The sequence below is a fragment of the Mesoplodon bidens genome (genome assembly GCF_964165515.1).
Source record: "Mesoplodon bidens genome assembly, chromosome: 11".
Classification (NCBI taxonomy): Eukaryota; Metazoa; Chordata; class Mammalia; order Artiodactyla; family Ziphiidae; genus Mesoplodon; species Mesoplodon bidens.
Window position 1 is genome coordinate 75,614,168 of NC_138167.1, and position 576,716 is coordinate 76,190,883.

Sequence of the window (576,716 nt, forward strand, 5' to 3'; positions counted from 1 at the left end):
GCAACGTACCAGGGGAAACACTGTAGTGCATGCTGGGAATCGTAGTCTTTGATCAGCTGCGTAGTTTGGCTCTTTCTTCTGCCTTTTTCTCAGCGCGTCTTTGCGGGAACTCTGCTCTGCGTGTTTTAGAATTTACATCTCGTTCCCACTGCCGTAGAAATTTGTACGTATTCCAGACTCTCTAGTGTACACAGCCTTCAGAACCTAGAAAGCCGCCAGGCCTTGGCCGAGGCCTCCCAGCGCTCTGGGGGTCGGCCTGAGTCCGGCCCAGCCTCCGGTTCGTGGACGCGCCTTTCCGAATCTGGCTTCTCGTGCGTCATGTGGGCAACCGGAGCCTCTGGTACCTCTGCACCATTCACAGCCGGAAACCTAGGCCTTCTGATTCGATTTACAGAAGAGGGTAGCGGGGCTATTTTTTTTTCCCCTTCCCTTGCTGGAAGTCGCGAGCAACTTTGGTGCCCTGACGCCCTCAGGAGAGTTTAAAGGCAGTGAACCGGTGGTCCCAGAGTCCCTGCTCTTAAGTCAGGTGAAGAGCATGGTATTAAAGTGCAGTCTAGCACAAAAAAGAAAAAAAACAACAACAAAAAAACCCCACTCTCAGTTTGACGGGTGTAAGAGGATACACCTGCAGATCTTTGAAAGCAAAACCTGTGGGACTGCAAATGAGAGAGAGTACAGCTTTGTAACTTCATAGAAATACAGAAAGACATAAAACACCAGGTGTCTTTCGTGTGAGGGAAGTCCCGCACCCAAAGCTTGGGCCTTTGGAAATATTTTCTGTGGCTCTTTAGCCTTTACAGACCCCCCCACCCGACCCGCACCCCGTTTCCACAAAAACACTGCCTTCCTTATTGCTTCCTACAGGTTAATTGAACTTAGAATCTGTTTTCAGATAATCATCCGAATTCCTGAAGACAAGCTTTTCAGTGACAGGCTATCGTATATATTTATAACTTCCCCTCTTGAGGTTTGCCAGTCTTAATCCTGTGGTCAGCACTTACACGTTGTGGTGGTGCCTTATTTACATCTGCCCAGATTACCTGAATTTGTTATTAGTAAGAAAAGGGCAGCTTACAAAGCTTTTGTTATGCTTCTGTGCTTACTTTTTCTTCTTTAAAGAGTTACTAGGGTGTGAATTACATTCAGAAATCTCAATTTCATTTTTGTGTGTTTTAACTCTTGTTTATTTTTTCTTTTTAGAAAAAGATGATTCCTTTACTATTCTGCATTTCACAACACTTCTTCCCCTTTTTCTCTAGCTCTGAACAAGTAAGCAACCAGTTCTGAAACTGCAAATTCCATCTTAACTGGTCAGTGGTGGGTAATTTGTGCTGCACCTGAAGGGAACTGAGAATGAGGCAGGCGCTCCAGAATAGATGCATTGCTTGTGGGTAGATGTTACTGCAGATAACGGTGGGAATGTATGAGGCAGGCAGAACACAGGACAATAGAGTGGCAGAAGAATATGGCTGGTTGTTGTCAGGCTCAGCTCTGCCCCTTTAAGACATGATCCCTGGCTATGCACCCTGTGGAGGTAATGGGCAGCTTACCCCATTCCCAGCCTTGCTGTTTCTCCCCTGTAGTCTCCACCTCTTCTGCCTTTTGACCTATGATTGATCCTCATGTCGCATCTTGGCTAGCTCCTCCAGAACTTACACTCCAGATGGTTTTAGACTGCTGACCTGTGGATCTGATTCCCTCGCTTCCTAATTTTAGTTTTTTCCTTTTGACATTATATATCCATGACTACTACGGGGAATAGCTACCTTTGTTGTTTTTGTTATTGTGTTGTTGTTAAGCTTTTTCTTGACCACAGCTAACCCCACTAGACAGCACCCTCCTTTGCAGTTGAACTTGGGAGAAAACACCAGAGAGGCAAAGGGGTGCCGTTAGGAACAATGGATAGCTCAACTGGTAGACAGGTGTAGTCCAGCAGCGAGGAGTCAGGGAGGATGCAGACTGGGAGATCGAGGCAGGAAAGCAGTTGGCATCGGAGAGCATTGAGGAATGAGGCTGAGCACCAAGGTCAATGTTTTGTTTGGTCAGTTGGTTGATTCATTCTTTCATTTATTAATTCAAGTGTTGAGGACCTGGTATGTGCCAGGTATTATGCAAGGTGCTGGCAATAGAGGGGTGAGCAGTATTGATATGGTGTCTGTGCAGAGCTTAAACAAATATTAACAGTGGAGTTGCAGCGTAAGTGCATGTATCTTATTTAAACCAAAGCAAAGATATAAAAGAATGACTGCAAAAGAGTGTGAGGGAGCTTTTTGGGTTGATGGAAATGCTCTTGATCTTGATTTTGGTGGTGGTTAAAACTCATCAAACTGTATCCTTCGAAAAGAGTGAATTTTGTCATGTAAATTATACCTCAATCCAAGAAACCCTAATAGCAGCCATTGATTTAAACAACAAGACACTGAAACCATTTCAGTGGGAAGCAGGAAACAGGCAGAGATGCCCACTATTGTCCCACACTGTTTAGGAGGGTCTAAGAAAATTAACTGAAATTAATTTTAAAAAGTTGAGATTTTTTTATTTTGAAATCCCTTCTCACTGGTGAAATGATTGCCTATCCAGAAACTCAAGAGACTCTAGCTAGGGGAAAAAATTACTGACTATAAGAAATATGTAAACATCAATAGAATTGCTGTAATCTTGTTAAAAAAACACAGAAATGGAAATTTTAAAAATTTCATTCATATTAGAGACCCAAACCGTAAAATACTTAGGAATAAACTTGACAAGAAAGACATAGCTCCAACATGAAGAAAACCATAAAATCTTATTGAAGAATATAAAACAAATGGAGAAGTTGGGTCTGGTGCCATACCCTATAGGGTATTATTTACTGCTATGTAACAAATTACCCCAAAACTGTGTCGTTCAGAACAATAAACATGTATTATCTCACAAAGTATCTGTAGCGGGGAATCGAGGAGTGCTTCGCTGGGGGGTCCTGGTTCAGGGTCTCTCACGAAGCTGTAGTCAGGATGTCAGCGTGGGCTACTGCCATCTAAGGCTTGGCTGGGTCTAGAGGGTCTGCTCCCAGGATGACTCACTCATAGGTAATGGCAGGAGGTCTCAGTTCCTCACCACACAGACTTCTCCATTGGGCTACTTGGGTGTGCTCACAGTATGGTGGCTGGCTTTCCCCAGAGTGAGGGATCCAAGTCAGAAAACAAGGCAGGAGCCATGAGAACTCATGACCAACGTCGGAAATCACATACTATCATTTCTGCAATAACCCTACTCAGTGAGAAGAGGGGATTACACAAGGGGGTTAATACCAGGAGTTAGAGATCACTGGGACCATTTTAGAAGCTGCTGCTACCATACCCTAGCTGCAAGGGAAGCTGAGCAAGGTTCTAGCTGGCACTTTCAGCTTCATTTGTGAGGAGTGGGCTCATGAAATGGGGGATAAGAACCAGAAGTGGGGATTTCCTCCAAAATAGGAAGGGGATTCAGATGTTGCACAGTCAAAAAGAATGATAAATGTTCACTACGTGTTTGAATAGACAGAACAGTGCAGCAAAAGAGAGAATCCAGACATAGATTGTTTCAATTTAATACATGATAAAAGTGATATTTCAATTTAGAGGAGAAAGGATAGTTTGTTTCACAGATGATGCTGGCCTTGACTGGTTATCCATCTAAAGAAAAATATAGTTGACACCTATCTTATATCATATAAAAAAAGAAATCCAGTTTAGGAGAAAATAAGAAAGCCTGTGAGTGCACACTAAGAATGGGGGAGACCTACTTAATCAAGATCGAGCATCCAGAAAATACAACAGAAAGCCTACAGTGTTTACCAGGCTCCTCTCTGGTGGGCCCGGAACTCCAATTTTTGTCCTACTAGCACTGTCACCATGAGGCCACTGAGTGTTGCGTAGCGTATCAGCCTTGTGCTGCTTTCTAAGAATATTAGCTCTGCGTGGTGTAAGAATCAGCAAGCATTTTAAGGGGAAAAGCAACAGAGAATGTAGGGTTCACTTCTTAACCCTTACTTTCTGGAATCTTGTCTTCTCAAATCCTGGTTGCCTGAGTAGCTGTCTGATGCCTTTAAATAAATCCTCAAGTATCTTATCCAACTTTTCTGTTCTGGCAGGAAGGTTGCTCTGCTTTGAATTGTCCTTCATGGTAGAATGTGGAAGTAGATATAGGTCTATATAGGAGATGTAGATGTTCTTGGTCCTATTTTATATTGGGGTTCAAATATTGGGTTTCAAAAATCCCAATATTTCAGCTAAGACATTAAACAGCCGTAATTATTTCCTCATGTTAACCTTTCGGTAGTTTTTCATCAAGTAATTAATATGGTGTTTAATGTTTCTGAAATGTGGAACTTGTATTATTTTTGACTAGAGAACAGTAAATGTGTTTCTAAATATTTAATGTAATTGTAACTACAGTTTACATTAGTTTACATTATGTCTTCTTTTTGACTAGTTTTAACCACAAATGTGGATTATTTGTGATCTCCCTAGGCCCTGCCCCAATTCACATCACGTTACCCTGCCTGAGCATTGACTATGGGTTTATAAAATGGTTACCTGCACTTGCTAATAAAATCTGTGGGTGCTGTGACTCTTAACATTGCAATCAGAGTTTAAATTAAATTCACCTGTGGTCTTGTAGTTTACATTTTATTTTCTATTACTTAAAAATGAACATCTCCCTAGTCTTTGCCTTAGAAAAACAGATCAATTAAAAAATATATGTCCGGGGGCTTCCCTGGTGGCGCAGAAGTTGAGAGTCCGCCTGCCAATGCAGGGGACACTGGTTCATGCCCCGGGCCGGGAGGATCCCACATGCCGCTGAGCGGCTGGGCCTGTGAGCCATGGCCGCTGACCCTGCACATCCGGAGCCTGTGCTCCGCAACGTGGGGGGGCCACAACAGTGAGAGGCCCGTGTACCGCAAAAAAAAAAAAAAAAAAAAAAAAAATATATATATATATATATATATATATGTCTGGGACTTCCCTGGTGGTGCAGTGGTGAAGACTCTGTGCTCCCAATGCAGGGGGCCTGGGTTCGATCCCTGCTCAGGGAACTAGATCCCACATGCATGCCACAGCTCAGAGTTCGAATGCCTCAACTAAGGAGCCCATGAACCACGACTAAGCAGCCCGCCTACTGCAGCTAAGAGTCGGTGCAACCAAATAAATAAATATTAAAAAAATATATATATATATGACCAATTGTCCTCTGTCAACTTTGGACACCAGCAGAGCACAAGAGGAATTGAATTTCAAATAAGAGATATGTTAAATTTTAAATTGTGGTAATAAATTTGATATTTTACATGATCCAGTTAGCCATGTTGATGATAAGTTACATTAGGAACTTAATAGGAGTTTCAGAGCTGAACGAAGTCTTAGAAATCATGTAGTTCCACAACTCACCCTCTTGGTTTTGAATTATAAAACTAAGATATTTTCATGGTTTAAAAAAACTCCAATTGGTACAGAAAAGTGTAAGATCAAAGGTAGAAGTTCCAGGTTCTCCCCACCCCATTGTTCCCATTCTCTAGAGGTCACTACTGATAGAAGTTCCTTATGCATCCTTCCAGAAATTGTGTGTGTGTGTGTGTGGGTGTGTATGTGTGCACGCATGTGTGTTTGTGAATGTACATATGTGTGTAATAAAAATGAAATTCTTAATTTTTAAAAATAAATGGAACAATACACATTAGCTTATTCCATTTAATAGACCTTGGATGTCTCATTTTTTAAAATCTACTTCCCGATTTGATAGGCACTTGTTTTGTTTCCACTTTGTTGCTATTACAGTCAGTGCTGCAGAGAATGCTTTAATCTGCACAGGATTTTTATTTGTGAAAGTTTATCTGGAGGATAAACTTTTAGTTTTGGAATAGTTAGGTCAAAGAGTATGTGCCTTCAAATTCTATGGATATTTACCAATTCCTCTGAGGGGGTGGAAAAAAGCTGTACCAATTTATGTTCCCATCTCAAGGCTCCTCCCTCTATTTTTAAAAAAAGCTAAGGAAATTTGAGGTCCAGAGAAAAGAAATGAGGTCTCAGAGTTAACTATTGGTAGAACAAAGTGGAACTCCTATTTTAAAAATTTCTTACATTGCTCTAGCTACTACGTACCTCTTGGCTACTTGAAAAAGTTTGAAAGGCTTTTTAAAGAAATTTTATTTTTTTATGTGTATTATGAAAAAATTTGGACATTAAATTTTTTTTTTTTTTATGTATTTATTTTTTTGCAGTATGCAAGCCTCTCACTGCTGGGGCCTCTCACTGCTCTGGCCTCTCCCGTTGCGGAGCACAGGCTCTGGATGCACAGGCTAAGCGGCCATGGCTCACAGGCCCAGCCACTCCGTGGCATGTGGGATCTTCCCGGACCGGGGCACGAACCCGTGTCCCCTGCATCGGCAGGCAGACTCTCAACCACTGCGCCACCAGGGAAGCCCTGGACATTAAATTTTAAAAAAAGATTGAGGAAGAAAATTAAAATAACCCATATGTCTTAACCAGATACATCACTACTAGCATCTTGGTGTCTTCATTAATGTTTAATATATACATTTTTAAATTAAAATTGGAATCACACAATAATAGTTTTGTAACTGTCTTTAACTTGCCAATATATGGTAAACATTTTTCCATGTAAATATTTTTACAAGATATCTTTTAATGGGTGTACACTATTTCATGTCATGACTGTGCCATAATTATCGATTTATTATTGTTAGCCCTTTAGTTTACCAATCTTTAAACCATTATAAATATTGCTGCACTGAAAATTCTTAGATGTAAATCCTTATAGACAAATAGAATAAATTCTTAAAATTGAAGTGCTTGGTAAAGGTATGTGACTTGTGTTTCAAAGGGTTGTGGTATTGACAAATTACACTCTAGGAGAGTTGTACCAATTTACATTCCCACTGATTTACATTTTTTTTTTTTTTTTTTGCATTACGCGGGCCTCTCACTGTTGTGGCCTCTCCCGTTGCGGAGCACAGGCTCGGGACGCCCAGGCTCAGCGGCCATGGCTCACGGGCCTAGCCGCTCCGCGGCATGTGGGATCTTCCCAAACTGGGGCACGAACCCGTGTACCCTGCACTTTAAAAAAAAAAAGAAAAAAAAAGAAAAGAGAGGAAAAGCAAAGTAAAAGTACAGCCTGGTATTGTCAGAGTAAAATTACTAAAATTAGATGCTGTGGTCATTGGAGGCGGGCTTGGGGGTGGGGTATTTGAATATAGAAATCCCGAAGCCTTAAAATATTGAGAGAAATCTCTGAAAAAAAGCCAGAGGAACTTTTGACCAGTTAGTAGGTATTCTTATAACTTCTAGTTCTAAAGTGCAGTGATAAATAGAGTGATACGATTGAGGCTACTTTATGGCAAAATTTGAAGTCAAACATTTGCAATAGAGGTAATGTTAACACTTAAAACAGCAGTAGGAATAGCAAACACTGACTGAGGACTTCGTATGTACCTTGCAGATTCTAAAATGTAAACCAAGCCGTGATAACTTGCTTAAGAAATCTGTTGAGAAGTCTCTTTCCCCTCCCTCCCTCCTTCCCTCCCTCCCTCTTCCTCCCTCCCTCCCTCCCTCCCTCCCTTCCTTCCTTCCTTCCTCTTTCAAGAGCAGGGGACTTCGTGAAGAGACAATGAAGCGGGTCCCAGAATGGAAGGAAAAGCTAGACACCAGGCCTCAGGATCGACAGGACCCAGGGTAGCAATGGGCGTCCAAGTGGCATGGACACTCTCTCTAGGGCACTGCAACAGGATGCCTCAGCCCTTACTAGGGAATGTTCTTTCTTAAAGTGTCCACCTTAGCAGTGTTAAAAGAAAACAAAGTTTTATTTAAAAAAATGTTTATTAGGTGCTTATTATGCAAAGTCTCATTTAATCCTGCCACATGGGTGTGGTCATTGTTTCCAGATTTACAGCTGCAGGAACTAGTGTCAGAGTGAGATCTTGGGGCAGGTTTTATATGACTCCAAAGCCCATGCTAAACCTCTGTATCCCCAACAATGTGGGAGATGCCACTTTGATACCACTTGCTGCTATCAGGTGGGCCAGGGACAAATATTAAGTAACTTTGATTCTCTGGCACAGATGTTGGACCCTTTCAGTTCTTTTTCGGTGTTTCTGATTATACCAAGAGAAAGTCAGTTTGGTCCAAGTTTGTCTTAAATGCCTCTCTAATAAGTACATGTTAATCTACTTTCTCCATAAAAAGAGAAGTGTATCTAAATAGAATTTATTCAACACTTTGCTTTTTAATGCATTTATTTTTATGGATACTATCTATTTGTGACATGTGATAAGGGTTTTTCACTTACAGTAATAACGAAAAGTTTCTAGTTAAATTTTTTGACTTACATTGTTTTAAAGAAAAATAAAAAGTCATGTCCTACTTTTCTTTATCTTCTTTCCGCTCCAAAATAACTCCTTTTTCTATTTAGGTCTCCTGTGTTCCTCTCCCCTCTCCCCCACCATTAATCCCCTATTTCTGCAAAAACTGGGAGGGTTCTTTATCAGCAGTTGTGGAATTATTGTTTTTTCATTTTAAATTTTAGTTATAAAGTAATATAGCTATAGTTATTATGATTAGAGAAATGGATTTGCCTTAATCTTATCATTCTAACACAGCTACTATATCATTTTTCTTTCCTGTTTTTACCTCATGTGCATTTGTCTAATAATGATACTTAACATTCATTGACTATTCGTTATAGGCACTGTTGTTAGCATTTTGCAATCCAATAACTTGTTTAATCTTCTTAAGAATTTTATGATATAGATTCTGTAATCCCTGTTCTGCAGATGAGGAAACTGAAGCATGGTGAATTTACGACACTTACTGTAAGAACTTGAATCCTGGGAATTGGTCTTCTGAACTTGAACCTTTCACTTCTGCACTGTGCTGTTTCCCAAATTTAGCTGTGTTTTATTAGCACTGTTATTATTATGGCCTATACTTATTTTTTCTCCTTTTCACCTAACCCTTACTTATAAACCTTTTTCTCTTGATATATAGTCCTCAGATTTTTAAAGAATCAGCTATATTTTGGTCTAATTTATATAAAATAAATTGCACCCATTTTAAGTGATCAGTTGGTAAGTTCTGATGAATGCCTGCACCTAACTACCATTATAATTATGATAGAAAACATTCCTGTTGCCCTAAAGAGTTCCCTTGTGACCCTTCCCAGTTATTTCCTCCCCATGCTCCGCAAGGCAACTAATGATCTGCGCTCTGTCACCATTTCTTTTTGCCTTCCTCTTCAACCCATGAGTTATTCAGAAATAATATTTAATTTCCAAAATTTGTGAATTTTTCAGGTATCTTTCTGTTATCAGTTTCAAGTTTAATTCCATTGGGGTTAGAGAACATATTTTATATAAATTTCAGTTCTTTCAGATGTGTTGAGTTTTGGTTTATGGCCTAGAATTCAGGTTGGCAAACTTGTTGTTTAAAGGGCCAGATAGAAAATATTTTAGTTTTTGTGGGCCCTTTGACATCTGTCATAACTACTCAACTCTGCTGTTGTAATATGAAATACTTAATATGAATGGACATGGCTGTGTTCTGATAAAATGTTCTTTATAAAAACAAGCAACAGGTGGGCCTTAGCCTTTAGGCTATAGTTTGCTGACCTTTGGCCTAGAACCTTGTCTATTTTGGTGCTTGTTCTATGTGCATGTGAGAAGAATCTGTATTCTCCTGTTGTTGGGTGGAATGTTCAAAAAAATCAAGTTGCGTGAAAGTGTTTTTCAGATCTTCTATATCCTTGCTGATATCTGTCTACTTAAACTACCGATTACTTGAGAGGAGTGTTGAAGTCTCTAACTGTATTAAGGGTGTATCTATTTCTCCTTTCATTTTACCAGTTTTGCTTTGTGTATTTTTTTTTAATAAGTGATTGTTAAGTTTTTTTTTAAAAATATCCATTTATTTATTTGGTTGCACCAGGTCTTAGTTACAGCAGGCGGGCTCCTTAGTTGCGGCTCGTGGGTTCGTTAGTTGCAGCTCACCGGCTCTTTAGTTGTGGCATGCAGCCTCTTAGCTGTGGCATGTGAACACTTAGTTGCGGTATGCATGTGGGATCTAGCTCCCCCTGACCAGGGATCGAACCTGGGTCCCTTGCATTGGGAGCATGGAGTCTTAACCACTGTGCCACCAGGGAAGTCCCTGCTTTGTGTATTTTGAAGCTCTGTTGTTTGGTGCCTACACACTTAGGATTATTATGTCTTCTTGGTAGACTGACTACTTTATCATTATGTAATGTCACTTTCTATTCCTAGTAACACTTGTTCTGAAGTCTACTTTTTCTGATAATAATATAGCTCCTCTAGTTTACTTCTCTCTGGGATCACACACTTCTGTACTGCCTGATGTATAATGTCTGAAAACAGCTAATTCATATATTTTGTCCAGTTTTCTAATTTTTTGAAGAGGATAGGTAAGTCTAGTCCTTGTTATTTTATCATGGCTGGAAGCAGAAGTCTGTAACTGTCTTTTTAATATATGTACCACTTGCCATCAGTGGCTATACTTTTATCCTCTTAGTTATGTCCTTTGCGGAGACCATTTAGTTTTCTTTCTTTTACTATTTTTTCTATCATAAACAATGAACATCTAATGACTATAGTTTCTCACTATTTTGATTATTTCCTTGGAGTGATTCCCAGAAAGTAGAATCATTGAGTCAAAAATTAAAAACACTTTAATATATTTTGAAGTATATTGCCATTTACTTTCCAAATATACCTTCTAATGGCTTTCCAGAATTACCAGTTTACAATTCCATAGATATATGTGAGGTATAAATTTCACCAATATTTAGATAACTGTGTACTTAAAAAAATCTGTATCATTGCTTACTTTTAAATTTCTTTGAATTCTGGAAAGGTTAAGTATGCTTTAGGTATTCTTGTATTATTTTTCTTTTGATCTGTTTGTATCTTTTGCTTATATGTCAACTAGAATATCAGTATTTTTCTTAGAATAAAGATAAATTTATTTGTGGCAAATATTTTTAAAGTCAGTTGTTTGCCTTTAAGTATTTTTATTTTTTTATTTTAATGAATGTATTTATTTATTTATTTTTGGCGGTGTTGGGTCTTCATTGCTGCACACGTGGGCTTTCTCTAGTTGCGGCGAGTGGGAGGTACTCTCCATTGCGGTGTGAGGGCTTCTCATTGCTGTGGCTTCTCTTGTTGCTGAGCACGGGCTCTAGGCATGCGGGCTTCAGTAGTTGTGGCCCACAGGTTCAGTAGTTGCAGCTCGCAGGCTCTAGAGCATGGGCTCAGTAGTTGTGGCATATGGGCTTAGTTGCTCCGTGGCATGTGGGATCTTCCTGGACTAGGAATCAAACCTGTGTCCCCTGCATTGGCAGGTGGATTCTTAACCACTGCGCCAAGCAAGTCCCTAAGTATTTTTAAAATGTAGTTATTATCTATTCTTTTGTGATTTCTTCTACAGCTTATAAGTTTTGGAAGTCCTTTCCAGGTTTGATAAATATTTAATTATGTTTTCTTTTCATTTAAAACTTACATTAAATTCTTTCATTCAACAATTATTTACCTGTCACCTACTCTGAGCCAGTCCTTATACTAGGTGTTGGGGACCTGGTAGAGACCAAGATAGAAATTACTACCTCTTATCATTTGGGAATAGGAAAACATGAATGTTTTCAAGGTCTGATAATCTAATTCTAGCCTCCTACATGGCAGGTGAAAAGTCTATTAATAAGGTGTCCATGATGCCTATTCTGTCATCTTTTAGATTTTGTTTGTGTGAGATTAAATTAAATTAATTTTTTCAAATTGTCGCCTATTTATTACAGTATCATTATTGCATAGGTGTTTTGTACCCAATGATTTGTGGTATCTTCAAGACCTAGAGTCTTATCTCTATTATATGGAGGCAGTATAATGTATGTGTCCTGGAGTCAGGCTGACCTGCTTTTAGATCCTAGCTCTTTACTTACTAGCCAGGTACCTTTAGACACGTTGCTTATCCTGTCTGAACTTTTGTTTCTTCATCAGTAAAGTAGGGTGGTAATATTATCTATCGTAGGATTATTGTGACAATTAAATGCAAAAGGGTTAACACTTTTTTTTTTTTTTTTTTTTTTTTTGCATTACGTGGGCCTCTCACTGTTGTGGCCTCTCCCGTTGCGGAGCACAGGCTCCGGACGCGCAGGCTCAGCGGCCATGGCATGTGGGATCCTCCCGGACCGGGGCACGAACCCGTGTCCCCCGCATCGGTAGGCGGACTCGCAACCACTGCGCCACCAGGGAAGCCCAACACTTTTTTTTTAAAAGGTAATGTATTACTATATTCTTGTCAGGTGGTCTTGATGGAAAATTGCCCTATACGTGATAACACGGTATGTTTCTCTATAGGTGAAAGCAACAAACATAACCAATAAAGCAACATTTGGTATGGAAATAAGGTGCATCAAGAAAAAGCTCTTGGGCTTCCCTGGTGGCGCAGTGGTGGAGAGTCCGCCTGCCGATGCAGGGGACAGGGGTTCGTGCCCCGGTCCGGGAAGATCCCACATGTCGCGGAGCAGCTGGGCCCGTGAGCCATGGCCGCTGAGCCTGCGCATCCAGAGCCTGTGCTCTGCAACGGGAGAGGCCACAACAGTGAGAGGCCTGCGTACAGCAAAAAAAAAAAAAAGAAAAGAAAAAGCAAAAGCTCATAAAGCTAAGTAGTTTTCATTGAATATTTTGCTTCTGAGCAAGGTGCAAGCATATCTACATCATTGCTGGAGGGCGTGTGTTTTTCCATTAGGTCAGTGGAATTGAATTTCCAGTGCATATAGGTGAATGGAGTGTCGTATGAGCCCGCACAACTTAAGATAAAAATGATCACAGTACTCCATCAGATTCTTAGATCCAGACTTCTTTGCCTCTCAGGTGCCAGGTACATTACTGGTCTTGGCCCTTATTATATTTTGATTTGTTCCTCTTGTCCTGACCTCAACTTCATACCTATTTTCATTCTTGCTTCTGGTCACAGTCACGGGTCTTGGCTTATTCTGTTGCTGGATACACTAGGCTCCTTTTCTGCATTTGCCTTCCTTTTCACACTCTTAGCAAGTCCCCTTGTGTAGTTTTTAAATTCACAGGGTGGCAGAAGGAGCAGGTGGCCAACGGAACACTGGGAAGGTGGAATGGGGGGCTGAGGAAAAGAGGGAGAGCCTTGTAACCAGTGCCCACTCATCACCTGTGGTTCTCAGCTCTTCAGCAAAAGCTTTGGGGAAACAGAGGAACCGTGGACTTCCTGTAATCCTAAAAGAGAATGTGTTCTTTTCTTTTTCACTCCTAACTTAAACTAGATTGTGTCTCAACTCTGATCTGTTCATTGGTTGGCATCACTCACCTTCAAATATCTATAAGAAAGAAGGCATTCTGGGGAAAGATTTCAGTCTGTTTATAGTGAACATAATTAAGGGGAAGTCCTAGAAGCAGTGGAGGTCAGTGGCTGCACCAGGATGAAAATTGTTTTGTTTTAAGGGTGATGTCATCTCTGAGCAAAGTGAAATGAGCCAGGAGGCAAATGAGAATGTAGACAGGTCTGCCCAATTCCTTTTAAAGCCCCAGAAACCCATTCAGCCTTACATCTGCTCGACTCTGGATGATTTTCAGGAAGAGAGAGACTATTTGGCAACCTACATCTTCCCTCAGCTGAGCGAATTCTGCAATTCCCGGGGTGCGGCTTTCAAAGCTGTGGACCTGAGGTAGTCAGCGTTGAAGGCCCAGGTGCCCTTACCCTTCAATCTATTTAGACAACATTTTTGTTTCCACTAGCAACATCTGAAGCTCTGTCTGGACTGCGTGAACAGCTGCTTTCCCTTTTTTATCTGCTTGCTGGGTCAGGCATACGGGGACTTTCTCCCTGACTACTCACCTGTCATGTTCTCCAAGGCAACTGACTTGTCAGGTTTATCCATAATGGAACAGAATCTCTATGATGCTGCAAAAAACTGTTATCCTTGGGTCCTGGAGAATCCCAACCGCAGTCTGATTGAGTTAGAGATCATCCAAGCAGCATTTCTGAATGAGTCTCAATTTCAGTATTTTTACTTTAGGACGGGAACCATGCTGCTGAAGCCTATGGATGAGGAAAAGGAGGAGATGCTGTCCGCAGGTTTTCTGATCAACGATGAGGAAAAATTAAAGATTGGAAAGCTTAAGGCCAAGATTATTAGCAGAGGGCTACCTGTCAGGTTGTACAGAGATCTCCATGAGTTGGGTGAGCCTGGTTCTCAAGGACTGGTTGGTGGTGATAGAAAAACTTTACCCAGCCACTTTAATGATGGAAAATATAGGTTAGTAAATATGGAGATAGCTAAGTCTATTGTCATAGGTCCATGTGTTTTGTATGTCTTCCTTGTGAAGGGAATTTTTAAATGGTTGAAAATATTCCTTAAGCATTTAAAGTTATTACCATATTCCTGTAACATGCATTCTTCATTTGAAGATTTTTGAAACTGAGAGCAAATAATGGGTCATGGAAGAGGATTTAGTAAGTCAAGGAGCTCAGAGAAGACCTAAAATATCTGGCAGTTAACATGTAGATATAGAGCAGAGGTTCTCAACCAGGGCTGATTTTGCCCCCAAGGGACTTTTGGCTACATCTTTGGTGTCACATTTTTGGTGTCACAGTTGGGGGTGTACTACTGGCATCTAACAGGTGGAGGTCAGGGTCACTGCTAAACATCCTACAGTGCACAGGACTGCCCCTCATAATAAAGAATTTTCCAACCCAAAATGTCAATAATCCCAAGGTTGAGAAATCCTCATCTAAAGAGGAGAGAACTTTTATTAATTGTCATGTGCTTTTTGCATGTTATCGCATTTAATCTTCAAGGTTTAGCCCTGCAAGGTAGGTGCTATAATTCCTGTTTTACAGATGAACAAATGAAAGCTGCTGTGTAGCAGTTAAGTGACTTACCTAATGTCACTTCACCAGTGAGGGATCATTCTAGGATTTGAACCCAAGTCCTTTTGACTCCAAAATCCATGCTCGTTTGCCTTCATACTTACTACTCAGAGAGTAAGTGATCCATGCACCAGTAGCCTCGGCATCACCTTGGAACTTGCTAGAAATGCATTCTGGGTCTATTGAATTAGAATTTGCATTTTAATAAAGATGACCAGGTGAGTTGCAGGCCCATTAAAGTTTTAGAAGCACTGCCTGACATCCTGTTGCCTCTGAATGAAATGATTACATTTATTCTGAAAATAGTGTCTCATGGACATGTACAGATTAAAAAGGGAGGAACAACATCAGAGCAGGGCAGAGATTTTTCACCTAGACAGGCTTTGGGAGGGATCTGTGATGCCCTAAATTTATATGAAAAAGAATGTTTATATGCAGATGTGTGTTTTGGGCGGTAGGAAGTTGCCCTGTGTCTTTGATCAGATTCTCAAAAGGTTTAATGACCCAAAAAAGATTGTGAGTTACTGTTGTAAGGGCCCAATTAATGTGGGAGTGCAAAATGCAGGTGGTGCATTCTCAAATGCTTTCAGGGACCAGGTAGGCATAGTCCTTCTAATATGATAGGGGGCAGATGGATCTGTAGTCAACTGAATGGGAGGGCGTTGACCCACCTAAAGTCATTCACATCCATTGTTGGGGGTGGGGCATGAAATCCCACCGGTGCTGGTCAAACAAAACTCTGCCTACAAGCCAAATTATTTTGGAGTCCTAGAAAAGAATATTGTATCAATTGTTACTCTTTGGGTTGAAAGGGACTCGGACTGGCTCCAACAGACAGGGAATTTTAGTTTATATAACTTTAAAGCCCAGGATTAGGTCTGTGTTCAGCTCAGGCTTCATCCACTGGCTCAAATGAGGTTACCAGGCCCTGGTTTCTCACTATTTCTCTGCACGGCTCTGCTGTCCTGATGTTGCCTCAACTCCTTGGCGCCTCCATAATGGAGGGAAGATGGCTCTAGAAGCTCCAGGTTCACGTCCAGCAGGAATGGCTCAAAGTGCTAGGATTAAGTCTTTCTGTCTCTGATTAGCCGGACTTGGACTATATGTTTGTATCTGACTCAGTCACTGGTGCCAAGAGAATGTGATGCTCTGATTGGCTAAACTTGGGTCCTATGCCCCGCATGGGGCTGGAGGGAGTCAGACCCACTACAATAACATGAAGTGAGAGTTGAGACAAGGTGGGGCCCCAAATGATAATCTGGGGCTGTTACAGGAATTGGGGTAGGGTGAATAGAAGTTGGGCAGCCCCAAAATATCCTGAATATTTTCTATGAGCTCGGAGTTTTAGAGTGTCCAACAACAGAAATGCTCTCAGGTCCAAGATTTTTTAGGTCCTAGTTCTGTGATTTTGAGAAAATGATGTAATGTTGGTAAGCCTTGGTTTCTTCTATTTACTGAGTTAGCATTAACGACCTTGAACTCAAGGTAATGTGTATAATAATGTGTGTAAAGCACCTAAAAACAGTGCCTGTCACATATTAGGCTAATGAGAATGAATCATAAAAAATGAGTCCTGGAAGAATATAGTATATATTTGGCTAAGACCTGAACTATGGTTAATAGTGATATTCTTTGACTAGTCTCAATCTGAACTGCATTCATTAATATTTACTAACATGTTCAAGAATCAAGCCTTTCTGTGTATTTGGGTTAGAGACAGATTATTTCTCCATAGTATTCTCCTTAGTCTTTGTTTTTGGTTATTATTGAAATATGAGCTTGTTTTAGACTTTAGTTTTGAATGTGTAATATATGGACTACATGTCTGCAGTAGAAGGTACAGAATGGATGGATTATTACAAAATCTTCAGAAAAAAGGCTAAATTAGTTTTCTTTTGGATCTTCAATACCCTTTAATCACCCAGATAGTTCCAGAATCTCACAGCTTGTGGAGCACAGGCTCCGGACGCGCAGGCTCAGCGGCCAGGGCTCACGGGCCCAGCCGCTCTGCGGCATGTGGGATCCTCCTGGACCGGGGCATGAACCTGTGTCCCCTGCATCGGCAGGTGGACTTTCAACCACTGCGCCACTAGGGAAACCCTCAGTTCATACTCTTGACCTTCAGAAGCACTCTGAGGTCCTTGGAGATGCCTGAGACTTGTGGGTGAGGTTCAAGGTGAGCTAAAGAGATCCATTAGACTGTGGGATCATTTCCAATTCTGTCTAAGATATTGAAATTTGAAGCTGACCTTGGCCAAACTGTTGGTCCTCTAGGTTATTCTGGCCCTAACCTGAACCACAAGGCAGCCCAGTTAACTATGGGGGTATAAGATAGCTTGAGACCTTACCAGGTTAAACTACCTGATGTTCATTTTTCTGCCTCACCACATGTAAAAAAAAAAAACCCCACCCAAACTCTGGGAGATGTACGTGTCTCCAGAGACAGGAGGACATTTTGGCAGTCCAGAACACCTTGACTTTAATTAGGCAATGAGTTTAGAAACACAGTGCCTTGAAACTAGAAGGAGTCTCAGAGATCCAGTTGTCTGGCCCTGCCGCTTATTTTACCTGGGAATTTAAGGGACTTGCCCAGTGGCAGAGTTGCAGCTGTACCCATGGTTGTCATTGGGCATCTTATCTTAAAAATACACCCCACTCCCTCAACCATTGCCATGGATAGAAACATACACATATGCCGCGAGATTGAATTAGGTAACTTCATATTTAGCTAACAATCTAAAAATACAAGAGGATATATGTAGATATATGTAGCAAATCTAATTTTTTTTTGCCTTGGTCATTCTGAGGTCATGAAATAACTTGGAATCCTACGTAGGATTTCATGTACAAATAGCATTAAGATTAAATTGCTTGCCTATAGCTTCCTTTCATTAGAATGTAGAATGGGCTGTGTAATTTGGTGCTAACTTAGAAAGAAGGTGGTATAGACACAGAAGGGGAGATACTTTCCTGGGTATTCATAATAACCATGTGTAATGGAAAATATAAAACTATAAATCTAAGGTATTAAAACATATCTTTTTGTGTCTAAAGACTTCAAGTACAACTTTGAACGTTTCTATCATGAAGAGTTCACTGAGAAGTGCAAGGAAGTGTTTGTTGTTTCCAAGGAGTCAAACAGAACCTTTGAAATCTTGGAAAGATTTGCCTTAAAGGATGTGGAATTTGATTTTAATAATGCCGCAGCAGGCCCCAGCTTATCAGTTCTCAGGTAAGATGTCAGGAAATCCCAAGCAAAGCAGCCTGACTTTAGTGCATATGATCCCCCAAATTTGGAATTTCTTCCCTCACTTCCCCCTTTCTATGTCCATCCATGCCTGCAAGAGAGGCTCCCTAAAAGTCACCCCCAGGTTAGAATCTCCTGATCACATATCACTCGGCAACTGCCAAGTTACTTCCCTTCAGTCTCCTTAAGAAGATTATAAATGCTGGAGGGCAGAGAGCTGGCCTTTTTTAATCCCATAGATCAAAGTTGGTCTAAGTCATTCCTGTCAGTGATGGAATGATTTTAAGGAGAAGAAACTGGATTAGGAAATACGAATAATGCATCTGTACAGTACTGTATAATTTACAAAGAGCTTCCACATACATCATCAGCTCATTATTAATTACATTAAGATATTCAGCCAATACTTGTTAATTGCCAACTATGGGCCATCGCATTATTTGCGTTTGTGAGAATCGAGTTATCTTACCCAAAGTTTGCACTCCTTCACTGTTTTATCCAGTGTCGTCTGGATTAAGACCCCCATATCTTTTCCCACTCTGGGTGCTGACATGCTCTGTTCGCCACCCACAGGCATGAAGAGACTGGGGCGTGAGGAAAGAATTGGGTTTGTCTGTGGTGTCCTTTCCAGTCTCAACCCTAGAAATAGGGAGGTTCTTGGGATCATTTTATTTTCTTCCATCCTCATCCTCCAGTTCTTATTACAGATCTCATTTATTCTGTGAGAGTTTGGGGATTTGAAATAAACCCACAGTGGCTAGGGTGGCTCAGGGTTGTGCTCCACCATGTCTGCCCCGGTCTCAGCACCCACTATGATGGGCAGAGCTACCAACATTCTTACGGTTCTGGGAACCCATGACAAGAGGAAGACAATTTAATTGGTTAAAACAACATGGTGCTCAGTCAAGGTTTTTGAAACTATAAGAGTATGAAATATATGTCATCTGTTAAAAATCTTAGGTTTGAATAGGCAAGTCCATAGAGACAGAGAGTAGGTTAGTGGCTGTCAGGGGATGAGAGTAGAGGGAAACCGGGACATGACCCTTAATGGGTCTGGAGTTTCTTTCTGGGGTCCTGAAAATGGTCTGGACTTAGATAGTGGTGATATTTACTATATACTAAGTATACTAAAACCGACTGTATACTTTAAAATGGTGGATTTTTTTGGTATGTGAATTATATCTCACTTAGGTTATAATTTTAAGTATTTCAGAGTGGATGAGACATTCAATAAATTTTATTGCAATTACACAACTCCAGTTGTGCCCAATTAAAACACAACAATTAAATAAGTCCTTTGAGATTAGCTGTGTGGAAGCAGGGCTTTGCCATTTGGAAACAACACTTTGTATTGTAAGTTCCTGAATAGTGTGTGCAGCTGACAGAAAAGGGTGTTCTTTTGGAGTTTCAAAGCATTTTCTTAATAACCAACCATCTAGAGCAATAGCGTTCTCTTTTTTTTCTCTTTTGAAGGGAGCCACAGTTTGCTTTGCAATGTTTTCATTTTCTATTTGTTCTTGAGAAGAAATCATTAAGACCCTAGCTTATTTATGGGGGTATATTATATTTGTATTTTTCCTTCATTGGTTTTTACCTGCTAAGTGCCCAAACATGTTCTAGACACAGGGGATACAGCAGTGAACAAAAGACAAACATCCTTGCCTCCATGGAGCTTATATTATGGAGACATGCAACAGACATGATACATATGGAAAATATGTAGTAGGCTAGATGTCTGTAAGTGCTATGGAGCAAAATGAAACCCTGAAAGGGAATAGGCCATCTGGCAGGAGAGAAGGTGGCATTTGGGTAACTGCTAGAAGCAGGTGAGGGAGCAGGCTTTGCCAATATGAGTTGGAAGAGTATTCCAGACAGAGGCAACAGCAAACACAGGGGTCCTGAGGCTGGAGGAACGGCAGGGAGGCCAGACAGCTGGAAGGAAGTCAGAGCTGTAGGGAGGGTGATGGGGTGAGGTTGGAGATGTAAGGGATGAGAGGAGGGTCTTGTCTGTTCTCATGCGTCATTGTAAAGACTTAGACTTTTACTTCTTTTGAGCAGGGCAGTGACCTATATGACATTTGATAAGTTCACTCTGGTGGCTTGGCTGAGGAGAGACTGAAAGAAGGCAAAGGTGAAAGTGGGGCATCAAATCCAATCCAATCCTGCCATTCAAATTTGATGGTGAAATGACTAAAGCAATAAGGCATTGATTCCTAACTCATAGTCTGGAGATGGAATCCTTATGGAGTAACTCCTATGTAATGATCCTGCTATAGGTTTTCTGTTCCAATAGGTTTTCAGACTGATCCTCTTGCTTTGCTGAACCTGAGTGTCAGGTTTGTTTATTTTATTTCATTCACTCAATCAACAATTTATGATCAGGTACTGTGCCAGTCACTAACTATCCAGTAGTGAGTTAGGTAAGCCTGGTAAGTGCCCACTTGGAACTTACATCAATGAAAAAAATCACTAGACACATATTTATTAAATTACGTGAGGAACAGGGCTGGAGTCTTTATGCAGTGATACTCATGGACCTGGGACTCCTCTGCATTTCCAGAAGCTTTTCACTGAAAAAATTTAAGCAACAGGACAAGTTGTGCTCACGCCAGTTCAGAGAAATCATATTTATTCATTACGACAAGCCAAAACACCCCCATAGAGCAGTGGGCTACTTCTCAGTGAGTAACTAACAATTATGTTCATTTTGTTGAATTCCTAATGTCATGGTCATCAGGATTATGGGAATTCTTGGCATGTGAGTGTTTCAATTTTTTATTCTCTCCTGCTTGGGTAGTCTCCTGCCCTGGGCCTTTGGGCAGGTTGGGCCCTTGATGTAACCCCAGGTTCATATTGGACAACCCTAGAGTCTGTGGTAGGTGGAAGAGCCTTCTGAGGTTACCATCTTTCCACCCTCCTAATTTTACATAGGACAGAGCTGAAGCCCAGAGGATGAATGGCTTATTTGGAGCCCACTGAGGTCACAGTTGAGAGACTAGAATGTCCTATCTCTTAGAGACAAACGTATGCAGGAATATTTCCCCTTCCTCCCTCCCTCCCTCCCTCCTTCTCTCCCTCCCTCTCTCTCTTTTTTTGTAATTATTCTTGACTACACTTTCTGTCTTTATTTTTCAGAATAAATCCTCTTCCAACTTACAGGTCTATTGTGCTCTTGTCTGGAGAATATGGCTGTGGGAAGTCCAGTCTGATTGCCAACTGGGTGAACTATTTCAGAAAGAAACATCCAGATGTGTTGCTGCTCCCTCATTTTGTGGGCAGCGCCTGTGAAAGCAGTGACATCACGTTGGTGATACATTACTTCATCACAGAATTACAGTACAAAAGCTATGGTAATGGAATCAAACTTTGAAATTCATTCAGAAAAATTTTAAATTATTCTGTCTTCTGCCCATGTGGCTGTTTTTCTCTTGTTCCAATGTAAATCCTGTATGGTCTTGCCTATGTATCTACCCACCTCTTCCACTCACAGAATTAAATTTTTCTTCCCTCCCTCCCTCCCTTCCTTCCTTCCCCAGATATTAACTGAGTACCTTATGTGCCAGTGGGGATACAACAGTGAACAAAATGGACAGAAGTCCTTACCCTCATGGAGTTTTCCTGTTATTGGAGAGGGGAGGAAGACAAAGAGTTAACTAAATAAAAAATACAGAATGTTTGATGATGGTACGTTCTACGAAGAAAAATCAGAGAAAGAAAGCAGGCAATGTGTATGTATAAGAACTGTTAGGATTTTGAAAGTGTCGTCTGGGAAAGCCTCACTGAGAAAAGGACATTTGAATAAGTACCTGAAGGAGGACTTAAATAAACTAGATGGACAGTGAGGGCTGTTCACTGAAGTGGGACAACGTTGAGGAGGCAGCGGGTTTCGAGGGGAATCGAGAGTTCTGCTTCGGACGTGAGATATTGAAGGTACAAGGTACACACGGGGAGAGAGAACAATCATGTGGGATCTACCTCTGTTCTAGGAGCAGCTGGGGAGCCTGACCACTTCTGTTAGCTGTGTGATCTTGGGCAAGTGATTTTAACTCTCTCTGGCTCAATTTTCCCATTTGTAAAATGTGGATAATAAGAAAAAACCGTGTCGTATAGGTAGCCGAGAGGATGAACTGTGATACGGTATGAGAAACAAAGACTTAGCACAGCACTTAGCATATAGAAAGCACCAATAAGTATTACATATTATTATTAGGTGACTGCTGTGTATTTACATGTGTATTTGTATGTGTCTGACTCTGCCTGCTTTGGAGAATTCATCCCTTCTCACCTGGGGCTTGTACCCACGTGCACCTCTGGGTGCTGAGTGAGCGTGTGAGGCCCCTGGGGAGTGTTGATGGACGTATATCATTTCTGTAGGAAGGGACAGATATTTGAGCTTCCTTCTGTGTGTGTGTGGAGGGGCGTTGTCTGTGAGTAAAGTGAACACGTAGGCGTGAGTTCTCAGTGGTTGCGTTTCTCAGGGTGTGTCAAGTGGGTAAAATCAAAATCAGTAGCAGCAGGTGTGCCTCGTTCTAAAAGGAAGCTACTAATCCCACTCAGGCACATCCCAAAGGCGTTCAGTCTGGCCAAGCTGATGATATCAGCTCAACTGCACATGCCAAATTATGATTTTATTTCCGAAGTGAATTGTTATTTTAATGAGTGTCTTTTTTTTTTTTTTTTTTTTTGTGGTACGCGGGCCTCTCACTGTTGTGGCCTCTCCCGTTGCGGAGCACAGGCTCCGGACGCGCAGGCCCAGCGGCCATGGCTCACAGGCCCAGCTGCTCCGCGGCATGTGGGATCTTCCCGGACCGGGGCACGAACCCGTGTCCCCTGCATCAGCAGGCGGACTCTCAACCACTGTGCCACCAGGGAAGCCCAATGAGTGTCTTTTTAGGCACAAAAGCTCCTAATAAAAACAGTTGCTATCTTCCAAACAAACAGATCTTTAAGCTGATAAAGCTAAATAAAATCAGGAACAGCCTGTGAGAACTTGACAGCCAGGCAGAACCCTCCCTTGTTAACTGGAAAGGCTGTAGTTCTGAACTTCAGTTCTGGCTCCGCTACTTACTAGCTGTGCGATCTTGGGCAGTTTACTTCAGCAATCTGTGCCTCAATTTCTCATCTCTAAAATGGGGATGGGATTAATAGTAGCTACATAAAGCTGTGTGAGGATTAACAGATAATACATGTAAAGAACTTAGGCGGGGGCTTCCCTGGTGGCGCAGTGGTTGAGAGTCCGCCTGCCGATGCAGGGGACACGGGTTCGTGCCCCGGTCCGGGAAGATCCCACATGCCGCGGAGCGGCTGGGCCCGTGAGCCATGGCTGCTGAGCCTGTGCGTCCGGAGCCTGTGCTCCGCAAGGGGAGGGGCCACAACAGTGAGAGGCCCACGTAACAAAAAAAAAAAAAAAAAAAAAAAAAGAACTTAGGCGGGTCCCTGGCACATAGTTGCCATGATTATTGTTGTTATTATTATTATTCCTCAGTGAGCTGGGGGAAGAGCCAGGGAGTGGGGGACTGCTGAGAGAACAAGAAGCTCCTTTCCATTATCTAGACTAAGGAGAGCAAGGATGGAAAGCAAGAGAGTTTGCAGCTCTTGCTACACGGCAGCCCAGGAGGAAGCCCGGGCAAGCAGGGCCGGCTGGCTCCAGCATCATTTAGCATCACTGCCTTGGCTACGAAGCTGGCTTTTCCCCCCACCGGGGAGGTAGACGCGGGCAGGGGAGGAGGAGCCGCTGCTGAGAGCACAGCTGGGCCTGGGCGGTCACGAGCAGATTCAGCTTCTTTGCAGAGAGCATTTTCCCGTGCCTGCCTCAGCTGTCCACAGCTGCAGCTCCTGCGTGGGCCGTGAGCCTGGGCGCCTCCCTAGTGGGGATGCTAAAACGCCCCTGGGTGAAGCTGACATTTCTGCTCCCCGTCCACACCCTCGCTGGCCAGGATAAAGGGATCTAGCAGAGGAGAACTGCCCGCCCACCCGTATCCAGCTCTCCCAAACCAAGTGCCCTTGCCTGCCCTGCAGCTGACATCCCCGCTGTGACAGGCTTCACAGGTCAAAGTAGAGCCACCGCTTTTCCTACTTACAGGTTTCCTCGCCCTGTTACTCCGGACTCTGGTAGCAGCCCTGACCAACAAGGAGTTCCATTTATGTATGTGTATGTATGTATGTATGTATGTATGTATGTATGGCTGTGTTGGGTCTTCGTTGCTGCGCACGGGCTTTCTCTGGTTGCAGCGAGTGGGGGCTACTCTTTGTTGTGGTGTGCGGGCTTCTCATTGCGGTGGCTTCTCTCGTTGCAGAGCACGGGCTCTAGGCACGTGGGCTTCAGTAGTTGTGGCACGTGGGCTTCAGTAGTTGCAGCACGTGGGCTCTAGAGTGCAGGCTCAGTAGCTGTGGCACATGGACTTAGTTGCTCCGCGGCATGTGGGATCCTCCCAAACTGGGGCACGAACCCGTGTCCCCTGCATCGGCAGGCGGACTCTCAACCACTGCGCCACCAGGGAAGCCCTATTTTTAGTTTTTAAAGGAACCTCCATACTGTTCTCCATAGTGGCTGTGCTAATTTACATTCCCACCAACAGCGTAGGAGGGTTCCTTTTTCTCCACCACCTACTCTTAAGTTTAAAAACCATCAGCAAAGTAGTTTTAAAGTCGTGACATTTTCAACTGTCTTTGACTGTTTCCATCAGGCAAAAGACCTTTCCTGGCTGCCAGGCTTGCTGTCTCCTCATTGCAAGTGTATCATAAGCACTGTCTCCTCCAGCCTGTCCTACAAGTTGCTGTGTGCCCGCCCAGACGTGAGGACGGTGGAGCTCATCAGCACAGAAGATGAAGAAGCGAAACTACATATCTTTAGACAGTATCTCCCCCTTCCCAGCAAAGACCCCTTCCGACAGAACAGACACAGCTTGAGGAAGAAACCAAACCTGAGTCCTTTAAAACTCACAGTCCTGGCAAATGAACTGAAAGGATGCAGAATCTACTGAAATGAGTTTCAGTGTCTGAAGGAGTACTTGGGGGTGGCCCCCATTCAGGAGCTCTGGGAATTGATTCTGAAACGCAGGACTGAAGACTATACTTGGACTTTGAAACAAAAAAAGGCAAATTCAGAGACTGTGGCTTCAGGAGAAGGTAGGCGTTAGCCAGTATTAACAACCTGGTACGATTCCACAGGGAGAAAGACTCCACCCGGGGAGGAGGGTCTAGGGAGAGGATTGTCAGAGAAAGTACAGGATGCCCAGTTAAATTTGAATTTCAGACAAACAATAACCTTTTAGTATAAGTGAATCCCAGATAATGCATGGGAAATACTTATACTAAAAATTGTTTGAATTACAGATAAGTAACAAATAATCTTGAGTATAAGTATATGCCCAATATTCCATGGGATATATTTATGCCAAAAATTGATTTATTGTTTACCTGAAATTTGGATTTAGCTGGAGGCTCTATATTTTTATTTGCTAAACCTGGCAGCCCTATCTAGGGAGGTGTGTGTATTGATTGTAAGGAGAGATGTATTAAGTACAAATTTCAGTGACATTTCTCAGGGGTCTAAGGAATGAGCCTTTATTATTTCTGTACTTCAATTTAATCTCTCTTTTGAGCCTACAGCCCCACTGATGGCAGAAACTAGGTTAATTCAGGTTAATCTCATCAGTTTAGTTTGTTTTCAGCCAATTCAGGATTTTTTTCAGTCAAGTGAGGCTTTGTGACCTTGCTGTGTCCCTGTTGGGTTGTGCTTAGATCTGAGGGCCTTGGTGCTGGGTGTCCTTGGTTGTCATCTGTTCCTGCCATCTTCCACCAAGGTGGTTGTGGCTCCACATGGTCTACAGACACCGAAGTGCCCCCATTTTTGGCATCCTCGGGGATTCCTGTGGTTGCGTCTGTTCTTGGGTTGTTCCATCTGTGCTGCCATCTGCTGCCATGTTCCCTCATCCTCGCGCACACCCCTCAGCTCCCTTCTGCACTCTTCTTGAGCCTACAGTCTTGTACGTACTCGACATTCCCAACAGAGAATGTCACCACTCACTGCACCCCTTGGAGACCCAGGCCCTATAGTCTCCCCCATTGTCCCCACAGCCACTTCTCCTCTCTGGTTCTTCCTGGTGGCATTGGGAAATCTGCAAAGCTGCTGCCTTCCAGGCTTCCGATGGGAAGCAGAGCTCAGGTCCTCCCTACTCTCGGGTCTCAGAAGCATCCAGAGGCCAATCTCTCCCTGCTGCAAGCTACCTTGGGTTCAGGGGAGGGCACAGGCCCCTTCTCAGAAAACCACTTATGCAACTTCATTGCTTTCTCTCTCTCTCTCTGTGTGTCTCTGTCTCTTTTTTAACACCTTTCTGAGTTCAGCAAAATCTCTTTTCTTCCTGTGTGGGAAAAAAAAAATCTTTAGATCTTCCTGTAATTGTCTGAGTCTGTTGTTTGTGGTTAAAAAATATGTATATATTCCAGGAGTTGGCCAGGAATCTGTCTTTTGATATTCAGTAATCAGGCTTTCGAGAGCCCAAGCTTGTTCTCGTGAGCCATTGACTCTACCATGAGCTTCAGAAGTCTCTTGGAACCTGAGTTTTTCTGTCTTCATTTCTGCTGTAACAACCTTCTTCTAAGTGAATTAGAATGCAGCAGTGATGGGGAGGTAGGGCTGCGGAGAGAGAAGCAGAAGATGCTGGGAATGAAAGACACGTGGTTTGGTGCTGCAGCATATCGTCCTGTCCCATTGTTTTGCTCTAGAGTTTGCATTTCTGCAAAGAAAGTTAACTTCAAGTTTACTGTGCCCTCCCCCACCTGCAAGGAGGTGGAAACAAGGTCTCTGTGCCCAGGGAAGAATCATTCAGGTGGAACCACCCACGGCTGTGCCCTTGGCTTTCCCAACGTCTCCAGGATTGTGCAGGAAAGCCCGGTCCTCCTCTCCAGGGACTGCTCCTTTTCCAGGTGACTTTCTTCCTCCCATTGCTGCCCACTGACACACCCACTCAGGCCCAGGGAGCTCAGCCACAGGTACGGGAAGAGCTTGGTTAAACTGGGGTAAACCTCGCAGGAAGCTTGTGCAGTTGGGTCTGAACAGCTGCCTCTGCTGAAAGATCGCAGATATTTGGGGCTCATTCCCCAATCCTAGCATAGGAAATCAATTTTGAATGGTAGACCTTGCTGTCATTTCTCTCTATGGTCTTAAGGATCTCTTTAGAGTTGGTTGATCCAGTGGGAAATCCAGCTACAGTGGAAAAAATCTGAGAGTCAGGTGAGTAATGAGTGGCTGGCTCATGCGTGTGTGACTGTGTGGCAGGACAGCAACCATACAGAAAACCCTCTCACACCCATACGTGCAAATCTGATGTTGGAAATCTTAATAAATACTGCTCAGCAAAAATGCCAAGTGTCATAACTGGCAAGCTTGCCAGTTTGTAACCGTAGCTGACACAGATGGAGCTGTGACAATGTAGGTGGTAACTGTCGACTTAAAAAAACTGCACAACATGAGAGTTGCGAGTTAAGTTTTATTTGGGGCAAAATGAGGACTATAGCCCAGGAGACAGCATTTCAGATAGCTCTGAGAAACTGCTCTGAAGAGGTAGGGGGGAAGGTCAGTATATATGTGATTTTGGTGAAGGGGGAGTACATGCAATCAAGCACATATATATATATATATATATATATATATATATATATATATATATATATTTTAAACATCTTTATTGGAGTATAATTGCTTTACAATGGTGTGTTAGTTTCTGCTTTATAACAAAGTGAATCAGTTATACATATACATATGTTCCCATATCTCTTCCCTCTTGCGTCTCCCTCCCATCCTCCCTATCCCACCCCTCTAGGTGGTCACAAAGCACCAAGCTGATCTCCCTGTGCTATGCGGCTGCTTCCCACTAGCTATCTACCTTATGTTTGGTACTGTATATATGTCCATGCCTCTCTCTCGCTGTGTCACAGCTTACCCTTCCCCCTCCCTATATCCTCAAGTCCATTCTCTAGTAGGTCTGTGTCTTTATTCCCGCCTTACCCCTAGGTTCTTCATGACATTTTTTTTCCCCTTAGATTCCATATATATGTGTTAGCATACGGTATTTGTTTTTCTCTTTCTGACTTACTTCACTCTGTGTGACAGACTCTAGGTCCATCCACCTCACTTACAAATAGCTCAATTTCGTTTCTTTTTATGGCTGAGTAACATTCCATTGTATATATGTGCCACATCTTCTTTATCCATTCATCTGTCGATGGACACTTAGGTTGCTTCCAAGTCCTGGCTATTGTAAATAGTGCTGCAGTAAACCTTGTGGTACATGACACTTTTTGAATTATGGTTTTCTCAGGGTACATGCCCAGTAGTTGGATTGCTGGGTCATATGGTAGTTCTATTTTTAGTTCTTTAAGGAACCTCCGTACTGTTCTCCATTGTGGCTGTATCAATTTACATTCTCACCAACAGTGCAAGAGGGTTCCCTTTTCTCCACACCCTTTCCAGCATTTATCGTTCGTAGATTTTTTGTTTGTTTGTTTTGTTTTTGTTTTGTGGTACGCGGGCCTCTCACTGCTGTGGCCTCTCCCCTTGCGGAGCACAGGCTCTGAACGCGCAGGCTCAGCGGCCATGGCTCTCGGGCCCAGCCACTCAGCGGCATGTGGGATCTTCCTGGACCGGGGCACGAACCCGCGTCCCCTGCATCGGCAGGCGGACTCTCAACCACTGCGCCACCTGGGAAGCCCTCCTTCGTAGATTTTTTGATGATGGTCTGAATGGCCAATTCTTATCCTGCAACACCCCCACCAGCAAGTGTTTTAATTAATGAGTGGCCTTCCCTATGGTACCACTGCACGGTATGAGGACTCTGTGTCCACCACTCCCGTAAATTTCTCAGTCGCCTGAGAAAGCAGTAACCGGCCAGGAGGAAACTTGTCCCTTTTCTTCAGAGCAAAGCTCTCATGTAATATCTTCACATTTTTTTTTTTTAAGATGTTGGGGGTAGGAGTTTATTAATTTATTTATTTTTGCTGTGTTGGGTCTTCGTTTCTGTGTGAGGGCTTCCCCTAGTTGTGGCAAGCGGGGACCACTCTTCATCGCGGTGCGCGGGCCTCTCACTATCGTGGCCTCTCTTGTTGTGGAGCACAAGCTCCAGATGCACAGGCTCAGTAGTTGTGGCTCACGGGCCTAGTTGCTCCGTGGCATGTGGGATCTTCCGAGACCAGGGCTCAAACCCGTGTCCCTGGCATTGGCAGGCAGATTCTCAACCACTGCGCCACCAGGGAAGCCCATATCTTCACTTTTATCCTGACAAATTCTATTAAGACAGCCGATTTGAGGAAAAGCATCAGATCAGCCTCTTACCTAACCACTCAGCACAGACTACTCAGTCTCCTACAACTGGCAAACCCTGGTATCTTTCAACCAGTGCCCTCCCCCCCAGTATCTTTCACCTGGGTGGGTATTCCCTGGAATCTTTCAACTAGCCCCCCGCCCTCCCTGCCAGTATCTTTCAACTGGGAGAGGCAGGTACCTGCTATATACCGCCAACTACAACTCCGGATCATCAACCAATATGGGAGATCCGAGAACCAGGAGAGACTCACCCGAATTCGTCTGGACTCTCTGAGGAGGCGGATGGGTGCAAGGGGACTCTGCTGGTACCAAGGCTCTGGTCCCTTGCAGAGTTCAGGCAAAGGAGAGAAGTCCACTCTGGGTCCTTTCGTGGTCGCCATAAAACTGTCGACTTAAAAAAACTGCACAACATGAGAGGTGCAAGTTAGGTTTTATTTGGGGCAAAATGAGGACTATAGCCCAGGAGACAGCATTTCAGATAGCTCTGAGAAACTGCTCCAAAGAGGTGGGGGTCAGGTCAGTATATATGTGATTTTGGTGAAGGTCACTGCTAGTCACGAGGCGCAGCGTCACCATGAAGGATTTTAGTGCTTTTCTAGGTACAAGGAGATGCAAAGATTGGGCTCATAAAATCTTCTGAAAATATCTATGTGATGACCTGTTTTGCCAGTTTTTCCCAGAGCACAGAGGGCCGCATTCCTGATCTGCACCCTGAGCTCCTTTCAGGGGGTGTTGAAAGTCAGCAGCTGCAGCGGCTCATGATTTAATCCTTGTAGAGGTAGATGGCAAGTGCTAATGGCAAGTGCCAGTTTGTTGTTAACAATATACAGATACACAGATTTATAGAAAGAGATTTATTATGAGGGTTTGGCTCATGCAGTTATGGAGACTGAGGAGTCCTATGATCTGCTGTCCGCAAGCTGGAGGCCCAGGAAAGCCCACGGTGTATACAGCTGTAGTCCAAGTCCAAAGGCCTGAGAACCAGGGGAGCCAGTGGTATAAGTCCCAGTCCGAGAATGAAGGTCCGAGAACCAGGAGTGCTGATGTCTGAATGCAGAAGAAAATAAATGTTCCAGCTCAAGCAGAGAGTAAATTCGCCTGTCCTTTTTTTTTCTATTCAGGCCCTCATCCCACTTGCATTGGTGAGGGCTGGCAATCTTTTTTATTCAGTCTACCAATTTAAATGCTTATCTCTTCCAGAAACACCGTCACAGACACACCCAGAGGTAAAGTTTTGCCAGCTATCTGGGCCCCCCTTAGCCTAGTTAGTGAATATGTAAAATTAACCAGCAGAGGGGTTTCCATATCCTCCTCAAGAGGTTATGTTGTAAAAAGATAACATTAAATGCAGTGTTTGGTACGAAAATGTTCTTGTATACTTTAAGCATTGTGTTTAACACTCCAAATCTTGGAGTCAGGGTCATATTTGTCCCAGTTCTCTTTTTCTCTCATTCCCCACCCACTTTACCAATTTACTACCCACAAAATGCGCTTGCCCCACCCATTGGGGGAGGGGAGTTGTCTTTTAAGCACCACACATGCCATCTGGGCAAATCTGCACATTTTAGACCAGCTAGCACGGTGCCTCTCCAAGTGGGTAGATGACCTAAAATTCATTTCAGTGGAAATGCAGAATGGTAATTTGAACAATGGGCTCCCTTTTTGTTATATTTCTTCTGAAGAGCTGGGCTTAGCGTGTCATCCAGCTGTGCATCCCATTTGTCTTGCAAGAAAAAGTGTCAAGCAGGAAATTAAAAATACTTCTATTTCAGTTTTCAAGAATATTTGTCACCAAGACTGAATTAAGCAAAACCCTTTTGTTTTAGAGAAGGTTGTTTCTGGGTATTATGATCTACTGGAACCATTTCTCTTTGGAAACACAGTACAGTAATCTTGGCTCCAAAATCCAGTTTGCTTTCAATTTGCTCAGCTACCCCTTGCCCTATATGAGATGCAGGCAGCAGATTAACTTCTCCAAAATGCATGCCCTCAGATATTTCAAAGTGCTTATTTAAGCAGTAACCATGGTGTATATTTAAAACTGAAAGGCAGGTTACAAATATTTCCTTGGGGGAGGGGGCAGACAACATGAAAAGTCAACATGCTCACAAAGTTTCTCAGAGTCTAGGTCAGCGATCATAGCTGTAACTGATTCTTTGATGAATTCTGACTGCCTTATAAGAGGATACATTTTTAACATTTCAGTTTTTTTTCCAGCTACCTTGACTTTTGTCGTCTCTAATTATGGCCGCTGAGCTGTTATCTGTTTGCTATAGTGTCTTCATAGGCTAAAAAGTCAGATGTGTTCTACTGTAACTGATTTTTATTTTATTAAAAAATTTTTTTTAATTAAAAATAATTTTAGTGGAGTGTAGTTGATTTACAATGTTGCATTAATTTCTGCTGTATAGCAAAGTAACTGTAACTGATTTTTAAATAGGTGTAACCACTCCCGCCAGAGAGAACGGTCCATATGCCTTTCAGAACCCAACGAATCACAAGAGAGCACATTTCCACCAAATCTTGGTCAAATACTTCCAAAGGCAAACGGCTTTCTGGAGAGTGTATCAAGAGCTGCCTTGGCACATGAAGATGAGCGGCTGCTGGGAGGATTTGTGCAGCTTCCTCTCAAGTCCTAGGTAAGTCTCCTTTTTATATCGTGTTTGGCAGATTTCGCTTTTCCTTTTGCTGAGTGCTGCACTGAGGTATCCATGGTTCCCTTGAGCAAGACGTGTCCATTCATATATTCATTCGACACCGGTTCATTCATTCGGACTGGACCATCACTTGACATCAACTGCTATGGCCGATGGATCCCTGGGCTTACTCCATCTGATCATCTGGCTCTGCAGAGCGTTCTTTTCCTTTCCTGACCCCCACTGGATTCCTCTCAAAGATAAGACGCATTCTGGGCAGAGGAGGACTAGCAGTCGAGCGAGGATAAAGGAGTGGCCATGTTCTCCGCTACACCCTCCTAGCTCCTTCCCTTCCTTCTTTCCTTTTCTTCCCCTGCACCCCTCTCCCTTGCCTTCCTTCGCCTTCTTTCTTGTCCTCCTGTGCCTTCATTCAGCAAACATCTCTCACTGACCCTCTCTGTCTCCCACGCTGTTCCAGGCCCTGGCGATGCAGGAGTGAATGAGCTATGGCCCCAGGCCTCAGGTGCTTTCCATCTAGTAGGGAAGGTGTGGAGACAGAGAACTGCTGTCCATGGTGGTAAATGCTTCCCTAGAGCAACGGCACAGACCTGGGTAAGCTCGGAAGAGGGAGGGGCTGGCTCGGCCTGGCAGGTTCAGGGACCCTGACCCGAGGAGGGGCCTCCTGGCCAGAGGAGGGGCATTGGCCACGACCGCTGAAGAGTGACAGGCTCGTATTTATCTGGTGACCTACTAACGTCATAATAGTGCAGAAGTTTATGAAGAGGCTAATGGGATGTGGTAAATAGAATAGCTGCCTTCAAGGCATGAAATACTACAACGACTTCCATTAATCCATTGTGTTACAAGTATCACAGACTTTATGTCAAAGACCCAAAGCCCGAGCTTCTGGACAAGGCTGCACCTCATCCACTACTGGAGTGTATTGTCAGAAGTTGGATATGATGCTACCGAGGCCTATTTGCTCACAGTGGGCAAGATCAAAGCAGATCAGTACCAGAAATTGAGGAAGAGATGTGCACTCTCAGGTACAGTGAGTGGCGATGTCTCAGTAGTCCTTTCTGCTGGGATATAGAGTGGCCCAGGGTTACTGTTCTGTTTCCACACATCATTCTGATCAATCCACCATACCTTGGAGTCCTCCTTCCCACCACTTAAACCAACAATTTCTGAAGATAGGCAGTGTTAGTATTAAATTTGAAACGGCTCCTCTTTGCCCTCTTGCGGTGGCTGCTTCTCAAGCGTCAGTAGTGTTCTTTCTCTCTCCTTTCTCATGGCTTCAGCCACACTCCGACATCTTCCTTCTTGATCTGTGTTTGCAGCCTTGACCTCCTTTCAGAGTATCAGGGTCCATGCCCCACTTCTCAAGAGCTACTAACAGTATTATTGCTTGATCAGCGTCTTTCCTGAGTAACCACTTCAAATTAAATAGATGCAAAACCTAAATTATTTCAGATCCACCAGTCCCAAGCTTGTCCTTCATTCTATCTTCCCTCTACTGAGGGTACCCCTAACTCCCTCTATCACTCAGTGCTGGAAAAGTGCAATTACTGTCAAGGATGGCCTCAATCCACATTGGGACAGTTCTGCTTTGACCTTCTGCCTGTTGGCTTGGGTTTAGACAACACTTTGGTTAACTTTCTGCTCTTTGCTCTCCATAGTAGGCCCCCTTCCCCCGCCCCCGCCCTTCATCCTTTGTTTCTTTGCTTATTAAACAGTAGTAACCTTCATTCATTCTTTCAACAAATAGTAACTGTGCACCTTCCCCGGGACATGGACTCACTGGGCAGTGTTGACATAGCAACGAACTAGGTAAACTAGTTCAAAACTAGTTTTGTTCAAAAACTAATTAGTTCAAAAACTAATCCCTGCTCTAAAAAAACCCCATATGGGGTTTATCATTTAGTGATCATAAACAGATGTTGAGCATTTGTCATATGCCAGGCTCTAAGTTAAGTACTTCATATGTATTATTTTAATTCTCATAAGACCTCTCTAATACTATTAATATTTTTATTGAAATTAAGGGAACTGAGTCTTAGAGAAGTGAGGTAAGTTGCCCAGGGTGTCTCAGATAGTTGAGAATGGATTTGGGTGATACCATACCTCCATCCCTTTTTGTCCTGAGACATCTAGGCTTTACCTTTATTCTTAGGACCATGTACAATTTATGTAATTTTGGAATTTGTCTGATCTACTCATCCTCCATGTAGAAGGACCCACGTGATACTCACAGGGATACCAGCGTGTTGAATAAAGCCAGGTCCATAAGGAAATGTGTCAGTGCTTAGGGATGCAGGGTGGGGGAGGGAGATAGGAGGTGAGAGACAAGGTGGGGAAGTTCTGTGTGTCATAGGAAGCTGGACGCTAGCCAGGGGAAGATCGGATCTCCAAGGTGGGATAGAAGTCCTTCCTGATACTGCTTCTAATTGATGATGCTACACGTTGATCAAGCAATAATACTATTAGCAGCTTGTCATTACGTGGGTGTCATGGTGATGGAAGGGGCCAGGCTCTGGGTTGAAAGTGGGAGGGAATTGCCTAACATTTCAATGTGTGAGGATTTTCAAGATGTAAATGGACCTAGTTCAGAATGTGTCCCTTTGAACTAGGCTGGAGCCATCCACAGGGCCCTTCTGGTGATTCTGCAAGCATGTTGTTGTCTGTGCAATCAACTAAGATGCCACTGGTTAGTCTCTCGTGTTACCCCGGCCCCCAGGGCCTGCTCAGCAGGGAGTCCTGGCCTCCATCACTGCCTTTGACACCTTCCGTCTTCCTCACCCTTCATGTTCAATCAAGGCCAAGTCCGTAGACTTTACTCCCACAGAGCCTCTCATGTCCATTCGGTCTTCTCTACCTGGCCCTCATTTCCCCTCTCTGGTCAATCTTCATGAAGCGAAGCTGTCATTACGTCACTGCGTGTGGTAGTTGTGTCCACCTTTGGGTCTTACCTCCCACCGGGTTGGCAGAGTCAGCCCATGGCTGTGTGTGTGCGGGGCTTAGGGGTGCGGGGGATCCTTGAAGTCCCTCCAGGACTGTGTAGGTTCCTTTTTTTCCTTTTGGGGTTGCTAAAAGTACAAATCACAAGGCCAAGTATCATCGCCTAAGCAATAGAAGATGCATTAGATTCATCAGAACAAGGTTTAATTATAGCAGGAATCCCATATAATAACCATCGGAGGTCTAGTTGGCTGCCTGGGCCTCCTCAAACATTTGTTTTTCTGCCATGGTTACGCAGCTGCACACAACCTGGAGTCAATCTGCCCTCCTGGGTGCAGCTGGAATATTCTTCCAATGAGGTTTTCGAGAAATCCTGTATTATAGTCTGCGATTTCAGGAGAGCTGCCCTCTTTATTGAAAGGTCTGGGCAAATGCTGCCACTCCTCCAACTTAATTCAACAGTATTTTCTGAGTGCCTAGGTTATGCCAAGCATGATGCTAGATGCCAGGGATACAGCGATGGATATGATAGACGTGGTTCCTGCCTTAATGGAGCTTTTGCTGGCGTGTAAAAGATAGACACTGTGGAGCAATTCGGCCTGAGGGGAGTGCTACACAGTGGTGGCACAGAGCCTAGAGCGGGGAGGTGTGACCTGGCCTCAGGGACAGTGGACGTCACCCCGAAGCAGTGACATTTCATCTGAGACTTGGAGGATGAGTGAGAGCTAGTTGGACAAAGGGCAGAGGGAACAGCCACCCAGAGTCGGGAGGAAGAGTGGTGAGCAAAGGGCTGAACGAGTCCAGTATGGGCACGTGAGAGGTGGGCATGGAGGGAGTCCCGGGGCTGCAGAGGCAGGCAGGCACCCAAGTATGGAGGGTCAAGCTAAGGATCTGGCTCTGATCTGAAGAGCAGTGGGAAGCCATCGGGGATTTAAGCAAGATGGTGCCAGGTTTGGTTTTGAAAGTTCGCTCTGGGTGCGGTGTGAAGATTGAAATAAAAAAGGGACAAGCTTGGCTTGCCAGACATCTGACAGTGGTAATGACCCAGGTGAGAGGCGATGTTGGCTCCGACAAGGGGGAGGCAATGGGGACGCAGGGGAAGGTTGGGAGGTAGAATCCACAGGACTTGATCATGAAGTGGGTACAGGAGATGGGGGAGTCAGAGGTGCCTCCCATGGTTCTGACTTGAATGACTGGCCATCAGCCAAAACAGGAAACACTCCCAAAGGAGCAGCTTTAGGGGACAGAAGCTGTGCTGAGTTTGGAGTGATGGTAGAATGTTGGGAAAGAGATATTCTCTGGGCTCAGGGAAAGACAGCCAGGCCAGGGATACATGCATACTGTGGGCATTGAAGCCAGGGGAGGGGATGAGGGCATCCAGGGGCAGGACGAAGGGAGGTGGGCCTAGGACAAAACTCCGAGGGGTGAGCAGAGGAGGACGCAGTGAGGAGGAGAGAAAGAGGGGTTACAGAGATAGGAGGAGAACCAGGGGACTAGGGAGCTAGAAATTCCCAAAGTGAGGATGGATATCAATTAAATGCATTCAATTGAGTGCCTAATACTCCATTTTAAATGATTTTCTTCTCTGTGCCATGTTGAAACTCTGCTCTGATGCCCCTACATTTTTAGCAAGTCTGTCACAAACTATTTGGGGGCAGGAGGGAGAACCCATCGTGTTGCACGTTTAGGGCAGTGTGGGTCAGAGAGGGGACAGCAAGCAGCCTCGGGAAACCACTGCCTTCTGGAAGCACAAGCCCAGGTGGGACGAGGCGCCCTGATGGGAGCAGGAGTTTAGGACCAAGAGCACAGGCAGAGCCAGCCATGACTGCGAAGCAGGACTGGCCCACCTGGGGAGTGGGTGCAGGACAGAGATTCCTTTCCCCAAATCCACCAGCGGGGAGAAGTGACCTGAGGAAGGAAGAGCCAGATCCTGCTGCTGGGTGGAGAGGAGCTTTCCAGGTAGGCACACTTCCAAGTAGCAAGAAAGCCCCGATTCATGGGGACCTCAGAGCATCCTTGCAACCACAGTGCCTAGCCTCCCTCCCCGTGCGGGAGATGATTAAGAATTCTCTTTTTGAGGCTCCTTCTTCCTTATCTGCATTCTGTTCTGAAAGGTAAATAAGCTACTGATACTTTTGACCCCTACCTGCTTCTGGTAGGTTCCTTAAAGTGAGAGTCTTCTAGGGCTTCCCTGGTGGCGTAGTGGTTGAGAGTCTGCCTGCCGATGCGGGGGACGCGGGAACGTGACCCGGTCCGAGAAGCTCCCACATGCCGCGGAGCGGCTGGGCCCGTGAGCCGTGGCCGCTGAGCCTGCGCGTCCGGAGCCTGTGCTCCGCAACGGGAGAGGCCACAACAGTGAGAGGCCCAAGTAAAAGTGAGAGTTTTCTAAGAGTGCCCAGTGGCATTAGTTTGACTGCGGGTGGAAGACAGTCTGACATCTCTCCTGGTCCCCCAGGCTGTTGCTCTGTATGCCCTGTTCTCAGTTCTCCCTCCCGAGTGTGTGGTTTGGCTCCCTCTGGTGGCTGCAGCAAGAACAAGAAGCCTAATTTCTTGGCTTCATGGAACGATGCGCAGTTCTGAAGTTTGGGACTCGCTTCTCCCTTGATGCTTCCTGACCCACCCCTACCCTACCCAGCAGCGCTGGCTGGGGAAGCTGCACCTCTGAGTGATAGGCCAGTAGAGAGGTCTTTGAGTCAAGAAGACAACTTTTATGGTCAGGTCAGTTTTTATAGGTTCTCTTCGACATGATGCTTTTGATTTTGGCTGGAGCCCTGGGTCACATCAAACTGAAGAAAACCCATTTCTGGCTGCAGTTGCATTTTTGAACAGTGTCAAAGGTGAGAAGAAGATGTGGTCGAAGGATGAGTCCCAGCCTGGCTCCATCTTGACAGATGGCTGGCTGGCTGCCCTCCAGGTGGTGGATGGGGTGGGGTGAGGAGAATCATCGTGTTTTTAAGGGGCAGGCTTTCCTATTAGGGCCAAGGATAAATGCATTACATTCCAGGATCTTGTCAGAAGATTGTAGTACATGGCAAAACACCAGCTTTTCATGATTAATGTATGGATCTTTGCCCTTGATACCTTCAGAATCTCTAAATATTTTGGGTAAATGGGACAAAATCGCTCTACAGAAAAATTAAAAGAATAAAAGGCACAATTTGCTATGGCCACAGAAAATATGAAATATCTAAGAATAAATTTAATAAGAAATGTGCACAATCTTTATTCTTATAAAAAAGCTTCAGGGCCTCCCTGGTGGCGCAGTGGTTGAGAGTCCGCCTGCCGATGCAGGGGATACGGGTTCGTGCCCCGGTCTGGGAGGATCCCATATGCCGCGGAGCGGCTGGGCCCGTGAGCCATGGCCGCTGAGCCTGCGCATCCGGAGCCTGTGCTCCGCAACGGGAGAGGCCACAACAGTGAGAGGCCCGCATACCGCAAAAAAAAAAAAAAAAAGCTTCAGAATTACAGAAAATAAGATTTCAGGGCTTCCCTGGTGGCGCAGTGGTTGGGAGTCCGCCTGCCGATGCAGGGGACACGGGTTCGTGCCCCGGTCCGGGAAGATCCCACATGCCGTGGAGCGGCTGGGCCCGTGAGCTATGGTCGCCGAGCCTGTGCGTCCGGAGCCTGTGCTCCGCAACGGGAGAGGCCACAACAGTGAGAGGCCCGCGTACCGCAAAAAAAAAAAAAAAAAAAAGATTTCAGTACGTAGGGAGACGTACCATATTCTAGGATGGGGCAACTCAATGCTATAAAGCTGTCAATTCTTCCCCAACTGGTTTATAGGCGTAGGACAATTCTAACTGAAACCCCAATGGGCTGAAAACATTTCTAAATTTTCAAAATGATTCCAAAATTCTTGGAGAAAAAGTATACGAGAGTAAGAGTTTAAAATGATGAGGGCAATTTGAATTTCAAGTTATTTAAACATATTATGAAGCAATAATAATAATTTTTAAAATGCTACTGGCAGCAAAAATAGCTCAGTTGAACAAAATAGAACGCTCAGACAGACTCAGGTGCAGATATAAGAAATTAGTAAATGATAGAAGCTTTTCAAATTAGATGGATTATGGAATAAATAGTGCTGTGATAATGATACACTATTTGGTAAAAATAGTTAAGTTACCTGAAACATTGCACCAAAATAAATTCAAGGAGGATTAGAGTTAAATATAAGAAAGTGAACTTCTATATAAAGAAAACTATAAGAAAATATGGATGAGTCTAAGCAAGAAAGCAAAAGCGTAAATCATGAAAGAGAAGATAATTGATAAATCTGTCTAAATAAACACATGAAGTTCCCATATGTAAAACAAAACAACACAAATCAACTCTGAGAAAATCAGAAACACAACTACAAGGCAAGTGATAACGGGGAAAAATATTTGTAACACACACAACAGGCAAAGGATTAATAGCAATATTTCTAATATGTAAAAATGCTCTTAAAATCAATAAGAAGATGATGAACACTTCAATAAAAATAGGCAAGATCACGAACAGGTCATCCAAAGAACATTTTCAGTCCTTGTCTGACTTGACTTCTTAGCGTCAATGGATTTTTTGACCTGGCTCTCCTCTTGTAAACATTCTGGTCTCCGTTTTACTGGTATATACTCCCGTGGTTCATCTTCCATCTCTCTGGCTGTAGCTTTTCTGTCTCTTTTCTAGTTCCTCCTCTTCTACCTGGCTTCTAAGTGTTAGAATTCCTTAAGGCTCTTCTCTCATTCATTAATTCCACTGTAAGAATATTACCTGTGTCTGTGGCTTTAGTGATTGTTCATGTGTCTGTGACTCACACATTTACTTCCCCAGCCATGCTTATCATCGGAGCCCCAGATTCACATACCCAATGACCTACTTTCCACTTGAGTGACGTCTTCAAAGCTCCTCAAACCCAACACATCTAAAACTGAACTCATGAACATCCCTCCAAAACAGGGTCTGTTCCAGGGACTGTCTCTCAATTTACCACCTTGGAGTAATCCTTGACACTTTTCTCTCATTTATCCCCTCCCCAAATATGTTTCATCACTGAGTCCTGGCATTTTTTACTTCCTAAATGTTTTTCAAACGTGTCCACCTCCACCATCACTGCCCTTCTCTAAGCTGTCAGGGATGTTATACACAGTTGTGATTAGAATATGCATTTAAGGTTCCTCCATGTCTTTTCATGGCTTGACACCTCATTTCCTTCTTTCTTTCTTTTATTTTTTTTAGTAGTAGAAATATATTTATTTATTTATTTACTTATGGCTGTGTTGGGTCTTTGTTGCTGCATGCGAGCTTTCTCTAGTTGCGGCAAGCGGGGACTACTCTTCATTGCGGTGCGCAGGCGTCTCATTGGGGTGGCTTTGCTTGTTGCGGAGCACAGGCTCGAGGCATGCGGGCTTCAGTAGTTGTGGCACGCAGTCTCAGTAGCTGTGGTTCACGGGCTGTAGAACACAGGCTCAGCAGTTGTGGCACATGGGCTCAGTAGTTGTGGCTTGCGGGCTCTAGAGCGCAGGCTCAGTAGTTGTGGAGCACGGGCTTAGTGGCTCTGCGGCATGTGGATCTTTCCGGACCAGGGATCAAACCCGTGTCCCCTGCATTGGCAGGCGGATTCTCAACTACTGTGCCACCAGGGAAATCCCAACACCTCATTTCTTTTTAATGCTGAATAATATTCCAGGGTACGAATGTACCACAGTTTACCTATTCACCTATTGAAGGACAAACGTTTGCTATAAACATTTGCATGCCAAGTTTATTAATCAGTTGAGTAAATACCTAGGAACATGATTGCTGGATTATATGGTAAGACTATGTTTAGCTTTATAAGAAACTGCCAAATCGTCTTCTGAAGGGACTGTACCATTTTGCATTACCATGAGCGATGAATGAGAGTTTCTGTTGTTCTATATCCTCGTTAGCATTTGGTATTGTCAACTTTTTTGATTTTAGCCATTCTAATAGGTGTGTGGTGATATCTTATTGTTTTAATTTGCAATTCCCTAATGGCAAATAATGTTGAGCATCTTTACATATCTTATTATTGAGTTTTAAGAGTTCTTTGTGTATTTTGGATAGAAATCCTTTATCAGATATATATTTTACAAATATTTTCTCCCAATCTGTGGCTTGTCTTTTCATTCTCTTAATAGTGACTTTCACAGAGCAGAAGTTTTAAATTTTAATGAAGTCTAACAATATTTTTTCATGAATTGTGCTTTTGGTATTGGTTTTTTTTTTTTTTTTTTTTTTTGCGGTACGCGGGCCTCTCACTGTTGTGGCCTCTCCCGTTGCGGAGCACAGGCTCCGGACGCGCAGGCTCAGCGGCCATGGCTCACGGGCCTAGCCGCTCCACGGCATGCGGGATCTTCCCGGACCGGGGCACGAACCCGTGTCCCCTGCATCGACAGGTGGACTCTCAACCACTGCGCCATCAGGGAAGCCCTGGTATTGCATTTAATAACTCATCACCAAATCCAAGGTCACATAGCTTTTCTTCTGCATTTCCTTCTAAAAGTTTTATAGTAGTTCATTTTATACTTAGGTCTATTATCAATTTTGAGTAATTTTTTGGTGAAAGTGCAATGTCTGTGTCTAGATTAATTTTTTTTTACACATGGATGTCCAGTTATTCCAGCACCATTTGTTAATTAGACGATCTCCATTGAATTGTCTTTGCTGCTTTGTCGAAGGTTGGTTGGACATTGATTTTGGTTGGACAGAAGATTTTTACTGGGATTGCATTGAATCTATAGGTCAAGCATCTTAACAGTGCTGAGCATTCCAATCCGCCAACATGGTATATCTGTTTATTTAGATCTTCTTTGATATCTTTCATCAGACTTTGGTAGTGTTATGCATATAGATCATATACATATTTGGTTAGATTTATACCTAAGTACTTCATTTTTGGTGTTCTATTATAAATAGTAATATGTTTTAAATCTCTAATTCCAATTGTTCACTGCTGGTACATAGGAGAGCAACTGGCCTTTTTTTTTTTTTTTTGGCTGTGTTGGGTCTTAGTTGCAGCATGTGGGATCTTTCTTTGCAGTGCATGGGTTCTCTCTAGTTGTGGCACACAGGCTTCTCTCTAGTTGCGACGCCCAGGCTCCAGAGCATGTGGGCTCTGTAGCTGTGGCATGCGGGCTCTCTAGTTGAGGCATGTGGGCTCAGTAGTTGTGGTGCACTGGCTTAGTTGCCCCACGGCATGTGGGATCTTAGTTCCCCGACCAGGGATTGAACCCACGTCCCCTGCATTGGAAGGTGGATTCTTTACCACTGGACCACCAGGGAAGTCCCACAATTGGCTTTTGAATATTAATCTTGTATCCTGTAACCTTGCTATAAATGCTTATTATTTCCAGGAGGTTTTTTGTTTTTTGTTTTTTGGATATTCTACATAGACTATCATGTCATTTGTGAAGAAAGACCGTTTTATTTCTTCCTTCCATATATATATATATATATCTTTTATTTCCTTTTCCTGTCTTATTGCACTAGCTAGGACTCCCAGGATGATGTTGAAGAGGAGAGGTTAGAGGTGTCATACTAACCTCGGCTTTTCACTAGCATCGCTCTAGTGAGCCCTAGCCACCATCCCCTCTCCCTTGGCCTGTTGTAACAGCTTCTGAACTGGTCTTCCTACTTTCATTGTTGTTCCTACAAAGTCCATTGTCTTCATAGTAGCCAAGATGAGTTTTTAAGAATGTAAACCAGATCATGTCACTTTGCACATTAAGACAACTCCACTGGTCTGCTGTTGCACTTATACTAAAATCTAAACTCCTCAGTTTAGCCTGCAATGCCTTATACAATCTGGCCCCTCCGTGGCTGGGTAGCATCATTTTGTAAGACCCTGGCCTTCTTTCTGTCCTTCAAGTACATTCTGCCTTTGGGCCTTGACACCAACTGTTCCCTCTGCCAGGAATGTTCTTCCCACTCATTGTAGTACTGGTTCTTTCTGGTTATTTAGATCTCGCTGCAGTGTCACCCTCTCAGGGTGACCTCCCAATCTAACGTTGTACTTAGTCATTCTCTGTTATGTTAACGTGTTTTAATTCTTTGCATAGCTTTTACTGCTACCAGACTTTGTCTTGTTTCTTTTTTAAATTTTCTATCTCTGCTCCCCTCTCCCCTGCCTCCGACCCTCCCAGCTGCTGGAGTATAAGCTTCTTGAGAGCAGGGCTCTACCTCCGTGTTCACTACTGTATCCCCAGCGCCTGGAGCAACAGCAGGAGTGGTGTGGGTGCTGAATGGCACCTTAGTGATGAACACCATCCATCCCAACCTGAGCTCTTGACAGGAGTCTGGACTTAGTAACCCTCTTGGAATGTGTGAAAGTCCCACTTCTAGACAGGATCCTGTCCCTTAGCTTTGTGTCCACACTGCCCTTTTCTGCCTGTTCTGAGCAGCCACTTCTGGTTCTTAGGGTCCCACATCACTTAGCTCCACCCCTCAGTTCTTTTACCCACCTCAGGCCCCTTTGCTCAGACAGCCACTGCAGACGAATGTCTTGGACTCTGGCCCTCAGCGCTCTCTCTCCCCTGGCTCTGTTTAGTTTTTGCTCCCCAACCCAAGGCACTGTAGCTATGGTTCAGAGGCTCCTGGCGGCCTCCCTGATGCTAAGGGCTGCACCCTTGTCTTCTGTGCTTGGTGTTCAGAGCCTGGAATGCTGCCTGACACATTGGTGGTCACTGAACATTTATTCCGTGCATGAATGGGGATCCACAGAAAAGTTGGCAGAAAGAAAACAAGAGGGTAGCCAAGGTCTGGGTTAGTTGGCAGAAAGAAAGCAAGAGGGTAGCCAGGGTCTGGGTTGCCTACAGTTTGTCCAAAAGAACAGATGAGGAATAAGAATATATTTGTGTCAGACACATTAGGCACAACAGTTTGAAATGTAACAAATGGACAAATGTAGAAGTTTAGATACTGGAATGTTTGGAAAGAGAAATTCTGAAAATGATGACTTTGTGATACCATGTATTTAATTGAGTCTTCAAGTTCAAAAATTCTGTATATTTTCATTTGTATATGATAAGGTATAACTGCACAACACACACACACACACACACACAGAGGTATGCTCCCTATTTTGTTCTTTTAACATTTTGTTCTTTCTGCTAAAGCTAGTAATTCAAGACAGTTGCAACAGAGGGCAGAATTGTATAAGAAATTTAAACGCCTTTTATTTCTTGCCTGAAAATCACTCCCAAATACAAATGACAACAATATATGGATTGAGCTAGAGAAATACTCTTTTTTGACTCTCTGGTTTTCAAAATTTACATATGAGGATTAGTTAAAGGCCTTGACTTATTTTTCATGTGGTAGTTTACGATACTTGGTAATATATGTAAACCTTAATAAAAGCAAAGTGCTGATCCTTTGAGAGAGAAACAGTGAAATATAGAAAATGTATTTAATATTTAACTTGTATCAAGATTAAGTGGTAAGGGGCTTCCCTGGTGGCGCAGTGGTTGAGAGTCTGCCTGCTAATGCTGGGGACACAGGTTCGAGCCCTGGTCTGGGAGGATCCCACATGCCACGGAGCAACTAGGCCCGTGAGCCACAACTACTGAGCCTGCGCGTCTGGAGCCTGTGCTCCGCAACAAGAGAGGCCGCGATAGTGAGAGGCCCGCGCACCACGATGAAGAGTGGTCCCCGCTTGCCACAACTAGAGAAAGCCCTCGCACAGAAACTAAGACCCAACACAGCAAAAATAAATAAATAAATTAATTAAAAAAAAAAAAGATTAAGTGGTAAGCACTCTTCGTTCCTTTCCAAATATGCTTTAGGATTATTTACTCTTCTTTCCATTCTAGTGCTGGAATGCGGACTTTTTGAGGTTACTGCCACTGACAAATGCCGATTAATGTCCTTTATTGCGAGATTTCTGAAGCTTCTGGGCAAGACCAATGAAGCAGAAGAGTTATTCTTGAGTGTTGAGCACAGGTTAGTGCAGGTAAATTGGGAAATAATTTTTTAAATCCTTCAAACGTTATTCAATTTGTGTTAGGTATTTTCAGATATCATTTACCTTTGTTTGTTTATAATTTAGTCCACAAATAGAGGAACTAATGAATAGTGAATATAAATAATTATTACTTATGTTCATCAGTGAGGAAGCTTTGATTTTAATCTGTGTCCCAAACTGTATATTAGTGATGACAACCAGTAAATAGATGGGAGTCACGATTGAATGAATGAATACCAATAGGTGTCATTTTGGAGGGAAAAAAGGAATGTTCATAAAACAAAATGGGAACGAGAGTAGTGGGTTGAAATAAACTAATAAAATACTGGTTAAAGAGTTGGTTATAATTTTCTTTTTTTCTACATCTTTATTAGAGTATAATTGCTTTACAATGGTGTGTTAGTTTCTGCTGTATAACAAAGTGAATCAGCTCTACATATACATATATCCCCATATCTCCTCCCTCTTGAGCCTCCCTCCCACCCTCCCTATCCCACCCCTCTAGGTGGTTGTAATTTTCATAAAGATGCTGGGGAAGGTTGATTGATTATCTTGTCCCTCTATTGATTTACTTTTCCTGAAATAGAAACTTTTGGGCTTGTTGAATGCAATGAAACTTTCACTCATGACATATAACTGTAACTATTCTTAGGATGACATTTAACTGTCCTTTAAAAAATTATAAATGTTTACCTATTGTAGTATTTTATGGGCCAAGGGTAGTGTAACCCAAGACAAAGCTATTATTGTTTTAAAACAAAGGCCTTCAAATGTTCATAAAGCTCTGTCTCTGTTCCATCAACATACATCTTTCTACAAGGAATTCTATCTAAAGAGATTTATAAGACTCAAGATCTGCAATCCCTTTAGTGCAGAGGCCACGCTTGTTTACCAATTTTTGTATGTACCATGGTGTCTTACAACCTCTGGTGCTTAGTAAATGTGACAAATGAATCAATGAATCAATTTGAATTTGCCAGTACTTTGTGTCCTTAGAAGGTAGTGTGGAGTGGTGCATCAGCCTGGGCTATTTACAGACTGACCCAGATTTAAAGTGCTTTGGTACTTCCTGCTGTGCGACTTTGGCAAAAATTTGAACCTCTGACTCAGAGTTCTCATTGTTGAGGGTCCTAATATCTGCCTCATGGGGCTGTTAACAGGGTGAAGTGAGCGGGAGCACAAAGCACTTCAAACAATGCATGGCACATAGTGAGATCTTAAGCTGTTTTGTTATTACCATCCATGGGTTAAAAAGTAACTGAGGCCTAGGTTAGAGATAATAAGAGTTTGATTTAAGCTATTTTGACCACTCTTGCATTTTCAGAGAGTAGAGTCCAGTGATTCTCTGATATCTTATTTTGATTATAGAATTTCCCCCTGCACCAAATACTTTTTTCCCCATGAGGTCCAGATTTTCAACACTGACATGTGTCTTTCTGGAAAGCACCAATTATTTTATTAGGTCATCACTGAGTGCCTGATTTCAGCCATTCGCTCAGTCGACCAGTCATTCATTCATCCATGCATTCATTTATTCATCCATTCCCTCATTCACTTAGTCATTCCCTCATCCACTTAGTCACTCCCTCATCCATTCACTCATTCACTGACTCATTCACTCATTCATTCATTAACTCACTCATTCATTCATTAACTCACTCATTCGGTCATCTATTCACTCAGGCATTCACTCAACCGTTCACTCGTTCACTCACTGAGTCACTCACTCATTCATTCACTCAGTCCTCCACTCGGTTAACATTCCCTGAAGGCCTTGCCCAGCCTGAGCTCTGTGCTGGGAGTTGGGATGATAGCAGAGGCAAGGCGGGCACAGTTTCTGCCCTCATGGAGCTCCCAGTCACTGCCAGCATCTCCAACTGTGATGAAGCGTAACCTGTAGAGTAGGTGGGGTGAAGGGAGAAGGTGGCTGCACAGGAAGCATGACAAAGCTGAGAAGTTCAGAGAGGATTTCCCACTTCAAACACTCCTTCCAGAGGCATCAATCTTATGATCTTATTCTCAAAATATTTTTGCAACAGTTCTTTGGGATTAGCCATCATGGAGACTATCAGAATAATTTTTTTAGGCTCTGAAAGCCCTTCCCAAAGAGAAGTTCTAAAACGATTTTGGGCAATAACCACTTCTTTGAAATATGTACTGAACATTCTTGAGGGGAAAGAGCTTATTATTTGTGCTATATACATTCTTTGCCAAACCACTTTTGTAATTTCTTCAGATTAGGTTATTTTAAAGTTTTGGTGCAGAGGTTTTCAACTGGGAGGCAATTTTGTTTGTCAAGGACCATCTGGCGATGTTGGAGACCTTTTGGTTGTCACAGCTTGGCGGGGGGCTTGCTAACGGCGTCTAGTGGGTAGAGGCCAGGGATGCTCTAAACATCCTACACTACACAGGCCAGCCCTGCCGCCCCGCATGTCACAGTATTAGATGGCACAGAAGTCAATAGTGCTGAGACTGGGAAACCCTGATTTATAGCAGCAAGTATGCTTGCTAAAAAAGTAAGTCTCATGACTCTCCCCCTAGTATTTCACAGTAGGTGCATCAGGCTGCAGGAAAACCAAAGGATACTTTTGTGAAGGGGCCTCTGTTTATGCATCAGAGGCTCACTTGTTAAGAAAATGTGCAGAGCAGAGCTTTGGAGATAGGCCAGTCTGGGTTGGACACCCTTGTTCTCCTACTGGCTAGCCACGTGAGCTTGGGGGATTGATTTAACCTCACTGAGCCTCAGTTTCCCTGCTTGTAATAGAGGAATAATAATCCCTATTTCCTAGGGTTTCTGCAAATATCCACTGAGGTTATGCAGTTTAAGAGCTTTGCTCGGTCAAGCCTCCATAGGTATGGCCAGTACAGACCATGACCTAAGAATGCTTCACAGTCACTGGGCATATCAACAAATGTTTACTGAATACCCATGAAGCACAGAACTCAATTCTTGGATTGTGGGGTCTCTGCCCTCAAGAAGCAGATGGCCTGGAGTGAGAGGGGAATAAAAGACATGTCTTCATAAAGAGGATACTGACACTATATGGCTGCATTTGACACGCCGATTAGTATTCCTGGCAATGTGGGCAGTGAGACTCAAGGGTCAAAGGACCACTGTGGGCTGATGGTAGATTGGGAGCTGTCATCCTCCTTGTGACAGGGGATTCTGCCTGACTCAGACTGATTGGAAATGTGGCCATGACATGGGGAGAAATCAAGGAAACCCTGAGGATTTGAATCTGATGATGGACGTGGGGAAATTGAAAGAGGAACATGGATTTGGAGAGAGGATGATGAATTTTTAACATTTAAACTGCTGAATTTGCAGTTCAGAAAAAATACCCAAGGGGAGCATCCAGCCAGCTGGGGAAACATAGGATTAGAAGTCTGGAAAGAGCCTGGAGAGACATCTACGTACATGTGAATGCTAAAACCATGAGGAAACAAGATCTCTGAATGACAGTAGGAATTGGTCATTGGAAAATTACTTATCCTTAAAAGGAGGAAAGGGAAAAAACCTGTACAGGAGTGAGAGATTGGAAGAGAATAAGGATATCCTAGTTTCCCCAAATCAAAGAGGGAGTGGCTAACAGCATCACCTGCTCCTTAGAGGCCTGGGCAAATGAGGACTGAAAGAAGGCCCCTGGGTCTGGTGAGCAAAGGTCAGTGGTAAGCCCTGAGATGGAAGGGGGTATATGTGGCAGGAGCCAACCTGCAGGGCTTTAAGAGATGAGTGTGTGATAATGAAATGGGGAAGCACATGTGCTAATACCTGTTTGAGAAGTGTGTCAGTAAAAGGAGAAAGATGAAAAGTCAAGATGGTACCAGGTTCAAGTTAGGTTTCTTCCAGGATTTATGTGTTTGTGTGGAGCAGGAAACAAGCCAGGGAGAGAGGTGGATTGGAGATGCTGGTGGGGACTCTGTGAGGAACACAGGACTTTGAGAGCTTGCAAAGGGGCAGGTCCTTGGTAAGGAGGTTGGGCATCCCTTCCTCTGGCATAGGCAGGAGGGAAGAAGATAGGTGAAAACACTGCTAATTTGAAATTTAAAAGGAAAGGGTAAGTGAGGTATACCAGAGACTATCATTTCCCAATATCTAGTCCCCCTTTTGTAGTAAGTAATGTCCCCACACCTCTCCTGGACTGTTTGGAAAGAAGATTACATTTCCCAGCTTCCCTTGAAGCTAGATAGGAGCACATGCCTAAGTTTTGGCTGATGGGATGTAAATGGAGGTGCTATGGATAACTTCTGAGAAGTTTCCATGAAGTGAAGGGTGTGCCCTCCCTCTCCTCTTTCCTCCTTCCTGCTGTTTGGATTGTGGCTGTGATGGCTGGTGATGCAACAGCCATTTTAGACCAAGAGGTGTCCTTGGGAATGGAGGTCAGGCAAGGTCAAACAGTGAGATAAGAGGAACCGAGTCTCTGACATTGTGGTGTGTCTATAGCCCTGGGTCATCCACTTTCTGACTTTTGCATGAGAGAGAAATCAAGCCACTGTTAGTTTGGGTTTTCTGTTAATTGCAGCCAGTCGTGATCCTAACCAATATCCGAGGGCAATCTTTCAGAGTAGGTTTGATCTCAGTAAAGTCAGCATGCAGGCCATCTTGAAGTGGAGGATGGGAAGTGTGAGCACTAGGGCTGAGACCTAGGATAGCTGCCGAGAAGGGGGCACTTTGAAAGATACCTGTGAGGGCGTGTAAAAGACTATGTATGGGTCCAGGGATTCCACACCACAACCATCTGCCTCCAGGGCTGAGATCAGTATCTCAGAGTAGGTGTAACCTGTTTGCAAGACACTTATTGGAAAGCTCTGGGTCAAGCCATAGACGGTCACTTTCAGTAGGTGCAGGAGAGCAGAAAGAATTCCCTCCAGGGAGCCAGGCTCAGCCAGTCCTGTCCCAGGCTAATATTTCGGTACAGCATAAAGTATTCCATAACCAGTGATGGTGGTAATACTGACCATTTGAATAGGGCTTTATTAGTTACCAAACATATTCACATATAGTCTTGTTAATATTAAGTTTTCTGAAATGTCAATAACTCATTATTATTTAAATAACTAACTCTCATTTAAAAGATTATAACCAACTAGTGTATTCTTATGCATTGATAAGGTTTTGATAGAGGAGTGATTGAAGGTAATGAAGTTTAAGTACCCCTGAAATAAACATGCTAAACCAGGAAAGGGAATTGAAATTCTAAGCAAAAGTGTATCGAACGTAAAGTTAGCAGATCTCTGGTCACACTTGAATTCAAGGTCCACATAGACCACGTTTTTAGGTGTTCGTTAGGATTTTAAATAATACCTCCGCTGGGAGCTTTAACAGCTGCAAGACATCATCATGTTATTCTTAACTTCAAAATTTTTCATTACCATTAACTAACAACCTGTGAAAACATTTTCCAAAATTTATTTTTGGCTTGCAGTGTCTCCCCATAAATGTTTCGCTATAACTCTCATAAGTATTTAGAATTCCCCAAGAAATGCTGTAAAGCATGCAATCTTTTGCAAGTTCATTATGAAATGAGCCTTTCTTGGGCGGGTGTCTGGCGGCTGTGCCTAGTCTAACGCTGTGTCTCCTCAGGAGTGTGTTCTCTTTCATTTTGTGTAGAGTTGGTCCATGACAGGAATGCTTCCCAAAGTACGGAATGCTTCCCAAAGTACAGTATGCTGTCGGGGAACTCTATCTGGAAATAGAGATGACTCAGGAAGGAAGGCTTCTGGTATTTCCAGGCAGCATGGTCCAACCTGATGGAATTTTCATCCAGCAACTTAAAAGACAACCAGGACTTAGTGAAGCGAAAAGGTAGGGTGGGCACGTGCAGAGGGCATAAACTCTTGTGGTTCAGAGTCAGACTCCTGGGCTTTTCCCACCTGTGAAGAAAGGGAAATGGGTGTGTGTGCTTTGCTTGCTTGATTTTTTGTTGGGCTGCTGGGCGTGTGAGGGTCGACCATGAGCACTCCTCCTTTGACAGACCACCCTTTTAGAATGTTGAAGGCTGTTGTGATGTACCTCACACTGCTTTGAGTAGTAAGAGGGCCACTCAGAGCTCGACTGTGAAGCCAGCCTTTCTGTGTTCAAATCCCACCTCTCCACTTACTGGTTCTTTGCTTTTTATTTATTTAAAAATTTTATTTACTTATGTATTAATTATTTTAATTTTAATTTAATTTTAATTTTTTTGGCTCTTTGCTTTTAGACACAAGACTTAGCCTTTCTGGGTCACAGTTGTCATATTTGTAAAAATATAGGAATAAAAATAGCACCAGGCTTCCCTGGTGGCGCAGTGGTTGAGAGTCCGCCTGCCAATGCAGGAGACACGGGTTCATGCCCCGGTCCGGGAAGATCCCACATGCCGTGGAGCGGCTGGGCCCGTGAGTCATGGCCGCTGAGCCTGCGCGCCCAGAGCCTGTGCTCCACAGCGGGAGAGGCCACAGCAGTGAGAGGCCCGCGTACCAAAAAAAAAAAAAAAATAGCACCTACATTGCGTGGTCATTGTGAGACTAAAAGCGTTCAAGGGAGACCGTAAAGCACACAGAATGGTGCCTGACACATAGTTAAGTACTCATTCATGGTAGCTCGTTTTCTTATTCTCCAGTATTTGATGCCCAACGCTGCTACGGCACCACTAATAGAACAAAGAACGTTCGGTGAATGCAGATACTAAGCATTTTTACCCACTGATTTACAGTCAGACTAAACATAATGTCTAGAATTATGTCATGTTTAAATGGCTGTGTCAATTATCTTACGTTGTATAAGAAAGCACCCCAAAACTCAACAGATTAAAACCAACAGCCAACAAAGAATCATACTCTTTCTGAGCTACAATCCTACTCTTTTTGAACTATAAGCAAAAGATCATCTAGTCCAACGGCTGCATTATACAGATGAATATGAATATGAAGGAACTTTTCTATGACAGGTTAACTCATGGGTGTGTAGAGCTCAGTCTTTAGGACAGAGAGACCTGAGTCTCTACCACTTACTAGCTGCATGGTCATGACCCATGGCAACATAATGACACTCTCTGTACTTCGGTTTGTTTCCTTAACTCTAAAATGCTAATGGTTTTCACCTCATATTATTGTTGCAAGGAACAAAAAAAAATGGATGTAGAATACCTAGTTTAGAATAAATACTCATCACGTGCAAAAAAAGAAATAATAAAATAAAATAAAACCAACAGCCACTTACTACTGCCCATGTCTATGGGCCACCAAGGGGATCCCCCTGGTCCAGGGTAGGCTCAGCAGATCTGGGCTGGGCTCATGCAAACATCTGTGATCAGCTGGCAGGGCCAGTGGGGCTGGCTGGTCTCAGAGGACTTCACTCAGATGTCTGGTGGTTGTCTGGCTGGGTGACAGGGTTCGGGTCACGTGCTCCTCATCCTTCGGGAAGACAGCCCAGGCCTGCTCACCTAGTGGCTTGCACAGTTCCGAGAGGGAGAGCACAAGTTTATGCCTAGGCTCAGAACTGGCATGACATCCCCTCTGCTGCATTTGATTGGTCACAGCAAGTCATCGGGCTTTATTCCATGGCAGAGAAAGAGACTGGTGCAGAGTGGCATTGCAAAGGGGAGTTGGGTACAGGTTGGCATGGAGAACCACAGCTGTTTTTACAGGCTACTGTAAGATCAAAGGTCACCTTGGGCAAGCTACTTACCCTCTCTGCATTTCACCTGTAAATCCACTTTTATAGTAACAGTTATCATTCATTTCATGCTTACAATGTACAAGGCACTCTATGCTCACAAGCTTTTTTACCTTCAAATATACCTCACGTGGCATGTATTGTTACCCCACTTTACAGATGAAGAAACTGAAGGTCAGAGAGATGAAATCAACTACGTCAGCTCCCACAGCTAGCACCTCTGGAGCTGGGGGTCCAGGCTAGGCCTATCTGACCCTAAAGCCTGTCTGCATTACTCCTTGTTATGTGGCATCTCTTCTAGCATTGGCATTTATAAAGCTCTAATCCTCCATACATACAGGCTAGCTTCTAAGTCATCCTAATGTAGGCAGGGCTGGTCATGGACATGCTGGGACCTTGGTGAGCAGAGGAAACCAGTGTGGGAACCAGGGACACTGTGGGTTCTGGGACTGGCCTTCTAGAGCCAGCCGGGCCGTCCAAAGCACAGAGTTCCAAGGATTTCGGCAGACCTTGGCCTGGTATAGACAAGTGTGGTTATCCAGGGGGGCGAAAACAGCAGGTGGGGTGGGCTTCTGGTGAACAGGGATGCTCAGAGGTAGATCAGTGTCATTAGCAGCAGCTTTTTGTTGTTGTTGCGTTACGCGGGCCTCTCACTGCCGTGGCCTCTCCCTTTGCGGAGCACAGGCTCCGGACGCGCAGGCTCAGCGGCCATGGCTCACGGGCCCAGCCGCTCCGCGGCATGTGGGATCTTCCCGGCCCGGGGCACGAACCCGTGTCCCCTGCATCGGCAGGCGGACTCCCAACCACTGCGCCACCAGGGAAGCCCTAGCAGCAGCTTTGATGGGAGGGCACTGTACTTCCGGTCTCTTGACGAGGGTCTAGGCAAGCAGATAAAGGGGGAGGGGAGAGGATTCCAGCCTGACCAGGGCTCACACCTTCAAAAACTCTTTACTGAGCACCTGTCGTGCACCAGACACTGTGTTGAGTCCAGCAGCTTGAACAGGACAGAGTCACCAATGCTGCCTCCTAAAGGAGGTGACACATGACACACAAGGGAGCGGACACATGCAGTAATTACAGGCTGTGCTAAATGCAGCGAGAGAGACACAAACAAGAGATGGAGGTAGAGCGTAAGCAGGGGGAGGGACCACCTGTGAAAGGGTGGTCAAGGGGCATCTCCAGGAGGGGACATTGAAGCTGAGATGTGACAGACTGCAGGAGCCACATGTGGTGGGGGTGGGGGCACTCGTGGCAGAGGGCACATCATGTGCAGAGCCCTGAGGTGGGAGAGGGCTCGGCTTGTCCTAGCGATGAAAAGAGGCCTTCGTGACCTGCTGTGTGTGTGGCGCCAGGAACTATATTCACTGTCTTGTAACAACATATAATGGAAAGGAATCTGAAAAAGTACACACGTGTGTATATATTATATATATATATACGTATATATGTATATACGTGTATAACTGAATCACTTTGCTGTACACCAGAAACTAACACAACGTTGTAAATCAGCTACACTTAAATAAGAAAATTTAAAAGAAAAGAAGCCTTTGTGAACAAAGGACAGGAGGCAGCTGCGCTCACATCCTTCGGGGCCTCGGGCCCCAGGAAACATTTGGGTTTTATTATCCGTGCGAGGGAAAGCCTTGCAGGAGTTAGGCTGGGGATGACATCGCCTGATTTCTGTTTTGAGGTCACGTTTGCTGCTGCATGGAGAATGGACATAGGGAGACCAGGCACATGGCTGTCCCTCCCTGGTGTACACATGCAAGGCCCGAGGCCCTGGAGCGGGCACTGGGCAATGGATGGGGTGCTACTGATGATGGGAAAGATGCCTTTTGATAATTTAATGGTAATCCTTTATAATTAATACTAAATTCCTTAGCACAGGGAGTTAAATGTGCTTTGTGTACTGCTAGCAATGCTCTAGTAACACCTTCTTGAAATATAATTATGGTTTTTTCTCTTTCCATAACAAAGTATGGCTTAGAAAACCATAAAACTGTCTACTTTTTAGAAATCTATTATTGTTAGAATATCTAACTTTCAATAACTAGCAAAATTTAGGCCTTTGCAAAGGGTACATTCCCAAGGCAGTGTGTATCTAGGTACAGCCCATTACTTATTAATTAGGTTTATGGGGCTTCTTCACGTGTTTCTTGTTGTAAGGCTGTACCATTTCATTGTTTCTTATTGCAAGGCTGTACCGGCTTGCCTTCTCTAGGACTTGGTTACCATGGTGATGGCTGGTTTCACTACGTCCCTACTCTCACGCTGTTTCTGACCTGTTCATTTGCAAAACAGACTTGAATTTGGTTTCAATCTTTTGCCTCAGCTCCTCAGCCCTATAACTTCTGCACACACACAAATTCATTATACAAAAACCAACTCCTTGCAATGTAGGTCAGTAATTGATTTATTAAGAAAAAACGCACCTGTTGGCAGCAAGGAAGAAATGATATTAAATGCCCTGCCTAGTGACATCCTAACTCTTCTGTGGAAAAAAAGCCTCGAGCATCATCTTCTTTGCCAAAATTTATTCCCTGCAGGCAGAGTGCTGAACAACCTGGCAAAGTCAGCATCTAAGGAGTACTTAAAAGAAAATCATGTTCTGCAATGTGCTGCTGAAATGTCCAGCTTACTGGACAACAACACCTGTGACCAGGCTACCATGAAATACACTGAAGGTGTTCTGATGTAAATGTGTGTTTCTGCTTGAAAATGTTTTATTTTCTGTACTAGCTGTTACGGTTATGATGAATATACTTAACCCGTACTCGCTAATCCATTTCCCAACTCACTGATTGGGTTAAGAAAGGCTGAATTGTAACATTTCCATCCTCTGATTCAGTGGTTCTCAACCGGGGGACAGGCTTGCGCCCTATGGGGCCTTTGGCAATGTCTGGAGACGCGTTAGCTTGTCATGACTGGGGGTGTCGTTATTGGCAACTAGTGGGTACAGGCCAGGGCAGATGGCAAACATTATACAGGACCCTTCTCAACAAACTATCTGGCCCCAAATGTCCATAGTGCTGTGGTTGAGAGTAGTGCCCTAGCTTCTTATAAAGATGTACACACAGGGCTTCCCTGGTGGCGCAGCGGCTGAGAGTCTGCCTGCCGATGCAGGGGACACGGGTTCGTGCCCCGGTCCGGGAAGATCCCACATGCCGCGGAGCATCTGGGCCCATGAGCCATGGCCGCTGAGCCTGCGCGCCCGGAGCCTGTGCTCCGCAACGGGAGAGGCCACAGCAGTGGGAGGCCTGTGTACTGCAGGAAAAAAAAAAAAAAGATGTACACACATCTTATCAATCACTTTGAAAGTCTCAAGTCTCTGCTAATATAAACTGCTCTGCTGTTTTGTATCATCCTGTATAGAATAAAGGATGTTTATGAGCATTATTTTTGGTGGCACAATGAGGTAGCCAACGTGTATCGTGCCCAGGAAGTCACACACATGCATTTTATTTTCAGATCTGCTGCCGGAAACGCTTCTCTTGCAAAAATGAAATTTCAAGAATGCTTAAATATCAGGAGAAGTTTGGTGAGAAAAACATCCTAGTTGGAGAAATTATGGAATTTTTTAGCGGATTTACTGTTTTTCCCACTGAGACATAGTGAAAGGTAAGTTTTTATGAAATGTTTCAAGTAGTGTGTCTCCTTTCCCCACCCCCAGTCCCCCCAAAAAACCACACTAGTGACAGGGAGGCCAGGGGTCACTCATCGGGGCATCTCACTTCTTTGGTTCCAGCCTTGTGTAGAGAAACTCACCGTGCCTGAGAGTTCTGCCCTGATCTATTTGTCAGGACACTGACCATGATATATTTGAAAGGAGCTCCTAGCCCATAAACCGTGTAGAGGTTTTGGCCGGAGGAAAAGTAAAAAGGAGGACAGTGCCATCGTGAGTGTCTCCCAGCATCACCCCGGGCCTTGTGAGGAAGATGTATGTATTGTACTTCAGGCCTCTGTGCACTGTGTCTCCGGTACCACATCCCACTGGTCTGTCTTCTGCAAGACCTAGGCCAGAGCCTGCAGTGCCTCAGACCCCACTTTCCTGCCACCCCTCCTCTCCGGGGAAGACCTCTCTCTCTCTTGCCATGTGTGGGGCTTTCCTTGGCTCTCCATACAAGGCATTGCTAAAGCTGTTAAAGAGAAAAGTATTTGTGACACTTGTTAAAGAAAGACTTGTTAAGACAGACTTTATTCAGGCCCTTCGTGATAGGTGTAGGGACCCCTGTGGTGGGGTTCTGCAGTGGCAGAGACAGATCGGACTCACCTCCAAATACACAGAAAAGCAGTGGGGTATGCGGGGTCAGTAGACGGAAAGTTACTAAGAGGAAACATCAGGGGTACGGATGGGGGTGGATTCTGGCTAAACAGGCGTAACAGGATTCTTGCTGAAGGCAGGCCAGGGTGATCAGACCTCACCTGGGGGATGGTGCCGGTGAGGAATCTGAGTAGATACGGACGGTGGTCAGATATCAAGGATGGCTAAACTGACTGAGCAGGATTCTCGCTGGTTGGACAATGCAGAGATGAACACCGAAGTCCAGAAGTTGGGGCCTAGTTGAAAATTGCTCGGAAGAGCCTGAGGAGAGTTTGGTCAGGAGAGACTGTCAGCGCCTGTGTTTAAAAGAAGGGTTGTAGCTATTACAGTCTGGATCTAATCTGTGTTAGGGTTTGCCAAGCTCGACCACTTCTTCCTTTGACAGGTTGGTATGAGAGAAAGTTCTTTGTGAGTCCACAGAGAGCCCACCACACCCGTCCTTTGACCCAGCTACACCCTTGCACAGCCAGTTCAGCTGGCTGAGGGGCCAGGGACGCTCTAGGTGAAACTGTGAAGTTGTGAGGTTTTGTTTTTGTAGCCCCTCCCTCTCCCCTCCCTGTTCACTGTCCTGCCTTTGACTTTTCCCTTTCCACCATCCTTGAGAGAATTTTCCTCTCACCAGGGAGGTGACCCCTTCTGGCTTCTGCTCCCAAGAAGAATGTGATGTGAGTCATCTCTAACGCAGAACTACAGATCAGTGTTAACCCTTCGAAGAATATTTACCCTGAAAAGAGTAGCCCCAATAGAGGAGTTTCTAAGGGTAAAGTTACTAGTGCTCTATAGTAGTGCTGAGATGTTGGGCTCTGGGGTCCGATTGCCTGGATTCAAATTTTGTTTCTGCCACTTGGTAACAGTGAGAACCTGGGCGCATACTTAACATGTTGGTGTCTCATTTGTTTCCTCGTTGGTAAAATGAGAGTGGTGACAGTGTTTTCCTTGCAGGATGACGGTGAGAACTGAGAGATCTATGTAAAGTGCTTGGAAGAATGCCTGGCGCACTGAATTGATAAATTGAGTTCTTAGTATTATTATTTTGCTCCCCAGCAGGGAATTTTTGAGGCACTTGACACTACGTAAGCCTACTTTTGTTCCTCTTAAGGTCAGCACTGTGAGCAGAGAACAGGACTTTCTTTAGAGAAGCAAAAAGCTTGACAGTAGAACCATTGCCTCTTAAAAGAGAAATCTAAACACGTAGCTTACTGACTGAGTCATCTCTGCAGCCTGGGCTGCCCCACCATAAGTGCAGGGCTGGCAGCGTGTGACTCATCGGACGCTTAACACTGCTGTCGTTCAACGTGCATGGCCTCTGTGTCAGAGGAGCTGACCGTATTTGGCAGTCTCCTTCCCAGACCTCATTGTCAACGGTCAGCCTTCCAAAACGACCAAGAAGCCTTTATCCTTACTGAAGGTTGTCCTTAGGTGACCCCACGTTGGTTAAGACTGGGAGATTTTTGCTGTGCCACTCAACTCACCTCTCAAACATGTGGAGATCCTTTGTCTTGGTGGCCAGGGGCCCTTAAGACAGCTCTCATGCACTAGGGAAATGATCAGAGGGTCCTAAGGGGCCTTGGAGAGTGGGGATAGGTAGGGATGGATTCTTGAGGTCAAATTACAAAATTAAAAGTAACCCTCCCCCAACTCCCCCCTCCCCCCCGCGCCCCCTCCCCCCAGGACAGAGAAGAATGAGCAAACTGGCTTCAGAGGAACGGGGATATGTTCTCAGTGAAATAAGTGAATGTCAGCGCTCTCTCTCTCAACTTTGTATCCATTCATCAGCAGCTGTCCTTTCATCAGTGTCCCCTCCACAGACAAGTGTCTCAACTGCTTCGCTTCCCACTGACGTCATTCGCCTCTCCCTCCACCCAACTCCATTTCGCCTCCTCCCACGAAGATCATCGGGAACATCCTCGTTGTGTCTCTTTGCACTTTGATCTTGTTGGTCGTCTGCTGCTGGAATTTTTGACAGCATCCATGGCTCCCCTCCTGAGATATGCTCTCCTGGTTTCTGAGCTACCCACCCTCATGGCCATCTTCTCTGATGATGCCTTCTCGGTTTCTTTCGTGGGTTTCCTCTTTCTCTTCCCGACTCTCGTCCAGACAGTGGTGCTCTCTTGGGTTCAGTTCTTGGACTCTACATGTATCAGCCGCAACCTCGCCCATGCCCAGGGCTTCAGCCAGCGTTCCCTAAGGTGATGGCTTCTCGTCTCCATCTCCTTCTCAGACCTCCATCATCAGCTGCACATGTGTGCATTCATCTGCCTATTGGGCGTCTCTGTTTGGGTATCCAAAGTCTTCGGGCAGTTCAGAGTCAACATTCTCAAGCCTGAAAACATCCACCCCCCTCCCTGACAAAATGCGTCTTCTCCCGTCTCACCCAGTACGGACACCATCTTAATGACCCATTTTCGTGGTATTTATTATCAGTCACCATGCTAAACCCACTCCATACATTTTCTCATTTAATCCTCACAACAGCTCTGTTATCCTCATTTTGAACACGAGAAAACTGAGGTTTAGGAGATTAGGATGCTTGACCAGCCTTCAAATGGTAAGGCCAGGATTAGCACCAGGGGAGTCTGATTGCAGAGCCATGGTGCCTAACCACCACGTCACCACCAGGCACGCTTGACCTCAGAACTCAAGCTCCTAACCTCATTACCCTACTGCACGTGCAGATGCCAGCGCTCCCAGCACCAGGACCACCACATTCCATGTGACACCAAGACTGAGCAGGTCTTCGGTCACATCTGTGGCCACTGCATTAGCTCAGACCCTTATCATTCTTCCTCTGGACCAACTGGTCTCCCCTCCCATAGCCTCACCTGCTTCAGTTTATCCTCCGCACTGGCACCCAGGTGAATTTTCTAAAACACAAGTTGGATCACATCACTGTCTTAATGAAAACTCTTCAATATTAAAGTCCAAAACCCCTAGGTTTGCACTCAGTGTCCTTCACAGGTGGTTGGTCCTCCGTTTCACCCTCCAATCTCTCCTCCTACCCCGGGAAATTCTCTGAGGGCAAGGATTAGTTTTCCTCTTTTCTGAACCCCAGCCCCAGTGCCAGCATTCCGTGAATGTTTGTTGGATTAATGGATGAATGCCATGCTTCTTGGATGCAAAGCCTTAACTAAATTTCTCTTTTCTAGATTCAAAGGAAGCAAGCAATTGAACATTATAAACAAGTGATAAAAATAAACGAAATGCAGGCACTCTGGGCATCTCCTCACTCATCAGGAAGCAGCTGAGCATTAGCCGAAGTGATACCTTGTGTAAATGAGGTAATTGCTTTGACGTATTTCTGTTAGAAGCAGATGACTTTTCCCTCCGTCTCACCTGCATACTTTGCTTTTTTTTTTTTTTTTTTTTTTTTGCGGTACGCGGGCCTCTCACTGCTGTGGCCTCTCCCGTTGCGGAGCACAGACTCCAGACGCGCAGGCTCAGCGGCCATGGCTCACGGGCCTAGCCGCTCCACGGCATGCGGGATCTTCCCGGACCGGGGCACGAACCCGTGTCCCCTGCATCGGCAGGCGGACTCTCAACCACTGCGCCACCAGGGAAGCCCCCTTTGCTTATTTTTTAAAAAGCCTTCATTTTTGAAGCAAGCAATTCCTATTCCACATACTTTCAACTTTTTTTTTTTTTTTTGCAGCTTATTTACCTTCACTCATTAGGTAAGTGTCTTAGTCTGTTGCTATAAGTAAACTGGGTGGGTTAAACAACAGAATTTTATTTCTCACAGTTCTGGAGCCTGGGAAGTCTGAGATCAAGGTGCTCGCAGATTTGGTGAGGGCCCATCTCCTGGTTCAAAGACAGCTGTTTTCTCACCGTGTCCTCACATAGTGGAAGAAAGGGGCTGACAGCTCTCTGGGGTCTCTCTTATAAGGGGCACTAATCCCATTCATAAGGGCTCTATCTTCATGGCCTTATCACCTCTCAAAGGCCCCACCTCCTAATACCATCATCTCAGGGGTTAGGATTTCAACATAAGAATTTTAAGGGGGACATAAACATTCATACCACAACAGAAAGATATCTTTTTTTTTTTTTTTTTTTTTTTTGGCGGTACGTGGGCCTCTCACTGTTGTGGCCTCTCCCGTTGTGGAGCACAGGCTCCGGACGCGCAGGCTCAGCGGCCATGGCTCACAGGCCCAGCCGCTCCGCGGCATGTGGGATCCTCCCGGACCAGGGCACGAACCCCTGTCCCCTGCATCGGTAGGCGGACTCTCAACCACTGCGCCACCAGGGAAGGCCGAAAGATATCTTTTAAAAGTCCTTTCCATCCCATTTTTCATTCTTTTGTAGGCAAAGCACCATGCCCAACCACACCCCTCTCCTGTCGAGTAGTTTCCCTTCTTCCTTCCAGTTCTGTTTTAAGATGCTGTTTCTATAGCAGTAGCCTTTTCATACTTATTCCTGTGTTGCTAAAGTAACACGTGACCAGAAATAACACGATGGGCCCACTTTTGATTTTACTCATGGGACTCAGTGCCTCAGATCTGGTGCAGAGATTTTCTGATTAAAGATAAACATTTAAAACTTAAAACGGAAGTTAAAAAATTGAAATGAAAAATTTTGGCCTTAAATCTTATCAGGAGGATCGGGGTTGGGTCTTTTGCCTCCTCTTGGTCTCTGTTGCTTCTGTTATACTGTTCTGTTTCCCTTCATGGGAGGAGTCCTGATTCTGTCTCTGAGTTTGTTCCACCAGAATGTCGATGTTATTACCCGTGGTTTATAGTGACTGTTGAGTCTCTTCATCCCTGGTACTAGATTGGCTAGGTGGAATTTACTGACATTTTAAGGGTGGTCCTCCAGGGTCACTGTTGAAGAACTCAGGGGCCTCTGAGAGGAAGGTCCTGCTTTCCAGGCTCTGCTATTGCCAGGGACCAGGGTAGCAGGACCTCACATTTTACTGCCTGAGTACTTATTTGACTCAGTAGCCCATTAGCTTGTTCTGCAAATAGTTGCCACACATGAATTCTGTCATTTGCCTGGAGCATCACTGCCAGACTTGGGAACTGAGGAGAGTGAGAGTTGAATTGGAGGCTGCACATAATGCTTGGATAGGAGGCTGGGGACAGGCCACAGCTGGAGGGTGGGGTAGGCGTAGTCAGGGATGTGATTCCCACAGACAGCACTTCCCAACTTTTGTGCCTCCAGTGAGTGGGTTCAAATAGAGTGAGGGTTCAATGAGGGTCAAACAGAGACCTCTCAGCCCTTGGGCAGCTTTGTTTCTTTCTTGCAGTAGGCTACACTAGAAATCTCAGTTTCTATAAATGCTACAACTAGAAAAATTTTGAAACACTGTCAGGGCTCCTGAAATCTCATTGCCACAGGGCACAATCTACTTCAGCCTCAAAGAGTTTTTTTTTGTTTGTTTTTGTTTTGTTTTTTTGCGGTACGCGGGCCTCTCACTGCTGGGGCCTCTCCCGTTGTGGAGCACAGCCTCCGGACGTGCAGGCTCAGCGGCCATGGCTCACGGGCCCAACCGCTCTGCAGCATGTGGGATCTTCCCGGACCGGGGCACGAACCCGTGTCCCCTGCATCGGCAGGCGGACTCTCAACCACTGAGCCACCAGGGAAGCCCAAAGAGTGGTTTTGAACCCCAGGCTGATTTTGACCCTCAGGACAAAAAGTCTGGAGAAACTGGATTGTCATGGCTGGGGGTGGGGAGTGCACATTTAGTGGGTGGAGGCCTGGGAGGCTGCTAAACATCTTACAGTGCCCAGGACAGCCCCCGACAATAAAACATTACCCAGCCCAAGATGTCAACAGTGCCAGGACTAGGAAACCCTGACCTAAATCAACCACTTCCCCCAGCATGTATGCTTGGCATCCATATTACAATAAAACAGGATTGCTCTCAGCCTAGTCATTTGCTGACAAAAAAGGCTTAAGATACTTGATATCTGCAGGGAAAGAATATTTTCTATTTTCACTCTACAGATTTAGGAGTATGTGTGTGTGTGTGCGTGCATGTGTGTACTTTTTTTTTTCCAGTAAGGGTGTCCAGGCTGAGTAAAGATTTTGTTTATAAACAGAAATTGCAGATGCAAATCTAGAGAACATTTATGGGAAAGGAACTAGTTTACCCGATCTGGTTGCTTTGCCTAATTTTTTGTTACTAGTTTTGGTGGCTTGTCTGTCATGAAAGTATAATATATTCATTTACTTTCCGATAAGAGGGTCTCTGGCAATCACAGTGTTTTGGTGACTTCTTAAATAATTCTTTATGATAGGTTTCCATTCTGCAGTCAGTTTTCAACGTGGTTACGATCAAGTATTTTTCTGTAAGGAGCACTTTCTTGCCATTATTTTATAGGTTTTCCCACCTGCTGGTGATTGAAGTTGATTCATTTCACATAAGGCCCGCTCCAGGCTCACAGGAACATCGTGCGTGGTTAAGTCAGCTGTCAGGGCAGAATTCTTGTGCTTTTGTTTCAGTCCCTGCTGGTGAGAGCTGGTGGGTGTCTTCAGTATGGGAGGATGAGAGCCTTGGGAGGGAAAGGTAGACTAAGTTTATGGAGACCTCGGAATCAGCTGTTCTTTGACATATTTTTAGTTTTCCTATGTAGGGGTGGAAAAACATTTCTTCCATCTTCTTAGGGTCCCTGGCTGAGCCTGAAAATTAAATTGAAAAGGCAGACTTTCACCACCCTCGTTCCGCCTGACCCTGCAGGCAGAAATTGGAGAGGCTGACTTTGGTAAGAAATTTCATCTCCTGCGGCTTTTGTTAAGAAGCCCAGGATCTCTTAACAGCAGCTTCTGGACCAGGCAAGGACTACTACATGATAGAATCCCACCTTTGTCACCAAAACTGTAGGGGAGAAAACAAATTTTTTATCCTCTACCCTCCTAGGTTCTTCTACTGGGGCCGTGTAAAATTAGCCTGAGAAAAGATTGATTAACAAGAGAAAAATCAAACAGAAGTTTACTCACGTGTGCATCCCACTTAACACACCTACTCAGGGATGAGCGACTCCAAGGGGTGGCTTGAACTTGGGGTCTATATACTAACTTAGCAGGGGAGAGGGAGGGGGGAGAAAAAGCCCTCATGGAAAAGCAGATAACTCTTTGGAAGGATAAATCAGCCCTTAGGAGAATAGATGATACCGTAGTTTGTGGCAGTGTCTGTCTGGGTGTGGTGCTGGCTTCCTGTCCCCCGCCCCCTCTCCCGGGGAGGGGACTTAGAACACTTGAGTCCTTTTGGGAGGCTCTGCTTTTAGGCACCTAAGGGATCTCAGGAATCAAATGCCTCAGCTCGTAATAATTCTGATGTCAGTGTGGCCTACTTTGGGGTGGCATATCGTGATCCCCTTTATCTACCTTTAATGGAAAATGTCTACATGGAGCATGCCTGAGGAACTCATAAAATAAGAAGGAAGCCAGAACCACATGTAGCTGGGACTCATCCTTAGTCTTTTTTTTTTTTTTTTTTTTTTGCGGTACGCAGGCCTCTCACTGTTGTGGCCTCTCCCGTTGCGGAGCACAGGCTCCGGACGCGCAGGCTCAGCGGCCATGGCTCACGGGCCCAGCCGCTCCGCGGCATGTGGGATCTTCCTGGACTGGGGCATGAACCTGTTTCCCCTGCATCGGCAGGCGGACTCCCAACCACTGCGCCACCAGGGAAGCCCCATTAGTCATTTTTAAGGAAGTCTTGGGGCCTCTGTAGTAGAAGTGTTACCGAACGTTAGTCATCAAAGCGATCCTCTTTAAGGACTTTTGCACTGAGGGAAGAAAAGAACTGTGGTGTGTGACGCTTATACTGTATCTATTCAGTGAGGATTTAGTGCTTTATACATTGTAATGCATGACAGAATTATAAGGATGTGTTATCTTAACCTAACCAGTTTGTAGGTCTGGGGAGGTTTGGGAGATTCATTCACCCGGTTAAGATAAACAAGCCTCCTACTGCGCACCCTACCCGCCCCCCCCCCCCCACCACTCAGCCTGAAGCTGCCCATGTGAGTGGCAGCCCAATCACCCAATCACAAGTCACTGCTTGCATCTGCCTTTGTGACTCTGGATTGGAGGCTCTTGTAAGAAACTTTCCTTTGTCTTTCTCCTTGTGGGGGCAGTTCCTCAGGTGGTCTGCAGGGGCTGCTTACTACTGTGAAATGGTCTCCTAGGTCCTCCAACATGAATTTTATGAATGCCGTATGGCCTGTATTTCAATCCAAATGACAATTTGTCTTGGTCTTTTCTAGATGCGGTAATAGACAAATGGGATGAGGCAGATGGGAACTTGGTCCCCTGTGCTCAAAGAACCATCCTACGTTTTGTATCTGGGGGATCCGAAAACAAACGAAGTTAATTTCTCCCTTCAAGCAAATGCTTGTTTTGTTAGGAGGCAAAACAAACCTATTATAAAATATATAACACATGAAAGATTTACAGCACAGCCTGGCTGGAGGAGGCTGAACTGGGTTTTAGTTTTTGCCTGGCCATAGCCAGTTATGTGACCTTTACCAAGTCACAAGTGTGATGGCCCAGGTCTATCTCTGGGCTCCATCTGTAACTAAGAATATAGGGTTCTTTGAAGTTCTCTGCAGAGTTACTCTTCCATGTTTACATTTAAGGGAGACAGTGGTCAGTAGCAGGAGGTTTTCCAGGGAGAGCCTCTCGGGAGGAACGCTGAAGGGAGATGGAGGGTGTGAGTTGGCCGAGGACGAGGCACTGCTAGGCAGGGGATCTGCATGATCGAAGGCAGGAAGGTAGGAATAAACAAAGACGTGGAGAAGACCAACTGGAAGCCGGCAGGGGGGCTATGAGAAAGGGTGGGATGGGAGGTGAAGACGTAAGAAAACAGGCAGTGGTGGGAGAATCGAGGCAGTGCACTGATTGGAAGGCAGTTCTGTCCATGGGCAAGTGGAGATTTAAGACTGAAGAAGGCTTGGGGGCCAGTTACCCTTTCATGGTCTTATTCTGTTTAGGAGATTGTTTTGGAAACTCTTTAGAATTATTGAGGACTCAGCAAGGCTGTCTGAAGCCTGTCTACAATTTCAGAGTGAAGTGAATTGCCTGTGCATCCTGTAAATGAACGCCCACCCTCATTACTTCTTCACTCAGCTCTATTTTCCTTCATAGCACGTAGCACACTACCTAAAATTATGTATTTGTTTATTAGGTTTTTTTGCCATTTAAAAAAATTGAAGTATAGTTGATTTATAATGTCTCAGGTATACAGCAAAGTGATTCAGTTATATAAATATATATAATTTTCCATTATGGTTTATTACAAGATATTGAATATAGTTCCCTATGCTATACAGTAGGTCCTTGTCGTTTATCTACTTTATTAGTAGTTTGTATCCCAAACTCCTAATTTATCCCTCCCTCACCTTTCCCCTTTGGTAACCATAAGTTTGTTTTCTATGTCTGTGAGTCTGTTTCTGTAGTAAGTTCATTTGTATCATTTTTTTAGATTGCACATATAAGTGATGTCATGTGATGTTTGTCTTTCTCTGTCCTACTTGCTTCACTTAGCATGATAATCTCTAGGTTCATCCATGTTGCTGCAAATGGCATTATTTCATTCTTTTTTATGGCTGAGTAATATTCCTTTGTATACATGTACCACATCTTCTTTATCCATTTATCTACTGGCAGATATTTAGGTTGCTTCCATGTCTTGGCTATTATAAATAGTGCTGCTATGAACATTGGGGTGCATGTATCTTTTTGAATTAGAGTTTTCATCTTTTCTGGATATATGCCCAGGAGTGGGATTGCCGGATCATATGATAAGTCTATTTTTAGTTCTTTAAGGAACATCCATACTGTCTTCCATAGTGACTGCACCAATTTACATTCCCACCAGCAATGTGAGAGGGTTCCTTTTTCTCTACACTCTCTCCAGCATTTATTATTTGTAGACTTTTGGATGTTGGCCATTCTGACCAGTGTGAGGTGATACCTCATTGTAGTTTTGCATTTCTCTAATACTTAGTGATGTTGAACATCTCTTCATGTGCCTATTGGCCATCTGTATGTCTTCTTTGGAGAAATGTCTATTTAGGTCTTATTAGTTTTTTTAAAAATCTGCCTTTCTTGCTAAAAAGAAGGAACTTGATCTGTCTTTCCACCATTGTATGCCCAGCTTCTGGAACAGTGGCTGGCACAGAGTAGGTTCTCAGTAAAAATTTGCCAAGGGAATGAACATATAATGGAGAAAATGACTTTGTTAATTCAGATTTACCCTTCCACTTTAGAAAAGCAACTATTTATTATTAAGGGTATTTTACTGTTAATTATGTGTTGTATAATTCATTCATTAATTCTTTCAACAAATATTTACTGAACCTTAAAGCAGTAAAAACAGATTTTATTCAAGACTATTGCAATAGGGGGAAAGAGACATTAGTACAGGACTGGGTTCAGTTCCAAATATGGGCATGGGCAAGTGGAAATTTGTAGTCAAGGAGTAGGGTGGGGGTCAGTGGATAGAAAACTACTAAGAGGCAACACCAAGGATAAGGGGAATTCTGGCTAAACGAACCTAGCAGGATTCTTGCTGAAGGCAGGCCAGGGTGATCACACATCACCTGGGGGATGGTGGAGAATGAGAAACTTGACTAGATATCGAGGGTAATCAGGTATTGAGGATGGCTAAACTCAGCAGGATTCTTGTTAAAATTGGACTACATAGAGATGAACATAGAAACCCAAAAATCAAGCCTAGCTGAAGAAGAGTTCAGAGAGCCTGAGTAGAATTTGGTTAATGAGAGAATCTTTGCCAGGTGACAATCTCTGTTTTGGTTCCTGGGGATATAGCAGTGAGCAGGACAGGTAGAGACCCACACTGCCTTCACTGAGCTCCCATTGAGACCAACAGCTGTCAGACAACTAAATACAAGACTGTTCAGCTGCAATTGTGGAAAATGCCACTCTAGAGATCGTGGTTGGACAACTGAACACACAGTGGCTGCGCCACAGTTGTGCAAAGTGCTATCATGGCAAAATACAGGTGCTAACAGGGGACCTTGATCTGTTAGATGGAGGGGGATGGGTCGGGGGTGCTTCTTAGGAAATGATGCTGCAGCTGAATGTGAAGGTGGATTTGCTTGTTAAGTAAAGTGGTGGGGAGGGAAAGGAGTCATCTAGGCAGTGAGGACAGAGTTTGCAAATCTGGAAGGAACAAAAAGGGCCAGTGGGGCTAGTATGCAGAGACCAGTGTGGGGGGAGAGGGTGCATGAGGAGGATGTCAGAGAGGTGTCACAGGCCCCAGGCCTGTTCAGGGATTTGGGATGTTACCTGAAGAGCAACTGACACATACACACTACTGTATCTAAAATAGATAACTACTAAGGACCTACTGTAGAGCACAGGGAACTCTACTCAATACTATGTAATGGCCTATCTGGGAAAAGAATCTAAAAAAGAGTGGATAAATGTATTTGTATGACAGATTCACTTTGCTGTACACCTGAAACTAATACAACATTGTAAGTCAATTCTACCCCAATAAAAATGAAAAAAAAAAAAAAAAAAAAACAATTGCAAGCCAGTGCAAGGTTTTTGCAAAGTGAGGGAGTGTTAGGAACATAGGTCCTTCATTCCTCTAGCATCATCATCACAAGAGATTTCTCACACAGCACGCTAAAATCACCTTGTATATCCAGAGTCATGAAGGAGCTCAAAGAACCCTTTTGTGACTTCCTTTCTATTTCTTTTTACTGTGAGTATTTTGACCTCTCAAACAGACTGTGAACTCCCAGGGGCAGGGGACTTACTTATTCTTTGTATCCTCAAAGCGTCACAAAGAGTGCTAGCTGTGCGTAAGTGCTCTGGCAGTGCAGGAAGGGTGAGGAAAGTGGATAGACGGTTTCTTTCTGGGGGGTTACACAATTTGCCTGGCTTTCCAACAGAAGTGATGGCTCTGATCCAGGCTAACAGCATTAAAAGAAGTGACCTAAATTGTATTTTAGCCTATTGAGAACAGTAATTTTTAGGTCACTTTTATTTATTTATTTATTTATTTATTTATTTATTTATTTATTTATTTATTTATTAATTAATTAGGCTGCATTGGGTCTTCATTGCTGCTCACGGGCTTTCTCTGGTTGTGGTGAGCAGGGGCTACTCTTCGTTTTTGGTGTGCAGGCTTCTCATTGCGGGGACTTCTCTTGTTGCCAAGCACGGGCTCTAGGCGGCGCGAGCTTCAGTAATTGCGACGTGTGGGCTCTAGGGTGCAGGGGCTTCAGTAGTTGTGACGCGTGGGCGCTAGGCTGCAGAGGCTTCAGTAGTTGTGGCGTGTGGGCTCAGTAGTTGTGGCGCACGGGCTTAGTTGCTCCTTGGCATGTGGGATCTTCCCGGACCAGGGATCGAACCCATGTCCCCTGCATTGGCAGGCGGATTCTTAACCACTGCGCCACAAGGGAAGTCCCTAGGTGACTTTTTCGATATCAGTTTGGGTTACAGATTAATGACATTAATTGTTAGCTTGAAAGTTTTGGCACCTGCACCTTCCTGAGTCTTTTATTATTACGTTTAATCAATGTATAGAATACAGTGTAATCTTCAAGGGGTATAAAAATAGTGGGCTTCCAGCAATGATCGTTCAGATTTTAATTATACTCACAACATTTTAATGCATGAGATTATACTAAGCACATATGAAAATGGTGGATTTGTGAGAGGGTGATAATCCTAAAGTTTGTTTCTTCTTCTGCTCACATTTTCATGAGGCATTTATTCAAAAGTGAAATCTCTTTCTGTTCAATATTTCCTTGAAATATTTCCTCATCTCCTTTCAGCTTCTTCGATCCAGTTTCAAGAACAAATCTTAACCTCATGAAACTGCTAATTCTAGAGATTTTAGTACTAATCCTGACATGAAAAGAGGGTTTTTGTGATGTATATTCCCTACTACCTCTGACACAGACCAATCTTTTTTTTTGTTCTCCTTCTCTGATAAGTGCTTAAATCCGCCTATTGAGAAATCATTACTGTGGGAGGAAAAAGCAGAAATGTGGCTTTTCATATTCTATTCTATCAGCTGAGGGTTCTATACAGAATTGTTTATTTTGGACGAAGTATGGTAGATGAACATTATTTTACTTCCCTCTCCCTGGGATTCTTTTATAGAAGACATATCAAGCATTTCAGTCACATGTAGAAGGAAGAAATTAAACAAAGGCTCTACAGGGTGCCTTTCAGTCGGGTGAGTCAGTCCTTTTTTCCTCATTTGATTTTAAAACGCTTGGCTCAGCCAGTGTCCTCTTCTCTATAGCAGGGGGTTCCTTAATCCAAAAAGTCAGGTAAGTGATACAGACAAACTTTACATTTTCATTTTAGCTTAAGCATATCTATGTAATTCTTTACCTAAACTTAAAAATTTGGAGTTAAGGTCTTTGCTTTTAATGGGTCCTCTGATTGGAATTGGATGTCACCTTTCTCAAAATGCATCATACACAATCTCTAGTTTTGGTTTCTGTAAGGTAAGAACTTAGGCAATTGTGATGCTTCTGGGCAGGATACTTTTGATTGCTACCTTTTCCCGCCTTAAATCTTTTACGGTTTCCTTGTTCGCTCACAATTTGAAAGAATTCCAAAGCATTCAGCCTGTTTTTCATAGAAAACCACTCTTTCATTTCACCCTCATATCTTCCTAGTTTGTACCATACTAAATTCAGTTACCAAAATTAGACTAACAAATTCAGTTGACTCTTGGTCATGCTAGAACCAATGCTAGTTAGGAGCAGAAGTATGCGAGCACAGTAGGGATGAACCTGCTGGCTGCAGGCATTTAGTGTGCCCTGGGCATCAGGTAGAAAGTTTTGCAGAGGAAATAGAGCGCCCTATTTAATAAATAGAGGGTTAAATAGAGGGTTAGTCCAGCAGTCTATTTTTTTTTTTTTTTTTTTTTTTTTTTGCGGTACACAGGCCTCTCACTGTTGTGGCCTCTCCCGTTGCGGAGCACAGGCTCCGGACGCGCAGGCTCAGCGGCCATGGCTCACGGGCCCAGCCGCTCCGCGGCATGTGGGATCTTCCCGGACCGGGGCACGAACCCGTGTCTCCTGCATCGGCAGGTAGACTCTCAACCACTGCGCCACCAGGGAAGCCCCACATCTTTTTAAAGTAACATGAAAAGATAAATTCAAGTAAGCTAAAGCCATAAAGTAAGTTTAAAGTACTAGAGTCCATGGATTTGATACCATATCTGTTTTAAACATTGTAATTGCCTCTCTTTTATCAGTGATTTCTAAGATATTACCTATTAACTGTTGAGGATTACTTACTGGCTTCCTTCTCTCTTATCACCCAACTAAATCCTACCTATTACTGTAGGAATCCAAGTGGAAGAATGGGCTCAGCTGTGTGACTTTAAGAATGCTATGTTGGGCTTCCCCGGTGGCACAGTGGTTAAGAATCTGCCTGCCAATGCAGGGGACATGGGTTTAAGCCCTGGTCTGGGAAGATCCCACATGTCATGGAGCAACTAAGCCCGTGAGCCACAACTACTGAGCCCATGTGCCACAACTACTGAAGCCTGCACGCCTGGAGCCCGGGATCTGCAACAAGAGAAGCCACCGCAATAAGAAGCCTGCGCACCACAACGAAGAGTAGCCCCTGCTCGCCGCAACTAGAGAAAGCCCGTGTGCAGCAACGAAGGCCCAATGCGGTCCAAAATAAATAATAAAATAAATAAATAAATAAATAAATAAATATGTATATGTGTATATATATATATATATATATATATATATATATAAGAATGCTATGTTACTTCTCTTAGCTTTAGTTCCATCACTTATAAAATGGGAGAAATTATGGTGCTTACTTTTTAGGAATACTGAGAGGACTACATGAGAAAATGCACATTGCAAGCCTTCAATAAATAGTAGTTACTGTCTGTCATGATTTAACCCAGAGCCCACCTTTTTCCATGAAAACATCTCCTGATCCCTCCAGCCCACAACTTAAGCATACACTAATGCTATGGGTTATTTGTCTTAAATTGTGCCCCACCTATTTCACAGATGGCAGTGTGGTCTCCCAGGCAGACAACCAGCCTTGAGGGTTATTCATTGCACTCCACCAGCGCCCTGCTCCACCGTAACCACGGGGTAGCTCGGCAAGCTCTGGCAGTTCAGTGATTCCCAGACGGGTTCTGGGTGGGTCGCATCAGACTTTCCCGCAGGAGCCACGTCTGACTTAGTCCACACAGAAATGTCCTGTGGTGGGCTTTACTGTTTATTTGGCTTTGGTGGAATCACAACGCACAGAACGGGTGCAGCCTCGTAGGTCTGAGAGAAGACAGGTGCACCGTGCCGGTCAGCGTGGGCATGAGCAGGGGGAGTGGGCTCCCGAGGGCCTCCCTCGCGAGGCAGAAATCTCGGGAGGGGCACTGGCCTTCCAGGCTGTGCAGTCGGGGTGCCCTTCAGGCACATCAGACCACGTGTGGGCCCTGGTCCCAGCTGCTGGCTCATTCGTGGGACTGGAAGGATCCAAGCGAGGGGCCGGGGGACGTCCCAGACCCGCCCCCGCGATCAAGGGGAGGTCCAGACCGCAGAGGCCATTAATGCGGAGAGGTCGCCTCCTGGAGCCGGAGTCACAAACACCATGTCAGTACAGCCAGGGTTGGGGGACTGTCACAGACGGCGGGAGGAAGGTGCTGCGGAGCTCGGCGGGCGGCGCCAGGGTCAAGTCTCGTGGTCCAGGGCCAGCAGAGTCATCCTATTACATGTGACCTCGGCTGACGGGGCGTTCGCGCCACCGCACAGCCACCTTGGCGCGCCGCACCGTCAAGAAGCGGCTGTAGCAGGCTCCGCGCGTGGCCGCGACTGCCCGGGGTGCTCAGGCCCTTGCTGCCCCGCCCACACCGGGCCCGGCCTAGGCCACGCCCTCCCAGGGCCCGCCCCACCAAGACTCCTCCCCGCCAGGACCCCGCCCCGTCAAGGCCCCGCCCCCGCAGCGGCCGAAGGGGGCGGGCCGCGCCCCCACGTGCTCCGACGTAGGGACGTCCCGCCGAGCGGGCAGACTGCTTGCAGAGCACCGGTTTTCAGGCGTCTCTCGCGGCGAGCGGCGGCAGGCATGGCTACGGCGGCGGCGGCGGCGGCGGCTCGTGGGGCCGGTGCAAGGGCGGTGGCGCCCCTGCGGAGTGGCTGCCGGACTGCGGCTCGGGGGCGGTCGCGCGCGGGCCCCGCACGGCCCTTATGCACAGCACCTGGGACCGCCCCGGACATGAAGCGCTACCTTTGGGAGCGCTACCGGGAGGCGAAGAGGAGCACGGCAGGTGAGTGAGGCTGCGCCCTCCCGCACCCTCGGTACGTGGGGAGGCCCCTCCCCGCCGGGCTGGGGCGCCAGGTCACGTCCCATGCGGCCATCGGGGAAGCCGGCACCCTCGGACCCGCGTGGGTCCGCTGCTGACCTCCAGAGCCCCCCTATCGTGAACCGCGGTTGTCCCCAGCCACGGGCGACATCGCCTCTGCAGTGCGATTTCCGGGAAACGCGGAAAAATGCGCCTCCAGAAACTTTACAACTTTTGCCTCTCTCCTGTCGGGAAAGCCGTTTTATAAATTCCTGGGATTTTTTAGCCAGAAATCTGCATCGGAAGCGCTTTGGGCTCTCCTAGGGGTTCCACGGACATCACTTGGGAGACGGTCACCCCCAGGCACCGTTAGGTATTGTTATTAATAAACAATAATAGTAACCGCTGGAGTCCGGCAGGCGGCGGGTTACTCTGGATTCCGCTGCTGGGCAGGTGGCAGTGTTGGGAGGCTGATTTATTTTCCTTCTTTGTTTTAGGGGATGGGGTAGGATTTGCTGCTCTTGAAATTGGAGGGGTTCGGGTTGGAGTGTTCTGAGTTATCTACTAACCTCAGCGAGGAGGTGATTCCAGGGAGTGACCACTTAGTGGTCAGATGAACATAAAATGAGCTTGGTTTGATTGTTGGTTAGGGAAACAGGGAGGGACGCAAAGAGGACCCAGTAAATACTAATGTCAGACACATAAATTGTCTCCCTGAATTCTTCCCCGTACCTAGGAAGGAAGTGCCACACGCCCATTTTAGAGATGAGACAGGCCAGACTCAAGTTTAAGAAGCCTGGCCAAGGTCACACTTTGACCTCGGGTCTGTCTCAGCCCCTAACCCATTGTCCTGTTTCCTGCACTGCCTTGCAGTAGCAGCTGACCGTTTGAGAACTGGTGTAAAGGGCCAGTGATAGTCCATTGGTGCTGCTTTTTTCAGGGAAGATTTAGAATAGAAATTTTTATACTGATTTTTTTTGGGGTGGTGGTGGTGGTAGAGGTGGCGTGGAGAGATAGGGAGAGAATATTTGGTGGAGAGAACGTTTGGTAGAATCACATTTTACAGACAAGGTTTGCTGCTGCAGGTTGTGAGACTGGGAACATCACAGAGCTCCAGTTTCCTCATCTGTAAAATGGGAATGGATGCTGGTGATACCAACATCATAGGGTTGTGGCGAGGAATGAGCGAGTCCATCCATGAAAGGTGTTTAGAACAGTGCCTGGCAAAGGAGACAGCTGAAGGGTTGGGTGATAAAGATCAGCTTCAGGCCAGAGTTGGGCTTTGGTGTGGGATAATCCCAGGGGGATTTTGGAGTAGGACTGCTTGAGGGAGATTTCGAGATTTTTTAGCTCTGTGACTTTGGTGGCAAGTTATTCTTCTCTGACCTGAGTTTTCCAACTGTAATGTGGGGATAAAGTGAGGATTTTTAGTGTGGGCTCAGCACCCAGCAGATGCTCAGGAGATAGTAGCTATTGCGGCTGGTTATTAAATAACTCAGTCTTAGACACGCTTAGTAACGGTGGAGGTGAGTTAGTCAGCACTAGGGTCTAGGTCTCCTTTAGCCTAGGGCAGTGCCACAGGTGGTGTTGGACAAGCCACCTAATCTCTTTAGTCTTCTTTCTATAGAGTGAAGCCACTGGACTAAATAATATGTGAGCCTTTTCGAGTGTTACAGGTCTGAGAATCAGTATTCCGGGGTGCCCCATCCTGTCTCCACGCCCCCAGCACATGCCCACGTAGTCCCTGTTTCACCCCTGAGAACTCAGGGACTTTTTTCCTTCACCCTATCTGGGGCTGCACCACCCCTACCCTCCTTTAGCTGAAGTCTGTACACATGCCCAACTTGCATTCGTTCACCAAGCATTTATTAAGCACGTACCAGTGGGCTTAAAAGCTGTTGATTCACAGATGGACGCAGGTGAGAGGGAGGGGCCCACAGTGGCTGAGCAGCTGCCCGTGCCAAGAGAGAGGGACTGGAGTTGCACGGATGGGGAGGCTGGTAAACAGATAAATGACAGTCCAGCTTGGGGAAGATAAATAACGGCCCCAGGGGATGCAGGAAATGCTTGACACTGTGTTCGTAGGAGTGAGGGCTCAGGAGTACTGATGCTCATACAAAAATATACAGGTTTTTTTTTTTTTTTTCGGTTTACTAGAGGACAAAAGAATTTTGTTTTCTCCCTTCCTGATTATTGCTTTCTGGTGTTCGATCTCTTGCCTTAATTGAAACAATCCCTTCAGGTGTCTTCTCTTTGAAGAGGTTCCCAGAATGAAGCCTGCTCAGGAAAGAGATGATTTTTACTCTTTGTTTTACCCTTTCTCTCCCACCCTCTTTGTTTTATTTTTCAAATTTAAAAAGTTTTTTAAAATAAACTGTATTTTTTAGATCAGTTTTAGATTTACAGGAAAATTGCATGTTTCTCTAAACCCCATATGCAGTTTTTCCTCTCTCATGACTATGGGACTGTGATTTTGAGATTTATAATCAGAAACACTGCAGAGAGCTCCTAAAACCCTTGGAATTTCCTAAGTACAGTACAGAGATGATAAAGGTGTCTTTTGTTATTTTAATTAGGTGACTTTTGGAATACCTCAGGGCAACCACAGGGTGGGGCCTGGATGCCAGGGAACCCAGCCCTGTGATTAGAGTTGGCACTTTGCGTCTTCTGACCTGCACCCCTTGGGGGAGGGGAGAGGGGCTGGAGATTGAATCGATTGCCAATGGCCAGTGATTTAATCTTTGCCTGTGTAATGAAGATTCCGTAAATGCCTCCATAAAAACCCAGAAGGCTGGGGTTCTGAGGGCTTCTGTGTTGGTGAACACGTGGAGATTGATTTGGGGAGAGTGGTACACCCAGAGAGGGCGTGGAAATTCCTTGCCCTGTCCATGTACTTTGCCCTCTGCATCTCTTCCATCTGGCTCGTCCTGAGTTGTATCCTTTTATAGTAAACCAGTGATCTAGACAGTAAAATGTTTCCCCGAGTTCTGTGAGCCCCTCTAGGAAGTTAATTGACCCCGAGGAGGGGGGGTCAGTGGAACCTCCAGTCTATAGTCGGTCTGTCAGAGGCACAGGTGACCACCTGGACTTGGAACTGAAGTTGGGCAGGGGGCAGTCTTGTGGGACTGAGCCCTTAGCCTGTAGGATCTGATGCTCTCCCCAGGAGGTGTCAGAAGTGAGTTGTGTTGTAGGACACCCTGCTGTGTCGAAGAATTGGTGGCCTGGGGAAAAAACTCACATCGGAATTGGGTGCTGAGCCCTTTAGGTACATTTGTCCCAGTTAACCAAATTGATACATTGTCGGTATGTATCAGTACTAACCAAAGTCCATATTTAATTCAGAATTCCTTAGTGGTTAACCTAGTGTCCTTTTCTACTCCAAGGTCCCATCCAGAATAGCACACTGCATTTAGTTATCATGTCTCCTTGGGCTTCTCTTGGCTGTGACAGTGTCTTAGAGTTTCCCTGTTTACCATGACCTTGACAGTTTTTTCTTTTTTTAAAACAATTCTTTTTTTAATTTTTAAAATTTATTTATTTTTGGCTGTGTTGGGTCTTTGTTGCTGCATGTGGGCTTTCTATAGTTGCGGCGAGCGGGGGCTACCCTTCGTTGCGTGGCGCAGGCTTCTCATCACGGTGGCTTCTCGTGGCAGAGCACAGGCTCTAGGTGCTCGGGCTTCAGTAGTTGTGGCATGCAGGCTCAGTAGTTGTGGCTCGAGGGCTCTAGAACGCAGCCTCAGTAGTTGTGGTGCACGGGCTTAGTTGCTCTGCGGCATGTGGTATCTTCCTGGACCAGGGCCCAAACCCATGTCCCCTGCATTGGCAGGCAGATTCTCAACCACTGCGCCACCAGGGAAGCCCACCTTGACAGTTTTGAGGTGTACTGCTCATATACTATGTAGAATGTCCCTCACTTGGCATTTGTTCCTTTTTTTTTTTTTTTTTGCGGTACGCGGGCCTCTCACTGTTGTGGCCTCTCCCGTTGTGGAGCACAGGCTCCGCGGCCATGGCTCACGGGCCCAGCCGCTCCGCGGCATGTGGGATCTTCCCGGACCGGGGCACGAACCCGCGTCCCCTGCATCGGCAGGCGGACTCTCAACCACTGCGCCACCAGGAAAGCCCTCCTTTTTTTTTTTTAACTTGAGATTTCATGTAATATTTATGTATCTGGTGATAGCATCCAGGGATTCCTGATAGAAGCAAATGAAGACTCTTCCTGGATGAATAGACCTTCAACCTAGCCCCAAAGGGAGAGCAAAGAAATTGGGAGACCTGTGAGTAAATCTAAACATACATTGACAGTATAGAAATCAGTCCGAAAGAGAGCAGGAGAGGAGGTAAAAGAAACTGAGAAAAAGCAGGAAATATCATGAAGGATGATGGTGGAAATAATTCAGAATATATCAGTGATCATGATAAACTCAGATTAAAAATCGTCAGATCAGATATAAGAAACACAGTCTAGCTAGGTGCAGTTTAAAGAGATACACCCCAAAACAAAGATGTAGAAAAGGTTGAAGTTAACAGAATGGGAGGAGGCATCTCGGGCAAATGCAAACCGAAGAAAACCAGCGAGTATGAGTATCAGACAAGTACCGAAATGGCATTGAAAGGAAGTAATGTTTACTATGGGAAGAGTTGCAAATTACAGTCTACGGACCAAATCTAGCCTCTAGTTAAGTTTTATCAGAACACAGCCACACTCATTCGTTTCCATGTATATATTTTTTGGCTCCTTTTGTGCTATGATGTCGGAGTTGAGCAGGTGCAACAGAGACTGTATGGCTCGCACAGCCCACATTGTTTACTAACTGGGCCTTCATAGAGGATGTATGTTGACTCCTGAACTTAAGCTGTGCTTATATATCAACATGGATGAGTCTCACAAAAGCAAGACTGAATGGAAAAAAGCAAGTTGCAGACATAGACTAATTATAAAAGATTTGAAAACACAAAAAATACTGTAGATCACTTGAAGGGATACACATGCACGTGGTCAAAGTCTAAAGAAATGCAGGAAGAATGTTATACACCCAAATCAGGGTAGTGGTTACCCCCTCCACAGGAGGAGAATGCAGGTGACATCTTAGAGGGTTTAGTTCCTAAGCTGCATGGTGGGGCTGTGGGTGTTGTTTGTATTATTTTTATACCTTTCTGTGTATCTTAGAACAGTAGCATGACACATTCTTTAGAAATCTTTTGTTTAGGTGTGTGATATTGATGATCCATGACTATAGGAAAAAATAGCAAAAGGGCTTAAGGGAGAAACATGCCACATAATAATTTTCACGTAGGAGAGAAGTTCCTAAAATGGAGAACCAGAGGGGCCACTAGAGGTCATGGAGTCTAGTCCTCTGCTTGGAGATGGAATCCCTTTTCCATAGCCCTTGCTAGTGGCCACCTGGCATCTGCTTGAGTTTGCCATGTGATCACAAGGCTGCCAGTTTTTATTTTGGATGGCCTGAGTCAGAGGGAGTAGGTAATTCCAAGAAGATGGTGATGATGTGTCATCCTAGCTCTCCCCTTTAACTTCATTATTTTTGGAAGCTCGCTTTTACATTCACTCGTGTTTGTTGATATCCCTTGTTGGTACTTGGTCCTGACCACAGGAGGCCACATGTGGTTCTACTGGTTCAAAGTGGAGGGAAGCAGTGCATGGCATATGGAAGGCACTGATATTTATTCTTCTCTATTTCCTCTATGCTTTGATGAAAAATTGTGATAGTTTTGCCTAGTATTTGATCTTTTGATATGATTTCTAAGATTTTCCCTTGAAACAAATGTACTTTTCTTTTTTTTTTTTTTTTTGCGGTATGCGGGCCTCTCACTGTTGTGGCCTCTCCCGCTGCGGAGCACAGGCTCCGGATGCGCAGGCTCAGCGGCCATGGCTCACGGGCCCAGCCGCTCCGCGGCATATGGGATCCTCCCGGACCGGGGCACGAACCCGTATCCCCTGCATCGGCAGGCGGACTCTCAACCACTGCGCCACCAGGGAGGCCCTGTACTTTTCTTTTGAACAGTTGTTTGTTTTTTATTAAATGACTTAAGATTAGGGTGTCATTAAACCATTACTGTATATAATTTTATTTCAAGTGCAGTTGCATATAATTTTATGTTTGGAACTTTAGGAAGCCTGATGGATTTCTATGCAGCAGTCAGAATTACAGATATTACAAAGTAATAAGATACAAGTTTAACTTTTGGTGGGAGTAGTATAAATGTCATGTGTATTATTAATTATTTGGATGACTAATTCTATTTGTCATGCATTGCTTTTCCCTGGAGATGGTGCAAAATATCTAAAGTCTTGGAAAAATGAAAGCTTCTTTTGAGATGAATAAACGCAATAGAATGACTTCCGCCCAGCCTGGTGTTAAGTTCCTCTAGTCTCCACTTGTCAGAGTGATATTTCTTGGTCTTCCCCACTGCCTGCCTTTGCTTTATTATTATTATTTTTTTAATAATCCCTGTACAATCCTCTGTACAGTGTCTGGCACATAGTGGGTGCTTATTGAAAAAATTCCTGAGGGTTTAGTAAGCGGGAAAATCAATTTACAAACATATTACACATTGTATGATTCCCATTTATATAAAGTTCTAGAAAATGCAAACGAATCTGACCGAAAGAAGAACAGCGGTTGCCTGGGGATGGGTGGGGATCGAGGGACTGAGGGAGAGGTGGGATTCAAAAAGGTGTGAGGAAATGTTTGGAGATGTTAGATGTACGCTTATTATCTTTATTTTGATGATGGCTTTGTAGGTGTGTATGTATGTCAAACCTCATCAGACTGTATGCTTTGTGGGCAATTTATTATGTATCGTTTGTACCTCAATAAAGCTATATAGTAAAGACAAAGAAATGAGGGAAGGACTCTGGTTTATCTTGGCTTGAGGTAGGTACCCACCCTGGAGGTGGGACCCTGGAAGTGGCCCAGTGCAAGTCAGGTGTTCTAGTCTGAACAGCTGTGGCTGGAGGGGTGGGGCAGTGTCCTGGAAGAGCCCAGAATGTGTGTGTTCAGAGGTGGGGAAGGGCCATTGCTTATCTGAGGGTTGGGGCGTGCTGGGCAGGGAACGCCATAGATGTTCACCTTCCTGGAGAAAAAGATAGGATGCCTTAGATACTTGGTTTCATCTTGGCATCTTTCGTTGGGCTGTTGCAGAAGTAAAAGTGGTTAACAACTGAATGGGTTTTGGAGATACTGGGGAAAACAGTTTCTGGCTAAAAATAGTTGCTTTTATTTTATTAAAATTTTTTTTAAATTGAAGTATAATTGTTTTACAATGTTATGTTAATTTCTGCTGTACAGCAAAGCGATTCAATTATCTATTTATCTGTATATCCGTATCTATATATATATATACACACACACACATTGTGTTTTTCAACATTCTTTTCCATCATGGTTTATTACAGGATATTGAATATGGTTCCCTGTGCCGTACAGTAGGACCTTGTTGCTGATTCGTTCTATGTATAGTAGCTTACATCTGCTTACCCCACCCAGCCTCCCACTCCATCCCTCCCCCACCTCTCTCCCTCCTTGGCAACCAGAGGTCTGTTCTCTATCTGTGTGAGTCTGTTTCTGTTGCATAGATAAGTTCATTTGTGTCATATTTTAGATTCCTCATATAAGTGATATCATATGGTATTTCTCTGACTTAACTTCACTTAGTATGATCATCTCTAGGTCCATCCATGTTGCTGCAAATGGCATTATTTCATTCTTTTTTATGGCTGAGTAGTATTTCCTTGTATATATGTACCACATCTTTATCATTCATCTCTTGATGGACCTTTAGGTTTTTTTTCATGTCTTGGCTATTGTAAATAGTGCTGCAGTGAACATTGGGGTGCATGTATCTGTTTGAATTATGGTTTTCTCCTGATATATGCCCAAGAGTGGGATTGCTGGGTCATATGGTAATTCTATTTTTAGTTTTTTAAGGAACCTCTGTACTGTTCTGCATAGTGGCTGTACCAATTTACATTCCCATCAGCACTGTAGGAGATTCCCTTTTCTCCACACCCTCTCCAGCATGTATTATTTGTAGACTTTTTGATGATGGCCATTCTGACTGATGTAAGGTGGTACCTCATTGTAGTTTTGATTTGCATTTCTCTAATACTTAGCGACGTTGAGCATCTTTTTGTGTGCCTATTGGCCATCTGTATAAAAAGAGCTGTCTTAAAATCTGTAAGGTCTGATAGTCGTATGCTCTTATGAATTGTCTGATCCCAAGTCACACTTGCTCCTCAGTTTTCTTTCCCTGACTGTAACTAATTATCAGCAGAAAGAGTATTACGTGGACATAATCATATCAAATAACATTTGTTGGCACGAAACAGCAGTCTAAATATACATGTGAAACTTGTGTTATGGTCAAATTGTTCCCTAACATATCAGTTGCACCAAAACAAATTCACATTTTTCAGAGAATGTGAAATTGTCAATGGCAGAACTGACTGGCCTTTGTCCAAGTGTTACTTCACAGAAGGAAGTTGTAATGTGGTGAAGTTTGCTAAGAGAGAAATCACCTATAGTGGGGTTTGTCTTTTTCTTGTTTTTTTTTTTTTTTTTTTTGGTGGTACGCGGGCCTCTCACTGTTGTGGCCTCTCCCGTTGCGGAGCACAGGCTCCTGACGCGCAAGCTCAGCGGCCATGGCTCATGGGCCCAGCCACTCTACGGCATGTGAGATCCTCCCGGACCGGGGCACGAACCCACGTCCCCTGCATGGGCAGGTGGGACTCTCAACCACTGCACCACCAGGGAAGCCCCCTCTTGTTATTTTTTAATTGACAGTTACAGATGAGAAATTTAAGGGTTTAAAATTTGGCTGTGGAATCTTGAGTTCATTTGTGGAAACAGTGGGGGGGATGTAAATACTGCTTCACCTTAGATACGAGTCCCTACACTTTTATTTTTCATGTATTTTCAGTCTATATGTATACTTTTAAAAAAATTTTATTTTATTTATTTATTTTTGGCTGCGTTGGGTCTTCGTTGCTGCATGGGCTTTCTCTGGTTGCAGCGAGCTGGGGCTACTCTTTGTTGAGGTGCGTGGGCTTCTCGTTGCGGTGGCTTCTCTTGTTGCAGGGCACGGGCTCTAGGCGCGCAGGCTTCAGTAGTTGTGGCACAAGGGCTCAGTAGTTGTGGCTTGCGGGCTCTAGAGCGCAGGCTCAGTAGTTGTGGCACATGGGCTTAGTTGCTCCATGGCATGTGGGATCTTCCCGTACCAGGGCTTTAACCCATGTCCCGTGCCTTGGCAGGCGGATTCTTAACCACTGCTCCACCAGGGAAGCCCCTATATGTATACTTCTAAAAGAAATTTTGAAACTTTGTTTTCAATCTACATGTGACCTTTAAAAAGAGAATTTGAATCTGTGTTAAGTGAATATGAACTAATTCATAAAATATTTTGAATATTAATATTCATGAAATATAGGAGTATTATGAAATATAAGCAGAAGTTAAGATTTGATCAAATTAGGGAAAATAAATATGTGAAATCTGCTCTAACTTTTGTTGATATAGGAACATAGAAATATGTCACGAGCTAAGAAATGTGACCTCGAGCTGGTAACCTTGTCTCATCTTCATTTTCCTCCTGTAAAGTGGGGATAATAACTAGTGTCTCATGTTAAGTGGGGTCCGTTCACATTGTTTCATATGGTGCCTGGCACATCGCAAATGCACATAATTATTAGCCACTAGAATAACTTGTTGGTCCATTGAGAACTGGGAAGATTCAAAGAAAGCTTTATGGGCTTCCCTGGTGGCGCAGTGGTTGAGAGTCCGCCTGCCGATGCAGGGGACACGGGTTCGTGCCCCGGTCCGGGAAGATCCCACATGCCGCGGAGTGGCTGGGCCTGTGAGCCATGGCCGCTGAGCCTGCGCGTCCAGAGCCTGTGCTCCACAACGGAAGAGGCCGCAGCAGTGAGAGGCCCGTGTACCGCCAAAAAAAAAAAAAAAAAAAGAAAGCTTTGTGGTAGTATAGGCATTCCAAGGTCCCCAGGGGATTTGATCTAGGACCCCCGAGGATACCAAAATCCACGGGTGCTCAAGTCCCTTATATAAAATGGCATAGTATTTGCTTATAACCTAAGCATATCCTCCCATATACATTAAATCATCGCTAGATTACTTATAATACTTAATAAATGTAAATGCTGTGTGAATAGTTGTAAATACAGTGTAAAGGCTATGTAAATAGTTGCTGGCATGTGGGAAAGTTTTACTTTTTGCAACTTTCTGGAAAAAAAATTTTGGGGGGGAATATTTTCATTCTGCAGTTGGTTGAATTTGTGAATGTGGAACCCAAGGATATGGAGGGCTGACTGTAAATGGGGGAAAAAGGAGGCTTTTCTTCTGTTTTTTGAAGCTCTAAAATTCTCTGGGAAAAGGTTTTTTTCCCCCCATTTTTCTCTTCTTCCTTTTTTTCTTCAGGGGCTTCATATCTTTATATTCTTTTTCTAGGAGAGCAGCTTGATGTCTACGGCATATTCCAAAAAGAATAAGTCTAATTAATTAAAGAAAAATGACATCTTAATGTCTCTGGGACTGTGGCTTTTCCATTACCAAAAAATTGAACTTTAAGGATATTCGAGTGCACTTCAGCTTTTCTGTTTGAACATTTTCCTGTTAACATGTTTGGTTCCTGAGTTCAGATATCTGAGATGTGTATGTTTGGGCTTCCAAATGGAGCATGTTTTCCCCCAGGTTTTGCTTTTTAATATAACTGCAGTGAAATCTCTGGGTATAAATCTTTATCTGCATCTCTTGGCACTTATTGCCACCCTGCTTTCCAGGAAGTTCGAACTGATTTATACTCTTATTAAACAGCAAGGAGTGAGGCTGCCCATTCCCAGCACCAGCACCCACTCTATGTTCTATCATTAAAAACAAAAAGGGTAGAAACCCCACCCACCAAAGAAAACCACATACAAATAACAGTAACAACAGCAACGAAGACACCACTGTAGTCTCATTGGAGAAAAATGGTGTCTTACTTTTCTTAGCCAAGTGACACAAGCTTATAATAGAAAAAAGTGTAATTGAAATAAAAACAGTAAAACCATTGATAATCCCACCTTTCAGAGAGAGCTACTCTTAACTGTCTAATTGTCTTATTTTTTTATTTTATTTTTTTTTTTTTTGCGGTACGCGGGCCTCTCACTGTTGTGGCCTCTCCCATTGCGGAGCACAGGCTCCGGACGCGCAGGCCCAGCGGCCATGGCTCACAGACCCAGCCGCTCCACGGCACGTGGGATCCTCCCGGGCCGGGGCACGAACCCCTGTCCCCCGCATCAGCAGGCGGACTCTCAACCACTGCGCCACCAGGGAGGCCCTAATTGTCTTATTTTTAAAAAAATGAATTTATTTATTTATTTGCTTTTGGCTGCATTGGGTCTTTGTTGCTGCGCGCGGGCTTTTCTCTAGTTTTGGCGAGCGGGAGCTACTCTTCGTATGGTGCACAGGCTTCTCATTGCCGTGGCTTCTCTTGTTGCGGAGCGTGGGGTCTAGGCATGCGGGCTGCAGTAGTTTTGGTGCGCGGGCTCAGTAGTTGTGGCTCGCGGGCTCTAAAGCACAGGCTCAGTAATTATGGTGCATGGGCTTAGTTGCTCCATGGCTTGTGGGATCTTCCCGGACCAGGGATAGAACCCATTTTCCCCTGCATTGGCAGGCGGATTCTTAACCACTGTGCAACCAGGGAAGTCCCTGTCTAATTGTTTTAGTTTGCTTTTTTAAAAAAATAATTGGAATGGTTGAACATTTGTTTATTAGCCATTTAATTTCCTTTCTTTTTTTTTTTTTTTTTTCTTTTTGCGGTATGCGGGCCTCTCACTGTCGTGGCCTCTCCTGTTGCGGAGCACAGGCTCCGGACGCGCAGGCCCAGTGGCCATGGCTCACGGGCCCAGCCGCTCCGCGGCATATGGGATCCTCCCAGACCGGGGCACGAACCCGTATCCCCTGCATCCGCAGGCGGACTCTCAACCACTGCGCCACCAGGGAGGCCCTAATTTCCTTTCTTGTGAGATATAGTCTTTATCTTTTTGTTTATTGGATTTGTATGGCTTTTGCTTTTTTTACATTAAGGATATTAGTCTTTGCTGTTTATCTTTTAATTTTGTCTAATATAACCCTTCCCCCCCAAATTTGTGATATTTTTTGATACACAGATGTTTAAAATTTTTATATTGTAAATCTGTTGATATTTTTCTGTTTTGATTTATTCTATTGCTTTTACATTTGGAAAGTTATGTTCTATCCTGAGATGAAGTAAATAGTAGTCTATATATTTTCCCCACCTTTTTAATATTTAGGAAAAAAACTTAACTCTTTGATTCACATGGTATTTGTTTTGCAGCATAGTGTGAAGGAACATCTTACTTGACACCCTTTCCATATAGCTAAGCAGTGTTTATTTAGTTAGAGAGATAGACTATTCCAAGTGAATTTTATTCATCAGTACTCAATTACGGTATATTCTGGAGAACACAGAGTAGTAGATTGCCCACCTTGTTGAAAATAGGGCATATGAAGGAGGATTTAAGATTGGGAAGACAGACTGGAGTCTAAGTGGGGACTGCCTTTGATGCCATGTTAAAAGTTGAAATTTGTAGACAGTGAGAATTTTGAGTGGCTGAATATCCCTGAAATGAACTTTTAGCTAGGAGTCCTTCAGCTGCAAGCAATAAAAATAAAAAAGCCTGAGTCACACTGATTTAATTTAAGCAAAAAATTGAAAAGCTATTTTATGGGCTTGTGCAGTTGAAAAATCCAGAGGTAGTACCAGCTTCAAGCTTGCCTTGATCCAAGTTCAGTTGATGTCGTTGGGTGGATTCTTTCCGTCTCTTGACCTTGCTCTCCTCCCCACTGGCCTCTTTTTTAGGTTGCTAGAGGTGGCCCTTCATATCTCCAGATTTATATACTCTTAGGTCCATGTTTGGAAGAAACGAATGTCTCTTTCTTGAAATTCCCTTATAAATCCAGAAATTTCCTTGATTGGACTCATTGGTTCTCTGTGGCTACAGGGGACATATGAGGATAATTGGCTGGAGGTGCCTGCCCCAAATGAATCCGTGTTGGTGAGGGAATTCAGGGGTTCTCTTTGGCCAGGTTTGGGTCACATGATCTCCTCCCAGAGTCAGGAACAGAACCTCCCCAGGACCACATAGTCTGAATGTTAGGGAGGGGCGGTTTCCCAGAGCAGTTGAGCATAGTGGAGAAACAGAAGGTGTGTCAGTCAGGTTAGGCTAGCTTATGCTGCAGTGACAAGCGACACTAAAAATCTCAGTGGTTTAGGATTGGCAGCTATAACCACAGTTTATTTCTCACTCCTGTAGTCTCCTGGGGCCTCAGGCACTTCTCCAGGGCAGTTGCCCTCAGTGTGGTGGCCTGGCCTTCCAGGCTTCTCCATCTTGTGGTGTCTCCATAGCACATGTGTCCATGATTGATACAGCAGGGGAGGGAGTGTGCTCTGGTCTGGAAGTGACCCATGTCACTTCTGCCCACAATCTGTTGGCCAGAGCTGGCCAGAGTGGGACTGGGGGTGGTTAGGGGTGAAGGGGGGGGTAATCTTCCCCATGTGCCTGGAAGGAGAGAATGTGAGTCAGTACGAGGTGGCCCAGACACACTGGGTAGCACACACGCCCAGGGCTCACAGTCACTGCCTACCACAGGCTCCCTCGAGAACCTCATTTGGTCTGACTCATCCCGAATGCCTCTCCTCCTGACTTTACCTGACCTGTTCCTGGGACGGTGCTGAGAGTAGGGGATGTATCCCTTTAGAGCTTCCCAGTGTGGTGTCCCCAAGGGCCGAGGGACAGTCATGTTGCCTTTCTGAGGACATTAGGAGTATTCCTTGACATGACTCAGGCCATGTATTTCTACTTGGCACTGTCCCCACACACTGCTCCATTAGTCTGGGGGCCTTTATTAAGGGAGAATCATTGTGCATTTCTGAACATTACAGGGAACACAGTACTTATCAAAAATTGTATTTCCCAAACTCAGATCTTTACACGGTTTAAAAATCTTTCCTTGACTAGGTGGAAAAATGTCTGACTTCTATACCTAAGTTCTGATTTCATTCATACTCAGAAGTAAAGGTAAAGTTAAGGCAAGGAAGGAATTCTTCTGTGGTGATCTTACAAAAACAAAAACAAACTCACCAAAAAACCAAAATAACAGAAAATGGTGTAGTGGCTATGGAAAACAGTATGGTGAGTCCTCAAAAAATTAAAAATCAGGTTACTATATGATCTAGCAAGTCCACTTCTGGGTATATACCCTGAAGAAGTGAAAGCAGGGGCTCAAAGAGGTATTTGTCCATCCACGTGCATAGCAGCTTTATTCACAATAGCCAACAGGTGAGAGCAACCCAGGTGTCCATGTGTCATTGCAGCTGAATGGATAAACAAAATGTGGATATACATACAGTGGAATATTCTTTAGCCTTTAGAAGGAGTGAACTTCAACCCAAGTGTCCATGTGTCATCACAGATGAATGGATAAACAAAATGTGGATATACATACAGTGGAATATTCTTTAGCCTTTAGAAGGAGTGAACTTCAACCCAAGTGTCCATGTGTCATCACAGATGAATGGATAAACAAAATGTGGATATACATACAGTGGAATATTCTTTAGCCTTTAGAAGGAGTGAACTTCTGACACGTGCTCCAACATGAATGAATCTTGAAGATGCTATGCTAAATAAAATGAGCTACTCACAAAAGACAAATACTCTATGGTTCTCCTTATGTGAGGTACCGAGGGGAGTCACATTCCTAGAGACAGAACATAGAAGGGTGGTTGCCAGGGCCTGGGGGAGGAGGAATGGGGAGCTGGTGTCTAATGGAATGGGTGTGGAGTTGCACTTTTGCAAGATGGAAGGAGTTCTGAAGCTGGTCGGTGGGGATGGTCGCACAGCAGTGTGAAGTGCCTTAATGCCACTGCACTGTACACTTAAACTGGCTAAGATGGTAAATTTTGTGTCATGCATATTTTACCACAATAAAAATAAGCGCAGAACCCCAGGAAGCTTACAGCTGTTTCCTGTAAGTGGTCCACCGCGTGTCCTAGTGCTCTGTGGGGTGAGCAGGTGAGTAACCGGAAGCTGGTGCGTGTGCAGGGGCCGCGCAGTCTGCCGCCTGATCCCAGGAAAGGCGCTCACCTCCCAGCTCAGGGTGGCTGCCTTGGAACCCAGCCCTGGTCGGAGCTTTGGGCAGAGCAGCAGAGCTGTCTCTCCGTGTCTTTGTCCTCGTTGTATAGTCTTGCTGTCATCATCCGTCAGGAGCAAAAGGAATTCGCTGTCTCAATTTGTACCCACTCTCGTGTCTGCTTTGGGGAAGTACATAACTGACTAGTCAAGGGCCCTTCTGTTTATACTTGGAGTCCTCGGTTTAGACAGACCGTATTTCTCTGAACAGTTGGCATTCTTTTCTTTTGCCCTGTAGTGACTTGCGTTTATTCTTAGCACTTTTTTGAAGTGATTTCATGGGACGTTGAGATCCTTTTAAGCTGCTGATGTTCCTCGTGTTTATTTCGAGTGATGACAAATTAAACATGCACGCTTTCTGGTGATGATGTTCACGTGATTGATACACCTTGAGCTTGCCCTCCAGTGGGGAATACATTCCTGGGCAGCTTCTGGAGATCTGCTGACTGTCAGCACCATGTTCCAGCACAGTTGTGTTCCTTGAGGGCTTTACAACTTCTTCTCAGGTAGCAGAAAGGGATGTAGACTTCATTTTCAGCACCTTTCTAAATAGAAACTTCTAAGGTCAGCAGGCCATGAGAACTTCCTTGGAAAGGTCATTTGTGAAAGAAGAGCTTTTGGTCACTCTGTAAGCGATCCCGCTTCACTTCGTACAGACAATGCCATGTGGTCCCATTCGGAAAATGACATCCTCTGCAGTGGCCCGTTGATGATGTAAGGCCACATGGTCTTCAGTGTTGGATGCTGAAGAGCTTAGGACCACCGGCTTCTCCCTTCCTGAGGACTAGTTCTTGTGAACTGTCTGCCTTCGAGTTTCTTGAAATGTTACTGTCTTTCTTATCCTCAGATGGATCTTAGTTGTAAAAAAAAAAAAAAAAAAAAAAAGGCCAAGGTTACCATCTCATTGATTTTGACAAACTAAGAAGAAATGGAATTGTTGGTGAATCTTGGCTATTTGGATTTTCAGTAGACTTGGTCATATCTAGGTTGTCAGTGGGAGAGGAACTTGGCATCTTACCTGGTGACCATGAATAGGCTTCAGGGGTCAACCTTCCTGAAGTTTTCCACAAAATTTTATTTGTGTTTTTCTGTGGGGAGAGGATTCTATGGCTTCTGTCAGGTTCTCAAAGGGATCCAAGCCCCACAGCTATAGGGAGCCTTCTGAAAGGCTCAGAATACCTCATTGTGGCTGGCACGATGCCCTGATTGGAGTTGTCACCCTGTGAAAGTAGTACTTTTTGGGTATTTCAGGTGGCCTCTGAGAAGTGGATAAGGTGAGAAAGAAGTGAGCAGAAGGGAAGGAGGAAGCATTGTAGACTCTATGGTAAGCACTGAAATGAGGAAAGGTTGACTCCATTTTATTGAGAAAATAAGTGCACCCTTCTCAAATGCTTGTTGATTCCCATAATCCTGGAGAAGAGCATTAAGAGCGCAGATTTTGAAGCCAGACTTACCAGGTTCAAATCCCAGCTCTGCTGTTTAGTGGTTGTGTGTCCTTCAGCAAATTGTATAGTTTCTGTGTGCTTCTAGTGTCCTCATACATCAAGTGGGGATGGTAGAGCCTTCGCCTCATGAGTGTCATAAGGATTAAATGAGGTGATAGAATGTGCTTCTGAGCATATAGTACGTGGTAAGTGCTTAATAAATACTAGCTCTTACGATAGAGCCCGGAGGTGGCCCTTAGTAATGTGAAGAGTAGTAAAATACAGATAGTTCAGTTTTAGCAGTAAGATGTGGACAGTTCACTTTTCGTGTGCATGTGTTGGTTTTGTACCTATCACCAGGAAGTCAACCTGCCTTCAGCATTTGTTTACTGATGAGTTGTTGCAGGTAGATTTTGGTGCACAAACATCATAAAAGGTGGGAGAATGCTGTTACATGTCCTCTTAGCAAAATGGGACGGTCTGTGTTCTTGCTGCAAAATGTTGCGTGATGAGATTCTTTGTGTCAAATGACTACCTGTGAAATGACTGGATGAGAATATTGTACTTCCTTTTTGTCTTTAGAAATATATTGTGCAACCTCTGTCATTACCTGACTCTAGAGACCTGCTTTCTATCTCTGCATTCATCTTCTGACTCATCTAATAATTGTGAAATGTCTTCTTCTGTCAGTTTTATGCTGGAAAATAGAAAATTATGAATTCTCAGCTGTGTTCCATGAAAGCTAAAAAAATGACTGCAGAGATGGTATCTTCAGACTTCTTCTCTGTACCTTCCTGAAAATGATGTGGTACTTCGGGCAGGGCAATGAGGAAGCTGAAGGATGACGTTGTAGCAATGATTTGTTTCACTGTTGCAACATCTTGGGCAATCTCCTGTCATAGCCTGCTTTCTTTATTTAGTCTTTTTTTTTTTTTTTTTTTTTTTTGCGGCACGCGGGCCTCTAACTGTTGTGGCCTCTCCCGTTGCGGAGCACAGGCTGTGGATGCGCAGCCTCAGCGGCCATGTCTCACGGGCCCAGCCGCTCCGCGGCATGTGGGATCTTCCCGGACCGGGGCACGAACCCGCGTCCCCTGCACCGGCAGGCGGACTCTCAACCACTGCACCACCAGGGAAGCCCTATTTAGTCTTTTTTTTAAATCATAGGTGGGAATAATTGCTAGGTAATAATGAAATAATGTCTGCAATGATAAAATAGCAAGATGTTGGAAACTAAGATCACGAATCTCCCATACTGCATCTTAGATTTTTAAAAGGATCCAGTGGGCTCATGGAAGTTGTAAGGTAGGATGAGCTTTTGGAAAACCTCCAAGAAAGAATAAAAGTCATGAAAATAGCAATCCTCACAAACAGAACTGCTCAAAAAAGAAGCTCAAAACTAGCATAGGATCCAAGGGACCCTGATGGTATCCTGGGGATAATCACATTTCTAACAAACCATCTGAAGGAAATCATCTGAAAGGCAAAGATGAACATCTGAAGGTACTTAATGCTGTTGTTTTAAACAGGAAAAAAACCTAAGTGTGTAACATAGAGTAAAAGGTTGATGTGGCACAATATACCAGAATCTTATATAATGGGTTTTAAAAAAATAATAATTAGTTTATTTATTTTTGGCAGTGTCGGATCTTTGTTGCTGCGCGCGGGCTCTCTCCAGTAGTGGCGAGCAGGGGCTACTCTTCGTTGTGGTGCGCGGGCTTCTCATTGCGGTGGCTTCTCTTGTGGAACACGGGCTCTAGGCGCGCGGGCTTCAGTAGTTGTGGCTCGCGGGCTCTAGAGTGCAGGCTCGGTAGTTGTGGCGCACGGGCTTAGTTGCTCCGCGGCATGTGGGATCTTCCCAGACCAGGGCTCAAACCCACGTCCCCTGCATTGGCAGGTGGATTCTTAACCACGGTGCCACGAGGGAAGCCCTATATAATGATTTAAATTTATATTCTTAGAAAGTCTATAATGGTAGAACACATTATGATAGGATATTAAATTTAGAGTGGAACACAAAGCTGTGTATATCATGTGAGGTCAACTATGTAGACTACATACATAGAACAATATGGGCGGCAAATACAGGAAATGTTAATAGTTTTTTTCTGGGTGATGTTACAGTGGGTGATATTTAATTATCTACATGTTTTTCTATCTTCTAAAATCTCTAACTGGCATATATATATATATATATATATATATATATATATATTTTTTTTTTTTTTTTGGCGGTACGCGAGCCTCTCACTGTTGTGGCCTCTCCCGTTGCGGAGCGCAGGCTCAGCAGCCATGGCTCACGGGCCCAGCCGCTCCGTGGCATGTGGGATCTTCCCAGACCGGGGCACGAACCCGTGTCCCCTGCATCGGCAGGGGGACTCTCAACCACTGTGCCACCAGGGAAGCCCGCATATATTCTTTTTTAAACAAAAACAAATCTTTTTGTGATGTCGAAGCAAATATTTTTTTTATAACAGTCTTATTAGGATGTTATGTACATACCATACAATTCACCCACTTAAAGTTTCCCATTCACTGGGTTTTAGTGTAATCAAAACAGCTGTTCAGCCATCACCACAATCAGTTTTAGAACATTTTCATCACCCCCAAAAGAAATTCTATGCCCATTAGCAGTCATTCCATTTCTCTCCATCCACCAGTTCTAGGCAACCACCAGTCTATTGATACTTTCTGACTCTGATACTATTTGCTTAGTCTAGACATGTCATATAAATTGAATCATACAATATGTGGTCCTTTGTGACTGGCTTCTTTCACTTAGCATAATGTTTTCAAGGGAAGGCTAATCACTCTTGCACTTTAATTTACTCATTTTGTTTCGAAATCATACTAACCTTTATTTATCATAGGGTATAATGTATCTTTTCCCTTTACTTCTAGAATTGGTTCCTTCAATTATGAGCAACTTGTTGAATCCAGATGCCATCTTCTCAAACAATGAGATGAGCCTGTCGGACATTGAAATCTATGGCTTTGATTATGATTACACCTTGGTGTTTTATTCCAAGCACCTCCACACACTGATATTTAATGCCGCTCGGGAACTTCTCATCAACGAACACAGGGTAAGAGCATGGGGACATCACAGTCCTCCTCCTCTTCCCCATTGGCGTTTGAAGACTAGCAGCGAGCTGACCTGGCCTCATGCATGGCACGTTAGACATCACTTAGTAAATTGTTGCTGAATGAATGAGTAGATTTGGTTCTGTTCCAAATGACTCCATCTGAAAGATAGTTTTTTAAAAAAACCACTTATTGAGGTATGATTGACATGTGAAAGGCTATATGTATTTAATGTATATAACTCACTGAGGTTCAGGATAAGTGTGTGAAACCATCATCAAGGTCATAAACTATCCATTGCCTCCCAAAGTTTCCTCCTGCCCCCTTTATTATTATTATTGTGATTTGTGTGTGTGTGTGTGTGTGTGTGGTAAGAACGCTTAACATAAGATCTACCCACTTAGCAAATTTTGAGTATACAATACAATATTGTTAGCTATAGGTACTATGCTATATAATAGATCTCCAAAACTCATTTATCTTGCCTAACTGAAACTTTGTACCTGGAAGATAGCTGTTTGTTTAATAAAGAATCTTTAGACGTCTCTGACAAAAAGACTGTCCCAAGTTACTCATTAGTGGAGATTCAGCCGCGGACGCTTGCCCTCTCCTTTCTCATGGAGCAGTGACATAGGTTCTCCCAAAGCCTGATGCAGTGGCAGACTGTTGGGTTCTGGTTGGAAGAAATTCTTGAAATCATGGGCAGTGTTTTACTCTCATCACTGAATGGAATTGCGTTCTTAGATAAAGAATATTTGACTGTCTTTTGATGTGTAGTGTTGTTGAGAGCTTATAATAGGGAAGGAAGAAAAACACTCACAACCAAACGTGGTTTTCTCTAGTCTAGTTTGAGTACATGTTTCAGGAACCAGGATGAGAGGCATCCTCAGAGGTCATCTGGACCAGTCCCCTCTGAGAACCCCTGACAGCATCCCGAGGAGTGTGAGTGGAATGCCTCGCTCCTGGAGATGTTCTGAATTTGGGGAGGTCCTTCCACGGGTTGAACAGTTCTGCCTTCTTGCAGCTTTTACCACTGATCCCTTCTCTTCATTCATCCCTTCACACGTTCATTCTCCCTTTACTCAGTCCTCTTCTGTGCTGAGCTCTGTCATAGAAGCAGGGAGGATGAAGGTGAGTAGAATACAGGTGCTGTCCTTGGAGAACCAACAGTCTAGTGGGGGAGTCCATCCTGCAGGCAGGTAGATTATGAAGCCTCTGCCTGGTGGAGCCCTACAGACATCTGAACAGAGAGCTAGGCATATGCAGAGGATGGTTGGAACAACTTTCTCTGCCCGAGGGAATTGGGGAAACAACGAAGGAGGTGACATTTCAGTGGAATCTGGAAGGACTTTATCCACAGAGGTGGGCTGGGGGTGGGGGAGGTTGGGCGTGAGTAACCTAGAAACCTCAATCATGAAAACTGATGTTTTATACTTGACTATTTGAGTAATGGGCTGGGTGTTATATGGACCATTATGCCCTGTAAGACTTCTTTTACCTGTTGGATCATTCTTAGTTTTTCCAACCATTCTAACTTGGCGTGTTTTCTCATCTTTTCATCGTCTTGGTCACCCTCCTTTGTGTGTGCTCTGGTTTATTCCTCTCAAATGTGAGGCTCTGAACTGAAGATGTTACTACAGGTGGGGTCTGACCAGTGTGGACCAGAGGGAGCCCATCCCCTTCCTGGTTCTGGGTATCGTACCTTTATAAATGCTGGTAAAGTTTTGCATCCTCACCACTTGGTGCAGTGTTATTTCCTGATCCCCTCAGCTTTTGGTTATCAGTGGATTTAATAAGAAACTCATTTGTCCTTATTCAGAATGCAGAAATGGCACTTGCCAAAAATAACATTCCCTTCAGCCACCAAGCTTCTTTAGTTATGGCCACTTGATCAGATGTAAACCCATCTAGCCACTTGCCATCCAGCTGCATTTCTCCATTTGTTCAAGAGACTCTCCTCTTTGGTCTTACCCACGGTCCTTTCCCTTTACTTTGAGGATGGAAGCAGTATAAGAGCAAGGTGGTCGTGCTCTTGCTCTCCTATATGTCGGCTTATCCCATCTCCCCACCACCCCATTGGAGAGCGAGCTGAAGGGGTCTTGCACTGGTGCTGGCATTCTAATCCCAGGTCATCTGCAACGTTTGCTGTGACTGACACCACTTATAAAACAGAGGTTATTATACTAACAGCACCAACTGTTGGTTGTCTGCTCAGTGCCGAAAGCACAGGTTCTGGAGCCTGACTGCTGGAGTTTGAATCCTTTTACCACTTATTTCTTAGGTAATCTTGAGTAACTGACCTAATGTCTCTGAGCCTCAGTTTCCTCTTCTATGAAATGGGCACAGTTAACAGTACTTATCTCAAATGTTATTGTGATAATCAAAGGAGTTAATTTCTGTAAAATGCCTGGCACATAGAATACACTCAGTAAAGGTTAGCTATTACTACTATTATTTCTGATCTGCGTGACAGCCCTGCAAATGGATATTCACTCTGTTTTACAGTTGAGCAGACTGAGGCTTACAGAGTTCAGCTAGTAGTTCAAGGCCACAAGACCAGTAGGAAGCAGAACCAGAATTTGAACTTAGATTTGTGTATTTCCAAGGCAGTGATGCTCTCTTCTTTGTTCACGTTGCCTTTTGTGGGATTAATAACACCTTTTCTTTCTACCCTGTGGGTTTGTTGTTCATATGAAAATAAAATATTCATGAAGATTAAAAATTTATGAACTTTGGAGAGAAAAGAGAGATGAAATAGATGGGTAAAAGGTGCAATCAATATGATTAGAAAAGCTTCTAGATTTAAGATACTTATTTCATTCCCATTATGTCTGTTTGTTGCTTTGATAAAAGAAGTGTGTCCTAACACTAATTATATCAAGCATATTAATAGAGGCAGTTATGCTAATACAGATTTTTCTCTTGTTTTGGATTTGAAAATAATTCTTCCAAGATGCTCTTGGAAGCATTGAGTTTGGTGCCATTTTCTTCCTGCCAAAGGCTAAACGTACTTGTGGAGATGAAAGACATCTGCTTTTGAGATGCATAGTGATAGAGCAGTAAGCTTGCAATTGAGCGTCTTTCCCAAAAGCAAATGTAAATGTTCCAGCCCTTTCGTAATGACCCTTACTCTTTTTTTTCACGAGAATAAGTTTTTACAAAAATTGAAATAAACATTGGGTAATAACTGTATCTGTACTTTCATTCAGTACGTCTGCCCCAAGGGATAGAAAAACAGTGTTAGAAGAGTTCTTAATTTCGCCTCCCAGATCTGCACCCTCATCAGTGTTCCTGATTATTAATGGCTACCGACGTCCGCCCGGTCTTTCAAATCCAAAGCCTAACACCAGCCTCGACGCCTCAGTTCGCCTCTCTTCCACCTCTGATCTCTCAGCACATGCTGTCTCTTTTTTATAATAAACTTTTCCTTTTAGAAGAGTATTAGGGTTACTGAAAAGTTGCAAAGGTAATACAGAGAGTACACCCCATGACTGGTTTCCCTAATGTTAACATTTTACATTACCTTGGTGCATTTATCACAACCGAGGAACTGATATTAATTAATTAATTGTTATTGATGAAAGTCTGTACTTGCTTCAGGTTTCCTTAGTTTTTACCTCATGTCCTTTTCCTGGTCCAGGATCCCATCCAGGACACCACATTGCATTTAGGTGTCACGCCTCCTTAGGTTTCTCTTGGTTCTGACAGTTTCTTACAAGTTCCTTATTTTTGATGACCCGTCGAGGACTTTGATGGTTGTGAAGAGTCCTGGTGAGTACATTTTAGCATGCCCTTCTCTTGGGCGTTGTCCCCTGTTTTCTCATGGTTAGACTGGGCTTGTGGATTTGGGGAGGAAGACCATGGAGGTAGAGTTCCGTTCTCATCACATCCCGTCAACATGACTTACCACCGACGATGCTGGCCTTGACCCTCTGGCTGAGGTAGTGTTTACCAGGTCTCTCCACTACAAAATTACTCTTATCTCCCTTCACATGCTGTACCGTTTGGGAGGAAGTCAGTCTCTGCAGCCATGAGCTCTCTTTTCACTCATTCAGAATATGTCCTGCCTGTCTCTTTCCACTTCTCACCTCCCCCGCTGCCTGCACCCTGGTCCAAGCCACCATCCCCTCCCGCCCGATGGTGCGGTGGCCCCCTGACTGGTCCCCTGGCTTCTATTCTTGCCCCTTAGTCTGTTCTCCGTTCGGCAGCAAGAGTGAACCTTTAAACGTTAGTCATCTCAGTCCTGGACTCAAGACCCCCTCGAGCCTTCCCATCACGCTTGGAGTTACAGCAGAGGCCTCTAGTGCTCCTGGGCCCCAGGCTTCCCCACCAGCCTCCTCTCCTCCCACCTGCCCTCGCTCCGCTCCAGCTGCCTTGCTGCCCCTTGAACCGCCAAACACGCTCCTACCTTCGGGCCTTTGCACCTGCCCGTTCCTCTGGTGGGACCTCCTGCCTGGCTCCAGGCAACCCGAAGCCTTGCTCCTCATTTTTTTTCCCCTAGACTCTGAACCCTTGTACTGCATTCTTTCTGTAGTACTTATCACTGTGAGGCACTGTACCATGTGTTGATATGTTTATAGTTCTCCTGCCCACCGCAGAATGGAAACTTCTTTGGGGCAGAGGCGGTGTCAGTTGTTTTTGTTTTTTTTAGCTGCGCCATGTGGCATGCGGGATCTTAGTTCCCCAACCAGGGATTGAACCCGGGCCCCCTGCAGTGGAAACGTGGAGTCTTAACCACTGGTCTGCCAGGGAAGTCCTGACAATGTCAGTTTTGTTCACTGCCACATTCCTAGGCCCTGGCACAAAGTACGTGCTCAGTAAATACTTGACGTATTCATTGGATTCCACCATTAGGTGAGAGTATAGTGCTTGGTGTAGAATCGCTTGATACAGGTCATTTTGCCTTGGCTTCATGTTTTGTGTGGATTTTGGGGAACTTTGTTTCTCTAACTTTCTGCCCAGGAGGGCAATAGCATTGAGTGATTCCTTGGCACACGTGGCAGGTGTTAGATAAATGAGCCCGAATGTGACATTTGACTCAGCGCTTGGCTGGGAAACTTGCCGCATGCAGGTCAGCCTGGTGGTTCCAGGAGATGTTCTTGCACACGCGTGACCCTGGCCGTGCACTGGGAGGTAGCTGTGCAGCCACGTAGAGGGGTTTCCTGTGCCCGTTGACAGTTGTGTAGGTTTTTTACGTAAGCAGTTCACATAGTGATTGGGAGATCCTGGGGACACAGCCTCCCTAGACTCAGAAGTCGATATTCTGGCCCGCAGGTGCACGCTCTGAGGGCAGGGGTAGTGGGGAGAGCCTGACCCCCCGCCTCACCACGCCCCGTGCTGTGTGGCCCAGGCCAGGTTGTTTCATCTGGAGCCTCTGAGGTCCCATCTGTCAAATGGGCATGGTGGGGCCAGCTGTGCAGAGCAGCAGACAGTGTGCTCGGTACGTCGGTGCTACCAGTGAGGTAACTGGTGTTCCAATTCTGAGATCTCGGGAGAGAGGGAAGGACTTGGATGCTGGGTGCAGTGGATAAGGAGGGGATTGGGATTTTTGTGTAGTAGGAGGGACAGGTTAATGATTAGGAAATAGCAGGGGAGCCAGGCCGTGTGTTCTGAACCAGGGTTGGAGCTGTACCCGGGAGCCGGGCGCTGAGAGAGGGTGTCTCTGGCCCGAGTGGGAGGAAGGCTGTACCGACGGCTGAGGGGTCCCTGCAGCTGACAACAGGGGAGAGTTAAGGCCAGGGAAGCCGGGGGGCTGAAGAAGCTGGGGGGCTGAGGCCTCACCTGTGTGTGGGCAGATAAACACGGACTAGGGCAGAAGGGGTGCTCTGTGGCCTGGAAGTGCGTGGTCTGGGAGCAGAGGGCAAGCTGTGGCCTGTCCCTTCTGACCCCAGCTTCCCACCCAAGTGCACGAGCCGTCTCAGCCTTCGTACAGGGGCCAAGTGTGGGTGCTGTCTTGAACTTAGTACGTCGCTAGCTAAAACCGGTTCCTTTCTTCCTTCTTAGTATCCCGTGGAAATCAGGAAGTATGAGTATGACCCAAACTTTGCAATCCGCGGACTGCATTATGACGTGCAGCGGGTAGGTTGAATTCTCATCCTTTTTTACAGTTAAACATGCTTGGGAGGAAAATGTACTCTTGATGCTTTTCTTTGCTGAACGTGTAAGTTGATTTTAAATCATGTTCTTTGGGGCTGAAGAACTAAATTATCCAAAACGGCTTCGGATGAAGTCTTTTTCAAGAGACTGTATTGGAAAGAGCATGAAAGCATTTAGCCACTGGGAGACACTTGCTTATTTCCAATAGTCAGTCATTTTCAACATTATGAGGACAAGGTGGTTGTCATATCTTTTTTTGCAGACAGGCTGTTTCCTTAATGAGGAACTCAGCAAGCAAATCTTTCAGAAACATACAGGATGCTTCTTTGTTTATGACAACTTGATGTTGATAGGATTTATAATGACTCCTGGCATTTTCATTAAATATACAAATTGTTGTGCATTATTTACCTGTGTGTGTGCTTGTATTTTTGAAGGCAGTCTTGATGAAGATCGATGCTTTTCATTACATCCAGCTGGGAACTGTCTACAGGTAAGAGTGAGAGGAGGTAAATTTAATTTACCCGAAGTAACCAAGTGGCTTTGGGTTTCAAGACCCCCTGAGTGTTTAGTGATGGGAGAGCTGCAGTGTGTGTGTATCTGTGAATCATTCTCTCATTCCCCCACTCCCTCCCTCATTCAGGAACACTGATCAGGCCACTACCATGTTAGATGCTAATGGTTTGGCTTGTGAGGATGTCTTCAAGGAACTCGGGATGTAGGTTGGAAGCCACACAGGTAGACCAATCAGTGCAGTCCACGGTGACCCAGGTGATGATGGACGTGTGCTCAGCCATTAGGGAGCACTTTGGAGGACTCTGGGGAGGACGGGCTCTCCAAAGGTGATGGTGGCCACCTGAGTGAGGGTCCTGCAGAGGAGGTTTGGATGGAGAGGGATGGTGGGGGCAGGTTGTTGTTCCCACCATGGTAGTTGAGTAGTTTGGATATTAAGACTCTTTTCCTCCTGTTTATTATTGATAGAATTAGTAGAAGTACTGAGCTCGGTGAGAAATCTTTGTAACTTTGAAAGGAAGGGTTTTGCCTTGTCTAATTCTTAAATTTGTGGGTGGGATTTAGGAGTGTGGTTTCTATTTACATATATATTTGGTATTTTTCTTTCTGTTTTCAAATAATGTGCTTACACTTCTGTTTCCTAATTTATTCTGGACATTGTCCCTGCTGTGAGGGCTGAGGATTTGGCTCTCCTGCACACGCACCCCCTTTTCCAGCCTCTTCTCCTAACCCTGTTGAGATCTCTCTCTGATTGTTTCACTGTTTGCATTATGACTCTGTAGGTCTTGTCCATTCTTTTTTTTTTTTTTTTTTTTTTTTTGCGGTATGCGGGCCTCTCACTGTTGTGGCCTCTCCTGTTGCGGAGCACAGGCTCCGGACCCGCAGGTCCAGCGGCCATGGCTCACGGGCCCAGCCACTCCGCGGCATGTGGGATCCTCCTGGACCGGGGCACGAACCCCTGTCCCCTGCATCGGCAGGCGGACTCTGAACCACTGCGCCACCAGGGAAGCCCTGTAGGTCTTGTTCATTCTTAAGCCTCAGCCTCGTCCCTCTCTGATCCCCACAGGGTTGCTGCATCGGGCTGGCTTTCCCGCTGTGTGTGGGCTGTGTGCGTGAGCACCGCTGGGCCAAGGGGCGGGCTGGCTCCCCGCCGCAGTCCTGTTTCATACCCATGTTTTCAGATCTGAACTGGGAACCTTGTGAAAAGCTAGGATTGTTTCCATCGTAGTCACAGCAGCAGAACTTGGATAGTACTTACCATATACCGGGTGCCGTTCTGTTTATAGTAACTCATTTAATCTTCTCAGTAGGTACCACCAGGAGGTGGGTACTGCTATTGCCCCCGCCCCCCATTTAAAAAATGACACTGACACCCAAAGAGGTTAAATTACTTGTTCCTAGTCCAGGTAATCCCCCCAGCAGGTGAGGGAGCTGGGATTTGAACCCAGGGCAGACTCTTTCAGATCTGTGCTCCTACCCTTTCTATTTCTCTTATGCATACAGGGCCATGTAAAGTTTTATTCTGATTTCAGTGCTGGTTTAGGCCGCATTCGGGTGAGGCCGACCGTCTGCCTGAGCCTGGCTCCGGCAGGTCTGTGTGCTGCTCTGTCTGCATGTTTTGAGCTGGCATTTGGTTATGTGGGCCTTAAAGATGCAGCTTGTGTGGCCACGGGCCTGTGAACGTGTCTTAGAGGTGGCAGTGGCTTCCGAAGGACCAGGCAGCCCCTAGGGTGGGGACAGAAAAATCACTCCCCCGGCAGAATCCCTTTACTTTGTATATTCCCTTTCTAGGTGTCAGAGCCTTAGGGGTGTTCACTGCTGACTGCTGCTGCGGTAGCCAGAGCTGTCTTCCAAGGTCACTGTCTAGAAAGATCTGGTTTAGTCCCAGTGTCTTATCTGATTTCTGGAGCAAAGATAAAGGGAAGTCCAGTGCTCTTTTGTTTTCGCAGGCCAGTAGTTGTTTCAAGTTAATCAAGATCAGAGGCAAAATATCAGTGAATCCCCTTGGCTATTTTTAAAGGTAAGATAAGCGTAGAGAATGGAGGAAAGAGGCTGAAGTGATATTTTCATTAAAGTTACACGTCACATGTAAATCATGTTTTATACGTAGTTTAATATTGGCCAAGTGTGATAAGCACCCTGTTTGTGTTAGTAACTGAAATTCGAGTTGCATTGTTTACACGCCTGTTGTAGCACAGCGTGGTGTTTCCATCCTTCACTCTGTGGTTTCCTCACCATTGGTGTCTGTTTCTCAGGTGCCTTCTCCTCTAGAGAAGGGGGTGGGGAACAGATATTTCCCTTCACAGTTCTCTGGAGGGGCTATTCCAGGGGAGGAAGTCTGAGACCATTAAATCCCACGTGAAAGCCCCTGCTCACAGCATGGATACCAGAGACAGGGGTGGAATCCTGGCCAGCCAGACTCCACAATCTTTTCTTCCCTCTCTTTGGAGAAGTTGGATTCATGTACAGATTCTCTTGCGGCTCCTGGAAGCAGGCAGATGGGGGACGTTACCTTGACTTTTTACACATGGGGAAACTGGCCTTCAGTGTGATGCAGCATTTGGGATCATTCTTCCCAGAGGTCAGGCATCCTGACGTGGTGTATAGTCCACTGGAGCCTGGTGTGTGACTTTTTCTGCCTCAGTGCTCACCTTCTTAAGGTAGAGTATCAGAGGGCAGGAGGAGGATGGGGACAGACCAGCCTCTCTCTCTCTCTAATGTATTAAAAACATTAAAAAAAAAAAAAACCCAAACTCACCCCAAAGCAGGTCATTAGGAGGCCATGTACCTTGTTGAGGGAAGCCGTGTGATGTGGTGGTTGAAGAGCCTGGGACCCAGTCCTGACCCACCACTTTCTACTTTGGTGACCTTGGGCAAGGTCTGTGACCTTTCTGTGCCTTGGTGGCTTCTGCTGTAAAATGGGGAGAATAATAGTGCCTCCCTCCTAAGATTGCTGAGAATTAAGTGAATGACTACGTGGAATTCGTTTCTGGCATTCAGCAGGGGCCACGTGGTATTAGCTATTATTTGTCCTGCTCTCATTACCAGTAGAATGGTAGGAGTCATAGTAGCAGCACCATGCCTGTTATTGATAGCAGTTACCGGTGGCGCCTCCTGCCTCTGTGTGACGGCAGCGTCTCGCCTCTCAGTTGAAAAATGCCAGCAGTTGCCAGAGGTCTGAAAACTATTGCCGTCTCTAGTTGATGCTAACTGCCTGTGTTACAGGCAGTTAAAGGTGTGCGTAAATGTGTGACTTTTTTTTTTTTTGCGGTACGCGGGCCTCTCACTGCCGTGGCCTCTCCCGTTGCGGAGCACAGGCTCCAGACGCGCAGGCTCAGCGGCCATGGCTCACGGGCCCAGCCGCTCCGCGGCATGTGGGATCCTCCCTGACCGGGACTCGAACCCGTGTCCCCTGCATTGGCAGGCGGACTCTCAACCACTGCGCCACCAGGGAAGCCCTGTGTGACATTTTTTTCTGAACACAGGTTACATAATCTTTTGTGTTAACTCCCTAGTCTTAATACCACAAAGTCATCTGTTTTACCATGGCTGTATTTTTATTATTTAGAGTACGATATGCTTATTGAGCCAGTTACTCTCCAGTAACTTTGTGAATGCAAAAACACTGAGAGAATTAAGAACAAATAATGGAGTCATTATTTCACTGATCAAAATCACTGCCGCCTGTGATTTTCCCAGAGGCCTCAGCGTGGTCCCTGATGAGGAAGTCATTGAAATGTACGAGGGCTCCCACGTGCCTTTGGAACAGATGAGCGACTTTTATGGGAAGGTAATGAGAAAGTCTTTATTTAATTCAAGCAGCCTGTCTTTTTCCTTTTCGAAATGTGGCCTGGTAACTTTAGGATCTTGAACTACTAGACTCTCTGCTCATAGGGAATCAGCAAGGACATTTGGGGTTGTGTTTTGAGAGACCCTCGATTTGAGAGAGATGGGTATGTTAGAGTCTCTCCTGGGTTCTTCCATGCTTCTCCTTTCTCAGCCCTTTCCCCCCTACCTGGTGCAGGCTCTGTATACCTTCCTTGTACCCCCTCGCTTGCCACCATCTCCCCGTGTGTGTCCCCACTTTCTGGATTAAGTCACTGGGAGCTATCGTACAGCAGCTGTTGCCTCCCCTGAGATTAAGGGCAGCATGTCACTTTGTGCCAAAGGGAAACCTCTGCTTTTCTAACTTTTTAAAAAATTTTTATTTATTTATTCATTTATTTAATTTTTGGCTGCACTGGGTCTTCGCTGCTGCACGCGGGCTTTCTCTAGTTGCAGTGAGCGGGGGCTACTCTTTGTTGCAGGGCGCAGGCTTCTCATTGTGGTGGCCTCTCTTGTTGCAGAGCACAGGCTCTAGGCGCGCGGGCTTCAGTAGCTGTGGCACACGGGCTTCAGTAGTTGTGGCTTGTGGGCTCTGGAGCGCAGGCTCAGTAGTTGTGGCACACGGGCCCAGTTGCTCCACGGCATGTGGGATCCTCTCGGACCAGGGCTTGAACCCGTGTTCCCTACATTGGCAGGCGGACTCTCAACCACTGTGCCACCAGGGAAGCCCTGCTTTTCTAACTTTTGTGGACCTCTTTGCTCTCCGCATTTCTGCTTCTTGTACTCTTAGATGCACTCTTATTTGCATTATCAAAATGCAGTGAAGATGCCCAATCAGCTGGTAAACTTATTCTTATAAATCACATGTGTTCAGAGAAAGGCTCTTTTTCAAACTCCCATGTGGGCTGTGGGTGCTCAAATTTAGGAGAGTTAGTGGCTTTTTATGCCATTCCATGGGCAAGAATCAATGTGCTGGCTTTCCTCTGTGTGTGATGAAAGCGTGTGAGCTTTAAGATGGATGGAGCCAAAGGAGAGGAAAGGGAAGGGTGGTTAGACTTTTGGGGGGAAATCAGGGCATTTCCTTGGAAATCCCACTTACACTTAGAGTGAGACGTCAGCTCTGCCGTGAATGACAAGAAACAAGGTGAATGTTTTTACTTTTCCATTATTAGAATTTTCCTTTCCTTGTGGGGAGGGAGCCATATGTTGACGACCAGAATCCCCTGGGTGAATGTAAAGTCTACCGTGGTGTCGGCTCTCTTGCTGAAGCCTTCCTCCCTGCCTGCAGAGTTCCCACGGAAACACCATGAAGCAGTTCATGGACATTTTCTCCCTGCCCGAGATGACCCTGCTGTCCTGTGTGAACGAGTACTTTCTGAAGAACAACATTGACTATGAGCCTGTGCACCTGTACAAAGACGTCAAGGTGGTGTGGACATGGGGTGCCATGACGCTGCACCTCTTCTAGCTGCTCAGCAGAAGTAATAGAATCCCTGGCCTCCCTTGTCGGCTGGGTCTTTGAAATCATCCTTTGCTTGGGATCTCTTTTATTTGTGGTTTAATCCTGAAAAATCCTAAGAAAGATTTTATGTTAGGAGAATTGGAAGTAAGTCAAATTGGTTGTTAAAAGAAGAGGGTACTTGCTATCTGGATTTCCATGTGCGTATATACACACATCATTTACATGACTTTGTGTTTATGTATTTTAATTTACATTCATATTCACATGTGTCTATAGATATATTCTTTAAGCTGTCTGAACTTTTTTCAGGACTTAAAAATATGTTTATATATTGCTTATTTAATATATATTTTTAATACATATTTCTAAGCATCTATTTATATATATATTATTTAAATATCTGTATTTTTAAAAGATCCATATGTACATACTACAGTGTTTTTATTATGTGTTCATGACTAATTTTAAGTATTGACTGCCCTGAATCATGGCTTTTAAGAAGATATAGGATGAATGAACAGTTTCTCAATATCAATCTGGTGTCATTTGAACTAAATTTAAATATTTAGTTTTGGTTCTCTGTTTTGCTCACACAAATACTTCATCTTTAAGAATCTTTAAGAATCACTGGTAGTTATGTAACCCTTAGCATTCATGAGGAAAGATGTTTACTAGAAAGTTCAGTTTTTACTGTGAAGTATTACTACCACTAATAGTGAATGCACATGTAGAGTTTACTGTGTCCCAGACACTATTTTTCTGAATGCTTTATGCATATTAACTAATTAAATCCTCATAAGAATGCCCTGAGCTCTTATCACCTTCCTTTTACAGATAGAGAAATTGAGGCACAGAGAGGTTGAGTAACTTGCCCAAGGACATCCAGCTAGTAAGTAGCAGAGCTGGGATTTTAGGCCAGGAAGTTGGGCTCCGGCTTGCTCTTAACCACTGCCTTCTGCCGATGCGCAGTTGAAACAGGCCTGTGGTGGAAGATAACTGAGGTTGAGTTTACAGTCCAGAGGTGCTCATTCCCGACGATAAGCACCTACCAATTTTCTAAGGCTTATGGCCCAGTTTTTCTGCAGCCCAGTTCCCTGCTACAGACTCCAGGAAGTTTCCATGTGCCTCCAGGAGTGCCCATCTATGTAGTAGACCTGCTTAGAGCTACCTGAGAGCGGGGCTGTGCTCTGAGACCTGCCAGGCATCAGGCTGCCATGCCGCTGGGCTTTTCCTCATGTCCGCCGGCTGGACCACATCTCTGCCCGAGTTCCGAGATCCTTGACATTTCCTTGCCTCTTCGGTAGCACTGAAGAGAGGAGGATCCTATCATTGTTCTCTGCCCAACAGAACCTGCTGCTGGGGTCCAGGGAAGGGTGCAAAGATGAAAAGAGCAGTAATTCCCTTTGTTCAGATGACCTGGAATTATTTGATCATGATACTGCATATAAATGACTGTTTATCCTGTGGGACTTTATTCAGAATTGTTCATACAAATTACCTCCTCCAAGTGGCTTTTTTGAAAATTGCACTGGAAACTGCTGCTATCACCATGGAAACTTAAGTTTCTTCCCAGGGGCCACCTGTGATAAATGGACCAGAATTTAGATTTCATTTAGTGCTTGGGTTGCCAGGCTTCTGCAGGCAGACATTATCCTGAAGGCCATTTCGCTTGTCCTCTTACTTAGACTGTCTCAGTTATACTCTGACTGATTAAAAACGTATCTTTTGACAGGATTCAATTCGGGACGTGCACACCAAAGGGATCATGTACAGAGCAATTGAAACAGATATTGGTAGGTACCTGGATGTTATCGTGAAGATCAGCCTTTCCCTTTGCTATGTAATTACGCAGGCATTTTACTCTCACTCCAGGTGCTGAGCAGGGGCTGTAGCACCTCTTCTGAGTGCAGTGCAGGGACCTTGCATCCTTGCGCCTTAGATGTCTCCCTCCCCTTTGTCTCAGAACTTGACATAATCCTGACTGGAAAGGAGAGGATCTGGCAGCTGCAGCCACTTAGTTTTTTCCACTTAGACTGAAGAGGCAGGGTGTTGGTTACTGATACTGGGTACCAATATACGGCCTCGAACCAGGCTTCCTGAAGGCTTTTCTCCCCTCAAGTGCCCTAGACAGTGCTGGACCCATCTGCCCCATTTAGGAAGTGCTTTGCAGATTGACTGACTTCACCCTGAAACTCTGTGTACATTTTTCTCTTGCTCTTTAGAAAAGTACATCTGCTACCCTGAGCAGACCCGAGCAGTGTTGGCCAAACTGGCTGATCACGGCAAGAAGATGTTTCTCATCACCAACAGCCCCAGTAGCTTTGTGTAAGTTCTTCTGTGATTCCTGGCTACTTTCTGGCTCACTTCCTGCATTCCGTGTATTTTGATAGTTGGAAATTCGAAAGAAAAAGTTGCAAGAATAGTTAATCCCTGCAGTGTTAGACTAACCTGGCTGAAATATTGTTCTAGGGACAAAGGGATGAGGTATATTGTTGGAAAAGACTGGAGGGACCTGTTTGATGTGGTCATTGTTCAGGCGGAGAAGCCAAACTTCTTTAATGATAAGCGGAGGTAAGTTGTCTGTCTTTTTAGGGACTAGATTTTATTCATTTGCTGCTGCGAATACTTACGTAACGTGTCTTGGTGAAATCCAGTTGGAAAATCATGAGCATCTAACATCATAGCTTTTGATTTTTAACGCTTGCAAGTAATTGCAAGGAAGGTGGGATGAGTACATAGCAGACAGCTGACACCTCTTGAAATGGTTCTCAATTCAGTTCAGGCTGCTTCAGTCCTATGAGTCAGGCTTTAAGAGAACAATTGACAACAATGAAAATTCCAAACTTTGCATCACATAGTAAATTAGATCTCTCGATGCAGATGCATTGTGAAGCATAACAAAACAGCAACAGCAAACCACCTGGTGGGTATCTCTTTAAATAGAGCTCTTAATGGTTCACTGACAATTGCACTTAGATTTTGCAAAACTTCTCTGCAATACAGGTTTTGCATCAAGTGGAGTAAATCTAGACCAAAACTTAAAGTCTTTCTGCCGCAGAATCCTTGAGCAATAGAGGAATGGGAAAGTTTGGGTTGTGAAGGTGACTGGGGTGTGCTCTTCGCGTTTTGTGACTGAGGGTCGGGTCCTAAAAGGTGATTTAACGTGCGGGGCAGACCGGTTCACCAAGAGTCATCCCCCACAGATGTCAGTAGTGTTGAGAGTTACTGCACTAGGATTTATAAAAATAATTCGTATTTGTATAACAGTGACCTACTTTTGAAACACTTTTACCCACATTTCTCTGTTCTGCAGTGGGTAACCATGCAGCCTTTCCCTCTCTGCTAGGCGATTTAAAGCATAATAATTTGGTGCCCTGTAGTTAGTATTGAGTGGATTAAATTCCTCTTATGATGCTAAATTCCAGTTTTCCAGGTGTCACAGTGACTCCTGGGAGAAGAGGCACACCCAAGAACCATGTGCAGAGACTGAGAAGTCAAGAGAATGCAGGAAAAACAAGTGTTGATCAAAAACAGCTGTAAACACTGGCTTGCTGTTTGGTCACTGATAAAACGTTCTCCTGCATTTTCTTATTAGATCCCAGCGGGGTGGAGTGGTCAGGGGAAGGGCCCCATCTCTCCTTTCACCTCCCTCCTTTGTCATATTTATAGTCAGTGGCAGGACCCTGTCTTGGATTAGATTTTCCCAGCACAGCGCTCTTCCTTACTCTGGGTGCCTGGATTAAGAATTCTCTACCCCTGTTCATCCCCATGTTATTTATAACGTTGAAGGTTAGACAACCTAAAGGAACGTCCATGTGAGGGGATATTATGCAGCCATTAAAAATGAGGTGTTTTTTTTTTTAATGGCAGTGAACATGTTTTACGACTGAAAAAAATGATGTATGAAGGTTACATAATCACATGGGAAATTGCTCACAGCCTTGGAGAAAAAAGATACATATTAGTATCCGCAAATGATCCTCATTTTATATTCATAAAAAAGAGGAAGATAACAGATACATAAAGGCCGAAAGATATCCACTGAAATGGTGTGTTTCTACCTGGGTACTGGCATTATGATTTTCCTTTTCTTCATTGTATTTTTCTGCATTTTTCCAGATTTTTTTGCAGTGAGTTTGTATTTTTCTAACCAGGAAAGCAGTCCAAATAAGTGTTACCTAAAAAAAAGAAAAAGGACAAACAAACCTTGTGTTTTTTGGACTAGCACCCCCAGGGTGAGGAATGAGGCCTTTATTCTTTTTTTCCTATTTTTCCATCATAAAATAATATGCCCAGTTCTCTGATCTCTGATGTATTTTGTATCTAGAGTGGTTGCATTTCAAGTACAAAGCTGGATAAATATACTAAGCACTACTTCTATAAGCTTTTTTTTGTGTGTGAAAAGTTTTGTACACGGTTGAATACGTTTAGAAAATCTGGGCTAAAGAGAGTTTCTTTATAGGAGGGCTTTTCAGAGCCATCAGTAACTTTTAAGGAGGAACGGAGATAGTGGATAGTGTTTTCCAAATATATTTGGCCCTGGAGTTCTTTTTTTTTCACTAACCTTCTTTGGATACCGGGGTCCGAAGTTTGGGGTGTATTGCACGAGGCCCAGGAACGTGATGGTGGGGTCTCGGTTTCAGTTGGCTCCTTTCTGTTCTCAGGGGCTAACCGTGGAGTTTCTCATATAGCACACAGCCTGCACTGCTACTACACGTCATAATGTTTCCCATTTCTGTTGTTAGACCTTTCCGGAAGGTGAATGAGAAAGGCGTCTTACTCTGGGATAAAATCTACAAGTTGCAGAAAGGCCAGATTTATAAACAGGTATCTCGTGACCCATCTGTCCTTTTTGTTGCTGTGCTTTGTGATCGGTTATGATGATAACAGCTGACATTCGCTGAGGCTTGCCATGTGCCAGGCACAGTCCTGAGGGCTCTGCTTCAATGGACTGTTTATAACTTAGTGGCAGAATTTAATCTTAAGTCCATATATTTTCAATGTGCTGTGTGTAAATTAGTTCAGAATTGAACAGTTTTTGAAAAAAAAATTTTTAAAGCATTTTTCCCATAGGATATAAAATTTAAGATGCCAGTAGTAAACCTTGGAAATTTCTCTTTAGTAAGTGTTTAATCACATGGCATCGTACCCAAACTAGTCATTATTTCCTGATGAACTGTGTTTTATGTACAGTTTTGATGTATTTCAGTATCATATAAAGCTCTCCCGTGTTTGAGTAAATGATTGAATTGCTGTCCAGTTTTGTGTTACTGAAATTAGGCTTTTTTTAATCTTTAAACGTTTTTATATTTGTGTAATATTTATAACATAAAATTACAGAACAGTACTATACAGTACTATACAGGTTTTTTTTTTTTTTTTAAAGTACTGATACATACCTGTTGGATATGTAACAGACTGCTGGATTTGGCACCAAGTCTATTTTTTAGGCCTGAAAGATTAGCTTTGAACAGCCCTCCAAGTCTAGGAAGTGAGCCTAAGAAAATTATTAAGATGTAGCTAAAGCTTTGCTACAAGAATGTTTATCATGAAGTTACTTACAAAATAGATAACAGGGTAAATGTCCAGCCTCAGATAATTGGTAAAATGAATCATGGTAGGTCTCAGCTGCTAAAACTACATGGCAGGCGAATATTTATTGACATGGTCACAGAACGTTAAGCGTGAAAAAAAAAGATCATTACAAAGATATTCAGTATGAAGCCCTTCTGAAAAGTACATTTGACTTAGAAGAAAGGTCTAAAAGATTTCACATAAAAATTTTTTTATCTTTATATTTTGATATTTAAAATAAATTGTAAAAGCAAAAACATTTTTTTAAGTTTTAAAAGGTAGATAACGGGACTTTCCCTAGCAGTCCAGTGGTTAAGACGCTGTGCTCCCAATGCAGAGGGCACGTGTTTGATCCCTGGTTGGGGAACTAAGATCCTGCATGCCGCATGGCGCGGCCTAAAAATAAATAAATAAATACTATAAATAGAAATTTAAAAAGAAAAGTAGATATCTTGGGCCATGGGTTATACAGGTCTCTTATTTGTCATACAATATAACACCTATACTTTTCTGTTATTGCAGGGTAATTTATATGAATTTTTGAAGCTTACTGGATGGAGGGGATCCAAAGTGTTGTATTTTGGTGACCATATATACAGCGACCTGGCGGTGAGGAACCTTTTTTCCTGTTTCTTTGTTGGGGACAGTGTTAAGCCCACTTATTGAGGAATTTATCTTTTGTTTAAGACCATTTTCATACTTTCATAAAAGTGAGGAGAGGGCCACATTTCTTTCTTTTTTTTTGATGTCTCATATTTTATGCAACAGGATAGATCAGAGTCATGAAGTAGATTATTTTTTGGGGGGAAATGATGGAAATTAGCAATTTGCTCAGTTTATCAGAAAAAATCTTTCCACTTAGGTAATGGTAAGAAATAAACGTCCGTGTTCTTTCCTTTCCCTTTTATTATTAAGCATCAGAAACATACAAATGCTTCGTAAAATCTCATAAACATCAGTCAGGGTTTCTTTTGCCAGCCAGTCATTTTGAAAGAGTACAAAACTGGCATTTCCAGGAAGTAGCTGTTATGTGAAAATGAGGCTTTTCATGCCCCTCGGAATGACTAGAGTGTCTCAGGACTTGAATTATGATTTAATCTATAATTGGCGCAGGTTGAGTGAGTCACATCTATTACCAACTTGGTTCCTTGCAGAATGAATTTATGTTTGTTAAGTGATTCCAGGCGAGGTTGCACAGCGCACATTTTGCAAAGTCTGAATGAAGCTCGATGTCCGGGAGGTAACAAGAGTAGGTCGTGGCCGGCTGTCAAACTCCTCCACTGTTGATATTTCTAAGTATTTTGGCCCACACTGGATTGGCCTCACACGTATGCATGTCTGCGTCGCTCTGTACCATCGAAACGGTGACCTTTAATGGCTGAGCAGTAGGACCATCTGGGAAGCATTTCAGAGCATACGTGCCTGAGCCCCACTGAGGTCTATGGAGTCAAACTTCCTAGAGGTGGTGGAGGTAGAGGGTTGACGCCAGTGCCTGTGTGTAGTGACACCCTTCCCACGTGACTCCCGTACACGTGCTGCATAATCATGTCTGTCCAATGGGTTGAGGTCTAGTGGCAGGAATCGTGGGAGAATTGGAAAACTGAGGTTTTTCTCCCATCTCTGCTCTTTATTAGCTGTGTGACCATGGGCACATCCCTCAAGCCTGGATGTCTTCATTTGTAAGAAGAGTGAGATAAGCTAATACATACAAAAGTGCTTAGTAAAGTAGAAACAAAGTGCTCCCTTCAGGATGTTGGCACTCCCAGAATGTCCGGCCAGGTGACGTGGCATCACAGCATGTACCTCTTGCTGTGTGGCCTGTGGGCCTTGAGGATATAACTAACTGTGTGCTACCCCGGAGGCATGTAGGTACATGGCCCCATGAGGTGACACACACACAGACAGGTCTTAGCACTATGAGAAGTAGTTTGTCAAGAATGCAGTAGTTTGTCAAATGTGGTCCCCATGACATCGGCATCACCTGGGAACTTGTTGGAACTGCAGATTCTCAGCTTCACCCCAGACCTCCTGAGTTAAAAACTCTTGGGGTAGGGCCCAGCCATCTGTGTTCTACACAGCTTTCCACACTAAAATTTGATATCAAGATAATGCTGGCCCATAGAATGAGTTAGGAAGTGTTTCCTCTTCTTCAGTTTTTGGAAGAGTTTGAGAAGGATTGGTGTTAATTCTTCTTTACATGTTTGGTAGTGAAGCCATCTGGTCCTGGGCTTTTCACTGTTGGAAGGTTTTTGATTCTCGATTCAATCTCCTTCCTAATTAGAGGTCTATTCAGATTTACTATTTCTTCATAACTCAGTCTTGGTAGGTTGTGTGTTTCTAGGAGTTTGTCCGTTTCATCTAGGTTGTCCAAGTTGTTGGCATACAGTACTCAGTTCACAGTACTCTTTTATAATCCTTCCCCTCCCCCCGCCCCGTAGAATTGCCAGTAATGTCACCACTTACATTTCTGATTTTAGTAATTTGAGTCTTCTTTTTTTCTTATTAAAGGTTTGTCAATTTTGTGTTTTTTTTGCTTTTGTTTTTTGAAGAACCAATTCTTGGTTTTGTTGATTTTTCTCTATTGTTTTTCTATTCTATTTATCTCTGCTCTAATCTTTATTATTTCCTTTGTCCTGCTAGCTTTCAGTTTAGTTTGTTCTTTTTCTAGTTCCTTCAAGGTATATAGTTAAGTTGTTTTGAGACCTTTTTTCTTTTTTTTTTTTTTGAGATCTTTTTTTTTTAATGTAAATGGCTATTGCTATTAATTTTCCTTTTTAGTATTGCATTTGTTGCATCCCATAAATTTGAGTATGTTGTGTTTGCATTTTAATTTGTTTCAAGGTATTTTCTAATTTCCCTTGTGACTTCTTTGCCCCATTGGTTGTTGAAGAGTGTGTTGTTTAATTTCCACATATTTCGGAATTTTTTACTTTTTCCTTTTGCTGTTGATGTCTGGTTTCATTCCTAGGGATCAGAAAAGATACTTTGTATGATTTCAGTCTTTTAAAATTAATTAAGACTTGTTTTGCGGTCTAAAATACAGTTGCTCCTGGAGAATTCTCCATGTACACTTGAGAAAAATGTGTATTCTGCTTTTGTTGGGTGGAGTGTTCTGTATATGTCTATTAGGTCTAATTGATCTATAGTGTTGTTCAGGTCCTCTATTTCCTGTTTGATCTTCTGTCTGCTTATTTTATCCATTGTAGAAAGTGAGCTATTGAGTTCCCTGCTATTATCGTAAAGCTGTCTTTTGTTCCCTTCAGTTCTGTTAATGTTTCCTTCATGTATTTTGGACCTCTGATGTTTGGTTGATATGTGCTTAGAATTGTTATATATTTTTGGTGAATTGACCCTTTTATCATGATATACTGTCATTCTTTGTGTCTTATAACAGTTTTTGACCTAAAGTCTATTTTGCCTGATATGAGGATAGCCACTCCTGTTTCCTTCTGGTTACTGTTTGCTTGGAATATCTTTTTTAATCTTTTCACTTTCAACCTATGTGTGTCCTTAGATCAAAAATAAATGTCGGGCCTCCCTGGTGGCGCAGTGGTTGAGAGTCCGCCTGCCGATGCAGGGGACGCGGGTTCGTGCCCCGGTCTGGGAGGATCCCACATGCCGCGGAGCGGCTGGGCCCGTGAGCCATGGCCGCTGGGCCTGCGCGTCCGGAGCCTGTGCTCCGCAATGGGAGAGGCCACAGCAGTGAGAGGCCCACATACCGCAAAAAGAAAAAAAAAATAAAATAAAATAAAATAAATAAATAAATAAATAAATGTCTTGTAGACAACATATAGTTGGATTCATGCTAAAGTTGGAAAACCACTGTTTTAAAGTGATCAGACCAATTCATTAACATGTCAGAGTTATGTGGGCAATGAACATTACCCTTCAAAGGAATCTCTTGAGAATGTAGATCCTTTAATATTGCTGCCGTTTCTCAAAATACATTTAGATGCCCCTTTTGGATTATATTTGAGAGCCAATTTGAGGCATAGGAGAAAATTAGTTTCATTATTATTAATTTATTATCGTGTACTTTAGTCTTAGGAATGTTCCAAATGATTTTTTTACCTATTTTCAGAAATAAGATCCACCTTCAAAAGTTTGTCACCACTGGGAATATTTAAAAGAATGTGATGTATGTAGGGTCTCATATATTATAGGAGAAAGAGAACTATTGAAAGGTTTAAAGAAATTCAACCATTGAAGAAGGTAGGCATCCTTAGGACATACAGAGCAGAGATTCTAGCTTTAGGTGAATAGCAGAGTGAATTTTCAAAATAGTAAGCCACATATCACTTCTCTCCTTAAAACCCTTAAAAGCTCTCCTTAAAAGCCCCTTTCTTCCTCAGAGTAAAAGCCTGATTTCCTATAATTGCCCTCAAGGCCCCACTTGATCTCTCCTTCCCCAGCCTCCCTCTATGAAGGCACCTCCTGCCTCTGCCCTCTCTCCTACTCTGCTCTAGGCTACCTGCCTTGCTGTTTCTTTTCTTCTTCTTTTTTTTTTTTTTTTGCGGTACGCGGGCCTCTCACTGCTGTGGCCTCTCCCATTGCGGAGCACAGGCTCCGGACGCGCAGGCTCAGCGGCCGTGGCCCACGGGCCCAGCCGCTCCACGGCATGTGGGATCCTCCCGGACCGGGTCACGAACCTGCGTCCCCCACATGGGTAGGTGGACTCCCAACCACTGCGCCACCAGGGAAGCCCTGACCTTGCTGTTTCTTAACACACCTTGCTCCCAGCATGTCCTTGCCCCAGAGCCTTTGCACTTGCTCTTTTTCCAGGCAGGATTTTTCTTCTCCCACATATTTGCATACTTTTACTCTCCTTACCTTCAGATGTATTCGCCTTGTCTTCCTAATCACTCTATATAAAATGGTAACTCCTTTTCCCTCTTATTCTGCTTGATTTTTGTCCATTGTATTTCTCACCACCTGCCATTGTGTTTTTTTTTTTTTTGCGGTACGCGGGCCTCTCACTGTTGTGGCCTCTCCCATTGCGGAGCACAGGCTCCGGACGCGCAGGCTCAGCAGCCATGGCTCACGGGCCCAGCCGCTCCACGGCACGTGGGATCCTCCCGGACCGGGGCACGAACCCGTGTCCCCTGCATCGGCAGGCGGACTCTCAACCACTGCGCCACCAGGGAAGCCCTGCCATTGTGTTTTTACGTGCTTATTTTTTGTCTCTATTTCCTTTGAGAGCAGGGAATTGTTAGTTTTGTTCATTACTTTATTGTCAGTATCTAGAACAGGGCCTGGCAAACTGTAATATTTAATAACTGTCAAATGAGAAAATTAACAGCCATTCATTATGGTGATTGTGTATCTTAGATTTTCCAGGACATACCTTAGATATTCTGGCTTATAATGTCATATCATGGGATTACAATATTTGGAATGAAAACGTGATCATATATGTTGGTATTGTGTGATCATTCCACGTGTGAGATTCCCCATAACCCAGGAGGCTTGGCATGCGGTGGGTGCTCCCCAGCGGTCTGTGGATGAATTGAATGAAGACCTTCAGTAGCATTTCAGTTGACCCTCTTTCTGCCCCTGACCTAAATGTGGTTTTATAGACCATGGTTAATGATTCCAGATCCTGTATTTATGTGGGGTCTGTGATTTGCTGCAATTATTTCCGGAACAGAAACTTTCTTGGGGTGAAATGGTCAAAGCCTGAGGCTAAATTTGTTTTAATTAAGTGTAATTCATTGAATTCGGCTTGGTTAATAACTAACATTACAGAATTTCTCCTGGCGGTAGGGTGACTTCAGGTATGAGGTCCTAGAAATAATGCAAAGCAGAGGGGTTTTCTCAGTACAGCTCGGACAAGGGCAATGAGGCAGAAGTCCATGGCACGCTGCTTTGGCTAGAACTGTGTTCCGGAAGCTGCTGTCGAGCTGCTAACTCCCCCAAATTAAAACGTAATTCAGTGAATGTCTGTTGCGTTGGGGAAAGGTCATGAAATGGTTTCAATTCTGTTGAGATTAATGTTGACTTCTTGTGATCTTTGCATTCAGGACTTGACCCTGAAGCATGGCTGGCGAACGGGTGCAATTATCCCAGAGTTAAGATCTGAGCTCAGAATTATGAACACGGAGCAGTACATTCAAACTATGACCTGGCTACAGACCTTGACTGGGTTATTGGAGCAGATGCAGGTTTGGGATTTTTTTTCCTCTCCTACTTTTTCTTTAAGGCTGAGGTTAGTCCACTGGTCAAAGTTATTTTCAGGTATTTTTAGGTTTAATTGTGGTCCTGAAGTATGAGGCATAAATTATCCTGCAGAATAACCACTGGGGTGATTTTGCCCCTAAAAGAGTCTTACCATTTTCCCTAAAGAGAATTTTAAAAATGGCTCCTAAAGCCATTTGGAGAAAGAGTTTTGTGGGGCCTGTGTGGGAAATCTGGTGTCCTTACTTCCCCACTAAAGCCCCATTGGGAGATCAGTGGGATTCAAGAACCTCTGCCAGTGTTAGGGTCCAGTCCTGCTTCTGCCTTTAGCCTGTGGTGGGACTTCTCCATTCTGGGCCTCCGTTTCCCCATCTGTAAAATGGAATGAACACTTCAGCCTGGGCACCACGGCTTACTGGGAAGAGTCTCAAAGCAAGAGTCAAGATCCCTGTGTGCAGCCTCCATCTGATTTTGAAGATAACACCTACAGTTTGCTGGCTCAGTGGAGTTCAGGGGTGTATTTTTCTTTCTGTAAGTTACATAGCCAGTTTGGGGCAGTTAGTGAGGAAAGTTGTTTCAGCAGTGATTTCCTGGCCCGTGGAGGCTGCCCTGTGTTGCAGCTGCGACCCCTCCCCAGTCTCACGACGCACCTTGCTTTTTCACCTGGTTCAGCTGGCCTGGCCCGCAGCTGTCTCGGGGTGAGTGCCAACTCTTGTAGGTTAAGGGGCATGGATGCTTGCTCTCTTGGCTGCAGCCTCTGGCCATGGCCTGGTGCCCACGGCCTGCCGGCCTGCTTTGGAAATGGGCCAGGAGCCGCCTTGCCTGGCCCAGCTGGCAGCAGACTTGGGCAGGGCTGCGGGGAGTGGCAGGTCCTCACTCCAGGGTGCACCCTTGCAGGGCATGGGGCCTCACACGTCCCCCAGGCCTCGCTTCCAGCGCGCTCTGGCTACATTGCTCCTTGGCTCATCTCTGATGAGGACTGGTTCTGTTTTCCTTCCTGTGCTTGTCTGTGAGGTGACCGTCTAAAAATAAAAGGCATCAGTTCTGGGTTAATGTAACTTTGAGTCTGCGCATAGGTCATACAGTAATAATAGTTACTCTTCAGATGCTAGGCATTGTGCTGAATGCCTGCTCTGCAACGTTATTCATAACTCATCCCAGCTGTCCAGTGTACAATTTTCGACTTTAGAATAAGGAAACTGAGTGTTTGAGAGGTTGGGTAATATGTCCAAGGTCATAAAATGACAGAGCAAGAGCTTGAACCTAGGCTGCATGGTGCCCAAGTCCCTGCTTTCAAGCACTGCACTGAAGTGCTTCTTTGCTGTGCGGTTTAGAGCTCTTGTGTGTAGCCAGACCCCTTGCCTTAGGTGCGGTCTCTCTGTGATGCAGGTAGCTGGTCACCTACACAGATGCAGCCTGCAGGTAGGTGGTGTCGCTGCATTTTAGCTTTGAGGACAAATTTATTTCTTGTTTTCCTGTCTCTGACCTGTATAAAAAGTTTGATGAATAAGGACTGTGTGTTTTAGAGAACAGAAGTGCTGGGAAGATTTCTGTGATTTATGGAGTTAATTGTATAAGGCGTGGGGTTAGGGAAGGAAGAAAAGAGAATTGACATTTATGCTGCCGCCCCATTTTACAGGTGAGGAAACAGGCTGAGAGATAAGTAACTTTTCCAGAATCTCAAAGTTAGTGACAGCAGAATCAAGCGATGTAGAAGCAAGAACTTACTATGCTCCAGACTCCCAGGGCTTGACGGGCATTTCATTCAACAACAGCTTTTGGAAGCGGGCACTGACATCACCCCATTTTACAGATGAAGAACCGGAGGCAGAGATGAGAAACTAACTTGCTGGGCTTAGACCAGGCTGTCTGGCCCCAGAGCCCTCATCTCCGTGCTGTGTCACCTCGGTGTCTAACAATTTTTACAGCATTCCGTCAGGGTGGATTCACTAGGACATAGAGGAGGGTGGCTGATAATTAAAAAAAATATCCAAATGAGCATCACTTCTCCCTGTTCCCTATCTACTCTCTCCTCTGCCTCTGTGTTCACCTGGAAAACTATACATTATTCCAGTGATCCTGTGTCAAATGTTTCTGTAGCTCCCCTTTTTCCGATAGTACACACATAGCATATTATCTGGACTGTTTTCTGAGGAGAGAAATTTGTCCTCTGAGGTTGGGTGTGATTTTTTTTTTTTTTTTTTGGAAGCCAGCAGTGTTGTTTGGAGCCAAGTCTGATGAATTAAATGCCAGTGTTGAAATTTTGGTTTTAAAAAGGTAGCTATGAAGAATAATTTTTGGTCACTAGCCTTGAAGTGCACTCTCAAGTGGTATGGCTCATGGTGGTAGTGTGGTGGATGGTGTGGTGTATAGTGTAGAGCCTTCCCAGGTAACCACGTTGGAGCCACGTTTAACCCAGAGTGGACAGGCTTCTGCAAAGAGCCAGCTAGTCACCGTGTTAGGCTGTGCGGGTCATACGGTCTCTGTCGCAGCTACTCAGCTGTGCTTGTAGCACACAAGCAGCCTCAGGCAGTGTGTAAACAGCTGGTTGTAGCTGTATCCCTATAAACTGTATTGGTGGACACTGAAATTTGAATTTCATATCATTTTCACGCATCATGAAATTATTTTTCTTTTGATTTTTTTTCAACAGTTTCAAGAGGAAAATCCTTTCTTAAGCTCATTAGGCCAATAGAAAAGTGGGTGGTGGGCTGGATTTGGCCTCCCCTGGCACAGGCTGTCAGGCTGCTGGCTAGATTGCGGTATCCTGCTCTCACAGGGCTGGGCCAGCCTGTACAGTACATTTTTTAGACTGTAGTCATGAAGGGCTGAGTATGCTAAGTAGTGAGTGAGGCTAAAGATGGCTGAGGTGACTGTAGGATGAGCCTCTGGTGTGGGCTTCTGGTTAGTCTTTTCCCGTGCTAACTATCCACCCTTGAGTACATGGTATCACTTAAAGGTTAATTATAACTAATTAATACCCAGTCTTTGAAGTATTTTCAAGTAGATTTCAGACACCTGAGATTGCTGTTTTACAGAGTTTGGCCTTGTAGGTGATTCAGAGCTGGAGAAAGGTGTGGCTCAGGAGAAATCGTTTTCTTTTAATGGGAGAGCCTTGGGCGTGTTTAAACGCTGATGGGAAGGATCCAGTGCTGATGGATCAATCCAAGGAGGTTGATCACGTGGGAGAGATGATAAATGAAAGGGCAGGTGGGAGGGGGGTGCACGTAGGCCTTGGATGGGAGGGTGCAGGGGGGCGTTGGGTTGAGGTGCACACCCCCAGAGCTCATATGCCCCCTCCTCTGGGGATGCTCCTGGCTCAGATCTCTGGGGCGTTCCTCCTTAGCATGTCCCTCTGGCAACCTTGGGCTTCGCTGGAGATGATCTGTCATCCTTGGCTGCCCCCCATTCTGGAAAAGCTGTGCTGGAGAAAGTGCCTTGGACTTGGAGACTCTTCCTGTCTGCGGAGGCTGCCCTCAGGTGGGGGGCCCACCTGAGGGGAGATTGGATGGCCTGTGGCACATGGCCTGTGGCAGCTAGTTTCCAAAAGGAGGGAGCAAATAGATTCACTTTGGCAATCTTTCTTCTGGTCACTAGTCAGAGAATTCTCCCCTCCTGCAAGTACGGGAGGAGCTTCTCCTTCATACTGGACACAAGTGCAGTTTGTGGGCCAAGAAGGGTGTATGGGCAGAGGTGGGAGGGAAAATCCCCGCCCACAGACTGATAGCCCGTCCTGTGTACTATCACACTGTTTTGTCCTGCTGACCTGGGTGTACCCCCCGCCAGGGCTCCATCTTTTCCTCTCTTACATCTTCAGTAAATAGCACAGTGCTTGCCACAGAGTAGGTGCTGTATATGTACATGTACATGGGTGTGTACATGTATGCGTGTATATCTGTGTACTAGTGTGTATATGAATGTGTGCATGTGTATGTGTCTATGTGTATATCTGCACGTATCTATCCATATAAATAAATTCCTGGTGGCACCCTACAGAGTTTTGACCTCGTCTCATACTTTGTAGTGCCTAAGTTCTATAGTGAGTAATCTGTTGATCTAAAATGTGAGCGCTAATTGAAACCACACTTATAGGACCTACCTCAACACCTCCAGCTATGCTGGACCAGTCTTCGGTGCTCCAGTACCACACGGCCAGTGGTCATTCAGTGGTGGCTGCTTCCGGCCGGTGTAGGCAGCGGTGCTGGGCCAGAAGTCCAGATTACAAGCTCAGGGTTTTGTCTGAGTGGCAGAGGCCTGTAGCAGGTGACTTAGTCACGCTGTTGACTTGGGCATACGTGATAAACAGAAGGGCCTTGGCTGCCACGTCAGAAGCAGATGGTCTGCCTGTTTGGTGTTTTCCTCCGGGTCCTGAGGCTGCCCCTGTGACCATGGACTCCAGGGAGCCCCATCTGGCCCCTGTGGTCACGTGCACCTCTGGTTGCGCTCGAGGGTTCCCGTTCAGCCTCAGGAGCCTTGGAGAGAGACTTGTGAGAATCCATGTGTTCGGGTGTGCACGGCTGTCCTTTTCTGCTTGCCTTTTGCTCACATCTCAGCCCACCCGGAAACTTCTCTGCTGCTCTGCCTTCTTGCCTTTCATAAAAACAATTTTTTTTTTCTTAAACACTTCGGTACGCGGGCCTCTCACCGCTGTGGCCTCTCCCGTTGCGGAGCACAGGCTCCAGACGCGCAGGCTCAGCAGCCATGGCTCACGGGCCCCGCCGCTCCGCCGCATGCGGGATCCTCCCGGACCGGGGCACGAACCCGTGTCCCCTGCATTGGCAGGCGGACTCCCAACCACTGCGCCACCAGGGAAGCCCCTTAAACACTTTTAAAGATAATATTAAGGAAAAAGATTAAAGCCAATTATAATTCAACTACCCTTGCACAAATTAAAGAAAAATTTCCGTGTTAATTTCCAAATATATGCACTTTTTTTACATGCTTGTAACTTGCGGATGTACTGTTACACCTGCTATTTCCACTTAACTGCCGTTTTTGTGTGTGTGTGTATAATACGTATATTTATGATATATATAAATGTGTATTAGGTAGCCTGTATTAAGTATATGTTCATGTGTGTAATGGATAATCCATGTGTAATGGATACATTACACACGTATTATACACGTATATTTTATGTGGATGCATATGCATTGTGCTTATACAAAGCCTTTAATATCTCTAGTTTAATAGGAGCCTTGCTTCATGGCATCATAATATGCCATCTGCACTTGGTGGAGAAGGGCAGATTGCAGCTGGGAAGTCTGAAAAAGTATTTTTTCCTGCAGGTGCCTGTCTCTTAGACCTGAATAAAATTCCTCCCAGAAGAGCTGCCCATTGGAAAATTCTCATGACCTAATAGGTTTATTCATATCCAGAACCTTCTCAATAATTGGCTTGTGTCCTGCAGGTTCACAGAGATGCGGAGTCACAGCTGGTTTTGCAGGAGTGGAAAAAGGAGAGGAAGGAGATGAGGTAAGAGCGGCCTGTTTTGAATAGAGTAAATCCCCCACCCTGGCCACGCTCGCTCAGCCCACCTGCCTGGCGCAAGGCCTGCCTGAAGCAGGCTTCGAAACAGTCTTTCTCAGCTGCCAGGGGTGACGGTGACCCCCCAGCATCCAGAACGAGCCAGCTGCCCTTAGTGATGAGTGACATTTCCTCGAAGCAGCAGTGACCTCCCTCACACCTGCTGCCTGCCCTCGAGTTTATTGTCTGTCCATCCCTCCTCCCATCCATCCCTCCTTCCAGCCCACTTAACTTCCCCGTTTGGGCAGATATTGGTCCAGTTGTTGGCAATGCCGGTGGCACAGTGTGGCTAGTGGGACAGTAGCCACCGAGCCACAGTTAATTCTTGGGGCTTCTACAACCCTGGTGCTTATTTGTAACACTGCTGTTTTAGGAATGTGCAGTCACTCAGTATGATGATGTTTATTGGTGAAGAAAACCCATCTGCTGTCAGAAAAGTTTGGTGGGTGTGTGTCTTAAGGGAGCAGTTATTCTTGAATTTTTTTTTTTTATTAAACTCTTGTTGGTTTACAATATTGTGTTAGCTTCAGGTGTACACCTTCAGATTCTTTCCATGATAGGTTATTACAAGATAGTGAATATAGTTCCACGTGCTCTACATGTGCTCTCCGTCCTTGTTGTTTATATGTTTTATATATAGTAGTGTGTATCCATTAACCCCACACTCCTAATTTATCCCTTCCCCTCTCCTTTTCACTTTTTATTTTCTCTGTCTGTGAGTCTGTTTCTGTTTTGTATTCATTTGTATTATCTTTTTAGATTCCACATATAAGTGATACCATATAATATTTGTCTTTCTCTGTCTGACCTACTTCACTTAGTAGGATAATCTCTAGTTGCATCCATGTTGCTGCAGATGGCATTATTTCATTCTTTTTTTATGGCTGAGTAATATTCCATTGTATATATGTACCACATCTTCTTCATCCATTCATCTGTCAATGGACATTTAGGTTGATTTTAAGGGAACGATTATTCTTAAGAGGCCCTATGGACAGTTGTGCTTTCCTGTAGAAGAGGATGGATGCTGTGCCTGTAAACACTGTTGATGTGACCATTTCTGCTCTTGTGGTTCCCCCCACACCCCTCTCCCGGGCACAGCTGTCCCTAAGGTTTGGAAGTAGTGCTCACTTCCTGGGTTCTGGCCTCTGAGCAGTGGGCAGCCTGGGGGGGCTGGTGTGCGTGGAGAGGGGCAGAGTCCATCCCTCTGGGCTGCAGAAGCCACGGCTGCATTGAATCAATCCTTCCCCTTCCTTCTCAGCGTGCTGGCTGTTGGGGGCTTATTCCAACGTGATTACTGGTCTAAAATGTTAGGTGAGAGGGTGATGGGCATATAATGTCATTTGACTCTGGGCCCCTTGCCCCTGAAGGCCAGACCTGAGTCCTACACTCCAGGGACCTCAAATTATTAGAGAAAAGAATCGTTTCACCCGGCAGAGATTTTGTTTTGAATTCGAATCTCTAACAACCTCACATCTCAGAGTTTTCAGTAAAATCTTACAAACCCCTTACGTTGCTTCACCTGCAGACCTGAGGTCTGTGAATTTTCTACTTTTTATTGTTGTAGCATCTGCTGTCACCGTATGACAAAAGAAGGCCTCTACCAACTAGTGGCTTTTATCACACAGCTGTGTAAAGGATTATGGTTTTTGCTGTGTTTATAACTGATTTTTTAACAGTCAAATGGTATTTATCCAGTTTGCTGGAACAGTCTGTGGGTAGGGGTCCTGGCCATTGGATTGGATGGTGTGCATATCCCGTGTATGTGTGACGGGGTGTTGTTTTACACACAGACACGTGTCTGCACACCTGCAGGGGCTTTGAGCCTGGGGTAGGGTGAACAGTCTTGCAAGATGCCTGTAATCCAGGCTTTGAGGAGGTGCTTGAAGCTCTGTAATGGATGGTAGAGATGTGTTTACATCACTATAAAATAATCCTTAATCTCTCAGACATAAAGTACTTTTGAGTTTATGATATGCTTTTATTTCTCTTTCCTTACTTAGTTCTCAATATAACCTCATGAAAAGGGGGCCTTTGTCCCATTCTGTAGACAAAGGAAGTTTGGAGACTCTGAGAACATTCTGCATCTCTGTGGACCTTCAGAAGCAGCTCCCGCACCCTCTGTTTTTGTTTGGGAAATGGGGTGTGCAGGTTTAGAGGCTCATGTGTTGCCGCTGGAGCCTTTGGCAGTGTTCTCTCTGGCTGGCCTAAGTGGGGAATGTGATCAGAGCCAGTTGATGGATGAATGGACAGGCTGTTTTCTCGATTAGAAATCGGAGCTGCTCTAGGCTAATTTGAGTCCTATACGTGTGAAAGAGTGATTTAAAAAAAAATCTTTTTATTGACGTATAGTTGATGTACAATATTATATCAGTTTCAGGTATACAACATAGGGATTCACATTTTTTATAGATTGTACTCCATTTATAGTCATTATAAAATATTAGCTATATTTCCCATGCTGTGCAATAGATCCTTGTAGCTTATTTATTTATTTATTTTAAACTTTTTATTTTATATTGGGGTAGAGTTGATTAACAATGCTGTGTTGGTTTCAGGTGTACAGCAGAGTGATTCAGTTATACGTATACATGTGTCTGTTCTTTGGGAAACAGTGATTTTGATGTTATTTGATTTCGGTAGCTAAAAGCAGACCTTTTGGGAATCACTGTCTGTTGCTTCGCTCTTCTCTTGCCTCTTCAGAGAAATGACCAAAGGTTCCTTCAACACCCAGTTCGGAAGCTTGTTCCGCACAGACCAGAACCCCACGTACTTCCTGCGGCGCCTGTCGCGGTTTGCCGACATCTACATGGCGTCCCTGAGCTGCCTCCTGAGCTATGATGTCAGCCACACGTTCTACCCCCGGAGGACCCCGCTGCAGCACGAGCTTCCTGCCTGGTCTGACAGGCCCCCAGCCGCCAGGCTGCCGCTCCTGCAGGAGGCCCAGGCCAAGTAGCCAGCGGCCCAGGCACCCTGGGCGCGAAAAGCCAGGACCGACGGTGACCCCGTACCGGGCAGACTTTGCATCGACGTGACTGTCGCCTACGGACATGCCTTGTGATATCTATTTTGTCCATTACAGAGGATAGATACCCCCCAGCTCGTGAAGACAGGGGCTCGCAGCCCACGGGGACTGCCTTCCTGTACGTGTGGGGACAGCGGCTAGCTTCCCGTCAACACCCTGTGATCGCCCTTCTTGTTTACTAAGGTACCGCGACCGGCGTCAGATTTTCTGGGACGGGGAGGCTTCTTGATACCATCTCTGGATTCCAGCAGGTGACGTTTTGAAACTCTTCTTGACTCTTCCATGCAAAACGCATGGAAAAAGTGAACATTCACAGGCAGTGCAGGGGCCCAGTGGTGTGCACCGGTGAACTGCTCACAGAAAGCGGATGCTTGAGCGAGCGCGGCGATAGCATACCACTGTGTCAGCGGCAGAGATGGTCCCCAGACGGCAGCCGGTTCCCAGATATCTTCTGGTACTAGGGCTTTGGCACTCCGGTGCCTCACTTGAAAGCAGACTCAGCCTCTCTGGAAGTCTTTCGTGAGAAAGAACAAGGGAAGTTGCAAGTCCCTGGCCTTGATTGTCCTCAGTATCCATTTCCTGTGTCCTGCCCCGTGTGGGGGAAGGACCATTGTGCCCCGGGTGATGGGCAGGTTCACTCTTTTCCCCAGAAGAGGAGGGCAAAGAGAGAAGAGCTTCTGGTTAAATTTCCAGCCAGCAGAACAGACTCTGTAGAATGAGGCTGTGAGAAACGAACAGGTCAGAAGACAAATGCCAGTGCATTTGTGGTGGGTCTCCCAGGAATTTATTTTAGCTGAAACTGCTACCTGTATGTTGCTTGAATGTGATCATTGGAGGATGGAAAATGAAACAAAAAGAATGTCCCTGTGATGAAGTGCCACGCCGTGACCCCTGCTGGCTGTGCGGCTGTCTTATTAAAACGTGTATCACCAGAAACCATCTTTGTTGGAGGGAAACGAGCAGACGCCTGTCTCTCCTGACTTGTCAGCCGAGGAGAGGGGCTTGAATCTAGCAGAAGGGGAGGGAGGTGGCCCTCTCCTCTTAACCATCTCCCACCCTCTCCTCCTCTTAGATTGCTTTCCTGCCATGTTTGTATGTCTGTTTTGGGAGTTTGGGTGGTTTTCTTTAGGTGTCTGTGTTAAAGATGGGAGAGGATAAAGGACACCGAAGCTAAGAGAAACAGAGTTGGAAATGACCTGGCTGGCCGAGTGTTCCCATTGCCTTCTGAGGACAAGGCAAGGGACGCGCATCCTTAAACCTAAAGGACGCAGGTACAGGAGGAAGGGGGCTTGTGGAGACAGTGCTCACTTATTCAGCGTTTTTAATGGATTCGTGTATGGAGCCAGTTGTTGATGAAATGCTCGCTTGGCCTTCCACAGGATACCTGCCCCAGTGTGGAAATTAGATGAGTCCCATAGCATGCACTGTAATGCTGCTTGTTATAATGGGAGTGTACGTGTGATATTTTCTTGTATTTAACTAAAATAGTGAAGGTGATTCTCTAGACCTCATAGGCCCCATTAGCCCCCGTTTTTTCCTTCTAAATTTTATTATAAACACAGTAGTCCATTCCTTTTTCAGACAGCAGGAGGCATTTTTGTTTGCTGTTTGTTAGCGCCCAGGGGTTTTAAGCATCCGAGTGCATTGGAAGACGCATTTCGGGGGTGCAGGTGGTGCCCAGAAATGTTCAGTGTTGGGGTCCTCAGAGGATACCCTGGTGCTTTGGGCTGTTAGTTTCTGCTTTGGAGAAGCTGAGTGAGGAAGTAGGTATTATTTTAAAACATTTTCTTAGTTTTTATCTAATCAGGTTTTCATTAGATATCTCCTAGGTGCCAGTGATAGGGTGTTTTGTTTACTCAAGAATGAAGTACAACTATTTTTACAACCTGCTTTCATGTACATCTAGGTTAGGTGACCCAAGCCTGGGTGAAGAAATAGATTTTCTGGGTGTGAATAATGAATTTTACGATTTATTACCAATTAAGGTTTCGGTCTGTGGGCCATGGTGTGTGGCGGTGTTGAGATCTCTCTGCGCAGGGCCCACCGAGCATGCGCCTGGCAGATGCAAACCCGCGCTGGGGCCGGGACATCTTTTTTTTTTTTTTTTGCGGTACGCGGGCCTCTCACTGTTGTGGCCTCTCCTGTTGCGGAGCACAGGCTCCGGACGCGCAGGCTCAGCGGCCATGGCTCACGGGCCCAGCCGCTCCACGGCATGTGGGATCTTCCCAGACCAGGGCACGAACCTGCGTCCCCTGCATCGGCAGGTGGACTCTCAACCACTGCGCCACCAGGGAAGCCCAGGACAGAGGCATTCTTGTCTGTGCTCAGTCAGTCTTAACTTGTCACTGTCGTGACTCAGCTGGTGTTCAGCACGATGCACTGCATTCTGTTCTTCCCGGTTTTGTCCTCTGGTGCGCACACTTACGAAGGCATATGGGTACAAGGGAAGGGAGTCTATTTTCTACCACTCAAAACATCAGTTTGGAAAGTGAACGGAATAAAATTAGTTTGCACATTAAAAAACTATTTTCCGTTTTTAGCATCAGTTAGACTGATTTTCTCTGAATGATGTGAGCAAAAATTCACAGTCCAGGGGCAGTCCTTGCCCGCCAAGGCTCACGTACCTGTAGCTGGTTGTCCTGGAAGGAACCTGCACAACTGGTTTTTCCAGAGTTGTTTTTAATAGATGAAACCTGGCTTTTAATATATTTTAGGAGTTTGTCTTAGAGCTCCCACGTTCCTCCTAACATGGCCTCTTTCTTTTTCCCCCCTTTTAAAAATTCTCTTCAGCTCCGTTAATGCCATCCAACATAAACCACGTGTTACTGATTCAGGCACATCTCAGACTAAATTCCTAGTTGCTTTGAAGGCATTGGTCCTCTTAATTAGTGCAAAGGAGAAATGAAAAGTAATCTTTCCTCCTAGCTAATTTAGCTTTGGGTGACCTAAATAGCTTTCCCTCTCTTTTTGTCCCCAAAGGCCTCTAAAGCGGTAGAGAGTGTGCTAAATACTGCATTTGGATTCCACTCAGCCGAATGTTTATCTGCTGCACCCACTTGGGAGCCCTTGTCTCGAATATGCTCTCAGACTAAATTTGGCCAGAGGCAGGCAGGGTTCCTTGATTGCTCTCTTCAACTGCTAGGGAGCCAACCTATGATTTGCCCTCTTAGCATTGATTTCCTTTTGTACCAGTTTTACGCGTTAGCATATGGGAGCTTGGCTCCAAGTTCAGCTAACCTTTAATACCCTAGTGGATTGAGGAAAAGAAAGGAAGTGAAGTTTCCCTAATGCAAGCAAGGTTCAGCAAACTTTTCCTGTAAAGGGCCGGGCAGTAAATGCTTTCAGCTTTGCGGGCCATTTTCTGCGGCCCCTCTCTAGGACTGGGCCTGCCTGTGGTCCAGTACAGCGTGGCTTATGAGAACAAGCTGCAGGCTGGATTTGGCCTTTGGGCCATGGTCTGCCGAGCCCTGCTCTGATGGATTGTGTTGGTGGCAATGGCGAGATGATCTTGCTGAAAGCATGCAGATGAAGCAGCCCACAGTTGGGTGCAGCCAGCAGAAAGAAGTTCTGTAGGTAAGTGTGCCACGTTCCCCTACGAGCTACTCTCTGGGCATATTTACTTTTATGGCCAGTGGTAAAATACTGTGTTTCCAGCACACGGCATGACTGTCGTTGTGTAACTGAGCTGCCAGACTCGGCATTCATTGAATATACCTTTCATTGCACTCATCTGTGATTGTGCTAGTAGCGTGTGATGGGCTTGGATGCCCAGGAGACCCTTCAGAACCGAAGGACTTAATCCCCGCAACTGCTGGGTGTGCTGATGCCTTACCGTCCGCAGCTGTTAGTCCTCTTTGGGAGCTTCCCCTGCTGAAAAGTCCTGCCTCGGATGAGGATGTGGTCAAGCTCCCTCCCTGGAGCAACTCTGAAGGCCTTTCAGCTCCAGAGCTGGGGGGAGGGCACACAGCTGAGGCCTCTCTGTCTGCACTGCAGCCCAGCTCCCTTCCCATCCCCTCTCCCCTTCCCGGGTGTTGGGCCCAAGGACAGTCCCCAGCTCAGTGTCTGCTCTCCAAGGAACCAACCCACAGCAGTGCTCCGTACTTTTCTATACTGCAGGCTTGAACTCTGACTTAGGAAACTGTTTTTTTAGTAGAATGACAGATTGTGCCTGTTTAATTAATTTCAGGCACAATGAATGCAAATTAGATAGACTTACTATTTATTCTGAATGTGAATTTGCTATTTATTCTAAATGTTGATTTTATGTTACATGACTTTGAACTTGTTGCCAAATAAAAGTTTGAATTGTATTGTCCAGTTTATTCCAAGTCATCTGTTTTGTGTGCTTCAGTGGCAAAGCCATATCACATTCTAATGTACCCAAAACAGAATATCCCTGAGAGCGAGGGTGAAAGATTTATGGCTCATTCCTCACCACCCTTGTTCTCCCACCCCCAGCAAAGCACACTTGCTTGTTTTCAGAGCTTGAGGACCATGTAATTAAGCCACGGAAGGAAAACTGGTATGCGTTTGGCCTTAGGTGGGCAGCAGATAACCCACCTGGAGTTTCTGTCTCTCACAGGCTGCTCCATCCTTGAGAACAAGGAGATGACAGTGAGCCACCTGTTTGTCTGCAGTCAAATTACCAGGAAAGCTGGAAATTGGAAGCAATGTTTTTAAGGGAAGAAAATACTGAATAATACTGAATTAGGAGTGCATGCTGTGAAGTCAATTCACTGCTGGGTTTTGGATAAATTTATATTTTGAAGAGCCTTCTAAAAAACCTGAATTGTGTGTGTTTCAGCTTAACGTCCTTGACCTCTCGTTGTGCCAGGAACTTCATCTCATTCACTCCTCCCACGGATACCTGCTGTTTTTCCTCTTAATCACGTGCCTTTCTGTCCCTCTGATAGTGGAGTTGGTGGACTCACTAGCAAATCGGTCCCACGTTCCTTTGGAGAGCGAGTTTCTGGAGACCTGGCGTTGCCCTCATCACGGCACGTTGTCCAAGAGGAGGTGGTGAGTTGTTCCTGGGCCTGCCGCGGGGGCTTCTTCCCTTTCCTAGAGTTGTGAGAAAGCTTCTGAGACCCTGGGGCTTCTGGACTTTGGACTTGGCTCAGCAAAAACCCTGATGATGTGGAACAAAGCTGTTTGGGTTGCGAGGGCGACGGAGAGGAGAGTCTGAGGTCTGCTCAGCCCAGAGCAGGGCTTCTCCATCCGCAGCAATGGCTCTGGAGCATGGCCAGTGCTACCCCCAGGGACAGCCTGGAAGTGGGTGGTGGGTGGGCTGGAGGGTGCCCAGTTGTCCCAGTAATGGCGAGGCCACTTTGGGCCTTTTGAGGGTGTGGTGGACATCCTGCCTTGCAGAGTCCTGCACGGTGAAGGAGTGGCCTGAGCCTACACATCACTTGTGTAAAATTCCAGAACATTTTCATACCCCCAGAAGAAACCCCATACCTCTTAGCAGTCACCCCAGTCCCTAGCTGGCAACCACTCACTCACCTTTCTGTCTCTATGAATTTGCCGATTCTGGACATTTCCATGTCGATAGAATCATACGGCATGTGGTCTTTTGTGTCTGGTTTCTTTCACTGAGCATCATGTTTTCAGGGTTCATCGTGGTGTTGCGTGTATCAGTACTTAGTTCCCTTTTAGGGTGAAATGCTATTTCATGGTGTGGCTAGACACACTGGTTATCCATTCATAAGTGGGTAGACATTTGGGTTGTTTCCACGTTTTGGCTGTTATGACTAATGCTACTATGTACCTACCTCTGTAATTTGTTGTGTGGACATGTTTTCATTTCTCTTGGGTCTGTACCTAGGAGTGGAATTTCTGGATCACACTTTAATTCTGCGTTTAACTTTTTGAGGAACTGCCAAACTGCCTTCCACAGTGGGGGCACCATTTTACATTCCCACCAGCCAATTAGGACGGATCCAATCTCTCCACATCCTCGCCAGTACTTGTTATTGTCTGTGGTTTTGAGGATGGCCATCCTAGTGGGTGTGAAGTGGTATCTCAATGTGGTTCTCATGTCTTCTTCACACAAGCAAACAAAACAGAATTAAGAAAGAAGCGTTCGTAAGGCAGATGTTGGCTAATTGAAAAGGCCCTAAGAAGCCCAAACAAGTTGGTTTTACCTTCAAAGTTTGACCCCTCCTGTGGCGAACGGTCGTTTTGTTTCCCAAAACACTGGATTTGTTCCACTGACTTTATTTCTATTCCGTAACCAATATGTCAGCACATTTCACGTGCCAGACACTGTTCTGGGTGCTGAGATATAAAGACGAATGAGGGAGGTCCCTGCCTTTGGGAGCTTACAGTCTAATAGGGAAATAAGACAAGGTCACTAGAGTGTTGGCCACTAAAGGTACACGGGAAGGACAGAAGAGAGGGAGGGAGCAGTCTCCGTGGGTTGGTGGGTGGATTTAACATGGTCCCCCACCCACAGAAACAGAATAATCCCCCAGATCAACCAAAGAGATGAGGTACGGCTTGAGTGTTTCATACTTTGAAATGTTAAAGGACCTTACATTTCCCACAGGCAACTGGGGCTAAGGATTCACAGTTGACGGCCTTTCTGAGGCAGTGCCAGGGGCCCAGGTGGCGGCGGGTGATGTCTGGTTGGGGCAGGTCTGGCCCTCACAGTGCCCCCAGGGGGTCAGTGCTGTCCAGCTGCTGGTCTTCAGGGTCCTGGAAATGAGAGGTCTGTGAGCCACGCAGAGGGTGCAGGCCTTCTGCTTGTGAATCCTTCCGGGTCGGGCATTCTTATGGCTACTGGTCTGAGGCCTTGATGGGGTTCAGGACACGCTACCCCCAAACAAAGCACCTTGGCACATTCAATGTCTTAAACTGAAGGAATTTTAAAAAAATGGCAGAAGCAGGAAGGTCATTCCGACGCCCTTGCCCTACCCACTTGCCTTTCTTTCCTGAAACAGGTAACAGAATTCCCATGTGAAAGATGCCCTCCCTGTACCAGGAGGAAAGAAGACACCACCACAGATGGGGAATTGGGGGACTGAAATCTGTACAAACAAACCTTGTTCACTAACCCTTATCTTCCTAGTGACTTCACCATTCACTACCCCTAGCCCCACACCTCTTTCTCTTGTCAATTCCTCACACATCATCTATTGTCTAAAAGGTACAAAAGCTTCCTCTTCTGGTCCCTCCTTTGGGGCTTTGTTTTCTCCTGAAGGCTCCCACGTACAGGTAAACATTCAAAAAAATGTACATGCTTTTGTCCTGTGAGTGTGTCTTTATCAGTTTACTTTTCAGGCCCAGCTAGGGATCTTAGGAGGGTCAAGGAAAACTTCTTCCTCCCCTACAGCCTAAAACATGATTCTTCCCCCAGTGCCCCGTGGACACACGTGTTGGGAGCGAGCGTGGCTTCACACTGCTGTCCCACGGCTCATGGCATGGAGGTTAGGGCCCCGTTCTGGGTGCAGTCTCTGCTGTTTGAAGGTGTGTGGTCCTGGACAAATCATTTGAACTGTGCTGTAGTTTTCTCATCTATAAAGAATCCTAGTAATATTTACCTGACAGGGAGGTGTGAGGATTAAATTAGATCTACATTAAGGAAGATTAAAAAAGCACCCCACAAAAGGTGGCTGTTACTCTGATTACAAAAAAAACTTTGCAGTTGAAAATTCATCCTGAACTAGGGTCTAATCAGAAGCCACAGTCCAGAGGCAGCCACTCTGAACCGTCTGCTGTCTGTGGCCCTGATCAGCACTGAAGTTTTGTTAATTCGCATCATGAATGTTGATGCTGTCTAGATTGACTCCAGATAGTCTATAGGCAATGCCCGCTCCCTCAGTATAAAAGGCATGAGAATCTAGCACACTTGGGGCTGGTATCCTCAGCTTGGGATTCCCATAACTGGAACATTTTTGCCACCTGGTTGAATGAGAAGGGTTGAGCTGAACCCTGCATCTGGGATACTCCCTCACCTGCCTCTGGTGAGTCTTTCATGCAGGGGGCTCATGGAACCCTGAGAAGAGGCCAGACAGCTGAGAAGGCATGGAGAGCATTGAACAGGATGTGTAATTTTCCCCCCTTGCTTTTAAAATGAGGTTGATTTCAATATCACAAGGCTTACAGAAATAGACTATTAGTAGATGCAGTTTAGCTGAACTTGCCCTTGCAATTTGGACTGGAAACTTTTACGTGGGTTTGATTGAAAAAACAATATTTATGATCTGGTTATTTTTCAATATTGCAGACATATTAAATCTGCTACCACAGGCACTAAGAACTATGGGACATTTGCATTTGGTTCACTGCAGAAAAATAGTAACAAATGCTGCACTCTACGTGCTTACAATGGTGCAATAAAGTACTGTAATGTTTCAGTGCCAAGAAATTACAGAAATTCAGTATAGCTCCTGTCCCGTGGAGTTGGGGTGCGTCACCCTCCCAAATGTGGATGTGTTCACCACCGTGTAAGCTCTCTGAATCCCCTCCTATTGGGTCTTTATGGATGATGATGGGAGTAGAAGGATGTGAGCTCACCTCTTCTTATGAAAACACCAAAATCGCAACTAACTGCTGAACAACCATTGACAAAAAAACCACTGGAACCTACCAAAAAAGATATCCTATGTCCAAAGACAAAGAAGAAGCCACAGTGAGATGGTAGGAGGGGCACAATTGTGATAAAATCAAATCCCACACCTGCCGGGTGGGTGAACCACAAACTGGAATATAATTATATAGCAGAGGTTCTCTCACAGGAGTGAAAGTTCTGAGCCCCACATCAGGCTCCCCAGCCTGGGGGTCTGGCAATGGGAGGAGGAGCCCCCAGAGAACCTGGCTTTGAAGCCCCGCAGGGTTTGATCGCAGGAATTCCACAGGACTGGGGGAAACAAACTCCATGCTTGGAGGGTGCACACAGGACCCAGGGGAAAAAGCCGTGACCTCATAGGCGCCTGGGCCAGACCTACCTTCTGGTATTGGAGGGTCTCCTGAGGAGGTGGGAGGCGGCTGTGGCTTACTGTGGGGACAAGATACTGGCGGTGGTAGTTCTAGGGAGTATTCATTGATGGGAGCCCTCTTGGAGGCCGTCATTTTCTCAACCAAGACGCGGCGCCACCCAACAGCCTGTAAGCTCCAGTGCCGGGATGCCTCTGGCCCGACAACCCAGAGGGTGGGAATACAGCCCCACCCATCAGCAGACAGGCTGCTTAAAGCCTTCCAGAGTGCACAGCTGCCTGATAAACACACCCTTTGACATGGCCGCAGCCACCAGTGGGACAAGACCCAGCTCCACCCACCAGTAGGCAGGAACCAGTCCCTCCCACCAGGAAGCCCGCACAGCCTCACCCACCAGGGGGCAGGCAGCAGAAGCAAGAAGAACTACAACCCTGCAGCCTGCGGAATGGAAACAGCAATCACACAAAGTAAGACAAAATGAGAGCAGAGGAATATGTCCCAGATGAAGGAACAAGATAAAACTCCAGAAGAACAATCACGTGAAGTGGAGAGAGGCAATCGACCTGAAAAAGAATTCAGAAGAATGATAGTAGAGATGGTCCACGATCTCAGAAAAAGAATGGAGGCAAAGGTTGAGAAGATACAAGAAATGTTTAACAAGGACCTAGAAGAACTAAAGAACGAACAAACAGAGATGAACAATACAATAACTGCAATGAGATATACATTAGGAGGAATCAATAGCAGAATAACTGAGGTAGAAGAATGAATAAGTGACCTGGAGGAGAGAATGGTGGAAATCACTGCTGCAGAACAAAATTAAGAAAAATGAAAAGAAATGAGGACAGTCTAAGAGACCTCTGGGACAACATTAAATGCACCAACATTTGCATTATGGGGTCCCAGAAGAAGAAGAAGAGAGAGAAAGGCCCTGAGAAAATACTGGAAGAGATAATAGCTGAAAAATTCCCTAACATGGGAAAGGGAACAGTCACCCAAGTCCAGGAAGTGCAGAGAGTCCCATACAGGATAAACCCAAGGAGGAACATGCCAATACACATAGTAATCAAATTGACAAAAATTAAAGACAAAGAAAAAATATTAAAAGCAACAAATAATATACAAAGGAATCCCCATAAGGTTATCAGCTGATTTCTTAGCAGAAACTCTTCAGGCCAGAAGGGAGTGGCATGATACACTTAAAGTGATGAAAGGGAAGAACCTACAACCAAGATTACTCTACCCAGCAAGGAGCTCATTCAGATTTGATGGAGAAATCAAAAGCTTTACAGACAAGCAAAAGCTAAGAGTATTCAGCACCACCAGACCAGCTTTGCAACAAATGCTAAAGGAATATCTCTAAATGGAAAAGAAAAGGCCACAACTAGAAACAAGAAAATTATGAATGGAAAAGCTCACCGGTAAAGGCAAACATACAGTAAAGGTAGGAAATCATCTGCCTACAAATATGATTATCAAAACCAGCAGTTAGGAGAAGAGGAGAGTACAAATGCAGGATACGGGAAATGCATTTAAATTAAAAGACCAGCAACTTAAAACAATCTTGTTTATATATATAGACTGCTATATCAAAACCTCATGGTAACCACAAACCAAAAATCTACAATAGATACACACACACAAAGGGATTTTTTGGAGGCTTCCTCACATGGGTATGATTGGGTATGATTATTAGCTCTGTTTCTAGCCCCTCTCTCCTCTTTTAAGGGTGAAGGGTGGGGCTGAGAATTCCAACCTTCTAATCATGGCTTGGTCTTTCTGGACCAGCCCCCATCCAGGAGCCACCCAGAAGCTCCTCATCAGAACAGAAGATGCCCCTACTGTTCTTATCACTTAGGAAATTACAAGGGTTTATGAGCTCTGGGGCAGAGACCAATATACATTTTCTCTTATCTCCCTCCTAGCTTCTCAGTCTAGACCTGGTAATAAATTACAGGCAGGGCGGTATCTTCCACATTCAGTGTGAATGGGGTGCCCTGCCGTGGGGTTAACGTCAGTGGAGGTTCCGTCTACGCTCAAGCGTCACTAACTCTAGAAACAAGTGGTCCTTTCCTGGAAGACCAGAGCAGAATATGCTCCCCTAGATATAAAAGACCTTATCAAAGAAACGTAGCTCCTAAAGCAAGCAGCAGCTCTGACAACAGGCAGAAGAATCCTGGACAACAGTGTAAACGTGGAAGCAGTTTCATGTCTTAACTTTGCGTCTGCCACCTCATCAATGTTTGTGGCAGAATTTGGCCCAAGGTTTCTTCTCCTTGTGACCTCTCACCTGGTCACGGGGTAGGGGTTGGGCAACCCCTAGTTCTCCCCTGCCTCTAACTGTTGGACGCCTCTGCCGTTCACCCAGGAGAGCTCAGAATGCGGCACAACTACATGGCTTCACCCAGCTCACAACACTCGATTTTAGGCTTGTTGCCGGGAGACACGTTCTAGTAGTGAGATTTCTTGGTGCAGAGCTTTCCACTGAGATTTGCTGAAAGACATCGTTCCCCCGCACCCCAGCTGAACCTGTTCCTAGATGAAAACACACACTCACCATGAAGGGGTCGTAGGAAGGTTCTGGGGTTGCTGAGGCTGTGTTCTCGTACATGGGGTTCGAGATATTCTCGGGCTGCTGCTTGCCAAGAGCTGCCACGTCGATATCCTCTTCTGACTGCTCGGAAAGACAAGCACAGGGCTGAGCACCACCAAGTCCCCGAGGCAGGAGTGTCTCATCAAAACTGGGCGGTAAAGCAAGCAACCCCCGCCCACCTCCAGGAGCTTTTTCCTTTTCCTTTTATTGAGATCTGACGTACATATAATATCATGCACCAATCTTAAATGTTCAGTTCAATGACTTCTTAATACGTTCCCCCAGGTATGACCACCACCCAAGTCAGCATATAGGGCATCTCCATCCCCCCCAGGAGGTGCCCTCATGCCCCTCGCCCGCCAATATCCGGTCCCACCCAGGGTAACTGCTATTCTGACTCCTGTCACCTGGAGTGGTTTTGCCTGTCCTTGAACTTAACATAAAAGGAATCATACAGCACGTGCACTTTTGCTAGATGTGATGTTTTATAAATCATGTATATGGTGCTGATAAATATGCAGGTTATCTGCCAGAAGGAAATGACCTACTGCTTGGGGCTGCTGGTAAACCTGGTCTGCAGTGTCTCCCCAGGGTCACCCCACAATCAGCCAAGACCCGCTCACCTGGATGTGGGCTCGACAGTACAAAGGGGGCCAATGTGTTTCGCTGGCTGTGGCGTGAGGCCTCTGGCTGTGTAGGTCCCTACCCTGTCCCCACCCTCAGAGTCAGCCTTGAAGCTCAGATCCATCCTGGTGGGTGCCTGTCTTGTGAATCCTCCAAGGTGAGTGGCCTCCTGGGCCCCTGGTGAGTTTGCCTCCAAGCCAGACCCCTGGCATGAAAGGCCATTGGCAGCCCATCACCCTCCTCCGTATCCTGTCTCGGCCAGGAAGAGGGCCTTGGAGCTGCCACTGCTGCTCTCTTAGGGGCAGAGGCCCCACCCAGGAGACGGGGAGTGTGTGCCAGGCACCCAGCTGCCGGTGAGCTCTCTGAAGCAGCCCAGAGCCAGGGGCTGGGTTTCAGAGACGACCCCCATGCCCATGTTCCCATTTTTCTCCGTCTTACCTCAAAATGCTGGAAGCCAATTGTTCTCCGGTTTAATCGAAAGTAAGAATATGCAGCCAAAGCGATGGCTCCAATGACCAGGATGATGGCAAAGAACATCCCCGTTCCCAAGCCAGCGTGGCTTGAAGTCTGAACACAGAAAGGGGAGCGGTTGGTACTCAAATCTGGTGACTTCCCCAAAGAGGTGTGCTTTCTGGAGCCTACCCCATTCTGGCTGGCCTGAGGCATCTTGGTACCAGTTGGGATAAAAATAATAAAATTGTTAACGTGTATCTAGCCCTTACTATTTCCAGGGTCTGTTCTAAGCCCCCTTACACAAAATAATCCATTTAAATGTATAATAACACAAAGAGATAAGAACAATTTTTATTGTTTCCACTTTCATATGGGGGAATGGAGACACAGAGCGGGTAAGCACTTGCCCAATATCACACAGCCTGTGAGTGGTAGAGGTGGGCTTTGGAAGCCAGCCTGGCTTTGGAACTTACGTGCTTAACCGCTATGCTGTGGAACTTCCCAGCAGCCAGCTGTGCTCGCCCCTCCCTCATACTTTTAGAACCAAGTTAGAATACTAACATCACCACCACCACCCAGCCACAGCCGACCAACTCTTATATAGCATGTACTATGTGCCAGGGACTGTCTTCATTATTTTATATTAACTCGCCCTCCCAAGAACCCAGGGAGGAAGGCATTATGACCTCGATTTTGCAGATAAGAAAAATGGGGCTCAGTGATGTTCTGGGGCTTGTCTAAGGTCACACGGTTATGAAGTGGAGATGCTCAGGATTTTCACTCCCTTTCCAGTGGTTTCTCCATTGGCCCATCCTGCCCTTTTCATTCAACAGATATTGATGGTGACAGGTGTTATGTTGCTAACGCACTGGAGTGGGGGTGGGATGCAACAGGGCCCGGCATCCCCGAGGCCAGCTGCCGTGGATGGGGGAGGCGCCTCCAGTATCCTGAGGAGGGGTGGACAGGGCTTCCAGGAGTAGTTTGCTTCTTGGGGAGTGGACATTGGGGTTCCCCCTGGACCCTCACCAGGAACCCTGGATACTCACCACTGGGGTGGGAGGTGCTTTCAAAGGCCTGGAAATGACATGAATAATCCCATTGGAGGCAAAGATGTCCCACTGCAGAATGGCTCTTCCATCAACGAACCTGGTCTCCTAGGGGAGATGAGAAGAGGCTGGTGGAGATCTCTGACCACCTGACTCCTACTCTCCATGTGGGCAGCCCTTTCATGGAGGAAAGTTGTCCAGTTTCCCCAAGGTCCTGGCGCCTGGGCTTCAGGCCAGTCCTCACTTGACAGGTAGCATAGGACTTGCGCTCACCCTCTGGACAGCCCAAAACACATTAGTAGCTCTTGTGCCAATAAGCTGACCTAAGAGCTGCAGAGACCCCAGGAGGTCATTCTGTCCAGCCCGCTTGTTTAACAGATGAGAGTTCAGAAGGAAAACGGTATGTCCAAGATCACCCAGGTCGTAGGTGGCAAATCCCACGCCTCTGGATTCCAGATCCACTGCTGTGAACATCACACCACACTGTTGGAAAGGGATTTTAAGTGATCCAATTCCTCGCTAATCTAAGTGTGCTCCACTGGCTTGTGGCGTGGGCAGTCACCTGAGTGCCTTAGAGGTGCAGAACCTGAGGCCGTACAGCCCACCCACTGAATTACAACATGCATTTTAACAAACCCGTAGGTGATTAAAATGCATAGTAAAGTTTGAGAAGCACTGGTCTAAACTACTGATCGTCGGTAATAAAGATCATTTATTAGGTAAAAATTAAAAATAATTCATTTAGCCCTTGCTACATGTCAGACACTATTATCACACGTCAAAAGACTTGAATCACCGAATCTCCATAAAAGCCTATGATTTGACAAAAGTGCGATGAGGTATCACCTCACAACAGTCAGAATGGCCGTCATCAAAAAGTCTACAAGTAATAAATGCTGAAGAGGGTGTGGAGAAAAGGGAGCCCTCCTACAGTGCTGGTGGGAATGTAAATTGGTACAGCCACTATGGAGAACAGTATGGAGGGTCCTTAAAAAAACTAAAAATAGAGTTACCATATGATCCAGCAATCCCACTCCTGGGCATATATCTGGAGAAAACCACAATTCGAAAAGATACACGCACCCCTATTTACAGCACTATTTACAATAGCCAAGACATGGAAGCAACCTAAATTTCCATTGACAGATGAATGGATAAAGAAGATGTGGTACATAGAAACAAGACAGTATTACTCAGCCATAAAAAAATAATGCCATTTGCAGCAACATGGATGGACCTAGAGATTATCACACTAAGGCAGAAAGACAAATTTTATCATATGTATCACTTATATGTGGAATCTAAAAAAATGATACAAATGATTTATTTACAAAACAGAAACAGACTCACAGACATAGAAAACAAACTTATGGTTAACGCAGGGGAAAGGTAGGGAGGAGGGATATATTAGGAGTATAGGATTAACAGACACACTCTATATAAAATAGATAATTGACAAGGACCTACTATATAGCACAGGGAACTCTAGTCAATATTTTGTAATAACCTATATGGGAAAAGAATCTGAAAAAATATATATATAATTGGATATATATATAACTGAATCATTTTGCTGTACTCCTAAAACTAACACAACATTGTAAATCAACTATACTTCGATTAAAAAAATTTTTTTTAAAGCCTATGATTTGAACATCATGGTTGTCATGGTCACATCACCACCACTATCACTACTTCTAATATCACTGCCACCACTATCATCCCCACCATCATCCATCATCATCATCAAAATAATCATCACCACCACCACCATCATCATCAACATCAATACACCACCATCATTAACAACATCACCATTATCAAAATAATATCACTGTTACCACCATCATAATCATCATCACCGCTACCACCACCACCATCATCATCAACATCATTAACACATCACCAACATCCCTATTTTTCAGATGAGGAAATTGGGACCCTGAGAAGTTAGGTAACTTAGTCTAAGTTCCTAGAGCTAGTGAGTGGCAGAACTGGTTTTCATACTACGGTCATTTGACTTGAAGGCTCACATGTTAACACCCAGGATAGGCTGGCAATCTGACAGAAATAAGGGCAGAGAATCAGACTGCTTTAAAATGGTTTCATGTATAGTTCCTCATTACCAGCTTCTGGGGCTGGCGGTCACCAATGGCTTATTTCCCAAAGGGTAGGGGCTGCCTGACAGTGTGGTGTGTTCTGGTGTGCAGCTAGTACCGCTAGCTGCAGCTTTGGAGTTTACTTTCACATTCTAAGAGTTGCCATCTATTAAGCACCTACTCTCTGCTAGGAGCTTGGCCTATATTATCTCCACTTCTCCCTATAAGCCCAGAAGACTTTTCATACCAGTTGGCGCTGGTCCTGGCTGGAAGTGATGAGCAGCTGGCTTCCCAGCCTAGTGTGCAGGATGGTACCGTTGACAAGGTCATTGTAAAAAAAGATGCTGACATTGGCGAGATGGTGCTCGATGTCCCGCCCAGACAGAGTCTGAGAGGAAAGAAGAGACACAAGAATGGTCTTTAAAGGCCAAGCAATATTTTCTCCTTTTAATGACAACGATGACCCAGGGAAAAAAATCACTTCGCAAAGCCTTGGTTTTTCTGCCTCTACTTTGAATGTCATTTTTATGGTCTAAGCAGAGCTTCCCAGTGGTGTCCTGGGAGGAATGGGTCTTGAATGGGTAACAAGCGAGCAGAGGTATTGCTTCTCTCAGCCCTCAGCGGGGTTTGGGCTGTTGGAGCCCGTGGGTGGGCTGAAGAAACACTGCCGGTTCCTCTGTGTGCCGTGACATGAAAAAGGTTGATGCAGTAGATCAGTTGCATCCATGACCCAGGTTCTTCACCCGTCCCTGTATCCTTGCCCTTTACCACATAATCTGAGGGCCTCCCACTCTGACTTTGGGCTCAGCCACGTGACCTGTTGGGCCAGTGGCCTATTAGCAAATGTGACCAGATAGGGGCTTAGAAAGCACTGGCAGGACTGGGCTTGCTCTCACCACATGCCCGGGCTAGCCTGCTGGAGGATGAGAACCCTGCAGAGCAGAACCCCAGACAAGCCAGCCTAGATAACCTGACGGCCAGCCCAGTTGAGACACATGAGCATGCCTGGCCTAGCCCGGAAGAACTGGCAGCTGATCTACAGATGTTGGAGCTAAATAAATGTGTAGCCACTGCATCTGGGGATCGTTTGTAGCATTGCACTATTGTGGTGATAGATAACTGATAACTGTCTAGAAGCACTAGTCTAAAGCACAGACATCAGGAACCCAACTCACCTCATTTTCCCCCAGCCCACTGTCCTGTGGCACAAAGAGGGTGCTTTGGACCGACAGGTCAGTCAGGTGCTTCAGAAATGCCCGGCCTCTGGCTGAGCTGTTGGAATAGGCCAGCACTTCCTGGGGAGAGGAAGGAGGTGGTCAGATGGCTCAGCCTGGTGTGCAGGGACTGGGGCGGCTGGAGAGGATAACATCACCCCTCTGGGAATGTCCCTGATGATCGTCCCAACTGAGGCTGCCACTTGCCTGCTCTTCCTTCTGACTGCCCCTTGAGAAAATTTTAGGAGGATTTTTCCTTTCCTCGATAAATCCTATGGTCCCGAGTCATAGCCAGATCACAGGCCATTCTCAACCCGACAGCCCGTGTAGTCTTTGAAACGTTAAGTGAAATCTTGAGTCTCCTTTTGTCAAAACCCTGCAAGGGCCCCCACTTCACCCAGAGGAAAAGCCGAAGTCCTTACAATGGCTCATGAGGCCCAAACCATCTGGACTCTTGCTCCTCTGACCCCGTGCCCGGCTGTCCTCTAGCTCACTCTGTTCCAGCCACGCTGGCCTCCCTGACGTTCCTCAAGCTTGCCCAGCACTCTCCTGCCTTTCATCCTTTGCCTGGTTGTTCCTTCTGCCTGGAATATTCTTCCTCCAAATCTGCATGGTTAACTTCCTCTCTTGTGTTCACACTTTACTCGCATCTCACCTTCTCACTAAGGTCTTTCCTCCTCACTGTATGCAAAATGGGAAGCCTGTGGTTCCCCTTACCCTCCCCACCCCCCCATAGCCTAGATCATCTTCTAGCTTTCAATACTATTTACTTATTTACTCTGTTTATTGTTTGTCTGTTTTGTTCACTGATATATCTGAAGCACTTTGTAAGTACTCCATAAATACTCACTGAACAAATTTTAAAAAGTCACACTACCCAGTTCAGCTTTGTCATTGTGCAGAGAGCACTACTGACACCCAGAGAAGATAATTTGCTGACGGGCACATAGCCAGTGGGTTTTGTTCTACACCTCTTTTCTCTGAGATACTGTCACAAGCCAAGCTCCCATGCAGCACAAATATTGGTTTGGGTGTTTACCTTTAGAGTATTTACAGTAACCCTGATGTTTTAGACGAGTTAGGTGGATACCTTTGGTCTGTGGAAAAAGGCTCGCCATTGTGGGGTCCTTGGTTTAGCTTCTGCCCTGCTCCTACAAGCCCTATACTTATGCTCAGTCCCCTCTCCTTGGCTGTGTCCTTGACCTTGCTAAGCCTCAGTTTCTTTATCTGCAAAATGGGAATAACAGAAGTGACTTCATAAGGCTGCATAAGGATTTATTCCTTCTAGCAAGTATTTATTGAGCACCTACTATATGCCAGCCACAAGGCAGAGAAAATCCTTTCCCTTATGGAGCTTATGTTCTATGAACCAAGTGAAAAGTGCCCTGAAAGGGCTCAGTACAATGCCCCGTGTGAAGGAAGTGCTCAAGAAATTTTAGCTATTGTTATTAACATTATTAGCTCAGTTCTTTCATCAGTCAACACCAATTCCTTCTCTAACAGGGGCTTTCTCTTCACTGGACGTGACTTGTAGAATATTAAAGTGACTTTAAGTGCAGTGCAGGAATTCCCTGGTGGTCCAGTGGTTAGGACTCTGCGCTTTCACTGCCGAGGGTGTGGGTTCGATCCCTGGTTGGGGAAGTAAGATCCCGCAAGCCGTATGGTGCAGCCGAAAAGAAAGAAAAAAAAAGTGCAGTGCAAAATGCAAGTTGACCCCATGTGGAGAATTTGGCTCACTGGGTGACCACCAGGCAGGCTTAGCTAACTGTGCCCTACCCTGTCCACAAGGATAAAAAAGCATCTTACTCCTCCAGGGCCGACTCTGAAGCTGCTGTAGTTGCAAACAGAGATAAGAATACCAGCTAATACCAGTATAGCATTTTGTATCTGCTGGCCACGGGGCTAAGCACTTTACAAATATTAAGTCACCTATTTATCACAGTGCCCCTATGAGATTGGTGCTATCATCATCTCCAGTTTACAGATGAGCAAACTGAGGCTCAGAAGGGAAAGTAACTCATTTAAGTGGCAAACCTAAGCTTCAAACTCAGGCAGTGAGGCTCAGTGTCCATGCCCTTTCAAGATTTTTTTTTTTTTTTGGCTGCGCCGCACGGCATGTGGGATCTTAGTTCCCTGACTAGGGATTGAACCCGCGGCCCCTGCATTGGAAGCGTGGGGTCTTAACCACTGGACCGCCAGGAAGTCCCTTTTTTTTTTTTTTTGTCAGTGTCCATGCTCTTAACTATGACTGTGAACTTCTGTCTTCTTTGAAGGACTCACCTCTCTAATACCTGCTTTGAGGCAACCCCTCCACCCCGAGGCGGAAGCAAACAGACATGGTACATACCGTCAGGAAGTTTGTGAGCGAGGGGAAGGACATCAGGACCTGCAACAGGTTTCCACTGCATGAGAAGCCATCTCCCACGTAGCCTACCTTGCAGGTGCAGTTCACATCTGGAAGGCAGGAGCACACGGGGTCCCGCCCCAGTGAGGCAGGGGCCTGGGCTGCCCCATCTCACCCTGGGAGGTCGGCTGGCCAGGCTGAGGATTGCTCAGCAGCTGCATGGCCTGGAATCTAAAGTGGGGTGTGGGCCGTTACCTTTCATCCGGTAGCAGAAGACATCCCACATTTCACTCTTGTTGTTTCTTGTTCCGTAGTCCACTATCCCAATGATACCAGAGCCGCAGTTCTGGGAGGAGTAGGATGTGGGGTAGGCTACTCGCCCACTGTCCAGCCAGCCTGCTGAGCAGAGGTGGTACTTGGCCTGTAGGGACACAGATGTGGCCATGGGTCAGCTGTGATTTCATATTTGTTGTGGAGTTCTTTGGGTAATGTCTGACTCCCCCATCAGACTGAAAACTCCATGGAGTTCGGAATTATGGCTCATTTTGCCTGTTGTACCCCTGTGCCTGGAACATAGTAGGTGTTCATTACATGTTTGTTGACTGAGCCATTGGATGGATGAAAGTGGCGCCTTCTCTTTCCTGTAGGTGCCCGGGTCCTTGACACTCATCTTTCTTCCCTCTGCTCTCGAGAAAGGATTTGCAATCAGCTATTTTTCCCTGGTGCAAATTCTTCTGCTTATGGGTTGATAGAACTGTAACTGATCATCAGTCATCATCCTCACCATCCTCACCATCACCATCACCATCACTGTAACACTTATTGAGAGCTTATTCTGGGCCAGGTTCTGCTGCAAGGGCTTTTCATGTGTCAACACCTTTAACACTTGTATCAACCCTTTGAGATAGAAACTTAAAAAAAACCTCTATCATATAATTGAGAAAATACAGGCCAAAAGGGTTAAGTAACTTGCTCAAAGGCATACAGCCAGCAGGTAGCGGAGTTGAGATTCACACCATGCAGCTTACTCCAGAGCTCTTAATCTTAAAAACTGCGTTCCTACTGTGTGCCAGTCACTGTGCCGTATTACCTTTAGTCCTTATACAAACATGCCAGGTGGGACAGAGGTTTCCATGGCCTGATCAAGGCCATACAACCAGCAAGCAGGAGAGACAAGAACTTCTGACCCTCCAACATGCTGGGTCCCGGCATCACAGGCTCTGCTCCCTGGCAAAGAACCGTCAGGTCTGAAGATCTGGTCGTGATGGAGGTGGGAGGGCAGTAACACCGTCCTGATGGACAGTGATCTCCACTCCCAGGGAGCAATCACTAGCAGGTCACTCAGAGTCGCTGACCTTTCCAAATTGGCTTCTGGTTTTAGAGGCCAAGAGAGTAGCCCCGACCAGAGCTCCGTTTCCTCCCTGGCTGTGGCTGAGAGCTGGGGCACTTCCCATGTACTCCCTTCACAGCCCCTCTAGACACAGAGAGCCCTGGTTATTCCAGAAAACTCAGCTGCTTTGTGGGTTCAGGGAGATCCTAGGCTTGTGGTTAACTGATCTCTTTCTCGTTTCCACCTGTGAGGTACACACTCCCAGTCTGTGCCTCTGACTTTTGGAGTCAGGGGTACATGGAGTGCTGGATCTGCCACTTCTTGGCTGGGTGACATTGGGCACATTACCTTTCAGAGCCTCAGTTGCCCTCTCTGTAAAAAGATAGGAATACCTACCTCCAGGGATGTGGTAAGAATGGACAGTAATGTCAGCGAAGCACCCCACACTGTGCCTGACACACGGTAGACTCCCAGTGGACGTGACAAATCGTTATTGCCCCAGGAGCTCCCTGAACTCCCCGCTCCAGGAGGCCAACAGCCTGAGTCTCCCCTGTGTCAAGAGGAAGCTGCATCTCCTCCCCTGAAGACCCTGCCTGCACAGTGCCCGCCAACTGGGCCCCACCTTCTGGGCGTAGGAGAGCTGGTTGTAGGTTGCCATGGTTGCAGCTTCCTTGGTACAGGCCTCTCTGGCTTTGTCAAAGGTCAGCTTGTACTGGCCCAGCGGGGAGCGTAGATGGAACACTCCAACGGTGGTATCTAGAATGGGGAGGAGAGGAATCGTCCAGGCCAGCCCCCCTGGCCGGCAGTGCTTTCATCAGAGATTCTCAAAGTGGAAGGCTGACCCTATCCCAGGGTTTCTTGGGATGCCGCTCCCCTTTGAGATGTCATTTAAAATACTTATTTCTTTTCTAACTCTGAAAGTAGCACGTGTCTGGTAGAAATCTGGGCCGTACAGAAAAGAAAAGAGATGAACAAAAATCACCTATAGTCCTGCTCTCTGGGAAGAATCATTACTCCATGGCTAACATTTTGATGTACTTCCGTACGGAATTTTTATTTTTGTAACTTTTAATTTTGATGTAATTTCACCCTTCCAGTCTTTTTCCCTGTTCGTTTACGTGTCATATATATCACAAGTGTGGCAGTATGCTGCATATATAGTTTGTAGAAATCTTTCTTACAACGCGAAATCACGATTATTTCCCAATATTATCAATTTTCTCTGGCAACATAATTTCCCCTTGAACACTTTTAGTTCAACACTTTTTGTGAACTTCACAGCCATGAAAAAAAATACATTAAAATGAGTTTCTGCCAAGGACCCCATGTGTTTTCTGATTGCCACTATGCCTTTACAAAAGTTTTCTAGCCATTTTCCCCCTAAGATACTAGAAGATTTTAATCCTTTTTAAAGAGTTGGTATCTTTTTTTTTAACCAGTTAATGCAGAGACCAATGCATGTGACTTCAAGAACCAAGTCAAATTTTTATATTGTCAAGTTCTTTATCAAATGCCACTAAAAGGGTACTTTCTACCCCCAAAAGAGCCAAGTTTAAGATTTTTTTCTTTCTTTCTTTCTTCTTTTTTTTTTTTTTGGCTGCCCGGCTTGCGGGATCTTAGTTCCCTGACCAGGGATCGAACCTGCGCCCCAGTGGAAGTGTGGGGTCCTAACCACTGGACCACCAGGGAATTCCCAAGATTTTCTTCTTTGACTGCAGCCAATAGTATATTCATCCACAGGCCATATAATCTTGTCAGCCACACCTGAAATATAAACACTTACCAATATAACAGCTTGGGGAAGGACGGAAAGGTGTTTAGCCTTGTCTCCTTCCCAAGTCAACACGATTCTTTTTAAAAATTAATTAATTAATTAATTTTTGGCTGTGCTGGGTCTTTGTTGCTGTGCACAGGCTTTCTCTAGTTGCAGCGAGCGGGGGCTGCTCTTCGCTGCAGTGCGCAGGCTTCCCTTGTTGCGGAACACGGGATCTAGGCATGTGGGCTTCAGTAGTTGCAGCACGTGGGCTCAGTAGTTGTGGCGTGTGGGCTCAGTAGTTGCGGCACATGGGCTCAGTAGCTGCAGCATGAGGGCTCTAGGGTGCGTGGGCTCAGTAGTTGTGGCTCGCGGGCTCTAGAGCACAGGCTCAGTAGTTGGGGCACATGGGCTTAGTTGCTATGCAGCATGTGGGAGCTTCCCAGACCAGGGCTCGAACCCATGTCCCCTGCACTGGCAGGCAGATTCTTAACCACTGCACCACCAGGGAAGTCCCCACAATTCTTAATAGTGCCCTTGAGTAGATATAACAGTATATTTGATCATCCTTTACTGTTAGATATTTGTTATTTCTAATTTTTTGTGATGTTAGGTAATGCTGGGATGGTATGTTTCCCGTTATTCAATTCTTAGCTAATTTCAATAGGATGTGTCCCTTGAAATGGCACTACCAACTCTCGGCATGATTTATCATGAGGCTCTCTGCACACATCGCTGAATTGGTTGCCACACAGGCTGTGTGAGTTTGCCCTCCTCAGAACTGTGTGAGAGTAGGCACTTCCTCCTGAGTGTGGGATGCCTCTGTAGCCTGCCCACTGGGACAGCTGAGGCATTATCCCAATGCTGTCTCGTCTTCTTAAGGGTAACCACTCAGCTACAACAGAAGGTGGGTCCAATGTGACGCTCAGTCACTTAATATCACTACCATCACTGTCTCAGTATTCATAAAAAAGTAGAAGAGAAAAGCCCCCTGGAGAAGATGGGTGATGTTCCACGAACTGAATAGATTCAGTGAATTGTGGGAACAGGCAGGACTGGCTGAAAGAATCGTGCCCTAAAGAAAAAAGCCAAGCACCTCTTGACTCCACACTCCTGGCAAATGACTCATGAATCAACATCCCTGGTCCCAAGTGCTCATTCTTGACCCCATCCTAAATAACAACCGCCTACAGAATCTCCCTGCTTTGAAGTCCCACCATCACCTTGAGATAGGACTTGGAAGATCCATCATCACCTTGAACATAGAATGTCCCCAGCAAAGCTTTCAAAATTCTTGGGCCCCCTACTCCCAAACTGCTGTAACACGACCACTGGGTTGGTCTCTCGAGATGGAAACCTTACATTATGGCCGACCCTTTCCTTTTCTTCACTCTCCGTGTCCACGGTGTGCCCTTTTCTCCCTCATCTCACTCCTCTTCCCAGCAGAGACCCTGTGACCTTGAGGTCATAGCCTTGATATAATGCTGTCCCTCCCGCCATTGCCTCATCCTTCCCAGCTGACCCCTGGTAACTGTCTGCTGCCCATGAGTCCTCCCAGCAGAAACGTCTTGCCAGCTCTTCTGTGCATAGCTCAACTCCAGCATCTTTCAAGCCTCCACTGTAGCCCCAGGCCTCTATTCAGCTCCCTGGGATTCCCTCTCTCATCCCACCCAGAGATCCTCCCCTTCTCTATTCTTTTTTAAAAAAAAATTTTAGTGCGGTAAAATACACATAACATAAAATTTGCCCTTTGGACCATTTTAAGTGTACAATTCAGTGGCATTAAGTACATTTACAGGTGCAACCATCACCTCTATTCATTTCTAGAATGTTTCCATCATCCCAAACAGAAACTTTGTACCCATTAAAGAGTGACCCCCTCTCCCCACCCTTCAGTAACCTCTATCCTTCCTTCTGTCTCTCTGAATTTGCCTATTACAGGTACCTTCTATCTGTGGAAGAGTACAGTATTTGTCCTTTTGTGTCTGGCTTATTTCATGTAGCATGTTTTCAAGGTTCATTCACGCTGTAGCATGTACAGAATTTCATTCCTTTTATAGGGTAATTTCCCACCGTATACTGCATTTTATCTATCTGTTCATATGTTGAACATGTCAGTTGTTTCTGCCTTTTGGCTGCTGTGAATAATGCTGCTGTGAACATGGATGTACAAATATTTGCTTGAGTCCCTGCTTCCAATTTTTCTCTAACCAGCTTGCTCTCTCCCTTCAGTTGCACCATCAGCATGAGATAAATTGCTATCTTCTGTCTTATTACCTTTCTTCCCCCGGTCTTATTAATTAAAAAATGTCCTTAACTCCATTGGGAATCTCCTTGCAACAAGAGACAGTGTCATACATTTGTCATATCTCCTATGTATTTCTCCTGCTTATATTTCATCCATTTCATCCCCAAAATGCACTTGAGGTGTCTTAGGACTTGACGCGTGATAGGGACTGAATGTCTGTGTCCCCCACAAATTTTTATGTTGAAATCCAAACCCTCAATGTGCTGATGTAAGCCTCCACTGGGTCCTGGGCAATGCATGGGCTGTTTGGTCCCAGTTTTTTGGTTTTTTTCCCTGATGTGGACCATTTTTGACGTCTTTATTGAATTTGTTACAATATTTCTTCTGCTTTATGTTTCGGTTTTTTGGCCTTGTGGCATGTGGCATCCTAGCTCCCCTACCGGGGATCGAACCCGCACCCCCGCACTGGAAGGCAAAGTCCCAACCACTGGACCACTAGGGAAGTCCCTGACCCCAGTTTTTAATACTTTTTCCTTTTGCTCTTGCTGAGGTCCCTTCCCCATGCCTGAAGACCAGGTGCTTTGGGCCACACTGACCTTGGAAATGGAGGTCAGCACAGTCGGCATTGGCATGGCACTGCCCATTGTCCTGCAGGCAGCGGTCGATGGGCAGCTGCTCCAGTTCACAGTCCAGCCCGTCTCCCACGTAATGACGTTTACATTCACACTTGTGCTTGCCCTGGGGGGGAGAGTGGGAAAGATGAAAAAGGCCCTTCTCTGGGCCCCCAGAACCCCATGTGCTCTGCGGGCCACCATCCAGCACAGGAGATGCTCAGAAGGGTAAGAAACATGCCTGTCCTGTCCGGTGGGAACTGAGTTACTGCTCCGTCTTGCTCTTGCCCAGGCTCAGGATGGAATGTCCTCCTTTACATCTCAGCTCAGATGTCGCTTCCCTGACTCCCGGTCCCTTTTTATCACACTGGCCCGATTTTTGTTCCTCCTGACTCTTGGCCCTCTCTGAAGGTATCTTGTACGCTCATTTCTGTACTGAAGATGCCCCCTCCCCCTACTTGTGTATAAGCTTTTGATCGCTACATCCTTGGCAGCTACAACAGCACAAAGTAGGTGCTTGATGACCACTTGTTGAGTCAATGAATGATCTCATTTAATGTCCACAACAATCCTGTGAGGTTCGCAGTATTATGAGGCCCACTTTGTGAATGAGGAAACTGAAGCTCAGAGAGGTTAAGCAGCCACCCCCAGACCACACAGTATGTCAGGCCAGGAACAAAGACTCAAAGGCTGCCTGACTCTGAGTTCACGTTTATAACTATCATATAATCGACATCATCTCCCACCATCTTTCCTTTCCACCAGAGAAATGGGGCAACAGGGCACTGATTCCATTCTAGAAAGACCTGAGTGAGTGCCCAAACTGCACTTTTCCTGCCACGTCTTACCAACGTTTTTGGTTTTAATTTTTATTTTGAATAATTTTAGATTTAGAGAAAAGTTGCAGAGGGAGAGTCTCCTTATATTCTCCACTCAGCTTCTCCTAACGTTAACATCTTACAAAACCATAGTTCATTGTCAAAACTAAAAAATTAGTGTTGGTGTATTATGATTAACTAAACAATAGACTTTATGTGGACTTCACCAGTTTTTCCAGTAAGGTCCTTTTTCTGCATAGGGTACCGCTTCGTATTTAGCCCGCCGACTTAACAAGAAATAGACTCACGTGGGAAGAAGGCTTAGGAAGAGGCCAGTGGTAACCTGAGTGGAGAAGCAAGGCTGAACAAGGCACAAGGGCTCCCCACCCCCAATTTCCCCGGGGAGGCGAGACTCACCGGGCCGGTCATCTGGCACGTGGCATGCTCATGACACCCGCCATTGAGGCCGTCCGCACAGGGGTCTATCTCCGTGCAGCTGTGGCCATCCCCCTGGTAGCCCTTCTGACAGCTGCAGGAGACCTTCGTGCCCTTCTGGGAGCACTTGGCGACCTTTGCACACCCGCCGTTGTTCTGTTTGCAGAAATCCACAACTGCAAGAGCAGAGGACAAGGGCTCAATGAACCACGCTCTGTGTAACACGGGCTTCAGACTGAGGTGTGGGTCACCCCAGGACCAGTGGCGCTGGGTGAGACAATGGGCCCCAACATTTCAGTGCCTTCTCTCCCTGTGCCCGGTGGCCTCTGTGCTGCATTTGCCAACACTAGTGTCCTGTGGCGAACACCCTCATAGACCAGGCCTGGTGACATCTGTCTACCTCTGCCCTTTTTTTTAATCACATACTTTACTTTGGTAGTGGTTTTCTAATGAGTCTGGGTTTTTAGTGTTAGGACATAGTTGCATGTGTGTGTGTGTGTGTGTGTGTATAGAGTTAGTGCACTACTGAGCACCTTGTGACATAGACATTGTTACCCCCATTCTACAGATTAACAAATGGAAACTCAGAGCTTAACTGACCTGACAAAGGCAAACCAGCTACAACGTGGAGGGGCTGGGATTTAAACCCAGGTTGGTTTGACTCCAAAGCCCGCACTTTCCCCACCATTCTGTGTGCCCCTTAACCTTTGTTTTCTTAATCCCCCAAATTTCAACCTAATAGTAGATTAGCTCCAGCCTCAGGAGTAGCTGGAAAGTGCTCTGATTTCTCTTGTCTGACTTTTTGGCTAGAGTGGTGGCAGCCACTTGAGACCCTGAGAGCATGAACATGAGGACCAAAGGCCTCAGCCTAAGGCTGGCAGAACAGAAAGACACAACCTGGGTCTTTGCTGCCACTGCGGATGCTGAGCTACGTCTAGACTGCCTTGTAGCAGATCACAAAACAACAGGTATAGCAAGACCTCAGTTCTGTAAAGAAAGTATATATCTCTATATGAATATCTACTCATGAGAACAGTTAGAAAGTATGCGTGCCCAGGACTAGTAGCTTTCCCCTGGTACCTATTGTTTTCTTTCTCTATAGTAGTAGATTTTCAGCTGGGCTTCATGATTGTCCAACTGAAGACTACATTCCCCAGGCTCCCCTGTCCTAGGTGTGACAGATGATGAGGTTCCAGCCAATGGGATGGAAGCAGACAGGATTTTAGCAGCTTCTAGGTGTGTCCTTAAAGGGAGGAGGTTTGCCTCCTTCCTCTCCCTCTCTATCCTGCTGCCTGGGATGAGCTTTGGTAGTGACCCTCTCGGGCCGGGCAAGTGAAGGATGGCAGAGCAACAAGATGGAAGGAGTCTGGGCCCCCAGATGACCTTTCAGAGTGAAACCCCGTGTTAGCCCTGGACGCCTCCATGCACATTGCTATAAGAGATAAAAATAAACATTTAAACATCCGCCTTGTTTGTGCCACTGTTCATTTGGGTCTCTGTGTGGCTGAACCTATACTGTAACTACTAGAGACAGAGACATCTCCGTGTTCAAAGTGGTTCTCACCGAGTGGTGAGAGCATGTGTAGGTTTCACTGTCGTTTTTTAAATACTGTAGTATAGTTTCTGAATTTTTTGAAGCAAGACTGGAGTATCTGTAAAGTCACAAAAATACCATAAAACAAAGTGCATCACACTTGGCAAAGCAGTTTCAAAGTCATGACCTGGAAAGTGGGCAGGTCAGGCATGAGCAAACCCATTGAGGAAAACCGAGTCGCAGAGAGGGTGGGTGTCGCCGAAGCAGTCCGAGCAGGAAGCAGAGGGGCCGGGACGGAGCCCAGGCACCCTGACCGAGAGCCGCTCCGCTCCTAGCACCTCGCTGCTATTCCACCCGTGCACGGATGGGACCTACCTGTACACGTTACTCCATCCCCTTCGTAGTTCAGGTTACACTCACACGTGTTATTCTCCTTACAGGTGGCATGAGCGGAACAAGGAGGCGTGCACACGAGGGGCAGGACTGCAGAGAAAGAGGTCACCATGCATCCCGCGCCGTGACATGAAGGGCTGGGACCCACCTCAGGCATCTTCCTGGGACCCCATCTGGCCTGCCACTGTGTTTCAGAAGTGGCCCCTTAGGGCGGGCGGATGGGGGGATTTGCTAAGGTCCCTCCCAGCCTGGAGATTCTGAGATCCCGGAATCACTCCTTTGTATTATTAAGACATTACTTCTGAAATGTTATCCAGATTAAAATGCAAATATGTCACCGTTAGGGGCAACCAATGAACACTTTATACCTCAAAGTCCGCTAGCAAGGGTGAATTTAGCAGATTAGCTCTTTGGCCCTGAGGGCATGGGGTTCCAGAGGAGATGGTTAAATTGGAGGAGAAATCCCAAGGCCTTCTGTGGGCACTGCAGAGCCTGGGAGAAGTCTGGGGCTTTGGCGGCTGGAAGGGGCTGCAGTATCAGGAGGCAGCATGAGGCCACGGGATGATTAGGAGGGGAGGAGGGGGGAGAGAAGGGGGGAGGAGCTGAAGTTGAGGGGACTGCGGGGCTGCCGGCGCTTCCGGTTGCTGATGCCCATAGGAAGAGCCTGGTCTTGCCCTTCTGCCCCCAGGAGGATGAAGTGACTAGTGCTTTACACTGGAGAATTCAACCTTTGACCCGAACATGAGGCTCGGGCTTCCAGGGAGGCCTCAGAAAACTGACAGCTCAGGAAGGGTCAAGGTCATGACAAGGATGACCATGACGGATGGGGATCATGGCAGCTACTGTTTCTGAGCGCCCCACACGCACCGGACACTCCAAAACCATGACCCCGACCCTCACAACAATCCTCCCCTGAAAGCCGTGCAACAGGCTCTCTTTATTCGGACGAGCGCGTCAAGCCTCGGAGAGGGTGGCTTAGCTGAGGCCGTTTGTCTAATAAGCAGCTGAATCAGGGGTCAGATCCTGGACTCCAGGGAACAGCACGCTTTCTGTGAAACCCTTCACCTCTGTGTCTGCACACATCTGGGCCTGGACCACAATCCCAAGGGACCCTTCCCGCCCCATCCTGTATACTCTGCCTGAGGTGGGTCCTTCCATGATTGACAGGACTGCATGCTGGTTTCACGGGTTTGAGTTAAATCTTGTCATCTAGTTTCCTTTAAGTCACCAGATCTCCGGACCCTGGGGCCACACAGCCAAGTCATCTATTCCTCGTGGAAAAGGGAACCCCTGCTTTGTCGGTTTTTTCCGATGTCGCTCAGACCCCCAACCCTCAGTCGGCCGCTCTCGGCAGGGTCCGCTGCAGCACTCGGCCGCCGGCAGATGGCCGCCCCCAGGACAGACCTGTTTGAGTGTCACAGAAGCGGCCCGTCCACCCTGTTTCACAGACGCACTGCCCAGAGCCCGTGATCCCATCGTTGCACTGTCCATGGTCCGAGCAGCCACAGGCTGTAGAGCAAGTTGGAGTGTGATCAGTTAGCAGAGATCGGGGATTGAAATCCAATCAACCAAGCCCACTGACCACGTGCTGGCTATGCTGTTGGTTTGGAAGGCACCGTGTTTATCCACATTCATTCACTCATTCATTTATATCATTCATTCAGACTTTCAAAAAATAACCTATTCAGTGGCTATCATGGGGCAGACACTACCAGGCAATGAGGTTACGGCAGAAAACCCAAGACATAAGGTCCCTGTTCTCAGGGCGCTTACAGTCTAGCAGTACCTGGTTATCGAACACATAATTATAAATACAGTGATTGTAGTAAACACAGAAGTAGAGGGTATCGTGGGGTATGTAACTGAACAGTAGGGGGAGGGAACATGACCTGGGCCTCCTAACAGAGAAATGGACTGAATGGTCAAACCTTCAAGAAATACACCAATCCTTCTGCCTCTTACCACCTCCAGCAGCAGCGCTGTAGCCCACGGCACCACCAGCTCTCACCCAGAACACAGCATCAGCCTCCCCAACGCTGGCCCTGCTTCTGCTCGTGCGCTCCCATGGTGCACTCTCCACGGGGCAGCTGGGGTGATCCTTTCCAATCTGCTCAGGACAACCCCCCCACCCCCCATTCACAATCCTTTACTGGCCGCCATCACACTTAGATGCTGAAGATCTGTCTCTGGGCAAGAAGCTCCTATGTTATCTGGCCCCTGGCGACCTTCAGATTCCTTCTTCTCCCTTTCTCCCTCTTCTTTGCCCACTCTGCTCAGCCACCTTGGCCGCTCTGCTGTTCCTTGCATGCCGAGCGCACGCCTGCCTCAGGGCCTTTGCACTTGCTTGTCTCTCTTCCAGGAAAGCCATTCCTCTAGCCTGCACTGTCCATTAGAGCAGCCGCTCATCACACGTGGCTATCTAAAATGTAAACTAATTAAAATAAACAAAAATCAGTTCCTTAGTCACAGGTTTTGAGTGCTCAACGTCCACATGCGGCTAGCGGCTACCATTCCTCGTGGCGGAGTTACAGAGCATTTCCATCATCGCTGAAATTTGACCAGACAGAGCTGTTATTGATATCCCCCCTCCCAGCCCCCTCACCTCTGTTAGGTCTCTACTCAAATATTTCACGAGATGTCTTCTGGACCAGTGCCTCCTTTCTATCTCGATTCCCTTCATCTGCTTCATCTTCTTTATGCCTTTATATCTATTTTTGTTTCTGTCATCTTGGTCTGTTTCCTCCCTTTGAATGTACACTCCTTGAAAGCTGGGATTTTGAAAGCTAAGTTCTACAACTTAGAACCATTCCTGGCTTTTGATCAAGTCACTAAGCCTCTTTGTGCCTCAGCTTCTTCATCTGCTAAGTGGGGATAATAAAGAGTACCCACCTCAAAGGCTTGTTGTGAGGATTAGATGGTACAACATCCCTGCCTGGCACATAGTAGGCACTCCACACACATTAGCTGTCAACATTAGTAAGGACTCGGCATATATGTGATAGTTGAATGACTGATTGAGTGTTGGTCGGCCACAGCTTGCCTTGGTGGCTGCAGGGGATGTGAGCTTCACTTCTAGAGAGGAGGCTCTTTCAGTGGATGGAAACTGGGAATATATCCAAGGAGGAAAAAAGCATGTGAGGGCAGACAGATGGGAGGTGGGTGGCCAGGAAAGAGAGGAAGAAGGATGCTTCCAGCTCAGGTGGATGGTGTGCATCGGGGCAGAGAGCATACAGCCGAACGACAGGGGAGTGGGTGCCACGTACGCTGACAGTCAGGCCCGAATCTCCCTGGCCAGCACAGCTCACATGCTGTCCCGTTGAAGCCAGTGTTGCATTTACACTGTCCCGCAGGTGAGTACTGATCGAGGCAGACACCCCGGTTGTTACATGGGGTATCTGGTCCTCCAGGGCAGGCTGGAAGAGATGAAACAGCAGTGACTCAGCAGCCTCCCCAGACCCAGAGCAGCTCAGCGCCTTTGTGAACATGCAGCTAACCCGTCCTCAGCTGTGGGTTCTGTCCTCTGTGGCCCCAGGGACATATCCACATAGTGTCACTGGATGTTTAGAGCAAGCCACTGGCCTATGGCTTAAATATATCAGATAGGGGGGCTTCCCTGGTGGCGCAGTGGTTGAGAGTCCGCCTGCCGATGCAGGGGACACGGGTTCATGCCCCGGTCTGGGAAGATCCCACATGCCACGGAGCGGCTGGGTCCGTGAGCCGTGGCCACTGAGCCTGCGTGTCCGGAGCCTGTGCTCCGCAACGGGAGAGGCCACAACAGTGAGAGGCCCGTGTACTGCAAAAAAAAACCCCCCAAAACAAAAAAAAACCCCAAAACAAAACAAACAAACAAAAAAACTAGCATGTTTATCAGTATCATAGACTGGTGTCAAAAATGAAATGTGGTGTTTCTAACACCATGGGAAATGTCTTATGCTATAACATCAAGCAGAAAAGCATGACACATGATTTACAGTCTATGCACAGTAGAATCTCAACTCTGTAAAAACCAAATATGACAAGAAAAAAAAAAGGAGAAGGAAAGCTGCACAGCTCTTCAGAATAATTGCTTTTGGATTTTTTCTTAGCAGAATCATTAAGAGTGATATACTCCCCTGCTCCCCGTGCCCCCCACCAGCCCCCCATACAGTACTTTCAAATGCTCCACAGTGACTGCACAATCATTTCAGAATTGCAAGGCAGTAAGAGGCTCCCTTACCCTGACAGTCTGGCCAGAAGTAGCCCCTGCAGCACTTGGGGAGCTGTATCACCAGGGTGCACTGCTGCTTGCAGCCTTCCAGGTTCCTCCTGAACGGCAAGTCGTACAGACACTTCCGCTTCTCACCCTAAAGGAAGAGATTGAACCATCCCTCCACCTTCCATCCCCTTGGGCTCTTGGGCTCTAGTCCGCCCCCAGTGGGGGATCCCAGGTACTGCCCAAGTAGAAAATGGGACTCAGTGGTCATGAGCCCTGTATAGGGAATTCTCTTCTTAGGGGTGTAGGGAGACAAATGAATGGGGGAGGGGGCAGAGGTGGAGTCCACAGGAAGAAGATTTCTCCCCATCTTAACCCTTAGAGCTGTTTGCAAAAGGTGTGGTTGCCTGAGAAGGGAGTGGGAAAGAGGTGGCTTTCTATCAGGAGAGGGGTCTGTGGCCAGGCCCCAGGAACATCAGTAGAGAGAGTATGGGGTTACAGTTCATTTTGTAGGGGTGTTTCTGTTAGAGAGGTTACTGGTATAGTACAAAGAGCTTGGCTTTGGAGTAAGTACTACAACTAATACTTAATGAGCACTTGCTATGTGCCAGGCTCTGTACCCACATTTAAAAACTTACTTTTCCTAATAATCACACACAGAACTGCTATTAGCTCCATTTTGCAGAGGCAAAAACATATAAAATGACTTGCCAAAGATTACCCATGAGAATTTGACCCCATAACTGTGGACCCCAAATTTCATTGGCTTAACCATTACTCTTACATTGCATGCTGGGCTCTAATCCTAGCTTTGCTCCTTACTAGCTGTGTGGCCTCGGGCTGATTGCTTGTCCTCTCTGAGACTCATCTGTTGTAACTGGAGGTAATATATTTTTCTACGAGTATTATAATGGGGAATAGGGATAATATCAAAATAAAGGGGCCAGCACAGAGCCGGGGACATGAACAGCAACCAACAAAATACAACTATTATTTTTATAATTATAATTGTCTTTGCCACCCCTTCTAGGTCTGTCATCCCATGACTCTCCTAGACAGTTCTTAAAAGACGGATAGTGGGTTGACAGGCTGCCTGGGCTAAGAATGTTCATCTCTATTTCCATTGGCCTGATTGTTGAAAGAAAGACATAAACTAATTACACACAGTTATAACACGCTTGCAGATGCACACACATGCATGCACACTCATAGCTACCAGGAGACCGGGGTCTGATAGAGAAACAAACCTATCACTCTCCAAACGTTATCACTGTGTTCATAATTACCTTTGGTTTAGTCCACCTGGGGCAGCTGGGAGTATGAACACAGCTCCCACAATTCCCCTAGTACGCAAGAAAAGAAACACTTAAAAATCCAGAATATTGGGAAACACAAGGAATGCCCCAGATTAATGCCTTGATTATGTGACTAAGAACTTATTAATCTTAAGATTCTGGCTATGATCAAGGATATAAAAGCTAACACTCTGTAACTTTGCCATAGAGAATTCTGAAGGTATGTCATGGACCTCAATTCCTTAGTTTAGTTCTTTGAGGTAAAAATTCCGTTAGATGGAGGTGGACCAGGGCAGGGTCACACAGGCACACGGTATAGCAGCAGCGGGAAATGTGGATGCAAGTGTCAGTTCCATTATAAATCAGCTGTGATTGTTTTAGCTAATCACATTCTTTGATCCTTAGTCTTCTAACCTTTAAAACAGGGATAATAATTCTTGCTGCTATTTGATTTTCAGGGGATTGGTGAGGAAAAATGATTAACTGAAAAAAATGTCTGTATAGATACTTGGAAAGTGAAGAAATTAACAACTGGTTTTTCATCTCCTACTTTGGCTGACTGTTATCCTAGTAATTTGGGATATTTATTGAATGTCTACAAGTTGCCCGGTACAGAAATCAACTGGTGACAGGCTTTGCCATGTAAGTCACTTCACCTCTGAGACTCAATTTACAAGTTTGCATAATAGAGTAGGTGATAACTGCTTCTATTATTGGATAGGGGTAAGATGAGCACTGAGCTAAACAGTAGGCTCAAAGGTCAATAAATGGCACCGGATAGATGAACGTGTGTGAAATGTACACGCGCCTCATAAAGTGCAGGACCTGGCACGGAAGTTCAACCAGTGTTAATGAATGAGCAAATGAATGGAGGTATGGTGGCATGTATTAGATTGAACCATAGGAAACTGCCACTTTTGTAGTCATACCCTGTCAAGTACGGCATTTCTCATGGTTTATTCTGGCAGAGGCTCAAAGAATGCTTGTAGAATGGTTAAGTGAATGACTGCACGGGTGGGTGGGTTTGAAAATGACTGGTAGAACAGTGGCACACAGTTGCTTCCCAACAACTGTTTGCTTAGTGGCAAGGGGATGAGTGACTGGGTGTGTGGGTGGATAAAGGAGAACGGGCAAGGCTTGTACAGGACTAAGTAGACGCTGTTGATTCTGGATCTGAAGAGCGCTGTCAGGTGGCGCTCTGATCCCTTGGGTCCTGCGTTCACTGGGGACCAGCCCTCTGTGGCTTCACAGCAGGGTCCCACAACCCGTGAGGGTTGTTCCTTGGCCCAAGGTTCCCTTACTACAGTAGTGTGTTTAGGACTGACCGAGACATCAAAAGTGGTAAAAGTGTCACAGCGGCCCCCCAGGGTGGGGTCGATCAGTAGACAGTCAATGCCGTAGGCCACGCCCAGGTCAAATAAGAGCTCCCGCTGTACAATTCTGCACATTTGGCCGTTCAGGAAGAGCTCGCCCTGTGACAGAGAGAGAGAGAGCAGGGGAACAGTCAGCAATCCTCAGACTTCTCCTCTTCCCAGGCCGTGGAATGTGGCCAGCACCTGCTAGAGTCAGAAAGAACTGATGTGTATCGACGGCCAACATCTTTATCTCAGACACGCAGTACGTAGTACATCCAAGTACTGTCCTTCATGCTTTACCTGTGCAGATTCTTTCAATCCTCACAATATCCCTAGGATGTGGCTACTCTTGCTGGTATTCCCATTCACAGATGAAGAAACTGAGGCAGTGAGTGGTTAGATAACTCACCAAGGTGACACAGTTGGTAAGTGGTGGTGCAGGCATTCACGCCCAGGCTGGCAGCCTCAGCCCACACTCCTGGCCGCTCGGCAGCACTGCCTCTACCAAAGTAGAAATGCTGGCAGTGGGGGTAACAGGGTGGAGTAGGGACGGCCTGGCCGTGGCTCAGGATAAACCTGGTTGACCTGGCCACTTCGCATGCAGTTACCCAGTTTTCATATTCAGTGCTAGCACCTAGCAAAGCTACCGGTACAACTTCCTTTCCAAAATATACACTGATGGGCTTTACCCTTTTAACAATAATAACTTTCTCACGTATACTAGGCGTTGTCTAAATGGTGCTCTAGATACATGATTTTGTTTAATGCTTGCAACAGTCCTCAGGCTTTCTTTCCTAAGGTCCACCCAGCTAGTAAATTGATGGATATATTTCCCTCCCAGGAAGCAAATGCTTTTAGAAAGTTCCATGAAAAGAAAAAGATAAATCTCTCTCTAGTGTTTGATGGGATGTACACTGTGTAACTCAGTGGAAAGAACACTGGAAAACTGCAGCTGAATCCCCCACTTCTACTTATACATTGTGTGAACAGGTCCCTGAACTTCCCTGAGGTTTCATTGTTTTTACCAGGTAAATAGGATTAATGATTCCACTGCATAGGGTTGTTATAAAGTTCCAACCAAATAGTACTCTGGGGACTTCCCTGGTGGTCCAGTGGTAAAGAATCCGCCTTCCAATGCAGGGGACATGGATTCCATCCCTGGTCAGGGAACTAAGGTTCCACATGCCGTGGAGCAACTAAGCCCGTGTGCCACTACTACTGAGCTTGCTCGCCTCAACTAGAGAGCCTGCGTGCTGCAAACTACAGAGCCCATGTGCTCTGGAACCCACGCACCACAACTAGAGAAGAGAAAACCCACACACCACAACTAGAGAGAAGCCTGCGCACCACAATGAAGAGCCCGCGCACCACAACGAAAGATCCCGTGTGCCACAACGAAAGATCCCGTGTGCGGCAACTAAGACCCGATGCAGCCAAAAAAAAAAAAGTTCCGAGTACAAAGTGCCTGAAAGTTCTATTAGCACTCAGGATGAGCAGTGAACATTTTTCTTCTTCTTCTTTGATAAATATCCAGTTTGGTCTATGCAGACAGTATAGTTGATCTCAAGAGAGTACGTAGATTAGGATAACTTTCCAGAAGTTGGGATGTAAAGATGCTAACACTCTTTATATTTGGTAACAGATTCAATGCAATTCCAATCCAATCACTAAGGGGATTCTGGATTGTCAGAAGATGTAAACAGAATGTTATCTGGGACTTCTCAGAAGGCTCCTTGAAGGTAATCAACTCAGCTTGGAGCTGCATCCCTTTTGCCCTTTCTCCTTTCTACTGCCTGGAAAGTGGACACGATGGCTGGAGCTCCAACAGTTATGTTGGACCTTGAGGTGACTGTGAGGCTGGAAACATGTGCTGCAGAGCAGGAAGACAGAAGGAGCTCCCGCAGTGAGCCATCACACTAGCTCTGGATTGGCTACTTCCAGATTTTTTTTTTTTTATGAGAGAGAGAAACCCTTACCTATTTAAGCCACTGCCATTTTCCATTAAATAAAAGATAGAGGATGTAGCTACTATTATCCCATCAGACCCATTCATCACATGGAATTACAGGAAGGTAATATTGTTAAGGAACTAGCCAAGGAAGGTGAAAATTGCACATTTTCTCTTTGTTGGCCTATCTAGGTAGACGTAGCCCAGAGCTGGCTCTGACATGCTTTGCGAGGGCTGGAGGGGAGACTGCAGTAGGGCTGGGAAGGAAGGAAAAGGAATGACAGTGTATCTTCTTGCTTCAGGGAAGCGTCTCACACTGGAAAATACGTCTTCCCCCAAATCAACCAAAAGCTGCTCTCTGCCAAGTGTAAAGGGAGGCTCCCTGACACCTGGTGAGGGCTTGGGCTGGCCAGGACTTATCAGGTTTTTCATATCCACTTACTCAGGGGAGCTAGCCCTGAAGGCAGTGAGAGAAAAGAGCTTGCTGTCAATGCGGGAAAAAATGAACAACGCCTGGAAGGGGCAGTGGTTGGGGAATGCATTCCCAGCTTCCACTGGGTGACAATACTCACGATGTCACTGCCAGCTCCACACTTCACACTCAGCTCGGAACCTTGCAGGGTCTTCCAGGTAGCAGACCTGGGGAGATCCACTGCCAAAACCTGTGGGAGTGATGGTGCCACATTAACACTCCAAATCTGGGCTGAAGAATGGCCCCAAGGAGCTTTGCCAACAAACCAAATGCAGACACGATTTTTCTAAGAGTTCTAATAATTCCAGCTTTAAAATGACCGTAGATATAATCAAAAGGAAGAATAAGTGTGGGCTCTCTAGGAAGCTGGACATTTTTTCTGTGGGGAAAGTCTCCTCCAGCTGGTTTCCATCAGCCTTCCATCCCCATCTATGCTCGGGAGTCCATGGAAGATGCTGTGTTGGTGTATGAAGCCCGTGGCAGGATCAGAGTTAGGGAGATGGCATAGGGCGCTGTGATGGGCTGAATTGTGTCCCCTCAAAAGTTTTACTGAAGTCTTGGTCCCCATTACCTCAAAATGTGACCTTGCTTGGAAATAAGACCATTGCAGATGTAATTAGGTGAGATGAGGTCATACCAGAGTAGAGTGGACCCTTAATCCAATATGACTGGTGCCTTTTTAAGAAGACAGGAGAGTGCCATGTGAAGACACAGAAACACACAGGGAGAAGATAGACAGCCATGTGATAACAGGGCCAGAGACTGGAGGGATGCACTATAAGCCAGGGTTGCCAAGGATGTCTGGCAACCACCAGAAGCTAAGAGAGGCAGGGAGCAGACCCTCCCCCAGAGCTTTCAGCAGGAACGGCCCTGTCAACACTGTGATTTCAGACCTCTGGCCTCCAGAGCTCTGAGAGAATACATTTCTGTTGTTTCAAGCCACCCAGTTTGTGGTAATTGGTTATGGCAGCCCTAGGAAACTACTACAGGTCCTACGAATTAACCAGAGGGAGGGCATTTGGCCCTCTTGGATTAGATGTCTCATTCCTGGAGGGAAACAGGGTCCTGGTTGAGGACCCAAAGAGACAGGGTTTTAGCAAGAGCTGCCATGTTCCCACAAGATCCTGCTTCCCTGAACACAGAGAACCGGCTCAGGAGCCAACAGCTGGTCACAGCTGGATGAATCAGACCTTTGCCTAGAAACTCTGGAATTGGGATAGATAGAGTCATTCTGGGAGAAACTTGGGGACTGTCGTCAACGGCCACTTTGCCATGTGAACTAGGGAAGGGAGAAAGCTGGTCTGCAGTACAAGAGGGGAAGGATGCTCTTGGGTATTGGTTAAAGTTGGGACAAAAACAGTGGCCAGTGGGAGAAACAGAATGAGAAGTGCTACACGGCAGGGGTCAATTCACCACAGGCAGTCAGAGGAGGACACGGTGGGGCAGGGGATGCTCAGGCCACCTTCGCACCGTTGCGGGGGAGATGCATGGACAATTCCTGGATTTGATCACCCCAGGGGCACCCCTGCAACTCCCATCTGTGTGAAAACAAAATACCTTGGAATCTCGGATCACGTGGAACTTCAAATACTCCTTCAACTTGTCCTTGTTGTCTTGGTTGAACAGGAAATCCTGTTGTTCAGGGGGCAGGGCTTGGAGGGCTTGGTCGCTGGGCCAGAAGAGAGTGACTGGGGTGTGGATAGGGTCAGTGATGACACTCAGCAAGCCCGAGTCCTGAAACGCAGGGAGCTGGTCACATGCGCAGCAAAGCCCAGCCAAGAGGCACAGGCTCTCCTTGAGGACCAGAGCCAGCCAGCCCGGGGTCCCCTCCGTGCCTGCCCTGGGGCTTTTGGGGACTCTGGCTGGGCCCTGAAACTAGAGGCCCATCAGACTCCAGTCATTCTGACCTTCATTTTCTTAGAAAGTAAATCAGAAAGTCAAATTCTGGGCTTTTGTTAATAGGGAAACACTTTAGCAAGTATCTCTCCTCTTTATCTTTTTTTGCTACTACTCTCATCCAAATATTTTAATTTCTGGAAGACCCACTTGGCACTTTTCTCATATTTCATTAAAAAAAAGTGAAACCTATACAACATTGAGATACTCCTGTATATTTAGGAGATTTCTAGATCACACAGAGTCAAAAAAAGAACTTGCCAGATGAATGGGTGAGAATCATTTTGAGAAGCTTCTATAGCAGGGGTGCATCATATATTTTTTTTCTTATAATTTTCCCAACAGCACTATGAAGTAGGCTTTATTATTCCCTTTTTTTGAGCCCCCGAGAAGCTTGCTCCCTTGCAATAAAAGCCTGTGTTCAAGCAGACCTGATGTCCAGGTATGGGGGTAGTATAAGGTTTAGGGGCTGGGTGGGCGGGCAGCGATACTGGTCTGTAACACCCCTGGAGAGTCTCATTAAGAACACCTTCAAATCTCCATTTCTAAAAAGCTCCCCAGAGAACCCGAGCCCCAGGCCATTTTGGAAATCACTGGTCTACACCAGGTTTGTAGACTGCGCTGTGGGAGCCCCAGGGTTCTTAGAGCCCTCCTGGGACTGCTGGGGTTAGGTGGCGGACAGGGGTCTTGGAGAACCCCGCTCCTTCCTGATTCTCCTCCGAAATCTTTGAACAAGGAGTTTGTCTACTCAATTCGTGGGAGTCACCTCTGAAGCCAGAAAAATGTGGTTTGAAATGTAATTTCTGCCCATCTCATCAGCATAGATTTCCCACCTGTGTCTCAGTTTCCCCATCTTGGTAACAGGGGTGATAATTCCAGATGTGGAGCAGCTATTCCAGGAACTGGTACATCCTAATTCCTTTCCCTTGCTCCAGCCTCAAATACCTCAATTTCTCACTCAGCCAGGGAACAAACCCTACAACATTTGGGGAATGGAGTGGCGGAGAATGACTTTGTTCTTCAGAAAAGTAGGACTTTCCCAAAGATCCCACAACAGCTGGCTAGTGCCGCAAACAAAAACCACACAACAAACAAAAAACCCTCCAAACACCAAACCTCTTTAGGTAGGTTATATCCCCTGAGGTAACTTTCCTGCTAGGTTTTTACCTGTATCAAGTTGCTAAATTTGATGTAGCCATGGTTTATTGCCACTGTTGTAAGATTTTGCTGCAAAGACAATAAGAATGGGAATGAAACTTTTCTGCCTACAGTTCACAAAGCACTTTAACAAAAGCTCAACTGAATAAAACGAGGGGAAGATAGCGTGGCAGGTACTGTAGGTTGGCTCGTCAGCACCCACCCCAGCTCCACTGTACCCATGTCTTCCTGCTTTACAGAGGCTGGATGGCCAAACACTGCATTTTCCCAGACTGCCTTGCAGCTAGAGTCCCATATGTGCTATGGGATCCCCCAGGCGGAGGTGCTTGTGCAAGACTTAGAGGTGAAAAGAAACAACATGAGGTGGTGGTGGCTGCTAGCAGGAATATCAGATCTTCTGACGAGCACAGGGTGGAGGCATCTGGTATCCAGACTCTCACGTCCTAGTGATGAGGCTGGAGACAGGTGGCATGGGCGTAGCAGTTACAGGACAGCCCTACGGTGAAGTCAGGTGTCCTCCCTTTGTAGGTGTCCCTGGGCTGCTTTGTTCCCAGCTGTGTAGCATCTGAATTAGGCTCTTTGGCTTTCTAAGAGATTTGGTGATATACTTAATATCTTTAGAAACTCTTTTTTATTTAAGTGAGATATAGTGGATTCTGCTGTCTGCAATGAAGAACCCAATGCTAATAAATAACAAAAAAGTTGAAATTGTCTTTTCTGTCAATTGAGAAGACGTTTTACTCCTGGTTCAGTTTTAGTGGTATCTGTCTGTCTACCTACCTACCTACCTACCTACCTATCATCTGTCTATCTATCTATCTATCATCTATCAATCATCTATCATCTGTCTCTCTCACACATCATCATCATCATCTATCTATGTAATTTCTCCATCTTCCCAATCTATACAAGACCACCTGCCCTTGTGTACACTAAAGAAAAACTTATAAAATCCATTCAATTATTTAAAATAGACTTTTGCCTATTTACTTCTTACTAAGAATGGTATTTATGAGGTTTTTAATAGTAGCTTGAGATTGAAGCAGCAAAATTAAAACGTCTTGAAACAATGCCTCAAAATCAGAATTGAGATAATAAATGATGAGTACTGTGAGTCATTCTACGCTGAGAGCCTGACAATGAGTTCACCCACCAGAATCCTTCCAGAGGCATCTTTAGGGGTGATAAGCAAGTTTTGGGGAGATAGCAATTTGTCTATGATGTGGATGATTCCGTTGGTACTGATGATATCACTGGATATGATCTTAGCTTTATTATTTATCAACACTGTGTCCTGAAATCAACCAAAAAAGAAAAAAAAGGACATGAGCACAAAGAGAAATAGACACAAAATCACTTTTTTCAAAATGTTTCATGAACATGTTAAATCATCGTGAAGGTGAATACTTACGTAGAGCCGTGGGAAAAATCTGATGATACAAATTACTTGAGCACATTTTTTATTATGATTATATAAAAAAAAACTGAGAAAAGAATGTAATTTTCACCTGGAGAAGTTAATAGCAAATAATCAACCAAAACAGTCATTTCACTGTGATTCTCAAATATGAAATAAAAAGCAGATCAAAATTGGCCTCTCTTTCACATGTGTTCTCTACACCACCAGCCCCCCTTCTGACCCCACTACACACTTTTTTCCCTTTGTAATGGATTCCACAGCCACCATTTGTTTCTCTTTGTGGGAGGGAAGGGATCAGCACGGTCAAATGCTTTGAACGAAAGCTTTCATCCCTCTCCAGCTTCTGACCAGTGCTGCCCAAAGCAGTTCTCTTGACCACCTGAAGCTGCCTTGCCTCTGAGTTTCGATTCCAGCTCTAATATTTACTTGCTGTGTGACCTTGGAAAAGTTGCTTAACCTCTCTAAGCTCAGTTTCCTAATTTGTAAATCGGGGAAAATAGTAGTATTTGCATGATGGGAAATCCCCTACATGATGGGATTATTTTGAGGATTAAATCAGTTAGTACACATAAGATACTTCGGAGAGTACCTGGCATACAGCAATCACTCCACATGTGTTAGTTGTTATTGTTATTATTCCTCTTACTACTCTAAGGAAGAGGAAAGAGAGAGGGCCCAAGGAAAATGGGCACCTTCCAGAGGTGGCCTCTCTTACCTGAGAGACGGAGATGACAATTGACTCCCCTTGGAGGGAAGTAGCATTTGGGGTCAATTTCAGGTTTTCCAGAAGCAGCTGGTGGCAGGCGATCACGTGATACCGAAGAACCTGGGGCATCAGGCCCTGTTTGGCCCAGTCCTTAATCTGCCATAGACCAGAGGGTTCCAGCCAGAGTCAGAAGCCTGCTGCTTCAACCTTCCCTTCTGCTGTCCTCTCCTCCACTCTCTCCCCCATACCTCTGTTCCCACCCAGACCCTGGGAAGTCGGCAGTCGGGGTTGGCTTGTGGTCAGGGTTACGGTAGAGATTATTCAGGCAAGAGGGAGAAGGCAGCCTTAGTTCCTTTCCTGATTCCATTGTCGAATCTCAGAGTAAAAGGGAACTTGGAGCTCCTCTGGTCCAGCATTTCACAACACATGTGCCAAGGACCCCAAGTCCCATGAGATGCTACTTGAAAAAAAAGTGCTCTTGTGAAAAAATGCCGGGTAGTACCACATAGTACAGCCTCCTGTTGCAGAGATGCCTAGGCCAGATTTACACCGTTAGTATGGAGAAGCCTACCATGCTTCGTCATTCGTAAATCAAACTACAAACAATATTAACCATAGAGTCAGTGTGATAATAAAGCCCACGAGGTTATCATCATTTCATGATAACTCTTTGGATGCTTAAAAATAATCAAATGTCAAATTGTTTTCAAAAACTATTTCTGTGTCCCTGCTTCACTGGTGTCCAAAATATATGCATAGAGAAGCAGTGTGGGCGGTGGTCGGGAACACAGGTTCTAGAGTCATTACTGAATCCTTGCTCCATATTTTGCTAGTCGTGGGACCTGGGGAAAGTTACTTCTCTCAACATCCTCAACTGTTAAACGGGGATGATAATACCATTTGGCTTACTGTGTTGTCATGAAGACCATCATGAGTTAATCTACGCCAGGTACTAGAAACAGTGTCTGGCACCATCAATAACTGTCTGCTACATTATTATATATTAATAGGTAATCCAGCATGAAGAGTCCAAGTGAATGTTAAACAGTAAAGGCTCTGATAAGTCCTGCAAGAAAAGGACCTATTTATATCCCATTAATATAGCATTTCTTTTCATTCCTTTTTTTTTCCGGGGGGCGGTGGTCTCTGGGAGGTTTGAATTATTTAAGAATTGTTGGTCTTTTCTAACCTCCTACCCTATTCAGGAATGTCCTTTAGAAAGTCTCTGGCCAGTGGTTACCCCAAATCCACTTGAATGCTTCCCCTGAGAGGGGTCCCTACACTGAAAGGCAGCCCCTTCCATTACTGGTCAGCTCCAGCTGATCCTAGATCTACTGTCCAGAAATGTCTTCAGTGGTGTCTCCAGGGTGATGCCCAGAGACTGTGTTCCAATCTCAAACCTCTTTCACCTGTCTCTAGCTTCATGCTTACCTGGGGTTCCTCGTCAAAGGCTGCAGATAAAGGTGCCAGAACAGTGAAGGGGCCAGGACCAACCAGGTCTCGTACAGAGTGCTCCTGTAGGAAGGAAGGTGGGGGCCACGTGCCATGTACTTAACATAAGTACAGGCAGGGGCTCAAACAACTAGCAGAGAGTACATGATGGCAGAGGGGAGAGAAAACTGGAGAGGGAGACCTGTGTTTTATTTAGTCTTAGATTCAGAGTCACTCAGATTCTTAGACGTTGGAATAATGTTTATTTTTATCTGGTATAAAAATAACATATGCTGACTGTATTAAAGATTTGAAAATACTGTATAAAGAAGAAAATAACTACCCATAATCCCACCACCTAGAAGGAGCTCTGTTATTTCCAGATAATTTTTTCCAGTGTCTTTTCCACATACTAAATGTTTTCTGTTTGGGATAACAATACAAATATAAGCAATAAGATGATTTACTGTTCTGATTGTCTTCTTGCCAATGCTAAGATCCTACAGTTACTTATATTTTCTTCTAGGTCTTCTAGACTTTAATCCTTTATTCTTCAATATATCTGGAATGTATTCTGATGTAAGAGTTGCAGAAAGATCTAACTTAAGACTTTCACCGGGAGAATTAGCCAATTGCCCCAGTAATGCTTCTTGTCTCCACAGGTATGATGGCAGTTTTTTTTTTAATAAACTACATTCTCACGTGTGCAGTGGGCTAGTGCAACATTTATTCCACTCTTTTATGCTGCCCACCTGGGGCCTGAGAAGTTCACAAATGACCAGCACAGAGCCTAGTCCAGAAATGCAGTTTCCCGGATTCATTCTACTCTCACCTACTCTGGAGGTTACAGATTTATCCCATATCTGGCTTGAGACCCAGCTCTTCTAGTTAGACAGACACACCCATTCTTACCAGCAACTGGAAGTAATACTGGGATGTTTTGGGGTTCTTGGGAAGCTCCTGGAAACAAAGACAAGGAAGGTTCACTGAACATCTGTGAATTATATACCAGAATGTCATTGGAGGAAGACTTCTCTGAGACTGAGAGTATCTACCATCATTTCAACTGGAAATCTGCCTCATCTACAGGCTCACAGTTGATGTTCAGGATGACTCATTTTTAAAAGTTCAATATTAAAAAACTCCGTTATAGGTTTATGGCAGATTTAGTTTCTTTATCAACAAGAATATTTGATCAGCCAGAATGCTCTAGACCCTCTTTTAACCAAATAACAGGATGATCACATTGTAATAGGTAGAACTTTACAAGTACCACAAGGCTCCACCCTCTCCGCTCGAGGGTGTGCACACACACACACTCCAACAACAATCCACATCACGGCGACGCCTTTGAGGTACTGTGTGCTCTGTGCCCACTACACACATTATCTCATTGAAATCTTATAACAACCTGCTGGGACTGGTACCATTGTTATTTTCTTTTACACATTAGAAAACGGATACACAAAGAGGTGATATAATCTGCCCAAAGCCACATTACTAACTGGCAGAGCTGAATTCAAACCCAGGTGTTTTATTTATTTATTTATTATTATTATTTTTTTGCGGTACGCGGGCCTCTCACTGTTGTGGCCTCTCCCGTTGCGGAGCACAGGCTCTGGACGCGCAGGCTCAGCGGCCATGGCTCACGGGCCCAGCAGCTCTGCGGCATGTGGGATCTTCCCGGACCGGGGCACGAACCCGTGTCCCCTGCTTTGGCAGGCGGACTCCCAACCACTGCGCCACCAGGGAAGCCCAAACCCAGCTGTTTCTGACTCTAGAACTGTTGATCTGAATCACTGAATTCCCACTGGGAGATACAATTTCTTTTCATTGTCCATTTATATGAAAAGTCTTTCGTATTTTATAGTTTTAATATGTAACAAAACTCTTGCACCCTCCTTAGCTCCCTGGATCCTTCGCACAGGGAGGAAGGTGGAGTTTACTTTATGGAAACATGCCTCTCGCGTTACCTGATGGATGTTGCCACGGCAGGTAAACCCATCCCCAATGTAGTTAGGTTTGCAAGTACAAGTCCTTTCGTCTTCTCCGGTGTGATTGCAGACAGCAAATTCACTACAGCCGCCATTTTTCTGGTAGAATTTCCAAGGAGTGGGGGAGGGGAATGAGACCAGTTAGTTTGCCAGCTCTGCCAATGTTCACGCAGTGATTCTGTATTGACATTTACTTTTTGTCTCACTCTCTAACCGACCAGCTTGCGTTATTCGCCCTTTTCCTGAACTTGCCTTCCAACTCTCTACAGTTATAAGGGCCATTCCACTCCCCCAGCCTTACACAGGTACACCTTCTGTTACTGTGCTTCGCAGATAATGTGGCTTTTACAGATTGGAGGTTTGTGGCGATGTCAGATGATGGTTAGCAAGTTTTAGCAATGAAATATTTTTAAATTAAGGTATGTACATTGTTTATTTATTTATTTTAACTCCTAATGTCTTTTTATTTTTTTTTTGCGGTACGCGGGCCTCTCACTGTTGTGGCCTCTCCCGTTGCGCAGCACAGGCTCCGGACGCGCAGGCTCAGCGGCCATGGCTCATGGGCCCAGCCGCTCCGCGGCATGTGGGATCTTCCTGGACTGGGGCACGAACCTGTGTCCCCTGCATCGGCAGGCGGACTCTCAACCACTGTGCCACCAGGGAAGCCCATGTCTTTTGTTTTTAACTGAAGTATAGTTGGTTTACATACCTTGGTCTTTTAGACATAATGTTACTGCACACTTAATAGACTTCAGTATAGTGTAAATATAACTTTTATATGTATTGGGAAGCCAAACATTTTTGTGACTTGCTTTATTGTGATATTCATTTTATTTTGGTGGTCTGGAACCGAACCCGCAATATCTCTGAGGTATGCCCATATCTCAAGATGACAGCCCATCCCAGCAGATCTCCGGCCCTGAATAGATCAGCCCAGAGCTGCCAAATGGGAAAATTCTCAGCACCTGGGGGTTAACTAGAAAGGCATCAAGCATGTTGGATATTTCTCAGCTTTAGGCTGAACTCTAATCCATCATAGCGAAGGGAAAAGTCATCAGCTGGAAGGCAGTCAGTATGAAACAGACCAGCACGGGGGACAGTAGGGACCTCGACTGGAGAGGAAGGGCTTTAATTATGGGCTGTCTGTGCTGTACTCACGCCCACAGCAGGAGGCTCTCAGGTGGGCAGTGACATGAATGAGGAAGGAACTGGGCCCCTGCAGGGGATCAGTGCCTCGCGGGAGGAACAAGCATCACGCACCACGAGAAGTGGTCAAGGGTGTGGCCTCTGAGACAGACAGACGTGGGCTCAAGTTCTGGCTGTGCTGGGTGCTCGCTCTGTGAGCTGGGGCAGAGACCTTCGTTCTTCCTGCTCTGCGGTGGGTTGAATCGTGGCCCCCTGCAAAGCTATGTCCACGTCCTAAGCCCTGGTATCTGTGAATGTGACCTTGTTTAGAAAAGGAGTCTTTGCAGATGCAGTGAAGGATCTTGAGATGAGATCGTCCTAGGTTAACCAGGGGGGTCTTAAGACCACAAGCGTCCTCAGTAGAAGAGGAGACACAGACACAGAGGGGAAGCCACGTGAAGATGGAGGCAGAGACTGGAGCTTCTCCAACACTGCAACTGGGACACGAGGGAGAAATGGCCCAGAAGCAGCTCTGAGGGGGCCCACCTCAATGCCCCGCCCCTAGACGCGGAGAAGGGGGCACCGCAGGCCAGACCTCGGGGGTGGGGTACTCACGGTTAAGCAGACATTGATGAGTGTGCAGACCTTCCCATCTCCAGTGTATTTCGACAAACAGTTACAGGCGGCCTGTCCAGGAGGAAGGGGAAATGGGTCATTTCACAGAGAGGTTCTGCTGGCTGTCAGCTCTGGTCATCATCCAGTTTCTGACGCATGCAATTTCCTGCTCGTTCACAACGTGACATGGATTGAGGGAGGCACAGCCTGGGTCCCCGAGCCTCCAGCTTCCCCGCCTGAGTCTTCTCACCCCTCGACCTCTCCCCTCCTTTGTGCTGGAGCCCTCACATTTCCCCACGTCCCCAAACCTGCCCCCGCGGAAGGCACCGCAAGGGTCACGGGGTTGGGGAATACGTGGCTGACAGAGGCCTTAACACCATTATCTTCTGCTGTGGCACATGCATTTCAGAGCCTCAAGCCAAAGAAAAATGGTAAGATTCTGGGCATCAGAAAGCTGAAAGAAAGGAGAGCATTGCTGGAGACCTTCTAGGTGCTTCTGGAACCATGTGGTGTTTGCACATGCCACTTCTTCCCACTCTAGGGAAGGCCCTTCTCCCTGTGTACCCTTTGTCCCCTGCCCCTCTCCCCTTTTCTCCTGCTTCCCAAAGTATGGCCTCCAGGGGAATTCTTCCAGAATCTCCTCTAATGTATTTATTTCATGCTGCTGCTCCCTAGAGGTCTGTCCTCAGCCCCTCTCCCTCAGGCCTGGGTCTAACTACCCAGGAATTTGCTCCTAGGAAAACGTAGGCCCGCAGAGCTCACCTGGTTGGGTCCTGTTTGCGTGCACTCTGCGTGCTGGTGACAGCCACCATGGTTCTCCAAGCATGGGTTGATCTCTTTAAAACAAAAAGCAACACCTGGCATGAGAGTCAAGCCTCATTTTTTAAGTAAAAAAATGTCTTGAGGGACGGGCCAGGATGGCTAACTGACCGAGGGGAGCAAGTGTCAAGGCGTGATTCGGTTTTCTGACAACTCTGAGGCGGAAGTAACCCAGCAGGGAGGGTACCAGCTGTGGTTTCCCAAAATCAGCTCCGCAGGGATGGGACTGTGCCAGCAGAGGCATGTCTGCGGGCTTGACCCTGTCCCTCTATTGACTGAATATGAGTGTTTGCAGCCAAGGACTCAAAATAATAAAATTTCGGAGTCCCATTTAACGTGCTATGAATGAAGAGATGTAGGAATTAAAAAAACAACAACAAAAACCACTTGTAACCATCACAGTATAATTGGTTCAGAGAAGAATCATCAGTAGGTGCTAAATTCAGGAGGACATTTTGGTAAGGAGCAGGATATTTGCTTGGTGTTAAGCGTTTCCTGGCCGATTGCTTATGAGCAGCAAAGGGAAAATGAGTCAATGTACAGTGAAGAAATCAGACAGCACCTGGGCCGAGTGGTCAAAATTAAAGGCAGCTGGAAATAGCAGGTGAGGGATGGTACCTACCTATGCACACGATGCCATCGCCAGTATAGCCTGCCTTGCACACACACACCCGCCTTCCTGGGGTGGTTCTTTTACAGACAGCCCTGACAGAACAACCTCCATTGCTGATCTCACAGGCGTTGATTGCTATAGAAGAGAAAGATGACACAGAGCAGGGCAGGGGGAGGGGGGAGGGAAATTGATGCGTTTTTACTTGAATCATTGAGAAATGGAAAATACTTCAAAATGGTAGGCACTGGATTAAATCTGGATAGCTCAAAAGAATGCAAAGCACCAGATGTCATTGGTGAATTCTACCAAACATTTAATAAGTGCCAAGATTTCACATACTCTTCTAAAAACTGAAGGAGGAGGGAAGACTTCTCAGTTCATTCTGAGACCAGTATTACTCTGATACCAAAACCGGGCAAAGCCATCACTAGAAAAGAAAACTACAGACTGATATCCTTTATGAATATAGACACAAAAACCTCAAGAAAATACCTGCAAATCAAATTCAGCAATATATAAATAGGATTATACACCATAACCAAGTGGGACTTATGTAGGAATACAAGATGGTTTAACCTCCAAAAATCAATTAATGTAATATAGCACATCAGTAGAATTAAAGACAAAAACATGATCTTCTCAGAATGAGCAAAAGCATTTGTCAAAATTCGATACCATTAATGATAAAAACACTCAGCAGACTAGGAATAGAAGGGACCTTCCTTAACCTGATAAAGGACATTTTTCATTGATGAAAAACCCACCACTAAAATCATGCTTGATGATGAAAGACCAAATGCTTTCTCCCATGATCAGGAACAGGACAAGGTCTGCTTTTGCCACTTCTGTTCAATACTGTACTGAAGATTCTGGCCAGGGCAATTAGGCAAGAAAGAAATAAAAGACATCCAGATTGGAAAAGAAGTAAAACCATTTCTATTTGCAGATGCCATGATCTTGCTATGGAAAATCCTGAGGAATCCAATAAAAACAATAAGAACTAATAAATGATCCTGTGTAGGACACAGGAACAGTAGGCAAAAATCAATTGTATTTCTGTACAGTAGCAATGAGCAAACTGAAAATGAAATGAAGAAAACAATTCCACTTACAATAGCATTAAAAGATGGACTCCATTTAACAAACTATAAAACACTCTGAAAACTAAAAACATTGTTGAAAGAAGTAAAAGATGACCTAAATAATGGAAGGACATTCCATGTTCATTGATGGGAAGAATTAATATTGTTAAGAAGGCACTACTCTTCAAATCTGATCTACAGATTCAATGCAATCTCTGTCAAAATCCTGGCTGACATCTTTGCATAAATTGACAAGATTATCCTAAAACACATTTGTAAATTCAAAGGGCCCAGAATAGTCAAAACAATCTTGAAAAAGAAGGACAAGTTTGGAGGATTCACACTACCTAATTTCAAAATTTACTACAAAGCTTCAGTAATAAAGACAGTGTGGAACTGGCATAAGGATCTATATGGAATTGAATTAAGAGTCTAGAAATAAACCCATACGTCTTTGGTCAATTGATTTTCCACAAAGATGCCAAGATGTTATTTCAACGGGGGAAAGAATAATTTTTTCAACAAATGCTACTGAGACAACTAGATATCCATATGGGAAAGAATGAATTTGGACCTCACAATATATACAAAAATTAATGCAAAGTGGATCAAAGACCTAGATCCATCTGGAGACCCAAGATGTGTGTTTGAGTCTTGGCTTGGCCTTCATTCACCGTGTGACTTTGGACAAATCACTCAATTAATAAGAATTTTGGGATCCACCTATATAGGTTTACTTACAGGTTTGGATAATGTATATTGAAAATGTTATAGAAATGTTGGTTGTTATATTGTGTCCTCTGCTTTTGTTATTTTTCCCCAAAGCAGGGGGCAAGAGAAGCATTACAGTTATTTGCCTTTCCAGCTGTTTTCACTGGCATGCTGTACACATCCTACTGCAGGGAACATCGGGGACAATCCCCAGGGTCAGATGGTCTAGAAAGCAAATTGGTGCGGTCATTGTCCAGCTCCACCACAATCTGCACTGAAGCCTGCCTGGACACAGTGCTAAGTGTTTCCATTTTTCTAGCACCAAATATGTGTTGGGCACCGTGAGAGTATTAGCTCACATTTCTTTTTTTCTTTTTTTTTTTTGCGGTACGCGGGCCTCTCACTGTTGTGGCCTCTCCCGTTGTGGAGCACAGGTTCTGGACACGCAGGCTCAGCGGCCATGGCTCACTGGCCCAGCCGCTCCGCGGCATGTGGGATCCTCCTGGACCAGGGCACGAACCCGTGTCCCCTGCATTGGCAGGCGGACTCTCAACCACTGCGCCACCAGGGAAGCCCTAGCTCACATTTAGTGAGTGCTCTGGGCCAGGGATGTTCTAAGCACTTCACAGGTATTATTTAATTCAGGTTATCATCCAACAATCCAGTGAGGGAGACTCTCTTATGAGCTACAACTTGCAGATGACAAAATGATGCAAAGAGCAGTCAAGCAACTTTCCCAAGGTGGCACGAACTATAAGAACATAGATTCGAACCCAGGGAGTCTAACGCTGGGGCTGTTTTTAACAGCTGCCTCATTCTGTTGTTGTACGTGGAGAGGTCATTTCATCCCCAAACTACTCTGCGAGGGGAGAGAATTTTACGTTTACTTTACAAGTGAGCTAAGGGGGCCCAGGGTAGTTTAGAGACCCACCCAAGGCCATGTGGGGATTGGGGGGAAGAACCAAGGCTCAAGCCTCTTTCTATCCCACTCCGGAGTCCCCCCACACAGGCCACATCCTAGGCCAGCCACATCAGTGGTTTCTAAAGCTCTCCAGATGATTCCAATTGTGGCCAAGCCTTGGAGAAAAGAACAGGGGTGATTGCCCCACACATTCCAAAACCAACACGCCCTATCCGTGAACAGGTGTCCTGCTCCCCGGGCACGATCAGCTGCCCTGTTACGTCCAGTTCACCATCAATGGTTGGCAGCCGCTGCCCATTTAGTCTGCAGGAACACAGATCTCGCAACAGCTCATGCTATTCTCCTCCCAGCAAATTCCTTCTTGACTTGCCTGTGCAGACCGTCCCGTTCCCTTGGAACCCTGCTGCGCATTTGCATGAGGCGGTGCCATCCGGATTGAGAAGGCAGCTGCAACAAGAAAGGGCAAGTGGTGTTTGTAGAAAAACACACAGCACCCCACCCAGGACTCACAATACCCCTTCATCCCTAGCATCCCAGCTCTTACCCCCATGAGGCACCCTGAGGTCCCGCCTAAGGCTTGGGAGGAGAGTCCATCCCTAGCATGGCCCTGCCACAAGCAGCTAAAACTGCAGTCATTTATCAGGCAAACTACAGAGTGTGTATATGTAGGCACTGGCCCAAGGATAAGGAGGGTAGCTGTCCATCTATAGAGAGCATCCTATGTGCTGAGAGCTGTGCTTCACACATTATTTTATGTAACCTACACAGTATCCAATAGCCCTAACAGGTAGGTATTATCATTATTCCCATTTTACAGATGAGAAAACCAAGGCTTAGGGGCATTAAATAAGTGACTCAAGGTCACACAGTCAATGGAAATGATAGATGCTGATTTGAACTCAGGTCTAACTCCAGCTACTGGGCTCTTAATTAATTAACCCATTAAACCCCTCTGGGAGTTAGGAGTATGAAGTTCCATTATAAAGAAGGAAGGATTGGCTGTGAATTGCAAGTAAGGTTTGATGAAATTGAGGTCCACTGGCCTCCCTCTGCTTCTGTGAAAGAGTCCCTGTGGCTTGAATGGGGGTAACAATTGGCACTCTGCCAGCATGTCAGCTAACTCAGGTGGCAGCGTGTTCAAAAGGCTGGATCTGCAAGCTGGTGGTGGCCTCTTTTTTAGTTTCATACTTAAATTAATCATAAATCCTCAGAAATGGTCTCAGGAAACTATTTCCCTAAAGATAGGGCCTGGGTGGACACATGCTACTAGGAAAAAAAACCCTTGCATTTTCTCTTTCTGACTGTTCTGAAGAACCTAGGGGCAGGACAGGAATAAAGACACAGATGTAGAGAATGGACTCGAAGACATGGGGAGGGGGAAGGGTAAGCTGGGACGAAGTGAGAGAGTGGCATGGACGTATATACACTACCAAATGTAAAATGGATAGCTAGTGGGAAGCAGCTGCATAGCACAGGGAGATCAGCTCGGTGCTTTGTGACCACCTAGAGGGGTGGGATAGGGAGGGTGGGAGGGAGATGTAAGAGGGAGGGGATATGGGGATATATGTATGCAAATAGCTGATTCACTTTGTTATACAGCAGAAACTAACACACCATTGTAAAGCAATTATACTCCAATAACGATGTTTAAAAAAAACCGAAAAAAAACCCCTTGCATCGCCTCCAAAGGAGGCTAAAGGGGACATACTTGGCACTGGTGTGGCAGGTCCCATTGCATTCATCTTTTGTGATCTCTGAAAAAGAGAACCAAATGCTGTGTCAGCCCTTCTTTACTAAAACTCACTCAAGAACTTTCTTTTAGTACTTGGTGCTAGGAAAAGATTTACTTCCTCACAAGTAACTGGTATGCATCACGTGAACTATGTAAAACTATGTGACCATGTAAATCTTTTTTTACCTTGGCTTCTAGGAAGCTCAGAGCCAAATCTGAAGGTCAGATACACCAATGGAGTGTCTCCTGTGTGCTGGTTCCCGTGCTAGGTGGTGAGGATGCACATCCCTCCCCAGGGCTTAATTTTCTATTTTATTTATACTTCCTATGTTCCTTATTCTTTCTAATTTTTCATCATCTTGTTACAGAGTGATATAAATAAGCAAATACTAATTATAATTAATATGAAGTTGTTGTTGTTATTGTTTTGCATGTGCAGAAATAGTCCAGAGCCTGGCTTGCAGCAGGTACTCACTACCTATTTGCCAAATTAGTTCCTAAATTTCCTGGAACAGCATTATGTTTTTACCTTGGATGCCCAGCTAACAGATACTTCCTGGCAGGGGAAGATCCAGAAAGAAATTGTTAGAGATGAGAAAAAGGACCCACTGGGTTGGTTGCTCAGGCTAAGAGCTTTTGAGAAAGAAACCTCATTAGGCCTGGCCTGCTTGTATAGAAGGTCCTGAAACAGAGACCTGGCTGTGAAAGTGGTCTGTTTTGTGTCAGAGGGAACATTTACAGGCTCCAGTGGGCTAGAGTAGATGCAATGCAATTCTGTGCCTTTATGTGTGCTTTTCCTTGAGCCTGGAAATCTCTTTCTCTCCATTCTCTATCTCTGAAATCCCAATCACCTTTTAGGTCCTCCTCTCTGAAATCTGCTCTAAACCTTTGAGCCAACTTCAGTTAATTGGTAGTGACTACATGGTGTGCTCTTTTGAAAAGGATATGGTGCCCCTATCTGACCTCAGAGGAAGGAGTGCAATGATCGATGAATGTTGTCTGACATGGCTTGGGAGTGGGGAGTTTGCATGCCCACAAAGAACAGCCTAGTCTGGTCTAGAGGCGCTTTACTCTGCACTCTCATATGCAATTTTCTGAACACGATTGAACATTTATTTCCATTACTAGACTGAAGCCCCTTAAGCAGAGTGTGCAGTGGAGACCAGGCTGGAAAACTGGGTGAGTACCAATTGGTGAACAGCTCTGTACCACACCTTGCTAAGGTGTGTCTCCTATAGGCAATGAAGTTTCTCCTACTGGAGGCTATGGAGAATCAGAGCAGGTTGTCAGGTCCTGGGGAGGGTGGGTAACAGTGCTGCTATAGTCCAAATGTTTATGTCCCCCCTCCCCAACCCATATTTTGAAACCTAATCTGCAATGTGCTGGTACTTGGAGGTTGGGCCTTAGAGAGGTGATTAGGTCATGAGGGTGGAATCCTCACAAACAAAATTAGTGCCCTTATAAAAGAGACCCTGGAGAGCTCCCTTGCCCCTTCTGCCATAACATGAGAAGACGGCCATCTGCAACCCAGAAGAGGGCCATCACTAGAACCCAACCATGCTGGCACCTTGATCCTGAACTTCTAGCCTCCAGAATTATGAGAAATAACTTTCTATTGTTTACAAGCCACCCAACCTATGGTGCTTTGTTATAGTAGCCAGAACAGACTAAGATATCTATGTCTTAGAAAGTTCTGTCTGGTGCAATGTGGAGTATGGAATGGAGGGAAATAGGACAGGAGGCAAAGAGATGAATCACAAGGCTGCTGGTTAGAGGAGCAGCAGGAGGACAGGTGTGAAAACTTGTCACAGCCTCCAGACTCTTCCCTGTCCCTTTAAATGTGGTTGGTCCTCCCATACACCATGCTCCTATAAGCATATAAATGACAGTCAAGGGTAAACCCCCAGATTATCCCTGGCTGTCGCTTATGTCTTGATCTAGGGATTCCCCCAGGCTGTCTTCCTGTTTATGTGACCCTGTTGCTCCCTGCTTCCCTTTCCCAGGCCCTCTGAACCCTGGCTCCACACACCAGCATTTGATATCTGCTCTAGGATGTCTTTTTGGCTCGAGACCACTCACACTTCCGACTTTAGCTTTTCAACAAAATCTGAGTTCTCTTGATTTTAACATCACCTGGAGCTTTGGGCAAAGACACTCCTTCTGACAGCCCCACATCCCTGGGGCCCTCATTGGGCTGATGGGCACCTGTGACTCCTCCCCAGCCCCTGCCCCAGGTGAGGGGGACTCTCTGATACCTGTTTCCAGGGGTATTCTCTCCAACCCAGTGTCAGGATGATCTTTGTGAAATGCAGATCTCATCACATTGCCGCCCTGCTCAAAACCCTTGAATGGCTTCCTGTTGGCTTCGGCAGAAGGTCCGCCGTCCTTAGCTTTTCACGAGCTGACTCCTGCCTACACCTCTAGCCTGTTCACATTCCACTTTCCTCGTTGCCTCTACATCCCTCCCACTCTACAGTCCTTTGGTCCTGTAGATGTGCAGAGCCTTCCCACATCTTTGGGCTGTACCATAAGCTTCTTTCTGCCTGAAATTCTCTCCCCTCTCATCACTCTCATGGGGGCACATTAGGAGCCATCAGTGCAGTGTGGGGGGCTGGGGAAAATGAGCCTGCTCAGACCCTACTGGGGGGAAAATAAATTGATACAGTCTCTGGAGGACAACTTGGCAGTAAGCAGCAAATCTTTCCCCCAAACTGCCAACTTCTAACTCACCGTCTCAAGGAATTTAACCAAATAAATTAATAAGACAAATGCAAATATATATATGAATATATATATGAATACATATATATGAATGAGATACTCATTGCAGCATTGTTTATGATAGCAGAAAATTGATTTTAAGAGGCATGGTACAATCAGATAATGGGATATTGTATGGAAATTAAGAAAAATGATATTTATCTATATTTATTCACATGAAAAGATACTGATTATGTATATTGTGAAGTGAAACAGTAGGTTACAAAACTGTGTGAAGAGTACAGTCCCATACACACATTTATATACCTAGAACAAGGCTGGAAGGCCAATACAAAACACTAATGATAGTTTTGTCCCTGTCTTGGGAGTATGAGTAATTTTTATTTCCTTTTTAATGCTTTTCTTTATTTTACAATCTTTTTGGCTGCAAGTAGGAATTATCTTATCGCCAAAGGAAGAAATAAAGATGCCATTTCTATTTTAGAAGGAGAAAAACATGTAGCTGCTGAGAAGTGAGGCTAAGAACAGATCATAAGTACCGAAAGGCTGGCTCTTACCGTCGTCACATTTCACTCCTCGCCAGCCCACGTCGCAGTCACAGGAGCCATCACCCACGGGTCCTTGACTGCATCTCCCATGGACACAAGTACACACTAAGTGGAAAAACACCCACACATTGTCAGACTTCTGACCCGTGTTCAACAATTCACTTTACATTTAATACTAAGGTTCACTTCGGTGCATGTAATTCTACTGCCTGGTTCTAGATGATCGTGTTGCTCATGGGTTTGGGGGGTGGATTCCCAGGAAGGGCGGGGGCATAGGAGGGGGCTAACAGGTGAATCAGGTCATGCTTCAGCAAAGACCTCCGTCTGGGGACCGTGTAGCACTGTGGGGCAGTGACCCAAGCAATGTGAGAGTGTTTTTGGCTGAGGTTATCTGAGGAATCATGGTTATATGGGACCCATTTAGGACAGAGCCATGTTTGTTTACTTCGAGTAGACTTCAGGGAGAAGCCCACTCGCTTCCTATAAAGCCGGTGTGGCACCACTTTCTTTGACAACATAGAAATGCCGATTCCTTTGTTTCGCAGCAACATTGTGAGTCTCTTTGAGAACTGGATGAAAGTTAAGGATGCCTTCCTCAGAAAAAAGCATTCAGCCTTGGGGGTGTGCTGGACCCCATGAGGGTCATCTATGGATCCTAGGTTAGGAAATCCTGCATAAATGCAAGCAGATAATTCTTCCATATAACACAGAAAAAAATCAGCACTATAATGCCAATTATATATTATACAGCCCAATTATAATGATTCAATTATATATTGATGTGGTTTGGCTTGGGCTAGCTGTTGAGAAAACAGCAATAGCCAGGTCAAATATGTAGGTTTTTTTTTTTTTTTTTTTTTTTGCGGTATGCGGGCCTCTCACTGTTGTGGCCTCTCCCGTTGCGGAGCACAGGCTCCGGACGCGCAGGCTCAGCGGCCATGGCTCACGGGCCCAGCCGCTCCGCGGCATGTGGGATCCTCCCAGACAAGGGCACGAACCCGTGTCCCCCGCATCGGCAGGTGGACTCTCAACCACTGCGCCACCAGGGAAGCCCAAATATGTAGTTTTTAATACAAAGTAGAAAAAATGCTTTGTTTTCCCATCATGGATTAGGAAACCCCTTCTCCATGTCAGCCCTCTCAGAGGTGTGTGTCCCTGGGCACAAGGAAGTCAGGGTGAGAGAATGCAGAGGACCCGGCTAAAACAGATCATGATTTTTTGTGAAAACAACGTAAAGCATGTGGCTGGCAGCGGATGAATCAATAGAGTGACCTTCACGTAAGGGACATGATTCAAGAACAAAGCTTTGGAGGGAAGCAGGGTGTGCATTCAAATCTCATCAGGTGTGACCTTGGGGGAAGTCATTCAACCTCTTTGCCTTAAGTCCTCATCTGTAAAACGGGGATACGAATACTCAACTATACATGGTTCCTGTATGGATTAAATGAGATAATGTGCACAGATCTGCTTTTCAAACTATCAAGCAATGTCCAGAACAGAGCGTACCCACAGAGGACCAGCACACGCAGGCAAATACAGAAACGTGGGTGGGCTGGAGAATGTCAGTGAGCAGATTGGGGAGGGTTGATAAGTCCAGGTTAGTAACTGAAAATGTTTGGAATCACTGCCCATTGCAAATTACACAACACAGAAGTTCTTGTAATTCACATGATAATGGGGTGGATTCCAGTCTGCCCCGGAGACAGGCTGGTGAGGGAGCACGTGCCCAATCACTCTTTTCTCCTGCATTTCCGGCAGGTTTCGGGCAGCCTGCCTGGGTCGGGGAGGGTGCGCACCTTGGTCGCAGTGGATGCCGTACTTGCCCTCCGTGCAGGTCTCACAGGCTGTCCCGCTGAAGCCCTCTCCACACACACACAGGCCCGTGCCGTTGACTCCATCCAAACAGATCCCGTTCCCAAAGCAGACGTTCTCGGCTTTTCCTGGGCAGGGCTGGCACTGGGGGCCAAAGTAGCCCGCACAGCATTCTCTCGTCTGAAAGAGAAGGACCAGGCTGGGCTTGGACAAGGCCACACTTCCATCCTTTGGTTTTGCCCAGCCATGGTGTGGACATCCTGCAGGTGGGACTGGATGTGTGTCCGTAGCTTTGACCCCTCGTGGAGGGGTTGGGAGGGATGGGGGGAGCAGCGCCCGAGAACCAGGTGAGGCTATGCAATCTGCAGGCGTTCCAGGAGCGGCGTGGAGGCTTCTGCCGAGGAGGCAGGAAGGAGGGGAAGGAAAAAGGCAAGCAGGGGTCGAGGCCGAAGAAAAGCGAGAAAGGATGAGCGGCAGCAGGAACAAAGTAAAAATAACGCGACTGATGCCAGAGGGGCCCTCGCCATCCCCACACCTGGCACCTTTGCGCTGTGTGTTATTTCATCTGGTTCTGAAGGTTGGGAGGTGGATGAGACCTCTGACATTCTATAAATGACTCTCTTAGCTCAGGGAAGCCCTGCAGGATATCTGCTTGCTTGCGCCTGCCTTTATTCTTGAGTGCATTAAAACACAAAATCTCCTGCAGCTGCAAGCTCCACAACTAAGGGCCAAATCACCTGCCTCTGCAGGATAGGCAGAGGCTGTGTTTTGTCTTCTGCGAAAGAAGCAGGACAGGACATTATAAAGAATTTTCCTGCAGATTCCAAAGTAACAGATCAGAGGTGCCTAGCTCTGGGGTCCTGCTTTCTAAATGACCAGGTGCACCTGTTCTTTCCCTGGAGAGCGGCCCATTTCCTGTCTCGCTCACGGGGCATTTCCTCTGTTGTTAGAACAGGGAGATCCTCTTAGCCTCTCAGTCCCTCTATTTTTTGTTTGTTTGTTTGTTTTTTGCAGTACGCAGCCCTTTCACTGTTGTGGCCTCTCCCATTGTGGAGCACAGGCTCCGGACGCGCAGGCTCAGAGGCCATAGCTCATGGGCCTAGCCGCTCCACGGCATGTGGGATCTTCCCGGACCGGGGCATGAACCTGCGTCCCCTGCATCGGCAGGCGGACTCTCAACCGCTGCGCCACCAGGGAAGCCCCCCTCCATTTCTTCATCATGCAACAGAATATTGCAGCTTTCACCAATGTGCTGACTTGCAGGGCTGTCCTGAATTTTAGTGCTACCGCTACTACTTTGAATGACAGTGGTAATGAAGATAATAAGGAGGAAGGGGAGGTGGCAGAAAGAATACATGCAAAGGGGGACTTCCCTGGTGGCACAGTGGTTAAGAATCCACCTGCCAATGCAGAGGACATAGGTTTGATCCCTGGTCCGGGAAGATCCCACATGCCACAGAGCAACTAAGCCTGTGCATCACAACTACTGAGCCCGCGTGCCACAACTACTGAAGCCCGCATGCCTAGAGCCCGTGCTCCGCAACAAGAGAAGCCACCGCAATGAGAACCTGCACACTGCAACGAAGAGTAGCCCCCGCTCGCTGCAACTAGAGAAAACATGTGTGCAGCAACGAGCAGCCAAAAAAAAAAAAAAAAAAAGAATACATGGAAAGGCACTTTGAAAAGTATAACACATGATTACATTTCTCAATGCTGCTGCAATAGTTAGAAGGCTTATAAATCATTATACTCACGATGACAGTTTTCACACACTTTGGCTGGCACCCAATGAACAGGGATCGCTTGCCCATGAAATAAATGGTATAGAGACATTTCTTCGTCTCTGCACCCTGTGAAATAATAATGATTATATCAGCTTTTCAGTTAGAACAAAGCTTTCCAATCTCTAAAAGCAAGTAGGTGGGTGATACATTGCTGTCTCTCTAACTGAAATGTTCTGGAAAAGGAGGGGGTTGGCTTCTTGGAGCTGTTTCATAAGAAAGAAAATGCAAAATCACAATGTTGGCTGCCAGAATACCAGGTGGCAAAATTCAGACGATTATCCCTTATGGTAGTACTCTGTAAAAAGAACTTTTCTTTAGAACTAGCTCAAGTTGGGAAGAATCACAGAGTCAGTCAGATAAAAACATCCTTCCAACATTCCACATTGAGATGGGGCTTGGTTTCTGTTTATTTACTGGTTGATATTCTGCCTTGGTCTGAGACAAGATTAAGGCTGCTTTCAAAGACTTATAATATACAAGATTAAATGCAAACTCAAGTGAGAAGAGTCAGCATGGTTAGTTATAAATTACTATCATGCAACGGAAGGTACATGAGAGTTGATTCTTTGTAATGGTTGGAGCATCATCAGAGCTAGCTTTTGCAATAAACAGCTGTAAGAAATATAGATGGGTAGTTAATTCAAAGATATGTCTACCTCCCCCCAGGTCTGTCATGTGTTTCTTAGAGAAAGTTAGTGGTAACTTCAACTGTAAAGGCAATCAGGAAGGTGGGACTCCTCCAGGTTGGATACCAAGTTGGATATGGTGTTTGCCTCCTCTGATAAGCTTTCCTGCTCCTGTCCTTAACCAGCTACTAGAATATGAAAGATGTAGAAAGTGAAAAATCCCTTCCTGCACTGGGGGTTGGTTGAGATGAACCCCTGTTTCTATTTATGTCTTAATTAAATTTTTGCTTTGGTCCAAAAAAAATGGATTTAAGACTTTAGAAAGATGCATATAAGGTAAGAAGGTAAGAATAAATTAAAATCAAGTGAAGGAATGAAGGCAGTGCAATGAGTTGTGCTTGAGACTCATTTTCTAATTTGGACCTCCCTGGGGTCCAGAAACAGTTTTATCAAAGCAGACAAAATACTTACTAGTGGTTCAGTTCCAAACGGGCAGATCGGCTGCTGGGGACACTTCCCACACTTTCCCTTAGTAAAACACAACCAAAGTGAATATCTCATGGTTATTACATTTAGTGCAAAATGAGGCTACAAATATTTTCCAGACATGGAGCTGGAGGTTTTAGGCTATAAAACTGAAAACCAGAAGCTCGTCTGGTCCACCTGTTTAATGTCCTTTGAGACAGACACTTCAACTACTTTGGGTTGTGGACGCTGGAGCATCACTTTCTCTACTATACACTTCAGATGCTCATAATCTTGTAACCTGTGGGGGGGTCTTAACTCACGTAAATCCTAATTCCTTTAACAACAACTCTCATTTATTGAAAACCCACTACTCGGTGAATTGGGCAGGATTCTGAGACTAAAGAATGCATCACACGCAGCGCCCAGCCATGGGGTCCGCGTGGAGATAATATTCACTATCATTAAAAAAAGAGCACAAGTTAAGAATGACAGGCATTTTTAAGTGCAGCCTGTTCCTAAAACAGGAGGAGACCAATGTGACTAGTTCTTAACTTGGCACCTACTGGACGGTATTGTGTGGTCGTTCACAGTTCTGGCTCTGGGGCCAGACTGCCTGGAGTTGAACGCCTTCTCTGCCACTTGCTAGCTCTGTGAACCTGCGGGTGTTACTCAACCTCTCTGGGGCTCATTTTTCCCCATCTGAAAAATGGGCGGAGTAACAGTACCTACGTTGAAGGGTGTTGTGAGAGTTACCTGAGTTAATACATGTAGAATGTTTACAGCAGTGCCTGGCACATAAAAAGTGCCCAGTAAATGTCAGCAGTTATTACTATTATTGAGAGACCCTACACCATCTCATGGACTAAAATGTCTCCATTACTGCATCCCATATTATACTGAAATGACCCATTTCCATACTGTCTCTCCTGCTAGACTAGGCATGGCCAAAACCTGTCATGGGTGCACCATACCCCGCCCCCCACCTCCCGTGCCTATGCTGGCTGTGGCACATTTTCCCTTTGAGGAAGGCCGGTAGCTCCAGAAGCCTCCTCCCTCCTCAACATAACCCTCCAGGCAGCCTTTCAAGGCACTAGACTGTGAGCCCACTGAGGGCAGGGGTCATGTCTTATTTATTTTTGTGGAGCCACAGCCAAGTATGCTCCTTGGCATTTCGAGATGTTCATGCAGTGTTTTTTGAACTGAATTGAGATACTCTGATAGATGAGTCCTATGCTCAAAATTATAAAAAGTAAGCCAACACTCTTTAGCTCATCACTGGCCTCGGATAGAACTTACTCGTAGGATAGAAGTGTCATTAATATCACATCTATTCTTCTGAATTTCCAGAACTTTCCCCAAGCCATGGATCACTCCCTTGTCAGTGGCTACATTGGTGTAGTTTATCGGAGCCTCATTTACGTAGAGCTGTGAACAGAGGGTTAACTGTAAGTTTTTACTACAGTGATTTTAAGGGAAATAAGGATGATGAGGATTGGAGGATATCCATATGACAACGGCCTAGGAGATATTCCAAAATTCACCTGCCAGGTAGCACAGTGTAGTGGAGAGAGCTCTGCCCTAGGAGAGGGGAGTCTGAGTGACAGTCCTGCATCTGGCACCTTCCAGCTGTGTGACCTTGGGCTCGTTGCTTTTCCTCTGTGAATCTCAACTTCTCCTTTTGTAAAAGGAAGAGGTTGCTCTAGATAATCTCTAAGGTTTCTCTCCACCCTTCAAATGATCGGTTTTTATTGTTTAAAAAATTCTGAGTCATGATCGTTATGTTAGTGCCCCTGATAAAATGGTTCCATGGATGATGGATGTGCTTGGCTGTGCTGGTTATTGGTGGCCCAGGAGGTGTGGATGCCTTCCAAGGCCAAGACATGGAGAACGAAACTCAGTGTCCTTTTGGTATATCTCTACTTCCTGGTTAATTTGCAAGCACCCCTAAGTAAGGCTAAGTGGCAGTTATATAAGAATAAAAATAACTAGCATATTAGCATAGTGTTTTAGAGTTTGTAAAAAGTGTTCCACCAGATAGCATCACTTCCCAGTGTGAGGAGACTGCTCAGAGGTCTGCATTACCATACGATGTTTCCCTTGGGGCTTCTTTGGAGTTCATGGTATGTTTGTATTGTCTTTGCCTTGTGTGTCTGTAAGCATCCAAGACATGGGAACTAAATTTTTAAATGTTGCCAAATTAAATTCAACTTTGAGTCGTAACTTGTTTTGTTTTGATTTTTTTAAATGGGAGCATACCTTAATGATTGCTTAGCAAAATAAGTAAAGCCATTAATTCATTCATTAATATAACTAATATAACTGAAAACAAATGGTTGTTTGAAAAATTGGGGGGTGGTGTGTGTGTGGGGGGGTGTGTAGCAGGGCTGAGGTTGGGAGAAGAGGGAATTCTTTATTGTACTAAACAGATGTCAACTTCATATCTCATAAGGGTTTTAAAATGATTAACATCTCCCAAACTCCCCACTGCGTCAAGATTAAAATAACTCTACTAAGTGTTTAAATTTGAACTACCACTGAATATCAAAGTCCCTGATGATTTACTTGGAGTCAAGTGAATTTCCACTGGATGTTGGGATAAATCACGGCTGAGGTCCACAGAAGTGGTCCAGGGTCTGTGTAGACTTGGAAAAGAAGCAGGGGGCCTTACTTGTGGTGTCAAACGGTGATTGCAAAACAAATTTGTAGAATTCCAAGATGTTGAGCTATTTTAAAATATCAAAATGGCAGAACTTCGGATGCTGTAATGCTGTTGATTTGGCATTAGAAAAAGTCTGAATCATTTTTATTGTGAGATGTATTCCAAGAATTACGGGTTGCATTAAAATTTTGATCTGAACACACGTTTACTCATTTAGAGAGCATTTTTCTACATCTTCTTTGTCCTGAGAGTAAATGAGTTATCAATAAAATCAAAACCTCTATTGTAAGATCGAACTATTTGTTTACTGTAAGATAAAGCCTCTATTGTAGAAAGGAAAAAAAAAAGCTCTAGATCAAAGGCTTTCCAAACACATGAAAAATAAACGTGACAGAATCAAAACTGATTCAACTAACTGCATTGGAATATCCATTTCTACATGATGAAATAAAAGATGACATAGATTAAAAACAAAAACAAAAATGTAAGGTCTTTATCAACAAAAATTGCCTTACCTGGAAAAAAAGAAAATGTATTTAAAAGGATCTCCTCAAAATTATTACACAATAGGTAAGATTATTTATAGGAGTCAGAGGGAAATATTTGGAGTTAGATTATTCCCTAAGTAATGAAGAACCACGAAGACTTTTTTTTTTAACCCAAGCATGTTAAAAGAAAAACTGTTATCAATGATGATAACACTGAGAAAATTATTTTCAAAACTGCACTTTTTTACAGGGACCAATTATTATTGCTTAAAAATTTGCAATTAAACTTTAATATAGTGCTTAGTTTATCCTAAATAATCATTTGTTATTATTAATTTTTCTTATGAGAATGTATACTAGAGTTACATAGTGAATTTCTTGTTGAATTTTCAGATTGATTGATGTTTGAAGTAGGTACAAAGAATTTTATATTGAAATACTTAAAATATGTATTTAGTCTCAATTCTTTCTACGAACTCTAAACACTTTAAGTACTTAGGGGCTGTGTGAGATTAATACTGGAATACTGGTATGGGGGTCAGTTGGTCCTAGGTCTGCAGTCTGTATGATCAAGCAATGATAATAATGTTTATTCATTTAGCTGCTGGAGTCATGAGGCTCCTTATACCCTGGGGCCGGTGCCACTTCCTGGGCGTCAGGTTTTGCTGCCGGGTTCCCTTCCCTCTTGGAGGTGGCTTGGGGGCTGTCTGTTTGTTAGGAATCAGAACTGAAGGGCACCTGTGGCTGCTGGGATTCAATCCCATCGTCAGCCAGGCCACACTGATGATTTGGTGACAGGGAGGGGGAGGGGGAGCTTTCCAGTCTGGCTGAGTCATTACTTTACGGTGAAACACAAGACAACTGTCTTCTGTAGAGAAGGCTTAGGAAGTGCTGGGGAGATTACGCAACACACAAGTGATGACGGACACGGAGCTAGGACACCCGCCTATGGGTTTCAAGGGGAAGGATCGCACCTGGTCATTGCGGAGGAAGAAGCCGAGGAGGTAGGAGAAGCCCAGCATGGTCTCCCGGTGCATGCCGTTGTGCAAGCCATTCTTCAGCAGTTTCTCCCCCAAGACCACGTGATACTTGAGTACGTCCTCCTCCTGGACAACACACAGAAGGGAAAGTCAACCCACACATCAGCCAGTCCCCCGGCACTTACTGGGCTGCCCTGATGTCCAGGCACCGTGGGGTTTAAAGAGCGATAGCTTGTTGAACTGGAAGTTTCGCCCGAGGCATCAGGGCACAGTAGATAATAAATACCAAACTTGGGGAACCTGCAGACTTTCCACGTAGATGGTCAAGAACTCACCACGGGACCCTAAAACCCGGAGTGAGGGCAGAAAAGGTTGGGGGGGATTTTAAAGTTGATTTCTTTGGTGAGAACAGCTGTGAAGAGAGTCCTCACACCCCAGCTTGCCTTTCACCTCAGGGGTCATGAGAGGAGGCTCAATGGGTATTTCAAAGGGCTTGATCCGCGTCCTCTGCAGACAGGGTAGCCTGTGGGGTGTCACTCAGGCCTGAGAAATCTCGTGCCAGGGACTGCTGGCAGGTTGAGCCCCAGTGGAGGGGGCAGGCTGTCACTGCACGGAGACAGGCCTGCACTCCCAGCACTGCCATGGGACAAGAGAGTACAGGTGTCCTGTGGACCAGAGGGCTGGCCGTGTCTGAGAGAGCTGGTGCCTTAGGTCCTATCCTAGGTGGCTTTCTGGAAGGGCAGACAGGCCTCCCCAAGGGAAAGGCTGGAGGTGGCCTCTGGATGCTGAGGGTCCACTGAGAAAAGAAGTGGCTGTAGGAAGAGATGCATGCACACAGGTGGGGGCAACTGCAGTCAGAGACCACCAGGGATGGGGGGGGTCTCCAAAGAACCCATCAGACAGCGAGAGAGCCAGAGCGAGAGATCAACGGCATCTCAAGACGGTACCAGTTAGATAAGGACCTCCTACCCTCTTCACATCTCTTCCCGACCATCAACAGGTCCTAACTGCAAACCCCGGTGAGACCAAAACTGAATTCAGTGAGATCAGGAAATAGAAGCGTCATATGGGGAAGGAGAGATGGTGAATCACTGTCTCAACTCCAAACCACCCTCTACACTGTTTCTGCGGTGGGGCTGGGACCACAGCCCACACTTCTCCTCTGCCAGGTCTCCCGTTGGGCGCTCCGCCAGTGGAAAGTGCTCGAGGGAGACTGTGAGCCCTGTTAGAGGGACCCCCTCTTCCTGCCTGCTTCCTGGTCCTGGGGGCATCACCCCAGCTGCACTTCATCGACCTGCCAGCGGCAGCTGGATCCGAGTGGCAGAGGCCTGTCACTCCCAGACTGGCCTTATCACGTCCCCCTCCCACCAAGATGCCAGCAGCCGCTGGGCAATGGCATCTCCGAGACGCCGGGGTCTTGGACCCCCAGGGACCCTCTTCCAATGTCAGAGCCACAAGCAGAAGGGCACCCCGTCCTCAGAGGTCTGCGTTACAGCTCCTCCAGGCTCCTCCAGATTTCTGACTTTTAGTTGTTCTGACCTCTTTCCTCTGTTCTCCCAGCCTTTGGGGTTATAGATACTTCTATGCTATCTCTTTTTTACCTTACAATTATATTTATATAATTTTATACCCAATAAACAATTCATAATATTGCATTCTCTCTGGTACGGTTTCTGTCTCCTGATGGACCTTGATTTTTTCTTTTTTTAGCAATCATTTTTACCTTTCCATACTGATTTTTTTCATGGAAAGGCATTTTATTTTAAATAGAGCAGTGTGTACATATCAATCCCAAACTCCCAGTCTATCCCTCCTGCCACCCTCTGATGGACCTTGATTGATTCAAGGACCAAACCCCCTCCTCTAGTTTCCTTTCTGGACAAAGCCCAGCATGGAGCAGTGAGGAAAGAAGATTTAATTCTAAATCTAATTCAAAATATTGATTTTTACAAGGAGCTGGATTTTTTTTTTTTTTTTTTTTACTTACTTGAGACTGTGTTTGTGACTTAACAGTGATGACAGGACTTTCTGGGGAAGCAGAAAGGCTGTGGGATTGTCTGAGGGTTTATCCCAGGGCAGGAGAAGAATATTCCCCACTGAACAGGTTCAAAGGGCTGGGGGAGGGGTGGGGGTGAGGAGACACAGTAAAGAGGACTTTCCCAGGAGTCCCAGGAGTCCTGCTTGCTCAACACGGCACTTACAAAAGTCTAACACACCGTTCCTCCCTTCACAGACTTTTCATCCAATTGGAGAGCTAAGACACACCCGCCTGAAAAGACAGTTCCTTATACCAGGTGTGTAAGTGCTGAAGGGTGTACTAATGGTCTGAATTCAGAGACAGGAGAGATTTTCTGCAGCTCAGGGGCCAGAGCCAGCTTGTCTGAGGAGGTGAGACTGGACTTGAAGAATGGGTATATGTATAGCTGATTCACTTTGTTATAAAGCAGAAACTAACACACCATTGTCAAGCAATTATACTCCAATAAAGATGTTAAAAAAAAAAAAGGGGTGGGGAGGATTCAGGAGGCATCGAAGGACGAAGGACAGCCTTCCTGATTGAGGGAGGGAGGGAGGGAGGGAGGGAGGGAGGGAGGTGTGTGTGTGTGTGTGTGTGTGTGTGTGTGTGTGTGTGTGTGTGTGTGTGTGTGTGTGTGTGTGTGTGTGTGTGTGTGTGTGTGTGTGTGTGTGTGTGTGTGTGTGTGTGTGTGTGTGTGTGTGTGTAGATAGGAGCAAGGCACTGAACATGCCTTTGCTTTCTTTAGGGTCTGTATGACATCACTCTGGTTAGACCACATGGTATCTGCAGAGAATGGATGGGAGACACCAGTGGGCCCAAGGGTGGCTTAGCAGGACTTCAAGTATCAGCCCCCATCTCCTTAGCATCCTCACCTCAGTCACCCTATATAAAGAGAGAAGTGAAAACAGCTTTAAACTTGTCCTCCCACTATGGGGCTGGGTGCGGGGCACCCCTGGGATCCTTCTAAATGGAAATTCTGGTGCCAGCACTGAATAGAAGGTAATCGTGGCCAGTTTATGGAGACCCTAAGAACCTGGGGAGGTAGCTTGGACTTAGTCATTCAGGAAATGGAGATCCACCCAAGGGTTTTGAGCCAGAGAGTGACAGGACTGGAGCTTTTTATTATTTCACAAAGTCTTTTGACAAGTTCTGACTGTTCAGCCCCAGATGTTAGGAATCAGGGAAGACAGAGATAGGGAGACTAGGAGGAAGACAGAGACAGTGCACTCCCTCGAGGTCCCAGTTGCTGACAGCTCACTGCATGGGACCAGGGAGAAGCCAGGGAGGGGAGGAGGGGTGGCCATGAAGATGTTTCCAGGTTCCTGGGATGCCTTCATCCTTGTGTATGTGAGCCTCAGTGTGTGCTTCCAGGGCTACAAACTAAATATATGAGTAGCTCTGGCTTGGGGGAGGGTCGGGTATGAGAGAGTCTCTGCTCAAGTTTATGTTAAATATCTGGATATCGACAAAGAAGTTTTGATGAGAGAGTGAAATGGTACCTGGTTGATGGACTGAAAAACTTTAAGTGTTTGAATTTCCAGGAAATAATTTCCCAGGTTATTATTGCAGATACTACCAGAGTTGTGACCTTCTTCTCCCGGATGTAACTCTCAATGGCGTCATTGTTTGGAGCAAACACCGTGTAAGTGTTGGCAGCCTCGATCGAACTTGCCAGATTATGTTGCTGTGATGGAAAGAGATAGAAGCGCGTGAGGGACTTCTGTTCCCAGGTAACCCGAGCAGAGGGTCATGCAGAGAACGTGGTACTTGCAATGATGTAGCCCCGGAAGATGGAATAGTCAGGCATTTGGTCCAGCCGGGTGAGTAGGTTTGGTAAGGAGCCAGTTAGACCTCTTTGGGGAACCAGAACCTGGGAAAGGAAGCCCCAAAATTCTGTTAGCCTGCCTTGGTAGGACTTGCTGCCTCTCTAGTACATAGGTTCATGTCACATAACAATATGTGATCATGAGACTCTGCAAATAGAGAACAAGGTACCTTTTCCTTTGATCGTTTGCAAGACCAAACAGGGGTGCATAGTTTGGGAAGTGAAGTGGGTTGGATTTCAGCCCTACTCTACCACCAGACCAGGTACCTCTAGGCAGGGAACAACCTGCACAACTGTTCACGGTGGCCCTAACAAAGGGGACCACAGTGTCCAATGCACAGGTAGAAAAGGAGCGCCTTAACGAGCCACGGCAACCCAGAGGCTAAGCAGTGAACTTGAATCAGTTGATGCGCAGCCATGGATCTTTGTGTCCACGTAAACTTCTTCCTCGATCCAGCTACCTAGCCGTGAGGACCCTCAGCAGTCTCCTTTGAGAAGTGAGGAGAAGGGCACGTACTTTCTTAGGGTTGTTATAAAAATCAAATGAGGGCTTCCCTGGTGGTGCAGTGGTTGAGAGTCCGCCTGCCGATGCAGGGGACATGGGTTCGTGCCCCGGTCCGGGAAGATCCCACAGGCCGTGGAGCGGCTGGGCCCGTGAGCCATGGCCGCTGAGCCTGCGCGTCCAGAGCCTGTGCTCCGCAACGGGAGAGGCCACAACAGTGAGAGGCCCGCGTACCGCAAAAAAAAAAAAAAAAAAAAAAAAAAAAAAATCAAATGAGATAATGCAATACATGACACCTGACACAATGCCTGGCACCTAGAGGGCTGTCAATCATTCCAATATTACTGCACGCAAGGTGAGGTGGTAATGCTGATGAGGGACAGAGAAAAGATGCAGCCCCGCCCCTCCGGGACATGCCATTATATGGGGGCTCATGACCTATTCCATAAAGAACTATCAAAACAAGGGGGCACAGTTATGCCAAATGAGTTCTATACTGAGAAATCCCACGGGATTTCAGAGGAAGCAAAAGGGAATAAAAATGACATGTACTGAGGTCTCCCTAGGCAGCAGACAGTGAGAGAGAAGGTGTTGTTTAACACTCATAGGGAAGAAAAATGGGGCTCAGAGAGGTTATGTAACTTGCCCAAGGTTACACAGTTATTTAAGTGCCTGAACGAGATGCTGTATGATTCTAGAACTTACCCTCTTGACACTATGGCAGCCTTGGTGATATGGGCTGCAGGGATAAGGGATGGCTTCACAGAGGAGGTGGGACTCGACCTGGCCCCTGTGATAATAACGCTCAGTACAGGACATGGGTTGAGGTGCCATTTTACTAATGAGGTTGTGTTCATCAAAAATATAAATGAGGGCCTTCCCTGGTGGTGCAGTGGTTGAGAGTCCGCCTGCCGGTGCAGGGGACACAGGTTCGTGCCCCGGTCCGGCAATATCCCACATGCCGCGGAGCGGCTGGTCCCGTGAGCCATGGCCGCTGAGCCTGTGCGTCCGGAGCCTGTGCTCCACAATGGGAGAGGCCACAACAGTGAGAGGCCCGCGTACCGCAAAAAAAAAAAAAAGTAAATGAGAAGAAGAGGTAATTTTACGCTTTAAAAAAAATTTTTTTTTGGTACTTTGAAAAGCCAGCTTTGGAGAAGAAAAATACTCTCGGTAAGTAATATTGCTTTCTGATAAATGAAGCCATAAGCCCAGTATAGTTCCCTGCAAATGACCTATCACTTGCTCAAAAAATGGTGTATTTTTTAATGCCTCTTGGTAATACAAGAGAATTGCAAGGTCTTTGCAAAGTGTTGCACTCAGAAGTCTTATAAGAAGCCTCTCTTTTCTGAACAGAAATAGTTAACGTGTTCTGTAACTTGAAATAAAAAGTATGTAAGTGCCAAGTGAGAATAATTTTAGTTAAAATGTAATTAGTTAATTGTCTTTTCTAATCTTCCGCTTTTCAAAATTTCCCAATATACCCTAAATTCTAACTTTAATTTTAAATGAAGATATTAATATAGTAACTGAAAATTATAGGATAGTTTAAAAGCTCCTTTCCCATTAAACTTTTTTTTTCTATTTCATACCTTTGAATACTGTTGAATTGCATCTTAGAAGAAAATTAAAATGCTACAATCCCTTCCTACCCTTTTCCTTTTTTTTTTTCTAGGGCACAATAATGCAGAGGGGAGAGGACCAGTGACACATAGCCAGTTGCCTCTCCTCCAGTTCTTGATTATATCCAATCTGGGCCTATGGACTTCCCAATACTAAGGTTCCCGTGTACCTTGTAAGATGTTCTGATAACTAAGAAATATGATATATGTGGCCACACATTATACAGGACCCATTGCAGGATACAGGTTGAGTATAGAGTAACTGAGTCTCACTGAATGAGGAGAGCCTCGAAATGGTTTTAAAATAAAAATAATGAAGCACAATACATGTTATTTTTATATTAAGGCTAAGTGGTTTTTCCCCAAAAAGATACTGCACATGAGGATAAATAACAAAAGGAGAAGAGATTCAACATGTGTGGGAGGAAGCAATTTTGTACCTTGTTGATGACGTGTATCACTCCATTTGTGGCTGCATTGTCACCATCAATGATGCACGCTCCTTCGATTGTGATATTCTGTAAATGCACCACAGTGAGAAGGTGAGTCCCTATAGAGTACACCCAGGGATTGAATTATTTCTGGGTTTCCCACTTTTTGAGTAGTAGTGACCTTCTCACTTTTGGACCATGACACAAATTCAGAAATATTTTTAAATTGTGAGCCTTTTGACATTACACACGCACACACACACACATACACAATTGAAATAATACTTTCCTCTACCATGTGGGAGGCACTTGATCATCGATTCTACTCTATTTCATTCTATTTCACTAAAAAAGTGCTAGGGACTTCCCTGGTGGCACAGTGGTTAAGAACCCTCCTGTCAATGCAGGGGACATGGGTTCAATCCCTGGTCCAGGAAGATCCCACATGCTGCAGAGCAACTAAGCCCATGCGCCACAACTACTGAGCCTGCGCTCTAGAGCCCACGAGCCACAAATACTGAGCCTGCGTGCCACAACTGAAGCCCATGCACCCCAACTACTGAAGCCCGCGCCGCCTACAGCCTGTGCTCCGCAACAAGAGAAGTCCCCACTCGCTGCAACTAGAGAAAGCCCGTGCGCTGCAAAGAAGAACCAATGCTGCCAAAAAAAAAAAAGAAAAAAAAGTGCTGGCTGAGGCTCACTAAAGTGACCCTGCAGTTGGAAAAACACTGCAGATAATGTTGTGGGTTGAACTGTGTCTCCCAAATTTGTATGCTGGAGTCCTAACCACCAGTGCCTCAGAATGTGACCTTATTTGGAGACAGGGTCTTTACAGAGGTAATTAAGTTAAAATGAGGTCATTAGGGTGAGCCCTAATCCAGTATGACCGGTGTCCTTAAAAGAAAAGGATATTTGGGCACAGACAGCTATGTAGGGAGAAGACCATGTGAACATGGGGACGGTCATCTACAAGCCAAGGAGAGAGCCTGATGTCAGTCCTCAGAGAGAACCAACCCTGCCCACACCTTGACCTTGGACTTCGAGCCTCCAGAACTCTGAGACAAAAATTTCTGTTGTTTAAGCCACCCAGTCTGTGGTTCTTTGTTATAGTAGGCCTAGCAAACTAATACAGATAGTTACTGACTTTTCAAGGATATTAATTACACGGGGAAAGGAGCTAAGTAAACCCACATGCCCGCTCACGCAGCCACCGACCAAGCATGACACATCTGGGCTCCGCTCTCTCTGGTTTCCTCTCCTCTTCTCCCACCACTGCCCTTTGTCTGAAATTCCTCCTGGGAATCCTGGGTGCAGAGGGGACTTGCCTCACCCTGAGCACATCAACAGAGGTCCTGAAACAAACATTCCTGGCTACCTTGCACATCTCTTCTGGTTACAGGGAGGCATTTCTATCAGGCATAAGAAAGAACCCATAACAACTGTGTCTTTGATGGTTAGCTGCTCCAGCTCACAGGTCTTGATTGATTTACCTCTGAATCTACAGAACCTGGGATGAACCTTCCCAGGGTGGGTGTTCAATTAATGCTTGCTCAGAGCATCAGTGATTTAAAACACCAATGGAAAACCACCCATTGTCTGATATATGCATGCAACATTCTAGAATTATTGTAATAAAATGTAAAGAGTCCATGGGACCATATGTAACTCTTTTCTGCTTTCTAAAAGGAATGATCTGATGAAGCACATATATTTAGGTAATACTAGGCAGAGAGCCTTTTCACAGCACCATCACTGATGGGTAGGTAGGCAGAAATGCTTTAGAGCTGCAATTCTAGAATATTCTGACTCTGGCCCATGCTCCATTGATGGGGCAGTTCTCATTTCCCAGTAGAGTCTCCATTTTCATCTTGTGCAGTTCATAGAAAGAGCTTTAAAACACTGCCACATTCAGCAGGGCAGCCAGACTTCCTCACAGAAAACTGAATCCAAGTCCTTGAAACACTATAGAAAAAGCCAGAAGGTGAGCTTCTACAGGGCTCTGCTGTCCTGTGAAATGTCCTGTCTCCAACATTCAGATCAGTTCCTGGGGCATAGGAGGTGTTCAGTAAGTATCTGTTTATTTTTTTGGCTGCATCGGGTCTTAGTTGCGGCACACGGGATCTTCGTTGAGGCATGCGAGATATTTTGTTGTGGCGCGTGGGCTTTTCTCTAGTTGTGGTGTGCAGGTTTTCTCTCTCTAGTTGCAGTGCTTGGGTTTTAGGGCACATGGGCTCTGTAGTTGTGGAGTGCGGGTTCCAGAGCTTATGGGCTCTGTAGTTTGAGGCACGCGGGCTCTCTAGTTATGGCGTGCAGGCTTAGTTGCCCCATGGCATGTGGGATCTTAGGTCCCCGACCAGGGATTGAACCCACATCCCCAGCATTGGAAGGCGGATTCTTTACCACTGGATCACCAGGGAAGTCCCAATAAGTATCTGTTGAGTGACCCTAGCTTAATACAAAATTGTAGTAATCTCGAATGACTCAATTAGTAGGTTTCCAATAACCAGCTCTTAACCACACATAAAAATCAAAGTTGTGAAACTGCGCGGCCTTCACCCAGAAGAAATGAAAGGCTTGCCTTTCCGGATCAGTCTGTTGTCTGTGAGGAAGAGTCTGTGGCCAACCAGTGGGCAGAGAGCTTCATTTTATACTATCCCTGCTACAGAGTGAGTGAGTGAGTGAGTGAGTGAGTGAGTGAGTGAGTGTGTGTGTGTGTGTGTGTGTGTGTCAATAAGGTTGTTAATTGTTGAAGCTGGGTGATACCTACATGGAGGTTTTATTCTCCATTTATTTTTGCTCATGTTTGGAAATTTCCCTAACAGAAAAAAACTAAAAGTACACTATGAACATAGGTCACAAGTTTCCAATAAACAGACACAATATGACGCTCTCTTACCCCATCCGCTTTCACCAGGTGGAGGAAGTTGCCCTGCAAAGACGTTGCCAGCATGTCAGAAGGTGACAGGGCCTGCAGATCGGCCACTCCATACGTGCCCAGTAGCGTATGGTACCTACAACAACAGTCCATAAGGGCTGTAATGAGGTATCAATGCTTGAGGCGGTGGCATCGTGAGGAGTTAAGAGAGTAGGTTCTGGAGCCAGACTACCAGGTTCAAAATCTCCCCCTGCAACTTCAGCCATGGTACCTGGGGTTAGTTAATTAACCACCCTGTGCCTCGGTTTCCGCATCTATAAAATGGGAATAATTCTGTCTATTTCACAGGGTCCTTGGGAGGATTAACTAGGTTGTACATAAAGCAGTTAGCACAGAATTGGCTGTCAGTCATGTTGACGACTTCCACCCTGGGGTAAGGAGGTGAGGGGGGTCCTGGGACATGGTCAGTTGCATGGATCTGAAGGACCATGTGGCCTCCCTTCCCTGAACTTCATTCACACTGATGCCAGTAAGATATCATGAAGAATAAAACACACATAATACCTACTTTATGAGGGTGGGAATATTGCTCTTGGTCAACCAAAAGGCTTTCTCATCTTGGTCCATGTCCTCAATGGCTTGTTGGGAAGGCACGAGGATGGTGAGGTTTGAGGCGGCTGACAGCATGGGTTGTAGGGAAGCATTCTGAATCGCAGAAGGAAAAGAAACGGGCCTGACTCATGTCAGAGGTCAAATGCTGACTTAATGCCTGGCAGAGATGACAATTTCCTATGTGATATAATTTCAGAGATACTGGGAAGGTCCTAGGGACCCCTTTCCCAAATCGATCCCAACTACCGGCTGATGCCTCCTCTTCCCTCTGAGACTCATTCCTTTTATTTAAATGTGTGAACCTTGACAATAGGCAAATTTTCCTGATCAGGTCACACCTGAGTCATTATCAGTCATTCACCCTTTAGTCTAAATGAAGAGGCAGAGAAGAGTCTTGACAGTGTCATGCGTGTGTGTGCACATGTGTGTACAGAGGACCTTGAGAATCCTTGGATGCCTTTGGAATAAGGATGGTGGGAAGATTACAGGAACAGTTTCAGCATGAGAGAGAGACTGGAGGCCTGAGATCAAACTTCATCTACTCACCTAGAGCTACTTCTGGGTAGAAGCAGTGGTGGGCTTATGTTTCACAACCGGCTCTCCAGGAAAAACAAACAAACAAAAGCCCCGCTTCGTAGTGTTCACTGATTTCTGTGGTGTAAGTTCTCCCATCATAGCTGATTCCAAGCTACCGCCATAACAGCATAGAAAGTGGAGCTGGGAAAGCTGTGCTCTTGTGAGCTAGGACGAGTGGGTCTAGCACACCACAGGGCAAGCTTATGAGTGTGGAGTGGGTCTGTATGAAAATTAGCACCTGCTATAGGACCCTCAGTCCCTGCTCTCCCATGGGATGGGGGTCAGAGGGACCCCACATGGAAGCAACAGGAAGGTGTCCTGGAGTGGCTGCTGACCTGACACTGCGTATCTTGGCATCTGTCTTCTTAAAAGGGACAAACCACCCTTCACGATGGCTGGCTGAACCTGCCACCTTGGGCCACTCAGGCAAAGATGACAGAGATTCAGACAACTGGGGATGGTAGGGATTAGACTCTTTGTTATAGAACTTTCCAAAGGAGAGGGAAAAGCTCCTCCGGGCATGTTGGGCTGAGGGCTAAACACACATGAAATATGATAGTACTGCAACTATAAATGCCAAATATAATTTGGTGAATTACCGTGATGAATTATGCTGACTTTTCAAAATACCTCTTTTGATGAATGAAGTTATACATATGTATTTGGATTGGTTGAAAAGTCGACCACCCCAGCTTATCTTAGACCAGAAGCTCTTGGTCCTGGTTGCATGTTAGAATCACCTGGGAAAGTGTTAAAATACACTGATGCCCAGGTCAAACCTCTACCTGATCAAATCAGAGAGTCTGGGGGTGGGAGCCTAGGCATGGCTATAGAAAAACATCTGTTCCATGTGGTTCTAAAGTGGAATCAAAGCTGAGAACACCTGTTCTAGACAATTTCCCTCCCTCCCCCTCACCAGCTGCATTTTCAGTTTTCTGTTACATGTAGTCCAAATATCTAAAGTTATTATATATTCCCAATCCTAATTCCAACAAAGGTACTCACATTTATCCACTGGTTAAATATAGCTGCTGCAGAGAGAAAGGACAATTCCTTATTCATTTCGTGCAAGAGAGGGAGGAGAGAGGAGAGAGAACACAGAGGAGGATCAATGAGAGGCATAATCACAGGGCATCTCTGGGCATCGTCCTTGCCAGCCTTGTCGATGCCAACATGAGTGATGCCCAGGCTGGATGAATCCCCATGTTGCCAGAGCCATGCATTTCTTTCATGTTTAATGGCCTGAATTATCTTCTGTATTCGAGGTAAAGGAGTAATTCCAGAAACTTTAAATGAAACAACCACCTCAAATTCGTCCAAATCAGAATTTGTGTTGTAAGAACATGGCCACCCAGCCCTACAGGAGGGTCACAGAACTCAGTAAACTGCCCCCTTTCAGAGCTAGCATTGAGCAGGGGCTTGGGACACAGTGCCAAACCCCTCGGGTTTTCTTTCTGGTTTGGCCATTTCCTAGTTCCTTGGGCAAGTTACTTCATCTCTCTGGGCTTCAATGTTCCCAACTATAAAATAGGGATGATAAAAGCTCCAACTGATAGCGTTGATGTGGAAACTGGAAGAGTTAATGTTTTTAAAGTGCTTAGAATAGAGGATGGCATGCAGGACACAGTCAGTAGGTTTTAGCCACTATTATTTTTAACTTATCCACCATGGGGTTTGTTAATGGACATATACACTGAACCATCACAATTGGCACCAGGTTGGAGTGAGGGAGGATATAAGATATGAAAGAGAAAACATGGCCCCTGATCTTATGCAGCTTACAGTTGTTTGGGGGATGTTAGGGTGTGAAAAAATAACGCAGAGTGCTGGTAGATCAGTGATGTTTGAAGGTGTGATAGATTAAAGAAAGCTCAAGACTTTGAGTTTAAAAAGTCTGGGTTCAGGGCTTCCCTGGTGGCGCAGTGGTTGGGAGTCCGCCTGCCGATGCAGGAGACACGGGTTCGTGCCCCGGTCCGGGAAGATCCCACATGCCGCGGAGCGGCTGGGCCCGTGAGCCACGGCCGCTGAGCCTGCGCGTCCGGGGCCTGTGCTCCGCAGCGGGAGAGGCCACAGCAGTGAGAGGCCCGCGTACCGCAAAAAAAAAAAAAAAAAAAAAAGTCTGGGTTCAATTCCTGGGTCTGCCATTTACCAGCTGTGTGATCTTGGGCAAGTCACTTAACCTCTCTGAGAACTCAAGTGCCTCACCTGAAAAATGAAAATGATGATGCCTTGCTCCTGGGATTATGAACATTACATGCAGTAATGTATGTGAAAACATTTTAAAAATTATTAAACACCACGAAAATGGCAACAACAATTATAATGTGCAAATTTACCAAAAGGCAATACATCTCAGAGTTGTCTTAATTCCCTTTTGAAAGTGGCTGAGGTTATGGAATAAGTTAGTAAATACCGGTTAAAAAGTAAATCAGTAGTAAATAGATAAGTACAAGAGCTGAGATGCTCGGGTAATCCCTTCAAGGAGAGGAGGGCACGAGCTGGACCTGAACTGCTGGCAGAAAGACCTGAGGCTGGGTCCGTGGGGGAAGGGAACGGAGCCAGGAAGGTGACAGCTGGGAAGGCAACAGCTCAGTTAAGCTGGTTGAAGTGAGTTGAGTCCATGGGAAGTCCTCAGAGTATCAGGCTGAGGATTTGGACTTGATCTTGTTTTCCGTGGGAGGTGAGGGGCATTGTGAAAGCAGGGTTTTAGGGTTTTAAGGTTTTAGGAAATGTGGCCCATGGACAGTGCAGAGAAAATGTTGAGTCCACGCTCCATGGTCTGAATGTCAGGAGACAGGCCTGATGGGATGAGCAGGAGAAACAGGTTCAGGAAAGAGCAGGAAGGACCCTGATAGGCAGGGAGGCCAAGGTCAGATGCTGCAGCTGCCAGGGAGCACATTAGGGCAGGTGCAGCCTTGGGCACCGTTACACCAGTGGTTTCCATTGAGAGGAGGGGTAGGAACCAAACTCCAGTGAGTTAAACAAAAAGTGAGTGATGAGAAATTCACCAATTTACTTTCTCGTTTCAGCAAATTTTTTTTTTTTTTTTTTTTTTTTTTTTTGGTACGTGGGCCTCTCACTGTTGTGGCCTCTCCCGTTGCGGAGCACAGGCTCCAGACGCACAGGCCCAGTGGTCATGGCTCACGGGCCCAGCCGCTCCACGGCATGTGGGATCCTCCCGGACCGGGGCACGAACCCGTGTCCCCTGCATTGGCAGGCGAACTCTCAACCACTGCGCCACCAGGGAAGCCCTCAGCAAATCTTTATGAACAGTAGGAGTGAAGTAGGAAACAAGGACAAAGAGCTGCCCTCAAGAGTTGACAGTCCAGTGGGGAGACAGACAGTTAGGTGGGACGTGCCCTACGCTCATAGAACATACTAATGGTTAAGTGCTTGGGCTCTGCACGGAGACAGCTGAGCGACCTTAGGCAAGTTTGCTTAGGCTCTCAGTTTCCTTATCTATAAAATGGGCATAATAATAGCATAAGCCCAAAGGTTGTGGTTTAAAGGGGGTGCTGCAGCATGTTAAGGATTTAGTAAGATGCCTGGTACACAGAAGGTGCGTGTGCATGCGTGCGTGCACACATGCACACACCCCCCCACCCCCAGACAGGGGTATGCACAAGGTGCTCTGGGTGCCTATAGGAGGCACACAACCCGGACAGGAGTGCCCCAGAGCTCAGCAGGGGCCAGTTATTTGCTCATTTGGGAAGTCTGGGACTAGAAAGAGACAGAATGGCAAGAAAGGGAAGCCAAGACTCCTTGGTACACAGAAGGTGCCAAATAAAAGTTACCTCCCTTCAACCTGTAGAAAACTTGTGACCCACAGAGCACATATGCCATTTATGAGACGCAGTTTGCTTCAGATAAAATCTGGAGCAAATCATTGGTAGAACACTTTAAAGCCATCCTAGCCAAGAGCACTTTTTTTTGCTCTTAAATTTGAAGATTTTTGTCTTTATTATTCTGTACTGGAGTTGATCTCAGAGGACTTACCACTGCAGCGTTTCCATAGCAGAGAAGGCCATCTCCTTCATAGCCCTCTTGGCAAACACAACTCCAGACACCAGAAGAAGTAAACTGACAGGTTGCCTGATACAAAGAAAATGAGAGAAATGATTTGCTTTCCCAACTAAAGCATTAGATATGAGGTACACCTGTGAATCCTCAGGCTCCGTCTACAGTGAGAACTGCAAATTCGGGGCTGAAAGATGGTGGAAGTAACCCACAGGCCCTCAGCCCTTTCTGCAGGTTTGGTGCACTTCTTATGGAATCACAATTAGATTCTTTCTTTTCATCCCTGCCAAGATTTAGCAAGCAGAAATCAGGACACACAGTTAATGTGAATTTCAGATAAACAAAGAGGTGTTTGTATAAGTACGTCCCATATAGTATTTGGGGGCACGCTTGTGCCAGAAAAGAATTCGCTGTGTATCTGAAATTCAATTTTAACTGGGTGTTCTGCATTTTATCTGGCAACCCTATGTTGGTTCTTCCACGCTTTGGAACAAAGTGAAAGTTCCAATAACCTCTCACGTGTGGAATGTCAGGGCTTGCTTGAGCTTAAATGAAGCAAGTGTGTTGGAGCTTCTTCAGCTTTATGAAGTGCTTTCATGATTCTTGGGTAACGGATACTTTAGAGGCATCTCCTCCCATTTTTTTTTTGTCTTTGAATATTACCCACCTGCCCACACTACTAGGCGTGGGTCTGGCAGTCCTGTTCATGATATGTCACCCCACTGCCTGGCCATCATTGAGTGTCTCATACGTGGACACCTGGACCCGGCTGGGCTGGTCAGATCCTTTCTCCTATGAGTTAGAATTGGGACACAGAGTGCTGTTAAGTTAGTGGGCATCACTGGTAGTGGGGTAGACGTTCCTCTAAGAACAGGGAGTCACCTACCCCAAGATGCACAGAACTGCACTTAAAGTTGGGAGAGAGAGTGAGAGAAAGAGGGAGACAAAGACAAAGAGAAAGTAAAAGCACAGGGAGTAGCAAAATGAGAAATTGCATGGTCTCAGAGGATCGAGGGAAGAAGCTGCCTTGATCTTGATTCTAAGCCCTTGGGAAGTTTTGGAATTCCTGACTATGGAGCTACCCTGGCGGCATATGTCCAACAAATTCCTTTTTAGCTTAAGCTGATTTGTGTGGATTCTGTTACTTGCAAGCAAAAGCACTGTGACTAAGGTGTCGTCTTCACTGGTTCTGATGCTGGGTGCTTAGTGATGTTCTCTTAAAAACATGAACACGACCAGCTCTAACATCTTTGCCTGCTCTTCCATAATTTAGGAACAAGCCTCAACCTACCCTTGAATGGGCATTTTCACTAATAATTTGGGTAAAACTTTGTTATGACATTCAAAATGGGAGTCTAGTTACCCTTTAAATTATCCTGGTGATTTAGAATTGCCAGATTTAGCAGATAAAAATACCGAGTACGAATTTTAGATAAGTTATGAATAATTTTTTGGTTAAATCTGTCCTATCTAACATTTGGGTCATGTTTGTGCTGGAGGATTATTTGTCATTTATTAGAAATTCAGATTTAACCGGTAATCTTATCTGGCAATTGTATGTTGGTTCTTCCAAGCTTTAGAATGGAGTGAAAGTTGCAATAATTACATTCTGCTTAGGGAACTCCCTTTGGGAGTAAGAGAGATTTTGTTCATTACTGGGCCCAGATAAAAAATAACCCAACCTTCTTCTTTCTCAAGGAATTTTTAAAAGTATTAATGAAAAAAATCAAGTAACTCACCAGTGGATGACATTTCCCAGTTTGTTCCAAGCAGGAAGTTACTGGTTCACAGTCAATCCCATTGCCTCGAAATCCTTTCTTGCACTCACACTCATTCTGTAATTCCAAGAGCAAAGTCAAACGGATTATTGAAAACAATTGCCTTCCATGCCCTGCTCTCACACTGTACCACAAAATGAAGTATGGAAACCATCACTGTTTGGCTCTTTTAGAGAACACCATTAATGTCTTTCGTTTAGTACACTTCAGATTCCGGAGCTATTGGCCTCCACATTCTACATTACATTTCCCAGTCTGATAGTCCTTTGGTGCTTTTTGAATTCATTACCCTAGAGGGGCCATATGGAGATTTGTCTCAGGGAGAACTTAGATCCTAAAGAGCATCACAGTGGAAAAATTGGCCCCTCCATCTAAGAGGGAAAGATTAAGGAAGTCATGGAGCATCCACTTGGTGGAGATCCATGCACATGGCCACTGCTGGTCGGGAAGGCACGTTGTGTAATTTAGAACAGGCATTCCCTCTGAGCAGGCAATTCTGAGTAAAGTACCACCTCTACATGGACAACCCATGGCTAGTGGCTCAGCAGGTAGACAGTTTCATCATGCAACAAAAAAGTCCCCCCTTCCTCTGGGAAGCTTTAGGTCCACACCAGGGTATATACCTTGGTGAGCAGGGTGCAGGCTGGGTTTCAGCCCCTGTTTGCCCCATAGGCTGGGTACTTTGTGTAGTACACAAACTACACCACAGAAGCAATGGTGCTGATCTTGCAGCTATTAAATATGATGATGATGATGATAGTGGTGGGTTGTATGATAAAATGGGGGAATATCTGTGCTAAGTACAGAATAGGAACCAAACAAAACTGCAGTGGATCGCAACAAGGTAGAGAAAAATATAAACCTGTGCATTAAGAAGACCAGAAAGAAAAGATACATCAGCACACAAACGGTGACTGTGGGAGTGCTGTGAATGGTTTTCATTTTTCTCCACTCTTTTACTTTCCCAAATGTATTCCATTATTAAACATTATCTTGAAGTTTAAAACATAATTTAGGGGGCTTCCCTGGTGGCGCAGTGGTTAAGAATCCTCCTGCCAGTGCAGCGGACATGGGTTCGAGCCCTGGTCTGGGAAGATCCCACATGCCGCGGAGCAACTAAGCCCGTGCGCCACAACTACTGAGCCTGCGCTCTAGAGCCCGCGAGCCACAACTACTGAGCCTGCATGCCACAACTACTGAAGCCCACATGTCTAGAGCCTGTGCTCCACAACAAGAGAAGCCACTGCAGTGAGAAGCCTGCGCACCGCAACAAAGAGTAGCCCCCGCCCGCCACAACTAGAGAAAGCCCGCGAGCAGCAACAAAGACCCAACGCAGCCAAAAAGAAATAATAAATAAATAAATAAAATTTAAAAAACCCCTATAATTTAAACAGGAGTAATCTCTTCAACAGATGACGAACACAGGTATTGAGTGACCTTATGGAACCAGCAATGAACCTCAAAGCTGCTTTCACTAAAGAGAGGAAGATAAAGCATACAATGTAAATAAGAATAGTCCAATCTTAACTGGAAAACAAGAGATGCTGTAAGTCTTATGGATGAACTGGCACATGAGATGCTTCTGTGATGAGGACCACTGCTCTTCAGAGGAGAGAGGATGAGCTGGGAAGTCTCTTCTGGGAAGTGGGGCATGGCTGGACCTTGGGAGAGGGTGGGAGGAGTGGGGAGTCCATGAAAGCTGAGGGTACATGTCAGAAAAATAAACAGAGGTGGGAAAGTAGGAACATTTGATTGGTGAAGGGCTATTACTGGTCTAGAGAGTGGATACATCCAGAGGTGATACAAGACAGCCCATTAAGTTGTGGGAAGAAAGGAACAGAACTCCTATTTATGAATTTTTATCTTTAAGGGTATAAGTATTATTTGCTATATATGCTTTATAAGGTAAACTGGGTAGCTTTTTTTTTTTTTTTTTTTTTTTTGCGGTGTACGGGCCTCTCACTGTTGTGGCCTCTCCCGTTGCAGAGTACAGGCTCCGGACGCACAGGCTCAGCAGCCATGGCTCACGGGCCCAGCCGCTCCACGGCATGTGGGATCTTCCCGGACTGGGGCACGAGCCCGCGTCCCCTGCACCGGCAGGCGGACTCTCAACCACGGCGCCACCAGGGAAGCCCAACTGGGTATCTTATATATGCACATGTATACAACTTTACATGAGAGGGCAAGACCTTGTAAGCAAGAGTGTTTAACCTTCTGTACTTGGTATTGGGGTAGCACGTCCCTGCACCCCCAGCCCTGACATATTGACCCAAACATGGTCTGTCTTTTTTTTTTTGCGGTACGCGGGCCTCTCACTGTTGTGGCCTCTCCCGTTGCGGAGCACAGGCTCCGGACACGCAGGCTCAGCGGCCATGGCTCACGGGCCCAGCCGCTCCGCGGCATATGGGATCCTCCCGGACCGGGGCACGAACCCGTATCCCCTGCATCGGCAGGCGGACTCTCAACCACTGCGCCACCAGGGAGGCCCTGGTCTGTCTTTTAAAATAAAAATTCATGGTAGTTAGGATTTGTGCCTATTTGGAACATATCTACAAGTTTTCGAGCCAACTAATAACACTACTGAGGGCAGTCCTAGATATGGCCTATTTTATTTCTTATGTAACACTATAAAAAGTCATTTCTCCTCCTCTATCTCCCCCATCAGAATGCTTTTCAAATTTGTCTGCAGAAAGGATGATAGAGCAGAAGGGAATAGATACTCTTATGGGTTGAACTGTGCTCCCCCCATCCCACCCCCCCACTCATATGTTGAAGTCCTGACCCCCAGTACCTCAGAATGTAACCTTATTTGGAAAAAGGATTGTTAATATGTAATTAGTTAAGATGAGGTCATACTGGAGTAGGGTGGGTCCCTAGTCTAATATGACTGGTGTCCTTATAAAAAGGGGAGATTTGGACATAGACATGCACGTGGGAGAATGCCATGTGAACACGAAGGCAGAGATTAGGGTGATGCATGTATAAGCCAAGGAACACCAAAGCCTGTCAGCGAACCACCCAGAGCTGGGAGAGAGGCATGGAACAGATTTGTCATCATAGCCCTTAGAAGGAACCAAACCTGCTGATACCTTGATCCTGGACCTCTAGCCTCCAATCCTGTGAGGCATATATTTTTGTTGTTCTATGACACCCAGTTAGTGATACTTTGTTACAGCAGCCTTAGCAAACTGATACTGATACCAAGAAATTGTTTTTCTTTCTCAAATGTGATGTGGCAACTCAGGTGAGTGAAAAACTAATTGAATTGTTGGTACTTGCTTGGCAAGACATAAGAATGCAGTGAGTTCTTTCATGATTAGGACTTTTTCATGGCTACAGTCCTAGTACCGTTGTCATTACCTCCCCCGGGACTGATTAATTCCTAAGAAGTAGCTTTCTCTGCCTCTGTCTCCCTTAAATGAGGTTAAGTGAAAGTGACCCACAAACTGTAGAGTATTACACAGTGTTATAGAGAAATAGCGTGGTCAAGGGTGGCGACCGAAAGGGCAATTCTGGAATCAGACTGTCTGGGTGTGGATCTCACACCATAATTTGGTTTCTGTGTGATATGAGCAAAGTATTTAACCTCTCCATGCTTCAGTTTCCTCTTTTATAAGATGGAATGATAATAGTACCTAGGTGGCAACAAAAGTAAAAATAAGCAAATGGGACTACATCAAATTAAAAAGCTTCTATATGGCAAAGGCGACCATCAACAAAATGAAAAGGCAACCTATGGAATGGGAGAAAATATTTACAAGTCATAATCTGATAAGGGGTTAATATGTAAAATATATAAAGAACTCATACAACTCAACAGCAAAAAACCAAACAATCCAATTAAAAAAATGGGCAGAAGATCTGAGTGGACATTTTTCCAAAGAAGACATACAGATAACCAACAGGTACATGAAAAGATGCTCAACATGACTAATCATCAGAGGAATGCAAATCAAAACCACAGTGAGATAAAGACAAGAAATAATAAAGTGTTGGTGAGGAAGTGGAGAAAAGGGAACCCTTGTGCACTGTTGGTGGGAATGTAAATTGGTGCAGTCACTATGGAATATTGTTATGGCGGTTCCTCAAAAAACTAAAAATAGGGCTTCCTTGGTGGCACAGTGGTTGAGAGTCTGCCTGCCGATGCAGGGTACACGGGTTCGTGCCCCAGTCCGGGAAGATCCCACATGCCGTGGAGCGGCTGGGCCCATGAGCCATGGCTGCTGAGCCTGCGTGTCCGGAGCCTGTGCTCCGCAATGGGAGAGGCCACAACAGTGAGAGGCCCGCGTACCGCAAGAAAAAAAATAAAAGATAAAAAAAGAAAAAAATACTAAAAATAGAACTACCATATGTTCTAGCAATTCCACTTCTGGGTATTTACCTGAAAAAAAAAAAAAGGAAACACTAACTCGAAAAGGTATATGCACCCCCATGTTCGTTGCAGCATTATTTACAATAGTCAAGGCATGGAAGCAACCAAACTGCTCATCAACAGATGAATGGATAAAGAATATGTGGTGTATGTATACATTAGAATATTATTTGGCCAAAGAAAGAATGAAATCTTGCCATCTGCAACATAATGGATGGACTTTGAGGGCATTATGCTAAGTGAAATAGGTAAGAAAAAGACAAATGCCATATGATCTCACTTATATGTGGAATCTAAAACAAAACAAAACAAAACAAAACCAAGCTCATAGATATGGAGAACAGACTGGTGGTTGCCAGAGGCTGGGTGGGGTGTGGTGTGGTGAGGGTAAATGGGATCAAAAGGTGAAAAAAAATAGTACCTACATCATAGGTTTGTTGCGACAATTAACCCTTTCCCACTGCTACAAATGATTAAAGAGCTGCAGTAAATTCTAGCCAAAGTAATTCTGTGTCTAGGGGAAAAAACAGTCTACTCCAGGAATCCTGCTTCCTCTTTGCTCTCCACCTCACCACACCTACCTGCCCGGGGCCGATGTACAAACAGGTTGCATTGTGGTGGCAGCTGCCAGCACTGGGCAGCAGGCAGGTGTTGATCTCTGAGCAATCCCTTCCGTCCCCCGTCCATCCCTGATGGCATACACAGATGTGGGTTCCCCTGCCAGTTTTGATGCATTCTGCCTATAGGAGGAAAAGCAGCAGCAAAACCTCTGAAACCCCAGTCCAGCCTCAAGATTCCAAGTGCAAAGCAAGGATTTCCAGAGGTACACTGAAGAAGCTTACATTTACATGGAGTGCAAAGGAAATGATTAAAACACACATTTGCATTAAGATCAATGGAAAAGATAAGATGACTTAAAGAACAAATTTGCTTGTTTTTTGGCCAGCTAATGGCCACCGTCACTAACGTCATTGCCATTTATAGAGCCAGGGATTGTTCTGAATATTTTGTAGGTGTAAGCCATCATCTTGAGGAAGGTACTGTGATTATCTCTATTTTACAGATAAGGAAACTGAGGCTCAGAGGAGGTAAGTGACTTGCCCAAGGTCACACAGCTGTAAAGAGGCATGAACTCAGGCCTGTATGATGCTTTAGCCCAAGCTCCTACCTGCACCAATTCCAGGCCTTTCAGGATGACCACACCAGAAAGCTGAAGGACAGAGTAAGAGGTGCAAGGTAAGTTGTCCGGATGAGGCTGAGTGGGTGGGGCTTGCCCAAGCGCAGTCTGGGGGTTTGGGCAAGGCATTTGCATCTGATTTCATCCTCAGAGCCAGGGGAAGTTCCCGCGGGATTTCAGCAAGCGGGAAACATGATCTGATCCACTCTGGCTGTGGCTATAGCCAAGAGGAGCATCAGGGAGAACAGTTATTAAACTGTGGGTAAGGAAGGAAGGTGACCTTGGCCGGGTGGTGGTGGTGATATTCAGAAGGTATTAATGAAAGCAACAGTCAGTTTCGGCTATACCCCTGACACTAACAGAACTTAAGGCAAGTCACTTAAGGTCTCTGAGCCTCAGTTTCCTGATCAGTAAAATGGGGATAAACAACATCTGCTTCATTGGGTTGGTGGGAAGAGCAAATGAGATCACATACATGAAAGTCACTTGTAAGCTGTAATGTCTGAATCAGAAGTTTATTACTAATGATCAATATCTGACTCTTTGGCTGTGTTTTTAGAAGCCCAATACCCCTGCACATGTGAACCTGGGGCTCCCCCAGCACACGTGGACTTAGGAAGTGGAGGCTCACAGAAGGTACCTGGCACCATCTTTAAAATGCAGGGTTCAAGCAAATGTGCCTCATGCAATGAAGTCATCTGACACTGCCTTTTGGAAGGTCTTCCCTCAGGATTTCCTAAAAAACCTGGCAGCTTGGAAATAAAGACCAACACTCACATTGCGGCTGCAGCCCCCTCGGGTTAATCCCGAACAAGGGTCCATCTCTGAACAGAGGCTTCCGTCCCCTTCATACCCTGCTTTGCAAACACAGCTGCAAAGAAGAGTGAGCGCAAAAGTCAGCCCTAGAAATATAAGCACCAACTATCCCACCCCTCCCCAAGAAGACCAGCCAGCCAGGGGTGAACGTGTTCACGGCCAGGTGGCCTGACCCTTTGCCCTTGTCGGGGGAGCCATGTACCATGGTGGCCACCAGCACTCCTGGGTCTGCAGTCAGATACACCTGGGTGGGTATCCAGGCCCCACCTCTTAGCAGTTGTGTGACCCTGAGCGAGTCCCTTAACCTCTGGAAGACTGTTTCCTCACCTGGAAAATGGGTCTAACATCTCCCTCATAAAGCTGTGGTATAGAGTGAATGCACATGGGGCGTTCAGCAGGGCACTTGCTCACACTTGCACCTTCTCAGGCTCGACACTGGGCGGCTTTTCTGTCCTTATGGGTCTGGAATCTGTCTCTTTATACCTCAAGTCATTACCTCTGGTTCAGCAGAGAACGACGCTGTCTTCTGTGTGACAGTTCAGTGACTTGAACATGACGATCAGGTGAGACCTCCCCTCTCTCCCTTCTCTGATCTCTCAGATGTTCTTTTTTTTAGAGCACAACATTCTCAGGTGTCTGATTCCATGATCCATCATGCCCTCAGATACTCCTCTCAAAATGCTCCACCTTGAAACTTTAGCTATTAAATAGGACCATTCATTCATTCGTTTGGTCAACCAGTATTTATTGAGTGCCCTGTGATAGGTGCTGGGCCACCTATCACATGCCCATGTCACTATTGCAGATTCAGTCATATGTGCTTCACAAAACTCTAAATAAAATTATTTTTCATGCATCAAGAATCCTAGAAGAACTAAATAGTTTAGGTGGTCCCCAAATGAAGAAATAGATTGATCTGTTTCAACACTGATTTACCTAAGTTTATATAGTAAAGACAGACCCATGTTGATGATCCTCTGTGGGTGATTAGAGGTTTTTAAATTTATTTATTGTTTATTTATTTTTTTCTGGCCATGCCTCACAACTTGCAATATCTTAGTTTCTGACCAGGGATTGAACCCAGGCCCCAGCAGTGAGAGCGCCGAGTCCTAGCCACTGGACTGCCAGGGAATTCCCTTAAGAGGTTTTAAGGGCAATTTTGGTGACTTGTGACTTTCGCCTTATGCACTGATGTATATACTAACTCCTTAGGAAGATGCATTTCTATTGTACCACCACGGAAGAGCAAAGTCAGTCTCTGCCCCATGCTTCCTGCAGACTGGTGGGGGAGATAGATCACGAACAGGTAAGCAAATGATTAGGTAATTACAAATTAAGAAAAGTGCTGCAAAAATAAGGCAAAGAATTCTACATGTTGTCTGCATTTCCCGGGATATTTTTTGCATGGTTACTGCCTTTGAACCAGATATTCCCAGAGAGGAAAATTTCCTCTGACATGTTCCCCCAAGCCCACTTCCTATGTTAGATAGCATTAAGAAAACAAATGGTGATCCAGTGACCAACGATCCAATTTCTTGTAAGATGCCTTTAACAGGGGAGTAGTTATTAATGACCTTAGGAAGTAAAGGCATTTTTAAAGGGTTGGAAAGTTTGTGGGCAAATCTTCACTTTCTTCACATGAGTGACGGTAATAATTCCAGTTTCCATGACTGAACACCTATGAGGTACTAGCCCTGGGGCTGGATGATTTGGCATTCAGTTCTTCTAATCTCCACAACTGCCCTGCTAGGTAGGCAACATCACCCTTATTTTACTGATGACAAAAGTGAGGCTCAGATAGGTTAAGTAACTGCCCAAGGTCACACAGCTGGTAAGTTTCAAAGCAGGGAATGCTGCAGACTTTGAACCCAGCTCAGTCTGAGGTTTTCTCCACAAAAGCCATGCTGGCAGCTGAAGAGAACAGGTCTTGGTTTATGAAGAATTTAGATATGGGTTGGGTGTGTCTACAGGTAACACAGTGGCCATGGGCCGTTAAGGATGGCAACGCCCCCCGCCCCGACCGGCCGACCTTGCTGTCCCATTGCTGTATTCGCAGGTGGCATGAATGTGACAGAACTGCACGTAGGGCCCGCAGGCTGAGGCCGGCTTGTGGCAGAATCTCCCGGCGGAGCCGTCCCTGCAGGTGCCGGGGAGACAGGCGCCGTCACTGTCAATTCTGTTGTCACACGTTCCGAAACTGCACAGACACCCTGGAAGGGAAGGAAGAGGGCCATTCAGGGCTTGGGGACAAGGTTAGCAACGGGCACATGGGTCATGGAGGACAGGATCCCCCCCCTCACCCCCCACTCACTCCTGTAGGTGCAGAACCCTGGGCTGAGACGCAGAAGGTTCTAGACGCTATTTCTCAGCGTCTTTCTCGTGTGCCAGGACAGCTCTCGGTGAGAAGAGCTTGGTCTTTGGGATGCTTTGTGTGTCTGTGTGTGGGGTGCAGGGGGAGGGTGGGTTGTGATGGTGTGAAAGAGGCCAAGGAGCTCAATTTTCACCTACTTCATGGTAGGAGAGTTTAGTCTGGAAACTTCTCACCTTTTCCTGAAGACATTCTGGAAGTGATTTCTCCTGCCGGCACAGCCTCTGATGTGTGGCTTACACATTTGCGCTTCACCCTCCATCACAGCAAACCAATGCTAACTCATGTCCAATATTTGCACACTGACCTTGTTCTAGGCATTGGGCCAGCCTTTAACCTGAACCCTCTCATTCATAGTCACCAGCCTCAGGAGATAGGTATCAATAGTTTTACCATGCCCATTTTCCAGATGAGGAAACTGAGGCCCAGAGAGGTAAAACAAATTGCCTGACTTGCTGGCAAGTTCCCAAACAGGGACTTGAACTCAGACCTTCAAATTCCGTTAGTGACTATGAGTAACCAGCAGATCAGTATATCGACTGGCATTTCCACTGTCTGTTATCATCTTAAACTTTAGCTGCTAACTTTGCTTTTGATTACAGGTATTTAAAAGTTGCAACGTGAGCCAGCGTATCAGACTCAGGCTCCTCTGCATGTGGAAGTGAAAAGAACATTCTGGAGACTCTCAAAGGCAGGTGGCAAGGATTTGGGGGCTTGAATGTGATCAGAAATGAAGGAATCTGTGGTTTTGCCCCAGAAGGGACTGATGGGAAAGGGATTTGTGTCGGGGCTTGGAGCCAGCATCCAGGAAAGAGAAACACAGTGAGGGCTGGCAAAGCACAGCTAGGTTTAAAACAAAGAAAACTTTTCATAAACTTTTAAGAACGTCAGGGCTTGGTTAGCAAGGAACAAGACCCCAGAATGAAGAGGAAGCTCCCCTGCATGAGGCGGTGGGCAGCAACAGACCTAGACAAGAGGCTTTGGAGCAGGAAGCCACCACTGCTGCCCCAGCCTCGGCATCGTGACTATTAGCTTCATAAAAATGCCTATGTCAACAGGCTTTGGAATAAACACCTATTTTTTTTCCCCTCAGAAACCTTATTTGGCAAAAAGAGCATTGGACTAGGATCAGTAGCCACAAATCTGCTGGGCTCTGGTGTCCCATCCTTCTTGAGAGGTAGCCGTGAAGATCAGACAAGGTAAGAGAGGAGAGGGGTGGTGTGTTTTGTAACAGATGAGTGGAGTTAGTAATGCTAGTAATAAGAATGTTTTCATTTATTGATTATTTGCTAGGTGCATGCTCTGGGCTGAAGTCCTAAATTATGATCTAACTTAATCAACAACCTATGAAGTGGGTACCAATATTGTCTTCATCTTATAAACGGGGAAGTTAAGCTTCAGTGAGAGATTTTTTCCAAGGTCATAGAGCCAGTAAGTTACAGAGTGAAGATTTTAACTTCAGGTTGGTTTGACTCCACAGCAAGCTCTGATCTATTCATTTTTTTTCTATCAAGTTCTAATCTTAGCTTAGATAGATGTATATTTCTATCTATGTACTTAAATATTCACATGGTGTTATTTTTAAGAACATAATGTGTTTTCTAAGATTATATAACTGCATTTTTTTCAATGCCTAATGTTGTGGAACTTTCTACATGTTCTATGAGCTTCTGGATATTTATATCACTGAACTTAGCATAGCAGCAACAGTACCAACAATAATAGATAATAATATTGGTAGTGCATACTAGGTGCTAGGCATTGTTCTAAGGCAAGTGTTTTCCATTTATAACTTGTACTAACCTTACGAGGTAGTTACTATTATTATCCCCATTTTATAGATGAGGAAATTGAGGCCTAGAGAGGTGTAGTAACTAACCCAAGGTCGCACATTTAGCAAAGGGAGGAGCTGATGGAAGAGGACTGCTTCAAAGATGGGGAGTCTGTTTTCTGATATGGAGCCCACGATCACTTCAGGTGTGTGGGGAAACCCTAAAAGACTGGTTTTCAAAGTGTGGTCTTGGGCCAGCAGTGTTGACATCTCAGGGAACTTGTCAGAGATGCAAATCCTCAGGTACCACCCAAGCCTCCTATCTCAAAGCTCTGTGAGTGGGGCCCAGCAATCTGGCATGTGCACTGTTTGGGACCCAAGTGCTTAAGAAATACCCTGTGATAAGGGCATCCACCAAGCCAAGGGGCACCTGATACCTGTTGCAGGGACCCCGGGTGGGGAGCAGAAGGCAGCTCAGGAAGCGACACTTACTTTTGTCACACCGAGGTCCGTATTTATTGGGGTCCGAGCAGAACTGACACTGGGAGCCCTGGAAGCCATCCTGGCAAACGCATGTCCCATTGCCATCGAGGCCATCGGCGCACTGCAAACAAAGGCAGGGCCCCTGGCTGTCAGGACGACACACCCCAACAAGGAGTCCCAGATGCTTTTGTTTCCTGGCCTGCTTCTTTGACTCAGATTCAATTCTGCTTGAAATGACTCTTTGGGACCCCCTGTGGAAAGTGGAGTTGTGGGTATTGGGTAGGAAGCTAGGACAGTGACATATGGGTGTCCCGAGCCAGGATTCAGAACTTCACAGGAAGTCATTTGGTTGGGGGTGGGGTGGGTGTCACAGTGGTGAAATGGAACCTCTAAGCAATGCTTAAGGGGCAGCCCGATAAACCACTAACCTTCAGAATGAAGGCAGGCCTTTCTCTCCAGATGTTCACATGCTCAGCTATGTGACTCCAAACGGCAGTGTTTTTCCCTTCAGTGAGAGCATTTTACCCCTCATCTCCCCAGCTATTTCAAGGTTAGATTTGTACTGACTGACACGTATCAGAATTGGGCTTCGGTCCGGGACCACCCAGGTACAGTAGTTAATTTGTAGCTGCTTCGCCCTATTCCCCTGGCCTGTGTGGTGTCCCCACTTGGTGGTCATGCAGTTTTTTCTTCCCCTTGAAAGAGGCATATTTTCGATGTGGATTTCTTATATGTGCAGATGCATAATTTCCCCATATGAACCACAGCTACTATTACCTTTGTATGTTTAGCCCTGGCCTCCACGCTAGATGAGTTAAGTTTTGGCTCTTACATTTCATAGGTTTTGCAGGTGGGCTAAACATTCAGGACTTCCTTGGGGGTCCAGTGGTAAAGAATCTGCCTTCCAATGCAGGGGACATGGGTTCAATCCCTGGTCCAGGAACTAAGTTCCCACATGCGGTGGGGCAACTAAGCCTGCGCGCCACAACTACGGAGCTTGCGCACCTCAGCTAGAGAGCCTGTGTGCCACAAACTAGAGCCCACGCACCAGGGAGCCTGAGTGCCACAACTAGAGAGAGAAAACCTGCACGCCACAGCTAGAGAGAAGCCCATGCACTGCAATGAAGATCCCGAGGGTCGCAACTAAGACCCGAGGCAGCCAAAAAAAAAAAGAAAAAAAAAATCTTAAAAAAAGCATTCACTGGGCAGTGCTTTTTTTTTTTCTTAAGAATAGTAAAATCTCGGCCCTAAAAATACTTGGAGATCGGGCTTCCCTGGTTGAGCAGTGGTTGAGAGTCCGCCTGCCGATGCAGGGGACAGGTTCGTGCCCCGGTCCGGGAGGATCCCACATGCCGCGGAGCAGCTGGGCCCATGAGCCATGGCTGCTGAGCCTGCGTGCCCAGAGCCTGTGCTCCGCAACGGGAGAGGCCACAGGAGTGAGAGACCCGCGTACCACACACACACACAAAAACCAAAAAACTTGGAGATCAATGCAGGCCAATCCTGCTATCTCCCACGCTGGGAAACTGGGGTCCAGAGAGCCTTGCTGAGTTGCTCAAAGTCATGCCATCAGCAGTAGGAAAGCAGAAGCGACATCACTGGACACCCTTCCCCCTGCCACTCCCAGGCAAAATTCCTTCTCCTGTAGACACCCTCTCTTTTTTTAGCAACTGATCTGTTTCTTTTACTCCCTGGGAACAGTGACTGGCATAGTATCATTTCTTGGTTTAGTGGTTTTAAAAATTATTTTTCGACTTAACACAGGTCAACCTCAGCACTCGTGAAAAAGTAAGCCTCAGTCTTGATCACCTGCCCATTCCCGGAGCATGGATTCAAGAAGCCTCCTGGACACTGGTTGCAGTTGGGCCCGTAGAAGCCATTGCAGCACTTCGGTATCTGAGAAACAAAATGTGTGTTGCCTTTTGGAATCCCAAGCAGAGTGCCAGTTCCTCAAAGGAAATATCAATACATTTTAATTTCCATTACGATCACAAACAGCATCAGCCCCCCCCCCCCACCCTTAGGAGTGTGACTTTTTCTCTTGCAGATGATGGCGTGGCTTGTGCTCAGCCCCCTGTTCACCACAAATCTCCTGAGGGCCACCCCAGGCTGCTGGCCTGGCTCTGGCACTGTGAGAGCCAGATAAAGGCTTGGGCTCATGGAGCCCGTATTCCATCTAGTCAGGGAAGAGACGATAAATTTAGAAGAAAAAAAAAAAGAGGATTTCAGATAGCAGTAAGTGCCGGGAAATCCAAGTGCTGTTATCAAGTGGTGGCAGGTGGGAGCGGAGGTGTGGGGAGGTTGGCGGGGGCACCGTGGATCGGGCGGTGACAGAGGAGATGAGGGTTGGATGGAGACCTGAGAGATCAGTCAGTCCCAAGAAAACCTGGAAGAACATTCTTCCAGGAGTGAATGGCAAAGTCACACCTGCCGAGGTGGGAATGAGGGTGAGAGACAGGCCAGGGACACTGCAGAGGGTGGGCCATGCAGGGTGGTGTCAAGGGTGTGGTCTCCATATTAAGCATGATAGGAACCATGGGATGAATGGACGCAGGGAGGGGGTGACCTGGCCGCCATGTGGGGACTCTACCCTTCCCTTCCTTTGCAAGAAGACATGGTCAAGGCCCCAAGGGCAACCTGTGACTCACAGACCCTGGGGCCCAAGAGCTGCCCAGCCCTGCGGGCTTCTGTGCAGGCCTTGGTGGCCTCGATAAGGGCCCCGGCCACACACAAGCCTCACCTTCACAGTGGCATTACAGTATCTGGCACAGCCAGTCTTCAGGCTCCTGATTCGGCCAGTGTAGACACATTTGCGTACGAAGAGTGTCTGGAAGAAAGCCAATGAGGAAGAGCATCGCAGTCTGCATTTTGAGGTCCTCTGGGCCTGACTTGGCTTCTACAGACACTAGACAATCTACTTCTGTTTTACTGTCAGCGCTAGGAAAGAGTGCTAGAGCACACAGCACACACACGGCCCAGGCAGAGCTGTCACCCTGTTAAGCCTCTGTTTCCTTGTGGGGAGAATACAGGCCAGGGTTTGCACGACGCAGGGCATAGGTACCTTTCCGTCCCTTCTCATGCCCTGGAAGACATTGTTAATCAATCAGGGAACATGTTCCTGTGTGTCCAGGATGTGGCTTAGCCTCCCCTTCCAATTAATAACCATCCTTAACCACTTCCTATATAGAAACGTTGGAGCAGTTAGAGACTTTTCTCCTAATTTGTACAAAGATCCACCAAAAAAATAGTGAGAGTCTGAGTTTTCCTCTTAGGAATTGTGGGGTATAGGGGCAGATTTCTTTCTATTCTCTAACCTCTGATACCCACTCAGAATTACGGAGAACTGCCATTTATTGAGAACCTACTAGGGTCAGACACATTGCCTGTATGAGGTCATCAATCTTCAACTCCATGTGGATATTTCTCATCCCTTTTTTATAGGTGAGGAAACTGAGGCCCGGACAGGTTAAATCCTTTTTCTTAAGAACACTGATAAGGGGCAGGTCGAGAGAATGGATCTTACCACCTACTAACTTTAGGATCTCAGAGGCAAGTCACGCTGTCTAGTGAGCCTCAGCTGCCTAATCTGTGAAACAGGACAAAAATGCTGATCTCAAGTTTTGTGCTGAGCACTTAGTCCATGGCTCAAATTTTATGTTAGATAAAAATTGACATGGAGGTACTCCTTCATCTTAGGCTCCTACTTAAGAAGAGAGCAGTGAAAACCATGGGCAGTAAAATCCTAAAATCTTAAATGTCTAAAGGAATTCTGAGGTCGATGAGGAAGGACCATTCAACCTCCTTGTTGGCTGTCAGGATAATTAGTCAAGTATAGACCATGGGAGCCTGGGAGGGGCAGTTTAGGGGTTCTCTTGGCTCTGACCCACGTGTCCCATTTTTTCCTTTCCTTTCTCCCTCCTTCCTTGGGCTGAGGCAATGTAGGATTATGGTCTGTGTGTACCAGCTGTGTGACCTTGTGGGAGGGCTTTTATGTTTCCTCGCCTTAGTTCCCAAGTTACACTCTGGTTATAACGTGCCCCGCTCACAGGTTTGCTGCACGATGCACTTAGAACAATGTCTGGCACACGGCACTCACTGGGATGCCAGTCACCACAGTTTCCTCTTCCCTTCTCCCTGTCCACATCCCCTGGTAGACAGCATCCTGCAGGACTCAGGGGTGATGGCTTCACTGAGCAAAATAAATATCTGAACACCTGTGCCTATTTAATTTTCACATTTTTCTTTATGAAATGCTCCACAATAGGATGGTGTTAAAAAAACTCATCACCTTCTTTATAATAGCGATCTATTCTAGTGTGGAATGAACTGGCTGGTTGGGAAGTTCTTTCTAAGCATGAACTTGGAGGCAGGAATTTCTATCACCAATTTTACCTTAGAACACGTTGCTTTTGCTACCAGTAGGGTATTTACTTGGCATGTAAATTATGCCAAGAGAAATTATCTGTTTTCCTTTTTAGATTAGAGCTTCTCAAGACCAAAACAAAACAAAGCAGTATCTTATTCATCTTTATGCTCCCTGAACCAGATCTATAATCCTCAATAGATGTGTGCAGAATTCTATCAAGCTTGACAAGGTTTTGACGGTCCTGGTGTCATTTTTCTTGATATTTCTTGTATTTCTCTCCAGAATGATGCTTGGGAAGAGCAGATACAAATGAAGTGTAACAGAACATGCCACACCCAAATGTGCCACTTTGGCATATGGATTATTTTGTGCTAAAGGCACTTGAAAAATAGCAGATACAAAAACAAAAAACAAAAACACCTGTATAAGTTTAAGATGTACAACATAGTAATAATGATTTGATGTAGGTATAGATTGTGAAATATATTTCACATTTTAGTTACTTTTCCACAGTTACCTGTCTTTGCTCAACATACTATATAAACACTTGGGTTTTGCTGTTTCTCCAGGTCTTCATTCTCCTATGGAAGCTCTTATGTATGTGTAAAAACCTGTGCTTTTCTCCTGTTAATTTGTCTTATGTCAACTTAATTCTCAGGCCCAGCCAGAGACCGCAAGAGGGTGAGGGTAAAGCTTTGCCTCTCTTATGCAAACACTGGATTTTATTTCATAGGGCAAGTAGAGAGGGAACATTTACGGAGTGGCTATTTGATTTAGGCATTTGCACTTGGAGTTTTATCTGTGCTAATCTTGCTGCTGCTAGTGTTGTTGATATTATTATTACCATTTGCAGATAAGAAAATTAGAGTAAATATGTGAAGCAACTTACCTTGGATAAATGAGCAAGGACTCAAACACAGATCTGTGGGCTGTCTTTCTACCATCCCCCCAGATATAGCGGGCTAAGAGCTAACCGTATGTTATCCCAGCTGGAATGAATATCTTTTAAGAGAGGAAGATGGAAAGGATGAGAAGCCACACCCGTGGGGTTGCTTGGGTGATGTGTGCTTCCCTGAAGCTGTCACACTCACTGTGGGCTCAGAGTCGGCGGGGCATTTGCTCCAATACACCAGGGAACAGCTCACACAGGTGCCCTGGAAGGAAAGACTGCAGGTCAGTACGGGCGTCCCCGTAAGAGGGAGGGGCAGGTCACGTGTCTGGCCTCACGCATCCTCCCTGCGAAGGGGTCCCACTGGTGTGCCACTCTCGGCCTCTCTCCCCGCTCCTACTGCCCCCGCACCAGAGAGAAGGAATTTGGGAGAAGGAAGTGGGCCTGCTCAGAGCAGCCCCTTCCTCATCCTCTTTCAGGCTCCGACAGGCCTCAGGCTTCTGGTCGACCCTCGGCCGTGTAGCGTGGCACCTGCCACTGAGGGGACACTGCACTTGCCCACCTGTGCCAGGGATGTAGTACTAGCATTGGCCACACGCTCAAGTCCCTGTTCTCCAATTAGCTTAGCAGTAACGAGGCTGAACACGGAATCTCTGCCTTTCAGTCTCCTGGGCTTCCTCCTCCATTGGTTCTGAATTCGGGAGGAAGAAAAGGGGTGTGCGCCTCCAAATCTCTCCAGATCCATTCTCTGACCTTCTCTACCGTGTTCTGTGCTCCAGCAGGTAAACCTTGAAGGATGGTCTCTTGGGGCCCCTTGCCAGTTTCCAACTGGCCTCGGTGAGGTACCAGCAGTATATTGGTGGGTAGGGGGAGGACAAGGTCTAGGTCTTTCTTTCCGGCTCCCTCTCTGCTCGAGCACCGTTCCTACAGCTCCTCACAGACACCTCTTCTTCCATTCTCCCCAGTCTCACTGGGTTCAGGTAACCCCAACCCCTCCCCACCACTGACTCCCTGGTGGTAATGGTTTCCTGCCAGTGCTTCTCCTCGGATGCCCCAGCATCATGTGCTTGCTTCCTCAGCCCTGCCCACCCCTCTGTAGCAGCTTCTTCATTAAAGTCTCTTAATGTGAACCCTTGGGATAAATTCTGCTTCCTGCAGGGACCCTAACTAGTACAGAGACTTATTAATGAAGCCTCTAAGATTCAAACATAAATGCCCAAAGGCAGCTATGGGTTCAGCCTGCTGAAAACTGAGACTTCTAGAAGAGACCAGCTGCTTCTACTATTTACTAGTTCTCAATACTTTCCAGAGAATACATTTGTACTTTTTTTTCTTCTTTTTTTTCTTTTTTTTGCGGTACACGGGCCTCTCACTGTTGTGGCCTCTCCCGTTGCGGAGCACAGGCTCCGGATGCGCAGGCTCAGCGGCCATGGCTCACGGGCCTAGCCGCTCCGCGGCATGTGGGATCTTCCCAGACCGGGGCACGAACCCGTGATCCCCTGCATCGGCAGGCGGACTCTCAACCACTGCGCCACCAGGGTAGCCCCATTTGTACTTTTAATAGACCTAATGGAAACCAGCCTAAACCACACAGAACAGACTGATTTGACTTTAAACCCAGAGAAAAGAGTAAAAGAAGACCTCAGTCTAAGGCAGCTATTGGGAAGCCCTTCTGATTTAACCAAAATTCTTTTGGTTGTGGCTCAAACCCACATCTTAATTCTTCTCTTTGGGGAGATGGAGAACAAGTTCTTGAACAACCTGCAGAAAAGACTCAATAGGAGTCAATAATTAGACTTGTTCAGAGCTCCCCCTCTGACCCCGTCCCGAGCAGCTGCCATTCAAGTTCAAGGGAGGAAGTCTGGAGGACAAGAGCAGCCCTAACTCTATGCCTTGTTGCAGGGCTGCTCTGTTCCTGGTTGTTCAAAGTCTTGTTGAAATTTAGTTGCTCTGATTAAAACCAGCTGAGCCAAAAAGTTGCAATGGAAACAGGAAACCTTGATTTTGGACTTCTGGCTTCCAGAACTGCGAGAGAATACATTTTTGTTGCTTTAAGCCACTCAGTCTGTGGTAACTTGTTATGGCAGCTCTAGAAAACGAACATAGCAGGGTAGCAACTATCAGTGTGGAAACTCCCCCAGGAACTTTGGTTCACGTTTGATGAGATACGACCTCAGACCCTCCTGCCTCTTCACAAAGACGGACAGGCCTCCCGAACGCGGCTCAGGTGTGAAACTATCCTCGTCAGCCCCCTCAGAACGGTGAGGAGAGAACGGTCTGCTCTGGGGGGCTGTTTAGGGTCCTCCCTGAGCTGCCTAGTTTTCTTACCAGTTTCATCTCTCTCTTTGTTTCATCACATCGGTGGGGCAGGATGGGGACGATGGAGGGAGGAATGAGGACTCCAGTCAGTGTGTAAATCCGGCCGTTTTTGGCAACGACCTCCATTTCTTCCATTGCCACATCATTTGCCAGAATCTGTCCCTGGAAGGAAGCAATGGCATCTTTCATCCTTCTGTACTGAGCAGCGCCAGAGGTCCCCAGGCAGAGCTGAATGGTGGCGACCTCTCGAAAGAGCCTTCAACTTCACTCAGCTTTCCACTGAGTGGAAGACTGTGATCAGAAGAGCTTGGCTGACAGGGAAAAAGATGAGTCTGTTGAATGAATTCCTGACTGACTCCAAGCAAGGATGTCCTTGCAGATATGGTCCCTGCCAGTGCCGGACTGGGGAAGAGGCATAACTATTCCAGCTCTGCAATATGTTTGCTAGGAGACCTTGGGCAAACTGATTTAACCCTGTGGTGAAATGGGGATCCGCTCATTCAGATACATTTAGTGGCCTTGTACTAGACTCTGCTTGAGGGTCCGGGGAGATATCAGGGAACAAACCCAGACAAGTTCCTGCTTATGCTGTAGGCGAGGGAGCAGAAAATGAACACATCAGCAAAGAATTCTGATCTCTACTTTCCTCCCAGATCTGCTCCCCCAGCAATATTAACGGCAGTGCCATCCTTCTGGTGGCTCCAATCAGAAGCTCAGGAGTCATCTGTGGCTTCCTCCTTCCTCATCCCCCATCCAATCCATCAGCACCTTCCGTTGGTCTGCCTTTCAAAATACCTTCAGAATTCAACCACTTCTTACCATGTCTCTGCTACTATCCTGCTCTGAGTCACCATCATTTTTTTTTTTTTAACGTTAAAAAGATTTTTTTATACCATTTCTAAAGGTTACTTTCCATTTACAGTTATTAGAAAATACTGGCTCTATGCCCCGTGTTGTACAATACTTCCCTGAGCCTACCTTACACCTCGGCCTGTCTCCCCACTACTCGCCATCCTTCTTCTCTATTTCATTCACCTCCTAACCGGTCTCCCAAAACGTATGTCTGATCATGTCGTTCCACTGCTCAAATCCTCTAATGGCTTTTTATCTCATTCAAAGTAAGAACCTACATCCTGGCCCCAAGTTCTCAGGCCACGTGTGACCTGACCCCACCTCTCCTTCTCTCTCCTACTGCCTTGCCCTCCTCCTACCTCTCTCCTTTCCTCCCTCTGTTCTGGCCCCGAGGACCTTGCTGTTCCTCAACCCGATCAGCATGATCCTTGCTTCCCACCTTTGCACTTTCTGTTTCCTGTCTCTGGAACGCTCTTTCCCCAGCTATTCACATTGCCTGTTCCTTCATTTCCATCAGGTCTTGGCTCACATATTTTCTTCTCCATGAGGATTTCTTAGACACTTTACCTAAAACATCAGCCCCACTCCCACTTTCTAGTTCCCACCCTTGCTTTGCTGTTTTTTGCCTCAGCACATACTACTGTCTGATATACAATATATTTAACTCACTTATTATCTATTGTCCTATGTACTAGAACGAAAGGTCCACGCAACCAGGGACTTTTATCTGTTTGCTTACTGGTCCAACCTTGAGGGCCTAGAATGGTGTCTGACACATCTGAGTCACTCAAGAGAAACTTGCTGAGAGAATTCCCTGGTAGTCCAGTGGTTAGGACTCAGTGCTTTCATGGCCATGGACCTGGGTCCAATCCCTGGTTGGGGAACTAATATCCCACAAGCTGTGCAGCTTGGCCAAAAAAACCCAAAACAAAACAAACAAATAAAACCAAAACAAACAGGAACTTGCTGAAAGGATGACAGGGCATCATCATCACAATCCAAAGTGAATCAACAGGAGACATAATCTCTATGCTGCCATATTTCTGCTGATATTACAACCCTGAGAAGTTAGCAGAATAATATTTTGAGTTTCTTACATAAATCATGTTCCCTCCCACCTCAGGGCCTTTGCACCTGCTCTCCCTTCTGTCTGAAACTCTCTTCTACTCATCTCTGCCCAAGTTCACATTACTCATCCTTTGAAGCTTGGCCAAAGCATCATCTCCTGACTGAGGACTTCTAGATTCCCAGATCTGTTTGGTCTCCTTCTGCTATGAGCTCCCACAGCCCTCTTAACTTCCTCTTGGGGCCCCTGTTTATAATTGTAATTAAATAATTAACTGGTCACTAATGAGTTGCTTAAAGTTGTTTTCCTTGCTGGGATGTAAGCCTGTTTTTTTCACTGCTTTATTCTTGGCTTCTAGTTCAGACTCACACATGGAGTTGCTCAGCAGGTATTTGCTGAAAGACATAACAAATGAATGAAATAAACATAAAGAGTCGAAGCCTGTGAATCAGTGTCGAGGTAGGATAACCCGATGAACAATCATAAGCAGAGAAAAATGTATTTGAGCAATGACGTCAGCAGTAGAGTTTTCACCTACGTTGTCGGTTGTGTTAAACCGTATGATCTGGTTGGCCATGCTCCTTATGTGAGGGGTCGAAATGAGGGCAGCCACTTCTAGCTGTAAGAACAAGAGAACAAGAGAGACACTGAGAGCGGCACCCAAATCCTCACTGGAAAAAATAGCTTGAAAGCTTATGAAATAAGTGACAGGAGCTTTGAGGTCACGAGTTTTTGTGGCTTGGAAGATTTCTTTGATGACAGGCTCATTATTCACTGCTCAGCGTGTGCTCAGAGCACCAGATAAAGAACAACTATCACACGTTCTCTAGCACTAAAATATTGGAATTTAAGGTCAGATACCTTGAAAGCAAGGAAAAAATACCACAGAAAAGTGGGGCTGACCTGGGTAAAAGGGACAATATGGTATCTGACGAGTTCCAGAAGCTTCCGAGATCCCTGCAATGGAATCAAAATACTTCTTTAGTCACTGAGGAAAACACAGATTTCCCTCTCTTGTTCAAACTTCCTCAAATGACTTTGGACACTTGGTCAAGAAAAACAAATGACCCATAATCTCTCTACCGGGAAGTCCAGGGTGAGAAAAGCCCCATCCCCTGAACAGCTAACATTCACCAAATTTTTACTTTATGGCAGGGGCTATTCTGAAAACATTATATGCACATCTCATTTAAGCCTCCCGACAGCCCTGTGAGGTGGGGATACTACTGACTCATTACATGTGTGATAACACTGAGTTTTAAAGCCATGGCCAAGGTCACAAAGCTAACTTAGGATACAAGCCGAAGAAGTAACTCAAGCTCTCAGTCACCTTGCTCCATCACCTCTCTCCATGTCTAAGGCTACATTCCAGGTTTTCTAAGGCAGCCTCAGTTTATGATCCTGTTTCACTCTCTCTAAATAACCATGTGCTTGTTAGACCATGTGCTGGTTATTTAGGAACAGACAGTCCTTGTTAGGAATATCTGGCCAGGGCTCTTTCTCCTGTGTTCTCATGGTACATGTTCATCTCACCCTCAAGGCCCTTTCCAGGGTTTCTCATGCTTCAGGAAACAGAAGCAGCAGTGGAGAAAAAAAGAGAGTCTTGGGACCCTAAGCAGGATGAGCAGTCCCCATACGGGTGCCCTGGAGACCGTGTTCGGAATTGAGGAACACAGGGCCGCTCTCTCTGGTGGAAGGAGGCGGCAACAGTGGCGGTCAGCTGTGGTATGTCTGTAGGGTTACAAGCTTCGAAGCGCTGAATTCTGCTACTTCAGTGGCACTGCCACGGTTGCTCTATCTTGGAAAGGAGAAGGATTACAAATCAAGATCATCATAACCTCTAAGAGGCTGACCATGCTAGGGACATGTTCCAACAGCATGAGGTCCCAGGTGGAGAGAAAGCCCTGCCGAACCTGAGTTCCATTCACTCAGACCCCTCTCTGCATTCCCCCCTTGGCCCCTATGCCAGGGGAATTACCTGTAAGTAGAGTGACCACACATCCTGGTTTGTCTAGTACAACCCTGGCTTTTATACCTATCCTCCTGGCAGCCCCATTCACTCTCAAAAGGGTCCTGGTGTGGACACTCGTCAGGCCACCCTATCTATACATCAATAGCATTATGTGCAGGGCAGGGTTACCAATAAGAATGTTGAAGTCGACCACCAGTTGGCCAGCCCTGGAAGTGATGGTTTCTGTAGCTCTGGTTCTGTTACTATGAGACTTTGAGTAAATCACTTAGCCTCTGTGTCTTGACTTCCCCTTACAGCTACTTTATGGTACTCGGAAGTGAGGACTTGCAGGCAGAAGCAATGCTATTACACGTTTGGATGCTAAGTGGCAGAAAGGGTGGGAAAAAGTGGGGACCACTGGAAAATATCAGACAAAAGTAGACTGCAAACTCCCAGAAGGCAGGGACTGGGTCTGTTACTGTGTCCCCAGCCAGCATAGTATAGGGCACACGAGAGGACCTACATAAACATTTGTGCCAATAAGTTAAAACGAGGAGGGGAAGAGTCCTGAGAAGGGCACTGAACTGGACCTCAGGAACCTGAGTTTAATTGTGGTACTGCTTCTGTGTGACCTTGAGCAAGCCACTCAGCACCTCTAGTCTGCAAAACAACAGGGTTTGAATGGACCCCTTCCACCCTCTAATTCTATAGAAAGACCTTATCAACTGGATAATCCACTTCTAAAGCCTCAAGAATTAATTGGCGTTGGATCCTTTTTACAAGAAACAGGAGAATGAAAGGGACAAAGGAATTGATCAGCATCACTCTGCCACTGTGTGTGCCTGCCACCTTATCTGGCTGGGGGCCATATCATTCAGATAGAGTTTAGTCCAGTGAGGCTCAGGTCGACAGGTTGTGCTTTCAGGTGCCATTGTTGGAGAGCCTTTTGGTGTAGTGCATTCTTTCCTTTATGAGGACATTCACTTCCTACTTGCTGTTTTAGATGAAAACCACCACCAACAACAAAAACCAAGCCTTTTGGTGCCAGAGACAGAAAGGGAAAGCTTTCCTACCAAATTGTGACTATGACTTTGAACTCTGTAAATTCACCTCTTTTTGTCCCATTTAGCTTGCAAGGTCTTTGCGAATTGGCAAGGGCTGGTCTCTTGCTCCCTTTGCTCTTATTTCTGTCTAGTTTGGCGATGAAGTCATAAGCTGGGGCTTGTGATTGATAGCCATGGTCTCTGCAGGGATGGGATGGTTCAGAACTGAAATTTTGCTTCAGAGAGAAGCAGAAAGATACACTGGAAAGGAAACGATGCATTCCCAAAGCAGAATTAGAAAGTATTCTTCTAATGAAATCATTTTTTTTTCCATTTCATTGGCATAACTGATGGGGATCTTCTTGTCTCCAGCTGAGGTTCCTCCCTGAAGGTAAAGCTAAAGGATGCTCTTAAGATGGGTGGAGAGAGAAGGAGCTTCCCATAGATTGAGGAATTTTAACCCACATTGACTCTGGACCAGAGAAACTGGCAGAAATGATTGTTCTATTCCTCACCTAGAAGTTGAAGTGGAAAAACTGTTTTAGACTCAGGATAAAGAGACTTGAGGTTTTATATGCTTTGCGAGCAGAAAGATACTGCCTTTGAGAGAAATGAGATTGACAGCCAGGGGCAATGGTGTGCTGGTAAATTCCTTCTATGGGGAAGAGAATAAGCCCTGATTTATAGTGTTGGCCAATTGCTATGGTGTCAATATTCCTACCAGAGGCTGATTTCAAGCTACCAATGGGATCTCATTGAACCGGAAGAGACATAATCTACTCTTGAGAGCCTGAGTGAAGCAGCTCCAGTCACCACTGGAAGGAGCTACAAGGAAAAAGACAGGAGCTTCCCGAGCCAAGGTACTTGACAGAAAAGCAGGGTGGCTGATCTTTTCTATCCTAGTCAAAAGGCTTTGTTTTAATTTTAAATGTACCCGATTAGGTGTCTGAGAACTCCTGTATTATTATTAAAAATATCTGTATCAAATTAGAAGCTATGCATTCAGAGAAGCCATATCATCTCAGAATTTTAACACCTTCCCAGGGGAGAAATGATTACTTCTTGGATTTAACATTAAATATGAATGTGAGTTCTAAAGAGAAGAATGTTCGTTTTCCTGTAATAGCTAGGTTTCAGGAGATTTGAGTGTGAATCATATTTTTAAAATAACACCCTAGTTTAAAGGCACCAGGAAATCTGACTTTTAAAATGGAAACCTGTAGCAAATCTTCACATATCAATACATTTAACATCTGTTTGTAATGTAAGAGATTACCTTCTGACTTAGCTCCTTGATACCTATTTTTTTTTTAATCCAAAGTATTCTGAATGCAAGATATCCTTGTAGGTACCTGAAAGTATTCCAGAAAGGGAATGTGAGCCTCTCCATCATTCAGGCGACAAGTTTCTGAGTGCCAAAAAGCAGTGTGACCTGGGATACCTGAGTTAGAAAGTTGGTGCTTATCAAAATGTCGATTTCTGGGTCTCATTCCACTGCCATGGTATCAGAACGCTTGAGGTAAGCTTCTGGAATCAGCTTATTTAACAAGCTCCATGGGTAATTCTTTTTTTTTTTTTTTTTTTGCGGTACGCGGGCCTCTCACTGTTGTGGCCTCTCCCATTGCGGAGCACAGGCTCTGGACGCGCAGGCTCAGCGGCCATGGCTCACGGGCCCAGCCACTCTGCGGCATGTGGGATCTTCCCAGACCGGGGCACGAACCCATGTCCCCTGCATCGGCAGGCAGACTCTCAACCACTGCGCCACCAGGGAAGCCCGCCATGGGTAATTCTTAAGCATACTAAAGTTTGGGGATCACTACTCTAAAAGATTCAGACCCCCTCCTTCTATATAGTCACCACTGATCTACATGAGGCCATAGGGAGTTGTGCCCCATTGCCAAGATGGTAGCAGGGCCTCAGGGTGCTGAAAGAAAGCCTGGGGTCCTTCCTGTAATTTCACTATTTAACATTCGAATGAAAAACATTCCATAATTAGCTAACCTTCCTTTCAGTTTAAGGCTGATATTTCTGGAAGAGGAAACACTTTAAATGGTATCAGTCATTTATACCCTAGAGTGAGAGAGTAAAAAATCTCCTTTCTTGAGGAGGACGTGAGAGAATTGAAGGTTTATGGTGTATAAGGAGAGGGTTATTGTGGAGAGAACGGAAAACAACAGAAAGGAGAGGCGGGAGCCCCTAAAAATCACATTTATTCCTTTTAAGTTTAGCCTAGACCTGGCCCAGAATGCCCTACATTAGGCTTCATTTTCTAGATGATTTTAGAGATATAGGGAAGTTAAAATTATGATCTTGCTATTAAGAAATATTAGAAGAGCCAGGACAAATCAAACCAACCATTCAGAGCTGGGGTTGCAAATAGATTTTACTTCCTGTGCCCAGCCTGATCGACTGGTCTTATAGCTACTTGGAACTCTACTGAGGAGATGGTAGCCACATCTAGGCTTAGCTCCAGAGTACTGTGATTGATTAATGGTGTCTGCCTTTGTTTTGCAGAAGGGTAGATGGTGATACGTGTGCTACTTATTTGTCATCCTTAATTTACAAAAAGCCTGTATGGACAGAGACTGAAGCAGTGATCCTGACATGACACCATTAGAGTCAGTAGGATACAATACCTCCGAAGAAAGGAGATAATCGAGAGCGCCATCCTTCATGTTATTCAATGCTTCATCACTTGGAACGAAAACGGTATATGGTCCACCAATCCCATCCTCATCTAAGACATGTCCCACACTGGTTTCCTGCATTCGAGAAATGAAAATTTATATCTGCAACCTATCTCAGATAAGTATCTGAATTCCCCAGGAAGTATTTACAATTGATACCCCCTGCTAATTTGACAAAGGACTGGACATAAAACACTTTCTAGAAATTCATGAAAAGTACATACCTCTAACAAAGATCTGAACTTGCTGTATCTTGGTTGTAGCATTGTCATTATGGTTTGCTAAAAAAGAGACATTCTGCTTAAAATTCAGTGAAAAAAAAACAAGGTGGTTTAGGAAATATTTAGATGGCTCTAACATGAAAAGACTGATGACAGAGTTTACATGTAAGTGTGGATCTCCTCCATAAAGCACAAGGGGTAAATTTTCACAACAGCTGGTCTGAGTTGTCAGGTGTGACTATGAAAAAGGTCACAAAATCAACATCTTTCCTACACTTACTATATGCCTTTCTTTCTCTCTCAGACGTGCCCAGAATTCTACTAAAAACAGAAATTATCCCGTTTTCCCCATGGTTGGGATCCTAGTACAAGCACATAGTGCTGGCATTCATTTTCTTCTTGGGAGTGACTCTCCAGGGAGCAAAGGGAGATGGATTTGAGGTGACGTCCCCTTTACCTGAAATATCTCACCTCAGTATTGCTCTCAAACGTGGGCGCCACCTTGTCCATGGCTCTGTCGAGGATGTGCAGGAGCCCGTTGGAAGCAATTATGTTCCCTTGTATAATTTTTACCTTCTTTTTGCCTCCATAGAGTTTAAGCTTCAGGTGACTGTCCTAAAACACCAAGGAAAAATAAAAATTAATGTGTGCCCTTGAAAAATCGAGCACTGGATTAGAAGAAGTCTTAAATCCTTGGGTTCTGCTATTTATTGGCTGTGTGATCTTGGATGAGTGACTTATTCCCAAAATGGGAATGATGGTTTCTGCTCAGTTGAGTTCACAGGTCTTTCATTAAGATCAAATGAGATAACATATGAAATCACTTCTGACTACCAGTGATTGCTAAATGAGAATAAGGCATTATAGTCTCCCCGCCATAGATGGCAAGCTACAAAAAGGCCCCAAACTATTCAATTTATCGTAAATTCATTACCTACTTAAGTGTTTTGGACAGACGAGGCACACAATAAAACATATTTGTTGAATGAATAAAGGAATGAATGCATGTCCTTGTGAGAAAGGAAACCACATCTTCCTTTGTCTGTCTGTCCATCCAACCATCCATCCATCCTCTCACACATACAGTACAACCCACTGGTGAAGGATTCAGGCTTTGGGGTCAGGCAGACCTGCTTTTGAATCGTGGCTCTGGCTCTTACTGTGCAACCTCTCAGTTTTCCCATTGGAAAGGCCTTCACAGGGCTGTTGTGAACCTTATGTAACACAAATCCAGATTTACCCCAGTACCTTGCATGTAGTAAGTGCTCATTAATCTATCAACTATTGATATTTGGTGAAATGCAACAGGATAGGTCATAACCCCTTCCCCCATACACACTCTCTCTGTTGACTGACCATGTGCCCTTCAGCTCAGTAAAATCACAAACAGAGTTATTTGCGAAAGAGGGGGGAGACATTTTAAAAACAAAACAGAATTAATGGCATTAGGAGAGATGCAATGTTGAGCTGGAGAGAATGGATAAACCCCGGCAATCTAAAACAAACAATCCATTTCCTTCCGTAAGATGAGTGCTGATCTGGCTTTCTGCTGATGCTTCCAGGAAAAAGGTTTACTGTAAATTTCTCCTTCCTGCTGGCAGTTGAATGATGGTTGCCTTGAAAACTAATTCAGACCAGAGCAAAATCACTTTACAATTCCCTTTCTGTAACAGTCCACCCCTCTCCTACCTACCCCTTTCCGGTGTTGCTGTCCATTTTTTTCCTGTGTAGGGAAGTGCTCTGACAAATAAGGAACAAGGAAAGAAGTTCTTCGGAACCTTTCGTGACCCCCGGACACCAAGAGAGAGCTGGCTATGGCCATCGACTCAGTGAGCAGCTTCATTCTGGGAGTGAAAATCAGAGAGACCCTCACCTTATCACCATTGAAGATTTCCCCTGACTTTCCGGTCAAAGTATAGAATGTGTCTGTATTATTCATTTGCTCGGTGCTCATCTGCCCAGCAATTATGTGGAGTTTCACAAAGTACTGAGCAGCTTCGTTATTCAGCAAAAGCTCTTTTACCTGAGAAAAGAAAGCCAATTCCTTCAGTCTGTACTGTGGTTCGAAGGGAAAAATGAGGTTTGTGATTCAGGTTATGACTTGTTTAGCATCAAAAACATCAAAGTTGGGCTTCCCTGGTGGTGCAGTGGTTGAGAATCTGCATGCTAATGCAGGGGACACGGGTTCGAGCCCTGGTCTGGGAGGATCCCACATGCCGTGGAGCAACTAGGCCCGTGAGCCACAACTACTGAGCCTGCGTGTCTGGAGCCTGTGCTCCACAACAAGAGAGGCCGCGATAGTGAGAGGCCCGCGCACCGCGATGAAGAGTGGACCCCGCTTGCTACAACTAGAGAAAGCCCTCGCACAGAAACAAAGACCCAACACAGCAAAAATAAATAAATAAATTAATAAACTCCTACCCTCAACATCATCTTTAAAAAAAAAAAAAATCAAAGTTAGTTCACCCTGACTTGAGTTTGGGCTCTTTCAGATACAGATGACTTTCCCAGAGATAAGCTGCCCTAAGCCAGGCCTTAAAGGGAACAGACATCTGGAGGTGAGGCACAGTATGCTCTCAAACCACAGGGGGTGCTCTGGGAGGGAACCGGACATCGCGAGGAGAGCATAGTGCTGGGGCTAGGAGGACCAACGTGGTTGGCAGGGGCTGAGGGGTCAGTCATCTTGAGCCCAGGAAGCAGCTGGGAATGAAATGTGAAATTGTGTGAAAAGACCCAGTAGAGTGGACCGATGGAGCTTTTGAAGAGCAAAATTAAGATTTTCGAAATCCTTTGGATCAAACTGACATTTTGTCAACAGTCACTCAGAGACCTTTTCTCAACTCTGTGTAAATTCAATCTGCATATTAAACAAGAGACCACATGCAAAGTGTCTAGCCCAGGTGCCTTCAATATTCACTAGTTTTCCTTCCCTACAGGAGACGTATGAGTGCATCTCTGAAGATTAATGACAGATTCGTCTCGGACGGATGAATGGTGGTGGCATATTAGGAGGAGAGGGTCTGAAACTCGCTGGGTGTTAATTGAATGCAGCACAAATTATGATCACAAAATATCTTGGATATTTTTGTGATCGTATATAAACCAATATAAACCAATTTCACGCAAATCAGTGTGTTCATTACCTACATTAAACCATATCTAACTATTGCACCGATACCATGGGAAACCTCCACTGGGCACTATGGGTTTCATTCCCACTGGTTGACATTATCTGAGAGAGCAGCTGCTCACACTGAAGACTACAATTCTCTTCTAGTTTCCCCTACCACTGTTACCATTTATGATGATTTTAAAGAAACAAATACCTAGCTGGTATGTTAATTTAATTCTTTCTGTGGGAAGTGAGCAGTTTTGCATTATGCAAATCTTATTTATCACATGACTACAGTTGAGAACCCTTAGTGATTACCCTTGAGGGGTAATGACTGCAAGGGGGCATTGGGGGAGTCTTGTAGGGAGCTGGAAATGGTCTTGCTAGATACCTCGACGTGCACTTTGTGACAGTTCATTGAGTTGTGCAGTTACTGTTTGTATACTATCCGTAAGGACGTTTTATTTTGCTAAAAGAATTTTACAAAAAAATTGCCATCTCATCATCAGTAGGTTTAATTTTAATGGGGTTTCCCACTTTAAATAAAGAGGGTACTGTCTACTAAGGTGTTTTTTTTTCACATTAGTCCTTATTTATAAAACAAGGTTATTTAAAGTACTTACATTGAATCCTTTTAATCCCTTGTCTGTCGGCAGCAGCACGGTAAATGGTCCCAGGTTACTCAGTGGCCAAGCATAGGCTTTGTCTTAGGAGTTGAAATACACAAAGAAAGAAAACACCAAATGGGTCAGTAGCTCATGAGGAGTAAAATCAGGCAATGCCCCTTGTGGTCCACTTAGACCTCTGACTCCTGAGCTTCTCCGTTCTAATTGGTATTACGCAGGCCCTAGGTGAACTGGGAAGCTAAGAATGCGAGGCCCCCAAGTGTTCCTCACGACTGTGTGATTTTTCCTGTAGCCACAGTCTTGACTCAAAGATACCCTGGGATGAGAGGTTCCATGAGGCCATGTGACAAAATCCTTGGGCAACCCCTGCCTCTGTGCCCGACTTTCTGAGCTGTTGCCATCTCAGTGAGTGAAGATGCAGCCCTTGCTCCATCAGGGCCAGCTCAGAAGAGCCTCATTCTTGGGACTTCCCTGGTTGCTCAGTGGTTAAGAATCTGCCTGCTAATGCAGGGGACACGGGTTCGAGCCCTGGTCCGGGAGGATCCCACATGCTGTGGAGCAACTAAGCCTGTGCGCCACAACTACTGAGCCTGCGTGCCACAACTACTGAAGCCCGTGTGCCTAGAGCTCGCGCTCCGCAACAAGAGAAGCCACCGCAATGAGAAGCCCACACACCGCAACGAAGAGTAGCCCCGGCTCGCAACTAGAGAAAGCCCGTGTGCAGCAACGAAGACCCAATGCAGCGAAACATAAATAATTAAAAAAAAAAAAGAAGCGCCTCATTCTTGGCTTAATGCTTTGTCGTTGCCATTGTGAAATGCTCAATACTTATTGAACAAAGAACCCCTGGTCTTTTCATTTTCTACTGGGCTCTAGAAATTTTATAGCTGGTCCTGTTCCATGCCCCTGGGGAGGTGGGGACAGCAGGATGGGCTCTGTGCTCTCACCCAGGAGGCATTGTGCCCCGCACCTCATAAACTGGGCAGGTGACAGGGTGACTGGACTTTGTCCAGGGAAATGTCTAAGGGACACTGTCCCCCTTGTCTGCTCTCACTGATATTCTAAGAGTGTGTAGAGGAAGGCGGGAGAGCCCTGAGGTCTGCCAGTAATGCCTGACTCCCTGGGGGGTGTCCTGCAAAGAGCGGGTCGTTTGTGTAGGAGGCACATTATTTGCACTGAGAACACAGCACTGACCAGCGCGGAGCACTTCCTTCTCCGCCCGCGCTCTTTCTGGGAAATCATGCTTGGTGACTGGTCAGTTCTAGATGCTGATAGTTTAAGGATTCTGTTGATTGCTCAAGCCTGTGTTTTATTTCCTGTCGACTGGCAAAATGTGTGTTTTACTGGAAATCTTGTCTAATGCTGTGATCAGCTATATTTCATTCTTATGGGAGTGTGAGGTCATGACCTCTAGAGGGTGTTCGGAAAGGCAGGAGGTTGTTTTAGGCTGTCACCCTGCCTGGGGGTTGGCAGAGAATGTGTCACTATAGACTGTTAGTGGTTGGGGGACCAAGGATGCTAAACACCCAGTGATATGTGAGATGGTCGGTCGCACACCATCAAGACTCTGCCCCACATTCAAATGGCACCTTCACTGAGGAGCATGGATAGTGCCTCCCAGTACTACCTGCCAACACTGTTTCCCATCTGGAGGACCCATAAGGTCAAGGGAAAGAGGATGGTTTCCATCCTCACATCGGTAGCTGCCTGTCTCACTGTTGTTGCAGACCTGTTAATTGACGGTGACCCCAGGACCTTGTCCTTAGCTGCTGCATTGCTGGATCTCTTGGCACTAACTCTCGTCTCCTTGGAACAGCTGCTTGTCCTTTTCCTCCCACTTGCCCTTCCTAGAAAGGGCTGATCCCAAGAGACAAGACTTGCCTATCCTGCACACCCCTTTCTGAGTGATTGTGTGTCTGGCAGATGACCCTGCCCATCAGAGGACTGCGCTTTCTGTGGAAATGTGCACCCATGGCTGTGTACCCAGGAGTGAGATGAAAGAGGTCAGCCTTCCTTGCCATTTTCCTCTGGGTTCAGTGTTTAATTCTCTGAGTCGCTCCATGATGTTTCCATAACACGTCGAGCCATCGCCAATGTAACCTTTGCGGCAAGTGCATCTACAGAGAGGGGGAAAACACACTTTCAGGGTCTCAAAGCCATTGGATGTTGAGGTCATACAGTCCAAACCCCTCCCTGTGCAGATGGGGAAGACTGGGACAGTCAGACTGGATGCTCAGAGCGGGACAGAGATAAGGCCAGAAGAGTGGGACAAATACAAGTGAGCATTCCTAGTGTACTGGCTGACAAAGAGCAGCCCCATAAGAAATGGATATTTAGGGCTTCCCTGGTGGCTCAGTGGTTGAGCGTCTGCCTGCCGACGCAGTGGACGCGAGTTCGTGCCCCGGTCCGGGAGGATCCCACATGCTGCGGAGCGGCTGGGCCCGTGAGCCATGGCCGCTGATCCTGCACGTCCGGAGCCTGTGCTCCGCAACGGGAGAGGCCACAACAGTGAGAGGCCCGCGTACCGCAAAAAACAAAAAAAAAAGAATATACAGAGTTATCTAGTGTTTACATATACACACATAATTTATTAAATATCTATTTCTTTTTATTTTATTTATTTATATTTTTGTGGCACGCGGGCCTCTCACTGTTGTGGCCTCTCCCGTTGCGGAGCACAGGCTCCAGACGCGCAGGCTCAGCGGCCATGGCTCACGGGCCCAGCCGCTCCGCGGCATGTGGGATCTTCCCGGACCGGGGCACGAACCCGCGTCCCCCGCGTCGGCAGGCGGACTCTCAACCACTGCACCACCAGGGAAGTCCTCTGTATATTCTCTGTCTCAGTCTTTTTTCAAAGCATAAGCAAGAGCCCGTGTATATCAGAAGCACTAGGAGTACTTACTATAAATGTAGAGTCTAGGTCCCCACTGCAGAACCACGAAATCAGAATAAGCTGCTGAAGCCAGCCTCAAGTAAAGAGTCAGAGCTGTGGATCTGCTTGGAAGACTCTTCCCCTCCCTTTCCTTCCTGAGGTCTCTGCTCAACTGTGCCTTCCTAGGGAAACCTTCCTTGATTTTCCATCCCCTTCCCCGTCCCTTTGTAGGTTGTGTCACCCTTAGTGTGCCACGTAGCTCCCGGTGCCATGTAGGTCTTTTCTGCAGCACCAGTCCCAGTTGTAATTTCATCCTAACCTGTGTGGTGTTTTGATTAAGATCTGCTTCCCCATCTAATTTGAGAAAAGAGTAAGGACAAGGGCTATGTGTGTAATTATTCACTCTCGTAGCCCCAAGATCTAGTACAGGGCTTGGTCCATAGTAGGTATGTAATTAATAGTTGTAAAATAAGTAGTAATTGAATTAAAAGAAATATGTAAACAATGAAAGTCACAGAATCGTATATGATCATTTAGGTTCACAAAAGAGAAATGGAGTTAACGATGCAGTTAAAAAGGCACTAGCAGTGGTGTGCTGGTAGACGTTAGACATCCAGCTCTCCAGGGGAAAAAAAATAGCCCTGATTTGCAGCATTTGCCCATTTCCCATGGTTCATACTCCCACCTTGGCCAATCTCAAACTACTGTGACACTAACCAGCCAGCACATTCCTGAAAACTTAATCATTGGCTCTTGTGACTCAGTAAGCCCTGGCTCTAGCAAACCACTGCTACTTGGCAAAGATTGGTTGACAGCTGGCTGAAATTGGCAAGTTGCTTAGGAAGGTGACATTCTCCAAAATCTTGGAGATAAGTGAGGAACCAAACAGGAGACAGGGGAAAAACATTTCAGAGAGGAGAGAGGCAGGGATGCTGTGGGCATGCATACCACAGAGGTGGCTCATGTTTAGGACAGGATTCCAAAGAACAATTATACACTCGCTAATCCATCTGTGTTTTTAAATTGGTCCCGTGGCACACAGATAAGTTTCCAACAAGTTTGCTGAACAAACACTTCTGAGTCTTATCACCCCTTGCTTGGATTGCTGCAATGACTCCCTAACTGGTCTTTCTGCCCTTAGTTTTCCTCCCGTCAAATCAGTCTTTCACACAAGCCCTGAGGGGTCTGTGCCAAAGGGAAATCTGGCATCTGTGTGCTTAACACTCAGGGACTCCTTTTGTCTACAGGATACAGTGTAAACGCTTAGCACGCATGCAAGGCTTCAAAGGGTGGGGTGGGGGGATCTTGCTTATGCGTCCTTCCTGCTTTCATGCACATCCCAGCAACACCAAATCACTTTGTTTTCTAGGCTGTTACACCCTTCTCAGGCTGTGTGTCCTGCCTGGAGTGCTCCCACTCCCTCCTCACAGCTCAGGTGAGGCCTAGGCAGCCCTACCCGGCCTCCCCACTCACTCCCCCACCACAGCCCATCGTACGAAAGTGACCTCTTCAGGGGTTCTCCCCTCTGCCAGCTGGCACGCTCTCCTAGGACCTGGATCCCACCTTAGTTCTCTCCCTTGTATTCCAGCACCTGGGACAGTGCCTCATTGTTGAACTGATTTTCTTTCTTTCTTTCTTTCTGTCTGTCTATCTATCTATCTATCTATCTATTTATGGCTGTGTTGGGTCTTCGCTTCTGCACGCAGGCTTCCTCTCTAGTTGCAGTGAGCGGGGGCTACTCTCTTTGTTGTGCTGCGTGGGCTTCTCATTGCAGTGGCTTCTCTTGTTGCAGAGCATGGGCTCTAGACGCACGGGCTTCAGTAGTTGTGGCTCACGGGCTTAGTTGCTCCGCAGCATGTGGGTTCTTCCCAGACCAGGGCTCGAACCCGTGTCTCCTGCATTGGCAGGAGGATTCTTAACCACTGCGCCACCAGGGAAGCCCGAACTGATTATTTTCTAAGTACCTACTTAATTCTAGAAACTGAGCTAGGCAAGAGAGCTATAAAGGTGATAACAACAGATACCTTGCTCTTCTAGCATCTCACATGCTGGAGATGAACCTGAAAACAAATCACTTAGGTCAACGTGATGAGGTTACTTAACATCTTTGAGTCCCAGTTTCCTTATCTGTGAAATGGGTTTACTAACACCTTTAGGGCTATTGATAGAAGAGACAATGCATGAACACAGCTGGCACAGTGATGGACACATAGGAAAAGCTCAGTACTTGGCAGATGATGACAGTGATGGAGATGGTGGTGACAACGACAATGACGAGGAGAGGCTGGGATGCAGCAGGACAAGTCCATGAACAGATGACTTGAGTTCCATAGCAAGCGCTGTGATAGACTGAATAGGATGCGGGGGGCCGGGAGGAGGAAGTGACTAATTCTGCCTGAAGAAATATGGAACAGGTTCTAGGAGGAAGTAATGTTTAAGCTAATTCTAAAAGGATGCATATGTGATTCCCAGCCAGACAAATGACTGGGAGATCATTGACTGATTGAGCCTTAGGGGCTTTTATAGAGCAGTTGCTCCAACCAGGGACAATTTTGCCCACCCCCCACCCCCCTGGGGACATCTGGCAGTGTCTGGAGACATTTTTGGTCATCACAATGGGGGTGAAGGTGCTACTGGCGTCTAGTGGATAGAGGTGACGGATGCTGCTCAACATGCTACAATGCACAGGACAGTACCTACAACAAAGAGTTATCCAGCCCCAAAGGTCAGTAGTGCCGAGGTTGAGGAAACTTGTTATGAAGAATCACTAAGGTAGATATAACCATGAAGCAATAGCTTATTTAAGACAATCAAATGACAGTTTCCTACTTAAACATCAACCTTCTCTGTAAGTACTGAGCTTCAGGATGGTGAATGTAAGGTGACAAAGAGGGAGACTGGCAACTCCTGGAAGTGATACAGTAGTCACTATTGAAAACCAATCCTGGGGGCTTCTGTGGTGGCGCAGTGGTTGAGAGTCCGCCTGCTGATGCAGGGGACGCAGGTTCGTGCCCCTATCCCGGAAGATCCCACATGCCGTGGAGCGGCTGGGCCCGTGAGCCATGGCCGCTGAGCCTGCGTGTCCGGAGCCTGTGCTCTGCAACGGGAGAGGCCACAACAGTGAGAGGCCTGCGTACCACAAAAAAAGAAAAAGAAAAAAGAAAACCAATCCTGCTGTACGTTACGTAAGTTCCACGTGAAGTCAATAGAAAGACAACTTTTATAAGTTACTTTTTATATTTCTCTCTGAAAGTCCCCTAAGTTGTTATGAGGCCAGTGATCCATTTTGTGTAAAGAGACTTGACTTGTCTTTCCTAAGGATGGCAGGAGAATTATATTTTAATGGTCTCTGTACTGAATGGAATGTATGAGACATAAATATTCTTTAAATTTTTATTTAAAATCTCGGTCCACAAGTCTGAGACTTTATGAGACCATTTTCTGACTCAGCTGGGCTACGGCCCATTCATAGCATCACCTCTTTTATAAACTGGTTCTTTAGTAGGTGTGAAGTTCTTCCCTGCTGTCCCAAGGCTTTTAAAACACCCACAAGCCACCTGCATTTTATGTTATGAGATGGAATTATTTATATTCAATGTTGGATAAAATTTAGTTAAATTATAAGGTGCCCCCAAAGTTCAGGGTGATAAATATTATAACAGAAGCATTCCAGGGCTCTCTGGGAGCCCAGAGGGAGGGGCACCTGAGTGGACCAGGAAGACAGGGGAGGCATCAGAGAGGTGAAGATACTCAAGTTGACACTGCAGGATCAGCGTGTTGGTCTGACTCAGAGGAGGTGGGGAGGGAAGGACGGTCTAAGCTGGAGGGATACCAGGGTATGTTTGAAGAACAATAAATAGCTCAATAGCACTAGAGCCAAGGGTGCGTTGATGGCAGTGGTGGAGGTAAAGCTGGCCCATGCACACCCTCTGCAAACAGCCATCTTCAGCCATCGCCTGGGGGGAGTGGTCCTGGGAAGAGCCTGTGCAGGTTCCGGAGGCTGGTTTGGAGCCCTCTGAGCAGAGAATGAGGTCCTGGGTACTTGAGTGGGGTCTCTGACGTGCCTTCTGGCTCTGGGAGATCACAGCCCCTTTGTCCTTCAGACTCCTTGCCCTAATGTAGTCAGTGGAGGGCCAGAATGGGGTCCTCTAAAATGCAGTGCCCAGGGCAGGGGCCCCTGTTGCCCAGGTCTGAGGGTCACACTGCTGGGAACACATCTGGAAGCGGCTGAGCTGGGGTCTGAAGCTGGGTCTGTCTGGGAAAGCCCATGATCCTGCTGCATGGTGCCGAGGCACCGTATTGCTTTGGACAGGATTCTTAGGAAGATGGTTCACACTAAGGAATCCTAACCTGCACACATCACATATAAACACTGTCATTAGTGTCACTAATGTTCCCAGAGTCTCCAGATTTCAGTGCTGTTTCCTGTACATTTGTACAGTTGGAATGGAAACCACATTTTCCAGTATGCCTTCTCTGTCACGTCCAGGCTTTTCAGACTCAGATAAGAGATGAATGCTTTTCTCTTCTGTCATGCCTTAATTCCCACCTCTGCTATGTAAAAATAGAAAGGCACAATTTTAACTGACAGGAAGCTAATGGTTCTTCTTAGTAATAATGAAAGTGTGGAGTGTAGAGTTTAAAGCAGGCTTATATACATTAACTTGTCAGCTCTGCCCAGGGAAATAGCTCCACCTGTCAGGGGAGGGAACTGTGGTTCCAGAAAGTTATGTGACTTGTCCAAGATCACCCCAGTTGTGAGTGGGGGAGCCCACACTAGAACCCATTCTTCTTTACTGGGTGGTCTTCTCTGACTAATGCAGCATGATTTTGAATCCTCTGCATAGACTAACTGCCATTTTGAGGAGGCGTAAACAAAATAAATCCCTCTCCGGGGTGAACTAAATTATTGACAGCCCCATATTTTATCAATGTCACTCAGCCAGCCTTTAACATAGGCCTCTTCCCAGCTGAAGACAGTCAGGTTTTGGGGGGGGGGCAGGTGTCGAGAGGTTTGTGACACACAGACCCCTAAAATTGATGGCTAGTTCCACTGACATTCTAGGCACAAGTTTTTTTTTTTTTTTTTTTTTTTGCGGTACGCGGGCATCTCACTGTTGTGGCCTCTCCTGTTGCGGAGCACAGGCTCCGGACGCGCAGGCTCAGCGGCCATGGCTCATGGGCCCAGCCGTTGCGCGGCATGTGGGATCTTCCCGGACCGGGGCATGAGCCCGTGTCCCCTGCATCGGCAGGCGGACTCTCAACCACTGCGCCACCAGGGGAGCCCTAGGCACAAGTTTTAATGCAACTTCTATTATTCTGATGTTCCAGTTTCATTTTTCTATTTTATCTTCTCAAACACAAAAGAAAGAAAGTGTTTAAAAGTGTTCTACTCAAGCTTTCCCAGAGGATGGTACCAAGTGTGCAAGCTGGCTGGTTCGGTTGTCAGTGTCAGAACCTGGGTTTCAGGAGAGGACGTGCCCATATGCATAGCTGTGTAGGTGTGTACGTGCCTGTACATACGTCTGGGAGGGGTCTGCATGTGCATGGTGTGTATGGAGTGATTTCTGTGTGCCAGGTTCCTCTCAGAGACTGATGAATGTAACCTTATTCAATCCTCATCACAGCCCTGGTTAGAGGCACAATTGTCCCCCTTTTATGACAGAGGAAATAGAAGTCACAGAGTAAGGGAAGCAGCAGAGCTGGGGCTTGAATCCAGGGGTTCTGACACTCAAACTCTTTCTGCTCCACCCACAGTGCATACAGATACACTTATCTGCCCAGAGAGAACACAGTGATCATAAAACCTATCTGGGCGAATCTACACATTCAAGACCCAGCTATAAAAGGAATGACAGAGGGGGGCTCTGGAAGCACAGAAACTGTTCCATGTCTACTGTGGTTTTGAGCTCACTACAGCAGAACAGGTTCTTTGCTGATGCTGGTAACAATGAGACCCGAAAGTGGAACCAAGATGCAAGCCTCTGTCTGGGAGTCAAAAGGCTTGGGTTCCAGGCTTGGTTCACCCACTGATAAAAAACAAAACACAGCTGGAGAGAAGTTTCCAGAACATTCTCTCATGCATCTTCCCAACAACAGTATGAAGTAGACGCCACTGTGCTCATTTTATACATGGAGAAACTGAGGCCAGAGAGACCTTGTCACATTCCCAAGGTCATGAATCTGATAGATACCAGTGTGGAGACTCAAACCCAGGTCTTTAAACTCTGAATAGCATCTTCCCACCAGGCAAGCTGCCTCTGCCTCAGGAATTTTCACACAAATATTTTAACTCACAGTCAACCCCTTCTTTTGAAACCTGGAGTCCGGGAAACACCACTCATGTGTATTCACTTACCCTAGTTTTCACTCTCCCATTGTTTTGCACCACTCACAAGCAATATTTCATAGATTGCGGAAACAGGCATATACATTAGAGGTCAAACCTCTGTCATCACCATAGACATCTGTTTTCCCAGTGACGGTGGATTCTTTCTCCCACGCTCTGATCACTTCATACCATGTTTTCAGGCCAGGTCAATATTTCAGGGTGCTGGCACGGTCATTATCAAGGAAACCATGACTGAACGATTCACTGATTTTACAAAGATATATCGAGTCCCTACTGCGCTCCTTGCATCGTGCTATGTGAGGGTGGTGCGAGGCTGAATAAGACACATTTCCTGTCCTCCCGAGCAGTTTCCCCATTGACTGGCCACCACCTTCACTGCCTGGAAAGATGGTGGTAGAATTGGAAAGCCTTACTTGGTGCGACCTGGTGCGATGGTGGTGCAGTTCGCATCCCGGTGGCAGGGGTTCTCCGACTCACAGACGTCGGTCACGCTGCACCCCACTCCAGGGACCAAGTTGCGGTAGTGTTCGGCACACTCGCAGTGAGCCTTCAGCCGATGGGAAGAGAAGAGCAGAGAGGGTTCTCGTTAGTCACTTAGGCTGGCGTTCTTCTTAAATTCCTATCTTTATTCTGCCATAAAAGCTGACTTGGGGGCTTCCCTGGTGGCACAGTGGTTGAGAGTCTGCCTGCTGATGCAGGGGACATGGGTTCGTGTCCCGGTCCGGGAAGATCCCACGTGCCGTGGAGTGGCTGGGCCCATGAGCCATGGCCGGCTGAGCCTGCGCGTCCGGAGCCTGTGCTCCGCAACGGGAGAGGCCACAATAGTGAGAGGCCCACGTGCCGCAAAAAAAAAAAAAAAAGCTGACTTGGGGTAGGTCTAAAGTGTGGGCTGAAACTAAAATTTGTCAGCAGATCCAGAACTGGAAATCATGTTCACATCTCATCTGTTTGGAAACTCATACACCTTGCTTGTAGTTCACACTTTCAGTTCTTTGGTTTGCTCACCCTGGGCCTCCCTGGCACCATACTTCCCACTTTTAGATTTAGGTGAGTAGAGACTGAGGCTCAGATGGGAGGTATTATTTCTCTAGAATAGTGGTTTTCAACCGGGAGTCTCAACCCAAGGGACACTAGGCTTGTAGACATTTTTGATTGTGACAACAGGGTTGGGGGACAGTGCCACAAGAGGCCAGGGATGCTGTTAAGCATCATACAATGCACAGGATACTTCCTACAACAAAGAATTCTCAGGTCCAAAACGCTAACCATGCCGAGGTTGAGGAACCCTGTTCTGGAATAATGAATGCACTGCTTCTGTGTGAACGATGGAGGGGTTCTAAGACTTGAAAATATGCCTGGGACCCATTTTTAAAGTGACAACGTACATGTTTTAATCTCGCTCCCAAGGTCCTGGGGCTTTGGTTCATGATGTAACATGACTTTTCCCATAAGGGACCTCATTTAGAGGATGAGAATTTAGCCCTTTGAATTTCTTACAAGCCAGCCTCAGAAACTGATAGCAGAAATGTCATGTGATGTATTCTTTTTCTCGGACATGAGATCAGCTGGATTCTCTGCAGGTGACTCCAGAAGCATCCCCATGGAGTGCAGATTAGACTGCTGGGGACCCATGACTGGGTCTGGTCAGACACTGAAGGCTTTCCTTTCACCCAGGCAGCAGTAGTCTCTTGTATGGATGGGTTTCCTCCACTGGACACTTGACATGCAGTTGTGGCTGCAGTAGGCACCCACTAAATATTTGGTGGGTGAATGAGATATTGAGGAAAGGGGCTCTTTGATCTGGACTCTGTAGCAAAGGTCTCCTGACTAGGCTGAATTTTACCAGTCAAGGTCATGACATGATTTAGAGAATCACATATGTCTCACTCCAGAGTATCTTCATTGCTCCCTATAAATCTGTCTGTGCTGCCTGACATTTTATCAGCATTCATCCCTTTGGGAGAGAGTTTTTTGGTCCTAAGAGTCCCCTCTCACTTTGAAAAGACATTAGAGAGACTGGAGGAATGCAGGTGAAAGTCAATGACATATTTTCCCAAGACTTCATTAACAGTTAATTTGTTAATAGAATTCAAGCTATGTGTACATATGTTGTCAATCATCATACAGGACTGGGATGGAGGAGACAGTGACGTTTTGACAGGAGAGCTGGGAAAGGGCGAGTTCAGAGGGTAGATCACGGCTCCCTGAGGTTGACCCCAAGCACACGGAGGTCTGTCTGGACAGGAAGCCCGACCTGAGCATGGAAAGGGAGAACTGAGACGGCACAGTTTTACCTTCAGCGGGTGGTCCTACTTCTATTCTCATCAGTCCCAACATCATTAGCTCACCTGTCCGGGCCCATCATATCTGCACACCGTGGACTCTGTAGGGCAGTTTCCAAAGTTAACTTGGCAGGGGTCCACTGGTAAGCACACCTGGCCGTCCCCGTGGTAGCCTTCTTGGCACGTGCAACTGTGCTGATTTGGTCCTAGGTAGGTGCACCGAGCGTGAGGGTGGCAGATATTTTGTGAACATGGGTTGATGGCTGGAGAAGCAATGACAAAATAAGGTGGTTACCACACTCAGGGAAGGAGGAGAACTGAACTGTGAAGGGATTGCAAATCACAGCTTATCCAAGCTGCAAAGGCAATTCAACAGTTTCAAGAGAGAGTAAAAAACATTTCATCTTACCCTCCTGATCACCCCCATTGACCAAAAAGATTTATATATGGCCATTAGAAATTATAATTACAAGTACTGTGATGATGTATTATTATGCCATGCTATGTGTGGATTTAAGTATAAAATCGCATGAAAGAAAGCACTAATATTAATAGAATTTATAATACGCACTGGGCCCTTTTCTAAGCATTTGCCATATGTGAATTCAGTTAATCCTTACAACCCTCTAGCGTAGTTACTATTATTATCCCCATTTCATAGATAGGAAACTGGAGGCACAGGTAGGTTAAAGAATTTGTCCAAGGTCATACTGTTAGTAACAGGCAGACCTGGGATTTATAGCCAGGCAGTCGGGCTCCAATAGCATGTTCATAACCACACCCAACCACTCATGAAGTGAAAGAGCATGAAAGGAAGTAAGGGGACTTCCCTGGTGGCGCAGTGGTTAAGAATCCGCCTGCCAAGGCAGGGGACACGGGTTCGATCCCTGGTCTGGGAAGATCCCACATGCTGCAGAGCAACTAAGCCCATGCACCACAACTACTGAGCCTGAGCTCTAGAGCCCGCGAGCCACAACTACTGAGCCCACGTGTAACAACTACTGAAGCCCACATGCCTAGAGCCCGTGCTCCGCTACAAGAGAAGCCACAGCAATGAGAAGCCCACGCACTGCGATGAAGAGTAGCCCCCGCTCACCACAACCAGAGAAAAGCCCACGCACAGCAGCAAAGACCCAACGCAGCCCAAAATAAATAAATAAAACAAATTTATTTAAAAAAAAAAGAAAGGAAGGGAGGAAGGGAGGAAGGAAGAAGGAAGTAAGAAACAAACTACATTCTATCTTAAGATTGATTTAGGTGATATAGAAGAAGAAAAATGTACAGTTACCGGGGGGAAAGTGGAGGGGGAAGGGATAAATTGGGAGACTGGGACTGACACATACACACTCCTATATATAAAAGAGATAACTAATAAGAACCTATTGTATAGCACAGGAAATTCTATTCAATACTGTGTAATGACCTATATGGGAATAGAATCTAAAAGAAAGAGTGGATATATGTATAACTGATTCACTTTGCTGTACAGCAGAAACTAACACAACATTGTAAATCAATTATACTCCAATAAAAATTAATTTAAAAAGTGTAAAAATCTATATACGTGCTTTGATAACAAGAGAACTTGCCATTTATTGAAGAGCTACCACATGATGAGCATTTTGCTTAGAATTTTTAATATTATGTCATGCAGCTACACAGAGAGAAATAGAAGTGGTCATTGTGTTAATATTAAGAAGGTTGTGAGGTTTTTTTCTGTTGAGGAATCTAACCATCCCAATGAATAAACCAGCAGGATCGAAGTTCTACTCACGCTCGCAGTGTCTGCCGTCGCCTGTGTAACTGGGGATGCATTTGCATTCTAGTTTTGTTTCATCTTCACTGGAAGGTGAGCATCTGGAATTTTCTGGGCAGACCAAGGCTGCACATGCTGGGATGGCTGGAAAGGAAGGTTGTTGAGGTAATGGCCTTAGTAGAACCACCAGTTCTAAAAAAACTCAACAAATGCAATATCCCCTATTATGACAAAAGTGACACAGATTCACTGTAACAATTCAAAAAATACTGAACGAGTAAAGCAAAAATTAGCTGTCTTCTTATTCTCATTCTCCCATCCCACTCCCACAATAACCAATGTTAACAACCAATATAATACATTTATGTGTAAGATTTTCAAAAGATGAAATGGAATCCTGTTAAAATATTTAGGAACTTGATTTTTAATTTAACAATATATTATGGAGGTAGGTAAGGGTGTACCTTAATGTCTAATGACTGCATAGTATTTTATAAGATAGATGGGGCTTAGATGGCTGTTAAAAACCATAGTCTGGCATAATTAGCCAACTTGAAAAACGAACAAGTTGGGCTGACACAGTCACGTGGTTGCTGCTAGAAGATATGAGATGCCCGGGTCAGAGATAAAGGACCATTTATCACTCACATCAGGAGCAGTAGCCAGAATGTCAGCATTTTTGGACAGCATTTTTGGTTCTTCCAAGCCCCGGTTCCCACAGGGCAATGCAAAGAGGGCCATACTTAGACCTGAACAGGCAGTGGATTTCATTACAGAAGAGGAGCCCTGAGCTTAGGGAACTGAAATGCTTTTTAGTTTGTTTTTAAATAATAGGCAATGTATTACTTAGGGCCCAGGCAAGAGAGAGAAACCATGCAACTATTTGAACAGTGAAAATTTTAGTGTAAAGGTTCATGAACAGAGTGAAATAACAGGGAATTGGCTCCTGACAGCTACAAAGAGCTCAAAAGAATAAAGGAATGGAAGAAAAATAAAGAGCAACCACTCCGCTCGGGTTAAGATAAGAGTAAGTCCTCCCCTTCCAGAGCTGAGACCCGGATGTCACTGGCAAGGACATGGCCTTGGTCACTCTACAGCAGAGAGGTTGCTGAGGTGTCCGCTGGTGACAACTGCTGGAGGCCATCCCTCTGGGGCCCCAGGGAAGGTCATCCACAGGGAGCTGCCAAGCCTGGGAAAGCGGCTTGCCTCTGGATGCTACTGGAAGCAGGAGCTGAGAAGCCCACTTTCTCAGAAGCGCGGTGTACTCCTGTGCGCGACTGGGGCAGGGGTGGTCTCAGGGGCCAGCTGTGTGGCATGGAGGTGGGTGGTCAGCTCTCTGGATGGCTGGTCCTGAGGGGCCCTTGCTGTGCATGGGGCTGAGGGGAGGGTGTGCAGAACAGCTCCTGAACTGGGCCACCAGCCTGCACTGTCTAGGGCTCCTGGCTATGCTCTGCCGCCCGAGTCAAGCACTAGACAAGGTATGCAGTGGTCAAGTACTGGAGGATGCTAAGCCTTGCCAGAACCTAGTGCTGGAGAAACTGTGCAGGGCTGAGCAACGGAGCAAAGCCGTGTTCTTCAGGCGCCTGGTGAGTGAGCTAACCCAGAAACGAGAAGAGAAAACCCTTGCTTCTTCAGTGTCCCTTTAGCACCCTCTATTGGTAAGGCTTCACATCTTACTGGCTGACAAATGAGAACTATTCCAAAGCCCACCTCCATATTCACAGAGCAGGCAAAAAGGGTGAATTTGGAGCTGAGAGGCAATCCACTGATAACTGGCACAGGCAGAAAGCGTGCCCGCACTTGTTCCCGAGGGAGGTCCTATATCTTCCAAGGCTGTTCGCTCTACAAACATCCTTGTAAAGATGTTGGAACAAAGGTCAGTTTGCTGCTCTCAAGATGTGCACAAATGTGATGTATGCGTTTGTCTCCCAACAGTGGCTAGTGGAACAAAAAATTCATAGAGAATATCCCCTCACCTCTTCCATAAAGTAGAACTGTTGCTGAGAAGGGGCTGCCCTTTCAGGATCACGTGTTCCACCCCTCTTTGCATCCAGGTGGGGTTATATGACTAGTCTACGTAGATGGAATACTGGAAGTTCTCTGTATTATTCTGGACTTTACAAGCAGATGCTTCTCTACACTCTCTCCCTCCTCCAATGGCTCAAAGCAGAGCACTTGGAGGTGCTACAGAATGGCAGATGCAGGCAATGGAAGGCTCTGGATCCCTAAACACCACGTGGTGGGGAGCCAGGAACACCCACATTGGACTGTTACATTAGTAAGAAATATACCTCTGTTGTGTTAAGCCAGAGGTCACCCAAATTCCCAGGTCACGGTGCCCTTAGTGTTTCAGTATTTTTTCATGGGACCCCAATACAAAAGAAATATCTACCGGTTCATTTACTAAGTTGTTAGAACCAAAGAATTCAGTAACTATTTATGTCATGATAACGTAGTAGCCATCTGAAAAAGTAATATGGTTAGTAGGAAGATTAAATATTTTATTTCGTTCTTAAACAACCACATTTACTTACTAACGGGACACGTGAGCTTGTTGGAGATGGCACAACTTCTTCAGCCTTGGAATCAGATTGGAAACTACCACCCTCCTTCCAGTTAAAATGATTTTTGCATGGTACTTACTTTTTACCACAGTGACCACTGGAAATGCAGCTTTGTAAAGAAATCATACCATCGGACAAAATGTAGTGCTACCTAATGTTGAAATTGTGCACTAACTCAGGCTAACATTTCATACGATATTCTACAGATGTACCACCATTTCCCTCAGAAATTAAAAATATCCCATAGCAGCCCTGTGAATTTGATGGGGGTACTTTGGGATGCTTTGGTGCGGTTTTGGAACTGTAGTGTTAAGCCACTGGATTTTTGTGTTGATTTCTTTCAGCAGCTAGCATTCTTCTAACTAGAATAGGATGTACCACACTTCACTCAACCACTTCCTACTCATGGACGTTCAAGTTGTTTCCAGCTTGCTTTTTTCTTAAAAACAATACTATCAGGAGTTTCTCTGTACATGTATTCTCACCTACCCACCCCTCCAGTCCTCCAGGTAAATTCCTAGAATTGGGGCTGTAGCCTCAAACTGTAAGCATCCTTTAAAATTTAATTGATATATTTCCCTCATAGATTGTAGCAATTCACATCCCCACTGACAGTACCGTAATTTTTCTCACACCCACAGATAGATATTACCTAGCTTTTCAACCTGTGTAACACAGTGGGCAAAAAAACAGAACCAAACCAAAACAAAACCTCCCAAACTCCAAAGTACTACTTCATTATGGTTTTAATTTGCATTTCTGTGACTCCTAGTGGGGTTATGCATCTCTTCTATGCTTGTTGGCCAGTTTTCATTTCTTCCTGAGAATTAGCTGCTCCTTGGCCGACTTTTTTTTTTTTTTTTTTTTTTGTGGTACGCGGGCCTCTCACTGCTGTGGCCTCTCCCGTCGCGGAGCACAGGCTCCGGACGCCCAGGCTCAGCAGCCATGGCTCACGGGCCCAGCCGCTCCGCGGCATGTGGGATCCTCCCGGACCGGGGCACGAACCCGCGTCCCCTGCATCGGCAGATGGACTCTCAACCACTGCGCCACCAGGGAAGCCCCTCCTTGGCCGATTTTAAAGGTGGGCTCATGGACTTTCTATTATAAAAACGTTTCTGCCATGCAGATTGCAAATATTTTTGTCCCAGTCTATTTATCTTCTGACTCAATAGAATTATTTTGTCATTTGGAAGCAAATCTTTTCATGCTGTCTATTAGGCTGGCTTCTGAGGTGGATCTCAGGTCTTATTAAAAAGGGTTTTTTGTTTGTTTCTGTTTGTGTGTTTTGCTCGTGAGTCCACTGGGCAGTACAGGAGTAGCTGGGGAAGGAGGCTGACTGAGGGCTATGGAAGGGGTACACCCCAACCACCTGAGTTTCATTCTGCCGTTGATTCATATTGGTTGTTTGCATGCCTGTCTCTTCCACAGGAAGAAGGCAGAGGCTGTCTTTTATTCATCTGCCTTTCTACCACTGCTCTTATCTTCTCAATGACTTTCAATAAAGCGAGTTTGAATTTGCTGAATTTGATTCTTGTCTAATCCCTTTATTTTACAGACCAGGAGAATAAAATCCAGAGGATAACTTAGGTGAAGCTACTGTCACAGGCAGCATGTCCAATTTCCTAATGGCTAAGCTCCAAATTCACCCTTCATCACCTGCTCTGTGATAATGGGCTGGACTCTGAACATTTCTCCTTTGCAAGGATATGTTAATCATGGCCAGTAGAGGGCGCCGGAGGGCCACCACAGGAGGGAGGGGCTCCGCTTGCCGGTTCTGCTGTGCAGTGCTGTGCTTCTGCTGTGTTTGCTGCTGTTGCACAGCCTGCCAGTGGTGTGGGTGTGTGAGGACATCCAGTGATGCCCTGTCCCAACTGTGCACTCAGAGTGCACAGTTCATTGGTGACCTTGCATCCCTGGCCTGGACCCAGTGGCCACCTTCCCACAGCCCTCCCCACGCACAGACACTGAAGGTTCCAGGTTTAGCACCCATGGTGCCCCAACTCCCTCTGTCCACTTGCCCCCCAGCCTCGGCTCATCAGTGCCCTGAAGGGTTGTTGCCTGCCTGCTGGGTGACTGTATTCCCAGGCTGGCTTGGGCAAACCAGCAAACTTCTCCCCTACTAAGTGGGCTGCCACCACCCCTTCTCCAGCAAGATTTGAGCCAAGCCTTGGGGATGGCTGTCCCCTTCCAAGTTTGCCCTTCTTTATTATGCCCCATCAGCCCTACAGTTCATTTTGCATTTTTAGAGCCACTCTCCTATCATAGCTTACTAATTCTTTATATTAAACTTCCCTTGCTGCAATCACCCTGTGGTCTCTATCTTTTGATTAAAACCAGTGGGATCGATTGTTTAGAGAATTTCAATGACTTGAGTCCCAGCTCACTTATTTACTATTTTGTGAACTTTGGTGAATCATTTAGCCTTGGTGAGCCTCCATTTCCTGTTGATGTGCTCTGTCTTTGAGACCTATAATGGAGAACATGCCTTATCTCCCTTTTCAGGTACCTAACTCGTTGCAATGGCCCCAATGTCTCCCTCTCCAGTCTATCTCCCCACTGCCACAAGCTTGGCTTTCCTAAAACATAGCTACAGTCATGTCCCTGCATTGTTCCCAAGTCTTCCGTGACTTCCAATATTCTACACGATCTCTTCCCTCTCCTCCCTTCCCCTCCCCTCCCCTTCTCTCCCTTCCTCTCTTTTTGTCCCTTCTTTTTAAATTTTTGCCTATCTTCCAGCAAAACATTTGATGGCACGTCACACATGTAGAGCCCCAGTACACGCATGCAAAACTGAAATGCATATGTCTGTGCCCGTCTGATCTGGTGTGGTATTAAGGGAACTAGCAGTACTTACGCTTGTCACAGTTGGGGCCAGTGTACCCAGAGTAGCACTCACAGGTCCCATCGCCACGTATTCCACTGTTGCATACTCCATGCACACAGCTGCACACTGCAGACAGAAAATGGGAATTTTTCGTTACCTGATGTAGACTTCCTCCAAAGATTCTGGAAGGATACTGTTTCAGATAGTGTTTATTGAGATTCTGCTTGATGAAGTGGGGAAAACCATGGGTTTGAAGCCCTAGAGACCCTAGTTTGAACCTTGGCTTCTTTTTATTAGTTTTAGTTTACAGTAAGTCCACACATACGAACAAGTTCCATTCCGAGAGTGGGTTTGTAAGACCAATTTGTTCATAAGTCCACCAAAGTTAGCCTAGGTACATAACTAACACAATTGGCTATATAGTACTGGACTGTAATAGGTTATAATAATTTTCACACAAATAATACATAAAAACAAACACAAAAAATAAAGAAAATGTTTTTAATCTTATAGTACAGTCCCTCGAAAAGTACAGTAGTACAGTACAATAGCTGGCATACAGGGGCTGGCATCGAGTGAACAGGTGAGAAGAGTGACTGACTGGAGGAGGGAGAGGAGGTGGGAGATGGTAGAACTGAAGGATCGTCAGCAACAGGAGACAGAGGGCAAGCTGCAATTTCACTCACGCCTGACGTTGATGGCACAGCTTCTGGTTCCTTGCTGGCACCAGATGCATGTTCACATCTTTGAAAGTTTGCAGCTTGAAGGTTCGAACTCTAAGGTTGTTACATGTCCCACCTCAATCCCCTGTCCTTCATCTCCACAGGAACTGTCCTCCTTCAGGTCCTCATCTTGTTTTGCCTGGACTATTGCAGTAGCACTTTACCTGGACTCGTTGTTCAATTTCTCACCTCTTCATTTTATCCATTTCATTTGATCAGTAATGGTATCAAGGTGATCTTCCTCCAAATATCTCAGTGACTCCCAATTGCTAACCAAATGAAATCTAAATTCCTCTGTTTGGCAAACAAGGGCCTCTCCACGCTGACTCCAACCTTTAAAAATGTTCATTTTCGTCTTTCGCCACTTCATTTTATGCGTCTTAGGATCAAAGTGCATGGGATGACTCACTAGAGTTCATCTTCCTTCAAAACACGTGTTGAACATCTACTACTTACAGGGCGCTGTGCTTGGGATTCATGACCCAAAGCCCCTGCCCCCAAAGCGCTCACAGTCCGAAGGCAGAAGAAAGCAGCCCATCATAATGAGGTGTGATAGATGCTAAGATGTGACGGGTCAATAGCAACGGGGGCTGGCCAGGAAGAGATGGGGGGAGCTGGTCTGGGAAGGACCACGCCCTGTGGAGGCAGAAGGACACGCGTCCTGTGCCTTCACTCCTCCACGCTCTTGCCCCCACTCTGTTCCCTTCTGCATGCAGCTGAAATCCAGCTGAAATCCTCCTCATCCTTCTAGGCCAGCTAAAGCCCCTCTCCTCGGTGGTGCCGTCTCAGAGGTGCCAAAACAGAACCTGTGCTCCTCTGGGCAGCACTTTCTTTGTACCTCATTCACTATCACCTCCTGCTGCAACGACTACTTTTGTCATGCCAGCCAGCCAAGTACCACGAGGAACACAACAGTGGTCAAAGTCGGCAGCAGGGGCGAGGGGTCATGAAGAAGCCACAGTAGCCACTCGTGTTAACCGGGAGAGATGGCCGTTGGGTTGCCCACTGTCACTGTTTATTTCTCTATTCAGACAGGATAAGGCAGTGGCCTAGTTTTCGTCTTGTTCCAGCGCAGATAGAGTGAGCCATTGATGGTGACATTCTATGAAATTGCAGGCCAGCGACCAGCTGACAGCTGTCAGGGCTGTGTTCTTCTCTCTCAGTCTGGTGAGGTATTACATATGGAAAATGGGAGACAACAAGCTCCAGCGCTCATTCAAATTACTGAAGAATTAAACTGGATTTGCAATTGTCATCCTCCCTTTAAAAACTGATTTGCTGTTGTTTCTATGTTAGCAAAGCACTTTGATGTCCACCCGTGGCTGTAGCTTTTGGAATAGATGAGTTCCAGAAGGAAGTCACACTCATCGTGGAGATAACAGGGGTGAGGAGGGGGTGTACGACGGGCTTGGCAGAGAAGACGCAAATTAACTCAGTTAAAAAGTATCTACCCAGCTCCTACCTAGGGGCGGGCACTGGATTAGGCACTGGGTGTATAAATAAGAGTAACTTACAATATCTAAATTCAAGCGGCTCACAGTATGGTGGGGCAGCTGAACTCTAAGAGATACACTGCTTCTGCACTTCCTAAGTGTCGTCATGCAGCCCATGGAGAGGGTGTGGAGGCGGAAGGGGGAGTCGAATGTGACTCAGCCCCTGCTCCCAACTTAGATGCTGACTACAAGGACTGTCCTTGTCACTGAGCCTCCCTTCCAGGCATGAGCCTCTCCCCAAGTCCTGTCTTTCAGCACAGCCCATGTACTGGATTAACTGATCTGGCACGGGTAGCTTTCGGGAGCCTCTGACATGCACTGCAGGGCCGCCAGCCACTGCCAAGAAAGTGTCCTTGGGAAGGAGACGTGAGAGGCAGAGGGATTCCCAACGGTCATTTAAAGAGCCCTGGGTATTCGTTAAACCGGCTTCAGCAAATCTCTAGAGACATGTGACACTTGGGGTGTATGACTTTAAAGTAGCCAAAGCCACGGCCGTTGGGGTCAGAGCGACAGAGCACAGAGCCCCTGTGCCGTGCCCCTGGCAGAGTGAGCTGCCCTCTCTCACGTTCCCGTAGCATCCCCTGTGTACCGTGCACATAGGCTCATAAGCGTCTCCCACATTTCCAGCTCCTTGGGAGTGGGGACCTAATCTCTCCCCTCTTTGGAGGCCCATCACCTGTCACGGGTCTAATGCATGGTGGGTGCCTGCCGGGGGCCGAATGGTGCAGTGGTTTTGTGCCCAGGTTCTGGAGTCAGACACTTGGGGTCAAACCCTGCCTCTGTCCCTATAATAGCTGCGTGACCTTGAGCAACCTCTCTGCTTCTTCATCCATAAAATGAGGAACCCAGCTTGCAGAGGTTTTCCAAAGAGATTCTGCATGCCAAACCTTGTGCACTGCCTGGTGCCCGGCAGACACTCAGCAAACGCTAGCTACTGCGATTAGCAAGACATGATTGTGGGATCGATTGGGGTCATGTTAGAAAAAGTGGGCTTTGCCTTCTGCTCTCACCTGGAGTGAGGCACTGAGCAGGCGAGGGCCTTGGCAGCTGAGATGAACACCCTTGGCGGATGCAGCTTGAAATCATCTCTAAGCAACTCGAGAGTCAGGTAGGGGAGTGCTCCGGCAGCAGGGTAAAGTCAGCGTTAAAAATAAACTGCAACTCAGCGCTGTCCTACTTACAGGCAGAATTGCCACCGCCAACGACCACTGCCTCATAGGTGAAACAACACTGGCACCCAGTGGATGCCTGGCTGAAAAGGTTTCCAGGTTCCCCTACGGGAACCTGCCAATGGGAAATGACCAGCCATCCCTGAGCCATCATTCATTCGTTCATAGGTGAATGAATGTTCAGCTTACTGCGGGGTTGCTCTTGTCCTAGCTTAATACTTGCTTCTATTGAGTGCTTATGACTTGCCGCTAGGAGCTTGTCTACGAGTCAATCCCACGAGGCAGGTATTATTATTCCTGTTTTGTAGATGAGGAGGGCTTAGAGAGGTTACATAGCTTGCCCCAGGTCCCACAGCAACTGGGCTTGGTTTCAAACTCAGGCAAGCTGACTTGAAGCCTGCTTTCTTAGTCATTATGTTCTAGAGCTGCGCTATCCAATATGGTAGCCACTAGCCACGTGAGGCTATTTAAATTTAAACTGAGTAACACGGGCTAAAATGTAACCTTCGGTTCCTCAGTTGCACTAGCCACATTTCAGGTACTCAATGGCCACACGTGCCTTGCGGCTACCATGTTGGATAGTGCAGGTCAGGACATTTTATCATCTCCCAAAGTTCTGTTGGAACCCAGAACGAAGTCTTAGCTCCCGAGTCTCAGTTTAGGTTTCCAATTTTCTTACTTAAAAACTTGGGTTTCCAAACCCTTTCGCTTGCCCTTTCTCCATGGCACAAACAAGTGTAAAGGGAAGCCACTTTCTAAATTTAGAAATGTTTGGAATCTCCATGTACATCTGTGCTCACTGGCAACCAACACCAGTTTCTTGGAGGCAACATGAGCTCATCTTCTTTCTAAATTTTCATCCACAAACAATTACTTGGCTTTCTTGGTGAGTAAGCAGTGTTGGTTGCTGTCTTTCTTCCTATTTCAATATTTATTCAAAATATGTGATTTAAATTCTATTATGGTAGGGAAGGGCCAATTTGAAAGACATGTTCTTTATAAATGATTGATTATACTTAATAGTTTACTGTCCTTTAATAAAATGTAATGTTAAAAAAACACTCAGAATGCTAACATCTGTTTTAAATTTGCTTTTGCTAACACTCTTATGAAATAATCTTTTATAAAGTGGTGGATGAAGAAAAACCTAAGATTGGGGGACACCAGGGAATAGTAGGTATTAATCATAATAATTGCTATCATTTGTTGTGCAGTGATTATCTCATTAGTTCCTCGTAATAATTCTAAAGGAGGCAGTATTATTTCTATTTTTACAGATGAAGATGCACAGAGTATGCTTAGTAAACTTAAGGTTCCCACAATTTGCAGCAGCCCTGGGGCTGAAACCCAGTCTGAGTCTAAAGCTGGAGCTCTAATCACCTCTACACGACGCCTCCCAATGACATGTTTCTCAGTCAGGACAAGAGGGCTGGAGCAAGTTATATCATTCATTCACTCACTCATCTGTTTATTCATCCAGCCAAGAGTGTAGTGTGTGTCTACCATGCAGGCAGCACTGTGGAAGGTACTGGAGATAAACAGGTATAACAGCACCTGCTTTCAAGGATCCCATGGATTAGAATGAGACCATGTCTTTGCTATTGCAGATGAAACTTATTACAGAGTGAGCAAACTTAGGGGGGCTGGGATGTCTGTGTATTTTTCTTGCCCAAAATATGTGAATCAATGCAGTGTCTACCAAATATGATTTTTCTATAAAAGCCAAACTGAGGTGGTGTTGGACAAAGGCCACTTGACTTATCCTTTTTGGGAGACTATGAATCTGGCAGACACTGTCCCTACTACGCCCACGTTCTCTAGGCCTTCCTTACCAAGTCCATGCATTCAGCTGCCTTCCAGTAGCCTGTGAACACTTCCTAGGAAGCCTGCTCTGCCTGGGTGCTCACTGGGGGTTGGAAGTGCCAGGGAATGAACAACTCCCCTCTAACGACCGCATGTGTTAGTTTCCTATCGCTGCTGTAACAAATTGCCACAAACCTAGCATCTTAAAACAACACACATATATTGTCTTACAGTTCGGGAGGTCAGAAATCCAAAGTAATTGCTCTAAAATCAAGGTGTTGGTGGCTGTGTTCCTTTCTGGAGAGGAGCATCCCTTTCCCTGCCTTTCCCAGCTTCTAGAGGCTGCCCACATTGGCTGGCTCGTGGGCCGCTTCCACCTACAAAGCCAGCAAGGGCTGGTGGAGTCCTTCTCACGTCTTGTCACTCGGACACCGCATCTTCTGCCTCTGCCTTCCTCCTCCACATTTAAGGACCTTTGTGATTACACTGGGTCCACTCAGATTATCCAGGATAGTCTGTTTATGGTAAGGTCAGATGATTAGCAACCATAATTCCATCTGCTACCTTAATTCTTCCTTGCCACGGAAGGCAACATAGTCCCAGGTCCATGGGATTAGAATGTGGACATTTTGGGGAGTGGTCATTAGTCTGCCTACTACACAATGGCTCCCTCTCCCCTCAGGTAAAGTAACTCCAAGGTGAGTGTTCTACACGGACTCCAGAGTTCCCCAGGGGATTAAGCTCTGGTCATCCACACTGGTCTCTGTCTTGACAACACACCCTTTACTTCCTCTGTGTCACTTTCTTAGTGTTTCCCTGGGTCACCTCTCAAATATGCTACCTGTACTAGAATGCTTGCAGAATGCTTCTGGGTCAACTTCTGGGGAGAACCAGAAATAAGAGAGTGGACAAACCCATGTCAGGGACAAAGCCATAATCTGCAAATTGGGACAAACAGCCTCTGATCGCCTCAGGTATTTATCTGTGAACTCCCCAAAGAAGGACAGATTAGATGTGTTGGGACCTGTGGTGGACATAGAGGCCCCTGATGAGAAGGTCAGTGCTGAGACCATGGTCTGGAAAGACCTCATGGAGAAGCTGGGCAGGCAAGGAACTGGTGGATGTTGGATCCTGGAGCCTGGAGAGAGGGAACCTATGCCCCAGAGTTTGCCAGGAAGCATTCCTGGTGAGTAGCTGCCTGCAAGCGTTGAAAACCACAGACACCTTGTCTCTCCTTATCAGATTTGTTGTCAACTCTCTGTTTTGCCTGTGTAGACTTGGTTATAGAGAACTGTTGTGTTTTTCCCCCAGGGAACTTTATGTCTGGGGTCTTGAGCTGTATAAGCCATGTCTGACTTTCAACCTTCACAACTGCATTCGATGACACAAAAGTGAGACATACTTGCCGAACAGCTGGGTCCAAATACGTTGTCATCAGTGCAGGTTTCACAGGCTGTTCCGCTAAATCCTTCCTGCAGGACACCCCAGGGAGAGGATGTTAGACCCAAGCGATCTGCGCTGCCCACAAAGCCCTTGGATTTCTAACTGACTTGTCTGGTCAGCGTTTGTTTCTCAAGTGTTATCTTCCCTCTGTGCCTGTCCTGAAACTCCTTCTTTCTCTGTCTTTCTTCGTTGCTCTTTTTGTGTTATAATTTGTACATTCATCCCTGCATCAGTGATTACTAAGGGTCTGGAGCTCTTCAGAAAAGCTGCTTCGTTAGTCCAAAGATACAGAGAGCAAGTTCTGATGGCTAAATCATAATTCTACCCAAGGGTGAAATGAAAACGCTTTCAGTTTTGCATTTCTGAAGACAATTGAGCTCAGTCCTTTTCAGAAGGATTTCTTTGTATTTCTATTGTCTAAGGCTTGAAGCTTGCAAAAGTCCCTTTCATGGGACAGCAAAGAAATGCCTCAATTGGCAGACCCAGTGCTCAAGTGTGGGTGCTGAGGACAGCTCCGAAGACTAGTCTGTTAATAACGGTGATTTTTAACAGTAACAATGACAAATTTCTGTAGCCCTGTATGGTTTCACAAAGTATCTTCATATACATGATCTCATCTCACTTTTTCAACAAGTATAATCACATAGGTATTATTAGACTCATTTTACAGATGAATACACCTAAGGCTTAAACTCATTTTACAGATGGATACACTCAAAGGTCCCCCAGCCTCTAACATGTCATTTTGTTGCACACTGCATCTTTTTTTTTTTTTTTTTTTTTTACTAATATCTCTACTTCTTAGAGTCTCCACCCAGTGTGTGTTTAAAGAGGGACCCCACAGGTAAGGAGAAAGTAGAGTCAGGGAGGAGGAGAACGAGGTTTTGAACTCACTTGGCAGGAGCAGCTTCCGTTTCCTTCCATGCCGTCGGCACAACTGCCCCGGCCACTGCAGGGCGCCCTTGCTCCTCCCGGGCACTCTGGGGAATCAAAGGGCAGATTCATTTGTTTGTGACTGCACAGAAGCATGCTGCAAGGATGCATCAAGCATCTACTACATGCCGGGTAGTGTGCTAGTTGCCAGGGCTAAGAAATAACTGAAGACCTTGCCTGCTTTATCTAGGGTTACATAGGGGAGGCAAGTGAATCACAGAGTAGTCAGGTGCTGTACTAGGACGCATCAGACTGGCTACCATTTCTTGAGCATTTGCTGTACACTTTACAATCATCTAATTAAATCATCTCCATTACAACCCTCAGGGGTTCCTACTGGTGCTAGTTAGCAGACGAGGAGACTGAAGTTCAGAGAGGTCACATAACTCGCCCAAAGTCTCACACTTCATAAGTCGCAAAGCCGGGGATTTAGCTCCGCCCTTAGCATGACTCTAAAGCCAGGCCAGTTAATCAGTGTGCTAGGCAGGGTATTGAGGGAGCCCAGGGAAGGGAGCTACTGATACTGCCTTGGGGAGTCAAGGAGACATCCCTGAGGAGGAGTCATTTAAGCTGGGGTTTTGAAGGCTCAATAGGAGTTGGCCATGCTTAAAAGGGAAGAGCATTTCAGGAAGAGGGAGCAGCAAGTACAAAGTCTTAGAGTTGTAAGAGGGCAGGACCTGTTCTGGGAATGATAGAAAGTTTGGCAGGGTTGGAACTTGGGAGTTGGGGGGAGGGTATGGGGAAATGGTAGTTGATGAGGAATAATAGATTGGCTGGGGCCAATTAATGAAGTACTTTGTGTGGCAAGCAAAGGAATTTAGTTTTCACTCAGAAGCTAATTCCAAACAAGCATCAGTTTGCACGTTTGGGTTGTGCTAGACCTGAATCAGAATGTTTATAGACATTTATTAGAGGATTTCACAGTCATTCACTAAACATTCAGGGAATACCTACCATGTGCCAAGCTTTATATTACACATTGGGGTGAAGGGACATTTAGCTAGAAAGTCAGACATTAAATGTCCAAAATTAAATACAAGATTTAAAGTAAAGGAAAAGGGTTTAAGGTACTGCTGTGATGAGGATGAAAAAAATGTTGTTTTTTTTTTCTTTCTATATTTGCTGTTGTTCTACACTTTGAGTGCTGAGTTGACATGGATTTAATGCTGGTTTGGTTGAGTTCTGATTGTTAAAGTGAGGGATCTGGACTAGCAGACACCAAGCAGAAATCATGCAATGGTCATGAATTGTGTTTGTGTGAATGAGGCAGGATCAAATGTTATCCCAAATTAAAGTTAGCAAGGCAAATGCTTTCCAAAAAGTAGCTAATGATATGGAGTTCTAGATAATAATAAAGGATTCAAAGCAATACCCTGAAGTTAAGTCCCAGTTTTAGCCCCATTTTCTAGATGAGGCAACTAAGGCACAGAGTAGTAGAGTGACCCGGCCAAAGTCAGCCAGCTGGTGAGGATAATGAGAGACTCACTTACCCCTCCTCTACCAGAAGCATCCAACCTTCCCGCCCTCCCTCCCCTCCTACCACCTTGGACAAAGACCTTTGTCCAAAGTGCCCCTGTGCCATGAACTTAGTGTCATTTATCTCCTGAGAAATGCAGAATCTGAGTCAACCACAGGGCTGGACACACAGTTTGAGCCTTTCCACAGCGGTGGCAGAGCCAGGCTTCCAACCCCGGTAGGTGCTCCAGAGTCGACTACATTGGTCATCGCTGTGCTTTATCCACACCCAGCACCACTCCAGACCAGAATCCCAGCACAGAGGCAGACACGGTTATGAAGTGAGTAAAGGAGAAGACACGCTGACGTGTAGCTACTGTTTATAAATCACTCAGAAAACCAGTACGTTGGTTTGGGCTGTTCTCACCAGCGATAGGGTAGTGGCTACACAAGATGAAATGCTGTCAGGAAAAAAAACCCAGATTTTTCAATCAGAGTGCTCTGGGTTTGAATCCCAGCACAACTCTTTGCTAGCTGTATCTCTTTGGGAAAGTCGATGCCTGGCTCTGAGATTTGGTTCAAGCATCTTCCTGGCAGGTTGTGGTAGGGACTGGAAATATTAGGCGCCCAAGAAATGGTGGTAGTGAGTACTTAGAGTGGATACTCTCCTTCCTCTCCAGTTTCTGTTCTTTCAGGCTGGCCTAGTAACAGGTAACAACACTCAGGAAAGAAATGATCGGGCACCTGTTTGAATCAGGACCATGGAAGGTCCTGGGTGTATAGGGTGAGCACACAGACCTGGTCCCTGTTTCCACGGTCCTGCCAGTCCAGTGCGGAAAGAGTCATGGATTAACAGAGCATCAGATAAATACTGGTTTACACACCAGGAGAGAGGTTGTCCAGGGAAGAGACCTAGAGCTCTGATCACTCTACTGGAGGGCGCCAACACTGACCTCAAACCACTAATCCTGCATGGCCCAGGTCCCTGAGATCTGGGCTCAACAGAAGGCAACAGCTGGATCACTAAGGAAGGGGCTGGTTAAAGAGTGTGGTCTTTAGCTTTAAAAAGGCATCAGTAGGGAGGGTGGGAGGGAGGGAGACGCAAGAGGGAGGAGATATGGGGCTACACGTATGTGTATAACGGATTCACTTTGTTATACAGCAGAAACTAACCCACTATTGTAAAGCAATTATACTTCAATAAAGATGTTTAACAAAAAAGGCATCAGGAGGCGAGGATGAAGAGGGCCTAATCAAGCAGGTGCCAGGTACACCTTTGAAGCTCATCTGAAAACCAGCTGACCCACTTGAATTCATGATACGAAGCAAGGGGTGCTAAGGGGATACTAAGCAATGGGCTGTCAAACAGTTCTTCTCCCATTGCCTGTTGCTATGGGGCCCTTCTTGGGATAAGATGGTATTTTGGGAACCAGGCCCAGCTCTGGGCAGAGCCAGGATAGAGGTGACGGCTCTGCCACTGTCGCTCTCTCTTGACCCCCGTGCCTCTCCCTAGCGCTAGGTGTTCAAGGTGCTCTCTGGATGACCCCCAGCTTGTGTTCAGGGCTGGCTCAGAAGAGAGCACAGGGCCTCCTCCACCCCACGACACAGTCACCAGTGCCACCTTGCAGACACGCTCTCCCAGGCCTTTTCACTTTTGTAGGCAATGACGCCTGAACCCCAGCCTCCTCCCAACACATTCCATCCAATAGTCTCCTCCAGGCCTGGAGCCAACACCCCTCCCTTCCCTTCTGTCCAGCCCAAGCTGAACGCCCCCCAGTGCCCTCCCCTCCACACTCTGCCTGTGCCTCTCCGCCTCAAAGTGGTTCTCCCCGACCCCGTCTCTGAGGCAGATTCAACTTTTCCATCGTCTGGGTGTCCCTTCTCCTTGGCTCATCCCTTGTGACGACATACAGAGCAGAAAATGGGGGCAGAGTCATCCACTGTGGATGTAACTAGATTCTAGGCTACAGGCTGACTGCAGAGGAATTGGGGAGTTTCCCCTCATCCCAGCCCCCAAGAGTGTGACATTGTATCCAGGAAGTCTGGGCCTCCTTTTTTCCTTAGGGGATGGTGAGCAATCCTTTCTTTTTAAACATGTAGGCAAGTGTTCCTCTAAGGGTGACTGTGATGGAGTGGTTACAAAGGCGGATTCCGAAGACCCTCCTCTCCCCAGGAATAGTAGCTGTGAAAGTGCACCTCTCAGGGCATAATTTCCCTGAAATCCACCACCCTCTTCATGAAGCCACACTTTCCCCTTCCAGCCAGTGGCTGAGCACAGCAGGGATACCAGGGCAGGCCCATTCTCACAAGACAGAGGACTCCTTCTGTTGAGTGACTTTGGCTGATGGAGGACTCGCAGCTTTACCAAATTTTCTTAGAACTACATGTAGTCTAAGACTTTTCTATCCAACCTTTCTTGGTTCTCTCTCTCACAAGGGTTAGCGCTCCATCCTTGGCTGATGGCTCTCCCTACTTCTCCTGGCTTCTTTCTCATTTTCCCTTGCAGGTACTTCTTTTAATTAATCTCGCATCTCTAGCCCTACCTTGGCACGTGCTTTTAGAGGACGTAGGCTAATACACCAGGGCATAGAGAGGCTTTGTGCAAATTGGAAAAAGCATGCCCTACCCCAAGTGCCCTTGTAGATATATCCCCATAGACACTAGACTTGGCAAGCAGATGAAACTAAAATCAAGACGTGGCCCTACCTGAGGGTGGACCAGGCCCACACCAGAGTGCATAGCTTGGTGAACCAAGCATGGGCTGGATTTCAGTCCAGACTCACCCTGTTGGCCAATAATAACCTGTTGCAACTTTATGCAAAGTCTGGCACTTCACACCCACTGAATGAGGAACTCTGAGTGTAAGACCCAGGAATATGCATTTTAACAGGCTTGACAGTAATTCTACTGCACAGTGTTGTTTGAGAACTGCTGGGTACGCTGTAGGAATTAACGTGAATGGTCCCCGACAGGGAGGCTGTGAAGGTGCTTCTTAGGCTGCTGGGAGGTGATAAGCTGATGGGCCTTTGCATGGGGATGGTTGTGTGGTGCCTGGGCTGGGCACTAGGCAGGGCCCTTGGTGCTTCAGCAAGGTCCTGCTATGAATGAGCTTAGTGAGGAGGGAGTGCCTGGACACTTAAGTGGACCAAGACTTACTTCAGAGGAAAGTGCAGCACTGGGCAGCTGGTGGAAGGCCAGAGTCCTGCCCTCAAGGAGCTTACATTCTAGATTTCAATGAACACTGGGGACACGAGATCAGAAAGATAGACTCTGTGACTTCAGGAAGCTTACAGTCTAACTCCTTCATTTAGAAATTATTTTTCATCAGGAAATAGCAGGAATGAGGGAGGGGACATCACTACAAATCTTAGAGACATTAAAAGGATAATAAGCGGATATTATGAACAACTTTATGCCAATAAACTTGATGAAGTAGATGAGGTGAATAAATTTATTTTTATTTATTTATTTATTTTTTAGAGGCATCTTGTTATTTTTATTTTTTCAAGAAACTTGTTTTACTATTGAGGTATTACAAGAGAATAAATTTATTGTTCCAAACTACCAAAGATCATTCAAGAGAAAACTGATAACCTGAATATCCTTATATTGATTTAAGAAGTTGAATTTGAAGTTAAAATCCTCCCACAAAGAAAACTTCATGCCAGTGGCTTCACTGGTGAATACTACCTCACACTTAAGGAAGAAATTATATCAATTGTATAAAAACTAGGAAACTGAAGAAGAGAGAACACTTCCCAGCTCCTTCTATATGGAGAGCATTTTTACTCTGACTGTAAAACCTGACAAATACATTACAAGAAAAGAAAACTACAGACCAACATCCCTAAGGAGCATAGATTTAAAATTCTTTAAATATCTAAAACAACAATTAAAAATCAAAAAATTCTTAAACAAAATTTTGCCCACTGAATCCAACGATATACAAAACAGATAATACATCATGGTCAGTGCAATAAGGTAAGAAAAAGACTCAAAATGGATACAGATTGGAAAGAAGAAATAAAAACTGTGGATTCTCAGACAACATGATTTTCGACACAGAAAATTCAAAAGAATCTCCCAAAATTCATTAGAACTAATACATGAATTTATAAGTTCTCAGGATACAGGTCAACATACAAAAATCAATTACATTTCTATAAACTAACAGGGAACAGCTGGTGACTGGAATAAAAATATATAATTAAACGTAATACCAAAGCCATGAAGAGCTTAGGTGGGAATATTACAACAATTGTGCAAAACCTGTAAGCTGAAATCTAGCAAACACTGACAAAAAATAAAAGAAGTCCTAAGTGAATGGGGATATACTGTGGTTATAGATTAAAAGAGTCAATATTTTATGTTGTCCCTAAACTGGTCTATAGATTCACTGTAATTCCAGTTAAAATCCTAGCAGACTTTTGTGGGTAGAAATTGATAAACTGATGCTAAACTTTATATGGAAAAGTAAAAGAACTAGAGTAACCAAGATAATTTTGAAAATGACCAGGTTGGAAGACTTATACTACTTAATTTCAAGACTAACTGTAAAGCTATAGTAATCAAGACAGTGTGGTAAGGTGAAGGGATAGACATATAGATCAATGGAACAGAACAGAGAGTCCAGAAAGAGACCCACGCATTGATGGTCAATTGATTGTCTACAATGGTCCAAAGGCAATTCAATTGAGAGAGCATAGCTTTTTCAAGAAATGATGCTGGAATTACTGGATATCTTATATGTAAAGAAATGAACCTTGATTCAGACCATGAGTCGCATATAAAGTTAACTTAAAATGGATGGTAGACCTACACGTAATGCCTAAAACTGTAAAGCTTCTAGAAGAAAATATAGAAGAAAGGCTTTGTGACATTAGATTAGGCAAAGATTTCTAGATGTGATACAAAAAGCAACATCTAGAGAAGAAACATTGAAATATTTGACCTCACTAAAATTAAGAATGTTTGCTCTTCAAAAGGCACTCTTTAGAGAGTGAAAAGACAAGCCACAGACTTTGAGAAAATATTTACAAATCACATATCAAATAAAGGACTTGGATCTCAAATACTTAAAGAACTCTCAAAACTCAGTTGTAAGAAAACAATCTGAATGATGTATGAATAGCAAATAAGCACATGAACCATGCAAGTTAAAATGAGCTGCAATAAAATGCTACTATACACCTATCAGAATGGCTGAAATTTAAAAAAAAATCTGATTATACCAAGTACTACCAAGGATACTGAACAACTGGAACTTTCATACATTGTTGGTAGGAATGAAAAAATGATGCACACACTTTGGAAAACATCTTGGCAGTTCTTATAAAGTTAAAGTACATTCACTATACAATCCAAGACTCCCACTTCTAAGTATTTACTCAAGTGAAATGAAAACTTATGTTCACATTAAAACCTGTACATGAATGTCCATAGCAGCTTTGTTCTTGCACCAAATTGGAAACCCAAATATCTTTCAGCTGGTGAATAGATAAACTGGGTAGAACCACATAATGGTGGACTGTAAAACATTGTAAAGGAATGAACTGCTGATACATGTAACAACATGGACGAATCTCAGATGCATTATGCCATGGGAGAGAAGCCAGATTCACAAAGGTCCGTACTGTAGGATTCTGATTATAGGACACAAAGGCATAATGATAGGCACAGAAAACAGATCAGTATTTGCCAGGGGTTGGGAGTTGGGGGAGGACTTGACCACAAAGGGAATTTGGGGGGATGACCTAACTGTTCTCTATCTTAATTGTGGTGCTTGTTACACAACTGTTTAGGGTTGTAAAAAGCTCATATAACTGTCCACCAAAAAGGGTGAATTTTACTGTATGTAAATTATGACTTAAGAATAAATGAAAAAAATCCATTAGCAGATTATGTGCTTCAATGATAGATTTGGAAAAGGTGGTCAATGTCCCTATAAATAATTAAACTTACTTCTATGTAGACCTCAGGGGTGTCCATTTCCATAGTTTATACTCACTGGAAAGGAAAACAAACTAGGACACTAGAATCAGAAACGGGTGTTTTTAAACACGTGGTAAGTTATACAAATTCCTACCTTCAATCTCTAAATCTTTTCATTTGAATACTTTAGCATGGTTGTAAGAAAATCAATGTTCTGGAAGTGTTTCTTCAGGTCCAAATAACCATTTAGCAAACCATTGGGCCAGATGTTGGTCTTAGAAAGACCAGTATGACTTGTTTTTCCTTTCTGTGCTGTCCTTGTTTGTTATTATTATTGTTGTTGTTATTGTTAGCAATCTAGACCCTGGGTGGAATGCCAAGAACATTGCACATATTATCTCAGTATATTTAATCTCCACAACTGTGAACTATTAATCTTCACCCTGTGAAGTGGTTATTTTCACCATTTTATGTATGAGGACACTGCGGCATAGATAGGTCACACAGGGCCATTGGGCTCAGAGATGACGATTCCCATTCAGCCCTGTCTGACTTTAAAGGCTTGTAATTGTGCTTCTCTGTATGGATAATTATTTTATATAATTATAAATATATATAATTATATATAAATTATATACTTATATATATAACTATTTAAAATGGCTCAAGTGTTTTATAAGCCATTCATTTAATTAATTAATTCAATATTCATTAAGTGCCTAGAATCATCTTCAAAGCTGGCAACGTTTTCTCTGTTTATTTACAAGAAAGTGAAGGTTTAGATGGGACCGAAAGGGGCCTGCCTGCCTCTCGCTGTGGGCGGGCAGGGGCTGATGAGGCAGCCTCTGGGCTTTGGGCTTATTTCTCAAGAGGTGCCCCAATGCCTCCTTCTCTGAAATGAGCAGCCTGCTCCCTTCAGGGCCCATCGGGTGTCTGCCCATTGTGAATTTGCTGTCTCCTGGGGTTTTCCTCAGCCTTAACATCACATACGCTGCAGGGGATGTGAGGCTTTCTCTGCAGCGTGTTCCTCTTTCTGGCCAGGCCTCTCTACCAGTGGCTTGTGAGTCAGCAGGCTAAAGGGCAAAGTGAATGCTTACTGTTATGGACTGAATACCTATGCCCCCCAAATCCGTATGCTAATGCCCTGACGTCCAGTGTGATGACATTTGGAGGTGAGGCCTTTGGGACGTCATTAAGTTTAAACGCGATCATGAGGGTGGGGACCCCGTGATGGGACTAGAGCTCTTATGAGAGAAAGAGGGACCGGAGCTCTCTCTCTGACACTTGAGGACATAGAGAGAAGGCAACTGTCCACAAGCCAGGAAGAGGGCCCGCAACAGGAAGTGGACCTGCTGGCACCTTGACCTTGGACTTCCCAGTCCTCAGAACTATGAGAAATACATGTCTGTTGTTATGATATTCTGTTATAGCAGCTTTAGTGGACTAAGTCCCTACTGTCCCCACGTTCCTGGAGGGGTAGGCCTTTGCTTTGACCTGAGGCATCAGGGTGACCCATGGGGTCCATGGAAAGGCAGACAGTGGTGCAAAGAAAAATAATAAACCCAAGGGATCATAAGCTACATAAAAAATGAGATGCACAGAAATGTCCTTACCAAACTGGGTAGGGAGAGAGTTATCAGCTCAATAATAGATGGAGAGGATTTGTTGAGCATTTACTATTTCTAAGCAGTTTGCATGCATGGTCTCATTCTGACAACAACCGTATAGAAAGCCACCATTCTCGTCCTCCTCCCTAGGTTATAGATAAGAAAACGGAGGCTCAGAGAGGTGAGGAACTTGCCCAAGATCACAGGGTTGGTAACCGTTGCAACTACCATCGTGATCAGGCCTGACTCAAGATTTTGAGTCCTTAACACTAAGCCAGGCTATACAAGATCAGTCCCTTAGAATATAGAACCAATCCAAGACACACCTCCTGAAGTAAAGAGGCCAGTCAGTGATCTGAGCACCACAAAAGACAGAAATGGTAAGTAGCATATTCTGAATGCCTACCATCTGCCAGGCGCATCCTAGGTTCTTTACAGGTACTAGTTCACTCAATCCTCAGCACCGCCTTTGGAGGTAGTCCTATCAGCATCACCATCTCCATTTTACACATGAGAAAATGGAGACTGAAAGATTGGTTTACCAGATAAAATACAGGATGCCAGTTAAATTTCAATTGCAGATAAACAATGAATAAATGTTTAGAATAAGCATGTCCCAAAGACTGTAAGCATATTTGTTGCTTATCTGCAATTGATTTAACTGGGTATCCTTCATTGTTATTTGCTAAAGCTGGCAACTGGGCAGGGAGGGGAAGTAACTTGCAAGGTCCCAGAAGGAGAATGTGGTAAAGCTGAGAATGGAAGCCAGGCAATCTAATTTCAGGGTCTACAATCTTACTGTAAAACCACACTGCCCCTCAGGGCTAGACTGGAGCTAGGGGGAACTCAGGTGTCACGGAATCAACTCCAGACAGCGACAGGCACCCAGCTAATGGAAGCAAGTTTGCCAGGAGCAGGCTCGTGGGGGGGGGCAGGCTGCCTTCCCAGCAGTTGACTTGGCCACACAACCAGGTATCTGGGTAAGGAGACAGGGACAGGTTGGAGCTGGGGCTCTGCAGTGAGACGGCCCTTGTTTCCTACTCTGCTCTGCACTTATTAGCTGGCTCTCGTTGGCGAGCTGCAAAACCTCTCAAAGCCCCAGAGTCCTCACCTGGACTCTCAGGTGTGACTGTTTCTCCTCATCTGCTTTTGTGTCCCTCTCCCTCATCAGTGTGTGAGCTCCTTGGGGTTACGGACTGGGCTTGTCATATAGCTGATTATGCGCAGCAAGCAGTAGGGGCTCGAGAAATGCTCGATCTTTATGAGTTGGCCAAGCCTGGAAGGAACTTTGGAAAAAAGATAGCAGGAATGTGAGAGTATGGAGAGTCCTTCATTTGTTGTCCTAGATTGAATGCTTTAACAATTTATGAAAACCACTTGTTCGGTTTTAAAGTAAAAATTTTAAAGTCAAAGTGTACATTTCTTTCCTGCTTCTCAAATCATTTTCTATCACCTCAGGTCCCCATCAGGCAAAAAAGATGGTAACAACTGACATTCTCAGCAACCACACTTGAAAGAGCTCTTCCAGAATTTGTTCTAAGGGCACGTTTCTAAGGCCTGGTGGAGGGCTCAAGGGGCTGATAAGGCTGTTTTCAATAATTATCACACTTCCCTTTGGTCACTGCTACTCTGGGGGTCTCTTGCATCGTGACTTTGCTCACGCAGGAGGCTTACCCCTGACCAGCTGTCAGCAAATCATCAGCTGTTCTGTTCCTTTAAAGGCAGATAATGAACTTCCTGGCCAGGAAGGGGCCAGGGACCTCCCTGTAACTTTATCTCCCAGGAACTCCAGAAGTGGCTACTAGTGTCACCACCTTTGTTTCAAAGGCTGGTGCACAGTGCCAGGCAGAAAATATGTCCTGGTTTTTAAAAACGGTAAATATTCCATTGATAGCTCTGGTTGGAATTGTCTGCCTGGGAAGCTGTTGTGAAAATAGGTTCCTCACGTGAACTCAGCACTATTTGTCGCTCAGAGCCAAAAAAGACACGCCTCACAGAGTGGTTTCAAATCCATTTGGTCCATTTTTTTCAACCCAGGCAGTGAACGGCAGGGAACATACAAGAGGAAAGAAATAGAGGTCTGAAAATGCAAATAACATGATGCAAAAAACTAAATGTGCACAATTTGATGACACTGACCTCACAAAGCATCAAGACCATTTCCCTCTGAAATAATCAGATTGCTTTGGCCACAATCAAGTTTCTGTGTAACCCTCCGCCCACATTCTTTTTCCATTACTCTGAGTTTTTGCACAGATCTGTTACTGTTCACCGTGGGATAATAAAGAACTGGGATGTTCAAATTTTAAAAAAGTATTTCTGGGCTTCCCTGGTGGCGCAGTGGTTGAGAGTCCGCCTGCTGATGCATGGGACACAGGTTCATGCCCCGGTCCGGGAAGATCCCACATGCCGTGGAGCGGCTGGGCCCGTGAGCCATGGCCGCTGAGCCTGCGCGTCCGGAGCCTGTGCTCCGCAACGGGAGAGGCCACAACAGGGAGAGGCCCGCGTACAGGAGAGAGAGAGAGAAAAAAAAAAGTATTACCTCTGAAACAGAATATTGGTTGTTCAAATGTGATTTAAGTGTCAAGGTTAAAAATATGTTTCTGTGCTAATAAAACACATATGAGACTCCCATATGCAGATTTGACAAAGCTGTACAAGTTTTAATGAGGGAAAAGCAAGTTAAACCTGAGTAGAAACACCTTCCTTACATCAGGATGACATATTTTTTCCTCAGGTGAGAATTCATGCCTTATTCCTAATTTTAGAAGATAAGTAATGTTTTTCATTGTGCTTTTCTTTGTTTTCTAAGTTTTCAGAATTGATCGTCGAGTTTTCTGGTTTTGAATAAGGTACTGTTAAAATAATTTAAAAAGTAACCCAGAGGTGTTAAGTGTGAATGTCTTTGTCAATGCACCAAAAAGGAAGTGGATTCTGCCCTTGACTTGGAAAGAAGGCTATTCCAGAGCTTGTGCTTCCTCCAAAAGAAAGATGAACATACGTCAGCAGCTCCAAAATGGGCTTATCCTTGCAGAAATGTAAAGCGATAGCCAAGATCTCACTTGTCATCACCACAAAATGGGAGAAGTGAAGTACATGGCAGAGTAGAGTATTTATCTCTTTCCTGAGCCAAAGGAAGGAAGTCTTTTGAGACATTTAGTATGTTTGGGAGATGAAGATAAAGGGACGTGCCCTTTTGCCCCAGTGAGAGGACAGCCTTGGTTTTCACATTTTGCTTCTCTGGCCTCAAGACCTATCACAAGGAAAGGCCTGAACATTCAAGGAATCCTGCAGACTCCTTTGACTGTAGGGGTGAGTAGTGCACAGTTTTTGCATAGCCCAGTGTGATGCATGAAACCCACTGAAGATCCTGAATCCCGTTGGCTGCGCCTATTTTTTCGAGTAATCCACTGTTTAAGAAGGGCTCAGGGAAAGGGAGTCACTTTATTTGCCTTTCATGATCAGAGGTCTGTTTTGATTGTGATTCGCTCATTCATTTATTCATAAAATGTCTACAGAGTGCCTTCTTTATGTTATAGACTCTGCTAAGTACTTTCCTCTATATTGAGGTTTGAAAATCCCTCCTAGAGGGCTTCCCTGGTGGCACAGTGGTTGAGAGTTCGCCTGCCGATGCAGGGAACACGGGTTCGTGCCCCGGTCCGGGAAGATCCCACATGCCGCGGAGCAGCTGGGCCCGTGAGCCATGGCCGCTGAGCCTGTGCGTCCGGAGCCTGTGCTCCGCAACGGGAGAGGCCACAACAGTGAGAGGCCCGCGTACCACAAAAAAAAAAAAAAAAAAAAAAAAAAATTCCTCCTAGAGTTTTGTCGAGTAGGACTTTTTACCCGCATTTGACAGCTAAGGAGACTTGGAGAAGCAGCAAGTCATTCCGTCATTCACTACGCTGGATGTGCTCACTTTCATTACTGCATCTTAGACAATGCCTTTTCTTGTCTACGCTGTGTCTAATTAACTTAGGATCACATTAGTTTCCATGGGTTAGAAAGAGAAAAGCAAATAAAAAATTCAATTTTATCCTGATGACTATATGAACTGGATGTGACCATGACCCTATTTGATGCTAAAAAACTTCGTGAACTCTGGGTTAATCGCTTGATTCTGATGTGACAAATGCTTTGAAACATGAAGTGTCAATGTGCTGGGGTGAAACAGAGCAGAGTGGTTAACACAGAAGGGCCAGGGTATCCTAAACCCCAAAACCTTGACCTTTCCAGGGTAAGGAGCATAATCCAGACATTGACAGGGAAGGCTGAAGGGACCTACCAATCGAAAGAGAAATTGGAATGCTCAACATCGCTAATCATCAGGGAAATGCAAATCAAAACCACAATGAGATGTCACCTCACACCTGCCAGAACGGCTATCACCAAAAAAAACACAGATAACAAATGTTGGCAAGGATGTGGTGAAAAAGAAACCTTCGTACACTGTTGGTGGGAATGTAAATTTGTGTAGCCACTGTGGAAAACTGTATGGAGGTCCCTCAAAAAAAATAAAAACAGAACTACCATATGATCCAGCAATTCCACTCCTGGGTATATGTCTGGGAAAAACAAAAGCACTAATTCGAAAAAGACATGCACCCCAATATTCATAGCAGCATTATTTACAATTACCAAGATATGAAAGCAATCTAAGTATCCATCAACAGATGACTGCATAAAGAAGATGTGGTGTACATATATATATACACAATGGAATGTGACTCAGCCATAAAAAAAGAATGAAATTTTGCCATTTGCAACAACATGGATGAAAACTTGGAGGGTATTATGCTCAGCGAAATAAGTCAGACAGAGAAAAACAAATACTGCAAGATATCACTTATATGTGGAGTCTAAAAAATACAACAAACTAGTGAATATAAGCTAACTCACAGATATAGAGAATAAACTAGTGGTTACCAGTGGGGGAGAAGAAAGGAGGGAGGGGCAATATTGGGGTAGGAGATTAAGAGGTACAAACTATTAGGTATAAAATAAGTTACAATGATATATTGTACAACACCGGGAACATAGCCAGTATTTTATAACTATAAGTGGAGTGTAACCTTTAAAAATTGTGAATCACTATATTGTATACCTGTAACATATAATATTGTACAGCAGCTATACCTCAATTTTAAAAAATGGGGGGCTTCCCGGGTGGCACAGTAGTTAAGAATCTGCCTGCCAGTGCAGGGGACACAGGTTTGAGCCCTGGTCCGGGAAGATCCCACATGCCACGGAGCAACTAAGCCCATGTGCCACAACTACTGAGCCTGTGCTCTAGAGCCCACGAGCCACAACTACTGAGCCCAAGTGCCACATCTACTGAAGCCCACGCACTCTAGAGCCCGTGTTCCGCAACAAGAGAAGCCACCACAATGAGAAGCCTGCGCACCACAACGAAGAGTAGCCCCTGCTCGCAGCAACTAGAGAAAGCCCGCGTGCAGCAACGAAGACCCAACACAGCCAAAAATAATAAATAAATAAAAATAAATTTATATAAAAAATAATAAAAACAATTTAAAAATGGGAAAAAATAAAATACAAAATACAGAAAAAAAGAGAAATTAGAAATACACGGGGGACTCTACCTCTCTCTCTTTTTTTTTTTTTTAAAGACAAGTTCTGCTCCAGGCAGTGGGACAGAGTAGAAAGAGAGCAGGCTTTGGTGCCAGGAAGCCCTGAACTTGAACTTGCTTCACTTACCAGCCCGAAGGAGACAGAGAACATCTTTAAATCAGATTCCTCATAGGAAAAATGGGGATAAAAAAGTCTAACTTAAAGATTTGCTTTAAGAATTAAATCATTATATAGGCCAACTACTTGTCTATTATCTAATGTCAGCAATATGGAGTAAATGATGCTATTATTCATTTAGTCATTAGTTTAAAAAACAGGAGGAAACATTATGCATATAATGTGGGCTCAACTATTTAGAAGCCATATGGAAAACAAAAAGACCAAGGAAATAAGCCAAACTACTTATAGTTTTCTATGTGCGGCAGAATACAGGTCACTATTTTTTCTTTCTTTATACCTTTCTAAACTTTACAAGCTGTGTACAATTTGCTTATGTTGTTTTAACAAGAAAAACAAAGCAAAAGAGAAGTAATCTCTCCCTTTAAGTATTTAGAGCCTTAAGGAGATGTTTTCATTACATCTTAGAAGATGGAAAACAAATGGTAAATTCATGATTAAAACGCCTGATTTTTACTATCACTCCTGCCCCAAAAGGGATCTCACGTAATTTGCATGTCATATCAGGGACTTAGTCACTACTTAAGTGTTAACATCTTTAATCAGGATAGAAGTTCAATTTCAGCTGACAAATGCTATGCTTGACCAGAGGAGTCTAACTATACCATTGACTCAGGTTTGGCTAGTGGTTTTTCTTACAGTGAAACTTAACCATTACAGAGTTCGATATTACATCCTAAGACAAAGTTTTAGAAGAGTTAATGATTACCTTGGTTGCTAAACAATAACTACAGTCTTTGAGGTATTGTAATCAAATATCTTCTTAAAGAAAATTGTATTGAGGTTATAGTAGCCCAGCAGTCTTACTTCCTCTCTATGGTCAATAATCTTTTTTATAGAAATGGATATCCTTTCAATTGTCCCCTTTTCTGACTTGTAAAGGAATTGTCTTAAAGAGAGATCTCTAAATGGAGGAAAGCAGATATCGATATAAAAGCTGACAGGGCTAGAAAGATTTTCTACATATAGACGGAAATGGAAATTTCTAGAAAAAGATGCTAACATTCTCTTTTACCAGGCTTCCTTCCTCTTGATTTTCTGTAAAACGAGACATTGAGAACCAAATACCATCAAAGGAAAGTGTTGTGCCACTTACCCATGCAGTCTGGGCCCCAGTAGCCTGGACAGCACTGAGGCTGGAGATAGTCCTTCCTACAGATATGGCGGCATCCAGGGAGAGACAGCGAGTATGTTCTGACCTCAAAGGTGTACCTTGGAGGGTAAAGAGAGGACATTAACCCATAATTAGGGCAGCGCAGTGAACTCTGGGCAGCAGGATTTCCATAGATTTTTATTTAGGTCTTTATACTTGCCTATATTTTAAAATATGTAGATTGAGCACATTTTGCTTCCTAGATAAAATAAAGCATAATCATGATTCATCCTTAATTGTAAGAAACATGAAAAAATCAGGGAAGGATGAAAATAAGGGTGAAATATCTAAAATGTTAGAAGTGAAGTTAGTAGATGAAAGAAATGATGCTAGGTACTAGGCACATGCTAGAGGTGGGCTTCAGACTTGTCACTGAGTGTCCTAGCAGCCAATGCAGGAAGGGAAAGATCAGGAGTTTTGTGATGCACAGTACCTGGGGGTTTAAAATAAACTGACCATTCAGGATTTGCACATTTTTTGCATATACCTTAGATAGAAAATTTCTGTGAGAGGTGTTGTAATGTAGTGAGCAATATTTGCCACGGTTTTCTTGATATAATCGTGAGTTCCTTAGAACAGTTTTTGTACCAGCTGAGGAATAGTTCTGGAATAGCTAGTCTACAGAAGTTAAATGCTTGTCTATTTACAGGGATCTCTGTATGGATGACTTATTCTAGGACTTGACTTCAGTGTATCTAGAGCCATGAATATCATTTCTTACTACTGGGCTGTTAAGAATAGTGCGACGGTGAGTTCAAGGCTGTACTCCTAAACCAGCCCCTGGAATGTAGCTGATTCACCAAAGATTTACTGGCTTTATGGGCAGTCGAGTTGGAGATAGAGTTGATGATTTCTTTGAAAGGTTGAGCATATTGGCAGGGACATCTCTTCACAAACAAGGGGACAGGGGGAGCCCAAAAGAGAACCAAAATGTCTCCTCAAGAACCAGTCTTGGCATAGAAAACAAACTTATGGTTACCAAAGGGGAAAGTGGGAGGGGGGAGATAAATTAGGAGCTTGGGATTAACAGATACACACTACTATATATAAAATAGATAAATAATAAGGACCTACTGTATAGCACAGGGAACTATATTCAGTATCTTGCAATAAACTATAAGGGAAAAGACTATGAAAAATAATATATATGTATATTTATAATTGAATCACTTTGCTGTACACCTGAAACTAACACAACATTGGAATTCAACTACAATTAAAAAATTTATATAAAAAAGCCAGTCTTGGGTTTGTTTCAGCATAGCTGAAGTACAAAGTTCTCAATTCTAAAACAGACAGCCTGAATGCAATAATCTTATCTGCTGTGTGTTTGGGAAGTGGGGGGAAAGTGGGGTGGGATACATAACCAAGTATGCACTTCGGTCATGAAAAAAAAATCAGTATAAAAAGTTCTCAGTAAAGTCCCCATATAATTTTAACCTTGAACCCCAAAGCTTTCTGATGTACTTTCTCAGGTAATCTGGTCACACATGTGTGCCCACTTTGGTAGCTAAGTGGTTAACTGCTGTATATGCTTGCTAATTCCAGGCCAGGTAATGTTGGGAAACTTCTGTTAAAAATGATGACTTGGGGTTTTAGGATATAGTACAGTTGCATTAAGCAAACGTGAGTTTAAAACAGTGTGATATAACAGTGTTAATGGTTTCATTTTATACAAAATTCTTCTAACTCTTCACCCCTGAATTAAAAACAAACTCATTGAGTACTATCTCATTTTTGAATTAGTAGACTGAGTAAATTAAAATTTGTGTTTGCATTTGAGCTGCTTGGCTGCATCCAGGAGCTGGTGGGCAGAACTGCTTGTCATCCTTTGCAAGGATTAACCTCGATTATGAGAGTTGTGAATCCTAAGAGGGCTTCAAGAATGCTACATTCACATACAATGCAAGAAAGCTGTAACTCCTTTGTCTCCCTTCTTTGGGTTCTAATTAGTATCAGGGTGCATAGCTAGTTTGTAAGATGACTATCAGACCCAAGGCTTTTAACATGTTCTGACTAGAACCTTTTCCAAAGGAAACAAACCCCAGATTTTCAAAATAAAGAAGGGCAAGATGAAGGCAAAATATTTTTATGCAATTTTGTATGAAAACATGAATTGTAATATATTTTTTAGACTCAAGGTCATAGTTGTAAGTTACTGAAGTTTGGGTTCAATGTAACCTTAGAGTAAGAGAAAATCATGGAAATGCTTTGTAGGTTTTGAATTGGGAAGTTTCAATTTGGATTCACAATCCTTTGAGTTCCAAGACTCCAGCACACACATTTTCTCATAATGAGTACCTGCAATCTCGGATCCCTATGGTGCCATTGGTAATTTTGGTGTAACCATCTGGGCATTTCATTCCAAAGTTGAGTGAGCAGGATCGGCACTCAGTCCTAATTGTAAGGAGAGACTTCTTATCACATCTTTTTGCCTGTTAAACATTAAAAAAAAAAATCAAGTCCCATTAGCAGAGCCTGGGTTGGCCAATCTTCTCCATTAGCTTCGTGTAAATGAAACGGCAGGGATGGCAATGAGGTTGATTGGTAATGATTGGTGGGTCTTTCCGTCTTATCTGCAAGGAGTGTTGGAATCAACAAGCAATGTCTTCCTCGGCTGTGGGCAAGGGAAGGTGCTGCTCATACCACCCACTTGCCATAACTGATCTCAAGTCTGGAGTCTAGCAAAGTAGAGCAATGTCACTATTTACACATATCCAAGTGGGAAAACTGAAGGATACTGCAGGGTACACTTTTCAAATGGGAAATTGTAAGCAGATTATTCAAGTTCAATTGATCATAGATCAATAGGTCTCAAGAATATTCTTTCAGCATTGATTCCATAGGAATAGTCTAGTTTGGGTGCTAAACGCTGTGAAGCATACAGTTCCTGCTCTAAAGATGTTTGCAATCTTCTGATGATAATCCAGCTAGAATGTGGGCTCTGTAAGAGCAGAGATTTTTTTCCTATCTTGTTCTCTGCTGTACCTTAAGCACCTGGAGCAGTGTTTAGCACATAGTAGTGCTTAGTAAATATTTGACTTTTTTTAAATAGCTCTTTATTGGAGTTAATTGCTTCACAATACTGTGTTAGTTTCTGTTGTACAACAAAGTGAATCAGCCATATGCATACATATATCCCCATATCCCCTCCCTCTTGCGTCTCCCTCCCTCCCACCCTCCCTATCCCACCCCTCTAGGTGGTCACAAAGCACTGAGCTGATCTCCCGGTGCTATGCTGCTGCTTCCCACTAGCTAACGACTTTACACTCGGTCGTGTATACATGTTGATACTACTCTCACTTTGCCCCAGTTTCCCCCTCCCACCCTGTGTCCACAAGTCCATTCTCTGTCTATATCTTTATTCCTGCCCTGCAGCTAGGTTCATCAGTGCCATTTTTATTTTTAGATTCCATATATATGCATTAGCATGTGGTATTTGTTTTTCTCTTTCTGACTTACTTCACTCTGTATGACAGACTCTAGGTCCACCCACCTCATTACAAATAGCTCAATTTCGTTTCTTTTTATGGCTGAGTAATACTCCATTGTATATATGTGCCACATCTTCTTTGTCCATTCATCTGTCAATGGACATTTGAATGAATGACTTGTGGGAAATCACAGACACACTAGAAATAATCACTTGGCAACATCAGGTGGCAGAGAATTCACTGTTAAAATGAATGACACAGATACACTTTGGCCTTGTCTTCAGGATCCCTCGTCCACGACCCTGGTGCTGATCCCTTCATGGATATAATCCTCTTTCTCAAGTTTCCTTCATCTCCCCATCAAGCTTAAGAAGCAGCAGCTTTGTACGATGAGGAGCCACTGAACTTGAGGCTCAGAAGATCTAAGTTTAGAATCAACCTTTGTATCTTGCTAAGCATACAGTCTTGAATGAATTCCTTATTTTTTTGCCATCATCTGTAAAGGGGGGATATTAATAACCACCCTGCAGGTTATTGAGACTTGAGTGATCTAACACGCACAAACCACCTAGTCCAGTATCTAGACTATCATAGGCCATAAATGCGTGTTCCTGTGACATTTCTGTTCTTACCTGTGTTTGGCTTGTTGCCTCTCCTCATCGGAGTGTTCTTTCCCCTCCCCTTGGCTATCCACACCTCAACACCCTGTGTAACACCACGTCCACAAAACCACACTCATTTCTCTTCCTTTTCTCGACTTCTCCCTATGGCTGGACAGTGGGGCACATTCTGTTGTCTTTCTCTCCACTTAAAAACCCCTTGCTGGACAGGACCACTTCTCCTATTTCTTTGTCATCCCACAGCTTATCCCCTGGGCCCAGCATTAGGTTACGGGTGGTGGGAAAATAACTACTTCTAAGTTCATTGAAATATGTAAAGGCTGCATAAGAAGAAAGCTTACATTTACAGGGCAATATATGGTTATGCACACTTCCAAAGGCATCATCTTATTTGATCTTGACCACCTTAAAGACAAGTAGGGGAGGTATCATCATCCTCATTTTAGTGGGGAGAAAACTGAGGTGGGGGTAGGTCCAGTGACTTGCCCAAGGTCACACTGTCAGTTGGTGGCCTTATGATTCCTTGATCAGTCATTGCTCTTCCCCATACTGTATAGTGGTGTATAGAAAACAAAATCTGTTTTTACGGGCAGCTTTCATTTGGTGATCATTATGAACCAAAATAGCACTAGAAGGTTCTTTGTGAAATAATAAACGCCACTCTTAGATATTGTTTGAATTAATTCCCATTAATGGTTAGGGCATATCTACACTTCTTTTAAGCAGGATTTTCTTTACATTAGGGTTTCCCATTTGGATAAGTTTATGGGGTGACAGTACCTTCTCTTTTCTTAGTAAGCCAGAATACTCTCTCTTCAAGGAACCCCTTGATCTTCAAATTGTCCTTTTCAAATGGAAAGACTCATTCTCTCTCTCAGTACCGTCCCATCTAAAATGTAAACTCAGCTTTAAAGTCAGTCAAGGCCTGACTTGTGTACTAAAGCAAGCACTCAACAATGATGATGATGGTGGTGATGTGGATGACAATTACTGCTGTCTGTGGAGCAATGATGGGGAGAAACTGAAGCTTAGAGGGACAAAGAAACATGCTCAGGGTTCAACAGCTAGTAAGCCATGGGGCAGTGACTGGTCCTCAAATAGTTGATAAACAAAGAAAAGCCCCAGTTCAAACTTGCCCCTATCTAACCTCATAGCTGGAGCACTTAACCCTTATGCCATCTTCCAATGTTTCAGTGAAAAACCTTATCAGAGTATAGCCAACTGCAGTAAAATTGGTGTTGATAAAAATGTGTCTGGCACAAAACAGATTCGCAGACATAGGGAACAGAATTGTGGTTGCCAAGGGGTGGGGGGATAGGGGAGGGATGGATTGGGAGTTTGGGATTGGCAGATGCAAACTATTCTATAGAGAATGGATAAATCACAAGGTCCTATTGAATGGCACAGAGACCTATACCCAGTATCTTGTGATAAACCATAATGGAAAGGAATAGGAAAAAAGAGTGTATACATACGTAAAAATAATTGCCTGGCACAGATGCAGAATCATGTTTATTACTAATAGAGCAGAAATCCTATCTCGTGAAATACATTTTAAATAAATCACTCAGATTGCCTCTCCCATACCTCCCCTTTATTTATTTTTATTTTTGGCTGCACAGCATGCAGGATCTTAGTTCCCCACCCAGGGACTGAACCCATGCCCCCTGCTGTGGAAGCATGGAGCCCTAACCACTGGGCTGCCAGGGAAGTCCCTCACATACCCTCCTTTAGCCTGGACTTGCTGCAGAACTGGTATTGAACCTGCTCTAGGAGGACAACTCACGTGAGCCTGCTGGACAGGCAGGAGTGCTGGTGTCCTTCACAAGGACTATCCATTCGACTGCCCTGGGTACTTCTACTCAACTCATGGTAGGTAGATGGATGGATTCCTGGCACATTTGGTGACACTGTGTTTCGCAGTCAGTTATCACCCAACCTGGAATTCCCCAGAACTCCTCTCTACTCAGCTATCTACAGCCACTGTTATTTTCTACATTCAGAATGATGCAATGGGAGGTATTCATTAAAGCAAACCGGCCAAAAGGATAGCAAAATCCACAGTGGATAGAGGGATGTTAGCACTTAAATCAGAGATCCCAACAATGGCATTTTAACACAGGAATAGAACTGGGTTAGCACCCCTTCAGACGGATCCCCATTAGCACCCTATTCTCCACAAGCTTTCTATTTTGTGAAGTCCAGATAGTACCATTTACCTACGACAACGTAGGAAAGCAAAAAAGTTTATATACACAATCGTGAACGTAAACACCTTTTTTAAAAAACGCAAGTTTCATCTTACCTGCTCTGCAGTTTCAGGCAGGGAACAGAGATTTTGTGCCGCCAATCCAAGAAAAAGAAGTATTAAAATTTGTAGCATGGTGAGGAAATATTTGCTTCTTCTCCACGTCAGGCACCTGTCAGGACTATTTAGCTACATTAACTTAGTCTGATGAACGCCCAGTGAACTCTTTCTCATTTCAGTGTTTGCTTTTAAATCTTTTCCTCTCCTTTTCCTGAATTGAAACAGATGATCTGTGAGAACTGCCTCTAGACAGGAAAAATGGCCAATCTAGGGGTCGTGGTGAAATCGGCCACTCTCAACTGCATACACGTCTGGCTCAATGACAGGATATCCTCAAGGCGCCGAGGCAGAGACATGGTCCGGAATTTTTGTGCCTTATAAACTCCCAAGAAAAAGCTCCTGCGTCCTACTGCCCTGCCCATCCGCCTCTGGTCCTGCCTACTTCTGGCCCCAGGCCCTGCCAACATTTACGCAGCCACACCATGGAAAACTGCAGGCCTCTCCCCCTGAATGCAAAGGTCTGAGCTTGCCATCAGGCAGTTTAAGCAGGGATGCCCATAAATGGGCACAGTTCCAGGCATGGAGGGGATGTTGCAGAAGGCCAGGTCCTTGACTTGGACAAGGATGGTGGCAAACTCTACCACGAAGAAATGTCTCTTTGCAGATGCCATTGGTTGGGTTTTTGACCCATCCTCTCCCCTATTCCAGGTCACTTCAGTAGCAAATAACTGAATCTGTAGGTCTTATCTTACCCTTTGTGGCCCAGATCTAATGGCATCTCTTCCAGGAAGGCTTCCTGTCCCGCTCCTCCAATATCATCTTGGAGACCTTCCCAGCATTTAGCACATCATTCTACGAAAGCCCAGTCATATCCATCATAATTCTCTGGTCTGTATGTCTGTCTCCTGTGCCCAGTTGTGAACTCCTTGCAGAGAGGGACTAGCCTTCATCTTCTGTGTCCCCAGCAGCTTAGAGCAGAGACCTGCATTTGAAAGTAAGAAAAATAACAATAGCCAACATTTGTTGAAAACTTACCATGTGCTTCTCACTATGTTAGACTTCTCCATGGATTAACCTATTTAATCCCCATAATTCTTGGTGAAATAGGATTGTTCTCTCCATTTTATAGATGTGGCAACTGAGGCAGAGAGGTTAGGCAACTTTTCCAAGGTCACACAGCTAGTAGGTAAGGATCCAGTTTTCAAACTGGGTGACTCTAGATCCAGTACTGTTAACCACTACCCTCTACTGCTTAAAACAATAGCTAATGAATAAGTAGCAGGTGGTGCTCCGGTCTCATTGACATGATAGAAAACTGTCAGGCCGAGTAACACAAAGGATAACATCTGTGCTAATCAACAAGACAGGCTTATAAGGGTACATCTCATGACACTGAGTTGATTGGGAGACTGGCAGTTAGAGACTAGTTTTGGTTAAATAATCCTTACTCTGCAAAATCTTTCTCTCTGGAGTTTTGAAATAACATTACATTATATTGATCAATAATCCAAGAAAATTCTGGTACAGATAAGCCCTTCAGAGGCTAACCCAGGGGTCTGAATGAGAAGACGCCAGATGAGGAAGTCCTTACAATCCCTTGGTTCAGTGGATTTCAACCTCATTTAGAATTTTGGAGATGCTTAAATTTTTTTTTTCTCCAATGTCTACCCTACTCCAGAAAAATCAAATCAGTACGTCTGGGGGTGGGGCACAGAAACTGTATTTTTCAAAGCTTCCTAGGTGATTCCACTTGCATGGATGACTGCTGCTTAAGGAAAAATTAAATTTCATTGCATGAAGTCAATGAGATTGAGGTTAATCTGTTATAGCAGCTGTGTTACCTTAACTAATACATGCAGGAAAGAAATTGGAGGCTTTTTTCTGATTGTTTTCTCTCTGAAGAACACAGATAAGTGTCTGGGTCTTGGAATGGGTTAGATTCCTGGAGGGGGGAGAATGAACCATACTTACATTTCCTAAATAATTGTGGAAGATGCTGCAGGGGGTGCTGGGGAAGAATTCTATCAGATAATTTGGAAAACCCTGCCTCTGCCATCCCTTTCTTGGGGATTGACCATGCTCATTAGCTCATTAAAGCTTCTGAGACATCCCTCAGTAAAACATAAGGTAACAAAACCAAACAAAAACAGTTCAACTTTGCTTAAAGCAGTATTTTCCAGAACTTTTAGACCAAGAGATGTTTTCTCTTTGCAAACTAACCTTAGCACCTCCAGATCTATGTTCTATTGCTCTTGCCTAGGGAAATACTATCCTAGGTTTTAGCAGGTTGAATGTTCCATTTTTAAATTACGAGGATGTAGAAGTTAGCTTGCCAGTGGCCATGGGGATTCCGCAGTTCAGGACCTGTTCATACACTTTATCTATTAGTTGTATTAGAAACATTTCTAAATACGTGGATTTGTTTAGAAATTGAATAGTTTTATTTCTGTGAGGCTCATTTGATTGCTATGAACAGAGGTTCTTCAAGTTATTTCAAATCCCTACCACTGGGCTTCCCTGGTGGCGCAGTGGTTGAGAGTCCGCCTGCCGATGCAGGGGACGCGGGTTCGTGCCCCGGTGTGGGAAGATCCCACATGCCGCGGAGCAGCTGGGCCCATGAGCCATGGCCGCTGAGCCTGTGCATACGGAGCCTGTGCTCCGCAACGGGAGAGGCCACAACAGTGAGAGGCCCGCATACCACACACACACAAAAAAATCCCAGCCCGACCTTGTGTCCTCATGCACTGAAGTTCTTTCCATGGATGAGAGCTGACAGGGTCAGTTTCACTCCTGGTCGAAGGGTCTGAGTATAACCCAGTCCAATCAGGCTGGCATTATTTACTTTAGCAGATAGAGAAGTTCTACAATCCAGCTTGTACTTGGCAGCGATGCTGAAACGTGTGCTGTTCCTGCCTGCCGTCCACGCGAAGTTTAATGATGTTTCAATCGTCTTGTTCACCTGCTGGTAGATCCACCCTCCAAATTCAATGCCATCCTTCATGTGAGTATGTAGCGGGTAGTCTGCGGCCTTGTAACCCAGGGTGAAAGTATTCTGTGACAGTGTCGATTTGGCTGTGTCTAAACTCGTCTGATAGCCAGCAAGCCAACCTTCAAAGGCCAACACAGCCCAGCCATAGATGGTTTGTCCAGAAAAATCTACATCAACATTATTGCCAAGACTGAAACAATCCTGTTTATAGGAGGCCTTCAATTTCCCACTCTTCCTTCCTGTGTTCAGGACAAATATGGTATCAAGAATCAGTTTCAACCCTTGAGTTGAACTTATGTGTTGAGTTGAATGAACTTGAGTTGAGTTTCAACTTATTCTCCAAAGAGATTTCTGTCCCAAGAGTATTGTCTGTGTTCTACTTTTGGGTGAAGGTCAGTCCATAGTTACACATCTTGTATTTGGTTTCTAGGTTGCCTGGTGCTTTCCCTGTAACAGTGTAAGCATGACCAGAAGTAGAAAATTCCACTCCACTACATAATTTGGTTCTCAGAGCTATTTTGACCACGCTAAACCCATATCCTTTGCTGAAGACATCCTTGGCAGACTTTCCTAGGTCACAGTAAGTCGGTGTGTTACACATATCTCTGACAGGATGGCCCGTTCGCTCCACCAGGGCCCCGCTGAAGCCAGACAAGGATTTTAAATCAACAATACTACACAGGCAGTTTGTTGTCTCCAATATCCCCTATTAAGCTGCTGGCAGTTACTTAAGACCTGGGAATGGCTTTTCCCCGCCCAGGGCTGCCCTCCTGCTCTCTCATTGCTTCCTCCCTATGTCCCCCTCGACTAGTACTCACCTCCGTTGCCCCCGCGATCTGTCCTCAGTGGTGACAACATGAGAGGTGATAGTTCCCTCTTGGGTGAGAGGATTAATTTCCTGATTGGAATGTGGAAACTTTTCCCATATTGGAAAAGGCAAAAGAGGGGCTGGGACACTTCCTGCGTAATACTGTTGTGCATCCCCTACGGCTATAGCATTCTGAGTTGTTAGTAGTCCTTTCTCTCCATCACGCCAGTTACCGAGACATTAGCCCTTGGTCACTTCGACTTATAAAGCATTTCACGTGTGCCCTGACCAGCATTCTAAGGAGGGAGAATCATCGTCCTCGCCATCACCAACATTACCGTCCTCCTCACCACCATCACAAACACACACATACCTTTCACATATGCCAGACGCTCTAAACTTTTAACTCCGTCTTCACCCCAAGCCTAGGACAGAGGTATTGTCATATACTATCCCCACTTTGCAGATGAGACTGAGGCAGACAGAGGTTTACTCACTTGTCCAAGGTCACAAGGCTAGTAGTGGAGCGGAGACTTGAACCCAGGCAGTGTGAAGCCATTGGTTGATGCTGAAGCATTATCTACAGGACCTGCTTTGGATCTTGAATCTTGAACAAGATATTTCTGGACCTTGTGAGATGGCCAACGGGTCAAAGCTTATGCTTCTGAAGTAGAACAAACCTGTTTACTGGGGAATCAATTGTATCTTTTGCTTTGCAGGGGAATAAAAAAGGCCAGAAATTGATATATAAGGTGAGTTTTCTGGTCAAGATTTATTTTTCATTCTCCCTGCAATTTTTGCTAGACTAAGGAAGAAAAAGAGCTCGGAACAGCAGCTACCTGCTGGTCTCTCTTGAGCAGCTATCTAGAAAATTGAAAAAGTTGCTTCACGTAGGTTCAACAAATCCAAGAACTCCTAGAATTTTTCCAAGTGAAGATGTTGCTTTGGGAAGTAAAAACTTAGAAAAGGGAAAACAATACTACATCCCTGAAAACTTTCAGCATGAGAAATCGTTACCGAACCAGGTTCGTCTTGCTCGCTGCACAGCAAGCCAAAACGCTAACGCTGAGGTCTGCAGCAAAGAGAGGGCTTGATTCGCAAGGCAACCATACGAGGAAACTGGAGAACAAACTTCAAATCCACCTCCACGAAGGCAAGCGGCTCCGGGGTATCACGGGACAGCTAATAAAGAAGCAGGACTGTTTGAGGCGTGGGGAGCATGGGGAAAGTGATTGGAAAAGGGGTGGTAATTGACACTCTGCGCAGGTGCAACTAGGCTACAGGCCTCCGCAGGTTCGAAAGGTCACTGGGCGGACACTCGCGCATGCCCAGTTGGAGGGTCGGTGGTCCTAACAGGTCTTTACCAGCTCGGCTCGAACTAGACGCAGCTGACTTCAAGCTCCTGAACACGACTCAGGTAAACATCTTATCGTTTACGCCATATGCAGCTTGGAGGACATGTGAGTCTTTTGCAGCAACAATTAAAACGACCTTGATTAGTGAAAACGCTGAGGTTTGCAGCAAAGAGAGGGCTTATTCGCAAGGCAACCATACGAGGAAACTGGAGAACAAACTTCAAATCCACCTCCGCGAAGGCAAGCGGCTCCGGGGTATCTACGGGACAACTAATAAAGAAGCAAGACTGTTTGAGGCGTGGGGAGCGTGGGGAAAGTGATTGGAAAAGGGGTGATAATTGACATTCTGCGCAGGTGTAACTAGGCTACAGGCCTCCGCAGGTTCGAAAGGTCACTGGGCGGACACTCGCGCATGCCCAGTTGGAGGGTCGGTGGTCCTAACAGGTCTTTACCAGCTCGGCTCGAACTAGACGCAGCTGACTTCAAGCTCCTGAAGACGACTCAGGTAAACATCTTATCGTTTACGCTATATGCAGCTTGGAGGACATGTGAGTCTTTTGCAGCAGCAATTAAAACGACCTTGATTAGTGAAGGCAGATTACAGGTGAAATGGATTTAACTAATGATTACCCACGGTTTCAAAATCAGAGAGAACTATCTGGAAATGTGGTCCTTGATAAAATTTAAATTCAGGCCAAGGTGGAACAAACAGAACTAACAAAACAGACTTTCAGAATCTCAATTCATAATTTCAGGTAGCATTAAAGGTAGTCTCCCAGGAGAAGAGATGTATTTTTCTGCCCTAGCTTGTGGATTTTATGCTGAGTAGGCATTTTCAGTGGAATCCAGTTTTATTATAGGAATAGCTTGCTGTTGATTCTCCTGGATATTCTTTTTGTGTACTAATTGGGTAGAATTCTTGGCACCTGAAACATCTTGGCCAGAGCACAATATAGGTTCTTCTCTCCTTCATATCTCATGTCAACATTGAAACAATTCGATAGCTGTTTATATTCCAGATATAGAAATTACTAAAAAGAAACCCACATTCTTCTGTTTTTTTTTTTTTTTTAAAGCGCTTTCTTGTACCCATCTGCTGAGCAATGTTGAATTCTTTTTTTCTTTGCCCTTCTCCTTTCTCTGCTTTGGGTAAAAATAGCTTCCACTTTTCTAAATCAAGGGACTTAACAAGCTAAACTGAGAGTAACCTATAGTTTAATATCATGGTTTGAAATAACCTCTTTAAAAAGTCTTCAAGTAAAAGTCTAAGTAATATTTTATTTGGCTTGATTTATATAGGCAATTATCCCCAATACTCCCTAATACCTTTGATTGTACAGACATATGCTGTGTTAACAGGATGATTTTTTTTTTGGTTGCCATCACACTGTAAATTTAACTCATTCTTTCATTCATTCAACAGACATTTATGGAACGCCAAACACTATACTGGGCTCTGAGGACACAGAAGTGGGTAAGTCACATTGCCTCGTGCATTATAACTTCCACCATACTTTTGCACATATCTTAAATATTATTACAACCGTGGGAAATAGAGTGGGTAAAAGGTGATATCTTGATTTGATAGATATGAAAATGGAGGCCTAAAGGAATTGAGTGATTTATTCAGTGTCAGTAAGTTAACATGAGCTAGTAACAGATGCCAGGTAATCTTACTCTAATCGTTTGCTTTGCCTGTTATGATAGACCACCATTCTGATAGCTGATGCCTAAGCTAGTGAATGGATTATCTGTGGTTCATCTAATTCAGTCATTAAAATGCTAAACTGAATTTAGTCCTGTCCACTTGTTGTCACATGAGACAAGGTCATGACCACCAGAAGTCCTGAAGAGCAAATATAAAGGAATACGGTTGTGATTCATACAACTACAGGCACACTTGGGCCAGAACTGAAGTGTCACCGATTCCAGATGGTCCATTGCATGATCTACTGGTCTTGTTGTCCATGGCGTAGCATGACTTGGGCAAATTGGATGGATTGAGGCTTCCTATTCTATGTAAAAGGACTTAGCCATGCTCTAGGACCAGGTACCACACCAGCTCTACAGAGCACGTGGTGGAGCACACACCTGCCAGGCATGCCTCTCCCTTCATGACTTGTATAGTCCGGGAAAAATCTTCCCCTAAAGAGCCACTTGATTAACTCCTTCATTTCCTTCAAGCCTTTGTTCAAATCCACCCTCTCCATGAGACCTATGCAGACTACTGTACCGAAAGCTCCCACCCTGCTACTCCTGCTGCTTCTTTTTTTTTTTTCAGTGCGTGGGCCTCTCACTGTTGTGGCCTCTCCCGTTGCGGAGCACAGGCTCCGGACGCGCAGGCTCAGCGGCCATGGCTCAAGGCCCCAGCCGCTCCGCGGCATGTGGGATCTTCCCAGACCGGGGCACGAACCCGTGTCCCCTGCATCGGCAGGCGGACTCTCAACCACTGCGCCACCAGGAAAGCCCTTATCCTTATCTTTTTCCATCTCCCTGGCATGTATCACTTTCTAAGTCACCATACAGTCCACAAGTTTATTACGTTTATTGTTTGCTGCCTCTCTCCCTAATTAGAATACATGCTCATTTAGGGCGGGGATTTTTGTCTGTTTACTTAACTGACAGATCTCAAAGATCTGGAAGAGTGCTTGATGTACAGCAAGTGCTCAATACAGATGATTGACAGAATAACTCACAGAAGTGAACATTTCTCAGCTATATAGATAAACAGGTTGGAAAATTCAAGTAAAATACCACCATCAGCCCCCAAACATTATTGAAACATACCCTTCTTTTTTCTTTAAATTCCCTGAGCCCAAAATCAGTTCTTTCTGCTCTTGATGCCAGTCGGCTCTGCCGTAGCAATCTCCTCTCAATGACTCATTCTAAAATGTCCTTGTTTCTTGGTGAGTTTTTTTCACATCTTTTTCTTTTGGATTATTATTCTGATACCTGGGAAATCAAATTCTTGTAACTTGTGTTAAATATTTTTCTGTTTCTTACAAAATGGCTTTAATCCACGAGTCCCAGACTCTTTCCATCTGTGAGGAATATTGGTTCAGAAAAGAGAGTTGGTTCAATACATACAAGGGTCTGGCTCCAGCTCTGCCCCGAACCACTGACCCTGACCTCGAGCAAGCCCTTCAACCTCTGTGATAAAATAAGGGGGTTGAGTGACATGATATCCACTCTGCTTCTCCACATTTACAGGGTATTATAAACCATTTCTTTTCACATTTCTCACCCTAAGATTTCTCTCCCTCCAAATTTTGTTAAGCCTTGAACACCTTTGGTGGTTGGCTTGAAATCTGGGTGCATCCTAGAGGACTGTAGGTAAATTATTTTCTCCCCCAAGTAATCTGAATTGGCTTAAATCCCTCAAAATGACTTTCTCAAAGGAAACAAACATTATAAGATTTTGAGGAGAGTGTAGTGGGGCTATACTTAAGCTAGGATTTATTGTCATGGCGGTGTTTTGCCTAAACTATTTCATCAGCCTGCAGAGGTAAATATCAGGCTGAACCATACGGAATATCCCTCTTTTAAGTCAAAAATGGACTAAACTTCATGTGGTGCACCCCACATGTACCTGTGTAGCACAATTCATGATTTGGAAATAGTTTAAACTTTTAATCTTCATGGAGAGGCATCCTCTTAGTCCACTGCCATTTCTCAGGGGCTGAATTTATAGGAAGGTTATTATTGCGAGTATAAGATACCAGGGCTCAAGAGACTATTAGTTTGGGTTGAAGTGCTATGTCTCCAGGTAGCAGTACATTGGGGTCATGGCATCGCTTCTCCTTTATGCTTCCCAACTGACGGAAAGTGCTGAATGCACAGATGGATAAATAAATGTCCATGCCTTCACCTGGCCCTGAACACCCCTCCGGGTTCCTCTGCATCGTGCTTTGAGAGAGTAAATAAATGCGCCCGGTTGTTACTAGGAACTGACAGGGCAAAAGGGTTTCCTGCACACTCATCAGATCCTGGCCCTTTCAGGAGTCAGCTTTCCCAGGCAGGGGATGTGTCCAAACACGTGTCTCCCTGTCCTCTTGGCCCTTTCCTTTTCCTTTGTTAGGGCAAATCTTTCCACGCAGCAAACTTTCTTTTTTTGCGATGTTTGTTTTTCCTTTTTGTGAAGACCAGTCAGCAGGTCCTGCTTTAGGCAAAATTGTGAAGTAGGCAATGTTTCTCTCCGGCTTCCCCCCTCTCCCTCCCTGTCAGCGGTCTCCCTCCCCCCAATTCATTCATTCCATCAACTAACGTTTACTGGGCATTCACCATCCTCAGGGCACCTTTCTAGTTAGGATGTTATTTCAAGATAACATCCTAGGGACTTCCCTGGTGGTCCAGTGGTTAAGACTTTGCCTTCCAATGCAGGGGGTGCGGGTTCGATCCCTGGCTGGGGAGCTAAGATCCCACATGCCTCATGGCCAAAAAGCCAAAACATAAAAAACAGAAGCAATACTGTAACAAATTCAGGGCTTCCCTGGTGGCGCAGTGGTTGAGAGTCCGCCTGCCAATGCAGGGAACACGGGTTCGTGTCCCGGTCCGGGAAGATCCCACATGCCACAGAGCGGCTGGGCCCGTGAGCCATGGCCGCTGAGCCTGCACGTCCGGAGCCTGTGCTCCGCAACGGGAGAGGCCACAACAGTGAGAGGCCCGCATACCGAAAAAAAAAAAATACTGTAACAACTTCAATAAAGACTTAAAAAAAAAAAGATAGCATCATAATTCTTAATTAGGATTCATTAGTAATCAACTATTAGTAGCTGGTATTATTTGGTATTTACATAATAATTTTTGATATTTACTTGATCATTGTGAACATTTATCCTCCCAATTACTCGAGTCATTTTCGTTTCTCTTCCTCTCCACCAAGAGTACCAGCAATTCCTATTGATTTTACCTTCAGTGGTTAGAATCCTAGCATGAATCTGACCGCTTCTCTTCATCCCCACCACTCTCACGCTGGTTCAAGCTGCCATCATCTCTGGCTTACATTATCATAGTAGCATTGTAACATTCTACTTGACCTCCCTCCTTCCACCTTTGCCCCCCCAATCCGTTTTTCAAATAGCAGTCAGAATTACCTTTTAAACATATAAGTAAGACCAAATGTTCCCAGCTTAAAACTCTTGAATGACTTGCCATCACACTTTTTTTTTTTTTTTTTTGCGGTACGCGGGCCTCTCACTGTCGTGGCCTCTCCCGTTGCGGAGCACAGGCTCCAGACACGCAGGCTCAGCGGCCATGGCTTCACGGGCCCAGCTGCTCCGTGGCATGTGGGATCTTCCCAGACCGGGGCATGAACCCGTGTCCCCTGCATCGGCAGGCGGACTCTCAGTGCCACCAGGGAAGCCCCTGCCATCACACTTTTAACCAAGCACCAGCCGGTCGCTGTGGCTTTGGGTCCTACCTGATCTAGGCTCCGGTCTTCTCTCTGGCCTTGTCCTGAAGCCCTCTCTGATGCACTCTGCTGCCCTCATCCTGCCTTTGTTCTGTGTCCCCCACACCTCAAGTTAGTTCCCATCTTTGGCCTTTTCAACTGCTGTTCCCTCTGCCTGGAATGCTCTTCCCTCTGATTTTTGCACAGTTGACTTTTTCTTGTCATCTGTTCTCATTTAAATGTCACTTCACAGAGAAGCTACCCCTGATCACCTAAGCAAGAGTGGTCATCTAACCACTGCATCATACCACTCCACTTTAGTTCTCCGCATAGTACTCACCCCATGTGACAGGATCTTGTTTGTTACTGGCTTTCTTTCCCTCACTGGAATACAAGCTCCATGAAAGCGATTTTCTCTAGACATTTCCCCAGTTCCTAGAACAGTGGCTGATGCACAGTAGACAAATAGTAAATTATTGTTGAATGAATTTATATATATTAATATGTCTGGTTCTTAACATATATTACCTAATTCTCTCAAAATTCCTATGGAAAAGGTACTATTGTTTTCTCTGTTTTAAAAATAAAAAAGACAGAGGCAAGGAGAGATCTTTAAGGAAGGCCGGCTACATAACTTGTAGGATCTGGTGCAAAATGAAAATGCAGGGCCCTTTGCTAAAAAATTATCAAGAATTTTAAGGCAGAGACAGCCGGGCTGGGTAAAGAATTTTTGGAGAGCTAGAAAAGGCATATTGAGTAGGGCAGTCAGGGTACTCCTCACTGAAAAGGTGAAATGTGAGAAAGAACTGAAAGTTGGTGAGGGAATTTGCTGAGTGAATAATCAAGAGAAATATTCCAGATAGCGGGGACAGCAGGAGCAAAGGCCCTTAGGTGGACATGGTGGTGAGAGGTGGAAGGTAAAGAGCCTCTGTGAGGGTTCTGGGAAATATTGGAGGGTTCTGAGTAGAGGAAAGGCATGATCTGGCTTCTGTTAGGAAACCATCATTCCAGCTGCTATACTGAGAATGGACCTTGGAGGAGCAAGTGAGGCTTCTCAACAGGCATTGCAATAAACCAAGCAAGAGATGATGGTGGCTTGAACCATGGTGGAGCATGAAGGTGGGGAGAAGGGGCCGGACTCTTGATATATTTCACAAGGAGAACCAAGAAGATTTGTCAATAGTTTGCATGGGGGGCAAGCAAGAAAGAGAGGAGTCAAAGGTGATTCCAACGCTTTTGGCCTGAGTAATTCAAAGAATAAAGTTGCTATCCACTGGGATAGGAGGGTGTGAGTAAAGCAGGATTTTGTAGGGGATATTGAGGAATTCAGTTTTCTGATACGTTTGAGATGGCTGTTAGATACCCAAATGGAGATGCCAAGCAGTAGTTGAATAAATGAGTCTGGAGTTACATAGACATTTGAGAATCACCAGCACTATAAGTTTTATTTAAGGCCTTGGGACAGGGTACATCACCAAAGGAGTGAGAGTAGGTAGATAGTAGATCACAGCTCCAGGGACACTAATATGAAGAGGTGCAAGAGAACTGGGTCAAGCAGGAGGGAGTGCTCACCTGTGTCCAATAACGATGAGGGGTGGAGAGGACTAATGCTGTGTCTCTGGACTTAGCCATATGGAGGTTTTGAGTGAACTTGTCAAGAGCAATTTCAGTGAAGAGGTAGGGAAGAAGACTTGAATGGAGTAGGTTTAAGAAAAAATGAGAGGAAATGGAGAAATTAGATTTTTGTTTTATTGGGTTCTGCAGCAAATAGGGAGCAAAGGAATAAAGCAGTAACTGGTGAGGGTGGAAATGAATCAAGGAAAGATTTTTGGAAGATGTGAGAAATAACTGCAGTTTTGTATGCTCATGGGAATGTTCCAGCAGGGAAGGAGAATTGGATGATGATCATGATTAAGTTCAATATTGAAAAACCATCCCTATCTGTATCATACTAAATTCACCACCTGGTGTTACTGTGATGCATAGATACTGAACTGGTGGGTACTTCTGGCCTCTAGGCTTCTGATGGAAGCTTTCAAATGTTAACCGACTATTCCTTGTGTTTGTATTCCAGATGAAAGGGAGATAAGTTTTAAAGAGGCTCTGTGAAAAGAGTCTAGTATACACACACACACACACACACACCCCCCACATTGTCTGTCCTAAGTAACAATGTGACACCCATAAACCAGTGGTTTATGCCCTAACTCCACCCATCTCTCACTTTAACGTTCCCCCCCCACCCCGCCCCCATTCCTCACTGGAGCCCCAGCCTAGGGCTGGTCCTGGAGATGTGTAGTCTTCAGTAGCTGGGGTGGCCTATGCAGTTCTCCAGGACATCTTGCCCCATTACACTTTGCTGGAGCGAATACCTTTGTTGGGAATAGGGGGGGATGTGGAGCATCATAGACTCTTAGACAAGACCCCAAAACCATTTGAAATAGATCTTTCCCAACTTCTTAACTCCAAGATGAGAAAATCACCAAACTGTCATACATTCTCCAGGGTTTGGATGTTAGCTCTCCCATTTATGAGCTGTGTAATCTCAGACAAGCCACGTAACCGTTAGGATTCTTGAGCTCCTCAACTTGAGTCCATTCTGGTTTTGACCTATTATTCTAGCTTCTCTGAGTCTTTCTGGAGATCTGCACCAGAAATTTTTTCTTCTTTCATTTTTCTTTTGCCTCTCTCTCCAGTTGAGGACCAGTGACCTAAGAAAAATACAATTCGAGGGTACATAAGTTAAAAGGAAATTCATTTTCTTTTCTTTTTCTTATTGTGGGAAATATACATAACATGTAATTTACCATGTTAGCCATTCTTAAGTGTACAGTTCAGTGGCATTAAGTATGTTTACACTGTTGTGTAGACATAACCATTATTCATCTCCAGAACGTTTTCATCATCCCAAAACAAAACTCCATACCCATTAACTACTAACTCCCCATTTCCCCCCTCCCCTCAGCCCCTGGCAACCACCATTCTACTACCTGTCCCTGTGAATTTGACTACTATTCCAGGTGCCGAATATAAGTGGAATCACAATATTTGTCCTTTCGCATCTGGCTTATTTACTTAGCAGAATGTCTTCAAGGTTCATCCATATTGAATCATGTGTCAGAGTTTCCTTCCTTTTTAAAGCTGACTAGTATTCCAGTGTATATGTATCCACATTTTGTTTACCCATTCATCCTTTGATGGGCACTTGGGTTGATTCCACCTGTTGGCTATTGTGAATAATGCTTCTGTGAAAATGGCTGTACAGATATCTGTTTGAGTTCCTGCTTTCAATTCTTTTGGGTCTATACCTTTCACCCCAAATAAAGAGGTAAACTGGGGCAAGCTCAAATGAGCAGAAATTGAGTTTTTTTCAGGAATAGCAGAGGAATTGCAGTTTGGGAAACACATGCTGTATAAGCCACAGGTGAGTCACTGAGGGTTTGGGGTGGGTTGTATCAATATTTACGGGCAAGTAGTGCAAAGAGTGGGGAGTCCAGCCAGAGTCCAATCAGCAAATTCACTGGCTTGAGGACGGGGAGAGATTCATGGTGGATGTTTATTGATCAGGAGATAAGTCTCCGTCCTCTGTAAATCAGGCGTTTATGGAAAATCAGTCTCAGTTGGTAAGTTCCATTCTTCCCAGGGCGCATGCCTGAGAATCTCCATTTCCTGTCCTCCGGGTCCATTTTAGATTGAAATCCTCTCACGTTCCCGAGAGTGGAGTTGCTGGTGTCAGTTCATAAACTTGGGAGCTTCCCAGGGAAAATCTGAAACTGGCCCCTGTACACTGAAGGCAAGGAGAGACCCAAGAAAGAGGCAGATGGTTCCAGATTGGTAAGTGCAGTTTTAACAAGCAAAGGGACTTACTTATGAGGCTTGTCACGGGGGCTGCAAGACGAGCAGATCTCCGCACCCGCCTGCCAGAATCTTAAAAGTTTATAGAGAGGCCTTAACAGGGTTCAGTCACTTATACTGTCCATATGGTCTCAACAACCCCTTGCTATCTCAAGGCTGTGTCCTTGGGGCAGCTACTAGTTCAGGGAAGGCAAGCGGAATGCACATTCCAAGGACAGGGGAGGGGTGAGGAGCTTCCGATGCCAGGGTCGATGGGTGGTCAACGTCCTCTCCGTGACCTCCTCCAACAGCTGGATCATCTGGTAGTTCTGTTTAATTTTTCGAGGAGCTACTATATGTTTTCCACAGCGCCAGTAGCATTTTATATTCCCAGGAAGAGTGCCCAAGTGTTTCAGTTTCTCCATATCCTTGCCAACACTTGTTATTTTAAATTTTTCCTAGAAAACATCCTAATGGATATGAAGTGATGTCTCACTGTGATTTTGATTTGCATTTCCTTAAAGATTCATGTTGTTGAACATCTCCTTATGTGCTTATGGAACATTTGTGTATCTTCTTTAGAGAAACGTCTGCTTGAGTCCTTTACTTTTAAATTAGGTTGTTTGTCTTTTGTTGTTGAGTTGTAGTTTTTTATATATTCCGGATATTAATCCCTTATCATGTGTATAACTTATAAATATTTTCTCCGAATTCCATGGGTTGTCTTTTCACTCTGTTGGTAGTGTCCCTTAATGTACAAATCGCTTTTCGTTTTGATGAAGTCCGATGTGTCTGTTTTTTTCTTCTGTTGATTCTACTTTTGTGTCATGTCCAACAAATCACTGCCAAATCAATGTCATGAAACTTTTCCCCTGTGATTTTTTTAGAAGCTTTTTATAATTTTAGCCCTTACATTTTCATAATCCGGTGTATGCTTGTGTCTTTGATGTAAAAAAAAGTTTCACTAAAGCTGTTTCTTAAAGAACAGGAATATTATATTTTATTCAATAAATAATTGATTAAAACATTTCAGTTGGATATGGCCAACAATCAAGGGAACAAAAAAATGAAATCTCAAGAGGGTAAAAAGTGTGAGACAGTGAGGGAGGAAGACAGCAGGAGAAGAAGGTGAAGAAGGAAAAACAGGGAGGAGAAACCTCAGGCAGTTGAAAAAGCAAAGATCTGATTTTTTAATCCTATTCTTAAAAAAATACACCTACTGCCAGCATTTGTTATAATACAGTGTATATTTGTATAAGGATTACCTAAATTTTGTATGCTTTGAGGTTATTAAAAAAATTATAATGAAAAAAATCACTTACCACATGCTTTGGGATGCAGATTAGGTAAAAAACAAAAGTTAAAAAAAAATCTCATGTCCTTTAGTCGTGGCTCATTTTGTGGTCCTTTGTGGTCCTGCTCTAAAGGCATATGAGCCACCCCCTGATAGTCCACAGACTATCCGAAACAGTCCAAAAAGGACAGTCAATGGGATTTTAGCAAAAAGAAACACAAAATTTATATTTTCTTCCGTGTCCTGTAGATTTAATAAAAATAATGGAAGGAGTTGTATCAGCAGACGCAGGGCAAGCAATCTCTTGAAGTGAGAGCCCGCAAAAACCTGGACAGGGTGGCAGGCAGAGGTGAACTGCACAGACCTCAAGCTCCTTTCCTTCTCGCTTCCCTTCCCGCACACGAGGAATTAGCAAGAGACCGACTTGGTCCTGTCGCAGGATGGGCTGCCTGATTCTAAATGTGTTGTGTGCCCTTTTCTGTCGAGAGAGAGGTGCCGCCTGGAATCACTGAGGGCAATTTTCCTTCCAAACGCACAACACCTCGGAGCCATGGAGGATGGTCTCCTCAGAAAGGAGGCGTAATGCAACCAATTTGAAAAAATGGTGAAGCCTTGAGGAGGATGCTAGAAGGAATCCTGATTCTGGGAGTCTGGGGTTGGCTGATGTTCTGGAAGGCGGCTCAGCATGTGGACTGAAAGAGCCGATCCCTAAAAGTGGTCGCCCTGGGAGTGCCACAGGCTCGCTTGCTGCGCTTGGCACGGGGATCAGGGTGGACTTCCTTGGGGAGTCAGTTCAGGACAGCCTGCGCAGGTACCAGGACCCTCGCAAGCTATGGCAGCGAGGACCTACAGCATCTGTTTTGAACAGTGACCCCGTGTGGCGAAAAGGGGCAATGACAGGTCCCGAGACTCCAATTTTCCTCCCAGCCTGGGCGTGGGAGCCACGTGAACCCCGCTTTTGGACTGTACAGTTCCTTGGGGTTCGCGGATTATGGGGAGATGGGGTGGGGAGGAATCTTCTAGAAGGAGATGCTAGATTTCATGTCAAATAAGGTTCATGGGGCCTTGACAGGTGACTTGAGAAAATAAAAAGTTGCCTCTGGTTCATGGAGCACCTCATGTCCCTTACATTTTTAAAAAAAATTTTATCATAAAATATAAATTTTCAGACATATGAGATTAAAGAGTATGATGAACCCTCATGTACCCTTAAACCAGTTCCAACAATTATTAACATTTACTAATGTTGTTAATACCTATCTTCCTTATATTTATGTCCCTTACATTTTAATACAGTGAAAGTGGCATTTTGGACTGTGTACTTGGGTCCCCTCCTGCTACCTTCCAAGGGAGGATTTTCAGTCCCAATAGATGGAAAATGCAGCTTTGCGTCTTGGACAGTTTTGGCTTGTGGGTATCACTAGTTGCCAGTATATGACACCTGGAAGGTCCAAAAAGTCCATTTCATGCAGGGTGAGCTAGTGGATCTGTTTCGGGTAGTGAAAGATTTTTTTCCCGACAATCCATGCCAATTAAGATAGTAGGAGAGGCAGGGGTGGAGAAGAGAGGTCTGTGGAGGGAAAGAGGAGAGACTGGGGAAGCATCAGGTAGCTGAAAAGGTGATGGAGTCTTGGAAGTGTCGGCAGTGGGAGCAACAGAGGTCTGGCACAGCACCGCATAATAATGACAAGTATTTCTACAGTCTTACTCAGTGTTATGCTCTATTCTCAGCATTTACATGTTAACTCACGAATCTTCAACAATCCTATGCCACAGGTACTATTATTATTCCTCATTTATCAGTGAGGAAACTGAGGCACAAAGATGTCATGTGCCCAAGAGCAAGCTTGGGGTTCAAATCCAGGCAGTTTAGCTACAGATTCTGAACTCTTAACCTCTTTTTCCTGCCTCTTTGCCATCAATAGAACTGAGAGGAGAGGAGAGTGGAGTTTGATAGCCAACAGTAATGGTATAACTTAGATAATTTTAGTAGCAAGTGAAAGAAAACCCAAGTCAAACTGGCTTAAACCAAAAAGGAATGTATATCTACTGTATAGCACAGGGAACCCTGCTCAGTATTCTGTAATAACCTAAACGGGAAAAGAATTCGAAAAAGAATGGATGCATGGGGACTTCTCTGGCAGTCCAGTGGTTAAGACTCTGCTCTTCCAATGCAGGGGGCACGAGTTTGATCCCTGGTCAGGGAACTAAGATCCTACATGCCTTGTGGTGCGGCCAAAAATTTAAAAAAAGAAAAGAAAAGAAAGGAAAAGAATAGATGCATGTATATGTATAACTGAATCACTTCGCTGTACACCTGAAACTAACATGACATTGTTAATCAACTATGCTCCAATATAAAATTAAAAAAAAAGAATGTATTGGTTCTCAATAGTGAAAACTCCCAAGATAGGCTTGTCTCAGGCATCGCTTGATTCAGGATTCGAATGATGACTTACGATCCTTGTCTCAGCTCTGCTTTTTCCAGGCTAGCCCTATTCCCAGATTGCTTAATAGTCCCAGGATTTCAGGCACCCTCCCCCCACTCCCACCCAATCAATGGGAAAAGAGAATATCTTTTCTCCAGAATTCTCATAAACCTATCTTCGCACATCATTGGCTCTGATTAAGTTAAATGCATCTGTGGCAGAGGCCAACTCAGTGTTTACCAAGTCAAGCATCTCTTTCTTCTGTGTAAACAGCTAGACTACATTTCCCAACCTCCCTTGTAGTTTGATGTGGCCCTGTGACAGAATTCTAGCTGATAAATATGGGTAGAAGTGACATGATCCTGATACTTTCTTTCCTTTCTGGATGACTGGAATGGAGATGACCCCCAGGGCGACCTTGGAGCCATGTGTATAAGGTGGGCAGATCAACCAAACAGAAAGAGCCAGGTCCCTAAATCACTGCATGGAGGAAAGTCACCCATCAGTTATGTGAGCAAGGAATAAACCCTATTATACCAAAACCGTGGAGATTTTAGTGGTTTTCTTATAAAATAGCTTGCCAGCATGGCTAGAGGGATGTGATACATGTAAATCAATTAGGATCCATCCCTGGGACTAGGAAAGGGGTCATCAGCTAAAGCACATGGCTGGGAATAGGGAAAGGGTAGTTTCTTGGAGGAAATTCAGGTTACTGGTACTGAGAGGTGAGGGAGATACCAGACCAAATTCTCAATGCAAACTGTGGATCCAGGAATCCAGCTCCAGATCTCTTCACCAAGGATATCCTCAGGTGTCGATCTTATTATCCAGTAGCTTTCTGGGACAGCTGGTTCACAATTTCTTTGAGACTTGCTTCAGTTCTTTATCTGGTCTTGCTCAGGCCCCATATGTAAGGCCCCTTAGCACAGGGCAATGTGCTAAGCTCTGTGGGTGGAAACAGAGATCAAAGATGAACCTGGGCCTGCGCAGAGCCCACATTCTGAGGAGGGAAGACCTGGCATTCACATTTCAGCTAGGAATTTTTAAAAAAACTTTTAATTGAAATATAGTTGATTTACAATGTTGTGTTAATTTCTGCTGTACAGCAAAGTGATTCAGATATCTATATATATATAGATATATATTCCTTTTTTTTTTTTTTTTTTTTTGGTGGTACGCGGGCCTCTCACTGCCGTGGCCTCTCCCGTTGCAGAGCACAGGCTCCAGACGCGCAGGCTCAGCGGCCATGGCTCACGGGCCCAGCCGCTCCGCGGCATGTGGGATCTTCCTGGACCAGGGCACGAACCCGTGTCCTCTGCATTGGCAGGCGGACTCTCAACCACTGCGCCACCAGGGAAGCCCCCTATTCCTTTTTTATATTCTTTTCCATTATGGTTTATCATAGGATATTGAATATAGTTCCCTGTGCTATACAGTAGGACCTTGTTGTTTATCCATTCTCTATATAATAGTTTGCATCTGCTAACCCCAAATTCCCACTCCATCCCCTCCCCAACCCCGTCCCCCTTGGCAACCACCAGTCTGTTCTCTATGTTAGTGATTCTGTTTCTGTTTCATAGGTAGGTTCATTTGTGTCATATTTTAGATTCCACGTGTAAGTGATATCATATGATATTTGTCTTTCTCTCTCTGACTTACTTCACTTCGTACGATCATCTCTAGGTCCATCCGTGTTGCTGCAAATAGCATTATTTCATTCTTATGGCTGAGTAGTATTCCATTGTGTGTATGTATCGCATCTTCTTTATCCATTCATCTGTCGATGGACATTTCGGTTCTTTCCATGTCTTGGCTATTATGAGTAGTGCTGCTATGAACATAGGAGTGCATGTACCTTTTCGAATTAGAGTTTTGTCTAGATATATGCCCAGGAGTGGGATTGCTGGATCATATGGCAGCTTTATTTTTAATTTTTTGAGGAACCTCCATACTGTTTTCCATAGTGGCTACACCAACTTACATTCCCACCAACAATGTAGGAGATTCCCTTTTCTCCACACCCTCTCTAGCATTTGTTATTTGTAGTCTTTTTAATGATGGCCATTCTGACAAGTGTGAGGTGGTACCTCATGGTAGTTTTGATTTGCATTTCTCTAATAATTAGTGATATTGAGCATCTTTTCATGTGCCTGTTGGCCATCTGTATGTCTTCTCTGGAGAAATGTCTATTTAGTTCTTCTGCCCATTTTTCGATTGGGTTTTTTGGGTTTTTTTTGTTGAATTGCATGTGCTATTTGTATATTTTGGAAATTAAGCCCTTGTCAATCACATCGTTTGCAAATATTTTCTCCCATTCCGTAGGTTGTCTTTATGTTTTGTTTATAGTTTCCTTTGCTGTGCAAAAGCTTGTAAGTTTGATTAGACCCCTCAGCTACGGATTTTTTTTTTTTTTTTTTTTTTTTTTGCGGTACGCGGGCCTCTCACTGTTGTGGCCTCTCCCGTTGAGGAGCACAGGCTCCAGATGCGCAGGCTCAGCGGCCATGGCTCATGGGCCCAGCCGCTCCGCGGCATATGGGATCCTCCCGGACCGGGGCACGAACCCGTATCCCCTGCACCGGCAGGCGGACTCTCAACCACTGCGCCACCAGGGAGGCCCTCAGCTACGGATTTTGATACAAGTTTTAGCAGACAATTGTGTCCAAATAATTTAGTCCAACCCAAGCCTTAGCCAAATCTAAACTGAAGTTTTTATCTTGTTTTTGTTTTCAGAATGCCTGTGTTCACTGATCTCTCTGATGTGGAGGTCTGCTTTTCTTATTGCTCTCTGTAGAGTTTTGCAGGATTAGGAATAGGCCACATCCTTTTCCTTTGCTACAACTAGAGACAAAATGCACATTTTAGAGTCTGCCCCCTTTCCTCTCTCTGTTCTCTATATTATCTCAATGTAAAGTTCAGGGTGTTTTCCGCTATTCCCAGCTTCCTCTCTCCTTCTGCTTGAGTAGAGGATGGGACACTTGGAACCCACTGGCAGGGACCCAGTACTGTTGTGTCTGATTTACAAGTGATATTTATGCCCTATTCATTCCCAACAATGGCTCAAACAATTCCCTGGGACAATAATAGAGCTGACACATCAATAGGAAGTGGTTGTGACTTCATGAAGCCCTTGACAGGTCAGGACCAGCAGTAAATCAGCTGCTTCCTGCCTTTTTGTTTATTCAGTTCATTCATTTTTTTTCAACAAATATTTACTGATGACCTACTATGTACCAAAAGCTGTTCTAGGCCTGTTGCTTTCTTTCTAGCCCAGGGGTCAGCAAATTTTCTCTGTAAAAGGCCAGAGAGTAAATATTTTAGGTTTGTTGGTCGTAAGATCTCTTTTGCAACTACTCATCTCTGCCACTGTACTGCAGCCATAGGCAATGGGTAAATAAGTGGGGTTGTATTTCAATAAAACTTTACTTACCAAAGTAGGCAGTGGCCGAGATTTGCCTTGTGGTCCTAGTTTTTTCACCCCTACGCTAACCAAATTCTAACCATAGTTCATCTCCATCCCTTATAAGATTTCACCTTCCTTTTTCTCCCAAAATTGGAGAGCAGAGAAGCCCATTAGTTAATCAATTGGTCAAGTTAACTAAATTCCAGTTCCAAAGGTTCTATAGTTTGTTTCTTTTTCAATAATGATAACAACAATGTGATCAAAAAGAATAAAGGTAATAGCCGACAATTATATAGCACTTATCATTGCGTGTAATCATTTTGTAATCACTTTCCAAATAGTAACTCATTTTCTCTAATCTGGTAGAGAAGGGATTAAGGCCTGGTAAAGAGGTTTATTTAATAGTGATACACACACACACACACACACACACACACACACTTTATTTTGGCTATTGTTTTCCAGTATCACATATATTTTGGTAAGATAAATTACATATATAATATATATATGTATATATATACACACACATTTATTTTATTTAAATTATATAGATATTTGTTGAGATCTTACAAAATACCAGATGTCAGGCTAAGTGTTGTCCACGCATGACCTCACTCAGTCTCCCAGCAGCCCTTTGAGAAAGGTGGAATTTTTTTTTTTTTGCGGTACGTAGGCCTCTCACTGTTGTGGCCTCTCCCGTTGCGGAGCACAGGCTCCGGACGCGCTGGCTCAGCGGCCATGGCTCACGGGCCCAGCCGCTCCACAGCATGTGGGATCTTCCCGGACCGGGGCACGAACCCATGTGCCCTGCATCGGCAGGTGGACCCTCAACCACTGCGCCACCAGGGAAGCCCAGGAAGGTGGAATTTCGATATCCATTCCTAGCCAAGAAAATTGGAGGTCCAAGTGGTTTAACAACTTGTGCCATTCAGCAAGTGTGGAGTGGGACTTGTTTGTGTCTCCAAAGCTTATGCTTTTCACCACTTTGCTATAATGACTTGTCAGACTAGAGGAGAATTAATAAATTAATAAATTCCAGACAGTCATGTAGATTTTATTACAATCGTATTTTATTTTTAAGTGAAAAACATTTTCCTTTTATGGTGCAAGCTTCTGAGATGGCAGAACACAAGATGGTTTGTGTCTCTGTGGCCTTGGCATTACGATGACTGTCATTTACAAACACAGTGCCCAAGAGGCCTCATTAAACCAACAGGGCAACGGGATGTATGAAAACCTAAGTGCAGCTGCTCTGTGGAGGAATGTCGCCTGTGGGATGGAGCCAGGTCTTTATCAGGCCGAGGGGGTGGCTCTGAGCAGAGGCTCTGGGCTGCTTCACCCTGGAACATGGCCCTGCGTCGACAGCTGGCAGCCACCCCGCTTGCCTGGGGAGGTGTGGTCTTACCCATAGATTAGATCTTGAAAGCTGCCTCTTTTGGTGTCTTTTTGTTGTGTGGTTCAAAAGAGTTGCTCAGCTGGTGCAGTTGCTGTCAGCAAAAGGAAGCTGTATTTGAACAGGAGCTGGGCAGGCCTGCCCTGGGGAGCGTGCTGAACCAAGCAGGCTAGACTTGAATTGTATGCTGAGTGTGAATTTGAGAGCTCACCTTCTCCTGGATTTTGCAACTTAGGATTGCGCTAGGTCATGTGCATGTTTGGAGGAGATCCCTGTACTCTATGGGAGCAAATTGCTTTGGGAATGCATTGCCTCTTTCTGGTAGAGCGCACAGTTAGTGTTTATGTGGGATGAGAAGGATTTCTCTTTTAACTCAATTTAAAGTGCTACAATGTCAGCCCCAAATGACTTTTTTCTGGATGCTATGGCAAAGGTAACTGGAGAAATAGTAGAAATTACAAAGACTAGGTTTTAGAATATCTGAACTTTAGACTCAGTTCTGTTCCAAAGAACTATGTAAACTTCAATTGGTCTTTTCAGCTGTTTGGGTCCCAGTACCTTTATCTGTTAAATGATGGGGTTGACAGGGATGACATCTTATAGGAATAAGAAATCATGAAAAATGCAAGAGGGTCTGCTTTCTTGTCTTGATTTGTTAAGCAAATTATTTGTAAAATTGAAACCCAGGGATTGAACCTCATGGGACGAACTTACTTTTTATGGGGAGCTGTACAGAAGCATGTGTTGTGAGGTAGAGGTTTGGAGGAGAAGCCATCGTCTGGTCCCTGCTCTTTGCCTCTCCTTACATCTGTGCCTTTTGCTGTAGAACTCTGTAGTACCCTCCCTGCTTGACCTGAACTCAGGCTTTGACCAGTGGGATGTTAGCAGATGTGACGTAAGCAGAGGCCTGTAACTGCCTTGAGCAGCGGGACTTGATCTCCTGATCCTCTGGCGTCACCATGAGAACATGCCAAGGATAGCCTGCTAGAGGGTGAGAGACAAGAGGAGCCGAGCTGAGTCACCCCCAGTAGCCTCAGTCGAAGCCAGTCTAGATCAGCTGAGAGTCAGGCAACTCCCAGACATGTGGTTGAGCTGAGCTAAGATAGCAAAACCCCCAGGCCAAACCTCAGCTGAGCTCAAAAGTGTGAAACGTAAATGCCTATTGTTGTATGACAGTGAGGTTTTGTGGTTATTTGTTATGCAGTGGAAGTTTACTGGTATATGGACCCAGGGAATTTCATTTCTGTCCCAGCCCTTAAATGCCAGGTGTATTTTTAGTGCAACTGGCATCTTCAAGGCAATTCTAGGTCTTTTCTTGGATAGACTCTAAGTGGCTGTAGCATACGATGGAAACTGACAAGGGGACCAGAGAAGTCTAGAAGTCTAGGATATATACTCTGGAGGCTGGAGCAGAACCAGATTGACTCTGAGGCAGGGTTCCCATAGATGTACCATTGGTGATTCACTGCTTTGTTGGACAAGGTACCTGTGAAGGTTTACTTGCTCAAGGGACCTGAAGAGAACGTGGATACACATTGGGAATGCACACAAGCTGCCTGAGAAACCAGTGACTGACTGTCGACTCTTATTCTGACTGTCGGTCAAAATAACCCGTTGATCAAGCAAGTCCAAACACATTGCTTATGGCAGTAGGGGGACCACTACATTGCCAGTCTTAGGAACATCACAGAAGGGGAAGTGACGTTTCAAAGGCAGGACATTGATAGTGTTTTAGGGGTCTGGTTAATGTGGGTCTTTCAAAGCAGGGGCCTGACAGTGAGGGGACACACTTTGAGGTACAGTGGTGGGGGACTGCTGCGCGTGGTGAGGTGTGGTTTAGAAGTGAGCCTTGCAGAGTAAGCAGCGGTTTGATGACCTCAGCTGAGAGTTCCGAGAAAGGGCCCATTCACCCCGATGTGGGCTAGCTGAATAGTCTATAGTTTGGATGCGTGGATTTTCAGAAAGTTCCCGGAACAGAGTTATGTGGATCTTCATCTTCCTCGACAAGAACTGTCTGAAACAGCGCAGTCGTGTTGGAGCCCCGTGTGGAGGGGTTGTCACCCTGGCGGAGACCGTCAGCTGTGTGGTGGGGGACGGTGTCTGTTCTCCAGATCAGTGAACCCTGTGTTCTCATTGCGTGAGCTGGGAAGTCACATGGCTTCTCTGAATGTCCCCTTTCACGGGTCCAGCGAGGATAATGACCATTCCTCTGGCAAGGCGCTGTGGTGAAGACTGAAGGGGAGAAAGCACAGGATGAGGTAACAAATGCCAGGTACACAGGAAGCGCTTGACAAATGGGGGCCATTTCCAGATTCCAGATGACGTTAGCGGCAGTTCTGAGATGTACGGTTTTGGTGACTCCAACAGCAGGAGGGAGAAAGGGGAGAAAAGACAGCGGTGCTGCTTGGAACAGGTACTCTGGCATCAGCAGTTGGGTATTAATGGCAAAGGTGAAAACTGAAATTAAGTACTTCTAGCTCCATGGAATGGGGCTTTTAGTATAAGAAATTGTTTTTGCAAAGCCTGACTCAGGGATGTCCTGCATCAGAACGAATCATAATTACTTGCCTTAGAGCCTCTGGAAGGAATGCAGCCCCGCTGGCCCATTATGGACTTCTGACTGCCGGAACTGTACCATAATACATTTGTGTTCTTTTTAAGGCACTGAATTTGTGGTAATTTGTTTCAGTAGTAATAGAAAAAGCAATACGGAGGCTCAATACTTTAAAAAAGTGTAAAGGGATCCTGAGACTAGAAAAATTGAAAAGCACTGTCCTGGATCATCTAGATCAATGATATAGGCAGAGGGGAGTGATGTGGAAATAGAGAAAAAGGCAAAGATGCAGCTGGGGACCATGTTGCAATGGTGTTTAGGACCTTTTACGCCACTTTTCAAAAGAGAGTGGTGGGTGTGATTGCTTGTCTGGTTTTTTTTTTTGGTCTGATTGTTTGTTTTGTTTGTTTGAAGCAGTGCAGCCCTTTCTTCACACTGGGAGGAAGGCCGGTGTACAGAATCCACACGCCTGCCTTGCTTTGGTTCAAGTAAGAATGGCAGGGGCTTCACCTCCCCACAGCCACTCAAGAGGCCCCTTGGAGCGTGGTGTGAAGAGCCCTGTTTAGGCCAAGGTCTTTTTTTTTTTTTTAATTATTAATAATTTTATTAGGTATCATCCAGTATTGTGGTTAAGTAAGAATACATTCTTTATTTTTTAAAATTTATTTATTTTTTTTATTAGTTTCTGCTTTATAACAAAGTGAATCAGTCATACATATACATCTGTTCCCACATCCCTTCCCTCATGCATCTCCCTCCCTCCCACCCTCCCCATCCCACCCCTCCAGGCGGTCACAAAGCACCGAGCTGAACTAGGCCAAGGTCTTAGAGTCTTAAGTCATGTTAGGATTTTAGTGCCTACTGGTCACCCCAGTGGAGGGAGGATTCAAGGGTGGCAAAGCATGGAGGTCTTCTGGAAGACAGGCTAGGACCTTGATTAGAGAAATGAAATTTGGGTGAAAGCGAGGTAAATGAATTGAGGAGTTTCAGGTTGAAAATCAGTCCTAGTTGTTGTTGATTGAACGCTGTGGGTGAGGGAGAGGATGACTCACAATGACGCCACAGATTTCCATGTTGGATGAGTTGGGAGAACAGTGGCAGTGGCTGACATTTATTGAGATGCACCTTATATTGTCCACTTTACAGGCATTATCTTGTTTAGTCCTCACAGTGACTCCATGAGGTCTGTATTCTTTCATCCCCATTTTAAATATGAGAAAACTGAGCCACAGACTTCAGGAAAGAACTAGGAATAGCTGAACTGGATTCCGAACCAGTCACACTTCAGAACCTGAACACAGCCATTTCTTATCCTGTTGGTAACTGACCACGCAAATAGATACTGGCTGTTCTTCACCATTTTGGGGTCACAGATGGCTCTGAGAATCTAATGAAAGCTAGGTATGCATCCTTGCACCAGTAATTATATGCACAGGCTTCAACAGGAATTTTCTTTGGATGTGTCCATGTCACTCAGCTAGTGAGCGTCAGAGCCTGACCTTACCCAAGGCCGCATCTCCCTTCCTCTCCTACGATCTGCTTTTCCCTGAAGGTAATGAGCTCCGTTCCAGGAACATCTGGAAGGTCCAGAAGTACAGTCTTTGCTCTGCCACTAATATGCCTGCGACTTTGGACAAAGCAGTAATTTTGTAGTTTCTTGTCTATAAAATGGGGACAATAATGACCCCATTTAACTTTCCCCTACTTAACTCAGGGGAAAGTTATAAAAGTTGGGAAGTTATAAGGAGCTTTTATTACTGTGCACGTTCAAAGTCTATCCTGCAGGTAAATTCTACATTTTCCATGTGTTACTGCAACACATTCAGGAAATCATCTGCAAACTTCAGATGAAGGTTGAAATCTTTTAAGATAAGTTTTTTTTCTAGTGTTTTGACTGTCTTGCTGCAATTGTATCATCCAGGTAATTACATCTGACTGAGCAAGCTTGAGTTATTGAGAAATGATTATGGGTAACGATGATCAATGATGATTACCTTTGCACGCGAGAAACTAACGCAACATTGTAAATCAGCTATATTAAAAAATAATAATTACTATTAATTGCTATAGGATGTAACATAAAGCCCAGATTCATTCATTCATTCCCTCACTCATTTATTTATTTGTTCCTTTGTTATCCATTTATTTAACAAATATTTTTTGAGCATCTACGATGTGTCAAGCATCGTGGTAGGTGCTAGGGATGCCTTGGTACATAAGCGTGGTCCATGTCCACCCTTATGGGGCTGCCATTCGTGGTGGAGAGAGAATGCAGGGATCTTGTATCGCATTCCCACTTGCCTTCCCCCCCCCCACCTAACTAGCATTGGTCAGGCTTCTCGCATTGCTGTGCTCAGGGCTAACACAGGGCTTGGGGGCCCGCTGTCTCCTCCGCCTTGAATGCTCTCTTTAGCCCTGTGTCTGGGGGCCTCAAGACCAACCATAGGCTGGATGACTGGCTAGAAGAATTCACAGGACTCAGAAAAGCTATTGTATTCATGGTTATGGCTTATTACAGTGAAAAGAAACAGATTAAAATCGGAAAATGGAAAAGGCTCATGGGACAGAGTCCAGGAGGAACCGGGTGCAAGGTTGCAGGTGTCCTCTCCCCAGTGGAGTTGCACAGACCCCCTTCATCCTCCCACCAATGATGACAACACGAGTAAAGTGGTGCCAGCCAGGGAAGTTCGCCCAAGTGGCTGTTCAGGGTTTTTAACTGAAGACTGTACGTAAGCCTGCAGTACCTTGTGACCGACCTCAGCTACTCAGACTCCAACCTCCCAGCACAAAAACTTGGCATTCTCCATAATCATACTGTTAACATAAACTACCTGATCACACTGGTACCACGTGGCCCAGGGCCTCAGGCATACAGAAGCACTCTTGACAGGCAGAGCATTCCAAAGGGCTCAGAGCTCATCTTCCAGGGCCCATCCTAACCTTTCTTGGGAATGTGCAGGGTTTGAACAACCCAGGTCTGCTGAGTTAACCCTTTCCTGCAGAGACCCTCAGATCATTTTTTATTTTCTTGGGGATGCTTTCCCTAACTAGGCCAAATTTTTCTAGTTAGAGGTCTCATGGTACCCTGTACATAACACTTCTCACTTTGCCAGTTTTTAAATTGCATGTGTTATTATTTTTTTAAAAACTATCTCTCTCAGTAGACTCTTTCCCTAGTGATGGTGGGGCTGTGGCTGTTTTTTATCACTGTAAACCTCCCACACCTGGCAGGGGGACCAGATCTGCCACATAATAAGGGCTGAGTATATATTTCTTTGAATGAATGAATAACAAAGAAATGAAACAAATCGCACTTGTTAATGGTTCTGTGAAGGAAATAAACAAGGTAAAATGCTAGAGAATGATATAGTGGGGTTACATGGATGGATGATTTTAGAGAAGGTCATCGGAGAAGACCTTCAGAGAAGGAGAGCTGAAAGATATGGAGGAGTCCTATATACGGAGTCTGGGCAGAGTATCTGAGGAAGAGGGAAGGAGAAGCACAGAGTTCTGGAGGCTGGGAGAGGCTGGCTCCATTCTAGGAACTGCGAGGAAGTTGAGGCTCCTGGAGCATTGAGAGAGGACAGTGGCTTAAGATGGAAGCTGGGGAAATCTTGGAGGCCAAGAGGAGGAGTTGGGATTTTATTCTATGTTCAGTGGGAAGCTGCTGAGGATTTCTCTCAAGGAAGTGACACTAACTGATTTATGTTTTTAGATGATTTCTTTAGCTGCTCTGCAAAGAGTAGATTGCAAGAGTCCAGAGTGGAAGAGGGGATGGTCCAGTCAGGAGGCTGTTGTGACAGCCTAGCAGGTGATGGCCAGTCTATCAGGAGGTGGCGATGGGATGAATCAGGGCAAAGAAGTGGCAGTGGCAAAGGAGAGTAGCGGACTGATGTGAGATATATTTTGGGTTTAGAACTCACCTCTTGATGGAAGGTGGGTTTGAGGCTGAGAAAAAGAGAGGAGTTCTGCAGCTCAGTGTGTATCTCCTTGGAATAAATGTGGCAGATGTTGATGTCAAGCAAGGCCAGTTTAACAGTTAGATCCTTTTCTAATGTTAAAATGAAATCGGCAGGTGGTTCAAAATGAATTCTTAAAGAAGACAGAGGCTTCATGTTATGCTTTTTGGTTCTGAACTGCTTCCAGCTCAGTGCTTTTGCAACCTGTCTTAGTTTGGGCTCCTCAAGAAGCAGACCCGCAGACAAGGATTTAAGGGGAAGTGGTTTATTTGGGAGGTGATCCCAGGAGACATTGGTCGGGGAGTAGGGAGAGGAGATGGGAAGGGAAGCAGCCATCGTGGAGCAGGTCAGTGCTCTAGGCATTTGGGGCTTAGTCCTGCCGGTGACTCAATGGTCAGAGGATCCCAGCCAAGATTTGGGGCCTGGGGGAGTGTATACCTCAACTCCAGTTAAACCCTGCTTGACGGATACTCCTGGGGCCTTATATTTCCCAGCACTCCACCTTGCCATGTGTCCCAGGCAGAGCAGGCTCTGGTGGCCAGAGGAAACCTCAGGTAAAGAGGTGCAGATGTTGGCAGTTGGGCCAAATTGCACTGTAGTGATAAGGCCTTTATGGTGAGGGCTGGACAGCTTTTACCACACAGTGAAAACAACATCAGCAGTTACTGAAATGATCTATAAACAGAATGTACCATGGCTTTCTTTCAAAGGACTGCATAATTGCATGTACGAGCACAGGCACTTCATTTTTGTTTTGAGTTAAAAAAACTTAATTTTTTGGGGTTTAAAATTTTTGACATATTTTTGGTGATTTCTAAATTTTGTATCCTTTACTATGCTCAACGTTTCTTCCTATCATTTTATAGTTTTCCTTATGTGACTCTGTATGAACTCAAATCGTTTGTTGGAATTGAATGTGGTTTCTTTTGCTGTTAGATACTATATTAGATTCCTAGGACTGTCATAACAGATTACCACCAACTGAGTGATGTAAAACCAACAAATTTATCATCTTGTAGTTCTGGAGGCCACGCTCCCTAAGAAGGCTATAGGGGAGAGTCCTGCCTTATTTCTTCTAGGTATTCCTCAGCTTGTGGCTGCATAACTCCAATCTCTGCCCCATCTTCACCTGGTTGTCTCCTCTTACTCCTCTGTCTCCCCTCTGTGTGCCTCTTAGAACAACACTTGTCATTGGATTGAGGGGCCATCTGTTGTATAATCAAGGATAATTTCATCTTGAGACCTTTAATATCTGCCAAGACTCTTTGTCCAAACAAGGTCACATTCACAGGTTCTGGGGGTTAAGACATGGATGCTTCTTTTTGCCATATAACCTACTATAGACCCTATGAGGTTTGTTAGTTTAAACACTCTAATATTCACATGGGCCAAAAGTTCTCATCTAAAAGTAGGTAATGTATGTTTTTGAAGATTTGTTCACATGACCTCTCCATAACCAGGTGAGTTCCATTAGGCTGCTGCTACTTTGCACTTCTTCAGAACTCTTGTTCTAAAATATAGGTGGGCGCTTTCCAAACAGACGAAGCTTCTGATAAAGTAACACTCAACACTAACCTCTTGGAGGATGGTGTGATGGGTAATTTTATGTGTCAACTTGACTGGGCTAAGGGATGTCCAGAAAGCTGATGAAACATTAATTCTGGGTATCTATGTGAGGATGTTTCTGGAAGATATTAGCATTTGCATTGATAGGCTGAGTAAAGATCACCCTCACCAATGTGGGTGGGCATCATCCAATGTGTTAAGGGCCTGAATAGAACAAAAAGGTGGAGGAAGGGCAAATTTGCTTTCTGTTTGAGCTGGGACATCCATCTCCTGCCCTTGGACATCAGTGGTGCTTGTTCTTGGGCCCTTTGAACTCCGGCTGGGACTCACACTGTCAGCTCTCCTGGTTCTTTGGCCTTCAGGTTTGAGCTAGAACTATACCACTGGCTTTCTTGGGACTCCACCTTACAGACTGTGGGACTTCTTAGCCTTCATAATCATATGAACCAATACTTCACTATAAATCTCTTTCTGTATATCTCTCTATTATCTAATTAGTTCTGTTTCTCTGGAGATCCCTGAGTAATACGCATGGTTTTCTGAGTTCTTACCCTGATATTCATTATGACTAAACCCTGATTTTTAGTCCATGTGATTTCAGTGTTGAGTGATACTGAGTGATTTCAGTGTTGAAATATTCATAGCTTGACAGAAATACCAAAACGGTAATAATAGGTATTATTTTTGACTGCTTATAATGTTCATGACAATAAGCAATCAAGGAAAGTTTAAATATCCCCATCCCATTTGCAGATAGAGACTAAAACTTAGAGGGAGGGCAGTTGAATCAAGATGATGGCATAGGAAGGGTCTGAACTTACCTCCTCTGACAGACACAACAAATATACGCTACATGTGGATCAGTTCCCTCTGAAAAGAACCTGAGAACTGGCTGAACACCTGCTCCACAACAGTGGCTAAAAAGGACCACATTGAGAGGGGTAGGAGAGGCAGAGAAACACTCTTGCCAAAACCTCACCTTGGTGTGATGGCACACAGTAGGGAGGGATCTCACCAGATGGCTGCTTCTCCTGGATGACTGAGGGGCTGACACCCCACGTCAGGCACCCTGTCCCCTGGAATATACACCAGAGAGATGAGCCCGCAAACTGTCTGGCTTAGAAAACCAGTGGAGCTGATAACCAAAGATCCCAAAGTGCCCTCTTAAAAAGCTTGCCTGTGGTCTCATTCACCCTGAGACGCAGTAAAATAGCAGCAGTTTGAAAAGTGCAGCAACTATATGTGAAGGGGAGTCATTTACGAAGCTAAAAGCATTGGCTGGATGGGCAGGGGATGGTAGAAATTGTCCCTGGAGATGTAGGCACTGGTGGACACCATTGTTGTGCTTCCCACCTAACAATCCTAGCACAGGTGGGAGAGCTCTGATGTGGGTGAGCAGTCACAGCATTATTCCCACAGCCTTGCTAAAACCAAAAGCCCTGTTGGTTGTAGCACTTCCCCGCTCCCTGGCTGGGGCTGGAGTTAAAACTGATACCTGTACATACAAGGCTCTCTCCTGCTGCATTGCTGAAACCTGTGGGTGCATGCAGTCAAGTCATTTCCTGATGCCTTTCTGAAGCAAGAGAGCAAGTCCTAACCCCTACACTCTTCAGTTGCTGAGTTACATGCAGTCCACACAGGGGACACCCCTTGATTGTCTGCACTTGGTGGTCAAGGAGGCTTATGTTCCTGAGCTCCATAGGACTGTAATAATCAGCAATACAGTTCTTGGCAGGTCACCACCCCCAGGGCACCACACTGACAGCAGACTGAAACACATCTGTCTTTTTATGAAAAAGGCCTGTTTACTTAGCCTGGAGCATCACCCTGAGGGACAGGCTTCATGTTTTCCGCACACCTAGAGGCTAAGGAGGCACTCCCAGGGAATGTAAGCTGGGAAACACCATCATTGTGTACCCCCTCAGCCTTGCTACAACTCAGTGAGACTCCCCAGAAAGGAGCTTATACCCTCATCAGGAGCTTTGATTTTTGCAACTGTCATCCAGGGGACACCTCCAGATCTCCTGTTCCAGAGGACAGCAGAGATTACAATTGTGACCCCACAGGACTGTATATATCTGTGTACTTTAACAGCTGCTACCTGAGGGTCTGGCTTCCAATCAGCTTGAAACTGGGTGCTAAATGAGAGTCTTTGCCATGGAACACAGGCAGGTCTCGGCACACCCTTGACAGGGGCATATCAAGAATAAATCAGGTTGGGGACTTCCCTAGTGGTTCAGTGGTTAAGACTCTGTGCTTCCACTGCAGGGGGCACGGATTCCATCCTGGGTCAGGGAAATTCTGCATGCTGTGGGGTATGGCCGAAAAAAAAAAAATCAGGTTGTATAGAGAGCCACAAAGATTTGAGAGACAGTCAAGAGCTAGGACAGGCTTGAATGAGAAGGATCATCAGCTACACAAGGCCACTCCTTCAAGACTGCCTAATACTTAGAAAAAAAACACAGAGAGCCAAGCAAAATAAGAAAACAGAAACATGTGCCAAACAGAAGAGCAAGACATAACCTCAGAAAAATGCTTCATTGATATGGAAATAAGTGATCTACCAGATGAATAATTCAAAGTAATTGTCATAAAGATGCTCACTAAATCCAGGAGAAGAACTTCAACAAAGAGTTAGAAAATATAAGAAAGAACCAATCAGAGCTAAAGAATACAACAGAAATAAACAAAATACACTAGAGGGAATCAAAAGCAGATTAGATAATAGAGAAGAATGGATCAGTGATCTAGAAGACAGGGTAATGGAAATCACCCAACTGGAATAGCCAAAAGAAAAAATAATTGAAAAAAATGGGGATAATTTAAGGGATTTCTGGTATAATATCAAACATACTAACATTTATATTATAGGGGTCCCAGAAGGAGAAGAAAGAAAGGGGTAGAAAACTTATTTGAAGAAATAATGGCTGAAAACCTCCCTAATCTGGGGAAGGAAGGAGACATCCAGGTCCAGGAAGTACAGAGAATCCCAAACAAAGTGAACTCAAAGAGATCCATACTGAGACACATATAATTAAAATGTCGAAGGTTAAAGATAAAGAGAGAATTTAAAAAACAGGAAAAACTAGTTAAGTATAAGGGAACCCTCATAAGACTATCAGTGGATTTTTCAGCAGAAACTTTCTAGGTCAGAAGGGAGTGGCAGGATATATTTAAGATACTGAAAGGAAAAATACCTTACAACCAAGAATCCTCTATCTGGCAAGCTTATCATTCAGAATTGAAGGAGAGATAAAGTTTCCAAGACAAGCAAAACTAAAAGAGTTCATCACTACTAAAACAACCTTAAAAGAAATGTTAAAGGGACTTCTTTAAGTAGAAAAAAAAAGCCATACCTAGTAATAGGAAAATGTATGAAAGAAAACAATCTTACTGGTAAAGGCAAATATATAGTAAGGGCAGTGGGTCAACTATAAAGTTGGTAGAAAGGTTGAAAGACAAAAGTAGTAAAATCTACTATAACTACAATAAGTAGTTAAGGGATACACAAAATAAAAAGATGTAAAATATGACATTAAAAACAAAATGTGGAAGAGAGAAGTAAAAATATAGTGCTTTTAGAATGTACTCAAACTTAAGAGACTATCAACTTAAAATAGACTGCTTTATATATAGATTGTTATATATGAACCTCATGGTAAATACAAACCAAAAACCTATAATAAGTACACGAAAAATAAAGAGAAAGGAATCCAAACATAATACTAAAAGTGAAAATCACTAAACCACAAGGAAAGAGAACAAGAGAAGAAGAAAAGAACAGAGAAGAACTACAAAAACAACCAAAATATAGTCAACAAAATGGCTATATGTACATACCTATTAATATTCACTTTAACTGTAAGTGGATTAAATTATCCAATTAAAAGACATAGGGTGACTGAACGGATAAAAAAAGAAGACCTATCTATATGTTGCCTATAAGAGACTCACTCAGATCTAAAGACACAGACAAGCTCAAAGTGAAGGAATGGAAGAAGATATTCTAAGCAAATGGACACAAAAAGAAAGCTGGGGGTAGCAATACTTATATCAGATAAAATAGACTTTAAAACAAGGACTGTAACAAAAGACAAGAATATTATATAATAGTAAAGGAGTCAATCCAACAAGAGGATCTAACATTTGTCAGTATTTATGTACCCAACTTAGGATCACCTACATGTGTAAAGCAAATATTAATAGACATTAGGGAGATATTGATAATGATACAATAATAATAGGGGACTTTAATATCTGACTTACATCAATGAATAGATCTGGACAGAAAATCAATAAGGAAACATTTGTCTTAAATGACACATTAGACTAGATAGCCTAAATAGATATATACAGAATGTTCCATCCCAAAACTGCAGCATACACATTCTTTTTACATGTACATAAACAGTCTCCAGTGTAGATCACACATTAGGCCACAAAACAAGTATCAATAAAATTAAGAAGATTTAAATCATATCAAACATCTTTTCCAACACAATGGTATGAAACTAGATATCAATTACAAGGAGAAAACTGGAAAAATCACAAACATGTGGACACTGAACAATATGCTACTAAACAATCAGTCAATGAAGACATCAAAGAGGAAATAAGAAAATATCTTGAGGCAAAAAAAATGGAAACACAGCTTTCCAAAATCTATGGGACACAGCAAAAACAGTTCTAAGAGGGATCTTTATAGCGATACGGGCCTAGCTCAAGAAACAAGAAAAATCTCAAACAATCTAGCTTTATACCTAAAAGAACTAGAAAAAGAAGAACTATCAAAACCCAAAGTTAGTAAAATGAAAGAAATAATAAAAATCAGAGTGGAAATAAATGGAGATTAAAAAAGCAATAGAAAAGATCAATGAAACTAAAGTCTGGTTCTTTGAAAGGATAAACAAAATTGACAAACCTTTAGCCACACTCATCAAGAAAAAAAGAGGCCCCAAATAAATAAAATGAGAAATGAAAGAGAAGTTACAACTCATACCACAGAAATACAAAGGATCATTAGAGACTACTATGAAGAATTATATACCAAGTTGGACAACTTAGAAGAAATGGATAAATGTCTAGTATACAATCTTCCAAGTCTGAATCATGAGGGAATAGAAAATCTGAATAGATTGATTACTAGTAATGAAATTGAATCAATAATTCAAAACTCCCAGTAACAAAAAGTCCAGGACCAGACAGCTTCACAGGTGAATTCTACCGAACATTGAAAGAGGAGTTAATACTTATCCTTCTCAAATTATTCGAAAAATTAAAGAGGAAGGAATGCTTCCAAACTCATTCTACAAAGCCAGCATCACCCTGATACCAAAACCAGACAAAGATAAAAGAAAAAAAGAAAATTATAGGCCAATATCACTGATAATACAGATACAAAAATCCCCAAGAAAATATTAGCAAACCAAATTCAACAATACATTAAAAGGATCATATGCTATAATTAAGTGGGATATTTTCAGTAAAGTTGCAGGATACAAAATTAATATGCAAAAATTGGTTGCATTTTCATACACCAATAATTGAAAAGAATAAAATACCTAGGAATAAATTTAACAAAGGTGTTAAAATGAAAACTATAAGACACTGATAAAAAAATTGAAGGAGACACAAATAAATGGAGTATATCATACTAATGAACTGGAAGAATTAATATTGTTAAAATATTCATCCTACCCATACAATCTTCAGATTCATTGCAAGCCCTATCAAACTACCAATTGCATTTTTCATAGAACTAGAACAAATAATCCTAAAATTTGTAGGGAATCACAAAAGACCCCAAATAGCCAAAACAATCCTGAGAAAGATCAAAGCTGAAGTTATCAAGTTCCCTGATCTCAAACTATACTACAAAGTTATGGTAATCAAAACAGCATGGTACTGGCACAAAAACAGACACATAGATCAATGGAACAGGATAGAGAGCCCAGAAATAAACCCACAAATATAGGGTCAATTAATCTACGACAAAAGAGGCAAGAATGTACAATGGAGAAAGGACAGTCTCTTCAGCAAGTGGTGTTGGGAAAGTTGGACAGCTGCATGTAAATTAATGAAGTTAGAACACTCCCTCACACCATACACAAAAATAAACTCAAAATGGCTTAAAGACTTAAATATTTGACATAACACCATCAAACTCCTACTTTTCTGCTTCCCTACAGGGTTAAGCCCACAGTGGTAGTGAACTTGAAAAGAATCTAGCATTACCTCATTGCCCTTCTCTGTCTCACATCCCTAATTCCCTAAGAGTATTTTTCTTGACTCCTGACTTCAGGGTTGCATTCTGGAGAACTCAAACAAGGACAGCAGTTTATCTAGTTTACTTACTTACTGACGTTTTATCCTGTGGAAGGTCATTTAAGACACACTTTGCTGAGTAGCATAAAATTTTTATTTGCAATTCTTGGACTACTGACCAGACTTCAGCCCTCCTTCTTTACCAGTTGTTCCCCCTCAACCCCTTTCAAGGGGTTGATTTTTTTTTTCTTTTCTTTTGCCAAATGTCATTTATATCAAGGGTGAGAAAACCACAGTATGCTGTTTTTTGTAAACACAGTGTTTTTTGGAACCCAGACATGCCCATTTGTCTAGGCATTGTGTATACTGCTTCGAACCCACATCCACTTAAGACAGATCACAGGGCTTGCAAAGTCGAGGCTCTTTCCTCCCAGGTCCTTTACAGAGAAACTTTGCCGACCCCGACCTATATAAAATCAGGTGATTTGCTTAACCCACTTCTGAACCCTCCTGCCACCCCACCTGAGAGAGCCCCTTTCCATGCCTTCTTCCTGAGGGATTCACTGACCCTGCTGGCCTCAGGTTGGTGAAAGGGAAAGAGCTCTGGGGCCAGAGTCCAGGATCTGTCACTTTTCACCTGGGGGATCCTGGGAAAATCACTTCCTTGGTGCTCAGCTGTCTCCTCTGGGGAAATGAAAGGCCGCCCTAGAACAGTGTTGTTTAAATTTCCCTGATCAGAAGAACCATCTGGGGCCCTTACCAAAAACAGATTCCCAGGCTCTCCTCCTCACTGCAGGGAGCAAGAGGGTAGAGCAGGGCCTGGGAATCTGCACATTTGCCAAGCAGCACTAGAGTTTAGTAACCACTGACCTAAACAATTTCCAATGAACTTGTGGTACTAGAATACCATGGTGCTGTAAATAACTCGATAAAATGGGCTGCTTCTATGGATATATACATTTTGTTCATAAACATTTTTTATTCATGCTGTGCTGCCAGTGAAGGAGCTGATAATATGAGAGTCTCTGAATCTTTCAGAAGGAGTATGGGACAACCTTCTCTTCATGCGATTCTTCCTTGTAGGCTGTGTTGACTAAAGAAGCTTTTTCTTTAAGGACTGCAGGACTATTTACACTGTCTCTGGGGAGGATGGGTAACCAACTGAAGCCTGAGAGTCCTGTGCTCTCTTACATTATCCAGACTTTCATTTTTGCTCTCAGAAAGAGAAGAGACAGAATTAGACCAGTGGTTCTCAACCCGGGTTCTTTGTGGCCCCCTGGGGACATTTGGCAATGTCTGTGACCACCACACTTTTGGTGGTCACAGGTATGTGTGAGAGCAGGTGCTCCTAGCATCTAGTAGGTGGAGGCCAGGGACGCTGCTAAAAATCTTGGAATGCATAGGACAGCACTATCACAGAGAGTCATCCAGTCCCCAGTATCAATAGGGCTCAGGTTGAGAAACCCTGGATTAGACCGGGTGCTCACCAGCAGCATTTTGGAGGGTGTGAGTGGTCCTGGTATTTGTATTGAAGGCCCAGTATTCCTACCTCGAGCATTGTGTCTTCTGTGAAACCTTCCCAGATCTCATTTGATCCCCATAGAGACATCTTCTCAGCCTTCTCTTGTAACAAGTGCTTACCTCTTTTGTGTCACTGATCACACTCTATGGCAGTTATTTATTTGTCCTTCTTCTCTACTGTATTAGTCGGTGTTCTCCAGAGACGCAGAACTAATAGAATCTATATACCTATGTAGAAAGAGATTGATCATGAGGGATTGGCTCATGCAGTTGTGGAAGCTGAGAAGTCCCACGATCTGCTGCCTGCAAGCTGGAGACCCAGGAAAGCCAATGGTGTAGTTGCAGTCTAAATAAGGCAGAAACAAGCAAGAGGTAGATTCCTAAATTCTTGAGAAGAAGAACTAATCAGGAAAAAATGATGCTACAGTAGCTCACCTCATACCATAGTCACTTCTTAGGTATTAAAATTTAAATATAAAAACTGAAATCATAAGTGAAAGGAAAAAAGTACATAAATATTTAAGTGATTCTAGAGAATGGATTTTTGAGAATAACGTGAAAGAGATGTTAAGAAAATTGTAGATAGTTTTCATAAATATTAGGGGCAAAAATTGAACAACAAATATAACAAGGCTTCATATCCATAATATATAAATTAATATGACATTACTAACAAAACACTAACACCCTAATGGAAATAAGGGGCAAAGTACAGAGAATTTGCAAATAAAATACCATGCTGTTTGATAAATATAATATTATTTGATAAGCGCACAGAAGTTTAGCTTTATTAGCTTTTAAATATAAATAAAAACAAGGAGATATAATTTTCTAACTATAAAATTTTAGGCAGCTTTTTTTTTTTTTGCGGTACTTGGGCCTCTCACTGTTGTGGCCTCTCCCGTTGCGGAGCACAGGCTCCAGACGTGCAGGCTCAGCGGCCATGGCTCACAGGCCTAGCCACTCCGCGGCATGTGGGATTTTCCTGGACCGGGGCACGAACCCGTATCCCCTGCATCGGCAGGCAGACTCTCAACCATTGCACCACCAGGGAAGCCCTAGGCAACGTTTTAAAAATAATAATTATTTTGGCAAAGGTGTAATGAAAGTATGCATCTGCACTTAGCAGAAATGTAAGTTGTAACTAGCTTTTTGGAATATTATTCATCAATATAGGCTTGTATCAAGAGTCTTAAAGAAATAAATATGCTTTGACTATACAATCATACAAGCGTGTTCATATCAGGTTTATTCGTCGTAGGAAAAAAAGCGGGGGAGAGTAAATGTCAAACGATATGGAAATGATTAAATATATTAACAATATGTCAGAATTATGGAATAGTCTACAAATACTGGAAGACTTTCATGATCTGAGGCAGTACCCTCGAGATAACTTAAATAGAAAAAGACACACACCTCAAAACTTCTGGGGATCTTAGAGCCCCAAAACTTCAAGTACAGTTTGATTCCCAATTAAATATATTATTCTTCTATAGGTATTTGTATGTGTGTATAGACACACACACATACATAAAGTGAAATGAACAGGTTTAAAAAGAACTGAAATCAGATAACTTGTAAAGACATTAGTACTGCATCATCAGTGTATGAGATGATAGGTGATTTGAATTTACTTTTTCAATAATATTCTTGTTACAAGCACATATTTATACGTTCAGATACGTTCATATTTGATATTTTATTTGTAATAAGAAGAGTAGTTCTAAAAAGGAAGTCTGGTATTATGGAAGCACAGAATTACTAGCATATCATTTCTGAGAGGGACACTTGCCATTTTTCAGGTGGAAAAACTGAGGCTCAGAGAGTAAAGTCACGACCTGCAGTAAAACAAGCCCTCAGCAGCACTTTCAGAAATGGTGTTAAAAAACGAAAAGAACGAGAAAACATGCACATTAGTAGGTCCTCATCAGCCACTGGAATGGCCTCCAGAAACTCCAAGAGTCTATAACTTGCATGGATGTCTTGAAGATTGGATTATAAAAATCTATTGGGTAATATATAAAAGAAATGACTAATTCTAGAAAAGCTGGGTTTTAACGTTGATCTACCATGTTATCTCAGAAAAAATGACTTAAGCATGACTATTACTTTGTGGATTGTTTGATTTACTGTATTCATCAACAGGAGTCCCTTCTGCCCTTCCCTCTCCTCATCCTTCTTTCCTTTCATCCTCTGTCTCCCTTCACCAACATTCGAGGGAAGTTATTTATCTGCCAGGCACTATGCGAGGAGCCGGAGAATCTAAAATAACAGACTGCATAAGAACAAGTTATACACACACGCACACACACACAAACGTAAGTGCATATGAAACTGGTGAAATCTGAATAAACTCTGTGGATTGCACTAAAGTCAGTTTCCTGGTTTTGCTCATGTACCATGGTTGTGTAAGATGTTACCATTGATGGAGGTTGAGAAGGATGCACTGGATCTCCCTGTACATTTCCCCCCTCTTCTTGTGAATCTATAGTTCTATCAAAATAAGAAATAAAATTGAACCAAACTCAACCAACAAGAACACAAACCAAAACACTAACCTAGCAAGCACTCTAAGAGTCAGATGTTTACACAATGTGATAGAAACAGAGAAAGGGGCACTAACTCTGAGATGTTAGAGCTCTTAAGGGAATGAGAAATGAAAGTAAATAAGAGTGTGGAAACTAGTAAAATAAAAAATGACATGATTAATATCATAGCCATTTTAGAACTGGAAGTGTTTTTGCAGTTCATCTAGAGTTAGAAAGTTGTCAACGTTTTACAGGTAAGGAAAAAGGGGTCCAAAGAAGTGAGATTACCTGCTGAGGTCATAAGACTCTGGCCTGAGACTGCTTTGGGTTGTGAAACTTTCCAGGTGTTGTGGCAGTGACACGCTTGATAACTCAGATTCTTTGGGCTCTAGAATCCCCAGAAATTTGGAGTTCACTCATCCAAACCAATCCTCCCCACTGTTCCCCAAAGCATGTTCCCAGTTTGCTTGCCACGAGATGGCAGCAGAGCATAAACCATCCCCATCGGAGTTCCTGCGGAGGCCCTGTGGTTGGCGATCAAGAAGTCATCCACACAGGTTTTGATTGTACAGTCCAATCAGCCCTGTTATACTAACATATTACGTACATTATAAAATAAACCACTAAAGAGAATTAAAAATGATGTAAGGATGAAGCAAATAATCCACTTTGGTATCTTCATTCTGTTGTTAGCTAATATCTTAAGGCAGAGTATATATTTACAGGCAGGTTCATAGTTAAGGTGAGTGGGTATATTGTCCGTATTTCTAATTCTCTTGATGATTTCACCTTCTTCGAACTCACTTTCTGTAAAGTCTCATTAGGTGGTCATTATTTTGCCTGATAATGTGGCTGATTGGCTGGCACCAGGAATAGTGCCATTTCCTTGTTGTTTGCAAGCATTAGTTCGAACCATGTTAAATTACTATTTTTCTTATGTAAAAACTGAGCAAATATTGGCAATTTCATGTGGTTTAACCTGTAGGTGCATTATTTGCGTTATCTTCAGTGTACATTTTTTTGGCAGAATTTTTTAAACCATTTTTCCATCTTAGAAAAACTGATTATCTAATTGGTATAACATATACATCTACTAACTGGGTCCCCAACTGTAATGTGTCACCATAAGGCAAAGAGCTGCAGAGCCTCCACGCTGTGGAGTTCTTGCTCTTCCCTCAGGATTCCTCACAAACCTTATGTGGCCACAGACCCTCTGACACAGCCCCCAGGTGAGGGCCTCGTGTCAATCCAGATGAGTGAAACCCACTTTCTCATATTTTCAGATAAAAATTAATATAAATCATTGGAGCATGATCTTTTTGCAGGTGCAGTGAATTGTCTTGTAGTCCAACTTGCTCATTTTCCAAATGAGGAAATAGGCCAAGACAAGCCGATTTACATTCCCTCTTTGGAGGAACATGAAAATTTAGTATCAGACAACAGCGAACCACGTTGGGCCACATGATGCTGTGTGGCCATGCTCCATTCTACCTTCAAAATGGGCAAGGGAGAAAGCTTTAAAAGAATCCTGGTCTTGGATTCTCTGTTAGAGACCTTTGTTGTCACAGTGTGCAAATCTCATTCCATTGTCCCCAAAGTTTCAGAAACCTTCACTTGAACACTATAATTGGGGTATTTGGAATGTGGTATCTTTGACAGTTTCAGTCTTGGGAGAAATTATGCCTAAGGAAAAGTTTCCTGAGCTCTACCAGCCCGTGAAGCAGGTAGTATATCTTTCTTCCTCTCCAGGTAATGAACTTCTTAAAGGCAGTGGTCATGTCTAATTTTTTTTCTTTTTTAAAATCCCCCCTCAAGTGGCTGGTTCAATGTCTTGCATCTAGAAGGTGGTTAATAAATGTTGACTGAGGTTGATAGAATCTCTACGTAAGACATCAAACTTTAGACAATTACAAGCTGCACTGAAAATTGTAAATGTGTAGTAGGACACTAGAGAGGGCTGTTCCCTTCCGAGCTATTGTTCTCAGTTCAAATAGAACTTTCTACAACAGTGGAAATGTTCTATATCTGAGCTCTCCAGGGCATGAGGTACTAGCCACAAATATCTATTGAGCACTTGAAATATGGCTAGTGAGGCTGAGGAATTTAATCTTTCTTTTTTTTTTAGTTTAAATTTAAATTTAAATAGCTGGATGTGGCTAGCAGCCTCGTATTGGACAACACAGAAAACCTACATGATAAATTATTGTGTAGTAGCTTCAAACTTCAGCATTCATCATTTATCTTATAATGACATCCTTTCAAACACCTCACATTTTGTACCACATCACCATCAGGTTCTACTTTCTCCTATTCTCTCACATCCCTTAAGATCCCCAGGCAATACTCTTTCTTCTAAGTGTTTATTTTGTTTAACCCATCATCTAAACAGCAAAGTCACAAAAAACCTAAAAGCAACCAGGAAAATAGTGATAATTAAAAAGTAGAATTGATCTTATCATTCTGTTAGAGAAGACGTGTCCTGGGTCCTTCCAGAGAGAGCCGTGACAGGACCCTTTGGTCAAAGCCTCAAGCTCATTGGGACTTCAAACACTGGCTCCCCTTTAGGGGCAAAATTGTAATTTGGTCTTAAAAAAATCTATATAGTTTCCTTTGCCAATCAATTAAAATGTTAATATTGAGTCATTATATGCTGAGTTTCCTAGATTCAATTTCTTGGATTGAATCACCAGTTTAACTCCTACCCATTCTTCAGGACTTGGCTTCATCATCCCCTCTTCAGGATGACTTTCTGATCTCCATCACTAATCAGATTTCCCTAGCATGCGTTCTCTCAGCATTTGCACATCTCCTCACAGGGTTGTTGTAAAGACAAATAAAATAATGCAGAACAAGCACCTATTTAGTGCCTGACACATAGTAAGTGCTCAAGAAATACTAGTTGTCCCTATTTTTATAGAGGCACCCTATCCACATGGAGAATCTGAACCATAGTGAAGATCATCAATATTGAGCTTTGGGTTTAAGAATCAAGGAAAAATTGTAAACACACAAAATAATTCTGAGGTCATAAGCAGGCCAAGGTGGGGTACACTGGATGGTCTGTAATGTTAGTATAGATAAGGCAGAGGAAGTGATTCAGAAATGAATCTGGGAAAGAGAAGAGATTGCTGTGGGCCCACTGTGATTCAGGACTACCTAAGTGGCAATTCAAAGGATATGTGCAAGATCATCTGGTTAACCCATTTATAATTGGGGAAGATAACACCTAAACCATTGAGATATTTGTCCATGTTACCTTTCAGTCCTTGTCTGTAGTCTTATTAAACTTTTACATATTTGGAATAATATGTACATTTTAATAACTTGTATATTTTCCCTCTTTTTATAGTATTTTGCCTTTATTGTCTCATACCTTGTCTTAGCCATTCTGAAGTATTCAAAACAGTTTATATGTAGCTCTTTACATCTTTCTCTATGCTCATACACATATATAAACAAATATATATTTAAAGGCTTTTTAATGTTTATTTTTACAAAAATTGTGTTATACTATACATGCTTATTTACAACTTGCTCTTCATACATTACACATATTCAACATCTGTTTGAATTGCTCATAAAAAACCTGGAATGTGTGCTAGATTTGGTGTCTGTTCTTATTCCCAATTGAAAACAAACCAATTTTCTATTTCTGGAAGAATAGTAGATAAGATACTCTGACTTACCCTCCCAGTGAAATCCTCAAATGCAGAATAAAATTTTAAAAAATCCTAAAATGCATTAATGAGCTGTTAGGAAGCAATGAATCCAGAGAGGTAAACAGATTATTAAAGATACTTTCATTCTGAGGACATCTGACGAAACCCCAATGAAGCTGGGTTTTGATTGTAATGGCCTCTTATGGATGGGAGAAAGGAGAAAAAACTAGATTCCACACAATGTAGGAAGCATAAGGGAAACCCCCAATATAGCTGGAAACCCACAAGCCCACACAGGATGAGTATGCAAGGGTAAACTAAAAATAAAGCTACCAGCCCCGCAAGTAGGGAGCAGCAAGGAAAATGGTCTGCCTTGAAACTTGGTACTAGGAAGAAAAATAATCAATGGATGGATTTTAATAGTAGATTAGGGGCTTCCCTGGTGGCGCAGTGGTTGAGCATCTGCCTGCCAATGCAGGGGACACGGGTTCGAGCCCTGGTCTGGGAAGATCCCACATGCTGCGGAGCAACTAGGCCCGTGTGCCACAACTACTGAGCCTGTGCATCTGGAGCCTGTGCTCCACAACAAGAGAGGCCGCGACAGTGAAAGGCCTGCGCACCGCGATGAAGAGTGGCCCCCACTCGCCGCAACTAGAGAAAGCCCTCGCACAGAAACAAAGACCCAACACAGCCAAAAATAAATAAATAAATAAATAAATAAATAAATAAATTTCTTTAAAAAAATAGTAGATTAGACATGGTGAGAAAGAGGATTAATAAATTCAAAGCTAGATCTGAAGAAAGTATCCAGCATCAAGCACCAAGAAACAAAGAGATGAAAAATAGGTAAAAGAGGAGACACAAGGCTAAAGTGAGATGGCCTAATATTTGGGGTCTCAGAAAAAGAGAAGAGATATATGAAGGAGAGAGGATGTTTGAAGAGATAATGGCTAAGTATTTTTCAGAACCAGTGAAAAGCATCAATCTTCATATTTACGAAACCAATCCATCCCAATCGGGACAAATAATAAAAAATACACACCTGGAAACTTCACAGTCGAACTTTAGAATCCCCCCAAAAGGATAATATCTTCAAAGCTATCATCTATGAGAAAACTAGACTATCTACAAAAGAATGGCAATTGAATTGAACTGATTTCTGAACAGCAACAATGAAAGCCAGAAAAAAGTAGAATTTTGTGAATGTACGGAGAAAATAACTGTCAACCTAGTATTGCCCAGCAAAATATCTAATAGTCAAGGTGCAATAAAGACATTTTCAGGAAGAATAGAAACTGGGAAAGATTGATACCAACAGACTCTTACTACGGAGAATTCTAAAAGGATGTACTTAAAGAATAATAAATGTATCTCCAGATGGAAGGTTCTTAGATACAAGAAGGAATGATTAGTGAAAAAGTTGTAAATCTATGTATTTGGGTTGGCCAAAATGTGCCTTTGGTTTTTAAGTAAAAATAAAAGACACATTTTCCATTTTCACCAAGAACTTTATTGAATAACGTATTTGCCCTTTTGTTCCACTACCTTCTGCCATTTCCTCAGGCAACTTCATAATTCCATCTTCACAAAACTTTTTATCTTTTTGAGCAAAGAACAGTTCCAGGTGCCTTTTACAGTCTTCCAGGAAATTGAAATTTCTTCCATTAAGAGAATTTTGTAAAGACTGAAATCAATGGAAATCTGAAGGTGCAATGTCTGGTGAATACAGTGGATGAATCAGAACTCCCCAGCCAAGCTGTAGCAGTTTTTGCCTAGTCATCAAAGAAACAGGTGGTCTTGCGTTATCCTGATGGAAGATTATGCATTTTCTGTTGACTAATTCTGGACGCTTTTCATTGAGAGCTGCTTTCAGTTGGTCTAACTGGGAGCGGTACTTGTTGGAATTAATCATTTGGTTTTCAGGAAGGAGCTCATGATAGCTCAATGTGTAGCAATGTTTGGTTGTGTTTTTACCTTTCTTGAAATAGTAAAGCATAATATACCGAAAATATTGCTTTTTTACTTCCATCTTCAATATTAAAATGGCTACACAAAAATTCACCAATTTTGATAAGTCTTTTTTTAAATGCACGCTGATATGTCAGCTGTCACATACAATCTAACAAATTGTTTCAAATGAAGTTAAAAACAACTAAGTGCTACTAGAGCGATCTTATGGAAAAAGCAAACAAACCTTTTGGCCAACCCAATATAAGCCTAAAACGAAGATCAATTTTATAAAACATTGATGGTGTTAAGCCAAGACAGTGGAATACACAGAACAACGATAGTGTGCAAATTGGAAGTGGCTGATTGGATTAAAGTGTTTTAAGGCTTTGAATTTCATGGGAAGAGCATAAATATATAATTAATTTTAGACTTTAATAACTTAAATATACATGCTGTAATTTATATGGGAACCTAGAACAATAGAAGTAGCAATTATAAATTCTAAATCATCAGAAGAGGCAGTGGAAATAAAAAATCAATCCAAAAGAAGGTAAGAAAGAAAAAAAATTAAACACAAAAGATGAGACAAGTAGAAAGTACAAAATAAATTGGTAGAAGTAAAACCAAATGTACTTGTCATTGCAAAAAATTAAATTGTAAATATTCCAGTTAAAAGACAAAGATTGTCAGACTAGGTTTAAAGAAAATAAGGCCACATGCTGTTTAAAAAGTGAGAAATGTAAAACCTTAGATACAGAAAAATTAAAAGCATAGAAAATGATATAACTGGCAAATGCTAGTCATAAGAAAGCTGGTGTAGCAATGTTAATAACTTTAGACTTTATGACAAAGAACACCATGATAAATAATGAAGGTTACCATGTAATGAGAAGAGGTTCAATTTCTGAGAATATAAAAATTCTAAAGATAATTTGCCTAGCAGCATACCCACAAAATGAATAAAACCGAAACTAACTACAAGGAAAAACTGACAAATCTAACAGCATACTAGGGAGATTTTAATACACCTTTCTCAGTAATTGATAAATCAAGTGGACAAAACTATCAATAATAATATGAAGACTTCCCTGGTGGCACAGTGGTTAGGAATCTGCCTGCCAATGCAGGGGACATGGCTTCGAGCCCTGGTCCGGGAAGATCCCACGTGCTGCGGAGCAACTAAGCCCATGCGCTGCAACTACTGAGCCCTCGTGCTGTAACTACTGAAGCCCGCACACCTAGAGCCTGTGCTCCATAACAAGAGAAGGCACCGCAATGAGAAGCCCACGCACCACAAAGAAGAGCAGCCCCTGCTCACCACAGCTAGAGAGGAAGCCTGTGCACAACAATGAAGACCCAACGCAGCCAAAATAAGTAAATAAAATTTAAAAAATATATAAAAGAGCTGAAAAGTGAAAAGAATATATATGATCTCATGTTCTATAAAATATAAAGTGGGGCTTCCCTGGTGGCGCAGTGGTTGAGAGTCCGCCTGCCAATGCAGGGGACATGGGTTCGTGCCCCGGTCCGGGAGGATCCCACATGCCGCAGAGCGGCTGGGCCCGTGAGCCATGGCCGCTGAGCCTGCGCGTCCGGAACCTGTGCTCCTCAACGGGAGAGGCCACAGCAGTGAGAGGCCCGAGTACCACAAAAAAAAAAAAAAAAAAAAAAAAAAAATATATATATATATATATATATATATATATATATATATATATATATAAGTGAAAAATGATTCCAGATTCTGTTTAGCATGTCAACTTTTTATTAAAGTTAAGAAAAATTAATCATAATTTTTAGGAATACACAGGTATGTCTTTTTTTTTTTACATCTTTATTGGAGTATAATTGCTAACAATGGTGTTAGTTTCTGCTTTATAACAAAGTGAATCAGCTATACATATACATATATCCCGATATCTCCTCCCTCTTGCATCTCCCTCCCACCCTCCTTATCCCACCCCTCTAGGTGGTCACAAAGCATCAAGCTGATCTCCCTGTGCTATGCGGCTGCTTCCCACTAGCTATCTATTTTACATTTGGTAGTGTATATATGTCCATGCTGCTCTCTCACTTCGTCCCAGCTTACCCTTCCCCCTCCCTGTGTCCTCAAGTCCATTCTCTATGTCTGTGTCTTTATTCCTGTACTGCTCCTAGGTTCTTCAGAACCATTTTTTTTTTTTAGATTCCATATATATGTGTTAGCATATGGTATTTGTTTTTGTTTTTTTCTTTCTGACTTCACTCTGTATGACAGTCTCTAGGCCCATCCACCTAACTACAAATAACTCAATTTTGTTTCTTTTTATGGCCGAGTAATACTCCATTGTATATATGTGTCACATCTTTATCTATTCATCTGTCAGTGGACACTTCGGTTGCATCCATGTCCTGGCTATTGTAAATAGAGCTGCAATGAATATTGTGGTCCATGACTCTTTGTGAATTATGGTTTTCTCAGGGTATATGCCCAGTAGTGGGATTGCTGGGTCGTATGGTAGTTCTATTTTTAGTTTTTTAAGGAACCTCCATACTGTTCTCCATAGTGGCTGTATCAATTCACATTCCCACCAACAGTGCCAGAGGGTTCCCTTTTCTCCACACCCTCTCCAACATTTATTGTTTGTAGATTCTTTGATGATGGCCATTCTGACTGGCGTGAGGTGATACCTCATTGTAGTTTTGATTTGCATTTCTCTAATGATTAGTGATGTTGAGTATCCTTTCATGTGTTTGTTAGCAATCTGTATATCTTCTTTGGAGAAACGTCTATTTAGGTCTTCTGCCCAATTTTGGATTAGGTTGTTTGTTTTTTTGATATTGAGCTACATGAGCTGCCTATAAATTTTGGAGATTAATCATTTGTCAGTTGCTTCATTTGCAAATATTTTCTCCCATTATGAGGGTTGTCTTTTTGTCTTGTTTATGGTTTCCTTTGCTGTGCAAAAGCTTTTAAGTTTCATTAGGTTGGTCCCATTTGTTTATTTTTGTTTTTATTTCCATTACTCTAGGAGGTGGATCAAGAAGGATCTTGCTGTGATTTATGTCATAGAGTGTTCTGCCTATGTTTTCCTCAAAGAGTTTGATAGTGTCTGACCTTAAATATAGGTCTTTAATCCATTTTGAGTTTATTTTTGTGTATGGTGTTAGGGAGTGTTCTAATTTCATTCTTTTACATGTAGCTGTCCAGTTTTCCCAGCACCACTTATTGAAGAGGCTGTCTTTTGTCCATTGTATATTATTGTCTCCTTTATCAAAGATAAGGTGACCATATGTGTGTGGGTTTAACTCTGGGCTTTCTGTCCTGTTTCATTGATCTATATTTCTGTTTTTGTGTCAGTACCATACTCTCTTGATTACTGTAGCTTTGTAGTATAGTCTGAAGTCCGGGAGCCTGATTTCACCAGCTCCGTTTTTCTTTCTCAAGATTGCTTTGGCTAATTGGGGTCTTCTGTGTTTCCATACAAATTGTGCAATTTTTTGTTCCAGTTCTGTGAAAAATGCCATTGGGAGTTTGATAGGGATTGCATGGAATCTGTAGATCGCTTTGGGTAGTATAGTCATTTTCACAATGTTGATTCTTCCAATCCAAGAACATGGTATATCTCTCCATCTGTTTGTATCATCTTTAATTTCTTTCATTAGTGTCTTATAGTTTTCTGCATACAGGTCTTTTATCTCCTAGATAGGTTTATTCCTAGGTATTTTATTCTTTTTGCTGCAGTGGTAAATGGGAGTGTTTCCTTAATTTCTCTTGCAGATTTTTCATCATTAGTGTATAGGAATGCAAGAGATTTCTGTGCATTAATTTTTATCCTGCCAGTTTCCCAAATTCATTGATTAGCTCTAGTAGTTTTCTGGTAGCATCTTTCGGATTCTCTGTGTATAGTGTCGTGTCATCTGCAAACAGTGACAGCTTTACTTCTTCTTTTCTGATTTGGATTTCTTTTATTTCTTTTTCTTCTCTGATTTCTGTGGGTAAAACTTCCAAAGCTATGTTGAATAATAGTGGTGAGAGTGGACAAACTTGTCTTGTTCCTGATCTTAGAGGAAATGTTTTCAGTTTTTCACCATTGAGAACGATGTTGCCTGTGGGTTTCTCATATATGGCTTTTATTATGTTGAGGCAAGTTCCTTGTGTGCCTACATTCTGGATGGTTTTTATCATAAATGGGTGTTGAATTTTGTTGAAAGCTTTTTCCTGCATCTATTGAGATGATCATATGGTTTTTCTCCTTTAGTATGTTAATATGGTTTATCACATTGATTGATTTGCATATATTGAAGAATCCTTGCATTTCAGGGATAAACCCCACTTGATCATGGTGTATGATCCTTTTAATGTGCTGTTGGATTCTGTTTGCTAGTATTTTGTTGAGAATTTTTGCATCTATCTTCATCAGTGATACTGACCTGTAGTCTTCTTTCTTTGTGACATCTTTGTCTGATTTTGGTATCAGGGTGATGGTGGCCTCATAGAATGAATTTGGGAGTGTTCCTCCCTCTGGTATATTTTGGAAGAGTCTGAGAGGATAGGTTGTAGCTCTTCTCTAAATGTTTGATAGAATTTGCCTGTGAAGCCATCTGGTCCTGGGCTTTTGTTTGTTGGAAGATTTTTAATCACAGTGTCAATGTCAGTGCTTGTGATTGGCTTGTTTATATTTTCTATTTTTTCCTGGTTCAGGCTCAGAAGGTTATGCTTTCTAAGAATTTGTTCATTTCTTCCAGGTTGTCCATTTTATTGGCATAGAGTTGCTTGTAGTAAACTCTCATGATCCTTTGTATTTCTGCAGTGTCAGTTGTTTTTCATTTCTAATTCTATTGATTTGAGGCTTCTCCCTTTTTTTCTCGATGAGTCTGGCTAATGTTTTGTCAATTTTGTTTATCTTCTCAAAATACGAGCTTTTAGTTTTATTGATGTTTGCTATCATTTCCATCATTTCTTTTTCATTTATTTCTGATCTGATCTTTATGGTTTTTTTCCTTCTGCTAACTTTGGGTTTTTTTTTGTTCTTCTTTCTCTAATTGCTTTATGTGTAAGGTTAGGTTGTTTATTTGAGATGTTTCCTATTTCTTGAGGTAGGATTGTATTGCTATAAATTTCCCACTTAGAACTGCTTTTGCTGCATCTCATAGGTTTTGGGTCATCGTGTTTTCATTTTCCTTTGTTTCTAGGTATTTTTTGATTTCCTCTTTGATTTCTTCAGTGATCTCTTGGTTATTTAGTAGTGTATGGTTTAGCCTCCATGTGTTTGTGTTTTTACAGATTTTTCCCTGTAATTGATATCTAGTCTCATAGCATTGTGGTCAGAAAAGATACTTGATAAGATTTCAATTTTCTTAAATTTACCAAGGCTTGATTTGTGACCCAAGATATGATCTATGCTGGAGAATGTTCCACGAGCACTTGAGAAGAAAGTGTATTCTGTTGTTTTTGGATGAAATGTCCTATAAATATCAATTAAGTCCATCTTGTTTAATGTATCATTTAAAGCTTGTGTTTCCTTATTTATTTTCATTTCGGATGATCTGTCCATTGGTGAAAGTGGGGTGTTAAAGTCCCCTGCTATGATTGTATTACTGTCGATTTCCCCTTTTATGTTAGCATTTGCCTTATGTATTGAGGTGCTTCTATGTTGGGTGCATAAATATTTACAATTGTTATATCTTCTTCTTGGATTGATCCCTTGATCATTATGTAGTATCCTTCTTTGTCTCTTGTAATAGTCTTTATTTTAAAGTCTATTTTGTCTGATATGAGAATTGCTACTCCAGCTTCCTTTTGATTTCCATTTACATGGAATATCTTTTTCCATCCCCTCACTTTCTGTCTGTATGTGTCCCTAGGTCTGAAGTGGGTCTCTTGTAGACAGAATATATATGGGTCTTGTTTTTGTATCCATTCAGCCAGTTTGTGTCTTTTGGTTGGAGCATTCGATTCATTTACATTTCAGGTAGTTATCGATATGTATGTTCCTGTTAGCATTTGTTGTAAAGCTGGTTTGGTGGTGCTGGATTCTTTTAGCTTTTGCTTGTCTGTAAAGGTTTTAATTTCTATGTCGAATCTGAATGAGGTCCTTGCTGGTTAGAGTAATCTTGGTTGTCGATTTTTCCCTTTCATCACTTTAAATATGTCCTGCCACTCCCTACTGGCTTGCAGAGTTTCTGCTGAAAGATCAGCTGTTAACCTTATGGGGATTCCCTTGTATGGTTTTTTTTTTTCCCTTGCTGCTTTTAATACTTTTTTATTGTATTTGATTTTTGATAGTTTGATTAATATGTGTCTTGATGTGTTTCTCCTTGGAATTATCCTGTATGGGACTTTCTGCACTTCCTGGACTTGATTATTTCCTTTCCCATGTTAAACAAGTTTTCAACTATAATCTCTTCACATATTTTCTCAGTCCCTTTCTTTTTCTCTTCTTCTTCTGGGACCCGTATTATTAGAATGTTGGTGCGTTGAGTGTTGTCCCAGAGATCTGTGAGACTGTCCTCAGTTCTTTCCATTCTTTTTTCTTTATTCTGCTCTGTGGTAATTTCCACTATTTTATCTTCCAGGTCACCAGGTATCTTCCAGGTATCTGTTCTTCTGCCTTAGTTATTCTGCTATTGATTCCTTCTAGAGAATTTTTAATTTCATTTATTGTGTTGTTCATCATCGTTTGTTTGCTCTTTAGTTCTTCTAGGTCCTTGTTAAACGTTTCCTGTATTTTCTCCATTCTGTTTCCATGATTTTGGATCATCTTTACTATCATTATTCTGAATTCTTTTTCAGGTAGACTGCCTATTTCCTCTTCATTTGTTTGGTCTGGTGAGCTTTTACCTTGCTCCTTCATCTGCTGTTCATTTCTCTGTCTTCTCATTTTGCTTAACTTACTGTGTTTGGGGTCTCCTTTTCATAGGCTGCAGGTTCGTAGTTCCTGTTGTTTTTGGCGTCTTCCCCCAGTGGCTAAAGTTGGCTTAGTGGGTTGTGTAGGCTTCCTGGTGGAGGGAACTGGTGCCTGTGTTCTGGTGGATGAGGCTGAATCTTGTTTTGTGGTGGGCAGGACCATGTCCGGTGGTGTGTTTTGGAGTGTCTGTGACCTTATTATGATTTTAGGCAGCGTTGCTGCTAATGGGTGGGATTGTGTTCCTGTCTTCCTAGTTGTTTGGCATAGGGTGTCCAGCACTGTAGCTTGCTGGTCGTTGAGTGAAGCTGGGTCTTAGCATTGAGATGGAGATCTCTGGGAGAGCTTTCACCATTTGATATTATGTGGAGCTGGGAGGTCTCTGGTGGACAAATGTCCTGAACTCAGCTCTCCCACCTCAGAGGCACAGGCCTGACACCCGGCCGGAGCACCAAGGCCCTGTCAGCCACATGGCTCAGAAGAAAAGGGAGAAAAAGAAAGAAAGAATGAAAGAACAAAAGAATGAAAGAAAGAAAGGATGGAAGGAAGGAAGGGAGGGAAAGGAAGGAAGTAATGAAGGAAGGGAGGAAAAATACAGTATAATACAGTTATTAAAATAGAAGAAGATTATTAAAAATAAAAAAATAAAAAAAGTAATAATAAAAAAGAGAGAAAGAAAGAAGAGAGGAACCAAACCAAAAAACAAATCCACCAATGATAATAAGCACTAACAACTATCCTCAAACAAACAAACAAACAACCCCCCAAAAAAAACGGACAGACAGAACCCTAGGACAAATGGTAAAAGCTAGGCTATACAGACAAAATCACACAAAGAAGCATACAGATACACACTCACAAAAAGAGAAAAAGGAAAAAAATATCTATATCTATATATATATATAAAAAAGAGAGCAACCAAATCAATAAACAAATCTATCAATTATAATAAATTCTAAATACTAAACTAAGATACACATAAAACCAGAAACAAATTAGATGCAGAAAGCAAACCTGAAGTCTACATTTGTTCCCAAAGTCCGCTGCCTCAATTTTGGGATGATTCGTTGTCTATTCAGGTATTCCACAGATGCAGGGTACATCAAGTTGATTGTGGAGATTTAATCCGCTGCTCCTGAGGCTGCTGGGAGAAATTTCCGTTTCTCTTCTTTGTTTGCACAGCTCCTGGGGTTCAGCTTTGGATTGACCCTGCCTCTGTGTAGGTCACCTGAGGGTGTCTGTTCTTCGCCCAGACAGGATGGGGTTAAAGGAGCAGCTGATTAGGGGGCTCTGGATCACTCAGGCCGGGGGGATGGAGGGGTATGGAATGTGGGGTGAGCCTGCGGCGGCAGAGGCTGGTGTGACGTTGCAATAGCCTGAGGCGTGCCGTGTGTTCTCCCGGGGAAGTTGTCCCTGTAACATGGGACCCTGGCAGTGGCAGGCTGCACAGGCTCCCGTGAGGGGAGGTGTGGACAGTGACCTGTGCTTGCACACAGGCTTCTTGGTGGCCGCAGAAGCAGCATTAGCGTCTCATGCCTGTCTCTGGTGTCCGTGCTGATAGCCGCGGCTTGCATCCATCTCTGGAGCTCATTTAGGCAGTGCTCTGAATCCCCTCTCCTCACACACCCCGGAACAATGGTCTCTTGCCTCTTAGACAGCTCCAGACTTTTTCCCGGACTCCCTCCCAGCTAGCTGTGGCACACTAGCCCTCTTCAGGCTGTGTTTACGCAGCCAACCCCAGTCCTCTCCCTGGGATCTGACCTCCGAAGCCCGAGGCTCAGCTCCCAGCCCCTGCCCGTCCCAGTGGGTGAGCAGGCAAGCCTCTCGGGCTGGTGAGTGCTGGTCGGCACCGATCCTCTGTGCAGGAATCTCTCCGCTTTGCCCTCCTCACCCCTGTGGCTGTGCTCTCCTCCGTGGCTCTGAAGCTTCCCCACCCCGCCATCCCCCTGTCTCCACCAGTGAAGGGGCTTCCTAGTGTGTGGAAACTTTTCCTCCTTCACAGCTCCCTCCCAGAGGTGCAGGTCCAGTCCCTATTCTTTTGTCTCTGTTTTTTCCCAGGTATGTGGGGAGTTTCTTGCCTTTTGGGAAGTCTGAGGTCTTTTGCCAGCGTTCAGTAGGTGTTCTATAGGAGTTGTTACACATGTAGATGGATTTCTGATGTGTTTGTGGGAAGGAAGGTGATCTCCACGTCTTACTCCTCTGCCATCTTCAAGGTCTCCCAGATGTATGTCTTACGACTATATTTAAAAAGTAAAGGTTTGATGAAGACAAGATCCAGTATAACGATCATTTCCAATGGGGAGAGGTATGTGAACAGAACTGGGGAATCACATAAGTAAATATAACTTAGTATTCTAGCTCATGTAGTGGATGGTGGGTAGATAGGTGATTTTTCCTTATTAAAGTAATAAATAAACAAGAACTCAAATTCTGTGCTACTGAGTATACGTCTATCTCTGTCTCTATCTCTATTTCTATCTATATATGTATATCTGGAGATGCACTGCCCAAGTTAAAATTCTGGCTCTGACCTCAATCTCTCTGTATCTTAGTTCCCATCTTTGTAATATGGAGGTATAATAATTATACTTATTACATCTTGGTGAACATTAAATGAGCTAATACATTTAAAGTCCTTAAATCATTGTTTGACATGGATTAGGGGATCAATAAATGTTGGCAATTATGATTATTGTTTCTGAGAGAGAAAAGACTCTTTGGACACCATGCCCTTCTTTTCCCTTGGATTTATTCATACTCATCCTGGTTTCTTTCTCTTCTGAGATAATGAAGGAGGGATTCCTGCACCTCTTTAAGGCCCCTCCTTCACTCAAACTCTGAATCCCATCCTCACCTCCGTTGCCTCCATGCCTCATTCCATAAACGATCCTGTTCTCTCTTGCTTCGCCAGTCTCTTTGTATCAGTAAGTTTTGGGCCAGGAGAACAGAAACCATTTTAGGTATTTCAAGCAGTGAGGGATATATTACAGGGTATGGGGGTGGGTGAAGGTCAGGAAAGCCGTTTCTAGCTTTCAGGAAAACAGTATCCACACCGTTCTTTCCCTCTGAGGCAACTTCCCTTCCCCTTTGATACGTGAACTCCACATAGCCTTCAGGATTTGGCTTCTCAATCCCTACTTCTGGGAAGACTACTTGAAAATGTTCGTCTGGCCCAGTCTCCTAGATTCTGGCAGAGGACACAGACTCCTGGCTCAAAGACAAAGGAAGGCTTATCACTCACAGAAATAGCAGTGGCCAGAGTATCATTTTCTTGTACTTACTGGTTCTCTGAGTTCAGTTTCTACAGGGTGAGGTAATGAGGGTCAGGTGACACTTGCACATGCAGGGCGTTGTGTTACAGGGCAGAACCCTGGACTTAGAGAAGCTGAATCTTTTATAATGGGTTGCAAGTAAACCTGCCCAAAATTTATTCGGGGAGAGCCTTTATATTTATTTTACTGGACAGTAAAAAAACTTGTCCTTTCTCTGGAGGGAAATACTATTTCTGTCTTCCAAGGCTGTTTGCTCTGCAAGCATTCTTGAAAAGATAGTCTGAGCAAAAGGGCAGTTAATGTTTCTGCTCACAAGGCATGCAGAAATTTGAGAGACCCATGGAGAATTTGTCTCATACCACTTATTACAGATTATTTTAACTGATTGCTCATTTGACATATTCTCTAACTGTACTGTAAGTTTCTTGAGGGCAGGGTACAATCTGTTTCCATTGCTTTATCTCTGGGACAGTGACTAGTGCATAGTAAATGTGAAGTAAATGTTTGTGGAATGAATGAATGAATGAATGAATGAATGCCCTCAGTTCTACTTGTGACACAGGGTTGGGATTGATGCTCCATGTCTAGCTCTTCTTATCCAAGGCTAGAACAGTATCTGGGAAGCAGTGCTGGGGTTCTCCTAATGGGTCATAGATCCTCTGGGTCATGCTTGGGCAAGTATTTGGGAGTGTAATTGCAGGAATAGGAGGATGATGTGATTATGAGGTATCCCAATATTCTCCTTCTCCTTTCCCCTCTTCCAGAGCATGTAAGTTGGGTGTACAGAGCCTCGGGGTAATTGCTGTGATATATATTTGAAGTCTAACTCTATCTCTAGGCTGGGGACTGGCAGGTATTTCTGGTACAAGAAGAATCTTTAAATAATCCTCAAAGAATTTTGATAAAACTGTAACATCCATCAGAATGTAAGCCCTACGAGGGTATTTTTGGAGATAATAAGTCCTTAATACATTTTGTTGTTTGAATGAAAGAATTTATTGTGTGCTCACTATATGCCCAGGCACGGGACTAGGTGTGGGGCTAAGCATTTAACATACTTCATTTAATTTGCACAGTAACCCTATGAAGTAGGTATTATATTAGCCCTATTTAGCTGACAAGGAAACTGAGACTTAGAGAAATTGACTCACCATGACAACGCTATTAGCAAGTGCTGGGCTGGTGTTCAGACCTAGGCATGACTCCACACAAAGCATTCCTCTGCCCATAAAGTGCCAGTGTTGGAGGGTTATCAGTTATTGAGAAGAGGGTGGTAGAATGTCAGCCTATACTATGTGTTTTCAGTGAATCATTATCTGATCCTATGATTCGAAAATTTGTAGCTTGACAAGTATTGTGCACTTGAACAAGATCAAGTTGCTGATCTTTGAACCTTTTGGCCCTAAAAACTGTCACTTTCACATATTTCCACCTCAACTGTGTGCTGTAAACATCTCAGAAAATGTGGTTTTCAAAAAAGTAGCTTCAAAAACATCAATATTCTGAGTACAGGATGTGCTTTGGTTCCCCAGACATGCCTGGCACCATAGTTTTACTATTTACCTAGACCCTCAGGTCATCCAGGGGACTTTTTCATAGAAAATGGGGACCAGGGAGAGGATGTTTCTCAACTAAGACCCATGAGGGCCAAAAAGCACAGTGGGAAAGAACAACAGTAAAGACAGCAGCTGCTGAAATCACTGAGCTAGTGAACAGCAGATTAGCCAGGCCATCTTCTGGGCTCTTACAAATACTAAAGTTTATACTGCCAGAGTGAATTCCTGGCTGGAAATCTGAAGGGACAATTTGAGAAAATTCAAGTTCCCCCAAACGAATTTGCCGTTTTTAGCCATGACAAATCACCATAGTATTCAACAAGCGCAGTGATTACTGAGTTAGAGGACATAACCAGCATTGTTGCTCCAAGCGAATATCCGAGGCTCAATATTCATTTACATCATTAGTGTTATGAAATGCAGCAGGGATATATTCAGGAGCTCACTCTGTTTGCAGAGTCGGCCTGAAAGGAATCGCATCCTGTCAAGGACTGAACTGAAGGCCGAGCTTTACTGTGATTGGCATTGGTTCCAGTCCTGTCAGCAGACACACAATTCCCTGTGCCTCACCCCGTTGTTAAGAGAAGGCTGGCAAGCCGGGAGACCCCCGGGACAGGGACAGCGGTCATCCTCATTTTCCTGCATTTGGTCACATAGTAGGTCACAACTACTAATGATAATTTAATAAGCATATCAGTCAAATGGCAGATGACAATGTTTGATTTTGCTGTGGAGGTCATAGATCTGAAAGCCAAGAAATTTCTGGAGTTTGTGGAAAATTAAACAAAATAAAATAGAGCTATTTTCCTTTCTTAGCAAATTTTCTCTCCTTGAGAGCAAATAAATACTTTTTCCCCCTGATAGACAAAATAACTATTTTACAAGTTTATGGTATAAAAAGTTTTAACTTCAAAGTAACTATAGAAAAGAAAGTAAAATTCTAACCATTCAGTGACAACCACAATGAATATTTTGGTACATATTTCTAATCTAGGTATAAATCCATTTATAAAACAAATTGGCATCACACTATACATACTTTTGGTATCAGGCTTTTTTCCATTTTGTATGCTGTAAACATTTTATTGTCTTGATAAATAGTCATCTCTTACCTGTTTGTTTAATTTTTTGTGGCTGTTTGGTATTCTGTGATGCAAATGGGTGTGAAAATTTCTGGGGCTTTTCATACATAGGATGTAGAGGAAAGACACAGGATTAATAATTCAAAAAGAGTCATGTACCACAATGTTCATTGCAGCTCTTTTTACAATAGCCAGGACCTGGAAGCAACCTAAGTGTCCATCAATAGACAAATGGATAAAGAAGATGTGGCACATATATACAATGGAATATTACTCAGCCATAAAAAGAAATGAAATTGAGTTATTTGTAGTGAGGTGGATAGACCTAGAGTCTGTCATACAGAGTGAAGTAAGTCAGAAAGAGAAAAACAAATACCGTATGCTAACACATATATATGGAATCGAAAAAAAAATGGTCATGAAGAACCTAGGGGCAAGACAGGAATAAAGACGCAGACCTACTAGAGAATGGACTTGAGGACATGGGGAGGGGGAAGGGTAAGCTGGGACAAAGTGAGAGAGTGGCATGGACATATATACACAACCAAATGTAAAATAGATAGCTAGTGGGAAGCAGCCGCATAGCACAGGGAGATCAGCTCGGTGGTTTGTGACCACCTAGAGGGGTGGGATAGGGAGGGCGGGAAGGATGGAGACGTAAGAGGGTAGAGATATGGGGTTATATGTATATGTATAACTGATTCACTTTGTTATAAAGCAGAAACTAATACACCATTGTAAAGCAATTATACTCCAATAAAGATGTTAAAAAAAACAAAACACAAGTTTAAACCACAGCTCTTCCAGGGCCTCACTTTTCCTCAACTATATAGGAGTACTAACATTTCACTGGTCTCCTTGGAGTGTTGTCATGACAGTTAAGTGAGTTTCTGTGACGCCTAGAACAGGCTATGCTTGTAAAGGATTCTTGTTCATAGGTGTGTTTATGGGACGTGTGGGTAACACTTCACAGATGGGCCATGACACTGGAGTCTGCATAATCATTTGGTCTTAAAAATAGAAAAACAAGCCCACGAAACATCACAACCCAAGTTATGTCAAAACTTTAATCCCACAATTCCTCCTAATGCAGCTTTTAAAGTTTTGAGTAAAATAAAACTTAAAGAACCAACACATACTTTTACGGATTTGTCTTCTTTTCAACAAAGAACTGGTGTGACTGACTCAAGCTCCTGTTTGCACATATGGGGAGGGCTTTAGTCTTCAAACAAAATCACTGGGGGGCTTTGATGTTGGGTGGGCGTTCAGGGAAGCCTCTCAGGGTCCAGGAATTAATATGTTTTGATGAATGCTAATTTTTAATAGTTCCCAGGTTAATATTCTTTTACCTAAAATATATAGTGAGAAGAACTTGCCACTCAAACCTCTGAAATCATGAGCAGGGGCAAAATCCAGATGCTTCAATATTTCCGGTTCCAAAACCCTACTCTGCTTTCCTTTGACAACGGGAAAGTCTGTTTAGACAAACTACTCCCAAAGTCAGCAGCCCTTGACCATGTCCTGCTGCTACAGATGGGCCTCCTGGGTTATCCTACGTGGGTTATCCTAATGTTCTGACGAGAGGACAGGGCTGGCAAGAGATTGTGCTCTCCTTCCTACAAGGTGCAAAATGTGAGGTCTTGTGTTGATCACAATCCAGGGGGAGACAGGATTTATTAAGTAATAATAATAAAAAAAAAACTAAATGAATTCAACTTCTTTACATTGATTGCTGCCCAGACTAAAAGTTAGTGCACCATTTTTAATGTTAGCAAGAACCTCTCTGATAGGGAATAAACATATGATCAACTTTTGCTGCAGAGAAAGATGATTTTAGGAAGAGGTTACAAATCGTTCCACTTGGAGGAAATGAACTTGACGGCTTCTGCCTCTGTATTGTTACAGTAATTCCCCCCCATCCCCCCCACCCCTTTTCTTTTGGAAATAAGTCCCCTGGAATGGCCGGGCGATGTGGGAAAATATTGTGACACACAGGCCTGTTTACGTTTTTGGGGGCGGCTGTTTTGTTTGCCTTGCCGCCCCCGGGCCCCTCCTTTTCATGGTTGGCGGTCCCCGACAGCTCGGATTCCTCCGCTGACATCTGCTATAATGAGAGCTCTGACGGGAATAGATTTGCAAAATGATGGGCTCACAATAGGACGGAGCTGTTCCCCAAACTTCGCTCGAGATAAGCAGATGGGGTCTGAAAACAGAGCATTTGAACCGATTAGGTCGAGGTGAACGCCTTTATTCAGCGCACACTGAAGAGCTATTCTGCTGCGACACCCACCCCAACTTCTCTGCCGACCCCCTCCACCCCTCACCTCCCCCGGGTTGGAAACGGGAGGGTTGCCGATGGACGGCTTCCTTTCTCTACCTCCTGCACACTCGCCTGGAGCCCGGCCTTTCCCGTCCCTAAAGCAGAAGCCTGCTGGGCACCTACCTCGTGCCAACGGGCTGAACGACAGAGAAAAGCCACCCCTCACGCCGCATAAAGAGAAGCTGGGGCAACACATGGGGCTTTCCCACTCGGCACAAATGATGCCTGTTTGTGCTAGTTAACCTTTTCCAAGCCCGGGTCGCTCCTGCTGGGCGGCAGGGGCAAGCTGCAGGGAGAGCAAGCCTGGCAGAGCCCAGAGTCGCCAGCACGCCCGCCCGGGGGCCCCCAGCGCGCGCCGCCGCCTTCGCAGAATACCAGAGGCCCCCATCCCACTCTTCATAAGTCAGCCGGCTCCATGTGCTGGTGACAGTTTGGATTCCAGAAGAGAAGGGCCTCCAGGACAATTCTGCAGACGCTTCCTGGTAATTCTGATTGCCTGGCACGGTTTACCTTCAGAAGCTCTGAAAAGGATGAAGTGGACACGTTCCCATCCGGGGCTTTATTATTTTCAGCGTCTCCACTGGCTGTGTCAAGAGCAGCCTCCTTTGTACCTTCCAAGCCTAAAGTCAAGTCGGTAATAACACTTTTTAATAACTTGTGCCCCAAGCGTATTGAATGAAGCAAAACCAAGACAGGGTGATTGCTCAAGTACATTTCTAAGACCCATTCCCTGGGCCTCTGGGGAGAATTCTGACAGTGTCAGAGGGGTAATGCTATCCAAGGGAGAATGAGGACAGAAGGTGACCATAAAGGAAATTTTGGGAAATAGCTTTTCAGGGCAGGGGGAGGTGAGGGAAGCAGAAGTTAAAAAGCGATGGGAGTTCAGTGCTCAAGTGGAGGGCTGGTGTTGCCGCATCACTGAAATAGCCAAACGTTGTAAAAGGAATCAGATTTCTGCAAATTGCAGGTTGAAATAATCTGTGGAAATGCATTTATTCCGGCTGCCAGGCTTCTGAAGAGCAGGACTCGTACCCTGCAGTACACTCCAGAGAATAGTCTGTAGAGCTCGCATTCTCAAATCCCGCATCCCTGGCTATCTCCTGCTGCCAGCCCAGACTGGTGGGTTTTTGTGCTCAGTTTAGTTTGTTTATGTGGTGGGATTGTTCAGAATGGGGTGTTTACCTGGCAGTGAATATCCTTAGAACAGAGGGTGTGCTAAGGCACAGTTGAAATAGTTCATTAACCAAGAAAGCCATCACAGCATTTCCATGAATAGATCAACAAAATCTAGCATTACAGGTATCACATTCTGAGGAAATCCCCCTTAGAGTTATATCCTTGTTTATCAAAAGAAATCATAGAGGATTCACTAAAACTTAATATTTGTGGCCATCAATAGTGGTAAAGAGAAGAGTGAAGTAACTGGATGCAAAGGCTGGGATCTTGAGCTACTTTTTATTGGGATTGTCTGAGATGAGATACAGGTAAGGGATGTGAATCATCTCCATTTTTAGGTCATGTCATTCATGGAAGCTCTCAGGTACTTGGATGGTAGGTGTTTATAGGTTTTCGTAAGACCATGGGATTAAATATTAAAGCTCGTTTGCATTGGTGCTTTTTTTTAGGTAAAAACTCTCATGGTCCTTTAGAAACATAAAATGGTAGAAAGAATGTTGAGTTTTGGGTTCACAGCATTTGAACTGTGGCTCTACCACTCACTGGCTGTGTGACTTTGAACACATTTCTTAACTTCTCTGAGTCTTGGTGCTATGGACTGAATGTTGTGTCCCCCTAACATTCATGTAATTGAAGACCTAACCCTCTGTGCGATAGGAATTGGAGGTGGGGCCTTTGGGAGGTAATAAGGTCATGAGGGTGGAGCCCTTAAGAGTGGGATTAGTGCCCTTAGAAGAAGAGACATGACAGAGATGACCTCTCCCTCCACCATGTGAGAATACAGCAGGCTGTTGCAAGCCAGGAAGCCAGAGTAGCTTAAATATACTTCAGAAAAGCAAACTATGTCTTACTCTGGCTGAGGATTATATTATTTCTCCTCAAAGATAGCTTGGTAATTCTGTTTTAGGCATATCATTACTGATTCTCTGTTATTCTTTTTTGAGGACTAAAAGGTGTAAATTGGAAAGTTCTGCATAGTTGAAGAACGAAACACACTAGGATGACCAGCTTCTTGCAAATAGCATAGTTGGTTAAGAGAGCAGTCTCTGAAATCAGACCGCCAGGGCCACATGCCCAGTTCTGCCTCTTACTGGCTGTGTAATAGTGAGAAATTTATTAACTGATGTTTCAGTTTCCTCATTTGTAAAGTGGTAACAATAACAGCATTTATGTGATGGGGTTGTTATGAAGATAAACTGAGTTAATATACATGAAGTGCATCGACCAGTGCCAAGCTTGATCTGCTGTCGTCATCATCACCATCATTGTCACACTGCAATGAACAGCTTTGTAAGTGAAATGTCTGCATGCCTTAAGATATATCCCCAGAAGAGCTGAATTGCTGAGTCAAAGAGCATCTGCCACACAGCTCCTTTAAGACTCAAGAACCCCATCTAATGGAGCCGGTAGTTAACTTAGCAGCTGAGCTAGGTGTGTTTTGTCATTAGCCTTTCTTGGACTCGAGAGGAGGCAATGCTGATCAAAACCAGATTCAGGTGCTGTAATGCTGAGCTTCTCTTGCCACTGTGACAGTGTAGGTGTCCCTGAGAATATTTCCTGGAGAAGTCTTGTAATTCTCTTGGCACTTAGCTCACCCACGTCCTATCTGTTGATGGATCTGGGAACAGTACTTCTGTTCGTTCTGCCCCCGAGCAGCCATTCATCACGAGACACCCTGTCAGGGAATGCCCAGCGCCGTTGTGACAAATAAATGTACTTAGCGAATCAAACAGTTCAAGTAAATCAGAGTTGATTTGGTCCAGCCTTACTGTGTCACTGGGCTGACAGTCATTCTGATGAGTGGCAGGGTTGATGGCTGCCTGGGTTCGCTGGGTTTGTTCACTGGTAGCATATATTTTTTTTTTTTTTGCGGTACGCGGGCCCCTCACTGTTGTGGCCTCTCCTGCTGCGGAGCACAGGCTCCGGACGCGCAGGCTCAATGGCCATGGTCCACGGGCCCAGCTGCTTCGCGGCACGTGGGATCCCCCCGGGCCAAGGCACGAACCTGTGTCCCCTGCATCGGCAAGCGGACTCTCAACCACTGCGCCACCAGGGAAGCCCACTGGTAGCATTTTAAAGGGAGGACTTGCCCAGGGTTAGCTGTCACTTGGTGTGAATGGGGGAGCAGGCATGGGGGAGGGGGCCAGGGAAGCATGTCTCCCTGGTTTTGGAACAAGAAGGGCACACTTGGGAAATGTGACCCTGCATTTCTCTCTTGCTCCCACTCCGTGCCTCAAGGAAGCATGGCTGGGCAGGACAGGGCCCTGTCCTAGCCAACTTTTTGATTCCTCTCTATAGACCCAAGCTCTCCTCCCAGACAAAAGGAGGGGGTTGGGGTGGCTGGAGAGACTCAAATCACTGGGCCTACTTCCTCTTTCATCTTCCTTTGTAGGTGAGATAAAGGCCAGAGAACAAACAGATAATAAAAAACCAAGAAATCCTTGAAAAAGGATAGGCAGAATAGGTCTTAGGGGCTTTGAAAATAAGCCAAAAGAGAAGGTCAGATTCTGTTACCCTTTCAACCTGCTTAAACTGAGTAGAAAGAATAATTGAATTAAATTGGCAGAAGGAAAATTTTTTGAGGAGCAGGGGTTGGGTAATGACTATGTTTACCCAAAGTCTGTAGCACATACCACGTCCCCAAACATGCATGTTCAGTGAGTAGATGAATGAATGAGTGAAAATGACAATAAGGCTTCAGAAGCCTGGAGTTTTGATCTTTCATCACTTACTGTCTCTGTGGCCTTAGGCAAGTCCCTTACACATTCTGAATCTGTTTTCTTACCTCTAAAATGAGACTAATAATACTCTCTTGCAGGGTTGTTGAGAGGTTTAAGATAATATATGTAAGCATTCAATGCACAGAAGATATTTTAGGCAATTATTGTTTTATATTAATATCACTTAAAACAGGAGTTGTCAAGCTTTTGGAATATGGGCATCCCTTTATAATGTTAAAGTAATTTGCAGATACCCCTCATGCTAGGATATGTATTATTGATGGAGGAAATAATACAGTAACATTTTGGAATGAATTTCTATTTGATTAATCACAGCACATCTACATACATAGGCAGTCAGATGAAAATGAGGCGCATTTATTCTCTCTGAAGACAAGGCACAACGCTCATATAAGTTATCATGGGTCCTTGCAAAAGCCCTACAAGCCTCCAGGTGACTGGGAGCCACCATCTGAAAGGACTGAACGATAGGGGGGCCATCTTTAGAAGAGAGGATTAATTTATCTTAGCTATTGATACTAAGCCAAGTTAGATGTAGGAGATGGCCTTGCTATACAAAGATAGCTCTTCAGACTAACATATTTCAAAGTTGGGGTTATTTTCCTCTCTGGGAGCGAGAGGTGTGTGCTTATCCAGCCACAAGAGCCTGCTAGATACCAGCTCCTTCCATAATCCTCATAACAATGGGACTTGTTTCCAAGCTGACCTGCTGAGGAGAGAAGTTGTTGCAGTGGATGGTTTGACTCCCTGTTCACTTTACAATCAAAACCATTGTGAACTTGTATCTTAGCAGAGCCTGAGATGAGGGCTTGTTTGCAGGTAGCTTATTTGGGGAAGTAATTTCAAGGGGTGTGTGTGTGGGGGGTGGTAAGACAGAGGGAAATTGGGAAGATTGGAAAGCTAGTTGGAAGGTGTATTGTTACCTGGTTACTGATGAGGGCAACTGGAATGCAATCCCATTGGGGACCTTTAAGAGCTGTGTGGAAGGCACCTTAAAATCCCCTGAGACATGAAAGGGGGGTGGCATTGTTTTCACTGGCTCCTGTCTTCTGATGGTCAGGGTTTCCCCATGGGGTGTTAATTCCCTTTTCCTTCTAGGTTTGCACCTGTGTCAAGATGGCTGGATGAGGCTGTGATGGAAAACGTGAGAGATGTGGGTGTGGATGAGACACAAGTTTGCCAGATAGTTCCTGGACACGGTTGGTGCCACAGCAAGGGCTGGGTCAAAAAGTGAACTAGGAACACGGGAGGTGGAACACAAGAGGTGCCCGACCAATGTGAAAGAGCGCAACAAAGGGGAAAGTAGAGCTGAGATCAGGGCTGGTCACTATCAACACCTGTTGGGCATCGTCTCTGTACCATGTATTGTGTTTGCTGCTGGAGCTAGAAGGTTTAATGGAGCACGGTGCGTGTCATAGCCTACAGTCCATAGTACACAGAGGAGTATGACATGACAAAATAAAGGAAGAGTTTACTTCCTAGCTGGGGAGACAGGCAAACACTGTAGTGGATGGAAACATGAAAACCTCTTGCAGCTGGGAAGGGAATGACTGACTCCTCCTGTAGTCCTGGAGGAAGGCTTTATACAGAAGGCAGTAAATAATTAAGCTGGGTCTTGACGGATGAGTAGGAGTCTGCTAAGTGGGGACAGGGAGGAAGGGCATTCACACAAGGACAGAGAGAGATGGCAGAGCATGTGTGTTTTGGGCATGCCATGGAGTCTTCACACGGCCATTCTTTCTCTCAAGGGTTCCTGGCTCAGGCCACTATTTTAGTTAGTTTTTTTGTGTTTGTTTTGCTTTTGGTCATAAGAAATAGAGGGTTCCTGTGGAGGGCTGTTTATTGCAAGGTGATACATAGGAGATCAGGGCGTACACGTAGATTGGGTCTTTGATAGGCCTGGAATGATAGACTCAACCCTTTGCCCTGAGGTCCCAATGGAGTGAAATCTCTCCTGCTCCCCGCATCCTCTACCCGGGACTGCCTGTGCCAAGGAGTTGTGGGTGGTTTGTTCCCTTTATAAGGTGAAATAGGCATGTCGGCCATCAGGGTTTTCCAGTCTTCTGTGATTCCTATCCTGGGTCTTGTGGGTCATTTATACTCACCGCTCACTCTTCACGCTGGCCAAGCAGAGCTTGTCGTTTGTCCCTTTGAGGGATGTCTGGGCCACTTCAGTGGCCACCACATCCCTTTTCACTTCTCGATGGCCCTCTGTGTGCCCATCTCCTGCCACCGCCAGCCCGTCCGGCATCCTTTACCTTCTTCCCTCCTCTTCCTGTACCACTGCTCTCAGGACGGGACCTCATAACCCTCACTTCTGTCTCAAAGTGGCTTATTCAAATCCATGATCTTGTCAACCTCATTTCTCATGGCTGGATCCTGGCACCTCCCTGACTTCAGTCATCAGTGAGCTCTGTGTGTGTGTGTGTGTGTGTGTGTGTGTGCGTGTGTAGGGGGACTGGTTGAAGGCTGGAAGGGCTTCCTGGGACCTTGGGAATTGTACAGCTAGGCACCTGCTTACTCCAGTAAGCATAAGGCTCGTTCTCGTCTCCTTGATGTGTGGACCTGATACTCATTGTGTGTCTATTCCAGTCCAAGCTCGCGCCCTGTTTCCAAAAATGTCACCACATCACCTCTGTGAGAAACTCATCATTTCACTTTGTGGCTGAGGAAACAGACTCAGAGGGTTAAGTAATTTGTCCAACATTACGTAATTTCTAGGTGGCTGATCTAAGACTCCATTCCAAGCATTAAAAACATAACAGTTGAAGTGAATTAAATTACTATCTGCTTAGTACCTGGTACTAAGTAGCTAGTATAGACAACTTGGTGCTTGGGGACAGTGTGAAGGGTAGACTTTAAGTTTACTGTCCACACATGACTGAGATGCAAACCCAGGATGTCAGAATAGACTTGGGTTCAAGTGCAGATTTTTTACTTCTTAGTCATTGTGTGATCTTGAGTAAGCTACTTAAATAAGCCTCATATTGTAAAGCCGGGAAGTAGGATGCATGGGGAATAATAAAGAGATGAGGCTGCCTAGAATGGAGGGTTTGGGGAGAAGAAATATGGATGAAAGAGGTAGATTGGGATTCATATTGGACTTTTGTCATTTGTGGCTGCCCGCCACCTTTGAACATTCTCTCTACATTCTGATAGCTTCTCACCTTGTCAGTCCATGTCCCTGGACTCTTGCACCTGGGATGCCCGTGTGTGACAGGTTCTGTCAGTTGGGTCCACCCTTAAGAGACTTGATTCACAAGACAGCAGTGGGAGGAGATGGCTGCACGTGGGGGAGAGTCAGTTTTCTGGGTGTGGTGGGGCAATGATGTCCACTTCATCTGGGGTAACAGTGGAAGCTTCTGGTATTTGGTCCCAAGAGGGGATGCTGAGTAGAGTTAGCAGTGATGTTTCTCTAGAGAATCCCATAGGATGCCTGGGATTCCTGGTCAGATGGCTTCAGGTCTTGCTCCTTGTCCCTTTCGAAGATTCTATGAGCTACTTCATGTAACTTTTAATAAATCTTTCTCTGCTTAAACCAGCCAAAGTAGATTCTGTTATTTGTTACCAGGAACTCTGACAGATACAGCGTCAGACTGTAGCAAGCCTGTGAGCCAGTTTATGGCCTGGAGTTCAAAGAAACATCTGTGCATCTTTCTCAGAAGTCACAATTTCTTTAATCCATATATCCCGACAGAAGTGTTTTAATTTCTGCTGGGCCTTCAAAGGCATTAAAGTATTTCTATTGCCTTTTGAATATTGCTCAAAATTTTTTTATTTTCTGATTTATGATGATAAAAAAGGAAAAAATATGGAGGTATAATCCATAAGCATACTGTTATTTTATATCCTCTTTCAGAAGAAACTATTTAAAATTATTTTCAATGAATTTTCTTTCAAATCTTATAAATGTCCTCCGTGACTCTTTGTTCTTTCCTCTGAGCAGGGCCTTGCTAAAGGCTGTCTTTAAAACTAAATGCTAGGGATAACAGAGATCCAGTTTGAGAGAAAAGACATACCCAATTTTTTGAATTAAAAATTTAATAATTCAAAGCACAGCTCAAGTAATACATTTCCCAGAGACCAGCCTCTCTTCTGACACTGGGCTGTCTTGTGGGTATCTCCTAATCAGAAAATATCAGAAAAGAAGTTTTAGTTCATCTAACTCTCTAACCACTCACCTGAAATGGTCTATTTATTTATTTATTTATTTAACATCTCTATTGGAGTATAATTGCTTTACAATGGTGTGTTAGTTTCTGCTTTATAACAAAGTGAATCAGTTATACATATACATATGTTCCCATATCTCTTTCCCTCTTGCGTCTCCCTCCTGAAATGGTCTATTTAATTTGTGGGTCATCCATCAAGTGGATCACGCTACTCTCAAACTTCAAGCAGGCTGACTCCATTTCATGTTTGGCGTCAGCAAAGGCATCCCAAAGACTTCCTTCACATCCTGCTCTCGGTGCTATGGCTTTGACTACTTCTACGAAAATCTCTTGCTGCAGACTGCAAGCTTCCCAGTCCACAATTTTTTTGGTGAAGGAGTGGTGACTTACAGTAAAGGCGGGGCAATGCAGATATGCAACTCCATGATTAATTAATTATACTGGTTTGACCAGAGCCAGACGAAGCAGCTACTTGCCTGTCTTACCCAGAATGTTCTTAAGCAGACAGGCTTGGATGGATGTGTATTTATAAAAGGGACGTATATATTGGGCCTGTCTTACTGTGTTACCAAACTGGTTTGCCCAAACTTCTTCCTTCCATTATCATGTCACCACTGTGCAGGGAATAGAATGACTGGACAGCCTGGTCTGGACAGCCTTGTCTCACTGCTGTCCTGGTCTTCCCTGGTGGTCCCCTTAGCAGACCTGTGACTGGTTGGTTCTTTTCCCAGGGCTGTTGCACCACGGCATGTGCCTGGGGGTCAAAGCTAGGCAAGAATCTGTGCTCTCTACCAAATCTGGCAGACGCCAGTTGTATTAAATGGATAAGTACTTTCTCACAGCTTCTGTCATTTGTTTACCACCCTTCTATTGTAGAGCCCTGTTTTCCTTCAAATGTTTAACTCTACCTATTTATAGAAATGCTGCTTGAACTTGAACATGTATTAGATGGTCTGTTTTGCTCCCCATCAGGCTTACCTCCTATAAATTCTTTGTACGTGGAATTTTTGTATTAGTCCCTCTTTTAGAAAATACCAATTTGTAGAGAAGCAAAAACAAATTTCCATCTCTTCCAACTTTATTCTTGTTTGTTTTTAAACCTCAAGATAAAAACATCAGATGATAGTGGCTCCTTTGAATGATTGCTTAGCCTCAGGTCAGTATACTATGTCCTTTAATTACGATGAGAAAATATTAAGTAGTCCATCAAGTTACGAATTTATTACGTTTGCAGGTCCTCTGTTAAGGTTAATGTTTCTCCAACTTTTCTTTAAACAAGTTTCCAAGGACTAACTAATTAACTGTACTATGTTGTATTGGGTTGGCCAAAAAGTACCTTTGGTTTTTAAGTAAAAATAAAAGACACATTTTTCATTTTCACCAAGAACTTTATTGAACATTGTATTCGCCCTTTTGTTCCATTACCTTCTGCTATTTTTCAGGCAACTTCATAATTCCATCTTCCCCAAACTTTTTACCTTTTTGAGCAAAGAACAGTCCCAGGTGCCTTTTACAGTCTTCCAGGAAATTGAAATTTTTTCCATTAAGAGAATTTTGTAAAGACTGAAATCAATGGAAATCTGAAGGTGCAATGTCTGGTGAATACAGCAGATGAATCAGAGCTACCCAGCCGAGCTGTAACAGTTGTTGCCTGGTCATCAAAGAAACAGGTGGTCTTGCGTTATCCTGATGGAAGATTTTGCATTTTCTGTTGACTATTTCTGGACACCTTTCGTCGAGTGCTGCTTTCAGTTGGTCTAACTGGGAGTGGTACTTGTTGGAATTAATCGTTTGGTTTTCCAGAAGGAGGTCATGATAGAGGACTCCCTTCCAATCCCACCATATACACAACATCATCTTCTTTGGATGAAGACCGGGCTTTGGCGTGGTTGGTGGTGGTTCATGTAGCTTGCCCCACGATTTCCTCTGTTCCACATTATTGTACAGTATCCACTTTTCATTGCCCATTACAATTGGTTTTAAAGACGGAACGTTTTCATTATGTTTAAGTAGAGAATCGCGTGTGGAAATACGATCAAGAAGGTTTTTTCCACTTAACTTATGTGGAACCCAAACATCAAAGCGATGAACATAACCAAGATGGTGCAAATGATTTTCAGCGCTTGATTTGGGTATTTTGAGTATGCCAGCTATCTCCTGCATGGTATAATGTTGATTGTTCTCAGTTGATGTCTTGATTTGATCGCTATCAACTTCAGCTGGTCTACCAGACCGTGGAGCATCGTCCAGTGAGAAATCTCCAGCACAAAACTTCGCAAAACATTCTGACATGTTCGATCAGTCACAGCACCTTCTCCAAACACTGCATAAATCTTTTTTGGGTTTCAGTTGTGTTTTTACCTTTCTTGAAATAATAAAGCGTAATATGCTGGAAATGTTGCTTTTTTTCTTCCATCTTCAGTATTAAAATGGCTACACAAAAATTCACCAATTTTGGTAAGTCTTTTTTTAAACGCACGCTGATATGTCAGCTGTCACATACAGTCTAATAAAATTGTTTCAAATGAAGTTAAAGACAACTAAGGGCTGCTAGAGCCATCATACGGAAAAAAACCAAACGAACCTTTTGGCCAACCCAATATTTCTGTAACCAAGCAAAAACTCATTCCAACGTGCATTTGTACACATCTTTCTGATACGTGACGTTAGCTAGAGCACAAACATAAACTATTATTTAGCCTTTCTCCAGGTGAAATCATCAGTGAGTTAAAAATCCAGAAAGCATTTCTATTCTCCATATAAAATGGAAATTAAGAGCCTTTCTTTCTTTTATTTTAAGTAGATTATTGCTCCATTGTGCATAAAACATCACATATGATAGTTTGCTTTCTTGTTCCAATGAAACATCTCTTTTTATTACATACAGTTAGCATATCATTAGAAAGCAGGCAGTTTGAAAACATCATATTTGTAGTTCACACTTTTTTTTGGAGTCACCCCTTCTGTAGCAGTTAAAGGCCTCGATTTGCACTTCACTGATGAGGGGCCAGAACACTGAGGGATTTAGCTTTTCAAGCTCAGATTCAACTCCAATGTGCTGGAATGGAATACAAAGTACAGCTCTGCATTCATTATCACTTAATTATACAACTAGTTGGGTTTTCAAAGGCATTTTCCTCCCCAAAGCAAAATCTGTGCCAGGTACTTTTGTTTCCCTGGAATGACATTTTCATATTTAAAAAAATTAAGTTTTCTTCCACTGCAAACTTAAGAATATTCTTATGTTACTTTTTTTCCCTCTAATGGTCTATTTGAGAACATAGGCCACTATTCATTTTTTTTCCAGTAAGTGGTCTAAAATGTAAAACAGCAACTGTAGTCTTTGCCTTTCAGATGATTAGCCAAGGAGGAAAATAGTCAAACTCATTTTGTGCTTCTCTGATTTCATATTTATCGCAAGTTTAAGAGTCACTAACACAAAAACTAAGAACAATGAATCTTTGCATTCTCTAGACTCGGGTTTTTCAGCCTTGGCTCTATTGCTCTGTGGGGCTGGATAGTTCTTTGTTGTGGAGGGCCTGTCTTGTGCGTTATAGCTGTTTAGCACCCTCCCTGGCCTCTATCCGCAAGACGCCAGGAGAGCTCTCTCCCTTCCTTGCCCGCTGCCCGTGTGACAACCCCAAAGGTCACCAGATATTGACAAATGTCCTCTGATTGAGCACCACTGGTCTAGAACTATGAGGGACTAAAATGATAATTATTTATGTACTATGGTTTCGAACTCTCTCTTTGCAGGTGTAATTGAGAATTGTTTTCAGAGGTCCTCAGTTCTTCATTTTAGAGCCTATAGTAGACTTCCGACAGACTACTTGGATTTGGAGGCTTTTATACTGCTTCTGAAAAAAGCTTGAGTGGAATTGCTGAGGGACATCATCTCTCAGACTCTGTCCCTGACCCCCGCTACCTCCTACCCATTTTCTATAGCGAAACTGCTTTTATTTATCAGGACTTTTTCAGTTGCAAGGGACAAAAAAAGACCTAACCCAGATGGGCTTAAGCAAAGAGGGGAAGGTATCTGCTTATGTAATTGATGTTCAGGGTCATAACTGGCCTTAGGCGTGGCTAGATCGGTTATGAATTCGTGTCCTCAGGAATCTTTCTCTTTCTTGGGTCTGTCCTCCCTCCCTGTGGCTTCATTCTCCTTTTCACATGATGGCAGCAAACGGCCAAATGGAGCTACAGGTTTCTCTTCTACTGGCTTACCAAACTCCATGGGAAGAGTTCCCCCTTCCTGAGAGTCCTGCAAGCATCCTGACTCTCCTTGGCCTGATGAGGTCACATGTCCTTCTCTGAATTGGTTACTGTGCCATTTCTGGGACACATGCCCCATTGGACACATGAACTGAGAGTGGAAGGTGAGCATTTCCCCAAAAGACTATTAGCAAACTCTTACCTGAAGAAACAGGAATGGATGCTGGGCAGACAGCAACAGGTGTCTTAGGCGTCTGCTGCACAGTCAAGACAACTGTCCTGAAAGGTTCCCAAAGTTTCACTGGAGGGCAGGCCACCTGGGCTGTTTGCTATAAATTTCATGAAAGGAACCAAAATCTCACTGAAAATGTAATGAGAGGGAGAAAATAAAATATACCAGTACTTCTCAGAAGAGAACCATAGTGATAGGAATAAAAATATGGCTGATTCTCTTGGGAAGGGACCAAGACTCCCAAGGAGCAGGCTCAAATCTGAGCACTCATTTCCCAAACTACCCTCTAAGAAGACTGGTCAGGGTGCTTCCCGGGCTTCTGTTTTGCAGAGTAGATTAAAGCACAGTTGAGGCAAGAGCGTAGCTTTCCAATTCCTATGAGTGAAGCTAGTCCTTTAAACATAAAAAGTTTAAAAAGTATATTTATATGTTTAAAGACTTACTGTAATGTAAAGATGTGTAAAAATTTAAAGAATACCAATTGGAAAGGCATCAAAGCATTACCGACCTCACCAGGGATGTTACATTATTGGCCAACTTGGAGACCATGGAACACGTATCTGTTTGGCCCTGCTTTTAGTTGTACTTTTTGAAGATGCATAAACATGTCAGTGGCTCTTTTGAGTAAGTGAATGTGTTTATATATATCTCTAGAGAGTGTGAGAGTAAAGTCAGGAGAGGGAAGAAAAAGGAGAGTTGAGCAATGGAATGAACCAGCTTGGAATACCTTACACCCCCAAGTGAGGGGCTAAAGGGTGTTTTTATAGTGATAATCTTTGTTACATCCAATGTATATATGAATGTATGTACACGTATACGTTATATACACACACGTATTATATAATTTTATTACATACATTTTATACTATACTTATATAAATGTATATAATTATAAATTATATAAAATATAATTCTACTAAACATATATTAAACATATATAATATTTATTTTGGTTCTCTTTTACTTCATAGACTTTCTAAACATCACTGGGATCCAACTGAAGGTCATAATGAGACTAGCATCCTAAGTGAATGAAATTCTCTTCTCAAAGGTATTTCTATCCTCCTCACCATTTCTTCTCTGGGGGCTTTAAAAATTAGAGCTTCGTCTGGGAGCCTCTTGAGTTAGGATGGAAAATCCTGTCCCCCGGCCTCAAGGAAGGGAACCTTGACAGCTCTCCAAAGTGGTCGGGTAATGTCTTTCCCTTACTAGCTTGGGAACACCCAGCAACGTGTAGTCTCTTGGTGGAAGAGGGGGCTGGACCTGATGTGCATGGACAGGATACAGAAGAGAACTGCAGTGTGCTGAAGTGCAACTGGGATTAAGGATGGGCTGAAAACCAAACTGCAGCCATTAGAGAAGAGGCAAAATATGAGATTATTGATTTCGCTTCAAAGTTTTCTGTTCTCGAATGCTTATGACCCAGCTTCTCTCACGCCTACAGCACAAAGGAAGGGAGCCCAGGGTGGGAGTGTGATACTGTAATTTCATCACAAATGAAAAGATTGCTACAGGGGGATTTAAAGAAAATTATATCTCCATGTTAGGACTCCCTGGGTTCAGAAGTCTAAAGGGCTAAGATGAAACAGGATGTGGAAATTGTTATTATGCGTGTAGGGAAGAAAAGAGAAAGCCTCTCTGTTAGGATTTATTATATACCATATATAGGTGTGACCTCTGAAAGCTAGCTGGGTTGTACTGCTCAAAACAGGAATTCAGAATAAAAATGTGAGTTGATTAGGGTCAGTGTCCCCATGTATAACATCCAGTACCTGCTCTGCTCAGAAGTGAAGCTAAATTGGTTCGGGCTTGGAAATTAACTTTGATTTACCATTTTCTTTTCTTCGGCAGTACCATCTGTATTTTATACAAAGATGCTTTTTCGGTTGTTTTTTAAATTGCACTTTCAAGGCTATCTGTAGGTGTTCAGTCTTGGCTCAGGGCTGAGATTTATTTTCTTTCCCTTTGAAAATGGCAGATTTGGAAACGTTTCAGCAAAATAGTTCTTCCTTGAGCCTCTTAGTTGGGTGGTGATTAACTTCAGAAGGAGTGAGATACTTTACAGACTTACTCTTGTATTTCCACCTCCCACCGCCATTCTTCAGCAACAAACATTGCATGATTGAAGCATAAGGTAGTTTAAGGTTAATACGTACCAAATGGCACAGGTGGCATGAGGAGGCCCTGGTGAGAAAAGATCACCCTAGGCATACAACTGCTGTGCTTCACAAGTTATCTCATTCTGGCATCAGATAGGGTGGATTTAAATAACATCTTAATTACCTGTTGGCTGTGTGACCAACAGCCTTAAGCCTCAGTTGGCCTCATCTATAAAATGGGGAAAATATTGTAGCTACCTCAAAGTGTTCTTGTGAGGATTGACTAAAATATTGCATGTAAAACGTTTAGAACACTTAGTACTTACCTGGCCCATAAGCATTTATTTATTTAGTTATTATTATTATTTCTTAAATGATGACAACCTTTTTATAGATGGAGGAACTGACACTTAGAGAGGTCAAATAATTTGTACAAGGTCATGCAGTTGGCAAGTGGCCAAGCCAGGACTTGATATCAAGTGTCTCTGCCTCCAATGCTTAGGCTTATCGACCTTCTGTATTATGTTGCCTTAAAGGAACTTACAGTGCAGAAGGGAAGATATATATATATAAAATATATATATCTATATAGATATATAGATATAGATATAAAACTGTAATTTCCAGGGAAAAAAGAGAAAGGTCCTAGGAGAGATTCTATCAAATGGGGAGATGAGGAATGTTTCAGAGAAGGGTGATATTTCTTCTTAGCAGGGGTCTGGACAGTTGCAATACTTTCAGTCTTATATTGACTGAATTGCATTTCCATTTTTTGGTGTGGGCTTTCAAATTTGACTTGGGATATTATTTCCTCTTTAAGTGTTAAATTTGGAAGCATGCCATGGAAATGACATCCCAAATGGCTTCAATTTTGCTAAGACAAACTCAAAAGCTTACAAAGCTGCTGGGAAATAATTTCTCTGTGATTCTCATGTTCACCCTGTCAGGAAAACAGTCCCTCCACTTTATTAACCTTTGCTGATCATTTGGGCATTTTCCATTTCTTTTCCTTTAGTCTTTGTATTTTCATAACCATTAAGTAATATTTTAATCTTACAATTCTTCATGACATTAGATACTTTGCCAGTGATTCTTGAGCACCCCCAGGTTCTCCAGCTTTTTTTTTTTTTTAACACATATCTGTGTTTATTTCATCCTATTAGTTTGTCGAGTTCACCTCTAGGTGCCCATCCTTCATTCCATCCTTTCACTAGTATGATCATAACTGTTCTTCATAGGTGTTAGAGGAATTTTGATGATCGAGGCTTTAGAAATCACTAATAAGCAGGCAGGGAACTGATGGTCATAAAATTATGCTGGGTATGTGGTATTATACTATCACTACAATACTGAACTACAAAAACTCAGAAGGAACAAATCACTAACAATGAACTACAGCATTCTTTAACATGCCCACTATTTTCTCTCACCCATTGTTCCATAGCCTGGGCGTCCCAAGTTGGTGCACGTCAGAACCATCAAGGGTAGCTCAAAAGAAGCACAGATTGACAGGCCCACCAGCAGGAACTGTGATTTGGAGGTGTGGGGATGTCTCTGAGATATGTAACAAAGGGTGTGAGAGAGAGTCATTGCAGGGAGGCTGGTAGTGGGGAGGGCTGCTATTCTACGTGGATGGCCCGGATGCTTCTCTGAGCACGTGCAGGTGATTCATGCTGAGACCTGAATGATACGCAGCTGCGGGCTCTATAAAGACCTGGGAAAGAGAATTCCAGGCAGAAGGGGCAGCCAGAGCACAGGCATGGTGTGTTTGTGAAGGAGAAAGGGACACAGCGGGACTGAAGAATGGAGAGAGGGTCCAAATCACGTAGGTCTGTAAAGGTCATTTTAAGGAGTTTGTGTTTCATTATAACTGCACTGCGCTATGATTTACATTGTAAAAATGTCACTCCAAGTGCTCTGTGGCACATGGCATGGGTACCAGCAGGTTGGAGGCTATTAGGGAGTCTTGGTGAGAGCTGATGGTGGAGATTATGTCTAAGTTGGAATGGAAGGAGAAGGACTTGGCCAAGTGAAGGGGGTGGAGAGTGGAGTGTTTCAGGAAGAATGGCAGGTGCAAGGTGCTGACGTGGAAAGACTATTCTGGAAACTGAGAGACGGTAAGAGAGGAGCTGCAGGGGAGATAGAGTCCAGATGATGTTGATTCCATGGATTATGGAGGTAAAAATGGTGAGTATAAAATATCAGGGCTTTCCTGGTGGCGTAGTGGTTGAGAGTCCGCCTGCCGATGCAGGGGACACGGGTTCGTGCCCCGGTCCGGGAAGATCCCACATGCTGCGGAGCAGCTGGGCCCGTGAGCCATGGCTGCTGAGCCTGCACGTCCGGAGTCTGTGCTCCGCAACGGGAGAGGCCACAACAGTGAGAGGCCCACGTACCGCGAGAAAAAAAAAAAAAAGAAAAAGAAAATATCAGCCAGGGTGGGCTGAAGAATATTGACATCTTTTGAATGACGACCTCGTTGTAGGCATCGGCACTTTCCATATATTAATAATACAGCCTGCTCTGATTTTTCCAAGAGAACCTAGAGATTTGAGTTCTTGTTTCCTTATTGACTGATTGATTGATTGATTGATTGTCTATAACTGTCTATAACAGTCTTGGGCTAGTTGCTTATCTTTTGGTTTCAGTTACCTTTTCTGTAGATAGGATGGTTAGACTCAAACTCATCCTTTTTAAAGTGGGAATGATGCCATGATTCTGTCTATCTGGAAGTACCTTTTGAATCAAAGAGCATGCCTTCTAAGAACTCTCACCTTTAATTCTTAAAAGTCACAATTAAAAGCAGTATTGGATGCGTGAAATTTTTTTTTTAATCTTTTGGGCAAGTTTATACATTACACACTTGTTTTTTTTTTTCCTTCCTTTCATGTCAAAGTGCATATATATTTTTATGGTTGACTTTTTTCTCTTGCATTATTAAATGATAGGAACAACAAATAAATGATGGTAACAGTAAATTTTAAAATTTTGATTTTAATCACAAAATTAGTCTAATTCATGGTGTTCATATCTAGAAATCATAAAAGTATGGGAGAAATTTTATTTGATGATTATGAGATTTTAGTTGAAGTTATGTAGGGTCAATATCACAAACTTGATTTGGTGTAACTTGAAATATGGATTTTGTTAAAGAAAAGAAAAATAGTAAAGACTGGAGAAAATTTGAGAAGGTTAATAGACAATTTAATAATTTCTTCAACACAAAGGGTTCATTTGAAAAGAGGCCAATTTCTCTTTCTTCAGAGAGCAGAACTGCAGGAAGTGGGTTTGAGTTCCTAAGTTAGTCAAAGACTCTTGGTTCCTCAAGGGTTGCCAGCTTCTGGAATGAGATCTATTCCCGAAAGATTTCGGGCTTTCTTGACTCGGAAAGCTTTAGAAAAAAGCTAGAATTTTACCCGGCTGGAAGTGTTGTAGATGTGGGTTTGGGAGGAGGTACGGGTGTCGGGCCTGGGACTCAGTGAATCTCTACTTTCTGCAGCTTCTGTTATTCTGCAAAGGAATAAAAGCAGTTGGCCAGCCCATAAAGAAAAAAAAAGATATGAGTTGTGATTAAAGCTGAACTCCTTGGTTCTGTGTAGGCCATGTTAAGTTTACGTCGGGGAGTTAGCTGCTCTTAGTTCAGGGGCATAGAATCCTCTGGCAGATATGATTGACTTATGTTGGTGCAGCTGGCATCCTTGACCAGTTGGGGGGTGGGGTGGAGATGGGCAAGGGCAGAGGATAGATTTTCCTGGAAGATTCTAAACCAGAGAGCGAGGCTTTGGATCCAATATAATCCCAGAGTGGACGTGGTCCCATCCGCAGCCTAGCTCTGCCCCCTGCTGTTGGCTGAAATCACTCACTACATTTCTCCTGTATTCAAAATTATGTCGAGTGCAGGAATAGGAGTGGGTGGAAGGGGGAATTTCAGGATTTCTGGGGGTTTTTATCTCCAGAACTACTCCCTCCGTGGAAAATCAACCCGTTTAGATAAATCTAAAGAGCAGGTGCCCCTCATATTCTGATTTCCAAGGCCTCCCCAGGCTTGGCGATGGGCGGCCGACCAGAATGTCAGAGGAGACGTGTGGAAGTTATCTGTGACTTGGATGGCAGGCTGGAGCCGGGAGGTTCTACCCGCGATGCTGACCCCATTGTGGTGGCTCAGCGACTGCGGGACGCTCAGAACCGCGCTGCACCGCGCCCCCAGGGACCGGCTGAGCGGGCCAGCTCCCCGGATGAGGGAGCAGGCGGCACCGCCGGGACCTGGCCCACGCAGCTCCAGGTAGACGCGAGGGTCGCAGTTCTAGCCCTCCCGGTGAGTTTGAAGGGCGGGGCTGTCGGCTCTCTGCTCCGCCTCGAGACTGCCGCCGCCTCCTCGAGTAGAGGCGTCTCGGGTGCCTTTGCCAAGCCCAAGGGGCAGCAGCGAGCGGCGGCGCCCGCCACGGTGGTCGCCTGGCCCCTCCGCGGGGCGGACCTGTCCCGGGGCTGGGGGCGGCTGAGGAGCGCCCCGCCCTCGCCCCCGCCGCGGCCGGGACCCAGACGCACACGCTCCTTAATCCCCCGCCCCCCGTTGCCCCGGCGACGGCCCAGACGAGCAGGTGATGCATTGACAGCGAGCAGATGGTCCCCCGCGGAGGCGAGCGCGGCCCACAATGAGCCCAGCGCGGCGATCCCACTGCCGCCCTCCCCCGCCCGGCCGGCCCGCTCGCTGCGGCCCGCATGCTAATGCGGGGGTGGGGGTGCCGCGGGGGCGGGGCCCCGGGGGCGGCGGAGGGCACGCCCCGCCTTGCTCTTTGAAGGCCGGCTCACCTCATTTTTCTGAAGGCGCTCCTCAAATCTCCGCACCAGAAGAGACAGCCTCCCCTGCCCAGCCCGCTCCAGCTCTCTTCTGATTCTCCCCGAGTGGTTAATTTCCATTGAGATAAACGCTTAACGCCCTGCTTCCATGCCCCTTACCCCCATTCTGTAGCCCCTACCCGCATCTGCTCCCTGCTGGCATTTAATATTCAATCTTGGAAGACCAGAGGAATGGATTTACCAGCGCACCTCCATTTCCACCACCATTCCTCCCCCGCGCCCCCCGCCCGGTCCATGATTCTAGAGTTGGCTTTGACACTTGCTAAATGTGTACAGACATATCGTATATCTCACATCCTTCACCCTCATGCTTCAGGACTTTTAGGCAGCTTCTCCTGGGCTTTCTTTCTGGAATTTCAAAAATAAATCACACTTCTCCTGTGAGTCCCGTGCTGCTCCCTCCAGGGAAACCTTCCCATTCACAGACCCTCCTCCTCCCATTCATTTGACACCCCCCCCCCCGCCCTTACCCTTTTCACCGCTGTGTGGCAAATTGAGGCGATCTTATAGTAAGTGCATGAAAACTGCTAGGCACTATTCACAATTTTAATACTAACTTCATAGCTGTCACATAAATTCATTCCCGACCAACTCTATAATGGTCAAGAAGGAACTCTGAGGGAAGAAAAACAAAAAAACAAAAAACTGAAGACACTGTTATGGTGTCTTTCTTTGATTTGCAGGTGTTTTTTGAAACCATTACTACAGTAACTGCAGATAGCTTTTTCTAGCTGCAACATAGGGCGCTTAAAAAAAACCCAACAAAACCCATCCTCCTCCTTTTCATTTTACAGTAGATAAAAAAATGCCAATAAAGGCTTAAAAAAAGGAAGGGAGGGAGAAAGAGAAAAGAGACTAGTGAATAAAGTTGGGACAATACAGGGTCACAGAGCTGTCGAACCGATGTCATAGTGTGACTGTTGGGCAGGAGTACAGAAAACTTCTTGTTTCTTGATTTTTATGGAGATTTGGTCTAAGGCATGGAGCACTCTCTGAACAGGTTTAGAACAAGTGGAAAAGAAAGAACTCTTCATAATAAACTCCCTTCTGATGGGCTTTATGCCCACAAACACCTGTGATTTACAAAGAGGCATTGCAGAAGAGAAAAGGAGGCGAGAGAGCCTGGCTATTGTGGGGAAATGATGCCCCATGTACCCGTGGCCCTAAGAGAGAGTCGTTTTTATGTTAAAACTTGTCTTGGATGCTTGCTATGCAAACTTACAATGAGAAAAGAAGCATTAGACTCTTCTAGTGGCTCATAATGACGTTTTCAAATGCTTCTAACTCATTCTGAGCCTTCATTTTGATAAGTTCTCAAACTACAGAATATTGTAGTCACCAGAATTCAAGGAAAATCGATTTACATAAATCTTGAAGGCAGGAAAGTTAGAAATCAGTACATAAGACTTAGAAAAATAATGGTTAGAATGTTTACTAGTGGTTCATACAACCTTTGCATTTATTTAAAAATTTTATAAACTTCTTTTCTCCAGGAAGGTTAATAATTTTATGCTTTTTTCCTTTCAATTTCTTGCCTTTTTCCCCATTTTTCTTACCTTTGGAAGGTTTTTGTTGTTGTTGCTTCTCTTTTTGGTGTTTTCTTTTGCTCTGCTTTTTGTAGTTTCTTTCCCAATAATTTAGGGAGACAGGCAAAAAATATGAAAACATAAGGCAATAAAATAAAGAATTACAAGTTGGGAGAAATTTCCTTTGGATGAGGTGGCCAAGTAAAGACACTTGGAGAAGATCAAATTTCTAAAGCAAGTGAAGAGCAGAAGGACGATCAAGCAAGCAGAGCGATGTGTGCAGAGGCCCTAAGGCAGAAAACAGCTTGAAGGGTCTTGGGTCTCTGAAAGAAGGTGGTGTGGCTGGAACACTGTAAGTAGGGGGAGAACACGTGAGATGAGGTGGAGAGATTAGCCAGGATGAGATCATGGAAAGCTGTGTCAGGCACAGGAAAAGACTATTTTATTCTAAGAAAAGTAGGGAGCTACTGGAGGATTTTAAGTGAGGGAGCTATTTGATTGAACTTATATTTTAAGAAGGTCATTACTGCTGCTGTGTGGAGTATGGAGAGAGTGATGGAAAGAATCAGGAGTGTAGTGACTGGTTAGGGACCTATTAGGAGGCTGTTATAATAACCCAGATAAGAAATACAGGTGTCTGGATTAAGGTGATGTTAAGGAAAATGAAGAGAATGGATGAATCTGGGATCTACTTTAGAGAAAGAACGATGGGACTTGATGCATGGGAGTGTATGAGTGAGGTGATGAGAGAAAGGGAGGAACCAAGGAGAGGATACAGGGCTGAATAACTTGGAGACAGTGGTCACATTATGGAGATGCGGAAGAGAACAAAGATGGGAGACAGGCCTGAAAAAGGATGTGAATCAAGCATTCTGCTTCTATATGTTAATTTTGAGCTGTTATTGAGGAGGCCAAATCAAGATGGTGGGCTTAAGGACAGACACTTGACAGGCGCTAGGCCCTCTACCATTCCCTGTGTTCTTCAGGATCTGTAATGTGGCTGGGCGTGAAGGCATGAGCTGGGCTAGGAAGATTCCCTACCTCCTGAATCTTAACTGGAAATACTGAGCATCAGAGGATGTGAAAAGTCATGAGCTGGAGAAAGAATCATTAAAGATCATAATCAAATGGATGACTTTAAGCGGAAGGAAGTATAGTTGAAGGGGAGGAAATTATTTGTTAGAGAGAAGGAAGGTGGCAAAGAGAAGCAAGTTTATGTAAGGAAACTGTGCCATGTGACTAGAGTGACGTTAGAATGAAGATATATAAAGTCATGCCGTTGAGGTCTTTACAGTCACTTTTGACCCAGACTAAGTCTCTTATTTTAGACTATGAAATAATAATGACATACAAATTGCTGGAAAGTTGATTTAAGAAAAAAGACAAACCACAAACATGTAAAATTGAGAATGACAAGAAGTGTGTCTAAAAAGTTAGGGGTTATGTTTGGGAAGTCAGTAATTCCTTCATCCCCCTCCAGTCCTGCTTCATAGAATAAAGGCCTGTTTTCCATCAACTTATCAGCTGTATTAACGTAGGCCAAATTACTCTCCAAGTAAAGGGCTCCTGATAAAGATGAATTGGTGATTGAGGCTTGAGTTTTAAGCCAGAATGTATTTCCCACTCTCTCCAGTCTGAAATGACTGAGGATAACTCACAGGTCACAGTGGAGAAGCTGTGACATAAAACAGTGATTGGCAGGCCTATTGCCAAGGTCTGTGAGGTCTGCTTGCCATGTAGAAACCAGGCCTGCTATGTCTGGGCACAGGAAGGCAGAAGGGGAAGCACGATAAAAACACAGAATGAGATATATACACTTATTACCTTTTTATTTTATTTTATTTATTTTTTGGCTGCATCGTGTCTTAGTTGCAGCACACGGGATCTTCGTTGAGGCATGAGGGATCTTTCATCGTGGTGCACAGTCTCTTCATTATGGCGCGCAGGCTTCTCTCTAGTTGTGGCATGTGGGTTTTCTCTTTTCTAGTTGTGGCGTGCAGACTCCAGGGTGCGTGGGCTCTGTAGTTGTGGTGAGCAGGTTCCAGAGCACATGGGCTCTGTAGTTTGTGGCATGCAGGCTCTCTAGTTGAGACACGTGAGCTCAGTAGTTGTGATACGTGAGCTTAGTTGCCCCACGGCGTGTGGGATCTTAGTTCCCTGACCAGGGATTGAACCTACATCCCCTGCTTTGGAAGGCAGATTCTTTACCACTGGACCACCAGGGAAGTCCCCCTTATTACCTTTTAAATGGTGTAACTCCTGGTAAATTTAGCCCTGTAGATATAAGCCTTTTTCTAATCTTGCCAATTATCTCTTCAGGGGAGGACTGTTTGTTTCTATATTTTCTCTTGAGGAGTAGAACAGAAACTACTATATCTACAATTCCAAGGAAATAAAATGGGTGAACCAGAGTTTTCCCTTAATTTAGAGATTTAAAATATAAGAACCACTATGTAAAATTTTGTGGTGATACATTTAAAACCCTCAATAAAATTATCATATTAATGTGCAAAAACAATTAAAATTAACTCAAGGAGAGATGGAAGACCTAACTAGAACAGTAGTCATGACAAAGATGAAAAATTCTTTCAAATAATTAACTCTAAAAAAGGCTCTGAGCCTAGACAGTTTTACAAGTGAGTTCTTTCAATGTTTTAAAGAAATAGAAGTTCTACATTATAGAAATTGTTACAGGACATAAAAACTGGTGAAATTTTCTTAATTCATTTGATAGCCAAACTGGACAAAACTAGTATAATAAAAAAAGTCAATAAAATAGTTTACTTGTGAATATAGATGCCCATGTCCTAAAATCCCCATGAACACATTAAATTCATCACTGTACATAAAATATATTATTTTATATAAATATATAAATAATGTCAATGTATTATCTCATATTTTATGTACCCAGTAAATATTATTTCAGGATTGTTTTAATGTTAGGAATTATAGGAACCAAATATATCACAATAGTTGATTGAACAAGAAAAATCCTAGGCGAATATTATTAAATACTAGGCATTTTGATAACATACAACTATTCTTTATAAAATTTTTTATAAATTAGGAACAGGCAGATATTAATTTAATATATAAAGAATCTATCTTAATGTAGGAGTCATTATCATACTTAATGAAAAAAATCCTGGAGGACTTTTAAGTTATAAGTAAGACAAGGATACCTAAATGTCACTATTATTTTAGATTATTCTGAAAATTCTAGGAAATTAAAAAAGACATCAAGCAGAAATAAGTAGGGTAGCCAGTTGAAAAGAAGAAAAAGATTACTAATTGCAGATAACGTATTGCTCACCAGTAAAATCTGAGAAAAATCAGTGGAAAAATGATCATGTTGAATAAACTAATTGATACCAAAGTACAAAATTTAATAATTTAAAAATATTAATAAAGATAAGTTAGAAAATACAGTGGGGTTTTTCTATTTCTAAGGGAATTTCAGACTAATATGACTCTCTCAATTGACAAATCGAAAATGCTGGGTAAAATATTTAGAAAACTGAATATCAATGAGTTGAAAATAGCAGAATAAGCTCCCAAAATGTATAAGAAAGACAATAATTAAAAAAGCACACAGTAAAAACTAATAAATCAGAAAATAAACATATAAAAAGAATTAACAAAGGTAAGAGTTGGTTCTTTGAAAAGACTAATAAAATTGACAAGCCTTTGGCAAGATTTGTCAAGAAAGAAGAGAGAAATGCAATATAAATAACATTAAAAATTAAAACGGGAACATATACTCTTAATGAACAGATTAAAAGCATAAGTGGATAATGTTTATACTTTAATGTCAATTTTGGAAAACTGGAAAATCAAAGAATAATTTCCGAGAAAAACACAATTTAAAAAATGACTCGAAAGAAGTAGAAAACATAAGTAGCCCTACAGCCATTAGATAAATTGAATCAGTTGTTAAAATATTTCCCTAAAGAAAGCATCAGAATAAAATAGTTTTACCAATACAGTCATTTAGATATTTAAGGGATAGGTAATTTCAATCCTATGCAGACTTTATCAGCAATTAGAGAAGGAGACTATTCTCCAAGTCATTTTATGAGGCTTGCATAATTTGATACCAAAGCAAGGTAAGGACATTATAAGGGAGAAAAGGTCAATTTCAATCATGATCATTGAAGCAATAAAACTAAATGAAATATCAACAAATGAAATCCAGCAGTATACTGGAAAGAAAATACATTATGACCAAGTTGTTTTCATCCTATGAATGCTTGATTTGTTTAATATTGGAAATTTGATTAATGTAACAGCACTTTAACAGATTAAAAGGAAAAATATGATCATATTAATAGATACAGAGAAAACATTCAATAGAATTCACCATCTCTTCCTAATTAAAAACAAACAACATCCCCTTACCAAAAACCCCAAATCTTTGCAAACAAGGAAGAGAACTTGTTTAATTTCATAAAGCAATCTACAAAGAACAAATAAGTAAATAAGCAGCAAACTTTGTACTTGATGCTTGCTTCCAAGTTTTGGCAATTCCATTCATATGCAGGGTTTCTTGTATGGACGTAAGTTTTCAAGTCCTTTGGGTAAATACTAAAGAGCATGGTTGCTGGATCATATTGTAAGAGTGTGTTTAGTTTTGTCATTTTGAGACCTTTTAAAGCAGTTTATCAGAAGTGCTTCCCAGTTTCACTAGGCTTCCCCTCTCTACCTAGAATTTCACTAGGCTTCCCCTCTCTACCTAGAATTTCACTAGGCTTCCCCTCTCTACCTAGAATTTCACTAGGCTTCCCCTCTCTACCTCTCTACTGTGCAAATCCTAACAATTTCTAGAACTCACAGGGGCCTGTGCAAGCAAGCTTTATTTGCTTCAGTATATCAACAGTAAATCTGTTTTGGGGAAAAACACGATGCCCACTACCACCAAGCTGTTCAACACTATTTTAGAGATGTAAGCTAGTGCAGTATTAGACAATAAAAAAATTGAAAGGAAGAAACAAAGCTGTCACTATTAGCAGGTGATAATAATTGTTCACATCAAACCCCCAAATAATCTATAGACATATATTTCAGAATTAAAATGAGAGTTTAGCAAACTTGCTGTTTTAAAACAATGTATAAAATTAAATCACATTTAAAAAAAATTAATCGAGTAATTTATTTATGGCTGTCTTGGGTCCCTATTGCTGTGCGCGGGCTCTCTCCAGCTGCGGCGAGCAAGGGCTACTCTTTGATGTGGTGCTCAGGCTTCTCATTGCGGTGGCCTCCCGGCACGGAGCACGGGCTCTAGGCACATGGGCCCCAGCAGCCGTGGCCCGCGGGCTCCAGAGCGCCGGCTCAGTAGTTGTGGCACACAGGCCCAGCCGCTCCGTGGCACGTGGGATTCCCCCGGACCAGGGCTCAAACCCGTGTCCCCCGCACCGGCAGGCGGACTCTCAACCACTGCGCCACCAGGGAAGCCCTAAATCACATTTTTATACCCTGGACATAATTAGAAAAACATGTAATTTAAAGGATACCATCTTTTAAAATATATTTATTTATTTGGCTGCTCTGGGTCTTAGCTGTGGCACTCGGCCTCTCTAGTTGTGGCGCGTGGGCTCTAGAACATGCGGGTTTAGTTGTCCCACAGCATGTGAGATCTTCGTTCCCTGGCCAGGGATCAAACCCACGTCCCCTGCATTGAAAGGCGGATTCTTAACCACTGGACCACTGGGGAAATCCCATAAAGGATACCATCTATAATGCAAAATAACCAAAACTAACCAAACAAAAAATCCCAACAGTACCTAGGATTACATCTTACAAGAGATGGTCAAGAACTTTATGTAGAAAAGTATAAAATTTTATTAACAGTCCCTGGGAAGAAATATGTTCATAGTTAGGATGATTCTGTATCTTAAAAGTGTCATTTTTTTGCCTCATTGTAGCATCATTGTAAACCTGTTCTTTCTCCACCCACTGTTTTTAGGGAGATGAACTCAGCTAATGGGTGTCTAAAGAGATCTAATATAGAGCAATGGGAGAAGAGGCATTTTTGCTGACTACAAATCAGACTCTTTCAAATTAGCATGCAGGTAGTGTATGAGAGATAATGCATCTTCTTACATATTCTTTAGGTCAGTAGGTTTGCTCCATTTCAGCCAATAATTTTTTTTTTTTTTGCGGTACGCGGGCCTCTCACTGTTGTGGCCTCTCCTGTTGTGGAGCACAGGCTCCAGATGTGCAGGCTCAGAGGCCATGGGTCACGGACCCAGCCGCTCAGCGGCATGTGGGATCTTCCCGGACCGGGGCACGAACCCGTGTGCCCTGCATCGGCAGGCGGACTCTCAACCACTGCGCCACCAGGGAAGCCCCTCAGCCAATAATTTTGACTCTTGGTTCAGTGCTGTTGGTCTTATAGTTTGGAACATCCCCTTAGTTTCCATATTTATCCACATCATTGTAAATTACAGCATATTTTTATATCCTTTCATATAAAATTTTACCACCCTAAGGATACATTACATCTCTGCTAGGAAAACCTGGAGACACAGCCCCTGTTTCCTTTGCCATTCTTTCTTTAGTGTATTTATAAGGTGGCTCCAGACTGTTAGGGTGAAGCTTATATCCTCACTTTAAAGCAACTGGTGTTACTTCTGAGAAGTTGCAAAAGTCAAGGCTTTCGAGAGAAGACAGAAAGAGACTTTTCACTGAAAGAGACTTTTCACTGACACGTAATGTCTGGTAATGTTAAGGATGATACTGTATTAGTTTTCTATTGCTGCTGTAACAAATTACCATCCATTTAGCAGCTTAAAACAACACAAATCTATTATTTTGCGGTTCTGCAGGTTGTAAGTCTGACATGGGTCTCACTGGAAAATCAAGGTGTTGGCAAGGTTGCATTCCTTTCTGGAGACTTTAGGGGAGGTTCTATTTCCTTGCCTTTTCCAGCTTCTGGAGGCTGTCTACGCTCCTTGGCTCCTGTCACCTCTACTCTGTCTTCAAAGCCAACAATACCAGGTTGACTCTTTTTCATAGTGCATCCCTCTGACCTCCTCTTCTCCCTCCCTCTTCAGCTTTTAAGGACCCTTGGAATTGCACTGGGCCCACCTGGATAATCTAGGCTAGTACCCTCATCTCAAGGTCCTTAAATTAATCACATCTGCAAAGTCCCTTTTGCCATGTAAGGTAACATATCTAGGCATTAGGACATGGACATCTTAGAGGGTGGCCAAGCTGTCTACCATCACTTCCTGTCCCCGTCACCGTGCTTACTCTTGCTCTGACCACATTGCCCCACTCCAGACTCAGTACTCACCATTCTCTCGATGTGGAATGCTGCCTCCCAGGGACTCTCATAGCTCCTTTACTTTGTTCATATCTCTGTCCACATGCCACCCTTCAGAGGGCCCATCTCTATCTAAAATTCACTCTGTGCTTTTTAACATTTTAGTGTGCTTCATTTTTCCCTGTAGCTCCTCTCATTACTCTCTGGCTCCCCTGAGGGCAGGGATTGGTCAGTTTTGCTCCCCCTGTGTCACCCAGCATCTAGCCCAGTGCCTGGCACATAGGAGCTCAAGTAAATGCATAAGTGAACCAAATTGTTAACTGCATCCTTTAATATAACCTTTTCTTCAGTGAGCCTGGAAAGTGAAATCTCTATAATTGGAATTATGAGCTGAATTTAAATTGAAGTATGAAAAGTATGACCATTGCACTTAGTTATTTCACTGAGGGTGCTATTTGAGTATATAATCTGAGTACCCAAGTTTAAAGCTGACATCAGGAAGTGATGAACTCAATTTGAAACATTAAGTATCCTTCTGTGAATACCCCTCCTACTGATTGTACCTTTTGAAACTAGAGATTGATAGTAATAATTACCATCACCTTTGCTACCATCTATGGAATACTTACTATGTGCCAGTTACTAAGCCCTTTACCTGTATTATTTTATTTACTTTTTTCACTCCATGTGGTTTTAGAGCATGCATTTACTATTTTGTCTGCCCCAGGAAAGTATTCCCTCTACTCAAGACTTCTTTTGGGAAACTGCTCCTACCACTCTGACCAGGTGGTCCTGAGGATAGCCTGAGCACAGGACCTTGGCAGTGGATGGGCATGTGACCCAGTCTGGACCAATCAGAATCCCCATAGTGGGAATCCAGTGAGTGTCGTAACCTCAGTCAAGCCAATCAGAATTTTTTTCTCAATTTTTAAACTCAAGCTGGGAAGAGAGGGCTCCTTTTCCTCTTGGACCAAAAACTACAAGGGTATGAACCCAAAGCTGCCTATGGTCTGTGAAGTAAATAGTTGGAAAAAATGAATCAGGGACAGGAGTTGAAAAGTCCTGACTTATACATTATACAGCCTTGGTTTCTCCATTTGGCAGATGAGCAAACATAGAGCAGACTTCTATACTTGTGAGAGGTTGGGTAGCTAGTAAATAATAAAAGGGGGAATTTGAGCCCTGAGTCAGCCTGACTTCAATAGCCATTTTTTCTTTCACTTTGTTGTACTCTGTCCTGGCCTCTCAGATTCATAAACAACTCTACCTATTCTTCCCATTCTGTGTGATTTCTGAAAACACACAGCAGGGAAATGCATGCCTTGTATTACTAGCAGGGAATGTCTTAAGGCAGTTGTTGATCATCTATTCATCTTATGTTCTGCTGAATTTGTTTACTTGATACTCCAGGGCTGGAATGACTAATAGGCTCCATCTTTTGTGCTAATTCCAGTGGATTAGAAATGACTACCTAGAGCTTTGTGTTGAGAAGGATTCCGAAGCTTACTCTGGGCTAGCAGAAAAGGAGGAAAGTGGAGTGAGGAAATGAGCTGCTAAATTTGCTCGAAGTATTTGATAATTTGAATTACATTTTGGAACTGTGGAGCTATAATGTTTTAGTATTCAGGGAGTGTTGAATCAACAACAATGATTTTTCAGTTCAAAGAATGTTTCAGTTGTTAGCCAGGGCCTTACCTGTGTGCCAAACCAAATCCAATAGTCCCATCATTAACAGGATGATGGCATCTTACATGGAACACCTTCCTCTACAAAATGCCCAGACAGTCCTATCCCACAATGATAGGAACAGCAACATGGGCTGAATTTAGATTCTAGAACGGAATGTCATTAATGGGACCACTCTTTTCTGGTGAGAGGGAAGCTAAATCACAGCCACCCTGCAAAATTGTCATGCGCCAGTATTGTTGAACATTTTCTAACAATCAGATTGGGCCTCACATTTTGTGGGTTGGAAGTTCCATTTCTTCATCTTTGGCCCAAGTTACTTAGCAATGGCCAATCAAACTATGCGCCCACCATATTGTTTTGCATGTTTGACTAGAACATTGACAGATTAATAGGAAGGGTAAATAGCAGAGCACAACTGCAGGGGCCCAGTGTGGGGCGGCAGGATTGACTGCTCCGGACTTTGTTGTGTTTGCTCAGAGGAAGCCGCAGCAAAAGCCTGCTGGGACGAGGTGACCTGGGTCACGGGCATTTGTTTCTTGTCTCTATAGAAAACAATTGTCTTCTCAATGGAAGATGGCTTTTTCTGAATCTACATGGTTCCACGGAAGAGGAAGCCTCTGCCATTCCAGGGTGCTTGCTAAAACACATACATGCAAATAAAAAGGCCACACAAAAGTTCAAACTTACTATATTCCCCAGAGACTCCATTGACTTAGGTTAACCAGGAGAGAAGCCTAACTCTGGAAAATTTATCTTGAGTGTCTCTAAACCTTCATCTCTTCACTGCTAACTCCCAATCTTTGATGTTTATGAAGTTTTTATGAAGTTTCAAAATGATCCAGCCACCTTCCCATACCCCCGGTTCGTGAGGGCTGAATCCATTAACATTTAACTGTTGACTTTGTAAACTCTGGCTTTGGTGGAAAGCCATTTTGATCTCAAAATTGTTCTACTCTGAATTGATAGGAATGAAGTATGTTAATAATGAAGAAAAACCCACTTTGGGCAAGGTTTAATCCACCCAAAGTGGTGGCTTTATTTCATAGTGAGAACTATGTCTTTGGTGGATAGATTTCTTTGAACACCGTGGATTTTACGTTTGCAGTTATTGTAGTTCTTTAGAATAAGGTTTATTTTTAATAAAAGACTTCAAAGGGCTCTACACCAATTTTTCACTAATCTTTCTTGATCTCTCTCTGTTTTTCTCTCTCTCTAATATATATAATAAATAACAATATATTATATTAATAAATCTATACATAAATAATTAAGAAAGGTGTTGAAGTGTCATTGGTTGTTGTGGTGGAAACCATTTTAGGTCCTGGTCTCCTTGAGCCTTATGCACTTCTTAAACTGAAAACCACCATGGGGGGAAAGCCCACAAACAAACACACTTTAGAAAACCCAAGGAATAAAAGCTTCTCAGTGACACTAAAAATTAGGACCAACTGGAGTATTAAGAAAAATGAAGGTATCTGCACTGATATGAGAAGAACCCTTTTATTCAACTAAAGTCAACCAATATTTAGTTAGCACCTACTCTGTGCACTGATATGAGAAGAACCCTTTTATTCAACTAAAGTCAACCAATATTTATTTAGCACCTACTCTGTGCTACTCTGAGGATAGTTCCTGTCCTTAGGGAGCTGATAATCTTGGGTTGAAGGATGGAGACAGAAAATTATGCAAAGAATTACAATACAGTGTGCCCAGTGCCACAGTGCGGTGACCCTAGGAGACTGTGGACAGGCACAGAGGAGACACCAACTCTAATTTCTCAAGACGGCAGAAGATGCACGCCTTTCTGGTCTTGTGGCTTTTTATTAGGGCTTAATTTAATCTTATTTGTAGGGTGTGAAAAAAAAGAACAAGTCTTTAGTTGATGCCTATATTGTAGAAATACGATAAGATTTGGGGAAGGAATATTTTGCTGTAATTTTTGTGGAGACAGGAATTGCATCTGTCTCATTCACTGTGTATGGTGTGAAACTGGCACTGATCCTGGACTCCATAAATATCTATGGAATATTTATGGATGTCACAAAGCCCAAAGACCTTTGTTACCACGTATTAGCTCTGTACCCTTTAGCATGGCCTGGGATTTCGCTGAGTGCCCATGTCTTCACCTATCAGATGTAATACCCACCCATGTCACAGTATTATCATAGGATCAAGTCCTATTTACTGAGCATCTCGTAGTTTAAACATTTTACATGTGTTTACTCATTTCCCCTCCACAACAAAAATATGAAGCAAGTACAATTATTATCCCCACTTTACAGATGATTGTGTGTAATCATTCTTTTGTGTGTGTGTGTGGACTATGAAGTACTGTATTATTCCAATAAAAGGCATTGTAATTAATATTTTTAATATTCCAGGAGGCAGAAGCATGGGAATAGTCCTCTATGAAGTCCTGTCTCTTGTCCGTGACTCTCTGGCTGTCCCACCCTGCCTTTCTCTCGGATTCTTGCTGTGAGGATATTTGGGGAGTCCATTTAATTAAGAAACGTAGGATTTAAAGAAGTGAAAGCTTTTCAAATCTCCAGGAAGAAAGATGTGTCTTTATGTTGAGTGTACCCCCCACTGGAGCGGAACCAGAAAGCCAGTGGGACCCACTGCCAGGAGAGGGACTAGCTTCCCTTTGACCGTCCAGGGGCGCAGGGCCTCTCTGCCCTTCTCTTCACGTGCACTCCGTCCTCCTTTTCCTCCACGTGCCCTCTCTGGTTTCATCATCACTGTGGTATGTCCGTGGTCACTATGGCCTCTCCAGGCCCAATGCTGCCTCATAACCTTTCAGTGTCTACTTTCCTGATTCTTTGGGTTATTCCCCCATCATTCTCACTCTCATTCCTGACATTGGTCCAGCTCCCCTTCTCGTGCCATGACACATCACCGTTCTCTACTCGGCTGATGGTCCAAACAGCTGGAGTGATGGGGGGCAAGCAGTGTCCTGCGCTGTGGTGTCTGGCAGGGGCTGTGGCCGTCAGCTCTCCTGGGGAGGGGTTGGAGCAGAGGCATGCTCGGGGTGAATATCTTTCCTGTATCTTCTGTTCCCGTCCAGCAAGTAGATCTAGTATGTAATGGAGGTTTCAGATTTATTCATTAAATTGATCAAATACAGCTTTTTATTAAACAGTCTCACATTAAAAAGAGAAGATGTTGATAGACATTTTAAAGTTTGTTTCTAATTTTAAAAAAAGGTTGTATTAAAACTTTTTGTTTTTAGCTCTTTGGGGAGTAATCTTTAGTTTAAAAGTAGAAAAGGGTCTTGGAGTAATGATCTCCCAGATTTTAAGTCAAGGTGGAGAAGGTATGCAGTGATTTTTTTAGCCTCCGTGTTATGATAAGTTAGCAACAAGTTATACAATTTGATGAACACTAACTACATTTTAAAAAGGAGAACTAGACCAAAAAAAAAAAAATTAGAGAAGATCAATGTGCTGTGTACCTGGTAAGGTATTTATTGTTTCTTGACACTTAGTTCATGTGTGTGGGTGTTCATCGGCCATGATGTAAGATGCATTTCTTACCATGGGACGTGGCCAAAAGGCTTGAAAGCTACTATTGTAGTGGTTGAGAACTGGGTTTGAGGTCCTATGACCCTGGATTCAAATTCTGGCTGTACCTTTTAGGGGCAGCCAGAAGGAAAGGTAGGAGACCTGGTAGCTCATGGACTATAGAAGGAAAAGGAAAAGAGGGAGAATAATTGTCTTGGTCCGTTTAGGCTGTAAACAAAATACCACACAGTCTGGGTGGCTTATAAACAGCAGAGATTTACTTCTCACAGTTTTAGAGGCTGGAAGTCCGAGATCAGGGTGCCAGCATGGTCAGGTTCTGGTGAAAGCCCTCTTCCAGGTTGTGGACTACGGACTTCTTCCTGTGTCCCCACATGGTGGAAGGGACCTCTCTTGATCTATGAGGCTCCACCCTCATGACCTAATCACCCCAAAGGCCTCACCTCCTAAAACCATCGTAGTGGACATTAGGATTTTAACATGTGAACTGGGGATGGGTGAGTGGGACACAAACGCTTAGGCCATAGCAGTAATGCAATGGGACAGGGTGTGAGGGTGTGGCCTGAGGGGAGGTATTCCAGTACTTACTGCTGCATAACAAATGCCCTGAACACAGTGACTAAAAGAGCAGTCATTTTATTTTATTTTTATTTATTTATTTATTTTTATTATTTTTTTTGTGTGTGTGGTACGCGGGCCTCTCACTGTTGTGGCCTCTCCCGTTGCGGAGCACAGGCTCCGGACGCACAGGCTCAGCGGCCATGGCTCACGGGCCCAGCCGCTCTGCAGTATGTGGGATCTTCCCGGACCGGGGCATGAACCCGTGTCCCCTGCATTGGCAGGCGGACTCTCAACCACTGCGCCACCAGGGAAGCCCCAAGAGCAGTCATTTTATTGTGTTCATTGTGTGAGTCAGGAATTCAGCCAGAGCACAGTGCGGGGATGGCTTGCTTCTGCTCCATGATGCCTGGGGCATTAGTGGGAGGTCATGAAGGCTGTGGTTGACTCGAATGGCTGGGGACTGGAATGGTCTGGAGGTTTCCTCACTCACACGTCTGGAGCCTGGGCTGACTTGAAGGCCAAGTTTATCTGGAACTGTCATTGGTGCGTCTCCCCGGGGCCTCTCAATGTGATGTGGACTTCCTCATTGTATGGTGGGCTCAGCGTACTCAGGGTCCTTACACGATGGCTCCAAGAACAAGAGTTCCCAGCAGACCAGGAGGAAGCTGCATAGCCTTTTATCACTAAGCCTCATGAGTCACCTAGCATCACTTCTCCTGTACTCTGTTGGCCTAAGCAGTCACAAGCCATCCAGATTCAAGAGAAGGGGACATAGATGCCTCCTCTCATCAGGAAGAATTTGTGGCTGTGTTCTAAAGCCACAACAGGGTCAGATGGAGAAGAGACTTGAATGCAAAAATTAAAGGGAGGTTTGAGATGTGAAGGAAAGTCTTTAGTGATGGCCTTCACTTTAATGTTCTCAGTGTAAATGAGCCACAGACAACTTGGGAGTATACAGAGAGGCAGGGAGGACTCATTTGTATTTGATTTTAGGTTGTCACTTGAGAGATCTTCAGGATAGACCGAGCTTCCTAATGACACTGCTCTGGCTCTTTCTGAAACATAGTATTTGCATTCTGTGACTCCTCTCCTACCAAAGGACCCCCTTTGAGAGGTGGAGGTGATAATTGGTGAACTGCTGGGTGGAAGGAGTGCTAGATTGGGGCAGTTCTGTAAAGACGTGAAAAATCATTGGGGAAAAAGTGTATTTGCCAAAAAACAGTCAAACGTCTCTCCTATCTCTCCATTCTCTCCACATTTTAAAATAGCTTTCATTTTTACTGACAGCCTCTACTACTTAGGAACAGGGTTGGGAATTAGAAGAATTCTTGGTTTTTAGTCCCAAATTCATTGTTAAAGGGTCAGGTGACCCCAGGGCAAACCGCTTCAATTTCGGCATATCATGTGCTCTTTGAGGTTACTCTGTTTTCTGTGGTTTTCCAAATGGGCCAAATATGTTAATTTTATAGCAGACCAAGCCTTACATAATTTTTTTTTTTCTTTATTTTGCCGTACGCGGGCCTCTCACCGCTGCGGCCTCTCCCGTTGTGGAGCACAGGCTCCGGACGCGCAGGCTCAGCGGCCATGGCTCACGGGCCCAGCTGCTCCGCAGCATGTGGGATCCTCCTGGACCGGTGCACGAACCCGTGTCCCCTGTATCGGCAGGCGGACTCTCAACCACTGCACCACCAGGGAAGCCCCATAATGTATTTTTTATACATAAACTACAAAAGTGACTTCGATCCGTGATTAGCACTCAATGTTGGTGAAAGTGCATTAATATGAGACTCTCTTATTTTGCTTTTGAGCATAGTGTCTAATTGCTGCAGCTTTTTTGGAAAGCAATTTGGCTCAATTTTTAAGAAAAAGTTTTTTAAAATTTATTTATTTTATCTTTGGCCGTGCCACGAGCCTTATGGAATCTTAGTTCCCTGACCGGGGATTGAACCCACGCCCTCGGCAGTGAAAGCATGGAGTCCTAACCACTGGACCGCCCGGGAATTCCTGGCTCAATTTTATGTATCAAGTATGTTGAAATGTCCATATTCATTGATACCACTCATCCCTTCTGAGAATCTTAAGAAGATAATTAGAGTGTGAGACCAAGATTTCTGTACAAGGATGGTCACAATGATGTTATGTTTAGTTATGCAGTAATTGAAGCCACCTATGTTGTCCAGTAATAGGAACATTCTGTAATTTACAGGTGCATAGAGACAGTGATACTATGTGGCCACAATAACTGTATTTTCAAAAAAAGTGTTCATACACGATAAATTTGCATACAGTAGTTAAAGTCTGCATTGAGAAAAACTGGAAGGAACTGAATCAAGATATCTGGATAAAACTACTGATGATTTTGTCCCTCTTTGGATCTTTCTGGTTTTCAAAAATCTGTAGTGAATGAGTGTTTTCTTTATAATCAGAAAAGGAAATGAATGGTGTTGATAGATGTCTTTTTTACACATTTTTTGTTTGTTTATTTTGATCTTGTTTCTGCTCAGAAAGAAAACTGTCAGGTTAAGACCTCTCAAGAGCTTGACGTTCATTAATACTGTGCCTTCTGCGCTGTTCCTCCCTCAAATCCTTACTCCTTCTCACCCCAGTTGGGCTTCCCGTACTGGGCACTGACTTTGAGATTGTGACCATGGGGAATGCAGGCCTGGAGGTTCCAGGGGTCCAGGCAGAGCAAAGTTTAGCTGGGGATCTTTTTGTTTTGTTTTGTTTTTTGCAGTACGCGGGCCTCTCACCGCTGCGGCCTCTCCTGTTGCGGAGCACAGGCTCCGGACGCGCAGGCTCAGCGGCCATGGCTCACGGGCCCAGCCGCTCCGCGGCATGTGGGGTCCTCCCGGACCGGGGCACGAACCCGCGTCCCCTGCATTGGCAGGCGGACTCTCAACCACTGCGCCACCAGGGAAGCCCTAGCTGGGGATCTTTGCCTGGCTATGGGGACCTGCAGGCACTAGACATGGCGTGCATGTGGCCTTCTGGAAGAAGGCCTCAAATCTACAAGGCTATTAGCTGGATTTTCCTGAAGTAAATTACCATTGCTTTGCAAGAACATTGACAAATTACCATGAAAATGCTGTCATCATCAGCACAAATGTCTCTCAGAGGCTCACTTCGGTGGCTTTTTTTTTTCTCCAGACTCATAAGATTCACTTATTAGTTCTACAGAAAAGGAAAGACTGGATCTTGAGGTCATTTGCACTTGGAGTGAATTCATTGGACTTGTATTTTCCCATAGGGTTTGTTTTGTATCCAGGCTTATGTGCAACTTTTGTAAATGGCAGTAGCAGTTCTGTGGGCACTTGAAACAGGAGAGAATTCCAAAGTCATTGCCTCCTGTTAAACACTGAGGAGATTACCTCTTAGTCAAGAGTAAAAGAGTCTGAATTAGGAACAATGGGGATTTCACCTTTAAAAGTCTGATCCAGGAAGTATCTGCGGGTTACAATTTGTATACACTTTGCATTTTGAAATTTAAGCTTCTGGTTAATAAAATGACATAACCAAACTATGAATATGGCTATCACATGCATTACGTTTGCAGTTTCTTGGATAAGAAGGACCTTTCTTAACCCAGAGAGTCCTGAGAAACTGCGTACAGGCTAAGTTTGGGATTCATAAACACAGGCCCCCTTTATGAGGATGAAAGCTATGCTTTATCCCTCGACTCCTCTTTAAATGCTAGCATTTTATATTTGTCTGAACATTACATCTAATTAAAATTTAAAAGCAGGCTAAATAAAATCAGAAGGGTGGTTAACAAGTTTATTAAATAATAAGAGTATTCAACATAACTATTTATAGGCTGAACTTGTATTACTAATTAGAGTTTTGTTCTCACAATGCAATCACATTCAGAAATAAGTTATTTTTCTAAGGCACACTGTGTGAAACTGTACTCATTTTGTATTTATTAATTAAAGTTTGCTGTAGGTATAGATTGTTTCCATTTTAAAATGGATGCACCTGGCTAGGGCAGTCTGAGAGGCCCAGGTAAAAAAAAAAATCTAGTTTTCCTGGGTTTTTTTCCCTAATCTACTTATAGATAGATTACCTAACACTAGGGTTATTTGGGAACCAGCAAAGTGGACAGAAAAACAATCTCCCCCGTTTCCCTGAAATAAAAAAATAAACAAAAATCCACCAAAATAGAGAGAAGTTTGGCTTTCTGTATTATGTCAGGAAGTTTACAATCAGAATAGCTAGATCCCAGCATACAAGACATTTTGCGTCATTAAAAAGCATATATTATTTTGAATCACATATGGCAGTGGGCACCACGATCTCGTTAATGCTTAGAGTATCGAAATATCTTTGTCCAATCCTGCCCAAGTACAGCAGGTGCGTTTAAGCCCTTTTGACATCTAGACTCTTAAAACAGAAGCCATTTATTGAGGTGCAGTGGCCCAAAGGAAATGCACTAGGTCTCCTACAATTGGAACTCTGCAGGCTCATGGTCCCTTAGTTGCAGAAAAGAGCAGCTGCGATGAAAGATACTTTCTCAATCCAGTCTTTGCTCCCTGATCATGGGGGACCCCACAGTTACTCCTTCTGAGGGAAGCCGGGCAGAGCACATTTACTTCTCAGCCAGGACAAGCCAGTGTCTTTGGAGAGATAGGGAGAAATCCTCCACGTTGATCCCAGCTGCTTGACTTGGGATGAGGTTAGTACCCTCCTCTAATTATATTCAGAGATGAGGAGCAGTCTCAGAATGCCCTGTGCACAGAAATTCATATCCATCCAGTTATTTAGCAGAAATCCCCTTTCAGGGAGTAAATCCCTCCCTATTCACCCCCACCCTCCCCATTAATACAATGATGGCTATTCCAAGTTGTAGAATACAATGGTACATAATGAGTAGGTTTATACGTGCATATTTTATAATCTTAGTAAATACTAAATTCTACCAAATTAAAAAAATAATATTCTAGTAAATATATAGGATCTCATCAGTGATATACATTTAAAAGGAAAATATTTCCTCACATCATTTTATCTAATGCATAACGGACGATTGGCAATCGTAAATAATTATTTTGCTTGGGTGTTTGAGGGGATCAGCTGATGTGGTTTTGTTCTGGATGATCTCAGTGTGGCTCCCTCACATGTCTGTGGTCAGCTGTGAGTCTGGTAGGCAGCCCTGCTGATTTTGGCTGAGGGTTGGCTGTTGGCTGATCTAGAATGGCCTTGACTGGGAAGACAGGGTGACTTGGGTCTGGCCCATGTATCTTTTGACCTCCAGCAGAATAGCCTGAATATATCCTTATGTTAACGACAGAGGGCAAAGGTGGGCAAGTCCAACAGTGCAGCCCCTTAAAGGCTGTGCTTGTGTTTCTAGTTGCTAGCATCCCGTTAGCTAAAGCAAATCACGTGGCTGAGCCCAGATTCAGAGTGGGAAGTGCTACGAAATTACATGGCAAAGGTGAATGAATTTAGGGACAGGTGAATGAATAACTGGGGTCGTTAATGCAATATACCACATACGATAACATTTTGAAATATCATATGATTTATTTTGCATTTTTGAGAATTTTTGCTTTTCTACATATTCTACCCCTTGAGACTGACTTAGAATTTTTTTTTTCTTGGCCGCGCCATGTGACATGTAGGATCTTAGTTCCCTGACCAGGGATCGAACCCGTGCCCCCTGCATTGGAAGCGTGGAGGCTTAACGATGGACCGCCAGGGAAGTCCCCTGAGTTAGAATTTTATTAAGTTAATTTAACTTTAGTTTAGTTTTTATTGAAGTATAATTGACATACAATAATATGTTAGTTTCAGATATACTATATAGTGATCTGACATTTAAAAACATTGCAAATGATTACCACAGTAAGTCTAATAACCATATGTCCCCATCCAAAGTTATTATAATATTATTGATGATATTCCTTATGCTGTATGATACTTCCTCATGACATATATTTCCTTTTTAACTGGAAGTTTGTACCTCTTAATTCCCTTTACCCATTTTTCCCATTGCCCCACCCGTCTCCTGTCTGGCAACCACCTATTTGTTCTCTGTATCTGTGAGTCTGATTTTGTTTTGTTTTATTTTTTAGATTCCACATATAAGTGAGACCATACTGTATTTATCTTTCTTTGACTTATTTCACTTAGCATAATACCCTCTAGGTCCATTCATGTGGCAAATGGCAAGATTTCATTTTTTTTATCACTGAGTAATATTCTATTGTGTGTACCTGTATATATTGCATCGACTTTATCCATTCATCTATCGATGGACACTTAGGCTGCTTCCATATCTTGACTATTGTAAATAATGCAATAAATGTTGTGGTACATATATCTTTCTGAATTAGTGTTTTTATCTTCTTCAGGTAAATACCCAAAAGTAGAATTGCTGGATCATATTGTAGGTCTATTTTTAATTTATTTGAGGAAACTCCGTACTGTTTTCCATAGTGACTGCACCAATTTACAATCTCACCAACAGTGCATTGAGGGTTCCCCTTTCTCTACATCCTCAAAAACACTGGTTATTTGTTATAGCCATTCTGACAGGTGTGAGATGATATCTCACTGTGGTTTTGATTTCATTTCCCTGATGATTAGTGATGTTGAGCACCTTAACATGTGTCTGTTATACATAGATCATCGTAGCATTTTTTTTTTTTTTTTGCCGTACGCAGGCCTCTCACTGTTATGGCCTCTCCCGTTGCGGAGCACAGGCTCCGGACGCACAGGCCCAGTGGCCATGACTCACGGGCCCAGCCGCTCTGCGGCATGTGGGATCTTCCCGGACCAGGGCACGAACTCATATCCCCTGCATCGGCGGGCGGACTCTCAACCACTGCACCACCAGGGAAGCCCCATCATAGCATCTTTATTTTATGTATTTATTTATTTTTAACATCTTTATTGGAGTATAATTGCTTTACAATGGTGTGTTAGTTTCTGCTTTATAACAAAGTGAATCAGTTATACATATACATATGTTCCCATATCTCTTCCCTCTTGCATCTCCCTCCCTCCCACACTCCCTATCCCACCCCTCTAGGTGGTCAGAAAGCACCGAGCTGATCTCCCTGTGCCATGCGGCTGCTTCCCACTAGCTATCTATTTTACATTTGGTAGTGTATATATGTCCATGCCACTCTCTCACTTTGTCACAGCTTACCCTTCCCCCTCCCCATGGATATTAATCCTTTATAGGATATGTTGCTTGCAAATATCTTCTCTCATTCGATAGGCTGCCTTTTTGTTTTGTTGATAGCTTTCTTCACTGTGCAAAAGTTTTTTAGTTTGATGTAGTCCCATTTGTTTACTTCTGCTTTTGTTTCCCTTGCCTAATGAGGCAGATCCAAAAATATATTGCTAAGGCTGATGTCAAAAAGCCTACTGCCTATGTTTTCTTCTATAAGTTTTATGATTTTAAAAATCATAAAAAAGGTCTTCCATTTAAGTCTTTAATCCATTTTGAGTTTGTTTTGTGTACAGTGTGAGACAGTGGTCCAGTTTCTTTCTTTCTTTCTTTCTTTCTTTTTTTTTTTTTTTCACGTAGCTCTACAGTTTTCCCAATACCATTTATTGAAGAGGCTGTCTTTTCCCCACTGTATATTCTTGCCTCCACTGTTGTAACTTAATTGACCATATAAGCATGGGTTTCCTTTTGGGCTTTCCATTCTAATCCATTGATCTCTGTGTCTGTTTTTGTGCTGGTAATATACTTTTTTGATTATTGTAGCTTTGTAGTATAGTTTGAAATCAGAGTATGTTACCTCCAGGTTTGTTCTTTTTTCTTAAGATTATTTTGGATATTTGGGGTCTTTTGTGGTTCCCTACCAACTTTAGGATTCTTTGTTCTAGTTCTGTGAAAAGTACCATTGGTATTTTGATAAGGATTGCATTGAATCTGTAGATTGCCTTGAGTAGTATGGCCATTTTAACAACATCAAGTCTTCCAATTCATGAGCACAGTATATCTTTCCACCTGTTTGTGTCATCTTCAGTTTCTTTCATCAATACCTTATAGTTCTCAGAGTACAAGCCTTTCACCTCCTTGGTTAGGTTTATTCCTAGGTATTTAATTCTTTTTGATGCAATTGTAAATGGGATTATTTCCTTAATTTTTCTTTTTGATAGTTTGTTACTAGTGTATAGAAATGCAACTGATTTCTGTATGTTAATTTTGTATCCTGCAACTTTATTGAATTCATTTACTAGTTCTAATAGTTTTTTGGTGGAGTCTTTAGGGTTTTCTGTGTATAGTGTCATGTCATCTGCAAACAGTGACAGTTTACTTCTTCCTTTCCGATTTGGATTCCTTTTATTCTTTTGCTAGTCTGATTGCTCTGGCTAGGACTTCCAATACTTTGTTGAGTAAAAGTGATGAGAGTGGGCATCCTTGTCTTGTTTCTGATCTTAGAGGAAATGCTTTTACCTTTTCACCATGGAGTATGATGCTAGCTGTGGGTTGTCATATATGGCCTTTATTATGTTGAGGTATGTTCCTTCTGTACCCACTTTGTTGAGAATTTTTATCATAAATAGCTGTTGAATTTTGTCAAAAGTGTTTTCTGCATCTATTGAGATGATTGTATTACTTTTATTCTTCATTTTGTTAAGGTGGTGTATCACATTGACTGATTTGCAGACATTGAACCATCCTTGCATCCCTGGGGTACATCCCTCTTGATCATGACAAATGATCCTTTTAATATATTATTGAATTTGTTTTGTTAATAATTTGTTGAGGATTTTTATGTCTATGTTCATCAGTGATATTGGCCTGTAATTTTCCTTTTTTGTGGTGTCGTTGTCTGGTTTTGGAATCAGAGTGATGCTGGCTTCATAGAATGAGTTTTCAAGTATTCCTTCCTCTTCAGTTTTTTTTGGAATAATTCAAGAAGATAGGTATTAACTCTTCCTTAAATGTTTGATAGAATTAACTTGTGAAGCCTTCTGGTCCTGGACTTTTGTTTGTTGGGAGTTTTTGATTACTTATTCAATTTCATTACAAGTATTTGTTTTTACATATTTTCAGTTTCAATCTTAGAAGATTGTACATTTCTAGGAATTTATCCCTTTCTTCTGCATTGTCCAATTTGTGGCATATACTTGCTTATAATAATCTCTTAGGATCCTTTGTATTTCTGTGGTGTAGGTTGTAACTTCTCCTGTTGCACATCTGATTTTATTTATTTGGGCCCTCTCTCTTTTTTTCTTAATGAGGTCTGGCTAGAGGTTTGTCAGTTTTGTTTGTCATTTCAAAGAATCAGCTTTTAGCTTCATTGATCTTTCATATTTTTTTAGTCTCCAGTTTATTAATTTCTGCTCTGATCTTTATTATTTCCTTTCTTGTACTAACTTTGGGTTTTGTTTGTTTTTCTTCTTCTAGTTTCTTTAGGTGTAAGGTTAGATTATTTAATTAATATTTTTCTTGTTTCCTGAGGTAGGCCTATTTCATTATAAATTTCCCTCTTAGAACTGCTTTTGCTGCATCTCATAGATTTTGGATCAGGGTGTTTTCATTTTAATTTGTCTTAAGGTATTTTTAAATTTCCTCTTTGATTTCTTTGTCTGGACTTCAGGCTATCTTTCACAGCTTGTCAAAAATGGAAATAACTCTCCATTTTCTAAATGATGTTTAGATGGATCAGCATAGCTGAATCTTAAACTCTACTGTATCTACCCCTGGGTCCAGACTAAATAAATATGCAAGAGATTTGGACATTTTGAATGTGATTATTTTCTTTAAATCATCTTACATTTGCCTATCACTTTGCAATTTCCAGAGCTCTTTTCCATATATTTTTTCTTTTATGCTTGAGAGAACCCTAGGATGGAAAAAGGGTAGATAGTTTTATAAACAGTTTTCTATATGTGGAAATGGAGACTCAGAAAGGTTGAAGATATCATATATATAGAATAATGGATGCAGGGGAAGTCATTTAATCAAAATATAAGTTTTACAAAGGAGGGAACCAAAGCCCAGAGAACTTAGGTGACTTATTCAAAGTTACGCAGCTAGTAAATGCAGAGCTGAGTCATGAATTCAAGTGTCTGGACTCCTACATCAGAGCTCTTTCTACCACACTCTGGTAATCACTGATCCAATTTCATGAGAATAAATCCAGACATGGCAAATATGATATCACTTATTCCATGTGTCTATAAGTGTTATGGAAATATTTTGTAAATGCAAAGTGCATCTGAAAAGCAGTCTTTGCATATTTCTCTAATCAGGAATGTATGTTCAACTTCTTAGTAGACATAAAATTTCCTGACTTTAATTTGTAAGCACACGATATTATCTGTCCTCTAAAATGGACAATGCAATGCAGGATTATGTTGTTAGGGGATTAGGAAGAGCTGTTTGTCATCTTCAAAGTAAAAGGGAGCTCTGATGCACCTTTAAAAAAAGATACTTTTCTTTGTTGTCTGTGCTAAGTGGCTAGATTGCCAGCAGTCTTTTGCTTTCTCTCCAAACATATGTTCGAAATGGCATATTTTCATATGTGTAAGAATATAAAATAAAATTTCACCATAATGCCATAAATGGGGTCCCAAACTTTTATTCTCATAAAACAGGTTGCTTCATTGGAGATTAATGGAAGACAGCATTGTTTAGTCAATCTGCTGCCATAAAGACCACAGAGGTGAAGATCAATGTCATGGTGTTTTCAACAGCTTGTATGTTGCATGAGAAAATCGCCAAATGACCATGGATAGTCACTTCCTAAGGTGTCTCTGATCCACTTATCTTATGATAAGAATTTATGCTTGTTAGAGGATGGGAACCAAGTGCCTGACATTCCCATTCCCATTTAATAGATACTTATGCTGACACATATACATTTAGCTCCTAATTTACAGATACACTTTCTTATTGAAGTCAGTTTACAGATAGGTTGTTTATGACCCCAAATCCATCTTCTCATGGGAATTTTCCACCTGAAAACATTTACTAAGTGTTCAAGGCTGAGCCCTCAAGCAGCTTACGGTCTTGTGGTTAGGTTCTGAAATGAACCTCAGAAACCTTTTAAAGCAAAACCTTTCAAAACAGTCCCATTGCACAGATAGATAGTAACTCAGTTGGCTGAGAGCTCAGTTCTCAGGCCCCAGCTCTAGACCTTTCTTAGCAGAGATGGCTAGATGCTAACCAAATCTTGTTATTCTTGCTCTGGAGGGTATAGCTGGACCACAATTCCCAGCCTCCCTTGCAGTTGGATGTGGCCATGGAATTTGTTCTTGTCAACAAGTATTTAAGGAAGTGATAGATTCCGCGTCCAGGCTTTGTCCATGGAAATCTCCCCCAGAGATTCCTACATTCTGTTATTTTCTGTCCACTGGTTGGAAGAGAATATCCCCAATCCCTAGGGGGTGGGCCAAGCAGAGGTCCCTGACTCATTGTGTTGAAGGCTGCCTGCTACATACCTGCATGGACTGTTTGATATACAAAAAATAAATTTCAACTGTGTGAAGCCACTGAGCTTAGGGAATTTATCTGTCGTAGCAGCAAGTATTAATTTATACTCCTTATGAGTCTTGTGTCCTTGGAGTTAAGCCACTTCGGTCTCAACTTTTCAGGAAGATGGGAAGGCAGCCAGGGAGGAGGCTCAGGGTATAGGGAGCTCTCAAGGTAGCTGAGGAGGAAGGCTTCTTACAGCAGAGATATGGAGAAGGTCAGGGAGGTGAGGGGCCTCAGTAGTGGCTGTTGGCTCAGCTATGAAAGAATGTCTTCTGGTTGTCACAAGTGCTCCAGGCAATACAAAGGCAATGTCATCAGCAGCTCTGCTGGGCGTAGCTTGCTGCATGTAAAAACCTTATTAATTGGGAGATTGGCTTTATATATCTAAGTGATCCTTTTTGAAACATCCAAGTTTTAATTTAAGGCTGTGTCTACAGCTGGAGAAAATGTGAAACCTAATTAGGAAGCTGTGGAAGCCATTAGATTTCCCCTCTCAGATATGTCATGAGCCCAAGCATGGTGGGGCTACCGAGGCCCATCCTGGGGGACAACAGACTCCTCTAATGGCGACTTTGGCTTGAGGACTCCCTGAAGTTCTAGATGCACTTTCCTTGATTGCATAGCAGTCTAGGAAGCTTCCACCCAAACTTCCTTCCTTCCTTTCCTCTCACCTTCCCTCAGTGTCAGACTCGTCCCTCCCCATTTTTTCCACAGGTATTTCCTTTGATAAATTTCTTGCATGTTTAATCTGTTGTGGTGTTCACTACTCAGAGGATCTGAGCTTAATCCAGAAATCATTCTCATCTTTCTGTTGGGAGTGGAAACACTGATTCTCTTAAAACGTAAGGGATCTGTGATTACCTCATTTAGTTCCTTGACTAGGTGAGATTCCATTATAGACCATGAGCTTTGCCCTTGAGCTGCACATGGAATCTTGGGTAAGGTATGGTTACAGAGACCCCTGTGGCCCACCCAAGAAATGAGACAATCAAGTTGCAAAAGCCACTAAGAAAGATAATTTCTTGCTTTTAAACTCAGGGATTCCTGATGGAGATGGGAAAATAAGAAAGGATGAACTAAAGGATTCACTAAGACCATGCTAGGCTGAATGTTTTCCATATGGGATCTCATTAGATCATTAAGTACAAATCCACTTCAAATAGATATTTTTATCCCAAAGGTGGGGTGAGGTTCTGGTAAAGAGGCGGAACTGGTATTTGAACCCAGATCTTCTCTGTTCCATAACCCGTCCTATTCCTTCTACTTGGCCGCATGCCTTTTCAGAGAGTGGTTTTGCAGGGGAGTTTTGGAAAAGTACTGCCTGTTTTTTTCTTACAAGCTGATGCTAGAAATCTACCAGTTTCAGAGTCTGTGGAGAAGGAAAGGCCTCCCTCCATGGTTTCTTGGATTCGTCATCTCCACCACATGTCTTCTTTTTGTGAAATGTCTCATAATTAAAAACTACGGATTCTCTGCAGACACAGAGGCTTTTCAGTATGGACCCCATTTCCCAAAGTGGTTATTATGCATGGATATGCTTGGAGAATTAGATTTCTGTGCTCTTGACTTTAATTGCCCTGTCTAGATATGCGATTAACCTTTTGTTCTTTGTTTCAAGATGACCAGTCAATGGAGTTGTGTAGTTTTAATTTTATCTGAAGTGTAGTTGGAGAACCGGCCACGGAGCCTAAGGCTTTTTTTCTCTTTCTCCTTCTCAGTTATTATGACTATTATTTCAATATTTTCAGGTCTTGTTAAACACCAAGAGTGGCATGAGATAGCATTATGTGATAGCCAAATTTATGAGTGCAATTTGGAATATGTTTTTATTAAAAAAATGTACTACAAAGGGGGAACAAAGATTGAATTTTACTTGTGCCTTTACCACCCCATACCACAGCCCCTCCCCAAGACAGAGCATGTAAATGTGAATCTTGTGGCGAGTTGAGGAAAATGTAGTTTAATATAAAATTGTAGGTCCCTGTCTGGAACATCTGTTACCATGGCAACCGATTTAAAAGCCTGAAAGACCAAGCTATTTAGGCAACTTAACTAGATGTTTTGTAAGTATGGGAACTAAAAATATTTTAAAAACAGACACATGTAGATCCCCATTCAGCTGACCTGGCTGACACCGAAGTAAGACATTGCTGTGACAACTGGAGCGATTACACAAAAGAATGTAGTTAAGGAACAACGCGTCAGCCAGGAGAGCAGCCTCGGCACCATGACTGTTGTTTTCTCACCGCCTTCAGGGAGACGGTCAGCTGCATGAGGCTTACAGCCCCCCTGCTAAACAAGTACAATGGTACCGTTAGCTTCATCTTTTCTGCACTTTAAACCACAGATGGAGGAGCAGACTAACCATTTCCAGGGCACAAACACAGAAAAGAGAAAAGTGAATTTCCTCAGAGAAAGACAGGATGCCCCCTGCCAGTGGCTTCTTTTCTTCACTATATTAAAAGTGACTTTTCTGGAGGGAAAATGATCCAGAGATTTGGTCTTCTCCACACAATTCATTTAGAACTGCAAACTCCCGGAATCATCCCCTTCTCATCAGAGGCAGTAGATTCAAAGTAGAAAAGATCCATCAATAAATAACAGTTTCCAGTGACTTAAAGCCACCAGGTTGAAATTCCGTGAGCGTCGTAGTTCCTTCAGTACATATTGGTGACCAAGTTAACTGAGGCAAGATCACCAAAGGGAGAGGAAACATCAGGCTCAGGTGTTCTTTCTCTCTGTGTTATGTGTGGACTATTTAGGCTTCTTAGAAATTGCGTTTTCAGGACAGCACTCGGACCAGATAATCTCTTCCTCTGAGAAGTCTTTTCATCATCCTGACGAACTTTTCGTAGCAGATTAATTACTTTAGAAATGAAAGAAAACATAAATAACAAATGACTGCATAAAGGATTTTCCTAGATTGTTAATTTATTTGATAAAGTAATACATAAGAAACAGCCTTGAATCTGTGAGGAATTGCTAAAAGAAGGAATGCGGGTGGGCTCAGATAGAAGAGGGAGACTGCAACCAAATTTCAAAGGTCTACTGATGAACCTCCACCTTTAAGCAAGAATTGACTTTTATGGAAATGCATGCGGTACCGTGTACCCAAGCGGACATCAGAGGACATATTAGTGTTCAATTTCCAAATGCTTACTTCATGTTTTGCTCTTAGTTCTTTTTTCATGTGTGCTATGTTTCTGTTATTTGCATAACAAGAATGGTGGCTATTGAGTTAAAAGTCTACTTTTCCTGGATCAGTGAACATGACAGTTCTAAAACTGTGGAGTTTTGAGTCCAAACATTAGTGAACTAAGGCAGGGATGAAAGGTCTTTGACTGACCTTTGACAAGGTTTGAAAAACCCCTTTTGTTGCCAGCAAATGTCCTATAAATGTCAAAAGCCTTCATATTCAAAGGGGGTCTGTACTAGAAACATCACTGACACCAACATCAAGTAGACAAAGAAGAATCTGTAGGTCTTGGATTTTTAGTAGGTGAAGTTAGCATGGATAAAATAAAAAGGAATATTGTACAAGCACATGCTTTAAATGTCTCCAGTTTAACTCATAGATACTTATTCTGAGCTTGACAGGATAAAAATTAACGTGTAGGTTCTCATCTTTCTTCTTCTTCTCTCTAAGGAGAGAAAAGGACAAAAAGGACAAAACAGGGTCTATTATTTTTTAAATTTTTTATTTATTTTATTATTTTTTTTTTGCGGTACGCGGGCCTCTCACTGTTGTGGCCTCTCCCATTGCGGAGCACAGGCTCCGGACGTGCAGGCTCAGCAGCCATGGCTCACGGGCTTAGTTGCTCCACGGCATGTGGGATCTTCCCGGACCGGGGCACGAACCTGTGTCCCCTGCCTCGGCAGGCGGACTCCCAACCACTGCGCCACCAGGGAAGCCCAGGGTCTATTATTAAGAGGAAAATCAATGAAAGTAGAAGAGGAATCTCACACCTTAAGGGGATGAGTGGGAGAGAGATGAAACTTCTCAGACAGTGTTGGTAGGAGCAGAGGAAAGGGCAGACCAAGGTGGTGCCGATGAGAAGGAAAAGAACCAAAGACTCCTAGGAGGGCGCGAAAGGTAGGTCTTAAAAAAATTTCTTTTTGTTTGAGGTGTACAGTACAGTGATTCAGTTATACACACACACACACACACACACACACACATATAAAATACATATATATATATATTCTTTTTCAGATTCTTCTCCCTCATAGGTTATTACAAAATATTGAGTGCTAAATTTGTAGGACCTTGTTGGTTATAGATTTTATATATAATAGTGTGTATATGTTCATCCCAAACTCCTAATTTATCCCTCCCCCCTCCCCCACCCCATTTCCCCTTTGGTAACTATAAGTTTGCCTTCTGTGTCTGTGAGTGTATTTCTGTTTTGTAACTAAGTTCATTTGTACCTTTTTTTTAGAAACCACATACAAGCAATGTCATATGATATTTGTCTTTCTCTGTCCTGTTTACTTCACTTAGTATGATAACCTGCAGATCTATCCATATTGCTGCAAATGCCATTATTTCATTCTTTTTTATGGCTGAGTAATATTCCATTATATGTGTGTGTGTGTATATATATATGTGTATATATATACATATATATACACATACATACATACCACATCTTCTTTATCCATTCGTCTGTTGATGGACACTTAGGTTGCTTCCATGTCTTGGCAATTGTGAATAGTGCTGCTATGAATATTGGGGTGCATGTATCTTTTCAAATTAGTGTTTTTGGGGTTTTTTTTGGTTATATACCCAGGAATGGAATTACTGGATCATACGGCAGTTCTATTTTTAGTTTTTTATTTAGTTTTTTGTTTTCCACAGTGGTTGCACCAATTTACATTCCCACCAACAGTTTATGAGGGTTCCCTTTTCTCCACATCCTCACCAACAATTGTATTTGTGTTCTTTTTGTTGATAGCCATTCTGACCGGTGTGTGGTGATATCTCATTGTGCTTTTGATTTGCATTCCCCTGATGATTAGCGATGTTGAGCACCTTTTCATGTGCCTGTTGGCCATCGGCATATCCTCTTTGGAAAAATGTCTATTAAAGTCTTCTGCCCATTTTTTTTTTCCTTGCAGTATGCGGCCTCTCACTGTTGTGGCCTCTCCCGTTGTGGAGCACAGGCTCCGGACCTGCAGGCTCAGTGGCCATGGCTCACGGGCCCAGCTGCTCTGTGGCATGTGGGATCCTCCCGGGCCGGGGCATGAACCCGTGTCCCCTGCGTCGGCAGGCGGACTCTCAACCACTGCGCCACCAGGGAAGCCCCCCTTCTGCCCATTTTTTAATTGGATTGTTTGTTCTTTTTGATGTTGAGTTGTATGAACTGTTTATATATTTTGGATATTAACCCCTTATCAGTCATATCATTTGCAAATATTTTCTCCCATACAGTAGGTTTTCTTTTTATTTTGTTGATGGTTTCCTTTGCTGTGCAAAAACTTTTAAGTTTTTTTAAATTAGGTTCCATTTGTTTATTTTTACTTTTATTTCCTTTGCTTTATGAGACAGCTCCAAAAAAATATTGCTACAATTTATGTCGAAGAGTGTTCTGCCTATGTTTTCCTCTAGGAGTCAACATGACTTCTTATGCTGCCTTAGTAGTCTTTATGGTACCTGTCTCCCTAATTCAGTTGGGTAATTCAGCTGAGCAAAACATTGCAGAGCAGAGGTTTCAAATGGACATCAGAATTTGATTACAGGTGTGTTTTGTTTTACCCGCATAGGGTTTTGAAAGTTTTTGAATTATTGCCAATTAAAAAAAATCAGGAGATTTCACTTAGAAATCCAGATTTCTGGCATGGCTAAGGATTCCGCGGAGCCTGTGCTCTTTCATTTACTGCAGTCCTTACTATTTTAATCCCAACTCTGCACCACCAGCAGTATTGTTTTGGGAAAAATACCTAAACTCCAGAGTTTGTTGGTTTCCCATATCTGCAGAGTGGAGCGAATGTGAGGCTTATAAAGTGATGGTTAAGGTTCGTGGATATTGACTAAGAGTATGAATGTGGAAACATCCAGCAGAGTTGGGGGTCCAGGAAAGTATCAGTTTCCTCTTTCAGGTTTTGTTCTTTTTTTCTATTATATAAAATAGACCCCTGTTATTTAGTCATAGAAACAAGGTGAGCAATACAATTATCTTGACAGAAAATTCAGCGATAACTAACATCCTCTGCTTAGGTGTTTGAAAAATGAACTTTGTGCTGTTTGATGTCAGTACATTCTAAAGTACAGAAGATGCTAGCCAGCACCTCCTCTCTAGCCTGCAAACAAACTCAAAACTTAAGTTTCTTTTTACAGCCTCCCCATCTTCACTTGGCAGCTCTCTCCATTCGACTGTAAACTCCTTTCAGGCAGGTTTAACAGCTGCCCTGATTACTTCTCTATTCTTAGCACTGAGGGCGACACACACACCTAATAGGAGCTAAGTATATATTTGTTGAATGAATGATTATATGAGAGAAGGAGATAATTATATATAGATAGATAATTATAATATATAATTATAATATATAATTAAACATTACCTATAATTATATAAAATAAAATTATACAAAATTAAATATAAAATATAATTAATGTATCTAATAGTTATGTTATATATAATTTAAATATATAATTATATAAATATAAAAAATAGAGAGAAATAGCATACATATAACTTGCAAGGCAACTTCCATTTTGAATGATATGAAAAATTGTTTTTTACTCTTTATTATATCCATGATTCTTTAATTCATTTCTTTTTTCTTTCTCTTTTCAAAATATAATTTGTCACACTTGGAAAGCATATAGGACAGTATCTGACACATAGAAGGTGTTTAATTTATTTGTTTATTCAAGAAACTGATCTGCATTGTTCTAAGCACTGTGATTTGATGATTTGTTAAAAAATGAAAATTCAGTGTATATCAGGACGGGTATAAAAAGTTTGCACCAGGAAATGTGGGTACAGAATGGAGGGCTGATAGATTTCAGCAGAAAGGAGACAGAATGGACCAGTCTAGGGTTCCATTTGCCGGATTGGAATGTCAGTGATAAGGTTTTCCAAGGAGAACCTCCTCGTCTTCAGTCTGCTAAAGGTCTTGGGTGCCCAAACCAGCAATCTGTTGACTTGCCTGTCTGTGCTGTCCAGTGCTTGCAAATGTCATAGCTCACAGAGCTGTCGTCCCCTTGTGATTGTGAGACCTGAAAAGCAGGTATGAGATCATCAGTCGCACCTCTCCTTGCTTTTGTGAAGAAATGGCAGTGTGTGTGCACATTTGTTACAGATAGTGGGTGGCATTATCTTCTTTAAAAATCTAGGGAAAAATATGTACACCAGATTTTATAATATGGAATGGAGGTTAGAGGAGAGTTGTAAAAATGGAGGAAAATGAGCATGTGAAAATTTGAGTGGAAGTTTTAAAGGTTACGAAACAGATTCTTGATTTTTAAGAGAGAAGAATTTGTCTTTAATGATTGGATTTCCTTTGAAGTGGAATGACATTTCTCCCTTTCTCAACAGAAGGTTCTGGTTTTCTTTAGAGAAGACATTTCCTGGTTTCACAATTGCCCATCTAAAAGTTGTACTAGACCTGAAAGATAAAGGATGCTGCTGTGTACATCCTGAAGATGGGGTTTGCTTGACATAGCGCCCAGCTCTCAGCCCACTGCTATTCCTTCTGAAGGCTCTTCCGTGATGAGCTTCAATCATTCATACCCAAATGAAGCTGCTCACATCCTCAGAGGCTGTTGCTCCTGGGTGGCAGGTCCACATAGATGTCTGAGTCCCAAGATGTAAGAAAACTGGGGACGAACGGGCGGAAGAGGAAGAGGTGATAAGTTTTTGGTTATGTGTGGAAAGCATTTCTTAAAGCAGCTCAGTTTGAAATTGTTGCCCGACTTTTTCTTTTCATGATCGAGTTTTAGTTAAAAGTCTTCACATCTGAAGAAAAAAAATTTAACTCATTTCTGTACAATTTAGCCAAAAGCCTTCAGTTTGTATTAGTAGTAACAGTGACATCAAGATGTGAGGACATCTTGAAAAATGGAAATTTCCTCCCCCTTTTCTGTTCACTATTCTAGGAAATAAACTTTCCAATGAGCTTGGGTTGGGGAAGGGATCCTAGACCTCATGGGCTCTTTGGAAAGTATAATACTTAGGAGACTAAATACTTGGGAAGGAAATAATACTGTTCTTGACAGAGTAAAGATAGTTGCTTATCAATGAAAAACGATGCTGGTCACTTATCATCCACTGTTTTCTTGCTAAAGAAATGGATTTATTCCCATTTAATGGTATGCATTCATATTCTCAAATTAAAAAATGATAGCAGTATAGTAAGATTTCACCCATTGATAACATGGAACAATGAAGCATTCCTCAAGGTGTGCTCTGTGGGAATACATGAGGTTAATAGGTGTTTAAAGTAAAAAAAGGTTCTATGTTCAAAGTTTGGGAACTTTGGCTAAGCCAATATACATTGCAACTCACCAAGAAGGAAGCTGCGGCATGTGACGATTGCCACGCTGATTTGGCCCCCTGGCCAAAGACCCGCTGGCCAAATTCCTCCTTTGATATGGAGTCAGACAGATCTGGGTTGGAATCCTGTGCCACTCTGGGCAAAGCACATAACCTCTTTGAGCTCTGGTTCATCTGCAAGATGTGTCCAATAGCACATGTTTAAATGGTTTTGTGGTGAATATCAATGAGATAATGCATATAAAACACCCAACAGGGATATTGCAGAAGAATAAATGTTAATTTAAAATTTATGCCTTTATCCTTAATTTTGTAGTTAGGGGCCTATAGCGAAACACCCACGTGCACCAGAGTAGGACTTGGAAGAAGCAGGTCCTGCTACTTCCTGACTGAGTAACCTTGGCAAACCTCTTAACCAAGAAAATTGTGTTTTCAATGTTTTCATCTTAAACAACAACAACAACTAAATCCACCCTCTTTTGTGGAGCATTTGAGAATCAAGTTAGTTTTAAAACTCTTGCGGAAATTCTCAAACATCATGCTACTGCATCCACAAATTCTTCAGTGTGCATCATTAATTGATAAGGATGTCCACATCTATACCTAAATTTACATCTCTCTACATTTGTACATATAGACCATGCTATGATTATACATAACAAAAATTAACAATAATTCATCAACACAGTGAAATGTTAGTCCACATTTCTTTTTCCCAGATTGTCTCAAAAGATGTCATTTTACATTTGATAGGATTGAATCAAGATTCAAGCAAATTTCACACTCTGAATATGTTGTTATATCTTTTATGTTCACTTTAATTTTGTGACACTCTACCTTTCCTCTTCCCTCCAACCCATGCCATGGTTTTGTTAGAGAAAATAGGTCATTTCTCTGGAAAGTGTCTCACATCCTGGATTTTGCTGAATCCTTCATTGATGTGCCTTTTAACTTGTTTTTCCGACCCCTATATTTTTGTAAACAGCTAGTTAGATCTAGAGGTTCAGTTAGACACTGGAACAATTTCTTAGGGAAGATACTTCAGAGATGGCGCTATGTCCTCCTTGTTGGATCACATCGCGAGGCGTACTATCTAGTCACCCCCTTTTTAGATATCTTAAGATTCATCAGTGAATACAGATGGTGTCAACATGATCCTTTCGTTGTAAATTCCCCATCAATCATTCAATAATAATTCTAACATCCATTTTTAATCATTTTAGTATTAGGTATAAAAGCAATCAGTATAGATCCATTTTTGCTGTAAGTGTAACAAGATGGCAGTTGCCTAATTTTATCATTTCTTTTGCATTTATTAGCTATAATATTCATATAAAGAAGAACTTTCTTACATCAACTATTTGGTTACCCTGGACCACAGGAAAGGAAGGATAAGCATTTCTCATGGTTTTACTTATTTAATGAGTATCTATTGGGTACCAGGAACAGTGTTAGGTGTTGGAGACACAACAGCAAACATATCTGCACCCTACTGTTAGGCAGCTTACAGACCCAGTAATGCAGATGAGTAAATAATTGCCATATTGTGTGAGGTATTATAAAGTACATTGTACTATGGGAGTCCTTCTGGGCTTGGGATTACTGGGTCTTGTATTATTGTTTTTAATCTTTGTTATATAGTGTATTAATTTGTTAGGGCTGCCATAACAAAATCAAGGTGTCAGCAGGGTTTTTTTTTTTTTTTTTCTGAGACCTCTCTTCTTGGCTTGCAAATGGGCACCTTTTTGCTGTGTCCTCACATGGTCTTCCCTCTGTAGCTATCTGCGTCCTAATCTGTTCTTTTTTTAAAAATTTATTTGTTTTATTTATTTATTTTGGCTGCGTTGGGTCTTCGTTGCTGCGTGCAGGCTTGCTAGTCTTCGTTACTGCGCTAGTCGCGGTGAGCGGGGGCTACTCTTCGTTGCGGTGTGTGGGCTTCTCATTGCAGTGGCTTCTCTTGTTGTGGAGCGTGGGCTCTAAGCACGTGGGCTTCAGTAGTTGTGGCTCGCGGGCTCTAGAGCGCAGGCTCAGTAGTTGTGGCACACGGGCTTAGTTGTTCTGCGGCATGTGGGATCTTCCCGGACCAGGGCTCGGACCTGTATCCCCTGCATTGACAGGTGGATTCCCAACCACTGAAACCAGGGGAGCCCTAATCTGTTCTTATGAGGACAATAATAATATTGGATTAGGATCCACCAATATGACCTCATTTAACCTTAAGTATATCTTTAAAGGGGTTATCACCAAGTACAGTCACATTCTGAGATACTGGTAATTCATTCAACATATGAATTTGGGGAGACACAATTCAGCCCATAACATAATGTAAGGCTGAGTATTTAATGCAGTTTCTCTCTCACTAGCTGCGAGCTTCTTTAGGGAGCAGGGACCTTCTATTATACTTCATACATTCCCAACATAGTTCTAGTAAGTTTCTAGTAAGAAGTTTCTAGAAAGTTAAGTCATAATAGAAGACATTCATTGAAAGCTTGTGTGAAAGACAGAATAATACAGCTATTGCTTCTTGAGCACTTACTGTGGATCAGACTAAGTAGCTTATATGTGTTATCTTATTTCATCTTAAAAATGACCTTCAAATTTGGCTGTTGTTACTACTATTATGACGGTTGCCTCCTTTAAGGGAGAGGAACTTGAGAGGTAAGAGAGGTCACCTTGTCTGGGCTGCCATAACAACTAAGTGTAGGATGTAGGATTTGAACCCACAGCTCATGGTTTTACCACAGTATTATGCCACCTGTGATATTGAGGAAAGTGGTTTATAAATGGTAGCTCTCCACAAAAGGTTAGATATTAATGCAGTTTGGTGGAAATGGCATGGACTCTAGGGTCAAAATGGCCTTTATTTAATTTTTAACTCCATCACTCCTCACTGTGTGGTCTTAGATTCCTAGTTCCTCTGAGCCACAGTTTCCCAACCTAGAAGATGGAAATAATGATATGTGACCTGATGGCTTGTTGTGAGCCTTTGAGAGGCTGTATATAAAGACCTCAGCACACTGTCTGAAAGATCAGATTCTAGATAAATAATAACTACTATTCCAGTCTCCTCACCATCCTTCACATGTTTTTATACTCAATGTTCTTTCTTATTTGATGCTAGATAGTTACAGCAAAGGAATGAAGACACAGGGAGCTTAGTAACACATTACATTATTACCGCTGACCTCAGAGAAACAGATCCAGTTTGTGGATTCATTTATAAGCTTGTCCCCACAATATGTATTTTGTGCCCATGGTGTGGGAGAAACTGGAAAAGGCCCTGTTTACAGGGGGCCTGACCTCAGAGGGCTTCACTTCTGCATGGGGATTGGTATAGATGTGTTTCTAGTAAGTTAAGTGCGAATGCTTTCCATTCATGCATTTGCCAGAGTGGCCCAAATGTCATACAATACATAAAATTATCACAAAAACATAAACTGAACAAACCACCAGTGCCTTGCTCTTCCTTTTAAATCCATCTTCAGTTAGCAAAGTTGAGTGGATTTTTATATGAAGAAAATAAAAAATTTCATATATACATATATAAACATATATATGTATACTTTGTAGGATTACCCAGGAATATAATTTTCAACTTGTTATCTTTAGAAGGGCTACTGAGAGCTTTGACTTCATTTGGAATTTTCATTTGCCTTAATTCTTTTTTTGAAACTCATTAAATTTTAACTAGATGCACACTCTTTCTGCTCCACTTGGAGGAAAAGCATAGTTTAAATATCTGTCAAGTCCGTCGTCATTACTCATAGAAATGTGCCTAATTGTGAGCCTCAAAATGCGATCTGCTGGGAGGAATGCCACACATGTCACCCAGTGAGTGTGCAATGGAAGCACATGTACAAATAGTGGAGCCCAAAATCTTCCCAGAAGTTTCCTGGTGCATTAATACTGGAGGGTTTGATTTGGAAATTTCCCATTCAGCCCTACTAAAGAGTCGGGGGCGGGGTGGGGAGAGAAAACCCACTTATCTTAAAGATTCATGATTCAAGCGCTTGATAGAATCTGCAGTTTCCATAGTGCTGGGCCCTAGATTTCCCTTTAATGTAATTAAGCCTCAAGATTTATGAATACAACAGGCCAGAACTTGATCCGTGTTCATTTTCAATTACTGCAGTGAAAGGGCTCTATCCAGATGTCTCTATTTACAGCGTTCAGGCAGGCTGGACTGGGGGCCGAGGGGGGAGGACCCACAAATTGTCACACTTGTTAATTCTTCACAGAGGATACTCAGCCGAGGTCCTGGCTTTGACCCTGTAACAAAAGGCTGGGGGCCCCCGGGGCAAGGGCATCAATGCTTCCAGGGACAACACGGTGACCCACGGGGGTCACTCCCTCTGCTTTGTAGGTATTTGTGTAATAATGGGGTCCATTCCTTATTTTTATTTTTGTTACAGTTCTGGGAGCATCCAAAGGAAAAGCCTGGCTCTGATGTGAAAGACAAACATATATAATGAGAACATCAAGTGTCCCCTGGCAACAGTAACCATGATAAAATGCTACAGGGGAAATACACAGTAGGCAGTGACCCACATAATAGGGCCTATTTTGGGGGCATTGTTTTATTTTTCTTTTGAAGGGTTTTTTTTTTTTTTTTTTTTTTTTTTAATGTTCCCTGGTCTGCAATTTAGTTTTGTCAGGATTATTGGAACACAAGTGTCTTTTCTCTTGCTACAGTTACAGTCCTACTTGTTTTGGAGCCCGTTTCATAACCACCAAATACCCACCTGCTAGCACAGTCTAAAATACTCCATTTTATTCCCTTTATTTTTGCTTGAAAACATTTCTGTGCTTTCCATGACCATTCTACAGGTTTCTTAGGCGTGTGCTAAGTGCTTTCTTACACTAGTGTGGACGTTTGCATTGAGGTATCATTTTAAAAGGAAAATTCCACACAAAAGGCTTAGAAATAAGAGCCCAGCGGGAGACTCTGGACCTCGAATGAAATGTACTGCCTCCAGTAAAAAGCCCCAAATCCTACCCCACATTTTTCCTCTGTGGCGTGTGTCTAGTCCATCATTTTATTTTCTCAACTCACAGACCAGAGTCGTTACCTTATGAACAAGAATGAATTGGGATATGGCTTTTGTTGAACAATAATTGGCTGTTATATTAACATGTGGCTCAGTAAAATGGAATTGTTGGCCAATTCTCTACCATTTTCAGAAGGTTGTTTCTTGAAAGTACTGCAAACCTCCTCCTTGATTAGCCCCTTTAAATCAATTTTGGGTTTTTCTTTTTTGAGTCATGACCTTTACAGGCCTCAAATTCATTTCAGTCAATTTAAAGAGGTTTGAATAGGACAAGGGATTGTTCAAAAATAGAGCTTTCACTCGGACGTATCCCATTCTTGCCCTTCGGAGCAACACCTCTTGTTTTCTTTTTTAATTTAAGAAATGATTTAATAATTCAACACCAAATCTAATCAAGGGCAGTACTTCATTATACATAAATTTCTCCCTCTGGCTCCAACGAATGTATTTCAGATACAAATGGCATCACTTCTGACCATCTTATTTTCTTTTTTGGAAGGCGAATGGACCAGGTGTCTAGGGCCAGAGAATGGGACTGAGGGTTTTGCGATTAGTCACTCCTCTGGAAGGCTCTTATCCTGACAGTTTTAGCAATTAATTTGTACCTTTTGCAGAAACACTGGTGTAGACTTCAGGCGGCCCTGCACCCTTCGGTTACTAGAGGGAATTAGAGCCAGGGGTATGTATTGGAACAGTTGTTTTGCAGCAGTGTTGAGACAGTGCTACTGCACCGGAATATTAGTTCCGTCAAGTTTTAGTTAGTTAGTTTTTCTGCTACTTCTGTCCGATAGATTGTGTTGGTATGAGTACACTTTATTTTCGAAAGTAGTTTTGAGTTTACATTTATTTGGTCTTAATCTTCTCATTGCCTCTTTACTTCCCTCTACATTCTCTTTCTCCCTTCTCTCTTTTTCTCAGTTTTTAGTAGTCTCAGTGGATTTTCCCCCCGTGCTTCTATGTTTATGATGATAACAACCCTGCAAAATGTGTGTGTGTGATATATAATATTTCCTTTAGATTAAGGCAATATTACATAAAATATACATATATCTATATAAAATTTTGTACAATTAATAATAATTATGGGAATTTTTGTTGCAGAAAACTCTGTGTACAAGTTCAGCTTTGTGGTGAGAACCCTCTGTGCAGGGCACGCTGGAGGGAATAGATGGTGGGTTCGGGTTCCAGGAAGCATGGCAAGGTGTCTCCCAAGGGTCCAGGAACGGAAGGAACCGAAGGCTGATTCCCAGCTCAGCTTCTCTGAAAATGTAAAGGCCAAGCTGGAGAAGCCAAGTTCAGTTAAACGAATGGACATAAACAGGCCCAAAGGACTGGCTGGCGTGTATACTAAGCAGAACTGGAGAACTTGGGAGTCCAGCCTGGAGGATTCTTGGCAGGGGCCATTCGGACTCTCCTGGGATCCTACAGTCTTCGATGGCGGGGTCCCCTGTCATCACTCTGCCTCTGGTCTGTTTTAACCCACACAACCTCCAACCTGGGGCCAAGGTGACCCTTCTAAAATGTATCTTTGCTTAAAAAGTCACACCTTGGCTTAAAACATTCTAACGCCTCCCTCTCCATTGCCTCCAGAATAAATTCCAAACGCCTTTACAGATGTGCGAGGTCCTTTTGCCATCTAAACCCAGCTTCCTCTCCAGCTTTTATCTGCCACTGAACTCCTTTCTTCTCTCTGCTGCCATCTCTCTGAACTGCTCGTGGTGCTCTGAAGGTGCTCTCATCTTTCTATCTGTTGTGTGTGCGGCCCTCCTGCTCATCCTCCATTCAGGGCTGAGTTTGGATGGCACTTTCTTGATATCCCAGGACTGGCTTGGACGGCCCTCCTCTAGTGTGGCTGTTTGGGACTCACCTGTTTAATTCTCTGTTTCACTGATGGGCTCAGAGAACCAGAAGCACATGTGCAAAGAATGCCAGAATTTTGTCACCAGTAGAGACAATATAAGGAAGCTGTACAATATGGCTACCAAAAGAAATCCCCCTTCCCCACCCAATGACAGAAGACAACAAAAAACTTAATGGACTGTTGCATATAAAAAATAAGCGTTTAGGGCTTCCCTGGTGGCACAGTGATTGGGGGTCCGCCTGCCGATGCAGGGGACACGGGTTCGTGCCCCGGTCCGGGAAGATCCCACATGCTGCGGAGCGGCTGGGCCCGTGAGCCATGGCCGCTGAGCCTGCGCGTCCAGAGCCTGTGCTCCGCGGCGGGAGAGGCCACAGCAGTGAGAGGCCCGCGTACCGCAAAAAAAAAAAAAAAAAAAAAAAAAGGTTTTAAAAACCGTTTTCGTGCACTCTGCTTAGCAGTTGTCTCCAAATTGTTAGTTTTTACTGCAGTAAATACACTGGTCTATGCCAGACCTTTTTGCTGTATCCAAGTAGCTGCTTGCAATCTGCTGCTTGTTGGAAATCAGGTTATCTTGGTAGCATTGTGTGTTATATAAAAGTCTGTAGGCTTTAAATGAAGACTGCACACTTCTAAGAGAAGCCCATGGCTGCTGGTATCAGGCTTTTCCTGTCCTTGTTTTGATATCTCAGAGGCCTGTGTCTAGATGTTGATGGATCCAGAAACCTGAATTTTTCAGAGGTGAAGCTTATTGTATGGAGAAAACAAAATATTTTCCCAGTCAGTGAAAGGAGGATTTGATTAGGTGGTACTTTAGAAATAGATCTGGGTTGAGATTAATTTAAATACCATTCCTATGCTAGCTATAGAAATAAACAGCTATTCTAAATAGCTCTTGGCTGTAGGGCAGAGTCCCAAAGTTATCTTTAAAAAATGTCTTTGTGAACAGAGTTGGATTAGACTAGAATCGGAGTTCAATTAATGTTCTTTTCCAGAAATTTTTTACTGTCAACTGACTGTATTCTTACTGTTTTTCTACTTGAATCTCATGTAATAAGATACACCGTTAGTTCGTTCATCCAACCGTTGAATCATGCATCCATTTATCCACTTATGTACTCATTCCTCATCTTCCCATCCACCCATCAATCCAACCGTTTCTCCTCCCGCCTATTTCTGCATCCATCCATTTATCTACCCGGTAAAACTTGCGTAAGCATCTACCCAGGATAAGGCATTCTTAATTACTGAGGAGATTCAAAAATAAGCAAGACAGTCTCTCTTCTCAAAGTGCGTCAATGTTAATGCCCTCTTAGAGCATTAAAATTGAGACCCGGATACAGGTAAGGAGGGGAGAGCGCCAAGGAAGAAGACAGAGTGTGGTGCTGCCATGCAGCTGGGAGAGTGTGAAGCATGCTGGGGACCCTGAGGTTTGTGTAAGGGGAGCTGAGTGTGTCCAGGGGCGAGTGGTGGCCGTGGCTGGAAAGGCGGTTTGGATAAAGGAGCAGAAGGTCTTAAATGCCAGACAAAGGAGTGTGGAGAGCCCTGGGTGATTTCTGAGCAGGGAAAATAACATGGAGGTTAACTATTCTTTAGGAAGATCAATCCAGGTCAATTTGGGAGATGGATTGGAGGAGAGGGATAAGAGAGAGATAAGAGACAGAGAGACCGGTTAGTGCTTCAAGATAATTAGGTTTACTCTGATTTGGGTCGCTTGCAGCACATGGACCGTGCCACAGTTAAGTTAGGGGACTTTCCCATTGTAAGTACTCAGGTACTGGTCGTATTTCAGCGATACAAGAGAGAAGTTATGTTTATGTTACTCTTTTTGGCTTATGTTCAATGTTGACTTCCTCCTAAATGTTCAGGAGGGTGATTTGTACGTTGAAAAGAGCTGTTCTTGATCTGGAACATTCAGGTAGCTTTTCTTGTAGTAACATATGAAGGCTTAGGGGAAAGATACAATTATCAAAGTCCAAGTTTGAGAGTGGGGGAAAGAGAGGCCCCTTCTCTAAGTAAAAGAACATCAACATTAGAAACCAACCCTTTGTCCTACACATACTGGTTGTGATATCTTTTGTGTAACTACTGGGAAAACAAATATTTGACTCATTAGTGATGTAGCTTGCTTTGAAACCAATGCTTGGGATATGGAAGGCTAGAACAGAGGTGAAGAATTCTAATTCAGTTCTCAAGGTCACCAATTTCAAAGAAAACAAAGTCAGAATCATGCAAAGTATGGAACAGTAGATTCTTTTCTACAGGGTAGATAGAGTGTTTGTAAAGTTGTTACTTAAGGGCCAAAATATCTTCGCTCTCTCTGAAGCAAATTCTGTTTCAGCTGCCTGCATACAGTAGTAAACAGGGCACAGATATGAATACATGCCCTTCTTTTTTGGGAGTGGGCTGCTGTAATGCTTTCTTCAGTTTCAAGAGAATGTCTTTTCCCTACCAGTTTATCATTCCTGCAGAGCCTTGTTAAAAAGCAAGCAACCAACCTAAAACTTCAATGCAGAAGTATTCTCTGGCTACCCCTGGGTTTCCAGCCTCCCGAGAAAATGTGCCTGTTTCCCCAGGATGTTTAGCTGGGCCCATTGCTGCACGCCGCCAAACCCCCCCCCCCCCCCCCCCCGTCCTCTATAGTGCAGTAAACCTTTTGGTTCAGAGGATGCTGTCAGATTCTGAGGGCTTCAGCTCTTCAGATCAACTGAAAAGCTCCGGGAGTCGAAACTCTTTTTTTCTACCTTTCGTCTATATCAACTTCTGTATTATTTTATATAAATGTGCATACCCCTGTTGAATAACATATACTTTAATTATAATAAAGACAAGCAACCGAAATGACACCCCACCACACATGTACACGCACACTCAGTTGCACAAAGGCCAATAAGAAACACTTTGAGACAAAGGCGAAGGGGCCTCAGTCATCACTGCTAGGTCATGTGGACCCCTCTCAGAAGAAGGCAGAGACTTGCGGAAGAAGGCAGAGGGGTTTTCTCTTCCTGGAAACAGGAAAAAATGAATGAAATTTGGCACTTCCTCAGCATAGCAGCTGCGCCTGTCTCCACAAGAAAACACCATCCAGCAATCCGTGGATTCATGTTAAATAATTGCTCTTCGTGTAAGGTGACTATTGTGTTCTTCCCTCATTATGAATATCTTGCAGTCTGATTTTCAGCACATTTAATTCTGTTCAAAGCCAAATGAACCTCCGAAAGCATATGTTACTGTAAAGCCTGAGTCACAGACTGTCGTGATATTTTGCGGAGTATTCAGCAGCCGTCTGAAAAATGAAAGAGCAAAGAGCTACATGTACTAAATGCTTATCACGTGGCAGAGGCTGTATTAACTGATTTGTGGACCAGCGTTCAAGGAGTGAACACCGTAACGTGTTTGTATTATAATACTGTTTGGTTATTGCTGTTGAGTGGAGGTATAATAATCTTAGTGTTTATTTGAAAGGCTGTTCAGTAAGAAAGGACCCACTGTTCAACGTATTTCTTCTCATTTTGATTCCAAAATCTGACATTTCACTTGTGCTGATTCAAAGGTTAAAACTTTGGACCCGGTGAAAATGTTAGTTAGCAGGATGAGTTCCAGGACATATGCTTAATGCTGGGGTATCAGATGGTGTTGTGTTGCCTTGGTAACCAGTCCAGATGTGGCACCTGTGTGTGTGTGGCGTCTACTTAATTACGCCTACAAACTCAGAGCACTGGAGTTAGTTGCCAGTGCTCCCTGCATCCGTCACTCAGCCTGTTACCAGGGAAACAGTACTGGACTCCTCATGACTTATATTTAGAGTGGTAATGGGGTGTGAAATTCAAGTAATCCGTTTTAAGTCTCTCTCTCTCTAATTGTCCATGTTACAAATTTTCTTTCAGTGGTTTTACTTTTGGATAATGATTATATTTTATAATACCCAATGATACCATATCCAGTGGAAATAGAGAGTTCTGGAAAGTGTAGGTTGTTATAGTTTTGCATAATAAAATTGACAGGAGGTCCTCCTTGATCATTACTTCTTTTTTTTTTTTTTTTGCGGTACGCGGGCCTCTCACTGTTGTGGCTTCTCCCGTTGCGGAGCACAGGCTCTGGATGCGCAGGCTCAGCAGCCATGGCTCACGGGCCCAGCCGCTCCGCGGCATATGGGATCCTCCCGGACCGGGGCACGAACCCGTATCCCTTGCATTGGCAGGCGGACTCTCAACCACTGCGCCACCAGGGAGGCCCGATCATTACTTCTTTTAAAACTTTTGCATATTAAGAAAGGTTAATAGGGTTAAATATATAACCCTATTAGAATGGTGTTATTACAATAAAAGATTAATGGTTTTTTTAGATATATATATATATAGCAAATTAACTAGTTGCCTCTTAGCTTGATACAATGGATAAAGCTGACAAATGAATCTGCAGGTGTGCATTGTGCTAGAAGGGATGGGAGAGGATGGAAACCACTGCAGCAGAGTCTTTTTTTCTTTACTCCTGTTCTGAAGGGAGTAAAAAGTACTGTTTTACTATCACAAGAATAGTGAAAGTTATTGGACCATATTTGGAGGCATTCTGGGGACAGCTCTTAATTCAAATCCCCCTTGTTTAGTAGCTGAGGTCCTTGGGCCTGTCATTTAGTCTTCCGGGCAGTCCTCTAATCTGAATGGAGACCCTACAACCTCTCTCCAGAGCTGTCGTGATGTGCTCAGTAACTGCTGACGCTTCTTCCTCCTGACCCTTGTGCTTGCTTAACTTTCAAGACAGTGAATGGACCTAAACGTATGGAGTCTTCCTCCTTTAACCTGATTTGCTGATCTGAAAGTGCACAGGTCAGGTTTCTTTTTTTTTTTTTGCGGTACGCGGGCCTCTCACTGTTGTGGCCTCTCCCCTTGCGGAGCACAGGCTCCGGACGCGCAGGCTCAGCGGCCATGGCTCACGGGCCTAGCCGCTCTGCGGCATGTGGGATCTTCCCAGACCGGGGCACGAACCCGTGTTCCCTGCATCGGCAGGCGGACTCTCAACCACTGCGCCACCAGGGAAGCCCGGTCAGGTTTCTCTGACCCCCAAGATTGGAATCACTCCAGAAGTAACTCCTGTGTTCTCACCTGCCCCAACCTCCCAGCTGTTTTTGCTGGAACAAAGGTACCATCCCAGGTGTCCTTCTAGCTCTGTCCTAGGCACTACTCAGAGGAACGATGGTCAGTATGGACACACGTTCCCCATCCACCCCGAGACACGTGCTCTTTCCCATGAAAGCTGGAAGGTTTCAGCGTCCTCCTTAATGTCACGTCCAGGTAGCCACTACCAATGGATCTGAGTTGGTGTTCAAGTTGAAGCCAATTCTCTGTCCTGACCCAACAGCCCTACAGGAAGAAAATTTACAGCACACAGATTTGCACACAACGATCCTGACTCAAAGATGATCACACACATATTTTTACCTTCCTTTTTACACTAGCACAGAGAGATTAAACGTTACTCAAGATCTTAAATTGGTTTCAGAACCAGGACTAAAATTTGGGGCTCTTGACCTCAAAATTAAGGCTCCTTTTAGTCTAGGTTTTCGATTTTTGCTTATGAAAGTGTAGTCTCCCTGGAAACGGGAAGCTGCAGGAAACAGTGAGTTTGAAGTCTTCATGGAATTATCCCACTACAGACCGTATGACAGTGGGGTGAGGGTGTTATGAGGACATGCAGACATCAACTGGGATGTTGGATTATATCGTCTTTAAGATGTCTTCTGGGCCCCTGATTCTGAGATTCTCCTTACAATGTCACTCAAGAATGCAATTTCCTAAACATCAAATGTCTCAGGAAGTAAGTTCCATGTCTGGGACTCATTTGTAATTAGACATTCAAGACCCTAAATGACATTTCGGTCAATTAAGTTTCGTCTGGTTTCATAAAACACATTTAGTGCTTCTGACCATGTCAGTACATTTGCTCATTATAAGGTTATTAGTAGACTTGTGGAAATTATGAAATTTGGAAAATAAGGATCACTACATAAATACCTAATATTTTACAAAGTCAAGGCACTCCTAAATGCATGACCAGATATCGTGTCTATTTTTTTTTTCAGTAGGAAAGAAATCTTATTCACCTGAATATCCTTTTTAAAAAGGATCTATAAGAAAGTTGACAATTTAAGATAATTCTACAATACAAAATTTCAACAGTGCACATCTGTCCACTTCTGACAACAATGCATGTTAAGTAGATTTTCAGGTTTTCTTTTTTTTTTATGGGTATCAAAGTGATGTTCTTATTGAACCTTAAAAGCCATAGTAAGCCTCTCTTGTCTCCTACCTTCCCCTTCAGCGCTGTAAATCTAACTTCTGCCTGTCCTATTGTTCAGAAAAAAGCAGACATATTGTGCTGATTGCTATTAAATTAAAGCAGAAAGGGAGAGACACAAATGTGGAAGGCCATCTTACCAGCAGGGATACCACTATCTTTTATTTTGCATTTTGGGAGGGTCAGAAAGTCATGACAGGCATCTGACCTCTGATAACCTCTTTGGTGCTTCTGTGTGCAGTTTTGGGGGGAAGAACTTAATTAAATACAATTGAATTTCCCTGCTAACATTGCCACTGAAAGGACTCCTTTTAGATGGCTTGGTGTTTGCTGGTGAGGAACAAACAAAGATGCTTCTTTTGTTCCTCAAAGAAAAGTTAGCATATGTTAGTTAAGGATTTGTGATTTCTTTTGACTAGACTGGCAGGTTCCTAAAAATTCAATGAGCCTTCTGAAATGGTACCCACAATAAAAGAGGAAACATAGGACTAACTAAAACCCTAACTTTTCTTATTCCTGATAGTTATTGTTAAGGCTAATATTTTAAGAGTCTACTATATTTATTTGTATTCAAATAAAAATTATGATCATAGATTTATAATGAGGCTACTAATATTTGGCCACACAAAATATAAGTTGTCCATCTCCTGGATTCTCCGGTCACCAGAGGAAGAGAACTGGAAGCAGATGAATTTTTAGTGCTATATGTTAGGAAACTGTTACAACAGGTGTTGATGAAGAATACACAATTTTTGGTTATGAACAGTTTATTATTATGCATATTAATTGTTGAATAAGAAGCTTGTCTGTAAGTTATACTTTAATAAAAATCAATAATTACATAAATATGTGGGTTAGAAATCCGTTTTCCCATTGTTATTCTTGGGCTTCTGAACTCAGCAGCTAACCATTAGAAACTGAGGAATCAAGTTGATAATTATGACATATGGAAAGAATAGGTTATTTTATTCAAGTTTGAGTCTTAGTGCTTATTTTAGGAGGAATTAGGTTTACATCTTCTTACATTCAAAGAATCTTTTAATCCTGAGATGATTTTTTTTTCCTTGAAGAGAGGATTAGAATAAGGAATTGATGCTTTTGAATTTAAAGTTGACTATTGTGTGTTAAGCCTGCTTCCTCACCTCCACACCCCTTCCTCTATTTCTAAGCTTTCCCAGGTCTCTCTAATTATTTAGGGGGGAAAGTCAACACTTGACCCTGTTACCCTGTCTGGTTTCTGTCTCATCTCTTGTTTTCTATTCACGGTTAAACTCCTAAGAGGAGTGTGTACTGCACTTAGGGCTCTTGCGCCTGCTTCACTATCTTTCTGGAATCTAGTTTTTACGTTCACCCCTGGGCCATGTACTGTGTATCCCAGCTGAAGTCGCCAACATCAGGGCCACCATATAAGGGCTAGAAGGGTGTACCCTACACAAGGGCTCCAGGCCAAGGGGATAAGTGGAGGCTGAAATTCAGGCCCATTTGCTGGTGAAACCAAGTACGGTCTTGGGGCTGTGTCTGTCCGGAGGGGGGCGGTTTTGTTTTGTTTTGTTTTGTTTTGTACTTTGCCCGAAGGCTCCATAGGGCTAGCTGTGGCTTTGTCAACAATTTCCTTGGTCCAGTCTCAGCCTTTGCTGCCTGATCTTATTCTTCAAAATCTAGACCTTTTAAAAGATAATAAATAAGCATGTGGTCAAGAGGGAAATCATTCATTTTTTAAGAGTCCACAGTTCTTTACCAACCTGTGTCAGCCTAAGGCAGTTAAAATCTTAAATTACCATGCGATTGGGATGAATTATGTTTTCTGTTTATTGAGCAAAATGCTAATTGAGGGAAGGAAAATTCAAGGCTGGAATCCTTATGGAAAATGTAATGTCAGCCTCTCACCAGATCACTGTCTGCCTCATACCCCACAACCCAGTCACACTGAAACACTCACGAGAGACCCCAGAACATAGTGAACTAACACAGGCTTGGCTACTAAGCAGGTTCATGTTGGAATCTCAGCTCCACCACTTCCTTAGTGATTTTGCCTTGAGCTGTCACTAAATTCCCTGGGCTTCAGATTTCTCATCTACAAAATCATGATAAAAATAGTCTCACCTCTCAGTAGTCCTTTGGTGGAGAAATTGTTGTCGAGCCCAAGTTTGTGTGCCTGACACACAGTGAGGCCTAACAAACCCAAAGGTCAAGATTTTGCAGTGGAGAAAGGTTTATTACAAGGCCAAGCAAGGAGAATGGGGTAGCTTGTGCTCAAAAGACCCGAACTCTCTGATGATTTTGGGGGAAGTTTTTATGGGCAAAATCTGTGGGGAGGTCTGCAGGATATATGACCTTCCTCTGATTGGTTGGTGGGGAGGTAACACGGTGGTGTTCCAGGGATCTCAATCATCAGCCTTCTGGTTCCACCCAGTCTGAGTTTCACGTGTTAGTTCCCATCCTCCACCTGGGTGGGGGCCTTAGGTCCTGTAGATGAGCTCAGAGATGTGTATCGGATTGTTATGTAAATCCCTTGAGGAGGAACCGGGACCCTGCACCATGGCTGCACTACTGTTTCTTGATGGCTTTTCTTTGTCTATGCATTCCCTCACTCCTCTAATTAGTAACTATTTGAATCTGCCCTTTGGAACTCAAGGAAGGTCTAGGAAGCTGAAATCTTTTTCTACAGACAAGAAACGGGGGACACAGAAAGGCTTTTGTATCCAGGAGGGCCCCATAAGGTTCTGCTCAGTTTCATATTCAGGGAGTTATTGTAAAGACACACCTGCTATTTTATTTGGGGTCCGAATGCTCTCCCGGTCTAGACATTTTTCCCTGCTGATCCTCTGCTAAGGACGTTCTTACTTCCTCTTCCTCAGGTAGATAATGTTTTGCTCCTGCTTCAGTATTCAGCTCAGCTGACATCTCTTCCAAGAAGTGTTTCCTGATAACTTTTAACTTGTTTAAATGTTCTTCTCTTTAGCTCTGGGTCAGGAGCTCCCCCGGTACCCTGTGCATCCTTTTATCAGAGCTCTTATCCTGCTGTGTGGTAACCCTACTGGGGGAGCACTGTGGAGATAACGACTCATTTATTTTTACATCCTCAGTACCTCACAGAGCGCATGGCATATCAGTAATTATTTGGTAAACTGAATTGTCTGGATGTCAACAACTGGAGAAGTGGACCAACAAGCTATGGCAGCTGGGAGGTGTGTATTAAGGAGGAGTGGTGACTAAACTCCTTAACTTGTGTCTTTCATTTCTAATGGGTATTCATTCTTTTATTGCTTAATTTCTGGCCCATCACACTTTCCAGGTTTCTTCTTGGAGAGGAACTGATCTATTTCCAAGGCTTCAGTTACCTCTAGTCCTGATCTTACAGCCTTTTAAAGCCAGCTACCTACTACAAGGATCAGTACATAACTACCTTGCTGTATGGAAATCAGCATTGCCTGGGAGCTTGTTATATTGATATAAAAGCAGAATCTCAGGCCCACTCTGGATCTTCTGAATCAGGATCTGCATTTTAACTAGTTTCTTAGGTGATTCGAATGCACTATAAAATGTAAGAAGCACTAGATTAGTAGTAGGTGCCTTAAGGATAGTGTATTCCCTGAATTTCCTGATATATTTCTTTATGAAGACTTAGGAAATGGTATTGGGACTGTTGAAAAGAGAATGAAATATTGATGAAGTCTTGGTCAAAATTAGGAAGTAATTTTCTGACCAAGAAAATCTCAAATGAAACACTCCATATTAGGTTAGAACTAGGTAGATGATCTAAATATTTCAAATGGTTGTAAACAAGTGAGAAATGAGTTTTTCGGTTTAATGTCTTGATTCTCTGCCTGGAAATAAAATGTTTATCTTTTTAAAGCGAGACCACATGTCTTGAAAGAAATGCACACACCCCGTCATGGCAAACACTTTTTTTTTTTTTTTAATTTGGTAGCAGTTAAATGACCTATGTAAGGATTTCAGGAGCTATCTCCTGGTTTCCGTTTTCTTTTCCAATCTGGAGGCAAAGCAAGTATTTGTTTTTACCATACTGGATACCCAAGCACTTTGCAAATGTTTCCACAAAGCCATCTGCCCTTTGGATCCCCTTGGGAACCGTTCTTTTGGCTACCAACCGTCAAGCGCCTATAACCCCTATTTGCAAAGTATTTGTCAGATGGGGAGGGCTCATGAATCTTCAGCTCTTTTGTGGAGGATGCTCAAGACCCCTGTTAGGAAAACTTTGTCCCCTGCTCAGACCTCCGGGTTCATCTGAAGACTCCAGTACAACCATCCTATTACAACCTGAGGAAAGCAAAAAAATAAATAAGTACACCCAACCAGCACCTCTGTAATATTTCTTGTATGACTATTGTAGGATCGAACATTCTGAAGATATGCAACTCTTGTTTTGAATTGTGAGTGCATTTTTGGAGCAAAGTTTCTGTTTATGAACGCTGGGACCACATGGAATTTTGTGTCTCCTTCCTGTTCTCTAACCAGTTCCAGGATGGTTTTTCCCTGGGGATCACCTTTATTTTCCCTACCACCACCCTTCTCTCCTTCTTTTTAAAAGTAGCCCCTAAATGCATGTAATGGCTGACCTTTCATGCCACATGCTAACTCGAGTAAAAAAGCTGTAGTCAAGCACTGTTTTGGAAACTCAAGTTACAGAATTGCGAGTGACAGAGACCTGGTAACTACATACTGAGATGCAGGGGCTGGCCAAGGACCTGACTGAGGATTCAGTTTTTATGCTTCACACATCTAACAGGTAGTTCAAGAATGTAGAGTCTGTGTGCCTGTGCATGTGTGTGCATGCCCATGTGCACAAACAGAACAAAAACTTGAACTCTCTGCCACAGACCACCTGTTTTCACACCATTGTGGTTACAGAAGGGTTTTTTTTCATTCTTTCTTTTTTTAATTAGCTAAGCTGTCCTATTTTTTCAGTAACTTGCCTCTTCTCTAACATATGGGCTATAACCGTATTTCTTTTCATTAGACCTGGGCCTTATTTATCATTTACACCATACTTTTGCCTTTCTCTTTCATTTTGAAGAAAGAGAGGTTCTTCTATTATTTTAGAGCAAAGAACCTCTGGTTTATGTGGCGACTCTTGTGGCTTTCTAAATGCACTTGATTTAGCTTTCAATGTGTAATTACTGCCAAACAAGTTAATTGCTTTATAAGTGTCCAAAATTCCCTGGTTTAATTTTGCTTTCATTTACCAACCTTCATTATACATCCACTCTTCAACATAAACACAAATGATTGTTAATGAATGCCTAATGCCATATTCATTAGAAAATCAGGTTAATGACTGGCAATGAATATCCCAGTTACTTTATTCTTTTAAGTCTTTTTTTTTTTGCTTGTTGATTACAATAGCTTTTTTGTTTACCAAAAAATTCTACCTTCATTCTAGGCTTGCTTAAAAGTTTAAGATGGAGCTTTTCTAAGGTATCAGATAACCCCATCCCTGATTCTTCTTTCTCCTTGCAGCTGCCTTTACCCTTTAGAAAGAGTCTACTATTAGAATGAAACAGAATGCACAAGATCTCCTCAGACTGTTGGCTACCATGATGGCTTATTGTTTGGAGAGCAGAAATCTCAGGACTGCTTTGTACATATGTTCAGGTGGTGCACTGAACAACCTCAGGGGGGCATTGTTTGCATTGCACACTCTGTGAACGATAGCAGTCAGTTGTTCCATCTACAACCTGCAGAGCTCTGAGCAGTGGTGCTGAGAAATCTCCATTGATTTAAGAAACATGTCAGAGCAGTGTGGTTTGGGATAGCATTCAGTGCTTGGTGCTGACCACCCTGGGCAAGGGTTACCTACTCAGAACAAAAGCAGATGTGTGAAGCAATATGGTTGGAGTGCATGGCAGGAAGTCCACTGAGGAGGAGGACTGAGATGCATGTTATGGAATTGGGCCTGACTCTCCATCTGATGATTCTTTGTTTGTTTGTTTGTTTGTTTTGTGGTACGCGGACCTCTCACTGCTGCGGCCTCTCCTGTTGCGGAGCACAGGCTCTGGACGCGCAGGCTCAGCGGCCATGGCTCACGGGCCCAGCCGCTCCGCGGCATGTGAGATCTTCCCGGACCAGGGCACGAACCCGTGTCCCCTGTATCAGCAGTCGGATTCTTAACCACTACACCACCAGGGAAGCCCCATCTGATGATTCTTGCTTTGTGAATGAGATTCCTTTTCTTCCCTGAAGACATGGGGTTGCTTTCTCAATCAAACCTGTTAGTTGGACTTTGAAGACTATGTGGGCTCATACCTGAATATAGGATCATGGAGTGGACCTGGGAGTCCAGACTGTGAAATTTGATCGCTGGCTTGTCACTGCATGTTTGTGTGGTCTTGAGCATTTTCCTCATCTATTCAATGAGAATGTTGGTGATTTAGGATCCCTTTCAGTTCTTATACTCTGTGACTCCTTTTAGGATCATGGGAGAATCCACCTGTATTCTTTTTTTTTTTTTGCGGTACGCGGGCCTCTCACTGCTGTGGCCTCCATCTCCATCTGACGGGCCTGACTCTCCATCTGATGATTCTTTTTTTGTTTGTTTGTTTGTTTTGTGGTACGCGGACCTCTCACTGCTGTGGCCTCTCCTGTTGCGGAGCACAGGCTCCGGACGCACAGGCTCAGCGGCCATGGCTCATGGGCCCAGCCGCTCCGCGGCATGTGGGATCTTCCCGGACCGAGGCACGAACCCACGTCCCCTGCATCGGCAGGCGGACTCTCAACCACTGCGCCACCAGGGAAGCCCCACCTGTATTCTTTAAACACACTGATTGGAGGCTTACCTAGTACCCCGGTACAAAGTTGATGTCAGGGGTCAGGTCGCTCCAATCCCTGATTCTTCTTTTACTTTGTAAAATTAGATTCTTCCTTTACTGTGTAAAAGACACATTTCCTGACCTCATGGGAAGACAGATGAGTGTGGCTCACATGTGCACAGCTGTACCTGCCAGTGTGGTGTGTTTACAGTACCACTCAATTTCACTGCTATGAAAGCTTTTTAGGCCCCTCCCCCCAGTGGTTTCCTCCAGTCATTTTACCTTTCTTCTTCCACCTGGAACATCCTTCTGCTTGTCATATTCCTTCATTCTTGGTACTTTGATCTCAGAGATGCCACTGTCTCTTCTTCCAGTTTTGTCCAAGTCTCTGTAATCCATACTCCTTGGCTCCCCAGATGCCTGGATCTCACGTATCTCTCCTTTATAACATTTAGTATCATTGCGAATTTGCCTTTATTTGTGTGATTCTCTGTTTACTATCTCCTGCTTTGGACTCTAATCACCTTGAGGAGAGGAAGTGGTGGACTCACCGTTGGTTTCTTTGGTATGTAGGTATATGCTTATGACCTGGTCATAGCTCTCTTGGGGTCCCTCCTTCTTGACACCAGGCTATCCAGGCCAATAAAAGGCTGAGGCACTATATTAGCAAATGTTGACCAACAAAAAGTCAAGGACCTTGAGGACTGTGACTAACCAAGCAAACAAAAAGCATCAAATTGAGAAGTAGAAATGTGAAAATAAATCCTGATATGGTATTTTTAAGGTTTGGTATTTTAAGTAAAATTACAAGGCCTCCCTACCATTGTCATATCCTCAAGGGTGCCTTTCCCGACCTCCCTGAATGAACCTACTGTATCTATTGTACATTTGTTTCAGTCAGGTTTCTGCAATGATAATTCTGCATAACAATTCCAAAATCAGTAGCTTTTCATCAGCAGCATCCATTTTTTATTCATGTTTGCAGATCTGTGCGTTGGCTAAGGTTCTGCTAGCCTCAGCTGGCATTGGCTTGAGGCTGTGGGTTAGGTTTGAATCTATTACATTTGTCTCCTCCTATCTGGGACCAGTAGCTGCCTGGGGCAATTTTTTTTTTTTTTTTTTTTTTTTTTAAATAGAATAGTGTTTTATTTTTACTTGTTGACAGTTTGCTTTATTTATTTATTTTTTTTTGGCTGTGTTGGGTCTTCGTTTCTGTGCGAGGGCTTTCTCTAGTTGTGGAGAGCGGGGGCCACTCCTCATCGCGGTGCGCGGGCCTCTCACTATCGCGGCCTCTCTTGTTGCGGAGCACAGGCTCCAGACGCGCAGGCTCAGTAATTTTGGCTCACGGGCCCAGTTGCTCCGCGGCATGTGGGATCCTCCCAGACCGGGGCACGAACCCGTGTCCCCTGCATCGGCAGGCAGACTCTCAACCACTGCGCCACCAGGGAAGCCCCTGTTTTTCTTACTAAAACAGAAATGCAAGAGGCCAAGCCAAACCCTGCATGTACACTTAAAACCTCTGCTCATGTCAAGCTTGTGAACATGTCATTGGCCAAAGCAAGTCATGGGAACTGGCTCAGCATCAGTGGGACAAGGAAGCATATTTCATTTACTCAAGTGGGAGGTACTTCAAAGTCACATGGCAAAGGGTGTAAATATTTAATTCCATTTCATCCTAATACATCACAGTGTTCTTAAAATTCTTTATCTCTCTCATTCATAACATTTGTCACAGTTGAAATTTTACATTTATTTGTATAATTCTATAGTTACTACCCAAGTCTTCCTCTGGACTCTTGATGGTAGGAATTGTATCTGTCTGGCCTCACCATTGTTCCCCTAGAACCCTGGACAGCATAATGGACAATATCAGGCACTCAGTGACTGAACAGCCATTGTTTGAATTTGTTTTATTGAAGAATAATTGATTTACACTATTAATTTCAGGTATACAGCATAAGGATTCAATATCTTTACAGATTATACTCCACTGAAAGTTATTACAAGATAATGGCTGTAATTCCCTGTGCTATATCCCTGTTGCTTATCTATTTCATACATAGTAGTTTGTATCCCTTAATCCTATACCCCTAATTTGCCCCCCCATCCCTCTCTCCGTCAGTAACCACTATTTTTCTATATCTATGAGTCTGTTTCTGTTTTACATATACATTCATTTGTATTATTTTTTAGACTCTACATATAAGTAATGTATAGTATTTGTCTTTCTCTGTCTGACTTATTTCACTAAGCATAATATTCTCTAGGTGTATCCACATTGCTGCAGATGGCAGAATTTCATTCTTTTTCATGGCTGAGTAATATTCCATTAAAAATAGCTTCTGATCTGCCCCCAGATCAACTCAGGAATGGAAATATATCTTTGTGAGAATTACTGGAGTGATTCTAAATGCCTTGTTTCAAATCTTTCAGAAATCCTCCTGCTGTATTTCCATTGTGAGAAGTGCAACCCTGTGGGAGAGAAGGATATCTCATGCAAACGTGAGTAAGTGGAGTGCTCTTGTGCAGGGCTGTGTCCATTGTGTCATCATTTGGGGTTCAGTTGCTTGATACATAAGATTTGTTCCTTCATTAAAAAATGTATAACTGGTGAAAGATTAATTTTTTAGATTTCAAAATAAGGAGAATGCTACAAGACATTTCCCATAGAGCTTTGGATCCCTGTTTGAGAAGTATTCTACCCCTTTCTCCTTTACACACAAATATGTACACTGAGAAAAAACTGTATCACTAATCTGATGAGCAAGTATAGAAAGGCAGTGCTTATATGTGGTACAGCATACAGAAAAGAGGACAATGGTTTCATCTTAGTATAACCAATAAGAAGAAACAACTGCGTTCATCAAGCAAAAGGCTGACGTGTTAGTAGTATTCTTCCCCAGCCCACCTTGTACTCACTGGTTGCTAATGATCCCCTCTTGGGGAGAGCAGAAGTGAATGTTTATCCTGCAGTGTGCCTATGCATGTCTGTAATGGCTGTGATGTGCACATGGAGATGGTCGCCATGGCTGGCCTGTCCAGTTGTCATGGAGCTGTGGTAACTTTCCAGGTTTAGTCCCACCAGAGCTTGTTTACAAAAGCAGGATTGGGAAAAAAAAAGAACCTTTCGGCCAACACCGAAATTTACATCCTAAGGGCTCTAATTGCCTTCATTTCCTTCCTATTTACCATGAAGAGAGTGGCAGTGTCCGTTAGAGAGGACCAGAGAGCTCAGTGACACTGATGAAATCAGAAAGTCCCAAGCCCATGGGGAGGGGCGATTCTAGTTTTATCTTCCATAGTCTCTACTTTCCAAAACTTGTGGGCAAAATTGCTCCAAGTTACTGCTTGCTGAAAAGAAGCATATGGTGACTGGAAATAGAATTCAAGAGTAGAAATCAAGAGATATAGAAAATCACACTTTAAGATGAAAGAAGAAGGCCAACTGTGGGAAGATGCAAACCATGACCTGGTTGAAAAATGTGACCTGGTTTTCTAAGCGCTAAAACCCAGAAATATAGCGAAATAAGTCATCTACAAGATGCTATTTCATTAGTTATTTTTCCATTTGGACTTGGAGTAATTGATTTCTTAAGAATCCTTGCAATTAACGGATTCCATGAGTCCCAGCATGGACTGTGTTGTGGAGAAAATGGACTCCAGTGAAGTACCCTTATTGCTACCACTCCACCATTCATACACAGGCCCTGAGAGGCCAAGGCTTCATGAGAGGGGACCACAGGTCCACTCACTTGGCAAAGAGTGAAGCAGGTGACAGTGAGAACTGTATGTTGCTAATTAGCTTATGCCACAACCAAACAGTGCCTCTCAGGCTCACAGACAGATGCCACCTGGGTACCACCTGCCACTCCTTTCCTCAAGGTGAGGACCGGGAAGCAAGTGCAGTCCTCTGTGAACTCAGGGGCTTGGCATCAGCTGGATCCTCTTTCAAATTGTTTTATCCCCTCCCTTTTCTTGTTTCTCCCTTTCTGCTCCTTTTCTTTCTCTTTCTCTGTGTGTTTGTGTGACTTTGGAGGAATTATAGAAGTGGGACTAAAAAATTTTAAGATGTATGTCTTTAGAAGACTTTCCTATTAGTTGTCATCGTTTATAGTAGATTGACTACTGTATACTTTATTACATAGTATATATTATACATTGTATATTATGCATAGAACATTGTATATTATATAGAACGTATTTTATATAACACGTTAGACATCATATATAATATACTACCGTATATAATACCTCAAATAACTATATGGTGTGTGTGTTCCAATATTATACATGATATATTGTATTTGCTGACACCAGTGGTGGTCAGTGGGCTGTTCTAAAAGCAACAGTAAAGAAAAAAATCTTTGCCTTCTAGGAGCCTATCATATAGTGAGGAACATAAATAATGGAAAATGAGCAAAATAAAGAAAGTAATTGCTGGTAGTGAAAGCTGCAGTGCTGTAAAGCAGGTAAATTGGGCTAATAGGTTGAGGGTGAAGTGAAGTGGCAGGGGAGGCACCCAGGTAAAGTTCTGGCTGGCAGGAAGTGCCCCGAGGCAGGCTGCTCCAAGCAGAAAGAGCCTCCTGAGGTGGGCTGCGCTTAGCACATCTAAGAGCCGACAGAATGTCAGTGTAGCTTGAAGCGGTTGGAGCAGTGGGCAGGGGCCAGGTCACACAGGGCATCATGTGATGAATTGTGGCCAGTGAAAGGAGTTTGTCTTCTGTTCGGATTGCAGGGCAGAAGGCACATGAGAGTTTATTTTACGGCAGGGGATGCAACAATCTGATTTACTCTTTAAGAGTTTCACTGGCTGCTTATGCAGGATGAAGTTTTTGGGAAATAAGAGACCTCGAGTCCCAGGAGGAAGTTAATAGAATATTCCAATGAGGGAAGATGGTGGCTAGGACTAGGTTCATAGCAGCTGGAAATAGAGCTGATAAGACACTGTAATGGGTTGGGTGTGGGGTGTGGAGAAAAGTGTAATCAAGAAGGACTTTTGGGTTTTTGGCCCAAAAACCTGGGGTGGAAGATGATGCAGGTGGTGGGGATTTTGGGAATAGATGTTTGGTAGTGATTGATCATCAGTAGTTGTGTTCAGAGAATGTTAAGTATGATATGCTTAGTAGTTAACAGCTCATTGATCAGAACTTAGTCTCATGGTCAGATCTAGCTGCAGGAGAGGCTGGGAAATGTCCATTAACTGAGCATATTGTGACCTCAAGCTCAGGGTTCTGTTACAAAGAATGAAAATAGAATGGATATTGGGATAGTTGACTAACAGTGTCTGCCACAGAAATCAGTAGTAAAAATGTTACCCAAAGTATGGCTGCCAAAAAATTACTTCAACATGACTAATGGATCAAAGAAGAAATAATGATGAAAAGGAAAATGTTTTCAGAATTAAACGATATAATAATAATAAGAATAAATGTGGGATGCACTTAATGTGGTTCCTGGTGGTGGATTTATGCCTAAATCTCATATTAGAGAAAAATAAAAGTTGAACATTAAAGAACTAGGCATTCAAATTAAGGGCATATTATTAAAAAAAAATTCAAAGGAAGCAAAAAGAAGGAATTAAAGTAGGACAAGAAATCACCAAAATAGAAAACAAAAATACAATTAGAGAAAATCACCAAAGCTAAAAGCTTTGTTATTGGAAGGAGTGAATAAAATAGACAAGCCTAGCAAGACTGATAAAGGGGAAAAAAAGGAGAAACAGTATTACGAATGAAAAGGGAAATGTACCTACAAATGCAGTGGAGACTTAGAAGATCAAGAATCAATACTATAAATAACTTATGTGAACAAGTTGCAAACACTATTAAATCGATATTCAGAAGTTTTCATTCCCTCAAAAAAAGCATGCCTAGAGGGTATTGTAACTGAGCTTTATTAAAACTTTAAATGTCAGATAATCCTTATATAGAGAAAGAGGAAAAGTCACCTCAGTCATTTTTTGAAGTTAGTAAAGCTTTGAAAATAAAATGGGACAGACTATGGATCAATGTCATTTATGAAAAATATTAAATTAACTATGAGCAAAATGAAATTCAGCAATGTAGACAATAAAATAAATCATAACCAAGTAGGGTTTATTCTAGAGATGCAGAAAGAGTTTAACATCAAAAAAATCAATTCATGAAATATACATTAACAGATTAAGGGAGTAAAATCATATAGCCATCCCAATGACACTTCAGCATTAATTTATGGGAAAAAAGGAACATTTAGAAAACTGGGAATATTAAGGAACTTCCTTAACCTGAAAAATAATCCATAAAAAGCCTACAGGAAAGATAATCAGACTTAATAGCAGGCCTTTGGATGCATTTCTATTAAAGTAAGGGAAACCAGAATGTCTGCTATTATTGTGTCTATTCAGCAATGTCCTGGGGGGACAAAGCAATGAAATATATATTTTAAAAAGTTACAAGAATTGGGAAAAAAAGGACAATATTGATTATATGCCTTGAAAATTATCTCCAAATTATTAAAACATGAATTATTAAAACCAAGACTAAAGTCAGCTTGGAATAAATCTAACAAAATATTTGTAAAACACATATGGAGAAAAGTACAGAATGTTACTGAATGACATAAAGAAGAACCTGAATAAAGGAAGAGACACTATGCTAAGGAATGAGAGATAATCACAATGTTTTTGGTGAAGTTAAAGAGCAGATCCTACAAGTTGTCTGGAAGATCAAGGACTAAGTATAATAAGAGTTATGAAGAACAAAATATGGGAACTTGTATCAGCTACCAAGACCTTCATAAAGATATAATAATAAGACAATGAGCTATTGGCTCAAGTATAGGCCAATGGAGCAGAATAGAATATATAAATCTTATATATTCTTATATAAATTCTTTTTTTAAACATTTTTATTGGAGTATAATTGCTTTACATTGTTGTGTTAGTTTCTGCTGTATAACAAAGTGAATCAGCTATATGTATACATATATCCCCATATTTCCTCCCTCTTGCGTCTCCCTCCCTCCCACCCTCCTTATCCCACCCCTCTAGGTGGTCACAAAGCACCTGAGCTGATCTCCCTGTGCTATGCGGCTGCTGCCCACTAGCTAACTGTTTTACATTTGGTAGTGTATATATGTCCATGCCACTCTCTCACTTTGTTGCAGCTTACCCTTCCCCCCTCTCCGTGTCCTTAAATCCAACTTCTACATCTGTGTCTTTATTCCTGCCCTGCCCCTAGGTTCTTCAGAACCATTTTTTTTTTTTAGATTCCATATATTTGTGTTAGCGTATGGTATTTGTTTTTCAGTTTCTGACTTACTTCACTCTGTATGACAGAGTCTAGGTCCATCCACCTCACTACAAATAACTCAATTTCGTTTCTTTTTAATGGCTGAGTAACATTCCATTGTATATATGTGCCACATCTTCTTTATCCATTCATCTGTCGATGGACACTTAGGTTGCTTCCATGTGCTGGCTGTTGTAAATAGAGCTGCAGTGAACATTGTGGTACGTGACTCTTTTTGAATTATGGTTTTCTCAGGGTATATGCCCAGTAGTGGGATTGCTGGGTTGTATGGTAGTTCTATTTTTAGTTTCTTAAGGAACCTCCATACTGTTCTCCATAGTGGCTGTATCAATTTACATTCCCACCAACAGTGCAAGAGGGTTCCCTTTTCTCCACACCCTCTCCAGCATTTTTTGTTTGTAGATTTTTTGATGATTGCCATTCTGACTGGTTCTTATATAAATTCTTATATAAATATTATATAAATCTCATTATATACAGAAAGTACATTAGATACTGATGGGGAAAGGAAGAATTCTTTAATGAACGGTGCCTGAGACAACTGGCAATCCCTACAGAAAAAAGGCGAAAATGTATGCCTACTTTATAGCATGCAGAAAAGTAAATTTTGGGTGATTTTAAGCCCTACGTGTAAAAGGAATAACTTTTAGAAAAGAATAAAAAATAATTTTGTGACATTAAATGTCTAGGAAAGTTTTCTTCAGCAAAGAATGTAAATCACAAACTTTAAAAGTATGTTGATAAATTTTACTACATTAAAATTAGAACATTTTGTTGACTGAGGTTTATAACAAAAGTGAAAAGATGAGTTAACAATAAATATCTGGAAAGTAAATATTAACAAGGGGTTGGTATCTTGAATTTACAGAGAATTCATACCAATTGGTAAGAAAAAGATAAGTAACGTGGTAGAAAGAGGAACAAAGGATAGGAATGGACAATTCACAAAGAGCAAAGCTGAATATCTAATAAATGTGCTAATTGATGTTTAGGCTTACTTATATCCATCAGTGGACATAACTTTAAAAAATCTTATGATAACAATTGTTGGCAAATGTGCAGAGAAATGAGAAGTCTTGTACACACTGCTGTAGAATCACTTTGGAGAGCATTTTCACCTTCTAACACAATTATAGAATGCAGACACCTTTGTCCAAACAATTTCCCACCAGGTGTGAATTTAGAGACTATATGTACTCAAGGATACATATAAAAGAATGTTTTTTGTTGCACTAATTTTCGATAATGACAAACTGAAAAGACATACCTGACCATTAACAGGAGAATGGATAAATACATTGTGACATATTTATATAATGGTATAGTATTATACCATTGTGGTTTAAAGGAATTGCAAATAGTTTAAAGGAATGAGTTAAAGCTACACATACCATCAAGGATAAATCTCAATAACTGATGTATGGATAAATCACATCACAGAAATAATTATGTGTTCAATGTGATAGATATTGTCATTTAGGCCAGATAAATCTACATGCCTTTGCTTTCTTTTCCCAGTTTAGAGTCATTTGAGACAGACAAATCAGATAGTTGGTGGTAAAAATATACTCCATATCAAACGTGGATTGAAGGACTTAGTAATGTTTCCAAAAATATGAACATATATCATTCTCCTGCTCACAAACCTACAATGTGCTTTGATTTAACTCCCAATACAATCCAGAGTCTTTATTATGGCTCTAAGATCCTGCACCATCAGAGTCCCACTTCCTTCTTGGCCTCGTCACTCATCCCTTTCTCTCCAGCCTGTCTCTAGTCCAGCTCTCCAAGCCCCCTTTTCACTTACTGTTCTAGTGTTCTAGTGCAAGGTCCTAGAATGCACCTTGCTCCCTCCCTTCTTCCAGATCTCAGCCCCACTTGCCTCAGAACTAGAGAAACCTGGTTGGATGGGACATGCAGGATTGGAGCTCTCCTAAGTAAATTGATTTAGAATTACTCACCAGCTAGTCTGTGCTCAAGGATCTAAAACAATGGTGTCCAAATTTTAACTGCAAACTCCTAACAATGAAAAAAAGATTGAGTGCCTATCTCCAATCTACTTACATTTATTTATGTATATGTACTACTCCATTCGTTAGTGTTATAAACTATGTTCTAATGTATTTATACATTATAAATATATTATAAATACATATCCCATCAAATTTAAAAATAAATGAGACAAGTAAACATTATTTTTTCATGTCTAATCATGATGATTTCATACTATCTTTAAGTAATGTCAAGAAACATTGTGCACAAGGGTTATTGTTAGTAAGAGTGGATATAAAGTCTTTATATACGTGGTCTTCATATATATAAGGTCTTGAGAAGTTTGAGAAGTTTTCTTACTAAATTTCAAATATCTTGACCAACTTCTTGACAGCTTCTTTGAGATCATCATTTTTTTACCTTGTAGTGTGGCACATGAAGATATCATAGTAGAAAAAAGAGAAGTGTTGACTCAGCCATTTTCTCAGTTGATTAATTCATCAAATACTGATTCAGTTACTGCTGTGTGCTAAATGTAAGCTCCCTAAGCGTAGGGGCCAGGCTGTTTGGTTTACTTTGGTTAGATCCTCAGCTCCGGGCAGGATGCGTGGTGCATGGTAGATGCTTGTTATCTGTTGAATATCAGCTTAGTATTTGTTGAATAAATGAGTGAATGAGCCGAGTGCCCTGCAGGTGCTGGGGAGACCCAGGTGAGCCTCTGACCCCACTTCCCTGTTGCTGTGTTTAGCTGTTGCTCCCGGAATGACCTTGCTTTGCTCCTGAAGCTCCCACATCTGTACCACTGCCCCCGCCAGCCTTGTTTCCCTGCACCCAGCCCCACACTGGATGGAATTTTCTCTGCCCCGATTTGGAGTCAGCCTCCATTGCTGGGCTTTCATCTGGACCTCACAATGAGCTGTGTACTCACTCCACCCCTCCAGTGCTTGCTTTCCTTTTGCTCTTCTAGAGCCTTTCCAGGTAGCATTGCTAGGAAACACTTCTTAGTATTTGTGGAAAAAAAATATGTTGCTTTCTGGAAAGTATGCTTTCAATTGGCTGCATTTCAGATCACAGTCAAATCAGCAATTGTGTATTAAACACATATTCTAAAGTTACATGCCATTCGAGGCTCATATACAAGCTGTGGTGGTTTCACATGGAGAAAGATACAGGAGTTGGTCATAAACAGGTCAGTAACCCTTGCACGCATCCGTTCCACACAAGTGTTAAAATGGATATTTGAAAGAATGAACTGGAGGCAGCTGGGTGAGCTGAGGGCTGTAAGAGGTAGGTAAATGTAAGGCAGGTCCTGAAACTTGTGTTCTAGAAAAGAGCATTATTTTCTCAGCAGGTGTAAGTGAGCTAGATTTGGACAGGAGGGCATTTTCAGACCTTTTATGAGTGAATAATTTGGAAAGTGGAGTGTCTTCGTCTCAGCATGCCAGGTAGAGAGCTCATTCTCTATTTCCTGTATGATTTCAGAAGTGGATTAATCCTGCTGTGGCTGAGATGGTCTGGGGACACCTTTTGTATTCAACTAAGTGTTTCTGCAGACATTTAAGTTTGGCTTTTCTAATATCCAATATGAAAGTCTGAAAGAAAAAGAGAGGAATGTCCACTTACTTTGGAAAAGCGAATATTAATTGTCCCAGACGATAGCTGGCAAGTCAGGGTCCTACAGAAATGATAACAAGCACATATCTGCGTCCCTGGAGGAGGGCCCACTGGGGACCCTGCTGATCTCCAGCATGTTGCTCTGCCTAGAAGCATAGAGCACAGAGCTGGAAAGGGTTATGTTTCAGAAGCGGAATCACACATATAGAGCTGTGAATAAACATCACAGGTTTTCGCTTTGAACAGACCTGGGTTGTTGTTAGGGTTAAATGAGTTAACAAGTGTTAGATGTTTCATTCACTCAACAGATTGTATTAAGTGAAATATATACACAGCAGGTATTGTTTTAGTCATAATTAGTGAACAAAATGAAAGACTCTGTCCTCATGGAGTTTCCATTCCAGTGTCAGAACTAGTTAAGGAACAGATGGGTCAGATAGCAGTAAACACTATAGAGAAAATGTTGGATAAGAGAATGGGGGCATGTGCCACTGTGGATAGTACATCAGTAGGATTCTTGTTTGCAAACAACAGAAGCTGACTCTGGTTGATTGATCAGTAAAGGGGTTAAAATTGGGTGGTTCACAGGATCATCGGGAGTGTTAGGGAACCAGATCCAAAGGTAGGCTTCTTAGAACAGTGTCTCAGAGGACCTTGCAGAACTGATCTGATCCCTGCTACTACCTGCCTCCACCTCCACCACTGAGAATGAGATGCTGTAGCTTATGCTGCTGCTACTTCTGTGCCAGGGACTCAGACTTGCAGTTTCTTCTACTGGCAGAAAGAGAAAGAGCTTCCTGCCTTTTTCTCACATGTTACTAGTTCAGGAGTCTGGCTGTGGATGCCAGTGCCTGGGCATTGACAGTATCCACCGATTTGAGTTCAAGGTTAAACGAGTTAGCGCTAATAAACAAATTCGGCAAAGTTGTAGGATACAAAATCAACATGCAAAACTCAGTTGTATTTCTATACACTAGCAATGAACACTCTGGAAGGGAAATTAAGAAAATAATTCTATTTATAATAGCATAAAAAAGAATAAAATACTTACGAATGAATTTAACCAAGGAAGTGAAGGATTTGTATGTTGAAAACTATTAAACAGTGCTGAAGGAAATTAAAGACCTAAATAAATGCAAAGATATCTTGTGTTCACAGATTGAAAGACTTGGCATTAATGATAAGATGATATTACTACCTAAAGTGATCTGCAAATTCAATGCAATCCCTATCAAAATCCCAACTTTTTAAAAATAGAAAAATTCATCCTGGGAGTTCCCTGGCAGTCCCGTGGTTAGGACCCAGCACTTTCACTTCAGGGGCCCAAGTTTGATCTCTGGCCAGGGAACTAAGATCCTACAGGCCATGTGGTGTGGCCAAAAAAAAAAAAAAATTCATCCTAAATTCATATGGAATGTCAAGGGACCCCAAATAGCCAAAACAATCTTGGAAAAGAAGTACAAATTTGGAAGGCTCACACTTCCTGATGACAAAATTTGCTACAAAGCTACAGTAATCTAAACAGTGTGGTACTGTCATGAGGATTAACAAATAGACCAGAGGAATAGAACTGAAAGCCCCAAAATAAACCCTCACACATATGGTCAATTGATTTTGACAAGGATGCTAAGATCATTCAATGGAGAAAGGACAGTCTTTTCAATAAATTCTGTTGAGAGAACTGGATATTCAGATGCAAAAGAATGAAATTGGACCTTACACAATATATAAAATTAACTCAGAGTGGATCAAAGACCTAAATGTAAGAGCTAAAACTATAAAAGTCTTAGCAGAAAAGCAGGGAAGATTCTTCACATGGAAAAATCTTCAGCCATTGCCATAGATTTGGCAGTGATTTCTTAAATTTGACACCGAAACACAGGCAACAAAAGAGAGAATAAATTGGACTTCACCAAAATTAAATACTTTTGTACATCAAAGGACACTATCAAGAGAGTGAAAAGACAACCCACAGAATGGGAGAACATATTTGCCAATCATATCTGATAAGAGGTTAATTATCCAGAATATATGAAGAACTCTTTTTTTAAATTGAAGTATAGTTGATTTACAATGTTGTGTTCATTTCTGCTGCACAGCAAAGTGACTCAGTCATACATATATATACATTGTTTTTTTAATATTCTTTTCCATTATGGTTTATCATAGGATATTGAATATAGTTCTCTGTGCTATACAGTAGGACCTTGTTATTTATCCTTTCTACATATAATAGCTTACATCTGCTAACCCCATCCTCCCACTCCATCCCTTCCCAACCCCACCCCCCACTTGGCAATCACCAGTCTATTCTCTGTGCCTGTGATTCTGTTTTTGTTTCATAGATAGGTTCATTTGTGTCATATTTTAGATTCCACATGTAAGTGATACCATGGTATTTGTCTTTCTCCTTCTAACTTCACTTAGTACGATAATCTCTAGTTGCATTCATGTTGCTGCAAATGGCATTATTTCATTCTTTTTTATGGCTGGCTATATGAAGCAGTATATGAAGTACTCTTATAACTCAACCCAAAAAACAAATAATTGGATTAAAAAATGATCAAATGACTTGAATGGACATTTCTCCAAAGAATATATACAAATGGCCAATAAGCATATGGAAAGTTATTCAACACCATTAGCCACTAGGAAAATGCAAATTGAAACCACAATAAGATATTTCTTCACACTCATTAGGATGGCTATTATTAAAAAAAAACAGAAAATAACATGTGTTGGCAAGGATGTGGGAAAATTGGAACCCTGGTGCATTGCTAGTGGGAGTATAAAATGTTGTAGCCACTGTGGGATATGGGCCCCAAAGAACTCAAAACAGAGACTCAAACAGATATGAGTATGCCAGTATTCATAGCAGCACTATTCACAACAGCCAAAGTGTAGAAACAACACGGTGTCATTAATAGATGACTGGATAATCATAATGTGGTATATCCATACACTAGAATATTATTCAGCTATAAAAAGGAATGAAGTTTTGATATTTGCTACAACATGAATGGACCTTGGAAACATTATTCTAGGTAAAAAATAGTGTATGATTCCATTTATACGTGGTCTCTAGAAAAGGCAAATTCAGAGAGACAGAAAGTAGAGGTTGCCAGAGAACCTGAGGGAAGGAGCTAAAGGGGAGTTATCACTTAATGGATACAAAGTTTCTGTTTGAGATGATGAAAAATTTCTGGGAATAGTGTTGATTGTTACTGCACAACATTGTGAATGTACTTAATGACACTGAATTCTATACTCAAAGATGCTTAAAATAGTAAAATTTCCTGTTTTGTATAATTTAAAATTATAAAAAATAAAGATGAAATGGTGTAAAGCACTTAGAACTGTGCCTGGAACATAGTAAGGGCTCTGTAAATGGTAGCTATTAATATTTTGTGCCAGATACTGGGGATGCAATTGTAAGAGAGTGAAGAGAAAAGACATACAGAGGAATGAAAATCAGACTGGCAGTGGAGTTTCCAGCAGCAATACTGGAGGCCAAAGGCATTGAAAAAACATCTTTAATGTGCTGAGAGTAAATTAGCCTTGTGTCACTAGCAAAATGATCTTTCAAGGATGGGGATGAAATAAAGATATTTTAAGTGAAAACAGAGATTTCACCAACAGACCATGATGAAAGGAATTTCTAAAACTGTGTTTCAAGAAGGAGCAGTATGACCCCAGAGAGACCTGAGATGTGAGAAGGTGTGAAAACAGAGCAGCTGGGAGTTCAGCTGAGGTCCACATGTGCTGCCCAAGTTTAGACTGAGCCTCACGACCTCTCTGGGCCTCATATCTTCATGGACAATGGATTCCTCAGCAAATTAACTGCCTCTGTGCCTTCTTATCCTGAGGTCAACCTCTTCTGTGGCCCCAGGGTTAGAAACTGATAGGATGGCTTGTTGAATGAATACATGAATATTGGGTAGAAAGATGAGGGCACTCAAGGGAAGGTCTGTGTATTTCATTCCTTTTTTTAAATTAGTTATCCATTTTATACATATTAGTGTATACATGTCAATCCCAATTTCCCAATTCATCACACCACCCACCCCAGCCGCCACTTTCTCCACTTCGTGTCCATATGTTTGTTCTCTACATCTGTGTCTCAACTTCTGCCCTGCAAACTGGTTCATCTGTACCATTTTCTAGGTTCCACATATATGCGTTAATATACAATATTTGTTTTTCACTTTCTGACTTACTTCATTCTGTATGACAATCTCTAGATCCATCCACATCTCTACAAATGGCCCAATTTCATTCCTTTTTATGGCTGAGTAATATTCCATTGTATATATGTACCACAACTTCTTTATCCATTCGTCTGTCGATGGGCATTTAGGTTGCTTCCATGTCCTGGCTATTGTAAATAGTGCTGCAATGATCACTGGGATACATGTGCCTTTTTGAATTATGGTTTTCTCTGGGTATATGCCCAGTAGTGGGATTGCTGGATCATATGGTAATTCTATTTTTCGTTTTTTAAGGAACCTCCATACTCTTCTCCATAATGGCTGTATCAATTTACATTCCCACGAACAATGCAAGAGGGTTCCCCTTTCTCCACACCCTCTCCAGCGTTTGTTGTTTGTAGATTTTCTGATGATGCCCATTCAAACTGGTGTGAGGTGATACCTCAATGTAGTTTTGATTTGCATTTCTCTAATAATTAGTGATGTTGAGCCGCTTTTCATGTGCTTCTTGGCCATCTGTATGTCTTCTTTGGAGAAAAGTCTGTTTAGGTCTTCTGCCCATTTTTGGATGGGTTGTTTGTTTTTTTAATATTGAACTGCATGAGCTGTTTATATATTTTGGAGATTAATCCTTTGTCCATTGATTCATTTGCAGATATTTTCTCTGAGGGTTGTCTTTTCATCTTGTTTGTAGTTTCCTTTGCTGTGCAAAAACTTTTAAGTTTCATTAGGTACCATTTGTTTATTTTTGTTTTTATTTCCATTACTCTAGGAGGTGGATCAAAAAAGATCTTGCTGTGATTTATGTCAAAGTGTGTTCGTCCTATGTTTTCCTCTAAGAGTTTTATAGTGTCCGGTCTTACATTTAGGTCTCTAATCCATTATGAGTTTATTTTTGTGTATGGTGTTAGGAAGTGTTCTAATTTCATTTTTTTACATGTAGCTGTCCAGTTTTCCCAGCACCACTTATTGAAGAGACTGTCTTTTCTCCATTGTGTACCCTTGCCTCCTTTGTCATAGATAGTTGACCATAGGTTTGTTGGTTTACCTCTGGGCTTTCTATCCTGTTCCATTGATCTGTATTTCTGGTTTTCTGCCAGTACCATATTGTCTTGAATACTGTAGCTTTGTAGTATAGTCTGAGGTCAAGGAGTCTGATTCCTCCAGCTCCGTTTTTTTCCCTCAAGTCTGCTTTAGCTATTTGGGATCTTTTGTGTCTCCACACAAATTTTAAGATTTTTTGTTCTAGTTCTGTAAAAAATGCCATTGGTAATTTGATAGGGATTGCATTGAATCTGTAGATTGCTTTGGGTAGTATAGTCATTTTCACATTATTGATTCTTCCAGTCCAAGAACATGGTATATCTCTCCATCTGTTTGTATCATCTTTAATTTCTTTCATCAGTGTCTTATAGTTTTCTGCATACAGGTCTTTTGTCTCCTTAGGTAGGTTTATTCCTAGGTATTTTATTCTTTTTGTCACAATGGTAAATGGGAGTGTTTCCTTAATTTCTCTTTCAGATTTTTCATCATTAGTGTATAGGAATGCAAGAGATTTCTGTGCATTAATTTTGTATCCTGCAACTTTGCCAGATTCATTGATTAGCCCCAGTAGTTTTCTGGTGGCATTTTTGGGATTCTCTATGTATAGTATCATGTCATCTGCAAACAGTGACAGTTTTGCTTCTTCTTTTCCAATTTGTAATCTTTTTATTTCTTTTTCTTCTGATTGCCGTGGCTAGCACTTCCAAAACTATGTTGAATAATAGTGGTGAGAGTGGACATCCTTGTCTTGTTCCTGATCTGAGGGGAAATGCTTTCACTTTTTCACCATTGAGAATGATGTTTGCTGTGGGTTTTTCATATATGGCCTTTATTATGCTGAGGTAGGTTCCCTCTATGCCCACTTTCTGGAGAGTTTTTATCATAAATTGGTGTTGAATTTTGTCAAAAGCTTTTTCTGCATCTATTGAGATGATCATATGGTTTTACTTCTTCAATTTGTTAATATGATGTATCAAATTGATTGATTTGCATATATTGAAGAATCCTTGCATTCCTGGGATAAATCCCACTTGATCATGGTGTATCATCCTTTTAATGTATTGTTATTTTCTGTTTGCTAGTATTTTGTTGAGGATTTTGCATCTATATTCATGAGTGATATTGGTCTGTAATTTTCTTTTTTTGTAGTATCTTTGTCTGGTTTTGGTATCAGGGTGATGGTGGCCTCATAGAATGAGTTTGGGAGTGTTCCTTCCTCTGCAATGTTTTGGAAGAGTTTGAGAAGGATGGGTGTTAGCTCTTCTCTAAATGTTTGATAGAATTCACCTGTGAGGCCATCTGGTCCTGCACTTCTGTTTGTTGGGAGTTTTTTGTTTTTTTTTTGCGGTACGCGGGCCTGTCACTGTTGTGGCCTCTCCCGTTGCGGAGCACAGGCTCCTGATGCGCAGGCTCAGCAGCCATGGCTCACGGGCCTAGCCGCTCCGTGGCATGTGGGATCTTCCTGCACCGGAGCATGAACCTGTGTCCCCTGCATCGGCAGGTGGACTCTCAACCACTGAGCCACCAGGGAAGCCCTGTTGGGAGATTTTTAATCACAGTTTCAATTTCATTACTTGTGATTGGTCTGTTCATATTTTCTATTTCTTCCTGGTTCAGTCTTGGAAGGTTATACATTTTTAAGAATTTTTCCATTTCTTCCAGGTTGTCCATTTTACTGGCATAGAGTTGTTTGTAGTAGTCTCTTAGGATGCTTTGTATTTCTGCAGTGTCTGTTGTAACTTCTCCTTTTTCATTTCTAATTTTATTGATTTGAGTCCTCTCCCTCTTTTTCATGATGAGTCTGGCTAATGGTTTATCAATTTTGTTTATCTTCTCAAAGAACCAGCTTTTAGTTTTATTGATCTTTACTTTTGTTTTCTTCATTTCTATTTCATTTATTTCTGCTCTGATCTTTATGATTTCTTTCCTTCTACTAACTTTGGGTTTTGTTTGTTCTTCTTTCTCTAGTTCCTTTAGGTGTAAGGTTAGATTGTTTATTTGAGATGTTTCTTGTTTCTTGAGGTAGGATTGTATTGCTATAAACTTCCCTCTTAGAGCTGCTTTTGCTGCATCCCATAGTTTTTGGATCGTTGTGTTTTCGTTGTCATTTGTCTCTAGGTATTTTTTGATTTCCTCAGTGATCTCTTGGTTATTTAGTAACGTATTGTTTAGCTTCCATGTGCTTGTGTTTCTTACATTTTTTCCCTGTAATTCATTTCTAATCTCATAGCGTTGTGGTCAGAAAAGATGCTTGATATGATTTCAATTTTCTTAAATTTACAGAGGCTTGATTTGTGACCCAAGATGTGATCTATCCTGGAGAATGTTCCATGCACACTTGAGAAGAAAGTGTAATCTGCTGTTTTTGGATAGAATTTCCTATAAATATCAATTAAATCTATCTGGTCTATTGTGTCATTTAAAGCTTGTGTTTCCTTATTAATTTTCTGTTTGGATGATCTGTCCATTGGTGTAAGTGAGGTGTCAAAGTCCCCCACTATTATTGTGTTACTGTCGATTTCCTCTTTTATAGCTGTTAGCAGTTGCCTTATGTATTGAGGTGCTCCGATGTTGGGTGCATATATATTTATAATTGCTGTATCTTCTTGGATTGATCCCTTGATCATTATGTAGTGTCCTTCCTTGTCTCTTGTAACATTCTTTATTTTAAAGTCTATTTTATCTGATATGAGTATTGCTACTCCAGCTTTCTTTTGATTTCCATTTACATGGAATATCTTTTTCCATCCCCTTAGTTTCAGTCTGTATGTGTCCCTAGGTCTGAAGTGGGTCTGTTGCTGACAGCATATATATGGGTCTTGTTTTTGTATCCATTCAGCAAGCCTGTGTCTTTTGGTTGGAGCATTTAATCCATTCATGTTTAAGGTAATTATCTATATATATGTTCCTATTACCATTTTGTTCATTGTTTTGGGTTTGTATTTATAGGTCCTTTTCTTCTCTTGTGTTTCCTGCTTGGAGAAGTTCCTTTAGCATTTGTTGTAGAGCTGGTTTGGTGGTGCTGAATTCTCTGAGCTTTTGCTTGTCTGAAAAGCTTTTGATTTCTGCATCGAATCTGAATGAGATCCTTGCCAGGTAGAGTAATCTTGGTTGTAGGTTCCTCCTTTTCATCACTTTAAATATATCCTGCCACTCCCTTCTAGCTTGTAGAGTTCCTGCTGAGAAATCAGCTGTTCACTTTATGGGAGTTCCCTTGTATATCATTTGTCATTTTTCCCTTCCTGCTTTCAATAATTTTTCTTTGTCTTTAATTTTTGCCAATTTGATTACTATGTGTCTTGGTGTGTTTCTCCTTGCGTTTATCCTGTATGGGACTCTCTGCACTTCCTGGACTTGGGTGGCTATTTCCTTTCCCATGTTACGGAAGTTTTTGACTATAATCTCTTCAAATATTTTTCCGGTCCTTTCTCTCTCTCTTCTCTTTCTGGGACCCCTATAATGTGAATGTTGTTGCATTTATTGTTGTCCCAGAGGTCTCTTAGGCTGTCTTCATTTCATTTCTTTTCAGTCCTTTTTCTTTATTCTGTTCGGCAGCAGTGAATTCCACCATTCTGTTTTCCAGGTCACTTATCCGTTCTTCTGCCTCAGTTATTCTGCTACTGATTCCTTCTAGTGTGTTTTTCATTTCAGTTATTGTATTGTTCATCTCTGTTTGTTCTTTAATTCTTCTAGGTCTTTGTTAAACATTTCTTTCATATTCTCGATCTTTGCCTCCATTCTTTTTCCGAGGTCCTGGATCATCTTCACTATCATTATTCTCAATTCTTTTTCTGGAAGGTTGCTTATCTCCACTTCATTTAGTTGTTTTTCTGGGGTTTTATCTTGTTCCTTCATCTGTTACATAGCCCTCTGCCTTTTTATTTGTCTATCTTTCTGTGAATGTGGTTTTTGTTCCACAGGCTGCAGGATTGTAGTTCGTCTTTTCGTTTTTCATTCCTTGAAAGAGAAAGGGTGGAGCTGGTAAACAGGTCCCTGGACAATTAAGTTAAGAAAGTTCAGAAGCAAGACATCAAATGCTTCCAAGCCCTCAAAAAAAAGTATGTAGGAAAGAGAATATAAAGCAGGAATTCACTTGGGACTTTTAGAAGCGAGAGATCCATGCTCTTCTCTCCTCTGGGCTTCCTCCTCAGGAGCAGGTAGATCCTGAGAAGATACATCTTGGGATGCAGAACAGTCGTGGTGGATGTGACACTGATATGATATTTCACATACAGCCGAATCTCCACTCCGAAACACAGAGGGAAAAGGCAATCTGCAGTAGTCTTCCCAACCCTGCTTCTTAATTCTGTCCCCCACTCCGTAACCCATCCATTGTGCTGTGCTGTACAGTTCAGGGCTGTGGGGTTTTTTGTCTGGAGGTGCGAAGGTGAGTACAATCTCTTCTGTAAGTGGGGAGAGACCAGGGCCACTGCTAGGATATGTGGAGCCTTTGTATATATCAGAAAGTGGTGCCCACTGTGCGTGGAAGTGTATGCTTTCTCCAGGCTGATGAACCCAAGCCCTTATGTAAGGCTTGACAAGTAATGCTTCTCAAGTAATTCGAGCTTGAGGCCAACCTGCACAATTGTCTGTGGAGACCCTGGGGAGGATAGACAACACAATAAATAAAGAGACTTTATGATAGTTTGATGTATGGTAAAGAACCCAAGTGGGGTAAAGTTGTGTGTTTGCGGAGTCAAGGGAGGTCACTTTTAAAATATGGTGGTCCTGGGATGCTAAAAATAGTATTTAGTAAAGAGGTAAAGGAGATGAAGGACCAAGTTGTGAAGATATTAGAGCAAGCATGTTCCAGGCAAAGGGAACAGCAAGTGCAAAGGTCCTGAGACAATAACAGGCCTGGAATATTAAAGGAGTAGCAGAGGGGCTGGAGTACAGTGAGTAGTAGATTAAGTACGAGAGGGAATAAGGACATCCCGATTTGCCTAGGACAGTCCAGATTGACACTGTTGTGGTTCCAGAATAATTATTAGTAGGCTCCCCTTTCATGCTCAAAAATGTCCTGAATTGGTCAAAGCAGTTATGGGGGGCGGTCCCAGACCCTATTCAGTCTACCAGGAAGCCCTTGAGGAGGGTACTCTGAATGAAATGCATAGCCACTGGAGGGCTGTGAGTGGCTGGATGTGACTTAAGTTTACCAGGGCCATTCCAGCTGACTTCTTGGAGGTGAAAGAAGAGCTAACAGGTGAGGATTTCCCCCAGGAGATCAGGGTTCTGTAGGAGGGGTACCTGGGCAGCCCAGCCTGGTTCTCGGGACTCCCTCCCGGATCTAACACCTGGAGGCTCGCTCAAAACTCCAGCATGTGTGTGGATGTTCAACCCACTTCAAAGGTGGTTCACTTCATGACAGCTGAAGCAAAAACAGCTGAAAAGAGTAGGTGTGACTTCAGCCTATTCTGTGTCTTTTAAGCAACTCCACGCTGCAGGAGTGGTTGCTATATTTTGGATCACGCTAACCCTCTTTTGTGATAAACTTTATGCCTAAGGATCAAAGGCTCACATTCATGACAAGTTCAGGAAGGTTGTAAGTGGCAGGGACTTTGAGCACTTAGCCAGGGTTTGAGTAGACTCCTTTTCTATGGTGGATGTGACATTGATCAGATGAGTTTCAGGGCTTAGAGTATTGAGAAAGGATGGGTAAGTCCATGTCAATAAGCCAGAGATAACCTGGGCTCAGGACAAGATGGAGTTCCAAGAGATCACTTCAGTTCTAGAGAAGAGTTTGGAATTACCACCAAATTCTTGACTGTATTCCAGGTTACTTAGAAATGTGATGCTGAGGATCCTGGTACCTGCTTTCAGATGGCTATGGCTTGAGTGGGTGGCAAACTGAATAAACGCTTAAGGACAGTGATTATACAGACAGACCCTGGGGGCAGACATCCTGAGTTCAAATCTTGGCTTTGCTGCTTTTTGGCCTGTGACTTTGGGAGATACGTCTCATCTTTCTATGCCTCAGCTTCCTCATCTGCAAGATGGGGAAATAATAGCACCAACCTCATAAGGTTATTGTGGGAATTAAGTGAGTTCAATGTCAAATGCCTAGCACTGTGCCTGGCATGCATGGAAAGCCTGCTACATACATTAGCTTTTACTAACATTTCTTCTGGCAAATGCACTTTATATTTGAATCTCTCTTTTTCACGAGGCTGGTCCTTTTTTTTTTGCGGTACGCGGGCCCCTCACTGTTGTGGCCTCTCCGGTTGCGGAGCACAGGCTCTGGACGTGCAGGCTCAGCGGCCAGGGCTCACGGGCCCAGCTGCTCCGCGGCATGTGGGATCCTCCCGGACCAGGGCACGAACCCGTGTCCCCTGCATCGGCAGGCGGACTCTCAACCACTGCGCCACCAGGGAAGACCGAGGCTGGTCCTTTTTGATCACAGTGATTGGCATGCTGTCATCTTTCTGGTTTCAGAAGTAGGTGAATTATTTCCTCTGAGGTTCTCTCTAAATCCATCAACAAATGTTGTTGGTTTTAAACAAAGTCAAGGTTAGCATTTATCTCAAGTTGTCATTTTCACTTCAGCTATGAAAAAAATCAAGCTAAACTTGGTCAATTTTCAAAGTAAAACTGTTTTTTTTTTTTTTTTTTGGTTTAAATCTGATTAGGCAAGTGAAATTTAGAACTCTGGTAAACAAAAATGATGAAATCCATTATCCTCAGAAAAATAAGGCCAGAATTCTCTAGTAAAGAAGGTGACATCATTACAGCTTATTTTAATCACTTAAAAACTTTATTGAGCATTACGTGGATTTATTTACGAATCCAGTTTTACCTAAGTAGCTTTCATATTCTACTAATGGGTTACTTATAACACAAGAACGAGTACATCTCAAGGAAGAATATATTTGGATTCATTACTCATCATAAGTATAATTATTGTTTAACAATATTATGAAGGGCTGATGATGAGATGCAGGTGTTTAAACATGCAGTGCCAATAGATTTGACACGGTATTCAATTCTAGGCTTATACATTTTTAAAGGCTTCTATTCACCAGGGGGGAAAATAAAGCCCCACACAATGGTAAGTGTGTTTGCTAAAAACATGAAGTGACTGGTTAATTTTTAGTCTTTAGATTTTAAAATTGATTTTTTGGGGGGCAGTGATATGTATTTCTTAACTTGCTAGTCTATATGTTATAATACTTCCGAGTAGAAAATACAACAGAGCTATATTGACAAGTCCATGTAACTAGACCTTTCAAACCGTCTCTGGAAGATGATGGAAGACTGGAGGAAACTACATGCAGTTCAAGACTGGGCCGATAAACTACAAAGTGGTGACCTGAAGCTTTAACAAGTATTTTTACCCGGAATTATTGGTACCTTAGAAAGGATGTAGCGCAACCTTCTAGCTTCCCAGATGAGAAGACTCAGGTCGGAGAAAATCATGATTTGCCCAAGAAAACATGGCTGATGGACCAGAATTTGTAGACTCGAACCCGAGTCTCCTCATTTTTTGTGACTGGACTCCTCCCAGTGTGTTGTGTTGCCTCTGGTCAAATGCAGGACTCTCATTATTTCAATTCTTGATTAATATATCCACTCAGTAGACACTTTTGGAGTATCTATTCTGTGCCTGTTCTAGGCCCCAGGATCTCTGAAATTCCCTGACTTGATTCTGATGTAGCTATTCTGCTCTGTGTTCTCCTTTGGGTGAATGCTTTCTTCATTACATTCTGTGCATGTGTTAATATGTTTATGGCTTGTTGTGAATCTTCAGCCCTTAGTCAGGAACAAGTGGGAAGAAAACAACATTTACTAAATACTGCTGTGCACTTTACATTTGTTACCTTTATGAAAAGCTTATAAGGTGGCATTGTACCCTAGACAAAGAGAAGCTAAATCATTTGATAAGGTTTCAATATCTCTTAAGTGACAAAGTGGGAGATTTATTCACCCACAGTTTAACACAGTGCTTGGCATTCAAACCCCTTAAATTGTGTTGAATGAATGAATGAATGCTGGGCTTTAAACTCAGGGCTATGTGTTTCCAAAGATCTTTCTACTATATTTAGTTACCCCTCTTGGTACATCCCAGGGTCAGGAACACACTGGCTTTCTTTGGATCTCACCTAGTGTGTAAGCAATTGTTTAATAAGTACCTTTTGCTTAGGATGGCGTATAAAGTCTCTAAGGCTTAGAGGGCTTATGTAGCTGTCATTGTAGGGTTTTTTAGGAACAAGAAAATATGTACTTGCAAAATTAACTAAGTGTCATTGGAAGGTCAAGGCAGATAAGGATGCCCACAATGGTGCTATGAATACTATGCAAAATACTGGAGTTGTGAAGACCCCCTCCAGGGTTTAAGACCCTCTTCTGCACTGTGGCTCTCAAATACTGCTGGTGACTTTCTCTGTCCTCAAAAAGTTCACAGCACCCACACTCTCCTCATTTAAAAGATATACATGCATGTATGATTTTAGTCCAATAATAGCTCACTTTCCCCTGGGTTAGGCACCTTTTCGATACTATCTCGTCTAATCCTTCAACAGGTTTTTGAACTATTTCCCCATTTTACAGGTGAGGAAAGTTGATTTCAGGAGTGGCTAAGTAGAAGTTAAATCCTGTAACACAAGCCCAACTACTACATCATTTACCTTGATTGTGGTTTATTATCACACTCTCAGTCATTTGCTGACTTTTTCTTTCATTCATTCAGATTTTAAAAATGTGCATTTGTCATTATTATTGTATATTATATAAAGCTAAGCCAGAGAGACACAAATCCATGGCTGTCAAGAGCACATCCACACTTCCTCATGGGAAAGAGATGCATTTACATGGCTTATTCATTGCAGCATTCTTGTGATAGCAAAAAGCCAGAAACAACCTATATATTTATCAGCAGGGACTGGTTACATGCATTCTTAATACTATAGAATCCTATGTCCTTTTAAAAAGAATGAGTCAGGATACTATATACTGATGAGCAGATATGCCCGTGATGAATTTACAAGTAAAAGAAGCAAATTGAAGACAGTGAGTATCATATTGTGACAAGGACAAAGTACATGTATGTATGCATAATCTTGACCCGTCCACTGGCCTTGGAAGAGAAAAGTTCATTTGTTGCTTGGGTCTGCCTGTCGCATCTGACCTTTTGTTGGGCTAAACCAGCAATGAGTATAGAAAAGAATGGAAAGAATCCTAGGAAGACGAGTGTTGTTAGGATGGACAGAAGCTACTACGGGATAAAAGAATATACAGGAGAGGCAGGAAGAAGGGCACAAAGACTAGGCCTAGCTTGGATTGAGTTTTTTCTGATAAGGAGAAGTAAGCGGGTGAGAAAGAGAAGGGAAGAGAGAGAGTGAGAGAGAGGTTCCCGGGCAGTGCTGTGACTCGGGAGACTTTGCAGAGAAGGGGGAAGAGGTGAGGAGGAATTTCAGAACATGTTGCCGTTTGCCATGCAAGGCAATATTTGTATTTTTTTTTTTTGATGTAAAGATTTTACTTGCTTTCCAACCAGTTTTTGGAAGTAGGGTTTGGGCTTGCTTTCTTGTGGCACCCACGCTGAAGTGGACCATGAGGAAACAGCTTTATCTGGGTTGCATTGTGATCTCACTTGTGTTAAAAAAGAAAAAAAAGGTGTGTGTATAATGGCACTGTATATGCATCACAACTTTCTGGAAGCAATCCCAGAACATTTTTGTAATGTTACTTGCCTCTTGAGAGTGGTGAAATCAGCATGCTCTTCTATACTGTTTTAAGATTTTTAGAGTGAGCATTTATTATTTTTATAGTTTTTTTTTAAAAAATAGATATATTTTAGTGATACAGTTTGTCTTTCTCATAAATTGAATAACGATATTTTTCTTAAGTGGAAGAACTGTCCCAAACAGCAGTTATGTTTCTTGCCTCAAAAGGCTTTAAAAATGTAAGATTATGGAGAAAACTGCTTCTATTGCCTAACAAGTTTAGATAATTGCACTAAGCCCCTTGGAAAGGCAACAGTGCACAGACCAAAGGGCAGATCAGAGTTAAGTCACTGTGTGGTTTAATTCCTCACAATAAATCTAGGGAGTGTATCAGGGAGGGCCTTTCCATCTCAAACCGCATCTGAGTGAGTGTAGCGAGCTGGGTTTGGAAAACAGCAACTAAGGTATCCCCATAGGTTAAGAGACAAAGACATTTGCCTGATGCCAAGGGTTGGAGAGACACTGGGGGGGGGGTCTGTCTGTCTGCCTCTTCGATTTCTACTGCATCCAAGTGGGGAATTTCCTCCCCACAAAGCAAAGAATTGGTTTGATGCTGAATAGGCCAGAAAACAAAAATGAAAATAAAACCAGATGAAATAAAACAAACAAGCAAAAAATCCCAAACCAAACCCAGAAAAATTTTCCTATTGGGGGGGGTCTAAGGAATCAATACATATCACTCTTTTTTTCTTTGCATGAATTTTGAACCAGTGAGAGAGAGAGGGATATTTGCTGAAAGAGGTCAAAGCACCAGGTTGGGTAGGAATATGATTTAACTGTGGGGCAAAAATGGGCTTTCTCTTCTGACCTCCAGAATGACCGGCTTGCCTGAGCCACCGTGGCAGCACTTGGAAATGGCAGAATTCCCCTCTGGGATGGGGGACAGCAGATGTTTCCTGATAAGCTAACCTCATGTCTAAAGGCGCAGGGGAGCCACTTGCTTTCTGTGGACCCCAAAGACAAAGGAGGAGAGTTCGTTGAGCCGAAGATGCTCAGTTCTTTCCTCTACACTCTCCAGTCAGGTGAGGTGTTCCACCTCCAGAGGATGATGACAAGCCAGGAGTGATTTGCAGGCAGGGTTTTCTCTTCAGGACAAAACAGAATTGGAGAGTAGCTTTTGGAAAGAAGGTGAGGTTTTCTAGGGGGAGGACCGGGACTCTTAGTATGGGAATTGGTGTCTTAGAATAAAGCCCTCTCTTTCTGACATTTGGAAGAGCTCCAGCCAGCCACCCACACTGAAAGAGAAGCCAGTCAGTTCAGATGCCTTGACCATGTCTACCAAGATCACGGTTATTGAGGGGAAGCCTGAAACTTCTAATAAGAAAATAACATCTGCACAAAGAGAGAGGAAACCCATTTACTGGACTTTCAGTCATCATATCAAGGACTGCCAGATTTTAAGAAAACCAATTGCGCAAAAGGACCAAGAAGATCCAATAGAAAAACTGGCATTAGAGGAAACAGGCATAATTCAGAAACCAGAAAAAAATTTCACTCTAAAAAGATATCTAATTAGTGTCCTCTGGAAAATTCTGAGAAAATCCATAAAATAAGAACATCTGTGTCCTTGAAAAATCAGCAAACAGAAAGAGTTCGTGGAATCAAATATATGCCTGCTGAAAGTAAATAATTTAATAGAAGATTGCAAGAAAAAGTTGTGGAAAATCTCCTAGAGTTCGAAGCAAAACAATAAAAACAAGAAAAATGCAAGAGGAAAGTTAAAGCATGGGGAATCAATCAAACAGTAATCCGAGCAAACATAAAAGATAAGAACTACAGGTTAATTTGCCCTGAAGCACCAGTGCCTCCTTATTGGTACATCAGTGAAGCCTCTAGCAGGAGCCTGAAGGAACTGTGCCTGGGCATTGATCTTGGTCCTCTGTTTCTTCCATCATTGAGTCAGAGTCAGCCTCTCATCTACTTTTCTATCCCATGCACCCATGCATAGCCACAGGATCCATTCTGGACAGCTCAATCCCCTCCGCGCCCCCCCCCCCCCCGCCCCATAGTAGCTTTTATTTATTCCTTTTTAATTTATTAGTTGTGGTAAAAATATGTAACATACAATTTACCATCCTAACCACTTCGAGTGATACAGTTCAGTAGTGTTACCTATATTTGCATTGTTGTGTACCAGATCTCCAGGCTTACTCATCTTGCAAAAGTGAAACTCTGTACCCATTAACCAACAACTCCCAATTTCCCCCTCTCCCTGGTTCCTAGTAACCACCATTCTACTTTCTTTTCTTTTTTTTTTTTTTTTTTTTTTTGCGGTACGTGGGCCTCTCACTCTTGTGGCTTCTCCCATTGCGGAGCACAGGCTCCGGACGCGCAGGCTCAGCGGCCATGGCTTCACGGGCCCAGCCGCTCTGTGGCATGTGGGATCTTCACGGACCGAGGCACGAACCTGTGTCCCCTGCATTGGCAGGCGGACTCTCAACCACTGTGCCACCAGGGAAGCCCAAGCATCCTTGTTTTGTTCCTGCTCTTAGCGAAAAAGCTTCCAGTCTTTCATCCTTGAGTATAATGTTAGCTGTGGTTTTCATATATGACCTTTATTTTGGTGAGACAATTTCTTTCTATTTCTAGTCTGTTGAGTGTTTTTTAGCATGAAAGTTGATTGAATCTTGTCAGATACTTTTTCTTCATCAATTGAGATGATCATGTGAATTTTTTCTTTATTTTGTTAATGTGGCGTATTACATTGATTTTCATATGTTGGATCATCCTTTCATTGCAGGAATAAATCCCACTTGGTTGTGTTGCATAATCCTTTTAATGTGCTGTTGAATTCTGTTTGCTAGTATTTTTTGAGGCTTTTTGCATCCGTGTTTATTAGTGATATTGGTCAGTAATATCTTGTAGTGTCTTTGTCTGGCTTTGTTATCAGGGTAATGTTGATAGCTCACTTTGTTTTAATTGAAGTTGACATTCTGTTAGCAGAAAATATCTAATTTGGATCTTCAGTTGCTCAATATTCAGTCTTAAAAATATGGGAAAACACTACAAAAAGTGTTAAGGGTTTCTCATCCACTTGCTACTCCACCGTTATGTACAATGCTGAACCACCAGCAGCATGGAACTCGGGCTGCCTTTTCACATGTAGGTGGTTTCTCCCTGTGCCTCCTCCCTACTCCTTTATAGTTGACTGACCTTTGGCAAATTTAGTCACCTACTCTCAGCCATGATTCCTGCACCTGTAAAATGGGCACAGTGCACTTTATTTCATAGCATTGTAGTGAGGATTCAGTGATTTGGTGTAAACACCTATCTCAGGGCCATGGGGGTTTAGGTCCACTTCTGCTATATTTGTTCTTTTCCCTTGGTATATCTCACTAGGGTCAGAGGAAGGGCAGAGGTGCTATGGCCAGGGATTTGGGGGCAGGAGACCCACTGCTCATCTGTGCCTTTTTTCCCACTGATTTGTGCCTGCTACTGACTTGATTATTTTGCCTCTGCTACTTCTGCCTTAGCGTCTCCATAAACACCATAAACGGTCCTCATGAAATCCCGAAGTCTCAATAGTCTAAGATGATTCTACAGTGCTCAAGAGAACATTTTGTTACTAAAATGTAAAAACAGAAGTAGATGAAATCAGCCACATAAATTGTGAAACCCAAGTTCCTGTTCTAGTTCTCTGGCTAAGATGGAAAAAATCATTAATTTTTCATCAGGATAAAAAGTAGAAACAAAGAAAAGCCATGATTCTATCTTTTAACTTCCTGGTACAATAATCAATGAGTTGATGGCACCTGTCACTGAACAATTAGTTACGTTACTGCTCACAGCTCTCCAATGTGTATAGATACATGGTGGTGGCTCTCCAGCTGGCTGTTCTTAATTCTCTAAGAATATTGTCATTGAATTGTCATAAATACCTTATCAGATGGGAACTACTGTTATTCTCATTTTACAGGTGAGAAAACCAAGGCAAAGAAAGGGAGTGCAAGTGATAGGCCCAGGATCCAGCTTGGGCAGTCTGGCTCCAGGGTTTGTGCTGTGAACCACTGCATGTATTTCTTCTTTATCCCAATGAGCACTTCTCTTTATGATTGTTGTACTTGTTGTCATTGTCACCTTTCCCCTTTCTTTCCTCTCCCTCAAATAAACCTAACTTGCAAGAAAGAGCTTAGGAGCAGAGTGGGGGAGGGAGGAGAATGTGCTAGATTCAGACTCTAAGAGCTTTGCTTTTGACCTTTCACCCTCTGTTTTCAGCCTTTGCCAGTGGCATTGTCCTGTCAGTGTGGTCTTCACACTTCTCAAAGTTTGGTGACTCCCCATCCTCTCTCAAGGGCCATGGGAAATGGCCAAGGAAGGGAACATTGGTCCCATCTGACTTCCTTTCAACAGAGAGTTGGGTGATTTGCCCAAGGTTGGAGAGCTGGTATTGGTGCCTGAGCCAGCAGTGGAACTACTCTGATGGGTCCTGATATGCCATTTCCTTTGGCTTCAGGCTGGTGTCAGAGTGAGCATTGCTGTAAAACGAGCAGCCTGAGTATATATCACACAGAATAGATTCTGGGAACTCGAAGGGGAAAAGTTATTTGAACTACAGTTTAGAAGTTTGATATATGGTAAAACCAAATCTAATTATGAGGATGGATATAACCAACAGAAATTTTGTTTTGTTTTGTTTTTGGCTGCATTGGGTCTTCATTGCTGCATGCGGGCTTTCTCTAGTTGTGGTGAGCTGGGGCTACTCTTCGTTGCAGTGTGGGCTTCTCATTGTGGTGGCTTCTCTTGTTGCGGAGCACGGGCTCTAGGCAAGTTGTGTCTCACGGGATCAGTAGTTGTGGCACATGGGCTCAGTAGTTGTGGCGCACAGGCTTAGTTGCTCCGTGGCATGTGGGATCTTCCCGGACCAGGGCTTGAACCTGTGTCCCCTGCATTGGCAGGTGGATTCTTAACCACTGCGCCACCAGGGAAGCCCAACAACAGAAAGTTCTTTTTTTTTTTTTTGCAGTACGCGGGCCTCTCACTGTCGTGGCCTCTCCCGTTGCGGAGCACAGGCTCCGGACGCGGAGGCTCAGCGGCCATGGCTCACGGGCCCAGCCACTCCGCGGCATGTGGGATCCTCCCGGACTGGGGCACGAACCCGCGTCCCCTGAATCGGCAGGTGGACTCTCAACCACTGCGCCACCAGGGAAGCCCCCAACAGAAAGTTTTATATAGTTTAGAGTAGTGGGAGCCATCTGAGCAAGTTATTTAATCTGTCTGTGACTAATTTCCTTCTCTGTAAAATGAAGAGAATAAAGTAATGATTTCACAGGGTTACTAGGACGATTTGAGGAGTTAAACATATCTAAATTGTTTAGAACACTGTAGTAGATACTCAGTAAAGTGTTAGTTACTGCTGGCATATAATGAGTAGTAGATAAATAATAAAAGTTATTCCTAAAAAAACAAAACAAAACTATAGTTAAGGACAATCATGCTATCTTTCTCTTCCAAAAGCAGTTCCTTCTTTATATTTTGAAAGATCTCAGCATTCTTATTTTGGCAATTTTACGACTTGATTTTTTTTCATCCTCATAATTAGATCTGGTTTTATCAACTTTCTAATCCCTAGTTCCAATAATTTTTTTGCCTCTGGGTTCCCAGAATTTATTCTGTGTGATACATAACTCAGGTTGCTTGTATCACAGCAATACTCACTCTGACACCATCATCTTTGCCAAAAAGTGTTTTTCAACTTTCACATTTTTTGGTGTGGTTTGGTAGGAAGCATTGCATTTATTATCAACAGCACAGGTTTAAGAAATTACACTTTATGAAAAAGAAATCTCTCTGCAGAAGCTTAGCATCTGTTTGTTCAATGACCTCAGTAGGTAACTCTGAATCCCCTTTGGTAAATTTCCTATTAAAATTCTGGTTCTTCTACTTCTAAGTTGGTAGAAACAACTTTCACCAGAGGAAACTGGGCAGAAAACCTTGCCAGCATATTTAACTTCTTGTCCTTTAAGAAATTATACTTTGATTTTAGAGGTTCAACTGCTAGAGAATGAAATTATCATGGTAGAACAAGCCATAGAAATAATAAATACAGTAATTCTTCTTTGCCTATTGTGTGCTTTTGCTATTCATAAATTTTAGGGCCTTAGATATTAGATACACTTACGTAAGGCCTCACGAACGGTAATTATCTTTGGCCAAAGAAGAAACCCAAACGAATGCAAAGCTGCAGTATCGCTTGGCTTCTGACATGAGCTGATAATCAGATTTTCTTGCTTAAATCCATGGTGCTCGAACAATGCTACCCACTGTCTGTGCTTCCCGATATTACCCTTAATTAGAAAGAACAGAAACACAAATCTGAATTATTTCAAAATCTGGTTTCCATGGTCAGTGGTTTGAAGGGCTTAATTTTATTATAAATAAACCTGGCTTTATTGGCTAATGAAATCTGAAATGCGAAGCCTGGGATAGAGGGAATGTAATACTCTGATGTTTACACATCAAAATAGTCAGTGTGGGCAAAGTGTTTTGTAATAAATCATTGGATAATTGAATTATGATTCCTTTGTCCAAGTACCATCTAAACTCCAACACTAAGGAGAACCTGGAAGGAACTTTATATTTTCTTGAGAAGCAGCGTTTGTAGGTTTAATAACATATGTTCCCATAGCTGTCAAGAAGGCATTGATCTTTTATTTATTTTCTCCCCTTTTGTAATTTTTTTCCTTTGACACACTGGGGTACATAGTTACAAGTGTGTAATTGTCGGGCTCTGCACACATATACATCCCTCAACGCATCAATCTTAAATATTCACATTGGGGTTTTTTTGCCACACAGAATAATGTGTGGGCTGGTGTCTGAGTGAGGCAGATGATAAGATGGGAGATTGGTTGTATTTTTATTTATAGTCTTGTAAAAAGAGGGCTAACAATAGAGGAGGATGCCTGACCTCATTTGAAGGACTAATTAATAAACTAAGTGGAGAAAGTAACTTTGTTCCTCTCCTGGAAACAAGCTAATTCCTAGAACCCCTGTCACATATAAGGACATCAGATGCTATTGACAAATGTACATATTTATATATTCTGTTTTTTATATATTTTATATGTACTTATACATATATCCTGTTTTACATATTATATAATCTGTTGCTCTCTATCTATCTACCTATCTGTCTGTCTCTTCTGATTTTATGTGGATGGCGGAGCCCTAAGTATCTATGTGTTTGTCACCTGTGGCCCTGATCCCTTTTATTCTCTGTATAACATTTTTTTCTAAGACCCTATCTTTTTTTCTTTGTGAATATTATCTTTTTCATTTTAACCCTTCACCAATATTTGCTGCACCCATTCCCTCATCACCTTTGTGCTAGGCACTTTGCATTTACTTTCTCACTTAAACATTCATAGCAACAGGAATTATTCTTAAATCCTGTTTTCCAGATGAGGATATTGAAGCTTAGAGACACAGAATAGTTTTCCTAGGATCACAGATGCAGTAAATCATGGAGGCAGGATTCCAAGTCAGGTATTATGGTCTTGAGTACTGTGTTACGCTGTCCCACCAAAGTGTACGTCAGCTTCTTTCAGATTACTCCTTCTGTCTTCACAGAGGTTCTGTTTCATTGGCTGGGGTAGATGCCCCTCTTTCTTAAGTCACCAGGGACCAGGCTGAATGTGTCTTGGGTTCAGGTTCCTATGACTTAAGTGACTCATTATGGAGAGAGGTATTTGCCTTGGGTGTATGGTGCTCTTGGTAAGACCCTCAAGAAGATGCCATTTAGAAGAGCGGAATGGATACTCCAGGACCATGAGATGGATGTCCATGGTGGGGAAAATCATCTAACCTGGACAATACAGATGAGTGAGCAGTGAGGGGTAACTGGTTAAACATGGTAGACTTGACCACATTTACCTCCTCTCCCTCTCCCCAACCCCTTCTCAGAATTAACAGTAGAACAGAGCCTCCCAAATGGTATGTTGCAGTTGGGCTGCAGGTAAGCAGAGATATTAATCTATTTAGTTCTCTTGGTGGTGGTGCGGGGGCTGGGAGAGCTGGTAAAGGTCAGATAAGTCGCGCTTGGCCTTGAATAGCCTCATCCATTTACTCCAGTGTTTCCTACAAATGCTCTATGTTTTTTGTCTCTCGTGAGTTTTATAACAATTGGGAGCACTGCTTTAAAACAAGTGCAGTCCCTCACAAGGATAAAAAACAAAGACAAAGAGAAGAGACAATATCAAGCGAGCAATTTCAGCCATTTTTTGAAAGCTGTAAAGTTGGTTAAAAAGTGATCGCAGAAGGAGTGATTTCCCAATGCAAGTCTACACAAGGGTCCTACAAGGAGAAGTGAGTCAATTCACTCTACCCCCAAGAAACCTGGAATCGAAGGTTTCACATCTCTTCTAAAGCAGGGAACAGGCACGGGGCTAAAACAAGGGGCTGGTGACAGTCTAGATACAGGGCTCCATTCTTCCTTGGCTCACCCTGTAGAGTCAGGACAGGGATTCATTCTATAGTAAATTTAAGTTAGAGAGACTCCCACCCAGGGACACTGGGCTCCGAGATGAAGTGGGATCTCCAAACAGGGGTTTCTTGAAATTGTAGATAGCCCCTTTTTCCTGTTCTGTTGCCAGAATGCCATCAGCCAGGCAGCTATTTCCCAGGCTTGTATTTGGAGGAGTCTTCTTTGGAGAAACCAGAGAAAAACCCTCACATTCTGACATTCCCTCACGGAACGGCAAGCTCACTGCCTTATGCCACAATGAAACCCAGTAGTCAGCAAGACTTCAAGTGAGTCCAGAGTTTGCAGTCAGCCTTTTAGTGCCTTACTCTTAAATATGAATGGATAGCCAAGATTGCAAATAATTTTTGATGATGTTTAATTTTCAGGAGAGTCTGTCTGCTGACGCAACTGTTGTTAAAACTGTTGAGTATTTTATGGAGGCTGAAATATTGTGATACAGTTATGATAAATTATTTCAAAATGTAAATTTTAGTACATCCAGAGTTGATGATTTTTATAGAACAATTTTCCTAAAAATATTTGACTCTTCATACAAATCCGTTCTGTGTAAATCTGAATTTCGTATTAAGTTCAAATTCATACAACTGTATTTTCATGTGCCTTCTGACATTTCTTGTAATTTGTGGAGATTTTACAAGAAACTGAAGGTGGCTTGATGATTTTCATGTAACTCACAACACTTGTAATGCCATGGAGATCACCCTAATCCAGCTCAAAAAGGGGGGCTGGCTTCAGCTTCTTACTCTGTGGCTCACTACATACATTGAGAAGACCAGAATACCTCTTTATTTTAGTTGTAAGGGTTTGTAGTAAGTATCATACCTTTCATTTTTAGAATGAGTAAATTACCTAGGACTCAGCTGGTTAGGAAATGGTGCCAACTAAAGGCAAAGTGGGCATCATCCTTATCAGTACCATCCTTATCAGAACTGATCAGTTTTACCCAAAGTGAGATGAACCATTCCATGACCACAGACTGCATTTTGAATCCTCATATCAGCTCTCTGGGAACCAGGCAAACTGACGCAGTAGTACAGCTCATCCAACTCAAGCTGTCTCACCAGAAAAATAATTCAAAGCCAGCAGGGGTTTGCCTTGTATTTGTACGATGGCTGCGGCAGCCCCAGACTCTGCAATCCTCACCGTCAAACCTTGATCCCAGACGCCCCAGCGAAATCTCATTATATCCCACTGGTCCTGAACTTCAATCCCTACAGCCCATAGAATGTTAATGTGCTGATGTGTCAGACCTGAACATTTGCTTTATCCCTGCAGTTTGGGGAAATCACTCACTTATACCATATGGATCAGGATTTTGAGTCATGTGGATTCCCAAATAGTTGTTCCTGAAAGTAGAATAGAGATATGTAGGGAAGGAAAAGTAGCAAATACCCTCCCCAGCGGTGGTGGTAATAGAGGCTGCAACACTTTGAGGAGTCAGCTTCGAGTAAGAGAAAGGACTAAAGCTTTACACAGACCATTTGTCCCTACACCCAGTTTGTCATCGGCGCTGACCAGATCACAATTACTGTCCTCAGTTTATTTTACTCTAATGCTGTATTGACACGTGGCTCAGTGGGGAGTGATTAAGAGCAGTGATGCAGATCCCACAGGGCATCATGCTGCTCCATCAAATGGTGGGTGATACTTCATGTATCAAGAATACCTGATTCATGTATCAAGATACTTCATGTATGAAGAAATAGTAGCTTTATTCAGTATTTACGTTTAGACCCTTGGGGTACTATTCTAAGTGACCACTTTCAATCGCAATTCAAATTTCTGCTTGCTGAAACCCCATTCTTATTTCTGATTGCACGTCTTCATGCTCAGTTAAAGAATGGTCTGGATTTCAGCAAAACCAAGTTTAAAACTTTCTGCCAAATACTAAGGCTGTTGAGGAAATCCAAACCTTTCCTTTTGGTCTGCGGTGGTCCATTTCTCATCATCCTAGGAGACAAGTACTCGGATAGTGGAGTTCTAATTTCTGTCGCCCTCTTCCCATGCCGTCTAATAACAGTGGCTGCTAGGTGCCCTAAGGCTGATGCTTCCCCTACGAATTGCCAAGAGAGAAAACACACCTTCATTGGCTACTGTACTTATAATGGTTCCTAAAACCAAGCAAGAAAACCACAGTGATCTTGGCAAGCAAACAATTGAAAGTCCAGGTGCTGGCAGTATGCAGAGCCCCAGAATCAACATGACTTGGGAGGAGAGGGGGTTGGAGAACAAAGAAAGGTGCTTTCATTCAGAGAAATTTATTTCTTTTAAATATTTGCTATCTGCAGTCGCTAGCACAGGAGGCCACTTGGCATTATTTCCCCACAAAGGGGAGGGCTGGGTGGTAACGAGCAGATGCTTGAGTGGCCTGTGGCGTGAGGTGCACCATCCGTCAAGAAGATCAATATTTACTGTTCTTGTATCTTTGTGGTGAAAGTTTGCTCTTCTTAAACAAAAAAAAAAAGGTGGGGATTGTGCTTTAATACATAGAGCATGGGTTTGACTTCAGGCAGTAAATCAACCTAGAGCAGCGAGGACTTCACAGGCAGGACTGCTTACCCCGGTTCCCTGCCCCGTCACGCCATGTTCTGTGTTTGAAGGAGTAAGATGCATCTGGCTTATGACACTGCCAGCCTTTTCCCCGTGCGTTCTTTTTCATTCCAGTTAGATCGTACCTGGTTGAAAGATACAATGTGAGTGTAATATTGTATTTCAGACACTTGTGTTATAAAAGATACATTGATCCAGTTCAGTTTGACTCAACATGTGTCTTATGTTGTAGGAACTGAGCTAGACTCCAGGGCAACCAAGATGGAGAAGGGGGGGGGGTTACCTCTTTAGATTTTGGGTGCCTCAGTGTCCCCAGTTTGTTAAAACTTAGATCACAGAGAGAGCCCTGTGATATCAGGGGTGGCGGAAGGGACGAATAGATGATGGGTCATGACCAGCCTCCTATAGCACAGAAAGGATTTTATATTTTATTGTTTAGATCAACGTGTGTTCTGTATCTTTAACGTATAAACAAATCCGCTGGGAATTTTGTTAAAATCCAGATCCTGATTCAGTAGGTCTATCTAGGGCCAGCCAGAGAATCTCCTTATCTAACAAGCCCCCAGGTGATGTTAATGATACTGGTCCATGGGCGTGCTTTGTATAACAAGAATCTACTTATTACGCATATCAAGCTCCTGTGAGGCTTCTTAATCATGCACATTCCTTGCCCACCCCACCTCCAGCTCTTTGAATCAAAATCTGCATTTTAACCTGTTGTCCAGGTGACTTTTATGCACAGTAAAGTTTGAGAATCATCGATTAAATGATGGGAAGCCATTGAACACTATTAAGAACGTGAGTGCCATGTTGACTAGTGTATTTATTATGTTAGGTTTTATGTGAAAAGAGAATTCCATGGAGGTGCCAGCAGGGGGCAGATGGAGAAGCTAAGGCAGGACTCTAGAGGAGGCAACTGGTCTGGAGGACCTTCAGAGGGTGGGGTTGACAGGATTCGGCTATGAGTGAATCTAGGGCCGAAGGGTGTGGGATGAGGCCAGAGTGAGTGACCTTCCAGGTTCTGGTTTGGGTGTCTGGAGAGCGGGTTGCATCAAGACTAAGACAGGGAAGCATCTGGTGTGGGGTTAGGGACGCAGGCTTTGGAGGGAAGGAGTGCATTGAGACCCGCCTTCAGCACTGACTACTTATACAGTCTTGGTAAGTTAATTTTTCATCAATAAAATGGGGATACTGGTTGTTGTGAGGTGGCATTAGCCCCATTTTGCAAAGGTGGAAACTGAGGACGAGAGAGGGTAGGTTGTCCTTAGTTCTTACAGATAGAGAGGAGTGGAGATTAGATTTCCACATGGGCCTTCGTGAGTCTACAGCCCCTGCTCTGAACCATTACTTCCAGGGTCTATCCAGGGAGGGGTACACAGAGTTTCCCCCTCACTTTACTTTCTCTCAGGGTCTCTCCACGCCCCAGTCCTGCTCCTGAGCTCCCACTCACCCCTTACAATTGTAGAAAGCCACTTCCTTTAATTTCTCTCAGCTTTTAAAAGGTGATTGTTGGGCTTCCCTGGTGGTGCAGTGGTTGAGAGTCCGCCTGCCGATGCAGGGTACACGGGTTCGTGCCCCGGTCTGGGAAGATCCCACATGCCGCGGAGCAGTTGGGCCTGTGAGCCATGGCTGCTGAGCCTGCGCATCCAGAGCCTGTGCTCCGCAGCGGGAGAGGCCACAACAGTGAGAGGCCCGCGTACCGCCAAAAAAAAAAAAAAAAAAAGGTGATTGTCAAAAATACGTCTCTTAAGATGAAGCAAATACAGAAAGAAAGAAAGCGCTGTCAGCAGAGAAGATAAAGTACAGGTTTCTGATCCTTCCTCAGCTGATCTCCCACCCATGTCACTGGTGCAGCGGGCTTGGGTCATTCAGTCCCCAGCTCTCTTCCTGCCTTTGAGGAGATACATGTATGTCCTCTTAAGCCTCAGGAACAGCTGGGGCTGGGTGAATGATACATCTGTGGGGAATGACAGGATGAAAACCTTACCCTTTAGGGAAGGTCCTGTCCTGCATGCAGGGGTGCTTTGGTCCCTTGTAGACCCAACAGATGAACACCATCCTAAATACGTGATACTATATGCACCAAACAGTACTATACATACAATAATATCCAATATCTAAACAATAATATCTCAGCAGTAAGGGCTACACACAAACACTAATGGACAGTTGGTACTGACTACATGTTTTGTTTTGTTTTGTTTTTTGTGGTACGCGGGCCTCTCACTGTTGTGGCCTCTCCCGTTGCGGAACACAGGCTCCGGACGCGCAGGCTCAGCGGCCATGGCTCATGGGCCCAGCCTCTCCGCGGCATATGGGATCTTCCCGGACCGGGGCACGAACCCATGTCCCCTGCATCGGCAGGCGGACTCTCAACCACTGCGCCACCAGGGAAGCCCCTGACTACGTGTTTGATGAATTATTTTAAAATAAAATCGATCAGATTGTCTTTATTTATGACCTTATTTCATATTAATTCTTTAGTATCTTTTAATCTCTTTCTCCTCTTTATTTTTGGGTTTGGTTATTTCAGAGTGACAAAGCCCAACTTGAGAGCCCCCCCTTCCCCAATCTTCTGATCCCCTCCCCTTCCCTATGCCCTGGGTCCCACCCTCTGACACACTAGCTGTGCTTGGAGTGATCCTCGCCCAAGAAATCACATGGCTACACCCGCTCTGCTTTAGAGTCTTTGCCTCAGTGCCACCCTGTCCAAGGAGACAGCTCTTACTTCTGTATATAAATCAGTACAGTATCCTCGACATTTTTCCATTCCCATCACCTTGTCTTATTTTTCTACTGAGCAATAGAAAAATCACCATCTCCTATATTATAGATATGTTTATTTATTTTTCTGTCACTGCTACTAGAATGTCAATTTCATGAGGCCAGAGACTTCATCTATTGTATCCCCAGTTTCTAGAAGAATGTCCGACATGTGATATAATTCAATAAAAATTTGTTGAACAGATAAGTTAATCAGCCACTTTAAATATGGGAATGATGTACATGTATAGGTAACTGGAGTCGATTCAGTTGTCTTCAGGATCATTTCATTTAAAGAATAAAGAAACAAACAAAAAAAACCCTTTTAAAATATCATTCATTTAGGGAAGTGAGAATGGCAGGTAGCATGGATTATGTAAATTAAGAAATAATCCCAAGAAAGTTCAGAGTTTCTAGAGAAACTCTGGAATATGTATGGGTAAAAGCATAAAGACCTTTTTTTATTTTAACATCTTTATTGGAGTATAATTGCTTTACAATGGTGTGTTAGTTTCTGCTTTATAACAAAGTGAATCAGTTATACATATATATATGTTCCCATATCTCTTCCCTCTTGTGCCTCCCTCCCTCCCACCCTCCCTATCCCACCCCTCTAGGTGGTCACAAACCATCGAGTTGATCTCCCTGTGCTATGCGGCTGCTTCCCACTAGCTATCTGTTTTACGTTTGGTAGTGTATATATGTCCATGCCACTCTCTCACTTTGTCACAGCTTACCCTTCCCCCTCCCCATATCCTCAAGTCCATTCTCTAGTAGGTCTGTGTCTTTATTCCCGTCTTACCCATAGGTTCTTCATTACATTTTTTTCTTAGATTCCATATATATGTGTTAGTGTACGGTATTTGTTTTTCTCTTTCTGACTTACTTCACTCTGTATGACAGACTCTAGGTCCATCCACTTCACTACAGATAACTCAATTTCATTTTTAAGACAAGAAAAAAAATAAAAAGAAAGAAAGGAGCATAATAATGGTGAAGCCTGAAGCCAGCCATGCTTTGAGCCAGTCCACCCCTTGGATTTATCAGCTTCATAAACCAATGGACTCTCTCTTTTGTTGCTATTTTGAAACACAGTTTAAATGTTCTTTTAAAAGGTCTTTTTATGGCTGAGTACATGGAATATACAATGGAATATTGTATACAATGGAATATTACTCAGCCATAAAAAGACCTTTTAAAACAACACTTAAACTGTGTTTCAAAATAGCAACAAAAGAGAGAGTCCATTGGTTTATGAAGTTGATAAATCCAAGGGGTGGACTGGCTCAAAGCATGGCTGGCTTCAGGCTTCACCATTATTATGCTCTTCTTTCTTTGTTTCTTTCTTTTTTTCTTGTCTTAAAAAAAAAACACCTCCATGTTGACTTAATTCTCATTTGGAGCTTATTTTCAGAATGGATAGCAATGATGGATCCCGGGAGCTATATGATTTTTTTAAATTTTTATTTATTTATTTTTGGCCATGCTGCATGGCTTGCGGGATCTTAGTTCCCCTGAACCCTGGCCCCCTGCAGTGGAAGTGCGGAGTCCTAACCACTGGACTGCCAGGGCATTCCCTGCTATATGATTTTTAGACCTTGTAATCGCCGAAGTTAAAAAAACCCTCTCTTGCTCTGCATTTGTAACAGTCTCCACCTCCTATCCTATTACTCTGGCCAAACCTGAGTCTCATGTTCATTCCTGAAACAATCAGGATGTCTGGGAGAACAAAGCATACCAGTCAACCCCTGCCTTTAACCCTGACAGCTGCATTTAAATTTCACAGAATATTTGTTTGTGTGTGTATATGTGTATCTGTGTGTGTACGTGTATATCTGTGTGTGTGTGTGTATATGTGGTGGGGGAGGATAGGAGGGATGGATTCCCAAAACAAGTTGATATAGAGCAAACAAAAAGTATCACTTGTGTCAAGCCAAAATGACGTGTGGTAGCAATAGTTATATTTTATACAATGCTGGCACCATAGATTATGATGACAACCTCAGATAATTTCCCTGACCTGAAAGGGTAAATGAATGTCTAATTTTCTATCTAAGAGAAAATAAAGTTTTTAGGATAATTGGTAAAGCAGATAACCACTACACTTCTGTTTGGATGAGTTATTATTTTAGAATGTATTTATTTATTTACTTGTATTTTCATAAAGCTTGTCGCATATGTAGATATCAGAGCCGTTGAAAGGTTATGTTGGTTTTATGATAGTTTCAAAGCCCCGGGTTAATGCAATTTTTTTTTTTTTTGCGGTACGCGGGCCTCTCACTGCTGTGGCCTCTCCCGTTGCGGAGCACAGGCTCCGGACGCGCAGGCCCAGCGGCCATGGCTCACAGGAACAGCCGCTCCACGGTATGTGAGATCCTCCCAGACCGGGGCACGAACCCGTGTCCCCTGCAACGGCAGGCGGACTCTCAACGAGTGCGCCACCAGGGAAGTCCCGGGTCAATGCAATTTTAATGCGGCTTTTTGAGAACCACATTGCGGTACCCACTCAAACTCTTCTTTCTTTACAAAAATTAAGAAACGAAGAGGGGGTAATACATTCACCTGATTCAAAACCCTAAAATGTAAAGAGGTATACAGTGGAAGGTCTTGTTCCCATCTCTGCCCCAGTCCGCCTCATTCCCCTTGTTCCCACAGGAAAGCACTTTTTCTGGTTTCATGGGAATGCTTCCACATTTTCTCTGAGCAAATCCAAGTGTGTATATGAACGAATATAAGTGTGCAGGTGAGCAGAAGCATTCCACACTTTGCCGTCTTCACTTAGTGCCGTGACTTGGAGCTCTGACCATAGCATTACATGGAGAGCTTCCTCATTCATTTTTCTTACAAGTTCAGAATAGTATATTTTATGGATATAGCTTAATTTATTTAGCAAGTTTCCTTTATTTAAAAAATTTTTCCGTGTGATGAGAACTTTTTTTTTTGATGCGGACCATTTTTAAAGTCTTTATTGAATTTGTTACAAAATTGCTTCCATTTTTTGTTCTTTTTAAAATTAATTTATTTTATTTATTTATTTTTGGCTGCATTGGGTCTTTGTTGCTGCACGTGGGCTTTCTCTAGTTGTGGTGAGCAGCGGCTACTCTTCGTTGCGGTGCGTGGGCTTTCCATTGCTGTGGCTTCTTTTGTTGCGGAGCATGGGCTCTAGGCACGCGGGCTTCAGTAGTTGTGGCTCGCGGGCCCTAGAGTGCGGACTCAGTAGTTGTGGCGCACAGGCTTAGTTGCTCTGCGGCATGTGGGATCTTCCTGGACCAGGGATCGAACCCGTGTCCCCTGCATTGGCAGGCAGATTCTTAACCATTGCACCACAAGGGAAGCCCCCCATTTTATGTTTTCATTTTTTGGCCACGAGGCATGTGGGTTCCTAGCTCCCCCACCAGGAATCGAACCTTCACCCCCTGCTTTGGAAGGTGAGGTCTTAACCACTGGACCGCCAGGGAAGTCCCAGCCAGTTTCCTTTATTGGATACTAGTGACTCCTCAAAAAGAATCAATGAAATAGGTAGAATTTCACGGTTTAGAGCTTTGAATGTTCCTACTAAAAACTGTTAAGAATTTTGACCCAGTTCACTTTTGTCACCTTAATAGAAAAAGAGTAATTTAGGCTTAGTTCCAGTCAACTGATGTAATTCAATAAAAGTAAATGCCAACCTCTTAATTCTTTTCAAAATACAGTGGAGGAATAGAGAAAATAATTGCCACTATCAGCATCTGAAAAATGTATGGCTTCAAGGTTCAGTATACCAGGACCTTGAGAGGTGAGAGTGCGGGTTTAACTTTGAAAAGTGTCATGGTTTATTAGTACGTGGATTGCTCTGAGAGCTCTAAATTCCTTGTCATGTGGATATTTTTCTTAAACTTGGGAACACAAAGCCCTTAGGCATGCTGGGATTGAGGGGGCGTGGACCTGCGGGGATATGAAGGCAGCGGGGACTGTCCAGAGATGAGGGGCTCACTTCCTGTAGGTAGGACAGACTAGCAGCAGCATTTTGGTTCTGCGAGTCATGTCTGGATAGGAACGGAGCCCTGTCAGTAGCAAGAAGTGGGGGGGCTAGGGTTAGACACTAGTTTGGTAGTTTGGTTTGGTTGCTAAGCAACAGGAACAATTGCCTATTATTTATTTATTTATTTATTTATTTATTTATTCATTCATGGAGTGATGTAATTCACTTGTACCTAGCAGCGGTCAGGGACAGTGACTGAGGGGGCAAGACCGCTAATAGGGAAACCACTTTTGAGGCCATTACATCGAAGTAGAAAATGATTAAGGGCAGAAACATGGCAGAGAAGTTAGAGGAAAGGGGAAAGAGATATTTAAGAGGTAACATCCCTAAGACGTGGTCATGAGTTACAGGTGAGGACTGAGGGAGAGGGCCAAGTTGAAGAGAATTAATGGGTGCACTAAGTCAGGGGTCCCCGGGCTGCAGACTGCTACCGGTCCACGGCCTGTTAGGAACCGGGCCGCACAGCAGGAGGTGAGTGGCGAGAGGGTGAAGCTTCATCTGCCGCTCCCCATCGCTCTCATTACCGCCCGAACCATCCCTCCCCCCGCCACCCCCCCAAGTCTGTGGAAAAATCGTCTTCTACGAAACCAGTCCCCGGTTCCAGAAAGGTTGGGGACCGCTGCACTGTCATTCAACGAAGGATGCTTGAGCACCCATTTAGTGACTGGCACTAGGCTAGTCTCTGGAGACACAAAAGTGAACAAGACACACAGGGTTCCTGCTCTCTTGGGGTGTCCCTTCTGAGGGAGGCAACAGTTAGTAAGTAAAGAAAGAAATAAGCCAGATTATTATGGATTTTAATAAAACCTATGAGAAACTATGTGGCTGGATTGCCATGTGCCCCTTCATCGTCAGCTGCGCCTCCACCCCAGCCCTGGACAATCACTGGTTTGTTTGATGCCTCTATACTTCTGCCTTTTCTAAAATGTCACATACTCAATTGTGATAGTGGTTGCAAATCTGTATGTGTTTGAGAAAACTCATATAGCTGGACACTAAAAACTTGCATTTTATTCAGCATAAATTATACCTCAATAAACCTGACACTAAAAATGCTTATATCCAAAAATTTTTTAAATAAGAAAAACACAAGAAAAATAATGGATTAATGGATGAGAGTTATCCAGGGATGGCAGAGGGTTGGAGGCTATTTGATACGGAGGTCGGGGAAGATGCCTTTGCATATGTGTAGACCAGTGTGGCCAGAATATCATTAATAAATAAGAGAGTGGTGTGAATTGAGATTAAGAGGCAAGCAGGGTCTAGATTATGGAGAGCCTTCTAGGTCACAACAGAGAGTTTTGGATTTTATCTTAAATGCAGTGGGAGGCCATCAGAGGTTTTAGGTGGTGCTATGCCATCTTCTGATTTACTTTTATGAAGGACCACTATGTTGTCGTTTGGATACTTAATTGTAGAGGGAACAAGTGAGGAAGCAGGGAGACCAATTAAGAGACTACAGAATAGTCCAAGTGAAAGATGAAAAATAACCGGCTGATAGTAATGACAGTAAAGATGGAAATGAGTGGGTGGAAGTTAGAAATAAACTTTAGATGGATAAAACCAATATGCCTTGCTAATGGTTATTGTTTGGGGATAAGGGAAAGTTAGGAATCCAGGATGATTCTCGGTTTTTGGCTTGAACCAACTGGATGATGATACTGCCATTTAGTGGGTTGGGGAATTATTCAGAGAGGACTGGTTTCAGAGAGGAAAGTCAAGAGTAGAATAAGACTCTATTTCCCCAATGGACTCAGTCACAAAGCTTGGGAGCTTTTAAAGATTGCCATCTTGGTCAGGCTAGACCAGTTGCTCTCATCCTTGAAATGGCTTCTCCCAAATGCTGCCTCTTGACCCACTGTTTCTTGAATAAGTCTAGCAATCTCACATCCCTAGGATCTTTCTAGTCCAGTTTCTATTCTTATGTCTTGACTGAGAAAAATACCATAAAATTGCAAAAATGGCCACAATAATTCATTGCATCTTTGGAGGTAACCCCTTTGAAATGTGTATTTTCAATCCTCCTATCAAGAAGTAGAGTTTATTTCTCCACTCCGTGAATCTGTGCTCGGCCACATGACTTGCTTTGGCCACTGGGACATTAGAAAATATGACGTAAGTAGAGAATGGAAAAGTGCTCGTGCATAGGGCTTGCCCTCTCTCACTGCAAGAAACTCTTCATGCTATGAATGAGCCCAGGCTATCCTAATGGATGATGAGAAACATGAGGTTGTCACGCCAGCTGACAGCAGACATGTGAGTGAGACCCCTCTAGACTAACTAGTCTGCCAATTGTTAGACATGTGAGTGTGGTCATTTTAAAGTATCCAGCTCGAGCTGAGCTGGCTCAGTCCAGAAGAATTGCCCAGGTGACCCACAGAACCATGGGAAATAATATACGTTTTTGCAAGCTGGTAAGTTTTGGAATTGTTTATTATACAGCAAAAGCTAACTGATCCATGACCCAAAATTTTAGGGGTGGTTAGCAATCTCAGACTTACTTCTGTCTAAGTTTAGTCCATGGATAAGATCACCTGATCTTATCTGCAAATGGATTGTGGAATAAATACAGCACCTAGCCAAACTGGCCAGTGAAAGAGGTTGAAGCTGATTCACAAAAGAAAGAAACTTGCTGGAGTTTTTGGTCATGATTGACTCCATATTGCTCCATTATCAGTGGAGCATCAGCCTTTGATTTTTCATTTCTGACTATAATCATGTGGTCAGATGCCAGGCCCAGTATGATGGCAGTGGTCAAAGAAGGAGCTTTTGGAGTCTCGACTGGCCACCTGAGCAACTGGGCTGTTGCCTTCAGCAGACAGGTGAAATGTTCCTCTTGCAACATGCCTAACCCTTCAGTTAAAAGCAACAAATATACCTTTAGTTAAACTAACAAGGAGGGATTAGTTTGCTATTTTTGCTTTAAATAAACCAAACTCAAGTGGCATGAGGAGAAGAGAAACTGGAATATTATAAAGCTAAACCAAATTTCTTATCAGCTGAGCAGAGGTTAGCAAAGGAGACCATCTGTGCAATGGACCTGAGCAGATACAGACATTGAAGTGGGTGTGTATAGAGAGGTTTTATTTGTTTGTGACTTAGAATAGAGGTTTTAGAATAGAGGTTTGAGCTTGAGGAAAAGGTTATGGAGGCATTCGGGGGTTGTAAGGAAGTCTTGGGAGTGGATGAGATGAGCAAGAGAGGAGAAGAGAAATGAGGGTTGAGACTGGAACTCAAAGGAAAACTATTTTTTTAATGGGTATATATATATGTCTTTTTTTAATATTTAGTTAGTTGCATCAGGTCTTAGTTGTGACAGGTGGGCTCCTTAGTTGAAGCTCGCGGGCTCATTAGTTGTGGCACGCAAACTCTTAGTGGTGGCATGCATGTGGGATCCAGTTCAGTGACCAGGGATCGAACCCGGCCCCCCTGCATTGGGAGCGTGGAGTCTTATCCACTGCGCCACAAGGGAAGTCCCAGGAATACTATTTAAGGGGCATGAAAGGGAGGGAAACTGAGAAGGCACGTGAACTAGAAAGGGGAGAAAGAGGCAGGAGCTGACAACTGTGGTGAGAAGTGCGCAGTCTGCAGGCAGATTTTTGAGTCTGAATTCCAAGCTAACCATCGACGAGTGGTGTGACCTTAGCCAAGCTACTCATCCTCTCTTCTTTTTCGTTTTCCTAAGTTAAAATGGGGACAATCACATGTCTAACTCCTAGAGTTCATTGTGGGGAATAAGTGTCACAAAATAAAGTTCTTGGAGTGGTGCCTGTCCCCCATCAAATGGCCAATAGCCATTAGCATTCCTGTTAGCAACATTCAAAGGAGGTCATGGGTTTTAAAAGGAGGGAGAGTCTCGTTGGCGTAAAATAGTAAAGAAAGACAAAATAAGAAAGAGGAACAAGAATGCTCATTTGATTTAACAACTAGGATGATTTGGTAACATTAGCAAAAGTAGTTTTTCAAGAGTCATAGAGCTCAAACTAGGCTGCAGAGACTCAAGGAGGTAAGAGGATGTGAGGCCCTGGCTCCATCATCTGCTGTGTGACTTTAGACAAGCTGCTTAACCTCTCTGGATCAGTCTCCTGAGCTATAAAGCAAGAGAAGGAGGAGACTGGATGATCTATTCTCTATTTTTAAATATCTTTCAGTCAACCCATGAGAACCTGGAGGGTCAATCAGCAGAATGTTATAGAAATGATTTTCTTTTTTTATTTTTTCAGATAGGAGGGTTGATGACCAGCCAAAATTTATGACCTCCCACTTCTCATTTTCCTTGGTGCTGTTCCTTTCAGAGCCAGAGACATATACCAGTACAGATGTAAATGCAGACAAGAATATGTGTATGTACATGTGCACACACACATACACACGCAAACACGAGTCATGCTGTCCAGAGGCCCCTATGACAAGACTGCACATAAGCAGATGGTGCCACAGACCACAGATTCACCCACCACTTGCTAAAAACCTACCATGTTCTGGATGTTCTTCTAGGTATTGGGGGGACACACAGACAAATCTGTCAATGTGATTGTCCTTAAAGATATTATAAGTTCATAGAGGGGTTGGGAATTTATCAAAGGACAAGGTAGCTGGCTGGTAATGAGTTCTATGACACAGTTCAACAAATATTTATTAAATGCTACCTCTGCACCAAGCTCTGCACTGAGGACTGGGGACAGCACTAAGAAAAGTCAGGGGAGTGTAAAATTATTTCTAACAGGAAGGCCTCGTAAACTTTCAGCTTCGTTATGAACTTCAGTGACCGAGAGCGCCCCAGTGACCTTGGCATTCACCTTGGGAGGTCTCCCTCTGCTGACCTTGGTCTTTGCCGTAGGGTTAGGGATCATGGCCTGGAGAACTATGAGATGGGCCTGGAAGGCGAGAGGGAGAGCTGGGATCTTGTTCTCCTGCACTTACCCAACTTCACTTGCAAGCCACAGTTCTCTCTTTCTAGAACTGAGAGTCAACTGCTTCCCCGGTCCGTAAACGTGCCCCGGGAAGGTTTCCGTGATTGCTACCCCTCACCACAGTTCTGCTGGCACTGGCACAGCCTCAGCACAATGCACTGGCTGGAACAGTCTCACCAAGGTCGGAGACCCCTGCAGTGTAGACCCCAGAGGCTTCCTGGAGGAGACTCACTTTTGCTCCTCCCAGGTACAGTTAGAAGAGATGAAATGGCTTCAAAATGTCTTAGTTAGCTCAGACATACCTCATGTCGGTTTTCACAATTACCTTACAGCCAACTGACGGCGGGTGAAGCCTGATGGGGCCTGGATGACTTCCTATTTCTCTGAGGCTTTCTTGCTCTTTTCTTTGCCATTTCCAAAGACTCTCATTCCTTACCCACTAAAACTTGTGAGAAAACTCTTGGATTCTGACAGGACTCTTTCAAGCTACTTACCCTCGTGAAGGAATGGTGGTTCCCATTGGAACCTTAAATGCTTCTGTGCTGTTCTCGCTACTTTCTTGCAAAGAGCTTGGGGTGGGATCTGCCATCCACCCAGGCCTTGGTGAAAACCACTTTTCATGGGTTGACAGAAATCTGCACTGGGGGGCAGGGGGACAATTTCCAGTTGTTTGGCTTTTGGAGGGAAATGATGCAAACACAAACCCGGGGTTTAGTTCTTGGGAAATTCAGGAAGCGTCTCCCAGAAGCGGAGGGGAAGGAGGATGTGTGTCAAAGTGCCTGTGCTTCCCTGTCCTCACATAAATGAACTTTCTCCTTCGTTCCTACTGGACTCTGCAGAATACAACTCTAGCACAAAGCCAAGGAGACACTGGCAAGTGAAAGCAACCGTGTTTTCTAATCTCCCTGGATCAAAACCATGCAAGTTTGGATTCTGTAAAGAATCTTCCTTGGCATGCTGGATTAATCAAATGGATTAATACGACACAGTCGTCTTTTCTCAGTGTGCCTCCTAGCCTTTGGCCTTGCCACCCTCCCGACCCCCCCTTTTTAAAGTCTGTGGAACTCTGAGGGAACAAAAGGACCAGCATTTTCTATGAGTGCCACGGCCATTGGTGCTTTGGCCTAGCCCCTCTGGAAGGTAGGCTCCTGGAACCTCTCAGTGTGCAAAACTCTTGTTTGTACCCCTGTGCCTTGGGGAAAACTCACAGTGTCTTTTGGACCCTACATTCTGCGTGCTTCGCTGTGAGTGAAAAGTAGCACATTGCTGTCCTTTACACGTAAACCACAACAAAGACTAAATGAAAGCCAGTTAGTACATGTTGAGGGGAGGGGTATTAGATAAGGGCCTTGGTTAGATAGATACGCGTATGTTGGTCTCAACTCTTTTGGGCCTGTTTAACTTTCGTAAACCCTCACCTCCCTGTTTTCTGGGATGAGATCAATCTGCCTATGTCTGATTCAACAACAGCCATAACAACAGCTAAGGTTCGTTGAACTTATCTGCCTGACATTGATTTAACACTTCACCTGAGTATTCATTTCATCCTCATAGAACCCTTATGGGGGCAGTGGTATTATCATTTGCATTTTCTGACAGAGGAGCTGGCATCAGGGATGCTTAGTATCTGGACCGGGGCTTATGCCACTGCTCAGTCCTGGCACTCTCCAGAGCCTGGGATCCTAACCTTTTCTGCTGTTTCTTCTTCCTGGCCTAAAGCCACTTTGTTTAAGTTTTCTTAACCTTTTTTTTTTTTTTTTTTTTTTTTGCGATACGCAGGCCTCTCCCTGTTGTGGCCTCTCCCGTTGCGGAGCACAGGCTCCGGACGTGCAGGCTCAGTGGCCATGGCTCACGGGCCCAGCCGCTCCGCGGCATGTGGGATCTTCCCGGACCGGGGCACGAACCCGTGTCCCCTGCATCGGCAGGCGGACTCTCAACCACTGTGCCACCAGGGAAGCCCCGGTTTTCTTAACCTTTTTAAACCATGCCTTCAACAATGAGGTAGATACTTCTAGGCTGTGTTTTAAGTTTCTTAATGAATTATGCCTTCTTTAAATTGAGGAAATAAAATGGCAGTTTCCTTTCTCAGCCCACAGCGCATAGTTCTTATCATTCATAAGTTGGAAAACCCTGATTGAAACCTTGTAGGACAAAACAACATAGAGGGAGAAATGCATGAAGGACAGGGGAATGGCTAGTAAGGGGAGAAAAAGCAAAGTCGTGAAATGCACCATCATGTACAGACACTTTGGCGTCTTGTCCTTATCTGTCTGAGTGTCACTGTGATGGGGGGAAGGGACTCCTTTTGGTTTTTCGTCATCTCTCTCCTGCGCGGCATCCTCCTCCCTCACCTTCCCTCCAGGGTGAGCATCTTTTCTTTTGCCTCTGCCCACTTGGTCTCCTCTTCAGACTGACCAGCAAGGAAGATTCGGCCCTCCCTAGGGAGCTCCTTGGCCTTGATATCAGAGAAGGGTAATAGGGGAGCGAAGAACCAGAAAAAAATGAAGAACCCAAAAAGTATGCAGAGCAAGAGTAGAAGAAAAAGAATCATGTCAATGGGGGCAAAGGGGAAAGCGTGAGGGAGCCTGTGGTGCCAGCCGGGGTGAAGGAGAGCTCTCGGGGGCTTGTTGGGGGCTTGTTGGGGGACGGTACATGGGGAGAAATGGGGGACTATTGTTATATAGGAGAGAGTGGGAGAGGGAGAGGAAGAAGGAGAAGGGGGAGGGCGGGGGAGTAAATAAAGGAGGAAGGGAGTTGGAGAAGGAGGCTTTCAAGGAATTTGGTGTGTGTATGAATCTAAACCCCATCACTCAAATACGTGGGACATGCCAGTTGTTTCTCTTTGGACATATATAGGATCTATTTATTCACTTTTTGTCCATAATGATATTTGCAGAGTGCCTACTCTGTGCAACAAGACATGGTCCCTGCCCTTTAAAGCTTCCAGGGGAGGAAGCAGAAAAGAAACCACTAAACATATAACCACATCATTACAGGTTGTGAAAAGAACTATAAAGGAAGTAAAGTTGGAGCAACTCCCTGCAAAAGCGACAGTTAAATCAGAATCGGAATCCTAAGAAGGACCTAGTTATATGAAGAGCCCTGGGAAGAAAAGTAGACACTTGCTAAGACACTTCCAAAGGAAACTTCTGAAAACTCAAGATAAAATCGAGATATTCTGTTAGTTACCCTTCAGTTGCTGGTATAAATTTTAAAAAGTGAAGATTTAGTGTTTCCAGGGCAGGGAAAAAATATGATTGGAGAATTACATAGTGATAATTGGTTACATCAGTAGGATCCAGAAGAAAATATTTGGCACACTTAACAAGGATCTCACAGAAAATAATTTAGTAAAGGGACAATACACAGAGAGACGGGCAGGGTTTCGGTTCTGTAAGGTGAGGCACATAGGACTTGCGATAAGCAGGATGGGAGGCCGTGACTATTTCTAGGTGTTGTCACCAGCGCCTGGTGAAAGTTGGAGCTGTCTGCTGATGGGAATTACAACACAGAAGAACGTGCTTGAACAGTGGTCAGACAAGGAGGGAGAATTAGACTCCTTTCTCTTTCTCTCTTCCAACGCTTTAGTCTCTCAGTACCTCCCATGATCCATACCCATCTGGGAGCCAAAGGGAGAGGAAGACCAGGTAACGCATTCAGTGGAGACAAGGCTTCTGGGCACAGATCTTGCCAGAAAAGAGAAGAGAGTAGGAGGGACAGTGGCAAACGGAGAATAACCAGCACCCTGTGTGCTGACTCAGGAGTGAGGCAGTCTGTTTTCACCACTAATCAGCTGTGGGACTTTGGGGAAGTCACCTGTATTCTTTGGGCTAAAATTTACTTCTCTGTTACATAAAGGCATGCAATTAGATAATCTTGAATATTATCTTTCAACTCTATGCAGTGTCCTCTGTAGAAGTTCTGTGTCGATGCTGCTGGTACATGCCATCTGGGTTTCAGTTATTCCAGAACTGAAGTAGTTAAGGCTTAAATACTCCCAGACTACAGTAAATATTCTCTTACAACCCCCAAATTAATTGACCCTCTACTTTCTCCAGGTTCACCAATGTTCTCTGTCTCCTTTGTAGAACATTCTGACACCCACAGCATATTGCTCATGTGCTACTCTTCATTTTACCCATCCAATCCTATCACCATTGGGTACTGTTTGCCAAGTTGTCTATTCTCTAACCTGTTGATGCCAGTTGTACATGTATTATGATTATATAACAATTAAATCTTATATGAGGGCAAAGAGTTGTTTCTTTAAAAACTAACTGCTTCAGAAGTACAGTAGTTTTAAGTTAGGCTTAAAATTATTAATAGTTGTAAGAACTTAGGAGGAAATTACTAAATTTAGAATGAATTTGCATTCAGATCACTTTGGAAGCATCCCACTGTACTTCAGGAGTTGGAAACCAGAAACTGCAGGTAGGTGACTGCAGACATGTATTGTGAATGCAACATATGCAAGAAAGGAAAGTCAACACTCCGTCAGCTCTTAGGCCCATGCTCAAAGAAAAGGCCTTGGCCCTACATCAAAAGTTTGGTTAAAAATGTGCAGACGTATGTTTTACATAAAAAACAAAAACAAAAAAACTTAAGATAAAGGAAGAATATTTTGACTCCTTGCTTATTTTTTTTTGATTAACTGACCATTCGTTGGACATAATCAAATTGTGTAAGAAGGCTTATACTATTCTTGATCTTTCGCATGTTTTTCTTCTACAAGAAGTAACGGCTGCTAAGCTTGCTTCATAACCCACTAAAAACAGCATCCTGTGAGTTAAGACTCCATAGCCTGTTAGGTAGTTAATAACTTCTGAGTCTGAGCTAGTATCTTGTTACATTAAACCTAAACCATTTTCTTTGGCACTAATGCATTATGTCTTAAGATTGTGAATCTGTGCTTATCCAAGAAATGCTGGGTGGCCTCGAGGTACAAGTTACTTATTCCTCATAAACTTCTACGAAATGGAATGACATTTGCTATTGAATGACTTGCTGTTATCTCCTGAGTTGAAATTCTCTGGCTTCCTTGACGGACATGTGCTTTTAAAAAGAACTCTTTTGAGGAATAGTCCTTAATTTATTTTCAGTGTGTATGAGAACTGAAGTCCTTTGTGTGATACCTGGTAGCTCATTTGGGGACATATCATTGCTTTGTCATGCCATTTGTCACTTCAAATGTCAAATACACTCTATCTCCCTTGGAAGTTAATAGATGTTAGAAGATCTCTAAGACCTGTCTTTCCACAATGTAGACAATCAGAGACGATTGATGTAAAACTGGGTTTGATAGGGGACTGGAAGGGAGAGGGAGAATGTGGGAGAAGGAAAGAGCTGTGGGTAGTTCAGAAATTACAGTTATTGCTGTTTATGGTTTTCTAAGAAACCCCATGTTCTGCAAAATCATGTACAAAAATGGGAAAAATAATGTTGGGCTGATCACTCAAAGCATATGCAGCTTTGAAAAGTTACAAAAATAATAACAATCCTAACAAAAATAGTGATGCTGTTAAAAGGATGCGTTGAATTCTTGATAAAGACCTAGAGCAGTAAATACGACTTTTTAAAAACCTTTTAACTTTTGTTTATTGTATTCCCAAAACACAGCAAATGACTTAAATGGCCAAAGAGTACAAAAAACATTTATTAAAAAAAAAGCAGTCTCCAGACCCACCAGCAAGGTAGTCCCTTTTAACAGCTTTTTGTGTCATTTTTACAATTTTTTTATGAAAAGCAAGCATAATTTTTATTTTTTCTCTCCTTTTCTAATGCAAAAGAGAGTATATTGCACAGTGTCTGCATCTTGCATTTTTCAGTTAATAATCTATCTTGAAGATCTTTCCACATCAGTACATACCCTTTTTATTGCTAAATATAGCTTTTAAAAAAATCTTAAGGTAGTTTAATGTAGAGAAATATAAGGAAGTGTTGAGGCTGCTAAGTTTTGTAGGCAAGGGCAAATGCATAAAGATTTGGGAGATTTGCACAGTTAGCTTTGCAGGACCGAGCTACTGGTCAGACTGAGTAAGAAGTGTGTGATGGTGAATCCTCTGTAACTTGCTGTGTTCAGCTATATCTTAATATAGCTGAAGTTGTATTCAGCTGCTCTTACCGATGGTTCAAACATGAACACACTGGGAAAATTAGGTATGAAAAAATGTGAGTTTCAAATGACTGCATTATATTGACCTCATCCCTTATTTACCAATGACAAATGAGCTAATTTGCTTTACAGAAATGCACATTGTAACAGGCCATATTTGAAGAATTCGAGTGATATTTAAATGTTTACCACGATCCATCTGCTTCATAGATTATGCTTTTCAGGGAGAAATTAATTTCTTATTCTACAAGGTATTAATAGCAAAATAGTGTTATTACATTTTTTGGCCAACCTACATATTTGAGAATTCTTCACATAAAAGCAGGGGCTGTAAGCTACATCTGGTGGGCGGCAATTTATTCCAGTATTGGAAAGATTAGATAGAAGAAATAATAGGTAACATTTATCAAACATTTAATGGTGTCATTAACTCTGCTCAGCGCTTTGATATGTTATTTCCTTTAAACAACACACATCTAGTCACACAACACACAACTGCAGAGCTAACTTTTCAAACTAGAGTTTGATCTCAAAACCTTCTCTCAACCAAACACTATACTACTACCTTCAGCAAATGTGGCACATCATGTGCTTGACCATTCTGTACAGCCCCCAAAGACACTTAGCTTTTCAGAAGGATGTGATCAAGAAGATTTTATTCAAAATCCACAGTTTTCACATCTGGCAAGTCTTGCCCATCTTGAGATCAATGATGCATTTATTTATCTTTTCTTTTAAAGGCAGGTACTAATCTCTTTGTAACTTTTCCTCCCACCATAACATGGGGATAATAATAGGGTCATTATCTTAGGGCTACCTTTAATATTTTCAAAAATATTCTTCAATCTGTATTTGTATGTTCAGAAAATTTATGAAAAAAATTTGTTTTGACTCCTTCCTTTAGAAACAAGGAATTTAGCAAGCTATGCTTACTTACAGCGCCCTTAACTTCCCAATCTTTGTTTATGTAATTTAGAATTTGGGATGTTATTTTTAGTAAATATTTAATTTAATTAATCATATATCAATTGACTTTAATTATTTAGCTCCTTTCATGTATTGGAATCACATTATTTACAACAATCATTTCAGGCCAATCTATGTTTAAATTTTTTCTATGTCCACCACCAGCCTTTTTAAAATTAATTAATTAATTAATTTTTGGCTGCGTTGGGTCTTTGTTGCTGTGCGCAGGCTTTCTCTAGTTGCAGCGAGTGGGGTCTTCTCTGCATTGCAGTGCATGGGCTTCTCATTGCAGTGGCTTCTCTTGTTGTGGAGCACGGGCTCTAGGCATGGCGGGTTTCAGTAGTTGTGGCATGTGGGCTCAGTAGTTGTGGTTCACGGGCTTAGTTGCTCTAGGCCATGTGGGATCTTTCCAGACCAGGGATTGAACCCGTGTCCCCTATATTGGCAGGCAGATTCTTAACCACTGCACCACCTGGGAAGTCCCCAGCCTTTAATCCTGATTAATCTTTCAGTTTATTAAGGACATTTTAAAGTAAAATTTTAAAGAAACACGTTTACTTGGTATATTTTCTGATCCCTTGCATATCTTAAGACAGCATTTTTCTATTGTCTTCCCACGTGAATGAAAACTAGAAGTAAAATTATTTGGTGTTTGTAGACGTTGGCTTATTGTCATTGGTATTTAAAATTGTATAAAAAGTAGCAGATGCCAACTTTATTTATATACAGAGGTGGACATCCTTTCTTTTTCTACCTAAATACTTGCATGATTTTTCTTTATCCTTGAAAGAAAAACCAAAATTTGCTATTATAAACCTATGTAACAGCCTTTCAAATTAATTTTACCTAAAATACAGTGAATGCTTTGGTTTGAATTATCAGGATATTTTCATCCCCTATCATTTTTCTTAAATTATATCTTTGCTATTCCTTGAATTTCAATTGTTCTCTCTATTTTTATCTGGACACTCCTATATTTCTTAGGTTTAATTTGTTTTTACTTGTCCGTATCCTCCCTATTTTCTACTCTCTGTTGGTTTTCATTTCTTCATCCATTTTTTTTTTTCTTTTCTTGAGAATGGGTGAACTTCTCACATTTGCCCGGCATATCAGGATTCTTTCAAATATGACTAAGAGAAGCCATGCCCAGTGTGGGGACCATGCCCGCAAGTTAGTTTCCTTCATGTGAGCAAAGTAGCCTCACGTTCCAGAAGAAGAGCAGTCTATCTGTGTGTTCTCACCTTCACGAGCAGACTCTTCGCAGAAGTCCCCAGCAGACTTCCCCTCAGGTTTCACTGAGCTTACCTAAGTCACATGCCCTCCCCTAAACCAGTCATGGTAAAAGGAATGCGGTTCTCATTCACAGGGATTTCCCCCTTAACTGAGAATTGGATACTTGAACAAATGGTGGCATCTGTTTGCAGAAAATATAGTTTCTATTTGTACCAACAGTGTCTGCTGCATCTTCCTTACTGTTGATTTGATTTTCTTGCAGTGTTGCTTATTTTATTTACTCATACAAAGAAGATCTTGATATTGCTATCGGACATTTAATTTCCGTGGAATTGTTCCTTATCTCACCCTGCTCTGTTTCTTCTCTGCTTATTGGTCTTTGCTGGTCATCCTGTTGTTTTTAAATCCTCTAATGCTCCTGTCCTTTCATCTTGTCCTGTTCTTTTGCAGGTTCCTTTTCGGTAAGGCTATGTCTTATATTCCGTTAAGGATGCCAAACTCTGTTTTCTAAAAGTCCCCAAATATTTGTTTGCAGGAGGTTTTTCTGAGCTTTCAGGATGATGCATTCTCTTCCTCATTTTGCTCTCTGTAACTACATATCCATTTATACATAGCATTATAAAAGTTCATATTTTTCGTCTTTGAGCAGTAGTGTCTTTTCCTTGGGCCTTTCTAGAAAACACAGCAGTCATTTGTCTCTCTTCATTATCTACTTGGAAGTTACTTGATCCTTTTCAGGACTGATGCCGGAAAGCAGGTTGATGGGTACAGGGCCAGACCTGCTCCCAGGGAATAACCTACATCCTAATCCCAACCCTACCCCTAACCCTACCCCACCTCCATCTGGTGCTCTCCGCTGATATGGTGGTTCCTTCCTCTCACTGCCTGACTACCTGGAACTCATGGATCGTAAGAGGGGTTAAAACTCCATCAAGCATTGTTACCATGAAGCTTTCCTCTGACCTGACACTTGACATGTAGGGTCTGTATCTTCCGGGCTAGACTGTACAACTGCCACCCTCCTCTCTCCCCGTACATCCAGGCAGGGATCTAGGGCAGGGAGTGGAGTACATGCCTTGCCTCAAAAATCAGCGCATGCAATACATAGAGGAGGCTCTGCTTTTTAAAATTTTCTGTTTCTATTTTTGGCCACAAACCCTTGTTCTCTGGGCCAGGAGATGGACAGTTGGGTGGAGCAAAATGTCTACCTCCTATTTTCTGATCAGCTGGGACTCCTTTGTCAATTATCCATAGATTGGTATGGCACTGATGGCTGTTCTCATTCCATCTCATCTGGATATAAATGCCTCTTAGAATCCAGCCTAGGGTGTCTCTCAGGCATAGAGTTTAACAAAAAGTGAGGAGAGGTCACACCTGGGATGATGGCTAGACATTCACATTCTTCTTTTTTTTTTAATTAATTTATTTATTTTTGACATTCACATTATTCTCTTAATAACGGATTTTCACATGGTATTATTGAGATTATGGAATTTTTGCCATGTAACTTTACTTGTAGTTCACAGCATCCATAAAAGTGGTAATTACAAAACATGGTGCAGACTGTCAGTGATGCTTGGATGTCAACTCTGGGAGGGGCTGACCAAACCCTCATGTAATTAAGGAAAGTGATCACGGTCAAACTTTGGAGGATTGTCATGGGCTTCCTCTGTGTTTAAAAACAGCAGGACCTGTTTTCTGTGACTTTTCTTGTCACTTAACATTGGAGTAATCTAATTAATAGGGTATGAGGGAGTTATTTTGAAAAATTCATTACAGAAGGTATGGCCAATGCAGTGAGAGTCCTCAGATCCTCATAGCTTGACAAAACTTATCACTGCTTCAAAGAGTTATCTAGACTTTCCCCATGTATAGAGGTATTATCACAGAGTTTCAATCATGGAATAGGTACCATTTTATAATCTGCTTTAACTTACCACTACATCATTCTCTGTATTGCTTCATGGTTCAGTTAAGCAAGGCTCAACAGTATTATACCCAGCTGACTTACTTTGATCGAATTAGTCATTTCTCCCTTATGAGACATTTAGGTTGCTTTTGCTTATTTTCTTCCCATTCACAAATAACTTTGAAATGCTTGCCTAGATAAAATACAAGAACCACATTAAAACGAAATATCATCACTCTTGCTGCATATTTAATAGGGGTGGTGCCAGCAAAAGTAGCCCTAATAAAGCATCCAAGATTTACAAAGTTGTGCACAGAGGCAAACATAATTCCATAATTTTCTGATTAACTAGCTTAATCTGCAAAGGTGATGATGTTAAAAGTGCTGCCATGGGGCTTCCCTGGTGGCGCAGTGGTTGAGAGTCCGCCTGCCGATGCAGGGGACACGGGTTCGTGCCCCGGTCCGGGAAGATCCCACATGCCGCGGAGCAGCTGGGCCCGTGAGCCATGGCCGCTGAGCCTGCGCGTCCGGAGCCCGTGCTCCGCAACGGGAGAGGCCACAACAGTGAGAGGCTCGTGAAACGCAAAAAAAAAACCCAAAAAGTGCTGCCAGGTCCTGTAAGGCACTGGGATGATAATCATAATAATCGTAATAACATCATCATCATATCAACAGTAATGATAGAGATAATAATAGCAACCAAAATTTACTGAGCCCTTACTATGTACCAGGCACTCTTCTAAATGCTCTATGTGTATTAACTCATTTAATTCTCACAGCAACTCTATGAGTAAGATACTATTATTATCTCTATTTTATAGAAGAGGAAACATTCCTAGAAAGGTTAATAATTCTTTATTATTACAGAGCTGATATTTCTTGGATGCCTTATGCTCTACATGCATCATTTAGTTAATTTTCCCAAAATCCTTATGAGGGAGTATAATTATTACTCTGATTTTACATGTGATGTATTTGAAGCCAAAGAGGGCAAGGCAGGTGACTAAGTTCACAGGGCTTGCAAAGATCAGAGCACAGACTCAGACCTAACTCTGCCTGACCCCAAAGTGGCTAAAGTCTTAATATGAGCTATACAGAAATCAAGGAACCAAAATTGAGTGAAGTTAAAGATTTACCTAGAGCTACCTCAAGAGCAGTAGCCAATCCTAGACTGGAATCCATTTCCTTTCTCCTAGCCCAGTGCCCTTTCCAATGTGCTGTTGTGCCTTTCTCTTTCTCTCTCTCTTTTTCTCTCTCCCTCTGGGTACCTGGTCCCCTTCTTACTCTACTATGTGCATCTCCTTTGCTCTTCTTTTTCTGTAAACCAGCTTCCTCTCTCTGTTTGCCCTTGGACTATCATGGACCTCCCCAAATGTGCCCTCATCCCCTAGGTCCACCAGACTTTTCCAGCCATTTGATTTACTCCCTGTGTCCGGATTTCAGATTTCAGAGAATGGAGTGTCTGATTAGTCCAGTTTGGCCCCAGGGTTTATCCAATCACCTGTGTTGGGTGTGTGTGTGTGTGTGAGACATGGTACCAGGCTGTGGGTGGTTCCCTTTCTCTCTAAGTAGGGGATATAGGCAGTAATGCAGGGGTTGTCATATTTATTACTGGTTGGAATGAGATAGGCAAAAACCTGAGCTTTCCCAGTAGAGGAAAGGAACGGTGTGGTCCTTGCCACCTTCTAAAGCCTTGGATGATCAGCCCATGCACAGAATTCTTCAGAATTCTCAAGGAGAATTCTGCATGGAGAGATTCAGTGTCCATTGGCTACCTTTCTGGCATCATCATGGCCATTTCAGCAGCTGCTCCCTTTGTGCCATGAAAACACAGCTTCAAGAAGTTTGAATTAGATTAACTTTCATGTTTGTGGATGAGTGAGGAAGACTTCTTTATCTTGATCCAAGATCCAGCTGCCCTCCCACTTTATTGTATAACAAAGATGAAAATGGCTGAAAACAACTTAATTTTACACCAATATAGGAAGGCTTTCAGATGCATGGCTTTTCCCTGTTTTGATCACATCAGCTGACATCTGGTAACATGCCTGAGCTTGGCTACTGCTTCTTGTCTGGGTTCAAAGATGACAAAGATAAATATCTTTCCTTCTGGATATATACATTTAGGGCACATGGATACACTAATTGGTAGTGCTCATTATGGTGCCGATTCAATAAATTTGTACCATTAAAACTAGCAGCCCTGGAGGAAAACAATGGACTTTCTCCTCATGTTTCAATTCAAGCATTACTAAAAATTCTGGCTTTTGAAATGCCATTAAAAGGCATGTCAGGAGGTATCCCTCGGCTGACTTTATTGCTTCTTTTAAGGTTATTCAACTACGTAATTCCTTTTATAAATATTCTTTAGGAAATGGAGAACTGTGTCCACAGTCTAATTTTTAAAAAAATCTTTGATTTCAGCATGTTTCTCTTTTTAAAGCAATACTTTAATTTCGCCGCCTTGAATTATGTTTTTCTCAGGGTAAAAAGAAGTCAAACTGAATTGATTTTTGTGATTCAATGCCTTTGTAGAAATAAATTAAAAGAAGTTATTAAATATCTCAATTTTTGTGGGAAGACATGTAGGGGAATCACTCTGTGTGTGCTTGGGTATAGAAGAGTTTTGCTTTCATTTGTGAACATTAGAATTTTAAAATTTTGTTAAATCACACTGGCAGCAAACATTGATATTTTGAAAATGGGTCATTCCATTTGGATTTGTACTAAAACTCTAACATGTGCATATTTTCTTTTTATGTTTTTCAACGTCACAACATCTCTGACAGGTCCTTACAACCCTCTGTGTCCTGGATGCAGAGTGTTAAGTTGTAAACAGGGTAAACAGGCAAAGGGTTCTGAAACAGTACCCTTGAATTTGCCCCCTGCACTTGCCTGGTTATTTTCTTTCTGACATCTGGGAGGGTAGCAGAGACCTGGTGACAGGACAATGAGGTTTTCCTATCAATGCTGATCCTCAGAAACCGACGTCATCTCTCTAATTTAATTCAGTCCAGTCGTCTGTGCGTGTTGTAGCTCCTGTCAAGGAGTTTTGTTTAAGAGTAGACTTGTTTTCATAGAAAGAGAGGGGGAAAATGCGTGTGTAATCTTTAAATTTGGATTTTTTTTTTACCTTAAAAGAGCAGGATGTTTTCTCATTTGCAAGCTCTCTGATTAACTTTGCTTAAAATTCTTAGGGAGTCTATATTATAAGGTCATTAAACTGCACCTGGACAGATTTGAGGGCTAGAGATTGTGTCTACAGAATACCTAGCACAGTGCCTGGCACACCGTAGGAGCTCAATGCATAGTCATTTTTCCCTGCCACCTCTCTTTATGTGAACACTTTGTAATGGGATCCAATAAGGCATCATTCCTTGCCTAGATCTCTATTAGAGTAGAATAACATGTCCCAGACTTAATGGGATGAGAGAGAAAGTCCGTCACTGTCACTTGATATCTTTACAACACTTTTGGTCTTAGAAAGTTGGCTCTTCTGTTAAAAGGAAAAGGTTGAGGAGGCCCATCAAGTATTTTGAGTATCTGCTGAGCCTTTGAGGCTCATCACGTGCCAGAGGTATGCAACCCAGTACCCCTCTACCTTGGAGATCTGTAGAAAGGCAGACATGCCTGCAAATTGATCAGCTTGGTGTAAGTATTCCGTCCATCCATCCATCTATCCCTATCTTTCTTCTCCTTCTTCATCAACATCATCATCACCTATTTATTTATTTATTTGAAATATTGATTATACAGCATACCCAATGGATGCATTGTAGGTAGAGAATATTACAGAACAGGAAAAAAACTGAGAGATGATGGGCCTATAACATCAAAGTACTTTCCCCCTAGTCTAAGGGATCTTTCTTTCATTTTAAAATGTAAAATAGACTTTAGCTAGGCAACTCTTTAATCAAGGCATAATGGGCATAAAATAAACTGCTCATATTTAAGGGCACAAATATAAGTTTTGACATATACATACACACGTATGAAACCTTCACCACATTCACGATATTGAACATATCCCTCACCTCCCAAAGTTTCCTCAGTTACCTTTGTAATCCCTCCATCCTGTCTCTCCATGCCTCCCATCCCTAGGCAACCACTTACGGGTTGGCTTTCTGTCACTGTAGGTTAGTTTGCATTTTCTAGAGTTTTGTGAACATGGAATTATGCAGTATGCACTCTTTTTGGTGGGGAGGGTCTGGCTTCTTTCAGAATAATTATTGTGAGATTCATCTATGCTGCTGCATATACCAATAGTTTGTTCCTTATCACTGCTCAGTAGTATTCCGTTGTGTGGATACATCACAGTTTGTTTATTCATTCACTTGTTGAGGGGCATCTGGGTTGTTCCCAGCTTGGGGCTATTATAAATAAGGTTGGTACAAACATTTGTGTACAAGTCTTCATATGGACATATGTTTTCATTTCTCTTGGATAAATACCTGAGATGGAAATGGTTAGATCACCCCGTAGTTTAACTTTCTTCTTAACAACTTTAACTTTTTAAGAACCTGCCAAATTGTTTCCATTGTGGTTGGTCTGTTTAAGTTCCCATCAGCAGTGTCTGAGAGTTCCATTTGCTCTCCATCTCACCAACAGTTCAGTTGTTTTAATTAGCCATTCTGATAGGTGTGTAATGGTTTTAATTTGCATGTTAATGACTAATGTTGAGAATCTTTTTACATTCCAGTTTGCTGTTGACATATCTTCTTCGGTGAAATGTCTGTTCACATCTTTTGCCAGGGTTCCACTTCCCTGTGCCGTGGCCAGGAAGCTCTTGGAAGGTGGTAAGCTAGACAATCTTAGTGATCACCTCATTCTCGCATCTCCCTAGGTTGACTGTCCTTTTCGATTTCCGTGTTACTTCTTTCCTAGCAAATTTTAAGAAGTCTTCCCCTCTTTCCAAGAAACACTGTTAAATGCATTTCATAATAGTCTATTTTATTTAAATTCTGAGTGAATTATTTGAGTGCAGATGATCTGAATATCACTAGAAGTTCTGAAATACTTACTAGAGTACAAGTGGCACATAAATGAAATATAAATTCAAATATTTGAATTTACCCAATAATATATGTATCTTAATATGTCATCCTGCCTTAGAGACCCCGAATGCAAATACAGCTGACCCTTGAACTATTCAGGTAAAGGGTGCCAACCCTTCCTCACAGTCTAAAATCCACGTACGACTTATAGGCAGCCCTCCGTATCCATGGTTCCTTCATATCCGCAGCTCCTAATCCACAGATTCAACCAACCAAGAACCGTGTAGTACTGTAGTATTTACTGTAGAAAAAATATCTGTGTGTAAGCAGACCCGTGCAGTCCAAACCTGTGTCGTTCAAGGGTCAACTGTAACGTTTATGTCTTGAATTGTTTTTATCGTGAAGGTTAAGAAAAGAGAAGTCTTCTAAATCTAATTTATTTGTAGTTTAAAAATCAGTCAAATGATGAAACATGGGCATGTTTATGTTGAATATGAATGAATATCCTGATTGTTTTTATAAAAATGTGCTTTTCTGGGCTTCCCTGGTGGCGCAGTGGTTGAGAGTCCGCCTGCTGATGCAGGGGACACGGGTTTGTGCCCCGGTCCGGGAAGATCCCACATGCCGTGGAGTGGCTGGGCCCGTGAGCCATGGCTGCTGAGCCTGTGCTCCGCAACGGGAGAGGCCACAACAGGGAGAGGCCCGTGTACCTCAAAAAAAAAAAAAAAAAACAAACCATAAAACAAAACAACAACAACAAAAAATGTGCTTTTCTATGTATCTTTCCCACAAAAGAGAGGTAGGCTCATCCCTTGAGGCTAGGTGGCTGTGTCTGGACAGACTTGGATTTAGCTAATACGTTGGAAAAAGTGCTGAAATCAGTCAGAATGCCTCCTGCCCTCCTCCCGCTGCACTGCTTCCCAGTCGTACCCCTTTCTGCCAGTGCATGCATCGCCAGCACTTGTGAACCAAGAATCAGCTAGAGACTCCACAGAGCATCTCTCCTATTTGACAAATGTTGGGGATCCGGGAACTATAGGCAACAGGATGAAGCTGTGGTCTGAAAACTGAAAAGGATAAAAGTGTTGGGGAAAAATAAAAACACTTTTGGAAGCTCGTACCTTGAGAAGGGGCTTTACAGAGAAATCTAGTCTGGGAGGAGAGGATTGTAAAGATTGAATACAACAGAGCCATTGCAAGTGACCAGGAAACACTCCTTTGGGCCTCCTTAGAAAAGCTTTCAGAAGCCAGATGCTGCTCTGAGCTTCTTCGGGATGACTTCTGTTTCAAGTGCATCAGTAACAGCAGTAAAGTGCAGAATCCAAAATGTGGAGTTCCAGGTGTTGGAGAAAGAACTGTATAGATTTTCAAAAGGAACCTGGAAACATGGGTCTGTTTCTTTGCCCTGTGAGAAAACTTTGGTTATTCTCTGCATAGACAAGATAGGGAGAGCTCTGGGAGAGAGTGAGTTCCCTGAGAGAGGATGCACACAAGAAGAGACAGAACTTTATACCTGCACTGCTTAATATGCTAGCCACCAGTCCCATGCAGCAACTCAAACGTAAATTAATTAAAATAAAATAAAATATTAAATTTAGTTCTTCAGTTGCACTAGCCACATTTCAAATATTTACGAGCTACATCTGGCTGGTGGCCGCTGCCATAACACAAATATAGAACATTTCCATCTGTGCCGAAAGCTTTTGTTCAGTGCTGTTGACGGGGATGCTTACATTTTAGAGAGGTGGATGGTTAGGGATGGAAGGAGAACCAGTAGGGAAAATAAGAAGATCAGAAATATGGATGGAGAGCCAGAGAGGGCAAGGTCTAAAGAGACAAGAAGAGTTACGAAAGTAGGGAATATACGAAATAGGGAAATGCTGCCTAGTGGACAAGGTGGAAGAGGACACAGAGGTGGTCACCGGATTCGGTGATTAAGGTTTGGTGATGACCATCTGGAGAGCATTTTCAGTAGTGGAGGCAGAATTCGAATAGGAGGATTAAGGAGTAAGTTGGGGGTGAGAAAATGGAGGCAATCAGAGTAAACCATACCCTGTGTTTCCAAAAGTCTGGTTGTAAAGGGAAAGAGAAAGATAAGATAGCAATATTAGAGCTAAAAGATCTGAGTCATTTACAGGTATAGAAGAAGAGATAGAAATTCCCAATAGAAACATGGACAATTAACACAATATGGTGTAGGGAGAAGTGGCAGGGGACAAAATGAAGAGGCCAGGTCAAGGCTTGACTGAGACTTAACAAAGAAAAGGGGACAGGAAAGGGTTGGGTGGGTGGAGACAGATAGAAGAGGCACATGAAGGGGTTCATGGTGGATGGCTTTGTCTTCTCGGTGGTGTCAGGGTCCTGCTGGGAATGGGTTCTGGGCTTGAGGAGATTGGAGAAGGTTCATATGTCTACCATGGCAAGTCCACAGAGGTGAAGAAGTGAATGCTAGGGAATTAATGTGGTATCCCCTTCCAAATACAACATAGGATTTTAAATGGAGAACTTCTGGGGACAACATCTTAACCCCAAAGCATGACTTCCTGAAAGGATAAGAATATCAGGGTAACCTAGTAAAGTCATAAACTGGGAGAGGAGGGAGACTCTGTAGCACACCTCCGCTCACCTCCCATGGGTAGGGGTCTCCGCCACCCTCCATAGGCTTAACCCTGGTTGTCACTTCCTGTTTGCCCAACCAGCTCATTTGAAGCAGGGCAGCTTTTTTCAGGGGGATATTTAGAGAATCATTTTAACAAAGCAGTCACTTAACCGTTGATTAGGGAGGCTGGGTAAGGTGAACATGGAAAGGAGGAGGAGAGCCTGGCTTAGCTTGGTACCAGGGTGCCAGGGTGTGTGTGGTGTATGAGAGGTTACCCAGCAGGAGGGACATGGTCCCGAGTGATACGCCATGTCTTATATTCGAGCTCCCTGCCCCTCCTGGTTTACTATGGGCTCCGCCTCACAGTCTCAGACCCTTGTCCCCAGCCCTACAGCTGGGACTTACAAGCTGCCAAGTGGGAGCCAACTTTTCAGCGGTGTACAGAGGGGCTGATGGCACTGGGACAGACCATTCCTGTAGGCAGTTACTTCTTCATTTACAACAGTTGACTTTTCCCTTTTGGCCTCTCGTTGAATGTATCTCTTGACTATAGACCAATCAGAACAGCAACTCTGCTTTAATAGTGAAGTTTCCAGCTCATTTAACTGTAACTTTGTAGGAAATCAGTTTTGGTTATGCAGCAGAAGTACTTCCCTTAAGAACAGTTTCTTGGTGAAGCACCCCCAACCTTCCCTCAAGGGCTACACCTTGGATCAGTTTTGATGCCCACCAGCAAGATGAAGGTAGGATGTCAGAGACTTGAGAATCCTTTTTTCCCCTCAGAACAGGGAGCAAAAGGAAACTTGTTCCTAATACATTGTTTAAGCCAAGAAGAGAGTCACTTCAAGCTGTTTGTTTTTTCCAGTGATGCATTTTTAGTGCTTTATTTTGAGCGAAAAAAGATTTCGCTCAAAATAAGAGGGTGGATCCATAATCAACTCCCCTCATGTTTCAGGTTAGTGTTTATTAATGGTTCCTTCAAATATGAAGCCCAGGATTAAGTAGATTGGATACTTTGAGGATTTAGTCATTGATTGTAACTAAGAATAACCACATTTCATAGATGATAAACTATGCGTTAAGCACCTATTAGGCAGTTTGCACAACTTACTTTTTAATCCACAAAATGATGCAGAGGAAGTATTATCTTCTCCCTTTCTCTTCACCACTTATAAACATACGAGGAAACCGAGGCTTAAAGGAACTAAGCAGGAACTAGTCCGTGGTGAAAGCTGGAGCGAAGCTCGAGGTGTATGGCTTCCAGACTATACTGTTGCCCCTACATTTTCTGACCAAAAGTACACAGAAAACACCATAGCAGGTGCTCTTTGACCAAAAATGGAACATGTTTTTCCTCCAATTGGAATTTTAAAGTAGGAAGACGAAAGACTATAATTATAGGCCAGTGGTAGTCAGAGGGATAATGCTAATTAGATGAAATGGAAGATGCCCCTAGGTGCTATGTTCAATATCAACTTCCAGTGCCTGCTGGCAGGGATTCTCAAACTATGATCTAACAAATGCTCGTGGTTCCTAGACTGCTTTTGTGTAATATTCAAGATTATTTAGGGCTTCCCTGGTGATGCAGTGGTTGAGAGTCCGCCTGCCGATGCAGGGGACACGGGTTCGTGCCCCGGTCCGGGAAGATCCCACATGCCGCGGAGCGGCTGGGCCTGTGAGCCATGGCCGCTGAGCCTGCGCGTCCGGAGCATGTGCTCCGCAATGGGAGAGGCCACAACAGTGAGAGGCCCGCGTACCGGAAAAAAAAAAAAAAGATTATTTAAAGTATTTACTCAACAAATGCATGCTGAGCATTTATACCCTGTAGCTCGAACCATCTAGCTGGTGCTGAGCTCTAGGTACTGAGGATATAGTGAAGAGCAAATAGAAGCCACATCCACACCCTCAGTGAGTTTATAGTCTAGAGGGTGACATAGGTATTATCCTAATTGACTGCAAATATAAAAAGAAAATGACAGTTGTCATTTTATGGCACTGATTCACATTTTGCCTGTGAGATTTCTCTTGACTGTCTCATTCAGTTACCACCACTCTGCTGATTTATTCTGGAGGGGCATTTCTTTTTCAGCCATGAATAGGAGGGAGGATCTTGGGGGACTTCTGCCAGCATATGATGGTCTGCAAACTAAAGGTATTTGGGAACCGCTGACCTTTAGCAAGGCTCTGAGAATTGTATTAGAGAATATTTTGGTTCCCCGTCTCTTTTCCTCAGGGTTCATATATTTGTACGCAGAGAACATGGAGGCCAAGGTCAGAAAGCAGTTCGATTTCAAACCTATCAGGAGCACATCAGTGTTGCCTTACCCTAGAAAATGCAAAAATGGATGCAAACTTAGGTATTTTTATCCTGTGCTGTATATGTGGAATAAATGTTTAGTTTCTGACTACACAAAGATCTTTCCCTCTTTTGAGAGAAATTATCTGCTGATTAAGCCTTCTACTTTGGGGATAGTGAACTTGAAATCTCCACTGGGTTCTTAAATCTTCATGCTAAGAGCATCAAGTGTATTTTCTGTTGGAATGAGGAGGTAAGTGTTTATTGAAAGAGGCCCAAAAGTGCATCCTGCTTGAGACAGCACTAATGATACTCACTATAGATTTATGCTCACCTCTTACACATCAAGGGCAGAGAGTGTCCTGGTACTCGGCTTTGACATACCATCTTCACATGGACTAAATTCATCATTGTGAGAAAAAGAAGATTAAAGCCATTTTATTAAAAGAAAGACATTTGGGGGCTTCCCTGGTGGCGCAGTGGTTGAGAGTCCGCCTGCCGATGCAGGGGACACGGGTTCGTGCCCCGGTCTGGGAGGATCCCACATGCCGCGGAGCAGCTGGGCCCGTGAGCCATGGCCGCTGGGCCTGCGCGTCCGGAGCCTGTGCTCCACAGCGGGAGAGGCCACAACAGTGAGAGGCCCGCGTACCACAAAAAAAAAAAAAAAAAGAAAGAAAGACATTTGGTTGTGAAAACTGGGCATCTCCCATTGGGTTGCAGCCTTTCATAAAAAGAAAAAAAAAATTTACAGTTTTCTTTAAAATGCTCTGGACTCCCAGTCGTCACCTATCTGAAAGGAGGCAAAGCAAAAGGGACAGAGCTTGAAGCTGGAAAAGAAAAAAAAAACAACAACTCAACTTTTGTTAATGTATAGGCATTCAACTCCCACTGTTCATTAGCACACATATTGCTAACGTTTGGCAATGAAGCGGACATTTTTCTTGAGTGGGGTCGAAAAACTAATTATTCACCATATGGTGGTTAGCGCAGCAACAATCGCTGAAGTCGTGGAAGCAAAGGGAGGTTGGCTGAGCGATTTCTTTGGGCAGTTTGCACAGCTCTGACTCTCTTGACATATGCCATTCATGTGGCCTCTGGAGAACAGATGGGCCAGGGCTGGGAACCGGGGAGAAATAGTGGCTGGGATCTGGTGGCAGCCCCTGTCTCTTTATCCTTCAGAATGACTTGGAGTCACATGGCATGCGAAAATAACAAGTAGGGGATTGTACTCGGAGGATTTCCCTGCCTTCTTTTATAAAGCCACAGCGTAATTTTGACTGCCTTTTCGTATTTTGTTTATTAAAGGGATCAGGGTTTTAGATGAAAGGGATTCCTTGGTTGTGGGTAGGGTCTGGCCTATGCCAATGACACTTGCTCATTGTCAGCAGAAAAAATGCTGGCAGTTTGATAAGGGATAAGAAAATAGAGGGTTTTTTAAATTAAAATTTAAATTACTCCTTATTTGTTCTCGTCCCATTTGTAAATCTCACATAAGCAGGTTAAGATAAGAGCTGGTTCGGATTCAGGATACTCAAACCTCCTGAAACGAGTTAGTGTGGGTTATTTTTTTCCCCTTCAGAAGAGCCGATGCAGCAATGCTTGAGAGTAAGATGGACGTTGAATAGGCACAACTTGGGTGCTTTCTGGATCTTACATTGTCCAAAAGAAGCAAGACAGAAGAAGGAGGGAAAAGTTACCAATTAGACATAAGCTAGGCATTACTATGCATAAAAACAGATTAAGCTGAAGTTGTTCACTTAGCAACTTCAATTTTAATTAAGAATCACTTGCAGTTAGGGCCTACAAGTTACAGCCCTGGGAAGGTACTTAGCTACCATTCTTGCTTTGCAATTGTAGCCCTGGAACTCGTACTAAATATGGGGCATTGTTCTTGGTCTTAATTCTGGAGATTGATTTCCAAAGCTGACTCCTCACAGAGAGAGACATCCTGAATGACAACTACAGTGCTTTACATCTCGGAGCTTTTGAAAGCAAAATTGCTTGGTGATTTGAAATTAAAAGAATTACAGGACTTTTCTTCTTGTCTTTCTATATTTTGAAATTTTATCATTGAAAATTTGATCCTAGTACGCCAAAACGATATTGAAAGAGGACCCTGAGAGTTTTTTATCTCATCTCAGATGTTCTGAGTTTTTTAGAGCCAGACCACAGTTTACCCTGCTAGCGCTGAAAAAGGAAAAATGGTTTTAACTCTTCTTTAGGTTTCTTTTTTGGTTCCTGAAATTTATTGTTAACTCTCAGTAAGGTATTAGGCAAAAACCCATCACTCTGTTCTCAAATTTGTGTGGTTTTCCTTTATTCCCTATGAGGCGAGCATGGTCGACATTTTACATTTTTATTCTTTCGCACCTGCAGTTGCTCTCTTTGTGTACTGAGTCTTTGGCTTATGTGTTAGGTAGTTTGGAGTGGCTTCCTAAATATTTGTTTGATTCTCAAAACAAAGAGGCAGACCTGTTAATCCAGAGTCAGCGGACTTTTTCTGTAAAGGTCAAGATAGTAAATATTTTAGGTTTTGCAGGATATAGGTGGGCCAGATATGGTCTGGGACAGTAGATTGCTGACTTACGCAGTGTTGCTGAACAAGTGTTCTGTTTATCTCAAGACAAGTGTTAACGTATTCTAGCCAGGTCATTTTTCATCTTAGCCTCTTTGGGTTCTGTTGAATCTGTTCTTCAGCTTCTCTGAAAAGCCGATGTTCTCTTGCCCCTTGCTGCTCAAAGTGTGGTCTGAGGACCAGCAGCCTGTGTATCACTCAGGAGCTTGTTAGAAATGCAGAATCACAGGCCCCACCCCAGACCTCCTAAAGCAGAATCTGCATTTTAAAGAGGAAACACTGGGCTAAACTACAGAGTTTGCTCAGAGCTCAGATGTCAAATAACCACCCAAGGTCACACAGCCAGTAAGAAACCAAGCCCAGATTCTCCACCCCCCCACCTCCGCCAGGTCTGTCTCATTCAGTGCCGAACTTATCTCTTTTTTTTTTTTTTTGCGGTACGCGGGCCTCTCACTGCTGTGGCCTCTCCCATTGCGGAGCACAGGCTCCAGACGCGCAGGCTCAGCGGCCATGGCTCACGGGCCCAGCCGCTCCGCGGCATGTGGGATCTTCCCGGACCGGGGCACGAACCCGTGTCCCCTGCATCGGCAGGCGGACTCTCAACCACTGCGCCACCAGGGGAGCCCTCTTCTCCCTTTCTTATAAGGACATTGGTCATAGTAAATTAAGGGCCCACCCAACTCCAATATGACCTCATCTTAACTTACATCTAAATTACATTCCTAAAGACTCTTTCAAATAGGTCACATTTACAGGTTCCAGCAGTTAGGACTTTAACATATCTTTTTCTGGGGACAAAATTCAACCTACAACGGGTGCCTAGCATGGGACAGACATTGCTGAGGAGACAGTGATAACCAGATCGTGACAGTCCTGCCTCTAAGGAGGCTCCATGGAATAGACAGAAAGGCAAGCACATACAATATTTTCAGGTAGGGATGAGTGCTATTTAGAAACTCAAAGAGGATAACAATATGAAAACTCAGATAGCTGTTTTTAGCTGGGGAAGTCTGTTAAGGACTTCTTTTTTCCCTCAGATTCATTGAGATATGATTTAATAAATAAAAACTGTATATATTTATGAGGTACAAGATGATGTTTTGATACATGTATACATTGTGAAATGATTCCCAAATTCAAGCTAATTAACATATTCATCACTTCACATAGTTACCATATGTTTATTTTTTTGTAGTGAGGACACTTAAGACCTACTCCTGTAGCAAATTTCAAGTATACAATGCAATATTGTTAACTGTAGTCACCATTAGGTCTCCATAATTTATTTATCTTATAACTAAAAGTTTGTATCCTTGGACCAACATCACCCCATTTCTCCCAACCCCCAGCCCCTGAAACCACTTTTCTACTTTCTGTTTCTATGAGTTCAGTTTTTTAGATTCCACATGTAAGTGAGATCACGCAGTATTTGTCTTTCTGTATCTGGCTTATTTCACTCAGCATAATGTTCTCCAGGCTTCTAGGTTAATCTATGTTGCTGCAAATGGCAGATTTCCTTCTTTTTTAAGCTGAATGGTATTTATATCATTCATCTGTTGATGAACACTTAAGTTGTTTCCATGTTTTAGCTATTGTGAACAATGCTTCACTAAACCTGGGAGTGCAGATATCTCTTTGAGATAGTGATTTCATCTTCTTTGGATATATACCCAGAAGTGGGATTGCTGGATCACATGGTAGTTCCATTTTTAATTTTTTTTAGGATCATTCATATTGTTTTCCATAACAGCTATATCAATTTACATTACCACCAGCAGTGTTTAAGGGTTTTCCCTTTTCTCTACATCCTTGCCAACACTTGTTATCTTTTGACTTTTTGATAATAGCCATACTACCAGGTGTGGGGTGATATCTCATTGTGGTTTTGATTTGCATTTTCCTGATGATTAGTGATATTGAGCACCTTTTCATATACCTGTTGGCCATTTATATGTCTTCTTTAGAAAAATGTCTATTCAGGTCCTCTACCCAGCTTTTAATCAGATTTTTTTTTTTTTTGGTGTTAAGTCATATCAGTTCCTTATATATATTAGATATTAGCCACTTTTCAGATACATGGTTTACAAATATATTTTATCATTCTGTAGGTTACATTTTCATTTTGTTGATTGTTTCCTTTGCTATGCAGGGGTTTTTTGTTTGACGTAGTTCAACTTGTTTATTTTTGCTTCTGTTGCCTGTGCTTCTGATGTAATATCCAAAAAATAATTGCCAAGGCCAATGTCAAGGAGCTTTTCCTGTTTTCTTCTAGGAGTTTTATTGCTTCAGGTCTTAACATTTAAGTCTAATCAATGTTGAATTGGTTTCTGTATATGGTGTAAAATATGGGTTCAATTTCATTCTTTTGCATTTGGGAATCCAGTTTTCCCAACATTATTTGTTGGAGAGACTTCCTATCTCCATTGTGTATCCTGGTGTCTTTGCTGAAGGTAACTTGATTAGATGTGCATGGTTTTATTTCTTTCTGTGCTCTCAATTCTGTTTCATTGGCCTATATGTCTGTTTTATGCCAATACCATACTGTTTTGATTACTATAGCATTGTAATATAATTTGAAATTAGGACATGCGATGCCTCCAGCTCTGTTCTTCTTGCTCAAGATCACTTTAGCTATGCAGGGTCTTTGGTGGTTCCATACAAATTTTAGGATTTTTTTTCTATTTCTGTAAAAAATGCCATTGAACTTTTGATAGGGATTGCAGTGAATCTGAAGATCACTTTGGGTAATAAGGACATTTTGACAATATTAATTGTAAGCCATGAACATGGATATATCTTTTCATTTATTTGTGTAATCTTTATTTTCTTTCATCAGTGTTTTATAGTTTTCAGTGTACAGATCTTTAACCTCCTTGGTTAAATTTATTCATAAGTATTTAATTTTTTAAATGCTTTTGTAAATGGGATTGCTTTCTTAATTTTTTTTGGATAGTCATTGTTAGTAAGTAAGAACACAGTGGAACTTTGTATGTCGATCTTCTATCCTATAACTTTACTGAACTCATCTATTAGTTCTACCAGTTTTTTGGTGGAGCCTTTAGGATTGTTTATATAAGATCATATAATCTGCAAATGGAGACAATGTTACTTCTTTTCTGATTTGGATTCCTTTTATTTCTTTTTCTTGCCTAATTGTGGCTAAAACTTCCAGTAGATACTCTTGTCTTGTTCCTGATCTTAGAGGAAAAGCTGAAAGCCATTGTGTATGATGTTAGCTGCGGGTTTGTCATATATGGCCCCTGTTATGTTGAGATACATTCCTTCTATCCCTAATTTATTGAAAATTTTTATCATGAAAGAATGTTGAAGTTTGTCAGATCTTTTTTCCTGCATCTACTGAGATGATCATATGATTTTTATCCCTCATTATGTTAACGTGGAATATCACATTTACTGATTTGTACATGTTGAACCATCCTTGCATCCCAGGGCTACATCCCATTTGATCATGGTGTATGATCCATTTAATGTGCTGTTGAATTCAGTTTGCTAGTATTTTTTGAGGATTTTTGAATCTGTGTTCATCAGGGATCTTGGCCTGTGATTTTCTTTTCCTGTAGTATCCTTGTCTGGTTTTGGTAACAGAGTAATGCTGGCTTCACAAAACGAGTTTAGAAGTGTTTCCTCCTCCTCAATTTTTGGGAAGAGTTTGAGGAGGATTGGTATTAATTCTTCTTTAAATGTTTGGTAGAATTCGCCTTCTGGTCTGGGGCTTTTCTTTCCTGGGAGATTTTTGATAGTTAAAGACTTTTAAATGGCTATGTCAGCAACCTCCCAGCGCTATTCTTAGTCTTCCATTTCATTGTCTAAGGAATTTGCTCCAAACACTGTTTTCACCACTCTGACTTACTGCCTCTGGAATACATTGGTATAGTGGGTGAGCCACATAGGCCACCACTTACTTTACAACCTCGATGAAAGTCACTTTAGAAGAAAACTCCAGTGTTGTTATCAGTGGAATGGGATTATTGTGAGAGTTAATTGAGCTAGTTTTGTGGAAGGTACTAAGCTCAGAGCCCAGCACACAGATCCTTGATAAGCAATTGCTCCAATGTGTGGGGTTTTTCATTTTCTTCTTTTACTCCTCCTTTCTTTATACTTCTTTTGCACAAATTGCTTTCATCATCATTCTCTTCATTTCTACATCTATGTATTTCCTAGAACTCCCCCCTCCCAATTTCTGTTAATTGAAATCCTCACCATTTTCCAGAGCCCATTTAAAAGACTATGCATCTCCCCACTGCATAGAGTGGGAAGGTTAGAACCCATCCCCATTCAAACTCTCTGTAGGACTTCACCCCTTGAAGCCTACACTGCTATGCTATGTCCTAACCCGCCTCCCCTGGTTGGCAAGGACTATTTCTGCGTCCAACTCATTTATTTAATTCCATGTGTTGAAGCTGCTGACACATTCGCCACAGCCCCGGATAATTCAAACCTGCTCCCCCCGACCAGCATCCTTGTTTTCCAAGTCTCACTCCCATGCTGTGCTCCCCTCACAATCCCACATCATCTCTCTTGTTTCAGTCTTTCACAGTGCAGTTTCTTCTGTAATTTGACTGTTTCCTCTTCTTTACACCCATGAACTGAGCCACAGGCTCCTCCTATGCTCCCTTTTTTCTCCCTGGACTTACCTTATCCTCACGCTTTCCGTGAGAGTGGCTGTCTTTCCGCCATACTGTAAACAAGAGCAGAGACTTGGCACAGTTCCTGCCACATAACAGTCACTCAAACATTTGATGAGAGAATGAAGAAATGATTGAATGTTTCCTTGCAGTTAAGGTAGCTGATGATTTTTTCAGGGTTGGACATGAAGTATTATATCTTTTACATTGAGAATTTGCTTGTTTTATTAAAAAAGAGCCACCAGTTAGCAGGTGTGAGCCTTAAATATCATTCTAGTTTCTTTATGTTTGGCTGTTCATACTTCTTTTCTAAGATAAATATTTGTTTGATAATGGACTTGAATTTTATTAACCTCATCTCAGATCTGCTGAGGGTTAGAACTGTATTTGAAACTGTGGGTTGGACATATGCTTATTCTCTTCTCCTAAGGAAGGCACAGTCTATGGCAGTGTTTTTACAGGCCAAATCTAGCCTTCAGGTATGCATGGTTTTCTCTGGAAAGCAGATTAAAAAGAAAGAAAGAAATAAGCACCCCCCCCCAAAAAAAAAACACCAGAAAAAAATGTAAGTAGGTGGGTATTATGGTTTTTTGTTTTTGCTTTCAGAACAAGAAACTTACATGTTTATGTTTGTGTTATCTACTTGGCTCTGTAGATATTTGAATTTGCAACACCTGGTCTACAGGTAGGGACATGATATTTGAACATGAATCAACATGTGAGAGCAAGAGCAATGTGTTCCATGATTTATAAAGAACTTTCTTACTCATTGTACTTGAATCTCATGTCAAGTTCCTGAAATAGAGGGAAATTGTTATCCTTGTTTTATGGGTGATATTACTAAGGTTCAAAGCATTTGATTTCCATTCACCTGTCGTGAATGAGCTAGTATTCATCCCCAAATCTTCTGTCTCTACATTCAGTTGCACCTCTATAGTCATGGATAGAGACAGTGGGTTATTGTTCAAAACATTTGCTGCCCTGGATTATGGGAGGATTTTACTTCTCTGCCTCATTGACATGAGGGTTGGCCATGCGACTTGTTTTGGCCAGCAGGGTATGAACAGACTTTTGTCGCTTCTAAGCAGAAGCTATGAGAGCCATGTCCTCTCTTCTTCTGCTATGATACAGGCAGTGTCCCACATAGAGACGGCCCCTCTGCACGGGGTCCAGGATGAGGATGATGTGGAGCGGAGCTCAGACCAACTTGCAGACGGACAGGAATCGGGAATGAGAATGAGTCTTCGTTTTGTTAACCACGAAGAGTAGGGGGTTGTTTGTTATTGCAGTGTAGGCTAGTTTTACACTGACTCACAAATATAGCTGGAAATCAGGTGCTAACTGATCTCCCATCAGCAGTATGGCCTAGAAGAGTGGTTCATATAATCATACTATCTATATGGGCTGGAGCAATCAGTCGTAAACCTAAGGCAATAATGGATGACTTCTTTAATCATCTTAGCTTCCCTCCCCTTCTAGAATAAATGAGGTTCTGTGATTCTACAGAGGTGCCATCCTGTAGCAGAAATGCAATGGACCGGAGACTCTTCTGGCTGTAACTATCTTGTGCCATTTTAACCTTCAGTAACCTGGTGTTTCTGAGCCAGATATCTCATCTGTAAAATGGGAATATTAATGTCTGCTGACTCTACATCCCAGGACTACTGTGAGATGCTCCTATCTCATCAGTGCAGGCTTCCATGACAGCTATTGTTACACTGTGTGGTGACAGTCTGTTTGCTTATCTTGCTCCTTCTGGACTGGAGCCTCTAGAAGGTAGAGATTGGGCTTCATTTGTTTATTGCTGTAAGACCAGTGTTTAGCACGATGCCTTGCACAGAGTAGATGGTAACAGATGAGTTGTTCGGTGGAAATTGTAAGTCCTCTTTGAGAGTGAATGATGCATGGAGGAAAGGCCTTTCCAGGAGGTGGTGGGTGTGTCTTGTTGCACTTTCACTAAAGCATACCCAGCCATGTCTGCCTTTGTGCACTCCATAGGAATGAGAGTGCTGGAGATTTGGAGGGAGGTAGCCGCTAACCCTTCCCCATCCAACTGAGAGTAGGTACAAGAAGGCAGAATAGAATCAGACCTCAATTTCACCAACTAATGGTAAAGCTGGATGGGAGGGTGTGGCAATTTTGCTTGGTGTGCTTACAGAATGAGCATTGGAAGCACTAGGTGAGTCCATCCTGCACAAGAGCAGGCATGTAAGAAAACAGGAGCACGACAGAATGCATACATTCTGTTTTCCTGCTTTGGCGAACAGTGATTCCTATAGCTGATAATCTGGCCACTCCTATCCTGGGGAGAGGAGTAAGCTTGCGGGTGGGAGAAAGGACTGATGAGACCTGGACATTGAGTTCCTCCTACACTGAAATATAGACACATGGAAACAAATAGATGAGGAATACATAGGCAGTCCTTGCAAACAAAGGAGTCCAGTAAGGCACACAGATAACTATAATTCAAGGTGATACAGGTGGTGAGAAATAAAGCCCAATGGGGGTTAGAACAGAGGAAAAATGATGAAAAAGGATACAATTGGAAACAAAAGATGAGGATTTAGGAACAGTAGTGATAGTGGACAAATGACCTTCATCCTTCCCCACCACGTCAGGCTTGTCCTGGCCAACTCTCTGAAATAAATTCAGACCCATATTGTGCCTCTATTCTGTGGGCCTGAGCAGCCAACCACTTCAGGTTTAAGTTAATGGTTACAGATTATCCAGACTTTGACACCAACGGATTTCTTGACACTAATGGGTCTAATCCTATTAGAACTCCCTGTGCATTCCTTGAAGTAATTCCTTTACCTCCAGTGGAACTACCTCCTCATCTTTGAATTTACAGAATAAGATAAGACAATCTGAAAATCATTAGTGACATTTAACACAGATGCAGGGCTGTAAAATCAAGAGCCACATCCTCTGTATATAGCTCCATCTGCAATAGGATTGACTCATTAAATTCTTTTAAACGGAGTATTAAAAGTAACTGATATTCATCCCAGCCCAACACTATAAATAAAATAGAGAATGCCTTGATGTTGGTCTGAATGTGAAGGAAGATATTATAAAATCACATGAGAGTTATTTGTTATATTTTATAATTGCTTCCATAATTCGAAAGGAAGTACGACAACATTTTACCTCCCTTAAAGTTTATGGCACTTTAATTTTCTTAAACTTTTGGAGTGTAAATCTCAGTCTGTTTTGAAGTTTGACATCTTTGCCTGCCAAAATGAGTCATTTCACTTGACAATTTCTTTTTACTGTCTCTGTCAAAAAGGCTGTCCAAAAGGAACAGGGCTATTCTCATACAGCAATATTATAGATCATAAAAAAGTTTTCAAAGAATATTAATTGGCACAGGAAATGTCTAACAGTGGGGGGTTAGGTTAAAAACACAATATAAAATTATCTGTATTGCTATAGGTGTTTTATATATATATATATATAACATATATATTACTACATATATATTACAATTATCTATTACTACATATATATTACATATATATATATTACTACATATATATTACAATTATCTACATATATAGATACTACATATATATTACAATTATCTATTTGTCCATTTGTAGAGAGAGAAAGGAGAAAGACCAGAATAAAAATAGCACGAAAATGCTAATAGTGGTTATATATTTTTTCCTTTTTTATGTCTTGCTAGATTTTGTACAATGAATATGTATGCTCTTATGATTAGTAAACTGAAAGTCTTTGTGTTTTGTAAAGAGCAGTGGCATTATTTAGTTTAGTCTCTTTTGGACTATCTTCATAACTGCTGAGAAAGCAAGGTGACAAACTAAAAGATGTTAAAAATTCTTACATACAAACCTATGGCCCCTGTATTGTGCAGGGGTGGTAACAAGAGCCCTCCACGTGTCCCCGCTGCATTAAGTGCCACCTCCTGTGCTGCCTTAGCCCTGAATGCTTCTCTGCCTCACTGTACTCATCACATCATTTCATGGTCTCCTCTGCATATTTTTTCCTTCCTCACTAGGTCTGGGTATTCTGAAGGGCACGGACCATGCTTTAGCTATCTTTGTATTCCTAGTTTGGGGCATGGTAGCTAGAGCACGCTAAGTGCTCAGTAACTCTTTTCAATTCAGAAATGGTCAAGAAATACTGAGGAGGCCCATCTCCCCTCCTTCCAAGGTCCTGAAGTCCTAGCGTTGGAAGAGTCTTTGGCATTGACCTCCCCTCACCCAGAACAGGCTGCCTGTCCACGTTCTCTCAGTTCTGTCAGCACCGTGGCTTGCGGACTCCGGGGATGGGAAACCAGTGCTGCAGAGGGAACCCATTCCACCATGGTCCATCTGTATTTATTGAAAAGCTGGTCTTTCTAAAGAATTGAAATATTTTCGTCTCAAGAAATGTTTTCACTCAAGGAACTGAATAGTGGGGAAAGGATTGTGTTTGGGGGAGGGGGAGAGATGCAGCCTGCTATTGCTGAAGAAATAATGAAAGCATAGTTAGAAGAAGATGACTTTTAATAAAAGCACATTGGCATGTATGATACTATTTATACAGCTGGCATAGATTGAATTTGGAATATAGCACTCTCTGGTATTTTTATCTGCTCAGCATCTGATATCCCTTTTTCTCTGGGAACATCACCCTCCTCCCCTAGTTGCAGTTCCTATAACTTGGGTGGGGCTGACCCTACTCCCAATTTCCAGGAATGAATGAGTCCGTGGTCTAAATGAGTCTCATCAGAACATTTAGTTCTCCTGGGCACTGTGATACTGGTTTGGGGATTGGCATCTGACCCAAGGAGAGGCCATGACGTTGTATCCTTGTGATTTTGCTGAAACTGTTGAGAAAGAGGACTGCTTGCCCCCTGATGAGATTGATAACCCATTAGGATATCGGCCTGGAGCACAGGTGACCGCTTTATCACCTTGAAAGAGGAGGCTGCCGGAGAATGGAGCCAATGCAGGAAGAGTATTGGCAGGAGATGTATCTGAATCCTGAGAACATCATTTCTACACACCTGAATTCAGTCATTCCTGAGTCAGGATCCTCCTGGGTGTTTTCTTTCAGTGCAAAGTAATAAGTTCATTCTTTCTTTTTTGGCTTAAGCCCATTTGATTTGGATTCTAGTTATGTGCAATGAATGGCGTCCCATCTAATACAGAGGTCTGTTCTCATGCCTTCTGTGGGACTGAAGTCCTAGCGTTGGAAGAGTCTTTGGAATTGATCTACCCTCACCCAGAACAGACCATCTTTCTCAACATTCATTCAATTCTTTCAACAATGTGGCCTGCATACCCCTGGGGATGGAAAACCAGTGCTGGGAGTGGTAAGCCTTTCCACTGTTGCCCACCTGTATTTATTGGAAAGGTGACTTCAACATCTGGTCTTCATCTGTCCTCTAGAGTAACAGAGGCTAGAGGTCCTTTCCCTTCGGCTATTTGAATATCACTGTGAATCAGGTCCCTTTCTCAATCTAACTTATTTTCTCCAGACTAAATATCATCTCTCCCTTTAATACAGGGTTTTTCTCTAAGTGTGGTCTGCAGTGTTTTCAGATAGAGTATAGGACCCTCAGTTTATCCTTCAGATCGTTTTTTAGTAGCATAAGCACATCCCATGCAATGTATTTGTTGTTTATCTGAAATTCAGGCTTAACTAGACATCCTAGAGTTTTATTTGCTAAATGGGACAACCTTATCCACAGAGCATCTGGATCAGAATCACCTGGGAGCTCCCCACCCCAGAGGTCGTGACACAAAAGGTGTATACTTGTTCACTGAAGCTTGAGAACCACTTCTTTAACTATTTCTCACACTCCTACTTGTCCTACTTCAGGCCTGCTCTTCTTGGATTATGTTCCACATTTTTGAAATGTTCAACAGTAAAGCAATCTTAAGCATCATCAAGGCTCCTGGGATATTTTGTGAAATGTATTGAGTGCTTTTTATATGCCAGACACTGGTCTAGGCAGTGAACAAGAATACCTAGGGCCCTGCCTTATGGGATGTACATTCCAGTGGGAGAGCCAGGTAGTAAACAAGTAAACAAACAGATATGTCATTATTTCATTTCAGGCAGTGTAAGTCCTATGAAGTTTTCTTCATGTCATATTTCTTCAAGTCAGGGTAGGGAAAGAGCAGTGAGATGGAGAGGTGCTATTTTATTTTATTATTATTATTATTTTTTTTGCGGTACGCGGGCCTCTCACTGCTGTGGCCTCTCCCATTGTGGAGCACAGGCTCCAGACACGCAGGCTCAGCGGCCATGGCTCACGGGCCTAGCCGCTCCAGGGCATGTGGGATCTTCCCGGACCGGGGCACGAACCCGTGTCCCCTGCATCGGCAGGCGGACTCTCAACCACTGCGCCACCAGGGAAGCCTGAGAGGTGCTATTTTAGATAAGGTGATCAAGAAAGACCTCTCTGAGGAGGTGAGATTTGTGCAGAGTCTGAAGGAGGCAAGAGGTTAAGCCAATGCCAACGTCTAGGGGAAGTAACATTCTAAGCAGAGGTAAGAACAAAGGCATGGAACCTGTGTGGGAACAAGCTTGGGGAGGTCAAGAGGCTGGAATGGAGTGAAAAAGATGGCGTGTAGTAAGGTGGTAGGTAGGTATGGAGGTAGGAAGGGGGTAGACCATGTCAGGCCTTGTGACCGTGATAAGAGGTTTTAATTTTTCTGTAAGTACAATGGGAAGTCATTGGAAGAGTTTGAACGAGGGAGCCACAGGATCTGACTTAATCTTTAAAAGGATCCGTCTGGTTGCTCCACGGAGAATAGACTGAAGAGCACAGGGATAGACACTGGACCCTGATGGTGAGGCTGTTGCAAAGTCTTGGTTCCTGCCTTTGACAATGTGTTCTTGTCTTGCTGATTTTCTCCCAGTCCTTTCAAGAGCCCCATAGTATAATGGTGGAAGAATATATGAGCTCTGAAGCCTAATGGCCTTGGCCAACTCTGCCAATTACTATCTGTGGGATATTGGCCAAGATTCTTAACTACCCAGGGCCTTGTTTTCTTAATTTGAAGAAAATGAGGGTAATAATTACACCTACTTCATCAGGTTGTTGAGGGAAATTAAATCAGTAAATACAAGTGAAATGCTTTGAACAGTTCCTGGCATATCAGGAGTGCCCAATAAATGTTAGATACTATTATTATTCAACGTAACAGGCTCTTTCTTGCCTTAGGACAATATTGTCCATTTCCCCCTATTCATTAGGCTAATTTCTGCTCATGCTTCATGCTTTATATTGTCAAGGGAAGCCTCCCCTATCACCTCTGCCCCACTTTATTGGACAAAATAAGTCACAAGGTGAGCCCCGATTAATGTAGGGAAACCCTCTCTCTTGTGATGGGGCAAAGTTGCATTGCAAAGGAAGGGTGGAGAATTAGGGCCATTTTTGGAAGCTACCACCACAGATGCCAAGAGAACCATTGCCACACGCTGCTAAAACATACACTTTGGGTCATTTAAGTACCCCAAGGACCCTGTTCCAAGACAGCTTCAGCATCACGTTGCGATCTTCGCCGGTGGTATTACAAGAACCAGCTTCCCTGCCGTCCAGAGTGCTGGCTGTTCTCTTGGCTGGATTTGCTACCTTCTAAAGGAAAAGTGTTGCAAAAAGCTGTCTGGGCGGCTGAGAGCGTGATGAGGCATGTGGGGGAGGACCTGTACTCCAACACACACTTTGAGCCACTTAATGATTTCCCAGTGGAGACAACTGCAGTTGGACGCCAAAGCTTGGGGCCACGGGGCTTGAGGTCTGTAAACATCAGACGCTTTTAATGCCGCCCCTCTTGCTTTGCCACTAGAGTGTTGCTCAAAAAGGGAGTTCCCCACTCTGCCCATGAATAAGGCCTGCCTGCCAACACCAGTTCCAGCTGTGAACATGTAATCAGCTCTTCTATGGCCCCAAAAGGGGAGTCCCAGAGGCCTAAATTTAATTTTCATGCATATTTGTCATCTCCCTCTACTTTATGCAAACACAGTTTTGTCGCCAACACAGGCGCCAACTGTTTTGTTTGGATAATTGCTCCAAGTCAACCCCAAACTACAGGGAGTTTTCTTTTTCCGAAAGCATGTTTTGGTTAATTTTCCGTTAACCAAATTATATCTTCCTTCAGCACCTCCTTCAGGGTCTCAGCAACGATTTCTGTAAACATTTTCTTCCTTTGAAGCAGTTCACCACCAGTGTCAGGTTTATTATCCTCCATGCTGGGTCGGTTGGAAGGAGCAAAGAAAACAGGAGCTCTGCAGCTCCACGGATCATCTGCGGCTGCTGTTTTTCTTCCAGATAATTCTCTATTCATCTTTTCACAATTGGCTGGTCCTAGAGTGGCTGCAATAACCCGAGTAGAGGTTTGTGACCATAATAGAGATGAGGGGAGAGAGGAAAATGAACTCTCGGAAAACAAAGGTCTTATTTTTATGGAAATGAATAGAAACTCTGAAATAAGGATGAGACATATGGAAAAGCATAAGATATGAACAGAACGTTTTAAAATAGAAGGTCCTCAGAAATGCTCCATATGTCCCAGTGGTATTTAAGGTAACAGAAAACAGTTCATGGTGCAGCTGCAAACGTTCATTCCTGGGGTTCAGGACTCAGTTCACAAAACTGTACTTTCCACGTTGTCTTGAAGAAGGCTTCCTTTGTCTCACTCCTGGGGCTAATTCTTTTAGGGTTAGGGGGAGATTTACATTAATAAGTTATTAATTAAGATCTTCAATTTTAATTAATTGTATTTCACTCATAATGAAGTGATACATTACTCATAAGTCATCATCATTTCTCCTCCTTCCCTACTTAAAAGTCAATAGCTAATGAAATAGTTATGAGTCAATAGTTATGAAAACTTCATGCAGTTTTAGAGCCTATTTAGAGCTTATGGACTCTAAATATTACAGCATAGTAATATTGCAGGGCTTGTAATGGAAACATCAATCTAAAAATGATACAGGACATTAAAATGACATCTCCTAAAAGCACAGTTGACATACACCATTAATGCTAGCCAACAACTACTATCTAAAGAGTCAACCAAAAACATTACACAACTTATAGAGGATGTTCAGATTTTTGCCATAGTGTTACAAATGACTTGGGGAAGTCAGTGTGAACATCAAAGAAGTTTTGTTATTTAGAATTCTCCATAGATAGTATGCATCTCAGTATGCTTTTTGCCCTGTAGAAAATGAAGATAATATTTGATTTATCAAATATGAAACTAAGCCACATTGAATGATCACATCAAAATCTGTCGTATGCCAGACTTAGCAAAGGAGAGTGCTTCTTTTTAATATCCTGAGCTGGGGTATAACTCAGATCTTTGGATACCTGCCTTGTTTTTTCTAGATTTACATCTTAAACTTGAATTCTGAGAGTGAAATAGAATCAAGAGGAAAGAGAGAGAGAGAGAAACATATAACCCCACACAAAATTAATGAATCTGTTTTAGTATGTTCAGTAGCACGTCTGTATTTCTGACAGTGAGCATCAGAAATCTCCTGACTTATTCTCCCTTTTAAGTCTGCAATCTCCACCAGGACTTTTACTGTGCTATTGTATTGACCTTCGTTTCTTCATTTTATTTTGTCTGCACAGTCCCAATCAACTAATTTCATTTTTCCTGTTGCTAAACTGTATTTTTTTTTTTTTGGCTGAATTGACTGGATGTTTGGCTTTGTATAGACACAGCCTCACTGTAAGTTGGCCCCTAATTCAATAATTCACCATGAAGACTGGTTTTCATCCTCAGTGTGTTGAACAGGCATCTAATCAACCATTAATTTCCTTTTTGTTGGATGAACATAATAACTATTTCTGTCTTTCTTTCTGATGGGAAACAGAGGCAGAGAGGCTTAGGGGCTGCCCTAAGTCAGAAAGGGAGGTTGTAGAATTCAGCTTCAGGAATCCCTATAGTATTCAGGATTGATGTGGTGAGATGAACCTAATAGCATTCTTATGAATTTAGACATTTGTGGTGGAGAGACTAGTTTAAACTTGTAAAGAACTGCAGTTTCAGTTAATATAATAATAGTGACTAGTTTTGACATCATGGAGATCAATCGGAATTACATTGTTCAGAAAGAGAGGCGTCTTATATATCTGAAATAAATGGAATTTGTGGTGAGTCAGGCCTCAGGGAAGTTCTGAACCAGGGAAAATGAGCATCCTTAAGACCCTCCATCTTGTGCCTCTCCTTCTCTCTGCAGTGTCACCTTTATTTTCTCAGAGCAGATTCTTCAATGAAAACTAAAAACATGGCCTCCAATAACTTTCAGTTCATATGTCACAGCATCCCCTCCGGAAAGGAATTGAGATGTAGTTTCTTAGGTCCTAAGAACAAAAATCCGTTGAAAGAGTCTGATTGTCCAAGCTTGGGTCAATTGCAGGAACCTGGACCCATCAATTGTGAACAGGAAGTAGGGTATCATCTTGAGTGATTTTCCCATTGTAGCTGAAGAAAGAAGAATCTAATCATCAGGAGGCTCTCATTCAAACCACTTAGAGTCATAGGATCATTGACTCATGTGGCTGTCTAAGCAGACAGACTAAAACACAATTACTATATATGTTTAATAAAGCATTGCCAGCAGAGATTTTTCTTTTGGGAATTTGCTTAAATACTTAAATGATTATTTTTATATGTTAATGCATTTATTTTGAAAATAGTCATTGAACACTCACAGAGTGCAACATGCTAGGCACTGGGTTGGATTCAGAAAAGTACAAATATACAGATTCTTCCCTCAAGTAATTTACAAATTTTTTGTTAAAAAATGCACACTCATCTAAGACTTTCAACTGCAATGTGGTTCATGTCCAGTGGGAATACAGGAAGAACTAGAGGTATTCAGAATTCAGGGAGAGGGTTGTGAGCATGAACAGCAGGAGAAGGCTGCATAAAAGGAGTGGCTCTTACCCTGGGCCTTGAAGGCTGATTCGCTGTAGACAGGTGGACAGCATTCCAAGCAGAGGACATTCCAAGTGGAGTCAATGTACAGAGGGGGAAGGAGGACTCAGTGCCAAGACAAGTGGCTGAGTTGCCCCTGGTATGTTATGTATGCAGTTGTTTTGCCTGGCAAACACCCTTTTCACAGGTGGTTGAGAACTGACTTCCTCCTATCCCTTATCTGGCTATGGCTTGCTCTGAAATAATAGCATATGAATTGGTGAAGCTGCATTGTAGTTGCTTAGTGCCTTCTCTATAGTACGATAAAGGCAAATTGCTCCAGTGCTGAATCCTTCCTTCATGTGCACAAGAATTTCTTTTATTTAACAGAAACTTGTTATAAGTCAAGAGGTGATGAGTTCAGACCTTGACCCAGTTTTATTATTGAAAGTTACTATATATGTACAAAGGTTTATGGAGCACCTACAAGGATGAAATTGACATATCCCTTCTCTCTCCTCATGGAGTTTGGAGTAATTTAGAAGACAAGATGATTCAATAAGCAATTTCAAGTGGTGAGTGTCACGATAACGCAAGTCCAAAAAACAGAAGGATCTAAGCAGTTCAGGGGTTTGGGAAAAAGAATGGAAGGAGTAGAAACTGGTCAGAGGAACAGGGGCTGTGGAACAGATAGAAAGACACCGTCTAAATGTCAAGAGAGAGTTTGAGAGTATGAGGTATCCAAGGAACTAAACAGCATTCTCTCTCTTCTTTCTCTTTCCCTCTTTTATTCCCTCCCCAACCCCCTCCAGGACTACGACAGTAAGGTCAGAGTGAGGGAGCTGAGATACACATTCTTACTCACTAATCATTCCATTGACTGTATTCTTTCTGATCTCTTAAATAAAAATAAATTTCAACTTTTACTTTCGAATGCTGTTTAATAACAAGAATCCCATATTTCTAATACTGAACATGGAACTGCTTCTGATCAAGATTGTCAAGTAAGAAAGCTTGCTACCTGCTCTTAGGTTTAGTATTAAATGCATGCGCTACCATCTAGCTTCATTCAATTCTGCCATCATACTTTACTTTATGTGGCCTTTAGCCAAGATGCAGTATGGTCTACAGACCCAGGCCTTTGAGTTCTTTTACACCAATTGTATTAAACCTTATTAATAGAATTGTCATGAACTTGTTGGCCTTTACCATTAAGAAGACCATTCAAGACTCTGAGCTGTTAAAATATGATTTCTCTTTTCAGTGTGGAAAGTTACACGTATTAGAAGGAGATGCCATTTGGTCTAATGATTACATGTTATTAAATTAATATTTTAATTGGGTTGCCTGGTTATTCTCACCCACCGTGGCCTCGAGGTATATTCCTTAAACATGATCTCTAGCCATAATGTCTGCTCCTGCTTCAAAGAAGTGAAAGGATGTTTGTTAAAAGAGGAGATCATCACTCAAGATCATTGCCTCACTGGTGTCAGCTGTCAGGTTAATACATTTATTTGGACAACAGTAGGTTCTGACAGAACTTATAAAGTTCTCTTTCTCGGTTGTGGAATATGATGGATGTGCCATACCGGTGACCTTTACACAAGGCCACATGTTAATATTCAGTACCTCCCTTTTGTTGGCCTCAAACAATGGCTGTCATTAAGAAAGCTGGGTTTGCCAATATGCCCTCTGTTAGGATGCTGGACCACTCCTGATTGGTCACTAGGAAGTATCATGTGCCTTTGATGGAAATGACATGGAAGATGTATGGTTGAAGTGCTGTGCTTAGCACCACTGCTGTGCAGGGGAGAAAACCACTATGACCCAAATAGCCCTGCACTCAAACAATGTCGCACCAACCAAAGACAACATATTGGGAAGAAAAATGCTTGTAAACTGCATGTGTTAGAAGATGTATTGGCCAGACGGCCATAGGGCAATCTTTGAACTATTGAAATCTTTAGAAATATTGTTTGGTTCTGAAACAATACTTACAAACCTAATTAATCAAGCATAGATGGTTTATTTTCAGGCTTTCCACAGTGTGTTGCTTTAAGGCAAGAATAGGGTCCGTTGGGTTCTTTTTGCTGTTTCACAGAGGCATGCAAAAACTCAGCATGGGCATTCATGTTCATACAAGTTGAAGCTCTAAATTTCAAAATAATATCTACACAGATCTCTGGTGATCCCTTCAACAAAGGCCGGGGTTGGGGGTATAGCCTGGATTCCTTTTTCAATTGTTTCCGATTCTGTGTGTGACTCTTTTTTCCACCCTTCTCCTAAATTTTATTCATCAGCATCATTTAAGAAAGATCATCATTCCTGTTGCATTCTCTAGCTTGAGGGGACAATACTTTTGATTTTTTTCTTATAGGATAAATATAATGAAGTGTTGCTTTCCTGAATATGTGCACTTGAATGATGTGATTTAAAATGTTTTCCAGTCTTAGTATCACATTTTAAAAGGGTGACTGAGAAACCACACATCCTCAAGGCAGAAAGGTGAGCAACTTGAAAACCATTTTGTGTAAGAAGGCTAAGTAGGGGGCCATCTGGAGTGATACTACAGGCAGGTAGTGGAAGCCCTTTGTGTCTTAAGCAAGCTGTGGTTGAAATAAGCTCATCATTCAGGTGAAAGAATTGTCCAAGTGCTTGGTTGCATGCAAAACAGTGCCTGGCCAGAGCTTTAGCAAGACATGAAATATTGCACTGGGTCATGGCAGTTGAATTGCGTGAGTACAATCCCTGAGGGTCAACTCCTGGTTATTTATTTAGAGGCAGGTTATGGACTTTGTGGATTATCTAAGTGTTCCCCACTGTGTCCTCCAGGGCTGTGCCACTATTTACCAGCTGGTTAGAATATGAGGGGCAGAAGAAAGGAAAGGGGTGGAAACTCAACCCATAATCACAGAGCTTGTAAGCAATTCAGATTAAAGATGTGGTGGGAGGAGGGATGTTAAGCTCATTATTTATTGAGAAAATGAAAAAATTAAAACCACAACGGAGTACTGTTTTATACCCACCAGTATGGCAAAAATTGAAAAACTCAGTCAAGTAATAGTAAGTGTTGGCAAGGATGTGGAATAACAGGAAGCCTTATACACTGCTGGTGGGAGTGTCAGTTGGTAAAAACACTCTGGAAAACAATGGATATTGTATAATATTGAAGACATGGATACCCTAGGACTTGGCTATTCCACTCCTAGAGAAACTAGAGTACATGCAACAGAGGATGTGTACAAGAATGTTCATAGCACCTTGTTTGTAATATTAAAAAACAAAACGAAAATGGATTTCATGCATACTCCCATCAATAAGAGAATGGATGAATAATTTGTAGATATTCATGTAATGAAATTAGGTTGGTCTGTGGCTATTTGTTTCCTTTAAACAATGTGTATATGTCATCTATACTCTTTTAAGCATCATATTCAGTTGTAACATGTGAAATGGCCTATATTTGACAGTTTTTGTCCTACAAAACAGCAATTTCATATGGTAGCATAATGCTTCCAAAAATAAATAAGGTAATTAAATAAGAAATGTTTTGCACAATTAAAAAAAAACACCTCAGAGACTCACAGGATTATTAGGGCTAGGGAATATTTTAGAGATCATTTAAATTCTTCCATAGATGAAGAAATCAAGGCCTTCAGACATTCATTCAGTGAATCCACCAGAAACCAAACACAGTGGCTCTCAAATTATAGCTCATATTTAAAACAATTCACAGTCTAGTCTGGAAATGTAAAAAACAAAACATTTCAGTACACATCCATGCCCCTGGGCTGGAGACTTTCTGTGATTCAAATGCAACTGAGTAAGGCAGATGGTGTCATGGGGAAGAGGTGGTGTCATGGAAGGAGGGTGAAGTGCATCTGAATGCACTTTGGTTACCTTCTGGTGCCTGGTGAGACACCAACTCCATGTGTCCTTTTACTAGAGGAAGGGAGGTGGTTGAGTGATATTGGAAGAAGGAACATCCCTCCCCCAGAGGCAGGGACGTCACCCTCATACTTAGCAGAGTACCTGAGCTGGGACAAGTTCCTGCCCCTCTTGTGGCCACTTCATTCTCCCACATCCATGGCAGATATCAGTCATTTCCCCATGAACTGAGACACAGCCCTGGAACTCTTAAAAATTGATGTCCCAACGGGTATTGGTGTTCAAGAAGAAAGCTGTTTGCCATCCTTAGTAAGAGACAAGACATTAGAGCTGGAATGACTGATTATGGTGAACTGAGCAACATGGACTAATCCCTGAGGCAAGAGAAGTGATTATCCCCAGGCAAGTCTGCAGAAAAGGAGGAGGGAGGGTATGAGGTGGACATGGAGAACGGTGAGCTATAATGCTGAAGAGCAGTCCTCTTGAGTTCTTCTTCTTATTAAACTTATTAGACACTTATTAAAAAGCGTTCCCTGCTTGTTTCTCAGCCCCCCAGGTTCTTTCAAGAGTTTCTTTCTGTGTTTGGTTTTCTGTAATTTTAATATGCTATGCCTATATGTAGTAGGTCTTTTGTTTTTGTTTTTGTTTTGTTTGTTTTTGCATTTATCTTGCTGAATGTTCTCTGAGCTGCCTGAATTTGTGGTTTGGAAAGTTCTCAGCCATTGTTACTTCAAACATTTCTTCTGCTCATTTTCTCTTTTTTCTTCTACTGGTATTCCAATTATGATGCATATATTATATCTTATAAAATTGTCCCAGAGTTCTTGTATATTTTGTTCTTTTTCCCCCCATTTCTTTCTCTCTTTGCATTTCAGTTTAGGAGTTTTTATCAACCTGTCTTCATGCTTGCTGATTCTTTCCTTGGCCATGTTCAGTTTTCTGATGAGCCCGTCAAGGACATTCTTCATTTCTGTTACAGCATTTTGTATTTCTAGCATTTTTGGAATGTATTTTACTTTTAATAAAAATTGTATATATTTGAAGTGTACAGCATGATGATTTGATACATGTGTACATAGTGAAATGATTACTATAGTCAAACTGATTGACCTGTTATCTCCTCATGTAGTTTTTAACCATTTTTTGTGTGATGAGAGAACCTGAAATCTACTCTCTAGCAAATTTCCAGTGTTCAGTACAGTATTATTTACTGCAGTCTTCATGCTGGAAATTAGATCTCTAGATTTATTCATCTTCCATAACAGCAACTTTGTACCCTTTGACTTAACACCCTCCCATTTCCCCCGCCTCCCTGTCCTTGGTAACTCCTGTTCTACTCTCTGCTCCTATGTATTCAGCTTTTTTAGATTCCACATGTAAGTGAAATCGTGGAGCATTTCTTTTTGATTCTTAGAGTTTCCATCTCTCTGCTTTCCTTACTCAACTGTTCTTTCATGTTGTCTACTTTCTCCATTAACTCCCTTAGCATATTAATCACAGTATTTGAAATTCCTTCTCTGATAATTCTGATGTCTGTGCCATAGCTGAGTTCTTATGCTTGCTTTGTCTCTTCAGATTGGGGTTTTTTTTCCCTTGCCTTTTGACATGCCTCATAACTTTTTGTTGAAAGCCAAGCATGATACATCAGGTAATAGGAACTGAAGTAAACAGATCTTTGCTGTGGGTTTTTGTGTCGACCCGACTCGGTCCTGGGATGTGTTTAATGTTTGTTGTAGCTGTAAGAACGAGAGGCTTCAGGTTTCTCCAGTGTTCTCACTGTTGTCCCCTTTCCAGACTTTGGGCTTCCCTGACTACTCCTCCTGAGAGAGAGTCTGTTTCTTGTAGCTCTCTCAGCTGGAATCCACTGTTATTATACTGGACACCTGTTGGTGTGCTGATAAGGTGTGGGGGAGGGGAAACATTCTCTAATCTTATGATTAATCTCAGTCTTTTAGTGGGTCTGTGTCTCTGGCTGTTACCTTAACAAGTGTTTTTTAACTTTTTTTTTTTTTTTTTTTACTGCTCCTTAGGTCAGACGAGAAGGCTAAAGGAACTGGAGTGGGAAAAATGTCCTTCCCTCAGCTGGGATAAGGATATGCTTTTGTTATGGAGGATGCTCTGGGCATATTTTACTATGATTGTTTTTCCCATGCCTGTATCAGAGCTTTGAAGGGATCTTTTTCAGACTTTCACCTTGAGAAACTAGTGGAGTTCTTATAGACAAAATCCACTAAAGTGCAGGGACCACCTAAACCTGCTGTCCTCAGGAGTTTCTAACTCTCAAGCTAGTCTACACCCAGCCTCCAGCAATTCATCAAAATGATCATTTAAATGTTCCTACCAGTGTAGGAACCAGTGTATTGTTCCAGAGGCTTCTACTCCAGGTAAACAGATCTTGGTTTGACTCTTTGGATTCACCTGTCTCTCCAGAGTTTGGGGTGGCCTTTTGCCCTGCAAACTCAGTTCTCTGATGGGTCCAGGAAAAGTTGTTGTTTTTTGCTTTGTTAAACTGTTTCTTGTTGTAAGGTAGGACTGTCAGTTTCCAAGCTGTTTCCATGTTGGAGCTAAAACTGGAAGTCCATTACATGTATTTCTGCCAACACCTTCCCCCAAAATGGGGATTAGCATTATCTATCCATTTTACAGATGAAGGAAATCAAGCCCAGACAGTCTGTGTCTCAACCACTGTACAAAACTCCCAGGCACATCCAAGTTGCCATCACTGTTCACTTAGCTGACTGCTAACTGCCTTCTAACTGGCTTCTGCTCTCATCCTCTTCTGCCCAGCTTTCCTTAGAGAACTTTTTCAAGGATAAGTGCTGCTGTCATGACTCATCTATGGGAAAGTCTTAGTAGCTTTCCATCATACATTGTGCAACTTCTAGACCTCACCTGTCCCTTCTTTTTTGCTCACTTCCATTTAGCCATTGGGTGTAGCAATCTTAGGAATATATCTCAGTCCTCGTGAGGCTGGAATGCTATTCCCCCCTCCTGCATGACTGACCTTTTCAACCTTCAGGTCAGTCTCAAATTCAATATTACCTTCCTAGGTCTCCACCCACCCATGTTTCTCTGTCTCGGTCCCTTGCTTTTTCCTTGATATCACTCACTACAATTTGTAATCGCTTAGTTGTGCCTTGCTGTTGTCATCTTCTCCAGTTGATTGTAAGCTCTATGAGGGCAGGGACCACATTTGCCTTATTCTGTTGTATCCCCAGGGCCAAATACAGAACAAGGCACATAGTAGGCATTTGATAAATATGTTTTTGAATGAAGGAATGAATAGAATGGGGCAAACTCTGGATGGATGGCAAAGATATCATTTTCCACTTGAGTCCTTATTGTCAAAAGAGGCTATTCAGGACCTATAGAGGGAGAGAGAACAATAACAACAACAATAACAACAGCTAAGGCTAACTGAGTACTTCCTGTGCGTCACATACTGCTCTAGACTCTTGTTTATTAACAACTCATTTAATCTGCACCTCAGCCCTGGGTGGTAGTGGCAATCGTTATTGCCATCTTGTGAATGGGGTAATTGAGGCACAGAACACTGAAGTAGCTTGACTTAGGTAACACAGCCAGGAAGAGGTGAACCAGATTTGATCCGAGAAGTCTGGGCTCAGGGCTTGATGCTTTCCAGACCCCTCCCATGGACTCAGCCCCACTAGCTTAAAAACTCTCATTCCCCCACTAGGAGAAGTGGTGAGACTGAGGTGGCAGACTCCGACTCCACTACGTGGTCTAAGAATCCTTTAAAAGTGTGTCATTGGGGTTTTCAGTATTAATTGAAGACCTATTTAAAGTTTAAGTTTGATTTTAGATATGCAGGAGATGATATCAATTAGCTTTTATGCCTACAGTTAAGGGCAAGATGAGCTCTGGGGAATTAATTGTCTCTGCGTTTCATTTCTCCTTCTAGGACAGGTGCCTCTAGTTTTTTTGTAACATGAACATGCTGGAGTTAGAAGCCCAAGGGAGCAGAAGAGATAGGGCGGGGATCAGACACACAGGAGTTATACATTGAGGGAGAGCTGTCAGCAGCAGGTGTGATGGGGTGCACCCTCCTGCTCCCTGGTAGCCCAGAGGGGCTGAATATGCAGGGGTTACCATATTTGTCTTTTTCTAATGAATAGAAGATGAATAAATCTGCATCTGTCATGATTTATCATGAGCTATTTTGCAGCTCAAGAGAAAGATAAATTGTTTTTGTGAACTACATTCAGCTCTGAGGGTTATCTTACTGTGCCTTGAAATCTCCTGTCTGCCACAATATTATTTCAAAAGAAATTAGCAACAGATGGAAGACCTGTGCTGCAAAATAAGAGGCAGAGTTGTCTACACACTGAAACAACCTGAAAAACTTGAATGTCAGGAAGAATTTCTTAAGATGAGAAACACCCAGGCTTCCCTGGTGGCGCAGTGGTTGAGAGTCCGCCTGCCGATTCAGGGGACACGGGTTCATGCCCCGGTCCGGGAAGATCCCACATGCCGCGGAGCGGCTGGGCCCGTGAGCCATGGCCGCTGAGCCTGCGCGTCTGGAGCCTGTGCTCCGCAACGGGAGAGGCCACAACAGTGTGAGGCCCGCGTACCGCAAAAAAAAAAAAAAAAAAAAAAGTTTTATGAGAATTCTGTAAAAGTTATTTTGGGGGAGGAGGTGCTTTCAAACAATAGGAAAAGAATAGATAGCATTTTATTTTCTTAAAGAAATATGGGAAGCACGTGAGGATAATATCAGGGGATTTAAAATTTTTTTCTCAGCACGTTACAAACATCGATTTCTCAAACATCCAGTTATCAGGAGATTTTTTTTTTCTTTAAGTCCCAGCGGGGCAGGTAAATTCCACACACTTGAGCACCACCCTGGCTTTTCTTTGCCTTCCAAGTCTTACTCTGAGGCCATACACTGCCGTCGGCCTCAACGGGAGAAGCCAGACCCCGTTTGGCTCGTCCAGGGTCTCCTGGAGTTTGTCAGAGCTTGAGCTGGAAGAGAGGATGACACCCGCAGTAGGCGCACCAGCAAACCCACATTCCCAAAGCTGGCTCCTGGGCGCACCCGGGAGTTCAGTGGGAAGGGGCACAGTTGCCATGGCACCAGAGATGCTCCCCAGGCATCTTCATCCTCCCGGGAAAAGGGGGCCCGGGGCAGACGCCTCTCTCCCCGGCAGTCTGGCAGGAGCGCCCCTTCCTGTGCTTGCCGGTGCTCCCACCCATCTCCCCTCCAAGAGGCTAATCAAGGTTTGCGCCTCTCCGCCCTCCCACCTACCCCCGCGTTTCCATACGGTTTGTTCACAGGCCCCTCCTAGGCCGGGGGTGAATGCTCACTTACACTGACCACTGCAAGGGAATTGTTCCGTGAGCACTGCCCGTCTTCAAATCAATGCCTGCCCTGAACAACAGAAAGGACCTCAGATGTACTGGTTTCCACAGAACCATTGTTAGGCTTCACAGAAGCAGTTTTGAACCTAATAAATAATGTCAAAAGTCTCTATCACAGCCAAAAATGTTCCTTTTGAAGGATTTCTAATAGTATTTTTGTTCTGCAGTGTCTTCCAGTGTCACAAAGAATTTGTGCCTCACAATGGGGATGGGGTACATCACGTGCCACTTCGCAACGTGCCGCCATCAGGGATGGCCAGGACCCCGCTTTGTTTTACTCTCGTAGGTAAACGGTTTCACTTGCCAACTTGGGCCTTAGTTTAAGGATGTTTTCTAAGGGCCTTTTGAGTCTCTAAACAGAGGTTTTGAAAACATAATTGAATGTCTGTAATTTAATAGTTAACATGAAATTTGATTACTCCCAATGTGCCTAGGGGAATTTTCTTCAGGCTATATTAAGGTTTTTATGTCAGAAACCTGAAGCTGGATCCTCTTTGGAGGCCCTGAAACACTTGGAACTAAGTTTAATGCAAAAGAGATGCTTAGGGAATGTTTTATCAAACTGGTGGTTTTAGGCAGTATTTTTGATTTTGGTTAACGTCAGTTAAACATGGCAGCTTTTCACTGTGAGGCGATGCAGAGACTGATTTATCAAATGATTTTATGAGTTTAGGTTTTTTTTTTTTTTAATGTGTTATTTTTTTCAACATTCAGAGAGAAACACAAATCAATGTGACCAAGTCATTCATGTGCAGTTTTGCACTCAAGTTTCTTGCAGTTTTCCCACAGGCTTGGATTCATAGAATTTGATACATGTAAAATCTTATTGCCCTTTCCCCTTCAGTTCGAGATTTATATATATATATATATAATGCCTATATACTACTATGTGTATACTATATGTAGTATGTCTATATTTAAGATGTCCTCCTGTCTAAAGTCCAAATGTTAAGTTTCAAAGTTTCAATTGAAATGAAATGTTATAACTGATAGTTGCTTAACATTTAGAAGTCTGTTTAATCCTTTGAGGACGATTTGATTGTTTTTGAATATTATTCCCTAAGAGTAATGCACTTAAAAAATATATCCCCAAACTTTAGCGCTTTTCTTGTTCCAGATTAATATGGTTTTATAATAAATACGCTTTTATTTTTATTATTTATTAGCCTGATTTTAGATAAAAGAATGTATGGGTTATCAATGGTGGTTGCTATGGTTTCCTGGGGATATAATCGCATCTACTCACCAGAGTTCTTGCGACAACCATAAGTTCAACTTCATGTCATTTGGTTAGGGAGAAGTGGGTGGGCACACTCATGGGTTTTATGTAAAATTTTGATTCTGGGATATGTTAATTATGAGTTAGCACAATTGGTTTTTTTTTCAGGTCAAGAGATCATTGCTTTAAGTGATTATAAAACAACCAAAATTTTATAGTGGTCAAATGCAGGAATAGAAAATGTTTTTGATATGTAGTAAATGGATTTCCTCACCTGTGGAAATACAAAATAGTGAATTTACTAAAAGAATACAGTACAGAAGAAGCAATTCTGCTCGGATTTGAGAAAAGGGATACAAGCAAAAGATATAAAATATGTGATACAGGATATTCTAAAGCAATTTCCCAAAGTGTGTTCTGTGGAACACTAGAATTAGAAAGATGCTTTGTGAGATGGAGAGGCTATAGATGAGTATGTCTGGGAGATGTGGCCATGATGCTCCCACTTAGAAAGTCATGGTAATATATTAAGTATCCTCAAAAATCCCATGGCAAAAAATCTGATAAACTCTGTTTAACCCAGTGTTTCCCAGTTTTATGTGATCAGGGAACACTGACGTGTGTGTGTGTGTGTGTACACATATATGTATTTTAAAAATATAACGCCTATCAATACCTTGCAGCGCTAGTGTCCTGTGGAACACAGTTGAGAAAACATTGCTCAAAACTCTATCCTTAATATACTAGAATCCATGTAAACTGGTAGGGTTCAAGGTAAGGATTTCTTTTCAAAAAAGTGAAGTTAAGAATCAGAGCTTAAGAAAGCAGCCCTTCATAAATACCTCCAGGAGCCCATTCTTCCTTGGAGGAATGTAATGAGCTATCTTAATTTTCCTCATTTTGGGTGCACATGGCTGGGAGTTTAGTTGGTCTAACCATGACCATAGCTTAGATAGTGATGGATGAAGAGCTTTTTTGGCTTTGACTGCCATAGTTATGGGCTACAGGTGTCCAAGTCTTTCTGAATGACACTAGAACTTAGACACAAATGCACCAAGGTAAACATAGTTAAGTCTTTCCCAATGTCATTATTTCTGAAAATAGTGCTGATTTAAGCAGTTATAATTGGGTACAAATCAATTTTAGGAAATAAATAATACGTGTGTGTGTGCTTGAGGACTAGAATGAGGTCTTATGGTATAAAATAATTGTTGCTAAGGTTCTGAATTACAGTTTGCTTTTATTTCTTCAAGGATATGTGGTTTGACTTAAGGGACATTTATTACCACATACTACAACAGTTTTCTAAGGAAGATAATGTGTCATTTTAGGGAAAAAATGTTTTTCTGGAAGTTGCACTGGAAAATAGATAGTGATAAATTTTAAAAATTAGTGCATTGAAGAAACGAAATCTTTAAGAGAGTCTCTAGTGAATAATGTTTACAAGTGAGGAACTCTTTTATGATATGTAAAATAAGTAATAATTATGGCAGATAACATTTACTGAGTGTGTATTTTATGTTAGGGACTGTTCTAAGCATTTAGAATATATTAATTCATTTAGTCCTCACAACGTCTTCATGAAGTAGTTACTGATACCATTATCGCTACTTCACAGATGAGAAAGCTTTATTTTATAACAATTATATATACATATGTGTATATTGAAGCTTATGATTATATATACATAAGTTACAAACTATATTGTTATATATTATACAATATTGTTTGTGTATAAAGCTGTGTTATTACGTTCTGTATCATTAGAGCTAATATATGTACATATGAATATGTGTGTTCCACCTAATACAGATATCATATATAAATCAGTTTTTTTTCCATGCTATTGGTGCCTAAGTGAGGTCAGTAGAGAAACGCTACTTATATCCCTCTCCTCCTTATAACAAAGTGGAGAGTAGGAGGTGATAACTGGGAGTTGATGACATATGATACGTTTGAACACTTTGAAGAGCAGAGTGGGATCAGAGATGATCATCACATCGTTCTTTATGTTTGAAGCAACATCATCGCTGTGAATGAAGTCTCAGGAACTCAAGAAAGGGAAGGTGGTTTTGAGGTTTTACTAAAGACGGCAGTAGGTTGGCTTCCCTGGTGGCGCAGTGGTTGAGAGTCCGCCTGCCGATGCAGGGGACGCGGGTTCGTGCCCCGGTCCGGGAGGATCCCACATGCCGCGGAGCGGCTGGGCCCGTGAGCCATGGGTGCTGAGCCTGCGCGTCCAGAGCCTGTGCTCCGCAACGGGAGAGGCCACGGCAGTGAGAGGCCCGCGTACCGCAAAAAAAAAAAAAAAAAAAAAAAAAAGGCAGCAGGAGCTGACCCACATCAGCCTTGCGGAAGGGCTGGAAGGTTGTACAGGGAGAGCTAATGAAGAGCTAAGGTGCTGGGGCTGACCTGGATCTGAAGAGCCAAGAATTTGTTCCTGTAAACGTGACCTGAACTTAGTGTCACTCCGTCCTTTGGCTGCAGTTTCTTCACTGTTAAGTTGGGATAATGTGTTTTGTTTACTGCAAGGGACACTTGGGGAACAAGTCTGCTATCAAAGCATTTGAAAAGCAAGATCACTCTGCAAATGCAAATAATTATTTTGATACTAATATCAACAACAATTAGCATAAATATTACCATCAGTTATGCAGGGCTAATTTCAGGCTTATAGATCCAGCTGCCTTACACTGACAGTGATTATCATTTCTGGTAACCAGGTGATCATGTCTCTCTGAGAAGTTTTATATACCATATTCTTCACCTTCATCACAGCATTATGAGGCAAGTAGTACAGCAGTATCCCATTTACTGACAAGGAAACAAACACAGAGAGACAAAGCAATTTGTTCAATGATTGCCCCCAGCACACAAGCTCACAGTCATTCTCTATGAAAAACAATGTAAACAGTTGACAGCTCAACAAAATATTCCATTTAGAACATCCAGTTTAGAAGAGTTCAGTGTAGGGTATAGAATGACGGTGGGCAGTGTCGTCTATCACATGTAATCTTTTATCCCAACTATCTATAAAAGTCTGAAACTACCCAGACAAGGTGGTGGGGAGGAATAAAGCAATGTTGTAAATACCATTGTGATGTTGAGGATTCTAAGTCATGTAGAGACCCAGGAAAGAAGTTGTTTTCAGGAGACTGCTTTTCCTTAAGAAAAATGCTCCAGGGCTTCCCTGGTGGCGCAGTGGTTGAGAGTCCGCCTGCCGATGCAGGGGACATGGGTTCGTGCCCCGGTCCGGGAAGATCCCACATGCCGCGGAGCAGCTGGGCCCGTGAGCCATGGCCGCTGAGCCTGCGTGTCTGGAGCCTGTGCTCCGCAACGGGAGAGGCCACAACAGTGAGAGGCCCATGTACCGCAAAAAAAAAAAAAAAAGAAAAATGCTCCAGAATTCTTAAGGTGTATGGCCTCCCTATTGCACAGTCCAAGGTCTTTTCACCTGCATCAGTACTTTCCCACAACAAATTTTTGCCATGTCTATAGGCTCCTTCTCTTACTGCTCCCTCCGTATCCTGCAACTGGTGTTTTCCCTCCACTACGGGAATCAATCTGATCTTGTGAGTCAGTGATACTGGGATCAATATCCTAGGTAGTTATTGTGGGAGATTTGAGAAGTGTGATTCAACTCAACCAGCATGCATTGAGTATTCACCATGTGCCAGACACTATGGGCACCAGCGTGCATCACAAATGTCAGCTGAAAAGGACACAATCCTTCTCCTTGACAAGCTCCACCTAGTATAAAACTTAGTTCTTTCATTGATTCATTCATTCTATCAAATGTATTAAACACCCACTTATATGCCAGACACCTTCCACTGGGGATATAATGGTGAAGAGCTATTTTGGTCAAGTAAAACCTAACTGATGAGACATGAAATAATAACACAATAATGTTCAAGTCTGTAATCCTTTAGCCATAATTCCAAATTCCAGAATCTCTGAAAACTGAGTTCTTTTCTAACTCATTTGGTGTTAGTATCACCCAAACCGAAGTGAGGCTATTTATAGCCTTTATTTAACTCAGTGTGAATATTCATGTATTTTGATGAAGATGTGTTAATATAATTGATTATGGGGTGTTACGTGGGATCCTGATGGGACAGTGTTATGTAATACATGATTTATGCACCATTACATAATATATAGCTTGTGCACAATAATATACAAAAAAAATTAAGTTCCAAAACTTAATTGACCTGCAGAGTTTTGGCAAAAGGATTTTGAAGTTGTCTATTGAATAAGTGCAGCGAAAACTTAGAGAAAGAAGTCAGTTTGGGTTGGAGTAATCATAGAAGGGCTCCCATAGCAGGATTTAAACTTGATTTTGGAGAGGTAGGATTTGAAAGGACAAAGTGATGGGTAGTGCAGGAAGTAGCAACCAGGGACAGATCAAACTTTGTGGAGCCTGAGCTTATATATTTTGAGGGGGCCTCTTTAAGAAAAAGAATACAAAATTATGAACATAGTTAGGTAGAGGGCCTTGGAAGGGTTTTTGCAAATAGGAGTCCTGAAGCTTAAATTTCATTAGTTTCTTAGTAAATTCATCTTTGAGCAAGGCCAAAGGCATGGATAATTTATAAAGTGAAACATACCTGTAGATTTATAAATAGACACATATGTTGACACATGGAAGGAGAGAAGAGTTGGGTTCTTGTGGGGGATAGGAGTGAATCTACCATTTTTATCTTTCTGAATTGTTTGAGATTTTGAAAACTGACAACAGCTATTTTTTTAATCTAGGCATAGTATGTGTGGCCTTTGGAAAACAGTCCAAAGATTTTTTTTTAAAGAATGATTTCAATTGTAAGTGTATTTCAGAATGAATGAACGTTCACACTTTTCTCATGTTTGACTCTGTAGCTAGTCAGTTTCTAAAGCTTAAAGAAGATCTTACAATCATAAATAATTTAATGTACTTAAATATCAAACTCTTTAAGGCAGAGAAAAAACTGCATTGTATTTTGAAATTTACCTTTTGAATAGACTACTGAGGAATAGATTGTCTTTAGATTTCAGGGAATAAGGTTGAATTTTGAAAAATCTTTAAAGATGAATATTTTAAGATTAAAATGGAAATTTCAGTCTTACTATTAGTCACACTACGTAACAGTACTCTTTTCCAAAGCTTTCCCAAAACTATTCACAATGATTTATACTTACTCTCAAAAATAATTACTGATACTCAGTGTTTATTGAGTACTTACTCTGTGCCAAGCACTGTTCTGATTGCTTTATTGTAGTATCTCTCCACCATCCTTTAAAAAAAGTATTTTGTTTTATTTTTTGCCACAAAGATTTGTCCATCATTCTTGATTGGTTTGTTTTATTTATTTTTAGCAGCTTTATTGAGATATAATTTACATACTATACAAGTCATCCATTTAAAGTATACAATATACTGGTTTTTAGCATATTCACAGATATGTACAGCCATCACCACAGTAAATTTTACATTTCACCCACTCAAATAGAAACTCTGTACCCTTTACCTATCACCTTTCTATCCTCCCCTTCTTCTCCACCCCCCAGCCCATTCGAACAATCACTAATTTACTTTCGGTCTCCATGGGTTTCCCTATTCTGGGCATTTAATATGAATGGGATTATATAATATGTGGTCTTTTGTGACTGGATTCCTCCACTTAACATAATTTTTCAAAATTCATCCATGTTGTAGCATGTCAGTATTTTATTCCTTTTCATGGCAGAATAATATTCCGTTGTGTGGCTAGACCAGATTTTGTTTATCCATTGGGGTTGTTTCCGCTATTTGGCTATCATGAATAATGCCGTGATAATCTTGTGTGTACAAGTTTTTGTGTAGTCATGCGTTTTCATTTCTCCTGGATGCAGTCTCTCCTTTAATCCTCCCAATACTCCTGCTGGGCTGTTGTTGTTATCCCCTTTTACACAGGTGGTGACCGACAGGAATGAGGTTAAGGTGCTTGTCCAGAGTCACGTGGCCTGAACGAGGCAGACCCAGACTGTAAACCTAGGCATCTAGGTGGGCTGACACAGATTTACCTTGTTGCTTCTCTCTAGATCAGCTTTTCTCAGAGGGATTTTGAGACTTTCCTTTTAAAGATATCTAAGAAATTGCACAAAAGAAATAACTACTGTTTAAATATACCCACCCACCCAGCCACTTACCTATCATCTGACTAAATGCCACACATAGTTCCCGAAGCACATCCAGAAAATAAAACTCTTAACAAATGTAATAGCCAGCATAGAATTAATACCACTTGCATTTACATCATTTTTAGAAAAGTCACGTTTTTCTCACTTTGCCTTAAATTACACTTATCTTTCTAATACACAGTGTGGGTGCGTGTTTGGAATGGCAAAGACCATCCCCAAACTGTCTATTAATTAATCCTCTTGGGGTAGATCCCCTCCCCTCCTAATTCTTCTTTGGGATGAAATCAGTATTGCCTGTTACTTCCTTCCTTCCAACACCTCCTCTAGATTAAAGTTAAATTCTTTGAGATCGAGATTTTTTTTATTTGTGACTTTAACAATGTCCTCTTCACATGTCCTTGCTTAGGCCCAACAATTGCTTGTTGACCCATTTTAACCTCTTTTGAGCGTCATCTTCAAAGTGTAACTGTCCTTGACAATGAAAGAGACCTTCCTATTGTCTGGTCCTTCCAGGCAAGCTTTAGCATGGAGCTAAATGGCTTTCAGATGGAGGAGTTGGCCAGAGGAAGGAAACAAAGTAAGCTGTTGTTCCTGAGTGACTTTGCGAAAGTTTCCCTTTTCTCTCTTAGAATGGTGAATTTCTATAGAAGATGACAGACGTTTTGACAGGTGCAATATGCTTTGAACTGTTATGTCCGATAATTCTTTTGTCTTGGGTTTTCCCAGTAGAGTGGTATATCTTGGGATGCTGATATGCATATTGTTTGCCTTTCATTTAGTGTGGCGAAGCCTTCCTTCTCATTTTCCCTCCGCCTCTCTTTTTAGCCCTTTACACGCATGTCACTAACCCAGAGGGAATGGCAGGCATTGGTGCAGGAACTTCTTGCTAACCTTCCCCCCAGCCATTTTTTTCCTCAAAATGGAAATCACTTCTTGTATAGTTTTCTCATGATTGTTAAAAGAAAAAGAAATTACTTAGAAGGGGACAAAACACATCAGAGGCAATGGCTGATAAAGCTAAAACCCTAATATGAATAATACCTAACACATATGGACCATATGTATTCAGATATTATGCTAAAACCTTGACGTGAATTGTCTATTGTGGAAAAAGTGAAAATTGTCTATGGCCTAATAAACCCAAAGACAACCATTGTTTACATTTTGGAGCGTATCCTTTAAATACTTTTTTCTTAGCATATTACATCTTTGCACTTTGTGCAAAAATGAGCTCGTACTGCATACGTTGTTCTATAAGCTGATTTTCCCCCATCACACTGAACTGTGGACATCTTTGTAATATCAATAAATAGTGATCTTCATTACCAATTCAAATACCTAGAGAGAATGTCATTGCAGCATCGTCATGCAATTCGCCAATCCATTATTTTGGGACATTTTAGTGACTTGCAAATTTCACTATTAGCAAGTATTTTTGTAATGAATATGATGAATATATTTTACATGTTCTTATTTGTACTCTTTTGATTATTTTTATAATATAAATTCCTAAACGTGGAAGGCTGGTCAAAATGCATGTAAGGTTTAACTTTTGCTTCTCTTTTGCCCTTGTCATAAAGATTCCTAAATGTTTCATTGGAATGCTCTCTGACTTCCAGAACTTAAAGAATTGGTAATATTAGAAAAGATTTAGCATAAACTAAAAATACACACCAGAGATCCTAAACGAATGCATTTTGCTTCTTCATCTTTCCTCATGGTAAATTAGATCTGCACAGATTTTTCTGCTTTGGTACAAATGTGGGTAAGTTTTTATTTGACAAATTAGAGGACTTCTCTTACTTCAGGAACTAAAACTGGGGGCTTCCAAGCACTAACTGTTCCATATCTAAATGGATATGGAAAGAGAACCTTAACACAACCCAATTTGTTTCTCTGGATCGCCTTTTGTGTATTTCTATTAAATGTGGTTTATGCCCAGCGTCTTGTCCCAAGTATGACTAAAAAGAACAGGCTGAACCAAGATAGGAGAGAATTGTTTATAAAATAAAATTGTCCTGCTCTCTGTAATAAATGATTTTACTTTTTGTTTTAATTTATATTTTTCCTTAATACCAAGAAAGTTCTAGAATCAGAGGAAGAATGAACTAACAGAGAGGGAGTTTTGGATTTTGGATTTTGCTAAGAAATAGTTAAAGGCGATGTTGAGATGTTTATTTATCTACCTTTCAAAACCATCTAAAGATACTCTTACAAAGAGTTAGCATATAAGCAGTAACAAACAGAAGTCAAAGAAGGGCAAGATCTGTCACAAGTCTGATATAATGGCAGTTGGTTTACAGAGCATCTGAAAAATCAAAATACTGTGTTCTGTGGTTTAGATCAAAAAAAGGACAAGATTAAATTTCAATGTGTATTGAAAATAATGAGTAACAGTACTTGCAATTTTCAGATAGGGACACATTAAGTTAAACTGGATAATGTGCTAAATGTGATTTTTATTTCCGATTTGTTTTTCTTGTAAACTATATGGCCAACTTATCTTGTTTACCTGGTGACACCGCCCCTCTCAACACACACACATACACACACACTTGTACACACACACACACACACACACACTACCACCCACCTCTGGGTTTTCGACTTTATTTTATTCAGTGATTCTCCACAGTCTGAACTGAACCCTGGCTATGAAAAATCAGCATAGGTTGTGAATTCGGCTAAGTGGGAATAGTTACAAAGTCACTTCTGCTTTTGTTTAAGCAGCAGGATGCTGGCCGTTTGGCCTGTGGTGGGTCATGTGATCCATTGACCTCTATCTGGGTTCCATGACTCTGCCTAGTAACAATTGATTAATGGTGTATGGTAACTTTGAGAGCAGATCTCATCAGTTCCCCTGAGTTTGAAGACTTCCTCATTATCTTAGACCTTTCACTACTGCCCTTAGGAAATTTTACTCACAAATTAGGTGGAACAAAATCTTCTCAAAGAAAATTATTTTCGGTGTTTGGTCATCGGGAAGCGGAAGGCTTGATGGTCATTTACTACACTGAAAAGGGGGGGCGTGGGAGGCAAGTGGTGGTTATAGAACCCAGACAGCGTTCAGGCTTCCTTCCTCTATGCTCCAGGACTGGGTTTTTAGAAGAAGCCAAGTAAAAACACTTATCACTTGAGTGACAAGTTGGCCTTAAACATTTTTTTGGCAGGGAGAGGGGGTATGGGGTAGAATATCTGATGTTCATGCTGGCATAGAGGTTATGAGCACATTTATTTCTTGAGCTTTAGCATCCAATAGCCATCTGGATTTGTGACGGGCACTGCTGATTGTCTACCCAATATCCATTCTCAGCTTCTTAGTAACAGAACCCCAGTTTTATTTAGGGTAACAATATGCTAGGTTAAAAATATTCACGTGTCCATACTTCCTTGTAGCTAGAATGGCTGTGTTATCCTGTCCTGGTCAACTAGTTATAAATGGAGTTCTACTGGAAAAGCTATCAGTTTCTTGATAAAAGGAACAGATTCGGCTAGCCTGTCCTTTGTCCCTTGCTTTTCTGCTTCTTTCTGCTTCACTCCAGATGCAGCGCCTGGAGTGGAGCAGCCCTCTCCTGACCATAAGGACAATAGCCGCAAGCTAAGGGTGGTGCCTATGGAAGCGAGAAGGCAACTGGGTCTTTGTGTCTTTGAAGACTTCCTGAGCTGATGTATGAGCCCTCAGTTCTCTAGGCTTGGATTTCTTGGTGTGTAAGAAAAACTAAACCCTTATTTGGTTAAGCCACTGAAGTCTGGTTCCTATTACATACAATTGAATGCAGCTCTGATCAGTGCTGTTCAAATCCTGGCTTCATCATTTTCCACTTGGGTGACGCTGTCTGAACCTGTTTCTTCATCTACCAAGTGAGAGTTGACAATAGCTGTCCCTGCCTCAGAGGGTTGTTGTGAGGATTAAATGCAACAGGCAATGCATGTCAAAGTCTTAGCGTAACATCTGACATGTGGAAGATGTCGATATAAATTAGCTATTCCTGTTAGTAAGGATTTAGCTCTGACTGCCATCGCCTCTGATGTGCCACTGTGTTTGGTCTCTCTGATGTGTTAACCCCATCTTTTTAAGGTCCAAAAGATGATCAGATATCTATGCATTAATGTTGGGATAGCATTTGACACCTACTTATTTCCCATCTGTTGCATATGTACCCAGTCCATAGACAAATTGCTAAATCAAGAAACAAAGTAAAATATAAACTGTTCAGTGTCATGGGATTATGACTGGAGAGGCTGTTTCTATTTCCAGAGGGACAAAGAAACTGGACTTTTATTTTAAATTTAAGTATAGTTGATTTAGAATGTTGTGTTAGTTTCAGGTATATAACAAAGTATATATCTATATATACATAATACATATATGTATGTATTCTTTTTCAGATTATTTTCCATTATAGGTTATTACAAGATATTGAATATAGTTCCCTGTGCTATACAGTAGATCATTGTTGTTTATTTTATATATAATAGTTTGTATTTGTTAATCCCAAACTCCTAATTTATCCCTCCCTCCCCCCTTTCCCCTTTGTTAACCATAAGTTTGTTTTCTATGTCTGTGAGTCTATTTCTGAGAAACTGAATTTTTTCAAGGGACACAAGCCATGATTTGAACCCAGATCACTTGTTTGATTACTGAAATAGAGATATCTCTTTGTTTCCAGGGGCAAGGAATCAAAAGTTCAGCTTATAACGAAGCTATAGATGATGAAATCTTTTGAAAGCAAGGTTTGACCATCAGCCTTTTGTGCCATTCAACTAACCAAGGAATCTTTGGACTTCTCTGTTGTTTATAACCAGAAAACTCTTATTTATTAACTCTTTTTATGCCAGGATGGAAGGGTAAAATTATAGCAGATGGACAGCAATTGATTCCACAAATAATTAGAGTCTATTTTAGGCATTTCTTTCTGTTACCCTTAGAGTGCGTTTTTGTAACAAAAAATTTTTTTAAATCATAGGCTTTAGGAGACCTGAGTTCTAACTGAATTTCTGTATTACCTTGAATAAATAATTTAACTTCTCTGGGCCCTGGTTTTCTCATATGAGGGATGAGAAGGACTTTCAGAGCTCATGCTTTATGATTCCATGCTATCTCCAACTTTACCAACCTCCCTAGTATAAACACCACATCCTATTTTATCTACTTCTGTTTATCCGTGACCATCCTTCCTTTTTGCTATCCCAAACAGTAACTTAACTTAGTCCAATTCGCTTCTGTATTCTATGATCCATTTCTTTATCTTTATGTCAGACCTTAGAAAAGAGGGACACATGGATCCAGAAGTTGAGAGATGTCTTGGTTATAAGGAGAAAGTACATATGTTTTGCCTCTCTATTGCATCATCACCACTGTCATCACCATCACCACCATCATCATCACCGTCACCACCACCATCACCATCATCATCATCACTGTCATCACCACCATCATTATCACCATCATCATCATCACGATCATTGTCATCTAATGGCTAAATTGTACTGACTAGTTAGTATGTACCAGGCCCTGTGCTAAGCACTTTATACATATTATACTTCTGGCCAGTGGAGTATAAAAGAAAGTCTGTTGGGCTTCTTAGGAAAGATGTACCTACTGCTGTCAAGAGAGAGGCACTTGAGAAGTCCCCGATCAGAGCAATGGCAGCCGTTTTTACACTGTGAAGTCAGGTCAAGAGAATTCCAGAGATGCTGGACCAGATCCCCATCATTGCTAAACAGTTCAGTGGATAGCCCACCCCCAGGCTGCTTGTTAACAATAAATCCATGATTTAAGTCACTACTGGTCAGGTTTCCTGTCCCTTGTAAGCAAAAACATTCTAACTGATATAAATAATCATGTGCCAGACGCTGAGTTAAGCCTTTTACGGTCATTATCCCATTTAATCTCACAACAATTCTAAGAGGTAAGTACTGTCATTTTCCTAATTTTAGAGATGAGGAAACAGGTTGAAAGAGCTCATGTACCACGTCCAAATCACAGACTGTTAGTAACTCTCTGATGATGACCTATCTTCCCTGGGAGGCCTTGAGCTACCTGTAGTTGGGGAGTGTCAGTCTTGTATCCTAGTAGCTCTAAGCGGCAGGTGGAGCTTCATAAAGTTGGTGGAATGATTACTGAGCAAATGCTCTGCTTTTCACTGCCAGTTTATTCTCCCCCCTTTTTCATGTTGGCCTCAAGCCAGTACGAGAATCATCATCAAGGGATGGTGCTTGTTAACAAAACATTCTTTTTTTTATGTTTCCCAATAGGCATGATGAATAAGAAATAAAAAACTCCAAATAATTATTTATATCGAGAGCAGTTTTGAAATTTCAAAAATGTAAGAAGCCCTTGCCATTTCATTTAATGTTCTTGTGGGACCAAATTTGATTAGGAGCACTCAGGTGTCAAGACTCGGGAGAGATTCACAAATTCTGTCTCAAGTCTTTGACGAGATTCTGCCACTCAAAAGTTCTTTCTCATCCCGAGTTACCTAAATGGTGTCTTAGGAGAAGCTGGAACAAAGCTTTCAGTCTGACTTTTTTTGCCTCCTGATAACTAGAATGGACTTTTAACAAAGTATGTATTGTATTAGAAAATTCTTTAAGTTACTCATTCACTCTCAGCCTTAGTTTTCTGGACTTGAAAGAAGATGAACTTTTCACTAGCTCATTCTCGTGTCATTTACAAAACATTTATTGAGCAGCTACTATGTGTTCAGGGAAGGTGTTAGGCAGGCATCAGGAACAGACAGAAAGAAGACATTACCTTTCTCCTTAAGAAGCTTAGTGCCAGTGGATTAGAGAAATACGATGCTGTCAGAATGTCATATAGGAGAATAGTGACTTATTAGGGGGTCTAAACAAAAATAAGGGTAAAAGGAAGAATGTTTAAGTAGGAGAATTGGTTGTTCTAAGTCTTTGGAGAGGAAACAGACTAGCAGGCTTGAGGCCATGTGTCTGGAGCACAGAGAGTGAGAAGACTGTGGTCAGAGAGGAGGTTGTGTGAACTGGTGGAGGTCAGACCACAAGGGCTGGGAGGCCTTGCTAAAGATTTTGATTTTCTACTGATAGTGATGAAAAGTCATGGAAGGGTTTACAGTAGTGGGATACACTCTGAACACAGAGTGAAGAGTAGATCAGAGTGGAAGCAGGCAGTCCAGCTTGGAGGCCGTAAAACTGTGGTCCAGGAAAAGGATGGTGGTAACTTGGACTAAGATAGCAGTTGTGGAAATGGAAAAGTGGACAGATTCCGCTAGTATCAGACACCAGCTCTCGTATTCTTTGTCAGCACCTCCCTCCGTGCCCACGGGGTATGCTGATTGCAGGTCAAGGCACAGGCTAAAATGCTAGGGGAATTTTTCAATTCCAGATGGCAATTTAAAGCATTATTTTATGTTAAATAAAAGAGAATATGAAATCAAATGAAATATTCATATGACATTTTAAAACCCAATCAGTAGACTTGGAAGACATTTTCTACTTAGGCCAGGATCCTTTGGGCTCTATCTCCTGGTTTCCCTGGGTATATGTGTGTGCACTTGTCATTTGTCTCTGAGAAAAGAGGTACTTCTTTGGAATAACTTGAAAAATATGGTCTTAAGATGTTACTAAGCCCTCCCCCCACAGGGTGGTTTCCCCATGTAGAGCCTCTGTGACATGTCCACATTGCTACAGTGAACAGGCAAAGAGGGGCATGTCCTGTTTTTTCATCAGTAAGGACACATAGTATGCCTCCTCTTTCATGTGACAGATGAGATAGGGCAGCTCACCCATATGCTGACTGACAGATGCAGGGTGCCAGTCAGAGCCCAGCATGTGGACAGAGGTTAGCCATCCACATCTGATCCCAGCATCACTCATCAAAACTGTCCCTTCCTTCCATATGACTTCCTTCCATATGTGATTTGTCAAGGTCTGAAGATAGAGCTCATCTTGACAAATCACATAATACTTGGTCTGTTTTATTATGTTCTTGGGCTTTTTTGTTTCCCTTTTTTCTGGGTGGAGAAAAGAAGAGTTGATTTTTGAAAAGCATATTTTTATCTAGTGGAGGAAAAAATGATTTCTAGAAACATATTTTGAAGTGAGCTAGTTTCATTTTCCTTTACCATAGAAAAAGACCCAATCAATAATCAAAAATGCTTCTGAGGCTTACCATAGAAAGTTTTCCCATTTTTGTTCTTTTGTAAACAAATGTATCATCTAGCCAAGGGTGCATTCCAGTGAAAGGAATGAGAGAGACCTGAGAAGCTGACTTAAACCTAAGATGTATCCTGGGTACCTACTAGGGTCAAGTCCAGCTGAACTCAGCCATGCCCAGCAGACCCACAACCCAATCTATCAGCTGGAGAGTGAAAAATAAATACTTATTGTTGTAAAACATTGTGAGCGGGGTTGTTTGTTACCCAGAATTGTCACAGTAAGCCTGACTAATACATGGGCTGAAGTGGGGTTTATTTTTGATGACTTTGACCAACTTGAGGAATATTGGTCAGGCTTTTGGTAGAATGTCCCCCCGTTAGGGTTTGTGTGATGTTTTTGCTCATGATTAGACTGGGGTTGTGGGTTTTGAGGAGGAAGATCACAGAGGTAAAGTCCCATTCTCATCACATCATGTCAAGAATAGATGCTGTCGACATGACTTATCAATGTGGAGGTTGACCTTGATCACTCAGCTGAGGTAGTGTTTGTCAGGGGTCTCCACTGTGAAGTTATTCTTTTCATCCCCCTTTTTGTACTGTACCCTTTGGAAAGAAGTCGCTATGGGCAGCCCACACATAAGAGATGGGAATTTATGGTCCACTGTTTTGGGATGATTGTCATTTTTATGTTTTTACTAGTGTAAGTTACTGATGTTTTAATTGATTTTATATGCAACAACCTGCTTGAAATTTATGAGTTCTAGTAGTTTTTTGAATTTATTGGGTTTTTATCATAAATCATATCATCTAATTGTGAATTTTTTTCCTTTTCTCTTGCAGCCCTTATATCTAATTTTTTTTTAAATGTTCATGTTGGATAAGACCTTCAGGACTGTATTGGTCAGCTCTCATTAGGTTATGATATGATAAGAAGCACTCTCAAATCTCAGAGGTTTCCAAAATCAAGTCTTAACTTCTTAATCGCACCTACCCATTGGTAACAGTTGGCTATGACTGGCTGCAGTCCTATCTCCTTTCTTCTGTGATCCAGTGGAAGAAGCAGCCCCTGTCTGAGAAATGGCCTTCTGATGGCAGAAGGAAAAGAGCAATTGCAGAACCAGATGGTAACTCTTAGAGCTTCTGTTGGATGTGGCATGGCCAAACTTGATAGCCATGACCTGGGAAGTCCACTCTGCTAAGGGGAGGGTCCCAGGGGAGAACTTTCTAGAGATGGACTTAGTACAGAGGACAGGGGATAATTAGGAAAGGTATTATAAGCTTCCACAGACACTAGGGAGAATGATAATGAGAGCAGTCACCCTTGTCTTTTTCCAACATTTAAGAAAATGACTGAAATTTTTTTCATTAAATATAATGCTTGCTATAGGTTTTTGGTAGGTAGCTTGTTACCATGTTATAGAAGTTCTCTCCTATTTGTAGTTTTAACTTTTTAAAAATATTGGCTTGGTATTGAAATTCATTAAATTTTTTTCCCAATATATACTGAGGTGAACATGTAATTTTTCTCCTTTGGTCCATTAACATGAATGGAATGGATTTTTTAAATGTCTATTTATCTTCACTTTTGGAAAAAAAACTACTTGATCATGATCCTTTTTTTTTTTTTTTTTTTTTTTTTTTTTGCGGTACGTGGGCCTCTCACTGTTGTGGCCTCTCCCGTTGTGGAGCACAGGCTCCAGATGTGCAGGCTCGGCAGCCATGGCTCACGGGCCCAGCTGCTCCGCGGCATGTGGGATCTTCCTGGACCGGGGTACGAACCCGCGTCCCCTGCATCGGTGGGCGGACTCTCAACCACTGCGCCACCAGGGAAGCCCATGATACGTTTTTTTATTTTTTAACATTTTTATTATTTGGGATTTTTGCATCTATTTTATTAAATAAAATTAATTTTTTTCTTCTTATATGTCTTATACCTAATTTTTGGTATAAACTCATAGCCTCACAAAATGAATTGGGCTCCTTTCCATATTGTTTTGTGCTTTGGAACAGTTTATTTAAGATCAGGATTATTGACTCTCTTGAAGTTTGGCATAAAACTATCTGAGCTTAGGGCTGTTTTGTAGGGGAGGAAAAGGATCTTAGGCATATAATTTCAATAGTTTTAACATGTTGGTGCATTAGTTTTCTTTTTTCTTCTTGCATCAGTATTGGCTCTTTAAATTATTTTCCAAAAAACTTAATGTGTTTAATATAGGTTTCAAAATTATTGGTATATGGTTATTCATGATATTCTTGTATAGTTTAAAAGATATGTCTTCTTTTCTAATTCTGTTAACTTGTTTTCTTTCTTTTTTGTCAAACTTTCCAATACAATAATTATTCCTGAAGCTTCTGGATGAAATAACCATAGAAACAACTTTCTTCTTTTTGGAATATCAGCCACAGGAAAATGGAAATGTAGAAGATGCTGATAAAAATATAGAGTTGGAATTTAAGGATTGAAATCCAGATGAACTTAGGTAAGGCATTTACTTTAAATTAAAAAAAAATAAACTATAGATGGGAAAAAAGCGATTATTTTTTCTCCAGAGATCATCTCTTTTCTCATGAAAGAAAACTCTAAAATATGCTAAATGGAATGGAGCAGTTAATTTAGAACCGAGCAGTTAAGATATCTGGAGGAAAGAGAGTTCAATCTTGGTGTATCAATTAGGAGCTTGGAAACTAAAGGAGACCAATTTCAAACTGAGCATAAAGTGTTTGGCTAGATTGAAAGAAGAGCAGCTGGAAACTTCCGTTTATCAGATTTGAAAAGGCTCTAATTCTGTTTTTTCAGACCGCAAATGCTAAACCTTGAGAAGGATTCATTTACTCCATCCAAATGAAAATATGGTTTGAAACAAGCTCGTGCACACACACACACACACACACACACACACACACCAGGAAAACAAACATCTTTTTCTATGCCCAGAAGAACGAATATATGAAAAATCAGGTTCCAAATCAGCCACAATGAGAAAGGGTAGCAAATGGCACACGAGAAGAATGATAGCTCTGTAAGCTGAGAAATGGAGAGCCCTAACTTGAGCATCTTAGGGGAAAGAGAAAAAAAATATTGAGCCCTTCGTATATACCAGCTATTAAGCAAATTTAATACTCACTACAACCCAGGGAGGTAGGATTTTTTTGTCCTCAGTTTAAAGATAAGACTCAGCCTAAATGAATCCGAGATTACCTATCTCATATGTAAAGGACACAAGAGCATCTCATTGGAGACAGTCGAGTATGTGCTTAACAGCACAGACATTGCAACTACTCTAAGCTAGAATCCTGCTCTGCTGTTTGACAGCTGTGTTACTGTGGGTATATTACTTAATATCCCTGTGTCTCAAATTATGTTCCTATAAAATAGGACTACTAACAGTACCTACCTCCTAGGGTCCTTGTGAGCATTAAATAATTGAATACATGATAAAGCATGTAGAGTGTTTTCTGGCCCTGAGTAAGCTGTGAGGAATATCTTATCCTGAGTCTGGAAAGGAGAGTTGAACTGGGAAAGCAGGCGGGGGCGGGGAGCAGAGGGATGCTCTTGGGAGGATTTTTCTTGACCCTGGACAGCATATTGAATACTCACCATGAGGGTGTAAAAAATATCATTTCTTTCTGCTTTCCAGACTTTAACTTTCCTAGTTCAAATAGCCAGTATCTGGAAGAATTCTGCAAGTGTGTCAGTCTGAAACTGCAGATATATTAATGCTGCTTCAGACCCATGAAATTATCATGTAAGACACAAAGGCTTCCCTTCCCCTTCCCCTTCCCCCTCCCCTCCTCATTTTCTTTCTTCTTTTCCCTAATTTCTGGTTCCTTAAAGTAATTTAATTATCCTATTCCCATACCACCTCCTTATTCTTAGTCTTAGACCTTTAGACACAGCATCCTGTATATTAATAAACTAGACAGATTTTTTGTCATGACATTAGGTATTAAGGAATCCAGACTTTTCATTTCATAGAGGAGAAAATATGCCAGGAGAGTTAAATGATGTGCTCAAGATTACAGGGTTGGTGATGGAGTTAAAATTACAGTTAGGATGTGTCCTCTAGCAGAGTGGCACACTCTCCGTTACAGTAGAGTACGCCCAATATGTAATGCTGTGTTTGTTTATTTTTTAAAATTTATTTATTTATTTTGTGTTATGAGGACCTCTCACTGTTGTGGCCTCTCCCGTTGCGGAGCACAGGCTCCGGACGCGTAGGTTCAGCGGCCATGACACACGAGCCCAGCCGCTCCGTGGCATGTGGGATCTTCCCGGACCGGGGCATGAGCCCGTGTCCCCTGCATCGGCAGGCGGACTCTCAACCACTGTGCCACCAGGGAAGCCTGCTGTGTTTATTTTTAAACTAACTATTAAAAGCAATCATTGATGTCCAGTAAATATTTATAGTTTTAGTTAGATAGTACATTATGTACACAAAACACATTCTGAGGGCTTCCCTGGTGGCGCAGTGGTTGAGAGTCCGCCTGCCGATGCAGGGGACACGGGTTCGTGCCCCGGTCCAGGAAGATACCCCATGCCGTGGAGCGGCTGGGTCCGTGAGCCATGGCCACTGAGCCTGCGCGTCCGGAGCCTGTGCTCCGCAACGGGAGAGGCCACAACAGTGAGAGGCCTGCATACAGCAAAAAACAACAACAACAACAAAAACCCACATTCTTATTCTTCTGTTATTACCTTTTTTTTACACCTTAGTGACCCTAAGTGGAAGAAGAGAGTCATACTCTTTCTCTTATCAAACTGAACCTGGGCAAGGCTTCCCAGTGGTCACCCAATGGGTCGCTGGTGGATCTAAGCTGGAAACATGAATTCCAGCTCCCAGATGGTCAGAGACTGAGTCACACCAGCACAGAAGGAATGACTAATGTCCTAACAGCTAAACATCATCAGGTGTTGGAGGTGGAGCAAAACAACCTGTGTTAAAAATATTCCTCTGCTTCGTGTCTGCTGGGAACACGCAGGTAGCATAAAAATACACTGGAACAAATGAGCAGACGAGACTTTATGTGTGCATATAATGAACTTGTGATTTATTGGAAGCAGAGAGGCTGGAAAAAGTACTTAAGGAGAAGGCATGCTTGGGTGACAGTCAAGAGACAGAGAAGGCAGGTCACACGCTCAGCTGGTTAGGAGGCCTGCACTGTCCTTCTCACTGTGGCCTCTCATTAGCTGTGTCCGGGGAACTAAGTTACTTACCTCCCTGGGCTTTACTTTTCTCCTGTATATAAGGAGGAGTTCAGACTCACGGGTCTCTAAATTCTCTTTAGAGAAAGAGACTTTCAGTGATTCAAGGTCTGCAGTTCTATCTTGTCTTGACCTGACACTATTTCCTATGAGTCGATTTGCTGTAGGAAAATGAACCCCACTGCATACAGTCTCCATGTCAGGTGTCAGAGGCAGTGCGTTAGAATATAAGGGTACTTTTTATTGAAAATGCATTAAATGAGATCAACTTTTCAGAACAGTTTCTCACGAGGGGCAGTTCAACCTAATGGCTGGCTGCACAGGCCTCAGAGGCAGACGCCTGGGATCGTTGCTGACGAGCTGCGTGATCTTTATGGATTTGACAGATGGCTCCTGGGCCTCAGTTTGTCCAGTGGGCTGCTGTGGGGATGAAAGGATTCAGCACAGCACTCGGCACATAGTAAGCACTCAGTGTTCTTGGCATCCTCTTCCTTGGTTTAAACATGGTTACAGTGGGCAGACTGGCTGTGTCTCTTTTAAGGTCAACACAGTTATGAGGCTCGCAAACTAGATATAACACAGTCACGGTCAATGTTTTGTCCCAGAAGAGTGTGTTCCTCTTCTTACCTGTGTTTGTTCCACGGCACTGTCTAAAGCCGTGCTCAGATGAGTCATCCTATTCCCATACCACCTCCTATTCTCACCTCTTAGATCTCTAGACACTGCCTCCTGAATATTAATAAGTTCAACAGAGGTACAATCATGAAATTAGAGAGTCCACACCTTTCACTTCATAGGTGGGAGAATGTGCCAGGACAGTTACGTGACGAGCCCAGAACAACACAGAGTTGCTGGTGGAGCTGAAATTACATTGTTAAGACATGCCCTCCAGCATTAGGGTGGCAGGTATAGCACCGTGTGGCCAGTATTCATTGCTGTGTTTATTATTGAAAGAATGATTTTGAAAAAGTTATCAAAAGGTATTGGCACGGTGGAAACAAATCAGGCCATTGCAATGCACGTCCTGGTGATGAGTGTCAGGCACAGAATTTGAATGGGGATCCGTAGGCCATGAATGCCTACATCCTCCAGTGTCCTTTCTCTTCATCGTGGTCAGAGTGATCCAGCCTCGTGGTCATTCTACTAGAGCTTCAGTTTACTTAACCCTTTCTAAGCACTAGTCACAGTTCTAAGTGCCTTACTTACTCTATCTCCTTTTCTCTCATAAAAATCTGGTGAAATAGACATTATTGTCTCCATCTTACAGATGAGTAAACCAAGGCTCAGAGACATTGTCTTGCTGGAGTCACCCAAGTGGTAAGGGGCAGACCCAGCCGCCCAGCAGATGGGTCTCTTTCTTCTCTGTTTCACTTTTCTGCTCTCACTCTGATTCAAAGCCACAGTCTAGGGCTGACACATGGGAAATGTAAAGAGTGGATTTGGTCTCACCTCTGTGGGGAATTGCATCTAAACACTGTATCTTCCCAAGAACGACTATTTCAATGTGGCTTATTTGTCTGGTTGTTGTCGTTCATCTATGGTTGTACTTAAAGTGTGGCAACAACTGATTATCAGTTTAGAGTACAAATGACAGGTGTAGGTGCTGAACCCCAAATGGAGAGGAGCCCACCCAGCACCCAGCTTTTCAGGGCAGGCCACTGTGGCTTGCATACAGTTACATAGCTCTTCTGTGACACATAATAAGGTGCCGTCCTGCTGTTTAGAGCTGAGAAAAAAATAAAAAACAGATAAATATTTCCAGAATTACTGCTTTGTCCCTGGCCAAGCAAATAATATAAATCATATTTCTGGGTCCTTGTTTTTGTCTTCTGTTTCATAATGCTTTGCTACCTTGCTCTGGGAAACTGTTGAAATTATCTCACTCAGATATTGCCATAACTGAAGAATGGTAACAAGTTTAGTTTTGATAAAGTGCGAAATGGTTACAATTCCTTTTATTTATCATCTGACATGTTTTGGATTTATTTTCATTGGTAAGATCTAGATGTTGCTAAATGATTATTAACAGAAAACTGATAATCAAAATCTAATCTGTGGTTCTCTTTAATATTTCAAAACTGCTGAAATTTTTTTCTTTTTCTCTTTTATTTTTCTTGTTCTTTCTCTCCTTTTCTGTTTCTTTTTCTCTTTCTTTCCTTCTCTCTCTCTCAATCTCTCCCCCACCGCTGTCATCCAGTAGAGATGCTATCTATTCCCTTTGTGTATGGTGAACTCCTACTGATCCTCTAAAACCCATCTTGGACTTACCCCAATCCATACCCACAGTGAAGAGCTGCTTTTCTGTGTTCACATAGTACTTAGATCATGTTTCTGTCAGAGTGCCCACCGCATTGTATTGTAAACATTTGTTGCCAAATGCTAATGGATCACACGGCTCCCCTGGTCAAAGTCCTTTAGGGATATCTCATTAATTTCAGAATAAATTCCAAACTCCTTAATCTGAAATCCAGAATCCTTTGTGGAGAGCCTCTCCTGAGAACCTCTAGTTTCACATCTTGCCATCCACACTTTCATTCAGAAAGTTGGAGTGTTGAAAAGGGCTATGTTGCTCACCTCTACCTCTCTAGCTCATTCTTTCCCCAGTGCCTCGAGTAACTACCCACCCCCGACTCTTTCCCAGTTCAGATGTTGCCACTCCTGGAAGCCCTTTCCTGAGCCTGCCTGGCTCCCCAGGGGCCCTCCCATTACACTCCCTGTATCATTACCATATTGCTGAGCACACTGCCCTGGATTTGTTTCTCCCCAACTAGACCATGACTTCAGAGGCGCTGGGTCTTCCATCTGTATATCCGTAACACCCAGCTGAGTGCCAGGGACTTTTTAGTTGCTCAATACATCCTGGTTGAATTTAATAAATTAAGAACAGCCATGGCCAATGGTGATTCCATTTGTCATTGCATGAATATTAAACACTGAATTATAAACTTGGATAGCAGAAAAGATAACCTGTAGGCAGGAGATGTTCACAGAACAGACTTATTCCAAAAACCGTGATTATGATCATTACTATTGTTATTTTTTAATTCTTCAGAGTTTTGGAGGGTGAAACACAATCCGAGCACACCTCTGTTCAGTTTGGCTTGGGGCAGAATGCTTCCTGGGAGTTCAGCCCAAACAAAGTTATGCTACAAAGTTCAGGTCCCTCCCAAACAAAGCTGCAGCCACACTGCACCTTTGCTTTACCATGTCGTTTGTCTACTTAGGCCATTTATTTGCTTCCACTGATCAGTTCTCTCTCAACTATGATTTAGTATTTGACCTCAGCAGGTGTAATATAATATTTTGAGGTTGTGTACGGTTGTTTTAAAACAGCACTTCATTTTGCAGGTCACAAAACTAACAGAGACCCTTAAAATACCACAAAGATAATGAGGACAAAAAGCAAACACCTCTAAAGTTGTAGTCAGAAGTCATTTCCCTCCTCGTTTCTGGTTACTCTCCCTCTTAATTCCTGGCAGCCCTGCAATCGTAGAGCTCTGGTCGCCAGCACCAAATGGTAATTTATCATCTTTCTTGGCAGGCTTCCTGCTTCATCCTGCACCTGCCTTCTTGAAAGAAAACAAGACATCAGATACTTATTCAAATAATGGAATAGCTGATCAACTAGGTCTCCGCACAATAGTGAGTTATCCATGATAAAAGAACAACTTTTTTTCATGCATTATATGTGACATATGCATCCTTTCTCTTAAGATTTATGAACCCATGACTATTAGTATTGTTAATATAATCAAACCTTTTACAACCTCACTCTGAAGCTTAAACTTATTATCAATTGGCTGCTAGAGGGGAGTCAATCAATTTCATAAGTGCTTAAACACCTGCACTCTCTTTGGATCAAGGCGGAAAAAAATCAATACCAAGTCCTCATTTTTCTCCAAGTATAATGCAACCAAATCTTGCTTACAAGTTCAGGAGGACTTGTAATTCAGACAGCCACACTTAAAAGACATTGTGACTTGATCCTGAGTGGTGGTGTTTCTTTTTAAAATTACTTCTTTTTTTAAATTACTGAATCCTAATGAAAGAGCAGGACACTAAAAAATAAATGAAATAGGTACTGCTACTACCATTTAGAATTAAGTCCCCTGTGTGTTTGTGTGTGTGTGTGTGTGTGTGTTCTGTAGCAAACATTTATTATGTACCTGTTAACTAGATGTGATGCCAGTCCCTGAAATATGCAAGGGTGACTGAGACAAAGGCCCTGCCTTCAGGACACTCTAATCTATGAAAGGATGAAGACATTTAAACAACTTGCTCTGTTATATAAAATAACAGAATAATTTAGAATAATTTAATTGCTGAGTATAGGGGAAAAGAAAAGAAAGAAAAAAGCAAAGGAAAAGAACGAAAAAGAAAATAAAAGGAATGGATAGTTTATAAATGCTTGTTGCTACTACTAAGTTAGCATCTCCACTTTGATGATCACATTTGATTTTGTAATACGTCATGAAAACAGAGGGGAGTATAAATATTCTTAAAGGCTATTAGTTCCTTCTTTGTTGCATATTTCTCCTTCTTTGTTTTTTTGAAAAGATCTTTCAAAATGCAGAAAAGCAGAGTCTAATAGAGGAAAAACTGTTTATTCATCAGAAAAAATTAATTGAAGTTCACCTTTTGCCCCTTCTGCTTTGTATTTTATTTAAATAACATAAATAGAATGTTGCAGATAAACTTAAAGTCACCTCAGTTCCCTTTTCCCACCCTACTCCTTACCTTCCTGGATCTCCAAAGGTAACAACCCCTTCCTGAAACTCGTGTTTCTAGTTCAGTTCACGTGTTTCTAAGTATACCCCACTCGCTTACTCCTTGGGCTTTTGTCATCTGTAAAATAACGTCATTAACACTAGCAGTCCTTCCTATCCCATGGGGCTTTTTTTTTGTGTGTGTGGTACGCGGGCCTCTCCCTGTTGTGGCCTCTCCCGTTGCGGATCACAGGCTCCGGACGCGCAGGCTCAGCGGCCATGGCTCACGGGCCCAGCCGCTCTGCGGCATGCGGGATCTTCCCAGACCAGGGCACGAACCCGTGTCCCCTGCATCGGCAGGCGGACTCTCAACCACTGTGCCACCAGGGGAGCCCCAACACATCTCTTTTTAATAGTCATATTTTCTTTGTAGTCAAGTTGCAAAGCAAAATGGCTGCCAGGGGTTAGGATAATCACTGTCTAGCCTTTCTTGGAATTTTCCCCAGATACCCTAGAAGGTTATTTTTCCACTTTTTACACCTGGTGTGCTGTTTGATAGTGTGACACCTGGTGACTGGAATTTTCTAGCTCTCCACCTGCTCACAAAATATGGTATTTCTTTAATCTAAAAATACTCCACTCTTCTTTTAAGATGTAGAAGAGAAAAAAAAATTAAAAAGTTTAAATAGTCAAATTAAGCAAGAAACATTCAAGATTAACCTGGGCTCCATCTGACGGCTGCTTTTGTTCACCCCCAGATCCAGAGAGGAAATGGAAGCAACAGCCCCTGCTTTGCACATGCTTATCTTGACCAAGTTGACACTCCCTTGCTTTGATGTTTTTTTTGTTTTTCTGTTATTTCTTTGGATTTCTTCAGAATTTAAAAACCGCAAAGGGATACAAATATCGCTCCTTTAACCGAAGAGAAAAAAAGTCTTGCATAAGGGGCTGATCAGACTAGATAACCTAGTAGAAGTCTCCCACTCTGACTCATTGCGGAGCAGAGTGCGTACACGTCCTCTTGAATGGTAGCCCTTGGCTGGACAGTCCAGGGCTGGGCCAGCTGCCTAATAACATAAAGATACAGACATAAATACAGTCAGTCCTGAGGATTTTGTTTCATGGGATTTCCTCCTTCTGTTTTGGGTATCTAGTGTTCAGGACTTTGGTATCCTTTCCAAATGAAAATATGTTCTTCTGTGTAATTATCGTGATTTGATCTTAAAGAGACCTCTTCAATAATGCACTTGTTTAACGCTCTTAGAAACTTTTCATAGAAGTTCATAAAAGGAAGCCACAGTGTCTGTCTTCGAGGGGTGTAAACACTACTGCAGGTGATGTTGGTAAATTTGTCTGGGCAAAGATCATGTCCTTTGCTTGCAAGGCTGGTATGTTACCTGGTGAGGGGGGTGTTCCCACCAAATGCCAGTGAGAAGGATATCTGTTTAAGATGACCACGGTAGCCTTGATCAACAGACCTCCCAAGGCAAGAGGTTCAGACATGGTGATAAATAAAACTGTTACATCAGCATGTGTCCTGTAAAAGTCAGAAATGAACAAATAAACCAGCCTAAGAGATTTCCAAACAGTGATGGTGGGTAGTGTGTATGGACTGTCTTTTCTCCACTGGATGCTAGCTCATGCTCTCTCTCCTGCCTTGTCCCAGGTCCCCCACCCCATGTGAGTCTCAGTCCCTTAGGAACAATGTCCGCTAATGTCATTACATTCAGTGTCTTGACGGTGTCATCTGTAAAATAACATCAGTAAAACTAGTCCCCTTTTCCTACCCCATAGAGCTTTTTTAAAAATTTGAAGTATAGTTGATTTACAATGTTGTGTTAATTTCTGCTGTACAGCAAATTGATTCAGTTATACATACATATACATTCTTTTTTAAAAATATTCTTTTATATTATGGTTCATGACAGAATATAGTTCCCTGTGCTATATGGTACAACCTTATTGTTATCCATTCTATATGTAATAGTTTGCCTCCGTTAACCCCAAACTCCCACTCCATCCCTCCCCTGTGGCAACCACAAGTCTGTTCTCTATGTCTGCGAATCTGTTTCTGTTTCATAGATAAGTTTATTTGTGTCATATTTTAGATTTCACATATAAGTGATATCATATGGTATTTGTCTTTCTCTTTCTGGCTTACTTCGCTTAGTATGATAATCTCTAGTTCCATCCATATTGCTGCAAATGGCATTATTTCATTCTTTTTTTTTATGGCTGAGTAGCATTCCTTGCATATGTGTACCACATCTTCTTTATCCGTTCATCTGTGGATGGACATTTAGGTTGTTTCCATGTCTTGACTATTATGAATAGTGCTGCTATGAACATAGGGGTACGTGTATCTTTTTAAGTTATAGTTTTGTCTGGATATATGCCCAGTAGTGGGATTGCTGGGTCATATGGTAGTTCTATTTTTAGTTTTTTCAGGAACCTCCATACTGTTCTCTATAGTGGCTGTATCAATTTACATTCCCACCAACAGTGTAGGAGGATTCCCTTTTCTCTACACCCTCCCATGGAGCTTTTTCTGAACATCAAATAAGATACTGGTTGTGAAAATACTTTGTTAATTAAAAATTGCTACTGAAATAATATTTGTTATTATTTTATTATGTAAGTCTAAGTCTATTAGAATAGAATAGAATGAAATAGAATCAAAATATATGAGGCCCTTACCTGCCACTTTGGTAGAAGGCATACAGGGCAGGGACATTATCAGTCTTGTTTGTGCTAGTCTAGCACCTAGCATAGTGCCCAGCATGTAGTAGGCACTAGATAAATACTTGCTGAAGGAAAACAAGTGTTTAAAAGAATGTGACAGTGTTGCTTGGAGCCATTTGCATAGGTAGCCGCATAAATAAGAGGGGGCAGGAGAAACCATAGGAGATGAAACTAATCATCCAATCAAACAAAAGCCCTGTATGATCAGAGCGTGCTTTAGCTTCAGACTTTAATTTTGGAGTTATAAATAAACATTTTTTTTTGCTCTTAGGTCCACTTGTTTTCTATTTTTCTATGAGTCAGGCCCTACAAATTCCAGTCTTCAAGTAAACCGGTCAAATCAAAAGATCAGATAACATGATAAGTTGTGGATTGTTGAATGGGAAATGTCAGGCTACAGGAATTTATAGGCTAAACTAGTTTGGAATGTGTGGAATGGCATTAAAACCCATTAGTCAGTCAGCTAATAAATATGTACAGAGGGTCTACTGTGTGCCTGGACGGTGCTGGGGACTGCGGCTGCCACAGTCCATAGGGCTTTTCCTTTGTCCTAACTGGATGGTGGCTCATTTCCTTCCTTAGCCCTCTAGGACACAGTAGTCAAATGGGCAGTGCACTCTGAATTAAACCACTCTCTCTTCTGACCATTTCAGCATCATCTATGGAGAACATTTGGTTCATTTTACAATGGATACCAATGACAGTTCATTTTACAGCTGCAGTGCTGCAGCACATCTGTGACTTAAAGCCAGGTGAACCTTTTAAGCGTGGGTTTACTCTAGGTATACGTTTTAGAAGCATCATCAGTCTCAGGTTTGAAGCTAACAATGCAGAACATTAAATAAATATATTTCCAAGATAGGGTATGTTCTGGTGGTATGAGCTTCACAAAAACTGGTTTTTATGGAGAAGGGGAGGACCATGTTTTGCAAGCAAAAAACACATGTTTTTTGGTACAATAAATGGCATATTCTGATGAATTTCTCATCTATAAACATACTAGAAAATTTTAAAGTAACTTCTGACAAGGGAAAGTCCTGGCACCAAAGTCAAGAGACCTGGGTGTTACTTCCCACTGAGGCACCAACCAGCTATTTTCCTTAGGCCTGACACTACTTTTGCAAACTCTCGAAAAATTCCCTCATCGTCTCTAAAATCAGTGTGTTGAATTAGTAACCCTCAAGGCTCCTTCTGGCTGTCAAATTCTATGATCTTATTCTGTGGAAAAAATTGTTTTAAGAGAAATATAGTAATTGTTTCTGGCACATAGTACAAACTCAATACATATTTGTTGAGTGAGGGGAAAAATTAAAGTTACAAAATATGGTATATAAAGTAGAGTAAAATCTTTAAAATTTTTAATTAAACAAATTTAATTTTGCTCAAAAAATAAATTACTGCCTGTCTCCTCTGGGTAATAATCCATGTTAAATTTTATGGAAGACAAGAAATACAAACAGAAAAGCTTTGTAGAACTTTTACATGAAGAATCACTTATGAATTTTGATGGGAGAATTTAAAAATAAATAGTAATTACTATAGCACTTACTCTTAAGGTGATTGTAATCTCATAGAGATAGTTTGTGGACCCAGGTGACATAGCTCAAATAAAATGGTTAAGAAAAAGTTAAAGGTGTACATGATACAGCTAAGAAATTGTGTAAGAAAGTGTTATGCTTATCCCAAGTGCAATTCTTAAATTTCTTGAAGGCAAATATCAGAAGAAATAATATTCTATTTTTAGGAAAACTACCCACAGTTTTGTTAAGGTAAGAAAGTTCAGGGGACCACTAAGACAAATACAAAAAATACCTGAATTTAGCAGTGTTACTAAGACCAAAGACATGCCTTCAAATTTACCACTCTAGTAAGGTGGCAAAACTCACCTTAACTTCTTGGAAATGGTTTCTGAAAAAGCCAAGCAAAAGCAGATATGCGTTTGGATAGCTTACCTAATCACTATCTTCATATTTTGGCAAGGCTCTGAAGATCTCTTTGTTCACATTTAGTGAGAACCACATGATATTCAGCAAATTAATCTCCTGGATCTTGTTATTTGGGCTCTTGTCGCTTAATATTATTATTGTTAAGTTTTAATTTGCTCGGTCACCTTGTACTCTCCACCACTGGTTAGCATATCCTCGTTTTCCCAAAGAACACTGGTGTAAAAAAAACACTTACTTAAGACAGCCTTAATGCCCATGACTTAGAAAGTTCATTCAAAAGCCAAAAGAGCAGAACTAATATACAAAGCTTGGTGTATCTGGTTGCCTGGGCAAGTCGACTTGCCTTGCATATGTGAAGATATTAAATTCCTAACCAGTTAATTAAAAGAGCTTCTTCATGTGTCATTGTAAGACCTGGTCCATAAACGGGGCATTAGGAGTTGACTCTTGTTTCAGGAAACAGCATCCTCTCCAAGTTTCTCACACTTTTAAAATTTTGTTTGTTTTTTAGCAGTGCCTGCTAGTCACCTGTGCATTTCTTGTCAGAAGACTAAAAATTATATTAGAAAATAAGGTTGACTTAGTTCTATAAAGATGTTTTGGGGAGAGATGATTGGTTGGTTTTAATTAATTCAGATTATGCAGTTTTCCCTTTACTCTGATTTTAAGACTGAAAATGTACCAGTTCAGTTTCAAACAGGGCGATGACAATATTTTACAGAAAGTCTGTGGAGGAGTAACTAAGAGACCAGGTGCTGCTGTTCAACAGACATAGATATAAGTCCCAGCTCCATTACTTCCCAGCTAATTGACCTTGATCTTGGGTAAATTATTTAATTCCTCCTACCCTCAATGTGCCAACCATAAAATGAGAATGATAACTGCACTTTCTTCATAAGGTTCTTTCGACAATTAACTACTATAATTCAAATAACATGTTCATTAGAGTGTCTGGATCATGATAAAGCCTCCAACAGCTATTATTATTACATATTATTATTATTATTACATTACATATTATATTATTATTACATTATTACATTACATAGGGATATTATTACATATCCCTCTGAGACAGAGGGATACCTGAGAATTTTTGAAGTGCTTTTGTGAATATTATTGCATTTTATCCTCAAATGAGAAAAGAAAGGTGGAGTTGCTAACAATGAGCCACTGACAAAAGACAACACTGCAATTAACATCTGCCTTCTGTGCCAAAATTTTTCCACTCTGCCTTAATGGATAGTCTTAAAAAAGCCTATATGGAAACTGAACAGTCTAAAATTTAAATTTATTTTATGTGTAACAAGCTTATGATTCCAGGAGAATAGATCCAATTCCAGTTCAAGATCTTAGAGTAGTGAAATCTGATTCCTGACAAAATACTTGATTCCAGACTCTAGAACAGAATTGACTAAAACAGTTATGACTCAGGATTCAAATTCTCATCTACGTGTTTCTGTTTCTGGATTATTTGACCTATTCAATTGGTCTCTTGGTCTGTCCTGCTACCAAAACCACACTATCCTAATTGCTACAACTTTCTTAGGAATCTTGATGTCTGGTAGGGTGAGGATACTATCTTGTTTTTCAAAATTGCTTGGCCATTTGATCTCTCATGTGAATTTTAGGATCAGCTTTTTGTCAGGTTTGAATTGAAATTATGTCAAATTTATAGATTAATTTGAGGAGATGATATTTTTTGATGATGAATCTTCTCATCCATGGACATAGTATATCTCTCCTTTTATTTCGGTCACTTTTTGGGTCTTTGAACAAACTTTTATGATTTTTTTCTTCATTAAAGCCTTGCATATTTTCACTTATATTTGTTCCTAGGTATCATATAGATTTCAATGCTATCTTCAAAGGTATCTTGAAAAAATTATATATTCTGATTGTTTTTGTTGATATATGGAAACACAAATTTTTTGAACATTGATTTTTATATCCAGAACTTTCTTCATCCTTATTAGTTCTAATAGTTTATATCACCTCTTAGACTATCATGTCTGAATTATAACATTTTTCTTACTTTTCAATTAGTATATGTTTTTCCCTTGCACTTTGTACTGGCTTGGAACACTGATATAATGTTGAATAGGAGTGGTGATGGGACATCTTTGACTTGTTCATAATTTTAAATTGAATGCTTGATCACAAAATATACATTTGCTCTAGGTTTCTGATACATATCTCAATCTGAATCCATATCATATTTTAAAAGTAGTTTATGATGTTTACATTATCAGAACATTTATCTACTACACATTGTGCTCTTTCCTTCAAGCTTTTATTTAATTTTAGCCATTTATTCATTTCAGTTGCTTGCAACTTACTCTCTAGTAAGTTCCTCAGGAAAGGCCCAGTATGATGTTTCAAAACATATTTTCAAATCTTCTTCTTCTACTTTTTTTTTTTTTTTAATTTTAAGAAAGTTTTCTGCTCTGATTCTTTGCTTTGGTTTTATTCTTCAGGGACTCCTAATATCTGTATGTTAGATTATCTTTGCCCATCTTTGTATTTGTCACTTTCTCTTGAAACTTCAAAAAAGCAGCCCATATTTCCTTTGATTTAAAAAAATTCCTGACGGAGAAACCAAGATGGCAGATTAGAAGGACGAGCTCTCACTCCCTCTTGTGAGGACACCAGAATCACAACTAGCTGCTGGACAATCATCGACAGGAAGGCACGGGAACTCACCAAAAAAATACCCCACATCCAAAGACAAAGGAGAAGCCACAATGAGACGGTAGGAGGGGCACAATCATAGTAAAATCAAATCCCATAACTTCTGGGTGGGTGACTCACAGACTGGAGAACACTTATACCACAGAAGTCCACCCACTGGAGTGAAGGTTCTGAGCCCCATGTCAGGCTTCCCAACCTGGGGTTCCCACAATGGGAGGAGGAATTCCTAGAGAATCAGACTTTGAAGCCTAGTTGGATTTGATTGCAGGACTTCGACAGGCCTGGGGGAAACAGAGACTCCACTCTTGGAGGGCACACACAAAGTAGTGTGTGATCGGGACCCAGGGGAAGGAGCAGTGACCCCAGGGGAGACTGAACCAGACCTACCTCCTAGTGGTGGAGGGTCTCCTGCAGAGACGGGGGGTGACTGTGGCTCACCGTGGGGACAAGGACACTGGCAGCAGAAGTTCTGGGAAGTACTCCTTGGTGTGAGCCCTCCCAGAGTCTGCCATTAGCCCCACCAAAGAGCCCAGGTAGGCTCCAGTGTTGGGTTGCCTCAGGCCAAACAACCAACAGGGAGGGAACCCAGCCCCACCCATCAGCAGTCAAGCAGATTAAAGTTTTAAAATTTTAAAATTTGTATGGAGACACAAAAGACCCCAAATAGCCAAAGCAGTCTTGAGGGAAATAAATGGAGCTGGAGGAATCAGACTCCCTGACTTCAGACTATACTACAAAGCTACAGTAATCAAGAGCATATGGTACTGGCACAAAAAACAGAAACATATATCAATGGAACAAGATAGAAAGCCCAGAGTTAAACCCACACACCTATCGTCAACTAATGTATGACAAAGGAGGCAAGGATATTCAATGGAGAAAAGACAGTCTCTTCAATAAGTGGTGCTGGGAAAACTGGACAGCTACATGTAAAAGAATGAAATTAGAACACTTCCTAACACCATACACAAAAATAAGCTCAAAATGGATTTGAGACCTAAATGTAAGATTGGACACTATAAAACTCTTAGAGGAAAACATAGGAAGAGCAGTCTTTGACATGAATCACAGCAAGATCTTTTTTGATCCACCTCTTAGAGTAATGGAAATAAAAACAAAAATAAACAAATGGTACCTAATGAAACTTAAAAGCTTTTGCACAGCAAAGGAAACTATAAACAAGATGAAAAGACAACCCTCAGAATGGGAGAAAATATTTGCAAATGAATCAACGGACAAAGGATTAATATCCAAAATATATAAACAGCTCATGCAGCTCAATATTAAAGAAAGAAACAACCCAATCCAAAAATGGGCAGAAGACCTAAATAGATATTTCTCCAAAGGAGACATACAGATGGCCAAGAAGCACATGAAAAGCTGCTCAACATCACTAATTATTAGAGAAATGCAAATCAAAACTACAATGTGGTATCACCTCACACCAGTTAGAATGGGCATCATCAGAAAATCTACAAACAACAGATACTGGAGAGAGTGTGGAGAAAAGGGAACCCTCTTGCACTGTTGGTGGGAATGTAAATTAATACAGCCACTATGGAGAACAGTATGGAGATTCCTTAAAAAACTAAAAATAGAATTACCATATGATCCAGCAATCCCACTACTGGGCATATACCCAGAGGAAACCATAATTCAAAAAGACACATGCACCCCAATGTTCATTGCAGCACTATTTACAATAGCCATGTCATGGAAGCAACCTAAATGCCCATCAACAGATGAATGGATAAAGAAATGTGGTACATATATACAGTGGAATATTACTCGGCCATAAAAAAGAACGAAATTGAGTCATTTGTTGAGACGTGGATGGATCTAGAGACTGTCATACAGAGTGAAGTAAGTCAGAAAGAGAAAAACAAATATCGTATATTAACTCATATATGTGGAACCTAGAAAAATGGTACTGATGAACTGGTTTGCAGGGCAGAAGTTGAGACACAGATGTAGAGAACAAACGTATGGACACAAAGTGGGGAAAACCGTGTGGGGATGGGGATGGTGGTGTGATGAATTGGGTGATTGGGATTGACCTGTATACCCTGATGTGTATAAAATTGATGACTAATAACAGCCTGCTGTATAAAAAAATAAATAAAATTCAAAAAATCAAGAAAAAAACTAATACAAAACTTTCTTTGGGTTATTTTTATGGAAGTATATTAATATAAATGTTTCAGACATTACATGAAATTCCTAAAAATCTTATATGTTCTGGTATAACGTAAGTCATAATTCTAGTTATTATTTTAAAATGTACATCAGAAATAACTAAATATCCTTGTCAATTTCATTATTATGAACTTTCATCAAATCTTTAACCATGGTCATTTTTAGGTCTTTTGTCATTTACAGACAGTTCTGGGTGTACTCTGATGCTTTTGCAAAAATGTTCCTCTAAAAGGGTTTCATCTTCAAGGAATTCATGGAAAAGACTGACAAGTACAGGTTTCTGGTAACTGAGTATACTGCTGAACTAAATGAATAAGCATTTTCAGAACTCTAATGGAAAACTGATGAATTCATAAAAGTGCTAACAAAAGATCAACATGAAAAATATTAATTATATGGGACTGAGTGAACTGATGAGAATGATTATAATTTTTGTGACTTTTTGTTTGAATAAAAAAAAAAATCCTTTTCCACCTTCTATCCTTTAGCTCGTTAGCTGAGTGTTTTTTTCCACACTGTATCCTTCTATTTTTGTCTTGATTTCTTAAAGGATATTTTATTTCTAATTCTTTTCTGAGTTCTAGAATTTAAGTTCCCAGCTTTAAAAATTGTGATATATGTTATTTTTTCATATTCTGTGTAATTTTCTTAATGTCTTTTAACTAATTTTTATTTTAAAATTAAAAAAAAATTTTTGACATGAAACATTTTTCTTTTTAATTTGGAAAGGAGTCAGTAAGTGATGTGGATTAGTTTTGATTATAAGGCATTAAGCCCCACAAACTTGATGGGCCCTGAAAGAACAGACCTGAATTTTGAGGTCTGCATCTGGCTTCACTCGTTCTTTAATATTCAGAATAGGCTACCTGCTACACTCCTCAGTTCATGTCCTCTTCTTTACAGGCAGGATGATAACAGGTATCACTGCAGCATGATGCCTGTCTGATGCTAAGTGCAAGCTCTCTTCTTCTAAATTGTGTCCAGTGCAGGTATCCTGGTATCCTGTAGGATGTCATAACTAATTTTTAAATAGTAAGTTGCATTTTGGTCTGTTTGTGGGCATACTTTTCTGGGATGCTTTCATCATCTCTAAAAATATTACCGTGCTCCCTATTACTTCATTTCTTATTATAACTTCATATGAGATTTGAACTTGATGCTTCTCTGTTGCTCATTTTTATGTGAAATTAGTTTTCCTGACCTTTTAGATTGAGGCAGGATTTAGTAAAGCTTTTCTAATGTCACAAAGCTCCTTTTTCTGTTATTTTTATGTAAAGTTTAAAAATGTGGCCACTTGCTTCCCAAGATTTCCTGACTGTCTTCCTTTCTCCACCTGGGTGGAAATCTTCTCTTTTTTAATCTTACTTTTTCCTAATTGCTCAATTTTATTCTACTTCTAGTAGTTTCTTCACAGTATGGTTCCTTAATTGGAAGAAAATCCATTTAAGTTTTGAGAGTTCATAAGGATTAAACTGCTTCAACCCTTTCAGTCCTTACTTCCTGCTCCTTGAACTCACTTGGTATTAGAGAGAGAATTCATTCTCAGTTTCATCTGATGTACTCAAATTGACCCACTGTGCTCCCCAGTAAATAACTATTGGCTCTTTTGGGGTTCTGTTCACCAGTTGACACAACCCTGTGTACTTCCCTCTACTTTCTCCTGCACAGATGCCAATACCATGTGAGTCTCATGGCTGTTGCTGGTTTGTCTCCATGTGCTTATACTAGGGGAGATACCTTGTTGCCTAGTTTTGTGGTAAATGTTGTCCATGGATCTTTGGTTTTGCTATTTAATTGCTGTGTTTGCTTTAATGTGGGGATTCACTAAGTTGGAAAGCTACAATGTCACTGTCACTACTATTTTCCTAGAATCTCTAGATTGGACTTTAAAAGCAAAAATGACAACTACAACCACAAATTCAGTAATATGCTTTTTTATAATAGGTATACCTAAGACATATTTATAAGGAATTTTTTTAAACATAAAAGGATAGAAAAAGTTATACCATGCAGTTATAAATCAAAATATAATGGATATAACGATATAATGATATTACTTTAAATTAAATAACCCTTAAGACAAAAAGCATTATTAGCAAAGAAAACAAAAAAACAAAACAGTATCATTACATAGAAAATATTCACCAGGAATATATAATCAGAAACCTGTATTCTTTTAAGAAAATAATTCTCAAAAATACAGAGAGTAACAACTGAATGAATTAAAAGAAGAAATTGACCAATATGTAATTTAAATGGGAATTTGTAACATATTACTCCCATATACAAAGCAATGATGAAAGTTGATCTGATGAAAATATTGATATATTTAGAATCATGCATAAAACAATTACAAAATACATTTTTTCCAAAGATACACGGAAATTTACAAAATCAGAGTCTGTTGAAGGTCACAAATGAAAACTCAGTAAATACCAGAACTGAAATTACACAGACCACATTCTTCAACCACAAAGCAAAATAATTAGAAAAAAAGATTATCTCTCTCCCCAGATCTGCATGCTTGGAAATTTTAAAAACACCCATAGTGTGTTATGAAACAAGGAAGAAATCTAATGAAAGTTAAAAATATTTAGAACTTGAGAAGGAAAACTTATTGCAAAACTTACAGTATGCAGCTAAAGCTGTAATCTTAAATGCATATATCCAAAAGAAAGAGAAAATTAATGAACTAAGTGTTCAACTCAAGAAGTTAAAAAAGAGAACCATGGAGTGAACTCAAGAAGGAAAAAGAGAATATTTTGACAATAACTCATATTCACAAAATAGAAAAAAAAAAGTTTTAAAAAGATAAAAGATATTTCTTTGAGGAGAATTATCAAGTGGCCAAAACCTAGCAAGACCATAATTCTTGTAGAGTTCACACAACTCTGCTGCACCTTTTAAAGATTTTATTTTGTACCTACTATACAACAATGTAGAAAAATCCATGGCAGTTCTTTGAGACCTTTTGATGCTTTACTTCCCTCAAGGTTGCATTTCTCTTGCACAAAGATTCCCTTACATGAATTTACTTCTTCTGCTATCAGGAAAACAAATATTACATGCATAACACATGACAATTTTTAGAAAGAAAGTGCAGCCAAACATAACATGGGACAGTCCAGCTTCTGATTCATAATAAGTTATTCTCTAAAGGATTCTTGGTTCTACAAATGCATTCACAAGTTAATTCCCTTAACTAGCCAGCTCCCCTAGTATTTTTAAGCTATAATTCAATTTTTAAAACTTTTGAGGAATACAACGTGTCTAGAAAATAAACTACTCTTCTATAAACCGTACACGCAGCAGTCATTCAAATGCTGAAATCCTATCCCTGCAGCTTTTCTTCTTAAAGCCATGGACAGATGCACTTGCATGATCCTCTGCCTGAGTGCCTTCTTCAGTTTTGAGCTCTATGGACCTCGCTCTTTTCATCTTCATCCTGGTTTGGGATACCTCTTCCTCTTTTCTGAAGCCACTCTTAACCTGTGGTATAGTCAGCCAGGGAGCAGTGGGAGTAATTGCATCTGCTGAGTACAGTCTCGAAGGTGGTAACTTTCAACCATTTTTCATGGCTGTACATGAGCCTGATGAATGTGGTGTGCAGACTTGGAGGACGCAGTGTGAAGGCAGGGGCATCCTGCAGCGTGTGATGTGATGTTCGTGCCAGGCTGTGATGCTTGCTTTGATATTTGCTAACACATATACACTCTTAAGTGTTTAAACATATTGACTCATTTAATCCTCACAATATTACAAGAGTGATTCTCTTATTATCCCATCTTACAACTTGTTCAAGGTCACAAAGCCACTAAGCATCAGAGCCAGGATTGGCACACAAGCAGTCTGTGTTCTCAAACCCACTGGCCAAAAGGTTGAGTCTATTCCATGCTCCACTAACCAAAGTTGCAGGTCCTACAGCTAAGCTGGGTGTTAGAAACTGGTTACCCTTAACTAGAGATCTAAGGTCTACCTTGAGCTCCATTGTCTAGAGCTGAGTCAAACTTCTTTCCAGTGTTTCTCAGGGTCCAACCCCATGACATCTCCCAGTGGGAGGTTGTGTGTCCTCTTATTTATCCATGTATGCCCTCCCCTATCAGGTCAGCCCAGGAACATGGTTATTCTGTCTTTTCAGTGCTGGGGAAAGTCAACTCACTCCTGTGCACCTTGCCATGCTCTGTATCACCAGGGACCAATACTGTGCTGACACCCAGCAGGGCTCAGTAAAGATCTTCTGATGAATGAATGAATGAATGAGTTGACAGGGTACCAGTGTGCTAGGCACTGTGCTTTGGGGAGTGATACAGATTGTAAAGATTAGTAAGACCCCACCCGTCTCCTTCAAGAGCTCATATTCTAGTGAGGAGCTTTTGAAAGTTCATCATCCTCTCAAAATACTTCAGGACATGGATTTTGAAATCAGATAGATCTGATTCACCTGACTGGCTGTGTGGCCTTTGACAAGTTATTTTACTCCTTTTATTCTCCATTTATTCATCTGTAGAATCGGTATGATACTGTGACCTGCCTCATAGACGTGTTATGAGGATTAAATGAGATAATGCTTGAAAAATTGCTGTGTCCCCAAAGGGAACTGCCTCTGGTTTTATTCATTGCTGAGGACCTGCAGGGACACCATGGGAACTCTCTTTGGCTGGATGGACCGCTGAAGTCAGCAGGCAGTGCGTCCCACTCAAGCATCTGGCATGTCCACCATCCTCTGTTGTGTGAACCTGGATGCTTGAGGAATAAAACACCCATAATTAAGAATAGAAGTTACCTGTGTTGGGTAACTTTGGGGACATTGTCGTCTGCAGTTATTCCTATAGGCTGAAGTTTCTCTGTGTCTCTCCTTTAGGAATTCCTTTGGCTGAAAAAGGCAGTGAGCCCATGACCTGTTTCTTTCCAGCGATTGCCAGGACCTTTGCCCCACCTCTTACATTCTGGAAATATTTCTCAGACACCCCTCTCTCCCCAACATTCAGACACCACTCTTTAGCTTCGGAGCAGGGAAGGTCAGGCATTGCTGTCATCAGTTGCTTAGCCTCCTTCAGTGCGAAGCTCACCTGTGGAATGTACAGGTCCGTCCCTGCTCTTGGCTCTACTTTGCTAACCCTTCGTTGGCTCTGGAGAGTTCTCCCCATTCTCAGAGGCTGCAAGGGGTCTAGCCAAAAGAGGGCATGTGGAGTCAAGTATGTCTGGGGTGGAGCCTAAGCCTGTGACCTCAGACCCATCTCAGAAGCTCAAATAAGATAAACTTGTATCTGACTCTATGATCTCAAATTGCCCCTCTTTTTAGCCTCAATTTTCTTCTCTCTCTATAAATACTAATATGACAGCTAGAGAGTCTCTGTTCCTTGAACTACAAATAAAATTAGCTCAAACATAAAAGTTCCAGATCCTCCCTTGGCTTTCTGAGAATCCCTTAAGATGCTTATTCCTCATGGTCTCATCAGTGAGGTTTCCCTGAATGCCCTTTCTACATTTAAACTTCACCCCCCATGCCCATTTTCTCCCATTTTCTTGACCATCTCTCTCTGTTTTCCTTGGGTTCCTGCTGATAGCCAAGCTTCTAGGATTCCAACTTCTATTCCCAGTTGTTTATCAAGATACTCCCCTTTTCCTCCCAAGACAATTTTTGTCCTAAAAGGCATTTTGATGGCCACTGTTTTAAAAATGTACATTTTTATGTCATCACAAGAGAAAACTTTATTCATTGCATTGTGAGGATCAAATAGGCTAATAAAGGTCCAGTACAGTGCTGTGTACCCAGTAGGGAGCAAATAAACATCAGCAGTGGAAGTTATGAAGATGAATTGATATATATAAAAGCACTTAAAAAACTGTAACACACTGTACATGTGAAGGATTCTCATTATCAGTGCTAGTACTTTAAGTCCTGGTAGATGTTATACTATTCAGACCATGTTCAAAAGTAGTTGAGACAGTACATGGCCAAGCTCCTATTTCTTTGTTTGAGAAACCTTTCCTTTCTAAAGAAGGTAGAGTAGGAGGTATAACACAAACTAAAGTAAAATCCTTGGGCTCAGCACAAAGACTGCACATATCAGGACAGGAAGAAAATACAGGTTTTACATAAGACGTCATTATGAAACTTTTAGAGGAAAAAAGTGTAGAAGTTAACTTCACTAAGTCCCTCCTTCAAATAGCAGCTGCTGATGTGGAAGAGTACGTGATTAAACAACCAGGGCCAGAATTCCAGGACCTAACTGAAAAGGCAGGAGCACCTAAACAAAGTCCTAGTAAGATCCCAGCTGAGATCAATACCAGAGTGAGATTTCTGCAGGCAATCAAGGATATACCTAGTACAATTAAAGAACTCTTTGATGCAGTGAGTAATGTCTTCAAGAAATACTAATACCAGAACCGCATAGCACTTGAATGCCAAAAATAAAGAATTTTTAAAGTATTCCAAAAGTTTCAGACATACTCTGAAAACCTATTTTGAAATGGCAGGGCAATAAATGTATTCATAAGTGCCAACCGACTAAATCATCAAACCAACTTGGTATTTCAGACCTTCAAAACTGTGCCCTCAAGGCTGTACACGTTAAGAGATGTGCTTCTCAGTGGCAGTGTTGAACTACCTTTATCTGTAAATTTTAAAGTTTGACTGTATAAATTATGAGTCTCTCCTGAAGGGATCTAACCCAGGATGTTGAATGGTATTATTGCCTCTTTGTGTTTTTGTAAAATGTCTCTTAATCACAATCTCGCACTGAAGATTTTATTTGCTATTATCATTTATTTAAGAATTATAAGCCAAACAATTTACAGTCTAATGTCTCATATAACATTCCTTAAAAGAATTGTAAATATTGGTATTTGTTTCTGACATTTTAACTTGGAAGCGATATGCTGCTAGATGATGTATTTAACAATATTTGGTGGCAAATATTCAATAAATAGTTTATATCTGTTTTAAAAAAGCAGAACGCTATATGAATAATATGGATTAAGGAATACGTTATAAGCATGGACTACACAGTGTGGAAAGAGCTGAGGCTTGAAGGTCTATAAAGGGGAATTGGAGGCTTAGAGCAGAGACACTAATCAGCCATCAAAAAGCACAGGTGCCATGGACAAATCAAAGCTTGCAGAGAACCCTGGAAGCTCGGTATGCCCACCTCGGTGAGTTTGAAGCCAGGTGTCTGGTGATGGGCTTAGGTTTGCCTTTGGTCAGCAAACCAAGCTGTCTGAAAGAAAAGAACACAAACTGGTTAAGAGGCGAACAAACTGGAATTTGCTGATACCTGTGTAACTGTGTTTCACCACCTCTAACCACAATGACCTTCAAGAATATAGTGGTTGGGCTTCCCTGGTGGCACAGTGATTGGGAATCCGCCTGCCAATGCAGGGGAGGCGGGTTCGTGCCCCGGTCTGGGAAGATCCCACATGCCGCGGAGTGGCTGGGCCTGTGAGCCATGGCCATTGAGCCAGCGCGCCTGGAGCCTGTGCTCCGCAGCGGGAGAGGCCACGACGGTAAGAAGCCCGCGCAAAAAAAAAAGAAAGAAAAAAAAGAATATAGTGGTTACTGCCTCATTTCTGCCCACAAGTTTCTTTTTGACCATCTCTAACCCAGAACCATATAGAAAAAGTATCCTGAGAAATGTAATTCCGGCTTTGCCAAGTTGATGCAATACAAAACCACCGTACTGCATAGTGGACATGTGATCTTAACCTGCTGTTAAGTGCTTACCAAAAATACTATTTTAATCCAGTGGAGGTCATGGTACGGCAGATATCTTTATTTATGTATTCATTCATTTATTCATTTTGTATTTAATGATAATCTGCTGTGTTCCAAGCACTGTTTTTTTGGCTAGGGAATAGAGAAAACTATGACCCATGATACTGAGTAAAGTCCTGTTTCTACAAAAGTGGGTTAATGGGTACATGCAAAGGATCTTGGAGGTAGAAAGGGAGAAAAGCAGAATGAATTGTGAAGATGACTGCAGACGTTAGGAATAGCATGTGAGAGAGTGTATTAAATTCAAGGAGCCTAAAGTTCACTGAAGTGTATAACACATAGAGAGCAATAATGGCAGGAGATATTCCGGAAATGAAAACCAATAGGATTTAGTGAACGGTAGAAGAGGAGAGGCAAGAGACGAAGCTGCCAGTGTGAGGGATTACGTGGTTGGTGATTTCACTAACGTGACATGGAGTACAGAACATGATTTGGGAAGAATATGTTGAATTAGAATCTGTAGATATTGAGGTATTGCAAATCATGGAGGTGGAAGCATCCAGTAAGCAGTTCACAGTGTGGGTCCAGAGACCACCAGTCTGTCCCGTTCTCCTCTTTTCTTAGCATTAATTACATTTGCAATTACTCATTTTAGCACCTACCCTCCATGCCAGAATGACTACTCTCTGAGGGCTGGAACCACGTCTTGCTTTTGCTTTGTTGTTACCCTAGCATATCAAGTAGTGAATGGCATGTTTCAGGTGCTTGATAAATATTAGGTTAATGCAACTTAAGAGACCAAGAAAGGGGTGCTTTTGGGAGCACTAAAGAGGGGTCAGAATTTGAGATATGGATCTGAATAGTGCTTGAAACCATGAAGTAGATGGGCTTATTCAGGGATATATACACAGTGATAAAAGAATCCCCAGGGCAGGCCCTGAAAGGCCACTCACACTCAAAGGAATGGCAGAGAAGAAAAAGCTGGTGAAGGATTCTGAGAAGAAGTGATTAGAGGAAAAGATAACCAAGAAAAAGTTTGAGGTAAAAAGGGAGGAAGGCAGGATGAGTTGTGAAGATAATGCTGGGCATTAGGAATACATGTGAGCATGGGAGAAAACAGGAAAGACAGCATTTTAAAATATAGCTTGCTGGGACTTCCCTGGCAGAACAGTGGTTAAGACTCTGTGCTCCCAATGCAGGGGGCACGGGTTCGATCCCTGGTCGGGGAACTAAGGTCCCACATGCCATGCGACATAAAAAATGTAAAATAAATAAATAAATATAGCTTGTTATTGAAGTAATGTGATTATCTGCTGTAAATCAACATCTACAGGGATGGTGACCCTCTTTCTCACCTAACATCCCTTGAAGACCAGCTTGATTTGCTTTTAGTCTCCCCCTTGTCTCCTTTGGAAAACTCTTGAGCCATATTTCATGAACAGGAACACTATTTATTATTGGCCTCTCGCTTCCCTGAATTATCAACATATTGCATTTCTGTGGCCGTAATGATTGGTTTCTTTTGGGATGGGTACAGTCCAAATCTATACCAATTGGATCGTACCTCAGAACCTTAGGTAGGTGCTCTTGGGAAAAAGGCTTGCCTTTCCTACTGCATGTAAAGGCGAGATGTGTGGAAAAGAGAAGAAAGGAGAGACAGGAAAACCAGGGCCTGGTGACCTTTGAGCCCCTAACTGTGATGTGTCTAAAGCAAGCCCTGTTTCTTTTCTGTGAGCTGGTAAACCTCTTTGCATCTTTATCTCAAAGGCTCTTAAACTGACATTCTATGAAGTAAAATATGAGTCCTTTATAAAAAATTAAGCACACATACATTTAGATATATTTGATTTTTGTAAAAGTAGGGAACATCTTTCATTTACCTCAACCCCAGATTATGAGCCTAACTATACAGAAGCTGATGTTCTATAGGGAATATTGTCACAGCTTGAACAAAAACCTTAGTGGATGTAACACGACTTTCTTTCTAAATAGCAACCAGCCCCGCTGAGTCAATGTTGACACATGTAACTCTTTCCTGGAAGGCAAGAAAATCTGAAGGTTGACTGGTTTGCTCACTCACCCTGCCTTTTGTTTCCTAACGAACGGGTAATATTAGTCTTTCAGTATGATAACATAAAGCCGACCGATTTGCATCACTGGGCATTGTCTACCCTGTGTGTTTCAGTTTGTTCTTCTCTTATTTAATAGGAGCTGTACTGAAACTGGGTAGTCTCTATTTGTTCAGCAGCCTCTTATGAGTGCCTGCCTTCTCTCCTGGATTGAGTTGGACCAGGGAAATGATAGACGCAGGATAATGTGAGGAGGTTTTCTAATCAAAATGGATATTCCCAAACTTTTCACCACTCCGAGGACTTCCAGTAGGACCTCTGATATCTTTAGAAATCTAGTCACTCCAGCCTGGAATAGAGTTGATGTTAGTCTCTTGCTTCACCTATGTTGAGATTCTGGCCCAGCTGGTCTTAGTCAACGACCCTCTTTTGCTGTGTCTTTGAATCATGGTATCATATGATTGTCATCCTTATTTATTCTCTGGTATTCATACTCGTAAACATTGATAAACACTCTCTAGGCTCTGCTATTTCATCACCTGAAAAATGGGAATATTCATATGTAACTTGCAGGTTTGTTGTGAGGTTGAAATCAGAAAAAAATTATAGAACTTCACTGTCAATCTCCATGAGTATTTACAAGACTGTATCACGCTCCCACAAAGGGCTCCCTTAAGCCTATCCCCCCATCAGCCCCCACCCCAACCTGGTCCTCCCTCCAGTCTGTGCTTATTTTGGTTCAGCACAAGGTATGTTGTGTTTATTTGTAGGTTTTCTGATCATTTTTATCCACTAAACTGTGGACTGTTTTGGAGGCTCAATTGTCTTCCACCTCTGTATTCCCAAGGGATGAATCATGTCTAGAACATTAGTAGGGGTTCAGTAAGTGCATGTAAAAATGTTAAAAGAGAGAAAAGGAACTAACTTTTTAAAAGTCAGCTATGTACTGAACACTGTTAAAGACACTTTCACACACATAATTACATTTAATTCTTTCAATACATCATTTTCACAGATGGAGATATTAAGAGATAAAGAAGTTAAGTGGTTTGTGTAAGATCCCACAACTAGAGGGTGTCAGACCAGAATCCCATTCCATTTATATTTGCCTCCAAAGAGGTTGCCTCAAAGCAGTTGAAAATTCACCTCCTTCATGACTTCCTTAATCTTTGACATTTTCTAGATCACTCTTACATACTTATGTTTCTCAAAGGGATGAGAAGACCCCTTACATATATCAAAATATGTATATATATATATATATACATCTGAAACATTTATATATCTGTATATAAACATTTGAAAGACAATTTGATTTTCAACTTAAAAATGCTTTGTTCATATGGAACCCTTAAATGAATAATTGCCTTGCCTTGACTTGAATTATCATTTAGCTATGAAGACTCTGCCAGAAAGAGTTTTAATCAAATTATTTTGGGTACCTTATTGTTTACTTACTGTAATATCAGGTCATGATGTTTGAATAGTGAGTGTAAAACATCATCATGTTGATTTCCATAGATGTAAATGAACAGTGGTAGTGTATGCTGAAAATTCATTATATAATGGATAAACATTTGATAAGAAAAACCAATACATTGTTTTAAAATGACAGCGAAGTTGTTTTCTTCTCATAAATACTTCTTCTTATAAATCCTGAATTTACATCTCAAAGGAGTTTTAGGTCTTAAACATAGGATAAAACCCTAAGGAAAGAATGTACACCATAGCAATTAAGAGAACAGATTTTGAAGTCAGAAAGACCTGGGTTGAAGTGCTCTCTCACCGCAAATTACTTGCAGTATGACCTTGGGAATATTACTTAAATTTTTTCAAGCCTCAGTCACCTTATCTATAAGATGGGGCTAATAATAGTGCATGCCAGATAGAATTGTTGGGAAACTGGGATGATGATACACATAAAAGGGCTGAACACAGAGACTGGAAACCAATGAACACTTAAGAGCTATTAGCTATTTTTCCTCTTTTAAACTGTCTTGTTTAGTTCAGTTATAGCTACATGATCATTTTAACACAAGCTTTACATTTCCAACTGGTATAGTCAAATCCAACTGCTAGAGAGAGGTATATACAGGTGGTCAAGAAGCTTGGCCCAGCTGGACTAGAGGCAATCAGGGAAGGTCCCATAGAGAAAGTGATGGGTTAGATTAATCTTAAAGTGGGGGAAACTCATGGGAAAGGAGAAAAGGATTGGGGTGGGTGTCAGGAGAACAAACTGGCCTGGGACTATTCATAGGAAGTGGAGGGTCAGAGTTTCACTTCTGCTTTTCTCATTTCAAACTCATAGCATTCAAACATTTTATCCCTGAATGGAATAATGAATAGTTAATTTTTGGAATTGTACAAGAAATAGTGATTTCATAAATTATATGCTCATAACATAAAATTTTCTTTGATGTAAAGTGAATAGAATATTAGGCAGATTGCTTCACCAGGGCCTAAATTGTTATATGGTGTCTAGAACAAATGAAATGTTTAATTTTTGCTCTACTTTTCAAGCAAGAATGAGTCTGAGAAACTACAAGTCACCTAGCTGTCTTATGTTGTGTTTCAGTACTTACATTTCTAATATATTTTCTCATTGTCATTTGATTAAATATTAACTCAAAATATCAGCATGATGAGACTATTGATAACAGTTTTTTTGTGGGTGTAGAAAATGGTACCTGTTACAGTGAAGAAGAGGCCTTAATTTGACCAAATTAAGAAGTCATGACTTGAAATTGCTATCAAATATTGATTTTATACTTGGTTCTTTTTTAAAGATCATAATTTTTTTGTTTCTTGCAAAGCATAGTTTTACCAAGATAAAATATTAAAGAACTGAAATAAATTATTGAAAATAGAGCAAAATATGAGTCTTATTGTATTAAGACTTACCAAAATATGATAGTCTTATCAAACTTAATTCAGTTTTTACAAAATTAACAATGCATAGTAAAACTTGAGCAAACATATTGATGAATGAAAAATATAGACTGAGAAATTTCAGACCCAGAGGATTTTTGTGTTTTCTTACACTTGTAATAATGAGCCTCTGGGCTCACACTGAGTAGGGAAGAAAGTTTTTTAAAACATTGTCTAAGTGGTCACTTTAAGCTCTGCATTTTTATTCTTCTCCGCTTCCTCTTCCCCAGATTCAAAGCCTCCATCTGTTGGGCCCAAAAATGGGTTGTTTACTTTGACTGTATGAACAGATAATCCCTTTCTCCCAGGTCTATGTCTTTAAAAAGATATTAAATCTTTGCATGGTTGAACTACTTTTATTACTTCATTTCCAATATTTGGAATGTTTAGGTTCCAAGGGTTATATCCACACTGTCGACAAACAATGACATCTTTTTTAAAAAATCAGTTTAATTAAGTTTGGTCACATATGGTACAGAGTCATATGGCATAAAATCATTAGAATATACTCTGATATTCTTCCAAATCCTTTAAATCCTGCCCTCTTAACATAGAATTAATTGCTAAAGAGGTAAGTTAATGTATGGCAAATGTTTATCCAGTGAAATTTCCCTCAGTAAAATCTCTCCAATTTCCAATTATGTTCTCTTAAAAGAAACGGACAAACTGATTTCATCTGGTATCGAGTGAGCTGATATCCTCAATCACATGGCATCTTTCTACCTCAGTGTTCTTAAGTGACCATTTCTTAAAGTTACAAGGAATGCTTCCATATTTTGGCTTTTAAAATATTAGCTTATTTTGGATTTACTTTGACTGACTGTAAGCTTGAAATCAAATTGATCATTTTAGAATGACTCACGGTGATTGGTTAGCAATTGGATTACCACTGATCATTTCTGTTCTGTCAAAAATATTGCCAAATTAAGTAAACCCTGTCCATTATTTTGGCTGCTTTATTGACTGATTCCCATCTGTCCCACCTGGATGTCCTTCACTCACATTTTGTCCCATGTGGCTCCTTCAAGATCCAACTCAAAGACCACCACTTTCCCTCTAGTCTCCAAATTGCTCTAGCTGGACTCCTACTGTCTTAAAGAACTTGATCCAGGCAGGTGTTAGGCACTGAGCTGTCAACATACTGCCTGATCCAATAGTTGTTTTTATATGTGCCCTATGTCTCATTTAAATTACTACTGATTGAGGGCAATGTTTATTTTTATACATTTCTCTACAGTGGCTTCTATGCATCAAGGCTCAATAAATATTTATGGAACAAATTAGGAATTTGGGGCTCAGTATTTGGCTTACACTTACTAATTTTTGCAGTGATTCCAACTTTATGAGAAATAATCAGCTCTATCAATTTTAAAGTGCTTAGAGTGCTCCCAGCATTTAACTTGGCTCTTAATTCATGTTATCTCATTAACCTTTTATATAACTCTCTACATTAGGGATTGTTTTTGCTCTTTTATTCACGTGAAAAATGTGAAGCTCAGAAAGGTTAATTAACTTGGCTATGATTGCTCAGCTACTATTTGACAGAGTGGAATTCAATGATACACCTTTCTGACTCCATAACTTGTGCTCTTCTGTGAAGCAATTATGTCCTTGAGAATTATTATCATTGGACAGGTAAGAACACTGGAGTTAAGAGAGTTTAATAATCTTACCTAAGGCTATATAACAAATAACCACTGCTGAAATTTCTCTAGTAGGTGGGTGTTCCAATGTCTGTTTCTGATTAATTTTTCTTATCTCAAGGTAATAGTATTAGATGCTTTTTATATTGTTGGAGTAGGGTTCAAGTTTTGAAAAACACACTTTTTATCAATCCTCTGGGATTACTTACACAATTCTATTCATTTCAGACATTTATTGATTACATTTTCCCCTCACATTTGGTGGAAATAGGATAATACAATAATACCACTCTCCTTTTTTTTTCTTTGCTTCTGTTTACTGCTTACCATTAAATATGTTCTTTTAAGAGATGAAATAATATATTAACTTCTGAAATCACCTCAAATAAAGACCTACAGAGATGTCCATGTATTTTGGAATGATCATTGCTTATTTAGCAGGAATATTAGTTTAAAGATGGTGTATCCTGACTCACTGGATAAATCTCTAGAAGTAAATGGAGAGATTGTTAATGACATGAAAGGGGATGGGGAGGGAAGTCAGGAAAGAAAGTGAAAAGTAAATTATGTCCAAGTCAAAAATAAGTTACATTTATAGCCTTGGAGTCAAGGTAACAAAGTAGGACATTTTGTGTGTAGTTATTTGTAGTATAGTTTTACATGTCTGTAGCACCATTGTTGATCAATTCTGGCTTGACACTAACTTAGGGATTTTTCACTTTTATTTTCTTCTTTCATAGAATGCCAGGCATTGCTTAGGTGAAGAAATATACAGCTGACCCTTGAACAACAGGCATTTAAATTGCACAGGTCCACTTATACATGATTTTTTTTTCACTCAGAAATACTACAGCACTACATGATCCCTAGTGTGTTGAATCTGCTGATGCGGAATGGCAGATGAGGAGGAACCAAATATATGGAGCGCTGACTATAAATTATGCCTGGATTTTGGGCTATTTGGAGGGTTGGTGTCCCTAACACCCCTCCCTCCCACCCCGATTGTTCAAGGGTCAACTGTACTAGAATTGACAGACAGTTATCAGAGCAAGTCTTCAGGGGCTGAGAATACACACACATATGGGAAAACTCCTGTATGGTCTATGGAATGAATACCATTCCCACACTTGTCTAAGCATCTATAAATGAGCCAAGCTACCCATGGACCAAGCCACACTAAGCTGATGACCTCAGAGGGGGTGCCATGCTTCTGGTGTGGGTGCTTGGAGCAGATGATCCTCATCTTCTCAGAGGGCATCAGCTCTTTCCTGGAAGAGCCCTTCTTAGGTTGACATCAGCCCAAACACCCCACAGGCCAGGGATTGGGTCCCTTGCCTGCTATGAAACTACAACTTTCAAGATAAAAAATTTAGGTGGCTGAATGTTTCATTTGATAACATCATAGATGTTATCTACTGGAAATGAGAGATATGAAGACAATCTGAGCTTAGAGTCTTTCCTCCTCTTGTCTGTTCTATAGCCCCAGTTCTTACCTTGGCTGCATGTTGGAATCAACTCCGGGAGCTTTAGTGAATACTGATAATTGGGCTGTACCCCCAGAGATTCTGATTTACAGGTATACCTCCTTCATTGTGCTTCACTTTATGGTGCTTCATAGATACTGAGCTTTTTATAAATTGAAGGTTAGTGGCAACACTGCGTTGAGCAAGTCTATTGGTGCCATTTTTCCAAGAGCATTTGCTCACTTCATGTCTCTATGTCCCATTTTGGTAATTCTAGCAATATTTCAAGCTTTTTCAATATTATTACATTTGTTATGGTGACCTGTGATCAGTGATCATCGATGTTACCATTGTAATTGTTTGGGGGTGCCATGAACTTCACCCATATAAGACAGTGAACTTAATCAATGAATGCTGTGTATGTGCTGACTGCTCCACTGACTGGCCATCTCCCCTCTCTATCCCTCTCCTTGGGCTCCCGTCTTCCCTGAGACACAACAATATTGAAATCAGGCCAGTGGATAACCCTACAATGGCCTCTAAGTTTTCAAGTGAAAGGAAGAGTCACCCATCTCTCACTTTAAAGCAAAAGCTAGAAATTATTAAGTTTAGTGAGGAAGGCATGTTGAAAGCTGGCATAAGCCAAAAGCTAGGCCTCTTGCACCAGTTAGCCAAGTTGTGAATGTAAAGAAAATTTCTTGAAGGAAATTAAAAGTGTTCACATGCATGACAAGAAAGTGAAACAACCTCACTGCTGATATGGAGAAAGTTTGAGTGGTCTGGATAGAAGATCAAACCAGCCACAACAGTCCCTTAACTCAAAGACTAATCCAAGGTAAGATCCTAATTCTTTTCAATTCTATGAAGCCTAAGAGAGGGGAGGAAGCTGTAGAAGAAAAGTTTGAAACTAGCAGAGGTTGCTTCATGAGGTTGAAGGAAAGAAGCCATCTCCATAACATCAAAGTGCAAGGTGAAGCAGCAAATGCTGATGTAGAAACTTCAGCAAGTTATCCAGAAGATCCAGCCAAGATAATTATTGAAGGTGGTTACAATAAATAACAGATTTTCAGTGTAGACAAAACAGCCTTCTGTTGGAAGGAGGTGCCAGCTAAGACTTCCATCACTATAGAGTAGAAATCATGCCTGGTTTCAAAGCTTCAAAGGACAGGCTGACCCTTTAAGTTGAAACCAGTGTTCATTTACCATTCTGAAAAATCTTAGGGCCCTTAAAAATTACATTAAATCTACTCTTCCTGTGTTCTATTAATGGAACAACAAAGCCTGAATGGTAGCACATCTATTTACAACATGGTTTACTGAATATTTTAAGACCATGGTTGAGATCTACTGCTCAGAAAAAAAGATTTCCTTCAAAATATTACTGCTCGTTGACAATACACCTGTCACCCAAGAGCTCTGATGGAGGTGTACAATGCGATTAATGCTGTTTTCATGCCTGCTAATAAAACATCCATTCTGTGTCCCATGGATCAATGAGTAATTTCAAATTTCAGGTCTTACTATTATTATTATTATTATTAATTTTTTTTTTTTTGTGGTACGCGGGCCTCTCACTGCTGTGGCCTCTCCCGTTGTGGAGCACAGGCTCCGGATGCGCAGGCTCAGCGGCCATGGCTCATGGGCCCAGCCGCTCCACGGCATGTGGGATCTTCCCGGACCGGGGCACGAACCCATGTCCCCTGCATTGGCAGGCGGACTCTCAACCACTGCACCACCAGGAAAGCCCCAGGTCTTATTATTTATGAAATACATTTTGCAAGGCTATAGGTGCCATAGATGGTGATTTCTCTGATGGATCTGGGTAGAGTAAATTAAAAGTCGTCTGGAAAGGAAAAAAATTCACTATTCTAAATGCCATTAAGAATATCTGTGATTCATGGTAAAAGGTCAAAATATCAATATTAACAGGAGTTAGGAAGAAGTTGATTCCAACCCTTGTGGATGACTTTAAGGGGTTCAAGACTTCAGTGTAGGAAGGAACTGCAGATGTGGTAGAAATAGCAAGAGAACCAGAATTAGAAGGGGAGCCTAAAGATATGACTGAATAGCTACAATCTCATGATAAAACTTTAACAGATGAGTTGCTTCTTATGGATGATCAAAGAAAGTGGTTTCTTGGGATGGAATCTACTCCTGGTGAAGATGCTGCAAAGATCGTTGAAATGACAACAAAGGATTTAGAATATTACATAAACTTAGTTGATAAAGCAGTGGCAGTGTTTGAGAAGACTCCAATTTTTAAAGAAGTTCTACTGTGAATAAAAAGCTATCAAACAGCACTGCCTGCTACAGAGAAATTGTTCATGAAAGGAGAGTCAACTGATGGGGCAAACTTCATTGTTGTCTTATGTTAAGAAATTGTCACGGCCACCCCAGCCTTCAGCACCCACCACCCTGATCAGTCAGCAGCCATCAATACAGAAGTGAGACCCTCCACCAGCAAAAAGATTCTGACTCGACGAAAGCTCAGATGTTAGTTAGCATTTTTTAGCAATAAAGTATTTTAAAATTAAGGTACATACATTTTTTCATCATACTGCTATTGCACACTTAATAGACCACAGTGTAGTGTAAACCTGACTTTTATATGCATTGGGAAACCTCAAAATTCGTGTGCAATAAAGCAGACTTTGCTTTATTGCAGTGATCTGGAAATGAACCCACAATATCTCTAATTGGAATAAATGTAGCCTATGGAATGGGATTTTTAAAAGCTTCCCAGGTAATTCTATTGTACAACCAACATTGAAAGCCACTACTGTAGAGTACCCCTTTCTTGCTGATATAATGTCTTTATTTTACTTCTTTATCTGGCACTGCCATAGGTAACATCCATATTTCTAACAAAACACTGGTAACTTCACCTTGTCCTCTATAGCTGTGAAAAAGGGACAAGCCTAAGTACTTTCATAGAATTTGATATAGTGACTGAGAATAATTACCAATATATTGTTAAGCTTATTGTGGCTAGAGTTTTGCTAACAAAAAGAAACATTTCCTACTTATCAGAAGGGCATGATAAATCATTAAATGTGTAATTATAATATTAATATGCCTTGCAGGCAGATTTTAAAATTGCAGATGGTAGGACACTGAATAAAACAGGGCATTTTTCCTGAATATATAATTGGAATTAGTTTAATGATTACAAAAGATATTGTGAACATTTTTGCAGAGATTGGGGCATGTACAGCATGGGGACATTTGCCAACTACTTGTCTTTTTTAAAATTTTATTTCCTCATCTTTACTTAATTTCAAATATATAATGTAGTAAGATTTTTCATAACATTCATATACTTAATGATTTCCCATTGAAATCCAGAGTTTAATTATGATTATATGCCAGTAAATGATAAGTAGTAAAGTAAGAGTGTTATAATATAATAATGCCAGAGATCATGATTTCCATAATAGGTGAGTGCCACTAAAATTGGATTTAAGTAGAATTTATATTAATAAACTTTCTTTCAATGTATTAGAAAAATTTAGTATTAATTTATGGTGAATCTTTTTGTAAAGTGAATTTTCACAAATATATTTTTGGTATATATTTGGATTTCCATATGTTGGTTTTTTTCCAAAGTAGCTACTAAAATGTTGTTTTTCATTTCTTAAAAAAGATGTTTAATCACCTAACCCAAATTGATTGCCATGTATTTCTACTCCAAATGTTAGGGTGGCAATAGCTTGTGAGTAGACATCTGATGCTTGCTTTATTGCAGATGGTTAGTGGGATAAAATGACTTCACAGAAATTAGAATTTTGGTGTTTAGTGACTTTTTAAGACTTTTTTTTAGCAGAAAAAAGAAGTAATTTGGACACTGTCATAAACAACATTTTAAAGACAAAGTATGGCAATATATTAAAAATAATATTTCATAGGCTATTTGATTAACTTTTCTGTGCAAACTACTGTAAAAAAAGATATTGCCATGGTTATATCAGCGTAGAAAACACAACCTAGCTATTTTCTAAAGTTTCTGCTTTAAAAATTAAGACTGATAGGAAGTCTGGAGAAATACTTCATACCACAACTGAGAGAAAATAAATTTAGGTTAAGCACAAACGCAGTCTACAGTGTCCTTACATTTTCTCATCTCAGAACAGGTGGGTCTCAGAGCTGAGTTCCAGTGCTGAATTTGGAAAGCTCCTGAGAAGGTTAACAGTTTATTCCTTTGTTGGCTTATTGGAGTCAAGAGGTTGGAGAATCTGTGTGATTCAAGTTCTAAGACATGGAATAGTAGTTCAACTCCATGAGCCAAGTGAAGGAGAAGGACAAGAAAAAAACACATCCCCCAAGAGAATGTGTTTCCCTCACTTATGGCTTTCATCTTTAATTGTCCTTGGAAGAGCTTTCCAGATTACTTAAGATTCCGCACGTGTTTAGTTAAGTAAATATGTAAGTATACATCTGTAGGACTTAAGCATGAAGACCATTCCTTGAAAAGGATTTATAACATAGGCTAACTAGCCTTGAAAGAAATAGCTTAACACATGTTTCAGGCTTGTTTTTGATCCTGTGTGAACGCTCCTGTTAGTTTCAAGCCCTGAAGGCAGAAGCCATGCTGTCTGCACCTGCCTGTCCCCACGATGCCATGCAGAGTGCCTCACTCAGAGTGGAGCTTGAGTGAACATTTATTAAATGAATGAATATAGAATTTCAAGATGGGAAAGACTTTTAGAGGTAATTTGGTCCAACCCTCTCTTTAAAGACCAGGAAAATGAGGCCCAGAGAGGAAAGTGATCAGCCAACGGTCACACTGCTCTGAAGATCAAAGCCCTGGCTGGGACCGAGATTCCCAGACTCATGTTCCAGTGCTCTTCCCACCCCACCTTCATCAGGTAGAGAAATCTGCTAGATGTTTTTCAAATTGCGCATGGAAAGTGGTCCAAATGGCAGGTGCAGCCACCGGAAGTGGTTGCTCGATCTGTTCAGTTGTATTTACTTTTCAGTATGTTTGCTTTCCGAGCTAGAGAGGCCAGATCCATTAGGTGAGTGACTAACCCACTAAAATGGAATCTAAATAAATGAAGTGGCGTCTCAGTGCTGGGTGATGTCAAGAGGTGGGGAAAGGGAAAGTTGGGGGCAAGGGAAGGAGGACACAGGAAGAAACACCTAATAAAATTTTTTTTAAAGCAAAACATCTACGTTTTTCAAAGAGATTTAAAAACAATGCCATTGTACGTGACTATTAATTTCATATTGTCAGAGTGTAAAATATAATTGCTATCCAATAATTAGGGTAAATTAAATTGAAATTTTTAAAAAATATAAAATACTTCTGAAATGGACCTAGTTTTTTTCATAAACATTTTATCTCAGAACTTTTTTCTGAAATAACTGATTAAAAAACAAAAAAAAACCCAAAAAAACAATAAACAAAGAAAACTAGGAGTTTCTAGTTAACAAAAACAGAAGGTACTTTTCTATTTTTCACACTGCATTGATTGGTACATTAACTAAATTCCCAAATAATTTAAAAATAATTCTTTCAAAAAAGTTTTCAGAATGCAAAAAAGAAGCTAACAGTATATGAAATATAAGTAACCTCTGTGTTGGAAATGGTATTTTGGAAATATCTCCCATGTATATATCCTTTTAGTAAACCAGTTTATCCTCCTGCATATCAGGAAACATTAACACCCACTCATGTGACAAATATATGTACTCAAGTTGAATTTGTAAAAAAACAAAACAAAACAATGCCATTGTGTATTTTGAGGACAAATGATTTTTATAATCTTTCTTGTCAATAAATTTGATCACTTTCCAAAAGTGTAATAGAATGTAATAATAAGTAGGTGAATAAATAATACATAAATAATAAATAAATGTAATAGAAATCTTATTAGATATATTTTTTAAGTGACTTTGTCTCTTCACAATGATTGAATGATGCAAGAACAGCATTCTACCATGAGCAATTGGTTATGTCAGCCATTCATTCATTCTTTCAACAACTCAGCAGCATGTATAAGGCATCTGCTCTGTCCCAAATGTTATATTAGATACTCCAGACACAGAGTCAAAAAAAGCTGTAATCCTTGACATCAAGGAGCTCACAGTCTTCCTGGAGAAATGTACATATACATAATTTCAACACAATGTAAGAAATGCTTTGATAGAGGTGTGTACAAAGTGCTCCTGTACCAAGGAAGATGTGACTCTCGTTCTGTGTATGGCGCAGGGTGGGGAAACTCAGGAAAGGTTGCAAGCAGAGCGTTATGTTTGGAGTGAATTGTGAAGTAGGAACTGATTAGCATTCCTGTTAAATCAGTGGTCCTGGCATTGAATAAAAACTCCTGCTGTACGCCTCTACACAGTCCATCTACTATTGTACCTGGCGGATATACCATTACTTCAACTCTGGTTAATTCAGGAACATGTGTTACTCTTCTGAGCTCCAGATTTTGTAGGTAAGGATATGAGAACTCTGGAATTAGATGCGCCATTTCAAATACCCAGCACCCAGACTTTCCAGCATGTCTTTCATTCTGGGTCTTAGTTTTCCATTTACTAATGGTGATAATCACAGAAGCTACATCTAGAGGTGATGTTAAACCCTGCATGGTCTTACCAGTTGTTTCTGGTTGGCATCTGTTCAGATTGCTTTGTGTCTGGGCCACAAAGGCTGCAAGGCATTTTGAGGGTCTATCTGACCCAGAGTTGTTGTGAGATCTAAATAAGAAATGCATCTTTAGGACTTATCTTAGTGCCTGGCACAAGGTAACACCAAGTAAATATTGATTCTTTTATAATAATTATAATGATTATTATCTTAAGTAACATGTTACATAGTAAATGCTGAGTGGTGTTGGATAACTCTGAATAAGGAAGTATCTCAATAAGGGCTTTTGCACATGATGGAAGATCCGTAACTGTGGGTTGAATGCCTAGTTTTCGGAGCTGTATTTACTCGTAATATAGCCTCTTCTTTACTTCTCCTGATTTCTTTCCACAGTTCCTCCGAGCTGGAACCTCAACCAGTGTCCCATTGGAAGTTCAGGCACATTTTCACTCCAGTTCCATTTGGCAGTGTAGCTGATGGTGAGGGCTGTCTCTTAGCATGGCAAGCCAAGGATATTTGCACTTCAAAGCTACCTGGGACCCTGATGATGTTTTGGTCCTGTTCTGATGATGATGATGACAGTAATGATAATAATATATAGCATTTCTCAAGCACTTTGTTTGCCTTAGGCGATATTTTAAGCATTTATATGAAATAACTTAGTGTTCACAAGAAATTCACAAGGAAGGTTTTATTTTATTTCACTTTTATAGGGTGCACATTTGTAGCCTCATAGAAGCTCCTCACGTGCATTTATTCTCATCCAGCTATTTTTGAAAAAAAGCTAAAAGCTTAAGGAGACAACTAGAGCAGGGACTCAACCACGCTCCCAAGTGCAAGCATAGCGGCCCAGTCTCAATCACCCTCTAGATCTCAGCCAGCCATGCCCAACAACTGCAGTAACTAGGGCTGGTCCCTGAATTGCCTGCCTCCTTTCTCCCTCCTTGACTCCACCCAGCTTACAGAACTGGCTTCTACCACACTGACTCAGTCCATGCTTCTAGCTATTCTCAGGTCCCTCTTTTTCTGGTCTCCAGAAATCAGAGCCTAGTCCCAACTAGCTGATTTGACTGGGGCACCCCACAGCCTCATCCTCACCAGTCTGCACTCATGGGATATCCACGCTGCTTTGTATCCCTAGATCAAGGATATAATCGCTGCCAAAGATGGACAGAACTCC

General features: G+C 43.0%; 4 protein-coding genes, 2 long non-coding RNA genes and 1 pseudogene across 7 annotated transcripts; 5 read left to right on the forward strand and 2 right to left on the reverse strand.

Moving 5' to 3' along the window:
* Window positions 1–13,537: 13,537 nt before the first annotated feature.
* LOC308625763 (putative tetratricopeptide repeat protein 41) lies at window positions 13,538–72,736 on the forward strand (the record flags this gene model as incomplete). The annotated part of the gene is given in 22 exon segments (XM_081250250.1): window positions 13,538–13,735; window positions 13,739–13,801; window positions 13,805–14,254; window positions 14,256–14,325; window positions 17,994–18,171; window positions 21,322–21,536; window positions 24,269–24,345; window positions 24,873–25,166; window positions 25,170–25,314; window positions 26,914–27,114; window positions 31,950–32,148; window positions 33,013–33,191; window positions 44,919–45,058; window positions 50,698–50,778; window positions 50,780–50,876; window positions 55,274–55,421; window positions 56,196–56,256; window positions 56,259–56,300; window positions 56,302–56,345; window positions 56,580–56,664; window positions 72,027–72,102; window positions 72,273–72,736. Coding segments are annotated over 22 exon segments (3,507 nt in total).
* Window positions 72,737–73,053: 317 nt separating this feature from the next.
* On the forward strand, window positions 73,054–129,528 carry NT5DC3 (5'-nucleotidase domain containing 3). The gene is made up of 14 exons (XM_081249891.1): window positions 73,054–73,282; window positions 92,843–93,027; window positions 99,029–99,103; window positions 99,559–99,614; window positions 103,334–103,424; window positions 104,748–104,885; window positions 106,654–106,714; window positions 107,144–107,246; window positions 107,391–107,492; window positions 109,667–109,748; window positions 111,018–111,104; window positions 116,516–116,656; window positions 122,080–122,144; window positions 124,899–129,528. The coding sequence occupies exons 1-14, from the start codon at window positions 73,081–73,083 to the stop codon at window positions 125,149–125,151; spliced, it is 1,641 nt and encodes a 546-aa protein (XP_081106017.1). The 5' UTR covers window positions 73,054–73,080; the 3' UTR covers window positions 125,152–129,528.
* A 1,720-nt stretch (window positions 129,529–131,248) lies between these two features.
* STAB2 (stabilin 2) lies at window positions 131,249–286,376 on the reverse strand. The gene is made up of 69 exons (XM_081249886.1): window positions 286,077–286,376; window positions 282,019–282,152; window positions 279,661–279,776; window positions 263,770–263,855; window positions 262,835–262,904; window positions 256,276–256,371; window positions 250,876–251,001; window positions 249,168–249,364; window positions 247,233–247,366; window positions 239,579–239,712; window positions 237,593–237,675; window positions 235,731–235,880; window positions 234,329–234,472; window positions 233,861–233,917; window positions 233,586–233,711; window positions 228,859–228,912; window positions 228,494–228,574; window positions 226,047–226,199; window positions 223,921–223,983; window positions 221,204–221,290; window positions 220,273–220,359; window positions 218,473–218,584; window positions 215,871–216,051; window positions 213,803–213,896; window positions 212,430–212,588; window positions 207,438–207,533; window positions 205,678–205,773; window positions 202,687–202,734; window positions 201,062–201,198; window positions 200,515–200,629; window positions 197,628–197,705; window positions 195,013–195,111; window positions 194,818–194,925; window positions 191,219–191,350; window positions 188,394–188,522; window positions 187,101–187,157; window positions 185,974–186,069; window positions 184,204–184,399; window positions 182,417–182,512; window positions 179,115–179,160; window positions 177,777–177,853; window positions 174,701–174,826; window positions 174,022–174,095; window positions 173,260–173,331; window positions 171,499–171,618; window positions 170,438–170,485; window positions 169,526–169,609; window positions 168,104–168,250; window positions 167,122–167,262; window positions 165,978–166,037; window positions 164,472–164,648; window positions 163,015–163,104; window positions 160,465–160,611; window positions 159,131–159,187; window positions 157,869–157,995; window positions 156,916–157,065; window positions 155,057–155,161; window positions 153,635–153,742; window positions 151,708–151,901; window positions 150,458–150,599; window positions 146,483–146,616; window positions 144,786–144,951; window positions 144,534–144,640; window positions 142,148–142,267; window positions 141,220–141,360; window positions 138,874–138,981; window positions 137,813–137,941; window positions 136,715–136,831; window positions 131,249–131,916 (listed from the first exon to the last, which is right to left on the reverse strand). Exons 1-69 carry the CDS (start codon window positions 286,152–286,154, stop codon window positions 131,866–131,868), a joined length of 7,650 nt encoding a protein of 2,549 aa, XP_081106012.1. The 5' UTR covers window positions 286,155–286,376; the 3' UTR covers window positions 131,249–131,865.
* A 2,422-nt stretch (window positions 286,377–288,798) lies between these two features.
* On the reverse strand, window positions 288,799–289,697 carry LOC308625221 (non-selective voltage-gated ion channel VDAC3-like; annotated as a pseudogene). The gene has a single exon. The product of its transcript is annotated as a non-selective voltage-gated ion channel VDAC3-like (transcript).
* A 10,666-nt stretch (window positions 289,698–300,363) lies between these two features.
* Window positions 300,364–424,556, forward strand: LOC308624925. Its single transcript, XR_014017024.1, has 3 exons — window positions 300,364–300,454; window positions 361,596–361,675; window positions 424,486–424,556. It is a non-coding gene; the product is annotated as an uncharacterized lncRNA (long non-coding RNA).
* An 88,647-nt stretch (window positions 424,557–513,203) lies between these two features.
* On the forward strand, window positions 513,204–518,094 carry LOC308625764 (uncharacterized protein C12orf42; the record flags this gene model as incomplete). The annotated part of the gene is made up of 2 exons (XM_081250251.1): window positions 513,204–513,213; window positions 517,583–518,094. 2 exons carry the CDS (start codon window positions 513,204–513,206, stop codon window positions 518,092–518,094), a joined length of 522 nt encoding a protein of 173 aa, XP_081106377.1.
* A 16,342-nt stretch (window positions 518,095–534,436) lies between these two features.
* Window positions 534,437–542,431, forward strand: LOC308624926. The gene is made up of 3 exons (XR_014017025.1): window positions 534,437–534,770; window positions 535,996–536,126; window positions 542,388–542,431. It is a non-coding gene; the product is annotated as an uncharacterized lncRNA (long non-coding RNA).
* The last annotated feature ends 34,285 nt before the right edge of the window (window positions 542,432–576,716 follow it).

Bases quoted from the DNA above. Each gene is read 5' to 3' on its own strand.
- NT5DC3 (XM_081249891.1), top strand. From the start codon at position 73,081: ATGGCTACGGCGGCGGCGGCGGCGGCGGCTCGTGGGGCCGGTGCAAGG. The intron at 106,715-107,143 runs GTAGGTACCTGG...CTTGCTCTTTAG, and splicing joins AGCAATTGAAACAGATATTG to AAAAGTACATCTGCTACCCT. The intron at 107,247-107,390 runs GTAAGTTCTTCT...ATATTGTTCTAG, and splicing joins AACAGCCCCAGTAGCTTTGT to GGACAAAGGGATGAGGTATA.
- STAB2 (XM_081249886.1), bottom strand. From the start codon at position 286,154: ATGCTACAAATTTTAATACTTCTTTTTCTTGGATTGGCGGCACAAAAT. The intron at 279,777-282,018 runs GTACTCATTATG...TTACCCTCCAAG, and splicing joins ATAGGGATCCGAGATTGCAG to GTACACCTTTGAGGTCAGAA. The intron at 174,827-177,776 runs GCAAGTCAAGAA...TCTCTTCTATAG, and splicing joins GAACGGGACGGTCTGCACAG to CAATCAACGCCTGTGAGATC.